We start from the raw sequence: 469,422 nt of genomic DNA, 5'->3' as shown, positions 1-469,422 counted from the left end.
AATGGTGTGTGTCTTGAGTTGCAGGAGTCCATGAGTTCACTGAGATAGGAAAAATAGTTGATTTGGACCAGTTTATGGTGTAGTCTGAGATTTGTGAGAAGTTGTTAATGAGATTAATTACTTCTTGCAGTGAGTTTTGTGGATCTTGAAGATAGATATGTAGATACCGTCAGCATATACAATAATTCTGTGTTCTACGTTTATGGCGAAAATTTATTTTATTTTATGGTTTTGTCAGATGACACAAGCAAGAGGTTCAATGAAAGTGGCAAAAAGCAAGGGAGAGAGTGGGCATCCCTGTCTGGTGTCCCTGTGCAGTGTGAACCTTTGTGATGTGATCCCATTAGTGGTAACAGTGGCCGTGGGTGTATTATATAGTGTTTTTATCCAGTGAATGAACGACTCTCCAAAACTGAGCTTTTGTAAAACAGTGAAAAGGAAAATCAAGGTTACTTCATCATATTTTTTCTCTGCATCTAGTAAAACTATAGTTGTCTTTGCTTTGTTGCTTTGTGAAATGTTGGTTAAATTTAAGAGTCTTCTGATGTTACTGGAATGTTTTTCCTTGATGAAGCCGGTTTGGTCATTATGGATTAAGGATGGAATTATTGTTTCTAACTGGGATGCCAGTGCTTTGGTGATGATTTTTGGGCAGTAGAGTTGAGTCCTTGTCTGGTATTAATAAGACTTTTATAGCAGCATTGTTCACCTTTGTTTGACCTCTGTCTTTAATTTTGGCTAACATCTTTAACAAAGTGGGATCAGTGTCTGCCAGAAGTGTTCAAGGAATTCACCAGGGAATCCGTCTGGTCCAGGTGCTTTATTATAAGGCAACTGTGTAGCTCAGAAAGTGTAAATGGAGTATCTAAAATGTCCGCATGATCTTTGGATATTTGTGGTAATAGTAAAAGATCTAGAAATGAGTGAATAGTTGTTGGGTTGGGATTATTTTCAGGGGAATACAGATTGCTATAAAAAGTTTGGAAAGTATCATTTATGGCTTGAGGAGATTGCGTATAATTCCCTGCTGAATTACTTGCTGCTGTTATGAGTGATTTTTCTTCATTACGTTGAAGCAGATTTGATAGAAATTTGCTTGATTTATTATTTTGTTCGTAGTTCTTGTATCTCAGATGTTGGAAGAGAATTCAGTTGTTTTTTTGTCAGTGTATTATTTAATTGAAATTTGAGGGTTTGTAATTCACCCCTAGTGTGCTCTGTAGCTTTGTTTGCATAGTTATCTGTTAATTCTTTTATTTTGTTTTCTAAGTTACTTTGTAGTTTTTGCTTTTGTTTTTTTCTTATGAGAGGAGTATGAAATGATTTTCCCTCTAATTACAGCCTTACCTGTTTCCCATAGTAGTGTTGGAGAGGTATTTGGAGAGTCGTTCATTTCCAAAAGAATGCCTACTCCTCCCTGATTAAGCTGTCAAACTGAGGATCTTAAGTAAGTAGTGAATTATTAAAGCACCATGTAGGGCAGGATGTAACAGATGATTCAATCTTCAGGGTGAGCGTTACAGGTGAATGATCGCTAATTGTGACTGGGTTGATTTTGGTGTCTAGGACATTTGGAATGATAGAATTGCTGGATAGGAAAAAGTCAATTTGTGACAATGACTGATGTTGGGGAGAAAATTAGGAATATTCTCTAGCAGTTAAGTTTTTAAGCCTCCAGCTATCACCAAAGCCAAAGTCATACTCTTTTATTGCTGTAGAGGATTGAGAAATTCTTGAATTGCTTGACTGCGATGATCCGTCTATTGATTGAGTACAGTGTCGAAATCACCTCCGATCATGGTTATTGAGTTAGAGGTGTGGTTGGTTATTTGCAAGAAAAATGTGTGATAGAATGATGGGTCATCATTGTTGGGCCCATAGGTTCGCAATTGTAAATGGTTTGTTGTTGATTGAGGCACTGATTATAACATATCTTCCTTCTGGGTTTAATATTGAAAGATTGTAAGTAAAGTGTATTCATTTACGGATCAGAAAGGAGACACTTCTTTGTTTATTATTGAAGGTAGCCGAATAGACTAGATTGTATTGTGGGCCAGGATTTGTTGTTCTGAATTATTTAGGTGAGTTTCTTATAATAGGCATATGTCTGCTTTCAATTTGAGAAGATGATTTATGACTTTTATTCTTATTGCCTGTGAGCAAATGCCACGGACATTCCATGAAATAAAAGTTATTGGTTGCATAGAAAAGAGAAAAAGGACAAAAAGAATGTTATTAATTACTCCTTGAGGTATGTAGGTTTGGAATGCAGTGTGTGTGCATGATGAGTATATGAGTTATGTGTTTACATGCATATGTATGGAAATATGGTAGGTATCTGGATGGAAAGTACAAAACAAAGAGATACAGAAAACAGAACAAAGACAGATAAACACGAGAAAGAGACATGAGACAAGGAGACAAAAAACACAACTATAACAAACAAACACACCATTAAACAAAACTAAACTAAACGAAAAAACAACAGGGAAGGATGACCATAGCATAGAATTGGGACAGGGGGTGGGGAGGGAGGGTGCAAGTGGGAAAACACATAGGGATTGTCTGTGTTGCTGTGATTGTGTGTGGCTTTGACAACTGTCTGTGCTTGAGGATTTGAACTGAGCTCTTTAGTGGGACTTTTTGTTGTTGAAGGAGGGTTAATTGAAGAGTCTTTTATGTTATACTGCTTAGAATAGCTATGGTGTGGTTGTAGAGTTGCGGTACAGCTGTCCATCTGTGTAGAGTTTGTCCACCACTATGTATGCTCTTACAGTTTTCTTTCGGCTTTCTTTCATGATGGGGTACAGGATTTTCTATGTTTGTTTATTTCTTAGGGAAAATGATCATTGATGCCAAACTTTGTTCCTTTAAGTTCCTTTGCCTTGCTTTTTATGAGTTCTTCGTTTGTAGTGTTCAGTGAATTCTTTGTGAATTAAATGTCTAAAAATTATTTAAATTATGTAATGCATTTAGAATGGTATACCTTTGATAACGGCGCAACGATCTATTGAAGAGATATTAAATTTTGATTTTATTACATTTTACAATTTGTGACAACACTGCCCTCTACTGATACGATTAGAACTTCATACTGAATTTTAAATGTTATCATAAGAGTTAATGAATGTTTATATGGTTACTATGCAATGATATTTTAAAAATCATCTAAGTATTTAACTTTTGCTTTTATAACCTGATAGACAATTATATTTTGATAGGCACATTAGACAAGAAGTCATATTGAATATTTTTATATATTTTGAAGTAAGAGTTCTGTTGAATATGTATTTGAAATTGTTTGCTTGGCGGCTGCTTTCCTCATGCCGCCTGGTAGCTAAGCCGACAGAGAGACTCTTTTCACCGCCCAGTCTGAAACAAGACTGGACCCCACTTCCCCAGTGGTTCACCACCACTGCAAAGACTCAACCACAGCACAGTCCAAGCCGGGCTGCACTGCCCAAGTTGTATAAATGCTCACTACCAGCTCATCCCAACGCAACCTCAGACCTGCTGAGACAACAACAACTTCAACAAAACTCTTCCACAGCAAGGCATAACATAGCTTTGTGATCAAGGGTTGATGTCAAATAACGTTAAAATAAGATTATTTCTTTAGAGAAGTACATTAGCTTTCCTTAGTTCTCCTCCATTGCTATGTGTTAGCCTCGAGTCACACACTTCGAGCCACTATTTCTAAATGTTTTTTTTTTATTTCTATTATCTATTATTATGGGGGCGACTGTGGCTCAGGAGGTAGAGCGGGTCGTCCACCAATTGGAAGATCAGCGGTTCAATGGGCAGGTTGGGACCTTGAATGGTAGTCCCTGTACCCATTCAGCGTATGAATGTGTGTGAATAGGTGAATGTGATTGTAGTGTAAAAGTGCTTTGAGTGGTCAGAAGACTAGAAAGGCGCTATACAAGTACAGTCCACTTACCATATTCTTTTTCTTTATTATCTTATGCTTTACCATGTATCTTTAAGACGTTTAGCTATTAATAAAGGTCTTCATTTATCTTAAAAAGTCATTGTTGTGGTTTCCTTTGAGCACAGCAGATAGAGGTTACTGTTTTGAAAAGAACTTGCACGGTGGTTTTATGGTGTATGGTTTTATGAGACTGATTAATTGATGAAATTGAGAATTAAATTCAAGATTTAATGTTTCCTCCGATCATTAAAGATTTTACTTAAAGGAGGTTGTGACCTGATTATTATGAGAATTTTGAATTAATTAAAGTAGATTAACTCCTACGAGAGCTTGTGGGTTGTCAGAAGTGTTGTTTTCCGGTATGCCAGAGAATATCAGGTTGTCATGCATATTCTGTGACTGTCCAGCATTGGTACTTTAATGTGCTTTTTTTCATTTGTCAGAATGTCCATTTGTTTAGTGAGGATTTCCACAGTGGTTTGGAGGGAATTGTTTTCTCTTCAGATGTTTTCGATCTGGGAAAACTTGCATATCTTTTATTTCGGAGTGAAGTGTCATGAGCAGGTCAAGACTTTGATTAATGGATTGTAAAACACTGACCTCAATTTCAGTTGTGAGCAGATTGTCCATGTCTGTTTTTTATCTTTTGGCCGGATTTGTTTTGTCGTCTGAGGGGTTGGCTGGAGTGGCTGTGGAGGTATCCGGCATGTTGCACTGCAGGTAGTAGTGATCAATAAGGTTTTCCAGGTCCATTATATGATCCACTTTCTCGATGAACAGGTCTGGGTGTGTGACGATAACAGTTTGTGTGACTTTGGTTAATGTATTCCGTAATTTCGGTGTTTGCAATGCTACTTGTTGTGTTGACAGTAGCCGATGCAGCTAGCAGTAGTAGATTGCCATGATGAATCTCGCCTCCGTGTGCAACTCTCATGATCATTACACCATCCAAATCCCTTCCCCCCAGTACTCTGAGAGTAAGAGAGCATAAATTGTTCCATATTGTTATATGTTTTAAAAAGTGTTTATGTGGTGCACATGTTTTAAATTATTTTTCAAATTTTAAATTAGTGTTAAGGCACAAAATTAATTAACACTATGGGTCAGGACCCATATAGACACTTCAAAAGTGCTGAAATCAATTCTGACAGTGTTCATTTGGGTACGTTGATTTTGCTTTGTACTGCAAAATGGTACTCCATAATTTTGATTACGATTAAAAAAAGCAATGCAGGGAGATGGCTCACTTTTAAATTCTTTCATATTTTACATGTTTGCCAAATGAATTTGTATATCACATCATATCATAACAGTTTGGATTATCAAAATTCTGTTAATTAGCCATAATACATACCATATGTTTCATCTTCCCTATAGTGGATTAATGATATCTTTTAAAAGGTGATTTTGACAAATAGGTGACCAAATTGAAAATTATAGTTTGCATATCAATTGCAAGGATTGTCATGATTTGTCATATTTAAGGGAAAAAAAGGCAAAGGAAAAAGTGAAGTATGTTTGCTGAAACCAAGGCCAGCTTTTGCCAGTATGCCAGATGGGCTCTACAATTGTAACTCTACATGATTTACAGGCGACAGAGAAACAGAATTAAAATGGTTTCAAGAGGCTTTTCTTTGAAAGGGTAAGGATGATGGTACTCTAGCTTTTGAGTGAGAATGAATAATTGTGATTTTCAGAGCTATCCTGGGTGAACCTAGGGGATACAGATCAGAAGTTCTGCGAGCAGCAGTCTTTTGTAATCCATTGCTGGAGTCCTAAACCACCCATTGTGATTCTTTGTACCAGGATGTTTGAAGGCACCAGTCTGTTCCACGGGGTCACGGAAAGGAGTTCAGACAGGTAGCTATTTTTAGATGTTATTTTGCAAAAGATGATTTAGCAACTCAGATAATCATATCATGAACAGACAGTCATGTTGCACGGTGTTTCTATTCATTCTATTCAGCCATAGAAGAAGTAAAGCATTGGAAATCATATTTTTAGGCATTAGATATCATGAGGGAGATTTTGAACTCCATTACTATGAGAACTGTCACTCTGTGCTGTTTTGAAGTAGACGCCATGATACAGAGGAAATGAGAAGCTTTTCATGTTTAATTAATAATGCTAATGAAACTTAATTAGAGCAGCTTATGAAAAATGCATTCAAATGAGAGATGAGCTTTATCCTTAAATAACAAGCCTCCTGTGCTGGATTTGGTGTCCTATTACATGCTAATTAGACTGCACTAGGGACTGTTAATGAGCATAGATCATTTCAATCTTTAGCACAGCAGGGCCTCCACCAACTGCTTATGACTATATATGTAGAAATATCTTTCCACATGTATGTATACAGTATTGGTTCATTGTTTGTGATTATAACTGGAACTCTATCAGGCCTATTGTTATTATCCACTGGATAATAGATGGTTCACTGAGTATTGCTTATAGATTGAAAACCTGAAATTGTTGGTAAAAATATATTGTACATGGACACAAGTCAATGGTTTGCCAGTACTGTTTCCCCCTAACACTTTAAATGAATTAAGAGTTTATTTTGTATTCCAGATCTAAATTGCATTTTTATTCACTAGCTAATTTCAGTGCACAGTGGACCAATGAGTGATAAAACAGCTAAACTGACTTTTAAATTTGCAATTTTGTAGCCATGTTAAAACTTAGTTTGTAAACAATATTTTATTTTCAAATAAAAACAGTTACTGTAAAAAGGTTGAATATAAATTCACTTACTCCTGTTTTTTGTGGTGTAAAATCCTTTGTAATTTCATCTGTTTTAATTAATGACTTACATTTGCTGCACTGAAAAAAACTTGAGACTGATAAGTGCATCATACATAGCCTCAGACCATTTGGGCAATCTACAATCCTCTGGGAGTGTCTGTTAAAAAGACCTTGCAGACTGCAGGCTATCAGTTCAGTTTACAGATCTGGAAAAAAAAAATCTTCAAACAAGCTTGTACTGTTCATTTGGTGTTTGCTGAATCCCATCCAAAAGTACATTTTCAGATATGTAATTCATATTTTTGCATTCAATTTTGTATGTTAGTCATATCAATTATGCACATTTGGTTTTCTACACTTTCATCTAAATGCAAAATGTCAAAAATAATAGATATGTAACACTAAAAAGCATATCTATTGATGCATGCTGTGTGCTGAAAGTACATGGATGGTCTTTATGTAGAGAGACAGTGGTGAACTGTCACAGTGTGTGTCATCTCCAGCTTTCTAACAGCTTACTAACATCACAGCTCAATTGTTGAAAATGTCTGTATACCCTGCAGGTAAGGGTCTATTAAATCCTCCTACACTGTGATCCTGCTCCTACGCCTGATTCTATCTCAACCTGTAAGGCTTTTGGTCAGCAACACCTATTGCAACTTACTTCTCCTGAATTCCAATAAATTAACCCCTGAAAAAGCAACAAAGCAATCCTTGATTCTATAGCTATGACATATGACAATTCATGCCAGCTGATAAATGATCAGAGAGATACATACACAAACTAATTAAGTATATAACCGGTGCCTCTGTGCTAAAGAAAGAGAGGGGGTTGGATGAATGGGTGGATGTGTGCGCTCTGTTTTACACTGTCAATTTGGCAGACGCCTGCAGGGGCTGGTGTGTTGCCATGGTGATATGAGCAAGGCATGAAAGAGCAGCAAGGTTTGCCTAACAGGACCAGTCTCATAAGGACTGATAAAATGAGAACCTTTCTTTAAGAGTCTCACATACACTATGTGCCTGTTCAACACAACCCAGAGCTTTCCTCTTAAGCACAACACAATTTTCATTATGATTGAATTAGACCTTCCTATTTAATGCTTGAATCAGTTTAAAACATGCACTTTTATGAGGGTAAAATTCTGCTTTCAATCCAGTATTCACCAGCTATTATTCTAATATTTTATATTATAAAATTTGTTGCAATTTCTATCAATGGCCATGTCGTCATTTGCCAAAAACCTGTACCAAATGTACTGGGTTTCTTTTGAGTAAACTGAAATTTGTAAATACTCATAACTAATTAATTATAGGCCTGACTCATATGTCTTCAACAGAAGTTTTTTCATGATTAATACTTATTGCTGGTAATATCTTGGGATACCAGCAGTCAAAATTTTACCAAAGTCATTAGGATACATAATCTGGGCACCATGAATGTCTGTAAGAAATTTCATAGCAAATCCATCCAATAGCTCTTGAAATATTTCAATGGCAGATCGAGCAACTGACTGACTGACAGACCCACAGAGTGACATCGCCATCCCTACACCCAGGATGCTAGTGTGGCCTTTGCAGAGTGGGGTTAAGATCTTCAGAGACAGATAGTGTGCCATGACGCTCCATGTGGATTACACCCTCCCAGTCAAGCTACTCACTATCAGATGAAAAGAAGCAGCTGAAGCGACTCCATGCCTACATGGCTGACTACACCCTCCATAGGCCAACAGTGGGAGTGTGCAGGGACAAGGAACACATGGCACAGTGAATAAGCCATTCCATACAGGGAAAAAAGGGGGAAACATGAGTCACAAACAAATTAGCATGTATATACATACAGACTCTGAGCCAAGTTTTGGTCACACATTGGCCTCTACCATTGAAATACAAGCTGAATAGAATGTGCAATTCCATATACAGGTACTGGGATAAAAACATGATTTATAATAAAAGTATGTGAGTGATATTTAAGAAATAAATTGGCATAGCAGATGCATGTGGTAATTCCAAAACAGATAAATAAGAGCTTATGGTTGGGATAGTTTAAGTAAATACTCATGTCCAAGTTGTGTTTTTGTTCATCTTTCTCAGTGACTGTATTGGACAATGTAAACATTCCTGTCAGATTTGCGTTCTTGATTTCAGCTGTAGGCATTTGAGTACATCTTAAGATGTCCATTGTCTTTTTTTCTTTCAGATGATTGGACTGAATAATGTTACTGTTTCCTTTCTTTTCATTTTCAAATATTGCATTGTCATAATCATTCTTACCTGCAGTTGATTTTGTCCTTTTTTGTTTGTTTTATTTTGGTTTTAATCACATGTATTTTCAACCAGCAACCTTTGTTATTCAATTAATCCTTCAAGTAATTTCAGTATGCTCTTTTGTGTGTGTGTCATTGTGTCAATCCCTGTTGTTTGGCTCTCTGCTTTTATCACGGTTCAAATACTAGCTTGTTGGAGTGTGAAGGTTTTTCAACTGACAAGTCATTAACCATTACTAATTGTTTTGATGCAGTGTGTTCTGGTGTTTCATTTTTCTTCTACACATGGCACACTGGATTGTCAGCTACGTGCGTTTTAACGATGTAAATTGCCTTTCTGTAATAGTCTTCCCCACACCAGGTTAAGGCTGTATTACAGTCTAAACAGGCTGTAGTATATCTTCTTCCATCTTCTGGACATACTATGGAACAATTGACTGTTTACTGTTCTCATTAGTGATCTGATACGCTCCAGTCATTATTCCAGCTGACAGGTCAGTGTACCCTTTGGGTGAGCCTGATTCGTTTTCATGCGTGAGCCCAATCATTAATTCAACCAGCAGACATGGCCTACAGCTTTAGAAAATACAGAATAGTGAGTACTTTATGCTGCCTTTCAGCTCCCTCTGAGACCCATAATTAAGAACTTCCGACCAGGACAGATTCACTGGAGTGGCCTGCTGCTGTTTCAAACACTGATGAAATCTCTTAAATCAAAGCCAAAACAAGGTTTTACAGACTTGTAAAATCTCAACACTGCATATGAAAGATCCAAGTCTGTTCACATTATTAGCAACATGAAAAGTCTTAAATTGGCCGATCTGGTACTCGGTAAGTGTTGATGGACAGGTGCATTAAAAATGATGGATTAATCATCCTCAGCACTTATAATAATGAATCACACATCCAGAGCTTTGATGCACCTTACTAAGACTGAGGACGTTCAAATATTTCAACTCCAGAACCATCATCCAGAAGAAACTGCATCATACTGCACCACCTTCTTGTGTCAGCTATTTTCAGCTGAGTGCATCCAACCAAACCACCTGTCACAAAAGTAGGAGAAATCATCTGGACTTACAAAACTGGTTCAAAGGCTCCAAATGGCTTTGATATTCTTTTTTGTTAGAATATTCTTTATTAGAAAAGAGGAAATGAAGGCAGCACAAATGTTTCAGCCTCAAGTGTTCTCCACTGATACTTTCAAGGCCTATACTCAGACCAAGTACATGATTCACATATGCACACACTGAGAGGGTATATTTTGGCCTTTTAGCTTGTTGATATATCATGTGCTCACAGGCTCATAGTAATCTAATAGTTACAGTTTTGGATTTCAAATAATATATAAAAATGAATCAGCTAGACAAGGTTGCAACTCACTTATGTGAGGTTATACAGTATAAGAAGTTATGCTGAATAAAGAAAGACTACAATGGCAAAGCAACTGTTGATTTCCATTATAATATATTATGACAACAGTGTTATGCGAGATACAAATTGAATCATTCAAATAGAACAAAACTACCACCTATTTCCAAACAATATGTAAGCTGTTGTGTTACCATCTCTGATGCTCTAATAGCACTGATACACTAAAACACCAATTTTATGCAATGCTCAAGAACTTCAACTTAAATTCATAAATTGTGTTTAAAAATCACTCACTATTTTTACATCACTCAGATTTTTAAGTTTTCCTTTGCACCTCCTCTTTCACTGTTGGATATATCTTATGTCTCTGACACCCTCAAATTCTCAACCACAAATTCTCAGCTTCCTTTCACTTATTCTTGTCTTGTTGCTTCTCTTTTTATGTTTACCTCGTTATTCACACTTCTTTATACATGCTGGTTGTTTGTCTCCACTCTTTTGCCACCCTCCTCTTACTGTAATATTCTGCTCCTCTACCCTTTAATTCCTCTTTTGTTTCCTCCCATTTTATTCTTCACCTCGTATCTTTCCTCTTTCCCTTTCACTCTTGTAATCCCCTTCTCCGTCCTCTCCTATTGTGTCTCTCTGTTCTTCTCATTTATTCCTGTCCTCCAGCTCTCTTTGTGTTCATTACTATGCTCCTAATCCTGCGCTTCCTTTGCCCGTCCTCTCAACTCTTTACATCTCTTCTTTATTTCCAAATTCATACCCTTAACAGTCAGTGCAACTGTTACATAGTTATTGCTTACATTCTCTGTGTTCATTTAGGTAATCATTCACCCTGTATTGGAAGTGTATGGCCAACACTAATGTAGGTGAAGTTTGACTGACAACTAAAAACTACTACTCATCTACTCAGTTTTTACTGGGAATTTTAATCACTAAGTGATTATATGATAAAATAATTTGCCGGAATTTTTAGATTTTGAGGAGAAAGGAGTGAACTTGAAACATAGCAAAATGCTGGCAAAAGATGCTGCTTCTGTTATGGCAAGATCATGAAAATGAAAAAAAATTAGATTCTACCAGTTATTTTGGAGCAAAATCTTGATTTTGTGCACACTTATTTAATCTTTGCTTAATATATTTTGTCATATTCCGAGCACTTGAGAATGTGAGTTAGTACTTACCAACAACTTTTGGCTATCAGGTTTCAGCAGGACATGTGCACACCTGGCTGAAAGGATCAAGTCTTATTGACAGTACAGAACAGTACTGTAGTCTGACAGAGACAGCTAAGGGAGCACTGAGTCTGACTTTAGTTTCTGTAAAACATTGGGTGTGGTGACACTTCAAGGTCAAATCAAAGGAATTTTTACTGTGCTCTCAGCCAGAGTTTTCATGTGGGGGACATAAACTGCCAAAACTGCACTGTGCAGTGTGCAGCTTTGAAGATATAGCAGCCAGCAAAGGAAATGCTACAATTTGCTCCAATCCAAAGTTACAAATTCTCCTACAACTCAAACATAAGACTACACTCCCAATTTGTTTTAACTCTGTCAAAATTTGATCTGTGCTTAAAAACTTTCCCTTCTCTAAAATCTTGACGTGCAGGCTGATGTCAATTCAACTTTGTTATGGACATGCTTAATAGTTCTGTCACTAATGAGCATCCACAGTTGACAGGTACTGGATGTGTTGCTCATGTTGAATGATGTATTTGTAGCCAAGCTTTGTTTTTTGAGTGACATATTCTATCATTTGAAACAACTTAGCAAGGAACCTGTTACAGAGCTGCCATAAAACTGACCCCTGTCTTGTGGAAACATTTCAAAACTGCCTGATCCCTTTGTTTGCCAACTTACATCACGGTAAGAATCTTCACTGCACTGTGTGTAACTTCATGCAGTAGTTACCTGTAGTGAAAAATGAGATTTTTAGAGGCACTGAAAACCGACTTTGCATCACATTTTGACAACTTGAAAACCTCTGCTGAAGTTATAAGATTTGTGAAGGACGCTTTCTGAGGAGTTTTCAATGACAACAAAGCAGCTGATTACAGTACACAAGTACAGTACATACCTGTGTGCAGCAAACATCCTAAGTTTTCTATTTGTTCTGTGCTTTGGGAAGGTATGTTTTTTCCCTAAAGTCAAGTTTATGTACACATGGATTCTTGTTGTTCTGTTATAGTATGTGGACTGTGATTGCAAGGTGCACAGGTTAATATGGACCAGCATGCCAGATAAACACTCACCTTGCTCTCATGTACAGCAGAGAGACCTCGCTTGAAATAAAATCTTACAGGGCTAGACTACAGGGGATTGTGGCCCATGTCTGACACTGGGGCTTCCAGATCATATTCCCCAGGAGCTCAGGAGACCAGGCTGGCGAAACAAACAGAGAAGGAGAGGCGGTTCCCAGAGATATCTGCAACAGAGGCACACAAAGCCACCGCTTCCATCTATGATCCTCACAAATTTGAGGTCAATAAACAAGAGGATGAGATTTCATCTTATGCAAGGCACTGTTCAGATTTTCGAGAGGAATCACTGGTATGCTTCAGGAAAACTTTGTGACATTCTTCAGTGCCAGACTCCCTCTGTGAAATTGAGGATTTTATTCTAGAGAGAGCAGACAGAGATATCAGCTCCTGTAAAAGCAAAGTATCTGTGTCTTTATAAATTGTATGCGTGTTGTCAGTACACAGTGAAAGGCAGAATATTTGATTATGATGCTGAGATTTTATACCTGACTGAGACCATTTTTCTTGCCTTGGGATTTTTGGATGAGTGCTGCTATTTGTTGTTTACGCTCCTAGCAGCAAAGTAACTAGAGCAACAGCTACTATTGCAGACTACATCCACATGCTGCAGCAACAACATCCAGACGCTCCAGCAATTGTTGTTGGAGACATGGACCATTGCAGATTGCAAATAATAATGGCAGGAATTGATCAATTTGTTAAGGGACATACAAGGAAGGCTACTATGTTTAACAAATGCTTTGTAAATGTGGAGGGAGGTTGTGTGGACTACCAAAGGCTAACTCAGATTATAATGTGGTTCATATTTTACCATCTTATAAATCTAAATAAACCAGGGGTAAACCAGAGGAAAAAAATAATGTTTGGTCTGAAAGCAAAGAAAAACCTAAAACATGCTTTGATTGTACCGTGTTGGAAAAGTTTCATCATCGCTCCTTGGACGAAGTAACCATAAATAACAGACTATATGGAATCTTCAGTTGTCAACCAAAGAAATAAAGTCTATCCAAACAAGATGTGTTAAGCAAACTATCAATTTAGGAAAAAATGCCCTCAAGAAAAGGGACACAGGAGAATGAAAGCATGTAGAGTTAAGGGGGAATCATAGGCGAAGAGGGTACACAAGCTATAATTATAGAAGGCTTTAAAAGCAACACCAAACACTTTTTGAAATGAGGGATGAATTGTTCAAAATTTCTCTGGGCAGTGAGTTGTTAATGTAATACTGAGGCTAATTGGCTGAGCTGACCTTGTGATTTACCCATTTGTATTTTATTGATAAAGTAAATGAAACCACAGTAAGTGTTAAAATACAACTCTAGCAGTATGTGACAAACTGTAATTGTCATTATGGACCTCAAAGAGAATTATCACCCGAATCTGCAAGTTTACTCAGCTCTACTGAACTTTTTAGTGTTTTTCAGCACATTGTTTTGGTTTTTACAGGCCTTATCTTTACTGTTTTGGTTCAGTCTCACTGCTCTCATGAGTTTTTCCAGACACACACGGCAGCTGTTGGATATGTACAGTTAATAGGCAACTGCTTCCTAACACCTTCACCAGATCAACTTTATAAGGCGTTAATATGTTGTGCTGCCCCCAAGTGGCAAAAAAAAAAAAATCAATTAATGCAGGTATAAACTCAAGTACTTGAGTCAATGCATATTTTAGCTTACCCTTCAATTTTATGACTTGCCCCTCTTCTCATGTTGGACTGAATAGTGGAGTGTGGAATACAAATTACAAATATTAGAGAGGAATTGGCAATTTGGTACATTTCTCTAATATATCATGCTCATACACACACACAATCAACAGGGAAACCAACACGGAATGTCTCCCTTGTGTGAGCTCTTGACTGGCAGCTCAACTAATCAGTCTTTCATCCTTTTCATTTTATTAGTTTGGGTGGACATCAAAATGTGCCCTTTGTACTTTTGTATGTTGACTGAAATACAGGTGGAATTAGGAGGAGTGTTCAATTAATCATCTATAATGCCCACTTCATGGCTCAGATGGTATCTATTAAGAAAACAACAGAATTGGTGGTTTTTGTTAGATTTTTAAAATTGAATTTCCCTAATTAAATTCACATCAGCCAAATACTATTGCTAACTTAACAATATGTGTTAATGTCAGATATTTCAATGTGATTAAAAATATTAAGTTTGCTGACTCTGAATGATACCTTATAGCTTGTAGCTTGTAGCTTGTAAGCATTTGAGTCATCTTTTGGTCTGCTGATCAGACAACTCCAGCACATGCATTTAATCTACACATCAGATGGTGTGGCAATTTAACCAAATGATTCCTAGTTAAAAGACACGCACCACAGGCAGTGGATTCCCACTTAATTAGTTTATCGAATAAAATTCTTAGAGTAACTGACTAATGAAAAAAAATGATGTGTAAAATATAGCAACTTCAAATACATTCTAGTATATGGGGTAGAAAGTAGGAGGTAAAGTGCTCCAAAAACATTCTGCCGCTGATGCATAGGTAGCACTGCTGCCATCTCACATTCATCTGTAAGGCTTTAAAGAGTACACGTTATGACAAAAAGGAAGTGATGCACTATGTATACATACATGTTTACAATGCTGTAAAAATGCATTTAATTTTTCTTAACACTTTTTCAAATATTTTGCCATTTTAAAATTTTATATTTGAAAAACTATACATTTTAGCACCTCCATGTAGCCCTAATCAGTAGGAGAATGCAGTGGATCAGAACAGTTTGCTTATGGAAGCTGATGCAGGTAAAGCTGTATGCAATTTGGGGCATTAGAAATTAGTCAAATCATAAGTAAGTTTCAGCCTAATTATAATGTTTTTCAGACTTCCACACACTATAAACCAAACTTACAGTTGGCTGGTGAGAGCTGTTGGAAGGCAACTATACAGTCTGTGTGTGGGCCGATTAACCAAAACAATAAGCTAGATGTGGCAAAAACGTGGGTTTTGCAGTACAGCGACTCTTTACTAGGTGGATGTACAGACTGGTATCAGAAACAAGGTATCCTAAATAAATGAGTAATTAGCACATTTGTCCTAAATTACATCATATACTATATGTTGGCATACATCTCTTAATGACAAATACAATACTGAACAAATACAATACAATTTCTGACAGGTGTAAAGAAAGCTTTCTATATTATATCAAACATGTCATATTTTCACAACTCAGATGTAAAACTGTGTCATCAGATACTATCAGTTCAAGGTACACTTACTAGCTTTTTATCAACTGCTAATAAACTGGTTTCATGGCAGCTATTAATGTACAGTGATACCATCATATAAACATTTTTGAGCTTTTTTGTTTGATTTTTTTGTTTGAAAACTGAAGTCATGACTGAGCCGTCTGCTGGAATACAGTCAGCCAACTAACTAAATAAAATCTTGAGTGAAGAGGAAGAAAGCAACAGCCGTCAAAACTAATCCCACAGACTTCTGGACCCCTGGAGCTTTGCTGATGGCCATACTTTGCTTTCCAAAGCATGCAAAAGAAACACACATGCTAATACACACACACACACACCCACACACACATACACATAAAATAAATAAAATACAACTATACGTAAAACAATTTTGCTATCTTATCAAGTTAAACTAACAATTCTGCTAACAGCAGCAATGCGCTTCAGGGTGTCAGCCCTACAAGCATACCACTGGATGTCTGATAACATAACAGCAGATAATAGCCCACATTTCTGTTGATGCTATAAGCATCCCACTATGTCTGGAGGGGAGGTGAGCCTAACAGCTGTGGTGCCAGCTAACAAGCCTGTAAGTAATTGGTGGCAGCGCTCTGGAACAATCCATACACACAACAGCAAACAATCGGATCAGATAAGCAGAATTTGTTTGTCCTCTGTGTGCTTTCAGGCCATAAAGCAAACGTTCACACACAGTAACTAAGAGATGTGTAGTATGATCCATACAACCTGTACCAACTTTCTATTTCTACATGGACCCATTTCTACATTATTATTTCCTGTAGCACAACAAATTGAAAGTGTTAATCACTCAAACATTTACTCCTACCCATGTAGTGCAACTTTAATAATTTAAGAAAAAAAATAAGTTAACGAAGTGGTGTCAAGTTTTCCATAAAAATTGGGTGACCTACACAAGGAATTGTTTGAAAATAATAAATGTTCTCTCTTCACTATGCATTTAACTCACTGATAAATGATGTACCTTTCAGGTTGTCATTTTATTAATGACTCCATGTATTAGTTCCCAGACCTGCACATCTGTTGTTGAAAATGCATGTCTCAAAACTTCTGAATATGCATGTTGTCCTGTAGACCTAATACTGCCCGTATGAGCAGTTTGGTCTAACCTGTATAATACTGTAACATTAAAACAAACATTAAAACCTAATAAATAGGAATGTGTAATTACTTTACATATACTCATTTAAAAATGATCATTAACCTTGAAGACTCAACTTGCCCAATACTGACTTAGCGGGCCCACATTTTTACTTTGGGCATGCTAAATTCTGATTGTCTGCTAGAACCCAGATTGTCTAAAAATATTATACCTGACTAGTGATTGTCGTAACTCAGGTTGTACTTCAGGTTCAGAACAAAGGTTTGAACAAGTAAAATATAAATAATGAGGTAGGTAATGCTCACATATCACATGAGGTTTTGGAAAGCAGGAGAAGAGGACAAAGGAGACGTTCTGTTGTACAGAATTTGGAGAAGACTCTGTCCTAAATCAGGACCAGGTAAAGCACAAAGAGGCATCATCTACTGCTTGTTGAATGTCTTTATGTTATCTTTTTTAAGGGAACGTCAACTGAATATCCATGTCATTTTCTAAAAATGTCCCGCTTCACACTTACGTAATGTCACAAATTCACACCTGTCAGCAGCAAAGTACAACTGCGGTATGGTGACTGCCTCACAAGGAAAGAGGATCCAGGGATTTGAAATGATAACTTTCACTCACAACCCTTTGGCTTAATGGTAATGTAAAAGAGGAATTAAAAGGTTTACTTCAGTGTACATAGACTGAGTTCTACTCGTTGCTTCATTGGTAATATCAAGTGTCTGTCACAAAACATAAATTGATGTGGAGGACATCTCTCAAACCCTCATTTAAACCCTCATCTTAAACAGATAAAACAACACTCTTTGATTTTCATCATGAAAGCTCATTGCTTGTCTATCCTGACTTGGATCCTGCAATAAAGACAATCTGCTAGTGAAACTGATCATGATTTTTGTGATATAAGGGCTACAACAGACTAATGCAAAATTCCAATGGAGTCACACTTAGACTGACTTATGGCTTTTTTAAATATACCATGTTTCTTTATACTCACATATATTCAAGAAATACCATGTAAAATTGAGCATTGCAAGAATTCAGTAATCAACCACCACAGTATAGCCTATTATAAAGAAAAATGAATATACAGTGCACTGCTTTTGGTGTACTAGAACAGATTATGTATCAACTTTTGTCAATGGATAACTTGTGTTTAAAAAAAAAAAAGAGAAAAAAAACAAATCGACAAATGTTTAATATTTTATTTCCGATGAGTTATGCTAGTCGCAAGCACCAATCTAAAACTAATCCTCTCCTTTTGTTTTCCTCCAGGTTACATGGCTGCCTACAAATATTGAACCAAACAGCATTAAAGAGCTGAGAAAGGGAATGAGTGTTAATGAAGTGTGTTTGTCAATCAAGCCTAACACTGGTATGAGCATGGCTTTACATATCCTCCCCATGGGAGTATCATACCGGGGCATGCATTCTGTGTATTTGCACAGTGTAAGACTATGTGCGTTCACTGTTGGAGATATGTCTGTCACTGCCTCTCCTGAGGCTATATGCAGGAAGAGGCCATCTGTTTATTTTGTCCTGACATCAAATCTGCTTACAATACTTTAGAGGTCTATATTTTCTGAAAAGGTATAAAAAGACTTGTTATTTTTACAGAGATGAGTTTCGACCTTTTCATTTTGTTCTTACATATGACAAGTTTGTACCGTTAATTATAGTAAAAAAGCTTGATGTTCATATTTATGGCACAGTATATCAAAGGATCAGCCCATCCTGTGGATTGGCGGCCACACCGAATTGACAGCAACAGTTCATGATGTCTTCCTTGTCTTCTCTTTTTCTCAAGCCCACATGTCATGGTGTGACTGTGTACATTGTCACCACCATCCCACTCATCCCACTGTTGCCACTTGAACAGACTCAGACTTGCAAATTTCCATCGTAATTAAAACAAAATCATACTGTGAAATAAAATTCACAATATATTTCATAACACAAAATCTAATTATCTTTTATGAGAAGGGTGGCCACAACTACAACAAACAACGGATTCAAGGATTTCTCTGTATTGTCAAGTGCAGCAGAAATTAAGCGTCCATACTTGACTGCAGAAGGAGCGATGGTTTATCAGTCAGATTGTGATAAACCGACACTGATACTGATTTTGTATGCCTGAATTAACTCCTGAGCTGTTAATTGCTTTTAAGAGAAAGTCACAATGTCAAACACAGCATTTGGAATATTATCCTTTTTATTATTGTTGTACCTTGTTAAAAATATGAATGATTATAATCAGCCAACACCATACACTGGCTTGTAAAAAGTCAAAGTTGGGTTCTTCTAAAAAGAAAAACATTTCTGCAGTCACCCAGATAGGCATTACATAACAAGTGGTTATCTTGAATTTGAAATGGTTGATGTCCCTACTCTTAAAAGACCTCTATTAGCCAGCCGAAAAGTGCAAAGATTGCCAAAGATGATGGAAAATGAATATCAAGTGCAATACATCATTCTTGTCTGGTCAGTGATATGGCAATCCCGGGTGGAAAATTAATTTGATTTCCACTACAGTCTGACATTGTGAGATGAGCAGCAGCAGCACTTTCTGTATTTTCTGCCAGCACTGATCATCACAGTGTCAAGAGTTCCAGATTTTGAATATATTTTCATATTTTTGTGTTTTGTTTTATTTGATATAATGTTATCTCATTTTCAGTCTGGACTGTCAATGGTTCTGTAGATGTCTATTAAGATTCTCAGTCATACAGATCATGGTTATCCAAGGTAGGTTGAATCGAGGGCAACTGGGCTTGGTTGTAGATACTTGAATACGTTTTGCCTCTCATCCAAGGGGCTTCTTCAGTTCTATCTGACTGCCGGGAGTCCCAGGTATTTAACATTTGTGGGGTCGTTATCAAGGTCATTGATACCACTTGGTTTGTTAGTGCTCCTGGGTGATGTAACAACAGTCTTTAAGAGTCACCTGAGGCCAGGTGTAAACGACAGTCATTGGAGTTGTCACATGAGGCCACATGTGAATGGCTGTTAAATCTCCTGGGAAGGGATGAAAGGACAGCATTGTAGGTTGGGAGTAAGTGGTCTCGCAGACCTCGTCCTCTGTTGAGAGATGGCTTCTGTACTTTGATATAGGCTCTTTCAAACCATCTGTCCTCCCTATAAAAATTATGTACATTGTTGTCCTTATAAGAGGGTCCCTTATCTTTCAAGTGTAGGTAAACTGCTGTGTCTTGACCTGAGGAGTTGGCCTTCCTGTGTGCCATGCGTTTGTTTAATGGTGGTTTCTTGTCTGGGTTGAGGTTGGGTCTGTTGTTAAGCGTATTGTCATGTAGCAGTCATTTCCTTGTGGTTTCAATGTAAACAATGAGGTCACATCATAGGACACCATGGTTTCATCTCGGTTCAGTTTCAAACCTCAAACCTTGTTCACAAAAATCCATGGTGTTTTGAATATGATGAGTAGTGTTACCAACCAAGGGGGCTAAAATGGTAGATATATGTTTAGCAATAATGTCAGTAACTGAGTTGATGCTGCTGATAATGGACCTGAGGGAGGCTCCTTCTTTGTGAATCTGGGAGCCCATACATGCATGGGATGGCTTCTCCAGGATACAAGCGATGATATTGTTCACGAATGATGGTTTTTTCCTTCTGTAGCTGTTGTAAACATTTTATGACCTTTTTCTTGTATCCACTGGTGGGATCTTGCCTCAGTGTTTCATATGTATTAGTGTGGTGACCCTGGCATGGTAGTCTGCTGTGTTTAGGACTACTGAGCATCTTCCTTTATCGACCAAGTAGGATGGTGATGTTTTGGTCCTTGCTCATTGACGTCACAGCCTTCCTTTCCTGGATGGTTGGAAAGGAGTGCCTTTGTGCTGGAAAGGGCCGCAGACACCTTTAACCTGAGCTGTTCTGCCTCTGTTTCTGTCAAGGTAATTTTCCTTTATGGCTGATTCTGTTGCTGTGATGGGGTCTACTGCTGGCAAATGCTGTGGTGTGATGGCAAAGTTTAATCCTTTGGCTAGAACATCTTGCTGATTGGGTAAGTTCCCTGTCTGACAGGTTCTTCACCCATCTGTGGTATGTTTCATCCAGTGTGGAATTATCTTTCTTTTGCCCACACATGGGTGCTGGTGAGAAAAAAAAAATTAGCTGAACTTTTTCACTGGTGTCCAGGTTGTGCAGTAAAATGACGAGTGCTGAAGGTGCAAAGTCACCTAAGGAGGTCTGGGGCCATGCCCCCCTGGATTTTTTTTTTTTTTTTTCTTTCTTTTTTTCAATGGTGCAATCTGGCCATGCTTTTTATCTCTAGCAAAGGCACCAATTTATGCATGAAAAGTATAAAATAAAACATTTAACCTTCAAAAAATATGCTACTAGTGATGAAGCAGTCCTATGTCTCTCCTCTCAAAAAACTTATTAATTATATTAACTATCCAACTATATTCTAGAATAAAAATAATACAAATATCTGTACTTATTATCTTTGTCAACTCTAAAGGCAACCAAACTCTACATCAGTCAGTAAAAGAAAAAGTTTTCTTGTGAATGTCATATGAATATATGTGACTGCACACTGTCATTTATTCCAACTGCACACGGTCAATAACTAGTCTTATCAATACTCCTTATCAGTTTGGTTCTTTATCAATGGTTCTTGTACTGGTACTTTTTCATTACTGAATAATTGCTTTTAATAATAATTGCTTTTTTAAAAAAGAATAAATTCAGAACAGGATTAGAAAAATCTAATAAATATAAATAAAATTTATTTATATTTTAAATATGATTAAATGTTGTTTCTAGAGCAGCAACAGTTATGTTTACAACAGCAAAGTCACTATATAAACTCAATAATATCTCACTGGAAACAGATCTAAAATGTCAGTAAAATAAATAATAATGCTGGCATCAAAATACAGAGTGAAGTTTAGAAACAATGAAGAATGAAGTCATTCCTCCTGTCCTCTATCCTCCTCCCTCTGCTGCTGGTTGAGGGAGGAGGGCTGCAATCTCAGCCAGTAGCTAAGTTTACAAGAATTTGCCAAATTTTAAGATTGGTGGTAAACTAAGCTAAACAGTTACATACAGACAGCTTTTGTTTTAGCTTGTTTGTAACAATTTGCTATCAGCCAAGCTAGCATGCTGTGTAAGGCCTGAGCCACACTGTCTACCTCTACCTGAGCAGGTACCTGTGCATTGCTAAACTGCTGCAGCTCGCATGCGTGTGGTGTCTGCACAGACAGCGTTGCTGCTGCAGCGCTGTGACTGCCCAGCCCTATCATTGTACATAGAGTTTGACTTTGAAAATGGCTATCAATAATACAATTTTTCATATCATTACATTATAAATTTAATTTATATTTAGTTTAGACAGAAAATGTTTAGAAGTGTGTGCTCAATTGTGAAAAATAAATAATATATGTGAGGCGAATGCGGCTTTCTTTCTGAAGGGCATGGTGGGGTCTGGTTGGGGCTACTTCTGTGTCAGCCACATACACTCCTCACACAGGACTTTTTTTTTAACATTGATTATATTGATTATTCTACCAGTTAAACCCCTGCTGTCACCGCTCCAAGTGAAGAAAATCCCTCCAGAGGACACCAAATTCCCCAAACGAGCCAAACACACTCGACAAACAAACCTCCAAACTAATTGTCAGGAGGGAAACGGACAAAAAATAAGAAAAATAACAACACCAAATCTCCGTCTGGAAGCAGGTTAAACAACAGGCAAGAGTCCCGGTTTGACTAATATCACAGAAAACGAGCAGGAGTCGTGAAAAGAAGCTCCATGAGTCACCGACTCTCCACACTTGAGTTCCCCACCAGAAAGGCTCCCTGTCCCAGTGTGCACTGCATAGGCTGACCTGCAGTGGTGACACTTCATATTTTTTTCATGTCTGTGACATATTCTACAGATATAGACATTGAAACTATAGTGAAAGGCGTAATGTTGCTCGTATTATGTCAATATGACTATACGCACTATGACTATACGCACTATAACAGATTTTCATCATCTTTTTTGCTGAGAACTATGTACATCACACGGAAAAAAGGCAAGATGCTGAATCTAAGGCTATGTGGTTGTTCTAACCTGTTAACATGGGCGCCGAAAAAGCAAGAGACTCCACAACACACACGCTGCTCATGCAGGCAGTGTGTGTCCCTGGTATAAAACATAGTGGCAATGGATGAGAGACTGGAGACAGAGCAGATTGAAATATCGCTTTTCTACATGTTTATGCCTGTTTAACAGGTGTATTGATAAAGTATTGGCTTTTTACTTGAAGGTTTTATTGCACTTACAGTAATGGGCGTAGTTGTTGTCAGCTCGAGTTCTCTTCACTTCACCTGTGCCCTGCTGTTCGCTGACTTCACTCTGTGTGTGTATGTGTGTTTGTGTGTGTGTCTGTGTGTGTGTATATAGGACCTCAGCCCCAACAGAGAGAGCAGAGGAGAGGCTGGAGCATGATAATAAATTACACCCAAACGTTAAAAAATACCGATAAAAGAACCGGTAATGTCAGAGCTTATCAATACTTCGGTCTTTAATAATTTAGCCCCAGGGCGCATTTTATACCAGGTTTCGGTACCCTTCCCTACAGAGAAATAAGTGCACATTAAATAAAAATGCCATACCTTTGATTATTTTGGAGAAAATAGACATATACATTGATGCATATACAACTGTGGGAAGCTGGAACAAGCATTGATGTCTGGCACGACAAGCATATCTTTCCTTTGCCCTTTAATTTTATACAAAGCGAAAAGCAGAAATGCAGTGGTAGAGTAAAATGTTTTTTTTCTTTGCATTAAAAGGTAAAATAAAAGGACTATGACAGAACAAATATTTCACCTGTGACAGAAATCTGTCTGTAAACAGGGCTCTTGCTTCCAGATAAGTTCTTCTGCTTTCCTAGTGTAACCGGCCCATGACTGTAGGTTTTGGATGTTCGATGTTTGTCTTTCCTTGCTTTTGGTATGTTGAGATAGTTGTGCCTTCTCAATGAAATCAGTGACCTTCCCCAGGATTGCACTGGGCAGATGTGATTTAAGTTTCTGGAGTAAGCCGTCAGCCTCTTTATTCAAACGCATTGCTCAACACAGGAAGGCCAACTCCTCAGGTCAAGACTCAGCAGTTTACCTACACTTGAAAGATAAGGGACACTCTTTCGAGGACAACAATGCACATATTTTGGATAGGGAGGACAGATGGTTTGAAAGAGGATTGAAGGAGGCTATCTACATCAAAGCAGAGAAACCATCCCTCAACAGAGGAGGAGGTCTACGACACCACTTATCCTCAACCTACAATGCTGTCCTTTCATCTCTCCCCAGGAGATTTAATAACCATTCACATGTGGCCTCATGTGACAACTCTAACAATGTCATTTACACTTTACACTGAAGAAGCCCCTTCGATGAGAGGTGAAACATCTTCAAGTATCTACAACCAAGTCCAGTTGCTCTTGATTTAACCTTCCTTGGAATGGTACTGTAGGCTAATGTGAAGATATTATTACTTTTATATCTTAAAAACAGTCCTACAGAAGAGTCTTATACCCATAAACTGTGGCTATATCGCAAAATAAAGGACTGCAAACTGAACTACAAATCCTACAAAGCAGCCTGCCATGACAACACGAAATGTAACTATATGGAAAGATTGTTTGTGCGAAATGCTGACCATGTATCAATAAATCAGAGAAATTAGACTGGTTTATGTATAATGTGCACCAAATGGATTCAGCACAACAACCCCATGAATGGCAAAAAAGATCAGTATTTCACTATGAGTATGCTTGTATTTGAGGCAGAGAATACACAGAGGACTGGTTAATTTAATGATGCCAACAAGCTGTTATAGTTTACACGATCTGCCTAAAGCTACTGATATAACAGTAAAAAGTATGTGTAGGCAACAAATACAGCATTACTGCCAATTCTCAACTAATTTGGAAAACTCACCTGTTGCAGCGCTCCAAAAAATGCCAACCATGGAGCTGATGCATTCAGCATTAAATCTTATTTACTAGTCTAGTTTGTGTTGTATTGAGTCCTGGCTCAAATTTGTACTGAATATAAATATCCTTATTCTTCCTCACTAATTTTATAGTGGAAAATTCAGTCAGATGGACAGGTTTCTCTTGTAATACTCCTTGCGTTGCTCAGCATTATACAGAGGTCAAACAATTGCCATTCTCTCGTCTTTTAATTGCCTCATAATGATCTGTCAAACACCCATCAAAGTCAACACCCAGGAAAGAGTAGCAGTCCATATTTAGAGCATTCCTTGTCATCAACAAAACAATTGGCAACTATTCTAAACGGAATGTTTGAAACAGGAAATTTAATTTTTTTTTTTTTTTTTGAGCAGTTAACATATTCATACACCAGGCAGGTATATTCATGTTTATAAAGAATTCAGATCAATAGTATTAGTGAAAAAAGTATTGCTGAAGTGAAATTTGTTCCATTACTGTTCACTGAACAGTCTCCTTATAGTTATGATTTATGCTAGTGAAGATTTCTATTGGAATGACTCACCTCCTCATCCACTTTATTCAGCTGAAGAACATCAGTCATTTCAACCTGGTTATCTGGGACCAATTGTCACTTGCATATGCATATTATAAGTGGGATGATGGGCCAAAGGAATATAGCTTCTTAGGTTGAGTCTTATCTCAGTTTCAAGCCAATGGTCCTGTGCATGCTAGAATGATAGTAGGTGGTCATGCCACCATTTAAGGTAAATCATGAGTCTGCACATGGTGTTGGTGCTGCATCGTTCTATCAGTGTTTTTCACTGGTTCCAAAACCATTTTACAGATATGAAGCAAGTAATCTGCATTATTCAGATCTGAATTATGATTTCAGTTAGATTTCCCCATCAGTTATGTAGGTTAGAAATAGTATAATGAAATGATAAAAAGCTGTGTGCATGCGTGTGAGAGGGATGCCTATAATTATCAATTGAACCTTACTGTGTATATTTCTAAATTTCTAACTACAGAACAAAAGTAAGAACTCAGCTGTATATCCTTAATAACTGTGCATATTACTGGTGAAGTATGCTGGTTTGTGGCGAGCTCAAATGCATGATGAAAGAGACAATTAGTACTTGCACAATCAGAGGGAAACATATCAGCAAACCCAAAAGAGCAGAGCCTGATTGGAGAATTTATTTTTGTCATTAGAAGCTGGCAAATTAAATCAGTTCTTTAGACCGGTCCTTCTGACCACCTCAGAACCTAGTTCTCATTCAATAGACAACATCTAAAGCTCTAATCATGCCAGTCCCACAGCCTGCAGTTAGGGAAAACCACTCCATTCACATGGTTTTTAAACTGCATCTGTGACACTAGAATCCCCAGGGCATGCTCTCCACAGATGCTGCTGCCAGACTAGCTCTCTCGTCTACAGTCCCTATTTGGAAAGAAGAGATATGCAAGGAAAAAAGAACAGCGTTCTTTATATCTTTGACAGCTCATTACCACGGAAACAACCCCGGCCTGGCATCACTGGTCAGCCCCCCTCACTGGAGGAAACAGAAAATAAAAAGAAATGAGAGTGCAATATTACATACACTAACTGGACCTTTAATTAAAAGACGCTTAGATGCAGAGAGTGAAGGTCTGCTATATTTTGGGCTCCCTCAGCCTCCACCAGTGTGGCATTAGCACTCAAATATGATAGAGGGTAAGACCAGGTGCCAGAGTGTGTCTGACATAATAGGTAAACATGACTAATTTGGCATGAGTAGTATCACTTTCTGGGTCCTATCATGGTTTGGCCCACTCACCATTTAAAATGTAATTGTTCTTTATTCAGGCATGAAAATAAAGTGACAAGGGAATAGGGTAGACAGGTGGGAAAGCAGTAACTGGACTCAGTCCCAGCCCAGTGAGAGCACAGGTAGTTGCATATTCAGGTACTGTAACTTTAGCCTTGACTGTGTCAAAGCAAACAATGAAAAATATGTTTCCATGTTCAACATGAGCCCATAAGCATAATAAACAGCTGTAAAATGTTCTTTACAATATGCATGTGTTCTCACAATATATTAATTTAAAAATGGGACAGCTGAAAAGGAGGAAGACCACCAGGAAAACTACAGAATATATCATGTTTAGACTGGTGGAGTGTCCATGGTTCTAAAGTCTCATCAGTTGCTTTTAGTTCCTTTTCTGAATCATGCTTAAGTTGAGCTGTGATTAAACCTATGACACTAGCTTGGGTACAAGTCCTCCTTCATAGATGTTTATGAGGACTTTTAACTTTTTTCCATTATCAACCAGTTTGCTAATATTGGTCCATGTGAATTTTGTGTGGTGCTTAGTTTTTTACTTGCTGCCTGGATATTTTGTCTTCTTATAGTTTCACAGGGCTCTTACGTCAGGGTTTTGTGGTTGATCCCTTAGATATACAGTATAAGGTGATAATCTCCCCACTTGAAAACTAAATTGACTCCTCTGACATTGTGCTTGGATATGTTACTAGCCTTGGATAATGTGGACATGGGACATACTTGAAGTTATTTCGAAGCAAACATTGGAAGACTCGCAAAGAATTTTTGTTTGTCAGTCGACTCTGCCAGAATCCAGTTTTAGCATCTAGACTTCAGAAAACAGTCCTGTCTGTGAGTTTTGGAAGTAGGTCAGTCTTTAAAGATCAACACATGCAAAGATTCGTCATAGCTTTGAGCAAGGAACCATGGGTGTACCGTTTGGTTTGTTCGGTTACATTTTAAACAACGTTACAACATTAAGTAAGATCTCTAGTTCTTCCTCTACCTTAACAAGCAGGACAACTGAGATGTGTTGTGGATGTACTTTACAGCGTGGGTGACATATGCTCATCTAACACTGAGTCAATACACAGATGCTACATGCATACATACAGATGCAACGCATTGGCCATATAGAGAAGTAAAACAAAAAAAAACAACTAATCAGGTAGAAAAACATGTAATGGAATATTCTGACTATGATGGTCTATTCAAATTCCTTGCCTGACTTTTTTAGCTCTGCAATGTCGTTTAATACCCACTTGTGGTGTATAGTGAATACAGACCATAAGGGGTAAGCGTAAAGGAAAAAAGGGCCCCAGCTGGAGGGCCCCAGCTGGAGTGACCGCTCACTTGTACTGAAGCAGGGCGGGCTGAGAATATATATAAAAAAGGTCTTTATATATATATAAAGACCTTTTTTAAAAAAATGTTAAGCTAAATCCTAACAGATGACACACCCGTAACATAGTGCATCAGTTAGCCTGAGGGGGTTGTCATAAAAGTGGGTAGGAGATTTCCCAAACTCCCTGTAGGAGCACAGGAAACAAGACATCAAAACAAGATCATAGTGGGCTATCGCACACTGCAGAAGAGTAGTTTGGCATGGGACACACACCTTAAGTAAAGGAAGAGCACCGCTTCTGCTCCCAGAAAGGGGTGCAGGGACAGAGGCTTAATCTCTTTCCAACCTCTAAATACTCAACCTCCATTTGATTGTTAGAGTAATATAAATCTCATAATGTACAAAAAAAGGAACACTTTTGGTCCCTTTAGCTAAATATATTAGATTTTTCTTACAGCCATAAGCATGTTAGAGTTTGGTTTGGGAATGGGCCAGTATCTATCATTACTGACTATGTAAAATATGCTTTGTCTAAAATAATAATGACCAGTTGGAACTCACCATAGTCAGAGAATGCTGGAGAGACAAAGGGCTCCTGATGTGGACGTAGAATATTGAGAACAGGATCTGCATCTCATAGATAAGCTGAAGGTTGCTTGTGAGCCTCCTAGTGAGCCAGGTGATATGGTTATGGAGTAGATCTAACCTAAATCCTGGAAAGGTAGAACAAAAACACCAAGAACATCACTGAAGAGAGGGGAAAATAGAGTGTCGAGGAGGCTCCTCACAGTCCCACTTTATCATGGTATCCATGTCGAGTTAAGCTCCATGGCAGCAACAGCTGACAGGCAAGGACTCAGAGGTGTAATGTTTAAACCTTAATTCTGAGGGTGTGCCATTGGCTCATTTCTGAGTCAACATGTGTACAAAGAACAAGGTGGTCAGTTATCTCAGATTAGTTGCTGAGTTTTCCCATTAACAAGCAACAATACCAGTATGTTGCAAGAAGGAGGATGTTGAGACCTGAATTTATATAGGATTTCATCATTTCTTTATGTTTGTTGTCAATGTAACTACCAAAAGTGCTACCTTTGACTAGCACTGTCAGCAATGTGATGTAGGCTACACCTTCACATTGCAAAACTCCCACCCATATTTATGAGCCAAATGTCATGAACTGATGTCTGAATTTCACTTCATGGGGAGTCAAAATCGCTCATGTTTGCAGGAGGTTTTAATTGCCAAAGGGATATGTTTAGTAAATAGCTGGAGCAAACATGTGGTCCTCTCATTTTAATTAGCCTTAGATTACAGTCAGGCTTTGCTCTGTCTTGAATCATGAAATTTTCTTTATAAAATTCCATGACCTTTTTTTTTTTTTTTTTTTTTAAAAAAAAGGTCATAAAATGCCTGAAAGTGCCTTATTTGAGTTATTAAAATTTGAGATGATGCCCAGGAGCAGTGAGAAGTCTAATAATCCTACAGCATTTAATATAAAATCTCTGTTGGTTGTTGGGATTTGGTATTTGTTTTGTGTGTTCTGTGCTTAAGCCTTCATATATTTCTACTTTCCGCAGTAAGTGAGTGACTTTGGTTACCTAGGAAAAAAAGTAACATTTAAAATGTTTACTTGTCATTTCACGTATTCCAGCTGTGTCATATTCAGGAGCACCTAAGCTCATCTTGCTTTGGCACCTTCAACCAATAGCTCACCATCCTCACAAACATTAGTAGCATGATAGATTGATAGAGTACTTTATTAATCCCAAAGGGAAATTAAGGTGTTACAGCAGCCACTTGACATAAATTAAAATACAAAAGGAAGGTAAAAGAAACAAATACAATTAAAGGGTAAATTATGTACAATAGCTAAATAGACTAACTCAAATAGTTAAAAAAAACAAATAGAATATAACTAACTGTAATATACTATTTGCTGAGTATACACTGATCAATAATGTTAATATCCTATAGTATAGTATACTGTACATTAGTGTAAGTCAGGTGGACATTGCTAAGGTAGTAAGGTACATGATTGTCCATGGATGTTAGAATCAAGTGTACGTTGATGCTTGGTACAGCATAAATGTGTTTAACTTTGTAAAAGCATCATTACATGCTATATATTAATGTATCCTACACTCTAAGAAATGAAACTTGGATGTTGTTTGCATTGCATAGTTGTTTTATGGTGAAACTACTAAATAACTGCAGTTTTGACCATCAAAACAAGAAGGTTTCATTGCATTAACATAATAGTGTAAGGTATACAGAAATACTATGTAACCAAGATATTTAAAACGTACTGCTGGACTCGGACTGAATAAAGAGTGTCCCAACGTGCTTTCCATACTTCTCTGCAAATGTGCAGTATGTGCATGTTAGCAGCCATTTTCGCTTGCAACTGTAACTGGACCATGTGCTCACAGTGACCGTTGGTTGAAAGTTTTTATTGCAATCTACAGCCATCCATCAATTTTGATGGCAAGTATGTAAATTATTTCAACAAAATAATTTATGGATGCACTAACAGCAACAACAGATGATGCATATTTTTGACTTTTATGCAATTGGTCATATACCTCAATGTTAGATTTGAAAAGCCTTTTGTCACTAGCTTAACTCTCACACTGTTAATGCACTCCAGTACACCACCACCATCCGCAATACCCCAATAATCAACATTAAGTAGAATTATCATGTTTCTGACATCAACAAAAGCTGTAAATGTATAAGCTTTGTAAAAGTAGAATTCATTACAGAACTGTTGTATTGGATTGTATTAGATTGCACAAGTGTTCCTAATAAAGTGCTCAGTGAATATATTAGTTAACATTAGCTTAGCTCCAATTCATTCTTCATGTACTCATCTTTCATCTTAACTCATTGTTTTTTATATGTTTTTAACGCTGTAGCACTTTGAGATTCACAGCAAATGAAAAGTGCAGTACAAATTAAATGCATCATTATTTATTATTACTAAGTTACCTAACAGATGAACCACAGAGCTGAGCAGCAGTTTCTTTGGAAACTAAACTCAGTGACTCTGCAACTCACCGTCATAATACGGTGCTTTGTGATCAGTTTGTGATATTTAGGCTGAAAAAAGTTGCCAGGACCATGTGTAATGTGAACATAGTATAGTCTGTGTAATAGTGTGTAGATTGTCAAGGTTTTTTCATCCCCACAGAAGAATATGTCCTAAAAGGGCTTTGCTGTGACATCAGTGAAAAGCTTGACACCCTCATAAAGAAGTATTTGGTAAGATGCATCATAGAGTATGAACTATAGTCTAACCAAACATTTTTGATGAGAGTCATGACAACATAGATATATACTGAATGAGACATTTTACAATGTGAAAATCAACTTGTTTGTGTTCCCCGGTTGACAATCTACATAATAGTATTTTTTTTTCTAAATTAGCTCAAACATCATTGTGCAACTTCCATGGTCACACTTGCAAGGAGGTGTGCTCTGCACAGTAAGTCTTGAATAACTGTAGGTGTGCTGAAATGTCAGCTTGTGGAATTAAGTCTGTGCTGCACAACTGTCAAAGTGCTCCTGCCTCTTTGCAAATTTTTATTCTTGTTCGCTGCCTACAGCTCAAACATGTCTTTGGAACTAATGCACTCCTATTTCTTACTGGTAAATCAACTGGGCACTTTTTCAGGCAGAATTTAGTGAGACCTGTTCCTACTTGTGTCCACTGTATTTGTGGGTTGTGCTCAATTGATTTCGCCAATGCTGATGGTGTAAGTCCAGATCTTCCATGTTCTAGTTTGAGATGAAACAATAAGTTGATTCATTTGATTAGTCGATAGACCACAGTAATTGGTTAAACTATTTTGATAATATTATTTAAAGATATTTGCAAGCAAAACTCCCAACTGTTGTAAATGTGAAAATTTGTTCCTTTTCTGTTTCTATATTATTGTAAATCCAACATCTTTGGGTTTTGGACTTTTGTCTTCAAATACTGTGTTGTCCAAATGACTCAGTGGGCTTTGGGAAATTCTTATGGCCACTTTTTACTATAGTCTGACAATTTATAGACATTTGAGAAATAAATTAGAGTAATTCATATTGAGAATGACAGATTCTAATTAATACTATGTTTTTCTTTCATTTTGAGGATACCGATCCTGGTGCAAGAAGAGGAATGGAGGAAATGGTCTTGGGAATCTCTGTCATTTGACACGATGGAGCAGAGCAGACAGATCCCCCCTGAGGATGTTGCCGTCATAATTCAGGAAGTGGAGGTGGTGAACAATCTTAGACAGTGTCCAAAATTAACAAGGGGCATGGGCAAATATGCCCCAAAAAATTGTGATCGAGGGGCAAAAATTGCCCCCAAGATTTCAAAAAATAAAAATCATATTTACAATATATTTACAAGTTTAGGACTATATCCTAATCCTATATTAAGCCATGATTTTATTTGCATTAAACTCATGTCATTTCCATTTCCATCTCTAACACACGCACTCACACAAACAGTGCTGTTGTTCACACTATGCTGATGTTATGATACCTGGCAGAGGCCGTGCAATCCTGGACGTGCAGTGAAGTTGGCTGATGCGATGGACCGGTACCTCATTAAAAAAGCTGTTACCAAAGAAGGCAACCCAAATTCTGGTCTGTCACCAACACCACCCCCAGCAAATAAGATGGCTAAAAAAGTTGCCGCTTCTACAATTAAAAACTGGAAAATAGAATGGCTTGGTGTTGAAGAAGTGAATAAGATGACTCTCCTCTTCTGTATAGCATGTAGGGCTCACCCACCCAAACGTTGCCTTGGACAACTAAATGCTAATTACCACTTTGTTAAAGGAAGCGAACATGTTATTAAGTATTCAGCTCATTGTCACCAAACAAGCAAGCGTCATGCTAACACGCTAACGCTAACACTAGAGATTTTAAAATGTGTTTGATCTGGCACGTAAGCTAACATTAGTGTTAGCAAGTTGGCTAGATAACGTTAATGTTACAGCCTACATGTGGGTCTTGCCGACTTGTAGAATGATCAGTGCTATTGACTAACGTTACTGAGCTCAGTGCACCAAGTGTAGTAAGCTTTTTAGTCCAAAACCTAGAACATATTTTTTTCAGTCTACTAACCAATAATGCAGTGCTGGATAGTCAAGTCTATAGTGTTATTTCATCCATGCTCAAAACGTCAGCAGGGCTAAATTTGGAGATGAAATAAAGCATGCTAAAAAAAACCTCAACTGAAGTTATTTCCAGAACCTACAATGATGAAAACATCAAAGTTAGACTGGTTTTGACTTGTAGGAGATCTGAATATGACATTATCCCCCCAACCAGAACTTTTGCTAAATCGAATTAGATCAACCCCATTAAATATTGTCATAATCATTATACTATGCTACCATCTAGTGGTTTATACTGAAGGCTCTTCCAAAATAAAATCTTAGTTGTTGAAAGGGAATCAGCCTGCATTGTTTTGTTTTTCATGAGCTTATTATTGTAGTTAAAAAATGTAGACAATTATTACAAATGAGACAGTGTTAAATTAAAAACAGAAACTTTATGCACTAATTACTGTTTTTTAAAAGTGACCCCAAAATTTTGTATGTGAGCCACTTTTTTTTAGGCAGTGGGGGCAAAAGCTGTCCCTCAGATATTTTTTAAAAAATTCCCTACACTGATCTTAGAGATGTGGCAAATGGGTGTGCAGTCCAGCTTGGCCTTATCTACAGCCTAAACTTGAGCTAACCCAAGATTCTGAAATACATATTTGAATTTCTTCAAAAAGTGTTGATGGAGGTGGAGGGTAACAGGCTTTCCACAAAAGTACAGGTCCTAAAAAACAGACTACATGAATAATCTCACCTGTAATCGATGAGACTGTGAACCTTGGATTAGTTTCAGTGAACAATTGTTAACTGAGTATCTTTGGACTCCTCATTGGACCAAAAAAGCAATTTCAACAGTTGTGACATTTATTTCCAGTTCCTCAGTTTTAAGCATTTGATGATGTTTTGTCACATCAAAGTGAACATCTTTGGATTTTGGACTGCTTTCTAGACAAAAGAAGATGTCTTAAGACGGAATATTGATGAACTTTTGTCATCCCTCAATCAAAACTGCCAAATATTTGTTGTTTGTAATTTGTTAGCACTTGCTGCTGCCTGTTTTCATATTACTAAAAACTGCTGGTTAGACAAAAAATACCTGAAAACAGAATTTTAATCTATTCTGGTCATTTAAATCATCTCAGCCTTAACCTTAAAATGTGCAGTTTCTAATTTGTTATTATTTGCTGATATCTGTGTTATGTCACTGCAAACTGAGCATTTTTACATTTTGGACTGCTGGCTAAACAAAAGATCTCAAAACACAGAATTGATCCTTTTTTTTTTTTTTTTTTACTGATTATTCAACCAGAGCTGCCAAACATGTAAACTGTAATTTGTTATTCATTGCAGTTGCCTATTTTCATATCACTGTAAACTGAGCGCATGTGCATTTTGGACTGCTGGCCTGGCAGAAAAAAGAAATCTAGTTTTTCACTTGTGAGCATTGGCTGATGTTTGAATGCACAAAAATGGCAATTTCATCAAATTGGGCTCTAGTAATTCTTGACTTTTTAAAGAAGAAATAAATCAGACAATGCACTAGAGTATTAAAAAGCGCAATTATTTGTTAATTTCTTTGTATATTTTTTTATTATTTATGTCTTGTATATTTTTCTTTATCTTAAATATTATGTGATCTTAAGGGCAAAATGGTACAAAATGGTAAATCTTTCTGCATTTGCTTCTTTGGTCTCATAATGTATTATGGCAAATATATTGATGTAATTTTTGTGAAGCACCTTTCTCAACCTATTCTGACCTGACACTGTTAAATAAAGGCAGGTGAAGTAAGTTGTATTTTTTTCACTCACATTGATGGAGCATGTAGTGTTCAGTCATGTTTAATACAATCAACAAAATCCTACAATGTTAATTTAACTCAGCTGTGTTAGGTAAATTTAACGTAACTGTGTTTAGTAAATCAAACTTAAATGTGTGTGAAGTTAATTCCACATAACTGAATGATGTAGCATTTAATGAATAGTTTGGTGAGATTTGCTTGACAATATTTAGTAATGATCAATTCTCTGTTCTTTTTCTCATTTATTCAACTTAATTATTTAGGACCGGTTGACATAACTAAATTAAAGGTGCAGTGTGTGGAATTTAGTGGCAACTAGCACAATGGAATAATATTAATAGGTATGTTTTAATTAGTGTATAATCACCTGAAAATAAGGATTGTTGTGTTTTCGTTACCTTAGACTGAGCCCTTTATATCTATATAGGGAATGGGTCCTCTTCAACGGAGCCCGAGTCCTCTTCAACAGAGCCCGCCATGTTGCAGCGCCATGTTTCTACAGTAGTCCTGAATGGACAACCCAAATATGGACTCTAGAGAGGGCCTCTCACATTTTTCGCAAGTTTTCGCAGCCACCATAGGTTCTCCTACACGCTTGGAAGGGGAGGGTGAGGAGAGGGGTATTCAGTTGGCTGCAATATGCAACCTCACCACTAAATGCCACTAAATCACACACTGGTCCTTTAAGTAAATATAACATTTCATAGAGTGTATTGTTTGAGAGGTGAATTGTAATCAGGAAATTGTGCCCTGTGGAGTTTTCATGTAAACAAAAGTTATGTTTACATTCAGTGTTATTCACCAAAATGCATTTTGTGTATCCTTGAGGTCTAATAAAAGTTTTAAATGCATTTCCATCCTCATAAAACATTTGCAAAGCAGTTTTCTTAAGTATTTTAAATTCTGCATCATTTACATCCATGTTTACTAGCTTGCAGACTTCTTCCCTGCCTTTGCTGTCTCATTGTAGCATTTCTTGCCACATTACAGCCACACAGTCAAACCACTTGACATAACTGTATCTCAGCTCCATAGGGCTACTAGAGGTCAGACACTCCACAGAGTACCTTGAAGAAGTATACCACTGAATTGTGCCATTTAAATGTTCAATATGGACATCTGTTTGGAAATGGTAGGGGAAATACAGGCTCCTTTCAATGCCCTGCAGCTTGCACAGGCTAGTTGACCTTTAGCAAAGCAATAATTAGCTACATACAATACCATATTTTTTTTGGTGCCTCGTTATTAAAGTTGAGTTGCTCGCCTAATCTGCCATTTTGTTGTTTCGTGTTTAGGCCTCTGTCCATTTAGTGAATCAATTATCTACTGTATGTACTCGTGGAGGTATTGGTTGCCACCTTCCATCAGAGTCAGTTTACCCACCAGGACCATTTCCAATAATTGGAAAGGTTCCGTTACCTAGAGTAAAATGTATTAAAAGCTGACAAATTCTCCGTTGTCTCAAATACCACTTCTTGATAATATTCTTCTTTTTTTAATATCAGTTCTAATTCAAAAAACTACACTCAAAATGATGATAGAAACATTATCACAAAACAATCACCATGTCACACAATCACACTCCTCACTAAAAGGTCACTCAAAGCCACTCACCCTGTAACACTCATTAACTATCTATCACTCTCTCTCTCACTATCATTCTCTATTGAGTCAAAGTAAAATTAGTCATATGTCTGTGTAAACTGAAGTTTCAAGTGGTGTAATTGTAGGCCAGAAAGTTGGCTCACATTACCAATTTTCAATGTGCAATGTGTCTATTGAAGGGCACCAAACTTGATTACAGAAAGTGTGCCACAACCCAGGATTGCCTGTCAATATCCGGCATGTCATTTCCGCAAGGATATTGTCAAGGTGCTTCAGTGGTTTGAGTTATGGCAGCATTGTTTTAGAACATTGCATTTAACATGCTCCACCTGTTGAATGTCTATTAGAATGACCATTTTAGCTTGAAAAGCAATTGGCGGAAACAGCTGCAGGCTGAGATACCCACATTCATTTTTAACATTTTTTAACTTCACTAGCATCTGGCACCTACTGCGGTTTTATTTCCTTCTTTCCAGCCAAAAATGCCATTCATTGTTGTCATTCTTAAGAAAATACTCACATTCTGTGTGCAACAAGGCACATGATTCACTTTGGAACTGCATTCATTACATTCAGTGTCCATTGCCTACTGTTGTTGTTGAAATGCCTAGCATTATGTTGACTTCAGTGCATGTAGGAAATAATGCCTCAAGCTCGGAGGCTCTGAGGAAGAATACTAACAAGGGTAGAACAAGATGGACATACGTTAGTCCACCGCACAGACAACAGTATGATCCTATAATGTGTTTACATTGCGGGTACATTTTTATTGGAATTGTTTAAATGGGTCTTCTGGGAGTAAAACAGGCTCCTCTGTGTCTTTATGCTGTCCTCAGTCGTCCAGTCTTGGGACAAGTCTTGCTTTACCTGACATCTTTTCATATTGTCAGAGGCAGACACCCATTTTCATAAACATATGCACCAATTACAAAATCCATTAATATCCATCATGTTCTGTCATAAATCATATAGCTGGGCAGCCAGTCTGACTGTAATTATTGCTAAGCAAGAAGCAGAAGTCTGTGATTAGGTTTAGTCATTATTTCCCTCCATGTGATTAATCTCAGCTTTGAAATAATAAATGGGGAAAATGAACCAGTTCTATGTCACTGCATTTGTAATTGTGAATTTGAGCATGACATATTATTAAGCCAAGTTTGACAGAAATCAGTTTCTGTCTGTCTCTTCTCTCCCACTCCTCTCTGTGACAAATACAATGATCAATGCTTTGTCATGTTGTTGTTTGTATCAGAGCATCTAAAAATATCATGAAACCTACAAATGTCAAATTGAAATCCAACCATTTCCCCGGGTCTCTGTTCACTCTTAAGTATTTAGACTACTTTTGCTGAAAGTCAGAATAAGGAATAAAATATTCAACCATAAGAACTCAATATAAAACTTTTTATATTGCGTTATATAATATTTAGTGAGATTTGTTCATTTTACCTGTAAAGAAAAAAGTACACCAGTGCTGATTAGCAATTCTTGTATGTATTCCCAAAATGATTCCCTCTACCAGAGGACAGTTTTATTTTCCTTTGAACGAGTACAAGTTTGGATGCATGCACATCATATTAATTCCTTGCTTTGTTTGAACATTCATTAAAGCAATTCTTTCTGCTCTTGCTGAAATTACACACGGTTTAGTGAATTATATGTGCATCACACTTTGCCTTCAAGCTTCAGTGAGCAGGGGATATCTTATATACTAATTGTTAAAGGTTCTTGTTTTTGCCACTTAGTACCAGGAAATCTCATTTGGGTGTTATAAACCCCACTCAACAGAGGTCCTAATTCAAATTCAGAATGTACATCTCTCATCATTGCGTATGGTTGTATACTTTAAATCTTATTGATCTCTTTGTTCAGCAATTTCTCTTCATTATAGGAATAATCAGATTTACCGAGGCTGCATATATGAGATTAAAAAATATCCCTCACCTTCCAACAGCAACATGTGGGGCCCTTTCTTATGTACAGCATTGGCTTCCAGACAACGCTGACTAATGTCTTCTGGCACATAGGGTTTTAGGGAAATCAATTTTTGCACAATAACTAGCCCAGGCAAGAATCTGCCCTGTGGAATGAAGGAAAGCATATTACTTCTAATGCAAACCCTATTATCAAAGACACACAGTCATACATTATTTAGTGAATGCCAGTTTCACAAGGCTGGTTCAAAAACAAACATGAATTATTCATCCATACCCAAATTTTTCTTGGCTTTCTGAACGTAATTAATATTAAGAACAATCAGCTCATCACAAATCAAACACAGTAGCTTTTTATGTAATACAGTATGTTTCTGAGTTTGAAGGCAATGACAGAATTTCATACCACTATGCCTAATGGGTGTTCACTGATGGTGCTCATTCACAGTGAAGGGGGAATCCTGCAGATTTATCGATTCAAGTCCAGGTTAAAGGTTTAGCTATGATTCTGCAGCAGAAAGGGAATCACCCTTTTTTGACCAGAGATCAATGAAGAGCCTGCAGCTATAATTACCATGCATTTGATGATGTTATTATTACAATGGCATGCACTCGTGATATTGACTCCATAACCTCATCTAATGCATGTCAGCAAACCTTGAAATATAACCACTTTGTCAATATCCCTATCTGAATGTGCAGTAATACATACTAGTGCTCAAAATGTTTTCATCACAATTTTGGAGCTCATACAGCTCAACTAAGTATGCATGTGACATAATGTTTAATCATATTCACTCTAGTAAAAAGGTATTGCTGTAAACAGTCCCTGCAGCTGGCAGTGCAACTGCTCGTCAAATCAACACTAACAAGCAGCTGTTTTCCAAATTGTCTTAACAGGCCACCCCTCGAAAATCAACAATCATGATCACATGATCAGCATTTTAAAAAGCAATGGGATTTATAATACCTTGTATTATGCTATACCAGTAATGGTTCAAATTAGGGCTGGGCAATATATCAATATTATATCTATATTGTGATATGAGACTAGATATCGTCTTAGATTTTGGATACTGTAATTTTGTGATATGGCATAAGTGTTGTCTTTTCCTGAACTTACTAGACTGTTCTATCTCTTCTATTATTTGCCTTCTCCATTTAGCCATTATATCCACATTACTGATGATTATTTATCAAAAATTTCATTGTGTAGATATTTTGTGAAAGCACCAATAGTCATCCCTACAATATTGCTGCAATAACAATATCTAGATATTTGGTCAAAAATATTTATATGTGATTTTTTCCATATATGTTGTACCTCAAGCACTTTCAAACATTGAGCTGCAGACAAGTATTCAGACTGTATATATTGTTGCAATATTGATAGAGATATTTGGTCAAAAATATTTTGATATTTGATTTTGTCTATATCGCCCAGCCCTTGTTCAAATTGCCATGGTAATTATTGGCTTTTGAAAATGAATTATTCAAGTCAATTATTCAAGTCACTTTGAATTTGACACTTTAGTGCCCCTAAAAACTTAAAGGATTTGGCTGGCAATTTTCTATATTTTTCTTATTGTCAACAAATCAACAAATGTGCAGAGCCAAACCAACAATGAAGTCATCCTACTTACTAAGTATTGTGTGTGCATCCAAAGCCTGATATATCTTATTCCTCTTTGCCGTAGACCTGTTGTTGTCCAAAAACTATGAAAAACACATGAATGAGTCACAGTGCAGTCCCTGAAATGAGTGACTACATAGCAACCAACGACTCCAAAGAGTAATAACAGCGATGAAATCGTAACTCTCAGGAGAGAGGTTCCTTGTATGGCAGACGCCACTGTGCATACATGGGAACATGGCTCCATTTACAGAGCTTTGCTAGCTTGTTGTGCTACATAACACAACCTCTTGACTTTGTAGTGAAGTCCTTTGAGAAATTCATAATGTAATACAAAGTCAAGAGCTTGTGAATCTCTTCAGGGACGTCGGAACATGTCAACCCAGTGCAGTGGTGTGACTCATTGACTTGTTTTTAATAGTTTTTGGACAACAATGGAGGTCAACGGTACAGAGGAATAAGATATATCAGGCTTTGAATACACAGACAATACTTGTAAGAAGGATCAGTTCATTGTTGGTTTGGCTCTGCACATGAGATTTGTTGACAGTAAGAAAACAGCCAAATTCTTTAAGCTTAATCTTCTAATAACAAATCGCTATAACAATATTCATGACTATAAGCAACATCAAACATCTTTAAGTATTATTTACAGAAGAATGTAACACTCAAAAATCATTTGTTCATGTAGGACTCATCACTAATAGTAAGGTGCTGATAGACAAAATAAATTTCTCAGGGCCTTCAAATTCAACATATTGACATTATGTTTAGAAATCTATCCAAATAAAGAAGAAAGATTTACAGCAACAACCAGTGCTTTAATGGCTGCTGAAATTGCTCTAACTGTTGTCTAAATGTCACAGGCCACAATCCAGATGCAGACTCATTCCCACAAAGCCTGGAGGGAGCATGATAAAGGTTGCAAATGTCAATTATGTCTGATAGAGTAGATTCTGTTATCTTTGCACTTAAAGTTCTTCCACTGAAACATATGCACTGAAAAACTGGACCGACCTGACCACTGAAAGACCAAAAATACAAACAAATGACAGAGGACATAAAGACAAGAGAGTCATTAGTCATCTCCTTCGAAATGTATTTACTTGGTGTTGTACATTTCACTTCATTGTTTAGGCAGTAGAGGTGTCAAGATTCTCCAAATCCATGATTCGATTTGACTTTTGATTTTAAGGTCACGATTTGATTCGATTTTCTTTCAGCACTGACAGCTATGCCATTGTTAGACTATCGAGTCTTGATTTGTAAAGATCAACAGATCTTTGGTTTAATGCCCTGACAGCTGTCATTCACATTTTCAAATTCTTCTTTAAAAGGATATGCTACATGGTATCAGGTGATACAAGTTTTTTGGAATGTACCACACTAAGACCATATGGCCAAATTAATTAATTTATTTAAAATGTAATAACAATAACTTATTTCACCAGTCAATTAGAAACAAACTGTTAAACACAAAAACAAAAAGAAGAGTCATTAGATGGAAGGAGGGTACTTTACAACAACAGCTTGAGTTTCCAAGGAAACTAAGTTGAAGTGTTGCACTTTGTAGACGGTCTCTGCACACTCCTCTCACAGCCGGCTTTACATAGAGACCAATGTTATTAGTCCAGCTCAGAAGACAGCTTGTTTTGGTGAAAATTAGGTTTTAGCTCGTTGTCTACCTTACTACGGTAGGAAAGAGGCATCGTTTGTGTTTTAACAACATTTCACTTGTGAGTTATTGATCCAGGAAGTTCACATTTTTTAATATATTTCCAACATTACCAAAGTGTGTAGCATAGCCTGCAAGCTGTAGTTTTTCTGTCAATCATGCCTTTGTTGTTTACACAACTCACAAGGAAGGCAAAATGTTGCCACGCCAGTCACTTCAGGGAAGCAGGAGGATTTTCTTATTCTGTTTTTCTACCATCTCCAACTCCAGCAGTGGCCATAGTGCCTCGGAAATTAGATCAGATGTGCGCAAATAGGCGGGGGTGGAGAGAAAAAAAAAGACTGGGAGCATCACCGACCCCGCGTTCGATTTCAATTGTCGAAATTGAGTGCTCATTTTGATCTATTTTCGATTTGGAATTGAAATCGCGACACCCCTATTAGGCAGCTTACCAATTTCTGAGCTACACGCACAATTGCTGACTGCTGTCTAACCCGCAGATGGGTTTTCATCACAAGACAGCCTAATTTAGTTGTAACTATGTTTCTGTAGTACATCATCATTTTAATAAAATTAGTCAATATAAGTGAGTCAAATTTCCATAGCTGACTTCTAAATTTTTATTCTGATATATTAGATATGCATTTCAGTTAAGAAATGCAAAATATACATTTATTTTATTTTAATGATTTCACTATTTTATTGTTATTTGTTTAAAATACATAAATAGGACATATGGAAATTGGACTGCAGATCATTTTAACATACCACAATATAAACTCAAACTAACTAATTTTTTTATTTTTTATTTTTTGATTTAGCTTAAATAGCTTTGGTTCATGAACTAATGGGTTTTACGAATCAGTGTTTGACATGCAATTTCACACATGGACATGTTATGTCTTGTCATCTCATTCCTCCAACCCACACTGTGTGGGCAGATAGGTCCAGCTTACAAATCAGATGAAGCTCTTCAAGCAGTTGAGATCCTCACACTTACTGAATGCTTCAGGCATATGAGCTCAGCATGAGCATCTGTATTATCTCACTGAACCTTGCCTGCCTGTTGTTTGCATATTAATCATTAATGAATAACTACAAACATTATAGGTTGTCATACTCCAACAAGAGTAAGGCCTTGTCTACACAGGAGGAGTAGCATAGGCAGCATGTTGGTAAAGTATAAAAATGTGCTTCAGTTGCATTTATCTACAGTACCAGTCAAAAGTACTGGTACTTTTGAATTTGGTACTTTTTAAGTTTGGACATACTTTCTCATTTACTTGAATGAGAAAATGTGTCCAAACCTTTCACTGGTACTGTACATATAGCACAAGGGAAATGTGAGCAGTTACATGGCCTGTGTAGACAGCTGTATTGATTAAAACAGAAGCACATCTGTTCCATCAGACATATGTCTGAAACTTTCTGTGTAGACTCAATGAAAGAGTCTACAACCATGCTAGCAGCACTATGAGGCTTAGTCACAGCAGTGCTTTGAGCTAAATGGACCCACCAGCATGCTAATGACAATGATGATGTTAAGCAGGTATAATGTTCACCATTGTTGCTGCCTTCACACCTGGGGCCAGATGCATAAAACTCTGTGTAGATTCCTGACTCAAACTGTGTGTTTGCACAAAGCCAGAAATCAGATTTATAGGGCCCTATGATTTCTGCATTGCAGGAAACACAGATGGAAATGCAGAATTTGATAATAAAAATGGAATCAAATGCAGAATACTCAGTATTTTGATGGCAGGAATATTATTTATTTTATTGACATTTTAGATTTGTTTCCAGTGAGATATTTAGTTTATATTGTGACTTTGCTGTTGTAAACGTTATTGTTGCTGCTCTAGAAACAATATTTAGTTATATTTAAAATATAAACCAATTCTAATCATGTTCTGAATTTAATAATAATAATTTAAAAAAAAAAAAACAATTCTTTAGTAATGAAAAAGAACCAGTAAGAGTATAAACCGGACTGATAAGAGTATGGATAAGATAAAGATAAAATCCTTAAGATAACCATCCATACAGCTGGTTAGTGGCTTCACTCTGACCTTGGGAGAATGAGCAAACCTCTGTTCAAATCCCTTCACTATAAGCTTCATTTTACCAATGTTATTGTGTGATAATTAATTTTTAATGGCACACAGTGTGATCACTCACAAAAATTTGAAGGATTACTTCAAGCCATAGCACCTACATATCTGTTTCACTTCTTCATGCTGATATCTGAGTGTACTGTGTATTGAAGCATTTTCTTTGATTAAAAAATAGTGCAGTGTTGTGTTGCATCATTACAAAAATCTATTTATATATATTAATTTCATTCAATAATGATTAAATTTTAAATACTTTCTTAGTGAATTGTTGAAATGTTATCCATCCACCATATGATTAGACACTCTTTATAAATCACATCATTTATGACATTTTGTTTGTTTCCAACCTGATTGATTTGTTCTTGTGTTGTGTGTTGTGTTGTAATTATTCTGACTGTTTTGTTAAAAAAGAAAAAAAGAAAAAAACGGGAGGTGTGAGGGGGGGTTAGACTATAAAAGTTTTTAACTTCTTCCTACTCCTTTTTGAACATGTAATGTCTTATTTGAATTGTTTGCTGGGATTTTGATATATATGTTTGCTGTGAGTTGTATGCTTTTCTTATTTGTTTATTTCATTGATTTATAATTTTATTTTGTTTTTTTCTGTAACATGTTCAAAATAAAAACTGGAGGGGGAAAAAAGACAATCACAACAGATGTGTGTGTAGACATTTTAATCTGTTGTCATGTCGGAAAATTTAAGTGTATAACTATAGGCTTCTGTGTTGAATCAGTACATTTTTGGGAGTACTGGTCTGGTGTTGTCCAGGATCCTATGATTATAGACATTTCTCTTCTCTATGGTTTCTCAAAATCACATTCAACTCTTTAATTGAATTTCTTTATAAGCTTAAACCAGTTTGTTGTCATCATTACACATAAAATATTAATTTGCAACATTCAGTGAAGAAGTAACACAAATCCCAACTCGGCCAAAATATACATTTATGTATTTTGTGCAATATACATGAATGTGCATGAAATATTGAATTATAACAATTGGCATTCTGTTGCTGGTGCTGCCTAATGAGACTTACAAAACCAAAACAGAAGTAGAACTTCTTACAAAAAGAGAAATACTTATGAGCGGTGCTTTGTGCTACAACCCAATTGTCCTTCATTCTCAGGCAAGTTTCTCTAATGAATTAAATCAACATTTAAACACAATTCCTTAACATTAGATTATAAACTAAAAAGATAAGGACACACTGTTTTGCAGACCTTTACTATGAAAAATTAATAAACCATTTTCTTATGCATTAATCTCAAATAATAAAGGAGATCATCTCAAAGCTCAGTGCCCAATAAATATGACTGAAAACAAAAGTGTGTTGCTATGAAGCAGGCTTGGGATCAAATCTTAAACTGCTTACTGATTGATTAAAGAAGGCGGGTGCATACTAAAGCCATGTTGCAATGGCTCTGTCCAAAGGCTAAATTGAGTTAGCTGACTGCTAGCTATTTTGCAGGAAGCAAAACTATCACATGATTAGCTGGTGCTAGGTACTACAGCTCAATGAGTTAGATATTTCTGTACCAACGTGTTTATGGTAACACCTTGTTTTCTTGATTAAAAGGGACAGGCTACAAACTGGATTGATACAGTAGCTGTTGGAACAGGCTGTACAACAGTTTTGTAATACTGAAATTTGAACAAACCAGTACTCACAAATTCGCTTCCCCAGCCACAATTTACTGCCACTTTTTTATTTAAATGTTGTGCCATGAATAGATATTAATAACATAAAGAGTAAAAAAAACTGTCATGAAGAATGCTTATTCACAAAGTAACAACAAATGATGTTTATGTTTATTGCAGAATACCTAAAAATGCTGGGTAGCTTTCATTCTTCCGTTATTAGGTCAGAAAGTGTTTGAATTATTCCTTGGATTCTGCCCTTTTGTTTTTACATAGAACATACTTCTGGATATTAGGCTGCTTATATATTCTCTTTCAAGATTTTGTGCAAGAGAATGCCTTGATCACATGCTAGTTAATGTGGAGACCCTCCTTATTTATGGCATAAGATGCTGGTGCAGGAACAACACTGTGCTACTTATCTTTTTTCCCCGTCTTTGTGTTTGTGGGTAAGCAATTAAAATAACTGGGTCACTGATTATTGAACTTGTGTTTGCACGCAGTAGCACATTGGTATGATACAATATTGGCTCTTTCTTTTGATGGCTCACTGTGGAGTAGGCTTTACGTTTCTTGATGAAAGGGAGAGAAAGGATGGAAGGTGAGGAAAGCAAGTGAAAGCAAGTGTTGTTTATTGTTGTCCTGATTCTCCTGCAATAAATAAATGGTAGAATGTATGGATGCCAGGTAAGTGGCCTGAGCCCCCATAAATGTTATCAGCAAGCAGACTGCATAGCAAAAAAGAAGGAAGTTCAGTGATTGTGTCAAGCTGAAGAAGAGGGTTAGGATTAGGGTTAGGTTAGGGTTTCTGATTAGGATGCAGAGCTGACATACTGTAAAAGCCATTTAATCTAAAAAGAGTCATCTGAAGAGAGGACAACCAAAAAGAAATATTTTGAGTACTCGTACCATGCAAAACCAATCTGAGTGATTACTCATATAATCTCACCCACAAGCTCCAAAGTCCTCACCAGCATGAAATAAATAACCCATGGACCCCAACGGTGACTGGAGTTCAAGAAGACTGACAGCCAATGGGACCTGTAAAACATCCCAAGGCAAACTGATTACTGCCCCCATCAGTATATGGGCTGTCACTGTTATTGAGGGACTGTCAGACTCATTCTCAGTGCCATCCAAATCAAATGTGGGCATCAGTCATGAGGGGCTGCTAGGAGCATCAAACATCCTCTTATTAACCCATTAACCTTGCTTGATGTTAAATAATTATGGTCTTTGATCTCAAGGGAAGCACCACATAGTTCCTGTTCACTGCCATGATCCAAGGGTTTGTTTTTCGGTCTCTCTCCTTGTCTATCTACAGATAGACCATTAGATCAGTGGATGAATAAATAGACTAAAAGATAGATTGATAGACAAATAGATAGACATATAGATCAGACAGAAAGACTGACTGACAGAAAGACAGAACAACAGATAAATAGACAGACAGACACAGAGACAGGTATTTCACTGTATGCTTAAAATCTTCAAGCTAATAGCATATCCCCTAGATGCCTGGAGTCCAGGCAGCTTCTTTGCTGTTATCCAAACAAACAAGAGCTTACATCTCTTCTCAGCTTCCTGTCTCACAGCCTTGTTTCCTAGGTAACCATGTCAGATGAATTGAGAGGGGGACTGACGCCCTCCAGAGAGCCAATCCTCTCTCATCCAAAGTTTGTCTCACTTTAGGTCATGTGACACCTGTTCCCATGACAACCAGGTTGGAGGGCAGTCTGGATATCTCTTTGATCAAGGAAAAATACCACACATGCCAGCAAGCAACCTTGAAATCAAGGAGGGGATGCAGATATGCAATGGCTCTTTATAGAGATGCAATGAGCTCATGTCAGTTCATTCATAAAAGCCTTTGCTTCGTTCTAGCACAAGGATAGTAGTCTAGTTATATGAAACATTAAATATAATAAAACATAAACAAAACACATTTGAGCAAGCCTATAGTGTAGCTATAGTGGCTTTCAGTCAAAGAAAACAACAAGCATTAGGCCTATATTATGAGTGACTGTTGATTTTCATCTTAAATATGGGCTCAATAAAAACCTTAAAATCACCACTTAAAAAGGTACAAGGGGGTAGGTAACATGATGTCCCCTGAATTAGTTGAAGATTGAGTAGATGCCTTTCTTGTCAGCTCACAGCAGCATTAATCACCAGCAGCAGAGTCACAAAACAGATTTTATTTTGTGAGCAGGTGGCCTTAAAGCCTTAAAGGTCTTTTGGTCTATGATAAGCATTTGGCCTTTCTAAGCCTTTGAGCTCTCACAAACAAAGAACCATCCCAAACCTCTGGGCTGAGGTAAATGGTTGACTTTTCCAAGCCTTTTAGTCTGCACAAAGCTGTTGGAAAGCGTCCATCAGATAAGAGGTTCCCATGGGCATCCTTTCAATAAAATATGTGACGGGCAACAAATTGGCTTTAGACACCTGTCGTAATAAAGAAAGGCCAGTCATTTTTTCTGCTCTTTAGTTGTCTCAAAACACAGGTATTAGCAGTAAATTATTGAGGGCTAATAAAAACACAAAAATATGAAAAATATTCATAATAAGCAATGCCCTCTCACATCTCATATACAGTACACTAAAGCATTAGCTCTGTATAGTTGCATCACATGATGGGGGATTAGCTCACATCTGGCCTAGAAAAACAAAAGGAGACATCACTCCAAGTATGTTTTGCTGGTAATGTCAAAAAGAAGCAAATTCAACATTTCAGCTGCAGTATGTTCAACAAACTTTGAAAAGGCAGGCCAAGAGGAAACACACTCTTTGATCTCAGCACTGCCCAGAAGAAAAGCTAAATAAAAAGTCCTGAGCTTGGGCAAAGTGCAAATTCAAATTAAATCAAGACCACAATAAACTCCTACAGAGGCCTCAAAGAAATCAGGCTTGCCTCTAAACGCATCCATATTTAAAGTCCCAATAAACAGAGATGTTAAATTGAATTTTTAGTAGCCTGAGGCAAGGCTATGCGAGATTAGGTCGGGTATTTGGCCTCTGCCTCTGGCCAATTTATCAAGTAGTGTGCCTGAACTTTGAGATAAAATGACCACTAATTTAGTGCAGTCTAACTTGTTGATAGTGCTGCCTTCGTCAATTCACTGTGAGAGGAATATTTTTAATTAAAAATCAAATACCAATTAATATTATAATTAATATTAATAGCGTAATGCCATTAAGGAAATAGTATTTGATGTCATTTTTTTCTTTCGGGAACAACAAAAGAAATTCATAGGAAATCCATAAACCAACAACTGTGCATACTGTACTGAAGGATGACTATGAGTCGCTCTGCTACAAGGCCATTGACGTGGTAGGCTATTTACCAGAGCTCTCTGGCAAAGACACACAGTTACCTCCACACAGCCCACATATTATATCACACATAACACACAGTCACTTAGGCAGGGATAATTTTTGGCTTTTAAGGACACCTGGGATTTAGAGAGGACTCTCGTATGGGAGGTTGGATGTTTTTTTTTTGTTTCATTTTTTTTTTAAATCTAATTTTAATCACTAAATTCACATTTTTACATACTTTCTTATTTTTATGCCATATTAGAAGGACTTCTAATTAAAACTTGGGGAAGTATCTATCAACATTCACACTACTGCAGAGGCAGCTATTCCTGAACGTATCTGACTTCCCGTGCACTAACAGCCAAACAGTTACCAAAGTCTGCCTGTCAATAAACAAGTATTGTGTCTTATCTGTGTGTATATACAGTATGGGTTCTTGCCTGAAATAAACAGACACACTTTCTGAGCAAACACATCTTTCCATTTTCTCTGAGCTTGGAAGTACCAACACTGGCCAGTCTTCAGTCCCTGAAATGATAAAGACTGCTCCCCTGGGCAGCACAGCCTAGTACCCTGCTCTACCAAAACAAAACTGCTGGCTGCATGTCACACAGTTCATCTGTTGAAACGCCTGAGCTGACCACAAGGCTATGGTGTAAAGGATGAAGCTCTTATGCTGCATTCCTTTTGAACTTGGCAGCTCATAGCTCCAAGATAGGAGCAAATTAGAGCAGTTGGTATTAACAAACACGCTAGGGAAAAGCTAAATAAAATCTACAGTATCTGCCATATAATATTAAATGAAGTTGAATATAGTCACTATAAAGAGCATTTAATCTCAAATGACCTAAAAGGGCCCTCTATTTAAACTGACAAGCAATGAGTCAAAAATAATAATAGATGTCAGTGGCCACTTGTAGAGCTTACTCTTTTTTGCATATCAAGGATGGGAGAAAATAGGCTCAAAAATCTCACAAGCTCAGTTTCACTATAAGACTTGCATCTGCCAAACATTGATCAAGAATCAATTCAACCCACTACACCTCAACATAGAAAGGGTTCACATTAACATCTGAGTGAAACAAAGAATTGTCATTCTATCGTACAGCCTATTTGAAATTATCTGTGTCTTATGCAAATTCATCCCAGGGCTCTCCACAACACAATCAGAGAAGCAAAACAGTGGGTTTCTTCCACTATGAGTGTAAGAGGGAACAGTAAAATAGATGAAATGCAGTGACTGCCATAACCCGCTGTGTTCCGACATATCAGTATCTCCAGTAACATCAGTTTCCTAAAACCTGGAAAACTGGAGCCTTGAAATGAGCATTGACATGATCATTAAAACAAAACATCATCCCAATGTATCTTTCATGGTCGCAAAGAAAACAATATTACATGAAGACCACTAGTTCTCAAAGACAAAGCTTCAAGACAATAAAGACTGCTATTGGCAGCCAGCAATAGTCATTTCACTCACAAAATTCCTGTTATTTCTTGTCTGACTCTAGTAAACAGAAACCCGTTCACTTCTCTAATTCTATCTCTCAAGATTCAGGGCAGATAAGATGGTCTGATATTTATCTTTAAAGATAAACCAAAACAATCACTACCAACAGGAACAAGAGAGCAATGACCAGATACTGCTCAATTGGTTCTTTGAACTAATGCTAGGTGCTTGCCACATTTTAACATCAGCAGTGTAATAGTGCTTGGTTGTTAAATGTGGACAATCTCAGAACCCAATGGCTATCTGTCTAACGATTTAGCCTCTGGGGGCAACGGCCAATATTTCACGGGTTCCGGTGTAGTCAGCAGATATCGGTAATGGATTGATAATGGATATCCAGGCCAAGACTTCTTCTTCCATGTGCCGGTTGTTGTTTACGGTCCAGACGACATTTTGGCAAATCTCTACAAACAGATATATGCCTATGAATACAGATACATTTTTAAAAAACTACAAAAAAGTTAAACTGTCATCAGATGATAGCTGATGGGTTCCAAGATTGCATTTCGGTCAACGTGTTCCTCCTCTTTTGCTCTCCACACAGACTGTTGACCTGCATGCAACCAAAGCCTGCTCAAACGCGATTGGTCAATATTACACGGACTACAAATGAACTTTAAAAAGAAACCAGAATGCTTGCAATACCAAAATCTTATCCTGTTGCCTACAGATTCTGCATTCCTATGCAGATATCCATTCATAGAGATTAAAATGTGGCTAACATACTATAGGTGCTAACAGTAGCTGGCTAGTAAGCAAATCTTCCTGCAGGACACTCTGCATGAAGCCTTTATTCTGTCTTGAGCCTTCAGTCCTCCAGCTCGGCTTAAAACCCTGTGGAACTGCTAATATTCACTGCCTAAGTGTAGACACTGAGACAAAATCCTTACTATGAACAGAGAGGGAACAAAGTTCAGACCCAACAAGCTACAGAACACGAGTCAGTAGCTCTATAGTTATCCAGAGAGAGACAGAGATGACACAAGCTAAAAAAAAAAGAAAAAGAAAAAAGCACCATTTCATGGATCAGCTGTAAGGCTGGGCGATTAATTGAATTTAATTTTCAATTATGATTTTGGATTCCAATGATTATGAAAACAAGATAATTGATATAAAACGATTATTGTGCCACATTCCGTTTCGCAATGATGCTCTCATTTTGTCTTGTGTTATAAACCATGCACACTCCTTTACTTTATGGAAATGTGCTTTTGCCCCTCCCTAAAAGACTCCAACCTGCGTTCAGCGTTTCCATCCACAGAACTGGCCGTCTGTCAGCAGCAGCTCCTGACCAGCGGCCGGATAACCTGCCTTCACCAGGCTGACTGACAGCAGAAATTTACTGAACCAAAATAGTTTTCATGTCAGCTCCATGAGAAGAAATTGACAGTGTTTGTATTTATTGATTCACTGATTCTATTTCCCTGCCCACTGCAGAGAGTGAGGGGAATCTGCCTGGCTGTAGTGAAACAGGCTCACAGACAGACTGGGAGCCTTGATTAATCAATTTAGATGCTGTTAATAAGTTCAAAACTCATATACAGAGGGATATTTGTGTGAAACAGCTGTCTGTGCAGATTACTTCATTCATCATTACAGATTGCTTCACTAAAAGCAACAGAAACAGACTTGGAGTGTAAAAAAACACGGGGGGTCTCTGAGATGCTCAGAGTCAGTGTGGACTGATACATTTAATGAAATGGAAGCATTTCTGTGAGTCAATGATTAATCGTGTTAAATAATCATGATCTCAATATTGACCAAAGTAATCGTGATTATGATTTTTGCCATAAACAAGCAGCCCCAATCAGCTGTACCAGGAAATTGATTGTCTTGACCAGGCTTCAACTGAACTTCAACTTAAAATCTTATTATAAACTCATCATAATACCACTGTAAATGTCGTGATTTAATGATCAATGTGATTACATAATATATTCCCCTAGTGATACATGCCACATTCATTTAACTTCGCAGCTTTAGGCAATGAGACTGGACATTTAGTTCCTTGGTGAAAGAAAACCCAAATGATATGATTTATGCTGATAACATTCTGTTACTGCCCCTCATCCTAAAAAATGCTTGTGAAACAAGAATATTATGTTGAAAGAACAGGAATAATTAAAACAAACACCTCTGGTTAGTACAGAGGCAAAATAAATGCCACAAGCTATCCATAGGAAACTGTAATAAGTGTCATAAGTGATCAGCGTCACCCATGGCTTTTCAATTTCAGGCTGCCAGCCGAACTCTAAATGACCTACTGTATATAGTAACATGAGTTTGTGCAAAGAAAAAATATTTTTCTTAATTAATTATAAAAGACAGTATGCCCTCTGCAATTCCCTCCCCAAAGAGTTCGGTTACTCAGTTAAAATGGGTAACATTAGGCAATAAACAAACTATGCTTACTAGGGTGATACAGCCCTTGACAGAGAAAGGAGAGTTACTCTGTGGGTTCACTCTCTCAAGTACACATGATTGAGATTCCAGAACAAGTTCAAGATGTTTTGTGTTGCTTGACTTTAAAATTTCTTAAGCCTTGCTCTTAAAAGACACAATCCATGATCTAAAGGAAAAGGACCCATAACTGTATTTCAAAACAGAAGATTAAAGCCTGCTATCACATCCAAAGGGAGTTAAGTGTTTTAACGCTTGCATACACACTGAGGGTTTACATGATCGTCTATATCTATAATTCATTTTCAAAAAGTGTTTGTTTTCTCCTCCTTTCCCCAATTATGTACCATATGTGAAGATGTCTGTCATTTCTATCACAACAATAACTGAATGGGTCTTTTTAGCCTACTATTAAAATCAACATGTAGACTGGAAACTTGTACTTGTGATTATAAAATGGCTGTGATTAAAAAGGTAATTCTAAATACTGAACTCAACCTTCACCCTAATATATGCTCCAACCTTTTTCAGTGCAGACAAGTCTTGGGTACAGAAAGATGGAAACCCTAGTTTGCACACTGTTAAGGTTAATGCCACTAAAGTCAAGGCTTGTGCATGTGAGCTCCACTTGTTCATCTTATTACAAATGCCACAAGCGCAACCATCAACCAGGAAACCAGGCAAGGGGGGGGGTTCAGTCATTAGAAAGATGGCCCAGCAGCTGGAGGCTCTGGATTGAAACGCCTCTGTCGTCCAATATCCACTCTGCTGAAATGTCAATGAGCAAGGTGCTGACTCCTTACCACCCCTTCAGTCACTGTTCTATCCGTAGATTGTATGCATCATCATTTAAGGCTAGCAGCTTTTTTTTTTTCCAGGTGCATGCTTTTTCCTGGTCATTGAAGAGAAAGGAGTGACTGGTAGAGGAAGGGACTGAAGTGTGACCTTTCCATGATTCCTCTACTATTGACAGCTCTTCCTTTGCTCTCCCCAATATTTATGTAGCCCATGTTGTTTCAAACGAAGAGGTGGCAAATTGCAAAGTTGCCAGTGTCTTCCTCTCCAGAAGCCAAACCACAATCTCCAGGACACTCTGTGATTCTGCAGAGGTAACTCCCCCCAGAACAATTTGAGTCTTACTAGAAATCATAACACCTTCAACAAAGTAAAGGAAAATGTACAAAATTTTGAGCAAAGGTTCTGATTTATCTTTCTGATATTCTTAGAAAATCAGAGTATCTGTTGTAACAGTATTCTAAGAAATGATTACCACTTAAAATCATTTAATTATTCTGCAATTGTAAAGGTGTTGGAATAATACTAGCCAATTTGTACTAAGAGAATATTATGATAAATCTGATTATTGTGAGCAGATTACCCCACTATTACCCTATTATCACCAAATGTTCTGCCATATTAGTAAAATAATATGTTTTCACCATTATTATCTATTTAATACTTCATGGCTACAGATTATTACCTAGTCAGTAGCATCTAAGCTGTTTTACTTAATTTGTGTACCATATAAATAATTGGATTTCTTCTGTAATGAAATAAACCACCATTTAATATTTTGGTAATATACAACACAGAATTATTGCTCAAATCAATAATTGTTCAAATCATTTGTTTTTGTGTGTTGTTCTTTTTGTTTAATTATCTGATTTAAATTATAAAACATCATCACTCTCCTAACAAAGAGCATCAGTGGTCAGTAGTATCAGTGGAAGAACAAGTATAGTCTTAAAGTTCTAATTGAAGGACAGGTGCACAGTCTTTCCTAAAACAATAGTCAGATGCTCAAGTGAACATCGACACGTTTTTCTTGCTGTATTCATTCCTCATGTTCATACAGACCATTAAGAAATCCTTTCATAATGCACTTTCAGTGCTGGGGTAAAAAATACACAGCACTTTCTGTGCAAAAATGTATTTAAACATTTGTTTCTTTTTAGTGCAAATTTTCCTCTTTTGTTATGGTCCTTCCACTGCAGCTGAACAGGAAAACACTGTCCACTGAGACACAAAGGGATTTTTTTTTTTTTTACTAAAAAGACTATAATTGTGGAAGATATCCACTTTGACTAACTCAGACTGCTAAAGCCTCATATTATCTTCAGATAAACTTTTAAATACAATTTTTCTCAAAACAAGAGTTGTGGATTTTGTCCACCTTATTTACATTAAAAGCATATTTGTGTTCTTCTGATGGTCAATATGAACTGGAGGAATGATTACAGCAAGCAAAACCAGTTTCAATGTTCATATGGGCACCTGACTATTGTTTTGACAGACTTGAAAAATTGTGAACCTCTCCTAACAAAAACTTAAATTAAAATGCAGTCCCTCCTGCAGGTTCCAGAGCTTCTTAAAAAGATTTAGCCTTCTACTAAGGGGTGGGATGCTCTTGTTAATCTATGATCATTCGTAAGAACGTCCTGAATTCTAATGCTTTTTGGAAACACTTCATGAACCTAAGATGGATTTTACAATCACCTTAGCTTTAAGATGCTTCTGGAAAACACAACCCAGGCCAACAGTCTGTGAAAAGTTAACCTCTAACTTACTGTGCAGGTGATTTGCCTCTTGTACAAGAGGTTTTAACAGTTCTACTGGATAGTGGGGAGATCCCCAGCTGTGTGAGATTCACACTTCGCTATCACATGAGTGTAAAATACAAGTGAGACTTCTCACTTGGGAAATTTTAAGTGTGAAGCAAAAAAATATAGCACAAAAGTGAAGAACTACTGTCTATTTTTTCCACAATTCTGCAGAAGAGTAAAGTAGCTGTCAGCTGTTCTTTTTATAAACTGTATAGTGACTGACGGCTAGGGCTGACTGTGTTTGATGCTGAAAGATATCTGTTCAATTTACAACTCTAGCTAAGAACACAACAGGTCTGAACTGTGACATTCATTAGCTTCACTGTGCACCTGTTTCTCTGACCTAGACCCTCTCTCACACTCCTTAACCTCTAAAAGTAGCATTATACCACTGAACATGCTGTGATGTTGCAAGCATTGAATTACTAAAGTTGAGTTTATACTTGTTATATTGTCATCAAAATTAGAAGTGCATTTATTTTCCAGTATCCCGCTCATTGCAAGCAGAAAACACTGTTAACCATGTCCTTGTCATTCAAAGCTTCCTACAGAATTACTGAATGATAACATTTTCTGTCATAATCATGCAATAATAATATTGTGGGTTGGGGATTGAGAGATGATAAATTCTTTGTTTTTTTCATTGAAGCTCACATGGAAATGCCAGTTTATATACATAGTGCAAAAATCTTTGGAAATACTACAAATGTGTATATCATCAATTTGCCACAATGAGTAACATTTCTGGGTTTTTTTTTTCTTTTTGTGGGTCTTAACATCCTGTAGAGAAATGAAAAAATACATAAATCATCATCAGTTACTTTTGAAAACCATGTACCCATAATTCATTCTAGTCATAAAATAATGTCTTTCACTTACTCTCCTGAAGTTTACATAATGGCATAGAAAGGATGACTCATACAGATGATTAAAAGGCTCAGGTACTGCAAACAAAATGATGGGGTAAACTGTGCAAATGGGGCCTTTAAATACACAAAATGACACAAATGTACTTCATATTGAAAGGTTGTTTTGTTTTTTACATTAATATCTACCTTCAGTCTTTCCAGCATACCTCTTGTGCTGTAGTAGCATCAGGACCTACATATAAGTATGTTTCGCTGTGAATTAAATCATATGGCTGATAGAACAACACACGACTAATATGATAGCTTTACAATGTCTCAGCACTCAACATGCAGCTAAGACATGAGCTTGCCATGAGGCACTGAAACTATACTTCATGTTCTGTGTGTTTCTACAATCTTTGGTTTAAAGGGCGGATATTTCATTATTGTTACCTATTCATCAGTATGAATTGAAAGCATGAGCAATCCAGTTTCCTGTTTAGAAACTGGAAATGAATATTTATAAGCTGGTACATTTAGCATACAGAAAGATACTTGCTTTAGAAGCTCAAAGTGCCATGCTCTACACATCCCCTAGCAACTGGAAGTCCCCTTGGCAGGCTCTAGCTGGGGTGTCAACAAGCAGCTACTGATTGCCAGTTTGGTGTTGATACTTATTTAGTCAGTCCATAGCAAGGCTCTGCACAAGAAGAGAAAGGTGGAGGGAGGCAGGCAAGGCTCTAGGGGGGATTTTTTTTGGAATGGGCACCCATACACCAAAAATATTTTGAATAGTAAAATGCCTGCTCATTGTCTTTCTTTCTCCTTCTGTCTCTCACACACATACCTGTAGACCTGCTAATGTACATATTTTCCAAACATAATCTTTGCAATAACCTACAAAACCTGATATGTGTATAGAACTGTACATTACTGTATCATACTGCTGTATCAGTACTGATTAAGCTATAAACTGAGTAGTATAAAAAGGACTTATACTTGAATTAACCACACCAGACAAGGAATAACTTAATGAGAATTCAAGTCTGGCCAATGTTCGCATGTTAATAATTAATGACAAAAACTGTTCTCAAAATTGCCACACCCATTTATAGTATACTAAACAATTGAAGCCAAAACGTGAAATGATAGGATCTACCAATGTGGGTTGGTGTTGATGCTGTGCTTGGGACAACTAAGTAGGCTCAGTTTCGTGACATGAGTTGATTGGAAGGGGATGGAGTGCAGGACACAGTTAAAATGCTTAAATGGGATTTAATGACACAAAATTTGTCCAGCTGCCAATGGGGAGGGATGGCTGGCAGGGATTTGAAAGAAGTGTGAGATTTAGGAACACAGAAGTTATTTGGCCCAGAGGGACAGACGAAAGGGGAAAGCAATGGATTGGGAAGAATGATTGTTCGTGCTCAGGTAAATGGCAAGGCTTGCTAATTCAAAAGGACAAAAACAAAACGGTACTGAGATTTAGAGAGATTAGGAAAAGAGGAGGGAGGAAAAATAGGATTTTGACTCAACGTGGCTTTCTGATCTGAGAATAAGAGGTTGAGGAGCTGAATTAATGGCTAGTGGAAATGCAGCATCATCAGCAGACCACAAAGATTTAGCAATTTCAGGGGGACTGAGAATAAACCAGAGTTTATATGACAATAAATGTTACCCACAGAGTAAATCTAAATAGTGGGATCAGACAAATCTGTGTCTGGTGTTTAGAATAGCAAAACCCATTCAAGAAAGCCAAATGGAGAATGTTCTCCACATGACAACTGACAAAGCAATGAATCTGACAAGAAGCCCTGCTTCATCTTTGTAGTGCAGTAATTACAGACTTAGAGCTCCAGCTTCTCCTACGCCAAGTACTGTAGCTCCACAGTGTTTCTTAGGGCCTTTTCACACCCGAAAGTCTGAACCAAGGTTCATGTGTTTGTTACATTGTATACATTTGATCTGGTTAGTTTTGGTTTCACATTGCAATTATGTGAGTATACTAAAGAACTTTACATGACATACCTACATGCTGTCATCGTCACCTACATGGGCTGTCTCTCCCTATACTTGACACTCATTGTTTGTAGATGGGCATGCGTCTGATGTCGGCATGTTTTCATTCGGCAGGTACTTAGCCTTCTACCACCATTTGAATTAATGGAGAAAAATGAATGAACAGATTAATTTAGTTGCCACTATAATATTATTATTATGGTATTACTTTATCTTCAGGGGCCATTGCTCTCCTGTCCTTTCATATCCTTTCTCTCTCATCCTCTCCGAAAATACCTGGAAAGTGTTCGCATTTTATTTCCAGTTTACCTTTTATAACGTTGCCAAACCATATTTCAGTTAAAAACTTGGTTTCCTCCTCTCCCCATGTCCTACCACGGCTCATTTTTCCTTTTTCCAGTTTTGACGATAGCCTGCTGGAACTTCTTGTAATTGGTCTGAATCATACAAAAAATGTTTTCACACTAGAAACGAACCAAACCAAGGTTAAGTTTGATCCACACCGAGACCACCTCTTTTCATTTCACACCTCTAATTTTGGTTCAGATCAAACTGAAAAGTCCGAAAGTCTGGACCAAATGAGGTAGGTGTGAAAGGGCCCTTAGAGTGCTGAGCAGACCAATTCCTCTCTGCTAATGATCAGCGAACCGGAGGGAATGACGTCAGAGTGAGAAAAGGGTCAGGAAGAGCTGTCACCATTCCTGTCCACCCTAGATATTATCTGTACCAGACTTTCCTCTGGGACTGGGGTCACACATCATCTCAACAGTTTGTTCCCATGAGATGTCACACTTCCTAAAACTCACCCACAATCTCTTCCTCCCTTGAGTACCATCTAACTCTGTCTTATACCTTTATACCTATTCTTTTGCCATTATGATTTCAGATTTACATTTTTTTTCAGACTCAATAAATTGGCAATACCTACACATCTTAAAAATCTTACAGTTTTAAGTGCTGAAGATAATCTTAAAGATCTGGTATTATGGCCTTTTTTAACACATTTACTGAGTCTATTTTATACATATCTGTGACATTTTATTCACCAAAAGTTATTTAGTTTTTTCTAAATCCATCTTTCCTTACAACCCAGATTCCCCTCTGTCCTCAAGCAGGCTTTTTCAGAAGCTTTTTGCATCGCATTCTTAATGACCACCTACTCTGATTGCCTGGAGGTGTGGCCCCCATCTTGACCCCAAGCCAATCAGAATACTACCTAATGAATAATGCAAATTCCCTTATGTCATATCTCTACATGGAGCTGCAGCTGGAGACATAAAACACTACATAGCAGTCTATGAACCGGACTCTGATCATGAATGGGAAAGGGAAGAACTTACTGTTGCACAGTTGAGATTTCTTAAGGATGTTTCAGAATGGTAAGATCGTGTCTAAGTTTCCTAACAAAGTAAAAGTCTTTTTTTCAAACGTAGTTGGAGGTTGCTAGCTTAGCTTTAGCACACTTCCAGTTTCCTGCTTTGCTTGTCATCTGGCTGAAATGCAAACTCCCACTACAGAAGTTAGGTACGCACTCAGTGTAGCACTGGGCAGCGGTGGGCTCATCCTAAAGCTTCCTACATATTTGTAGATGATTTGACTGTCTGGTGTGATGTAGTGACAGGTTACGCCTCAACACCGCTAGTTCTTGAGCTGTAAATTTCAAAATTTCAAATAACTTAAAAAGACAGATGAGATAGAATTGAGTCATTTTACAGCACAAGAGGGCCCCACAATCACCCTAATCATCTCTAAAGCTATTTTTTCTTGTTTTTCAGCCCTTCAACAAGTGTAGCTTGTTGCATTGTCTGAAATTTGCAAGGAAATTATTACATTAGTATCATAGGACATTACAATACCTGTTTTTCATCCCTCTAACTAATCCAAATTACACTGCACAAATGCACAAATAAGCACATTCTGTGGCAAAGCAAAGGGGCAGAAGTGCATAGACCCAGCTTGGGAGATGACAGGGTTCATCTACTGCCATCTCCTGGAGTAAAAATAGGACTTTAGATTCACTCCTTTGTAGCTATATCAAAACGAAGGTAGGGCTGATTTATTTTAGGGTAATATTTCGTGTTTTTTTCCTATTAATTACATGTGGGATTTGCAAATGAGCACATCATTGTAAGATGTTTAGCTGTATGTGTATGCCCACTGGATGCTTGGAAGGTGTTTAGGGAATTGTATTTTAAAATCTGGTAGCTCCACATATTTGTCCCTAAAGGGTAAATGTATGAGCATGCATGCTTTTGCTTTTCCCTCTGCTCGTCAGAAAAACAGATGCATTGGTCTGTTGATAATGAACTCCCAGCATCTTACATTTTATAAATGTTTTGTACAACGAACTAAGGTGAAAGCCGCTCTCCTTTATTTTTACTCTGAGGTAGAGCAATCCATTCCTCCATTGTTAGAAATTCTTGATTGGTACCACATAAGCCACAAAACTCAATAAAAAACATTTTTTTGACATTGGAAAACTATCATTTGTTCCATCTCAAGGAACAACTGTCAAGTTTTATCATGTACAAATTAGGGGTGTCACGATTTCGATTCTATATTGAAAACTGATCAAAATGAGCATTCGATTTTGACAATCAAAATCAAAAGCAGGATCGACAATTCTCCCAGGGTTTTTTTTCTCTCCAACCCTGCCTACTTGTCTATATGTGGCTCTGAAGAAAAAAAAAATTTCAAAAATTACACGGCGTAGCTTACCGGTAGCCTGCAGTTGCATTACTTTTCAAGACACCGTGGCCACTGCCAGAGTCAGAGATGGTGGAGAAACAACAAAACTGGAAAATCCTCCTGCTTCCCTGAAGTCACCGGTGTGGCATTTTGCCTTCCCCATGAGTTGTGTACACAACGAACACGTTGACAAAAAAACTACAGTTTGCAGGCTATGCTACACACTTCAGTAATGTTGGAAATATATTGACAAATTCGAACTTCCCGAATCAATAACTCATAAGCGAAATGTTGTTAAACCAAATGATGCCTCTTTCCTACCGTAGTGATGAGCTACAACCCAATTTTCACCAAAATGAGCTGTCCTCTGAGCTGGACTAATAACACTGGTCTATGTATAGCCAGCTGTGAGATGAGTGCACAGGGACCGCCTAAAAAGAGCGACACTTAGTTTCCTTAGTTTCCTCACCTGAAACTCAAACTGTTGTAAAGTACCCATCTGCCATCTAATGGTTCTTCATTTTGTTTTTGTGTTTAATAGTTTGTTCCCAATTGACTGGGGGAATAAGTTGTTGTTACATTTTATATAAATTATTTAAATTTGACAATATGGTCTTATCGTGGTACATTTAAAAAAACGATGACAGTTATATCACACTTGATACCATGTAGCCTATCCTTTTGAAGAAGAATTTGAAAATGTGAATGACAGCTGTCAGGGCGTAAAACCAATGATCTGTTGATTTTTACAAATCGAGATTTAACAACGGCATAGCCGTTAGTGCTGAAAAAGAAAACTGTTTAAATTGTGACCTTAAAATCGGAAGTCAAATCACTATGAATTGAGAATTGTGACACCACTAGTACAAATGCAGCACATCAAAACACATGGGCTGAGAAATGAAAGTCCTCCTAAAGCCCCCATGTAAAATTTTAATACTTTAACATACTCCAGACGTACAAGCAAGCAAACAAAAACGTATCTATATAGCCTACTGCCTGTTACTACTACTTATAGTCAGTATAGATATACTGACTATTAGTAACAAGATGATCGCAATCATGGCTGGTGTATTTTAACAGCATCAATAGAGCCTTGTCTTTGTTCTTGTACTTACGAGGATGCCTTTAGAACACAAAACAGAGGCAAACAAGCACAGTTGTAATCAACTTCAAAAGTGGTAGTTGGTGCAAAGCAGCACATAGATTAAGCACAGTCGAGTCAATCAGTAAAGCAATCAACCAGGCTTAAGCTGAAATAAACCACTTCAAAACATGTTTTTGAAAAACTGCATATTCTTGTCCATCATTTGACAAATTGTTATGCATAGTGTCATTATTTTGAGTGAGTCAAATATCTGAACATGCAAAACGTTTGCAAAACCTACAACATGCCATGTACACACTCACAAAAACTGACATATCCAGCTAAACAGAAGTACTTTCACTTATTACAATCCTATTTAATTACATGATTAGTTATTACAAAAATCCCATGATTTGATCTGTTTATATTTTCTTTATCCTTGCATACTGCTTGTAAACAATACAGTACCTCTGTGAGGGAAATTATTGTATGAATATGTATAGGCTAAATGCATGTGTGAACCTGTGAAAGGTTAAAAATGCTTAGTGATAGTCATAGAAATCATGTTTGTGCATCTGAACAGTATGTTCCCGTGTGAAAAAAAAACAAAGAACACCGGTTTCTTCTGAAATAGATCCTGCCATGTCTGTTTGGGTATAATCATGCATAGAGTAGTAGCAACTCACTTGGTGTGAAACAGATTAAGAAGTCTTCGCCCCACTGTTCAGGGATCACTCCTCTACAGCAGCTCATATGTCTGTATCGAGTGTGAGTGTGCCATGCTCTCAGCATTAAAGAAAGTGTGACAATACTATATTAAGAGTTGTCTCTTTGCTCGTTCAAGTCATGCACAAGAGGTAAATTGCCGTGACATCTCACATTAAATTGAATTATCTTCTCCTTTATATGTGCTTCCTCTACCTTTTTAAAAAAAAAAAAAAAAAACGTGACTTCTGTTTTACAAAATCCCAAAGCAGGATAATAAATGTAAAATATATGTAAAGTCAACATTTCATACATGTAGGCTGATTCTAACCTATGTAATACCCTCTGATTTCCCTCCTATTTGTCATAACTCTAATTGGGTTGGAGACATCCACCTGAACAAGATAATTCACTTCTTAGGCACTCAAACAGAGAGAGATATCCTCACAGACATATAAACCTCCCTACCTATAGGAACTGAACATACCACAAACCTCCACCCGCACCCTCAGATCTGCCAGCAGCTATCTCCTCCGGGCCCCCAGTACTAAGCTCTGCACCATGGGGGATCGAGCCTTCTGCTCCGCTGCACCACACTTGTGGAACAGCCTTCCTAACCATCTGAGGGCAGCACAGACCCTTGTCTCTTTTAAAAAAAAAATGCCTAAAAACCTTTCAATTCAGAAAGGCTTTTTCATCTTAACTCGTAATATTATTTTCTTTATGTTGTGTGTTCTATGTTATGAATACTGTAGCACTTCACTATTTCAGTTTCACTATGAATGAAAAGTGTGGTACAAATGAAATGTATTATTATTATAATTATAATCAATAAACCATTTACTCCCCCATTACACACCACTCTTAGCAGGGAGCTAAGAGATCGTATAATCAGTAATTTTGCTCTAAATAAATACACAGGAATAACTGTGTATTCCTTGTTGTTTTTCTGCCTGTAAAAAGTAGGTGGTAGAGCATAAATGTGAATGCCTTTTCCATCAAAGCACAGGTACAAGTTTTGGGCATAGCTGCAAATGTACTCCCCTTTCTCTCCGCACTGCAGAGACTATGTCCGCTTCCCTAAAACTCCCAACATCCCACATTTCATATTTTCACAGGTGAAATATACAAGTTACAGTAAACAGTTGTTCCACCAGCTGTCTCAGATTCTTCTTCACTTTAAATTTATACTCACTAACTCATTTTACAATTATACAGACACATGGACAGAAATGTGATCCTGGCTGTTAAGAATTGCTTGTGTAATGAGAAAGTCATGAATAATACAGTACCCAAGTAATAACGTCGTCCTTATTAAGCCCTAATGCCCATTAGAAGCTGTTCTAAGTTCTAGCACTGTGTAATACTGCTAATGCTGACCACAAAGGCTCACCAACAGTGAGCAGACTTTGTCCTGACCTGTTTTCTTCTCGCATAACAATGTGCCTTATTGCATCCAATTTCTTCTCATTTCTGTCATTGATCGATGGAGATTAATATCACTTTACTCAATAGTTATTCAAAGCTTGATAATTTCAAGATATACCATGATAAATGATGTGCATTTACTCATTGTTTTTATAATCATAAAATACAGTCAGTGGCTAAAGATCCTGTGATATTTGACATGGGGCAGTCCGAATGAAAGCTGCTGCCTTCAATAAATGCCTTTTTTAACCATGCAGGAAAGCGGACCGAGCCTTGGTAATTTTCAAGAGCTGTGTAGGATTTGGGAGTGACTGCTGATGACATATGTAGTTTCTGACCTCTCAGATTGATATGCGACTTCACAGCGTTCAGGTCTGCTGCCATGGATACTAGGTATCACATCTAACCAGAGATCAATATAATTCAGTTCTCAGCACCCGGTCAGTCATTAATCTTAACATCAAACGTGTCAGTCGCTATAGAGTTTCAGAGTGACATTATCCAATGAGGCATGGCCTAATGAACAGAGATATAATGATAGAGAGAAAGTGAGCAGACATATTCCTCCCACCTTCTTATGCCAGATTCATTTACATTACAGAGGCTTTGGTATAAATCACTTCAGTAGAACATTTTCAGTTTTGAACTTACACACATCTATGGTTGTGCAGGATTCTTTTTTTTTCTCCTGTTCCCACTGTCAAACACTGCACACAGGCAAAATTCCTTCCTAAACAGTATGATTCAGATTAAAATATTGTTGTTGTGTCTCTTTTATTTCTTGGTGTTTTAGATATGTGATAGATGCAAGTATGTTTTTCAGACTATGACAAATACTCAAGTTTAATGGTGGACCATTCATGGACTCCTGTGCTACAGTATGCAAATTACAATGCCAAAGTAAAATATATTTTACGAGGTAAAATAGTCTGCTTATACTCAGAATAACCTGCAGCTGATGTTTGGCTCTACCAAATGCTTTGGAAGATACTGACACAAAAGAAAGTAAGAATTTTTTAACTTGTTTTTCCAAATAATAAAGCATTTAGGAAAAGTTATTCCCGGACTGTCATTACCGACAAAAAAAGCACAGTCATAAAAACAAACAACAATAGATATAATCTTAATCTCCTTTGGTTGTACAATATACATTGAGCTATCATCTGCGAGTTCTGCACAACTTTCTCTAAGCCTTTGTAATAGATGTTTGCTTTACAGCTCAGGGCAGCTTACACAGAGTACACATGCTCACATCTACACCCATGGGGATAGATTTGGGTATGGACAGTAGGCATCTCAAACAATCTAGCCTCTTTAACTCCATGTAATGATAACGGTAAGATCTCTGCAGAGTTGCCTGGTTTGGTGTAAAAGTGTGCTATTATGATAAAGAGTAAAAGAGCAGGATATGTGGATACTTGACCTGATGATCTGGCAGCCCTCAACTTCAAGCTGTACACATTGTCGACTAGCAAGCAGCCCAGCAGCAGCAGCAGTAGTGGAGTCAGTGAGGTGGAGAATCTGAAGCGGTTAGGATTTATGGTTTAAACGTTCCAAACATCACAGAACTGAAAATGACTTCACTGGACAAAACTAAGATCATTTGATATTTTATTTAATTCCAGGTGTTAGGTGTTAGCTAATTTGAGATTGTTGTTCAGACTTACTGTTTAATTAAACAAAATGTTTAGGCAAAACGTCATTACTGTTGGAGAAAATTCCTCCCAAAAGGAAATTAAGATATCAGGTCCTTTTTAAATGAACCAAAGTGTCAGTGAGAGTTGAGTTTAGTTAATAAGAACGTTCTGTAATCAATCCAAACATTAATCTTTGAAATTAGTGGGAGATATATTTACTATGTAATGTCATCTCTCCCTTTTTCCATGACTGGATCAAGAGCAGAGTTATTATTGCATAGGTGTCATTAAGACATGAACATTATTTATAAGATAATTAGCCACAGCTTGTCCAACTGATTTGTTTGTGACTGTCAGGCATCAATTTATTACAAAAATCCAGTCAGCAGCAGCCTGAGCAGCACAGAGACACACAGACAGGTGAGCTCTGATGTCACAGTGAAAGATCTCACCATATGTTCAGAAGTTGAATGAAAAATAATAAAAATAGAAGTTTTTGAGATGATTTAAAGATAGGTTTGAGCATCACTGTAGCTCTGTCATGAAAGTCTGGACTAGTCGACCAAATCCACAAACTGAAGGAAGGACAGAATCTCAGGTGAGGTTTGAAAACCTTACAACAGCAAGTTACAGAGCAGCACATTACCGGTTTCTATACATTTATTTTATTTTAACATTTATTGTGACAGTCTATATTATTTTTGTTGAATTTTGGCCTCAGGTTTATAGTTAAGTAGTCTATCAAAAAAATTAAAATGTAAAAATCTGAGAAAAAAATCATGATAGTTCAGTTTCAGGCAAGTCAACAAATGCATATTCAGTAAAGTAAACATTTTGCTGAGTCAGGCTCCTTATGTGTGTGCACAGTTATTTTGGCCGTCTGACAAAAATTTCCTACCAAAGTTAAAACCAAACTTGTCTACACCACATTACAACTCAAAGTTTAAGTGTCTTACTGAGACATGTAGTGCAGTTACATTTGATTATGATCGTTTATGGAAAAGCCGAAGTTCTGTGTTGACTGTGTTGACAAAATAGAACGATGACAACCATGACAACCCGGAGTTGAGACCAGGAGGCAGAGCTGCAGTCCCACATACTTCTCTGTGCTTCCATTAGAGCAGTTACCCACCCAAACCCCCATATAAACTGTGTCTTCCCCCAACCACTTAAATCAGTTAAATCTTAAGTAAAAAGAAAGAGTTATACATAAATGTCTAATAACTAATAAATTAACACCATCACTGCAATAGTACAGCAAAATAGGAGAATTAATTATTGTGGATTCTTAAACACACAAGTTGTATTAATAATCAATCTAATATCAGATTATCATATTGATTTATTTTGTTTTACTGAAACCTGGCTGTGTCATGAAGACTGTGTTAGCCTAAATGAATCCACACCCCCCTTGCATATTAATACTCACATTCCTCGAGACACTGGCTGAGGAAGTGGAGTTGCAGCCATTCTCAACTCAAGCCTAATAAACAACCCTAGACCTACACTTAATTACAACTCATTCGAAAGGCTTGTTCTTAGTCTTTCACACCCAACCTGGAAAACACAGCCAGTTCTGTTTGTTACAGTGTACCGTACTCCGGCCCCTTACTCTGATTTTTATCTGAATTCTCAGAATTCATCAGCGTTGAATTCAATGCCATATCTAAATACAACAGAAGACTCTTATGCTAACTTTAGTCCCTCCCAAATTGATCATCTCGTTGACAGTGCCACAGGGTCACTGCAAATGACACTTGACTCCATCGCCCCTTTAAAAAAGAAGATAATTTTTTTTAAAAAGAGGTTAGCGCCGTGGTATAAGTCCCAAACCCGCAAATTAAAGCAAACATCGCTACTTTGAAAGTATTTGGCATTCCACCAAACTGGAATAATCTCACTTAGTCTGGCAAGATAGTCTTAAAACATATGGGAACGCCCTGTGTAATGCTTTAGCCACCTATTACTCATCATTAATAGAGGAGAATAAAAACAGCCCTAGGTTCCTTTTCAACACTTTGGCCAGGCTGACAAAGAGTCAAAACTCTATTGATCCATGTATTCCTATAGCTCTCAGTAGTAACAACTTCATGAGCTTCTTTAATGATAAAATTCTAACTATTAGAGACAAAATTCATCACCTCCTGCCCTCAACAGGCACCGATTTATCCACAAACACGGGAACCTTAGAAACAGCTGTAAAACCTGATATATATTTAGACTGTTTTTATCCAATCGACCTTCCTGAACCAACTTCAACGATTTCTTCATCTACACCATCAACCATGCATGTTACTAACTTGGCTTCTTCCCCAGAGTTTTTGTACTTTCTCGTCTCGCAGGTTTCTATTGATCATCATTGCAAACCGCCTGGTTATGGATCTCAGGCTTCCATGGACTGTGGCTGCGGACCCTGTGCTGCTGTGGTCTTGCTTGACGCCCACACCTGCTACTTTTATTATCATTAGTCATATTTCTATTATTTTTATCGTTGTTATTGTTATTATTATTGTTGTTGTGCTTCTCTGTGTGCCTCTTTCCCCTCTCCATCTCCTCCTTTCTCTCTCAACCCAACCGGCCAAGGCAGATGGCCACCCACGTAGAGCCCGGTTCTGCTCAAGGTTTATTCTCGTTAAAGAGGAGTTTTTCCCTTGCCGCTGTCGCCAAGTGCTCGCTCATGGGGGAATGTTGGGCCTCTGTAAATTAAAGAGTACGGTCTAGACCTGCTCTGTGTGCAAAGTTCCCTGAGATAACTTCTGTTGTTATTTGGCGCTATATAAATAAAATTGACTTGACTTGATCTGATTATTTGCCATCACAGAAGGTTAAAACTAGGGGTGTAACAGTACACCAAGTCCACAGTTCACTATGTACTTCGGTTTTGGGGTCATGGTCGGTACTATTTCAGTACAGCAGGGTCACAGAGAGGGAAGGGGGACTGGGAGGCACAGTATCATTTCACTACGGAGATAACGGAGCATATTTTAATAATAGTGTCCCACTCGGTCAGTGTCATGGTTCTGTCATTCATCATTCTGACCGCTGGGTAACCCAGGCACCCTTGGCTAAGCCAGCTAACATACCCATGAGCATGCTAGTGGTGTGCTGCCAAAACGTTCTGGCTGGAACTCTAGATTTACTCTAGAATTATTGTTCCGCACATCGGACTAAGTGGATTATTAAACTATTTTAACAGTAATTGTTTGGGTCACAGAGTGTATTCTTCGTACAACTGCATGCACCAAATCGTAATGTCCGTACCGTGATGGTTCAGGACAAATAACAAATACAGTTACAACCTTAGTTAAAACCAAAATAAATTACTTATTTAAAGTACAGTCATAAAATATCTTTCTTTAGTGAAGTTAATGTGTAGCCTGTGTTTTTCTACACATACGCAGCTTGCTTAGTTAAAGCCCTCGGAGGTTGTGAGAGCATCTCACTCATGCTGTTCTATCTCGGAGAGAGCTGTGTGAGCCCCTCTGCTCTTGGCATAGTTTCCTTCACAAAATGTAAACACCTGCATCACTGCTGTGCTCCCACTAATTAAAACTCTGTCTGTCTAATGAGAGCCGTGCCTGTCAGGCCCCACCACATACTCAATAAATCACTGCTCTTCAGGACTGCTTTATACCAACGTACGGAGAGGGATGTGTGAGTCTCTCGGATATATGCAACTCAGATATTCTCTCCTGCATTCCTGTTTGTTCTCAGCATTCTCCATGAGAATTCATTGTCTTCTTCACTACATCCGCTGAGTCATAACATGTGCAATGTAGAGTGGCAGCTAAAACTAAATCTTCTGTGTTGGTGGCCATAGTTGCTAAGCACGATTTCCGTTGACCTAGATGCAATGAGACAGCTCATGCAACCAAACTAGAACTGTCCACTTAAAAAGGTATACTGTGTAAGATTTATGTAAAATAGTACCCCTGCCGTTTCCGTGATCAGTGATAAATCTAAATCAAAACAAAGGAGAACCTCCATCCACGACCCAGACAACTAAATACATTCTCCCATCAAGCCAAACAAAGGCTATCAAAAGGTTCAACACTGAATAGAAGTAACATATAGTATACTGAGTGACCAGAGCAATAGAAAACGCTTTATGTTGTAAGGCAATCCAATTCAATAGTTCTGTAATAAATATTATTTTATAAACAGCACTTTTAAATATTACTTCAAACTGTTGTTGACACATGGTCAGAGAGATGTGGATGATTCCAAAAATTACACCAAACAAGTGATGCATACAGATCACCCCCCACGGATCAGCATGCATGTGAACCGCGGATTAACTGCAAAATTTAATGTCTCATTGGAGACAAAGTAAACAAACTGCTGTAGCTACAAGTCATGGACAGACAGCGTGTCACTAACAGGGATTTTGAAGAGCAACAACCAAACCAAACCTATTTTACATTTTGTTTAGCAATCTAGCTGCTAACTGACATCAGCTCTGCACTTTTCCCCACTGAATGTTTGTTTGGTGACTCATTCAACAAGCTAAGCAAGACAAGACATGTGTTCATGTTTGTAAGTTATTATCAAGTTTTGATGATGTGGATGTAGGCTATTGTTTTATTCACTACCTATTCACCTAAGTTATATTTGTCTCCCTTTTTTTTTTCTGAACCAAAAAATCTGATCTGATCCATGAATAAAAACCATGATACAATCCAAACCGTTTTGTCATCCGTTGTACCCCTACACCAAACCGATGCGGTTTCACATCACCTGGTAAGTGTGGCAATGGTCTCTTAAATTTCATTATATTACCATATTATTACTGCCAGATAAACACTAAAAGTTACTGAAAACATAGTGTGGTTGATATATTTTATGCTGAAGGCTAACCTCATATTTGATGGTTACAAAATTCATGACAAAGCACAAGAAGGTAATGGGCCATTTGAGATGTTTGTAACCTATTATCTGACAGCTTGAAAAAGACTGTCCTTAATGCTAAGAAGGAAAAGATGATGAGGGACCAAACTGGATTCATTCACCCACAGTAATGGCTAAGTGTCCAATTCTCTTATGTTGGACAAAGCGGTGGAAATAGCTCATTCTGATCAAATAGCAAAGGTGCAACTAAAAACATTTGCCAGTGCCAGTAACCCATATGAAGACACCCTACATGAAATCAGTATGCAGTCTTCAGTGTTTCCCCTATATTCTTTCAACAGCGGCGCTGCTAAATGATGAACGCAACTCCTAAAATTAGAGGTTGTACATAATAATCACAACAAACCTTGCACACCTCTTAGCTTTGAGGAGCTGACCGGAGCCAGTGGGGAGAGAATAGGAACTGGTAACATGTATGGTCACGCAGTAGCCTCTCTGTCTTCTCCTCTGTTCTCTGTGTTTGACCAAGGGTGGTGCTCAGCTCACACACACACACACACACACACACACACACACACACACACACACACACACACACACACACACACACACACACACACACACACACACACACACACACACACACACACACACACACACACACAAAGCAGAGAGGCCACGGTGGAGATAGTGAACCAGGTGAAGACAAAGAATTGACGACGACTACGCTGGTTAATGTAATTGCAATAAAACCTGCACAAGCAAAAAGCAAATGAGAGTAATTTATCAAACCACTTCTTCGACAAGCATAAACATGTAAAAAAGTGATATTTTCAACTGCTTTGCCTGTAGTCTCTCATCCACCGCTGGTATGGACTAAGCAATTGTAATGAACAAGATAAAACAAAAGCTGTCTATAAGTAGCTGCTGTAAATGTTTAGCTTAGTTTGCAACATATACTGAAACCAGTCAAATTCTTGGAAACTTAGCTAAAGGCTGAGACGGCAGCCTACCCTCCCATAGTAGCCCCTCCCTTCTCTACCAGCAGTACCTGCAGTGAATCCCAGCCTGTTCTCATTCACAACTTGTCAAATATTGATGCTTTGTCACGCCCCTCAGTCTCACTATTAAACACACTGGGTACCCCTTAGCGTCATGTTTTAACGTGCAGAGTAGTCCAATAGACTTCTATAGAACTCCGACAATATCTGAAATAGGTGCCATGAGACCAATGAAATCTGCATAAAGTGACAAATGTCCTTATATGAAAGATATTTCCAAATTTCACCAACTGCCGTGATACTGCACATTGAAAAAATGTGTCTAACCAGATGGGTTCATATTGGAATAAGTTGAAAGCCCGGTGCGTCTCATACAGACACTAGAGGATGCCTTTTGCGTCAGTATCAGATGCCAAGGGGTGTAACAAAGCATCGGTATTTGACGACCTAGGAATGAGAACGGGTCCACATCAGCAGCAGAGGGAGGAGGACAGGATGAATGACTGATACTGACTGATTTCTGTGTTCTTCATTCTTTCTAAACTTCACTCAGTATTTTCATGTCAGGAATATTATTTATCTTACTGACATTTTAGATTTGTTTCCAGTGAGATATTGTTGAGTTTATATGATGATTTAATTGTTGTTAACATTACTGTTATTGCTCTGGGAACAATATTTAGGTGTATTTAAAATATAAAATCAATTCTAATCCTGTTCTGAATTAGGATTTCAAGTCATAGTGCTTACTTCATCAGTGAGCATATTGGTTTCACTTTTCTTCTTGCTAATTTCTGAGTGTACTGTGAAAAACTACAATCTGTGTTTTTAATAAATATTGTAATGATGATGGTCTGCATAATTTTATAATGCATAATTTTTAGTCAAATAACATCACATTTTCTTTCCAACTGTGTTCATTTTTTTTTACATTTATTACAATGACACTTACCTGGACCTCCAGAGCCATTCATGTGTCAAAAGCTCCTGTAAATTATCACACACGACAGTGTGGACATGGATAAACCTATCTGGAACAAATCTAAGCTAGTTTTAAGTTATTCCACTGCCAGTATGCACAAATACAGGTCCTGGTGTCATGGGCTCAGCGTGTGCACAAAAGCACCACTGCTGAAAATAATCCTAAGGGAAACACTGGTCACTTGTCTTCAGTGAACTGCCTTTCTCCACAGGAGGGGTTCCAATCATGATTGTCAATTTTACATCTTACACACATCTAACTGCAGAGACATGATTCTATTTTAATCAATAATTTACATAGGCTGTGTAACGGCTTGCATTTCACTCGTAGTCTACGTGCAACCCACAACAAAGATTTGTTTACACTTAAAATTTATTTTCTTCCATTTTACATGTGTAACTACAGTTATTGTGTATTGGGCTCCGGGCGCTGCCAAAATGTGTATGAACTACACAGCATTATTGTGCCTGAACACATCCTGTGTAAACACTGAGGACTGAAGCTACTGCTGCACTATGGACCTGCTGTTTTCACTATGCCACTATGCCACCTGTGTAGACATGGTATGAAACAAAAAAAAGACAAAGCATACAGTGACAAGCCAGAAGAGGTAAATGATTACTGTGGTAATATAGCAAATGGAGAGTGAAAAAAATGTTGAGCCAAGGACAAGCAGAGCAACATGTGGCAAATTGAAAAGTTTAAATTCTAAGAAGTATGTCATTATAAACAAAGTAAAGGTCCAGAATGCAAAGTAATCCATTGCATTCTTTGACTTCTGAGGTCTGAAATTTGGACTAATTCATTGGTTTAGCCTGATGCACAGTTCATCTTGACCCCAATGAGTACATTTTGCACTATGAAGGGTCTACTTAACATGGTAAACCTGCAAATCATTGCAAAAGTCATAGAACCTACCAAATGGGTTAATTAAATGATGGCAGCAGAAGAACCCTGCCAAGGCCAGCTCAGTCTATCTCAGCACTAGAGAGAAAAAAAACAAAACACGTCTAACAGCCACATTAGAGGTCGACCGATGTCTGTGTTCTTCATTCTTTCTAACCTTCACTCAGTATTTTCATGTCATAAATATTATTTATTTTATTGACATTTTAGATTTGTTTCCATTGAGACATTATTGAGTTTATATAGTGACTGTGCTGGTGTAAACATTACTGCTGCTGCTCTAGAAACAGTATTTAGTTGTATTTAAAATATAAATCAATTCTAATCCTGCTCTGAATTAGGATTACTTCAGGTCAAAATGCTTACTTCATCAGTGAGCATATGGTTTCACTTTTCTTCTTGCTAATGTCTGAGTGTACTGTGAAAAACTACAACCTGTGTTTTTAAGAAATATTGTAATGATAATGGTCCAAAATGTTGTGAAAATGCATAATTTTTAGTCAGGGAGAACCCCAATTCTAATTCTGTACTAAATTAATTCTTTTTTAAACTGATAATTTTAAAAAACCCAATTCTTTCGTAATGAAAAGGAACCAGTAACAGTATTGATAAAGAACCAGGCTGACAAGAGTATGGATAAGATAAAGAAAATCCTAACATACACATCCCTACAGCTGGTTAGTGGCTTCGCCTTGTCTTTGGGAGGATGAGCAGGTTTTAGGTATTTATTTTATCTCAGTTTCTAATAAAGTAAAAGACTGTTCATTTCCAACAGTGTCGAAATTTTTCACACATGGGGGGTGTGATATCTGCGGATTAATTGCCTGTCAGCTTTTTCCTGCTCCAAACTATCGTTATTATATGCACCATCGTCCAACCTCTGGGCCATCTTACCCTTTACCAACCCTCCTTGACATCATAGCTATGCTGGTAAGAGCATCATTTCTGTTTTATTGATACCATTGGGCCCATGTACCATAAAACTAAATAAAGGAATCATTCACACTAACCAAATCTAACAGCATGAGTGGATGCTAGGGATGGGCATGATTAATCGATGATCAATTATTGATTAAGAATTTTTTCGATCACGTGGAATTAAATTGATTTAACGTTCGTATCAAAGTATGTTATGTATGTGTACGTGTCTTGAAGTTGCAATGAATTTCACTACGTGCTGCCACCAGCTGTGGGCGCAATTTAAATTTAAGAGGGAAAATTAATACTCAGTTGCCGGCGAGCTGCCGTAGAAAGTAGACAAAAGTAAACATGAAGAGAGCCAAGCGAAGTTAGGTGTGGGACCATTTCGAGCTAAAAAACAACAAAGCTCACTGTAAACCTTGCAATGCCGTGTGTGCCTACAACACAACAACGACCCCAATGATGTACCACTTGAACAACGTACACCCGACACTGGTTAATGAATCCTCTCAACCTACCATCACCTCAGTGTTAGGAAGGAACTGCGATGCACAGTGGGCAGAAAAAAATCACCCAAGGGATCTGCAAACTGATTGAGACGGATATGCTGCCCACAAGTGTTGTTGAAGGCAAAGGTTTTCGAGATCTGATTAATTTTATTGAACCAGCACACTGCATTCCATCCCAAAGAACCATCACCAGGCTCATAGAAACTCGCTACAAAGTACTGAAGCAGGAGCTGTTAAAAAAGCTAGCCACCGCTGACAGGGTTGTTTTAACCACAGCCTGCTGGACCGCCTTAACAGTAGAGAGCTACCTCACCATCACCTGCCACTACATCGGCGATGACTGGCAAATTAACTCAGCAGTCCTGCTCACTGAAAGCCTGCCAGGAAGGCATACAGCCAACCTTCTCGCTGAGAAGATGAATGAAGCTGTAGAGCAGTGGGGATTTGAGGGCAGAGTTATCGCATGTGTCCACGACAACGCCACCAATATCATCGGTGCCAACAGTCCTACCAGAGTTAGCTGGGTTTCCGTTGCCTGCTTTGCACACACCCTCCAGTTGGCCATCAACGACGGATTTGCACTACACCTGCATCGGGTAATCTCTGCGGCTGGCAAACTCGTTAGCCACTTCAAGCACTGTGGCAAGCAAAGCGCTGCAGAGAAAACAGGAGCAAATGGACCTGGCAACCCACCGGCTTATACAATCATGTAAAACACGGTGGAACTTCGTCTGTGAGATGTTCAATCGGCTGGTGGAACAGCGGTGGGCTGTTGTCACTGTCCTGTCGGATCGAACGGTAACCAAGCTTCAAGATGCCAGGGTCCTGGAGCTGAAGGAGGAGCACCGGAAGTTGATGGAGGACACACAGCCTGTGTTGGCAGCATTGAAGTGTGCCACCACCGTCATGTCTGCAGAGAAGGACGTCTCCATATCCAACATTTATCCCGTCACCTTCGGCCTCATCAACACCCATCTCAAGCGCAGAGAAGGAGACGGGCCCAGAGTCATCGAATTCAAGGCAAAAGTGCAGTCGTCCCTCAGCAACCGAATGAAGGTATGCTAAACTATTTGGTTGACATTATTTCCATAATAAATAATCAATGATGACTGGACTGGAGTAGGCCAACTTACATTTACATACATGTCTTTTATCTGCTTTGCCTAATGAGATGAGGCATTTTTTCTCATAATTTATTTACAGGTTCAGCGTGATGAGTTAGTGTCTTCCACCCCCATGATCGCATCAATGCTGGACCCTCGTCACAAACATCTAGGCTTTCTTACACCATCACAGAGAGCGGCTGCAAATGCGAAACTGGTTGAACTTGGAGAGGCGGTGGGGTTGAGACAGTCAGCTATCCCGCCGGCTGGGGGAGATGAGGCCGCGTTGTCCGACACAGACACAGGGAGCTTAAACACTGGAGCCGCAGCTACACAGGCCTCTGCTATGGCACTACTCCTCAGGGAACAATACTCCACTCAACGCAACACTGGCATTGAAACAGAAGTTCTGAACTTTCTGAGGGAGACTCCCCCATCCCTTGATCGCAACCCTACAGACTGGTGGAAAGTGAATGGAATGAGGTTTCCCAGGCTTGTAAAGTTAGCACGTCAATACCTCTGCATCCCCGCAACGTCGGTCCCTTCGGAGTGGGTGTTTTCAGCTGCTGGACTAACTGTCACCAGGCTGCGTTCGTGTCTCACTCCTGAGCACGTTGACATGCTCATCTTCCTCAACAAGAATCAGTAGGCTGTAGTAACTTTATTCTTTCGGCTGCGTGCCTTTTGGATTTGTTCAAGTTACATTTAGGTAAAAATTGTCAGTACTAAATAATATTATATTTTTTTATTTACATATTACCATTTGATGTGATTTATGATTTTTTGGAATTGTGTCTAAAAGAATCTCAATTGTGTTTACCACAAGCGCCGAGCTTTGGCTTATTAATTTGAGAGGAGGTTTGGCTCAGAGCCTTGGGCTCTGCTGACTTTACAAGCACGCCACATAACCTTTTTGTTTTGTTTTCTGTTAACAGTTTAACTGCCTTGTATAAGAGGACTGGTGTTGGTCTATAATTTCTTCTTGGAATAAAGATTTCATTGAGGAAAAACAAGCCTTCTTTAGCATTTTCTGCCATAGGCATTTTTAATACATGTAAAAAAAAAAAAAAAAAAAAAAAAGATGAATCGATAATTGATCGTTAATTTTCCTGATGATCGATTAGGGAAATTTTTCAAATGCCCATCCCTAGTGGATGCTACACATTACTAAGGCTAAGGCCTAATTTCAGCGTAGGAACTAATGACATATATGAATATCTTGAAGGTGTCACAGCTATTGTTCATGAAATACAGTACCAGTCAAAAGTTTGGACACACTTTCTCATTCAAGTGAATGGGAAGGTGTGCCCAAACTTTCGTCTGGTTCTGTACTTTTCTATCACCAAACAGAGTATGACAAGCAATTTTGCACTTTTCTATGTTCCAGACTGCAAGGATTCAAAGTCAGTCTAGAAAGGAGCATTATCTCTGTTGTAGTCAGCCACTGTATTTTGGACATCACCTCACAGCTGATAGCATAAACCCAGGATTGAAGCTGTAAAAGACATGGAACCACCCAAAGACAGAGGTGAGCCTGGGAAAGGTTCACTACAATGTATCCGTCCAAGTTTGCACCCTGCCTCTCTGACATAAATACACCAACTGCACCATTTTTTGAAGAGAAGTAAGTAAGTTCACTTGGGATACACAGCACAATGTATGAAGGAAAATGAAAGATCTCATTACTAAAGAGCCCAGACCAGCTCTATAATATTTAACCCCATCAAAAAGCTAAGTTGATATATCAAAACGGATTAGGCACAGCCTTATGCATCCAAATCACCAACTGACTGTGAAGTCAACTTTGTAGACTGAGAAAGAGCTTTATGCTATCTTGTTTCATTCTACATGTTCCTGCCATGTTTAAGTCTATCATGCCCTTGTGGAGAGAAACCTTTAAACACTTGACTCTATCATGTGACAGCACCATGTATTACTACTGTATAGGTAGATTATGTGCACAGCAAAGTTTGGTCTGTGTTGTGCTTCTTTCAATAACAAATGAGAAGCCTACAATGTATTGAGAAGGCAGCTACTAAATCTTTTCTTCTTGGGGGCTTTTTTCCCAAAATAGTCACAGACTGAAAAGTTACTGGTGCATTGACTAGCTTTTTATCATCATTTTAAATTCTACTTTTTATACCAGCCAAAATCATAGCAACTGCAGTCATATCAAACAACCCACCCATCTGGTAGATCTGAAGATGAAGAGATCATTATATGCGTTTGCCTCCCACTCTTCCTAGAAGTAGTAATGAAGAGGCAATGCACTGTAATGGAAAAGGGAAAACAGTCCACAGTAAAAATCAATAATTAGTTATGCGATGAAGTGATATGGGAAAAAAAACTTAGGTACACATACTTTTGACGCTGACTGATGTTCTGCTATTCTGGTACCATTGGGCAGAATGCACTGAGTGAGTCACTGGTTTAGAAAATGCAGTGACAGTTTAAGTTGCATAGATTTATATATCTATAACAGGGTTAGAAATCCCATCCCAACACACAGAGTCAACAAAAAAAACCCATTAGAGTGCAGCTGCAAATGGAACAGGAAATACCAAATTCTGATTATGAGTATAGACTTGTAGACTTGGCCGAAAGGCCTTAATACTACACGCATTAGATAAGAAAGGCATGAGATGCATGATAAAATCTGAAATACAAATTATTTAGTGTGTAAATGATACAAGGCAATCATATAATAGCTGCTTTGGTACTTTTTTTTTAATGTGTTACATAGCCTTTTCATCACCTTTCGATTCTCATAAAATTAAAAAGATACACAAGTCCCACATTGCAAAATATACATTACAAATATGTCATGCAATATAGAGTGACAGGAACCAGCACTTTTGCAGTTGCAGCACTGTAATGGCTGACATTTAATGTTTTCCTAATGGCCTATTGTTTGCTATGTTGTGAGTATATATTTTGTATGCCAAAATGTATTGTCAGTCTGTCTTGTACATGGAGGCTCAACCAGGATGAGGGAAAATGCACTCTGGAGAGAACTCATTTGATTATTGAAAACAAAATCCATAATCAAAGGAACTGAACTCAAACCCAGCCAACATCTACTCCTAGCCCACTCCAATTATAGTCAACACAAACCACAGCATAAATAAAGGGTCTCGGTGTGCCTGTGGACAACAACAAAGGCCAAAGGGTCAACGTAATATGTCTGTCAATCACACAGCATGGTGTTCAGCCCAGGCTGGGTTTAATAAAGCCCAATGACTCGTGTACTGAATAGGATACGACTCCAGGGGCGCATCTGTTATGGATTACCAGGATTTGTTCCGAGTGTATTCAGTGAGGGACTGTGCTGGATAAAACATTTTGATATAAGCATACTTTAAAATCACCTAAACATCTTTGGGCAGCAAATAATAATAACAGACAAGTAGATGCATCCATAGACAGTTCAGGGTTGATTTTATTATATTATTTATTTATTAAATAAATAGTAAATTATTTATTCATTGATGACTAATAATGTTGTTTTTGTCTCTTGTCTTGTGTGTAGCAGTTATTTCTCATTAGCCTAACAAATTTAAGTGTAGGGCTCTCCCCAGGATGTCTGAGTATAATAGAGAGAATTATGTGCACCTACAGATTATGTTTTTAGTATACAGAAATTTTGCACAGATGTTTTTCACCAAACTCTAAGAACCCTCTATGGTTGCTAGCTAAGTCCTCTCACAACACTCTCCTGGTTGTTTCATTTGAATGATGTTAACTTGCTATGATTTGATTTGGAAAGTGTGGCTAGCTACCACTTAACAAGTGTATTCCAGAGTCCTGACCAATCACAGCTTAACAAAAAGTCAGGCAGGAGTAAAGTTAAAAAAAAAAACCCACTTGTTTGGAAGGTGGATAATTACCACAAAAGTCAATATAACCTATGTAAGCACTGGACTGCTGCCACTTTTGGCTAGGAACTAGATTTTAGTAGGTAAACAATATTGTAGCAGGTAGTAGTACAATGTCAGGTTGAACTATGTACTTTACTTGTAGAGTTAAGGAGGATAGAGGATATGCCTCTGAATAGCTTCTTCTGTTCTACTGGTAGGCAGAATTTGCCTTCTGCCACAGGAAATGCCACATCCCCTTGTGAATGAGGATGTAATTGCAGACACCTAGAGGATATGATGGAGGTCACTTGTGCAGTATCCACCAAAGGTGGTGTGACTTCTAAATATGATGAGTTTTCCAGGTGATGTTGGAGAAATGCAGAGGCAGTGATGTTACAGCAGCAGACAAATTCTGTTGCACCCCCACTACCCTGGGGTATATGGCCTCTTTTTCTAGTATGCACGTTGTGTCCCTCAAAAGCATGTTTGTTAGAAACACAGATGTACAGATCAGTACACTCTGTGTTGCACTTACTACAGTACACAGACAATATTACTGCATGGATGTTTAGGTAAATGTTTTTTTTTTACTTGTTGCCAAGTTAAAAAAAATAATGGAATATTTTGTTTTGCATAATCCCTCTGGTACTTTTCAGGAACACCAGCAAAACAATGGATAGCAATCAATGTTTCTGTTTTGTTTTGCGTTGGGGTTTCTTTATAACTACTGCTCAGTGGATCCTTTCGTTCCTAACTTCTTTGGTAACCTATGAAAAGTTAGAGTGAGGCATTACCATTTCTGTTTTACTCAAAGTCACTCTTCTGTATTAGTACTGCACAATTCTGATACTTAAATGACTAAGAACATATTTACAATAATGTTATTTCCAAGATGATTCATGATTTGTGAATAGTTATGAAAACATACATTCAACATACACAACACAATTCTGTACCAATAAAAGACATAGTAAAGCATTACGCAGTACAGTATACTGGTGTAAAAATTAATGGTGTGGGGTCATGGTGTCCCGTCTCATACTAGTTGTTAATATTAATTGTTGTACAAGTGAATGCACGCTCTGTGCATGGCCATGGCTTCTCGTTTAGTATTCCAAAGAGCATTACGAACAGAAAATGTGAGAATACACTTACATCTGCTTCCAGGACAGCTTCTCTCAATGCAGTCAACAAAGGCAAATCACACAAAAACATTAGACAAGACAAGGGAGACTGAGACGAAAGACAGCTAAATATGGAGATAGTGCAGGTATACCTCTGTTCTGACCGGATATCTTTATTGTATAATGACATTTTCTCTGCTCCAATTCACCATAAAACATTTCAAACTTATGTTGATCACACACATTTACACTGTGAGGAATCATTATAACCCTCTTAACGCAGTGGTAAGACACTTGCCTGAAGACAAAGAGACACAGCAGAGTAGTGTCTTTAGCCCTAAAGACTAAGAAAGTAATACACTATATAATGTAGGATATTGACAAACTGTTCCAGAAAGTAAGGGAAAAGGTTGCCTCCAATGTGTTCACAGGGGAGAAGGAAGCCATACAGTGGTGAAAATAATGATGACCTTAAAATAAAGACATCTGGCAATGGTGGTGCTGCTGTTATCTGGTGTAAGAAACAATATATTGATTAAACACACAGAGACCTCAATAAGAGGCAATTCTATGACCTTCTCTCCTGTAATACACTACAACTTATCAAAACTGAACTCAAAAACATATTTACCTCTGCTCTGCTTAAGAAACAGTTCACAGGAAAAGAGTGGGATTTTTTTGGTTGCCATACAGACTTGCAATGGCTACTTTCTATCTACTTTCTAAGACCAGAAGCAGACCTATTATTAGTATCCCATTTGGCAAGCTTGGGATGATCAATGGACCAGATTCAAATACATACATTTTCATATAAAATGTAAAAGACACTCTTTACCCACCTTCAAAACATAACCGATTTTCAAAAGTAATAATAATAATAATTAAGTTACTGTAGATATTGAGGCACTGCACAAAACACTGCACATAAAGAAGGGTCAGAAGCAAAAACAGCAAGATTTTGATGTTTCCCCCTGCATTTCATTTTTTGCACTTTAAAATCTCTGTCAATCAATATGAACATCTGCACAAATCTACTATATCTACAATGAACACTGTTTTCACCTCAGGGGCTTTTTTCTAATATTCCTTTTGATATACAGAAATACAGGGCAGATTTTTTGATATCCAGGCAAGAGATGAGCTATCAGGTTGAACTAAGGGGTTATAAAATAGAAGTGTTAGATCAAACTTACTGGAGGGCTAAATCACTGAAAATGAAAAGTGAAAATCTTCAAATAAAAAGGAGTCCCCATAATCAAACCCCAACAGAATGTCTTTTCATTACATAGTACAGCACTCACCAGTATAACATCAGACCAATTATAAAGAAAAATTTGGACATCATTCTCATTAACCCCGCTGTCACCTCTTTAAGTCTCCTGTCTACTGTTTTACAAGGGCTCCCACAATAAAATAAAAACTGGCAAAGAGCCATTTCAATTCCTCCACAGCCACTTCCTTGTTTCCCAAAAACCCATGAGCAGCTAATTCTTCAATTGTGATAACATGGCTAGTGACACCTCTCTAAATAATGATTACCTGAAACACAACATTGTTTCCTTTCCAGAGTTTTGAGTGTGGTTGTTTTTGCTGTAAATTGGCCATGCAAACCGTACACTCAGAGATGGATGTACAAAATATATAAATATGCAGTTGGATCCCAGAAAATTCACAGATGCAGGTCACAAAGTTCAGGTTATTGAAGTAAGTCGGGGGTGGGGATTGGCAGACTCAAACATTTCCTCCAGCTGGAGACCTATTGATAGAAACCCTCAGGGCAGCTTATCCTCCAGGCTTGAATGAGGGAGTTGAGTTTTGTCTTTTGATTTTATTTTGTTTCCACATTTGGGTATGAAAAAATTTTGGTATGTGACTTCTTTTGAGTGATGCATATATATTTACCTTCTAAGTGTAGATATTTAGGAATCCTAAAAACAAAGGGAATGAAGACATAAACTGGGTGGCATTATTTCCCCACACAATATATTATGGTAAACATAATTTGTAGGATATGTATATATGGTAGTTATTGCACACTGGCTCAATCCTTAACTATGGCACACCATTTTACAGTCTGGGACTTTCAAATCTTATCATATATATTCAGAAGGCAATGTCCCACTCCAACTACCTCACCTTGTCATAAGTGTTTAATGGAGACATTGTGATGTGACCTGGAGTTCAGCCTGTTTCAGAGTCCCACAGCTTGTGTGACATGTGACAAAGTAAATCCCACAGCACTTCTTTCAATAAAGTCATATAAATAGATTTAGAGAGGGGAAAGAAGATTGCCTGATGATTGCCTGATGGGATGTTAACATCAGGTAGACAAGCCATTTATTGTGCCACGGAGAATTCATTGTGGACCTCACAAGATAGGAGATACACTGTTTGTTATTGCTTTGAGCTACAAAGCAAAGCTGCCAATGTCATTTTCTCCAACTGTACTTTGGAAAGACACAGTGAATCAGTCACCACTGTCCCTTAGCTCAATCCAAGCTGTCACAGTCTATGAAAGTATAAATGAGTTATGGGAACATATTAGAGCAAGTATTGTGAAAGCAATCATCACTGGCCAAAGAGCCATCTTTTGAAAGGGGCTTTAGGAGGCAGTGATGTGTTTCTTCACAGTCTCAAATATATAGAGATTAAAAATAAACATCATATAAGCTCCATACACTTGCTGGTTCAATTTGTCTGCAAATCTGATGGGATGGAACAGTTAACAGGAGAAAGAGAGTTGTTGGTGACAGAATGTTATTTAAATGGATGGAATATAGTGGTATAAGATTACCTACCGACCACAGTATTTCTCTGTATAAGCATTGCAACAAATAACAAAAAGAAATAAAATCATAATGTGAGCGAATTTGTCATTTATGACCCATAAAAAAATGGGTCATTAGTTAAATCATTAGTTAAATGTATATTTTTCAATTGACAGTGAAAATAAGTAGGACTTCAGTGTTGAAACTTTTACTTAATGAAATTACATACTGGGCTGCTTATAATGAATACATACAACATTAACATACTGTACTGGAAATTCATTGATTTGTTAAACACGCTGGGTGATACTGTAGGTTATTCATGTCTGATCCTACACCTCAACTGCATGTGCCCCAACCTGCTGATCACAGGAATTATGCTTTAAGGGAAGAATGGGCAATGGGCCTTGGTGAAAAATCCTCACCCTTTGGCAGTGCCCCATGAAAACGCCCCAAACGCTGTACGGATTCAAACATATCAGGGATTATTAAGAGACCTGAGAACAAGGTCAAAGACTTGCAGAAGAACACAGAGCAAGTTAAACTTAACTTCCACTTCATCCCTGAGGCTCTGAAAATACTTAGGAGATAGTTGAGGCAGGCTCTGTTGAAAGCTCCCCCGCCGGCACGCAAAGCTTTACTTTTGATGTTAATTCCTTGAAAGCTGTTTCTTTAGCTGGGGATTAGTGCATGAAGAGCTAGGCTTACCATGCTCTGGCTAATAAAGATGAAACATCTAACACAGGTACTAGTACATACACTCGCCTGGGAACAGTGCCTATAAAGTTGCCTTAATTATAGGGAACTCACTTCGCTTCAGTAACTATAAGAATAGGACGACATTTGTACTTTGAAAATACTGTGGTATTAAATGTTGAAAATCCTCTATTTTCTTTAGACACAAGTCTTGAGGTAAAATAATGAGTATATAGGCACATCACTTTCTTAGCTCATGTGATCAAAGCTGCCTGCATTTCATAGTACGCTCTCAGTCTCACCAGCTTAGGTCTCCTTACCATACCACAGAAGACTGACAATTATGAAGTGTGTCCATTACAGCTGCTGATTAGCCTCCATGTCTGTTCTGGCTTGAGCGACTGTTGTAGCTAATGATTCTGTGGCAGCTGCATAGAAAACCGACACCACAATTCATCTGCATGGCCAAAAATCTCCATGATTAATAGGCGTTTCACAAGAACATTCGCCCCTTTGAATATTTGAAATGGTTCTCCCCATCACTGAGTCCTCTGCTTTGACAGTTTAAGAAGTAAATTAATCAGTCCAATCGCTGCATCCATCCTGCTTTCAAGCACAATGACAGCCTTTCCTTTCATCACGTACTTGGCTATTTTCCAATAATTAATAGCAGGATGATTAATTCCAGTAACCTTTATTTACTAAAAGTATAGGTATTATTGAATGTCAAAGTATACATATTGACAGGAAGACAATATCACCTAATTACCTCAATAAGCTTTATAACCTGCACTATGCATTAAATTTGTAATGCTACACCTTGCATTATATTTGTAACGCTAAAGCAGTATACAGTAACAGCCAATAGAACTCCCCATACACAGCCAATATTTGTGATAAGGTGCTGGTTTGTCGCAGGAATATCTTAGGTGAAGATCAAAATTAACGACCGCACACTGAAATGACTATACTGTGACTTTATTACGAGCGAACAATGCGTTTTGCCTGTAGCTTCTCCAGGTTCGTTCAGTCAGGCGGTTAATTTTGTTCTTCAGGATATAGTAACCTTAAAGCACATTCTTTCATCACAGCTTCAGTTAGTGAAATGTCATTAGTTGTTAAGCAACATTGCTCTACTAAAGTAAATGTGGCTGTTTGTTCAATTTCTGATCATCTTTGCCATTTGTGTCCTGTAAAAACCTCTTTTACAAGGGATATTTTGATTATGGATAAATCTATGACCCAGTTTGCTCTTATGGGAGAAGCATTAATATAGTGTGGTCACGGTTGTCAACTTGCATACAGTTATATCGTAAGGCAGGAAGGCACAATTATGTTAAAGCCAATGAGGTCTGTAAGAGGGTGGTAAATCTTATCTATCTAATCTATAATGATATGGCTGGAAAACACATTTGCCCCACTTGTCATCATGCATATTTGTCTCACTAAAAAAAAAAAAAAAAAAAGAAGAAAAAAAAAAAACATTCAACATCTGCATAAAAGACTCTAAGGGAAAATGGTATCTGTAATTTCTGTCAAGTTGTAAATTTAAAAAGTCGTTAATTAAACCATTCATTTCCTTGTTTCATGGGGCTAAATTGCCTCACTGGCAAACATCCCCTCAGAGTTTCATAGTCTATGTTGTAATTACTGATTGTCAGTAATACTGTCCTCACATAATTGCCTAAACTCTGTCTCTCTTTGTAACAAATCTAACATCAAGTATCCTTCAAATTGCATTTTACTTGTCCGTAAGGCATTTTGCAGTCTATGGTGGACTGTTTCAGAATGCTCAAGCACAGTGAAGAGAAGGTGGTTCACTACATGAAATTAGAGTCCATTTCCTGAGGGTTCCGAAGAAAAACAAAAATCATCACCCTTTTGTCACTATAAATGGGCTCTTTGGTGTAATTTCAACATGAAAGCCAGGTACATTTAGCTATTTCACTCCATTCCCTGGCACCCAGCCTTTATCAGTCATAGTGAGTAAAAAATCTTAACACCTGAAACCCACAATATAACTATCAGTATATACAGTACAATTCATAGCACCTATCATTGACACATATGGCACATTTCAGGGCCATATAGTAAGTTAAACCAGACAAAGATTATCAGCAAAAAGTACACTTTGTGTATTTTTACATCAAGTGTCTAGAGGGTGATGGTTTATATTTTCCTTGACACCTCGGGACTTATTGTATTTTTCAAATGTATAAAACTCATTGCTATGAGTTGCATCACATGAGAATGTAATTCTTACACCCAGGCAAAACAATGGGGAGAATTGCATTACTCGGTGATGTCATCAGATAAGTTGGCATGGAAAGGCGCTATTAAAACAGTAGGGATGAACGTAGCTTGTGTTACTAAGACATGTCATCAGCACATAGGTAGAAGGGATTCTAAATACAGTTTTTCCATCAGGTGCTTAAGTAAACTATAAAAGCTGATTAAGGCCAAATTTGCCCAAATAAACCAGCCTGAATACACTGGGTCAAATTTTTTAATAGACAAATGAGAAAACCATGTGTGCACTGTGTTTTTATTTCTCTTTAAGCTTTCCCCTAAATGTGATAATATATAATGTTAGTTTTGAAAAGGATGAGAAATATTACACTCCTGATGTTATTCAATGGCTTAAAGAGAGCAGCAGACATGTATTAACTATTTACTCCAAATTTCCCTTCCTTCTGGGGAGATGCTTTTTAACAAAGCATCTACTTTAACCTGAAAATTGAAGGAATTCATATGACCATTAAAATTACCAGCAATTTAGTAGATGCAGTTCCATCACAGTTGTCTCCTAAACAAGTCAAATGAACTGGGTCCAAAGCAGGCCATCTTACCCAATCATTAAATAATCCAATGAACAATTCATTGTAGTGCAGGCAGTTTAAACTTTGTGTTGAATTGGTATGTACTGTGTCAGTACATTTACTGAGGTTGATTTAAAAAAAAAAGTGTTTATCTTTCAGGGGGACAGTTTGCCAGCAACTAATTATAGGTGATACTTTTGCTTGTGTGATAGTGGGTGTTTTACATCAGGTTCAATGAGTCTGGAGTAAGGGTGTGAGTTAAATTACCTAGCTTAATTAGCTTGAATTACTGTGCTTGAATTACTGTAAGAGACTTAAATAACATTATTGGACAAACTGACCTGCATCTATTAAAATGCTTGTTGATTTTATTGAACGGCACCCAGTGTCACATCATGCACACATTAGCTACAAAAAGGGCAGCTTCCACTTGCCAAAAATTCATTGAGTGAGTGTAGCTTATTGTTTGAGGACATCAAGTTAAAAGCTCTGTGACTATTCAAGCTGTTGGTCTTTTAGACTATCAAGGCAAAGTTGCAAGGATCTGACATGGGCATGTGCCTGCATGGCTAGCAGCATCAAAACATCATTGGAGCTACACACAGTATGTACTTAATAATCCTGAAAAAAAAAACTAAACTAAAAAGCTGACATTTTCAATCCTCTACAACAATTGTGAGGGTGCAAGGTTGCAAATACCTCAAAAGTAATAATTCCTTTAATCATTAGTGAGTGAAAATCTTACTTTTAAATGCATCTTACAAGAGGTAGCTATCACATACATCATCATAATAATAATAATAATAATAATAATAATAATAATAATAATAATAATAATAATAACACAATATCATACTTTTATTTGTATTGAGTACCTACATGATTAATTTTAATGTCACTCTATACGTGGGCATTTACTCATTAAGTACACTTTGTTTTATGTGATAATTGTGGAACGACTGCTGAAATGGCAGCTGATTGAGTACCTTGCCTGTTAATTGCAATTGTGTTTTCTCATGCTGCACAATAGATTGACTTGTTGAGGAGATTAATGTTTTCTTATCTAACCTAGTCCCAAGGCTGTTGTGTTCGAACCAAGTTATTAATAGCACCGCTATTGATGAACTGTCAAATGCTCAGCATTCAGCAGATGGACACTTGTACTTGATAACATGTTGGAGACTAGGGGCCATGTTCCATTTAGAGAGCAAAGGGATGGGTCTATATGTTGTGTATCATACCTGACAGCTGCATTAACACAAATTTAAACTTTGCACATGTTGTTCATTACTGTATGATGTGTGTTGCATTATAAGATTAGTACATCTGAAACACATAATAATGCATGTTCCACAAAGAATTTTGCTTCAGTATCATTTTTTGAGCTAGATAGATGCATTTGTTTTACAGAAATCACACCTTGTCTAAAAAGGAGACAACAGAACGGCAGGGAATAAAAGTGAGCTAACCACCTTAGCAGCTTTAACACTGTTGTCCCTGTAGTAGTGCCCAATCAGGATAAGTGCTTTATATCGATTCAGCAGTCTGTTTCAGCCCCAGCTTTTGATTTTCCCCATTAGGTCAACAGAGAAGGTGAACCTATTATCAGCATGCTTCATCTTGATAACTACCATTTGTTTTTTGCTTGTTGATACAGGTTGCTCCTAGACCAGAATGTGTGTATGTGCATATGTGTGTGTGCAAGAAAAAGAACCAGAGATTGCTTCAATCTCTCAAAGTGTGACATTTAAATGTGCGCATGATGTACGAGATTTATGCGTTGTACTCATCCGTCTCTGATATTTAGTATTAAGTCTGTAAATGCTAAAAACGAAACGAAATAAGATGGAGTAATTTGGAAGACTGTTACGAAGAAGTTGAATTATAATCTCATCAAGAGCCTGTAGAAAATCCTCTATACGTCAGTTCATGTAATATCGAAGGCCCTGGATTTTGAGCTTCTGTCAAACCACAGTAGCTCACTTTTTGCCATTATACTGAGAAAGTTTGACATGTTTTTCAGTGCAAACTTCAGATATTTAATAGTTGCTGCATGTTTGCAATATTTTACTAAAATGTACAAATAGTACTACATCTATTATACCTGGACATAAATGTAAGAGTAAATGGCACAGTGAGTGTCTGTACATGCACTGGCCTGCAAATTGGCGCATGTACAATAAATACTATATTGTGTTTGCAGTAACTGACATAAGCCCATATCCTTCATATAAAAACATGGACAATCTAGTTTGAATATACTGATATTAACCAGTATACATGTATTCTGGCATTTAAAGCAAGATTAAAATTACAAAGCAGTGCAGAGAATATTAAAGACATGCAGCTTTACCTAAAATCCCATCTGAATAGGGTTTCAGGCCGACAGGACAAAGCTCATATATTGAATATTAATTAGCATGTAATGGGGATCATTGCCTGCTTAAAACACATTTATGGTCAGCACATCAAAGACAAGAAACAATGCCTGACTTTTATACCCACGTAGTCATATTATCCTAGAAATCTTCTGTGAAAAACATATACTATTAAATGTCATCTCCAGGTTGCTCAAATAAGAAATCAGAAGCTTTCTTAAAAAAAAAAAAAGAAAAAAAAAAAGAGTGGCCCATGATTTTCTCTGTAACAAATAAGGAGGATAAACATATCAGAAAATATCCTGTCCAGGGATAAAGATCAACAGTTAAAAGTGTCCTGATATCCTTTGTAGTGAGCCACAGCTCCATTTCTTCTTGCTCCAGGGAAAAAAACTGCAGTGTGTCATCCAGCTGAGAGGGTCATTGCTTGCCAGTTGCTCTCCACTGAGCAGTCGCCTAATGCCAGAGCAAAGAGGAGGGCAGGGAGGATTGACTCCGACACTGGCCACCCAGGCAATCAACTGTTGGGGGATTTGTGGGAGGTGGAATTAGTCCATCTCAACTGGCTCTGCCTGCTGCTTCTGCAGCCTCTTCCCAATACCTGTCCGCCTACTCAGCTAGCACTCCAACCTGAACTACATCTCTCAACCGACTGCCTCCATACAAACCCTACATGCTGAATGATCTGTTCTGCTCTTGTTCTCAAAGGGGCGCATCTATCCAGTCAATGTCCGCTAGTATAATTGTAATATTGTAATATTTTACAATATTAGTTGTACTTTTTGTGGATAATATTGGACAATGATAACATATGATTATGAGTCACTCATTAGGATAGGGAAATGCCAAGGCAAATCGAGAATTTCAAATGTAAACATCAGAGTAAACATCGAGGAAAAGCTATGATCCCAACCACATAGACAAGCAAGACCATCTCTGTGTCCATCTCTGTGTCTATCTCTGCGTCCATCTCGTGAACGTTGCAGGATTAAACATCGGCTGCTAGGGTTGGACTTGATTACATTGGTACTACCGACTACCTATTCACGTTAGATCAATCAGTGCCAAATTTCAGTACCTTGAGAGCGGGTTGTGTTGTGAATTCAAATAAATATTGATAAGATTCCTTTATAAGCCTTTTGAAATTTCTCTACTGGGTTTCCAGTTTGTATTTTCAGATATAAGCCTTATTTTACTGTTTCCTGATCGAAGCCATGTTAAATTAGCGCAGATGAAAACATTTCCTGCTGCTGCTTCATATTAAAGGCTTCCCACTGACAAACTGACAGAAGGCTTTTATTGTGAAGAACTTTTAGGACATGAAATGTGTTTATCACTGAGTTTGCAGGAACTTCGTTAGCGGTGCTATTCTTCAATAAAAACAAGTTGACACCACAAGATGTGGAGATATTTGGAGCCATTTGTTCTGGGATCAGTTAGAAATACTGAAACAGCCACAGTGAGATTTTTAATGAAGAGCTGCAGACAACAGGCTCTTAGTGCATTTTCAGCAAACAGCACATCTCCAAAAGGCAGCCTAAACAACTTATTTTACCTTGTTTATTATACATTTTTTTGTTTATTTTACCTGACACAACAAAATGTTCTACATCAAAAACATGTTCAAATTGAGAAGTTTGGACTTTTACAACTGAAATTAAATTTTTGTTATTACAGAGACAGTAAAGTACTGAAAAAAGGTACTGTTGGGTACTGGTATCGAATTCGCTACCGGTACTGATACCAGTTCAAATGTGAACAGAACCCAATCGGATGCCACAACCTGCCACATGGATCTTCTCTGTCAAGCATCCTCCTAGCCAATGTACAGGTGTTTGATAATAAGCTGGACGACCTCCGTGCCTGATGATTAGCAGCCACACATTTCTCTATTCTGTATTTCTCTGTTCAGCGTCTTGAGGTTAGGCTAACCCACTGTTGCTAACTTTTGAGCCCCCTTCCTCCCCCTTGGTCTTGGGATGCTGCAGCATTTATTAACTGACACTGTAGCCTGTACTGTACATTTACTGCCAGACTGACAATTTACTACAACCTTTTCCTCTGCTGCGCTCACATTCACCGTCAGTTTTTGGCCGCTCGCTCTCTCGCTTAACCACTCACTAGCTTACGCACTGCCCTATTCCTTAAAAAGGAGTTACGCTACCTGCAGTTTCCAAGGCAACAACACAGTCGTTAACTCATGTTTCGAAACAGCACTGCTCAGAGGCTCCCAATCACTATTGATTTGCGAATGAATTCAATTCAATGCATTCAGCGTTATTTTTGGCATTGAAAAAAAAAAAATTGTTCTGGCGGGGGTTCTTATTGGCCTGGCAGCCCGCAAGGCATGTTCTATTACAGGGGAAACACTGCATTATGCATGCAATCGTAGATCACAGACTGTACTAAGTGTGATCAAAAAAGACAATATATGAAGGAAGAACTTAGGAAGACTGGAATTCAGGAGCTCAGCATTAAAATTTAATGAACCCGCCAAGTGGGTGGAGCAGTAGAGTTTTCTTTGAGTTTATGAGACAGACAGGATTAATGAGTAGGATTTAATCTCTGGTCCTCCACTCCAGGTGGCAGTAATGCACCTAATACGCTGATTGCCAACCATCGTTATAAACCAAAAAGAAGTATTTTCAAAACAGAGTGGTACATCCTGTCGGCCAAGGTGTTTATCTGTGCAGCCAAACACAGCACCACCCCACTGGCTCCACTTAACTCGGCTGCCCGACAGACCCGCTACTTCCTCCCACTTTAACTGGAATAACAAACTGGGGCTCAGAGCATTAGGTGCAGCATGGCTGGAGGGAAGCACAGCCAGCTAGCCTCCCCTAGCCTCCCAGCTAGCCCCAGCTCTCCATGTGGATCCAACTGGAGCACATTATTGTGTATCACTAACAATAATCCAATTATTAATGTCATAAATGCACTAACTCATTGTCAAAAACACACAAACATGTATGAAAAAACAAACAAAAAAAAAAACACTTAACACATAAACTACAATTTTATTGAACATGAAAATAATAAACATAAATGACTAACTAAGTCTGGCATTTCATGGTGATGAAGCTTAAACCCAGGATTATTAGGCTGTACACTACAAACAGTAGTGCACTAAAGCAGACTGAACACAAATGACTCAATACACCTCCTTGGCGGAGGTCTGCGCTCTACTGAGAGCATTCTCTATTTTTTCTGTTTAGTCAAATTAGATTTAAAAATTACAATTAATGAGAACTGGCTCTCTCAAAAGCAGTTTGCAATCTACATAAACTATTAAACTGAAAACTGAAATTTTAAAGTATTGAAACATTAGCATAATTTATCCACCCCCGACACACAAACAGATGCCAACAGAATCGGCAACCACCCAGTTGAGGCAGCCTTCCCATCCAGCTGTGTTTGAAAACCACAGAAAGTATGATAAAGATTCAAAAGACGTGAGAAGATTGAACAAAGCAGTAGCTGAGTTTATCTGTCTTGATTAGTTGCCAATGTACAGAGTTGAGAAAAGTCAATTCAGAACCTTGTGCAGCAGTTGGACAGAAAACATTACATGCCTAGGAGAAATTATTTTATGTATAATGAAACCCCAAAGCTGTACACTGAGACCAGGAATGTTATTTAGGCACAACTCACACACCAGCCTTTTTTTACTTATACCACTGACATGTGGATGAGCAGGGCAGTTGATGCATATATGGCGGTCACAATCCAGTTTATAACTGAATCCTGGGAAACTCAGTCCTGGTGTTTGTGTGATGTATGAACCAAATGTAAAGCTGAACATCCCAGTCTCCACGAAGCCCTGGAGGAGATGGTGTCTGAGAAATGGGGAGTGGACATCTCAAAAACGGCCAGGATAACCACTGACAACGCGTCTAACACAAAGGCATTTGACACTTGGAGACCATGTTTTGGCTATAACCTTCATCTGGCTGTAGGCAAGGCTATAGGCCTGGACTGTGTCTCAACATGCTTGTCCAAGCTCCAGACAATGTTGCCTGCATTTTCCAAGTCAAACAAAATGATGAGGAGCTTGAAGGAGAAACAGAAGACCCTGAAGCTACCTGAGCAAAAGCTCAATCACGATGAGCCTACACACTGGAACTCTACCTTTGAGACAGTGGACAGGTTCTGTATGCAGCAACAAGCTGTCTGTGCTGTTTTGGCTGAAAATCGGAAGACATGGCACCTGATGCCCAGAGACTCAGATATTGCAACACTACTGTTAGAAACTGTTAGAAAGGTCACTGGCCCACTATGTAGCTTCACAGATGGATTAAGTAGAGAGAAGCACCCTATGTTGTCTTCAGTGCTGCCCCTGAAATGGAAAATATTTTCCTGTCTGACAAACTTCTTATTTTGTCTTTCATGTCACAAGAAAGACAATAAGAACAGACGTCACAGCAAAATATAAAAGCAGACTGCTGGACACTGTCCTTAACACTGCAACAATCCTGAACTCAGCAACAGGAAGATCAAGGAGGGGCAAAAAAAAAAGAAATACAGACTTGAAAAGCCTGCTGTCCACCATCAAGCTTGAGAAGAGGGAGGAGTCAGGAGAGGCAGGTGAGGCTGAGGAGGGGACAGGTCATTCCACATCCCCTGGTCAACTGGTCAGCTGATCAACTTACAAGTGAATTCTTGTTTTACAAACAAATGAAAGAGATAAGTGCTTCTGAAGACCCACTTACCTGGTGGAAGAACCATGCAGCCACCCTGCTTACTCTTGCACATTCTGCCAGAAGGTACATGTGCATTCCAGCCTCAAGCTGCCTCAAGAAAGTGGAACTACAATTCCAAGAGGGCAATACCAGATGCACGTGGCAAGGTCTAAGAACTATGACAGGTTACAAGCCCACTTCCCCTCCTCGTCAAGTGCTGATGTGTCTCCAGAAAGTGAACGAAACAACTTTTATGCTCACTTTGAGGCCATTTGAAGCCAGCAAGCAGAGGTTAATGGTTGGGCTGGTGCACCTTTCACACCTATCATCCTTTCTGAGCATGACATCAGGAGGGCTTTAAAGCATGTGAACACCAAGAAAGCAGCAGGTCCAGATGGTATCAGTGGGCAGGTCTTCAAACTATGTGCTGACCAACTAGCGCCGGTGTTCACAATGATATTCAACATGGCCCTGGCTCAGTCTGTCATTCCCACATGCTTCAAGAAGTCCACTATCATTCCTGTGCCCAAGAAAACATGACCAGCCTGCCCGCATAACTACCGCCCAATGACACTCACCTCTGTAGTGATGAATTGCTTTGAACAGCTGCTCAAGGATTATATCTGCTCCTCACTACCCAGCACACTGGACCCACTACAGTTTGCCTACCATCCCCACTGATCAATGGGACACATCCCTGACACCACCCTATCTCACCTGGACAAAAAAGGGAGCTATGAGAGATTACTGTTCATTAACTAAAGTTCAGCATGTAACACCATAGTTCCTTGCAGGCTCGTTACAAAGCTCAAGGACCTGGGATTAAACACCTCACCGTGCATGTGAATCCTTGACTTCCTGAGGGGCAGACCCCAGGTGGTGAATGTAGGCAGACACACCTCCTCTATCCTTATCCGTAACACCGGAGCACCCCAGGGCTGCGATTTGAGCCCCCGGCTGTACTCCCTGTACACACACAAATGTGTAGCCACTTTCAACTCCAACACGTAACAATGAAAAGGTCTACCTGATGGAAGTGGATGACCTGCTGTTATCAGGACAACAACCTACTCCTGAACGTCAGCAACACTAAGGAGCTAATCGTGAACTTTGGGAAGAAGCAAAGAGAGTGGACAGCTTCAAGTACCTTGGTGTCCACATCACCAAGGGCCTGACTTGGGCACTGCATACTGTCTCAGTGGTGAGAAAGGCAAGGCAGAGACTGTTTCACCTCAGACGCTTCAGGAAATTCCGGGTATTGCCTTAAATTCTGACAAATTTCTACTCCTGCACCATCAAGAGCATCCGGACAGGGAACATCACTGCCTGGTATGGGAACAGCACCAAACAGGACCACAAGGCCCTGCAGAGAATGGTTCATTTGGCTGAACATACAATAGGTGGCGCTCTACCCTGCCTAAAGGATATTTACACCAGGCACTGCAAAAATAAGGCTAGGAGAATCATTAAGGATCCAAACCACCCAGATAACGGCCTTATCTCCCTGCTGCAGTCGAGAAGAAGGTACTGGATACAGCAGGCAGCACTGAGAGGCAGAGGAAGAGCTTCTACCCTCAGGCCACTGGGATCCTAAATGAGGTCACTGCCTATGGCTACCCCCTCCACCCCCCACTCCAAAATCATAAACATATCTCTATTACTATTCCTATTCTATTTAAACTTTTTCTAATTTACAAATTGAAGGAACTGGCAGGATTACATTGTACTCTGATTGTACCTTATATGATTACATGTTACAAATAAGACTGACTGACTGATTGATTGTCCACTCAAACTAGTTGCACGTCCATGTTTGCATTACAGTATGTCACCTTTCCAGAAATAAAAGTTTCTCTGCTGTTCATAGCAGTGTTTCCCCTATATTCATTTAGCAGCGGTGCACCGCCGCTGCTAAATTATGAGCACCGCTGCTAAAATTTCAGATGATCATTAATATCAACAAGGTACTAATGATTTTCACTCGCACACTGTGCAACACCCTACGTTATTGTGGATTTTCTTTAGTCATCCTCCCTCTCTTCATTCTTCAAAGGACATCTACGTGAAAGGTACAAGAGTAGCGTAGCTCCGTTAAGGAATAAGGCTGTGTGTGGATATGTGTGTGTAAATGTGCGCATGTATTGCGCGAGCGGTGAGGGTGAGCAGCAGAAACATGACGTGAACGCAAGCTGAGCAGAGGAAAAGTTTAGCAGTAAGTTGTCAATCTGGCAGTAAATGTACAGTACAGACCGTTTGTCAGTTATCGAAGGGGGTTAGCCCTGAAGTTAGCAACAACGCGTTAGCTTAACTTGACAAGGCTCACTTCAGGTGGACTGACTTTTAAGATGGACCAGCAATTCTCACTTTAGTGTCAATCTCAGCCGCTGTCTAACAGAGAATGGAGAAATGTCTAGCCGATGAGTCTCTGTCTTGAGTTTTTCATATGTCCCCCACATATGACAACAACCCCCCCCCCACCCTGGCTCCAATGCAGTCAACCTAGGGGAAACACTGCATAGTATCAGTGAGATTATGGATCCAATTGAACTTACTCTATTTATTTTTATCTAAAGGCTGTCTCTCTAATACAATTTTTGTGCTCAATTTTTTCTATCATCACTCCAGTAGTTTCCAACCTTTTTGTCTGAAGTACCACCACAGCCCTGTAGATGAGCTCAAGTACCCCTAAACTGACACCACATGCCAAATTACAAATGTGTTAATTTGAATTTATTTTAAACTGGGTGTTATTTTATGCAATAAATTATATTAAAGTAGATACTGTTACAGTTGTTACAATGTTTTTTTCATACAAGACATAGGGATCCTGGGATTGTCTATGTTTAGACAATACCACTATTATTTAGAGTAGCAGAAGCAGAATATTTCGAACCATTTATCTGTCAATTGTCACTTGCTAACTAGTTTTTACCCACGCAGCATGTTGTGTTGTTGTGAACATCGTTGTTAAACTGGGTACCTCCTCAGTGTAGATACTGTGTATCAATGTCATCCTAGCTCAGCACAGTTTTCCTGTGCATTTGTTTGTACTATGCAATAACAATGCAAAAAGAATTAAGTCCTTGCATCAGCTTTGACTGCAATACCTATGCACTTTATAACACAGTGGTAGAGGAGTTTGTTATTTTATTCACCAACATTTCAAAACCAAAGTCCTGCTGACAACTGGCAACGAAAACCCTCCTGGGGCAGCAGGTTTGCCCAGAAGTAGGGATGCCGAGTGATGACTGAAAGGTTGCCATTTGATTTCTGGTAGCAGTAACCTGTAGGTGTACTATGTTAGGAACTAGAGGGTGACTGATGTTACATCTACATTACACAGCACCACTATGAACTCCCTTTGAACAAGGCACTGAAGCCCAAACTGCTCCAGCAGTGCTGCAGTAGAGGCAAGCCTGCTCTCTGACCTTTACAAGCACACGTGTCAAATGCGCTATTTGTGTATGTATCTACGAGGGATGCTCCTGTTACTCAGAGTTAGCCGATGTAATGTTCATCTAGGCCTACATCTGGAAAATATACTAGTTTGGCATTCAGCCATGAAAATGTGCCACTTTTCTGATGCAAATTAAATTGCAAAGAGTGGTAATTAATTTATATGTTACAGGCTTTACCTGAGGCATTGAACATTTACAAATTTAGATATTAATCCATTTTGGCATGTTTTGACATTGAGGGATTTCAGCTAATTATAATTGGTTAGATGAAGCACTCCTATAGGTGCTCCAAATACAGAGAGGAAGTTGAGAAGCTTTGGGAGAGATATGTTGTATAGATTGGTACACCTTGTACATATATACTACTCAGTGTTTCAAATCTCTAAATGACACATTTCAATGACTAATCACGGATGTTATACTCAGAAATGCCAATTGCCAGAAGGCTTTTAGTTTTGACAAGTTCTGCCAAATAATCATCAAGCTTTTGAATCACTATGTTGAAAAGTGGCACTGGTATGACATGGACACTAACAAGAACTGACACATACATATTCATTATTTTGGCGTGCAGCTGCTAAAAAAATCAAAATTATTAAAAACTTATCTAAATCTAGTCTCAGTCTATGCCAACAAAGTCATATTATGCTGTATGGTTTGTTTTTAATTTCACTGAATATGTTCATTGAATTATAATACTCATAAATCAACAAGATTATTTTGTGCAAAAGAAACAAGAATGATTTTTTTTCTAAACAAGAACCCAAACCAACATTTATGAATCATAAGAACATTGGATTAATATGTTGCAACAATATTATTTCCTGAACTGAGTATTATGTATTAAATCCTGCTGGGAAAGTGACAGAGTACTATAACCTTAGCGGATAGGTTAGTTGAAAGCTAGATCAGTTAATTGCTAGATTTACCTGATAATCTATATCATACATTACAAGTTGAATCAATGATCTAGCATTGGGATTAACGTGACGTTTGAACGAAAGAAGAAGCAACGGTCATTTATTTTGGTATGTGTCATATTAGAAATATTTAGAAATCCTCAAAATTTACTGCATTTTCCCTGTGAAAATATTGTTTTAGCTTGTGAAGAGGAAGACTGATAAAACTCTGTCCACATATTATCCATATTCCATTAGAAAAAAGATTAGACAGATGCTGACCTCTACAGGTTTGATTCTGCCTTGCATTCTTGACAGATCCCACCTCACTTTATGGAGCATATTAAGGGGCTTTTATTCAAATTAAAAACTAAACAGTGTTTGTAGGCATGTGTGTCTATAAACTGTGTAGATGTTTCGAAATAGCATGACACTAGTTCATTAAAATGAGCAAAACAATGAGCATGAGGTAGAATAAGAAATGCAGTCTGAGGCACTGATAGATAATGAAATGTCTCACTGGAGCCAAAATGTAGTGTAGTGGAGCAACAGGGAGGCAGACAGCTAAACCAAATAACTGGGCTATCAGCCTCTACTGACAAACAGCCACAAGCCTGACTGAACTGGGAAAAATAGAGCAGTGGAGAAGACATGGTGGCAATGGAGCACAAAGTGGAGATGACAGCCTTTAGGACACAAGTGACAGCAATTGAGGGTAGACTGAGTACAAGTGAGTGTCAGGCAGAGGGAAAAGCCATGCTGGTGCATCAAGCATTAATGGTGACTGGCATATGAGCTAAAGACAGATGCAGGGGTCTCATTCATAAGGTCCTCTGGCTGAAACTTGCTGCTTACTGGTCAACTGAGGAGTACATAATGATGTTTCACTGCACAGGGTTTTAAACCTTATTTATTTGGGGAAAGTATGCCTGTACTTTTCACTACTGCCAAGCTTCTACTTTTGTTCAATAAGGTCCACTGTAACAGTTCATGTTGCATTCCTTGCATAGTGAAACTGACTGTCATGGTCATCTCATTCTTGAAGTGTAAAACAACCACAAAACAGCACTTACATACATGAATCAAATGAACATACATTGACACTGATAATATTTGATATATAACAGTGACTGCTGAGGGACATTCTGATATTAGGCCTCTATTCTGTGCACTACCACTCAAAAAATTTAATTTGAGAAATGAACTAAAGAGTATGGCCTTATATGGGAAGACATATGGGTCCGGCACCAGTTGACAGAAATGGCCAACCTGTCACACTGACTTTACTTTATAAATAAAAATGGTTGCACATTTCCAAGCATGATGGGAAATAAGACGATAAATTGTTATAGCTATAGTGCGTCTGCATTTGACAAGGCAGACAGGACTACTAAAACACAAATCAATTTGAAACGTTACATGAAGTGGTGGTGATGATACATCTACTGTCATCATCAATCACATATTTGTCATGTTTGAAAGAAAAATTACATAATGTAATGCTCATAATAAAAACCATTAAAGTCAAGCCTGGAGTGACATTTTGGATAAAAGCAAATATTATATAGCAAAGTAAATGGGTGGAATTTGATGTCTTATTGCCATTAAGGTATAACATACACGTCAAAATAAGCAATTCAGCCACTTACTATCAGACCTCTTAAAAGAGTCACTTACTATAAAACACCTAATTCACTTGCCTCTCTGTTGCAACAGATGTTAAATGATTTTGTTTTGTTTTTTCACAGTATAATGCAATAATAAAAACATGTTATTGCATTCTCTCAAGTCCATATATCTTGGCACGTTTAAATTTTACTAATCTGCTATGTACTGTATGTTTTAATGTTTTATTTCTTTTTTGTTTGATTTACTGCATGTTTGTTTTTACTACTGCAGTATGACTAAATTGTAGATTTTTACAACATGGCTTGTCTGCAAGCTTGAACTTGAACTGTTCTTCTTGTAACGTTTAGGATAGTGTTTATCAGCTTGTTGTTCTGTGGTATATGAATATAGCTTTTTATTATAGCCAGGACATCTTACAAAATGCAATTTTCTTCAAAACATAGCAATGTATTCCCTTTTATCACCAGTACTAACTGAATCATTGATGAAAGCAAGGGTCAAAAACACATTGTTTTGCAGAATGTTTTAGACTAGCTATCCAAGGCCTTGCTTAACATAAAGAGACAAACACAGAATACAATAAAAGGTTTTGTTTGTTTTTTGCATGTAGTTCCCAAGGATAAGGGATAATGCACCTTGTTTAGTTACTGAGACCGCCCATGTAACATAATAGCAGCATATACTACTGCATAATGGTTAAGATATGATAGTGAAGTGCCATAACCCAATATTGCCACCGCACTAACTGCAACCACTCTGACAGCTTCAGTTATCATGATTACCTGACACCAGGGGCCTGTGTCACAAAGCAAGTTTAACTTAGTCTGGCTCTCTTTGAGTTACCTGGTTTCACTGTGCATAACATTGATGGCCCTGCATTACCAGAATCACAAAGCTGGTTATCAACTGGCTCTGCCTCTTTTGCATGAACGTGCTCAAAGCCAGATAGGAAAACCCAGATTTAACAGAGTTCTTAATTACAAGCATCATCATCAGAACCATGAGTGGAGAATGTAATGTGACATGAAATGAAACAGTGACACTTGTGGGGAAATGAGATTATTGCAGCAGCAAAAGGGGACAGCAAGGTGAAATACATCACTGTTCAAAGGTTTTCAGCACTTTAGATGTTTAGATTCTTATCAGTTGTGCAATACCATTAGTGACGTGTCTTGATTGATCCCAAATTCATACTGCATAATGACAATGACCCCAAATATACAACCAGAATCATAGAGAACCATCTTTAGAGAAAAGAACAATAAGTCCTGCAACAGATTCTCCTCCACAGAGTCTTGATGTCAAACATCATTGAGTCAGTCCGGGATTACATGAAGAGACAGAAGCAACTGAGACAGCCTAAATCCACAGAAGAACTGTGTCAAGTTCTCCAAGATTCTTTTAACAATGTACTTGCTCAGTACCTTGAAGAACTGTGTGCAAGTGTACCAAGAAGAATTGGTTCCATTTTAAAGGCAAAGCATGGTCAAATTAAATGGTTTGATTTCATTTTTTTATGTATACTGCACTTTGTATGAAGTTAATTGAGTAATAATACCCAAATATTTGAAAGCCATAAATAAGGGTGGGAAATATAATATCTATCTATTAATAGGTTTGGCTTTTTCAGCATGATCAGTGGTATATGGTACGTTTTCTTTTTTGTTTTTTTGATACAATAAAAATACTTGATGTACTTGAGTGATGTAAGGCTGCTTTTGCTGAAAATGCAGAGAGGAAAATAAGTTTAAGGTGCAGTGTGTAGAATTTAGTGGCAGAACAGACTTGGCAGAAATGGAATATAATATTCATAAGTGCGGTTTCATTAGTGTATAATCACCTGAAAATAAGAATCGTGTTTTCGATCACTGAGCCCTTTATACCTACATAAAGAGCGGGTCCTGTTCCACGGAGTCCGCCATGTTGCACTGTCATGTTTCTACTGTAGCCCAGAACAGACAACCAAACACTGACTATAGAGAGGGCCTTATGTGTTTTTCACAAGTTTCAAGGCCACTGTAGGTTCTCCTACACGCTTGGGTGGGGAGGTTGCAATCTGCAACCTCACCACTAGATGCCACCAAATCCTACACACTGCACCTTTAATGTCTGATAAGGTCTATCTTACCAAAATGTTGCATTTATAATTTACTGGGAACTAACAGTGTCAGGATTTTTTTTCTAATAAAAGACAACAATTGGTAGGGCGCCCCAATAGCTCAACGGTTAAGGTGCATACCAAACAACCATAACGTCCTCAGTTCTGTTCAGTTAAATTCAATCCAAAAGGACTGAACAGAATAGCAATTAATATAGCAATTAAAATGCAGTTATAATGGTCCCTAAATTTGTATTTAATATGGTAAACTGTCCATCAGTTTGTTAGAAGCCTTGTTTTACACCCAGACGGGAAAGCCTGGAACAGTGATTCTATTGATCTATAAAAATATCTACTGCTCTTTATTACTAGTCACTTTTTTGTAAACTCAGTACCTATGTGCATATCAGGATCCTGTTGGAATGATGAATCAATTTTTCCTGTGATCTGACTGGTCAGTAGGTGGGCTGTTGACAGGTTTTCATCTAATTAGCTCTGGAGCAGGTTAGCCATGCAGCAAAGGTTGCCATGGTGATCTCTACCCCTGTTAAAAGCAAGCAACTTTTGTGATACCTAAAGTTGAACTCAAAGATAGCTGGCAAACTTTTGTGATACAGGCCCCTGATGAGAAAGATGTGTTACTTGAGGGATGACTGAATTAAAAATCCACAAAATCTCTTTTGTTACAATCTATTTCCAATAGCTATGATGATGATTCAAATAACATTTAAATGCATTTTGTGAAAGCTATAAAAGTCTGTGTTCACTGCAGAAGAAGCAAGAACATTTTGGTATTTTATCCCAAAACTCAAGTCAGATTCACCAAACTCTCTTAACTGCATGAACTTGTCATAAATCGCTCATTTCAGCCTGATGAATGTAACCTGTTCATGAGGTGCGTGTTCGTGAGATGTGATCATTAGCATAATCCATGCCCCTAAATGTTGCCATAGAAGTTTCCATGTTCCACTCCATTTGTGGGCAAGTTTCATTCACAAAAAGTTCCTAAAGAGTAAAAACACAGCACTGCTTGAAGTCCTGCTTCAGAAATCAGAAGACAAATACATAACAAATTTAGGAGTGTCAGTAGTAGAGGATCTGAAACAATTAGAAAATATGAATCCAGCTGCTTTGTCATCAGAACAGCTCTGCACTGTGACAGAAATAAAGAGGGAATGCTTTGACGTGAAGTTAGATGCTAAAAAACATCTTTCTAAAAGGAAAGTGCACCATGGTGGGAGGCGGTCAAGGGATGTGACAGTCACAGAGATATTAGAGGAGAGAATATTATAGTCTGCAGGTGATATTACACTGTCAGCTACAACACAAGATGATGCTGGACAGAAAGCTGCAGAGAGACACAGAGGCAGCTGTCAGAGTGAGAGAAGTTTCCTAGCAACTACTGAAATGTAGAAGTTGCTGTGCCAAAATATGGCCATAAAAATCATAAAATCTAAAAAAAAAAAAAAAACCCTTTCATGATGATGAAAATATGGTAAACAGAATAATTATGCATTAAATTTGTTAATGTCGGTATCATATTTAAACAGAGTTAATTCAGATTAAAGCATTATAATTATAATTCAAACAAGTGTTTCTCCCCAGTGAAGACAGGCAGAGATGATCTATTCATCACACGTACAACAGGTCTGGACCACTTCAGCCATACCTGAGAGAAAATTCTAGGCACAAGAAAACTAACGAATGCCACAAATGTTCTTAAATTACTTGTACTGCATCTTGAGAATGAATCTGTTTGAATGAGTGCTTCTTGTATTAGGCTCATTGTGTTTTATTAATCTGTGTTTATATGTTTGTGTGTAGTAGCAGTCCAGGTTTACCCTACCCTTTGTTGACTATCTTGGCCCTTAGTTTGTTTACTTTGAAACACTGACATGAATGAGTCAAGGTGACTAGTCATACCTCTGAGACATGAAAGCTATATTGCTGACGGGATGATAACCCTCAGCAGACCCAAAACTAAGCGAGGAAAAAAAAGACAACACTTTTGGTTAATAATTGTCAGTTATTGATTGTCTGACACAAGAGGAGTGCACTCTTCAGAAGGCTGACATAATAATAAGTTTGTGATAATACACAATGACAGGAGAAATAGAAGGGGCCAAAAATAAAAAAAGAGGGTTCTGTACTAAAATGTGAATAAAATACTGAAATGCAAGAAAAAGTTAAATGCTGAGAATAAATCAGCACAAGAACCAAGATGGTATATGAACCAACAAAGCAAAGCAGAGCCCATGTATTATTGTGTAAATGGCTTAAAATACAGACATTTACAGCATAGTTCACAAGTAGATTTAAAGTCATTAAAAACATGGAGAAGACAGATATGTTTTAAGTGTGCAGGGTCTAAGGATTAGAAATTCAACAACAAAGGACAAAACAAGCTTTAAAGCCTCACAGTAAGGGACACAGTTTTCACAGTCTGAGCCAGAGCAAATGTGATCAGGCCTCAGATTTGCATTCAGTTGACGGTTTTTAATTTACACCTAGCCAAAACTATCCATTCATTTTCTTCACCACTTATCCTCTTGCGCATTGCAGGGGAGCTGGGGCCAATCTCAGCTGACATTGGGCAAGAGGCGGGGTACACCCTGGACAGGTTGCCAGTCAATCACAGGGCTAACATATAGTACAGAGACAGACGACCATTCACACTCACATTCACACCTACGGGCAATTTAGAGTCACTAATTAACCTAACCGGCATGTTTTTGGTATGTGGGAGGAAGCACAGAAGGGCCCCAGCCGGCCGATGGGTTCAAGCTAATGCAGTCTAATACACCAGCCTTGTAATAAATCACACCTTCATCTAGGTTATAATGTTCGGTTTTTGTTTGAACTGTTTTGGAGAGGTGCTGAATCATGTGTGTGGTCTTTTTAGAGACTCTATAATTTGTGGTGCTGTTGATCTGTACTGTGTTATACTGAGAGGTGTTTGTATGATTTGTCCAACCCCATTTATTATAATAATGAGGGTAGACTAATTACCTTTTAGTAGAGTATAGTATTTTCTTGCACAGCTATAATGTATTACACTGCATAGGTTTTCAGTAAATGTAGAAAATAAACTGGCAACTGAGTATACTTCCACAGAAGGACACACATTAAAGTTTCAAAAAGATTAATGGGTAACCTCAGAGGCTGTTGAACAAGGAGGAATTACCAGACTGCTCTTCTATGAAGGGCACTGTGACGAAACCAAAATTGACAAACAAATCCTGCACAAACACATTGTGCATACCCAATACACCACTGACTTATTATTACATCAAGGATTCAACACCACAGACAGCGCCAACTTTGACAGAAAAGCAGATCATGTGGCAAATTAATGTGAAGCACATATTAACCTGCAGCACTACAGAGACCCAACAATGCAACGGCTTAAAAATGGCTTTACTCACCATTAAAATACCTGGAGGAGGCAGTGCAGGCATGGACAGTCTCAGGATAACATCATAATATCCTTGCCTGCAGGTAAGGTCTCTCTGAAGGGTCAGCTGTATTATATGGGACATATGTTTCCATAGGTGTGGCATGGCTCATCTATATTCAGTGAAAATATGAAAAAAGTAAGGGAAAAGAAGCTTTCACATGTAGCAGTGCAGTTACAGTCACAGCACGTTTGAGGAAGTTATAGTGAAAGCTAGGTCCACTAACTTACTTCTGCTGGCGCAGTAACAGTAACTCACTGAAGTGATGACAGGCAAAACAATATCTTTATGAACTGCCTTAGCCAGTCTCTGTCATTATACCATGCACTCAAAAATGGTCATCGTTTTAGTATGGTATAAACCTACTGGGTATGCTGTAGACTTTGGGTGCTTAGACAACTCCAAAATAACCCAACGCCTGCAACAGTAGCAGCCTGTGGGAACATAGGTGAGGGGTTAAACGGGCCTCACCTGCCTAATTGCTAGCCGCCGAGAAGTTAGCTTTGCTGGCATTGTTTGTATCTGAAGTCCGCCTGTTTTCCTCCTCCCTTCCGCCCCAACTGAGTCCTCCTCCATACTGCTGGTGTAAACTTTGTGTAACACGAAAACTATTTGTGCATATTTGACATTAGCAAGCTAATGCGACACAATATGGCTGGCTGCTGACTTACCGCACGCGCCGGTTTTGTACCGATGAAGCGCGGTCTGAAGAAAGTTTAAATTGGGCCACGCCCACCTGCACGGAAGACCTGTGCAATAAAACGCCACATAAAACATAGCATGTCAAACTGTGGAGACTATTAGAGATATACAGTATGGAAGGCGATCTTTGACAAGGTTTGACATCACTATCCTAGTGGAGCAATGTCATTAAGTAGCCTACACAATTAAGTAGCATACGATACGATTTTGAGCTGTTAATAGGCTACTTTACCCCCACCCACATACATACACACACACCCATACACACAAACTCAAAATTATGCTTTTCTTTTTGTTCCTACAGTTGGATGTTTGAGTTTCACTGTGCAGAATGATATATGTGAAGAGTTGGACACTAGAAGGCTGTTTTCATATTAATCTGCCGAAAGTGGAAAGTTTCTTTGTGCTCATGGAAAATCCAATTTTAAGGGGTATGCCTGCAGCATGATTTGTGATGTCACAAATATTTTGGAAGCCAATCCTGGTCCAATATTCAACTTACACAAGTGTGATGTTTAAACTTGAAGCCTCCAGCGCACAAATACTGAGAATAGACTTTACAGTGAAGTAGGAGAAGTGTGGTGTTAAATTAATTAGATGAAAAATTATTTAATCTCATTAATAGATACTGGATTTTTAATGAGGGAGAAGGAGTAGGTGTCATTTTAAGGATTTTAACAAGATAACTGAACTTTTTTGTGAAAAAAACATATCACACACAAATTGTTATTCAGTGTAGAATATTTTACATACATCTTAAAACATGTCTGGAAAGGACGTCTTTTACTCCACAATATTTATCTGACAGCTAGATTAATTACTTTGCTGATGAAAGTTTTACATACAAAACATATGATTGTAAAACATGATGCATTATGATGCCTGTAGATTAAGCTATCTAACACTAAATAAAGTGGTTAAAATTAGTTAATTGTATTAGGCTATTTATAGATGTGGTTTTCCTGCTGTGACATGTCAAAACGTCTTCCAAAAGGCCTATTGCTACTTTTACTTAGAGGCTCTGTGCACCAACACAGGTATTTTCAATAACTGTAGTTGATTAGACTTCTGTTCAGGTGGAAGGTGGACAAAGCTGCACTGGAATTAGGCTACATGAGGTCACAGGCTACTTTATTGAGAGAGATGTCAATCAAGCAAAGTCTGTGCAGGTGCAGCCCTGATAAGTGATCTAGAGGTGGAAGTCATGAATCACTTTGCTGATTCGAATCTCTTTGTTCAGTTCAGCTCAAAAAATTGTTGTAACTGACTTTTTTCCTAAGCTTGATGGTTACATCACCATTCGAATACACTTCAGTATATACATAACTAAGTGAACACATCAGCGTTCAAATGTACTTTACAACAGTAAGTGAACACATCACTGTCCTTATGACTCCACGTCCGGTGCCGACTCTGATGTCTTCAGTTCAGTAGTATGTTCAGTTTATTATAGTTGCTTGCTACAGAAACAAGCTGTCACATTCAGTTCAGTACAAGCCTATACAAGCACTGCACAAAGGTTTAGTATTATTTACGATACAATTATCAGATTCATATTGTTTCTGTAGCTTTAGCAGTCTTTTAATATGCTTTAATGAGATAACATACTGTGAATCCCAGTGGAGCTGACAACAGTGATCTCAGTCACCAGTGAGGGGAGCTCAACTGCTAAAAGCTATTCAGTCAGCGACAATGGTGATTCAGTAGTCAGTTCACTTTGAAGATTTGTTGATAAAAACTCCTTTGTACATGTACTGAAGGTGGTCTAATTAGCCAAAATAATTTAAATGACCTGTGTGGGTTTACCATAGGTGTAAAAGGCCTTTCAAGTAAGGATCTGAATACTTCTTACACCATTGCTGAATGTAGACCTCAAACAATTTGTCAGTTAATCGATAAGTTGATCTACAAGCAAAACCTGAAAAATGTTACTGGTTCTGACTTTTCAAATGTCAGAAATTGCTGCTTTTCCCTGTTTTATATGACTGTAAATTGAATAGCTTCGGGGTTTATTGGTCTGTTGGCTGAACAAATATGAAAATGTCACCTTGCGATGGGCATTTTTCACAATTTCTTGACACTAAATGATCTATCAATTAATCCAAAAATAATAATGCCTTGTAATATGTGATTGTTTGAGTTATGGAGAAGGGGTACAGCCATATAAGTGTATACTTCTTCCTACTCCTTTTCAGACATATTTATTTATTTTTATGAGACATAATTTATTGAGAGTTTGCTGGATATGTTTACTGTTCATTTTATTTGTAATTCTTGTCTTGTTTTTGTTTTTTTATTTGTTAAAAAATATAGAACTGGAACACAGCATAAGACTGACTTTGTGCTACTGGCAGTTGCACCAATGTCTAAATGTTTAGCCCACCAAATGTGGGCTAAACATTTAGTTTAAAACAGTACCTTATACTAAGCTATTTTTATTGCTGTGAAACTGCTATAATTATTTTCCTAATTTTTAAACCTTGTATTAATCCCTTGTCATATTTTTGTGATGATAAAATAAGAATGTCATGAGCAATATTTTCAACTTTCAAAGTTTTTTTTGTTGTTTTTTTTTAAATATTATCAAAAGTGGCAAGTGAAAATGATAATATGACATCTGGGATTTTGTTTATTACATTGCAAAAACACTGAAAAGCCTTGAAATGTAAATATCAAGCCTTTGTGATAGATGTCAACACATAACAGGTCAAACTCAGTCAAGAGTAATCTCAGCTGCTGTCTGCAGTCTGCCTCTCCTCTCCTGCAACGTAATGATCATAGCAAGAGAGGAGAAGCTTCTTAAATTGGCTGTCTAACAGTCTGTTCTCTTGGGAAAGAAGACCATGCTACACAGACTGAGCAGCCTCTCTATTGATGCATACTGTTGGTGTGTTGTATCTCAGAGACATCTGCTTGTTGGTGGAGTAGTTGTTCAGTCTATCCATATCTGGCAGTGACCTGAATTGCTCTGTAATCTCTGAGTCTGCATTTCAAGAGACACTGTCTTCCTCATACGCAATATTGTCCTCATTGTCTGTTGTTGATGTGTGCTTGTAGTCATTACTCTGATGACTTCTTAATAGCAACCACTAGTATGTGGATAAGGTCAGGGTGGGAGTAAAAAGCGTGAAACTTTATCATCACAGACAGTGGAAGCATCCTTTATCCTGCCAATAGTCACATTGTCTATTGATCATGGTGATCTTTCATTAACCATAAACCATGATCTGTACCTGAATTTAAAGTCCCCCTGCGCTCAAAAGTATTTTTCTTGTTGTTACTTCACTTGGATGTTTGAGCTTCACTGCAAAATGATGACACTAGAGGGCCAAAATTTCTCTATGCTCACCTTAAATCTGCATTTAAGATTTAAAGAATGGATAAGTGGGAATATGGACTGAAAGTCTGGTTATAAATAAGGTACAAGATGGCAAGAAGGCATAAAGTGCTGCAGATTAATAACGTCCAGATATAGTCAAATACTCCAGTGTGCAAAGAGCAAATTGATTAGAATAAGTAAATAAAAAGGTATGTCTCAGTCCCTGATGTGCAAAGAGCAAAGTGTTAAAAATAAATAATAAAGGCAAGTTTAGTCCATGAGCAGTTCAATGTCAGCTGGCCTGGCAAAGGCTGATGAGTTGTAGAGTCTGATAGCAGCTGGCAGGAATGACCTCCATCGCTCCTTTACACACAGTTGAATGAGTCTGTTGATAAAAGTGCTCTTTAGCTTGGCTGACATGTTGTGTAGGGGGTTTCCAGGATCGCCAGCAGTTTTGCCAGCTTTCTGTCCTACACTACCTCCTCCAGTGTGACCAGCTTGGATCCTATGGCAGACCCAGCCCTCTTTATGAGTTTATTCAGTCAAACTTTGCTTTGATTCATTCACACCGGCACACCACAGCATAGAAGATGATGCTCACAACAATAGACTGATAGAACATGTGGAGCATCTTGTAGCAGATATTGAAGGACCTGAGCCTTCTCAGGGGACATCTTGCATCTAGCAGTTAAACTTTTCAAATAAAAAAATATTAGCATATACATAGATTCAGAAATTTTAAATAAACGATAGGGAGAAGATGCTATTTTATTTTTAAGTAGGCAATTGAACTTTTGTTTATGGAAAAACCACATTAGACACACATTATTATGCAAAGAAGAATATTTTTCAGTGTCTTTAAACATGTCTGGAATCTTTAGTCATGAAAGCAGTCATACCTAACCTTAACTAAGTAGTGTCCTAAACTAAACCAAGATCAGAAAGCACATAGTTATCATATGGGTTATTGCACAGGACACTGACAAAAACCTATTTTGTCATTTAGGTATAGGGACTTGTTGGTTTACCAGAAGATTTGATGTCTGACACACATTACTATTGGTTATTATCTTACTAATGTGTTCAATAAAACTGGTAGTTATAATTCATTGTTTTGATGACTGGGTTTTGTTCCTGAGTTTGAATTAATCTTACAGAACCTATACATACAATAAATACATTGTTGGGCACTATAATGTGAATCTAAGGTCATCCAAAGGAAAAGCTTTGCAATATAAGTGCATCTTTGTGAAGGTTATAATTTTTCAATATTTTTGTTGAAACTGTATCACATTGAAGTAAATACCTAGTCATTTACCATTCTTTAATAAGTCACCCTTTACAAAAAGTTTATGAGCTGGTATTAATGGCTTAATTGATAGTTAATAAACATTTACTAATGCTTTAGAAACCAGTTATAAGCCATCAACAAGAACAACTTTTGGATTGCCAGGTTGTGTAAAGTCTTGAATTAAAGAGCTAGATAAAAAGCTAGTGTCATGCTGGAGGAGGATTTTTCACAACCTGTTCATACTGGCTATTAAGAGATCCCCTCATAATGCTTCAGTATAGGTGATGGGGGACAAAATTCACAGGCCTCTTTTCATGCAAAAATGAATTTAAAAGTTTATTTGAAGCTAAGTTGACTAATTTATATGGCTGAATATTATATAATCTATCTCACATTATCATCAGATAAACTTTTAAATACATTTTTGCTCAAAACCTGGTGAAAACAGTGGATTTGGTCCCCTATCACTTACATTACAAGCACATTTGGAGGGGATCTTCTAATGGTCAATATGAGCAGGATGAATGACAGAGAGCAAAACCTCTTTTGATATTCATATTGGCACCTGACTATTGTCTTAAGACACACTTGAAAAATTGTGAACCTATGGCTTATATGGCTTATAATTGAAGTAGAAAGCATAGAAAATCAATGTAATAAAGCTGTTAAATACTTAATATAAACCCATTATAAAGGGCCAGTTTATAATGGGCATATAAGATTCAGCACGATATTCCCATATGATGATCAGCTTATTCCCTCCGTGGACTGCACGCATGACATGACACGAAATGTCATAACGTCACTGTTCAGTGAGGTAGTGATTGCCTCATGCACACATTCATTTATAAATGGGAAAAATATGATTATTTATGGTTCTTGTCTAGATATAAAATTGATATGAAATGGAAATAAGACAGAATAATAAACAGGTTATTTTCACCACTGACTCTGCCTTTCCACCCTCCTGTGGCTGTGGGACGCCCAGACAAGTATTTAATGTTAGTGATTCTAGAGGTTTTCTGGGCCAACTATCACTGTCAGAAGGTTCTCACGTGACAACTCCAATAACAACTCTGCTCTTACCTGCTCCTCTTTCCTCTGATGTTCATTTCAAGTTTCAACAAACACATTGAGCTTAGTTTAATAACGCAGGTGATGACCGCATGAAAACCCATGTGCTGCTACTGTAAATTGGTTGAAGGCTGGGAGAAGGGTAGATTCACATAAAAGTGGAGCTGTTTTATAGACAGCTTAGACACAATCTGTGTTTAATGTCAGAGGTCACACCTGTGAACAAAATATTAATATAAGGATGAATATCAAAATACTGGCTCTATTCATTTTATTATTACTTTTACTATTTATTTTACTATTAATTCATCTTAATTAACAATTTCTGTAAAAATCTAGGACAACAGACTTTAAATCTCATCTCCTCCAATTCCTTTCATTCTCTGATTTTTCTCTACTCTGAAGAAAAAGAGAACAACATTTTCTTGGTGCAACAGAGACTTTAATAATGAACACGATCAACCAAGCGCAAGAGGTAATATCCAAATGGACTTTTTGCAGGCTATTGAATTGCTTAATTTATTAATGAAAATCTATGTTTACAGATGGAATACCCAAAGTGGAGCCAAAATCCCTTTTTTTCTGTTAATGTTATTTGTTCTACTGATTGCATTTGATAAACTCAAACCATCACTTTGTTTCTGACCAACCCACATGTGAATGTAGGCACATACTCTCTCAAGGCCAGGATCACAACCTTTCCCCATTTCACAAGACTGTCTATATTAATACTATAATAAAACAGTTCCTACAGCATGGCTGCAAAAACTGGAAATGTAAAGGCTACTATGTGGCAACGGATACAAAGGGGAGAATAATTGTTAGAATTTACTTCATAACTATAGCTATCAATCATGCGAGAAGTCATCCCTGTCAGTTTGCTTTTGGCTCTTCATACCAGGTGGTGCAGAACATCTGCAATGTTTTCCAAGGGGTTAAATGAAATTCAAAATAATTAGTTGCACTCAGAACATGTTACATGACAGACATTTTACCATTTAAGCAGAATGCACAATACTGTTTGCAGCTAAAACCGATTAAGTGTTAGAAGCTGCAGAATATAGGCTAACCTAACCTAATCCCACAGTTTTAAAGCTGGAAAGTAGTTAAAGACAAAGGGATTGATATTCTACTTTTGCCCTTGAGTGAGAGAATGACGGAGGGAGAGAGAGTGTATGTGCATGTGTGTGTGTGTGTGTGAGAGAGAGAGAGAGAGCAAGAGAGTGACAGAGAGATAATCTCTTTTGTATTTTTGATCCCTAAATGTGGTGGTTGTGTCCCCTTATCCCAGCTACTTAGTTTCTGCACTGCGTAAGTGATGCCATGCACTTAGGCTGTGAAAAGCAGGTCAATATGACCACTGAGAGAAAACCACATGTGCATCACATGGATAGCCTTGGGATTATTTCTCACAAAATGTCTTAATTCCTCTGTTCACTAATGATCCAGGGAAAATGCCCTCTAATCTCCATTCCATTAATTAAAAAGAGCATGAGCCCATGGAAAACCTCACCATCTGCTGCAGTTTCATTCCTGCAGACAGATTGTGTTTTCAGTTTTTAACCAGGGGAACTGGGTTTTTCAGAGCAAACGGGTGGAGCGTGCATTGAGGTGGATGATAAACAGATACAACTGATCTATTTGAGTATTAATACACTGAAATAGGCTGTAAAAAGCTGTTTTATACAGGAACAATCTGGGCTAGGGTGCTATAATGATGTTGCTGAATTTGAGCAGCTTCCTCAGGACAGTTTTTCTTACTTTTACTTCTAACTTGCAGACTTGATAGTTATTTAAAAGTACATTTATAGTAACTGTTTCTATGATAAATATATGGACTTTAACTTTTTAATGGAGTTTTTCTGTCATACTTTTCTTGTATTCTTTAAAAGAATTACTATCATTCTTTTTCATTAAGTAAGGTGTTAAAAACTGGTTTGTGTTTAAGCTTCTTCTCTTTTTCTCTGGTTTGATAAACTAAAACACTTTTCACTTCCCTGAGACTTGAGTTTATGTTATTATTGTTGAAGTTAATAACATGAACACAAATTTAAGGATTTTCATGTCACCTTTCTTTCACATACAGTTTGATAATTTTACATTTTATAGGCTAAATCATGAATCATGCTTTGATTACAAGAGTTTATTAACAAGTTTCTGATGGAATCCTTTCATTCCAAATCTCCAGAGGAACAAGTTCATTCCACAAGCTTTACCATCTGAAGCTGTTACAATAATAGTTCATTAAGTAAATCATTTAAAAAAGTACCTTGATTAATAATCATCAGTCTGTGACTGTAACTTTTTACTTGTATAAATTGGAGTGAATATACTGCAGGAAGATTTGTTTGTATCGGATTATGCTCAACAATTTCAGTTCAAAATGATGAAACACACTTAAAAGAAACTGAAACAACAACGTTTGACCTACGGTCAAAGACTAGAGGCTGTGACATAAATGTGATCGGGCTAGTAGGCAGGAAAGATTATCCGAGCAGATGTCGTCCCCCCCCCGTATTGGAACAGTAGGGCCAATAATAAACACACGCACACACAGACACACAAAACGCACACTAATCTGAGATAGGCTAGTAGCCCTTGCACATCTCTCTCTCTCCTCTCTTTTCTCTCAGGCAGGCAGGCGCTGTTCCAGTCCCACCAATGTTAAGTTTTTTTCCAGACTGTATTTTACACAGTTCTGTTTTAATCATCTTCTATGAGTGGTAGACTAGAGACACAGTCCTTGGTGTGAGTTGCGGAATTGATCCAGCCTACAGATGGACACACAAGGGGCGAAGAAAAGACTCTGTGGGAAATGGCATGCAGTGTGCCGTCTTGCGTTGTTCACTTGTTTCCTGGATGCAGTCTGGGGACAGATTCGCTACTCAATCCCAGAGGAACTGGAGCATGGAGCTTTTGTTGGCAATATTGCAGAGGACCTGGGCTTGGATTTGGATAAACTCTCTGCGCGCAGATTCCGGATAGTCTCAGGTGCCAAGAAGCAATATGTGGAGGTAAATTTAGAAAATGGAGTTTTATTTGTCAACGAAAGAATTGATCGTGAAGAACTATGCGAGCAGAGTTTATCTTGTTCTTTTCACTTGCAAGTGGTCATAGAAAACCCCCTGGAGCTGTACAGGGTAGAGATAGAAATTTTGGACGTGAATGATAACTCTCCTAGTTTCCCGTGGACCGAATTTAATCTGGACATATCGGAGTCTGCTGCGCCAGGATCCCGTTTCCCACTTGAGAGCGCACAGGATTTGGACGTGGGATCCAATTCGCTACGCACCTATTTGCTGAGTGTAAATGAACATTTCCTTTTAGATATACAGACGCGAAGTGATGGCAGTAAATTTGCAGAACTAGTCCTACAAAATCCACTAGACAGAGAGCACCAGAGTGCGCATCAAATGGTCCTAACAGCAGTGGATGGAGGCGCGCCGGAGAGATCCGGCACTGCGCAAATTGATATTACAGTTTTGGATGCAAATGATAACGCGCCTGTGTTTGATCAGTCGTTTTACAGAGTGAGACTTGCTGAAAACGCACCTAAAGGCACAGTTGTCATAAAACTCAATGCGTCCGATTTAGATGAGGGTCCCAATGCTGACATCACCTATTCATTCAGCGGCCACGCTCCCATCAAAGTGCGACAGCTTTTCAGTGTAGACTCGCGCACGGGGGAAATCAAAGTCAAAGGAGTGATAGATTATGAAAAGGCCAGGATGCATGAAATTTATGTCCAGGCTAAAGATAAAGGTCCCTCCGCTGTAGCAGTTCACTGTAAAGTACTAGTGAACATTTTGGATAAAAACGACAACCTTCCTGAGGTGATTTTAACATCAGTGTCCACACCTGTGCAGGAGGACGCACCCCCGGGGACAGTGATAGCAGTCATCAGTGTAATGGACAGAGACTCAGGGGAAAACGGGAACGTGGACTGTGAGATCCCCCATCACGTCCCATTTCAGCTCCACTCATCCTTTAAGAACTACTATACATTAGTAACGTGTGATTTTCTAGACAGGGAGGCAGTGGCAGAGTACAACATCACCCTCACCGCCCGAGATATGGGCTCCCCACCTTTATTCACTAGGAAAACTATTTTGGTCCAAGTTTCTGATGTGAACGATAACGCGCCTCATTTCAAACAGCCTTCCTATACTGTATATTTGACCGAGAATAACGCGCCGGGGGCATCCATTTGCTCTGTGACCGCACTGGATCCGGATTCTGGTCAAAATGCGTACCTATCCTACTCTATCCTGGATGGTGACATACAAGGAATGTCTGTGTCCACATACGTATCCATAAACTCAGACAGCGGGAACCTTTACGCGCTGCGATCCTTTGACCACGAACAGCTTAAAAACTTTCAGATCACAGTTCAAGCTCAAGACGCCGGTTTTCCGCCGCTGAACAGCAACGTTTCAGTGAATATCTTTATTTTGGATCAAAACGACAATGCACCCGTAATTGTGTCACCAGTTCCACAAAACGGCACGGTACCCACCGAAGCGGTGCCCAGATCAGTTGACGCTGGTTACCTTATCACCAAAATCAACGCGGTGGATGCAGACGCAGGTCAAAACTCGCGTCTTTTTTATCAAATGCTCCAAGCAACAGACCCGAGCTTGTTCAGCATTGCTCTGTACACAGGCGAAATCAGGACAATACGCCAGTTGGTGGAGAAAGACCCCACAAGGCACAGACTGGTCATTCTGGTGAAGGACAATGGTCAGCCACCCCTTTCGGCCACAGTTTCCATCATCCTGTCAGTAGTTGACAGCCTGCCAGATTCACAGCCCGATTTGGGTGACCTGTCACTAAGCCCACATCACAACTCCAACTTCACCCTGTACTTAATCGTGTCTCTGGGCGCAATCTCCTTCACATTTCTGGTGGCTATAATTGTCCTGGTTGCAGTGAGGAGACTGAAGGGCAGACCGTCCAACAGAGAGTCCAACTTCCTCTCCATCAGCGAGTGTTGCTGCTGCTGTTCTCGCTCAGAAACATCTACCGCCACAGAGGTTTTCAAAAAGTCCAACTTAAATGTTCGGATGTCTTCCGGCGCGTCCGGCTGCGCAGAGGCAAACAGCAACAGCGCACTTCCTCAGGTCTATTGCTATAAAATGTGTCTGACACCGGAATTATCTAAAAGTGACTTCATGTTCCTCAAACCTTGCAGTCCGGTAATGTCAGTTCAACAGAATAATGCAAAGAGTACAGACTACCTGACGTCTGGCTGGAGCGCACTGGACCGTAATGAACTGACCAACAACAGAGCCGCAACCCCAAACGAGGTACAGTAACTTCAAAATATACTGGAAAGTGCAGATGAAGCCTCTTATTTTATGTTGTTTGCCGGCAAAACAGTAAAATATTAACTTTTCACTGTGGGAAAGATAGACTTTGAAATCAACACAGTAGTTGGTGTAAGTGTTACACTTGGGCCGATCCAAAAACTACATCCACTCTCTCATTAGTCGTCCTCACTTCAATTAAAAATGACAGAAAGGTTGAGTACAATAGCAAATGTAACAGTGCATTTCACACACTAGGGGGCGCTCCAACAAGCTCTATCATAGACCACACTATTACTTTTTGTTTTTAAAAAAAACTTGTCTAATATAAAGGGATGTTAAACTATAAAATGTTATAATGATCTTAAATGTCAAGAAGGATTAGATGAACATCATAGATTTGTTATTACAAATTCTTCAAACCTCGTTTATTGTCTGTAGGATGAAAACAAGTTTCAATGTTTTATGTAATCCAGTAGAAAACATAGCCTCAGTGCTGTGACAGCATACCTTGCAGTCTGGGTGAATTATCAAAGTGTGACAAGGTGTTTGACACAGGGATAAAAAGTGATGCAGGGATAAAAAGAGAAAAACAATTCTACCCTAGACTTGAAGCTTTCTCTTGATCTTAACACTGCCACTGCTGTATTTGTGTTCTAGTCAGCTACACTGTGTAATGGTTTCCAGCTGTTTCACTAAAACTTGACTTTCTCTCTATGGAACTTATCAGCTATTGGCTTCCAACATAAACAAGGGAGAAAAAGGCGTGTCACTGTGTCTAGGCATAAATGCAGGGCATTTGTACTTGAGCTGGTCACTGATTTAAAAAGTTTTTTTATGTTTCAACTGTGCAGCTTAAGTATTCCAACAAGGACTGGACTTGGACCAAGAACCAGCGCAACTCGGCGTACAAGAGGTGAATACAGCTCAGCCAATTACAACACATCCACACACACATGCACACAGCTAAATTTATACTTGTGTTGTCTCTATCTTTTCAGGTATAGTTCAGCAAATATGGAGGGTACACTTACACGTCAACAAAAATATGATGCTGATGGGATTTCCTGCTCTGTGGCACCACAGTACTGGACTTGGGGAAGCCATATGAATGGTAGGTGGAAGTTTGGGCTCATCAGGGTGGTGTGTGGCAGGTGGAGGTTCTCCTTATGTCTGTACTTAAGGATTTAGTCTGAAATATAAAATGGTAAATGAAAAAGCAGACAACACCAGGCCCCCAAAACGGAGGGGATTTTAATGCATCAACATGAGGATTGCTTAAGTCGCTGCAAGAAGTGTTATTTGAAAAATAGCTGAAATTAAGATGCCTTTAAAACCACCTTATTCACATGAAGCATACTGTATGTAAATATGAGGTCTTTGCAGAAATAATCTTCCGATACAAATTGTAATTTATGCACATTTTTACAGACTGCAAGATGTCTCTTCAAGAGGGAGCAGTTCCTAACTACTCATGGACTCCAAAGTACACTCAGCCTCATTGTGAACCACCAGACTACCAGCACAATGTATACATTCCTGGCACCACGTCTGGATACAGCACTCTGAAGCTCGCACCCAGAGGTGAACTGGATGTGTATAACACCTTTTCTACTTTTGGGAAGAAAAAGAGATTCATCTCAAACTATGAACAGTCTTTTGACAATGATGATGATCTCATAAGTAATGATATCTTTAAATGACACACCAATTGTACTGTATATTCTGTGTATGATACATATGCCATTAACTGACTGGTTCCATTATTAACTATGAATTGCTTCACTATAGTGGAAATATTGCTCTTGGAGGCTAGCAGACTATATTTCTCCTTTTCTTGGTGTAATTTAATACCAATCCTCACCACAAGTATATTTTTATTTTTGTAAATACTGAAATCAAGTAGGTCTATTATGAGTTACAATGAGATCTCCAAGCAGCAAAAAATGACTTTTCCATCAATTTAGTCTAGTTTGAAGGCAGTAATCTGTCTTGTTGGTTCTCAGCAGTTCATGATTTCAGCACAAGGGTTATCCAAGTACCAGTCACTTTTCTGTAGCGCCGCCTTTTTGTGTTATAGCGACAGCTGTACTGAGTGCAATTCTGTGTGTCAAAGATGTGAAATAACTGTGCAAACAATAAACCTTATAGCCTTCAAAGGAAAAGCTGCTTCAAGATATACTTTTACACCTTTCATTGGTGGAGGATACGCTGTGTCAGAGACTGAGGTGATTATGTATTTATGTCACTCTGAAATAACAGCTAGAGTCACATGAGCATGAATTTCTTCATGAATAAATAAACACATCAACACAAATACGACGTAACAGGAAAGCAGTGACAGTAAACTGAACTGATCATTTTGCCACCATCAAGAGCTGACACTGAAGATTCTTTGTATCAGAGTGAGAGCGTAGTATAATAAATGTATTCACAATTACAGTATGTGAGCTTTGTGCAGATTCATAAGATCAAATGCAATCTCATGGCAATGAGAGCACTGAATAAAACGTGGCAGGAGCACAGTTAGCTAATTGGCTTCAAAACTGCCTCTCAGTAAGCAGAGAAGAGTAGAAGTAAAAGAGCTGCTTACAAATGCAGTCATTTTATGCACGGATACTGATAATGAGATTCAGTTCCACAGGGGTCACAGGTATGAGCCCTTGAGTCATATTTTGGGGACACCAAATATAACCCCACTGCACAATTTGAACCATTTAATCCTGCTTCCCCGCAAAGAGGAATCAGAGGTTGTGTTTACAGCTCATCCCTCTTGCTCAGTCTAGAAATAGAAGGCAAGAGCACAGTCATGGCCAGGTGGATCCTCACTATATGACATGAACACCTGTGTTTCTGAAGCTGTTATTATTGTTGTGCTGTGACTTATGGCTCTGAGTGCCATTTAACCTTTTCTCGTGACGTTCTTAGATAGTGAACCCAGGGTTTTAAACTACCACTGTGGAGTTAATCCCCAAGATCCATCGCCTCTAACTGAACTACCGCAGACCAATGGGTTAATCTGGGCCTGACTGCCTCACTAAACCGCTTCGTGTTAGAAAAATATGAGTGCCAAGGGCCAATTTCAGATTTATTTTGAAGACTCTGAAGACCGAATCAGATGGATAAAACCTTTGAGGAGAATCCCTGTCATTTAGAGACTACTGGAACACCCAGAATTTAAAACACATATTCACTACTTTATCCTGCCAATAATTACTAATAGGTGAGCCAAGATTTATATTTGGCTGTATCACAACCAGTACCAAAAATAGCCAGGCTTAGCAGTCATTCTAATACATATGTCCCATGTGCTATAAGCACAGACACATATGTGCAGCTTCTGTGCCATGTAAAATCTGTCCAAAGGCCAATTTATGTTGCTTTACTTCTCTTCAGCTCCGACCTTTCTCCACAGTTTTGGCTGAGTTGAACAGTTTCCATTTATTCCACTAGAGGGTGCCTTTCCCTCACAAATACCTCTTAAATTGCTACATACACTCATATATGGTGCATACAGTAAACAAACGACCACATTTAGTTTCTATTATAATATATATAATGGTAATACACATATATATTATCAAAAACAATAACAAACAATCAATATAAGATAATATTAAAAATCCATATGAGCAAACAGGACCCTCTATATCTCTATTACAAGTAATACTGTATCTGCACCTGACAAATAAGAAATAAAATCAATAATTTATGATAGATTTTTATCTATCCTAGATAGTTCTTGTCCTTTCTACCTTCACATATGACTGTGACAATACTAAAAATGCTTTCAACATTTTTGTTCATTGCAAATTTGTTACGCATTTGATCATTAAAATGTACATCTGAACTATGTGCGATGGGCCATTGGGTCATTCTACAAGAAGGAAAATCTTAAAACTGGAGATTTAACTCTGACAAAGCTATTTGGCAAGTTATGAGTATATTTCCTTCTCTGGGTACTGTTTAATATACAGTATTTTATCTACATTCTACCTAGTTTTACATTGAAATAATTTAGCTTTTGTTCAAAATGGCTTATATTTTTTTCTGATGCACATATGGGGAGCAATGTGGGTTTCAGTGTGTGCAAGTGTCTTGCTGACCAAGTCTATCACCTGAGCCCTGTAGCCCCTTGTAGTTTAAAAAAAAAATACTGAAAGAAATTTGAGGGAAAAGACTCATTTAATTCCCCTTACACTTCTGTTTCCGTGCAAGGTCAGACTAACATCCAACTCACTAGTCAAAAAATAAACTCCAGAATCTGAGTTTACCATTATGGCTTACTCAAGTGTACTCAAATATTAGTACACTCAAAAAGCTGTCTTCTTACCATGATTCTTCCACTTGATACAGCTGCAAAACAACAGGACAGCAACCCTCTTTCACTGATGAGCTCCATTACATAAGAAAATCTTTAACCCTTTAACACAAACCACAGATACTGGTGATATACTGTACAATGCCTGTAGTTTTTCCCAGTTTTGTTGGTTGGTGGTGTATTTTCTGATTCCCATGAACAACTGGCCAAATGTTAATTACCTGACTTTTCAAAATATTTCCAGTGTAGCTGAAAACATTCAATAGGAGAGAAAAATACAATGTTGTAAAATTTCATTAGAGATAAACTAATATATAATCAATGCAGCACAGATATATTTTCTTTTGAATATAGACATGACAGAGAGGGAAGGTTGATACAGCAAATGGATACATTTGTTCAAAATAACCTCTTAAATCCATTAAACATAACAGATAGCATGACATGTGTGTGTGTGGTGGGTGAAGTCCAGATCTCCCTGTAATTCTCTGAATTGACACTGGAGAGAGCTAAAGTAGAGGAATGTTGAGGGTCATCCTCTTCTTATCACCCCTCATGTCAGTAAATATCTCCCTAGCATTAAAAATTAAGCAGCAATCACAAATAATGACAAAGTAAAACCTGTTTGCACTATGGCACAACGAGCAGTCTCCCCAAAGTTTATCTTTACTGTAATGTTTTACTATTTCTGTGCTATTTTATAGTATTATTTCACTATTTTCATGGAGCACTTTTGGTTGCCTTGTGCAGGATAAGACGCTATATAAATAAATTTGCCTTGCCTTGCCTTTACTTGTCATTTCAAAGGACAATATTCATTTGTATTAAGATGACTCCCTGATGTTTAATAATTTAATAATAAAATAACAATTCATCACTCATTTTTAGCTTCTTTTTTTTTTTAAATGCCTAGGAGCGCCCAGAGAGTGTTCGTTGAATTTCTCCTAATTATGCAATAAACAAAACAAATTATTTGAACCATACCTGGTGAGAATTTTGAATGCTAGGTTTTTTAAACCTTTGGTAACTTCATGGAAATATTACTTTGTAACCACAAAGGAAATTTCTTTAGAATCAAAAATTGTTGCTACATATATGTCTACAAAAGAAAGTGTTCATCACATCCAACAACTATTCTTCATATTTTAGGTCAACATAGAATGTAAGAAGCAGCTGCTGCTGCAAGCAAAAAAATGGATCAGAAATTTGTTATTTCTTAATTGGAATTTGTGGTACCTGCCTTTAAATATGTGCATCCCTTATTTCCATTGAGGCCACACAAATGCTGCGCACGCCCCTGCAGAGCATTGCTGTGAGAGCCCAGCTCCTCCAGCGGTGCTGTACTGTACATGGCCTATTGCAGCTACAGCTACAACGCGTAGAAGCAAGAATGACACCGGCGCTCCCCTGCATCAAGACAACCTGATCTGTTTCATCTCTATCTTTAAACATAGCCTACCATAATGACGGCGCTTATCATTGCACCTTCACGGACACGATTGATGGTGGGTGTTTTTGCTTTTATTGCACTATGGGGATTTGCGCTCTCCATCACTCGGTACTCTATTCCGGAGGAAATGGAAGAGGGCTCCTTTGTTGCCAATCTGGCCACAGATTTGGGTCTGGATGTTCGCAGTTTGGTGCAGCGGAGAGCAAAGCTCGATGTCATTCACAGCAAAAATTACCTTGACATCAACAAAGAAACCGGGGAGCTGATCATCCGCGAGAAGATAGACCGGGAGAGCATATGCATGACTAAAACAACCTCGTGTTTTCTGAAAATGGATGTCATACTTGAAAATCCCATTCGTATTTTTAACATCGAACTAGAAATCATGGATATCAACGACAACGCGCCTGTGTTTCGCAGGAGGACAATGCACTTGGACATTTCGGAAGCATCCCCTCCCGGTGAGAGATTCTCATTGACAAACGCCGTGGATGCGGATGTGGGGGCGAATTCAATCAAGACCTACTATCTCAGCGAAAGCAAGTACTTCAACATAGATATACAAACCGGCAGCGATGGCTCCAAATATGTCGATTTAGTGCTCAGTGGTAATTTGGACCGAGAGGAGCATGCAGTTCATAATTTGATTTTAACAGCTGTGGATGGAGGGGTCCCTCCCCGCTCCGGCACAGCCAGCATCATTATTAATGTCCTGGATATCAATGACAACGCCCCCCTGTTCAGTCAGCCAGTATTTGAAGTCAACGTCCCAGAGAACTCCGCTGCAGGGACAGTGGTCATGACCTTAAATGCAACAGACTTGGATGAAGGCACAAACGCTCAGTTATTATATTCATACACACTATACACCTCTGAGAAGACACAAGAGCTTTTCTCACTTGACCCAAACTCTGGTGAGATCAAGGTAAAAGGGGTGATAGATTATGAAGAGAGTCAGAGTTTTGAGATGCACATACAAGCTCAGGACAGAGGGGCCAACCCGCGGTCAGGACTCTGCAAAGTCATGGTGTTCATCACAGATCTGAACGATAACTACCCTGAGGTGACCATCAAGTCTCTGAAAAGTTCACTGACTGAGGATGTGGCTGTTGGGACGTTGATTGCGGTGGTCAGTGTCAGCGACAGGGACTCTGGAGTCAACGGGAAAGTGGAGCTCAGCTTGAGTCAGCAAGAGACCTTACCGTTCCTTCTGAACAAATCTTCAGAGGGTTTCTTTGAGCTGCTGGTTTCAAAGCCACTCGACAGAGAAATAATAAGCAAATATGACATCATACTGAGGGTGACAGACAAAGGTTCGCCGCCTTTAACTGAAAAGGAGACCATCACTTTAGAGATTCTGGATATCAATGACAATGCACCCACGTTTTCCCAGTCCTTCTACACAATCCATGTTGTGGAGAATAATCTACCAGGGGCGTTATTGACATCTCTAAGTGCGTTTGACCCAGATCTTAATGAGAACCAGTACTTGGTTTATTTCATAATGGAGAAGGAGATTGTTAACACGTCTATGTCAATGCTGTTCTCCATCAATCCAGAGAACGGTGATCTTTATGCCCTGAAGACCTTTGACTATGAGAGAGAGAGGGATTTCCTTTTCCACATTGAGGCTAGAGACTCTGGTGTTCCCCCACTGAGCAGCAATGTGACGGTACACATCATCATTCTGGACCAAAATGACAACACTCCTCTCATAGTGTCACCTTGGCGGGCGCAAGGCTCTGTCATTGAGGAGGTGATACCAAGGTCCACAGATAAGGGACACTTGGTGGCCAAAGTGATCGCCATCGATGCGGACTCCGAGCAGAACGCCAGGGTCACATACCAGCTCCTGCAGATCAGTGATGCATCCCTTTTCAGCCTAGATCAGTACAATGGAGAAATCCGGACAACAAGAATGTTCAGTTACAGAGACCCTCGACAACAGCGGCTGGTGATTGTTGCCAAAGACAATGGTGACCCTGCTCTCTCTGCCACTGTCACCATCAAGATATCAACAGTAGAACATGTGATGTCCTTTTCAGAGACCACAGAGTTGCCACTAGAATATGACGTCTTCACTGACCTAAACCTGTATTTAGTTATCGGTTTAGGTGCTGTGTCGTTTCTGCTCCTGATTACCATCTTGGTTATTATTGTGCTGAAGTGTCAAAAACCAAAGCCAAAGGCCATCAAGATCCCTCCGGCCAATAGGAACAGCGTGATCAGCAGGAACAGCGTGATCAGCCAGAGAAGCTCCACCATCGCAGATTCTACCCTGATCTCCAGTGATGCCTACTGGTACAGTTTGTTCCTCGCAGAGACCAGGAAAGGCAAAGTGGTTGTGAGACAGCCTATAATCCCCAAAGGAGCTGGGTATTTTGTTTCCAGTATACCCAGGAGCATAGGGCCAAGTGAGACCACAGACTCCAGAGCATCCACACTGGAGGTATGTATAAGTGAAATACTAGCTGGGGTTGGTTGTGAGTTATTGTTAACAGACAGATACGGGACATTATTTTAAATGGCAGCACACTTTTGTTGGTGGTGCTTACAGACAATGCAGAGGGAACCAGATCAAGTGTTGATCAGACAACTAAAAGATGTGTTGAGGGACTTAGTGTAAAAAAAGTTATCATTATTTTTTCCCTGGAAGGCCAACAAATGTTCTATTGTATTTGCTGTGGATGATAATAATGAGCATATATCTTACCATCATTTTGTAGTCAAGAAAACATATATAATAGGTCATAATAGGTCAAATATTCAAAATGTGAAACTTTTTTATCAATGTCTTAAGTATCAATATAGTGAAGGAAGGTAGTTGCACACTTGTAGTCGATGTAAGAATACCTGACCAATGTTTCGACATGAGTCATCTTCAAGGTATTGATATTGATTATATTATTGATTCAATACCATTAAAAAGACTGTCTTGTCAAAAAGTTGGTTTATTCAATTAACTTATTCAATTATTCTTGCATCGTGGCTACTAGTGTGCAACTTCTACTTTCATCCTGGTCAGCACCTCTCCAACACTGGTGTGCACTCCTCTCTCATCCCTAAGTATCAATATATCATGTTTCTGCTCATTTTATTTTATTCACTTTTTATTCATAATTTTTTAAGTATTAACTGGTAAAGAGTTTGTCTCTTACTTTATGGTCTTTGCTGATATCTGATGTATATGTGCACAGTTTTAGGGCACTGAAACTTTTTCTTTGTGAAATCTAAAACTTAAACATGATGCAATTGAAAAAGAAGAAGAAGAAATTGGCCAAAGTGCTATTGAGGATGATGCTGTAAAAATACTGCATTTGGTCCAAATTATTTCCTTACTCATTTTTTGATAGATATATAATGGACTGTAAGGCATCTATTTTCAAAGGCAAGAGTTACAACTAAGATAAGAACATATTCTGATGTTCATTATCAGTGTATTTCTAGAGCCAACTATCTGCAATCTCATTGCATAATTAGGCCAAACAAATAACGCCCCCACAAACTGAAAATGTGCCACTGTTCGATGTCTTATGTGGTATGTAGGTCATTTATTGTAGATGCATAACGCACAATCAGAGCATAACTAGTGGCTGTAAGAGGGGGAGTACTTCAAAGAAGCCCAGACATGGAAGGGTTCTCTTCAAGGACATGGAATGCATCATGCTGGGAATCTGCAGTCACATCTTCAGCAACGCTCCCGCACACAGTAGACTGTAATCAATGTAGAACTGCTGAAACCGACCCAGATGTTGTTTGCTTTTGTACAGCTGGACCTGCAGACTAAGCTGGAACAAGTGATATACTGACAGATTAAACAATATGAATATATTTAAATGCACAGGTGTATATGGAGAGAGAGAGATATAGAGAGAGAGAGAGAGAGAGAGAGAGAGAGAGAGAGAGAGAGAGAGAGAGAGAGACCTGTGCAAGATGTTTGTATATTGTAAGTGTGAGTTTGACTGCCTGAGTTTCACACGTACCACTGAACTTGTCTCTTTTTTCTGTTCTTAAGTACTCAAAATGAAAGGAAGTCCATTCTACAACTGGAGGTATGCTGGTTGCTAACTACATCCTGTAGAGCCACTATAATTGTGTAGACATTTTCTATTTTTCTATTTGGTATCAATCTTTTTGGTTCAGCTCAAAATTTTGGTTTAATAAACTGTCACAGTTCCCAGTTTCATGATTAAATGGAGCAGAATAGCATATTTGTCCCCGATCAGATTCTGTCCCCCACTAACTCACCATTCTGCTCAAATGTGATGCCATTGTGAGCACTAAAATTTAAATTGGCCAGTCTCTCAAGTGAGAAAACCTATCAGCTTACTGAGAGCTGAGATTAGGATAAAATTGGCTGCTGGTCAGAGTTGTGTTGTCCACATCTGGCTAGCTTGGCGGAGATTCAGGGCAAAATGATGGCACAGATAGCAAAAAAGGGATTAAGGAATGAGTTGTCCTTAATAGGTTCTCAGCATGTGACATACTGTACCTAAGAGCAGTGACTGTACCAACTATCTCCGCATCCCTACACACAAGCACGAGAACGTATTTCAAATCTGTGGGCAATGTCCTACAATAATTTGAAGGCTATTCTTTTCCCCCTCTGGTAAACTCACCCGGTGGACGTAACCAGTGGCCCACAAAATACCAAATAGCACACTGTGATGCCTGCTTGTGCATGCTTTAATGCTTCCCCATATTGGTTAATAGCTTTGTCATGTTATTTTAGCTGTGTATGCTAGTCTGATTCTAAAATTCTGAATACCCAACAACACTAATTTGAAAGAATACATTGAAAAAAATGCACCTAAATATAGAAACAAGTTATTCATTCACTTTCCCTGAATTTCAATGTCCCTGAAATCCAATGACATGTCAATGATGGTGGCAGTAACCAGTCACGATCCACTGTTGCATGAGTGAGGACTTTCTATAAGTTTATATTAAGGTTGACTTTCTGTTTTGGGCTAATTCTATGTTCTGTGTCTTAGCAGGAACCCAGAAGAGAACTGCCATGATATAATCATCTCTTCATGGGAGTCTCTGGCTGAAATTCTTCCCTGTGACTCACAAAGAAGATATGAAACATCTGTCCTCCCTCGGTCCCTCTGCTCCTACTGTTCTTTCTCTCTAGTCCCTCTAACCCCCCAAACAAACATCAACCACTAATCACCTCAGATTTCTACCTTTCTTTTCTCTTTTAAGCATGAATCTGCATGATTCTACAGGTTCAAAATATTTGGACATAGATATCATTTATGGCAGGATATCAGGACATTACTAGAGTGGCCTCATGTAGTAAATCATTCTCTCCTCAATGCTTTAAAACTTCTCAATGGACTAATTTGCCTTCCCTCCAGGGTTTACGCTGTGTGCTATAGTTCTAGAAACCATCAGTAGCTCAACCTATACATAAGTCATCATCATGCAACACTCTTTTAAGCAAAAATTCAAAACACGCCTATTCACAAATACACATATGAATCAGGGTGAATATGATTCTTCCATAAATCTGATTAAATACTGAACTGTAGCTGGTTATGTCAGTATTTCAGGCTTTACACTTGGTGTTTTTCTTTTCTTTTTCTGTTTTTTATAAAACATTTCTACTGTATTATGAGTCATGCTGGTAAGTAAGGCTCACACTGTCAACTAGTAATTTGCCAATGAAAATAATCAGTGATTTGATTTAAGATTTCTCTGTTTTTTAACAATATTTGTTGTACTCAACAGTGATGAATGTGTGAAAATGAAAAAAAGAATGAAAGACAAGAAAGCTGTAAATTTTCATTTTGATTGTATGTTCTGTAGTTCTAAAGAAATGATAAGGAGGTCAGAGAAGTAGAAAAACTTTGAGGTTTTTGTTTGTCTGTAATCCAGGTGAACAAATTTTGACACGACAAATGTCAGGTGTGCAATTCATACCTTATAGACAAGTGTGCTGACTGGCTGTGCAGTTATCTGGATGTATTGTGGAGACAGGAGTTACACTGCAATATTTATTTTTTTTCGAAAAATTGTATCTGAAATATGTTCATTTTCAAAGTCTACTCTGTTTCAGCCTGTCTCGTCCCACACAGCTTGTCGGGGTGAGTGAGGGAGCACGGGGGAAGTTCCCCCTCAAATAAAATTTTTATTCAGAGGAAATCTGACATCACAGATTGGGGTGGGGTCAGAGTGGGCAGAGAGTAAAACATTGAAAACAGGGTAAAATGTCAATTCAGCTTTCTTTGTAAAAAGATTTTACTTATTACTTATATAAACTTTTATCTTCCCAACCTTATGACTGCTGAAAAAACTGGCAATACAAAATAAACTGCAGTCATTTATTGCACTCAGTGCAAATTGTGTTAATCAATTAAAAATACAGGTGCAGTAGAAATTAAAAAGAAATTTTGTAATGATAAATACTGTGTTTATGGAAAAGAGTGAGAATATTGAAAATGTATTTATCTTTGCCATGGTACAATATAATGGAATCTAAGGTCCAGGCAAGGTGTTGTTTTATGAATTTTCATGTTTTTATAGATATTTTATGTATTAACTTTTAATGCTGCTTTTGTGAGCTTCTTCAAGGGCATTTTGTGTTGCATATGTGTAGTTTAGTGCATATGATGTTGTTTTGGTAGTGTAGATAACTTAAATCGAAACTAGGGTACTTTTCTTGACCTGTTTGACCTCAAAGGTAGCGCCATTGCACTACTGCAAAGCCTAGGACTTTTAATTTCTCAGAAACAAGGAGCTTATTAGGACCACTTATTAGGGTGCTAAATGATAAAATCTCAATGGGAGGAACATGGAGAACTTGGTGTTAATTATAGTTGCAGTATTCTGGCGCTGACTCTGCAGATAAACAAAAAAAAAGAAAAAAAGAAAAAAAAAACACTGCTGAACCCATAGACAGTGCATAAGAACTACTGAGCAGATGACAGCCCTTTGAAAAATGCACCGAATCTAAATGTGATTGCAGCACTCACTCAGTAATGCAGCAAAGAGAGAATGTTTCTGGATGTATCGAGCTACATATCCTGAGTCAGCAAAACCTAACCTCTCTTTTCCTCCCTCACTGTTGCCTGGCGTCAATATTACAGCAGGCTGCCCAGACATAAACACAGCTGTCTGTCTGTCTGTCAGACTTAAGATGACACTTAATGAGGGATCTTTTGCTGTGGAGAACATGTTGTGTGTGCAATCACTGCCTGAACCGGTTGATTCCAACAGTGTTTAAAGAATTAATAAATTGCACATCTGATGAGCTCCTTGCGTGCCTTCTGCATTGTAAAAGGTATATGTGACTTTTGATGAATGAAATAATGGCATTTCCTACAGTATTACAAGTTAACAGTTAACCCCATGATAAAATACCACCTTGAATTTGCTAGACATTGATGGATAGGGGCTCAGCCTTTTGGTTTCAGAACAGATGTTCTATTCAGAACCAGTAGATGCATTTACTGTAAATTTAAATGCTTTATACTGTTTTTTATACAGTAGACTTTTTTGATATCTTCTGTATTCACTGTGATTGAATGGCACAGGAAGTGCTTGTGCTTCTTGCTTGGTATAGTCAAAGTGTGTCATTTCTCATTTGTGTACACAGCTCAGTTTTTCCTCTGCTTATTTGCCAGTCAGATTGTACAGTATGCTTCAAGAGTTGCATCAAACGTAATCCAGTTCCATCCCACTTAGTGGATCAAAGACAAGTATGGGAGAGAATGGCCTTGCTTTATTTTCAAGTCTAGTTAATTGTCGGATTTTGATGTTGCTTATTTGGCTTTAATGTTCTGCCTGATCATGCTAGTTTGAATAAAGCTTTTTAATCTGTCTCTCTGTTGTGTCTGTGATGAATCTGAAGTTATCAAAAGTGACTTCTGGAATGGGACACACATGCTCTCTCTCTCTCTCTCTGAAATTTCCTCACATACACACATTTTGACCTAGTTTCTCTCTAAAACGCTCTGTGCTAATTCTTGGAAATTGAAAACTAAATAAAGGATATGTGCCTGCAGTTCAAAACGCAGAAGCAGACAAATAATAGCTTTGTCAGGATTAGTGAAAGCCTAGAGCCAGATTGCATAGTCTGCTCTTCACTGTGACCACACATGGCTTTCAGTCTGCGGTCCTACAGGAGACTGATGTGTCAGGGCCCTGTGAATTTGTATAAGGAGCATTTCCCCTTGGCATACAATATTTTGATATGACTTTCCCGCTCCAAAGCAATTTCCTGATAGAATAATAGAGTGAAATGGGAAATTATAATAAAGCAGTAATCAGGCAAATTTAAAATATGAAATTCAAAAAAGTTATATGATTTGTTGGATGGGAGTTTAACTCACCTCACCAGTGCTTTACAACACTGACGATTCTACATATATATTGAAGGCCTTAAATTCCTTAAAGATTACTTGTGCTTTAAAGGAAATGGAAGTAGGCTGTGGAAGTCAGCAGTGCACCTGTGGCTACATTCATGTGTGCTGACTTTTGCTGTAATACTCGCCATCAATTCTCCTTCCCTGTGGGCTATATTTTCAAAACTGGTGCTGTCCATGGTGCTGAAAGTGTTACGCAATCCTGCTGAGATAAACCAGGACATTGAAGTTTTTTTTTTTGCAATGTTTACTTGAAGGTAAATTGGAAATGTTTCTGTTAAACAATTCACTCACAATTCTCTTTTTACACATAATCACATTAATTCTCTACTTTAAAGTATCTTAAATAAATATAGCATGTAAGGCAGCTCTAAATATTGATATCAGATTTTTTTCAACGATTCAAATAAAATGAATGATGTGAAATTAAATGGCATTTCAGTTTGATTATCAGGCTGAGGTTTGCTCTCACAGTTCAAAGACCTGCAGATTAACATTTCACTTTAAGTCCCCCTATTTCACATTTATAAGCAGTATATGAACTAATAAATGGTTTATAGCACACTATAATGTAGTTGTAAAAACAAGAAATAACATGAAATAAATGTTAATATAGTAAAACAAAGTTGTAATAATGCAGAATATTTCTTCAGAGGAAGTTATAATTGTTGATAAATAGTGACAATAACATCACAATAAATAATAAACAAACCACATCAAAAATATCCTTATATTTGCTTACAACTACATCATAGTATGTTATAAACCATTTATTAAATGTTTATATACTGCTTATAAATGCTAAATAGTGGGACTTAAAGTAAACTGAATCTAGTGCTGATATATCCCTGCACAGAGACAGGCTGGTCTAGAAAATCAGTCCGCAGACTATGCAATTGTTAATATTGTCTATGTATGTATGTTAGAGGGGGATGAGATTAGAAGATTATTGACAGTAGTGGAAGAAGTACTCAGATCCTTTACTTAAGTAAAAGTACCAATACAGCAAAAATATAAAAATACACACAAGTGAAAGTACAAGTGAAAGTCCTGCATGAAAAATCCTACGTAAGTAAAAGTTCGTAAGTATTATCAACTTCATGTAATAACTTAATGTAGTTAAAGTATTGCAGTAAAAGTAGTGGTTTGGTACCTCTGACTGATATATTATTATATATGACATCATTAGATTATTAATACTAAAGCATCAGTGTGTAAGCAGCATGTTACTATTGTAGCTGCTGGAGGTGGAGCTAGTTTCAACTACTTTATATACAGTTAGCTAGTTTAGTCCAGTGGTTCCCAGCCTAGGGGTTGGGACCCTGCAAAGGGCCATCAGTTAAATTTGAGGGTTCGTGAGATGATTAATGGGAGAGGAAAGAAGAAAAAACAAAGTGCTGATACACAAATCTGGTTTCAGTTTCTGGACTTTTTCTCTTTGATTTTTCATGAAATATTGGATCATTTGAATATTTATTGAAATGAGGTTTAGAGGGAAAAATCACTATTTGTTGAAGCTGTTAACAACTCACAGACATCTGAAATGTGACCCCGACTACACACTGCTTTTTGTAAAACCTCAAAAGCCAAAAAAGTTGGAAACCGCTGGTTTTATCTTTAACAATGTGTTGTATTTTAAAAGCTTGTTATATTATCCAGTGTGTCAAATCTTCATCTGAAAAGTAACTAGAGCTGTCAAATAAATTTTGTGGAGTAGAAAGTACAATATTTCCCTCTGAAATGTAGTGGAGGGGAGTATAAAGTAGCATCAAATGGAAATACTCAAGTAAAGTACAAGTACCTCAAAACTGTACTTAAGTACAGTACTTGAGTAAATGTACTTAGTTACTTTCCACCACTGGTTATTGACCACCAACCCTTTTCTCTCAGGTGACACTGCAGGCTTACATAGTGTTTGAGAGTTTCCATGGTACACTTACTGTATGTATATCACACATAAACAGCAGAAATCCATATCTCCTCTATTTACATTAAAGTAGTAGTATAAGCTTGATCCGATGATATTTTGTTGTCCAAAATAGGAGATGAATGGCCTTATTATACATGATAAGTATTTCTTTGTGCAGTGCTGCAGTGTTCTGTGTAATTTCTAGTCTTTGGGTTTCATCATAAATCACTTGGAAATCTGATTTCTTCACAATCAGAGAACTACCTTCTCTGCAGAGCTAGACTCATGCACAACACAGTTTATATTGATTAAATAAAGTTATTGATGAAATGTCTCTTCCAGCTCACAATGTACAACACCTCACAGAGAGTGTCTGTACCTACTTGCCTTCCCTCAGGATTAGGTTATTAAAAATGGAGATTTTCCGAGATGGGAGCAAGATGCTTACGCATATTTTAACTAGAATATGTGCATTAGTGGAGTCTTGTCTAGATTTGTTCATAGTAAAATATAAGAAAGTCCATTTTAAATCAGTTTCAGCATCTGCATCTGTATTAACAGATTTCTAAGATGAATTTTAAACTTAAAACTAGTCTCCTTTTACATTAATTCATGTGATTTTGGTTTAGTCCTTAATAGTTATCCTCAGTATTTGGAGGCTAATTCCCTGCTTAAGGCTGTAGATTGCAACAGTCAGTTCAAGCTTTGGCATGCAGTGGCATTTTAGTAGAAGGGGTTCTCTGGTGCCCTCTGTCTGCATTTTTAAGCCCCGAATGTGTGGAGGATGTGAGGGTTAGTGATATGTCATCATGTGCGAATATGAGATTTGAGTATTATCATAATCAGTGTAAACTATAGCTACTATCACACCTGTCGTTTTTATTGAGATTTTTAGGAATAAATTCTAAAGATCAGATACAATGCGGCCATGTCAGAGCAACTATGTCCTGCTAGACAAGTCTATCCATGCAGCTGTCTGCAAATGTACTTCACAAAGCGCACTGTAAATGTTGTAGTTGCCATACACAATAAACCATGAATAAATAAATCTTCATTTCTACCTTTTGTGGGTATTGTTTTGTTTTTTGCTATTAGAATTGCAACTACAACAGTCACAAGTGTGAGACAGTATGTGGGTGCTTGACTCATTTGTATGAGGGAGACAGATCAGCAGAGAAGATACCCTGGCTGGAACCCATGCACAATGGCGTCATGAGTCTTAACACCTAGAGCCTCCACCACAGCTGGAGGGGTACCGTAAAGGGGTCTTCAGCGATTGTCCACTAATGTGAGAGAGAAATGATGTGACATTTTATTGTGTGACTGGGCTGTTTGAAAATGTAAAGCAGTCATTGCATCGCCGTAGAAACAGATATGAACAGGTTGTCGCTCTGATTTAGAGACATATGCCGGACAAGACAGGAATACAGATCTGTTACTGCATCTGTAAAATCTGTCATGTGGAATGCAAGATCACCACAGACATCATCTGTCTCGTTGCCTTCATATTACATCTTTGAAATTTTGTTTTAATCAGGCAAACACTGTTGTAGATCCTGATTATTATAATGTTTATATATAGAAGTGTAGCATATACATGAATGAGAAAATGGCTTTACATTCACAAGGGAACCAATGACTGATGTGGTGTATGTTGATCTGGTGGATAGGCAGAGGGAGTACCATGATAGAGTTAAGTGCAGTGTGATTTAGCCTCCATCTTGAGTGATGCCTGTGGCAGGTTATTTATGTGTGTGGCTGCCCTTGCCATGGGGTCACTGCTGAACTAGTTTGTGTTGGCCATTTTGTGTTGGGTGTTTTAGATGACTAGCACACATGCACTGACGAAAACAAAAACATCCACAAAGGTAGAACATTATAATCATTTAATCTTCATAAATATGAATCTTTTACATGGGTAAAAAGATACATGAGTGAAATGCATCTTTTTTTTGGTATACTGAATTTTAATTATGTTAAATGAGCAGAGTTTTGTGTGGGGAATTTACATCAAAATTAGAATGGTGATCACAACTGGCACTGCAACATGCATCAAATTGCTGTTGCTATGGAAACGCAATTTCTGAGTCTTATGCAACAAATCCAAAAAACGGTTTGTATAACCAGGCAGGTGAACAATGAACAGTGCATTGAAAGGGGATGTCTATTCTGTCGATTAAAATTCTTTAAACTTAAATTTTTTGCATATTTGTGTGTAGGTGAGTGTATGACTGATAATTCTCAGAAGTCAGTGGCTGTATTTGCCCAAATTTAAGCAGGGTACTGCTTTAATATCAGGTGATTTTTTTTAATCATTTATATGTATACAGAGCTTATTATGTTTTTTTGTTTGTTTGTATGCATGTACTAAATTATGTTTTGATAGAGAAAACATTTTATAACACTTCTACTAATGTGATAATGTCTCATAGTGGTCCAGCTCACTCTGCATAGACTATTCAAAGGAGCCATTATGGCTGTCCTCCATTAGATGCATTCACCCAGTGATCTATTCTGCTTAAGGCTATCAGGACAGCCTTGCCCTGCCAGCTGTTGTGACTGACTTTGCTTGTCTGTTTTGGACAGACTCCCCAGACTTAAGCTTTAGCCTGAAAAAATGTTGCCTCCCTTTCACAGTGAAATGTTGGTACTGATTCTTTATTTCTAGTGGTTTTGTTGCTTTTAGTTTGCAGCTACTATTGTAGCTTGTCACTCAGCTAAAAGCTGCGTGTCCCATATTCCTTCAGTTTCCCCTTTGGTACATGAAGCAACTACTGCTAATGCATTCACTGTCTGATTGTTGTTATCTCTAGACTCTACCACAAATTTTACACAAGAGAGCCATGGTTACTGACCTAGCAATCCCTGTTTAGTCTAATTTTGTATGACTCACTTTCTACTTCAATATGTTTCCATAACAATCCCTATTTTAATTATTCAATTACCCACGTAATATTGAAGTAAGCCATACATACTGAGTAGATCTTAATTAGATTATGAGCTTAACTGGATTATGATTTCAGAATCAGAATCAGCTTTATTGGCCAAGTATTTTTACATGTACAAGGTATTTCACACTGGCTTTTAGTGGCTCTGGATAGTTACACACAGTTGGAAGAACAATGTTCATAAAGATACACATGGACATACAGCCAAAACAAGAACAGCAAAACTGAACAAAGAGAATCAAAAAGAAGCAGAAAAAATACACACATAGGAGTAAATATTGTCATGTAATAAGTTACTTTATTTACATTTTATAGGTGGTTTTTATATAGTATATGCATGTACTGTATACACATACGTATATGTACAGTATATACAACCTGCTTAGTTTTATATTTGACAATGATAATGACAATCTTTTACATGGTATTTCATACTCTGTATATTAAACTGTAATATACATATATACAGTATATTACATCCAAAAATCCCAAACTAGGTTAGGTGATACTAGTGAGGCCAGAGATTTGTATGAGATCATGGCCATTTTTCTTTAACTTAGCTGAGCCTTAACCATGCTATGATATTATACCATGAACTTCAACAGAGCCATGTAGATGTTTAATTCCTCAAACGTATTTACTAATGTAAACCACCTCACCCACTTCTCTTAACATCCATTTCCTATAGCTGCCTATCTAACCAACCTAACCCAGCATACCCTGGGTGCCAGACAGAGAGCAGACCTATCCAGATCATCCTGTCACACAAATAGACAACCACATTCACAACTGTTAAATCCTCCAATGCACCCACAGGGTGAACATGCAAACTCGGGAGCAACATGAGAGCATGAAAATAGCACCACTTTCTTGTGTATCCCTTATTTCATTATACAGTATACTTCCTTTAGTTTTGGCTGCCAATTGTTGGGATGGAAAGCTAATTCCTAGAAGTTCAGTTCACAGAATCAGTGAAAAATGGGACATTTTGCATTTAAATGAGGAATGGAAATTCAAGAATGAACCATTTAAACAGGCTGTTGTTGGTTTCTGCACATGACAAAGGAAATCCTCTTCCTTCCTTCCTGGTATTCGACTAATAAAGCTTCTGTATTTATTTATTTTATGCACATGATCAGCCGTCTTGTTTCCGTGCCCATATATATCCCTATATCATGTATCTCTTCGGGATATAGGCTATAGTGAGAAAATGAGACTTGTGCTTTATGGGGTCTAGCACGGGCATCTCAAATACGATTATGTGACCTGACAGTCTGGGGTCTACCACTGACAGTGATCCATGTGGAGGGAAGGTTGTGATTGTCAGTGCAATGCTTTCTCTCCGCTGCGCCTTGCCCAAATGCTCGCCATGCGGTAGGCTGCGCCGCAGAATCGCTACCGGCAAATTAACCATCCTCCAGTTCAGACAATGGAGGACAAACATAAGCCAGTCTCCACATGTGTCTGTGTTTGTGACCACGTTTTCCTTTATCTTACATTTAAGGGGAGATGTTTTTTTGTTTTTTGTTTTTTAATATTCTGCAGATTATGCTTGAGCATGCCTGTATCAGCAACAGTGCAAACAAATAAATACCAATAAATTAAATGTTTAAACCACATCTTCGGTTTATATTTTCCATTTCAATAATTTTGCCATAAATGTTTCAGTCATGTGCTGCGCAGCAGTATATACTTATAGAATGAGCGACTGGTGTCACTGAATATAAAAATAATGATATGGCCGTTAACTGTGGTCGCCATTCTTTATACTAGAGGTGCTTTAACGTGTTGGTCGTTCATTAGCTGCCAGACCCTACACCGACATCGCAAAGGAGGGATGTGAGGAGAGAAATGGGTGGGGAGGGAGGAGGGGAGCTGCGCCACAGTGGAGATGAGAACTGGAGTCTGAGTGCGCGCTAGGGTGGGATACGGTCCTTCCAAGGGCAAGCCAGCTACAATCAATTGCATTACTTCCGGTTATTATTTTCAAAATAAATCCTATTTTAATGGACACGCATACTGTGCTGCAAACTTTTAAATAAAACAAACACAGGGAGGACATCCATGCTACATGGTTCATACCCATATAAACAAACCTAAAGTAAATATTTAGAATGCAAGGTTTTACTCATATTTCTTATAATGTCAACAGCAGTGAAAAACATGAAGAAACGTATGAGTTTGGAATTATTAAAATCCAGATAAGCTGTGACTCTAACTCCTTAATTTCAGCACATACTAAAAAAATAGAGGACCTTCTTATGGGCCACCTGAACATTTTCTCCGCTCTTGTACATCTTCAATGGAACTTAGTGGGGAAAACAGTTGTGGTGACACATTGGTGACACTTTACATTGAAAGAAAGACGTTTGCTTTCCGTTATTATTAGGGAACATTTTGACTGTCTTGACGGATCTCACAGCTCCAGCGGCAGGGAAACACACCCGTCAGCAGCGCGCACTGGAGACAAAAAAAAGCGCATCACGGACAAAGGAAATATGGGTGCGCTGGAGAGGATTCACCTCCGCCGGGTAACACGATGGATGAGCCGCTTCTGTTTCATTTACCCGGAGACCAATTAGCCCACCTTAATGAGGTGCTGGGATGCAAGATACTGCAAGCTAAAAAGGCGGAAGGCTGCGTTTAATCCGTCTGCGGATCCTATGAGCTTGCAATGGCTGTGGCGGGGATATGCAACCGGATAGGGAATAATGTGCCTTTTTATTTTGTGATATTTTCATTATTTTGTGGCCTTTCGTTTGGACAGTTGCGATATTCTATTACGGAAGAACTAGAAAATGGGGCACTGGTCGGTGATCTGGCGCATGACTTGGGGCTGGATATTCGAAAGCTCGCCACCCGAAAAATTAAGGTAACATCCAACAGCGGTAAACGCTATGTGATTGTCAACCCCAAAAATGGGAAATTACTTGTCAATGAAAGGATCGACAGGGAGGCACTGTGTGATTTATCCAACACCTGCCTCATTAATCTGGAGGTGCTGGTCGAAAACCCCACTGAGGTGCACCATGTCGAGGTGGAGATTGTGGATGCCAATGATAATGCGCCGCAGTTTCCCAGAGACGAGTATCAATTGGAAATCACAGAATCCGCTTTACCAGGGTCTCGTTACCCAATTGAAAACGCTCAGGACCCAGACATTGGGTCCAATTCAGTTCGTATGTATCAGCTCAGCACAAACGACCATTTCGCGCTGGTATCTAACAAGCCCTCCTTAAATACAAAGCACATCGAGCTTGTGCTCAAAAAGCCCCTTGATCGTGAACAGACGCCTTACCACCAATTAGTTCTAAGTGCTGTTGATGGTGGGACGCCAGAGAAAACAGGCACGGCCAAAATCAATGTGAGAGTCTTGGACTCAAATGATAATGTTCCCTTGTTCGACAGCTCAGTGTACAAGGTGAAGCTGTTGGAAAATTCGCCCAAAGACACCCTGGTAATTAAATTGAATGCAACTGATCTAGATGAGGGCACAAATGGAGAGGTTTATTACTCTTTCAGCAGCTACACTCCAGAGAGAGTGAGGCAGATGTTCAGCATGGACACTAACACAGGAGAAATAAGAGTGAGGAACAATGTTGACTATGAAGAAACCAACTCCTATGAGATGTACATCCAAGCAATGGACAAGGGCCCCGGGGCTGTGGCAGCACACTGTAAGGTTGTGGTAGAGGTGGTGGATGTGAATGACAATGTCCCTCAGATAGTGCTGTCATCCTTGTCTAGCCCTGTGAGGGAAGATGCCCGTGCAGACACAGTCGTGGCCCTCATTAGTGTTACTGATCGGGACTCTGGCGCTAACAAGCAGGTGAGCTTGGAGATACCAGCAGGCCTTCCTTTCAAGATCAAATCATTCAGAAATTACTACACTCTGGTTACCTCAGCCTTCCTGGACCGTGAGACCACCGATGCCTACAATGTCACGCTGAGTGCCACAGATGGAGGAAACCCTCCCCTTTCCTCCCAGAAGACCATAAAGGTGGATGTGGCTGATGTTAATGACAACCCACCACGATTTGAACAGACTTCATATACCGTCTATGTGACTGAGAACAATGCCCCCGGGGCCTCTCTGTGCACTGTGAAAGCTCAAGACGCAGACATCAAAGAGAACGCACGCATCACCTACACAGTGCTCAATGACAACAACCATGGCATCCCTGTCACCTCCTATGTGTCTGTGAAGGCCGATACAGGGGAGGCTTATGCCCTGCGAGCCTTTGACTATGAGTCACTGAGAGAGTTTCACTTCCAGGTCAAAGCCCAAGATGGGGGCATTCCTCCTCTCAGCCGCGTCGCCACTGTCTACATCTACATAATGGATCAGAATGACCATGCACCACTGATAGTAAACCCTCCGGGTAACGGCACGCGCTCCTTGGAGACGGTACAAAAGAATGCAGAGCCTGGTGCCTTGGTGACCAAAGTGGTGGCATATGATGCAGACGCTGGTCCAAATGCCTGGCTGGTGTACATGCTGGAAACAGCCACTGACCTGGACCTATTCAAGGTGCACGAACACACAGGTGAGATCAGGACCACTCGGAGGATTCTGGAGGACAACTCCACCTCCTTTGCTCTAACTGTCTTGGTGAAGGACCATGGACAGCCTGCTCTCTCCTCCACAGCCACCATCAACGTGGCTGTCATGGAGGTGCCACCCAAAGTGGCCCCTGACCCCAAGAGGATCATCCGACCTCACAGTACCCTGCTTTTCTCCAACGTGACCCTCTACTTGATTGTGGCTTTGAGTGCCACCACCTTTGTTTTCCTGGTCACTGTGGTGGTGCTGGCCATCGTCCGCTGTCATGCCTACTGCACCCAGCCTGGGTCTTGCTCCCCTTGCTGTGTGTCACAGAAGCCCCCTCCAGATGGTGGGAGCAGTAGTGTAAGTGCTGGTGGGGCAGCCAATGCTGGAGCTGGAGCACAACCTAATAACAATGTGGTGCTCCGGAGAGACCTTAAAGTGGAGCCTCACTACATAGAAGTGCGTGGGAATGGCTCCCTAACAAAGACTTACTGCTACAAGACCTGCCTGACAGCCACCTCTGGCAGTGACACTTTCATGTTCTACAACACAGGACGTCCCATCAGTGGCACTTGGGGCAGCGGTGCTGACCGCTTCTTCACAAGTGGAAGTGGATTTGTACGCAGACTGAGTATGCCTGATGCCTCGCTGCAACTGTGCCCAGAGGTGTGTCATTAATTTTTTATGTTTACCTTTGTCTGCATAACTGGAAGGTCATGAATCATGGTGTTTACATATTAGTGGCTTTTAATGAAATTTTATTTGGTTGCAAACAATATTAGATACTTTTAAGTACATACCCAACATGACATTTTGCTAAGGTTAATACTATTTATCGCTGTCATAACTTTATTATAGTGTTATGTCATAACACTATTGTGTGTTATTTCATTTTCTTAGTGTGATAACATTACTGTCTGTCAACTTTGATCTCCTCCTGTAATGAATTGAATCCGTGCAGGCCTCATTCTCTTTGTTCAGTTCCCACTTGTACTGTGCAGTCACTCAGCCCAGCCCAGCTCAGCACTCACACTGCATTAGTGTCAGTCTTGATGCTTTTCAACAGCCCTGTGTTATTTCTGATGATTCAGAGATTTGTGTCTCAGTTTGAGGTTGTCATCACATCTACACTAAGAACAGGTCATGTAGTCTTGTAGTGAGTAACACTGAACAGTTAGACTGGAGCAGTTGGGGTTAATTGGCTTGATCAAAGCCAACACGAGACTAGTTGGGAGGACTTGAATCAGATATCCTTGGTTTGCTTATGTGCCTCTGACTATAGGTGACATATGCATGGATTTACCTACAAGTAGTAATGATGCTGTGATGAGACTAGGTATAGTTTGAGATTGTATCATGACAAAGCTTATTTTCCTGGTCTTAAAGGCTGCTCTACACTTCAATTTACATACAATTTTCTGAACCTTTACAACTATTCTAGATGAGTGAGGACAGTGAATGCGTTTACCTGAGAGAACATAATGTGTCTTTATTAATAATGATTTAATTTCTCACACATCAAACAGAAATAAAGAATATGAAAAATATCAGAATATATATAAAAAATATACTTGCTGTTTAATTTGCATGATCCCCATCAAGAAGTCTGGCATGTCTGCTTTCCCTTAGGCATACATACACCATGTGTGTAGTCCTGAAATGCTGATATCTTTATGTCTAGAAGTCATAAATTTAGTTTGATTTTAGCCCATATTTCATGGTAGACATGATAATCTGCTTTTATGACTGAGAGGATGGACAGACTGATGGTTCAAATATTGGAATAATATAATTTTAATGCCAGATTTTTAAAGCAAAAGTTCCAAAGGGCGGGAGTTTGCCACTGAATGAATCTTTAAAGAACTTATCACTGGTACATTAGTTATACATTGAGGAAATCTCTAACCAAGACAAGTGTAGCAGCGGCAATCAAATTAACCTCCAGCCTCTGTTCCTCAGCCCTGCAAATTAGATTTAGTCCAAGAGGCTGGGTGTACCAGCAGAAAATACTCCCCTCTGAATTGAACTGAAGAACATAATGTGCCATCTTTATCTGGGACACTTGCTACTGTCTGAGCAGGTTTGTATCTTAAACACAGCTCTTCTTATTCAGTGCTCTCGAGGTCCAAGGCTGCAGCCCACTTGATGCTAACAGATTTTAGCATTATCCGTAATAAAAATGCTCACTATTATTTTATGCGGCGCATGTGTGCAGTACCTACTCATGAGGAAAATAATTATGAGAGGGTCAGGCATAATTAATGGCCATGAAAGATTAGCTCATTAAAAATATTACTTTTCCCCTATGAGATTCATATGCTTCTTTGAACTTTGAGGCATAATCATCAGCAAAATTTGGCTATCATCAAAGGTAAATGAATGGAAGTCTGAGCAGCCTTGACATGTTGAATAGCTCCAGTCCAAAAACTATAACTCACTCAACACTATTAACATTATAGCAGGGTAATTTAAAATACATTTAGCTAAAAATAGATCTGCCTTTGTCTGGCTGAAAAAAAGACTATGCAGTGGCAATTTGTAGAATGTTAATCATGGTTTGTCCTATACAAAATTCTACACATTTACAAAGCTACACCCTATGTTGCATTTCCATATAGTGTCTGGTTTCTTCTGCCATATTTGTATAAGATGATTGCCTTGAGGGAGCACATCCTTCACACTAGGCTAATACGTACCAGAGGTATAGGATATGGTTGCTCTGGTGATGATGGCTCTTGCTTATTGGTTTTTAAAGGCAATAATTTACCAGAGGGCTGCTGGGAGTTTCAAGCACTCAGCTCAGGTTCACGAGAAGCAGACAGATTTACTCCGGCTACACACAAACACGCATACATCGGTCTATAAAAACACCCCGGCACTCAGGGAATGGGCATAACTCTCCTGGCTCTCACATTTATAGAGCAATGGAGTGAGAGACTGTCCAAAAACTCATCAATATGGCTTTGAGTCAGTCACTGCCCTTTTTAAAGTCCTTGTGTGTGTGTGTGTGTGTGTGTGTGTGTGTGTGTGTGTGTGCTGGAGCGTCTGTGGATATCAATATGTATGGATGTGTGTGTGTGCTTGCAATGTGGACAACGACTGCAGTGCTCCTATCAAATCCAGAGCTGGGATGTGTATCATGATTAATTGATGAGACCATGGCCCAGCCAGGCTCTGCACTGTATGAGATCAAACTAAACTCTCTGCTCTCTCCCCCCCTTCTCTCTCTCTCTCGTTCTCTGTCTCTCCATCTTTCCCTTCTCTCTCTCTCATCTTTTTTCACCTCTCCTCTCTCTCCACCTCTTGCTCGCTCAGCCAAAAGCCCCGAATGCTGACTGGCGATATTCTGCATCTTTGAGGGCAGGGGTGCAGAGGTAAGCACTTTCCATCTTTAACTCTTGTGCAACTTTTGATCATCTAGAAAAAAACGTACCTTTATTCATCATAATCACCATGTCTATACCTAGTCTGTGCTACCACTACAGTGACCCTTCATGTTGCTCTTTACCACAAACTACAATGTATGGTATGGCTAAGTAACATATTTATTGACACATTAGACTTTCCACAGATACGTGCACCTCAAAATGACCTCTATTGAAAAAAAGATTGTTCCCAAATCCTGCAACATAATACTGCAGATCAGTATCGGCCATTGTCAGAAATGACCGCTAGTGGCCTCTTGGCATCTGTTTGACCCTCAACCCCATATTCTTCCTTTGGGAAAAGCCATGTGCAGCTCCCATCAGTGGATGCATGGCACTCCTCCTCTGCAGTGTAATACTATATAGGTCATCTACATTCTGAGTGTCGCTTCCCCCAGTTGAAGTCTTTAAGCAGGAAGCATGAAGGACAAATGAGCTGACTATGACCTTTCTCAGATTATCTGATGCACACGTACAACTGCCCTGCATGCACACGTGTGTGTGTTTCTGTATGTATTTATATCTTTTTGTCTGGAGATGAATGGAGATCACTGGATGTTGTTGCATGCAATTTGCTTAACCAAATCCCAATTATAGATTTGTCAAATACATATAAATTCAAAGATAGATTCAATACATATGCTGTCACACAATATACTAAATATTACATTAAAACAGGACTTGATTAGGCTGTTAGAAATATTTGTAAATGTCTTCCGGTCTACATGTTGCAGTACTGAAAAAGGATCCAAAACAGTTGGGATAAAATAGTAGTTTTGGGGGTTTTTTGCATCTACATCTGTCACTGAAGTTTTGTAATGATCAGCTTACAAAAATTGCATTAGCGTATTTAATGAAATGCTCTGCTAATTTGATAAGAGGACAGCTGGAACTTCAGGGGCTAATGAGTTTTTCTTCCACATGCCTATCCTCTGTACTGAATTTTCATGATTTCATGCTAACAATGCTTACTGCTCGTTTGTGCAGTCTTCTGCGCTAAGTTTGATTTAATTGGATATTAGTGTTAATTTCTGTGGTGTGGAGGGTAATATAATGTGCATCATGTCATCAAGTCACTGTAACATGACATGGATTAACATAAATCATCACTGCAATTTGCCGCTGCCATCTCCACAATGGCTCATACTCTCACACAGTAGAGACAGAGATGCTCACATTAACAATTAACCCCAGCAGAGGCGTGCTGTAATGTCCCTGACTTCACACAGCATGTAGCACCAACATTACTGACCCACATTCCTGGTGTACCCAGTCAGTGTAGAAAACACCAGTCCTATCATATTCTCACCCATTAAATCAACACCTTTGCTTATGTAAAAACTTGAAACTTACACTGCTCAGAACATACATGGCCATTTTGTATTCATGACAAATCTCTATTCAACATAACAAGTGTGTTGCAGTTTGAGATAGATGCTAGATGTGCTGCATTGCAGAGGGCCCAGTCAGGATAGGTCCTCCTGTACAGTATGCTCTATTCATTATGAATGTATAGGGGGAAAAATCTCAGCTTAGGTTTTAAACTGGTATGTTCTGAGAATATTGTGACTGTGATATTGTGACAGCTCTGATTCAAGCAACTTGCATCTATTTTCCCATTTTCCACTGAATTCAGTATTCAGTATAACATATTTTTAAAACCCAAAGTCAACATATTAAGATATAAAAATCCAGAGTTTATTTGGCAGCTTGTATTATTTTGAAATGAAAATGTGTAGTTTGTTTACTCATTTGGACATTACAGTCATAAAAAACATGCTATACTGCCAGGCATATATAAGATAATTAAAACATAAATACATTTCTTTTTCATTTAAAATGAAGCTCTCAAACATGCAACATGGAAGCTTTTCTCCCCACCAATTGTTTTTTTAATTGACCTTTTTCAAGTGAGGGTCAACAGAAGGTGACAGTGAACCGTAACAGTGAAATTATAATGAACTGTCTCTGCCATCTCTCAGTGTGTTGATTTCCCACCAGCTAAGAAGAATTTAAAAAAAAGAGCCCAGAAAAGCACAAAAACATCTAAAGCCCCAAGAGCTCCACCTTTGTGTCATCCTCAGAGTCTATGTTATACTTCTAGTGTGAATTTTTATTTATTTTTCTCACACGTTGGGTGTGGTAGGGGTGTCCTACTTTTTATACACATAATTACCATACATTTAAATATAACTACATAACAAGATCATCTGAAGTACTTACAGCATGCCATTAATGGCATTAAATATGTTATGTATCCCAATTGAGTATGTAAATAAATGTCAACCAAAGTATGTTGAAAATGAAAAAACAACAAAAGAACTACAATTAATTGTATATATGTTGCTTTTGGCTTGACTGTTCACAACAGATACAACATTGCATGCATTTATAAATGCAGCCTCATCCAAAAGGTGCTAAACTAATAGTGGATTTCCATTAGGATGGATACTTGGCCTGCACATGCCATGCTGTGAGCTACTGTAATCAAAACCCATGATATGGACACAGCACAAACCGAGTTTCCATACAACAGCAATGGCACAGAAACAAATGTTGCTCATCTTTATTACTTCTTTTTTTCTTATCCTCACTGCAATATTTAAAACCAATCCAGTGAAAATAATGTCCAAATGTAGATACTGATGGACTTAAAGGCCTGGATGATAGGAGGAACAGGAATGAATTCAAAACATTTGCAAGTCCTATGCGGCACTGGAGCTGCAAAATTATGGGCACACACTGAAGATACTGAAGTTACTGTAGTGAAACTCAGGTGGCACCTCCTCCCTACGTGTATCTACAGAGCCACGTACAATATGTTGACCCAATCACTTCCCAGTGATGGTGACAGAGTGAAACAGTGATGGTTTCATTTAGGCTGTGGACTGCTAACATGGCAATCGGGATGGTAACCCCCAATAGTAAGGATGCAGTGAAAAGGCAAGTGTGGCGTTACATGGTAAACCACACTAAAGCATGTAATACACTAAAGCATGTAACAGAAAAATGACACAAGTTTGGAAAACTCAGAAGTCTCCCTCAACACTCGCATTCAAAGTTGGCCACCACCACCAGTGATAAAGTAATAAGGATAAACTCACTTGACAGACACTTGCTTGTATCAGCTGAGATGATGACTACATCTACTGCTATTACTCATATGTCATATCATAGTGTATGGTTCAGTAGTTCACATTTCTGGTCCTCAGCAACCAGAAAACAACTGGTTTTGAATTAATTCATAAAACCAGTAGTCAGTTTACACATGTGACACCAGATGAAGACAACAGACCTATTGACTTGCCGTAGCAGGAAAAGCACAGGTGTTACTAATAACATTACCAATGGCTCTGTTCCATTTACATGTCCCAGTTAATACAATACACTTAAAACCTGCACATGTGAATAGAGTGCAGCCATGATTCACATTATTAATTACTCCTGTGGTTTTCCTGGTATGACATGTTAAAATATCTGTGGAAAGGGTAAATTCAGTAGGCATCTTCTTTTTTAAAATGTAGTTAACTATGTTGGAATGATTTGCCAAACAGAAAACATTTAATTATTGCTGAATTCCATTTAGTTGCTTTGTTTTCAGGGTCCTGGTATTGGGCATGTTGGCTCACACTGTCGTGGCTTGTTCGGAGACTTGAATAGAACAGAGCCATTGTTACTGTTATTAGTTACACTTGTGCTTTTACACCTGTGAAAGAGACCTACGATTTTACATCAATGGTGGGAATATCTTCTTTTTTAAAATAAAAAAGTGGAAAGAGGTTGCTAGGGACAACTTCAACACAACAAATGTGTGACAGTAGTCACAAAATGTTCACCCCAGACAACTAGCAAGTATTGCTCTCAAGGCTTGAAAAAGTGATTAATACTGCAGTTTTTTGCATTACACTGTATTTGAAAGAATCTTTAAGGAAGAAATGATGAATATCTAGAGGTTAAATTTCAATTGAACAATTAGTAAATATTTTAGATGTGTCTCACTGACTTTGTTGAATGTGTTCTGCCTTTCAGTTCAGTCCACATGGAGGAGTCCTCTGTGATGCAGGGGGCCCAGGGGATGTTGGTCCAGAACTGGCCCACTGTGTCCAGCGCTGCCGGTGAGTGGAAGTCTAGCATTCAGGATGTTTGCTGAAAAAGCACCTTGAGTGTCAACTTCTGACAGAAAAGTGATATAAGTAGAAGTCAACTGATTTTTCCCCTTTTACTTGTAAATGCAATCTAATTTGGTTTATATAAAATGGGCTACAGCCTCAAGCTATTTGTTGAAGCTGCTATCTGTAATATTTTTGATAAATCAGTTATATTGTATACACACCTGTTTAATGCAGCATTTAAAACATAGTAAAAAACAAGCAGGACCAAACAAATGAAACTGAATAAATTTACTCCAATTGGGTTCTAGCAGGCAGACAACATCAGTGTTACAGGATAAATGCAAAGTGACATTTAATGTAAAATTTTCATAGACTGTTAATTTTGAGCTTAATGAACTAAACTGTATTCCTCCAATTATGGTACTCAATAAAGTTTGGGCACATGGGCAGTGTAGGGGTAAAGGCACCTGGGGTTTAAAACCAAGTAATGTGGTAAATTGAAATTCTGCTTTTCTTTTTACAACCTGAATCATGGATTTGGCTTTCATTTATACTGGTAATGGTAACACTTAAAGTATTTACAAATAACAAGGGAAATATTCCTAAAACAATCCAATAGGGCAGTGGTTCCCAACCTGGGCGTTGGCATTATTTATTGTGAATTACTTATTTTATCTCTTGAAGCCTCGAAAAGTTATTCAAATAAAACAAAATAAGTCCTCTGTCTTTTAACTGGTTGACAATGCAATGTCTGACGAAGGGTCTCTTGTAGTCTTCGCTTTGTTTTAAGGGGTCACAAGCCAAAAAGGTCGGAAACTATTGCAACAGGGCAATAGGACAAGCAACATGAATGTTGTGATAATCATGGAGGTGCATAAAAATGACTGAAAAACAATTCTCAACACACCTAAATGGCTATTACAGTCATCCATTGCATTAAATTCTCCTTAGTATATTAAGTTTAATTCATCTTTCTTCTTTACCTTGGTTTAGATAATATGGCAAAACTGGGGATTTGACAGAATTGTCCCTTGAATATCTTCATAATCTTGAATTCCAGTATAATGTTCATACAGAGCTTATCTGAGAAGCCAAAAGCCTGAAGGCCTTCATGCAGAACCACAGATAAACAGCTATATCCTCCCATAAATGCAGCCAGCTGCATGGAGACCCATAGATCAAGAAAGGCAACTGTTTTTAATAAGAAATGATTTTTCCTGAGTGGGTGGAAACACTGAAAATGTGTTGTACCACGACAAGTGTAAATACAGCTGGCCTCAATGATGACCCGTGCTTTATTATTTACAGAAACACTGGCTCAGAACTAATGACTGAGAAAATTTTGAAGTATGATATAGAAAAGCACAGAAACATCGTGTGCAGCTTTTGTTGGTTGACTTTTTAGGCTTTTAGGCAGCGTTGGAACATTGTACACTGTTCCCTCCTTCCTTCAGCAATGCTTCCATTCATTGATTTTCTGTCTAGCAGCAAGAATTAGAACATAGGTAGAGACTTGAGGGTGGAGGGTATCATCACAGTCCATCACTCAGTGAGTCAGTGACAGAATATGTCTTACTGTCTATCACTAGACACAAGCTGTACCGGTTCCCAGTATCTTTGTGCCAGTTTGCTGCAGAGAAATGTGTCATCTTTTAGGGGAGATGGAAAGCTGCCTCTCTGGTCATGCAAATACACAAATATTGTCTTTAAGAGCACACAGCGAACTGCAGATTTATCAGGAGTGCATTGTTGCATTAGGAAATCATTTGTTAGGAGTGGCTGAGTGCTGAGGCACAGCCATGTACTGGATTGCAGGTTGATCCTCTTTACTGTGCATCAAGAGGTGGAGCCTTTTTTGTGACACATTTTCATGTTTCCAGTGAATTGTTATAATGATAATGATATAAGTTGTCTGGTATGCTGTGATGCATCTAAATGCGGCACCCTCAAAAACTGCATTTATGTAAGTGACCCATGGCACAGATGAGGAGACATTTGTCTGATGCCAGAGGGCAAAGAAGAAGCTATTATCAGTAAAAAAAGAGAGTGCCATGCAAAAAAGAGAGATCCAGTAACATTAAAAGCAATTTTGGAGAGGAAGAGCAGAGGAGACGTACAGGGGGATGGAGAGAATAAAAAAAAAACCGAGGTGTGGGGGGATGGAGAAAGAGAAAGGTTAAGAGGATTGGCAGGTTCCTGCAGTAGTGTTGTTGCTAGGGAACGCCATGTGACCTGTTGCCTGGCAACACTGTCTAACTGAGAGATTGCTGCAGCAGCCGCACCCTCCATCAGCAGGGAGTGGGCGAAGGCAGTTTCCATGGCAACCAGTCATATCTCTGAATGGAAGATTTAGCGACAGAAAAAAGGAAGGAGTAGGGAGCAGACAAGGGAAGGGGACTCGGCAAGGACAGGTATTAAGAAGAATGAGAGGGTTCTCGTTAAATGAGAGGAAATAATGTAGAAAAGGATGGTTTACTTCGATGCGGAATACATCTGATGTGCCGCATATATTAACACAAGTACTACACAACTGTCAGATTTATGCATGTGCTACAAACCACCAGAGGGATTCATTTTAGATAGAATCTTGGACAAGACAGGAAATAACAGCCTATTTTAAATGTAGGACACCAGGTTACAATTTAAGGCTTCCAACACCCACATAACTACATCAGGTGTCATGGCAACCTCCTCACAAGGAGCTATACTGACCTGCTTACTAGCAGTTGCACACATAATCCATTTTAGACGAACACTTGCTGTGAAATATAGGCTAATATGAAGCAATGGCAGGGTTACAAATAATTCTCCATGTTAGACAAACAGTCGCACTAAGGAAGCAAAGCTCTTCTTAGTTGCACCGACTTCTCCAAGCGGTGACATGACCTGCTCGTAAGGAATTAATTTTTCACACACACACACACACACAGTAATATCTCTGATTAATACCTGGGCCAGGATTCTAATTAACAATGTCAGGGGTTTGGATTTGTCACAGCCAGTGAAGAAAGCCCTGGGATGTCCCAAGACACAGAGACAATATTCATTTGATTAGTGTTACACAACCACTTGACATTTTAGCTCAGTTGGTCATGCATAGGGATATGAGCTGCCCTAGCCCCATCAGGTGTACATAAGCCAAAACAGCCAACTGTACTGCTGTGACAGTGTACTATTTTCCTCGCTGCAGGGACACAGTAATTACAGTATAGTGCAGTTTGCAGTGTTACTACCAGTTCAATAATCATACACACTACTTACTTTTAGAAAGCTTTTGATAAAGAATAGAGTAAGGGACTGTTTTAAACACATTTTCTTTATTTTACCATGGTGAATTGTTCTAAGTAAAGTAACCTAACTACAATGGTCTGCTCAAAACCATTAGATCACTGACCCACGAACCACTGTAGTTAAACCTATATTTGAAGACATTGTATCCACACACGTATCTGATCTACATCTATAAAATCTAAAGTAAATATTCACGTGCCAAAAATGGTGAATCCTAATGTTTCTAATGAACCATTGACCTTTCCTCTAGGACCTCCACCAGGCTTTATCACAATGTTAAAGCAAATAGAAATGACATTTATTGAGCTCATTCATGGTGAACGTATGATTGTATTCTTTTATCTGCATACATATTTCATTGTTGTTGTTGTTCTTCCTCTTATCTTTTATTAAGTATTAACAGTCTTATCAGGATTTATAAAGTGACCTTGGGCGACTTGAAAGGTGCTTATAAATAAAATGTATTATTATTATTATTGTGGTCCCCAGAAGACGAACCATTTCCATTTTGTATACTTGTCGTCCTTTCCTCTCCAAACTCTAAACTTAATACAGAATATAGTGTATATCATAACCTAAACATGTCCATGCTCCAAAAGGGAAATTTTTTTTAAAAAATTTTTTTAATTTGAACGGGTGCATGACCTCTCCTTTAGGTTAAATCTAAAGAATTTAGACTCACCAGTGGTATAGATCTATGAATAACCAAATCAGATTCCATCCAACATATTCATATGTGAGGTGGATTGAACATTGCACCCTCTAGGCAGCATGAAGAACGTTACACTTTTAGTCTTGTTTGGATAGCTTGATAGTGATATTCAGCCAACCATAGTGTGTCATATCGCTATGACATCAGCTGAGTTCATGGGTAGCTATTCTGTAGCGTTAGTATGCAGTGCTGGCCCTGGGTCATAGTTAATGCTATGTTTTCATAGCATTACAGAGTTTAATACATTAACCTGTAAAAATGAAACCTAAAATGTAAGAAATTACATTTTCTTTTTGGAACTCTAGTTGTCTATCAACAATATCTACTGTATACAAAGTATTTTCTCACTCCTATGACTGGGCATCAAATCACCTTCCTAAATAGTAGCATCAAGTAACAGGAAATAGCATGTCAGTTATATAAAATGGAGGTACTTTGTGTACAATAATGCAATGTGCTGTATTACTGGCTCAATGTGCCTATCCATTCTGCCTCACAGTATTTGCACATCTCCCTTAACCCACCGGCTGTCTTTTCAGTTTATTTTAAGCACGTTTGTCCTCCTCCACATGAAAAAAAGGCAATTTTCCTTCCCTAACCATTGATAGCAATTGAATGGGACTTATTTCAAATACCAGAGCCTCTTCCCTAGGTTTAACACCCAGATTAAATACAGACAGACAGACCATGCCATCAGATGTCATAATCCTCAAACACAGATGAGCAATTGCAGTATTACAGAGCTAACTCTTCTAATGGTAAGATAAGATGATATCCTCTGACACTCATTAAACAAGCTAAATTACATCCTGTAGGTCAATTAGCTGCAGTTGTCTCTTTTAAAAAAATGTATGTAAAAATTGTGTAAAATGACATAAAATTGTACAAAGCTTAAGCTAATCTAAATTATTGTATTGTTCTCGGTAGTCAAACCATGATTCTTCAGATTTTAAATGCTTCATTTGTCATCTTGGTCCAGCACATGCTAATTATTTAATATAGTTAAAAATGAATACTTCTATTTTTTCAAGTAGAAAACAAATTATTTATGTGTGTCTGTGTTCCTATGTTCCCGTCACAATGGTATGTTGTTACTACAGTATGTTACTCCATGTTACAGTATCTGACTTCTTTTGCTTTATTAAAAAATCAATTATTTGCACCATCATGTTTGCATGAATTAATATATTATCAATTTTCAGTGGGTCATGGCTCAATAACATATATTGTCTCCCTGTGAAAGGTGTCCAATGCTCTATGTATGCTCTTTGCGGTTAAACAGGGTAATAATGCAGAACTATATACTGACCAGTGTTATAGTGTCTATTACAGCTCCTCTTATTATAGTCCAATTTATTTTTATACTTGATGAACTCATTGCACAAGCTCAGTGGGACACTGTGTGTACGGACATCATGCATATTTTCAAAATATTGCACTTCCCAACGGGACAGTGTGGATGAGCACTCCAGCTATGTCATAAATAGCGTACAAAGAAAAAATCAGACAGAATCTTTTTGCAAGGGCCTGTGTTTGAACTAAATAAAATCCAGCCTGAAAGTAGGTCAGCGCAGAGGGAACTGGTGTGGGCCTGAGAGCACTGTGTCTGCAAAACCCGCCCACCCCCATCTTTCTTATTGCCACTCTCTCTCTCTCTCTCGCTCTCTCTCTCTCTGCCTGTCTCTCACTCTCTCTCTCTCTGTCTCTCACACTCTCTCTGTTTCACTCTCTCTCTCTTCAGCTCATCTCATCTACTCTTTCCTTTTCATTCTGGCATCTTTAACCTTTTGACCTTAATAACTATGTCTTATTTTCACTTTACATATTAATATTTCTATATATAGATCCCTTCCTCTGACATTTTTTTTTCTTGCTATCTGGCTTCCTCTCTCTGTCCATGCTTGTGCCCACTAACAGTTGAATCCCTGTCTCTGGCCTCTTAATGAGAGTAGGATTATATTGCTGGCATCATCCAAATACAAATACAAGTCACATTGCCAAGTTAAACATCCCTGTGGTTTAAAGGTTAGTCCCCACTAGTGTTCCCTCCTGTGGTCTCAGCTGAATTGCTGTCCTGAAAATATCCACTCCCCGTGGCTATTGCTCTATTATCAGGCTGTTGCTCTGCTTGTTGTTGCTTGATTTTGATTATTCCTAACTCAAATTTATGAACATCTTAAAGTCAAAATAAGACATTCTATTTTATTTATTTTTTTTGTCATACCTGTATAGATGGAGAGGGTGGTGGAGAGCTATCACCCCCGGTGGGTGCTGGAGTCAACAGCAACAGCTGGCACTTCAGATATGGTGCCGGACAAAGTTATGGCCCTCCTCAGCCCCTGAAGCCCGGTGAGATTCCTCCTGAAGCCTTCATCATCCCCGGATCCCCAGCCATTATTTCTATCCGCCATGATGCAGGCCCTGTGGATGACAAAGGTGACTTCATAAGCTTTGGCAAGAAGGAGGAGGCCAAGAAGAAAAAAAAGAAGAAGAAGGACAAGAAGGACAAGAAGGAGAAAGGAAAGGATGATGGGGAAGAATAGAGGAGAAAGGGTGACTTCAAAACAGAGCTACCAACAAACTACCATCCCAATTACAGAGCCAGAAAAAAAAGCCAAATGCATATTGTAGAACCGAGGGAGCCTCCTTGCACCATATTTGCATAGACACTGTACAGTGGCCAAACCCTCACTAGACCAAGCCTGGCTCCCTACACCATGCGAACTTGCTAAGCACGTTACTCTCTCTTTCTTGGCTCATTTGGCCTATAACTTTGGCCTATAAAAGTCTAAAGTTTATGGTAAACAAATGTACTTCATCTAAAGGTTGGACCAAATTAAAACAGAAAGGATTTTATTGGATTGGATTTGCCTTTCTGTGATTTACTGCCCCCCTAGTTTGTATAATGAAAACAAAAACACCTGTAAAGGTGTACTATATGTATCTGACCATTGTCAGCTGAGGCTGCCTGTGTTGGCATCTCAGTCTTTATGCAGCCCCCTTTCCTTTTGGCTCACCTAGTTGGAGGTGAAGTGGAAGCCAAACTAAAGAAAATGAAACAGAGGCTTTTGTCTTCAATATTATGGAGGCCTTGTAGAAATTCAGAAAATGTGGTCTTTTGTATAAAAAAAAAAGAAAAATGAAAAAGTAACAACATACAGTATATATATCATGAGATTAGCGCCTTTAAGAGAATGAGGTGGCTGAGACAAGCTGGACCACACGCGTATGAAGAGCTCTGTTTCATTGTAACATAGCACATTGTCGAGGCTGAGGACCTGGACTGGGTTGCACCAACTATGCGCAAGTTTGTTCCCAGGTTAGGGTATAAAGTAGTGGCTTCATAACTGCTAGTTCATTTGCAATTAGAAAGTTACTGAATTCGATTGTACCATGTTAAGTAAGGGGGAAATCCTATGACTGTAGCTAGTTATAACATTCAGATTTAAGATGAGTAGCCAGTCTGTAATGGAATTATCTTGCTAATGGGTACAAACCACATGGATTTGTAGTTGACTAGATTGGCATATAAATTATGATTGGTTATTGATACGATTGGATTGACTCTTAAAGGACAAGTCATGTATACGACACTGCTTACCATTTTCCAGAGGACACAATTGTGTTTTGGGAATTGTAGATCCCAGGCCATCATTGTTTAAGAAATCCAGAAGTGAACACGTCTGCTTTCATTGTTATTTAAGTTACATTTTCATCACATGATAATATAGCTCAAGTGGAGATTCATTTGAAAACTGCACTGCATTATCACAATAACATTACTCTGGCAAAACTCAACATACACATGATGGATTACAAATGTCAAGCAAGTCTCAGCATGTTCATATTCATATTGTAAAGGAATAAGAACCAGATTCTACCTGAAAAATATACAACTCCATTGGAAAATGGTTGGCAATAATGTTAAGTATACATAATTAGTAGAAAATGGGTGGAAATCACTAAGATAGTCCTTTAAGTTTTAAAATGGCATGGAATTACTAAAGAAAAAATAAGCTATGCGCAAAAAAAAAGAAAAAAAATCCTGCTTTACTGTTAGTGAGTGCAATTGTGTGACTTCGTATCATTTGCACCTGCTTTATTGCTTGCTTAACTATTTAGTTGTTACTTAAGATTTTTGTGGTGCTGCCGCTTGTATTTTAGCAATGCGTGAATCGGGATTAGTGGCTATTTTGGATGTAACAAGGGAACCTACGTGCAGCTGATGCAACCGACCCCTGACCTTGCCTCTTTTCTTGGAATATGGCACAGGTCACCGGGGTCTTAATCCCGCTGTGTATCAGCACACCCAGTCTGACACACACATTATTGTACAAAAACACTGACTCTCTCTGCCGCTTACACATGCATACACACAAGCAAACACACACACACTCTCTTTCTCTCTTACATACAGGCATACAAACACACAAACTATAAAAATACACTAAAATAATATACACACCCCCCTTCTGGAAACTCTAAGACTGAAGGCCAATGCCATCCTTAATATGGGAGTGTATTATATGGCTGTAAAGCAGGAACGTTGCTTGTTGCTTCATTTCTGTTTAAGCCTGATCCCTCTACTTCTGTCTTTGAATGTTAAGTAGTTGTTCTTCAAGCCCTGCACCACTGCCTCGACTGCTTCAGTGCTTGTAGGATTTGCTTGCCCGCTGCCTGTTTCCCCCCTCTACTCCTGTTTCTTCAAATCAACATGGTTGGAAGACATCTTTAAAGTCACTCTCCTTCAATGAACTGTGCAGTTGTAACACAGTAACATTTGTGTATTTGCATATTTACACACAGAATACACACATACAGTAGAGACACGCACATACACTACAAACACACACACACTCACACACATCATTTGTTAGGTTAAACTTCAACTGAACTTAGGCGCTTCAGCCGGCGTGTCTCTTCTGATTGCTCATTGTTGGAAGCTCTGTCATCTCTCGCATAGTTATACGCATTGTATTGTAAGGACATGTGACAGGTTAGCAGAAACTGAGATTATGCTGTACAGGATGTAATGAGGCAAGATGGAAGGGTAAAAGAAGAGTCAGAAAGTAGCAGTCATTGTCGTGTATTGTGTAGCTTCAGCGTAGAAGAAGAAGAAGAAACTATCAGGCGAGTCATTCCCATTTTGCACGAGCCGAGGTATTTCTGTGTCGGCCGTTAGTGACAGCTGATTAACCCAGGCTGACTAAAACCACTTTGAGCATAAGTGTAGTGCAGTTCAGCAGCAGTGGAAAGATGTCGGTGACATGACTTGGAAAGGGGGGAAACCCTCTTATGAGTTAATGGAGGTGAAACACATTACTAACATTGTTTATGGTGCACCAGTGAGAGTGCAATGACATAAAAGATGGTGGGGCAATTGAAGATGATACCAGCAAGCAAGCAAAGGTCAAAGTCAACAATCACAGCTGGCAAGATCATAAAATTATGCTTTTTTTGCTTAATTACTGCACACAAATGTCTGAAATAATGCTGCTGGGATGTGCCATGAAGAGGAAACTTTTGCAAGTCTTTGGTCCTGATATTGTGAAACCCTGGTCAAGCATGGTAGAGAAAGTGTACCACAAGCAGTAGATGATGGAACGGAAAGTGTCATAAAATCGCACCTCAGTGTTCCTTTGTTAGACCATCATATTACCAGTCACAGTAGGGGTATATAGGTGCTGCTATCATGCTCAATTCCTCCCATGCACACATTTCCTTCCCCTCTGCCCTGTCCTTCAGGTGTACTTCTGTGCTGTCAGATCACCAAGTGGCTGTTTGCATGTTATAAGCAAAGGAAACAGATACTATATAGATACTATATATACATAGATATGTTTTTCCACTGGGAAATGCGTATTGGAATACATATACCTCTGATACACATTCTCAAAGGCGATACAAACACACACACATTGACCCACACTCATCCACACATAAATACATACATATAAGCAATTGCAAACAGTAATTTGTTGAAAAACCTAAAAGAATCACATTTTTTATCCTGTTGAAAATGAATTTAATCTTCTAGATATACATAATGCTATTGTGTTATGCTATGAAATGCCTTTTTTTGTTTGTTTTTACCCTTATGATTTTCATAGATAAGAAAATCAGTCCTTAAACTTGTGTTAAGCTTTGAAATGATGATCAAACAAACACTATTGTGAAATCATTTACTCACCCTCCATATCTATTCCTTGCCTAGTAGAGAAAAAAAGAGCAGAAAAGTAAGAAAAAAAATTTAAATACATAAAATGGTTGAAAAAAAATTAAAGTTGATGTATTCTCTGCTTGTGTATAGTGAATGTTCGTCAGTCGCTGGGTGTGGCGGTGAGTGGCACATGCCGGTCGACTGTGACAGTGCAGATCTGTTAATAACTTTTTTTGTACACCTGCTTATCATTGTTAAGGTGATAATAGTGATTCTTATGATTTAATCAATCTGGTAATGTGTTTTGTTAATAAGTCACAAATAAAGTTTTTCTTAAATATCTTAAGCTGTGTTTTGACTTTGGTCTGTACGAACTCATGAGTCTATGTCAAGGGAAGGTTTGCCTGATATATTTTATTGATAGAGTTGGCCATGATTTGGAACAAGAAAGAGTAATTAATCAGAAGTTTGGGTAACAGCATATTATAGACAACCTGACTACTACTGTTAATGAAACATAAATGGATGACAGAATGTAGTAATGTAGTATGGTTCCTTTAAATATTTTAGTTAAACTGTTAAACTATTTAAAAAATCTTTTCCCATCAGACAATTTGTGTACCAGGAAATCTCTGGTCATAAACTGGAACATTCTGTCCGTACTGAATCAATTACCCCCCTAACAACTGAAGTTCAACTCAGCCAAGCCATAAACATCCTAGTTTATTGGCAAGAATTAAAACTGTTGCAACACATTTGAGACATATTCAGTTGCCAAATGAAAAACAGTGTGAGATTAATTATATCTTGATGGAAAACAGATGGTAACATGGAAAAGGAAACATTACCCAAATAACTGCCCAGTGACTTTTAAAAAATCAATTGAACAAAGACTCCTTACAAGACTTAACAATAAACAAAAAGATTACATAAGTCACTTATAAAACTTTTCATGGCTGAATCATTTAATACTGTAATAAAAGCAATATGATCTGTTTGGAATACTCCACAGAGCTAAAAATGAAGTGTCAGCTGCAACATATCAGTAAATCTGAAGCTGGTGGGGATTCAAGGAGACCATAGAGGGTTAGATACTGCTTAACATGGGAACTTAATCCTTTCCCCATTTCCTCCATTTGAGCAATGAAGCCTCATTTGTAATGTTGTCTAGGAAGGTTTCTGTTGATGTCTGTGCCACGGGCTCCACCTGTCTGTAGACTGGAGAAATCATTAATTCACATCCCCCTTCTTCCTCCAAGAGTCCATCTCTCTAGCAATACTGACACCTACTGATGGAAACTAAGACTGGCAACTGACCCACATTGTTCATATTCTCTAACACTGAAAAATAACAATAAATAGATAATGAACAACCCGTCACACATATTATTGATATCAGGCAGAAAGGATTGATCTGCAATGGTATAAATATTTTTCTTTTCTGTCTTTTCCTCCTATCATTTCTTTAACAATACCAGGACTTTTCGTGGCCCATTAGTCTTGAAAATCAGTGCATGAATGAAAATGTAACATGTAACATGCAGTACTGTGCAAAGGTTGTAGGCAGTGAAAATAAAGTGAGGATGCTTACAAAAATAATGCTATAAATTGTTTTTATTTGTCAATAAACTTCAAACAAAGTACAATAAAGAGAAAAAACCTAAATGAAATCATTATTTGGTGTGACCACACTTTTCCTTCGAAATAGTGCCAATTCTATTCTGAACACCAGCACACAGTTTTTCAAGGTACTTGGCAGGTTTGTTGTACCTGCAGTTTGGTGAAATTGCCACGGTTCTTCTGTGGATTCAGGCATCTCAGTTGCTTCTGTCTCTTCATGTAATCCCAGACTGACTCCATGATGTTGACATCAGGGCTCTGAGGGGGCCATACCATCTGCTGCAGGACTCCCTGTTCTTCTTGTTGATCCAAAGAGTTATTTTTGGTTGTATGTTTGGCGTTATTGTCAGGCTGCAGAATAAATTTGAGACCGATCAGACGCCTCCCTGATGGATAAGAATCCAATACCTAAAACTTTTTTACAGAGCTGTATTTTTGCAAAAATAATTTTCCAATAAAAATGCTGGTACCCTCGTTCACATTTCCCTGTTTTCAAAAGTAACTTAAACTCCAAAATCTAAACTAAACTTGGTCTGAAAAGCTTTGTTAAAATATCTTTTTGATGTTCACCTGCCCCTTAGTGGCCGTTTTTGTGAATGCAGCTTTAAATAAATGTAAGTCCAGTCCTGCCAATTCATTCAGTTCAGTCAATATTTCATTTGCTTGAAATGCTTTTGCACCTGACCAGAATATTTTTTAATTGCATCTAAACCATTAGAAATACAATATCCTTTTTGTACAGACAATGCCAGCCTTCCTCACCTACACATGTTGGTTTAATTTTTTTCATTATTCATTATTATTGATTGTATTTGTAATAACTCCATCGTGGCCCTTAATTAACCAGTAATATAGTGCTCTTAGACTTGGACTGAAGTCACCCATTATCAGCTTATTGTCACTATTGTAAGTAGTGATACGTATCATCAGTCTTTATGAATAGGATCAGATAGAGAAGAGTCTAAAAGTAAAAAATTAGGGAAAGAAACTGATTACAAATATTTATACACTTCTTTAAAGAAGAGTCAACTATTGGGATGATTAAATGCAAACCACACAAAACTATTACAGTGACAGTAAAACTGTTGTGCCTTGCTATTAAGGCACAGCAGGCATTCTCCGTGATACAATGTTGTGTAATCACCTTGAGGCTATAGAACAATTTGCTATTCACAAAGTCAGCTTTATGTTCCCCACGGCTGCAGTGATGGAATATGAGTGCAATCTACTGAACGCAGCACATTCAGGCCTCCAATGAACCAATCTCAACATGGTAACTGTGGATTTTATTAATTACTGATAACAACTGTCATATTTTGTAAACCACCTGCTATTTGAGACAATCCTCTCACGTTACATATGGTGTGAAAATGCTAAAAAATATTACATTGTCTGTTATAATAAACCCTAAGAACATAAAGAGTATACAGTCTGTATACTGTGTGCAGCTCAATGTTTGGAAGTGCTTGAGGTACAACATATATGGACAAAATCAAATATCAATATTTTTGATACAATATTTGAACAATGTTGTAGGGATGACTATTGGTGCTTTCACAAATGGATACAATGACCAAGAGGGTAAAGCCAAATAATAGAATAGCTAGAACAGTCTGGTAATTTCAGAAAATTACATCACTTTAATGTAATGGAGCCTTTAACATCAGGAAAAGACAACACTTATGCAATATCACAATATTACGATATCCAAAATCTAAGATGATATCTAGTTTTGTATCTCGATATTGATATAATATCAATATATTGCCCAGCTCTATGTGTAACATGATACATGTGTGTAAGACTTATCCACAGAAACAATGTTGGAAATCCAATAGCTAAATGTTTAAATGTATAAAACTTGCTGCCCTTGTTGTCACTCCTGTAGTATTACACACTTGACAAACTTGCCTCAGACTATACTCCAAGCAGTCATATTATAAAAAAAATGACCAAAAAAAAAGTCATGATGATAATTTAATCGTGAAACAATGCAATTTATAAACTTGTTTGTATGTTAACAAAAATATATATTTTGTATTTTAGAAAAACAAAAGATTTGATTTGCACACAAGGACATCCACATATTATACTCAGCTATACATAAATTCAAAGTGAACAAATGCTTGTTCAGGAGAGGTAGGAAACTACTAGTTTAGACAAAGACTTCTGCTAAAAACTCACAAGAAGAAAAACAGAATAACAGTAAATAAAAATGATGAGGGTGGATATTACTGAACACTTATTTAGTTCTGTAAACAACAAAAACAGCTTCATGTTTGTCCAGATAATATGTAACAGTACTGGATAGATTTTCATGGTAGTGATACAAGGTAAACATTAATATACCCTGATATCAATGATTGTCTTGAAATACTGTGACTGTCCATGACCAAACAGACCAAATACGGATTTATACTCTGAAGGATATTTTATTCTATTCTTTTTCATTTTATTGCCTCCTCAGACTAATACAGCTTTGTCTACATTTATATTTATTTTACAGTTCTTGTCAGTGCATTTTCCTGCTTCTTAACTTGCATGGTAATTTACACACAGTCCCTGCCTCACTGATGCAAGTCACTTCCTCTCTCTCTCTCTCTCTCTCTCTCTCTCTCTCTCTCTCTCTCTCTCTCTCTCTCTCTCTCTCTCTCTCTCTCTCTCTCTCTCTCTTCTCTTCCTCTCTCTCTCTCCCCTTGCTCTCGTTCTCCACCCAGCTGTAGATCAGGATGCATGGATGTTGGGAAGGAGGGTAGTGGCAGAAATAAGAGAGGAGAGTAAGAGAGAGAGCTAGAGAGAGGAGAGAGAGGAGGAGGTAAAAAGGCAAGGCATAGTAGGACAGTGTGTTGGAGGGCAGCTGTACTGTAGCATACTGCTATGTTGTGATTATGGAGTGAGCATGGATCAGCAGGACCAAAACAAGAGGAGAAGGGATACACTGAGGACACAGCTTGGCTTTATGCTTGATCAATAAAAGGTAGATTAGTTCAGAATCGGGGAAATTGAAAAATGGGCTCATTAAGCAGCATTGCTTTGCAGAACTGGATGCCTGCAGACCCCTCTGAGTTTGAATTCTACCACCAAGGGATTTAAGAAATGAAGACAAAGTCACTCAAACCTTGAGGACCTAAGAGGGCATAAAACAGAAAAGCAGAAAACTACCTCCTGACATTTGGAATCAAGAAAACAAGACATCTTGCAGTAGGATCAAACAAACACTCAGGTATGACTGTTTAACAGAATCAATGAACATTATAGGCCTAGGTAGCAATTTTGTTGAAGCCAGTTTAAAAATCATTTAAAAAGTGTTTGGCATTGCAAGAATGTGTTTTTTTCCTCTGCAAAGGGGGATTTAATGGTGTACAGGGCAGGACAGTTGTCACTTAGCGTTAGACAGTGACAACAAACATAGGTCACTTGACTGAGCTCAAGTAACATTAGATGACAACCAAAATAAGAGTCCATACAGGTATAGATGACTAGGCTAAATGTTCTTTTTGCAATTTTGACATCACTGGATGAAGGCTGTTGGGGAGGATGAAGAGGAGGAAGGAGTGAAAGGAGTCTTGTCACAACGTGTTTGCATGACATTTTTGTCATAAATCAACGCTTGCAAGCACACATACAGTCACATTGAGTGTTTTACTGCATAATCAAATGCCTGCTCATATGCAGAAATTCCACACAATGTCGCCCTGTTGTTGACTACTGAACTGTTGTTGCGTAAATCATTAAAATGACCTCCAGTACACACAAGAAAACTGGCACATGAGAATTCATTGGTGGCACGGACGAACACGTTCTCATTCCCAATTCATCAAATAATGCAGCTTGGTCAGTGGCCCTACACTTCAAACAATGACACTCTAGGTAACCCTCTAGCATCAGTTTTGCATGTGCAGGGCTGTTCAATATATATCAATGGTGTAGTGGTCCAGCTTAAGTCAGCCTTGCAGTTCATAGACCAACGTAAGAGCTTGTTGTCACTCTTGACTGGAGCTAAACTCCTGTTGTAGCCTACTCTCCCCGTTCATCCTTATCGCTGCGAGGTAGGGCGCACAGCACAGTGCAGACAATTGGTGCAGAGGCAAAGCGCAGTACAGGTATATGTCATCAAAAAGTGGGCAAGGTAGCTGTTCACCATGTTTATACATGTTTATAGGCAATAAGTACGCTACCAGGGTATTTGAAGAACATTGCCGCCAATTTCTCCAGATTCCATCAGTTGCAGTCAAAGACTGTTTTGTGTGTGATGCCTTTGAGTTTATTTCAAAAGAAGGCCCTAGCGATTGCATTACTTTTCCTGGCGAGATCGTGGTGTGTTTTTAATGTTGTGTTATAAAGTTTGGGGAACTCAGAGAAACACAGAATATGAGTTTTTCTCCCTTCATTTTCTACCTCCCCTGTCTGCATGTGTGGCTTCTGGCTATGTTACATACAGCTGTTATCTCATTGGTTGTGCTTTGAAAGGTCAGCAGCAACGAAGGTCAAAGTTGAAATAATTTGAACTTTGAGCGCAGCACTCTGTGGCAATTTCGGGCGGTGCACCACGCCAAGGGTAGCGCTTCGACCTAGTTGGGCGCCATCGCTCTCCCGATAGGAAAACAATGGCACAGCCAGCATAGAGTGGTTTTACCACTGATCATGTATGGGCACCTTGTCTTTTCAAAATAAACTTCCATGTTCACAGGAAATGACAAAATAAGAACTGTATTGATATGTTGTTTTATGTAATGCCTGAAGAGGACGCTCCAGTTTGTAGTGTTTAAGAAACTTGTTCGCTGAGTAAAGTTGCTTTTGAATGAGTTCTTTTTCCAATATATAAACAGTTGAAAGATGGATGCCATTCACCAGCAAGCAGACTTGACACTGATTGGCAATGAAGCCGAAAACTGGAAAATTTTTAAGCAAAGTGTTGAACTATATCTGTTTGCAACTGGGGCAGATGAAGATGGCATTGTTGCTAACCATCGCAGGACATGCAGCATTGGATAATACCTTCACGTGAAATTAACATGAAGACGACAACTATGAAGCTGTGATTGCTAAATTCAAGCATATTCCACACCAAGGAAGACTGAGACTTATAAGAGGTATGTTTTCTGTAATAGACCACAGGGAGACAATGAGTTTATCGAACAGTACGTAATCAACCTCTGAATCAAAGGCCAGTCATGCAATTTTGGAATACTGCGTGACTCAATGATACGAGACCCAATTGTGATTGGAGTCTGAGATAAAAAAGTGAGGATTTGAGCATAGAGAAGACAGCCAAGTTTCAGAAAATACAAAGAACAGCTAAGGACATTTTAGGGCGAGGGTGATGGAAAAGTTGATGCTATAAACACTAAAAGGGCAGGAAAATGGTTGGCAAAAGGGGCATGTGTAGTGCAACAAGAGACCATGGCAGAGACTTTTGACTGTTAGCACTGTGGCAATATCCATGCACCAAGGAAATACCCCACATTTGGAAAACAATGCAGGAAATGTGGTGGCATCAATCATTTTGCCAGATGCTGCAATGCTACAGTAAAAGTAAAGTACAGGTTGTGAAGGAGCATGGAGCCAGTGGAGAGTTGGACACCAGTGAAGAAGAGGATCAGTGTTTCTATATAGGAGAGGTGAAGGGGGGGGGGCTGGTGAACATCCCACCATGGAAAGAGATCCTTAAGCTACAGAAGAAACCAAAAATCTCTCCTAAGAAGCAGAATCTGTACCACTACAATGACGAGCCAATCCCCACTTAAGGTATGCGAAGATCGACATTGAAATGCAGAGAGAAAAAGGTCAATGCACTGTTTTCTATAGTAGAGGAGGAAAGACAGCCTATTCTGGGATAATGAGCATGTGAGAAGCTGGGGCTGATAAAGAGAGTGTATGTTATTGACAAAGAAGCAGTGCAGCTAGCCACCGAGTCAAGGGGCCAGACTCAACTGCACAATGAGATCACAAAAGAGTTCCAAGAAGTGTTTGAAAGCATAGGGAAGCTGCCAGGTAGACACAAGATACAGCTCAAAGAAAATGCAAGACCTGTCATTCACCCAGCCAGAAAAGTGCCATTAGCACTGAGGGACAGATTAAAAAATGAGCTGGACAGGCTGACAGAACTGGGAATTGTGAGATGAATTGAGGAACCTCCCAGAGTGGGTCAACTCACAAATGATAAATGAAAAGAAAGATAGAAAACTGCGGCTGTGATTGGCACCAAATGACGTGAATAAATGGATTAAAAGAGAACATTTTAGGTTCCCCATTAAAGCTGACATCTTAGCATGCATGGCAGGTGCAAGTTATTTCTCCAAGTTAGATGCCTAATCTGCATTCTATCACATAGAACTGGAGGAGGAGAGATCAAAACTCTGTACCTTCAATACCCCCTTTGGAAGGTACTGTTTCCTAAGACTACCTTCTGCTCAACTCCAGAGGTATTTCACAGGATTGTTTCCCAGATCTTTGAAAGCATGAAAGGAGTTTGGCTGTTAGACAATGTGATAGTATGGTGCAACTCCCAGAGTGACCACAACTCCCGGCTGAGGGAAACACTGAAAAAGGCACAGAAATCAGGGCTAAAACTGAACACGAAGAATTGTGAGTTTGGGGTGAGGGAGCTGACATACCTGGGTGACAAGTTGTCAGGGAAAGGGGTTCAACCCAACTCAGAGAAAACAAGTGTGGTGGAGGAGATGCCACAACTAACAAACAAGACTGACTGCAGAGGGCATTAGGCTTGGTTAACTATATGGCAAATTTTATTCCAAACTTGTCAAGTCTATTGGAAGAAAATACAGAATGGTAGTAGTCAAATGAGCATGTGCATGAATGGAAATGGCTGAAAAGTAGCCTTGTAAAGGAGCCAGTACTCAAGTTCTATGACCCCAGCAAACCAGTGAAGGTGTCCGCGGATGCATCAAAGGATAGACTAGGACTTGTATTACTACAGCAAGATGATGGTGACTGGTTTCCTGTGGCATATGCTTCTCGCACAATGTCCTCCACAGAGACAAATTATGCACAAATAGAGAAGGAGACCTTGGGTACTGTATTTGGGTGTGAGAAATTCCACCAATACATCTATGGGAGGCTGTCAGTGCTAGAGACAGTCTACCACTCTTAGCCATAGTAAAGAAGATCCTCAGTGATGCTCCACCATGGCTCCAGAGACTACTCTTACGACCTCAAAAGTTTGACATATCACATCATATATCACACTGTGATTAGAGACAGAGAAATAATAGCCTATAAGCCTATTACCTGCTGTAATTTTGCCTCACTGTAGCCTAGGCCTTAGACAAACCCTATTTTTAAATTATAAAATTTATTTTATTCCATTGTTGCTCAAATGAATAGACCTAGGCTAGATGCAGTCTCATCCCCATGCGCATGTGTAACCTTCACATTGTGTAAGTTTGCGTTTGTAATGTATTTGTTATATTGTTCTTGTTTTGTTGTTTCCTGTGAACACACAAGTTTATTTTTGAAAAGAATGTATGCATGTAACAAGCAGAAACTGACAGTAAGAAGGAGTAAACAGTGCAGAAACAATAACATAGAGTACAGGGAGAGAAACAAGTTATAAGAATGAATGGGGAGAGGAGGCTGTAATGAGAGTTTAGCTCCAGTCTAGAGTGGCAACAAGGTCTTATGTTGGTCTATGAGCTGCAAGGAAAAAGAATAAACTGCATTAGACCATCAGTCCAGGCTAACATTTTTTCGACTTGAACACTATACCACTGATATCTATTGAACAGCCCTACATGTGCAAAACTGATGGCAATGGGGCACCTAGAGCTATAGTTTGAAGCGTAGGACCTTTGACCAAGCTGCTGCATTTGATGAGTTGGGAATGAGAACGTGTTGCACAGACACACACACACACACACACACACACACACACGCACACACACATACAAACTGCCCTCCTCCTCTGTAAAAGGCGTTCCAGTTAAATGCACGCAAAGCTTAATGAAGTCTATGACTGTGGCATCAGTACATACATTATGACCTCTTTCCAAGGTGAGCTGAGTGTGGAGGACAACAGAGTGGAAAGCTGCCTGCTACAGCAAATAAGAGAGGAGAGAGAGAGTTCATCACAGGAGCTACATTTTGATTTAGTATTTTATTCCACAAATGAATTATTCTGTATGGTGTCAGATGTAGAGAGATGATCTATGTGATATGTTTGAAATGGTAATACAATATAGAATGCTTGTTTTCACAGCCTCCTCCTACTATCAGCATTAACCCATTAACCATTCCTTTTTCTTATCTATTCAAACTGTATCAGGAAAGTTTGAAAGCGAAAGCATAATTTACTCTGTCTGACTCTGTCTCAAATGTGCAATTGATTTTGGATAACTCTAGTTATCCTTCATTTCTGCAGTGTTGGAATAGTTTCTTTGTCTCAGCCCTAGCTCTGTGCATTGTTCAAACTTGTCCTGCTTACTCATGGATTTCTTTCACACCAACGTCGAAAAAACGCCTCTCACTCTAAACTTCTTCTCTTAATTTTTAGACAGATTAAATGGTGTGGAAACGCTCCCGGTCTCTTGAATTGTCAGACTTTTGAGTCAGTCAGACGAGGGATGGGGAGACGAGCGGCTGACCTGACTACTCCAGTTCCAGTTTTAGGTGTCCCTGCCCTGGTTGGAGTGCGTGGCTGGAAGACAACAGGAGGAGACAGGACTGGAGGAGCCCTACTGCAGACATGGGGTCTTCATTGCAGTGTCGGCGTTCAGACATCCCCAGGGATAAGCAGACCACCTACCCAGCATAGTGTACAGCTAACTGATACACTCTCCACGCCATCGGATTGCATTACTCAAACATCCAACAGCTATATTACCAAGGAAACAGAGTACAAGGAGATATTACTGCTAACAAAGAGTGACAAGGAGAAAAGGGCTATTTTAAAACTGAAAAATGGGGAATCCAAGACCAAAAAGGAAGTGACTTTCAAAGCACTTGGAGGTGAAGCCTCTCAGGATGTGGCTTGTAGTCAGAACAGAAGTGGGACTTACTGCTATGCTAGGGCAATCAAGACCAACCCGCACTTTGCAGGGAATGTAACCAATGTCAGACCTAAATTGAAATCTACTGCCCGCTACACCAACGGCAGTGTGGTTGATTCAGAGGCGATGGGTGGAATTAGCATTGATAACGATGAAGCAGAGCCTGTAAAGGGTGTAACTTGTCATGGAAGAGACCAAACCAGACTGCAAGGTCATTATGCAGAGCAGTCTGAAAAGACGCTGCTGTTATCTGCTGCCCGACCTTTCGGCATTCCAAAAAAAATATGCAGCCATTGTGGCGGTAGACAGTCTTTAACCACCGGAGCTGCCACTTCAAGGGAGAAAAACCTTGCTGCTGAGGCTTGCCAAGGAGAGAAACCATTAAAGTCAGCCCCCACCTCGCTCTCGACTACCACACATCTTCATCTTGAGAAAAACCTCAAACCAAGCCATCATCAAATCTCTGAGAGCATCACAAACAGAGAGAAAAGGACACACATTACAGTCAACCCACAACTATTATATCTTAATGAGGAACTAAGATATAGAAAAACACCACATCCTGCATGCCCAGTGCATTCTATCAACGGACACTCAAAGGGTGACCTAGTCACTTTGTCACATACACATGCTGCCACTGATGCCATGCCCCCCCAACCCACAACCATCCTACATGCTAAAACCATCACTGTCACTAAAGCAACTATTGAAACAAGAAAAGATGATGATAGTTTAAAATCCTTTGCGAAACTGTCACATGACAGTAAAATCATCCGACCGACAAGTCTCACGTTGACTCCACAGATGGCCACAGCTACCAAAGCAAACAATCCACATTCACACACTTATCCCAAGCACCTCAAAACATCACAACACAGCTCTACACAACCTAATGCGCCACAAAATGTGTGTGTATTTGTACACACTATGCCTGAAAAAACTCTTTCGCCAACTTCTCATTCGTACACCACAGCCACAGGACCTGCAAACACAGCTGATACTAACACACACAAAACAATCACAACCTTTAATGCTGCACTGATGTCCACTGAGAGAATACCCTCTAAAGTTGCTAATGCTCAGCATAAAACCACACCCCTGCACTCGATGCATATAGAAAACATTACAACAAACACAACAGATAGCTTAAGAAGGACCCCTAAATGTACCACTTTATCCTTAGCCAGCAAAGCATTAGATCCCTTTCATAAATCAGAAACAACTGCACAACCAACACCTGCAAGTCCACTACGTACTTCATCTGACCCAGCTCATAAACTGCAGGAAAAGCCGTCCTCAAAAATCGACAGCAACTTACCAGGTAAAGCATCTTATATTGACACTGTAATGAACTCAACTGCATTCCCCACTTTGGCTAAGACACCACACACAACTACGCCAAATCCACTTAGCAGCATTATTGACCCAGAGAGTACTCTGAATCATAACACAGCTTCAGATCAAGCTACTCACACTAGCACTCAACATAATGCTAAATCTGTGGCCACACAAATTCACCTCATTCAACCGGACTCCTCAAATTCTGAATTTACACTTAATGTAACTACAGCATCTCTAAATACAACATCTAGTCCAACTAATCTCCTAGACTTTAAATCTAGGTTGCCTGCAAGTGCAGCTCCCTGCTCCACAACTACATGTAGTAGAACTCTATACAAAAATATAGCCCTCAGGAACTCTTCAACCAATCTGAAAAATCCACCATCCACAGCTACCTCTTCTTCATCTACACAGAGAGAAAACCACAGTCCCGTCTGTGTATCAGGTACAACTTTCCTTCAAACAACAGACACAGCACAACACAACAAACTACTAAATCATAATGAAGCGCCCCACACAACTGAGACAGTCCACACACAAACAACGGACATCAGTACTAATACTACTAATGAATTTGGTTTCTGCTGTGCTGTTTCCAATCAGGAGAACATCACCAAAACAACTCTAGTTGCACTATCTGAGCCGCTAAATGTGTCAAAAAATCACAACAGAGGCAGTGATGTTTCAAACACGTTGCTAAACCACAACAATAACCAGCATACAACAGCAGCTACTGATATTACAAGCAGCCATGCAAGCCTCTACAATTCTAACCCTAAATTAACAATCAGTCCCAATACTGAATTGTATACTGATAAAAACAAACACAATGGTAATCTTATCAATGATTTAGCTGTGCATGAGTCAAAAGACCATGGAAATTCAAACCTATCACAGGTCACTAACCTTCAGAATTGCATTTCCCTAATTAAATCAAGCAGCTCTTGTCTGCAGGGTTGCATAAATACAAAACAACAAATGCTTGCACATTATCAAGGACACACAGAAACAGAACAAGAGGGACACTGTGCTACATACCCAATGGTAAAAACAGCCCAAGAGATGCATTCAGAACAGTTTGCCTTGGGCATACCAGCCATGCATGCAAATATGAAGTTTAAATCCAATGCAGATAAACAGACACATCCCAATTACTCAGCACCCTCTTTCATAGCACAAACAAACTGTGAGCCCATTTTCTCATCACCGGCAAACACTGGTACACATGTCAACCCCTTCACCGAATCATCAGTCCACCAAAACTTTGATTCAGAGACATCATCACTACCACAAGCACGCACAGGTCCAGAGCTTTCTTTCATTGCACCAGCCCCATTCAACAGTGAGGGAGAACTTTGTATGCGCACAGGCCCTGAATGTAATTCCATATTGCCACCATCAACAATGCATTTGGCATCCGTTCCCCGCCTCCAGCCCGGCGAAGCAGAGGCAATCGTCAAACCGGATTCAAAGTTTAGCCCTGCTCCCCCTCAGCCGTGCCCAGAGGACACCAGCCTGGCTCATTCCCACCCAGCTGATGCAGCCCTGTTGCTGCCTCCTTCCCCACAATGCTGCAAATCAGCAGCCCTACAGCAGAGGCTCGAGACTGTGGAGGCCAGCCTGGCAGCCAACAAGGACAGGATCACAACTCTGCTTAACATTATCCACGACCTGGAGGCGTGCCACACTCCCACCAGCGGGTAAGAGGATGTGTGTGTGGTGGATGTGCGCGTGTGTGTGTCTGCAATGCATGTGTGTGTAAGCATTGTGAGGTACTGTAGGTGAGTGTTTTTTTGTTTGCAAGTAAAGCATCGTCTAATCAGCAGTGTTGGTTGCTATAATGTATTCAACTTTTGTCACCAGATTATGTCATTACTTGTATTGCAACAGAATTAATCCATGATGCATGTTAAACATTTAACATATAGTTTAATTGAGTATTTAATATTATTAAAAAAAACATACTGTATTAAACTTTCATGGGCAGATATGACTTGTAAATTACTGATATACTCTGCATTCAATTCAATACAGGTATAGCTGCCAGAATGTAGTCTAGGGAATTATTTTTGAAGCTGTCCTGCAGTGCCGATCTTTGGCTTTCCAATGAGTCATCACTTGCATTTACTGGGACTACTCAGTGGCTTTGTCATTCAATAGCAGGCTGCATTGTTTCTCAGTCTAAAAAACTGTTGTGTGTTTGTTGTGTGTAATTATATGTATGATCCATAGTTCAGTGGAGAAACTGCAGGTTACTGTGATAGCAATAACAAACAGAAAACCAAGCTCCAGGCTATTTCAGCCTCAGAACATACAGTATAGGGATAGACATACAGTATTTTTTTATTATACAATAATATAATAACATAAAGTGTCATATATATGCTCAGTCCTGTCTGATATATTGAAGAAAAAATGTAATTATAAATGTAATTAGTAATGCATAATAGTTAAACTTATATATATATATATACATAACCCTAACCCTAACCCCAACCCTAACCCTAACCCTACCCCCAACGTATTCAAAATATATGAATGAATGAATGAATGAATGAATGAATGAATGAATGAAAGAAATACAGTTTATGATTTGTGCCATTTTATAACAAGTTTCCAAATTGCACAGATACCTTATGAAGGTGAACATATTGTTATTTTATAAAATTGATGTTGTGGCCACCATGAATGCGTTATAAATCAGGAATTGTAGCATGAATCATGCTACAGTCATCATGCTGCATGATGATGTGAAGCCTTAACATTATCACAAGTTTGCTAACAGGTCTGTGAATGTGCTCTTGCATGTGACAGAAACCTACTTGTGCAATTCAAGAGGGCATGTCTCAGAGAGATTTATTTAGCTGTATAACTCTTCTGGGACAAATAACAGGAATTAAAACGGCCTTCTGGCAATGTGTCTCTGTCAATCATTCTCATCTGCTGTGCTAATAAGTTGTGACTGTCTCTGAGGTCACGTTTCAGAATAACCAACTCCTAATAACTGACTGATGTCTGACATAATGCATGTTATACAACTCATTGCTGCCAACAGCAGTCTGAATGAATATCAGACGGAGAGGATGAGTGGAGAGAATATTAAATTGTTAATCTGAAAGGATAAGAGTTTTGGAAGTTGCCTTTATTTACTGTATGCAATTTACTTTTGTTTATTCCAGTCGGCGATGCTACAAAACTGGACAGGACCTCAAAAACTGCTCAACCTGCCAGAAGACGGCTTGTATAGTCTACAGGTGAAATAACAGTGAAATCGGCAATTTTGTCTGCATACAAATTGTGAACTGATAGGTAACATGGGGAACTCTTGCCCAAATATGAAATTATAGTTGCAGAATATCATGAATATATATCACTCTGTGTTACTGCTTGGTGTTGATTATAGGCAGGAAGCCTTCATTTAGATAAAGACAAAAATGTATGTGGTATCTTGAAAAATACCCAAGTGAGACATTTTTGAAATTAAAAGAAAACAATTCGAATTTAAACACCAATAGGATTTGATATAAATATTATGCTGCTTGATGAGTGTTTCAGACAAAAATATGTATCTGAATTTCAATAAATTCAGAAAAATATTAATTTTTAGATGTTGCAGTTGATGCTTGCCTGTTTGTGTAATAATTTGTGTTTTACTGAACACGTTGACGTCCACAGCAGTGGCACCACGTCTCAGCTTATACAATAACAGTTTCAAAATAGAGGCTTTTCATGTGCACGAGACACACAATTCAACAAGGTTGAGCCCACTTGCCATGTCTGTTGCCAAGCAGTCCTCTGCCAGCCTGCCCACTTCACTTCACTGAAAATTAATGACTTACTGTATGGGCAGCTTACCAAATGAAAAGCTCTGCACTGCTCATTTGATTCATTCTCGGAATACACAGGGAGATTACATTTTCTTCTCTGTGCGAACCATAAATCTTTAGGAACAACTGTCATTTCAAGCACTTACTGTATATGACTCAATCTATTCACACTGCAGATTTATGGAGACTGAGAAAGACTTCATGAAATTCGAGATAGCAAATAGGAACAAAGTATGCCCAAGCAGCCTGCACTAATAATTCATACTGATTTATTATGATTACTTTGCTGAGGTCGTTGTTAGCATAGCAAATTGTTCATTTGCAGACAAGGTGGCTTCATTTCATGTGAAAATAAAATATATTGTACGTGTTATTGGCAGCTGTGCGGGGCAGGTGAAGAAGCCTTATCAAAAAATGACACATATTGCATTTTGATATTTTTACAACTTACAGCAATTTGAAGGAAGACATCAGTTTAAACCTGCCTTTTTGACAACAACAGTGAAGGTCTTTTCTTATTGAATTAATGACAGATATTGTGGATACTGTGGATTGAGAAAGGCTTTTGATACATACAACTTGCCAGTTTTGTTAAGGATGTTGTGTATTCAGATTTATCATGCAGTAGGTAGATCCAATATTCCGACTTTGGTCTTGGTTTGCACCCTCAAGCTGAGACGTTGCATCAGGCGGAGGCAACAGAAAAATAAAATTCTCAACCAGAATTACTGAATGTGGAGAGCAGGCTAAGAAAGGCTAAGAAAGCTAAAAGTCCTCTCATCATCTTTTGGGAAAAATGCCTCATGCTCTACAAAGCCAAACCTAAAACGGTCTTTATCTTGAAATATTCAAAACATTTCTCTTGATCTGCTTATTTTCAAAACCGCTTTTCCATGACAAAAAATACATTACATAAGTTGATTTGCTGACTGGTGTGTGTTGGTATCTAGTCCTTAAAGGCCAAGTGGAAGATAAGGGTATACTAAAAAGATCTGTGTATCTTCACAAAAAAGGATACCCTTGCTGTGAATGTCTTCCTGCCCAAACCAATCAGCCGCTTTGAAATCTGACAAGCACAAAGCTTCCCACATGAGGTGTAGTACACAAAGCGGAGAGAACTGTAGCAACACAGTTTACAGTGATTTGAGGTATAAAAAGTCTGATGCATAATAGAGAAAAAAAACTGCTGGTCTGACACATATGAACATTAAATTGCTTGAATTTTATACATTTTGTGTTCACATTTGTGATTTTTGTTGTTGCATGTCTGTCTGTCCAGCGTGGAGTATGACTTCAGGCAGCAGGAGAAACGCTTCTTGGAGGTTCTGAATGATTCATCAAGTGGAAATAATCCTTTACCCGTGCAACTATCCCAGCCCCTAAGCTTCAGTCTGCTTAGAAATGTCATCAAGAACTTAACAAAGTCAAAGGTAAAAAGCAAAAAGCTGTGCAAGACCCTGTTCAAATGGCTGCCCAGGAAAATCCAGCAGGTGTAGACCTCTTGAAAGACCTGCATGCTGTTCAATAGCCAGTAGCCTGTGTTACAGTGACCAGCAGAAGCCTTTGCAGTTTCAGGGGACTCCTATTATTCCCTCCTACCCATAGAATGAGATTACTCTCAATTAGGCTTTTACCCAGTAGAGTTCCACTCTCCTGCCCATTGTCAAAGCTTATAAGCAGGATTTTGTACTCGGATTTGCCTTTGATCTTTGTGACCTTCAGCTAGTATCGTCCATAAGGAATTCTTTATTTCACTTTTGAACGTGAATGTTATTTTGTTGTCAACATGCCTGCTCAAATGTATGGCTGTCTACTCACAGCCACAGATTTCTTTATCTTATTTTACATATGAGATTCTGTTCTCTTTCCACTGTTGTGATTTATGCACAATTCCAGTTGATGTGACATTTCTCCTTCAACTGTCCCCTTATGCAGAATACAAATTGCAGAATACATGTATAAACAAGGTTTTGATTGAAATCATTTTGAAATTCAAAAATGAAACAGAATTTACTGACTGTTGATTTCTCTGTAAATCGGTTCATTTGTTCAGAGCTTTGTTTAATTCTGAATGCTGAACTTTGTACACTTTATGAATGAAATAAAAAGCCAACATACACAGTCAATGCATCCAAACCTTTTTTACAACTGAAAACTGGCCACAAGAGTGGAGAAAATAGAGAAACATTCATTATGTCTTTACCTATTGTGCTGATGGTCTCCAAATCCCCAAACAATCTGAACTTCATAAAAGGATTCTGAGTAAAACAATGACATGACGAAAGGCTGCAATGAAGCATGAGTCACAATCAAAGTGTTCATGTGCACATGCACAAACCCACGCACACGCTCATAGACAGACACATGGACATGAAAACGTACTACGGCAACATGAAGCAAAATCATGTGGACATTTTCAGTGAAGCTTTCATAAATTATCAAAGCAACAGGAACATGAACTTTAAAGAGTTTTGGATAAGAGCTTATGAGTAAAGGAGGTATAAAGTATTTATTTGACTGCTAAGCCAAGCAAAAACTGTAATATTACCTTTTGAGTGGGAGATACTTTAAGAAATAATACCAAGTGAAAATGAAATTCTTGCAGCAATGGTACAAGAGGGAATGTAGTGCAGTTTTCCCCATGAGAGACTTTTAACCACAATGAGTGATCCTTTTTTCTGTTTTTTAAAAACTAGAATAATGCATGAGAGCTGCAATCTTCAGTAAATTAATACATTTCATCAGTGTTTCATAAAAAAATAAACTCCATACCATAATAGAGCATCAAACTTTTTTATTTGTGGGTGCAGTAAAACATGCAGCATACAGTGTTGGGAAGGTTGTCAAGCCTTAACACATATATTTTGCCTGGCAATGCTTTATTCAATTTACACATGTAAATATAGACAAAGAATGGTTTGCACTCAAATGTATTCATTCAAATGTTTTTGAAGAAGAAGACTTTATAAAACTTAGCATAATGATAGATTTTATATATATTTTGGTATATTTTGGCATGTGTTCATTTATTCTGAAGACAACAAAATCATTTATCATGTGCTGTCAGAAATAATCCCTAATGCAGCTATGTGATAATGGTTGTGTTTAATGATTGTGCATCAGCAGTGTAGCTTTAAGCATGGGCTAAAAAAAAACAGTGTCAGTCAAACGCAGCCTCTTTTCATGCTGGAATAACAAACAGAACTTCAAGTCAAACTCAATCCAGCTTTATTTCATGTATAATATTGAATGATTCCTTTATATAAGTTCTCTTTTAAAATATTTATTTTAAAATATGAAAGTCACTAACCAGAACAAAAAGAACGCAGAAAAGATGATATTCAAACTTTATAAAAATATGATTTAGCCCTGCTTGCTTATGCAGAAAGCTCTAAATTCTCTGAAGACTTCCGCTGAGATTCTGCAGTTTTCTGAAAATGGACCTGCCAATTTTGAAAAGTGGTACTGCTACAACCAAAGACAAATAGATCTATAAAACAAAACATGGACAGGGACAGACAACATATTGCACATCTATATCAGAAGACATCTTTCACAGTGAATGAAACTACTTGTCATCTATGTGAAGATTAAAGTGTTAAATTAAAAACGGTTAGACAAGTAGTTCTACAATATCAGTTCAAACCCTCCGTATGGTCGTAAAAAATATCAATGTGGTGCACATAGTGGCTGCTAAGCACAATGCACTGTATCTCAGTTATGTAATCACTGCAACAATATTACTTCTTCTGAAATGTGCTAACTGGACTGCAGGGAGATATTGGGGGAAATTACTTAATCAATACAAACATGTCTGTTATGCCCTAGGAGATCATTCAGCACCAACCAAGCAATGGAACTGCTGCTGCTGCTAATTCTTTAAGTAGTAATTTTCAATCTAAGTATTGTTTGTTTGTTTCAATTCACCCACATTTTATCTATTTGAAACAGCATTTATCAGCATTTACTGTCTCACAAAGTCAGCTGTTTCCCTCCAAATTTGCTTGTGTGACAATTTCGTCACTTCCACAGGGCTCCAAAGAACAATACACAGTATTGTTTGAGGCCTTTGTGCTGCTCGCTTTTGTCTCTTTGAGTTTTAGAGTGAAGTCAGCTCTACACGAGAAAAGTAAAGAAGGTACAATGACAGCCCACATGCTGGGAAGTGCAAGGAACCCAGACAAATATGTGTCAACGAAACGGTGATGAAATGAAATTTTATGAAGAAAACATCATGCACATCACAAACATTTTTCTTTGCTGCACAGTGAAAAACAATACAAAAAAAATCAACAACACAGATCAAGCAATGGTTGGCCCTTTACGCCTGTTCTGTGACTTCCAGAATAAAAATCTGCCTGCTGAAAAACTCCAATCTCCATTAAGTGACATTGCTGATATTAACTTTGAATCAAATGACTCCCTGCAAGGTGAAAGGATAGTAGTGACACCCCAGTCTGCAGCTCTGTGCAGCCCTCAGCCACTTTCAGCTCATTATTTTGGTTCACTGGTCTGTCTGGTTGAGGTCCAACGACTCTCACCAGCCCCTGCATAAAAAGCCATGGGCAGCTGCCAGCTCACAAGCTCAAGCAAGCTGTACAGCACCTGTGCATTGAAAAATGGCAGAGAGCTGAGGTGAATGAGAGGCTGCTTAAGAATGCTCAGCATATAGCAATCCATAAAGCCCCACATTTTGTTCTCAGGAGTTAAAAACAAAATAGAACAGAACAGAGGGCCGACACCATGTGTAACACTAGAGACAGTGAGTTATTCTTACACTGTGCTTACCTTTGGCTGTGTGCACTATTAGTGTCTGGGAAACATAAACAGAAAGTAAACAGTAGTCTCATGCACCAAAGTCCACTATCATGTAGCCATCCACCCACTTTCCTCCTCTTAATAAGGCAAAATCATCTTATCAAGTCACCTTATATTGATATCATCTGTACTGCCCCTGGGTCATAATTACTATGGCCGCTAGATGGCGTAAACGTGACTATAGGTCGTTTTTGCCAGCCTGAATTTTAGACCTATACTGTTGTTTTTAATTTGAGGACGGGCTGGTCTGGGGGTTCAACTCAAATTTCATGGAAATCTATGACATAGTTGTTGAGACATTTCCTGCAAAAGCACAAGTCATCAAACTACCACAGGGTATGTAAGCACAATATGTGTCACACAGACATTTGGGCCATTTTTGGCCCAGTAAGAAATGTCACAACAACTATTGGATGGATTGAAATTTTGAAGTTTCGCATAGACATCCATGATCCCCAGATGATGAATGCTACTAACTTCAGTGACCCTATAATGTTGTCATAAAAACCAGCTTACAGAACCTTTACATTACTCTGTGCTAACTGAAAGCCACAAACACACAAACTACCCTGAAAAGGCCACTGGTGCTAATTTGCATTTTTTTGCATTTCTGCACCACAGTAATCTCCATGTGGCACCAATGATTCATGCTTGCTTTTAATCCAGTAAAACATATGCTAATCATTTGACAACGCAGAACAGCATAAAATGTTACACATAGCAGACTGGGTAAAAGGCAAGGCCATTTCCCCAAAGAGCCCCTGCAGTGCCAGGAAGGGTCCCTCTCTTTTGAAATTTAGGAATGACTGCAGAGAAATATTATCTCTGTTTTTTTCTCGAGGCATAATTGGACAAAATTGGACATTATGAATTAATGGTTATAATTATTGAAAGTTTTAATATTTATTACATGCTTTTTTGTTCTGTCCACCCCATGTGAGACATTGTCAGAGAGGACACACTCATTTCCCCTGCAGTACTTTACTCCAAGGGCAGTGTGCTGTGCATAGACAGACATAGACTGAAATTCTGTGCAAATTGCCCAGTTATTCTTCTTTCCAGCACAGTGAACTGTGAAGTGCTACATCTACAGAATGCAGTAAAGAATACATTTTTTTTATTTTTACAGATCTAACACTAATAAAGTGAAAGTACAGTAGACTTAAATTTCTGGTGTTGATATGAACTTAACAAACTATCTCGAATCAATTTAGCTCTGGTTTGTAAAATGTATAAACATCAATTAGTGGAGTTTCAGACTTTTTTTTTTTTTTTGCTGTAAATGAACTCTGACAGTGTCATTGTGATTATGTTTTACACTCTGAATGCACTTTTAACTCCTAACCTTGCTGTGACACCCAAAGTGTTAATTGGTTAATCCCGCCCTTCCCTATGGAGGAAAAAACCCTCACGGACTTCAACAACTGAAGAATAGAGTCCTCAATTCTTTTGCAGTGCTTTGGCAAGAAATGTAGATGTTTTCTGACTAGTGATCATATATTTTGATGCAAATATTTGTCTTGCACTTAATATGATTTACCACTGTTACTTGCTATATATCAAAGTTGGCTAAAGAGTGGGCTTTTTTTTGCGATAGCCAAATATGATTCGAGTTTAATCAACCCTGTCTCCTAGAAATTACATTCATACAGTAAGGAAACCTTACCTTTTTGTACAGAGGGTGTATGGTATGCATACACAATACAAAGCAGAGGACGTTGACACCCAAGACCAGCCTTTGTAACTTTGTTTTTGAGTGTTGCTATGTATATATGTGTGTATTGTGTGCATGTGTATAGGCGTATTATGGTGTGGTAATTCAGCTTAATTGTGTAGATGTTATGTGTCGCCCTATATACCTATCAGGACTTTGAAATGAGTTCTTATATTGGGCTGTTCCCGACTAGGCTTAATTAATAATGCATTACATTACAAATAGCAAACTGAATGTTGAATGTGACAGAAAAAAAGTGTGCTTTCATGCAGATGTGAGTAGGCACCACAGAAACAGCATCCATTTGTCTGTGCTGGGATGGAAATGCATATATCATGAGATGGTCAGGAGGCACTGAGACAGCAGTATGGTTGTAAGTAAGCATGCTTAAATTAGCAAGCTGTGGCTGTGACCTCATTATATGGGGACAAACAGCTACTGCAGATATATAAAGTGTCACAATTGGCAAAAAAATTCAGCAGTCATGCCAAGTTTCCAGTCAGTTGTAAAAATCATACAAATGATTTTACTTCTCCTGTCAGTATTTGTTGGTCTATTTCTATTAGCTTGTTTGATTAACATGCAGCCTCTTTTCTGCTATTGTGTCCGCCAAATATAAACACAACAGACTCTTGCTTGTTTCTCCTCTATTTATGGAAACATTGCTGCCGGTTTGATTCACAGACAGAACTAATGACTCATTTTGACGTGGAGACTCACTGGCAGTGTTCCTTGGGGATAAAGAGGGCTGGAAGGGGGCAGAGAAGGGCAGTCGGGGTTTACTCTCACTCCTCCTCTCAGGGTCGAGTGTCCTCCAGAGGGGCTTTAGAGGAGGAGTAATATACTGAGATGTGAGAGATCGGATTCCCCTGGGATGGAAATGTAATATGACAGGGCACAATAGAAGAGGCAGGGGAGAGAACTGGCTGAATTTCCATACAGCAGAGGAGGCAATTGCCTTGGGCTTTTCATATGGCCTTGAACTTGGCGTAATTTGGTTTAATAATCCTGCATAACACACTTCTGTTTCCATGCCTCCCTCCATCATGTTCAACATCATGTAGAGCCATGTTAATAAGAGTGACAGAGGCGTGTGGAAGCACTGATGGTGGCATTTTACAGTCACTACGGATTATGTTCTTAATCATCAAAGAATTCAGGACCACAAATGTTTTTCCTCTTAAAAAATATATCAGATACTTCTTTAAACTTTGACTGATGTTAAAGAAAACATTCCGTACCTGGTAATCACTTCCTTTATTGCCCCAAGAGGGCAATTCATTTGGCTGACAAGGATCATGACACACAGTAATACCACACACATGCAAACACACAGAAAGCAAGCCAAATGATTAATGCACGTCGACAGAGTAACAGATTTAACCCCATTATATAAATAAATTAATACATAACGCAAGACATGTAACTGCAGCTGCTGTGAGGCAGTTTTCATAATTTATTTTACTTTGCTGGTTTGATAAGGTCAGATGGTTGACTTTTGGATCGTATTTACTGCGTGCTCCCTCTCTATGAAATGTGTCCTTTAAACACTATGTCCTCAATCCTTAAAGGTACAGTGCATCATTTAGATCTACACACATTCAAAATAAAGTTGTAGACCTAGTATTGGCACTCATTCCAAGTTACATCTATAATGACAATGATTATTTTTCACTATTATTCAGTATTTAGAAGAGGAAAATTCAGAGAATCACCAAAGTCTTTAGGATACATCATCCAGAAACCATGAGACATTTTCAGAGAGGACAAACTCATTTCCCCTGCAGTACTTAGTCCAAGGGCAGCCTGCTGTGCATAGACAGACATAGACTGAAACTCTATGCAAATTGCCCAGTTATTCTTCTCTCCAGCACAGTGAACTGTGAATTGCTATATCTACAGAATGCAGTAATGAATACAATTTTTGCAGATCTAATGCTAATAAAGTGAAGGTACAGTAGACTTGAATTTCTGTGTTGATATGAACTATACAAAGTTAAGCTCTCGTTTGTAAAATGTATAAATATCAATTAGTGGAGTGTCTTTTAATCAACCCAAAAATGTAAACCTGGTGGTAGCGCTAGAGGAAAAGTCAGGGAATTACTAAAGTTTTTAGGATACCTCATCCGGAAACCATGAATGTCTGTGCAAAGTTTTGTGCCAATCCATCTTGCAGATGTCAAGATATTTCACTGAATAAGTGAAAACTTTAAAGTTTAAGTAAAGGAAAAGTCAGGGCATCAGCAAAATCATTAGAATTGATTTCCTAGAGACCTTGAATATTTGTAACAAGTTTCACAGCTGCACATTCATTCTGTTGAAATATTTCAGTCTGGGCCAAAGTGACTGAAATATCTCAACAACTAACAACAGACAGACTGACATCCATAGACCCATGCTGCTAGCATGGCTACAAATAAATGAGTGCACAAGTGAATTTTTAAAGACCTACTGACTGGTAATGTTGACTTTTGATATTAACTTTTTCAGAATATATCTGTTTTTATTCTCCGAATTAAGTGTCAATGTATTCTATGCTAAGTTCCAATTCAAATCAACAAAATATCACTTGCTTCACTTATCACAGAATCGTATGTTTATAGCTAGAAAAAAATCACTAAAATGCTTGCCTGGAGTTACAGAAATAAGAGCATTTTTTTACTTGCTCAATCTTTTTTATTTGATTTAGCAGAAGAAGCTTTGATGGTAGAAGAAAGCTCAGATTTTGAAGTGCAGTAACATGAAGCAGGTCAGACCAATAGCCTTGAAACAGTGAGAAAAAGCTTGTTAGTCAGAAACATCACTTCAGGCTCACTCATATCTTGTCAGCACACTAGCATGAATGAGGATGATTGACAGTCAACACAGCTGGAAGGCCTTTTTAATTTCAATCATTGGCCGAGAAAGAATCACATTCTACGGCAAGAAACTTCTAACACAGCCTGCTCTCTTCAAGTGCATATATAAATGCACTTATACAGCAAACACCTGAATACCCATATACAAGCATGCAAACACACACACACACACACACACATAAGCATTCTAGTCTAGCGGGCAGAAGTCTTCATAGTTAAATATCACACACTAATGAGACAGAAAAAAATCACAGGCACAGGTGTCAGACTGGGAACACACACTATCTTTTAATTTATTTCAATTCAGTGAAGCTGAAACAGAACTATACTCTCCTTATGAAGCTTACATATTTCCCTTACAATGTTGACAATATCAGTTGATGCTATATATCCAATCCTATTTGGGATATTCATAAAAATCGTAAATGAAATTAAATCTTAAATAAAGAAGAATATACAGTAGTAACCATTTTAATTGATACAAATTTGTGGATGTCCTGTAAAACAACAAAAACATTTCCTTAAATGTAATAATGATATAATATTTATTGAACTTTATATATATATATATATATACATATATATATATATATATGTATATATATATATATATATATGAAATATATATATTTATATATATGGTTAGTGTGACTGTGTATTAATGCAGAATCATGTCATGAACTTTTCATGTTGTACGGGTAGTTTGGGTGTTGGGACAGACCTTGTATCTTCTATCAACTTCTCATCATGCATTTCCAAAATATAAAAAGTGTGTATATGCTGCCTCTGCTGGTCACCCCTGACCTCTGGAGCTCTGAAATAATCTGCATGCATTTATGCAGGTTATCAAAAGAAGTCTTAGAATTTTGATGTACTGAAGACCAAAATTTTAGTCTGAGCAGCGTGATACATACCAGAACAACGCCTGTATTTATCAAACTGCAAAAAGTAAAATTTTGGACTTAAGTAAAAGATAAAAGTAAACATCTTTTACTTTTACTCCTACTCACAAATCTAAGAATAAAATTTATGTATCAATATTCCTTTGACTTAGAAATGGTCTTAAATGTAAGAGAGTTGCAGAGGTGATATTTTAAAGTAGATCCTAGATGAGTGCAGTACAGAAACAGAGCTGAGCACACCTCTGTTTTCTGTCAGGTGTTTTCTGTCAAGTCCAATGGCCTCTGGAGATGAACTCTTGGGTGTATGGGTGTCACAGATTGTGACACCCATACACCCATAGTTATTGGAGAATGCTCATAATGTGTTCAGGATCCTCCCTCATAATCTCATAATCTCATAATCTCTCTCTCATAATCTATACCTAATATAATTCTTGGCTCCACCCTCCAAGTGATCACAAATAAAATATGCCCGATCAATAAGGTGTATATACTGCAAAAACTTCAACTCATTCACTTATGCCAATCCCTACATTCCCCCTAAAAACTGGACACTTCTTCTCCCTGGGAATGTACAGCAGGCATTCAGGTTTACAGGTGTGGGTGGCCTGGAAGGGCCAGACAAAGAGTCAGTGACTGTAGAAGTACCCTGAGTAGAAGCTGGAGCCCTGTAGGCCGCTGTTGGGAGTTCATTCTCTGCCCTTAACTGTGTCACCTGGGGCAGCCAGTGGGTGAGGAGCCATATTCAAAGTTTCTTGTCTTACCATTAGGGGCCTGTGTTTGAATGTATAAATGTTCAAGTGTTTGTGTATAATCATTTTAAAACATGTTATAAAATATTTACCAGTTAACTAACGGGGAAAAATGTGCAAATTGTGCTCTGAAAAAGAACATTGAAACAGGTCCTTAAAATATTATGACACCTGCAGTTGATTCAGTATTTAAGAAGCTTTATGTAACTTTAACATTACTGAGGGTAAAGAACCTCACAGAACACAGTATCATTTCACATATGATGATTTTATTGAATTCAACAAAAACAGTCAAATTGTAAAACATTGTGACACATATGAACAATAGGAATGAATGTATGATCTATTAACAGTAATAAACACTTAAAATATGTGTGGTATGGACATGTAATATTACATCAACATGTAATATTTTGTATATTACATATTATACATATTATATATTTACCAAAGTATTCAAAATCACAGTAAAATGTTGTAGGATTATGATATTGTTGGATATTATATTATATTATATTATTCTATATTATTCATATTATTCATATTATATTATATTGTGTGTGTGAAGACCTTCCCAGTCCCACCAGCACAGAAGAAGCAGCTTCCTCTGTGCTGGTGGGGTCAGGACAGTCCTCATCCTCTAGGCTGGTGAGGAGGCGACTGGAGGTAGTGGAGGGGGAGGAGGGAGGAGAGAGGAGGGAGGATGGTGGAGTGGGGAGGGTCAGTCGTACTTTTACTCACTGGGTCTTCAGATAGTGTCTGGTGTAGTGTTTGGGAGGCAGGGTGGTGGGATTGGTTCAGAGGTCTGCTGTGGTGCTGGGTCTTCCTGGGATGATTGGTTGGTTGACATCTGCTCTCAGCTGCTTGTAGGTCTGGACATTTAAATCAATGACACATGTGAATATTTGTAAGCTCCATCTTTTACACTGAATACTGGAGTGATGAAATAATATTCAAGAAGGTTCTTATAATAGATATCATCAACATCTGTGAAGTTAATTTCAGCTTATACTTTATGTCACTGTTGCTGCCTTTCTAGTTTTAGTGAGGGGATTACTTACTTAGTCGACTGAAGCGCAGGCTGCCACTGCTTTCCAGTTTGTCCAGTGGTCATCCATCCTTCTGATCTGGTCGGGAGTGAACATATCTTTTTTGTCGATAAAGAAAACCTGGATGATGAGTCTTCCACGTAGTCGCTTATAATCCTGAAGGCTGTGAAAGAACAGTTGCCTCTGCTGGATGCAGCGGATCAGAGGAATTGTTCCAGCCTCCACAGCTCCAACTGTCACAACAACAAAACACATCATCTTTGGTGGACACCTTTGATATAACAGCATGTTAGACAGCCACCTGCTCTGTCAGAGGTGCAATCCAACAACTGAGACAAGCTCCCAGAGTATGAAGAATGAAGAGCATAATATTCATTCATCAAAGTTGTCATCACTTATTACTTTACCTTTGTCTGTTACAGCCACCTATATGTTACTAAAAAACATGAATTTTCAAGAGAGTGTATCAAATAAATAATCTTTGGATTACTAGTAAGTGATATTAAGACATACAGGGCACTTTTGTTAACATTGTTATGTATTAACTTACCCTTTTCTGGTGTAACCATCTACACATGCAGAAAAATCTTGTGTGTGTGCATGTGTGTGTGAGGAGCTTCCCAAACCTACGAGCACAGAAGAAGCAGATGGTGAAACTTCCTCTGTGCACGTAGGGTCAGGACGGTCCTCGTCCATTGGAAGGGGGAGTATTTGTACTCACAGGGTTTTTGGGAAAAAAACAAAACACAAGAGTGAGTAAGATAAATAATCACAGGATTTTTTCATAAGTGCCAACAAGACTTACAGGAAACTTTTCATAATGTAATTGATAATTAACATAGCTCTGTCTGACAGTAAAATAAATCTTTGGGATACCAGTAAGTGATATTGAGACATACAGGATACATTTGTTATGTTATTAAGCATTAACCTTTAACTGGTATAACAATCTAGACCTATAGAGAAAAATACATAATAGTATGACAGATTAAGTTAGATAAATAATCATTCAACTGTTGAATAAGTGACATTAAAACTTGCAGGACACTTTGTTAATGTTGTCATTAAGTTTTGATTTACCTTCTTCTAGTAATCCAGACAGTCACGATCTACAACTGGAGAAAAAGGCCTGCGTGTGTATGCGAGGAGCTTCCCAAACCCACCAGCACAGAAGAAGCAGGTAGTAAAAACTTCCTCTGTGCAGGTCGGGTTGGGACGGTCCTCATCCTCTTGGCTGTTGTGCTCACTGGGTCTTCTGAAAAAAATCAAAATACAAGCATGAGTGAGATAAATAATCACTGAATTTTTAGATAAGTGCTAATGAGAATGGCAGGAGACGTGCTACAGAGGGAGTGACATAAATAGTCTTTGGATTTCCGATAAGTGATATTAAGACTTGCAGGAGACTTTTGTACATTGTTAAGTATTACCTTACCTTAGTCTGGTACAGTCATCTACACCTAGACAAAAAAAAATCAAAATATTACAGATTAAATAAAATAAATAATTAACGAACTGTTAAATAAGTGATATTAAAACTTGCAGGACATTTTTTGTCTATATTGTCATTAATCATTAACTTACCTCTGGTGTAGGCATTTACAACTTAGTCTAAAAAAAGAACAACTTAGCAAGTAAGGTTGGGATAATTATAAAAGTAATAATGCTAATTAAATAAGATATTAAATGGATAAGCAGGTATATTGTACACTTAGTTTACAGAGTTTCTCAATATTAATATAATAGCCTAAGCAGGTAAATTTCTTTGTAAGTCAGATGTTCATACTTAACTTTTTTCACATATTATGTCATGGACAATAGCTCATGTTTTATAGCATTCTGCCGATTTAAAGTGTGATTCCCTGGATAAGAGATCGAGGGGAAGTGGACGTGTCCTTGGGCAAGACACTGAACTAGATGGTTATGCCAGTGCCTCGCATGGTACAATTTGTTGCTATCAATGCGTGCATGAATGAGAGGTAGCTACATTGTAAAGTGCTTTGAATGAAAGTGCTGTATAAGTGTATTACATTTAGGTGTCCTATTCGTTGTTATTTGAGGGAATTGTTATTCAAAAGGAAAAAAATGTATAACAGATGCAAAAATCCCTGGTGCAAGACGCTACCTAAGGCAGTTTTTACGGTTTTCTAATCCTGTTTCCTGTGGTGTGCAGGGCTGGCAATTCTAGTCGGAGTCACTGTCATCAGCCCACAACGGGAATCCAAAAGGACACTCCCAGTATCTCCTGCTTGTAGCTGAGGAGCTGCTGCCAGACGTTGTGCTGCTGGTTGCAGAGGAGCTGTGGCCTGAAGTTGAGGGAACTGGGTTGTCCATCCTTTCCTCACAGTTCCTCTTCGGGGGCTTGGCAGTCACCTCCTCCCAGTGGCTGTCTTCCCTGCTCCTCTTCGTGGACGAGCTGAGGCTGGGGGTTGAAGGAGCAGACTCTTCGGGCTGTTGGGATGCTGAGGCTCCAGGGAGCTCGTGGTGCTGAACAGGTACCGGTGGATGCCTGGCAGTCAGCTGCTGAGGAACAGCAAAAGGAGCAGGAACAGGAACAGGAGCACCAGCAGGAACGGGAGGAAAAGCTTCTCTCCAACGCTGCCAAAAGTTGTCTGGTGGGAGCTGCTGGACAAGAGGAGAACGAGGTCTGATGTCATCGTCTTCTAATTCCTCTTCATCTTCGGACAGACTCTCATATCCGGAATCCTCGCTTGACCAGTCAAACCAGTCGTCACTGTCATCTGTGTCTTCATCCTCCTCTTCATCCTCCTCTTCATCACTCTCGCTCTGCTGGTCGTCTTCCTCCACCTCATCCTCTTCATCAGAAGAGAACGGAGGAACGTCCTCACCTCCACCTGCACCTACAATACCTACCACAACCTCATCCTCCTCCTCCTCGTCAGAAGAGATGTAGATGGGGAGATTGTTGTCATCATCGTGGTCCAGGATCCTGATGACTTCAGGGATGCCGGGTCCTGCAGGACGCTCAACGAGGTAGCCGACACGCTGAAAGGAGCCACCTGATGGGAAAAGAGACACATCACATGAGAACTTGATTTCAAATCTGAAGTATTTCTCATAACATCAAATAATTGTGACTAAATAAGCAACAATCAATGTTTAAGTTAGACAACATACAACTATGACTGCAATACACGTGTCAGAGCTAGCCAATGGCAAAGCCAACAACACACAAGATGAGGGCATGAGAGTCATTTTTTATGCTGTATTCATGTGGGACTTAATGATAACCATTGTTTAGTCCACTCGGTCACTTGGAAAAACTACCTTAAAAGGCAACTTGAATTTTATCTAATAGATGTCTATTGATCAATAACCCATTTGTACCACTTGTGTAATTCTCATTTTATTAAGAGCTGATTACTAATCATTCGATTGTTGTGACATATTTGGCTGCCAAGTAAATGAAGGTTTACGCCATTCTGACTTGTGAGCTCTGTGATGAGGGACTGCTCATTACACTGCGTTTTGGTCTGGTCTGAAGACTACAACAATGGCTAAGCCTGAGTTTAGTAACACATACTATTGGAGTATGTAATGATGCGGAAAAAAAAATGAGAGCAAATATTAAAAAATACTATTCCCAAGGCCGCAGTGATGGTTTATAATTGTAATAGACCTAGCAATAATAATAATAATAATAATAATACACTGTAGGGCTCTCAGTTAAAAGGCGCACATAAACAATGCTCTGTAATTGCTAAATGAAGAGAGGTGGAGCTCCCTATGCGCCCTGCGCTTTTACGCGGGCTCTCTCCGCTTTTTTTTGGATCTGGATTCAGATTAAAGCCCACAGAGCTATGTTCCTAATCCGTTTTTGGACGAAAATTCAACTCAACGGAAAATGGAATAACAGGATAAATGAGAAAACGGAGAGGGGGCTAGGGAAGCGATCTAGGTGAAGAAAGCAACATGGATCACGAGAAAAAATGTGATTTATCTCTTAGTGGCCCATTAACTGACTTTTGTGTAGGCCTACGTGCATTGGAAGGAGTTTCTTTTGCACCAACAGAGCATTGTAAAGACTTCAGTGACACAAAACTTTCCATAGTTGGCAATAAGCTTCGTGAATTATTTAATGTGAAGTCAGCTGTGCATCATTATGCACGCTGAACCATGAGCATTTTGGTTAAACCATGCGCAACCAGCAACAGAGTTTCTCCAAAATAACTACAGAAACTTCTGTGCTTCTGTGCACAACAAACTAGTCGTTTTTAACTATTTATTTTCCCAGTTTATGTGATGCAAATCTTTAGGGGATGTACGAGACGGTAGCATCCTGGACGCAGGACGCGCACATGCAGAACCTTAAAGCTGCATGTTTCTTTCCTCTCCCTCGAAAAATAAAACAAACGAACAAACAGATCGCGTTTCAATGTTATGAAAATACCAAAAATGATGCAATTACAGTACGGCAACAGCTTCGGATACATTTTTAGACAATTAAGCTTCAACAATCAAAAAAGCAGCATAGATTTAGCTACACGTTAGAAGAACCGGACCCAGGTCTGTTTACACCTGTACGTCCTGACGTTCTGACGTCTGGAGCTCATAGTTCCAGCGTCTCCATGGTGCGACAGAAGAACATAATTTTGGCATTTTCCGAAATTTGGCCCAGTCGCCATCTTTTTTCCATAATTTCAATGCAAGTTTTGGACAATTTGATGTATTGAAACCAAAATAACAGTGTTTCAAATCACTACACTAATTGTTTACACATTCCACACCTGTCCCGGGATATTTCATTCGTTCTATCCAATAAATAATCATTTTACACGGAGAAATCGTCGAATAACTGTCTGTTTTCACCAAATCTGTGTTTTTTTCAATAGGCCCAATTACATGCTATGAACTGTCCACCTTTAAACTCTAAAAGTGACATTATTTTTTACTCTAAGATTGGTTTCAAAACTTTCTTGGAGATAAATAATGAATAAATCATAAGTAAAATATAAATTTTAAATTGGTCTTACCTGCCGGGTCACGGTCCATCTCATGGGCGACTCCAGTCAGCAGGTGGTCACCAGCGAAGAGGGGTCCTCCGAGGGCCATTTCCAACTTGTTCAGTTGTCCAAGTATCCAAGTAGTCCTTCAGAGATCCAAGTAGTTTTGTTTTCCAACAAGATCCGCTTTAGAAATTCTTTCCAGCGCTTCAATTCTCCAAGAGTTCACTTTCCAGTGTCCAAGCTTTGCAACAGGTCAACTCGGGTCCAAGTTCAGATGCAAAGTGAGGAATCAATGTTCTGCACGCATGACGTAACCTCGGTTTGCTCATCAATGACTCATCACGCGTGTGCGTCACATTTTCGAATATATGTTGTATGTTGTGGTTTATAATTATTTTTGCAACATTGTATTACATGTAACTATAATACAACATGATTCAGCAATACTGTACGTATGATCATGTCAATACACATTTGAAAACAATATCGAGAGAGAGAGTAGAGAGAGAGATTTTAAGCAGACCAGCAGATGATGTAAATTGCCTGACATTTGCGTCCACATATGAATGTGCTGCTGTGATCTTCCGTTCATTGTATTATAGACTGTCAGAAATGTCTCCTTCAGCACCAGATGCGTGTAATGATGAAACACACAGCCTGGATGCAGAACATTTTGAGCCAGACCACATCGTCACAGTTTTATTACATTAAGTTCTATGTACAATAATAGGCAGAAACGAAAACATATAGTCGAAGGTAAGAAAAAAAAAACCTGCATTGTTAAAAATACATGACAATTATGAAACTAACTGCCTTTCACCAGCAATAGTGACAACTGCCAAACTGGATTTTGTCCCTCATCACTCATTGAATGCACGTTAGGAAACGATTTCTTACGGAGGACAGCAGAGCATATGTGCACCTGATTGTTGTTTTAAGACAGACTTGAAAAGGGTGAACCTATCCTTTAATTCCAGTGGCGGAAAGTAACTAAGTACATTTACTTAAGTACACATTTGAGGCACTGCTACTTTGTACTTCTACATTGCAGAGGGAAATGTTGTAATTTTTTTTACTCCATCACATTTATTTGCCACTTACAGTTAATTTTCAAATTAAGATTTTACATAAAATATATTTTAATATTCTATTGTTTACATTGTCTGCTCGTTTCTTCTCTTAAATGTGTGAGGCACTTGTGAAAGGTGAAAGGTGCTATATAAATAAAATGTATTATTAGTATTATTATTTAAAAAACATATGCTACACTTATATAGGCCTACTATGATGCATTACTATTACTATTAATCTACCCAAAGTATCTAAAATTGGCTTCACACTGATAAACTACATCATTAAAATGTTCTTACATGTACATTTTAGTGATAAAAACAAACAATATGATATACTGTAATAATGTAACATTCTAAAATAAGCCAGTCTGCATAATGAATACTTTTACTTTCTATACTTTAAGTACAAATTGTTGATAATACTTCTGTACTTTTATTTAAGTACCATTTGGAATTCAGGACTTTTTCTTGTAATGGAGTATTTTTACACTACAATATTTCTACTTTTACTTAAATAAAGGATATGAATACTTTTTCCACCACCATTTAATTCTATAACACTGCATCTTATCTAATTAGTCCACCATTTGTTTTTTTGTGAAATCCATAAGTAACTAGTCACTATAGCTGTCAGATAAATGCAGTGGAGTAAAAAGATCATTATTTCAATGTGAAATATAACAGAAGTGTATGAAGTAGCATAAAATGGCAATACTCAGATAAAGTATGAGTACCTCAAAAATGTATTTAAGCATAACACTTGAGTGTAAAGTACATGTAATAAACACTGAAACTAAAGGTCTAAAGAGTGTGTTTTTGATTTGATGAATCATTCTGACAGATGAGGTGTTGAAATGTCATTGTTCTACAATCACAGACACTATGAGGCTCATTACCTGTAGCAGCTCACTTATTGTGACTAAGAGTCCTCTGAACTACCTCTAACTTCTCACAGAGGGGTTGATTTTAGCATTAACATGCTCTGTGAATTATTCTTAGACCAAAAACCCAGGGATCTTAAAGTTAAACTGACACAACCCTTATTTTTCTTAAGTTTCTCTTAACTCAGCCAATTAGGAGCCACTTTTAGCTTCAGGATGTTTGTCAAATACAGCCCCAGCACTGGTACTGTGTGAATGAAATTTCTAAGAAATGGTCTTAAAGGACCAGTGTGTAGGATTTAGTGGTATCTAGCAGTGAGGTTACAGATTGTAATCAAGTGAATAGCCCTCCCCTCACCCTCACACCTCCCCTTCCAAGCTTCTAGGAGAACCTACAGTGTCCCCGAAACTATATAAAAGGCCCTCTCCAGAGCCAGTGTTTGGTTTGCCCATTCTGTTGAAACATAGCGGTGCAACATGGCGAGCTCTGTGGAGGAGAACCCACTTGCCAATTTTTTTTTCCCAGGATGGCAAAGTCATGACCTGCCCTACTCTGCCTCTGATTGGCTAGTACTCATTGCCTTTGTTGGGTTGGTTGGTTAGGTTTAGGCATGAGGAGTGAGACTGGTCAGGGTTAAGGTAAGAATATCAGGGTCAGGGCCAATAAAAGCCCCTTTGAATTGAATTGCAAAAAATGCTATGCTATGACAGGCAACCACACACCGCTGTCCAAAACAGTCATTAGCAAATGTAATTGTAATCATAACTAAACTTTACAAATTTCCATTAATATTATTACTTCTGATCTTACTGCAGTTCTGCATGTGGTTTGTCCAAGTGGTGTTGCTGCACTTAGCTATCCAAGATGGCAGACACACTCGTGCATGTGCTACTCAGATCAGGCAGCAACAGGGCTCATTCTGAGGTAACGAAAACACGATTCTTATTTTCAGGTCATTATACACTAATTAAAACATACTTATGAATATTATATTCAATTTCTGCCAAGTTCCGCTAGATGCCACTAAATCTTACACATTACACTTTTAAGAATGGTCCTAAACTTTGACTTCAGAGTTAAAAAAAATCTTTTTAAAGGTAGGATATGGGAGTTTTACATAAAGAAGCTCAAAGAAACTTTTGGTAAGTTGCTCAGTGGTTGTTAGACCACAGTTCAGTACCCACTTATGTCCAGCAGGTGGGAGAAAAGTGTCTGATGTTTGATGTTTAGTTACACCTCAAGTACATATTATAACTGCAAAGCTTGTATCAAAGTTCAATTGAAAATATTTGACAATGGCCCACAGTTATAATTATCAACACCTAAATAATAAATAACATTTTTAATTAGAACAATCAGAATTCTTTTCTGATCTAATCAGATTTTCTATTTGATTACTATCTTATTGTGGTTTAATATTTCCTACTGTGTTGTTTCTTTTGGATGTAAGGTGTGTTGTTGATGATAGCACACCTTACATAAACTTAGTATACTTTATACTTTGACTTTGTCTTGATAAGATGGTCATAAAAATGTAAAGCGTGAGATAATACAAATCATTGTTCTTCTTTCCTCTTTTTTATTTGATTTATAGTTCTCTGGCTCTGCTTACTGACTGTTCATTTCTGGACCAGTGCATCCAAGCTGCTCAAATTAGTTCACTTATTTAGAGTAACAATAAACAGTCTCCCTCTTCCCTTTGACTTAATGCTTCAGTTGTTCCTTACTTGAGAAATTTGTGTCAGTTACCCCCATTGACCTGGTCAGTTTTATGAAGCACAGCGCACTGCTATTTCTAGTTGAACAAACAGTCTTGCCAGCCTCAGTGATTCTCACGCCTTCTCCTCCTCCCTAAATAGGTTATTTTATGGCTCCCTCTTGGATTGAGGACATTAACATTACGATCAACATCCACAGTGATCTTCCTGTGTGTGTTCTCTTTTAACCCATACTTAATCATGCATTTAGGGCAACCGTAGAAAGCAGGTTGCTATAGTATCATTTGAGATTGAAGAATGTGCTCACATCTCAAAGTGTGTGGCTATTATGTATGTGACTTCAGTGCCAGATGCTCAAACCTGGAATGCCTGGAGGGGAGTTTTGGAGGATGATGACACTCTCCCACACCAATACAAACTTCAGTACAGCTGTGTGAAAGAACATCCAAGTTACTTGTTATTGTTTAATCTCTTTAGCCTGTGAGATTATTCAAGCTTTCTTTAATTGTTAACTGGTTTTCATTTACGGGCAAGTGGGGTGATTTGAGCTGCTGGGAAAGGTGAGCCACACCTTATTTAAAGGAGTTGTCTTTTCATGTATCCATACCTTTTGGAAGAGCCCCTCATTTTACTGTGATGGAGGAGGAAACATGAGACAAGAGGTAATACTAATTTAGCTGTTGTTTTTTTGCTCAACACTGAATTAGTAATGATGATGAATTAGAGAGGCTGAACAGTTAAGATATTAAAACAATATGTCACTTTTACTTCAGGACAACGGCTAAACATACATAGTCCCAATGAAAAATGAAACTCACAGCAAAGTCTTTTAGTTGGGACTTTGATGCTGGAAGAATACATTGTTGTTGAGTCTGTAAAATGCACTAGCATCATAAATAAAATTCCCTTCACCCACACTATATTGGGAACTTGGCAGAAGTTTCACTAGCAGGTACTGTATCTCAAAACCTCAGCAGATAAAATTTAAAGTGTCTGCATAGCTGAACTGGCTCTTAAACTCCTTTCAGTTGCAAGTTTCTTGGAGAAACTACATTTCCAGGCAACATAGCTGTTCAAACCAGCAAACTGAGTACTCAAACTCAAATAAAACTCATAATGATCACTTTTTTAGTGTTTGAGTGTTTTTGTGATCAGGAAGGTCATAATAGAATAGATAAATAAATAGAAAGCCATAGGCTAGGCTGACTGGTTTAAAATTCTGATGATCTGCAGACAAGTGATGAGAATATATAGAGAGATGAATTAATTAATATATTTTTTTACTGTCATTGAGTTAAAGTGTCACTAAAATTGGTGGTTGTGTGATTGCATTCAAAGTTAATGTTGCTTTGGTTCAACCTATCTTCTCCGCATGCTGAAGCAAAACGGAGCAACTTGTGCTGAGATAACAACTTTTTTGGCAAGTCATACATTTCCAAAACCTTTATAGATATAATCCACTAACTTCAAGTGATGCACCTCAGCCTGAAAGACAGAATTTGTACGTACATGTCTTAAATTGAAGCATTTCTGTCATCACCTTTGTTAAAAATAAGTAAACGATGAATGAATGCACCAGAGGGTGTGGGAAGTCATGTGTCTGTCTCCACATGTCTATGAGGAAAGAGAGCAAGGGAGGGGAGAGAGAGAGACAGGGAGAGAGAGAGAGAGAGAGAGCGAGAGAGAGAGAAATAAGTTTACATATAAGCAGGATCAAGGAAGCAGAGGAGTACATTTATGATCTGGGGAAAAAGGTTGGGATCAGATGCATGTGTAAGACAAACCATGTGAGGTGAGTCACCACGCTTTGAACATCTTTATTCAAGGTTTTTATGTGGAGAAATAAGATGGTTAACCAAGCACGTATTGCATTATATCTTGAAATTCTCAGTCGCAAAGATGACGATGATAAAGGTTCATGTGAGAACTGATATTTGGTGTTCATGTTAAGACTCAGACATGTATATAAATGTATGAATGTGTTGCTTAGTGATTCATTTATGTCACCTTTTCTCTGGTTACACATTCACAGGGTGTTAGTTAGCATGTAGGTGAGTGGTTTAGTCTTGATTAAGCAGCATCACAAGACAATTTATAAGATAAAACACATATGCATTGCAAGGAAAGCTATATGCACATCTGGCAGCTTTATGAGCATAACTAGATATTTGAGTTTGAGTTAGCTTGTGGTGTCAGGATGTTAATGTTGGACACGGATAAGGAGTGTTAGATGGCCAGTTTGTCTTTCAGTTTAAACCTCTTTAATCCGGTGTGTGGAGCAGCTGTGGGACAGCAAGTCAGGACTTTAGACTCTTGTAATTTTTCATGGGGCCATTCTTTTGTTTGTTTGTTTTTTTATAGCTTACCTAATTTTAAAATGTATTTTCACTTATGCCAAATATTCATGAAACAGTGATGGAATATGTATTCAAGTGTACAGTTATAGCCTGTGTCTATTGTTATTATAACTGTATAACAACAGATTTTTAGCTCTACATTGTTTAATTTGTTTTAAATTATTCTTATAAATTGTGTTTTAATAATATTTAAATTGTACAGCTCTTTCTTCCAGACTTGCTACAGTATTTTATGATTTGGATAAAGCACATGACAGTTAAGTAGCCAGTTGATATCACAACAATTCTGTGGAGTTTTTCTAATGAGTCACAAAGCAATGACGTTTTTATATTTTATGACGCCTGTTTAATGGAATCAACACAGCATGCATAAGACCATGGAGAAAACATGTCTTGTGTGTCTTCTTCAATTTATGGCAGAAAAGAAAAATCAAGAAGCTCAGTTCAAGAAGGCAAGGACACAAATGCATTATACACAAATCATACACATTAGCTTCTCCTTAGATGTGACTTTGGCGAATTGTCAAAGGATGTTGTGAAATTATTATTCTATATTGCTGTCCCACCTTGTGCTGTCCTGGGCCGGATGTTTTACCACATTGTTATCTCCTACTGTTGACTCATCTGCCTCACCAGCTATACTTAATTTGTTCCACGATGCAGGGGATTTTTCATATTCAGGTTCCTGACCTCTGTGTGCAGATACTTCTATGATGTTGGCAGCTGCTGACCAGAAACATGATGTCATATAATTACATTATTGTGTGTAGAGCAGATGCATGACTGGTGGTGGTATTTTATATCTCACAATTGTTTTATCGAGGAAGGCTGTCTACAAATCCACTTTTGAATTGGCTCATTAGACATTACGGAACTAATACACTAAGCTTCAGATACGCTGTGCATTAAGCATATCTCAAAGAGTCAAAATGACTTAACGGTGGTGAAGTATATAGTCATGAACGTGCAGTATGTGTCCAAAGTTTACACTTAGCCCTCAGTGCAGTAGCTGTGTTGCTATACAGCAGATACAAGTACAGAATACAGTTTAGAACAGCCTTTCACATCACATGGATCCATTGAAAGAATCATATGACAGGCTTCTTTTATCAGTTATTTTATTTAATGCCAGTCCTTTAAATAATTCTGAATATCACTCAAATCATTTTGAAATGTTTGAGAATATGCATTTTCTGGCCAATTCTGCTCATGTGAAGGTAATTAGGTCTGATTTTTTTTTTTTGCCAATCCTCCTAGACTCTCTCGAAAGCAAGCAAATTAATTATGCAATGAAATGTAAAATGATCTCAGGTTCTCATCATGGTACTATAGTGTTGTATTTCACCTGTTACTTTACTCTTGGCACATCAGCAACAAAATGAAAGTGTAGACAAATATGGATCCTTTTCTTTTCTTCTCCTTTGTCTTTTGTGTTCAATCCTCTCTGACTCTCAGTGGCTTATTGCCAACAAAGCCTTGTTCTTCTGGCACCAAATGAGAGCTGCAGGCTGACCAGGGATACAGCTTGATCTAAACTCCGCCAGTGCTGAACAAACAAAGTCACCATGGAAACAAGAAGTGTTTATCCCCGAGGGAAATCCATTGACATTATTTTTAAAAAACCATTATGACCTTGGATTATCTGAATTGCCAGGTACAGGTGAAACAGTGGCTATAGTTTAATAGGTAACATATATAATATATAGCTTGAGGAAACATAAGATACATTATGTTCTTCATTTGAGATGATTAACAATTAAACTTATGCACAGTGACTTAATACTTATAAAATGTGTTATTATAACTGAATTACCAAATTCCTTTTTGCATTGTGTAAACCAACATATCAGGGACATGCAGAACAAAGGATGTTAGCACTTTGTTGTGGTACTTTCCTTGAATATGTGCTGATATATAAAATAATTATGTCCAGATAATAAAAGTGAGAAAGTGGATTAGGTATTTTTCACTAAATGGTCCATTTTTGCAGACCTGAACTGTGACCTTTGACCAGACTTCTGTGGTGTTGCAAGTCACATAAACCTCCTATGACTTACACCAAATCTTTTTGGTATTTTTGTGTGTATTGAACTCTGAAAGTGCTGAATTATGAACTAACCTTTACTGTTGCATTCACATCCGTTAGTCAACTTAGCTTAGGAAATTAGTTTTGAAGAATGAACCAACCCTTTAATTTCCTCCACTCTAACCTAATCATTATGACTCTATATCCGCTTTTCTTATCATTGTCATTGTAAACTTCCTTTTATCATATTTGTCATCACAACAGGGATGATACAGTATTGGAAAAAGCCTGAATGGGGTCACGATCATCACAACGTAAAAGATAAGGCAGTTCCTAGAACAACCTGGAAAACTGCACTTCCTTCTGTTTTCCCGCTGTTTGTAGTCACTACCAATTTGACATGATCTCTCCTATTAAACATAAATGAGCGGATATTGAGTATTGTGTGCTTGTGTGTCTCAATCTCCTCTTCCAGAAGTAGGTCAGAGGAGTCAGGCAGAGGTCACGGTCAACTCAGTATCAAACAGCTTGTAGGGATTTAGCCATGATGTGATGATTTGACTTAAATTAGAAAATACAGGTTCACTTGGTTTTGGAGCTTGAAGATTCTAACATATATCCAGTATTCCTGTCAGCAAAATTACACTTTTACACAATTACATTCACATATGGTTTAAACCATAGGTGGATGTATTCTGGATGGAGAGTGCATGAAATATTCATATACCAGTACCATCTAATGTCACGATCAGTCTGCTGTTTTAAAAGTTGCCCCTGCTTTAGTATCATCCAGCCTTAATTAGAGAATTTGAGAACTACTGTTCCTCGCCAAATGTCATCTATTTTTTATGGAAGTACATCAGCTGGCCTCACTCTAAGAAGGAAGCAGACAGCAAATTAAAAATAGCTTTATCAAACATGTGGAACATACACAAATAGTCTTGGGCAGTTATAGTTGAGCTACTTCCTATATTGCATAAAAACACAGCATTACATATTATACTTGTGCCTAATTTATTTTACATTTTAAATACGTTTAAAGAGTCATGAATAGCTTGCAGGTGATGCAGGAACTTTCTGATTTTATGATGCTTGATCAATCATAGATCAGAGATCAATCATATTTTACCAATTTATACATACTTTGAGTTTAATACTCAGCCATTGTATTTGTGGATGCACACCCACCAGTGAAGAAGTGTGCATATCTAAAAGAAGCCAGTAAAATGTATTAAATCACAAGGTATGTGGTCGGATACACAGGAATCTCTTTCTTTTTTTAGAATAGAGAGTTCTGTTGAATCACCGTGTACGTAAAGGCTTGGATTTGTTTACTTTATCCTTAGACTGTGACAGAATGTTTTATGATTGTTTTTAAGATCTTGTCTCAGTATCATCCCATGATGAACAATATAGGACATCCCACACTGTCTCCAGGGACTAGCTCTCCAGTCTCAACATATACATATAAAGGCTCTTTATCTCTCTCTCTGTGCTGTTGATCATCTAGGTCTATTACATGTTTCATGAGTGTATGTGCCTCCAGGCCACCCTAAGTCCTGCATGTATCATATTTTGAACACTCCCTACACACTCTGGTTTGTGCTACAGACTCTGTCTCATTTGTTAGTGTAAGGGCTATAATGTATAATCTGCATAATGTCAGCTAAGATCACCAAAAGCAAAGAGGAAAATAATCTAATAATCTACTGTGATTCCGGAAAAAAGGCAAATCAGCCCTATTGTTGCATTTGGAAGACTGGGGATGTAGAATCTGATAAGGCTTTACAAGGGATGGTGGTGCCAGCATTAAAAGGATTTTATTGTATGTGAAAATGATAAACAGCTGATGTGGTAAACAGACACAAAAGCACAAGAACATTGTTGTTGCATTGAGGAAGTTGATATGTTTAACTTGTGGGTGTATAGTAACTTTATAGAGTTTAGAAGATAGTATGTAAATAAGAGAGTGGAATGTAATGTCAAGTGTCTGGTCGCTGACATGAGTAGAAATGGTGGCACGGTGTACACACGAGTCGTGCTTTTTGTGGTATTTCTCAACTTGCCTCTAGAAATATTCTATCTACTCAGTCTATTTTTGTTGTTTCTGGTATGGATGTAGATGTGTGTATATATTCACCTGTGTTATAACTGGTATGGTCAAATTTGAGAATAGTGGAAGAGAAAGTTGAACTATGTATGACCAAAAAGTCAATAATCTATCCTGCATAAACGTGGCTCATTGTGACAAACAGTCATATTTGGGTAATGAATGTGGATGTGGATGTCCAATGCTGAGACAGTACAGGGCAGGGATATACATGTAGCTAAAAGTTACATCCCAAGCATACTGTAATTATAAGTGTTAACATGCATTTGGCCTAAAAACCAGAGTGCATTGTACATACATTTATATAAAAAGAGGAATTAGTTTTGTAAGAACGAATGAGGGTTTAAATATAGCAGTGTCACTTAGAGTATGTACTGTGGTCTATTGTTTGGCATCTTATTTAATTTATTATTTACAGTTGTGATTTATTTTGCTGTTTTGTCAGTTAAGCTACTGGACAACACAATGTGGGGGAAGTGTAATTAACCATAGTTCAATATTGACTGCGAAACCAAGATAAGTATACATTTAATTGTAGAACTCCATAACAGAAAGCTACATTATGTCATGAAGCCTTATCTGTAAGTCAACTGCTCAGTGACTATTTTTGGTTTTCTGACCTTCAACAGGCAGCTGCAGTTAGACTACTTCATGAAATATCATAAAGATAAACATGCTTTACTCTTCCAATACAAAAATGATAAAATGTTATTTATATGGTGAAATGTGAATTTTCAGTTAATAACAGTTCTTGTTCTTCCCCAGGGTGAAGTGTTTACCTTGGAGGCCAACAGCAGTGGCACTGTGAAAAAAAAGATGGCTGTTAAGTTCTTTCCACTCAGTGATCTACTCATGAACCTGATTACCTTTATACTCAGGAGCCGTGGAAGGGATTTTCTGATGGAAATGTAAACTGGCAGTATTTGAGAAAGTGTGGAGATAAGTGGATGAGCCTGTTTAAACCTTTTCAGCTGAGATAGCGACAGCAGCAGTGTGTCAGTGACCCCGTGCCTGAGGAATAGGGCACCATGATCTCCACAGCTCTCCGCTGGCTGGTCCTGGTGTCTATTATAATTCTGACCATCAGTGGGAATGTGCTGGTTTGTTTGGCTGTGGGGCTCAGCCGTCGACTGTGGCGCATTGCTAACTGCTTCGTGGTGTCGCTGGCAGTGACAGATCTCCTGCTAGGCCTGCTGGTCCTGCCCTTGTCTGCCACTGTGGAGCTACGCAGTGGGAAATGGCCCTTCGGAGGAGCCCTGTGTAACATCTACATCTCACTGGATGTCATGTTGTGTACATCCTCCATCCTGACCCTGCTGGCAATCAGCGTGGACCGATACCTGGCCATTTCAGCTCCCCTTAGCTACACCCGGAGAGTTACCCGTCCAAGGGTGACACTGGCCATGATCGCCATCTGGGCCTTGTCACTAACTGTGTCCTTTGTGCCCATCCACCTGGGCTGGAACACAGTGGATTACAGAGTGCAGAACTTGGACTGGGGCATCGGGGATGAGGACAAGGGCTACTGCCAGTTTGAATGGAATAACAACTATGTTCTTTTTTATGCCTTTGGCTCATTTTACCTGCCTCTGCTGGTTATGTGTGGAATGTATCTTTGCATATTCAGAGTGGCACGAGAACAGGTCAGTGTTTATTATCATTTTGTAAAACATGCTGAGGTGGGATATAAAAGGTCATAACTTAAAGGGGACATATCATGCACATTTCCAGGTCTATATTTATGTTCTGGGGCTCTACTGGGATATCTCTGCATGATTTACAGTTAAAAAAAACTCCTTATTTATCTTATACTGGCTCTTTATGCAGCCTCTCAGTTCAGCCTCTGTCTGAAACAGGCCGTTTTAGCTCCTGTCTCTCCAAGGCCCCCTCCTGATGAGCCCCCTCTGTTCTGCTTGGTTAGCCTCTGCAAGCTATTTAAGCAAACAGTAGTAGTAGTATTTCACTACTTTTTCTCATTCCATATTGAAAATTTCAACTTCTCAAATACATCTGTACATGTTCAAACTTGAATCTGATCCAAAATATGCGAGTGGACAATGTGCACAACCCATGGAACAACCTTAGCAACAACCTTAGCAACAAAGGCTACAGAACAGATGGCCATTTGTGGGCAATGATCTGACATCAGTTCAATGGTGAAGTAGCAACCTGGGTGTTCAGAGCAGGCTGAAGCCCTGGCATTTGAAATGCAGGGAGCATTTTTACATACATTCACCTCAAGTTTTGGACATTATAACAGTATAAAAATAACAAAAAACCACAAAAAGCATGATATTTCCCCTTTAAGACCTGCAGCACTTCTGGTAATCAGGACGAAATACGATTTCATATTAGTGATTGGCAATTTAGTAGAACAAACATATGAAACAGACATTAAAATAACATTAACAAAATCATATTCATTTGTAATGTATCACTGAATTAAATTCATCAGATAAATGAATGAACACAGTCCCCATATCTCATTACTGTGTCTTCTGGCTCTCTAACCTTCTCTTAACCAATCCTTACAGGTACGGCGTATTCGTGCTGCCACTCCATCATTTGCACGCGCAGCATCAACTGCTGCCATAGCCCAAGAGCACAAAGCTACAGTGACCCTGGCAGCTGTTCTGGGGGCCTTTGTCATCTGCTGGTTCCCCTATTTCACTTTCTTCACCTGCAAGGGCATAAAGGAAAAGACTAACCCCCCCAATACACTTCACTCTGTGGTCCTGTGGCTGGGCTATTTAAACTCAGCTCTTAACCCCATCCTGTATCCAGCTCTCAACAGGGATTTCCACAGGGCCTACGGAGAGCTGCTTCGCTGCAGAGGACCCTCTCGCAGAACACTGCAGCTTACTCCAGCATCTGTGCACAATTGCAGAAAACGATTTACTAATGGACAAAGGGTTTCCCAACAGTCTGAAGAACATATAGACACAGTTAAGAAAGAAACTGAGGCAAAAAGCCTTACTCTACATGACAGAAATGGCATCCCTGATGAGCCAAGTTGAAATGCCATGGATCCACTGTTCCACAACTGGACTGTAGACTGGCAGCAAAATATTGTAAATTACAAACTTGCTCCACTGCTCACAGCACCAGATTAGCTAACCATTTACACTATCAGTTAGGTGTTTAGTGTATAGTGCCAAAGATGATAGAATTCATGTAAAACTCAAGCTACAACAATGTAACATAACATTTTTGTTAATGTACTGGATTCCAGGAAGAATAGTCCACGATATAGGTGGCCATTTTTCAAGAACCTACAGAAACTGGGTTTTTTTCATTCTTATGATCAAAATCCATGGTAACTGACATCTGTTTGGTGATACGTGAGACAGACAAACTGTATATGACAGAAAGCGAAGTCAAGATCAGTGACACTGATAACCTATCGTGTTTTATTTGCTGAACCAGCTGCCTAAAATCAATAAAAACTTTCCTTCAGCTTTAAATGGACACCCTGATGAAAACAAACTCAACTGTGAATAAAATCTGCAGTACTGAAAAGTCTGTTAACTGAACACATGTAAAAAGCAGACAACAATGAAATTCCAATCAAAGAATGTGCAGAGCAGATCTGAGTGGAATGAATAGATGACTCAGTAAGTTTCCCAGCAAGCTGCATGGAGACACATGTGGTTAAAAGTTAGCAAATTGTTTATTTTCTCCCCACTTGACCCTGCCAATGAAAGTGAATAAGTGACCAGCGAGTTGATTTGACATGTACAATATGTGTATATGTGTGACTGACCTAAACAGCATGACCCAAATGACTAACTGCAACTTGATGAGATGTCCATAAAAGTTTTTTTTAACTCTAATTATTATTATTATTTATGCATACCAGAAACATAGTCTAACTCGAAGTTATGATGAAGACCACTTGCATAAATTAAGTCACATAGTGAAGCTGCTCCTAAGAATTTTGACTTATTTTAAATACTTTTCTACTGGACATGTTACTTAAATTAAACAAAATCTCCATTCATAAAATCACCATTACTACCATGCTACATTTACATTTGTTGCAAGGATTTTCCTCCTGTATAAACTCCAACAGTTGAAGTACCCTGACTCTACTACCCACTGATGTCTTGTCTACAATTAAATAAAGATGAGAAATGATTGGGAGTGCTTGACAGAATAGTGTTGTAAATATCAAAGAGCATGAAAATAACACACACAGACAGAGACACATACCACCCACCAGACTGGAAATAAACTAAAATGCATAAAGATGGATTAAAAAAGCATCAGGGTTGATAGTGAATTTAAAGCTACCTACAGATAGTGGATGAGTGAACATAACTGAGTCATGATCAGGGGGGTAAATTAACAAAATTGTAAAACAACCATGGTTGCCTTCAGTGGATAGCTGAAAGATAAAACTATAAAATTGGATTGAAATCACATTGAGAGAAAATTGTGTTGCTTTTATTCATCTTGCAAATAAATGTATAAATTAATATTATATAATAATTAACATTCTCACGTATAAAGCTGAATAATGTCACCCTTGGACACATAAAATATTTTTTTAGTATTTATTTTTTATTAATGTATCTATTATAGTTTGTCAATGTCAATTACATGTATTTTCTATTCATTACTAAATCTTTTGTATCCATGTATTATTTAATTAGTAAATAATTTTATACCAATAAGGCTGTCACTCTTAAAACTCCACTTTTGCATACATTGCATTTGCTTAGGCTATCTATGTATTGCAGATACTGTATTGTATATTGAATATTGGTAATGTGTTTTCTTTGATCATTTGAATGATTGAAAGCCTCAACATTAGTGGTTGTCAAACGTTTTCACTGACAAGACAAGGCAAACTAAGAGAGATCTTCTGTGCCATTGATGGTATTGAAGTAGACAGAAGCAGGGAAAGGGAATGAGGATGAAGTCATGACTTGTTTCAACCCTTTAGAAGAGGCGGTGCTGCTGAGGCGGAGACATTAGGACACTTTTATTCATGATTATAAGGTCTAAAACAGGAAGCGATCAAGCAAGCAGCTACATAGTGACATAAAGTTGAAGATTTGTGTGATTAAAATCATTAACTCTAATTCAGATGCTGTTTGAAGTGCAGGATCGTTTATAGATCGATCATATTAAATGCAGATGTGTGCTCTGGACTGAGGAGGATGCATTTCTGTTCTTAATATTGTTCCCAAATATAGTACATCTCAAGCATGTTAAAGACACTGAATGTTGCATGTGCAACCACATGGAAGTAAAACAGTTGCCTCTAAAAAACTTGTTGGAATCCATCAGAGGATGCCCCATCACTGGCTATGACTAACTATGACTTTGTGCATGGAAAACCAAAGCAAAAGAAATTAGGTGTTTACATGTTGCATAGTTAACAATCTCATCACAATGGGCATAGTGACTTCCTGGAATTGCTGCTGATTGTCTGGTGATTTCATGTTGACAACAAGACTCCAGGAGGTCACTGCTCCCAGCTGCTGTTTGCCAAGAATCAGTTACAACACATAACTCCCTGTAAAAGCCAAACTTGATATTTTTACATTTCTATTTGTGTACAGATTAAACAAACAACATATAGCATGTTAATTTAGTTTTAGAGATGCTGATAGGCATATTTTGAACTTTGGACAGAGCCAGGCCAGCTGTTTCCCCCTGCTTTCAGTCTTTATGCTAAGCTAGGTTAATCACCTCCTGGCTTCAGCTCCATTCTTGCACAAACATAGGAGTTGTCTCAGTCTCCTCATCGAGCTCCCAGTAAGCAAATAACCATAATTCCAACCAAAATGCTATATTATTAATTTTACAGCATTTTTAGAATTAAATACTCCATGTATGGAAACAAAAGCATTAATTTGTTGATTTTGTTTGGTCTCAGAAAACTTCATTGTGCAGGAGAGCTGTCATTCAGTACAACTGGGTCAGACAACTTTCTGGATGCTGTGGCTAAATGACAGAAGCATCCAAATAATAACTCTAATTCGGGTTTGGAGATGGCTGACATCTCAGCTGATTTGGTGACATGAAGAAGGGGCATAGGTGGGTACAGTGAATGTACATTCTTGCATGTCTAAAGCTGTAGAAGCATGTCTTTGTTTGCAAATGCAGTTCACAAAGGGGAGGAACCAGGTTTATCTTTTTCATTCAGTATAGGGGCAGGGGTATGGACCTCAGTTTGGGAGTGTGTGTCTATTAGTATGCATGCGTGACTATTATTCTAATCCAATAATAATATCATCAAAAGTAATTTGGTTGTAAGACAAGCCAATTTCATACAAGACAATCACTAACAAGACACGCACAACTTGACTCCTTTGGTGGTCCTGTCCGAATTAATATCAATTTCCATAAATATTACAGTAATCTTTCCATGAATAAACTGCAGTAATCATATTGGAAAGTTTCCCAAATCTCAAATAAGTACAAACGTGACTCAATATACTTGAAGAATAAACCATTTTTAAAGTGTTTTTGCTAATCACACTCAACAGAGAATCATTCTTTTTTTTCTTTCTTGTTTAAATAAAACCTGATAGTGCCTCTTCTGGTGTTTTCATAGGTGGTCAAGGGACCAGTTCATTCACTTGCATGAGTGGGTAACAACAACAATGTCACCATGGTCAAAAGTAATGTTAGAAAAATGTATTCCCTAAAAAAAATGTATTGTTTTAATTTATAGATGAAAAAATATGTATTAATTAATATACCTGAAAAGTATGCCTCCTGTAAAATAAGCGAGAGAGTTTGCACTCAGTAGCATTTAGTGACCATTGTCCTAATACATTGCATGCATAAATGCAATGTATTTGCTTGCATGCATTTGTTATAGTGAAATATACAGAATGTCCCTTTTAAAGAACATTACACAATGAAATTATCAATAATGTCATTACTCAGATGCCAAAAGTAAATAAAGAGTAAAATTGTGAATCTATGTCTTTTAGCTTTTCAATTTCGGTACCTAACATATCCAAAATGACAACAAATGCAGACAACGAATATCAGATATACAGTATTATTACTTATGTATAACTAATACAAATGTAGGTTGTTGTATTAGTGCTGGTTTAAAATGCTTTAATAATCGCAATCAACTTCTTCATAACAGCTGCAAATCCCCTTCATCTATAGTCTCTATCCATTTAAACCTAGTCGGCATGGATTCTATGCTTCTGTAAATGCAGATTGTTTAATGAAAAATAGGGTGCTGCAACAGAACCTGGAGTGAACCACAAAAGAAAGAGAACAAAAAGAATAATATGGAAAATCACCACCAAGGTAATCAAGCCACATGATATCCTTCTCTCTTGTTGTACATAATGGGACCAAAATGTGCTTTTTGATAATATTAAAGCCTAGTAAAGACATTTTCAGATACACATTGGAGCCACACAGTGTGCGTCATCATGTGTTTTATGAAAATGTATCACTGGCTCATAAGTGTGCTAATCCAATATTCTGCTTATCTCATTATTTATAAGGCCTGGTGGCCAGGCTACCTTCTGTGATCTCAGATGTTGAGTGTCTCATTTTCATTGTGGTTATTGCTGTTGACTCTTACATTATCACTTCCTATCATATGTCTCCATATGATAAAACTCCACCTGCTGTACAAAGAGCAACATTTTTATCTAAATGTCAATAATACATTGTGTGAACAATTCTTTTATCTGTGTTAATAGAGAACAGCCAATTTAATCAGATAGACATAGATAGAATGTTAGTAGAATTAGGCTGCCTGTTAGGATTAAACTTTACATTTTCGCATCAGTGAAGGCTGCAAAAGGGAATTGTTGAAATGAAATGCAGCGTTGAAACCAAGAGAAAACAAATTAGGACAAATAGGGAGAGGTTTGTTAATCAATGTGATTACAATGAGACATGACACATGACAAAGTAGAAACAGCATCACAATACTGGAAGATACAGTATAAAAGTTAAATGTGCCACTTCCACAATAAACACTAATTGCATGTATACATTTATGGAGAACAAAACAAAAGGGATAGAACCAGGAGAAGGACAAGTCATGAATCTTAACCATGTCATGTGATTGAAGGCTGAACATTTAATATCACTTACTTTACTGTCCAGTGAAGGATGAGAAAGTTCCATAGCTGAGATACAACACCACAGTCACTTTTTGCTGTTTTATTTTAAGAATTTTAAAGAATTGAAGTCTTAAAGAGGTTTTGAACATAGTTCACTTAAAGGATACGTTTTAAAACAATAATCACATGCTCAAGTGTCCATTATCAAAACAGTTTTAACTTACTGTAATAATTGCTCCTATTCATATTGATTGTTGAAAGATCACTTCCTAACATGATTCCAGTGGAAGTGATGGCAGGCAAAATTCTCTTTTCTAAACATGAAATATTTCCTAATTTGGTGTAAAAATTGTGTTTTTGGCCATGACCACATTTAGTCACCTTTGTTAAATATGGAAGCCCTAATAAGACCATAAAAAATGAAAAATATATAGCAGCAGGGCTCAATACACACTAGGGTTAAAGATTTATTTAAATTCTTATTGACTTTGACATCAGTCACCAGCAGCTTAGGGTCTGGGGGCAAATAATGGCAAGAATTTTATTCTTTATCACGAAATTGGGAAAACAGCCATAATGACAATGTGGAATACTTTTCTGCCTTCAGGGGATGAGTAGAAGCAGTGCATTGAAAACAGAGCAGAGTAATCAGTGACAAAAAGCCACAGCTGCCAACAACTTGTAACATCAAAGAGCAAAACAGTTGTATTATCAGTGCTGAGAGGAGGAGGCACTGTCAGTGCGAGTCCACTGCAACAATCTTCTGAAGAATCCAATTGTAGCAATTTTGTCACCTCATTTCTCTGAAGTGGAAAAGTGGAGAATTGGTGAAACAAGGGGCTACAAAGCATTGTGTGCTGTTAGATGGTTTGTGGTGGTTCTGTATTGTCTGGGACAAAATGTCCATTGTGCAAACTGCTAAATAAACTTGTGTTATTTTCTCTCCTTGTGGGTTTATCTGGCAATGGCGATGGTCAAATTGTTGCCTTTTCTAAGGGGCAGCATTCATAGATGTGAACAGATTCAACCTTACTGGCTAAACAAACATACGCTAGTTTTTTCAGTCAGTGGATTCACTAAGATATGTGGCTAAGCCTGTGGTGTACCTATGGGGCATACTGCAGCTTTTATCAAAGATAGCAGTCCAGACAATATTTAACTTGTTCTGTCTAAACACAGTATATCCACCAGATGGCAGTGTTAACTAGTGTTCACCCTGCCGACTATACTTGCAGAAATATTACATTGACCCTTCTCTAGGCCTTTCTCAATGTGGTATGCATGGTTTAAAGAAAAAAAAAAGAATAGTGGCTTTTGCAGACAGGATTATAGTACGTTGTACTTGGTGATATTTCTGCCCGGGCCCTGAAAGATACAGTAGCAACATGATGTTTTTGACTGTCTGGTATAGGACATTGTAATAGTATGTCCTCAAAGGGTTGCACTAGTCGAGTCAAGTTTATTCATAGAGCACATTTCACACAACAGGTGTAGACTCAATGTGCTTCAAGATAAAAAGCACTAAACATAGGCAAATGGGATTATACATGACCAAAACATATAAGATAAGAAGGTATTACATGTAGAAAAACATATAAGGTAAGATAAAAACATAAGATAAGAAGGTATTACAATAAAAAGGGAATAGGATAAGATGGTTATTATTATTATCATTAAAAAGGGAATACAAGTTTAAGAGGTCTGTTTGATTAGTTAGAAACTCACCAACTCATTAAATATAAAAGCTCCTCATAAATGTTAGGGTTTGAGATTTGGGAATAGAAAATGACTAAAAACTCCAATGATTTTTTTCTTAAATTTAATTAATGTTCATAGTGAAGGCAGAGATGTGTCAGTCCATGAGGACTCTCCTCAGTGCAAAGATCAAGCAGAGCAGGAAAGAGAAGTGAAACTATGTCAAGGAAATTACTGATAAAAGACAATAAAGAGGATTACTTCGTTATCTATGGAAATGAGTTCATTATTTTGGATTTTGCGTATGTTCTAAAATTGTTTTTCTAGAATTAATCAAACACTGATTTTAATATCACCAGAAATTGTTAACTGATCGAGTTAAGTTTAGACAGCACATATTTGCATCATCATCCTGTGCACTTATTTATTTATTTATCTATCTATGTTTTGTGGTGCAAATGTGATAACACTTTTTAAATATCTTCCTACATTATGCAACTGTGTAGGAGGTAATGTGGGTGGTGAGGTGCAAGAAAAAAAATTCCTTTTATTGGTTTCTCTGCAGCTTTTTGAGCCTGCATTATGAGGCATTATACTGCCAGTGTATTTGAATGGAGTGCTGGCTGGTGTTTGTTAAGTCGCATGTCCTAATTGTCCTCAGTGGACCTGAGCAGGACAGCGGTTGCCATGGATAATTTAACAAATTTCTTCCGCAGGTTGCACTGGGAGTGAATTTTGTTGAGGTTTGCCAATTGGTCAGACTACACATGAAGAAATGAAAGAACCTTTAAGTTGAAGTTATTTCTTTAATGTTTACATTTTGTGTCTCATTTCTAGTCTGCAGATTTCTAGTATTTGAACACATAATGCCGTGATGTTAAACCTTCAACTCTGCTATAACCCAGTGCTGTAACATTCATCTTCTTGACATGGGTTCAGCTTCCTCAGCACTTCTGTATTGAGCATAGTGCCAGCTTCAAAGGAGACAGTGCCTTATTTCATAGTCATGCAGAGCAACTGAATTGAACACAAGTTTGACAAAAGTTACAGGTATGTTTCTGAACACTTCCTCCTTTACTGACATGTTTCATCTTTTGTTGCTTTATATTTTGATTTTTAACCATCCTATGTAATGTGGATGAATTGCCATGATATTTTGCAGAGAGATGGTTCCCAGATGATTAATCCCAATGACCTGGGTGACTTTTCCTCTACCGCCACCATGAGGTTGATGTTTGTGCTTTTGAGGTAAATGTCTCAACAACTATTAGATGGATTGTACTTGGAATAGATATCAAGCACTATGACCAAGTCACCATTTTCATTTATCCAAAACCTTTGATGTATAACCAAATATCTGCAAAATTAATGGCCTTCCCATCAGCCTCAGCTGTACTTTGTGTTTAGCACCAACTAGCAAACCTTAGCATGCTAACACTCTAAACCAAGGTATTAAACCTGCAAACCTCTATTGTGGAGCAGTGAGCATTGTTTATGTAGAGAATGATAATGAATTCTATTTTGACCTTGATCAGCATTATTGTGAACATGTAGCAGTCTTTTGGTTATTTCAACATGTAGCATTCAACCTACAAAACATGTAGCAAATGTATGTTGCAGCTAAATTTCACATAATTTAATTTTGCAGCTTTCATTGATTTGCAGGTGTTGAATACATCCACAAAACAATAACTTGCTTACAAGTAGACAATCATCATTTCTATACATATACTTCATACAGTATGTTACGTTATAGTGTTCTTATAATCATTTTATTTTATGCACTGATTTGCTTAAACCTGACATGTTTTAAAGTTTTCATGTGTTACAGCCAAAACCTGTGTTCTTGTATATGGCGTGTGTTTGTGGGCCTGTATGTGTTTTTTGTGTGAGTGTGTGAGTTAGTGTGTGGATTCAGCAATAAAGCAGCTGTTGCCATTGCCTCACACTGCCAGATATCTCAGCTCCTCGGCCTCCCACTGTTCTTGTCACTTCTAATCACTCCATGTGCAGTTGACTGCTAAGATTCCTGTCTAGAGATCCAGCAGCAGGTTTGTCTGAGCATGCTCAGCGCGGGGGCTTGGCAGACTTAACATGTGAGTGTGGGAGGCAACGCAGTGCTGCTGCAGGGGTCAGCTGTGTAGCTGCCTGCACCCAGCAGCAGTTTTTATACTGATGAAACTGAACAGCCAACTCTGAGGGAAATACGGACAAATGTGTCACTTCACTCACCAGCCATCTGCAAATGAATGAATGAATGTGCTCTGGGTCTGACTTTCGAAGCAAAATAAGTCAATATCATTAAAAATGAATCTTGCACAGTATTGATGCCATTATGAGAAAAAAATTCTCATTTTTAATAAAAGAAATCAGTTTTTTTTACCATTTCCTTCATTGTGGGGCCAGAAATATGCTGCAATAATCAAAGTATAATAATCAAAGTATACATTAGAAAACTCCTATTAGTTGTCAGAAGAGATTTCACAGTTTTAGGGAATCTAAATTTTTGTGGGTGACAATGATTATTTTTGCTTTTTACTGCAATGTAATATGCTATCTGATATGGTTTGTAAAGGCTTTGGATCAAGCTTGTGATAAAGAGCATAAACTTGACAGTACCATAGAGAGAAGACAGAAGTGATACAGAAATTAGACCTGTGAATTATCCATGTTTTATGTCTGTTGACATAGCTTTGCCTCCCCATGGTCTCTAGGAGGCATGCAGACATGATTACACTGAGTCGGTAGATGAATGAGCAAATAAAAATTCCAGCAAGTTACTTTCTGGTCCCACAAGATGCTTTGCTAAACACAACAATACACATTTTCATAGGCAAATCCAACATTTTCTCAGTTACAAAGGCACAAAGAGCTGGTTCATAAATCTCATTTGCTTACAATTTCTGTGCGCTGTAAGTCATTGTAACTGGTAAATAATAAAAAAAGTTTGTTTCCTTTTAGGGTTCACCGCAAATCTTAAATACTGTAATGTGTTACCTCATTTTATGTTCTTCACAATAGAGCCACAAATAAATGCAGTGAAAACCCAGTAAAAGTATGACAACATGTAAGACTGCCAGTGGCCTGATACTGTAAAAAAAAAAGGAGATGTATTTCTTTTTCTTCATTGCAGTAATTACTAATATCATACACATGCTTATACTCTTTTTGACATTGTGTGTTCTACTATGCTGCTATTTTTACTCTGCAACTCTCTGAGTAAAGTGCTGCCCTCCTGGGATATAAACAGGATTGTGCGAACAACCACCTCAAGTCACGAAAGTCATAGTCTTACTCTTGCTGTATTGATTTTTTTCTTTTTTTTTTGTGACATTTAGGATAGAGACAGAATGGAGACCTTTGAAAATTATATGATGATTGTGACTGTGAGGAGATAAATAGAATCTATAAGCATTAAATATAGACAAGACAGAGGATGAAGGGGAGGAAGTACTGCGTCATGCTCTCCCAGAGCATTTCCCCAGTTCAGTGGAGTGAGAAACAAAAAGCGCTGTCTCCAAAATGCAAGCAAACTGCAAGCTTACATAACCTGTCACTTCGTGATAGAGTAGACTGTGTGTTTATGGGCTATTGCTTGCATATATGTGGATTTGTCACACTTTAGTTTTGTTTCAGCAATGACAGCGTCTCAGTTCTGTTGGATGTCTGATCACCATAGTGACAAAAATGTGCATTCAGGATTATAGATGTGCTTTCCTGCCAAAGCTGTACAGATGATAATCATGGTGATGATTAATATTATAACTGTAGACAGACATTCTTCCAGGATGTGTTTCACAGTGTATTTTTAGATAGAGCTTTTCTCCTATCCATCTTTTTTTTTTTGCAATCATTTCTTTATTCATTTTATTTCCAATAAATGTATTCACAGTTGATACATACTGAAACTCAGACCCTAGACCCACCCTCTCAAATCCCCATTTACCTGATTTCAGCCAAAAAGCAGAGACTTAATGGGTATGCATTACTGCACAATAATAAAATGTACCTTGTTGTTTTAACTAAGGATTTCCATATGTTGACACAAGAGAAACTTGTTGGGACTTCAACAGTTTCTGCAGGGAAGGATTCATCATTTGTGATCTGGCTGATGTCACATCCAGCAAAAATGAAACTTATATGACTTATATTTTAAGTAGTTTATTCAAAGTCTAAAATCACAGGTCTCAATAAGGCACACATTACATATACATAGACTGTAACACATGAAAACATATTACAAAAAAGTAATCAAATAAAAATAGAGTAATAGTTCATATCATTATCAAATAATGTATCATTCAAATTTTCATATGGAGACTGTGGCACAGTCAGAAATTTTATGTGTTGTGTTGAAAACACTTAGGGGTAAATAGAAAAAAGTCTGGGTTGCAGTTTTCATATCCTACATGATTTTTGGATAGAGAAATCATCTCACAGCCTTAAATGTCCACTTCATAAGGCAGACAAGAGGAAGCACTGATTTAATACAGATACTGCATTACTGATGATTCACTAGGCTGTAATATCACCTCTTTTGAGGACATGTTGTGATTGTGTAATTGCACAGCTACAGTATGAATATAAAGTGCATGTTTAATGTAAAGCATTTGCATTTGTCATCATAATAAATAAATAAATAAATAATAAAGGGAGAAGATGTAGTAATTGTTGATTAAAAAAAAAATTTAAAAAACGATTGGATTTGCCTCAAGAATCTGGGCTTCAGCCTTAAACCACAACATGAACTCCCTATTTTCTTTTTAAACCAGACATGGATCATGGATAATTCAATTGTGTAGGCTCTAGAAAAAGGTAAGTAACTGTGTAAGCTCTAGGAAAAGGTAAGAAAGAGCATCAGCCTGACTGAGAGTGAGGAAGCACAAATGCAAGACAGGAGGAGGGAGCATAGAAGAGGGAGGGCGGGAACAGTGGTGGCTACCGGCGCTCTCTGCAGTACAGATCTGCTGAGAGCACCAGAGCAGAGCTCCTCCACAGACCACAGCCGCAGGGCTCCCACTGAAGTTCAGAGAAAATCCTCACACAGAAATATATATATATATATATATATATATATATACTAGGAGAGAAACTGCTACCTCACATTTCCACAACACCACAAGAAAGAAGACAAGACAAAGAGGAGAAGAGTGATCTGAGAAATACAGACAGGAGGTGGGAAGAACTGGACGAGGTTCTTTTTTTCTTTGGAGGAACAGAACTTCCTGGTCTTCATGTTCTATGCCTGGAGTCCATTTAATAATTTACCCTCTGCCTGATCTTAGTTTGTGGAACTTTGCTTTTTTATTAAAGTTTCACATATAGGTCTGGATTTTTCTTTCCAGTCAACATTTCTGCCTATCTGGCTCTCTTGGCAATTCTAGCACCTTTTCATTTGCCTCTGAACTTCACCACAGTGTGTGTGTGTGTGTTTCTTTTGGTGTGTGAGTATCTGTTTCTGACTGAGTGAGTGAGGTGTAACTGAGTGGAGGAACATTTGTGTGAGTGAATGTACATTGTTTTGCATTTAAGCCTCACTTAAAGATTCATTTTGCAGGTGACTGATTATTCATGTCAGTTCTTACTTTTTTCTCCACAAGGATCCTGTTAAAGGACCATAAGATGTCATATCACAAAAACTACTGAGGCAGATTCTTCTTTGCAATAAGTATCACCACCCGGACTAAAGTCATATCTTCTGAAAGGACGTCGTCAAGCTCAAACCATTTTTGAGATATACTGGAGGGAACAACATTTTTTCTGCCCCGTCTGCCCTACCTCTACCTCAGGATGGCTGGCTGCGCCAGCCGCTGCAGGCAGGGGGTGCTCAAATTAATCCAGTCTCTGCAGAGACTGGTCTCAGGAACCCTCACAAAAGGTAAAACAGATACACTTGCATCTTTCACTTATGCATTCACACATTTTTATGTGTACTTGATTAGATACAGTGTGGTTTTGTGACACCACTAAGCATTTAATAAATACTCCAAAGGACGTCAGTTGAGTAGGTGGTCCTTCAATGTGGCCCAGGACACATACTCTAAAATAGATCGTCTTGACATCCACAATAGTGCAACATATATGCTAGCTGGATCGAGTATTGTTCCCTTGTAATAGGGTGCAAAACCAAAATTTCTGTGTTTTGAGTTTCCAAAGTAGTGAATGTGCCATCATCTTCTAAATTTTACACCCTCACTTAACCAGTCACTAGTTTTATCATTAGAATTGTACCTATCTTTCCCAAATAGATCAGCATGCTGCTAGTGAGTTCTGATATTTGTTTCATGCAGCTGATGCAGCCATGTGGTCAAGGTTAAGACTCAGTTCCTACACCAGCCAAAGTGTAGTCTATTCATCAACACCCATGTTTCCTGTCACATTGTCCTTGAGTGAAACACTGAGCCATTGCTTTGGAAGACTAAGTCTCCCCAGCGTTTCAGCTCTCAGCCGAAGAATGTGAATACATCTTATTTGGTAATGCAGTAGTGTTCAAATGTACTATAGTTTGATGTTGGAATGCAACACCATTCTTAATCTGGTCTATCAGGATAAACATCAGGATATAAAAAATGTGTTGAGTTTTGGACACTGGAGCAGTGTGATATACTGTAGCTGGTACTGTGCTGGTGGCAGCTATATTGAGCCATCAGGCCAGATGAACCAGATAAGATTAGAGCCCTCAGGAGCCCTATAGAAAAGGAGGCCAAGATATTTCTGTTACACAAAATTTTGTATACCTTTACTGACCTTTTTTGCATTTTTTTCTGATGAAATAATGGACATTTTCACCTCTTTGGAGCTTCTAAAACTGCTTCCTATTAAACAATTTTAGGCTCACAATTCCACAATGTATGTATGCAGAGACTAAGGACATGTGCAAACAAACACCCAGGGTGTAGGTTTGATTTCAGAGTTGGTCAGGACACAAGGGTGGGGTGGAATATGTCTGAGAGGCAGGTAAATTAGAGGTTGCGATATGGTTTATTTTGTAAACAGTGTACATTTGCTTGCAGTAAACTGTCAACAAGGGTGTTAAAAAGGAAGCATTTGCAGGATTTGCAATAGAGCTGTTTGAGCCTCAGCTGTTCTGAGGTTTCCTTAATAGTGTCAAAAATGTTTTTAAATTCCTTAATGCAGGCAGCCATGTCATCACCAACTGATTTTCAGGTTAAAGGAGCTGGTTTACTTAGTAAATGCTTGGAACCAGTATCCCACCTATCACCTTCAAAAGCTAAATGATGACGTTATGCAACATCTGTACACATCCCTTTGCGATGCACTCTAAAGCTCTTATTGTGTTTGTCATCGCCGTGTTAAAAAACCCTGGCTCTCTTTTCTCTTCACTACGTCATCCTATTTGAAAGTTACTTTTCACCTTAGTGGCACAAAAACACGCTGAGTCACCAAGTCAGAATGCTGCTGCAAGTCAGTCAGGAATGATAAAACACATCAACTCGCGCTGACTTTCAAAAAAACTGCAGGTCTGTTGTGGCCCTTATTTATAGAAAATTCAATTTACCATATAAACACAAATGTGGCATATAAAGTATCTGGCAGGCAATGCCTCATTTAGACTCCCAACTTTCAGTTATGTATGTCTGATCCATGTACTTTTTCCACCATTTGTATTTCAATTTGTAATTTGTCTGCTTATTTTCCAACCAGAACTATTTGGATAATTTTACCATCTAGCTCCAAATCATTTGAAGCATATCCACTGCCATGAAATGATTTCTTACAGAAAAATGAAGTGAACTTGACACTGCAGCTATGGCAACAGATTCACAAATAGGACTTCCGGCCATTTGGGAGAATTTACAAACCTAAAATGTATGCAAGCTTCAGTACTTGTAAGCACACATCTAAATAGTCGCTTGTATTAGATAATCCTATTCATCCTTTTCTAACACGCTCTGTCAATGGTGTGAATATGCTTTAACAACTGACAGGGAGAGCAACTCTAAAACTCCATTCAGTTTTGGCCTTTACTCTATTTTACCATCATACTAATAAACTACAAACTCTCACAAACTATTGAAGGAAGACATATAACATGTCAATCAATTCTACGTAAGGATTGATGAATGAACAAAAAATATGGAAAAGTGGTCTTCATAAAGTTTTGCACATTTGTATTCCTTGTATATTAAAAACTACCAAGTAGTTTTTTAACACAAAAAAAACTGCTACTGTGATGAAGTGAAAGAAAATATAGCTGAGAGTGAAGTGTTCTAACCTGGCGGCTTAGTCAGCTACTGTGCTATTCTAGAAATAATACAGCCTACTCATGGCTGCATGGGTTGACAATCTAGGTCATGCAATGCAGCCACATATCTGTAGTGTCTAAAAACTGAAGTACTGTGCATAACCCATTCTTTTATTTAAAAAAAAAAAAAAAGAAATAAGTTAACAAATCCAAACCTACCTTCACAGAAATGGGCTTATATCATCAATCGCATGGACTAATTATCAAAGTGGGCTACTGATGAAACTTTAGCAAATGAAGAGGAAAACAGTTTTCAGGATGATCTCAATCCTTCTTTTCTAGAGGCCAGTAATCTTACCTTCTGCAGCCTCAGAGGATGAGTATCTGATGAATCGGAGTGTCAATTCTATTGAGTCTCTCGTCCATTGACAGCGCGCCTCGGTGTGTGTTTGCTGCTTCTCCCCAAATGCTCTTTTGTGCTTTGCTGATTGCAGCTCATGGTACTGACCTTTTTCTTAGTCAAAGTTAAGATACTTGTGCATTGGGCGACACAGGGGCCGTGTCTTCATTTAATTCCATAATTGAATGTCAATGAGTTAATTAAGTGCCTCTAGCCAAAATACTCAGTTATAGATTGCATAAGATGGTGCCTATTGATTATAATGTTTCAACTCAGAGTAGGAATTTTTCAAGTTTAATTTTTAAGTTTCACAGCTTATCTCAATATGGACACGCTCAAGTACAGTAAAGGGTGTGAACACACTTGTGCAACAATTCTGTACCTAAACACTAAGAACTAAGGCCTCAGAAAGGACTATGAAGTTCAATTAACATCTTTCTGATGGAGACTCAATGAAAGCTGAACATTAACAAAAATATCAGTATTTATTGTTGTGTTGGATTGCATCATATTAGGTTTATTGTGTCCATAAATACTTTAATAAAACACACAATTAGGGTATACAATTCTGAACTTCTAAACTAAATATTAAAACATGTCTGATATGTAGATGCATATTATGTATAATTAAAGGTCCAATCTGTATTTTTTCTCCATATAAATTTGAGGAATGTTTATATATACAGTATGATTGAAGATCACTGAAAATTTGCATTTGTATGTTTCTCAACCAAATGTAATTCAAAATCCAGACTTGTTTACAAGCTTTACTGATGTAAGCAAACCTTTTACAGCATCAGAAAATGACAGGCTTACATTTAATTGGTGTCAAGCTGTGTCCATGAATTAAAAGACCTGTCAATTAATCTGAGTTAATACTAGGTTGCAATTTTGTGTTTTGATTTTTAGCAGCAGGACAGAGTGTATCTTTAATATGTCCAAAATATACATTTCTGCCAGTGTAACAGATTGGCCCTTTTATAAACTGATAGTTGACAACAACACAGAAGTAGATTAACCAAAAAGGCACTGAGGGTTTCATTTCACTGGCAAATGTTTGTAAAACCCTCATGCAATGTTATAAAGGTTATTTTTCTTTCATATCATTTTGGTCACATGAAACAATGTTATACACCATGGAAAATAATACGCAATCTTTGGGAATGATAACATACAAGACAGATTCAAACAACAGAATAGAAAGAGTTTATGTTGCAATACAGTAGGTTTATAGCATACTGCGGCTGTGGTTGCGTTCCAAATTGAAACCTTTCCCTGGACAGTTCTCTCATAATCGTGTCTCGGAGCAGTCTCTTTAGATTGCTATCATATGCATGGGAGAAGACATGAAAAATATGCATACACACACAGTTTCACACACGCAAGCCTGTCAGGTAGAGTGAAAAATGTAAGTCCCTCATCTCCAGCACGCACATATCTCCAGTAGTTTGGTTTGTTATGCATATTTGCCTGCACACACTTATACATATAGTGACATGAACCATAAAACTCTCCTTGTTCACCTTTAAAACACTCTACTTACAAATGCAGCAGCATGTATATTCATCTTCAGACCTTTAAACATCCCAGGCTGTAGAATGCCAGAGTTGGGAAAACAGGGTTGCTGATGTGCCTCAGGCAATAAACTGAGCAACAAACTGTTATTCTTAGGTCCCCAGTGGCTAATGTATTTTTTCTCCTCAAGTCTTGATTTATACTGTACTTTACACCACTGCTTTTAGAAACTGTTTTGTTGTGATCTATAAGAAGACTGCAAACAATTGAAACTTTATGTGAAATCTAACCGTGTTGTTGAACTGAAGAAGCAGTGGAGCTTTGAAACAAGCTACTGCTGCTTAATTAATTCATTTTTATTTTTCTTGTTCAGAGAGTAGCTGAACAGTACTCAAAGCTGGTTTTCATTTGGGGATGTGACTGATAATGTGTCTGGCTGATAAGTCTGGAGCTGTATTTGAATTGTAGATTGGAAGACAGGGATGTTTTCCTCAGATAGAAGACAGTGGAGGGCCCAGAGTCCCCGCCATGCTTCATTTTTAAATCGCAGGTATGAAATTATGCATACATGGACATAATTAATGTCTAATTTCAACATTTTCTTTGAACAGTTTTAAACATTTTGGGCTGTTTTGTGTAAGCATCACAGGGGGATGAGTATTGCATATTTGCATATTTTTTTTCCAGCTTATGCACAATTTAGACTGTCTAATGCTAATATCTCTACCCAGAATCAGTGCTTTACTCTTCTCTGTAATACCGATCAGTCTAAATAAGGTAAATGTTATGGTTCTGAAATTGTTATGCAACCCTTAACAACACCTTGACTTATTTTTAGACTGATTTTATGGTTGGTATTTTTACGTTTCCCTAAACTTTCTACCATTCTTGTATTAATACAACCTCTTTCGTGTAGACTCGGGTCCTATTGGAAACAGGAGAAGTGCTGGTGATGACACTCTCATCCGGCCTCATGCTGCACCTGTCTTTCACTATTACAAGTCACGTGTCCTCTAAGTGCATAACCTTGCACCAAGACTCACATCCTCTTTCACGCCAGATATACAGATTCCTATCAAAGGCCTGTGCACTTCTACCATACCTCTACTATAACCAACACTAAGGCAGAATTACTCAGCATTGCCATGTATTTGTGAACTGGCCTCCCCAAAAAACACTCTATCTTCTTTCTCCTTTCATTCTCTTTCTCATTTTCTGTGGCTGTGAAAGCAGTGGATCAGAGCTGACAGTGTGTGTCTCCGCTTTTAATTTTTTACATCACTTCACTACTCGCTTTTATGTAACCGTCTTCTTCTACATTTATTTTTATCTCTTGCCTCCTCGCTCTGTGTCTTTTATTCTCCACATTAATTCTCTCTACCCTCATCGTTTTATTATCTGGTATTTACATACAGAATCCCCCTCTCAGTAATTTTGATGTAGTGAACAGTATAGTAATGAATGAAAGGGTGCTACTTTTTCTGCCTACATGTCATATTTTGCTGTACTCGGGGTTTTTTTTTGTGCATGTTGTATTTATTAATGAACAAAATGAGCTTGCAATGGCGACACAAGCTGCTGATTGTTTCAGGAATGATTGTACTCTGCTGCCACCTGTTGTTCAAACAGTAACACCACACACTTACCAAAATAGAGAAAGTGCTGTGAACTCCCTGCTTAGTAAGCAAGTAAAGAAAAACACCCATAGTGTCAGAAAGAAGCTGTGACTGTCCAGGTGATCTGAACTGACCAATTAAGCACAGATACAACCAGCCTCATCATTATAAATATCAGAGATAGTTACATTTGCATTGTTTCAACAGTGCTGACTTCTATCAGACTGTTCAGACTTGAAAGTCGGGCAAAAGGTCTCCCGTTGTTTGGTGTGTACCGCCACTTGAGTGTGTTTTCGCAATGAAAAATTGGTTTCTGGTTTCCCTGAATATAACTTATCTCATCAAAAAGAGCTGGTGGCTGTATTTTTTTTTTCAAAAGAATATGTATGCATGTGTTTGCTCTGTGCGATAGGAATACTATGAGCACACTCATGTGTAAGTGTGGAATATAAAAGGACTTTTACTCCAGGTTCCCCACGTTGCCACAGGCAGTTTTCAATACATGACAGACAAAAGAAAAATTGTTATTAGATTTGGGTTTGCTTTTTTGTTTTTTTTTTATTCCTCTTCTTGAAATGAATTACCAGGTAGAAAACATTTTAAATATTTGTTACAATATACATGTCAAATCACTGAAATAAATGGGTTAAATTTGTTTATTACTAAAGTACTGATTAAGGAAATTGGTAAATATTAAGGCTATTTTTATTCATTTTATTGCTCACCTGATGTCTGTCTAATTCAGTCTAATTTATTAATTGTATGCAGTTAAGCCCTCAGCTCGCTGCTATTCCTCAAACTATTTATTTTAACAATGCTTTTCACTAAAAAAGTTTATTGGTTCACCACAGACATGAGGTATGTAGGCCTAACAGTGTTACATTTAGAAGGTTGCTATATATAAACATATAATACTGTGTTTTCCTGTTTGGCTTCATGGTGGCACTGTTGTCTAACTGTTACTATGAATAAGTTCAGGAACAAGGATGAAGAAGTTTGTTTTATACTGTCACACTGACATGATACAGAGAAAGGTTCTGATGACAGTAACTCTGAAAATGAAATGAAACTGAAGGAACTGATGATGAGTATTATATTTAAGTCATGTTTAAGTTATGAAACAAATAATTCAGAAACATAAATAGAGCAGGAGAGTGATAATGCTAGCTCAGATGACATTGGCGCTGAACATGAGGAGGGCCAAGCTGCTATTCAAGTAGTTGTGCCAAGAGACTCAGTCTGAGCTGCGACAGATGAGGAAACCTCATATCCCTGCAAAAATGGACTTGTGTGGGTGTCAGCCCAACCTCCTCCAAGCAGAACCAGAGCTTGTAATGTACTGTATTTCACACCAGAAAAGGCCCTACATGAAGAAAAGGCTGCAATGAAAAATATTAATGAAAATCATCTTTAGCATCTTTAAATGACTGAGGGGGAAAATGGTAAAAGTATGTTTTTTGTGGGTTTATTATTGTCAATTACATGTTCTGACAAACAATATTATTTTAATGTAGCTCAATATGCATTATATATGCAACTGGTCACCAATGACATAAGTAATAAGTAATTACTATATCCAAATTGATACATTTCCATGTGAAACTAACTATAAGCCATTCGACAAAAAAGATTGTGGAGAGATAATATACTATCTCCAAAAACTGTACAGTATATTGATTCATCGGGCAGCCCCTTTTCCCCTCATCAAATCCATGTTATCCTATTCTTAAAGCACAACTAGTTCTAATATGAAGTATGAAGGTAACAGAGGGATGTTAAAGGTGCATTGTGTAGAATTTAGTGGCATCTAGCAAGTGGACTTGGTAGAAAACGTGCAACCTCACCGCTAGATGCCGCTAAATCTTACACACCTGTAAGGTGAGAAAAAGAGCAGTAGAGATGAAATAATTTATTGGGGGGCTTCTGCATAACAAGACTACAGAACCACCTCTCAGGTTTGACACTCTTATCTCATGCCAGGAGGAGAGAAGAGAATTTCTCTCAGATCGAAAGATTTTTTTCCACCTCTTCCATGTTTCAACCTACCTACCTCGAGTTATTGTATTTTTTTCACACTTAAAGAACAGTTTCAGTCAGATACGGAACTGAGGACATAGTCTTGATTGTCTTCAGCTTACTTGAAATTAAGTGATGAACATGTGCAATGGCTTTTCAGTAATGCTGTGTTCAAATTCTGCTCATGTTGTCTGGATCTATTATTATTTTTACTGCTCTCTCACCTTTCCATTAGTGGCTGTAAAATTGAAATTTTGATGAGGGAGTCCTGTCAGTTGGCAGTAGTGAGCCGACTTGTGTAGCTCATGAAGTGGTGAGAAGATGATGAAGAGATGATGACATCAGTTGTGCTTGTCACTGTGCAGGCTGATATGCTGCTTAAAGGCAGTTCCAGATGGCAAACATCTGTCAAGGGGATTACAACAGTTTCTTATAGTGATCTAAATGCTTAACTCTCCATCTGCAACTGCTTGCGTATGTATGTCAGGGGGCTTATTTCTATTTGTATAGGGAGGAGGGGAGGGGAAGGTTTGTTTAAACATCTGTGATATCAAGTGGAATTTTTATTTATTCTTCCTAGTCTGAGATGATGTCACTGTGCAGATTTTTTTTTTCCAGGAAGTAAAAGTAATGAATATTTGATGTAAAAACACAGGGAAACGAATGAATGAATTGCATGAGTGCAAATGAGCTATAAAGGTAGAAAGGTAATTTTTTAATTTTAGTGTGTAGTGTGTGAAAGGCACCTACCAAGAGAGAGGTGTATATTTATTAGAATTATGCATGACTTTATATGTTTAACACACAAACACAGACACACATATACACACAAACACCACACAATTTAACTGAATAGCGGTAACCTGCATACCGTGCAGTCCTTTGCTATTCAAACTGTGTAGACAAACAGACTTACATAACTATGAGGGAATAAAATATTCAATTTATGAATGACTATGGAGTTTAGGCTCTTAAACTCATGATGTCATACATCGTAGGCCTGTCACATCGGATGTATTTTTGCCACCGTACTCCTCCACATGGCTTTTTGCTCTTTTTACGGCTCACTCTGAAGAACGCAACTTTCAAGAAACAGGAAAGCTGAAACAACATTGAAAAAATGGCTCTCCATGAATTTTTTAAACCGAGAGAGGTTTTCTGAAGCCGTCACACACACCCAAAGAATAAGTGAGGCAGAGAGAGAATTTCTGGTCTGGAGCCAAAGGAATATTTAAAAAGACATTCACATTTTTCTATGTTTTACTCAATCGCTTTACTTGTACTTCACTTTGACTAAATCAGCCTCTTTATGGTTTCAAATCTCTTTCCATAGATTCGATAAATGTGAATTTTAATCGTCAAGCTGTGAATCACTTCTTTCTGTTTGGCAATTGATGCATATGTCAGATGACATATCACATGCTAAGATATACTACATGAATATCCCTCCTAAGATATGTTTTAGCAAACTCACTGATTTTGACCACAGTGAGGGCACTTATATAAACACTTGCTTCTGCCTCCAACAAACCATTTGATTTTTAACACTTGGTATTTGAAAAGAAATAAACATTACTCAGTCTTACTGCTTTCCATCCCCCAATGCACACAGTCTAATTTTCTTAAACTGAAGCTGCTCCATGAATATTAATTGACACCATTAAACACTCTGTCCCTGTTTGTACCAATGTACAACATTTAAAAAAATACAAATTCTTTGTTGTCCTCTACATTACAGTGCTGCATAGAGTTTCTACAGAGAGAAAGATCTGAGTTATGTTAATGTGGTGAATCAACTATTGTATACACACACGCAAACACACACATGCACACACACACATGCACACCCACACACACACACACACATACTCACACACACACATACACAAAGTGGGCAGCCTTCACAGCTACCAAATCTACATGCTCATTATGGTACAAACCATGCTTCGGGGAGCAGAGTACTAATTTGGAGTGGTATTGGACTAAAGTCATCATTAGCCATCGGGTTGAGTTGTCTGTGCACATGTGTGTGCATGTGTTTTTGTGTGTGCATGTATATATGTTAGGGCAGTAGAGAGATAAATAAGTAATGAATAAGAGAAGAAAATAAGAATAGATGGGTAAAATGCACAGTGCAGTACATGTAAAGCACAAAGATGTGTCTGCTTTAAATGCCCTTCACCTGCTACCATTCGCTTGTCAGTAGTGTTATTACTGAGTGCGGAATCAGTTACCAACACTCCACAATAACACGAGGGCATGAGGAGGCAGGGTGCTTGAAAGAGGGGGGAAAGCTGACAGATGAGTAGAGTGAGGCACAGAACGGAGGGAGTGGCGCAGGAAGGCAGGAGCAGCTTGTGTATGTGTGTTTGGAGGAAGAGATCAGAAATCCAAGAGAATCAGCTCAAAGAAGAGAGTCGTCTCTCAGTGACAGATCTGAAATCAGAGAGAAGAGGGGCAAAGCCCCTTTAAGATACAGAGCTGTGGAGGGAGATAAAGGCATAACGACAGACTGAGAATATCGTGAAATAAATAGAGGACTATTACTCTTTGGGTTGTTTGACCAGGCTGGTTTCCACGGTGACAACATGGGTGCAGTGGTGGGCACTTTGACCATGCAAACCAAGCAGAGGAGACCGTCGAGAGGTACGTCAATATTAGTCAGAGATGAATGGAGAGAAGACAAAAGAGCAACAGCCAACGGAAATGACAAAAACATTCAAATAATTCTTTAGACCAATGGTAATCCATAATATATCTTTGTTATTATGTGTGCACTAGTGCAACACATGCACATTTAACGTAAACAATAACATTTATGTGTTTACCATATTTCTGTGGAGTGCCTATAAATTATTGAACTAGAAATTCAAAGAAGAGCAAAAGAAGATCCGCTAATACATTTAAATTGCTTTATGTGGCGGTCAAGTACAGAGAAACAGAAAACAAGAATAGATATTTTAAAATGAAAATTGATAATATTCACTCAGAATTGTGAGGAATCAGTCCTCCACTGATGCTGAGGTGTGAAGCGTAACACATGTAATGTAGTCATGATGGAGAGATTACAGTAAGCCATGAAATAGGATGTCCTTGAAAATAACTAGAGAGCAAAATCACTGCCCCCGACTCTGTGATTAAGTGTGCGTGTTCGTGTGGGTGCCCAGTTGGATGTGTGAGTGAGTGAGTGAAAGGGTAAGCGAATGAGGGTTCAGGCGAGAGCATGTGAATTATCACACAGCTCACATATCATACCTCTCCCTGGCCTTATGCTTGAAAAGCCCGTTGTCATGGAGACTGGGTTGAAGGGGCATAAGAGGAGGCTGTGAACAATACTCAGCCAGGATGAATGATGATGAATTTACAGCAGCATAAGATAGAGATAAAGTAGACGCACCTGCCAACAAAGCAATTACTCCCTGATATTAGACATGGATGACTGGTTTTCCACCAAGATGAGATGGAATATTGTTCCCTGCTCTGATAAAAAGCCTTTCAAAAGCCTTTGAACAAAATGAATAAAATGCACAGAGGTCACTCTGTTTTTTCTTACCTTCATTAAAGTTTGTCTTGCAGTGCCTGCTGTACAGAGGTACAGAGATAAGATACGGTTAGATAGATGAGACTTTATTGATCCATAGGATGGAAACAAAGTATTGCACAAAAAGGGAAAAGAGTTAGGTGACGAGGATAGCGTACAAATAAAACTAAAACAGAGCCAGGTGTGTATGTATGTGCAAAACCAGCCAAATTATTTTTCAAAACATATTAGATTTTCTTCTTCAAAAAAAAATGTGAGTGTTAAAATGTCACATTGTGTTTTTACAGGAGCTTTTGTGCTAGACTATTTCTGGCCGGGTGCAGTGACTTCCTGGAAGTTTGTCATCACCTAGAGGTTGCAAGGCTACCAGCGGGGACTCCAGGAAGTCACTGGATTAAACAAACAAGATATAATGTATTAATCAGTGAGCTTTAAAGGTGCTGGTAGTCAGATTTTATTACTTTTGGGCAGAGCCAAGCTAGCTGTTTCCTCCTGATTCCAGTCTTTATGCTAAGCTAAGCTAACTGGCTGCTGGCTGCACTTTCACCATACAACTACCATCTAACTCTCTGCAAGAGGGCGAATAAACCTCTTTCCTAAAATGTCTGACTATTACTTTAAGGTAAGGTAGCAAATACTTATTTGAGTGTGAGATGGAGGGAAGAAATAGAGTCAGAGAAATTATGCCAAAACCAAAATATGCAGTATGTTTAACATGAACTACCCAGATGATGTTAACTCTTCTTAAAGTGTTTGCACTGTTCAGACGTCAAGACGAAATTGACAGTTGGGGCATGTGAAACTGAATACAACCTGTTGTTCCCAAAACTGTTTGTGTAAACTGGCCTGAAGCTGCCACAGCTCCCCACCTGGCACACATTTCTAATTATCCCCATCACTTCATTATATAACCTCACTATATGCTGATGAATGCCGCAGATGTTGTTATGTATGTGCAGAGCAACTGTTGAATCATTTATATTCAGACTCTTGCCTTGCAAATGACCATCAGCACTGGTGATGTTGGTAGAGAATCTGCAGTATTTCTCTGCCTGAATCCCTCAGTTATGTTCTGGTAATTTTGTCCTCTAGTAAGATTTGTATTATCATTTATAGTATCTACTAGTAAACTCTAAATTCAAAATCAATACTATATGTCCCCTTCTCATCATGCTTTCAAAGCTCAGTGTTTGTCTTCTCTTTTTTTAATGTCCTCCAAACATATTGTGTTATCCTTTTCTGCCATCTGTTGTTCTCTTTCGCTTCTCACCTTTTTTCCTCACACTCTGCTACCTCCTTCTTTCTCTCTTCCCATTTCTCCATATCTCACCCTTCTTCTAATCAACACCTCTGCCTGTTTCCTTCTCTCACCCTCATTTTTTTCATGTGTTTCTGATCACACCATATCATTTGCATTTGCAGGAAAGCACACGTACCCTGACAGAGAGGGAATACATGCACACGAGCACAGCAAGACAACACTTTTGCTGTTTTGTATTCGTGTGGTTATAGGCTTTTATTCAAAGGAGAAAAAAAATGTACAAATTGTGTATGACATTTTTTTTTTAATCAGTTCATCCAGTATCACCACCACTGCTCACATTTATCATGGCTGTCTATCCCCATGACAACAAGAGGTAGTGAGATTGCAACAGGAGCGAGGAGGAAGAGGAAGATGGAGGGTCGATTGAGATAGAGCAATACATAACCACGTACACTATGTTCAGCTGATAACTGACTGTAAATATTCCAAATATTTCATCATTCAGTAACCTTCAGAAAATAGATCCTGAACATATCACAATAAATTGCTTAAACTTGTTGTCATATTATCTCTATTTTTGTAGTTTTCTCATGCTTGTGGAAGATCTCTGTTAAAGTCATATTTTGTTATTTCATCACCATTTCCAAATTAGCTATAGGCTATAGCTTCACAAATACTTGATGTTTATTTATGTCGCCTTGGGAACATGTTTGATCTCAGTAAACACGTGTAAACTTGTGTACAGCTGCAAATGATGTTCTGTTGGCTGAAACATGGATTTTGCATTTTTTGCATTGATTGAAACTGAAACCTAATGAATAACTAACATGATCCAAATAATGCAAATTAAGATTGTTCAAAAGTTTAGGCAATTATTCTCGTATAAAGAAACAAATGCAGCTAATTAGATCTTACTTTTAGAACTTAAATACAGTCAGGCATACAGTTTGTGCCTCCGGGTACTGATAAAAAGTGAATGACCAACAAGATATATAATATAAAATTCAAATTAAGATTGCCTCTGGCAGATGATGCAAGATGCTAGATGTAGTACTGAGGATTAATCTTTACACATGAGTTGAAATAAATGAGTCACTGCTTTCCAAAAAGCAGGAGAATCATGTTCATTTTTATCTCCTTTTCTTAGAGTCTGACTAAGCCAATCGATGCTGACACAACTACAGTAGAGCTTGTTTGGACTCACGTGTGTGTTTGTCAAGTCATTCAACCAGCTTTCATTGTGCAGCCTGGTAGTGTTTTGTTCTTTATGTTAAAATAATCCACCCAAGGATATAGCAGATAATACAGTATAACTCCAAAAAATGCTAAATATATTATTTATATCTCAAAAAATGATGTAACTTACAGAGACCAGCCCCATGTGAGTGTGTGTTTCTATGTGTAAATATTCTGTCTAATAATCTGTCACACCAGCACAAGGCTGTAGATGTGTGTGAAAACCTAATAACGACTTGCAGAGAGCACTTGTTTTCTCTTGGATATTTGTTCGTTGTTGTGAAATTATAGGTGTGTGGATTGCGTCCGCTGTCGGAAGTCAGGGTGTTAGCATTGCCCTTTAGCTGGAGACTGTCATAGTGACAAACACTTGCCCACAGCAGAGCCATTACTTCACATCATTAACCACCATCCATCTCCACAGCACCTGATACTGAGCACCATGTTACCATTAATAAAATCCCTCAACTCCTAGAGGGGAATCTAATTTGTCAAGTGTATGTAGCTCTTCTAAAAATCCATCTTTGTCTCTCTTCTACCTCTTTGTGATCCTCTCCCTGCCTTATTCTTCTGCTGCTACCTCTGCAAGCACACTTTTCTGCTGTCTAATCAGACTTTTAATATGTTTCCCGCCGACTTAACATTCTCAAGCTTTGCTGAATTGTCTCTTTCCTGTGTGTTACAGTTTTCATATTTCTAAAGATTGGGAAGACATGGCACATGTTAAACGGACTGTCTTGACACGATTCGGTGTAATAAATATATCTCTTGCTATCTCTCTCTCTCTCTCTCTCTCTTCCCTGCAGATAAAACAGATGATGAGCTGGAGATGACGATGGTGTGTCACAGGCCAGAGGGTCTTGATCAACTGGAAGCTCTTACCAACTTCAGCAAACCGGAGCTGCAGATCCTCTACCGTGGTTTCAAGAATGTAATCACACATTGTAGTTGACAGATATGATTACAGCCTGGACAGTTCTGGTTCATTTTTCCAACAGACTGAAAAAACGGTAATATCATAGGGTACAATAATCTTAATTCATCTTTCCCACAGGAATGTCCAAGTGGAGTGGTAAATGAGGAGACATTTAAACACATCTACGCACAGTTTTTTCCTCATGGAGGTAAAGTACAACACTTTCTGTGAAGACGCTCTGTGAAGCTTTTTAATAACAGAAGGCCTTACATATTTGTTTTTTGTGTTGCAGATGCAAGCATGTATGCACATTATCTTTTCAATGCATTTGACACCACAAACAATGGCTCCATTAAGTTTAAGGTAACAAAAAGTGTCATCCGTCTTTGTAATCATTTTTATTCAAAACTTCACTAATTTCTTCACTATAATACGCAATGATGTTTCCTGAGTTTATCTTGTCTCTCTATTCTGTTCTGTTTCCAGGATTTTGTGGTTGGGTTGTCTATACTGCTGCGGGGAACACTGAGGGAAAAACTGGAGTGGACGTTTCACCTTTATGACATTAACAGAGATGGCTACATAAACAGAGAGGTGAGACTGTGCTGTCACAATGTATACAATATGCTTTTCATGTCATCTAAAGCCTCTGTCTCAGCACAATGTGCATCTTCTCTTCTTCTTTCAGGAAATGACTGAGATTGTGAGGGCCATTTATGACATGATGGGCAAGTACACCTATCCTGCGCTGAAGGGAGACGTCCCACAGCAGCATGTGGATGCCTTTTTTCAGGTTAGATCACCAACACATAATTTCACAGACATATGAGTCGAAGTCAGCATTTGTTATTAAGTGACAGGTGATTGTAAAACCCATTATTTTACACAGCAGGAAGTAAAACAACCTGACTCTTAATGTCTCTTATCATACCCCAGTAACTTCCCAAATTAATGTTTTTAGTTTTATTGAGACACTTTGCATATAATACAAGATTTCAGATAAGGCTTGTAAATTTTTATATCATTAGCGAAGCCAGTCCTTGCAGTCCATAGCAACTTTCTAAGACAGTATTGTGTTCTATAGTGTGTACAGTTTATTGCAACACAAGCTCACAATAAACACATTTCCACAACAGAATTATCACATATTCGCTGATACTGGCTCACACTATGTTCTGTTACATTGTTTTTCCACAGAAAATGGATAAAAACAAAGATGGAGTGGTGACTTTAGAGGAGTTTGTTATAGCCTGCCAGGAGGTGTGTATCGCTCTACATCTGGGGCTGTCTTCATTTAGTATGTAATAGCAATAAAATATGTTTAAAATTTGAAACATTTATCAAAGAAGGAAGCATATTGTCATATTACTGAGATATGTTCCTAGTATTCATACACATATGTTATACACTGTAGAGGTACATTTAAAATTTTGGCATGGAAATCCATTCTTGACCTTGGGAAACAGAAGTCCATTTATTAGCTTTCAGAGCTGTCAGTCACATCTCATGGTCTTCACTAAGCAAATGGAGCACAATTACACACTTATGCATTATGACACCTGAGCTAGCTCCAGCTGCTGAATTAAGACCCTGAGATGCAGTTGAAAGCTCCAAAAGCTAGTGAGTGGACCTTTGAGCTTAGATAACACATAGAAAACATATATAACATTGAAATTGTCAATGCAGACAGTGCAAGTAGATGTGTGCTTTATGTAGATTTATAACAGGTTCTAAACACCGCATTATATGCCCAAATGTGCATTAGTCTAAATGAGGTCATACACATGCAGAGAACACCAACTTAAACATTACAAAGAATATCAACACTCCTCCAGAAATATTTGAAACGGATGTTTCTGCAAAGATAAATGAATTATGTTAGCCCTGGAAGCTGCTTGTGCAACAGGACTAGCTGTACATCGTTATATACAGAAGTACAAAACAGATGCTAGTTAATTACATCATTCTGCCATGATTACTTGTCTTCTCTCTCCCCAGGATGAAATCATGATGAGATCCATGCAGCTGTTTGAGAATGTGATGTAGGAGAAGGGGTAGATGATGGAGAAAAAGGCGTGGAAAATGAGAGGGCTTGTTGTGAGTGTGTGTTTGTGGATGCATATGTGCAATACATCCAGTCTCTCCCTCCCTTCCCATTTTATCCAGCTGTGGTCTGGAAACAGCCAAAATCCCCACAAAGACTTTAATGAAGGGACTGGACTGGAATGCTTTTAGCCTTCCTGCGGAGTTGCGCCACACAATACAAAGTGACTGATGTGACAGACTTGGACATAAACACATCACCCTCAGTCCTGCCTTGAAGATTGGCCTGTAAAAGATAAAGATGCTCCTACATTACAAGGCTGCTCCTGACCAGCAAAGAGCTACTGTTCAACCAGCAGAAGTTTTTTTTTTTTTTTGCCAAAATATAATTGCATGCAAGAGGTTTTGATTTATCGCCAAATATTTGTTATGGGAATTTGGCCATACAGACTTCTGTATTTATCTCATGCATCTTGGTTGAAAGATATGGCATATTTCAAATGATGTGTCAGTTTCACTATTACAGTGACCCCTGTACTTTTGTATTGGCCTTGCTGTCGCTTGCTTGCTGAGTCTGTCTGATGCTTATTGTTAGAGTATGTCTAAAGCTTGCAGTAGAAAGTCAAACAATCTAGAAACATTACTTTTCATGAGTCTTATATGGTGTGTGTGTGTGTGAGTTTGTGTGTGTGTATGTGTGTGTGTGCCTGTCTTTCTGTCTATGTTGGAAGTTAGGTATTAATGAAAAGGAAGAAGAAATGGATTCATTATTTTATATTGTCACCTGCTGCTTTGCTTCTTGTGGTCAAATCGGTGTGTTGTTGAAAAATGTAAAAATGTATTGTGAAAAACGTGCATAAATTTTGGATTTCATGACAAAGAGCCTGCAGAATGAAGATGTTGAATAATTTATCAGGAAGAGGCTTGTGATCATAAAACCTTTAACTGCGGAGGTGAATGGTGATTATGGTGTGACTCGAAGATGGCTGCAATGAAGACAGTAAAACATGTGTATAGAACAACCATACTGATCCAGTAAGAAGAGTCAGGTGGTATGTCCTGGGCCCAACTTTCTCATGAAATCCTTATATGAGAACGTTTCCGATAATCTTGCAGGGAAATACCACTGAATGTCAGCTTTGGAATGTGATAATTTGATGGCACTGAGGACAGCTCCATTTGTGTTAGCGAACATCTAGCACTGCCTCCTATGTCCAAACCAAATCTGTGATGTCACACTGACGTACAGGTACAGACAGAATAGGGTGACTCCTGATGGTTTCCTGTGAGTCAGGGTGCGTTTGAAAGCACCACTGTAATAAAAAACTCATGAGGCTATAGTAGTTTAAGCACTGAAATATGAATCACTGCTCTTTTGTCAGTGGAGCAGCTTTTTGCTATATGTATCTGTGTGACATCACAGTCACAGGTCTCTGATATCTTGGTTCGGAACGGAGTTGTTATATCTCACTAATAGAAAACTAAACTAATTCTAAGCCATAAGAATAAATATGATGTGAATTCTTAAATTGAGTTGTGTTTTACTTGGCAATTGTTGTTTCTTGTACAGTACCAGTCAAAGGTTTGGACATTCAAGGGAATGGGAAGGTGTGTCCAGACTTCTGACTGGTACTTACATGAATTTGAATAAGTACAGATGCATAAAGAAAGGTGAAATGCATCACTTATTATATGTCATGTAGCTGACTTTGTCAATTTATGTTATTTTGTGTTATTTTCAAAGAAGTGATTATATGATGTAATTGTGTTTAATTTTTAGTTATTTTTTAAATCTTTGTTAATTTATTTATTTTACTTCTTTTCCTTGTGTAAGAGTGCATTTGTTTCTTGTGTTTGATGCTGCTCTGTGGTTTTTATGGACAGTATTGATATATATTGCTGTAAAAGTAATGAAAACTAAATTTTAAAAAAAACTCCACCTATACAGACAGAGTTCCAATGAATGAAAAAAGACTTCATGAATAAATATCCAACTTTAGGTTTTTAAGTTATTTGTCTTTAAAGATCCCCTCTAGACAAATTTGAAGATATATAGAAATACTCTGCTTTGATTAATAATTTGTGTCTGATGTTTTTTTTCACAAAAAGTTCACTTACTTCCTTGAAAATCCTTAAAATTACATCTCCTCCTTCTCCCTAATTAAAAATTCAGAATCATTTCAAAGATTTAACTGCTGGACACAAGATGTCTCCTTCTTCACTGAAAAGTCCATTCTCAGTGTTTGTGCACTGGAGGCTTCAAGTTTCCATATAACACTTGTGTAAGTGACATACTGGACCACAGCTGGCTCCAAAATTGTTGTGATGACACCAATTATGCTTGTAAGTACATGCCTTAAACTCAGATTTTAGATGAGCACAGAGAAACAGCTTTCTAGCATCCAACATCCATCTTAACAAATGAGAAGAAAAAGAGATTTTTGACTGGAGGGGAACTTTAAAAATACACTTTCTAATTAAAAATGATCCTATTAAAAAAGATAAAGCAGTGTAGACTTAGGAGTAGAATGAACAAATTAGGCTATGCTTTGTGGAGAACTGACATTCTTAAATCATCAAATGTACAATACAAATGAAAAATTTAAACATTTATCAAAGAAGGAAGCATGTTTTTCATATTACTGAGATTCCCAGATATTCCTCGTATTCATACACATTTGTTATATACTGTAGAGGTATTCATTCTCGACCTTGGAGAACAGTAGTCCTTTTACTAGCTTTTACAGCTGTCAGTCATCTCACAGTCTTCATTCTGCGAATGGAGCACAGTTACGCACATTATGACACAGGCCACATTATGACACCTGAACCAGCTCCAGTTGCTGAATTAAGACCCTGAGATGCAGTTGAAAGCTCCAAAACCTGGTAAGTGGATCTCTGAGTTTAGATAACACATAGAAAACATATATAACATTGAAACTGTCCGTGCAGGCAGTGCAAGTAGATGTGTGCTGTATGTAGATTTACAACAGGTTCAAAAAATTAATTACTTACTTTAGTTATGAGTAAGCAAACATGTCTCAAAACCATGATCTAAACCAGTGGTTCCCAACCTGGGGTCACTGGATTAATCTGAGGGGTCATGAGATGATTTTCAAACTTTCCTCTATTTTTTGCTTTATTTATTGGGAATTACTGTGTTTTATCTCCTGAGGCCTCTAAAAGTTATACAAATAAAACAATATAAGTCCTCCAATGCAATGTGTGACGAGGGGTCCCTGGTAGACTTTGCTTTATTTTAAGGGGTCACAAGCCAAAAAGGATGGAAACCACCGATCTAAAGAACTTTGTCGAATGCACTACACATTGTGGTACAGTAGATGGAGCTATTAAACGCGTTGGCTCTCTGTTCAACAACATTTAACAGGGAAGAAGAAAAAGGCGGGGCACCACGTTAGTTAGTGGTTATTGGCAGTACTTAGTATTTCGTCCACGACAGGCTAGCAGTAGGTTGTCAACAGTTAAATCTCTGAAATGAACGGTTTGGACGAGGAACCAATGGCGCCACAGACGTTTCTTTACGGTGAGATAACTTGTTAATTTCGTGAGTGTCTTCACGATGTTCAACAGTACGTGTCCTTATGTTTTACTGCTGTTATCAAGACAAGAAAACGATATAATTTAGCCGCACGTGGCCCTCTGTAATGGAAGGTATTGTTCCTGTAGATAACGCATTTAAAGTGTGATATATTGCGTTATGAAATCATTCCGTATAATAGCAGGAGAGCAGTAGTGAGTCCTGGTGAGCTGCGCGGTTTCTCACCATTTCTGCCATACACGTGTTTGGCCATCAACATGGCGGCCCGTGTTTTCTGAACAGCGTTGACATTTCAGCGTTTTCTTTCTGACAGAAGTTGGAGCCTCTGTAGTTTCAGCTATAGTTAATTTCAATGAAGTGTCGCCCTTTTTAAGCTAAAGTTTGACCTGACTGTTTGTAGCTCGCCGGGAATAGTGACCTCAACGTGGGTTCAAACACACGCGGACCCCGCCGGCTCCCTCCTCATGAAGTAGACACATACTAGCATATTATTTAGGTCTTTGCGTATGTTTTTTGCGGTCTTTTGACCATGAAATGATCTCTGTGGCTGCCTTAGCTAACATTTTAAATCACATCATGTTATCATGAAATTATCCAGTTTCATAGGGTCCCGTGTAACGTTACCTTTTCGTCCCATCACCAGCCTAATGTTGCCAAACATGCTTTATATTTGGACATACCTGAGATGATTTTATAATGCAGACATGACACATAGATAGGATCGTAGTTACTCGTGCTGCTGAATATATTACTGAATAAAGTGAGTCATACATTCAGGGTTGATTCAGATCATAGTGGAATCACTTATTTTCCACACGTGACATGTGCACTGTGTCTTTTGCACCCAGAAAACGGAATTTGTTCATCTATCAGAAATAGACAATTCCGAGAGGCTTAATACTCTTTATCCCCAAATTTCAGAAAAGCTGTAACAGCATAAATGGAGAGGCAGAGTGCGTTAAAATCTGCTATTGTTGTAACAGTTTAAAACACCAGATTTATATGTAACTAGAGCTACGGGACTCAGCAGTAGTGGTGTTGAATTGTACCTCCATAGTTTTCAGTGTAATAATTGTAAAGTTTTCTCTCCTAATTGAGGGAATTCCCAGTCATGGCAAGGCCATGTGGACATATTCATATCAGTAATCTGCGTGGCTCCCTCTTGTGTGCATTGGGAATATAGCACCCAGATGGTTACCTATCCAAGGTAGAGCACACTTCACATCACCTGCAGTGAAGTTATGTTTTGTAGGGAGGGGGGGGGGGGTTTGTTAAGGAAATGACTAGTCTATCACAGATTTAAATTTTAGTATTTATATGCTTCAACTGCTACTGTCGGGACTGATTATTATTTTTACTGTTATTTTCACCAGGGTGTGTGCTCGAATCTGGAAAAGAGGTGGTGTTCAATCCTGACGACGATGACTTTGAGCATCAGCTAGATCTAAGGATGGTAAGTATCCTGAGATCCAAGATGTATGTGAAGTCACTTTTATTTGTATAGCACCTTTTTTAATACACAATGACAGCTCAAGGTGCTTAACATAAGCATAAAAGCAATTGATCAGCATGATAAAAATTTTTAAAAATACAGAAATACAATAATTAAAAATTAACACTAATCAGCACACACACACACACACACATTCACAACATTAAAAAATATACTTTATTACATGTCATTTATTATAACCATTGAACAGATCTTTTGTTTTGTGTGTTTTGGCAAATGGACCACTTTTTTTTTTTGCTGTGTGTAATTACGTTTGTTTGTTTACTGCTGTATATGAACTGTATCATTTTTGAATAGCCTATTGGAAAATCATAAGGCCATGCAGTGCAACCATTGTTAAAAAATGGCCTTGTATTACATGAGTATTGCACCCGCTGTGCAGAGACAAGAAGAAACAGTCAATTGAATAAACTCAAATTCTTGAAGTGATAAAAGAGCTGTAATGCCAAGTAGCATGTGGATGGCAAAATTAAGTGTTCTCTATTACCAGCATGGGCCCACTTAGAGATGTCTCTTGTGCCCGGATGTGTGCCTCGAGCCAAATATGAATTAAGCAGAATTTATAGCAGTGAAACTAAATGTTACGCTGTCAAAATTAAGGACAATTTTTGCACCATCTGCTCATGTTTAAGTCAAACACCATATTTTCTTCATCAAAATAATTCCTGCCTAAGAAAACTAGGCATTGGGAAAGATGCACCTCAGTAAACATGACCATAGAACGATTAGGGGTAGACTCAAAGTATGTCCTGAGGTTAATTAGATTATCAGTTATTATGAAGTAGAAAATCTCAGCGAAATTCCTTACTAACAAACATCCACTTTTTACACTTTCCCCCCACATTAGTTGGAGCAGGTTGTATGTACACATAATACACTTGTCTAGCAGAATAGTCTACTCCTCATGCATGCCTTCTAACATGTTTCATGCAAACATTTCACACAGTCATTAACAGTGTATTAAGTTGAGTCACCTGTTCATTGAAATGCAAAAGTTAATATAGGATTGGAAGTAATTGTCTGTAACTATCTCTTGCTCTGTTTAGGCCTGTGTGGACCCCAGCACAAAAGATGAACTTCACATGGTGGAGGTGGAAGGACAAGACACAGAGGGTCAGAAAATCAAGGCAGCACTGGTTTCACTCAGGCCCTCAACCCTTCCAAGTGTGAGTAAAGTTCTTTTATCTACACTGTAAATGTCCTCTCATTGTGCTGAGTTTTCTCTTCAGCTCTCACACCCACACAGTCAAAAGCTGTATTTGTTCAGTCATGCTACTCTGTTGCTTTTATGTAATGCTGCCACCAATCTTGACATTTTTGGATTTCATCACCACATTCGGCTCAGAAAATTAATACTTTTTTTTTAATGCTGCTTTGTGTAAAAAAAAAAAAAAAAAAAAAAAAAAAAAAAAAAAAATTAATAACCAATATATCAAGGTTATTGAACTCCAGACTCGTAAGAGCACCTATTTAGTGCAGTGTGCACCTTTTAAAACACTGTGCAACATGAAGATGGTTTGCTAACTGCAGTGTTTGTTGCAGGTGTGTCTCGGTGGTTTCACAATCACGCCCCCAGCAGTTTTCCGTCTGAAGGCAGGTTCTGGTCCGATCCATATCAGTGGACAACACCTTGTCAGTAAGTATTTGTTGCACAGATAGAAGGATGTTTTAACTAGTCTGGAAAAAAGTTGTATGTATATTATTAGTGTCTGGTAAATTTATTTTTGGGATTGCGAAGGTTTATTCATGAGTAACTGATGTCAGAAGTTGTTTTTTTTTTTTTTTTTTTATGGTACAAAATGTCTTTTGTTTTAGTGGTATGCTTTGAATCTTGTCGTAACAATTCTAAATTGCTCTTAAAGTGATGGAAGCTGATCAGTCTTTTTATGAAGACGACGATGATGATGATGAGGAAGAGGAAGATGTCAAAACATCAAAGAAAAGACCTGCTTCCTCCCCCGCCCTCAAGTCTCAGGTTTGTTTGACATCTTTTGCAGTTTCAGTTAAAAATTTGTCAAAATTCAAATGACCATAACTCTCATTTGACACCCTTTTTTACAGAAAAAAATGAAAATGGACGTGGAGGATGATGATGATGACGATGACGAAGACGATGATGATGAGGATGATGAGTGAGTGTTGAGCTTCACACACATTAACAGGCTATTCTAACCTTTTCAGATTACATACACTCAAACACAGTGGCGCTCAAAAACTTCATTAAAATCAAAAACTTTGTCAAACTAATCAACACTTTTAGTCAATGATATCTCTAAAATATAATATACAAGTCAAAAATGGTCCAAATTTAATGTCTCAACAGGTTTTGAGGTCTGGTGACTGTAGGTTAAGTCATGTAAAATGACAGTCCTGTCTCTTACTTGGACTTCAGACAGGCACAGCTTCACTGCATGTTTAGGTCACTGTCCTGCTGGGAAATGAAGCCACTTCTGATCTTGATGCCAGCAGACATGGCAGGCATCTGCAGAACAAAGAGGGTCTAATTTTCCTCCAGCATGATGTTGCCTCTGCAGTTTAAAAACTCAAGAGCTCAGCAAAAAATCTCTCACATTAGCATTTTTCCATCATGTTTGACTGTATGTTTTATGCACCGTTGCTTTAGCATTCAGACATTATTCTCATGGGCTAAAAGATGTTTTGAATCTAAAAGAAAAATCCCTTTAGGCAGCTGCATTACATTTTGATATGATTTGGTCCTTGTTAAACATGAAAGTGGTTCAGAAACGACTACTTGTCTGTTTGGCAGTGTGGTTTTGGTTTTGAGTGGTGTTGTGTCTGGAAGGTGTAGGGGGCTTTTTGATCAGCTGGCTCTGTGTCGCAGATGCGGATAATGCTCTAAATATGTTAGCTGGATTTATACCTTTTTAGATGTGCATGGTTTTTCTATAAATGTAAATGAAATTGGCTTGTGTATATAGGAGTTGTTAATTTTGTTTATCCTTAGTTTTTTGCTTAAAGACCGAAACCGTTCACATCACATGTAAAGAACATCTAAGCATAGTGTGTGTTGGCATATGAACAAAAGAAATGATGAAACAATTGGAAAAAAATCAGATATTATAATCTCCTAAGTCTTTCTATAAAATCCAAAAATTATCTGCATCAGTTTTCAGTAACTTCTCAAGTATCAACAGAAAATAGATGTATTCATTTGCGATAAATGATGAAAGCTAATATTTCTTCCAATTAGACATCACAACTGCTCCCTTTCTGTCTTTTTGTAATATTTAAGGTGTTTTTTGTATTTTTAGGGATGATGATGATGACGAAGATGATGAGGACGAGGAGAGCGAGGAAGAAGAAACACCTGTTAAGGTAAGCAGCTATCGTATACATTTTTGGTGATTCCAGCTGAATGAACTTGCAGTCCTCTCTCACTAACAATCTCATATTTATAACAGGCCAAGCCAACACCATCCAAAAAAGCCCCTGCCCAGAATGGCAAGAGCTCTAAAGCCGGCACTCCAGCCGCAAAGCAGGTAACGACTGAATTTTTCCAGTTTGAAAAATAACTTTTAAACATGATCTCTTCTCTCGTTGCTAACACACAAACCTAACGTTCATTACAGGAAAAAACGCCTAAAGGAAAGGGTGAGAAGTCACCTAAAACCCCACCAACACCAAAGGGAAATTTAACAATTCCTGAGATTAAGGACAAGTTGATGGAGGCCGTGAAGAAGGTTGGTGTTCTTAGAGGTCCTTTTTAAAAATCTATATATTATTACTATGGTTTTCCTCCATTTGAAAAGGTAAAAGAATATTGTATTTGCTCATTAATTGAAATTCTCTCCATTTTACAGGGAGTGACGCTGCCTAAAGCCCAGCCCAAGTTTGAGAACTTTGTGAAGCACAGCTATAAAGTATCAGACGGCAAGGTATAGTACTGAGTTCATGGTGCCCTGATACTGCTCTTATCAGTCACCAGTGTTGAGAAGGTTACTTTTGAAATGTAATCAGTTACAGATTACTAGTTACCTTGTTAAAAAAGTAATAAGTAATGTAACTATTTTACTTACTTCATCAAAGTAATGCAACTTATTCAATTTGATCACTTTTTTTATTTCTTTTCTAACAAATGTTTTAAATGTTTTAAACTGGGCAGTAAAGCTGTAAAGTCCTAAAAACATCTATTTTAAACTAGACAGTGTAAACTCACAAAAGTACTCAACTGATTACTGTCAGACTTTCATCAGAAGTTCTTCAATATAACTTGAATTAAGATTGGAAAGTTTTGATTTTAAGGCACAACTAACACAAATAAATCAACTCAATTCAGTTTATTTAGCACCTTTTCATATAAACGCACAGCCCAAGGGGTTTCACACAGCAAGATTAAAACAGACAAAAAATAAGACCAAAAATAGGTTTTGAATTTTGTTAATTTGTCACTTCCTGTGCCCTAAGGAGGGTTTTTTTCCTGGTTACTAACTGAAACCTGAAATCACTTTCAGCAAACAGGAAAACTGAGAAACACAGAATGGTTAAGTGTTGCAGCCCTGTGAGTCAGACTGATGTGGCGTTTCATGTTTAATAAATACTTTAATAAATGCAAGATTTCACATTTGGCCCATGTTTTAAGTCCTTGTGCACTGTCTAACCAGTTCTATAAAGTTGGGCATGTGTGCATAAATAAAAGTATATCTAAAATATTGATTTTTAACAAAAAGAAAATTACAGGAAACATTTACTTGTTACATTTTTCAGCTGTCAACACACTATTGAAGTAAATCAGTTGATATCAAATAAAACAATTATTGAATAAGTGTGAAGTAGGGAGTGTGTCCCTGTGCACTGTGTATCTGCTTTTTGGATAGGTGTGTGTTGTCAGTCTATAAAATTAGGTGTAGATGTTACAGTATAATTCTGTTCCAAGTTTGATTTTTAGTACAGTAGCTACGTGTCCACACACCAAATATCAGTCACGCTGCATGTAGCGCCAGTTACTGTTTGTTGTAGTGGAGCAGTAAGACCTGTTGCATGTGGTCATGCCTCTATGAACAGGAGCATTAGAAGCCCCCCCTCCACCCTGCAAAGCAGTCAACCAAAGGGAAACTATTGTTGAGAGCCAATAACCAATCGTGTAAAGTATGTGTTCAATATTAAATACATTTTGGAGAAGTCAAAAAACGTACAGGACAAACTAATAGAGATATATTCAGATTTGTCCACTAGATGGCGTTTCAGGTTTATTTTGATGTGGTGGGGACATGGAGAGGAATACAGCAGGGTCGGTTTTACTGAGAATCTGTCTCGTCTCAGTGACCCATCAGTTTCTGTGACCTGCAGTGATGGAGAAAGTACTTGGATCCTTAACTTAAGTAAAAGTATCAATACCACAATGTAAAAATACTTGATTACAAGTAAAAATCCTGCATTAAGATCCTACTTAAGTAAAGGTACAGAAGTATTACCAGTATAAAAGTAAAAGTACTTGTTTTGCAGAAAATCAGGCTGTGACTGATATAAATCTAACAAAGTACATTATTAATACTGATATGATATTTATTTATATCAGTCAGAGCTAGACTGGGAACCAGACAAAAAGCACAGTATGCATATGACTATCAAGTCTGTTGATGCCCTGTAGAAGGACCAGAAGAATATAAACTGTATTGAACACTCAATTTAAGAGAATTTAAGGCTTTATTGCAGCCATGGACACATTCAGCTGAAAGTCACCAGTTAACAGTTACTCATTAAACTGAAACACTGGCTATGGCAGCGGGGGGTACTTTTCCACAGGCCTGACACTAAGCATTTTGTTGTTGACAGCATTTTCACTGCTGGTAAACAAGCTGTACAGTAATGTTAGATTCCTTTTCTAATTTCTTGGTGAACATACTGTTGAATTTCCAGCACTGAAAGGCATTCATGTTAGATGACATGCTCACCCGCCTTGATGTGGTCGGCTGCAGGCTGCTCGCACTTGCAGGTCTTCCTATCACTGAGCATTCATGCACGGTGATTTGGCAAAAAGATGCAAAGCAACAGAATGAATATTATATTCTACATATAAGCTTTTTAAGAAAAAAGAACATATATAGATGTTACCCCCTTGTAATTACAAACATGATTAGTAACTAATTGAATTACATATTTTTCTCAGTAACTGTAAGGGATTACAATTACATTTGTTTTATAATTTATGTAATGCTGTCACATGTAACTAGTGACTCCACAACACTGTCAGTCACCCATTGTCCTAAATGATCTTGGAAAATTAATCAGGAAACTGTTTATTATGAGTTCAGTTGCTACCTAAAGTTGATTTTAAATTTGAACAAGACTTGTTAACATTAACAAATCTGAAGCTGCTTATCTGAGTGAAATCTGTCGTTTGACATTTTCAAATTACTGACATATTTTATGGAGTAAAGAAGCCAGATGCTCAGTTTTGTGTGTAGCCTGAAACAATTTAATCAAGATGTAGGCCTTTTCAATCCAATATTCAGCTATTACACTAAAAGCTATAACATGTCTTGAATTATACTACTTTCATTGCATTACAGATGTGTCTTCTCATTTCGAGAATTTGACTGGAAGACAAATGTAACCAGTGATCTTGCATGTATAATGGCTCTCTGTGCAGTCTCTCTCTGTGTCTTTTAGTCCATTCATTGATATCACCACAGAGGAGTGCCAAAGTCTATTAAACCCAGGGGCTGTAATGTGGAAGTAAATGCACTGAATTCCTTGATCATGTAGAGGAGCTAAAAAGAAAAGATTCACACAGGAAGTGAAAGTGCAGATTTACCTTTCTACATTTTAATTACTACATGAAACTACATGCACTACATGCTTGAGCCATGAAGTCAACAACCAGCTTGATTGACATGTTTTTTGTTGTTGTTTTTTTGTTGTCTTCAGGCTGTTGCAGAGCTGTGGAAGTGGAGACAGACAGTGAAGGATCCTAAATAACAGTCTCAGTAGTTTTATGTCTTTTTATGACTTGTTTGTACCCATAACACCTCTCAAACCCTTTGAAGCCAAACTCCGTGCCTCACACTTGTCAATTCATTCAAAGTCTAGTCCATCTCCAGCTGCCCTTCTGTATGAAGACACTAGAGAGGTGGTGATGTGGATGGTGACAGTGCACTGGCATCTTTCCAACTCCATCACCCTCTCATCAGGGCAGAGAAACTATTTGGTTTGTTCAATAAACCCTTGGAGAACCAAATTACAAATTTGCATCTTTGTAAATGTGTAAATAAAATTCTCGCTAGATTGTCAACACCTGATATGGAGGATATCTTCATGTGTTTTTTATATTTACAGTAAAGGTTGATTTGGCCTCATGCAGGGACAATAAAAATGTACCTATTTGAAGTTCAATAAACATTAACTTCAAATCTATTTTCAACAGCCAATGAAACATCAGCTAATGGCCATGGTCGCATTATTTGTCAGATTTGGTAAAGCTGAATATTTGGCTGACATCAGCAGTGACCAGAATATTGATATTGATCTAGCAATATTGATTTGTCTGATGCCATTATGAACATAAACACTCTGCACTTTTTGAAAACACAACTCCTGTTGGGTGTGTTTGAATGTTTATGCTATTGTGAGATTCCTAAGGTAAAGATCCCATGACGCCAAACTGTCCACTTTGCTTGTTTGAGACACTGTTGTATGAGAATTTTTTTTCTCCCTGTACATTTTCAAACATCTTACCGTCCGGAAATAATCAGCCAGTTCTTGGGCAACAAGTTGCATTGACTTTCAAGGGCTAAATGTCAGAAGTGAAGCACCCCACACATTTCAGCAGCATTGGTCTAAGTTTAGATTTGTCTGACTGCATTGTGTTGTCTTAACTACTGATAACAAACAAGCCAAATGTTGAGTACTTAGTCTGTAAGTGACTGAATGCATGAAGGAATTAGCAATGAGTTGTTTCGTTTTTGTTTGAGAGTTGCTTATAACCTTCCAAACCTATAAATGCAGATTTGGAGAATTCATGGAAATGTTCCATGTCATAATGTTCGAAGAAATTCCAACCTGTACTCAAGTTGAATAAAATTTTGTGCTCATTTGACCTGTGAAAGTTATATTTAAAATGTTAATGCATGAGGCCTGTTACAGCAGAAGATCATTCCATGTTCTGGAGAAACAAGTGTAAGTTTGTATGATTGAAACTATGCTGTGGGTTTGGGTGGACTATCCCAAGATTGATGAAATAAAAATATAATGTGGATCTGTTGGATAAATGTGGTTATTTGATCATTTTCATCTTGATTTGATTTTTTTTAAATTACTATTAAAAGTTAAAGAACACAAAGTTGTGTCTGATGTTTCTTTGACATCCAATATCAAATTGAACATATCTTTTGAACTTTGTACTAATAAGTGTAGTCTACACAGCCATCTTACCTAATATTCTAAATGGCTTGACAGCCGTGTGCATGTAGGCAGGAGTTTGTGTTGCAGAGAGTGCACTTTTAATGAAAGTAATTATTTAAGATGCATGTTCCATCCTGAGGTTCCACAAACTACTCAGGAAATATTAAAACAAGCGCGTGTTTAACCTTGAATGTGTCGAAGTCATATAGTAACCAGCAGTCACTGCAAGTGGAGTTATATTTTCATGTTCATCCTTTCAGTTTTTTAGTTTAACTCTGAGTTGTGAATACAGATATGTTTTATGTTCTTTTTCCTTCCACTCCTGCATTAAAAGGTATCAGGATGATATTAAGTCAGGTTAAGTTAAGAGATCAGTAGGAATCCAGTGAACATCATGCTTTTATGTAGCTGGATCATCAGTCTCTTATTAATCAGATTCTGTTTGTGTTTTGTATCCAGTCTAATTATTGCACCATGGGCCCAAAATTCCACTTAATCACATCTTTATCTCCAGTATTTACCCCACTGACAAAAATGCTCTTACTCTGAATATGACAGTCATGATGGCTGGAAGGACTCCATTTAGCGTGTCCATGTATTTATATTATGACAGCTTGGGTAGTGGGTTGATTAACAATAAGGCCACTTCAAGACTGTTAAGTCGTATCTGCTCATTTTTGCCTTTAATGGTCCAATAAATGACCACTCAAACAGAGCAGTGCATCATTTACTGTCAGGGTGAGAAAAAGGTGATGGACTAATAATTTATCATCATCATGAAGTGATTTTGTAGCACAGAAATCTATGTTGTGATGGCCTGGATTTACTGTGATAAGTAGCCTCACTTTACTGATTAGATTAGATGTGCCAACAGATGTATTTATCAGAATTTATGCAATGAGGCAAATGTTTTCCAATAAAAAGTTGCATTTTAAATTCCAGCAGAAAAGAGGAGGGAAGAACTCCTCCCATCTGCAAGAATGAGAGGGAAAATATTTCACATGAAATGTTCAATTGATTAATATATCGACTAAGTATAGTCCTACTCTGTTATTATCATTACCTACATTAAGGATGACTTTCTTCCCTGAAAAGGTGCAATATTCTTACCACAATGTGGGTATAAAATCTTCTGGTAGTAGAAGGAAATAGTTCTCATGTGTGGTTGCATTGTGTGAGTTTATAGGACAGAGACAGACTGGGGTCAGAAGGTTTGGCCACTTAGGAGTGAAATCATTTTTATTATTACTTTCATGATCTGGCCTGAGGGGAGGGAAGAATGAGTGATTAGAGAGTGGCAGACAAAATGAGAACAGAGAAAAAGGAGAACTAGAGCAAGACACTGCTGGATCTTATAAATCACAAAAATCATAACTTCCGGGCACAGAATGACAAAGTGAGGAGAGATGAGGCACAGTGCAAATAGACAGGAAAATTCATAGGAGGAATAAGGAGAACTGAGGTGGAAATGCTCCAATGTAGAGAAATATTACTTCAATTTTCCTACATAATGTAACATTTTTGTGTACAATTTATAATATATAGTACATTTACTCCATACAGTACATAACATCTGCTACAACTGAAAATAGTTACTTATATACACCACAAGGTGGCAATAAAACCAAAGCAACTGTCACTATGTTAGTCATGATGATGCTGTGTAACCATCCACCTACAGAAGATGGCTTCCAGCCAGAGAAGTGTGGCCCTGATGATTTTGAATTCTTGCCTCATCATCTGCAACCTGAGACCGTCATGTTTGTTCACCAACATTTCTAAATGTGTATATATTTTTTTCTAGGGAATTATGTTCATAACAGACCTTTTTCACAGCAGACATTTTGAGTTGTCAAAGCAGGAAAGCACAGGTGTAACTAATAACATTAACAACTGCTCTGTTCTGTTTAGATGTGCTGTAAGCCAGTATGTACATATGTGAAACCTGCACACATAAATGCAATGTAGCCATGATTCATTTTATTAATTGCACTGGTGCCTTTTCTGGCATGTTAAAATGTCCGTTTCATAATGTCTGAACATGCCACCTGTTTGCATGACTCAGCATGCATGTTGTTGTACTGGTTTTCTATAATGCCAGGTTCAGGACAAAGGTTATGTGTGTTAGAGAAATGCAACATCAACAACAAATGTGTATGCAACTTGGGTAATAAATTTGCTCACCATTGCTTGGTAGATTACCTTTGATTGACAGGAATCATTGTGACCACAACTGTAATTCTTGATAGCCTCCGTTTTGAATTAAAACATTTCCACAAGTCAGAAACAATACATTTTTCACTTTTATTTTATGTACAACATAAATGCAAATCACAATTTAAGTTTTAAAAAACAGAAACTGATGAGTGCAGCAACAGCTGTTATGACTGAAAAACAGCATAAGCCAAGCCCATTCACAAAGACCAAGTCAACAAATAGTTCACCACATCCGTCACACTGTAAAACAGTAAAAACATTGGCATATTGTAATTTATATAGTTACCATTTCACTCTGGCACTTGATTAAAGCAAAAATAGTCTACAGCAGTACTGAATAACTTGTCTTGTTCATATAAATAAGGCACAAATACATTGACATAATGGTAGCAAATTGCTTTACAGGTGCCAGATGAACTATTACTTCCATCATCAAGAGTAATAAATGACTGAAGAGTTGTCCATTCCCAGATCTGATTTCTATTCAGTGCATTCAAACAGTTCTCCCAAACACACTGTACATTCTAATGCACTGTACATTGTAGTATGCAGCAAGTGAAAAATATTTTCTACATACTAAGTTGTACAATATCATGGGTGTTTTCACCTTCATTCAAACTTCAGTGCTTTACAGGTGTCTACTAAGTGGATACTATACTACACAGCATACAAATCTAGGCACTGATTGTGGTTTTGGACAGGACAAGGCCAATTTGCTCTCTTATGAAGTAAACAGCCATTATTTAAAACTTTAATGCATTTGTTAAAATAATATTACAGTAACATCACAGGGTAGAAACTAAAATACATATAAAAAAGACTGACAGGTACTGATCACCTCCTGGGGTACATCTTTTCAAAGTTTCAATCTCTGAGCTGGACTAACATGAATGTCAAAGTGTTCCTTCATCCTCTAACACAGTCTTGTCCCGTTCAAACGTATTCCTTGCTGCTGGGGGGTCTGGAGATGGGATACTTTGGTGTGGGTTTGCTTTTCGGGCAGGATGCTGCAAGCATCCCACCTCCGACTACAACCAGGAATGCTCCGGCCCAGGCGATGAAGATGGCAGACCCGAACTCATACCTTCAGAGAGAGAAGTTACAATAAGTCAAACAGGTAGAGCTCCAACTAGTACAAAACAAACATACATCACAGAAGAGCAGCAGGATATATGCAAATGTTTGGATACAGAAGGTGGAGGAGGAAGAGCTTGTCTCCAAATATGTTAGGTGTTTGGGTTTCTTTATTAAAAAATTATAGAGCCAGGACACTGGAAATTACATGGCACCATTTTTACATTTACTCTCAAAAGTGACCTTGTGCCTCTACAGAGGACAACATGTTTTCTGCTTTAATTCCCATGTGCTTACCTGCTATTGCTAGGGGTGAAGGGGTTGTAGAAGGCTTGGATGATGTCATGAGCATACCAAGAGCAGGCAATAATGGCACACAAAGCTGTGGAAAAGTAAAGGAGAACATCACTGAAACTGTTGAGAATCCAGGGAAAAGTAGGAGTAAAAAACAAAACAGAAACCAAAAAAATACTTAATGACGTTTTACCTCCGATCAGAATGATAATGCCACTAGTCATGGCAATGCGGGACTTGCGTGTTTTGTCATCTCCTCCACAGTTGGTGCACTTCATTCCCATGCAGGCTACACCCAGACCGGCCAGCGATACGATAATGCTCACAATCATGAGGGCACGGGTGGCCTGGAGAGCACCTGGATGAAAGGGAATAAAAGGGTTAATCAGTTATTGTGACAAACATTTAACACTTAACAGTCGCTACAATGTACATATGAGCAAAAGGTGTGGACTTGACTTGACTTGACAGGCTCTTTTGGAGAAAAACAAAGTGGAACAAAAGGAATGTCCACAGAAATTTGTGGTTAATTCTATTAAAAATCTAGATTTATTTTTGCAAAGTTGATTTTTTTTGTGATTAGAAGCCACCATTTGTAAAAAGGTAGTGTAAAACTCTTATTCATGTGCAACAGAGCAGCCTCTGTCTCTTGTGTCTAGTTGCCGCTCCCTATAACAACGCACCACAGAAACTGGCTCTAACCGGAAGCCCAGTGAAACCCTGGAGGGGGTGGGGGGAGTGGGTGTGTGGGTTAGTATGCGTGCTAGTCAGAAAACAGGTCTAACCGGGTTTCAGATTTCATTATGAGGAAGACACTCCCAATTTCAGGTACTCTCAGCACCGCTTTTCAACAGGTGGACATTTCTTAGCTTGAAACCACCATCCATAAAGACACAAGGCCCTCTATGTATCCAAATGTCCATTGTGGCTTCACAGAAATTATTCTAGTTGTCACACTTTTCCAAGTTTTGGTATCCATTGTTCCTAAACAATGTTCCAAGTATGCGTTAGTAGATTTTAAAAGGCAGGTATTTCTGAATACTGAGCCATTATTTGTTCACTCGCTCCATATCTGACCACAGCTTTAATCACACAAGGTTTATCAAAGTTGGGTTTGTGTTCGTGTTTGAAGAGGCGATAAGACACATTGCACTACAGATACTTTTATCAGATGTTTTGATATGTCCAATAGAAAAAAAAATTTTTTTTTTTATTACAAAAGACAACAATTCAGAGGAAACGGCCGGTTCGCGAACTTCTAGCTCACCAAGTCGAATATGTTTAAGTAGGATTAACGCACAGGGAGGGACCAGCACACAAAAAAGGAAGATTTCCCTCAGTGGCATTCAGGCAGTTTATGCCTGAGGGCAGTCAATCAAATCAGTTGAATAAGAAACATGTACAATGAAGAATCCAACTGCCAGTCTATTATTGACCTATTTCGCCACTGCTTTACAATCACAGATCATAAAGTCATAAAGACGGTTACAATTCAACAGCAAAGCACTTATACCTGGAATGGTGATGTTAGACTTTAAAAATGTTTGTTCCAACCGATTCATTTGGCTTGCTATGTACTTTTTGTTAATGACTTACATGATTCATTACTGAATAACCAGTGTATTTTAATTCATTTCCTTAATCTCCCCATACTGTTATATATCACATCCCGGAAGTGTGGCCTACTGTAATTGTTTGACCTGTTTATTATGTAAGCGTTGTGCTCGTAAACATTTAGAAAAATTAAACTTCATGCTGTATTTAATATACATTCTCCACACATGATTGTAAAGTTAACACTTTGGGGCAAAAACATAGCAAAGAATGGCTTGTTTGAATTTTATCCCCTATAGGCCAAAGACAGAGCAACTGTTTATGGGGATGGTTTTTCACACATGTTGACTAAACAGTGGCTCATACAGGTGTTGTTTAACCTGTAACTCCTCATGCTGTTCAATGCAAATCCTACACTATAGTGCATGGGTGCTGGGAGGAGGGGTACCTAGAGTGGACAATGGCTACAGGAGAATCATTGCCTAAGTGTAAAAAGTAACACACAAGCGATAAGAATGTGCAAGTTTTATGTCTTTTACAAGACGATCTCTGAGTCACTGAGCACTGAGTCATACGGCTGCACAGTGCAGGTGAGGCCTCACAGCGGGGGTTTGAGCAAAATAACGACATTCTGAGTGGATAAAAAGGGAGTTAATAAGTGACAGAACTGGTTAGTCCAAGCCACAGGACTCTAGTGACTGTTCAATTGTAAAAACCTGCTTCGGACTATGTCCAATTGTAAAAATTGGCCCAAGGAAAAAGTTAGGTGCTTCTGCTTTTCAACAGGTGCAATCCATATTATTACATCATTTCCTGTTACATGTTAACTACAGGTTTCTTTATATGAAACTTAGTTACACTAACCTTTAAAAAAGAAGATAAGCATAGAGTGATAAAATAGACAGTAGGCCTGTATGTCTCCTGACTTACAGGGTTTTTATTAGGCCTTTACAGAGAACACCTTTGTGGATTTAGTAAGATAGTCAAAGGCAACATTTAACAGCTTTTCAAGGACTTTTCGAGCTATTATAAGCTCATCCATAACACGAATAAAAACATCTTAATTTTGACTTTTTATTCCAAAGGGCAAAACATTTCAGCGACACATAATTTGAATCCTTTACTTACTGTTGAGCTGCAGGATTGAGTCGTAGACCTTGCACTGGATTTGGCCTGTGCTCTGGAAGGCACAGGCCATCCACAGTCCTTCGTACATGGCCACCGCTGTGATGATGTTGTCCCCAACATAAGCGGACATCTTCCACTGGGGCAAAATGGTGCCAATTATCAATCCAACTGACCCCAGAAGCGCCAGGACGAACCCCAAAATCTGCAAACCGGAGTTGGCCATTTCCACTTTCTTCAACGATGTGACCTCAAAATCAACAAAGGCGACGTCCACCTGCTCTGAAGCTACAAATCCCGCACTCCTTAAACTTAGCTGGGTTTTTAATTAAGTTTGATTTGTTGCCCACAAAGTAAGTTCTTCTGTTATTATCTCTTATTCCTTGGCTTTCTGAGAGTAAATTAGCAGACAACGATGATATTTCAAGTTATAAAGTGTCTCTGTGACTCTTTCACGCACCTGTTCCTCAGTCGCACCTTCAATGGGGAGGGAGTAGCGGGAGCGAGCTTTTTAGGCGGTTTCTGTGGCAGGTGGGCGGGGACGCGCACGCAGTTTCGACTCATCAGCGGCGGCAGCGGGCACTAGAAGTTTCGTGACGTGGGCGAAGTGTTTCCTGAAATAGACCCCGATGCTCTACATCATAACAACTAAATATTGCACATTTGATCCAGTAAACACCAAAACAAACCAAAACCCATGTTGATGTTTTTCCATTTACTGAAACATGTTAACAAGTTTGAGGGATAGACAACAGATGTGTGATGTTTATTTTCTACTCCAATATACGCCCAGGTATACCTTAAAGTCATGGATTTGTATATTACCAACTGTTATAAATGTGGTTATTGTTTCTTATAAATATGCCTGACACAGAAAAGTGTCTGAATTTCTCATTTTAAATGTCAAATTTATAAGAAACAACAGAGTATTTTTAAATGTTTTAAAGTGAAAACACAGCCAGCATCACTCACATCCTGTATGTCTATCTCCAATAAGCCTAATCACTATTTCACATTTGTAAACCATTAGAATAATTAACCATTAGATATAGCTTCTACATTTAATGACACAGTGTTGTACACTAATTTATTAGATTAGTATTATAATTCCTACGTCTTGTAAAATGGAGAAGTTGAGTACCTACATACAAGTATTTTATTTTACATTTTTTGTACACACATTTTATATAGCTGTTTGTTAAAGCAAAGACACACTGTTACATGCAAGTGCACAGCACCCTGTTGGCTTAACAATGTTTCACTCCACAAGTGCCTCAGTTCTCCGAAAATGGGAAGTTGCATTTAACTAAGCGGAAGTTAGTGCTCCATAAAATTAAAACGAAGAACACAAAAACAAGTAATATCTAAACATGTTTATAAGGATGGGTAATCAGGTCTCTATATACACCAAAATACATAAGTCATTGTGATTAACCAATTCATTTTATATATATATATATATATGTGTGTGTGTGTGTGTGTGTGTGTGTGTGTGTGTGTGTGTGTGTGTGTGTGTGTGTGTATTCACACACACACATATATACATACATATCTTATATGATGTAGGCCAAATGTTACCCCTTTTTGTCTCAATCTTGATTAATATATTACATACAAATATCACACAGTGTGTTTGCATGTGTATTACAACCCGAATCAAATTCCACATTTCTAAAACATATTTATTATATAAGATAATGTCACATTCTTTTACACATGTAATATTGTTGGCCTTTTAATTTTCATGTGTTCAACACATGTAAGTGTGTGGTTGGCAGTCATGTGCTTGAGTTATAGGACATATTAAACAGCTCTTTGTACACTACACTGTGCTTTATCTACCACAGGTCAGAGGAACTGAATTAAACTCCACTCAGCCAGCAGGAGTGGCTCGCAGGCCCTGGAATACAATTCAGCTGAAGCTGTGTTAACCCAGATGGAAGGGTTAAGAAAACAGATGCAGATATGAGTACTGTGCAGTGATGGATCCTGCTGTTATGACTATGTATATCCATGAATAATAGATGTACTGTAGGCATATCTTCATGTTTTTGAAATTAAGACTACATCTGTCTTGCCTATGCTTGCCCCTTTGGCTATGAGCACCATTAACAATAAAAAGAGTTGTCTTTGACTTTTAAAAGTACTCAAGACTATTTTTTATATAAAACAATCCTGCATTAATTATTCAATTATTTGCAGGGAAAAAAGTAAAAGTATATATTGGGAAAAACAGTTGAATACAGTTTTTTAAATTTTATTTATTTATTTTTTTACCTATACCCCATATACTCCTGGTGTTGTTTTCCATGCAAATAAGCACTTCATTTTCTAACTTCTCACTTTTTTATATAAACTTAAACACACATGTATTTTCATGTATTTCATCCACATATAGTAGGTGAAGAAGATATTTCACAACTTTAAACCAAACTATCACCAGTTATCATCATTACTCAGACGACAGCGTATGGTTTCCTGATATCCTACAGAGTCTGGTTTAGCTTATTTACTTAAGTTTAAGACTGCCAAAGGTGTATCTTCAGCCGGTGTGATATAGACCACAGTGTCCTTGATCAAGGTACTTTCCAGTATCTACTCACTGGTCAAATCCAAATGTTTGTTTGGAATTTGTCAGCTTCCACCTGGCACTCCCCTTAGACACTCCTCTGGGTTGTTGCAGGAAACACTGGAAAAAGAGAACTTCTTTTTCTGTCTTTCCATCAAATATTTATTTTATTTTTACCATCTAATTATTTACTGTACTGAACTGGGCTTTACTTGTATGTTTTACTACCAGTTTTGTAACCAGTCTTTTCCATTAGTTTATATTCTCTTTATTATCTCTTTATTACTACTAATGTGAGCATGTGGGCACCACTGCCACTACAACATAACATTTCTCTAGAATCCTTTATCAAGGTAAATTCCTTCATCCTGACACACTAACAAAAGGGGGCGATCTAAGAAGTAATCCCAGAAGCTCATACTGAGTTTTATTTTAGTAGCAAGGGCCCTGAGGGAGTACTGTTTTCAGTTTGCTCTGACCAATTCACTATGACAACATGAGAGTAGACTAGGAAATCCCGGGGCTTTACTGTCAGTTTTCAGCAGTAGAGATAAAGTCTTTGCCTTACTTTTGATGTATACCTTGTCAGTTTTTCTCAGATTTTTCTTGAGAAGATATTTTTAAATGTGTAACGTGATGCAAAATTTTAATTTGGTACATGTTAATCTGGTTGAACAGTTGGTGTGAGAATAAGTTTTCCTTTCAATTTTGTTGTGTTTTGCACAGCTACAGTCCGACAACGGCAACTCCAAAATTACAATGGGAGTTGATTCCTTACCTCACCAGTCAAACAGGTTTTATTGAGCTTCTGCTGGTATCCAAGCAGTTCTTAGAAAACATGAAATTTACCACAAAAAGAAAACAACAAAACATTTTATATGCACAGGCAAGCACTGGGTGACACTTTTTCAAACAAACTGTTACTAGATTGCGTGATACTTCTAAACATAGAAAGTGATTGTCAGGGTTCAAAAGTGCTATGATACTTGCGCAACACTGAGATTTTTCAGATTGATACCCACAGTCACTCACTGAGTCATCACATATGTTACTTAGGGGAAGGAAGTAGTAAATATTTTTAACTTGTCATAAGTTTCTTGAATTGTCACATGACTCGTCTCAAGAGAAACAGATGACACTGAATGGGACTATCTGTGTTTACTGCTTTGCAGGGTGTGTTTAGTCTGGGTCAACTGTCTCAGCTCCACAACATTTATTTCACAATGCTCTTCAAGGTACTAAACCCCAAGCCAATGACATAATGAACTGAACATCGGTTTACATTTTTCTGTACTGTATTGTTGACTGTAGAACTAGCCTGCCTCCAGAAACATGTTTTGGTTGGATCATATACTAGTTTGAACATGCTCTCTCATTGGTGTGTCCAAACTTTTGACTGGTACTGCATATGTGGAGGAATTATATGAAATGATTTACACACTATTACAAAGTTTTCCCACAGGAACTTTTGATATGAAAGTTAATCTTACTGAACAATATAAGTTATTACCTACTTGAAAATCTTCCCCCAAAATTCCTTTGATATTTTGAGTCATGAATTTTGGGCACTTTAATCACTCTTTTTTTCTCTGATCACATGTTTTCCAATTAAGATTTAACCTCACCATGTGACACTGATGTGTTGATGTTACCTTAATGACTCACCTTAATCCTTTTACACTGAGTGGAAAGTTCTACCTTCATTCTAGGGAGCAGATAGGACTAAAGGTTGCTTAAGGCTAGATGAAACAAACTTCCTTTAAAGTGTAACGCTGCCATCTGGTGGTTACTCTGACTCTGAAACAAAGCTTTAAATACACAACCATTCTAACTCCAGTTTTAACTCCAGTCATGCAATATACTCTTTCTATACTAATGGACCAGACAACCACGTTTCAGGAGAATTTTAATTTCTGAAAATATCTATATTTATACATTTATACAGTCCTATATTAAGAGTGCATACTTACTGTCTGTTTGCCATATTTAACAATAAAGAATTAATTGGATATTTTGTCACTGATTTGGGGCAACCTTTAACATTCCAAAAAAAGAAGAAGAAGGTTTGTTTGCACAGGAGTGGTTTAAATGACAGCTTTTTCAAGTCACAAGAAGCAGCAATGGAAAACAGAAGGGGTCATGGCGCCACATATAGTGATGTATGAAAATCATGGTGCATGAGTAAAATAGATAGAGGTTATAGTTTCTGCTCTATTTTGAACCATTACTATAAGTGTTGTGTGTTTTTTGTTTTTTATCACATTTGCAAATGTGATATTGTGAATGAATGAGATTGAGAGTCACATGGGAGACAGTGGTTGGTAAAGCAGTTATCATCTGTAATAAACTATGGATGTAAACTGTAAGTTATGGGACTATAGTGACTATACAGTTAGATGTGTTTCACTTAAATCCAAATTGACCAGAATTTAACAGTGTTCCCTAACCAAAATTAAATTATATTATGTATAATGGATTGATTAAAGCTGCAACTGTGAAGTGCCTGAAATTATATCCTCTACTTACATTGTAAGTGTAAGTAGAGGATATGCTAAGAGGAAGAACTGTGAAGCTCAGAGCCTCATTCTTCCCGTTTGAAAAAGTAATTTCACTCATGGCACTGCAAGGCACTTTTTATTAAAAAAAATATCCACAAGAAGTTAAGTGAAATGAGAACGGCATTTAATTAACTAAACTGTAGATTGTAATATGTGATGTGTAATATTTCCTGGTGCACTTAATTTCTAATAATGTGTGGAAAAATTACTGTTATGAAAAATTACTTGATATAAAAAGTTGATATATTTGCAAGTCAGTTGCAGGAACACAGTGTGATTTAGAACTTGACAGCCATTGTGCTTTACTTACATCATGTGTCATCATTGTAAATTCTTTTACTCTTTCTTTAAGATACAGGGTTTTTCTTTTTTTTTATATATATCAAATAATGAGTTATAGATGTTCTTTTTCATGGAAAACATTTGTTTCTGTTATTTCTCTTACCCTTGTTCATTATCTCAATTGTCAGTTTTCATGCTTTTTAATACAATCATTTTTCATTGATATCCTTTGCTTCAATGTAGAAATGGTTGATACCAAGACAACATTTTCATAATTGTTAGCCTCATCAACATGCACTTGTGGCTACTTTGTTAATCATGTTGATTTCCATCCATCCTATGCTGTGTTATTGACATTAATATCAATGAAAGACCAGTTAAATTGTGTGTAGTCAGAAGAACATTGGCAGTTCTGGGAAAAACATGATTAAATGCAGCACATGCACATAAAATCTCCCAAGGTTGTGATTTTCCCACGTTTGTTCAAATTTAGCATGTAGATGCCTATAATGGAAACATGCGCATACTGAAGGTAATTGGTTCCTCCAGCTAACATGAGAACTATATTTGGTTTAATACCTTAATCCTTATTTGCTGCATTAAGAAATATAAAGCTCCATTCAGTCTGAGTGCAGACTGCTCCACTCTGTGTGGGTTTATTGGGAATAATCTTATATAAATGCAGGAGTCATGCTTCCATAAGATTTGAGATGCCCCAGTAAAGCACAAGGAGGATCAGAAGAGGAAAGAGGGCTGTCTGACCCTGACTCAGGTCACATCTAAAAGGGGAACTCATTGTGAAAGTCAGTGACAGCCCAGAGCACACAATAATCTGCCAGATCAGATGCCGCTCAACTTTGGCTTGTTCAAGAGTATGACTTGTAGCTTAATTATCCCTGAATGTGGGACATGAACCGTCATCCATTTACCACGGTTATCACCAAGAGATTGCGATGTCTAATTGACTGCTGGGTTGTGAACAAGAAGTAATTGCAGCTATTCATCCATCTGATACATTTCGGTTAAATAATCTTAGTTCTTTAAAAAGACAGATGACTCTTCAGTAGATCAGACGGATGTTAGTTTGTTAATCTCACACCAGATGATTATCTGTCATACGATATCATGCCAGGTCACCCTATATGCTAAATGTCTATGTTGATATTATAGCTTTCACTGTTACTTTGTCATGTTATACATGGAATTATTTGACAGATGGCCCATCTCTATTGTTAAAGCTTTAATATCATGTGTGACAGCTAGAATGAGGCAAAGAGCAATGAAAGATGGAAGGGCAAATGTGAAAGGTCATGAGCCAGATTTGAGCCCACTATTTTTAAGTTGATGACAGAATACATATTATTATGGTCAGTTTAATTTTAATAAGTAAAATCATGTGTTAAATATGATTTGATATGATATGATATGATTTTTAGCATGTTAGTGGGGGTAACAATGGAAGAACCCCACAAGAAGAGACCCCCTTCCAGGGCTCATAGCTGCTGGTAGGCAGCATGACTAAAAGCCCATCAGCCCATAATTATGACACTGTATAATGATAATCATTACATATTGCTTCCAGTACAGAGATAGGGATGTGTTTAGTTTACTTGGCTTCAAGACTGGAAGAAGAGCCTAGCTTTTTTAAAACTGATAAAATATGAAATGCAGAGGCTACTCTGTCTTCTTGAGAAAAACAAAACTTCTTTGATCAACTTTAGGCCAAGTGGACATTTTTACACATTTTGACATAGCACTATCACAGAGGAGCTCCGCTTGCTTGTCAATGCTAAGCATGATCTACCTAATAACACCTTCATTTTCAAGTTACTGTAAAGAATTGCAAGAGCTCATCTGTTAATTTATATCAAATTATAGAGGTGCTATAATATTTCAGAGATGTGTTCATATTGTTATTTCCAAAGACATGGGTGTGCCACAGCCTACAGAGGGTTTTCAGTGTCACTGTTGCATGTGCAGTACTGCGCAATAGATGCAAGATCTGGCACTATTATAGGCACTATAAAATGATCATCACCATTAGCAATTTCCAAGTCAGTGTAGTCCTTGACAGAAACTCTGGGCATGAACTTGAATGGGCATGAATTGTTTGGAGGGCATCTGATGAGAAGGCTGAATTTTTTCCTATTATATAAATCCCTCTCTTGTCCCTTGTCATCCTGTAAGGTGGGCAAGTGAATGCCAAACTTGCCTGATGTTCACTTGTACACCTTGTGTGGGTCGCCCTCACAGAGTGCAGGGGAAGGCAGAGTCTCCCCACCAATGGTCCAGACCATGACGCCCGGGAGGGGTGAGTGGCATCTCCGATTTCAGTGCTGTTCTCCTTGTGGAGGAGATCTACGTTAACATCATCCTTGGTGTCCTGCCATGCTCCTACTCAGAGTTGAGGAGCTGACTAAACAGAGGGGCTTAACTCTGCATCAAAGTTTTCCACCATGTCCCCCCCCAGCTAATGCTAGCCGAAGCCAGCTTGTCTATGGGCTTGCAGGAGTATCAGAAAGGCGGGCTCTGGGTTTTGAGTCTGCCGACTCCCACAAGCACTACTTCACAATTCTCATGGACACAATGCTGCAGTGCTCACAGGACCCGGGGTCCACCAGCAATGCCTGGGCACACTTAACTCTCATACACATAATGCAGAAGGGATGTGAGTTCTTCTCTAAGATTTTAAATGCACAAGCAGCTGGGGAATGGAGAGTTCAACCATTTGGTTGTTCAGTGTTCACTTAAGTCTCACAAGCACACATACACTTTTGTCCACTGACATATCTAAGCATGCAGCTGAGGATGCAGTGTTACAATTCTTTAAAAGATGACCACTGTTGGCTACCTAAGGGCAGTGTTGTACAGCCAAAAAACATTCTCTGAGAGAACAGTTATCGCAGGAGACTGACAGCTCTACTACTAAGTCAGAGTGGGTTTTAAAGACGATAGCCAAAAGCTACAGGCTTCTAGTTGCTAGTGTACCCTACTGGTTTAGCGGTCTCCTCATTTCCCAAGCAGAAGGGGAGACCCATGTCTTACAGCAGGAAATGTCAGCCTTGTTAAACAAAAGGACAATCGGGGGATACCAATAGTGCTACATGAACAGAAGGGTTCTATCTAAGGTATTTCCTGGAACTAAAGAAAGGAGGATATGGATCTTCGTATCCTACACAAGTGTCTCAGGAAAAGTTTTACATGGTCACACATGCCTCCCTGCTATGCTTGGTGTACCAGCGCAAATTGTTCATGTCAATCGAGCTGAAGGATGCATATTTTCATGTCCCTGTTTACCCTCCATGCAGGAAAAACTTGAGGTTTGCTTTTCAAGGTGTGGCATATAAGTACTTAATAATCCCATTTGGGCTGTCATTTACTCTAAGAGTGTTGAATATAATGATGCAGCTTTAGCCTCAGGGAGCGAGGCATCTGCCAGGTCACCTATCTGGACAACTGGCTAGCACTTGCATATTTGGAAGAGGAAGCTGTGACACACATGGGCATAATGTTAGTGGACATGGGCTTTGATGTGAAAACAGAAATAAGTGTGTTAATAGCAAGACAGGACATAGCCTTTCTGGTGTTGAATTTCGTCCTCTTGTCAGCCTGCCTGTCACTCGACAGAGTGGATGCATTCAAATCCACTCTGGTACATTTTGTCATGGGAAAACGGGTCACATACGGTCTATGTCTCAGGCTATTGCAGTTGATGGCGTCTGCACTGCTGGTGGTGAGACTCGGCAGGCTGTTAATGAAAATTTCCAGTGTTGGGTGACCTCTCTCAAGTTACACCCCATGAGTCACTGGCCCCTCAGGGTTATGGTGTCTGCGTCTTGTCAAGTCAAGTCAAGTCAAGTTTATTTATAAAGCACATTTCATACGACAGGCGTAGACTCAATGTGCTTCAAGATAAAAAGCAAAAAACGTAGGCAAATTGAATCATACATGACAAAAACATATAACAACATATAAGATAAGAAGGTATTATATATATGAAAACATACAAGATGAGATAAAATCATATAAGAAGGTATTACAATAAAAGGGAACACAACAAAAAGGTTTAATCATTATTATTAAAAGGGAATAATAATAATAATAATAATAATAATACTGATTCAAAAATAAAAGTTTAGCCATCAACCACATACTTTAAACCTAACTAAAAGCTTGCGGGAAAAAAAACAAAAAACTGAAGGCACCATAAGCTGATTCAGAATTTATTCTAGGTAGTGAGGAGACCTTTGCTTGATGATCTAAGGGATCTATCTGGTGTGCACTCAGTGAGCGTGTCAACAACGTAGGATGGAGCTAAACACATTAAAAACATTAAGAAGTATTTTAAAATCAACTTTTTGTTTTACTGATAGCCAAAGAAGAGAAGATAAAATAGGAGTGATGTGTTCAAACCTTTTAGTTTTAGTTAATACTCTGGCTACAGCATTCTGAATGAGGTGGAGTTAATTTAACATCTGCTTTGTCAGCCCAGCAAAAACTGGATTACAGTAATCTAGCCTATTAGAAATAAATGCATGAACCAGCTTTTCAGAGTCTGACTGTGACACAAAGCATCTTACTTTAGACACTGTATATTTCTGAGATGATAAAAGGCAGTCTTGGAGATATTAGATATGTTCTTCTGGAAGTTAAGATCAGCATCCAAAATCACACCAAGGTTTTTGGCATGCTCACAAGGTTTTACTGACAGGAGAGTTAACAAAAGGTGCATCTGGTGCCTCAAAGTCTTGGGACCTATTAAAAGAGTCTCTGTTTTGTCCTCATGTAACTGTAAACAGTTTTGGCCATCCAATAGTTGATATCTGCAATTCATTGGTCATTCATTGGGCTAAGGTTGTTGTCAGAAATAAATAGGTATAACTGTGTGTCATCAGCATAGAAGTGATAAGAAATATTGTATTGCTGAATGATTAGACTCAAGTGGGAGCATTTACAAATTAAGCAGTAGCGGACCAAGAACTCACCCTTGAGGGACTCCATATGGAATGCAAACTTCAACCGATTCAAAGTTATCAATAGAAACAGAAAAAGATCTTCCAGTAAGATAGGAAGAAAGGCAGTTTAGAACTGTGCCTCTAAGGCCTAAACAGTGTTCTAGGCACTGAAGAAGAATTATATAGTCAATCAACACTTTTTCCTTGGAATGGAAGGTTTGAGATTGGTCTGTAGTTCTCTAGAACACATGGATCAAGATTACTCTTTTTCAACAATGGTGTTACGATAGCATGTTTGAGACTTGTGGGGAATATTCCAGAGAGTAGAGAAGCATTAACAATATCATGGACATCTGCCAAACAGCTGAGAACATTTATGAACAAATTAGTGGGCACTGGGTCGAGAGAACATGTTGTAGAACTTAACTGTTGCACCACTTCTTGCAGTTCACCACGTTAAATAAGAATGAAGTTGGAAAGAGTGTGGGCAACATGGCACTGAGTTAAGACTGTGGAAGAAGAACAGAAGTCACATCCATCAGCAGAGGAAGCCACAATATTACTACTGATATGGAAATTGTGTATTTCAAGTATGAAGCAAATTCATTACATTTTACTGAAGGGTGGTGCTCAGCAGATCTTTGTCTTGGAGGATTAACCAATTTATCAATTACTACAAAACAGAAACTTAGAATTATTAAAATTTTCAGTAATAATTTGAGAAAAGTAGTGCTTTCTAGATGTAATCATTTCCTTGTTATATTTCCTTTGCAGGTCCTTATAGATATTATAATCAACCTGCAATTTTGTCTTACACCACTTGCGCTCAGATCTGTGGCAGGTTCTTTTTTGTGTCCTCACTCTTTCCACATTCTTCCAAGGTACTTTTGTTTTACCAGAAATAAAATTAGTTTTTATAGGTGCGATGTCATCCATAATTTGTATCACTGTTACACAAAGAGAAGGAAAGCAAACTAAAATCAGGATGTGGCCAGCTATACCTAAAAGAATTAGTTTATCTAGAAATAAACTTATCAGATGTGTCTGGGGTATCTTTTGACAAATTTTACACCACGTACATGATTGGAAAAAAATACAAAAGGGATCTTAAATCCTGACATCTGGAGTGCACTTTGGAGTGACATCAAGTCTTTTAGACATGACCAAGTCAAGAGTGTGACCTTGATTATGAATAGGCAGTGTACTGTATGCACTCAAAAGTTGAAAACATGTCAGTAAACTGGTTAGCAAAATGGTCTGTGATTTTATCAATATAATAGTTATCAATATGATTGTTAAAATGACCAGAAATAAAAACTGCGTCATAGTCAACAGCAATTTTTAAAAAAAGTTCACCAAATTCAGATATAGGCTTTGGATGGTGGTTAACTGTGAGCACTAGACTGGGATATAAAGACCCGATGATCAGGGCTAAATACTCAAAAGTAGAGTAAGAACCAAACAACATGCTTTTACATGATAAAATATCTGAAAAAAATAGTAGTAGTTAGTTCTTCACTACTAGTTTCATCAAGCCAAGTCTCAGTAAGGAGATTACAATCAAGCTTGTGAGATCTTGTAATATCATTAACAATGAAAGTTTATTAGTGAGGGATCTGACTTTGAGGAGTGCCATCTTTAAAGAGCTTGCAGAATAAGTAGAATTGTAAACTGTGGCAGAGTCAGGCCTAGGATGGCTTGAGTTTTTCAAAGACTGTGTTGAAAGCAACAGCACACAGGAGCAGGACCCACATTGTTAAGGCTGGATTTAATAGTGGGAGACATGCTGTGGTGCATGTCAGATCGAGTTAGCTATAAAGAGAAGCTATAAACTGGATAAAATTAGCAGTCAACTGCTTTGTTCCTTTTCTATTAGGGTGCAGACAATCTGATCTGTACAGGCTTGAATTAGTCCCAAAGCAGTCAGAGTTTGAGATGAAGTCATATCCTTCAGCAGAACAGAAGTTTTTAACCAGTGGTGGATGCTGAAGAGTCAACTGAAACATAAGACATAAGACGTCTTCCCAGACTCCCAGAATTCAGCAGAATTGTGTAGCACAGGCACTCAAGGTCTGCATGTAATTTGCTGAAATTTCTAGCCATGATGTCATTTGTTCCCGTTCCCATTAGAACATGGATTAGCATCAGCGTCGATCATGCTTGGCAGATCCAGTGGTGCAGCCCCCTGGCCAGAGAGACCAAGGCCAGGCTCCAAATCAGTGGCATAATTCAGGGAATCATAGAGGGGAAGGGAGCTGTTCCACCTGAGGCCCAGGTGGAACAGCCAGGAGATGCCCCAACTGTATCACCTTTGACTGTACTACCTTCGCTGGTAGACTGGTGGACTGGGGGGAGCCGAGGTCAGTTTGCCGCTGGAGAATAAATGAGATGAGCTGCTGGATGAAGGCTACCCTTGACTCAACCTTGATCTCAGAGATAAATGAGGAGTTGACCATACTTGGAAATATATGATCAGTTTCACCAGGAATAACACCGGCAAGGAGGTAAGCAACCAGTGATAGAGAGGGGTAAAATCCAAAAGAAAAACTGCTTAAAATCCACAATAGAAGCGACCGGCTAGCCTAGCCAACTTGCTAAAAACATACTTAGCTAGGCTAGGTTAAGGTTAACAACCAACAGGTTAAAGATGTGCAGCGTTGACTTGTGAGCAGTCATATGAGGTGCATTCATAGGTGTCTTTGGTCCCTTACCATATATTGATCATAGCAGAGGCTGTGTCTCAGATAGAGAATAGTTCCTCTTCTGGCAGCCTGTAACATCAACTCAGTGAGTACCAGAGTCCTCTACTACCCTATTAACAATATCATTGATATGAACCAGGACCCTACAGCCTTCTTTACTTCTATTAGCTATAATTAATGCAAAAAAACTATCACCTGTGTGAAAAGCCCAGGAAGAGCCCTGCAAATGTGTGTTAACCCATGTCCATAGACTGAACAAGGAGATCTGTTTAAAGCCTGTTACTTCACAGAACACACTGTGTTCCATGTGTCACAATGAAGAGAGATGTTTGTCAGATTCCTTGTTCAATGAACAATAGTGATTCTGTATGGACACTTTTTTAGCCTACGATTACTCTTACTATATTATATATTTTTCTATAGGTTGTCCTCAACACAAACTGATAATTAAAAAAAAATCCAGCAAAAAATCTACTTTGTCTGGGAAATTAGACAAATGCAGTTTTATGTACACTACTGCATGTATGGAGATATGCAGAGCAGAACTTGACCACTAAGAAACACATATAAGCAATTAAAATTTGACACCATTTTGTGACATCACCAACCCGCCAAAGCCTGACAGGAGATCCCTCATCCTGCTCAGACAGCCCAAGGACACAATCCAATGACACCAGGTTTACCATCAACACAAATGTTGGTAGAAAGACCATTGCATTAACCGGCATAAAAGGTGCTATACAAATAAAGTTTGGTTAACAATTTTGATTGAAGAAGCAACAGAAGAAAGAAGCAAAACGGAGAACTTCAGCTGAGGATAGTAGAAGCACAGATCACGAGGACAACTCCGAGAGCAGTGGGAGTAAATAGTAGAGACGCTACGATTTTGGAGCTGATACTAGCTTATACTAGCTAAATTTAGCTATAGCATACAAATGACGTTGACCCGTAAAGAAGGAAAAATTAACCCGAGAAGCCAAACAGCTTGCTTAACTTTAACTATTTCACCCTTATTCTGGGAATTTATTACTATGGTGGATGCTTGTGCACAGGACTGCTGCAAACGAACACCTGGTTTAAGGTAAGACAGCTCGCTTTCCTACTGCGTGCTAATGTTTAAAGATTGCTAGTTTTATTAGCTGTGCAACAGGTTGTATGCTCAACGCTTTGCCAATGTCTGACAGTTTGTGTATAGTTTACTCTAATTTTGCGACTTGCAGATGTCACTGAGTGTAATTCAGGTTTGATAGTTGGTTTGGATAGTTAATACAGCATTTTCTTAAAAAAAAAAAAAATCTGAGAAGCTCGCCAAAACTGCATTGCGAGTGATTCATTGATGTGCTTATAGCAGGATGCTCTCTCTCCTTTGTTCCTCTGTGGTTGAAATCACTTATTCAGTCTTTTATTAATGCATGCAGGTGTTAATTAGCGAAACTCTGCATTTATAAAGTGCAGAAATCCAATATTACTGTGTGCTTTAGGAGTAGATATCCCATATGTGCTTTGTTGGAATTCATGCAGGCTGCTAGTGTGGATTTCTACATGGTGAAGTGTTTCTTTATGTAATGAAAGTAGACTTTCGATATTGTATTAATGATGTGTGATCTGTGATTTGATTCTATTGTATTACTGTTAGCAGTAAAGCTTTAGGAGATTACATAGGCCTACATTTTAAGAAGCAGTGTTGAGTGTCAGTGTTATAAATCCAGAGAGCTGATTTGAATTAGGCAGATTTTCAAATACACTATCTGTTGAAAGGACCTGTGTGAACATCAGTGTTGTGTCTGCAAGGTTATGGATCAGTTTATCATTTTAACATGTGTGATGTAAGCAGTGAGTGTGGGGAAGTCATCCTCTTGTTCAACATTTGAAATATTGCTTTTGAGACATGTTTTACATTTCATGTGGATTTACTGAGATCTCCGGGTGACTGGATAAACAGGTGTAATTGATGCAACACACTTGTTAAATGTGGCTGGGAAATTAGGGTCAAAGTACAATTCCAAAAAAAAAAAACCGAAGAGAAATAAAAGAGAGAATCGGGGCAGGTCAGCTGGTTCAGCCTTCCCTGCAGGGACCTTCTGAGCCACCAACCTGTCACCTGTCTTTCTTAGTTCACCTCAGATCTCCACTCACTTAAAAACACTGACATACTTTCTACCAGCAATCATAGCTTTAAAAACTTCCAAACATTTTTCCCAACTCGAATATATATTTTCGTGATGTTGTATGCAAGGATGAACGGGAGGACAAATAAAAGATCTACAAACAAAAAGAGGAGCTAATACAGCATTTTAGAGGGACTTTAAAGGAAATGGGAAAAAGAAGACAAAAAATCAAATGGCACTGCTTACAATCATACAAATATATGTTATTTTATTGAATAATATTCCAGAATAAGACATCTCCTTTTAATTCAGGTAGGAGTTATTGTAGAAATGTACACAGGTCTGATGGCAAACATGGAGAGAGGGTGATCGAGGGCTTGTGTGTGTAGATACTGAGAGGGAGTCCTCCCTAATGAGCCAAACAACAGTGACATATGCATGCTTTGCAAAAAAAAAATTAAAAAATCCCATGTCAGTCTAGACAATTAGTAGTTGTTATTGCAGACTGCTGATTGCCTTTGTAGCCTGCAAATCCTGATTGTTGTTTGTTAGCCTGTTGGATTTGTTTCCCTTCTTTGAGTGCAGGCTGGTACATAGTTCTCATTGCATATTGCTGGTTTTCATTTCTGCTTTGCTGCTTACTGGAGTTGTAAAAAGAAAGCCAGTGCAATCCTTCTGCTTCCTCTGGCTCTTATTGAAAGGAGTCCAACATCTGTCTAAATCCCCGGTAACACTCAAGGGGTGCCCGAGGATTCAGGCCTTCTTTCTGTGGCTAATCAACACCAAGGCCCATTTTTATTTATGGCTTCTTTTTTTTTTGTTCTTTTCTTTTCTTTTTCTGTAACTGTCAGTTTTTAGGAAGACAAGAAGATTGGCTTGAGAGAAACCAATAGTCCGTAAAAGTAGGAGAGAGGTTAGGGGAACTTTCTGGAAGACTTGCGTGACCGTAACTCTGAGCCCACCAAGGTCATTGCTGGGTACGACAGGACACATGTTGGCTTTAGGAGTTTTTGCCCCGCTGTTTTCACTTGAATACGTTGCATCTTTCACAAACACACAACTCAGTCGCACAGTGGGATTCAGTTTGGGTGAAGTTCACACAGGGGACACATCAGCATGGATACAACAGTGGCGACCAAAGACAAGAACACATCAAACAGGGACTACTCTGCCTCCTTCTGAGGAGTTTGCATTAGAAAAGGAAACATGACAAGGTAATACAACTGAGAAAGACAATTTAAAAAAATCATCAACACTGATTATTTAAGTACATTTATAAAAAAAAAAAAGAAGGGAAGACCTGATATAGTACATTAGATATACAATATTTGTATTATTGAATTAACATACATGTAAACTGGCAACATTCCGTACATTTAGGTCATCCGAACAGGTTTTACATTGAAGCACACTGCTAAGTTGTGTATCAAGAACATGGGGCTTTATTTAAAAAAAAACAAAATAACTCTACAAGTATGAAATAAATGGCTTCTTGTTGTTCCCTTTAAACATGAATGCTCATTTCGTTAGGGATATTCAAACAGAGTGTTGCAGCCAAGGACAAATCTTGTTGTAGTGTCAAGCTTTTAATATTTTTCACTTAGGGACAGTGAGCATGGCACGCATCCATTTTGTACTACAATTTAAGGACAGATTTAATTTTTATTTTGTTTTTTTTTATCATTCAGTTGCCACAAACAGTAAAAAAGATTTAGTTTATAACCCCCCTTGTTTTTTTTTTTTTTTTGTAAGAATAAAAGTTCTTTGGAAAAAAAAAAAGCAAACTGTTTTATGTATATGTGCCATATGTTTAGTGGATAAATCTCTTCTGTATGGAATACTGTCAAGTGCCATCAGTAACTATTAGTGAAATTTTTGTTGTAATAAAATGATTCAGTAGGAGAGCACCGATCAAATGTAAGGAGCTGCTGCATTTTGAAGTGTGGCACATGAAGCGTAACAAGGCATCATAACCACATTAGGAGGCGATCATGAGTGCATCGGCATCACATTACAGCGACATGTAAACTCATCATAACCTGTAGGAAATCAAACATATAGTAAAGCAGTACACCGTTCTTTTAAATTCTGTGTGAAAATATGAACATTAGTGTGTCTGACCAACAATAAAGCAGCTTTGAGTGAGTGATTGGTTTGATGTTTAGAAATTATGCCCACAGTGTTCTTTGTGCCTCTCGTCAACAGTGTTACCTTTTTTGCAACCGACTACTTCCATTAGAGGGAGCCAGTTATACACAGATTTTGCCTGTAATTTGACAGACTGCATGGTACACATTTTTACTGTGCATATTTTGAATACACCAGTATTTGTGACGACCTACTGACAGCGACTGCAAATAACTGCAGCATGTGTGAATATAATACAGGTATGAACATGCACACTTACTAAAGTAACATTCTTTTACCCCTAAAAATCAAATGATTCAATGGTCTCATGTAACATGGTGTTGTTATACTGCACTCAGTGTGATTAAAATGCCTTGTTGGTTCTTTATAATACACTTCATGTCAAATGTTGCTGAGGTTTTTTTTTCTTGAAAAACAAATTCCCTGGATGTTTGTAGTTATTGTACAGTGCAAAAAAAGCTTTACAGTAAATCTCCACTGTGATTCTTAAACATTGGTGATGACTTAGCTGCAGTTTAATATTCATTATTGCCTGTTAGTCTTACTAACTCTGATGAACTAGAGGGATTCCCTCTTCGTTCGTCGTAATCTTTTTAAGAATCTCCTAAGACGGTGAGTTAACTTTTAAATGTTTTAAGCAATGCCCAGTGCTAGTAAGGTGCAATGTGCTTCCAGTTTCCCAGCGATTTAATCTTTCATGAGTCCAAGTTTAGGGTGGTGGTTTATGTTACGCATCTGTACCACCTTCAACAGATATGTGCCTTATAGGAGAGTGTGGCTGCTGATGCTCACACTGTTTCAAAAAAGAGGAAACTCTTTTTCAGGCCCTGCGGAAATTAGTCTTCTTCCTGTTGTCACCCATTTGGCTTCTTTGTTGAGTTTACAGGTAGAAATCAAACAGCAGCCCTCTGAGTTCATTACGAACAAATGGATTTCGCCGTCTCTGGCAGACCTTGGGGAAATTTTTGCACTCAACGTGGGGTGGCTGTTCTCTCGTTTGTGTTTTATTGAGTCTATCGATCATTGTTTCAATCTCATGCCCTTTCTTTTTCTCCTTGCCTCTCTGTCTTGTCTTACCTTACTCTTAATCATAGATGCACACGCACACACACACACGCACACACGCAGATCTTATAAACAAAATATAAGTATACACCTACACAGGCAACATAGTATTGAAAAGAAAGTTAATGGGCTGTAGCTACTGTAGGCTGCGGTTAAGGGGATGTGTGTAGGAAAGGGATTACCACTTTAAATCTCATGCGTGGGCACAGAAACTATATCAGTGTTTTTATTTTACGTGTTACCGCCTCGGTGTTAGCTTTGCAAGACCTGACGTACCATAAATGTATTCTCAATTGCAAAACAGAGCACTTTCTGTCTTCTCCAGACTACAATAACAAAGATCCTCTTAATACCTCTTCTAGCTTTGTCTCTATTAACCTCCAGCTACATTCAACAGCAGAACTTGTTTCAGTTAACGTCTGCATAGCCAAAAATCCAACTTTCTATTGCCTTCATTGCACTTACTTGTCTCTGAACCTCTTGACATCCTTTACCACACATTCATTGTAAAAACATACTGTTCTATTCAGATCTTCCTGTTTTACATTCTTCTCCCAACCAAAGTCATTCCTCGCATCACATTCGACATCGGACTACTTAACATTCTCTGTTCTTGTCTGCCTACTTGCATTATCACGGTCGGACAACTTACTGTGGCATTCTTCCGCATTAAAAATAACAAGGACTGGTTGCTTTTTTGTGATTAAGAAATCTCTGGAGGAATGTGGATCTCTCATTTTTGTCATGGCGAGGCTTAATTCTACATGTTTGCGTACTTGAGATGTCTCACTCTGGCATGCAAGATTCCCTTGCTGTCACTGCTTTGCACCTCCAAGTGCTTTCCATTTATAGAGGGGACTCAACGATCAACTTTGAAATGTGAACTGGCATGAAAAATCTCCCAGATGGAATACACAGATATTGTAAAACTGTATGAGACGTATGAGAATATGACAGCTAAAATAAGCCTGTAATGTTTTACGGTGATATTTTGGAATGCCACCTGCTGTGCGTGCACTTTGATATCGTACAGTAGTTAGTAATGCACAGTTAGAAAAACCACTCTAGGCTGCACCAGATTAACCAGGAGGAGGGAGCATTTGCTTGTCAAAAATAGACATTTGTAGGTGTGCAGTGCAAAACACCCAACAAGGACAAAATATCCAAAATTGAACTGAATGATATTCCCCCTGGAAAAGCCCAGAAAATTAAAGACTTAATGAAAAAAAAAAATGCAAAGCCCTCCAACTAATTTCCTCCATAGACCCCCTGTCATAAATAGCGCACAGTGCCTTACATGCCTCTTTGTCTTACATTCATTATCATATCCACATGCCAGCATAAAACCCTGCCAAGAATCTTGCATACTTTACCGCAGAAATTCCTTATCAACATTCCTCCAAGAATACACCTGCTAATCCTTCACTCTTTCTAAATAACTGCCTCCGTATGCTGACCTCTTTACAATTCAGCACACAATTTCAGACTTCCTCTCACCCTACAGCACATTCGTAAAGCCCCTCTGTTTCACATTCTGTGACCCGTCTTCACGTTACGTTGCCATTCAAATTAGACATCATCCCGATGCATTGAACCTGACTTTTAGCGACCATAACGAGCATTTTTACACCTCCCAACATTTCTCTTCCTGACTTACTGCTGTCTCTATTTGTTGGTGGTATCCGTGTATATTCACTTTGACTGAACATTGTGGCGACATTTTTTTTCCCTCAGCGGCTTACTGGAGTAGACAACAGCCAGCACTGAAACACCCCGACAGCTCCCCTTTAGAAGCATCAACTTCCATCAGGTCATTGCATATTTTTATAAAGTTGTCTCTGACTCACTGCAAATCAAAATTAAAATCTGTATGTTCAGTCACCATGAGGTTGCCTGGAGAGCCTAAAAATTTCTATGACTCGGTAAAGTCAGTGAAAATGGCACACAAGACGGATGTTCCCCAAGTATCACCTATACACAGATACACAGACATATCAAAGACCCAATGTCATGCCCTGTCTGAAGGACATGGTAGAAGTTACCTGCAGTATCTCTGTTTTTCCTCCATACGGACACTCATTCACACTGCATCCATACTTTAAAAGACATCCATGCACCAGGGTTAAAACACAGTCGCACCAAAACATTCACTTAGACAGCTACATTTTTCGAGGGCGATTCTTCCAAGGTGATTTGATAAAGCTAGTGAGTGGATAAGCTGCCAGACATCCTCAGAATAACAAGTGCTCCAGCTCAGAGGCTCCTCTGGCTTTGATGTTTGGCTTCAAACTTGGCTTTATGCTGACAGCAGATGCTGAGTGAAGTATACACTGCCGCTCTTTTTCAGGTGGCTGAGTTCAGATCCTCCCTGGATTTAAAAGATGACCCAGTAGTTCATTTGTAGCCTTTAATGAGCTAGTGCAATAATAAGTGATCACCTGGTAGAGAAGAAAGGCTGGAAAGAGGGTGTCGCTAAGTCTCTCACTCATTTACTCGTTTTATTTCTCTAGTGAGAATTATCTTCTGGCTCAATGGTACAAATATTGCTCAGGCGTTTTGACCCTATCCATAAGAGTCTGGATTGAGAACTCTAGTGATTTAAGATCTATTTTATGGCTCATTGTCCCAGGAAGAATAGCGGATTTGTTATTTTATTTTATTAATCTTATGCTTTCAGCACTATTATCACCTTAATCATCTTAATCATCAGTGTATATCCATCATATAGTGGATATGCACTGGTCATTCATCTGGGCTGAAGATTGGCTGAAATATGCAGACCAAAAAAAAAACCCAATAAAACTACAAAAAAAAGAAAAGTAATGATTATTAGTTTTGTTGTCATACACTCTTTAAATGTATTTTGTCCAAACATTTTCTCAGACACTCATCTTGCTCGGCTGACCTGACCTGACCCAGGATTCCAGCAGATATCTTTGCTCTCTGAGCTGTTTGATCTCACTTTGAGCTTTAGTTGACCTTGGTGATTAGCTGCGCTGGTTGGCAGATGGTACGAGGAAAGCTGGCTGAGCCACACTGTCACCAACTTTAGGGCTCAAGAGAGGGCCCATGGGTGAGGATTATGATGCCGAGTCAGCGCTGGAAATGTGTGAGTGGTGAATATACAGTACAATAGAGCAGACGGTGGGGTAGGCATGTGAGAAAAGATGAAATAGTCAGTGGGACAGAGAAGCCTGAGTATGATGGAGAAATGAAGGAGACTGTGCATCAGGAAGTCAAAGGGGGCAGAGAAAGAGAAAAACAGTGGTAGGTGGGAGTAGTTCTGGCTCGGGCCCTGGGCTTGCTTTCTGTGGTGACAGGTGAGGGGGGGACTCCTCTCCTCTTATGGCTGCTGATGGACTGCTGACCCTTTATACCTCAGCATCTTGCAGTGCACTTCTGGAATGTGAGGGCCCATGAGGGCCATTCCCTCAGCCACCCTCAGTGCATAATGGGCGACTGTGTTCCCAGTGTCACTGCTGCCCTTTGTCCCACCCTCAGTCTCCTGTGCTATGAGGCATCAGCCTTGGGAGCTTCTTTCCGTCCATTCTGTAGGGATGGCGAATCTGATGTCTTCACTGTCTTCCGAGGAGGACTCACCGGTTCACTGGCGAGCTCATGTAACGATGGCTCCTTATACATTGCAACTGTGTGACAAAGATAGAAGCTGTTGGTTAATAATTAATACAGTGATGAATAATTGGCATCTAACTGGAAAACAAAATATTAAAGGGGACATATCATGCACATTTCCAGGTCTATATTTATATTCTTGGGCTCTTCTAGAATATCTTTGCATGATTTATAGTTAAAAAAGCTCCTTATTTATCTTATACTGGCTCTTTATGCAGCACCTCAGTTCAGCCTCTGTTTGGAACAGGCCATTTTAAAGCCCTCCTTCTGCTGCATCTCGACAAACTTCTGCAGGCTCCTGAGGCTATGTAAACAAACAATAGTAGTAGGATTTCACCTCTTTTTCTCGTTCTTTACTTGTCAACTTCTCAAATACATCTGTATATGTTCGAGTCGAAATCTGATCCGAAATATGTGAGTGGACAAATTGACATGAAGCTGGCATTTTTACATACGTTCACCACATGTTTTGGAACTATGTTTAATATAGACATCCAACATTATAACAGTATATAAATGACAGAAAATCACAAAAAGCATGTTATGTCCCCTTTAAGAGTTTGAATTGTGCTTCAGTAATTCATTTAAATGTTCAGGATAATTTTCCTAGCTCATAAAAAAGGACACAGACCCTCTATAACTTTAGGCAGGAAGTGTGCGGCTCCTTTGGTCTTCTTTACCCGGTTGCCCTTCATGACCTGGCCATCACGGTTGATACCGATATACCAGGAGCGGCCAGACTGGGTCTGGCGATAGAGCATGGAGGAGTATGTAACGTAGTAGTTCTCAAACACACTCTCCTTGAACCTACACTCTGGAGTGAAGTGCTCCTGGAAATAAATATAAAAAAGGGGAAAGGGTGAGGGGTGCATTCATAGTAGCAAACATGGGCAAGAGAAGAAAAATAATGTGCAAATGTCATGAGAAAACTGTAACATCTTTGAACATGAACCCTAGCGCATGTAAGCAAACACTTAAAAAGAAAAAAAAAATACATGGACACGAACCGTGAAATACGTTAATTAGGTGACTGTTTCCTGAGGGAAAGGATGGATAGATATCTGGACTTTATTTAGAAGCATGAACATCCTGGTCCTTAAGGAACATCAAGACAAGGATGCATATCTTATATAACATAACATAACATGTTCCCAAAGGAAAAGAGCACAGGAGATGAAAAGCAGTGAAACACTGATACCTATAGCAATGCAGTAACATATTAAATCAACAGACATACTGTTTACTACGTATTGTATTACTATGTATTGTAAATGACTCATTCTGACATCAAACTGCAGTGACTACATCACAGTAAATACGTAGGTTTTGTTTTATGAACAAAACCCTTAAAAACAACACTATATTTGGAATTACTTTTACCATATGTGTTATGTCCGATAAGGAGTTTCATGTGTTACTGTTTTGTCTTAAATTTAACGAGTGACTTCAAAAATACTTAACTTACATTGTGTACCTTGGATAGAAAAAGTATCAATCGTTTATAGATTGCATGCTTTTGAGAGGAGCTTTATTTGATCATATAAACATTTGTGTATTGAGCTCATTATTCAACATACATTTAAACTTCAAGCACATCCATTAGAAATGGCATTAGCAGGTTTTTCTGATTCTGGTTATGTAGGGAAAAAATCATAAAATTCATCCCCCTACATTATCCTAAAGAGAATTATCCCTTTAATATAGGCTACTCTCATGTACTGTCAATCGTCCATGACTGGCTAAATCTGAATAGCCATTACAAAATCAAATTAGCAAAACTTGGAACCAATCCAACAGTTCAGCCAGTCGTTGTAAATGATCGTGTTCCTGCAGCATTCCCCCTCCCTCTCTGTCCTCAACATAAGGACTACTGAACCCAGCATAATGTTGACTGGTGATATTAAGCAATAGCGACAGATATACATCTCTGTTAGCCTCCATAAGGGTCTCGACAGGGTCCTTCCCCTGTCAGAGAGCAAAGCCAATCTGCTGGATTGATTAAGTGAGAGCAGCAGGGCAGAAATGGCTGAGTGGAGAATTTCTCAGAGACTCCGGGAGACAGAAGAGGGCCAAAGGATCACCGCTTGGCATCGACGGGCTCGAAGAAAGAGCCAAAAGTAGATAGAGAAGGTATAAGAGACCTTCAGTTTCACACTTATCACAGATCATCACCTTTCTCCTTCAGAGGCAGGGATCACCCTTTAGCTGAGATGGCAGTTCAGGACTTTGTGCCCTTTCTCCATCCCCTCCTTTCCCGCTGCTCCTTCACCAGTTTATGCCCATTTAACGGCCATTAAAAAAAGAAAAAAGCCCTTACCCTTAACTCAACAAACTCTCCCACTACTATGACCACCACATTGCAGGGCTATTTTAAGGTCCTCTGACAGGTTTGATATCTTCTGCTGTGCTAACACAAAGAGGATGGGATCGATAGATGATCCGCTTCATTCATTATTAATCAGGCCAGAGTGCAAGAGGGGTGGGAAGTGCTGGAGACAGAAGGGGAAAGGTAGGAGAGACAGGAAAGGGAGCAGAAGATCACTTAGAGAGGACAGAGGGGTTGCTGGGTAATAAAGGAGATTAAGAAGAGAGGGAAAGGGAGAGACCTGCTCCTGTGCGACTCCCCAAGGAACGAAGCAGGAACGCTGGGCTGACAAGGGCTTGAGTCACCAGCACCCCACGATCTGACACTTGTGTGCCTCTGGAAAGAGAACCCATCACTCCAGCAAAATACCCTTCAGCTCAACCTCTGAAATGACACCAGTGATGACCCCTCTCCCAAGTCATCCTATAATTACCCTTCATAATCAGTCCCCTGAAACTAGCCTAATGATAGAAGCCACATCTTCTGTTTTTCATTCATGTAATCTCCAAAGGTTTGGATGTCTTCATAAGAGAAAAAATACACTTAAGAGAGCAGACAAGACAATGAAATTAATGTCCTTCAAGTCCCACCACAGTTTCCAATGTGCCTGTCCACTGTATACTGATACAAATATGTCGCTGTAATTATCCCCATCTCTGAAACTCACCTTGAGCTAACCTCCAGACCTCAGCAGAGCTACAGAGACCACCCGGGGTGTACTCACTGAAGACATTGCTCAAACTAGCAGATTTACATGCGTAGATGAATAATTTCTGAAGATGTGTTGAATGTTGCAGTAAAAAGGTGCACATATTTTAGAGTGATGGGGGCAGAATATTTCCATCTAAATCGCGGGTGCCTGGACTGGAAATTAAATAAAAGTCTCTTTCCTCAACAGCGACTTATCAAGAGACTGGGGCAGCCTCCCTTCCACGTGTCTCAAGCCGAAATGAATTTAAATGAAAGCACATGAGAAAGGTAATATGTAGCATCCGTGCTGAGAATCCCCAAGATGGGAAGAACCTTTTTATGATGCAGAGCAGCATCCCGACCTCCCCCCACACCACCCCCACCCTGCCCACACACACCACCTCCTTCTATATCCCTTATGTCTGATTACATCTATTCTACCTGCTTCAGGAAGCTTAACTCTACACGCTACCATACACTGGGATTGCACTAAGCATCAAATAAGGACAGTGAAGTACTAATAATACACACTCCAGCACTCACAGGGCAGAGTTCCCTAAATCTGACTTCTTTCCCTGAATATAATTAGCATATAAGGAGCAGGGAACAAAAGTTGTGACTAAAAAGATAGTGAACCTATGAATAATATTTAATATCTTGTTTACTCTCAATTCATCATGCATGCACAAGCATGAAATCACAACTAATGCCCCTGAAAATGTAGCTCTACTTCTGGAATTCAAAACATGTTTTAGCATTTCTGACGTGCAGTTATTTGCAGTCCCCTATTTAAACAGCAGGGGTCACAGTGTCATACAGGCTCCCTGCATCTATTGACTGTCCCATCAGCTCCCAGGGTAATCTATGGGAAGCTGTGAAATCTGCCCAGCTGCAGTAATCTCACCATATTTCCACAGCACTGCAATACTGCTGCAGCGACCCGCTCACATGACGACAATATGAAATGTAAAGCTCATGCACAGCAGCCCTCTGTTACATAGATACACGGACATGTGCGGTGTCATCTGCGTGCCGAGAGCCGCCAGCAGGGCATGTTGCTGATGTTGTTGTCAAGCCAGATGTAGATGCCCTATGACACACCACGTTACGTAAGTCAATAGGGCATGGACGTGCTTATTAACAGGGGTTTACGGCAGTTAAGACTGTCTAGCACCACACGTGTATGTGCCCCTAATGCTTTATGATAGCCCAGGGAGGCATGATGCTCGCATGACAAGAGCAGAGTGGATGATAATGTGCAGGGACTCATGCCTCCGCGGTGCTGATTGACAGCTGGAAGGCCCCTGTCAATATGATGCAGCTGAGAGGGGGAGTGCTAGCTGACATTCCCTCTCCGACCCTCAGTGACAGAGGTGACCGGCTCCACACTGCCTGCTGCCTTTACTTTTAATTTTCTGGGTGACACAGGAAACAAGTAGCGGCTGATTGTGTTTCATCATCACCGTAGGCATTTCATATCTTGGCAAATCACAAGGACCACATTAAGATTTTACTCGCATTCTAATATAGAAAGACAATTTTGGAAGGAGAGCGCTGGTACAATATACCTTCCCTAAGTGCCCTTAATTGGCTGCCTGGCAAAATGTCTCTCTTTATCATTGCATTTCTGCACTTCATCTCCTTTCTCTTGCCCTAGCCAATTACTCTCTCTGCTACTTTTTCTAATGTCCACATTTTCCCCCCTTGTCCTGTGATAAAAGCGATGCTATCTGGCTGCTGGTGTTGTCCTGCATCTCAATGCAATCCTCCCATGAAAAGAATAGAAAGGACATAGCTTTTCATCAATAGGTCTCACTCTCTTTCTCTCTCTCTCTCTCACTCTTTTGTGTCTCTCACAGGCTTACACAGTCATCACAAAAATACTGCCACAATAGTGTTCTTTTTTCTGTTGTTGTCCTTTAAGTAATCACAAGCACATATATAAACTATGTTCATTAAAGGCTCCTATACATTGTGTTACTTTGTGCCTGTCCAAGATGAAAGTTGATATTCGATAGAGAAAGGTGTGGTCCTAGATCTCACTGTGAGACACATCTACCAACATTCATTTAGAGCTTTGATGACCAAAGACACACAGTGTCAGAAATCTAATACCAAATTCTCACAATGTGTCTGCTGCTTAAACTCGTCTAAAAAGTCCAAAAAACCATCCAATCAGAATAAGGCATGACAGCGTTATGGCCAAAGCAAGATTTTGTTTAATGAATTAGAGCAGAGCAGATGAATGACTGCTTGCATATATTTTTTGCTTTTTACATTATTCTTTACATTATATACGATTTGTCGATTAATTGACTAGTTGATCGACAGAAAATTAATCAGCACTTATTTTGATAAACTATTTATTGTTTAGGTAATTTTTGCAGCGAAAATGCTACATTTTGAGGGTTTCAGGTTCTCAAATGTCAATCATCAATCATTTAAAGTAAAATGCGTTTAAGTGCACCATACATCAGATCTGTGTGGAGTGATGGAGACTGTAATGTTCAAATTTCATATTTCCATCATTTTTTCTACATTGTTTGAATTGCATATTGTTGCACCCTCTTCTTGAGCAATAGTTTCATGGCCCCTGGTTGGAGCACCACCAGCTGTTTATGTAGTTGACCTAGCTCCTAATACTGTACTCACATAACAGCAGTGGGTGGAATCGAATTTTCTTTTGGCGATTTTCTAGAAATTCGTTTAAAATTTGTGCTACACTTGGATGGAAACCTAGCTGTTTTCCAACCAGACACTCAAAAAATCTGTATAAACACCTGCATGAAGGCACCAAATATTTACAATAACAGGCATTGGCCATGTCTAAATCTTGATTGGCACAAAAAGAGCTTCTCAAAAAACGTGTCTGTCAAGAGTAATGTCAGTCTCCTCCAACACAAGCCATTCTCTCTCTCTCTCTCTCTCTCTCTCTCTCTCTCTCTCTCTCTCTCTCTCTCTCTCTCTCTCTCTCTCTCTCTCTCTCTCTCTCTCTCTTTTTCTCTCTTTCCCTCTCTCTCTCCGCGTGTCTATGAGTTTTCCAGAGCACATAGATTATAAAATGGGGCAGGAATGAGCCAAGTTCTATTTTTGCATCAGGATAAGCCATTTCCTGTTGTCACGTACAGGTATAGAGGCTAAGATTTATGTCTGAGACAAGGCAGCATTGGACTTCTTCTGCTTGTTAGAGCCTGGCCAACAACCTGACCACTATGTGTGCACACGCGATTCAGGGGAAAACTGAGTTATTCAAGAGAATAATAACCATCAGTAAGCAGCAGACGAGGCAGTATATATAAGAAGATGAGAAAATAGCTGTAAGGAAGCGACTAGTCACTCTGTCAGTCGTTTCGGCTTCTCCAAGAGTGACAGTGATGAGCTTATTTATCATAAATGAAAACATTCCTTGTCTGTGTCACACTTGTTCTTGGTATGCTTTAAAATGTGAAAGCAAACATGAGCATGCTCTTAGAGCACAAAGCTATGTATAAAGGGCCATGCATGCCACCTGCACTCCCTCCTACAAAGGCAAATGAGTATGTTAGACATACTATAGAGAATAATATGGGGTCATAAAATCAAACATGCATGATATAATACAAGAAGACAGCTGTTTTGTTGTACAACACCTATATCATCTCATTCCTGTAACCTTGTGTGTGTGTGTGTGTGTGTGTGTGTGTGTGTGTGTGTGTGTGTGTGTGTGTGTGTGTGTGTGTGTGTGTGTGTGTGTGTGAGACACAGAGAGGAAATTCTCTGAAAGAGGTCAGTGTGGGCTGCAGTGCAGCTATTGACTGGTGCTGAGGAAATCCCTTCTTCTCTCTGTTCATAGAGGCGAAGCACCAAAGTCTAATGCATGCTAATCAGGGGCTCAGAAGATAATAGGAGATGGCGTATTTGCCATAATTGAAGATTTAACTCTCAGATGTACAGATGATGCTCTCCCCTTTACATCTCATGTGCATAAAACCACTCTTGCATTCACTGCTTTTGCACGTAATATTTCTCACATTCACCACTGAAACCAACACATGTATTACCACTAAAAATAAATATTTATAACACATTTATAGGCGGCTCTCACATCAGTGACATTTATTTTTATTTCCAGTAAACTTTGCAATAACGTCCTCTTTGATATTTTATTTATGTCCTACAAATGTGTTTGAGTGATCCCATATATAATGTATAATATATATCCAGCTTATAGGTATTCTGGCCCTAAAGACTGTCAAGTCAGTGGTGACATGGGCTCTTTTGAGAAGTAAAGACACACAATTAACTTTATTACTATTGTACTATTATTTTATACAGAGCTGGATAGATAACAACAAAAGCCACAGAAAGGTATAAATAGTCAGAAATAATTTCCCTTTAATAGCAATGTACAGTATTTACATGGTTTAGTGATTTGACACGGATCATGTGAAAGCAGTGTTATAAACACTGTGCAGGGTGCTAATCAAATTTCCCACCCTGAAAGATTCACTAGCTGCTTTAAGATGGGCTTCAATGCCTCCTTGATAAAAAGAAAAAAATTAATGGTTTACATGTCAGGTTATTTTTTGTCAATTTTCATGCTAAAGAAATGTTACAAGCATGCTAAACAGACTGTGCACCCTTGAATCTGTCCCTAGCGCTGTCCAAGGTGCTGATACTCAGGAACTACCCCTGTCTAGGCAGTGCCAGATCACAGCCTCTCTCTCAGTTTTAAATTGTAGATTTTCTGTAGTAGTAAGTTTTAAATCCAATGTACAACTTATAATGAATGAATCCCTCACAGCTAATTGGTTGTTCTTTTACAACAACTGATATTGTAGAGTTTACTGTATGAACGGCTTTGCAGCATTGACTAGAGTTCCCCATCTCTGTTTTCACCCTCCTGCCACTGCTTCACATATTTCTGTTCCCTACCTTTGTAATATGATCTCCTAGATTGGAAAGTCACCTGGAACTTCTTACATGCATGTGAAAATAAATCGAATCTCATGCATTTCATCCATTTCAGTTAATTACTAACTGCAGTAACTGTCAGTATGACAACATGCTTGCAAGCATGCAGTCTTGATTGGTCTAAAAGAACATGGCACCACCTTGGTGACAGCATTTGAAATATGCATAAAAAGTGAACTATGAAAAGCTGGGGCTGTAAACTGTGCAAAAGTACAAATGTAAAAAACAAAAAACACACACAAAAAACATCATAATTAAGCCATAATTAAGCCTCATACCTCTGTGGGACCTCTCACTCCCACCTGCCCTTAAGCCAAAATCTGTCTATAGTCCCTGCACTCAAGAGACCTCAGATTCTCCAACAGTCCCCGACATCTTAAAGTTTTACTCCCACTCAATCTCCATTCCTCACTCCCTGTTTTTTCAATTCAAAGAATCATGCAGGGAGTAACAGGTTGTCACCATATCTTTAACTCCCCACCTCTGTGTGTCTCACCTAACACTCTCAAACACTTGTACACACACACACACACACACACACACACAATACTATTAACTATCCTTACTGTCCCTACTATCTATAATTAACTATGGCACTGCCAATGCTCCAGCAACTACTTTCTTGTTTTCTGCTTTCCTTTATAGGTTTGATAATGTGGAAAAATTTACTTTATCATGCTTACACAGGTGCACATACATAATTTGTGATGTTTGTGAAGTCTTTACACTGTAGTCAGATCCATATTATCCATATTATCCCAAAAGAATGACACTACACTTAAGTCCAACCAACAGACAGCTGAACCTCTAAATCCAAAATGACAGTAGCTGGTAAAGCCCCCCCTTGATGTTTACTTAGTGAATTCCATATCAGTGACATGGACAGCTAACAGCTTCTCTACAGCACTCTATACTGTAGATGTCAGGACCATACACAGCAAGAAGATGTAGCTTATATCTCAAACTGATCACTTACATTACAAGCCAAAACCAGAGCAATAATATTTGGGTTTTCACTGACGGATGTATAGAGCATACTTACAGAGGTATAGAGGTATCCATCACTATTCATGGCAAGGTACAACCCTGTCTTTGCCCCCTGGATCGCCACAATTCGCAGTCCCACAGGAATTAAGTTGAACTGTGCTAAATTGGGGAATAAAGAGTGAAAGTACAACAGAGAGAGAGAGAGAATTAGAGAAGATTTTGAATTCAAACCATATAGTACATATAGTATAGTATATAGTTTTCCTCTATCTTGATTGTAGCAGGCTGAATGGCTGCAGTGTTACTGCCGCATGCTACATCTCTCTTAAGCCCAAATGCTGTGACCTCTCAGTGTTTATGTTGCGGTAAACACAACACCATGTCACCTTCACTATGCTTTACACTGCCTCTAAACCTGGATAATAATGGAGATGCTTTGCTGTACCAAATGGAACTTGGAGCAAACACAGTTAAAAAAGACAGTGAAATTGGTAGATGCAGTATCTAGGCTGGTCTCTGAACCTGTTTACAATAAAAGACTCAGCTCATCAATAAATTATTTAGGTGGCTGAACAAATAAAGATTTTGAAAAAATATGCTGCATTCAAACTACAATGAGAAAAAATGGCCTGTGTCTGAGTCTGGAAGGTCAAATAGGCAAATACAAAGAAATAATACTAGGAAGAGAACACTGCACACTTTCTGGTCTAAAAACCAAATTTAATTTGCTAAAGGTCAGGATGAATATTCACATCATCTCAACAGTGGCAATGTGTCACTTGGAGGCACATTAAACTCAGGCAGCAGCCTTGCTTTTAGAGGTTTATATTATTCTCATGCTCGTCTGGAGAAACATGCAAAGACTTTATGCTATAGGGTAGTATGCACAGACATCATGTTGTATTGGCACTGGAATTAGATGTTAAAAATTCAAGCTGCAAACACTGAGTTGCAGCTCCAATCAGTATCTGGGATTCTTAATAGCATTTCTGCATATGAGCAAGGACAAATTAAATTGCCAAAGTTTGACAGGCAGTCTGACACGATGTTCCTTCCTGTTGAAAGACAAAAATAACAGCTCAAACTGGAACAAATTTGCTGGCAAAATCCTAACTTTTGGCTTGACCCTTCAGCCACAGGCACAGTGTGACACATATTGTGGTTCTGTTAAGCTCAGTGTGTGCAGTGCAGCATTAACATAGTTAAAGGTGGAAATGTGACTTCCAGTGAGGGTGATGTGTGGTATAAGCTGTTCCTTACTTTTGTTACATGATGGAGAAAACTGCACTGTGTTACAGTGTACATGGATTTAGTACAGCCTGGCTTATACCAATTTCCTGTAACGGGTGTTTGAGACTAGGCTGTGAAAAATATGATTAAAATTACACAACACACTCACAAAAGGAGCTGCTTTCATCCCTTGTGCTGTCCATGGTGCCGTCAGGCTGCATCTGCAGGTAATAACCATGTTGGCTGTACAGCCGGGTAACAATGCCTTTCAGCTGTGGCTCTGCAAAGGAACACAGGAAAACAACATCATATTGGACAGGTGCCTTTCTAATTAAATATACAGGAGTTTAAAGACACTAACCACATATGAGTTTTACTGTGTTGCAATATTTAAAGTTTGAACGGTTTCAATTATTTAAGTGGAATTATTTGTGTTTGTGTTTGTCTTTTTAGTCACGCTAGCAGCAATCTGTTGTTGGTTGGTTGGTTGGTTGATCCAGCATTTTGGTCCAGACCGAAATATCTCAGTAACTGTTGGATGGATTGCCTTGAAATATTATATAGTCATTCATGGTCTCCAGAGTATGAAAACTTCAGGCTTTGGTGATCCCCTTTGGTCAAAGTTTTCACTTATCCAGTGAAATATCTAGTGAAACATCTACTTGATAGATTGGCATGACGTTTTGTACAGACATTCATGGTTCCCAGAGTTACCGTAATGACACTGATGATCTGCTGATTTTCTAGGCCCATTATCAGGTCAGAATTGTACATTTTTCAATACTTTAGTTTATGACCAAATACCTGCAAAACTATTGAGATTACCATCATTCCCTACTGTACTTTTTACTGTTAATTACCAAATTTGAACACGTTAAACTAAGATGGCGACAGTGGTAAACATTATAGCGTCCAGAAACATCAACATATTAGCTTTGTCATTGTGAGCATGTTAGCATGTAGACATTAGTATTTAGCTCAAAGCAACGCTGTGTGTACATACACCCTCAAAGAGCTGTTAGCATGGCTGTACTCCATCATACCATTACGCAGCATCAAACTGATCGAGAAACATTACATATAAAACGTGAAGTCATACAGTGTCAGTGTAAGGTATGGTTATATGTAATACGTAGGTTCTCCTCCTTCATTTCCAGTATACAATGGATAAAATAACAGAGGACAAACTGCCTCAAAAATGATTTTCTCCTATTTCTCTTATAAAAAATCTAAGTCATGTGAAAAGCTTATAGGGCATCAGTGAAATGCTGAAGGGATTGTCACCAGGAGGGAATATGCAAGAACAAATGATGATTGAACTCTTTAAAGTGTCCTGACATCATTACCATCATAGAGCAACATGTATTCAGCCTTAAAACACTTAATATTACCAGAAAAGAAAATAATACAGCTATTTAAGTGGTATATTTCTTGTTATAGAGGAGTAATTAACAATTTCTTCATCAATTAATGAATTGCCCAAGGTACAGTTTTGGACTAATTCACCTAACACTGGGAATATATAACACATCCGAATCTGAAATTCTGTAGCAGCTAATAATTCAACTAAGTAATGAATAAAATGCACATATGACACATCAGTCCTCTGACTTGCCACCACCGGTATTTTTAGCAAGAGCTGGGGTCATCGGTGGATGAAGTCAAGTGAGTGAGTTAGCCTTTCTCCCGCTAAATAAAAGATATATAATCAGGAGGCTTGGTGGTGGAGGAGAGGAAGGAGTGCGAATAGAGTGGTTGAATGTTTAATGAGCGGAGTCCCTGCAGCCTACTTTGCGTTCATTTAAGAAACAGACAGAATCTTTGCAGCAGTTCTCAGACATCACCAGTGCCCCCTTCAAGTACACGAAGCACTCTCTGTGTTGTGCAAGTCTAAGTCGTCTCCTGAGCTCAGCACCTCGCCCACCTCAACCCGGCTACCTCAACAGCAAGGAGAACCCTGACTCCTGTCTGGTCAGGCCCAGCCAACTGACCAGTCTCCTCCAATGCAGCTTTAATGAGGGAAATAAAACATGGATGAAGGAGCAGTTTATGACAGAGCCTCTGGAGGACTGCGGGCCATCTGGGAGTTCCCCCCTCCGCTAAACTCCGCCCATGCCCTCTCACACACTCCCCAGGGAGGAACCTAGGGCACTGCGCAATCTGCCTGTCTTCTTCGGACTAGCGCAAGGAACGAAGAGAATGGCAGAGGAAGCAGGGATGAGATCTGTGGGACTATTTCCCAAAGGAAGTGTGCCAGGGTTGAGGCATGAGTGAAATCATGACCTACTCCCATTGTTACATGCATGCATCTGCAGCACTCCCCATCCTCTCTCTTTCAAAGCTACTTGTCAAAACATTTCAGCGTCTCTGCTCCCTCACTTTCTTTCTCCCCTTTTCCATTTCATATCCTTTGAGTTATGTACCGCTTTCATCCCACCTAATAACATCATACATCACCCAATCAGAGCAGAGGAGCCGTTCATTACTTGTCCCCACAGATGCAATGAGAGAGAGAAAGAGAGAAAGAAAGAGAGAGAAGTGAGCAGAGGGACAGCCGTGGAACAGAGTGAATGAGATGACACTGTCATTTCATTAAGAGTGACGGCTGTATGCGCTCCAGAAAAAGCACATTTAGGCAGAAATTCAATAGACAGCTCATGCAATATGGCTGCAATCAAAACTCCCATGCTAGGTGTCAGGGGCACTAAAACTAATGTTTTACTTACTAGCAAAGCTGACTCTAACTTCAACATCCTCATCCCAACACCAACACACAATAAATTCTGATCCACTATATGAAAAGTATGCTCCCAGCTAGAACATTATGGTTGTGTTTTACTGCAGCTGTATTAGAGATGACATAAATGATAAAGCAAAAAAAGAGCTCCTGTGGATTCTTGCCATCCTATTACCGTGCAAATATTACAACTTTAAACTATTCACGCCTAAAGTCATATTTTTTGAACTGCTGTGTTCTAGATGTTAGTGTGCCTTCACTATATTATTCTGGACATATAGGAAGTGCATGCAGTCATGTTTTGTTACTGAGACTTTAGTGAGAAAACAGAGGTTGTGTGTCAGTAAGTGTTAGCCTATAAATTACTGCAAACTCATCTCAAAGCCTCTGCTGTGTGGTTGGTTTAATTAGAACAAGTCAAGTCTTAATTTTGGTTTAGGGAGTCGGGTCCATTGGATCTTGATTGTATCTGAAAAACTGAAATATTTCAATTTCTAAAGCTCTTTTTTGGCTGTAATAGTTCTGTGCAGCAACAAGGCTTTTAACAACATGTAAATTAACAAAACTGTGCATAATAACAACACCGACTCGACTCAGTGTCATCAAATAGCAGAGATGCACTATATCCTCATGCGTATTCTGCCAACTGCTCCCCTCTCACTGTCTTGACAGCATCTGTGTCTGCATAATGGGCACACACACACACACACACGCATACACGCACGCACACACACACACACACACACACACACACACACACACACACACACACACAGGCACACACTTTGTTTTCTGCCATTGTTGTTAATGTTGCAGTATATTGGCATTAGGAGGGAATACATCAAGGCTCCAACAAACATGTCACATTGTCGCCTGAGTATAGCACGCCCCTTTCATCAAAATAGAAAGTAAAATGGAGTACATCACACAGAACACAAACACACATCCACCAAGGTCGGATTTGACTCTTGATGGAGGTAAAGGTAGAAAAAAACATCTGTTCAATAAGACCCAGTATTGAAGATCTAGGCCTATGTGTACTGGTATATTCTTTCTACTTTCAGGCTAAATTTTTTGTTGGATAAATGTAAAATCATTAACAATGTTTTTCACTTACATGCAATATGTTTTATATGGATTCTTCGGTAGTGAGGGTCTTTAGATGTCGTTTGACTTGGAACATAGCTTTTTCTTACCTTTCGATCTGTGGTAGGCAATAAATAAAAGGGGCACTCGAACAGTTAAGTATGACACCCGCCTAAAGTTGGGGGACCTGGATGACAAATTCTGAAAAAAAAAAAAAAAGCTTAATATCGAAACTCGAAAGCACCTTTCATTAGACCTCCCTTGCCTCCTAAATGCCCACTTCTTTCAAACCCCAAACTTTGAGGTTGTAACGCACACTTTCAGGATCAAAGTGATCTCACTGACTTTGTCCTATTATTTCAAAACATTGGCAGGTTGGATCACGGTGATCCTGATATGACCAGATAGGGATTTCCAAATCTTGAGTCCCAGCCCCTGGATCAGAACAGAAAAAGAAAACATGACGGAGCACTTCACGAAAGGAGCAAGTGGTAGCACAGCTTTTGCGTTCAAATGTAAGTATATTTTTGTCTAGTATTTAGCATTTGTAAGACTCTACGAATGGCAACCAACATATCATGCTAGCCAGCTACTTAAATTGTCACCTACTTAACATTAGGGCGTAACGATCACTAATTAAGCTTAGGTCATGCTAACAGGAGCTAACTTGGCTCCGTTGACTTCTGTGTTAAGAAGCTGGCGGGCTAGCGAGCTAGCTGGCTTTGTTGACATACGTGGCGGTCTATGGTTCAATTTTTGAAAGGAAATTAATTGGACTTACATCATACATTGACTCTTGAAACAAAGACCAACCTGTCACAGTGTTCGAATCTGCGATTTAGCTGCATTGAAGCTAGCGTTAACTAGTTAGCTAACATTATTATGTGCCTGCTGACACAGCAGACTTTCTTTAAGTAGGCTACATGGGTACAGACTGCTACAATACTTTGGAAACATGACGCTACATAGTGCAAATTATGCAGTTCATTCAGAAGTGCACTAGTTTGGCGGTTTAGTTTCGGTAGGCTACAGTGTTGTCATTGATGATATTATGCTTTTGCATATATAAAATTCTATTTCAGTGGCTACTGTGGTTTACTGACAATGTAATGAAGACAACCTAACCTCATACCCTCTCACCTTCTACTGCCAGGGAACATTCACTCCCATGGTCCCCACTCAGCAATGCCACTGCTAATAAGGACAACCAGAGAACACAAACCATCACTGGTAAAACGGAGCCCTACAGCAAGGTAACTTATGGAATGCACACCCTTACTTGCAATCAATTGCAGAAAATGGTCAAGCTGTTACTTTCCCCCTTCCTCATGTTCATGTACATGTACAACGTATGATGTAACACTGCAAAAATGCAAGTGCACACATCTCATAGTTTATCCATTTAATTGGAAAAATAAAGATTTACCATGGCATTTCACACTGTTCCATCAGGCAGTGGTGGTAGTGACAGGTCAGGGCCTTCTGCTTGGGGAGGAGGTCAATGTGGTCTTCATGCAACGGCACTCTCCTTGTTTGTGCAATGTTGCGTAGCACAATACAAGCACAGATTACGTAGCATGCTTGCATGCTCCACACGGAGATAGTTCAAGCAGGCAAATCTACGCTTGAGTACACCATCGAAGCACTCGATTGACCTCTTGTTGTACCATGGACATTGTTGTAGCCCTGCCGTGAGTCACAAGTTATGGTAGCAAAAAGGGTCATCAGCCAGGGTAGAAGGGGGTAACTGCTGCTGCAGAGGAGGATGCCATCTGGAGCAGTCTGCTGGAAATTGTGGTACAGATTCTTTTCCTTCAAAATACAGGCATTATGTACACACCCAGGCCATCGCACAACATAGTTGGTGATTATAAGGTCAGCATTTCCTACAAGCTGTACATTTATACTGTGGCAGCCCATTCTATTCACAAACTCTCATTCTCTTTCATGAGGTGACTGTATATGCATATGTGCAATCAGTCACGCCAGTGGTGTTGAGTGATGAGAAAAATGTCCTCTTTGCCTGGGTTATTTCGTGATCTACTTCCTCTATGTCTTCGTCTTCTACTCCTTTAACACTCTCTCCTGAGTTTTGCTCAGTGCATCCAACCCCCGTTCAGAACATGGTGGTTTATTTTGTGCTGGTTTATAGTTTTAACCATGAGTGAGGTGGCTGTTTGGCTGTGTTTTTGAGTTCCTGTCCCCTGTGTTGCATGTCAGTAAAGGGTTGACATTGCTGAGAGCTGCTTCCTGTCTCTCATTCTTCGCTGCTCGCCACAGTATATTCGCTTGTGGTAGTCATCATGGCAGTTCCTATCAACGAACCACATGTAACGTAATGATGTCATCAACTTGCATTATGAGCCCACAATGTGATGTGAAAGACAGAAGCCTTAGCTTTTAGTTTCAAAATGAATGAATGCTCTAGCTATTATGATATTTATTTTAGATCAATTTAAACAGGATTATGCAAACAACGACCTCCCGCAGCCAGTTTGAGGCTGCCTGCGGGAGGTCCATTTTCATATAGTCAAACAATAAAAAGCACAATTAAAGCCTTGTTTGGACCCCACATTCCTGTTGTCTCTGCTAGCCTACTTTGTGACCACAAACAAAAACATATGTTGGATGTTTTGGTACAAATAAGTTAGTTGTCTGTATTTGTTACACTTGTATTTACAGCAGTTTTCCAGGTGTTTTCAGGAAGAAGTGTGGCCCAACCATATTTTGCAATTCTTTTCATTTCCTCAGTTACTTGGTTTTATTAAAACTAAAACACTTTCACATTTGAAGGGCATATTCAATTTAGAGTTTAAATGTAATGAACATCTTGGGTAACAATATCTGTTAGAAGTGAAGCCTAGGCTGTTTGTCAATCTACGTCAAATTCCACCTTAGAGGTGGAATCCAAATGATCCTGAATTTTAACATCAAGTTGATCAAGATCTCTGCCTTAAATTTTTAAATACTCAAATGCAGCAGTTTGTCCGGATTAAAGGTAGGATTGGATTACCAAATCTGATTCCAAATCTTCAGGATCAGAAATCTTTGGATCTGCTTTGTAATACCCAATTTCCAGATCAGATCAGAATTTAATCCAATCCAACCAATATAATCCTGTGAGATCATTTTGAAATACCGGCCCCAGGGGATTTATTTTTCAAACTTTGGAACGCTTCCATTAGAGCCACAGAAGACCGAACACAACTGTTTTCACAGGATGGGTGGTACTGCTTGTGACAAGACAACTGAACTTCTGGTGTAAAATCAGTGGAGTGCCCCTTTAACTTAAAGGAATAGTTTGACATTTTGGGATATAGTCATATTCACTTTCTGACAGAGAGTTGGAAGAGAAGCTTGATAACACTCTCATATCTGTCCATTAAATATAAGGCTACAGCCAGCAGCTGGTGAGGTTAGCCAGAAACAGAGGGGAAACAGACATTTTTTATTTTTATAGCTCGGATTTTGTACAGAAAAAACAAATGAGAGATAATATGTTAATTAATCAGCTTTGTATGTGCTGATGGGCAGATTTTGTTACCATTGGACAGCTGTTTCCAGTCTTTATGCTAAGCTAGGATAACCAGCTGCTCATGGTTGCTTCATATTTACCGTACAGACATTAGAGAGTTAAATGTACTTCCCAAAATGTCGAACTACTCCTTTAATGCTTTGTGTCCAAGCCACGGTTGAGTGAGCACATGTTACTGGGCAAGCAAACTTATTTTTTTTTACCCATATAAGCCCTGGAGAAGTACACTGATAGACAGTGACACACTGTGACAGCAGTCTACCTCTGGTTGGATTAGCAAAACACACAGAGTTGTTTACATGTGCAAAAAGCCTGTGTTTGTGTCATGAGGATGCGTAGCATGCACATGTAGCCTCTACTGCTCCACAGGGGTAAACAGAAAAGATGGTAACTCGGAAAGCTACTGACTCAAAGGTCGTGTTTAGTGATTTCGGGTATGTTGGGGCATGCTTGTACTCAAACAATGAGAGCTTATTTTATGTGGCACGGGGCCCAAAAGCAGCTATAGTTTTATCAGAGCATAACCCAAATAAATCTAGCAGTTGAAAGCAGTGTATGCCTTTTATATTACTGTAAATGCTTAACAATTTAGAAGAGCCCTGGTGATTTGCCATCAACATCTATGTGACACAACAATGTGACAATGGAGTCCCCCTGAGGGATTGAGTATGAAGCCGTGATCCAAGACGGCCTGTATAACAGATTCACAGTGAGAGTGACACCGTCCACATGAGATGCTTGAAGGCACAATACATATCATCATATTCATACCAGCGGTCCAATGCATTTCATTTGAATAAATGAGCATGCCCTCAAATGTTTTGGAATGAAAGTGAAAAGGGAGAAAAAGCATTCTCCGAGGATTCATGACCTAAAAAGGGAGCAGGTTGTCATTGAAATTAAACTTGCTGTTTTCCAGGTAGAGCGTGGGATGTTTAACTTTAACTCAGATGAACAGGCTCAGGTTCCACTGGGGGAAAAGTTTTATATTCTGCTCAGGTTTTTCATAATCAACCATGACCACGCAGTAAACGAATAAAAAAAAAATCTTCCCCTCTTGAACCAATAGAGACTACTCATAATTATGATTAATCCCACCATACGTGTCCTATCTAGTGTAAGTCAGTTGTGGAGATAATGGTGCATCCCTCTCTTGTATTTAAAAGACCAGCAGGGACCGCACATCTACATCTGCCTCACAGAGCTTTCGCTAAATACGCCAGAATCACAACATGCAGCCTCGACCGTCCCGGGTATTTCCCATGGAGAGGAGGTGTGCGACTACATTCATCACTCCTGGGACACGTGTGGGCTTGAGTGACAGAAAACATTTGCTGATCCAGGTCAGTGGAGTGTGGGTCAAAGAGAGCTCCCTTGTCTGTTTATGTACATCAGCGGCGCAGGTGTTGTCAGTGCACCCGACATGTCGACTCATCAGCAGGCCCATTTCCAAGTGACCTCTCCACACATGAGCAGAAATATGACTTGCAGTGGATAAGTGGGAAAGAAAGTGTGTAGGGTGGGCGCCTGAAGGGAGGAAGTCAAAATTTATTTTATCTGCCAATGAAAATTGGCAAAAAAAAAAAAAGTGTAGTAGCATGAGAGGCTATATCCATGAGAGCATTTTCTTTATTAAATTGGGTTTACCTCTAATCCTAGCAGTAACCGCTGTATGGTCTACACAAGGATGCCCCTTATCAATTTACATTCAGCACTGATAATCATTTTGAAAACCACCTGGGGGGGGGGGGGGGGAAGAAGAGGAGCCTAGTCCTAACAGCACAACCATTCACACAGCAATTATGTGTGTGTCTGTATAAATGAGTTCAATGCACATAAGAACCCAAGGTAATCACTTCATGCATCACCACTGCCATCAAGGACACTTATAGCCTTCGCTGCAGTGTAATTGCTCTGAAAAATAAGCAGCGGTTGAGGTTTATCGCTAATCAGGGGTAGTGTATGGCTCAGTGTTGGTTATCATTACACTAATGTATTTATCTGGCTTGATTTGAGCTCAGTATGTTGCTGGCTGGTATCCCTCCAGCAGAGCTCCTCTTGATAAGGTTGGAGGTAATTACTGGGGGCCTGCATGAATGAGCAGCCAAGGGCATTTCTTCTTCTGCTCTGACCGAACCAAACAACAGGGGTTTTCCTCGGCTTATATTTTCAGGACTCCCTGACTCTCCCCTCCCTTCTCATCGTGCTTTCTTTCACTTCCAGCAGCTCTCTCTTACCTCTCCCCTCACACCCTCCGCATGCATACACGCGTGCGTTCGCATGCACACAGTATGCACATTTGTGCTGCGTATGTGCAAGAGAGAGCGAATCTCTCTCTCGCGTAGTGTTTGATTCTGCTTCTAATAAAAGGAGAACATGGTTTCTCCTTTTTTTTTTTTCCTCCCTTTTCTAAAGTGGGCCATGAGCTCTACAGCGCTGCTAGTAATTATCAACCTTGTGGGAAGATAGAGGGGGAGAGATGGAGAGGAGCAAGGGAAGAATAGAGTCATGAAAGCCAGTTAACAACATGGAGGCAAGACTGAAGAATGTTTGTCCAGAAATAAGAGGAGGAAGGGATAGCAAGAACACGGACACGAAGAAGAGAAAAGGGCAATGATGGAACGATAGAGAGACACAAAGATACAGAGTGTGACAAGCGTGAGAGGGAGGGAGAGGAGATAGGGGAAGACAGGTTAAAAAAAGGATGTTGTAGGGGGAGGAAAAAGAGGGATAGCAGGAAGAGGGCGAGGTTAAAGAAGGAATAGGAATGAATGAGGTGTATCACATCACCTGCAACTCCCAACAATGGCCTCTTCATTTAAATTCAAGGCTTCATAAATCATTTCGTGCGACAATGGCTGCAGTTAACGCGAGTGAGACAGAGTTATTGCCGCTTATTAATGGTGCTGACAAGAGCATGTCAAACACGAGCAGAAGCAAATAGGACTCACACTACTTCCCCTGACACACACATTCAATATTCACATGTGTGCTTCATTAGCGTTATGACGGGCACATATCAGTGACAGTTAACAACATGCTCAGCAACGGGGACTCGGACTGATGTGGTGCAGCACACAGCTTTATCAGTAACGTTATAGCTCCAAATTTTCTCCGTTCAGGTTAAAATCTACTTGACTATGCTTTCACATGGGCCGCATAGGGGAAAAAAAAAAACAAAAACCAAACCACAAGAGGAAGACCACTGAACCAAACAGCTACCAAACATATCTCACCTATCCTTTTTCCCTGTGGACCCTCCAGCAAGGACACAAATAGGCACTTTAATATATGCAGAACAAACAAACACAAATATTCCTCTGCACTCCCACATGGGTCCGGACCTCTGTCAGATCCTGTGATGATCACACGAGTAAACAAACAACTTAGCTGAACAGCACTCTGACGGACAACAAAGGATTCTGAATTTGAACTCCGATTGATTCGCCTTTCGAAACATTGAAGCACACACTTACACGGTGCTCTGTTCCCACAACGAATAAAAAAAAAAAAAAAAACTGTCAGTAGAGGCGCTTTAGAGCGGCTTGGCACGGGGGTGAGAGGAGGGAATCCATTGTAGATTTCAGCCAAACATCGTCTGAGATTAAGTGTAGCTGACACAGTTTCAATATGCACACAGCTTCATTTGAATAGCAGCGTACAGACACAGATATGCAAAGATTTATGCTTGAACAAATGTGAGCATGCATGCCAGTGAGGAAAGCACAAACCATTTCAACACTGTCATGAGTGTAATAATTAGATTTTCATAGTATCTTCTTAAATATACATGTGTATAGTGTCTGTACATGTGCACACACAGACTAATTCCTGTCACCCAAGCGCACACAATAGTCGTGTTGACGCAGTTTCTATCAGAGTCAGTTCTCTTGCAGGACATCTCCCATTCATGTCCCTCCTTCCTCTCACACTTTCCCTCTCCTTGTTTTCTCATCATTACCTCTATAGATGTCCTCCATCCTCACTGTCTTTCTCTTGTTAGAGGTAAATTCAATCTGTCCTTGTCAGGTTTAATCAAAGCACCCACAGATTCAATTTAGCAGGTATGTGTGGGAGGTTAAGGTGGCGCCTTCAGGACGATAGGAAACAAAAGGGTGTTCATTGTAAAACACATCGCTCAGCCGCCTCACTTTGAATAAGACTTAAGGCCATTGTCAACAGCCTCTCCACAGCTGAATATCTTCTCTCCTGTTCACAAGCCAACTCTAAATACTGACTGCAATAACACTCGCAGAAAAAGATCCTGATCCCTTCATGTCCATTGACTTTTTTTGCAACTCAGACACATAAAGTTAGATAAACCTTCAAAATGAAAATAAATACATAAATAAATCCCTTAATCTCTTTATATAAGAAACCCTTAAAGATTAGAGCCTGAAACATTGTTTCATTGTGGTTTAATCTGATGTGTGCGTCTTGGATAAAGTTTAAGGGATGAACCAGATCACCTACCCTTGCGCATGGACAGCTGCATCCCTGTCCTCATCATTTGACACCATTTGGTTCTAGACATTTTAGATCCCTCTGATGAAGCAAGGGTTGTCCAAAGCTGAAAATCCCCAGAAATTGGTGGAATGACCTCAAAAGCAGTCAACCACTAATCTTTTTTTGTCTTATCTAGGCAGGCAGAGAAACAGAAAGCTGCTGTTGTTTGGAAATCGCTCAAATTTATAGGGCTGGATAGCATTTGAAACCTTTCAATACTAATGCCGCTATGAAATGAATCAAATATATCCTTTTTTCAATACCTGTCTCTGAGAGGGGGGTTATGTTTAGGCACTCGAAACGCTAGTTGAAGATTATGGAAAGATTGTGATCTTGTTTATCGCCTTAAAGCACAAAACATGACATGTTTAATTCATTAACATTTAACCAAATCCTTGTTCTTTCCCTAACCTACAGCAAAGTGCTTTTGTTGCCTAAACACAACAACATATGGGAGTCAAGATGTGAACTCTGATCTCTGGTGTCCAAGTCCTTCACTTCCCCGACAACATCCCTACATACGGTACAAAAATGTAGCACTTCCTGCTCTCGACACAACATAGCCATTGAACATAATCCAGGCAGTAATTACGTTTCCTTCAATAAATACCTGGCAAATCTAATTAGCAGTACATAAACAGGAAACAGGTTGTTTATTCAAGCATCTGCAGTCACTGATGTGACCACCCTCAACTTTAACCAAATAAAACACCAGCAACATTCATTAGTTGAAATGCTCAGCTGTACATAAAAGACAACAAACCTTCTAGACAGACTATTAAACAAGAGGAGAACTTCATGTCTGAAGGAGGCTGTTTTGCAGTGACAGTTAATATCTAGCCCCATGGTTTCCCATCTCATCTTCTTCTCCACATGCTGCCTCTATGACAGGCTGATTCACAGCTCTTTGCAGTTCCGCCCACCTTCCCTTTAATCTCCACCACTATCTCTCCCCACTTCTCATCCTGTATGTTTGATTACCTCTTTATCTATGTCCACCCCCAACATTGCCATCCACCTCCACCTTTTGACACAGTTTTCTCTCACATCAGTCACATCTTCACTTTTCTCTTTTGGCTTCTGTTTACCTTCGCAGACGCGCCCTCCCTCCCTCTCTGTCTCTTTCTCTTTCCCTCTGTCTCTCTCTCTGACCCCTGTCACAGTCAGTAAAGTTCTGATGAGAAGCTACCTAACACTGCATTGTCTGATCAGGTGTTGTTGAGTAAGCGAGTTTGCAGGCCCTGATCTCTTGGGGTCAGCTTAATGCTATCCTCTGCTGGATCTCTCCTTGTAACCCGGTCTGCTGCTCGCCAGCCGGGGCCTACATTTGTGCTCCAACTGTCGACTGGCTTTCTCGGTTGCTTACTCCGACAACATACTACAGTGCACCTCCATGCCAAACAGCCCACTCAATGGTACAAGATGTCTAGGTCTGCACTATATTTGCATGCATTACTTTCTAACGACTCTGCTAATAGTGTTGCTATTTTTAACGCATATATTTGTACTTTTGTGGTATTACCATTGTAAAGTCTAGTGGCATTTCTCCTCTGCTTATGTGTACATAATTGTTAAAGTAATTCCTTCAGATTAGGCTGATATTAGATTTCTGCATTGTGGTTGTTTGTTTTTTTCAGTTCCTTTCACACTTATGTGTTGCGAAGATTATGTGCTCATTTGATCCAACGTAGAGAAAGGTACCAAAGGTGATACACAGGGGCAGGCAGTTCGATATCCCTCCCTTTTCAAGTCAGATTCCACCTTGAACAATCTAAAAGGGTGAATATTGATTAATCGCTATACATTAATGAGCCGAATTGATCTGAAAAGAGGGCAGCAGTGCAGATCACTGACAGTGTGAGACTTTTTTCATTGGTCAGGCCAGCACTTGAAAGGGTCTCTTGCGCAGTAAGGGACTTTTTGCAGGACACCTCGAGGAAGGTGATGAAAAGCGGGGAGGCAGGCAAAATCAGGCAGATGCTGGGGTTTGGCATGGTTCTCATCCAGTGTGAGATTTGTGCCAGGCACATGTATAAGCAACAGGGTTTAAGTCAGTCCCTATCATTTCAGTAGCCCATTGCTTTATGGCAGTAGTAAATATAGCTTGTGTGTGCTGGTGTGATGCTAATATGACAGCTGAGGAAAACTCTCCTCTTGAAAATACAGCTGGTAAAGAATCTACAGAGCCCAGTGATGGCTGTGTCAAGAAAATGTATTTCTTTACAACAAGGTATTAACTTGTACAAGTGACAAAGTGACAAACTATTATTTGCATATGTTGCAAAAGATATGCACTTGTGTTGCATAAATGTGGAAGCTTAATCTCTATCTTTAAGCCTTTTCCATGGAACTTTTTTAAGTACATATGTATATGTATATATATATATGTATATGTGTGTGTGTGTGTGTGTGTGTGTATATCTATGCGTACCAGTCAAAAGTTTGGACACACTTTCCCATTCACTCGAATGGGAAAGTGTGTGCCAACTTTTGACTGGTACCGTATATATTGTTAAAGTGCCAAAATCTTGAACATTTCAATACTGTATAAAGGTCACTATCTTAAATGAAGCAGATTTGACATTGAGACAGCAATGTCAGTCAGTCACTCTACCACAGTCAAAGTCTACCACTTTGATTCAGATTCAATTATTGGGCTTAAGATGAAATTTTGGACATTCATGGTCTGTGACTCTGTTGATCCCTTACCTTTTTCTCAAGAGCCATCACAAATTTTCAATTTGTCTAATACTTTGGTTCATGACCAAATACCTGCAAAGCTAATTACATTCCCATCAACCTCAGCTGTACTTTGTGTTTAGTACTAATTATCAAATGTCAGCTTGCACACATGCTAAACTAAGATGATGAACATGATAAATATTATACCAGCAACATGTTAGCATCATCATCGTGAGCATGTTATAGTGAAAAGTAGTAGCGTGCACAGCTCCAAATCTTGAGCGCGGTATCGGGTGCACGATTGTGCGTGAGGATCAAAACAAACAGAACACTGGCATTCACAGATCAATAGTCTTCTTATCCACTGTAGGCGAAAACAAGCGCGTTTCAGCTAGAAGCCATCATCAGTGACAATAATCAGGCTGACGATGATCTTTGAGTGCCATTGAGCATGTTGCCATGTTAGCTTCAGCATTTAGCACAGCCTGACAGAGCAAATAGCATGGCTGTAGACTCTAGATTCATAAACAAGAGCATAAAAATGCAATTCATTGAGACACATAGGCTCTTTGAGCAAATAAAGAACCACAAGAACGTACTTTTCATGCCTCTCTTCTTTCACCACACAGGCACACAATGGTGCATGCACACAACCACAAGCACAACATAAAACATTCACAAACAAGAGAACCCAAATATATCTCTATCATTACAAACCCCAAAACAGCCAATGGGGTATCTCAGAACAAACCAAGACGCTGGTATTATTCTCATGCAATAATAATAATAACTGTTACTGTAAGCAAAGAGCTTTTTCATTCATGTCCACAACCAAGCCCATTGCCACTGCAACACCAGACGAACATCTGGTATTATTCATCTGGTATTATTATGTAAACAACTTACAGTCAGTTTCATAAAACAGGGATTGTCCAGGTCACACAGAACAGATGCAAAATAATGGCACTAATACACTTTCTCTAAGAAATAAAGCTGTAATATTACAGTATGTTATTATTCTTACATCACATCTACTAAGTCTGAAAATTGGGGCGTTCTGTTAGTAACACAGTCTGTATCACTGAAAGGGAAGGATGGATGGCCAGAGAAAATAACCAGTTTGTTGGTCACTGATGCAAAGCTATTCCCCTTTAATGACAGAAGTACTTCAACATATTGAGCCCTTTAAATGAAAGTCTTTTCTTTTACCTAATAATACAACAAATGCCACCAAACAAGCTGTCAAGACTTACTGTAAACACTCATCCCCAGACACATTAAAGATGATCAGGCTTTGAAATTTTAAGCTCTCTGCTGTATATACAATAAATACTGTATAGTATCGTATCTACAGTACGTCAGTCTTTTGGCCATGGGGTGGACTTCAACATTTTTTTTAATTATAATGCTGTTTGAAGCATAGCAGACATATGTGAACAGAGTGGTGCAGAATGAAATGAAAGTCCTCATCAAGCAAAAAGCACTGCTCATCGCTCATCATTCTCATCCTCAATATGCTTAGATACAGTTTTAGCTCCGGGGGGGTAAAAAACACTCTAAATTCACTGTTTCTTCCCCAATCAGCCACAAAGGTATGTGGCCTCTTTATGAGGGATGTTTGTTCAGCGACATTTCTGTATTATGCATAATTAAACTTAAGCATACTACACTTACTAATTGTGCATGAATAAGGCAAAACATTTCTCAGTCATGAATTAAATAATTCAGCAGTCTACCAGTCACACCAAAGGAGAAAAGAATACTCCAAAAATAATGAATAATTACATTATTCTCTTTCCTAAATTAATGCAATCGTACATTTAAAAAAGAGCAATTATGGGAAAAATATACAGGGTTTTATATGTGAAGAAATTAAACAAAAAAAGCCCAATTTTCATTAAATGTTGAATTGCTTGTTTTCTAACTCACACATAGCAAGATATTGTGTAATTTATTAATGGTGATGTAACAACACAACACAGCACCTGTAAAAACAACATCAAGGAGATTGTATAATTTTAAATAGACTTATTTGTGTTGTAGCGCATTTTTCTTCTCCATTGACAAGTTGCACGTTGGTAAGAGAGAGGGTGATGTTGGCACCACATCACATAATTCTCCATTCAGAGCCTCAGTGTTGAAGCTCTGTTTTCAAAGAGACAGTACATCAGAGAACCTGACAGAGAAACTCAGCACAGGGATTTTTTTTTTCTTTTTTTTTTTTTTACCCAGATTTGCTTGTGTTGCAGGTGTGGATGTCAAGAGAGCATCACTGTAAGATTTAACATCAACTCTGAAATGTTTACAGACATGAAGCTGAAGACACACAACCAGAATTTGCTTTTTTGAAATCGTGATCAAAATGATCACTTTTTCAATCACAAATCATCAAATGGTTATTTCAATATAGTCACAAATATGAACACACAGTACTTAAACTAGTATTTGATCAATTCAAACAGCATCCACTTAGTTATCTTTTTAACAACCGTGTCTTTGTCCTTCCAACTTTATTATTTAACTGAGTTTCTCAATTTCTAAATCAAAATCTCAATCAACCAATCAACCTTTCCTTTCCTCGAGTGTGTTGGTGTGTATGTGTCACTCACATGTGAATGCTGCATAAATTCAATTAATACATTCAAAACAGAAATCCCAACTTCTACTCAAGTCACATTAAGGGAGATCTGTCATCTGTGAACAATACTTTAACATGTCAAGTTTGTTAACTAATAATTGTCTCACTGCGTTACACGACTCTGTTGTGCAACTGAATGCGATACGTACAAAGTAAACTGAAACTCTGTGATTAAATTGCAAATTAAGCTGCATTGGGGAAAAAAAAAATTGCACATTGAACTCCACAATCTGCAGATTAGCTAGCTGTCATACTGAAGGGCTCCTTGTCCCTGATGGGAAAGTATATTGATACAATGTTGTTTGCGGCCCTGTTGTTTGCGCAGGATATAAAAGAGAACTAAATACATTGGAAAATAGCACTCTGGCAGTTTTTTGATGATCAAAATAAACCTGTGGGACCCTTTTCCAAATTGATCTAATTAGGGTAATTGTCTTTACACTGAAATAAAATGTAAACTGAAATTTGAAAATTTGACATTATGACAACAAATAGAATAATTACATTTTAAAATACAGATGAATTTTATATTTAATTGCAAAGGTAAAACTCATTTGCTAAATTTTCAGTTATTCCACATAACATGTACTTGTTCCGCTTTTATTTATGGCAAAATATCCCAACATACGAGCGAGAAAAGGAACAAGCCGAGAAAGATGAAAACGATAGCAGTGACTCACCCGGTCTTTTGTCGTTTCGACCTTTTCGACCCCCACATAGTCGTACTTTGGAGATCAGTACTAGGATCTGTTTCTGGCACAAGGACTTGTTGCTCTTAGGACAGGGCTTGCGCTTGTTGGCTACCGGTCGGTTGGCTTGGTCGTCCTTGACCGCCCGTTTCTGTCTAATGAGAGAGCTGGCGAGAGCTGCCATCTTCCCCCCCTCTCACCTTTGGGAGGGGGGTGTCTTCCTTCCCAGTACCCCTTTTGCTGGTTTGGCTTTTGCTTTTCTCAAAAACTAGAGTAGGACGGACGTTTTAGAGAAGCCCCCACAGGGGAGATCTGGCTTCTAAGTGGGTTAACAGGGAAGAGTTTAGTTTGAGGGTTCCCTTGGAGAGGGAAGAACTGGGAGAGATGCAAGTTCACCTGCAGTCCAATGTAAAGTCTCCACTCTGACAAAAAAATAAAAATCTGACACTAACAGAGCACACAAAAAAGTGCCACAGTCACATTCTCAGTTTTAAAAATAACAAAAACACCAAGGTTAGACTGACTTTAAAAGGTGAAGGAAGAGACATATTTCTACCCCTCTTCCCCACTCATCTTTCACATCAAAACGTCTCTCAATAGCCAAGTTCAAAATGTTATATTGCAAAATAACTAACCTACTTTGAATAGACAATACCAAAAAAGAAGTAGCTCAAATTATTTTACATATAAAAACACTTTTACTGAAGAAAAGTGGAATCATTTTGAATGCTAGGAAGCTCTTAAAAACGCAAGAAAGATCAAACTGTTTGTCACCATTTGTGTAGTCCACGGAGGTCCAACTTTGCCTCCCATTTAAATGTGGCAGCATGGAATAATGAGCTGAGAGTCCAAGCGGTAATCCAGCCGACTTAAATCCAGAGGTAGAACAGCAGGCGGGACGTTGATGGTCTTTGTGGGAATGAAGCCGGGAACAGAGCTGAGACATGGACACAGACAGACAGAGATTCCTCTTCTGCCTCCGATGGCATGCTCTTTTCCCACAGTCCTCACTGAACCCCCCCTCCCTCCTCCTCCTCCTCCTCCTCCTCCTCCTCTTCCTCCTCCTCCTCCTCTTCTTCCTCCTCCTCCTCCTCCTCCTCCCATCCAAAGTCAGCGAGTGGTTGTGAGAGTATGTGTGTGTGAATTCCAGCAGCCACCATCAGTAGAGGTGACATTCATGAGAGAGAGAGAGAGAGAGAGAGGGAGAGAGAGAGAGGGAGGGAGGGAGAGAGAGCAAAAAAGAGCGAGGGAGACGGGGTGGAGGGAGGGAGGGAGAAGCTGTGATGTGTGAGAATGAGCTTTACTGGGAAAAGGAGGAAAATGTGGAAGGGAGACGTGAAACAACCACTTCACAAAATCACTGCTCACAGAGGCTACAATTTGTTATTTCACAGCAATGTCCCCCCCCCCCCAAAAAAAAAAAAAATCCTCACTCATTTTGAGTGCCTTACTGAAACAGAGAGACAGTGGCAGAGAGATAGAGAAAGAGAGAGTGCTTGAGGTGCAGATTGTGACAGTTCTCTGTCTCTTCTGGAGGAACAGCATCACCATGTGCTACCTTCCTGTCACACGCAGCCACACATCCACACACACACACACACACAGAGCACATCAGCATATTTCGTAGTGGAGTCTTCCCTGCTGTATAATTGTGCGTCTCTAGTCAGTATTCCTCTTCATCTTCCTGCTTGACATCCGCTCACACAGTAGTAACCCCTCACAGGCTTCTCCACATCATCGTCGGTCTCTCTGTGATTTGTTTCCTTGAGCTCTACATCTGAAATGGAGGCAAAAAAAAATAAATAAAGGGACTTTGTTCCCCTGAAACTGACATTTAGTGTCTGACATAGCTGACTGCTGGCTTACGCTAACCCTGACAGAAACAGGAGCTTGGACAGATTGAGTTAGACAGCTAACCCTGCCAAAATACACACACACAAAGGTACACACACATGCACACACTCAGTCATATCACCCTTGCTCTCCCTCAGACCCCCCCCCCTGCCCCCCTCCCCACCTGAAAAATACCCACAAAAAAAAAAAGAACAAACATTCATTTATTGGAGATTGTGTTCATGGGCAGCTACCTCATTTGTTCTGATTCCATTTAGATACGAATTCAGGGGCTGACATTAGACATTTCTTCAATAATTTAGGACAAAACAAACTTCCGCAAGTATCGGCAGAGAGCACAAATCATGAAATAGTGGATGCTGGTAAATGTGCCCTGCAGTCTAGCGTTTCTCATCTTGTTGAGTTGCAGCAAAAACAAGGTTTATGCTCACCATTTTCATTCTACAAAAAAAGACAAACTGATTGAAGACAAACAGTATGTTTGAAGTAATAATAGGAATATTATTTCTATATAATAATATTGTAGATTTTAGTGGTATGGTCATGTATAAATGGTTAGATTTCAGCATGAAATACATCCACCCTCATTGTAAATAAGTGCTTACATTAGCTTGATAAATCAAGACCATAAAGTCAAAAATTCACTGTCAAAAATATCAGTATCGTCTACCTTGAATCTTTACAACTGAATATAAAAACACTAGAGGAAATCGCTGGTCCGCAGACTCGAACCCAATAAATCAACTTATCTGAGGGCCAATCAATCCCATTTTATTTGTCGTGGCACCTCTTTTACAAGCCAATTGCCGGGGAAACCAGCAGCGGAAGCAACTTGAAAATGCAAGGTCGATTCAAATCGTTTCTAACAATGCCGAGCAAGGTCACTGTCTGTCAGGACTTGATTGACAGGTGACAGGGGATGTTTGGTCTCGATGGAGGGACGAGGGCTCTGGCGGGGGCGGAGGACAGGGAAACATGATTGAGATAATGCAGTTTGTATTGACAAGAAAACAGAAAAGATATTTTTCTCCTTTTCTAATGGTTCTGGTCGCCTGCGTTCTCCAGCATCTAGAGCCGTGGACTCGTCTTCTTACTCTGGGTTAAGAATCAATCTCCTAATGGACATCACATTACACACATTGCCAAATGTTGTTCTCTTTTTTGCTTTCTCCAATCACAAGTACATGCCAAGCTATACCAAAAAAAAAAAAAAGCTTAGTGAGGATACTTCAGACATTAGACATTCTCAAAGTTAAGAAATGTTTCCATCATTCTAGTGATATTTCATGCCAAAAACTAAGTGGACTCATTATGACTAAAACCACTTTTCATCTCTTTTGTAAGAGCTATCACCCGTATGCACACAGCCCAACTGACAAATAAACACTCATTATGTCAGGACTCTGTGTTACTGCCATTAGTTATCTCCAGTGTTTTACCATATAAACATTAGTCTTTTGTCTTACTCAAATACAATTCCTGCACAGTCCTGAATATTCACAGCTACCACACTTTTCATCAAGGTTCTTAAACTCACATCTGATCACATTCAGGATTTGCTGTGCGGGCGACTTCAGCCCTCGTGTCATTATAGAAACCTCTGGTAGGGTGGAGGGAAAAAAAAATACTGCATAAATCATAATGAAAGTAAGAAAAATATAAATAGCAAATAAGCATTGTGTCACATGTTCATATACAGATTTCCATCATCTGAATAATGCACAAAAGGGGATTAAATGCAGATGTTTTGCTAAAAACAATCCATGCCACAATCCCTGCATGCATATAATTTACATGGAAGCCGAGGGTATTAACAGCCTATCCTCTTTTGCAGACAGAAGTTTTAAAGTGCTTCATATTGAAATGTTTTTTCCCCCGAGTATAATGGTTCCCAGCTTTTGATGCATTCCATGACTTATAATCCTTTACTAGATGAGATGGATGGATGGATGACCATGAGAAAGAGTTTTGAAATAGTAAAGTAAGTACTGTATTTAAGTACAATTTTGAGATACTTTGTACTTTACTTGAGTATTTCTATTTTATGGTACTTTATACTTCATACTTAATTCTGCATTACATTTCAGAGGGAAATGCTGTATTTTTTAGCTAGTTTTTAAATAAAAAAACATATAATATGCTTATAAAATGCAATGCATTGTTAAAGATTAAAATAATGGTTCCTAATCTTTTTGATTTATGACCCACAACAAAAAACAATGTATGGTCAGGGCCCCATGTCACATTTTAGATGTCTAGCATTTCCACAGAAGAGTAACTTCCCCTTAAACTTCTTTGATGGTTTTATTGAAATAACTGCTCAAAGCCCTTAGAGGTAAAATTATCCAATACTTGAAAAAGTGTTAAAATGAGAGTTAAGTACAAAAACTGATACAAATTCATAACAGAACTTTGTTTTTTCTTCTTTCAAACTCCATTAATAAACAAGCAATTTCAAGATGTCAGGGGATTCTGGGAAATTGAAACGGGTATGTCTCACTATTTTCTGATAAACAATCAAGTAAACTTGATTAATCAAAAGAATTGACATTTATCAAAAATAAAGTTAATAGTGTCAGAAATTGTCAAAAAGTGTCAAAAATGTGAACTTCATTCAACTTCTCAGTCTCACCACAAGCATGAATATAAGCAGCACAGTTGGTTTCCGTTAGCATGTTTAGCATGTGCAGCGGCTATACTGATAAGCTTGAGTTTAGATACGTAGTCGTGTTTACGTAAACACACAAATCTACGCACAAACACACACACACACACACACACACACAACGCCAGAAAGAGTTAAGCACATCAAAACAATTGGCCTAGTTCTGTCTCTGTCTCCCTCCTCTCTTTATCACTCTCTCTCTCCTTCAATCCCCTCTCAGCTCATCACGCTGTCCACAGATGACAGGAGGTATTCTTCGTTAATCCCCCTCCATTATGCGTCCATGTGGAATCTGAGGCCTGCTTCTTCCATACAGAAATAATATTTCCAATGTCCATGACCCATGGGTGAGTTGCTCATTAGCTTTGAGCAGCACATATCATTCTCTGTTTCATTCTTTATTTAGCCCTGTTCACATCAGTCTCTGGTAATTAGGTTTTAATCGTGAGAATTGCTCAGTGTGTAAGACAGATGCAGATTTTTTTTTTATTCATTTCATTTTTCTATATACACAATTATTTTGTGACTCGCTGAGAGTCAGGCCTCTTCTCCACAGTGCTTGGCTAAAAATGCTTTGCTTTTAAGTGGCAATTACACTGAATTATCTAAATGAATACAATAATCAATATTTTGAGTGCTTATATTGTCCAGCTGTGATGGGGAAAGTTTATTGTAACAGTAATCTTTTACTGGTCATTTTACAATACCATTTTTGCTCCCATTACCAATTTAAAGGAAAATTCCAGTTTAGTTGGGAAAGAAAAAAAACACAGAAACTAGCTGCCTGTAGCAGCAATTATGGCAAAGTACATAAGGAACTATATATCCGGGGCAGCTTGCCGGTTTGTTTACATTCAGGCAGATTTTCACCGCAGTTAAGACTGTAAGGAAACAAAAAAACCAAAAAAACAAACAAAAAAACCCCCAACAAAGTGGAATGATGGATTATCTTTTGGACTATTGTGAGGATGATTGTGAGTTATTTCAGTTTGATAGCCAACTGTACTTATTTGAGCTGGAGTACACAGAGGAGCTAAAGCAAATGTAAGAAGAAAAGTGAAGAATGGAGGCGGAAAGGCAACAGGAAAGTCAGCGCTGCACATTGGAACTGCTGGTGTTCCTGCGGTCACTGCTCTCCTCTCCTGAAGAGTGAAGAGGAAAACCTTTGCTGCAGAGTGAACCGGACCTGTTACTGTCAGACTTGGAAAATCTAGAAGTGTCCACGGATGAGAGTAATCCCAGCCGTGTAACTACTACACATGGATTAACAGGGTTCATCAACATTGTCGTCCTGGAGACTGTTTCACCTCCACAAAATCAACTGGATGGAGAGAGCCAGGTCGGCTGGACCAAATGTTCAGCTCCACATGGTAAGAAAAATGTGATTACAAGAAGTTAATATATGAGGAATTTTGGTATGTAAGTCTCTATCATCCAGCGGTATAGTCATCATTTTATCCTTGCAACGTGGAAACTTGCAGGCATGAACCATTTTATTTCAAATACCAAGTTAATACTTCTCTAGCAGGAACAGATATCCACAGCCTCAGATGTGAACAAACCTGTGTGCACGGATGAATATTCAGGGTGGTTTGGTTGGCCGACAAGTTGCCAGGGATATAGATTTCTATGCAGTAGTTTGAAGCCATTCATGTAAAAATTGGGTTTAAAAGCTATAGTAGGCTCAGCAGCTTGACCCAATGTTCGTCATTTTGTGGGATATACATCTTGAATCCCCTGAAACTCTAACAGAGCCGGAGAGAGCAAAATTAGCATGACTCATAGAGACACAATGGCCACGTTTATGGGAAATACATCAGGTTGAAGTAGACCGAAATTTCCCTTTAAGCATAACCATGCTTGGAATTAGTATGTTGGACAGAATCCTCAATTTTGTCTGTATTCAGCAGCTTTATACTCCCTTGTAGGTACCATCCACATTTCTGGGTTTTAGTAGTATTTTTAAGATTTCTTGAAAGACCACTTTTCATTGTACCTTTTCTTACCCATATGACAATGTTTTCTTTCTTTTTTTAATTACAGATTGACACATTATACATTGAACTCATTGTAGATAAGTATTTTTCAGGCTTTGATATATGCCTCTTGAGACTCCTTTCACCTTCACATAGACCCTTTACTTCATCACATCACTGGGGGAATCTACAAAGAGAAAATCATGTGATGTAACAGAAACTTATAATAGTAGAACATTAAGAAATCAAAAGACACAGTTTACACAAAATATGCCACAAAAAGTCAGAGCAACCTCCAACCATCTATTGTTTATTGAGCAATTGTTAAAAACCGACTTTATCTTTCATTGTTATCTTAGGTTAAAGTTACTTGACCTGAAAAGTATTTTACAGGTTTAACTTTTCTAAAATGATTCTGAGTCAAGGAAAATGAACTCAACTCTTCCACATTCTGTTTGTAAGCTGGACGTTATCTTTTCTCATTGTCTTCATCTTTACTGTTACCTGAGGTTAAGTCTCAACAGGTAAGTCTGTAGGATTAACCTTGCCTTTCTCAGAGTAAGTAAAGATTGCTTGGTGAATGCAGATTTTGGGAAGGCCTCTGTGTTAAAGCCCACTGTTACCTCATCCGGTTCAGCCACCACCAGCCTAACCCCCTTTACTCCTCTCCTGTGTGATCCTCCTCAGCGCTGGCAGCTACTGCTGTGATGACTGATAGACATGCTCATGTGGGGGAAGACTAAGGATACTTAAATCATTTTTTATTTAACCGGTGTCCTCACAAACATCCAAAAAATCCTAAAAACTTTTTCTTACCTTGGCTTGCAGAAGTTATCTTTTCACTTCTGTTTGTCATAATCTGGAGAAACACAATTTATAGTATACAAATAATTATGCTCAGCACTCTAAACAGCTTCTGGTTTCAAAAAATGAGTAAAACAGAAAATTCTAATCATTTTACATAAGAAATATTGCACTTAAGGTGTGAGGTCGATATTAAAGAAAGACCGGTTGGCAGGAGATTCTCTCAGCTTTGCCCAGTTTCACCATCAAGTAAATTGTCGCATTCTTTATCCAATAAAAATAATAGTCTGTCACTTAGAATTGGGAGTTTTTTAAGTTAGTCTAATGATAGCCATTATCAAAACTCTTGAGTGAGTCTTGTAAAAAGCTCAAATGCTTTCATCTGTTTGCCTAAAGTCACTGGATGCATGTAGAAGACAAGTTTAACTCTATAGTCATATGCAACAGCAGTGTTTTAGTCTGATTAATGTGAGCCAGGGATGATCTGTGCAGTTCAATCCTCAATCTCTTTTTCCCTGCTCCACAATCTTCATCCCTCGTTTCTATAAAGCTGAATGAAAACAGAAATAGGCCTATGTCAGATTAGGATGACCTTTCATTATATGGATTAGGAAAGAAAATGAAATGTTTGGGTTCATATAATGACTTCTGATTTATAAACTAATCTAGCTAGAGCCAAATCTCGTCATCCCTCCAAGAATCTTCTCAGTAAACACAAACAGTGCCGAAATGTAGAAATGTGCTAGTGCCATCAGTGTGCACAAATGTATGGTAATACTGCAGTTTTTATTATTATGATGTATTCATGCATATATGAAGAGGATCCACAGAGAATCAAAGCTAAGCAGGAATGCGGAAACAAGATTGTTGTATGCCAGGAAAATTAGGTCGCATAAATGGGTTTTAAGATTGGCTGCATATTTGATATAAATATTGATTTTGTGCTTCTGAAGGTCTCTCAAGTGTCCCATCAGTCTTTTTGGAATTTCACTACTTGACACTTACTGCAGATTATAAAATAACCCATTGAGAACGACTTGTTTAGGATTCAGAACACATAATTGCATATCGTCTTGATGGTTTCAGAAATCAGATTTTTCTCATTTTGCTGTTACTGATGACAGCCAACCAAGCCAAAATCAGAGAACATGTAAAAGACTACCAAATCAGTCCCGAGGTGGAGCAGCAATCTAGAAATTGATCTGATTTTATAGTGTACAGGAGTGTGCCCGTTATCAGTAAAATGCAGGCTATATACAAGATGTACAAATACAACAATAATACAACATAATTTATTTGATGGGATAAAAAGTGAGATTTACAAGACAACTCAAAAATACATAAATTTACATTATTCAGTATAATGCCGTGGGGAATTAAACAGCATATCATCAAGTCTTTGAAGCTCTCCAGTGAATTTTGTCCATTTATGGACATGAGCACAGAGTTTCAATCTGATACAATTACAAAAATGTTACATACAATCAATAAATGCGTCACATTGTGGTAGTTATTTACACATAAGGTGATATAAGTAATTCCTTTTTAAGGGTGAGAGTCTGATGTAGAAATGCAACTTGGATGGTAGAAGTGGTACAGTGGGTGAAAGCTGGCACATCCTTGGGGTTCTCATATGGGCACCTCCCATCACAGATGTTCCGCTGAATTAGGATCATAACACCTCTAGAAGGCTCAAAGCTAACTTCTGGCACAAAAACCACCCCACCTGCTCTCAACACTGAACAGTTTCTACGGAGTGTTCCTGTTATTTAACACATTTGTCTACCAATCTAGAGTCAGGCAATTCCTTTCCCATGTCTGTCATTCGGTTATGTTACGCAGTGAGGTCAGCTTAGTTTAGCTCAATTCATGCTCAAATCAAATCTCAAATATGGGGACATAGATCTTCCCCAGCACTGAGGGTTTGTACTCATTAGCCTAGCATTAATATTTTTGAAACAAAGGCTTGCGTACATGCTAAATCCATGACAAGATTCTGTGGCTCAGTGAGTCAGCAGCAAGCAGGCGGACTGAGGAGCACAAACAAACTCCACCTCTTCACATTTAAGATTAAACAGGAAAAACAGGTTGAATATTTCTCTTGAGTCCTTTACACCTCAGAATACAAATAAACACATTTGTAAGGAACCAATATGCATTTGTCTGCTTTTAAAATGTTTCTTAGACTCTGTTACAGATGTGCGGGCCCCCAAAAATGAAAAATGTATTGCAAGAGAAGTGTGTATGTTAGGCGGACAGTGCCATTGGAAAACAATGCTTTTGCAGGTGAAGCATCTCTATCTGGAATCCCTGTTAAGACATGCTTCAGTTAAGCTATATTTCACCACACCTTAGTAATAACAAAACAATAAAAACCTATTCTAACACGTTATCTTAACCATGCCACAGTCTGCAGAGGGGTTGTTTCCCCACCTCTGATCTTTGTGCAAGGTGCACAGCTCTTTTTTTCTGTCATTGATACTGTTGCCATGGGTTTCTGTTAATGGTCACTATACAGTCCACTTCCAGCTGTCTTTCTCATCTGTCACACATATCAGGTGGCCACAGCAGTCATTGAACAAATCCAGTAAAAGCCTTTCATACTCATGTAATTATTTCTAGTGCTACTTTTGATGTCCCTCGGGTGGCGTTGGAGGAGAGCGAGTGTAGGCGAAAGCGGGGTATATTATTTTTTATTTTCTACGTGAGAGCAGTGCTGTTTTCTTCAGGAACACCCTGCTCACACTCTCACAGTTAAACACATTAACACCTGGAGCCCGCCCAGTACAGCCAGTCTGTTGGCCACTAAGCAGCTTTATGGGAAGTCTGAGGGTGAAGGGCCTCACTCAAGGACTCCTCAGTGGTTGTCATTTTTTATTTTTTTCTCTCTCCCCATCCCAGCGTGTGAGACCAGATAAGTTAGTGATATGTACATATGTACTCTATTTTGGCAATACAGTAACCACAGCCCCAAAGTATGTAATATTTTTCCCCCTTCAAATTAAATATATATTGAGAGCTTTATATAAAAGCATTAGTGCTTGTGAGGCTTAGGCCAGTGGGCATTTTTAGTCAGATTACAGTCGGAGACATAATGTGTTCACAGTGAGACGGCACATGCAGGATTATGGTACGGCCGAGAGCTGTAAACAGATTGAAAGCTCAACAACTTCCATGAAACAAACATGACCTTTACTGATGTGGAGAGCTATAAGGGCGAGGCAATGAAAGGCAGTGATAAAACTAAGAGGAAAACGAGTGCACTTGACCTTTAAAAGACAAGATAATCATCTGGAAAATGAATGGCATGAACAGTTTGTTAAATTAAACTGACAGCCCCACAGTGTTCATGTGTCTAATAAACTTATTATTACATTCCTTTTTGATATAGTGTTGTCAGGGTTTAGAGTTTAAGATGTAAGATTAATGCAAATCCACTTAACTAAGGGTTGAAGCACATTTTTCTTTTTATCCTCATGCTGTAGACATTTTAACACATAGTCCATAGAAGAGAGTCATTCTCTTGTCTGCCTCTGTGATTCATGGTTTCTGCACAATACACAGAATCTGTCAGGCACTGGGAGAGGGATGTCCTGAGATTTCAGTTTTTGTTGTTTTTTTTAGGTGTCTAACCATCAGACCCAGACAGCGGCATAGACATACAATCCATATCATATATTGTAAAATGCCTGAGATCATCACTGTTAGATGAGGCTGATAGATGTATCCTGAGGAAACAGCAAAAAAAAAAAAAAAAAAATCAAATTAAAAATGTGTTTTTGGTGGTAGCAGAAGCCACATTACATGTGTAGACATTGAGTAATATTTCCAAACTTAATGGGAAATATATTATGGATCTTGATGTTTCTCATACACAATAACTAATATGCACCTAAAACATATGCACTTCAAATTCACAAGTGGGCTTTCAAATATGACATATTCAGTCCTTAGTCTTGCAGAATACATGAAAGTACTGCTAAGTTGAGGAACTAGATAGATGACCTGACTGCCTACCGTTTATCATATTTAATGCCAAACAGTGGCGCCCTTGAAGGGCTGGGTGACATCATTAGAGGACTGGAAGCAGAAGCAACTAACCGACTCTGTTTCTCTTCACCTTCGGCAGGTCATCAATGCAGAGGTCATTTCAATCAAACCAGACTTAATTGCATCTCTTGGTGAATCCCAAAGACTCCTCTGCAGCCTGGTAGATAGCTGAGCTGAGAGTTCCACATTTCACTGCTACCCTTCATAAGAGAGTACTCTTTGATGTTGTACAGCTCTGCTGCAAGACAGCCTTTGAACCAGTGGGAAACTGCAGTGGATTAATGGATATTGCAGTCAAGTCTCTTGCTGGGGGCTTGCTTGTGCTATTGTGAGCAGACCATGCAGATCTTTGTTATTATCAACTTGCCAGAAGCCGTGCCCTGCATATGGCCTACATATGGTCAGTGGCAATGCCATGGGCTCTTATGTTTGTTTTTCTCATGTAAAAGAGGGGTTATTATGACATGGCCACGCTCAGGGCGGCTGTTAACAGGAAGACATTGTCATCCATGTTTCAGACTCCATAACAGTGTGTATTGCCAGAGTCCATGTGGGCACTGGAGCTGCAACAACATTTGTAAATGAGCGAGTAAACAGTTTGTTACTAGATTATGTCCTTTAGTTGACCGGATCATAGCTGTTCTAGACACAGTCTATCTTCTATTGCATGAAAAACACACACAGGGTGCATGACACATGTTCAAACACAAATCAGGCTGGCATATGATAATTCATTACATGCACACATGCACCGTCACACACACACATACACATAGATCCAGACAGTGGTAATAATAGTTTCCTGTTTGCTCCGTCAGATCCACCTCGCAGGTCACTGAACGAGCACTATCCCACCTGTGAAGCACAATTACATGACGTGCAAGAAAAAAACCTAACATGTGCTACTACAAATCTGCAAACTGTTTCTCCGTGTGCGTATGAGAACAGAATATTTATATATGGTTGCGTCGCTAAGGGCTTTTTTTTGTGGGCCGTAAGCCCTGCACGGTTTGTGATTAGTTAGGAATATTTTTGATCACAAAATAACTGCCAGGTTTATTCCGTTCAACATTTCTGTCACCACCCATGTCTCCACTATGAGTTGCTGTGTTTAGAGAATTGCATAGTAGTGAAGGGTAAGTTTAATTTACTGGTCAGAGCGAGCTGTTTATCTCACGTGAGCCAACTTTTAAATCCGGCTTTAGGTGTATTGAGGTTCATGCCAGGATACAAATTGAACGTGTGTGTGTGTGTTTGGTGTCTCTGTTGTGTCATTTAAGTTGAACTAAGGGAATACATTCTGAATGATTCAGTCCTGAATCTGCAGAGGAGCCATGGTAAAGCCAAAAAAAAAAAAGGAAAAGGCTACAACAAATTTCATTAAACAGGTGATTGAATATTGTTTCCAACTTCTTCATGTAATCGTTTTAAAAAAATTAGATGATGTCATGCTTTTACCTTTACCTCACAGAGGGCAAGAGCTTATCCCAGCGTGCACGGTGCAGGTTGGCAGTCCATCACAAAGCTAACACAGATTAACACAATCACAGTCACATTCTCACCTCTGAGGAAACGGGACCGCCACGCTGTGAGGCAACAGAGCCAGTCACTGACCCACCATGATGCTCCAAATTGTTTAAAATGCAGCTTAATTAACACCTGTGTTAGTTCATCCAGTCATGCTGGCTTCCCCCTAAAAGCACACAGGCCTCTTTCAAGCCATATTCTCAAATGCGCATGCTGTGAAAACTACTGTTGGCAAACACATACAGCCTGTGTTGCTTTTATGGCTACAAATAAATTAGGACCTTTCATCAGCATTTTCCCTCCAATCATCCGGAATTAATCACTTATTATGTATGTGTCAGGCTGAAATGTGACATTGGATGTTTGAGGTCATGTAGTGAACTGGTATATGGTGTCTAATACTCATGCCCCCGGTAATCAGAAGCTTGGATTTGCATCCATCGCCACCGCAGGCTAGGTGCCTTTCAGCCAAAACTGCAGTTTAATCCACCAACTCTGTCCTCTCGATTCCTGTGGAGGACAGCCAAATCCTTGTTTACCCTTAACCCTCATCTGTCACCACATTAAGCCCCCGTCTCTCAACAGAAGCCCCAACACTGCCTGCAATTAAAATATTAATATGATACCTTTTCACTCTCGCTATTAGATGCACGGAAATATCCCCGCAGATGCTCCTCTCTCACACTGACACAAGTGGATGTGCGGCGAGTGCAGATGTGCTCTCACGCACACGCACACGCACGCAGACCGAGGGGATATTTATATCCCCTTATCAGAAGAGACCAATGCAAAGTGCGGATGTGATTGTCTCTCTGTGACACCTGGATTCTCTCCGATGATGTGTGGCTGCATGTGTCGGCCCTCTGTGCCCTTCCATGTTCATTTGTCTTTTTTTTTTTTTTTTTAAAGTAAAAATACAATACAGTAGCAAACAAGAAACTCATACTGTGGCTCAGACTCTTCCAAAACTCCTCCTCTGAAGGAGTCTTAATGTTGCCAATATTGACTGAGAAAAATCAATTTCATTTCCACTGATATGATAATGGATAAACGCTCTACAGATTTCTCATCAGTGATTATTAGTCTTCATTTAGCAACTGCAGCACATGAAAAAAAAGTGGCATCATAACTCTTGCAAAGTTCAAAGCGATACCTTGAAACTCTAAACATTAGAAATCTGCGTGTTACTGCTGTCTGTGGAATGGAAGCTTACAGTATATCGGGGGAACAGCACATATTGCAGCTCTTGCATTATAATAGAGCAGTAAAACTTTACATCCTGGTAATATGGGGGTTTAATAACCCACTGAATCTGTCTCTATAGTAGGCCTCATAAGCTTTTGGCAATAAGCATTATACATAAAGATGAATCTCAAGTCACAAACTGCCAGAAGGAGAAGCCATAAAATGCATTACACTCAAGACCATCTCTAAACTAAACTTGCTGTACAGTAAAACTTTATAGACCTAAATAGATGAAGTCCAGTCTACATTAAAATTGACAGTGAATTAAAAGTGACCATATTGTATGGTACTCGCCGTAATGCACTCTCAGATATGTGGCCACAGTTTCTAGTTTTCATAACTATAGTTGCTTTGCTTTGTTGCAAATTGATCATGTGGGACCATTCTGGTCTGAGAAGTCTTCCTCGTCTAATTACTGCCCTTGTTTTCGGACTGCAGCCCATCTAATGCGTCATGGCTTAAGGAATAATTTGTCACACCCCACTAGAGTGTGTTTTCTTCTCTCTCAAGCTCTCTTGTCTTTGTCTTCTTTCTCTCCCGGTCTGTCTATGCATCACCCACCCTTCATGCCGCATTTCCTCTTTATTTGTATTAGTCAAAGATGTCACTAATTTAAAGCAAATGAACATCTGCAGTTAATCTTTAATTTGATTTCAAACATTTGGCAGTCAAATGCATGAAACTATTACCTGACCACTGAAAATGTCAGTAAAGTAAATACAATCTTTCATGCATTCTGCAGCATAGTGCAAAGCCTTCTAATCAGAAATTGCAGCAATGCACACAAATGGGATCTAAATGTGTCTATTTCTGGTTGTGCTCTTAAGTGCAAATGTTGTACCATAGATTGTGATGTTCTCCTGCTAGAGCTGCTGAAATAGGAATAATACAGAAAATGGAGCAGAGAGAAGGAGGGATTGGTGAAGAAGCAGGACGGAGTGAGAGAGATGACGCGAGCAGAGAAGACGGAGAGAGTGAAAGTTGATAGAGAATGAAAAACTGATTACTTATTACCCCCTTGACTCTTAATCCAGTTTACAATAGTCGACTTCACCCAAGCAATTTTACTTCAAAGGTTTTGAGCCAGGGCCAATTATGTTGCATCCAAGAGTTCCTTTTCGAACTGAAAAAAAAAAAAAAGTAGTCAAAGAGAATACTAATTAATATCAAGTCAGAGCCTGAAAATAAATCTTTTAGCTAGTTAGCCAACCTGAATATGTGCCATTCAACATCAGCCTTGTAAAGAATGGCCTGATCCAGCCTGTCCCTGCACAGAATTGCCATTAACATTTTAAAGATTCATGCAGTTGCTCTTCACTACAAGGCACATCTCACTTAAAGGACCATACCGGTGGTTTTTCTTTTTTTTTTTTTTTTATCCCATTCCTAACAAACCAAAGATACTTTCATAAAATTGTACCTGATAGTTAATATGTTCAAAAATGCACAACCATTATGGTCATTTAACAAAAATAAATGGAATAAGTAAATAAATCTGTGGTGCAGTATATTTGTCTTTATGCCAATCTAAAAATAGCTGACTGTACATATACAGCAGCAGTAACCAAACAATACTACCATTGTACACAAGGCAGGAATGAAATTTGTACGCACACATGGATACAAAGTAAGAGAGAGACAAAAAATGTAAATCAACCATTCAATGGCCACTGTAATCTGCCCCTAAAGCCCCAACAGCCCCCTCTTTTCATTATCTCCCCAGAAACTATTAATACTCTCACTGTGTTAATGGAGATTAATGGGTGCGGGCAACAAACAGACACAGAAGAGCAAAAGAAAAACCATCATGAGCAGTGTTGGTGGAGGAGGTGGGGTGGGGGTGGGGGGGGGGGGGTAGCAGCAGCCAGCACCCTGTGAGTGGCTAGAAACAAGGACAGACTGAAAGATGGATAGATTTCATTAGGCAGGGAAAAGGAAACACTAAGTTCTGAGGTGAAAAACACCTTCATGCGCCTATAAAAACGCGCTTTCCCCTTAGAGCAAGGTGTTCTCCAAATAATTACAGTTTATCGTCCCTTGTCGGTGTTGGAGGGAGATCATCACATGGTGCAGTATACAACAGCATAACAAAAAAGTCTCTTTGTTCTACGTGAAAGTAGAGAAAAACTGAAGTACCCAAAAGGTAAAGCTTTTCCTGGAATTGCGTTGTCCACAGTTATAAAAAAATAAAAAAAAACTTGTCGTTTGAGGCTGTTAAAAGCATCCAAGACAGTGTCAAATGGCTAAGATGCTATACGAGGCTAACTGACTGCAAACTCCTGCAGGCAGGGCAACGTCAGGCCAGTGGAAACAGCGTTTGAGTGACGGGGCCCGTAATGGTGTGCTCAGTGGGCAGCTTCGGGGACACAGCAGAGGATGGGGCTGTGCTTATATAACTCGAGCTGTGGAAGATCGGGGCATCTGAGCCTCCGAGTCCACACCGCAGCCTGGAGAAGAGAGACAGAGACAGACAGTGTTTTGTGTGGGTGGGGGGGATGGGTGGTGGCAGTTGAAGGGGTACATCAGAGAACATTCCAGGAAACTCAGAGGCATAATCTTCTTATCCATGGCCGATTGGTTCAACGTGTGATGTGTGCGCGCGTCCATGTGTGGTTATATGTTTGCGCACGAGAGGTTTGTTTGTCCTACTTGACATCGTTCCTCCTCTTCGTCCTTCACCTGCTTCCCGTCTTCCGTTTATTTGACCCTAACCTTCCCCGCCCTTCCCTGCACTCTCTCCATTTCATCGCACGCACCGGACCAAGATCCGCTCATCTGCTTTTCACCCTCATTAGTGCCTCTTTTCTCTCTTTTCCTCAGTGTCGGTTTGTTCTTTCCCTGCGATCAGAAGATGAAAGTGACCCCATGTAGGAGGCAGAGCGAAGGGAGGGAAGGGAGGTTTCTCACTGAGTCTGCTGGTGTTCTTCTGCCCCTGGCCATGGTGGGGATTCGCATATGTGTGTGTGTAAGGGGGGGGGTGGATGGCGGAAGGGCGAGAGGGGAGGGGTGGGGTGCTGTGAACCAGATTCTGCTGATTGTAGGAAATTATACCCTCTAATTTCACCTGCAACTCCAAGAGACAAAGGCCTCAGGGAGAGAATAGGATAAGGAAGTATTTCACAGAGTGAGATGAAGAAAACAGAGAGAGAGAGAGGGGGATGAAAGAAGGAGAGAAGATGGACATTGGGGGCATCAGAGAGGATGTAACTCTAGAACAAGGTTTGGTCTGAAGCCAGTCAGGGAAAACAGAGAAAGAGGACAGAAAGAAGAGAGGCAGCCACTGAGGAGAAAAGTGGTTCTGCTAAACCAAACCATGTCCTTAAGGATCACCCATCCGGCTTTAGCGCTCTCACACACACACACGCGCACCGGCACACACACACACACACACACACACACATCCATGTACGTACACACAGCACTTTTCCCCACCTATACCCCCACTTTTCATCTTAACACCTTACTAAAGCACCATTTGCCTTGCCAGTCCCCGTGTATCCTCCCATCTTCCTTTTCGATCCTGGTTTCCCTCTCCTCCTTGACAGTCTTACTCACAGACCGTGACTATCTCCCACTGACAGAGCCGCCACAGGATTAGAGGAAGATGAAGAAAGCCGAGCGCAGTCAGCCAGCACCTCCTGCTGTACACAGAACGCAACTGACTCGTAGGTCTGCTGCATCCTTGAAAAACACAGCGAGGAAGAAGTTTCAGCCACTGGTTCGCTCATTCATTCACATATGTTTTTTTATAATATGCATGTAGACATGAGACTGTATATCTGAGGTATCATGATAAAATGTAAGAAAGAGTAAATACATATTCATTACTGTCCTTTGGTGTTGAGAGTTAACAAACTGCTTTCCCACTTAACATCTGTATTATAATAAACCTCACAATATTATTCCATATTAGGAGATGCCTGCATCTGATTGGAGAAACCCTGTAGGTGAGACAAGTTAGCTTTATCTATTGATAGGTAACCAAATCATATGAGATCATTTGTGGTATGATCATTTTCAATGCAGTCAACATCATTTCTGAAGGGTTTAACATCTCAAAGCTGTTGACCAGAGTGTGTAATGAAATGTAATGCAGAAACAGTTAGTTGATTAATCGATTAGTTGATCATCAGAAAATGAATTTGCAACTATTTCTATAAGCAAATATCTGAAAATTTGTTGATACCAGTTTGTTAAATCTTAGGATTCGCTGCTTTTCTCTATTTCATATCTTTGTTAATGTTTGAATATGTTGTATGTAGATATCTATATTTATATATTTATATATATATATATATATATATATATATATATATATATATATATATATACACACACACACACACACACACACACATATGTATGTTATGAGTTTTGGATTATTGGTCGGACAAAATGAGCAATTTGAATACTCCTTAGGCTCTGTGAACTTTATGTTATGGGCGGCATATTTCTGACATTTTCTAGACAAAATGATTAATCTGCAGATTAATAGATAATCAAATGAATCATTAGTTGTAGCCCTAATGAGATGATTTTTATTGTAAAAGGCAAATAAAGGACAAATGTTGGCAACATCACTTAATCCTGTCAATGTGAGAATATGCATCAATTAGAATTAACTGAGGCAGGGGAAGCAACATATTTTAATCAGATGTCTCATCTACTTTACTAAGTAGATGAATAACCCACATGGCCATGGTTTTCCATCTGTGTAATACTAATCAATCAATCAATCAATCAGTTAGTCAATCAATAAATCAATCAATCAAGTTTATTTGTCACATGTAAGCATATAAGGCACAATCACAGGGGAATGTAATCCCACCAGTTCCTTCAGTCTGTGCATTAAAGAGAGTTTAAATAGAATAGGAATTGTAATAAATATAAGTGTAGGATTTGGGAGGAGGCGGGAGGAGCTCTTCCTGAGCCTCTCAGTGCTGGCCAGGTGTATCCGGTACCTTCTTCCCAACTACAGCAGGGAGAAAAAGGCCATTATGCAGGTGGTTAGATCCTTAATGATTCTCCTAACCTTATTCTTTCAGTGCCAGGAGAAGAAATTCCTCAGTAATTGAGGGGACACCCGGAATTTCCTCAAGTGTCTGAGGTGAAACAGTCTCTGCCTTGCCTTTCTCACCAGTATGCAGCACCCAGGTCAGACTTTCAGTGATGTGAACACCAAGGCACTTGAAGCTGTCCACCCTCTCCACCGATTCATTGATATTAAGGGTGGGGGGGTGTAGTTCCCTCCCTGCTTCTTGCCAAGTTCACTATCAGCTCCTTAGTCTTGCTGACATTCAGGAGTAGGTTGTTGTCCTGACACTAACAGGTCAGGTCCTCCACTTCCTTCAGGTAGACCTTTTCATTGTTATCTGTGATGAGGCCCACCACAGCTGTGTTGTCCGCAAACTTAATGATGGTGTTGGAGTCAAAACTGGCGACACAGTTATGTGTGTTCAGGGAGTACAGCAGGGGTCTCAAAATACAGCCCTGGGGTGTTAAAGATGAGGGTAGGAGAGGTGTGTCCACCTACCCTCACCACCAGGGGTATACCCGTCAGGAAGTTAAGGATCCACATGCGCAGTGAGGTGTTTAATCCCAGGTCCTTGAGCCTTGTGAAGAGCCCATGTAATAATAACACATTGCTCTTCCCAGAACATCATATTGTAACATAATTTCAGTATCCATATTTAATCCAGTCAAAATGGATTTTAGCTGAATTAAAAGGTCTTTGGCAAATTTGGATACAATGAAGAAACTGGGACACAGCAGCACATGCAGCAGTCTCTGTGTTTCACATTTCTGATTCCAACAGCAGCCTCAAGTCGTGCTCCTCAATATTAGACAGTTGTTTTTTCATCCAAAACATGAAGACAGCAGACTCTTCTCTCCAATATTTAATGTTCTCTCAGATCCCACAAATGATGCTCATACCAGCATTTTCTTGTCTGTTGAACTTTTCATGTAGCATGTACTGTCCATCAAGTCTGAAAACATACTGACACATTTACTATTGCTCCTTTTTTTTTTTTATTGCAGTGTCCTTGTTGGACCTCTGTTATTAGTCTGTGGGAGTGAACAGTGTGAGCCTGTGCTAAGTAATTCAGAGAGAGGAGAGTGTTTGAAGAGAGACAGAATGAGAGGCTGAACGACAGAGAGTGAGCTTGGCAAAGCTACAGCGTTTCACTGCAGAGGTTTTAAATCCTTTAACACGATTTCCCTCATCCTATTAAAGACATAGCTATGGATAGGGAGACTGTAAAGTGTTACGTACAGGAGGGAGGGGGACTGAGTGAGAAGGAGAGAAAGGAAAAGCGAGAGGGAGAGAGATTAAATGGGTGTTAAATATAGGGAACAAATCATCATTCCAGTCCCATTTCTATCTGCAATCAAGCCTCTAAATGTTCTCTCTATCATCTCTTGTAGATTGGGCTGGATGACCTTTCGTTATCTGCCCCCTTCGAATATCATTTCGTTTTTTTCACATGGACATCAAAACAAACCTTTCTCCCTTGCAGAAAATGAGGTCAAAATGTATCGTAAGCATTTTTTGAAAGGCAACGTTGGTGTACTTCTTTACTGCAAACCACCAAAATAAAAATAAGTAATACTGGGTGCAGCAAAGTCAACCTTTTGGGTGCAAAAGATACCTCTGCGGTGATCTATAGAAGCACATGTATATGGATGACATCATATTAGCATTTTAACTTTGAATAGGAGTGACATAATAGCATAAATAGCGGGGAGTAGTGTACTGTATTAAAATGTTTTTAAAATAGTAGTTTTTTGGTGTGTTCATGGAACAGTCATAATATGGTTGCTAGGTATAACGATATAAGGAGGAATCATATAATATGCTGCCATTCAATGCAACATAGTGTATATATATATCTATATATCTATAGATATATATATATACTGTATATATGTACTAGCAGCCACTTCATTAGGAACACCTTTGCAATCTAATGCAATCCAATACAACAGCTCTGCCATAAATTCTACATTTACGAAGCTTATACATTTTCAGTTTTTATTGACATTGTCAGAAAGGTGATAATTCTACTTTATGTTTATTATTGAGGTTGTAGTGGGTGGTGGTGGTGTACTGGGGTGCATTATGTTGAATGATGTTCCTAATATTTTGTCCACTCCATTAACATACATGAAGGGGGCAAAATATTCGCAGCAGTTTAATATAATGCACTCTAGTTCACCACCACCACTCACTATGAACTCAATAATAAACATAAAGTAGAATTATCACCTTTCTGACAATGTCAGCAAAAGCTGAAAATGTATAAGCTTCGTAAAAATAGAATTTATGGCAGACCTGTTGCATTAGATTGCATTAGATCGCACAGATGTTCCTAATAAAGTGGCTGGCTTTTGGGTTAGTTTTAGGATTAGGGTTAGTATGCACTAAATGCATTAAAAAGCAAGCATTTTGTAAACGGTGTTTTTGAGTTTGCACATCAAAATACACTAAGATATTAAGGGCAGAAAAATCCAGGGATAGTGTGTATCTTCAGAGCAAAGGGCGTTCAGAGCAGTGGGCTTTTGGGCCGTTATTCTTTTGATTTATAGATGGTCATACTTAAGCTATGTTTCTAAGGTGGAAAAATGATGTTTTCGTCACCTTGTTAATGTGGGACCTGAATCTTAGATCTGAATCTTAAGATAACACCAAGGCTTGTAACCTCAGATTTAATCCAGGGTTTTAATTTCTCCAGATTATTAAACCACATTTCTCTTTTTGCTTTGGAGCCCACTAGTAGGATTTCAGTTTTGTCCTCATTTAACTTTAAACCTTCAGAGCAGAACTTTTACATATAAATGAATGTCAGCCTTGCCAAACGAATTCACACAATGCTGATTAAGCCTATTACCACCAGATGGATCTCTGTATTTCACAGTAACAGTATCCTACTATTTATGCTAAAATACAGTTAAATGACTTCACATCATGATCACCTTGGATTTTATTCACAAAGTTAATTGGAAATGCAGCTCAGCTCTTTAAATGCAGCTCAGTTTCTCTTAGATTCTACTCACCCATTCATATATCGAAAATTCATGATTTTTTTCCTGATGAAACTGATCATCTGTTATGTTATCTGCTGAATGTTAACATTCATTTCAAAAGGCAGAGAAATTTGTGAATGCACATGGAACATAATAAATGTCATACTGGGCTCTTACAGGCCAATGACACCGACTGCCCTGTGTGAGATCGTGACAAAGCATTGCTCTGTGTTCACTGAGAACGACAATAATAACGGTAATGATGGTCATGGAAATGGTTGGTGGTATTAATACTGTCAGCATGTTTCACTGCGGTATATTGTAAAAAAGATATATCATCACATCTCTAACTGTCACCCACTGCTATGTAGTTCGTCTTTGGTGTCTTTGCTTTTCTGTCAGAACCTTTGTTTACACCTGGTCACTTCGGGAACAACCACTTTAGAAAAAATAGGCTGCAGTGACCAAAATTGGAAGTTAGGGTGGGTGTGGTAAATTAATTTTATTGCTTAGAAATCTAACTTTTGTTTTTTTTTATGGGAAAGAATGTACTTTTTTGCATATTTAAAAGTTACATAGTTTTGCTTTAAAAGCAGGGTATCACTCCCAGTAGAACCATTGCACACCACTCTGCCATCTGAAGAAATTCAAAGCTTGACAGACCTGCTGAGCCTAGTTACAGTTGGTAAGCTATCATTGGACAATCACTGCTTTGGGGAGGGGTTTAGTGTTCAACTACAAGAGAGACACCGAGTGGGTCAATGTCCACACTTTAAGATCATTTCAACAGCCACTTATTGTAAAACTAATACACAGGCTTAGACAGTTGATGCCAACAGAGCTTCTTTTGCTGTTTTCTTGTTAATATTTTCAATTATTACAATTTATTAGAAAACAATGGACTTGACTGAGGGAATTCAGTGTGTGTTGTGGAGTTTTTTGTCTCTGTTTTGTCTGTTAGTTTTATACTTTGGAAGACCCTGTCATGCATTCAACATTATGTTGTCAACATTGACCAACATTCATAATAATCTTAACACTATGTCAGCTGGATATATCAGTCAGTAGCTTTTGGTTATAGAAAGTCAAATACCAAAAAAAGGGCAAAGAGGACTGCTAATGATGAGAGAGCAATGTCAGACTGAATGATGGATTTGCAACAAAATAGCCATCAATGCTGCCAATAATCAGCTCTCTGCTTGGATTCAAGGACTCTTTAAAGGTGTGCTAGGTAAAATAGAGCTTTCTCATATAACTATTTTTAAGACTAGTGGAGCTAGATAAGTATTACAATTGTTTAACTCAATGTTAAGTATAGCTTAAGTTTAGCTTGCTAGATGCTTGTCTCTCCTCACCAGCCACTGGTTTGCTTTAGCTCTCCTCCATTTTGAGCTGCACTTATGGCTTACACACAAATGTCATCATGGCCTGCAGACTTTCCAAAGGAAAAAAGGAAAGGTAATTGAGAAAAACATCCCTCTATGTAATGCACTCAGAATTGCACTCTCAACCTTAGGAAGCATCACAATGACACTTCATATTCAATTCGTACTTATGACCTTTAAAGGTTATAGTCCACAAGAAAAACAGTACATGCCGACTCGAGTTGTGTCCTCTTTAAATACTTTGTAAAGGTTTAGGTTACACAACTGGAACATTTGACTTCAAACAAATACAAAGCACATAAAAAACAATAATCTGAAACATCTTTGCTGCTTTAAATGGCCACAGCATGCAGCAGCAACTTCTGACCAGCAGAGGGAGCTGTTCTCCTATGACTGAACACTGGAAAGACGTCATCCCACCCCATGAATGCATCTTTGAACTGGGTCTTGTGGCTTAGCTTAGTCTCTTGTGTGTTGCCTTGATGCACAGATTAGTTTCTTTCAGTTACAGCAGCAACTGTGTCTTCCGAGTGTCTATTAATGTCTATATATACATATATATATATATACTGGTCTGCAGGGTATGAACCTGATTTACACAGTACATGTATTTTGTCAAGACTTAGATTTAGTGGCCTTTAACTCAATACTTTCATTGTATTTCCATGTCAGAGGCAGACATTTATGGTCCAGTGTTCTTATAAATTTTCTTGTTGTTTCTTGTGCAAGGATGATTAGAGTTTGTGTCCAAAGAGCTTGATTGACTTTGAGATAATGTTAAGCTATAGTTCCAAGGTTTGCTACTATATGGATTTTTCCATTTTTTAATATTAATGCTTTTTATCATATTACCTCTACTGCCCCTTACACGCCTAGCAGTCAATTAGTGGTATCGCCATGTCATTTGAAATATGGAAAGATTAGAATTACTGACCCTGGATAGGGCTGCCTTTTAATGTAGTTTTTTGGGGACATCACTGAGGCATACAAATTGCACCAGGCATGATTGAATACATATCGAAAGCAACCAGTCCTTCTACATCATCCATTCTTCCAACCATACACTACATCCCGCTGCCTTTCAACTCTTACCAAGTGCATAGGAGCTGCATGCACAACCTTGCTTTAGGAAAAAAATGACCTTATATCAGCCAGCTGAATGCAAGCCAAAACAGCCTACAGTTTAATTCAGCAGTGCAAAGTTTCATTATTCTCCCATCAAGTCAGGTGATGATGACGAGCTTGATCCTGTGATGCAATCCAGGGAAAAAAACAAACAAACTAGTCACTCCCACTCATAAGAAGACTCCCACTCACAGTTTAAACTCCAGGGCCAGTCTGTACATATACTGCTTTATTGTTGTGGTTAATAATATTCAGTAAGCAGTCCTTCAGCTGTTGGCTCTTTAATCTCCTCCCTGACCTACAGTATGATAAGCGGTCAGAGCCCCAAGGACCTTAGCACCTTCAGTATCTCCCATCTCATTTTAACATGGCACTTTAGGTTTGCCCCCTGTATAACGAGTATTCAGAAACAGCAACTTAAGGAGTGAGATTATGTTATTATATCTTATATCTAATATCCAAAACAACAGTTATGAAATGAAACTGTCTTTTAAGTTAATATAGTTTCAGTTAGTTTTTTTTTGGCATGTTGAGCACCTTTAAGCGTTGATTTTCTAAAAATGAATCTCCCTGTCATATTTGAATGATAGATTGGTGTCCTATTTTAATCGCCTTTCATGAAGTTAGGCATAATTATGAAAATAAATGGATTGTCTAACAAGATTGACTTGATGAAAGCAATTCAAAATAATTGATCTTAAATTTCTCTAATGTTCACAATATTGAAGACATGGGACCATGTAATTAAAACTAAAATAAGGGGGCGAAATGCATATGTTTACTCGACAGTGACAGGGCAAAATAATAGCACTTTCTGAACATAAGTTAAAAACTAATGCAAACAATAAAAACTGATGAATCAGTTTAATCTAGTAGCAGCTGACTGTTTTTTTTTTTTTTTAAAGAAAAGAATTACACTTCACACAATTACACCATGATTTTTTGTTCATTCTTGAAAAATGAAAAGTGAGAGCACAGAGCAAATGGATACTCAGATACATAATTGAATGTGTCTGCCAGCTAAATCAGGTGGATACAGTGCTCATTTTATTCTTACACATAAATTAGTTTAATTGCCGAATTTTCTTTTCATTGTTAAATAAAATTATGTTGTGCATTATATTTTGATAGTTTATTTTTATAAAGTATTTCCTTAGTTCATTCCACAACTGCATGTATTTTTCTACACATATGTATTTTAGAGTTTGTATGTGTTTTTTAAGCTAAATTTGACAACAAATAACAGGATAACAGGGCAGAAAAAGGATGCCTTGTAGATCCAATCAAACACATGGGTGTAAGAACCAAAATAGATTGTATGAGTCATTCATCTATCCATCCATCCCTATTTGCATATCTGGGTATGGGTTGCGTTGGCAGCAGGCTAAGTAGCTCAAGCTTCCTTCTCCCCAGCCACATCTTCCACTGTGGCATTCCCAGGCCAAATGGAATATTTAATTCCTCTAGTGTCTTCTTGGTGTCCTCCCAGTTGGATATGCCCAGGAGACCTCCAGAGATATGCCCCGCGAGCAACCTCATCAGATGGCTGAACCATCTCAACTAGCTTCATGCGTCTACTACATGGTTCGACTGCATGTCTAGGCTCTTCCCTAAGGTTGAGGCCTGACACCATGTGAAAGATGTTCGTTTTGGCAGCCTGTATCCTTGATTTCAGTTTCACTTTTTGAGTCACTACAAAGAGCTCACGACCATTTGAGAGTTGCAGTGTGGGGACATACAGTAGGTGGACGACAGGTTAATTTAGAGTGTCGCCTCTAGACAGTTCACCCCAACATACTTGAACTCCTTCACTTGGGGCTACCGACCCAAAGAGAGCAATCCACCATTTTTCAGCAGAGTACCAACGCCTCAGAGTTGGAGGTACAGACTCATCCCAACTCATGCATACTTAGCTGCAAAGGTCACAGTTTGATGAAGCCTGCAGAACCAAATCATCAACAAAAAGCAGAGATGCAAGGTCACCAAACCAAACACTCTCCACCCCTCAGCTGCACTTTGACATTTAGCCCTTTGAGGGAGACATTATGCTTTTTGCTGTTTTCTGTTATATATTTACTATTATGATGTCAGATATCTATGCGATATCTATACTAAACATGGTAAAAGTTTCAAAACTTGAGGTGAACGTGTGTAGAAATGCTCGCTGCAAGTCAAAAGCCAGGGCTTCAACCTGCACCGAACGCTTTGTTTGCACCGTTATTTTCTACCTTGCCGACAAGCTGACGTCAGTTCGTCGCACATGCCCATAAACGGCTGTCTGTTCCGTAGCCTTTGCTGCTGAGGTTGTTGCAAAGGTTTTTCCATATGTTGTTCACGTTGTCTACTCTCATATTTCGGATTGGATTGTACAGATGTCTTTGAGAAGTTGACAATTCGAGTAAAGAATGAGAAAAAGTAGTGAAATCCTACTACTATAGTTTGTTGCATTGTTTGTTGACAACTCCAAATTCATTCTAATGTTGCTTCATGTCTGTCCTGTAGGTACACGACTTCAACTCAGATGTAAGGTGAACACGGAAAACTTTCCACACTCCACAGATGAATGTAAAAAAACAGCCTTCTAGTGTCAGTAGTACTGTCTGCTGTACTGGTCAAACATCCAAGTGAAGTAACAATTAACAAAACACATTTTTGAGTGGAGGGGGACTTCTGTTGAACACTGACATTTTCACACACATTTTCCCTAAAGGTATACTAAATTACAAAGTCCTCTTCAGGAACAGTCCTATAAATCCACTGTTACATATCAGATACTTTATAGGAAATTACATGAAACATACTGAACTGTAAAATAAAGTGTGGAAATAGCCTATTGAAATATACACATTATAAACATTTTCTAATGATTATTATATTATTAGTAGCGGCAACTGTAGTATTATCTTTTGACATAATTATTTCATTCTAGCGTATGACTACAGGCCTACTGCTGCTAGTATAACTATAAGTAAAACACTGAAATGCAGCGATGCCTGGCGCCAAAAGGTAGCCTATATATAAAAAAAGAAACAAATCTGACGTCAGCCTGGTGCAGATCCTCATCTAAAAACAATCAAAGCAAACCCACAGCCTGTGTTTCAAATGCTGATTTTTTTTTTTTTTTCTCACATGAGGATTTCAACAGAGCCAGCGCCTGTTCATTGAATTATGCGTCGCACCTCCTCGTCATGACAACTAGCTGTGAGATTGAAATATTGCAAGTGGTGCCCTATAAGCGAGAGAGTGGATGAGACCGCACTGAGAGAGAGAGAGAGAGGGAGAGAGAGCGAGAGAGAGACTGTTAAAGCCAGTGGGATCTTCTTCAGTGCGGTCACCGAGCGTCAAAATAATATCATCACTGCATCCTCACATTTAAATCCTTTATGGTGCTCTTCTAAAACCATGAAGGCTAAACGGAAGATCCCCGCGCTGTTTGTCAGACTGAGCCACTATTTTCTGATAAGAGCGTCAGATACCAAGTGAAACCAAGAGAGAGAGAGAGAGAGAGAGAGAGGGAAAGACAGAGAGGGAGAGAGCGAGAGAGAGAGAGAGCTCCACGCAAGCGCGTAAAGACGAGATTGGACACCTGATTTTGTGTGGTGTCTTTAGAGCGCTATTTCACATTTTTAAGCCCCAACAATCCGTGTTTTGTTTTTTTTGTGTGTGAAGGCCCTCGCGGTGCAGCAGGGGGCAGATATCGTGGATTATTATCAGCATGGACAAACGAGGAAAAGAGGACAGATCGCTGCGTTGACTTTTGAAGCAGCGCGCAGAGTCTTGACGCTATAGCGTTACGCATTTATTTTACTGTGAGTGGCTTTCTTTTTCTCTCTCTCTCTCTCTCTCTCTCCCCCCTCTGTCTGAATTATACTCTCCGCTGTATCTCAACATTATAAAAGTCAAATATCTGTGGATAAGGAACAGAGGAGGGTGTTGTCAGAGAGGGATGAGAAGAGGAGGGGGGCAGTATGAGGTGTGCTTTTTTTGGAAAAGCCGGAGAAAGACGGACACCGAGAAGGTGTGCTGATGTGCGAACGCCTGCGACGCGTTACCCTCCTGAGAAATAATTGCGATCGAGGGGAAGAAATGGCCTAGTTAAAACATCATCGACACACATCGACAGAGGCTTTGAAAAGAAGAATCGTGTTTAGATGGACGGGCCATCATCATCGTCATCCTCATAATTCCGGGCGCTTGCATCGAGTCTTTTAGGTAAGCCATATGTTCACCACCACCTCCTAAACGTGACTAGAGATGTTCTGTCTATCCAATATGTACGCTTTGGTGACTTCGCACATTGCGCACGTTATCCATCTTGACGCACTGTCACAATTGGGGGGGAATGAGATTTCAATGTAAATCCTCGTGCCACTTTGTTGCTATAGCACATATTTTCTTCCTTTTCAGCGGGAGCCTTCGATTGGCCTTGCCTGTTGATAAGCTGTCACATCTTCACATGAACAGTCTACTCTTGTGCGTTCAGCATCAGTATTCAGTCGTTTTTTTCACCACGCTGCTTAAGGAGATGATATTCATGTGATTTAATTGGAATCAGCTCATCATGTAGACTGTCAATCAAACAGGCTGCTCTTTTTCATTTTGGGCTCCCAACCAGTGGCCTGTTATCTTGGTTGTGCAGGTGATTTTAATAATGCTTTTATTACATGTATTGGTGAGTGTATTGCAGCTTAATTAGAAACACATGCTGCTGTGCTGCAATATAACACATTTCAAACCAGAGTCTGTGGCAGGCCTTGAACTCAGAAGATGTCCTCTCTAATGAACAAACCCCATAACAGCTCTGTGAGACACACAGTATCACAAACACACACACACACACACACACACACTTGCGCGGACACACAAAGCCTGTGCCCTAGAAGATGCAGATAGGATTGTGAATTAAATGCACACACACTCTGATGATCCAGGGAAGGCTCCATTAATATTCAGTGGTGGTTGGGCAGTGCTCAGTTAATGGCAGACAACAGGACCTCTGTTCTGACAGGTCATGGATGAGGAATGGTATATTTTCATTTTTAGGGGGATAAATGCGTGTGTGTGTGTTCTTACAGATACAGTGCCTGTAGCTATGGAGCAGTGACATTTAAAATCCATCAGAAAACCAATAAAGTGTCTTTTTTAGAGTTTTTGCAGAATGTGGTATTACGTTTGTTCGTGTACTGTCGGAATAGATCGCTTTCTTATGCTGGCGTCACGTCAGCCTGGTCACTCGCACTTACTCAAATACAACTCGCATACCTCAAAGAATATGGTTGAAGACTTGTTCTGTTTGCTTAATTCGGTGCATTTTTTTGTCTAGATTCATATAGTATGTAGGATAAAGAGCAAAGAATGGACACCAAAGATCAAAATTTGGTAGAAATATATAGTCAAAAATCTGAACTTCACTTGGGAACTTTTTTCCCTCTAAGCTAATGATGTGATTATGTATTGAAATATCTATTTAAATTGGTTTAGTCACTGATCCATGTTGTCTCTACATGTTTAGCAGCAAGTGGACCTGGAGGATTTGATGGCAAATTATATCGAAGAACGATATTTTGCTATACTGAAAGATGTAATGCAGTTATATTATACAACAGTTGATGCATGTACTTTAATTTCCAAACTATCAGCTTTTATTGTCCCCAAGAAAAGACCCTGTGATTGCTGCCATCCCCAGAGCACTGTATCCAATAAACTACAGTAAAGGGCCAATAAAGCTAATATTGTGGTGAGTGCAGTCATTTGGTATTCCAGAGAGGAAAAAAAACAAAACAAAACAGAAAAGATAAATGGAATATAAAAAAAAAAAAATGCTGCTTAATGGATTGGATGACAACATGAAATGGAGACTTACAAACCAGAACAAAACGTGTTAAGTCTTAATGTTTAATGAAGTATGTTTGGGTGATGTGTGTGTCAGTGAGCAGGTTCAAGTGTTTTAAAAGGTCTTCATTGTGATATTCTCTCCCACACAAGCAGGGACAAACCAGGGCTTCCTTCTCTAGCAATATGTATTGTTTATGTGGCTGTTTGTGAGAGAGAGAGAGAGAGACAGTCGGATTGTTTTACCTTGATATGGAGCTGCTTTTAGGATATTGTAATTCTGGTTCTTGGTTAATAAACATTTTGGTTAAAGCTTAATTTTCAATAGATTACCTTATTTTATATGTTTAAGCAACATGTTAATTTTTTATCTGCATCATTTTTTTTTTTTTTGCTGCTGACTGATTTGACAAGGTCCCTCTGTATGAAGTACACTGTATATTTTAAAACAATACACAGATCATACATTGGGTTGTTGATGAAATGGCCCTTTAATCTGCTCTTTTTGATGCTGCATGGCTGTGTGGTTTAATGAACATTTTCAATTTGAGAAACAATACTTGCAGTCCCACTGACTCAACGAGCCTCGCTTTCTACGCTATGAGACAGAATGAGCTCGTATAAAAACTTGCTGTATGTTAAACCCCTACAGCCAGACTGTAGGGTGTATCCTACAAAATGTAGGTGCTAAACTGAAGTGGCATTTGTGTTTTTTTCATTTAACTGTGGCCATCTGAGTAGAAGCAAAATGTGGAACAAACCTGTGCTAGTTTGTTGTTTGGGTGATGATGAAATGAATGTGTTTTTACTGGGTTTCAGAAATACAAGTATAACTTTTAATCTCCAAAAATATTATCCTCACACTCTTTTGTCATAGCATTAATCGTCTGGATGGAGCACATATTTTTAATCTCAGTTTTTGGCTAAAATGATGTATTCACAATAAACTAGGAGGTGGACATCCGAATCCATGTTTCAAATATGTACAATCATCTCTATAGGCTGTGGTCCGGGTTCAATTTGGTGGATGTCAATGACACTGCTGCCACAGACTCTCATCTTCTGCTCTAAAAGAAGCTGTTTCAAAATGTTAAAAACTTGTTATACTAAAAGCATTAAAAGCTATACAGAATCATTTTTGCTGCTATACAAGGCTACAGTGGGAAAAAAAAAAAGTGTTAAATGAGCAGTCTCTTAGCAATGACGCATTCACACTTTGAAGAGCTCAAAAGTATTATAAATTCTTCTGTAATTACATATTCGTCTATAACACTCAAACTGCCTTTGCCATTTGAGTTAATGTAAGAACAGCAGATCGAGGCTGTGCTTCAGAGAGGAGGTCAGAGAGATTTTCTCTTCTTGGCCAAAGTCATCTGATCAGGTATTGCTGGTGAAGTCAGTCTAATATTTTAAGCCAGAGCATGTCTTATCATTAAGAGTCAACACTTGTTAGAAACTTTCTAATGACAGCTAGTTTATTACGGTGTAAAAGTGACCCACTCTACGTTGGAAGCGGTGAACCGCACAGAATTTGATCGTATAAGTTTACCGTTTGGAAAATAGATCAAATTGTCCATATTTGGGTCTGGGTTTCCCATCATCCCTGTCTTTTAATGTCACAGCACTATGAATTGCAGGTCAGTGCCTTAAGAAGAGCCTGCAGGAATGTGCACTTAGAGTAAGTGTGTATCGAGGACCCAAAAAAGTCCACAAGAGAGCCCTCGTGCACTTACCAATTTTATAGTGCGGGACTGCCCTGAGCCCTCAGAGATGTATCAAGAACATTCTTCAAAATCTGTGATTCCTGTTGGGTTAAGAGGTTGGAGGTTGGGTTTGGATGTAACCTGTAGTGTCACTGCTGCACCAGCAACTAGTCCCGCTGACTCACTGTCTGGAAAGCGGAGCACTTATAGCACCTAACGTGGGACAAAATATGATTATTTTTAGATGAGATGTGTTATATGTTTTTTGAGTTTGTACAATTATTACAGGGCGAAAAGAAAATTCAAGCCCATTTTGACTTAAATGACTTGCTTAGAAGTGTAGCAGCTGTTACTATCCATACATCCTCTCTCCATATGACCAACCTACTTTCTCACCCTGCTACAGCATCTTTACCTAAAACATTTACTGTATGTTGGGTTAATGGTGTGACCGCTGTGATGGAGGTTTTGGGGATTTTAATTTCTGTGTGAAGATGTCAAGTCAGAGAAAAGGGAGGTTAAAATGACCCAGTTCTCAGTCACGTCACGACCAAGGATGAGAAAAGCCGGCAAGAATGGCTTGACCTGACCCATTATCTGTGAGCAAAGTAAAGCTGGAGAATCGCCTGTGCAAATGCCATGGTAACCATCTTGTGTAACCTCTTTTGAACAATATCACATAACAGTCATCCATGAGATAAGCCAGGATAAGTGCTGTCCTGTCTTGTACGGTCCGGGAAGAATATCACACCAAACCCCATTAAAATATCTGGTAGTTTAATGTATCCTTTATTTGCGGCAGAGATGCAAACCCATTAAAACGGGACACGTGACCTTTCCTGAATCGCAAAGTTCCACCCTTCAATTCATCAGACGCGATCCATTAAGCAGCTTTAACATTTTATTCTCTGATATTTTTTGGGCGGTGCACAAGCTCGAGCTGGCATTCAAACATGTATTCTTAAAAAAAAAAAAACATTGTTTCTTTTAACTGCTAGTGTATCACTGAACTACACTCATCATAATTTGCCATGCGTATGACACAGCACACACATTAGGCAGCTGGTGCTCTTTAGAAAGGTGTGGGCAGTAATGACATGAATTGGACAGACAGGCAGTTTGTAATATAGCTTACATGATATACTGGGGGGAGGCAGCCCATTTGTTAATAATTAAATGTCATAGTTTCTACATTTTCAGATGGGATCATTTTTGCCAGTTAATGTTGCGGTAAGAAGTTAGCTAATGCTAGTTTTATTGGCTTGGGATACATTGAGGAACTTTAGGGCTTGAACAAGTGTGAAATATGGTGCTAAATGAAATGTTAATAACCATACCTCCACCCACTCTATCCCCCTAGTGCTGAGGTGAACTACCACCCAGAGGAAAAAAAAATACTATATTCTTCTTTAAGTCTTGTTCAGTTAGGGACAAAGAATGAGTGAATATTGATATATATTGACCAAAAAGACCATGTCCATGTAAGTGTAGTCACTGCAACCCGCCTGGAAGTAAGATGTTAGACTACGTAATGATCAGAGGCATACACAAGCATTGAAGTGATTAATACTGGGACCTGAAAAGGCTTTTCAAGTTCTACCTGACATTGAAAATGGTAGGCATTTTCTATTCAATTAACTGGCATTGGAACGGTGCAAACACAAGCCTCAGAGGAACACATGCACAGTATGTAATGACAGAATTGCACCCTGTTGTCTAAAGTAGAGAAATCCTACTCAGAAGCACAGTCAGCGGATGATAGAATAGTTTTTAGAGTTTTTAGAATAACTATATGTTATTTCAAGGTTTGGATTTGCAATAAACATGGTGATGAAAGTGTTAAAATAAATTGGCACATTGATGTGAAGACTTGGATAGGTTGCGGACATTAGGCTCTGGAAGCTTTGACACACACTGTAAATGGCAACACCGGAAACCTTGAATGCAAAATGTGTTTAAATATGAAAATTTTAACCGTTTTCTCCCCTTGTTTTGGTTTAATTAAAATGTTTGTGTGTTCCAAATAAAACTTATGTACTGTAACTACTTGACCTTTAGCTAAATGTTAAAGTAACTGCTCTGTTTGAAGCCCTGACACACAAAGCAGGCTTCCCACCAGGCTCTTGTAACTATTTTTTTTTTCAAATCACTAGATAAATAACCTAAATGGTAAGCAACAGACATCTTATAGGTAGTGAAATATAAAATTCAAGCCATATCACCTATCATATTAGTTATGGCTACTGGGGGGTCCTGTGGTGTGTTGCATTAAATCAGCTGTTTTAATCCTGTGATTTCTATTGATCTGGTCATGGTTATTGTCACACATGGATTAGGAGCTGCTAATTTAGTCCTTATATGCCAGAACATTTAGTCATTTTGTTGGCATAGGATTATTGTTGCATTGTCAGTGTGCGAATACCCTGTGACAATCAAGGGGTCCTGGTGCCGTGGGCGGTACTTCCAAAACAGAATATAGGCATACATCAGGCACTGCTCAAGTAACTAAACAAAAACATGCACGATTGCGTTTTTTATTGGTCTTTTTATTTATTTGTTCTGTGATTATAAGGATTGTTTTCCTTGCGATAAATAAAGGACTTTTATTTAGTATATGAATTATTTCACATTTATGGGTTTCCATGTTAACTGATGATAGTATGAGTATAATGTTGAGATGAAAAATTCAAAATTATTGCAGCCAGTCACTTCTTTGAGTGAATCTTTCTTTGAAAGTTCAAGTCAGCGTTTAAGGCAGTGTCCAGACCAGGGAAGTCCTTTTTGAGTCGGGCTATTAGTCTAGTGGATTTTCCTGTTAACACTGCAGCTCCATCGGTGGCGATGCTGATAAGATTTCTCCTCATCGTCAAATTCTGCCATATGAAGACTCTCTTTAAGAGCACTGCAGATAGACCTGCCGTTTCTTTTAGTTCCACCATGTCAAGGAACACATATCACCATCACCCTCACCTGTTATATCACAGCATACATTAATGATCATATAGAGATGGCTGTGAACAGTGCTTTCATCAACTGTGATGCTTAACAGAGCGATGTGCTCAATTATCTCTGCACAGGCTTTGTCAGATTTGTGGATGTTGCCAAAATCAGTGCCATTTAGCTCCAGCATCTTCATAAGGGGCATGAGCTTTTTGGATGACATTCTTTCCTTTACAATGGTGTATGCCATTCTGAATGCAGTATCAGTCTTTTTAATTGAGCTGGATTGCATATCCATCACTTGATTTGGCAGGGTGTCTTTTTGCCTTGCCTGGGCAATTTCCACAGCTCTACTGTGAGCAAAACTTACTTTGTGCTTGTATTTTTTTTGTTGCTGCCTAGCATCTGGCACACAGACATCTCCATTTATTCATTGTTCTGCCAGGTGTACTCCTGATTTCTTCTCAGAAAGCAGCAAACTTTCAGCTTCCCTGCAGACAAAACATCCTAGCTTTCCTCTTTTGACATCAAGCCAGCCATTGCACACCCTTCCATTCTTCCATTTGTTTTTGTGTCCAACCCTATGGCAGGTCACTACCAAGGGCACCACTGCTCTCTGGCTCAGGCGGGCCCTACTGTGGGGGCGGCGTCGGTATCATACCCAAGCTAGCAGCTGAAGCACCAGCATGATCTTCATTAGCTGCCTGTTAACCGCCCTTTTCATTTTACGTGCTGTTTCTTAACTTTTTGGCAGTGACACCAAAATTTGCTAATAGTGTGGTTTGTTTCCTCTTTGACATTGTGAGCCCATATAACACTGGCAGCATTTCCTGTTGAATGGCAGCTTGTGCTGTGTGACAGTGCGCCACAGTGGACGCCCTGTAAATTACACTCTGATTGCATTTAAATGCTGTAAATGCGCTTGAATAGTTACATAAAATGAATAAATAGAAAAAAATCAGTCAAATTTTTGAGAACCCCCCTAAAATTTTGATTTGAGATTTTCAAGGGGTCCCAGCTGTAAATTAGAGAAAATTAGGCCAGTGTTTAAAATGGACATATTATGCTTTGTTTTTGTTATTTATATGCTCTTATGATGTCAAATATCTATGCCAAACATGGTCAAAGTTCCAAAACTTGGGGTGAATATAGAGTATGTAGAAATGCTTCCTGCAAGTCAAAAGCCCAGTCTTCTTTGCTTGCGGCGTTTTCTTTCTACCTTTCAGTATCAGTTAAATAAGGAGTTTTTTGAACTTTAAATCTTGCAACGATATTCCAGTAGAGCCCCAAATTAAAAATATAGACCTGGACATTTGCATTATACGTCCCCTTTAATGTTTCCGGGGTTCCTGGGTGTCTTGTCTCTGGGTTAGACATCCAAATTGACTATTATTTTTATATTTGAGGTCAAGTTTGAAAATTTGTGAGAGAATGTTGTATACTTGTTTGTGGTTACAATGTAAGTGTTTTGTTAGTAAGTGCAGATGCCAGGTTCCTCCTCACCCATAGGAGATGTTTTGGGCCTAAGCCAATCATACAATATACAGTATATATATACATCATTGTCCTCTCTTCTTAGCCACAACATGTGGAGATACTGGTGTTACCATGTTCTCAAAAGGCCAAGACATCAACAGTGCAAAAGGTTGGTCTGCAAGTTTCACAGACAGTTTCAGAATACACGAAAAGAGTGAAGCTAAATACAATGCTGGGCAAGCAGCCTGAAATTAAATTAAAATTAAAACTGGCAATGGGCAATAATATGAAGGGGAAACCCTGGGTCCCATGTCATCTTAAAAAAGAAATGTTTCTCCGACACAGCCAAATTGACTAATTTACAATATTCCCTATATTAACTATGTTCCCTATAGTTTCGTTTTGCACAAAAAATTATAATTACAGGTGAAATATGTTATAGATTATTATATTGGGGAGGTATCATGGGATTTTGGCTATATAATACAACAGGACTGCATGAAAATTGTAATTTCAGAAATGAATGTCAGCATTGTAAAACAAGACAGAATAAGGTAGGTCACTACAATGGAACTTTTAAAAAAGACTTAATTATGACAACCTGAATTGTTAAAACAGATTCATTTAACAGCTTACACTCAGAGACATTTGGAATCCAGATAATAGAAATTGCAGTATTTCCTAAATTTTTGTAAGCAGATGGGTTGGAGTAAATGTAATAGATGTAAATGTACCCATCCAGCAAATGGGGGTTACCAACAGGGTGCGAGTTACATTGACAGGAAAGATATCCTAAAAATTTTGGCACCTCTTTCCTTGTTTGGCAATGGTGCCATATTAATATGCATGCTTAAGGCTTGGTTACACCAAAAAGTGGCACAGCAAAATTCATCCATGCATCTTTGCAAAATATTTAATTTTAGATGCTTGGTTTTGAAGGCTAGTCCCTTCTATAACAAGCCTCTAGAACCAAATATTTCACTCACAGGGCTAGTTGGTAAACTACAGTAGCTGGTGAGCTACACACTAATGCGTGCTAGTCAGTCACATTAGCTCTCCGAGCTTCTCTCTAATTTCTTTGTGCTGGGCCATTTGCTCCCCCTGGCATTTCATTCTCAGGACTGTAAAACATTTTATTCAATAACGAGTTACTGAAGGAGGGAAAAACTCTCAGCTAGCTTCAGAAAAATTCATGCAGATTAACTTCACCCCTGTGAGTGAATCCATTGATAGTGGCAATTCCTTTGGTATGAATTTGTTTTGCTGCAAAATTTCGCTGTTTTAAAAACTAGTTTACCCAAGCCTTAAGACTATTTAGTGTCATGATAAATGTTGGTTGCTTGAATACAATATGAAATCTATTCGATTTTGATTCTTTTCGATTCGTTATGTCTGCTGTATATATCATTGTAGAATAGTGTTTTGATGCCACAGTGTAGATATCATTAAATTATATTTTGGAAATATATCCAACAAACAGTCAAATCACTTGAAGTTGGTGGCCATCAAGGTCAGCTGTAGTGAAGTCTTTTATGTCATAGAACTGGTTTCTGAGCAGTCTTGTATGAGTCCCACCAAGGGGTTACATTGATGACTGCTGAGACCACTACACAGCACAATGCTCTTGCAAAATGTCAGGTAGTTCAGTCAGACATTCACATTTAAGGATTCAGGACGGTTTACTGCAAATAGAAGTCCAGATGTACTGTAAATGCTCAACAGATGAATCCAAGCAGCATGGGAGATTCAGCGCAGCGTACGACCCCGTAACAGAGGCAGTGACATGAATAATCACAGGAGTGAGAGTGTGAGCCTGTCAGATTATCAAGACCACCTAATTACCTTGTTTTAATCTGATAGGTGATTGTAAGAGTCAGCTGATACTGATCAGCTGACACATGCAGGAACCCAGTGCTCTACCTAAACCAGCATGACGCTCCATTTCCCAACATAAGAACAAGCATCAATTTTTAAAAGCCCTGAACACAAAGGTATAGCAATGAACATTTTAGGAATTTATTAACAGTGCTAGTATTGAATTTTGGACTTAGTGAGGCTGCGTGACGTCTAATTTTGCTATGAGGTTTCAGTGTTGGCTTGTATAGGCAATTGGTGCTTTTACATATCACGCTGAATCTGTCCCATCAAATAGACCATTTAAGGATTATTAAATTGAAGAAAAGATATCACACAATGTAAACACTGTATATGAGAAATCATACATGTGATTAAAACTTAGTGAGATAAAAAGTCTTGTACGTTTTGTCTTTTGAATGATTTGTCCATTTTAAAAGTCAGTAGCACTGAAACCCAAATTACATCCCCCATCTTTTATTCAGCTGACCTCAGAGCAGTACCTCTGGAGTACAGGAAACCTCTCAACACTTTTGGGCATACAAATCATTTCAGCAGAATACATCACATACAGCGAGCCTCAGCGCTCTACTTGAGTGAACTTACACATCATCAATGCAGCCAGCCCATCTGTCAAGATGTGCTTTTCACTGAACATGGCAGTCCTCTTAAGGCAACATTTAAATTTCAGCAGCTGCTTGTGTTGTGGCAGCTTGAATAGCATGGCTAAGTAAACTGTATGTATTTACTCAAATGAATGATGATCCTCAGTCAAAACTCCCTCAGTGTGAGACAATAAAGCAGGCTCATGTTCCAGGATGCGTTGTTCAACTCTTCTGGCAAGAGAAAGACGGCAGTTGCTTTCCCCCTCCCTGAACAGATGAGCACTGTATAGCTATAGGACCAGCTGCATGATTTGTAGATAATTGTATTATGCATTATTATGATTGTCTGTGGTCAAACAGAGTACACCTGCTTTCTCCCACACATATAGAATATAAATTCTATGATGGGTCCTCTATTTTGAAACCAGCAAAGCTTCCCCTGTTGTGTGCAACTAGATTCCCAAATAACAACCACAGCTCTGTCTACAGCTTTATCATGGCTGTAGACAAACTATTATGATATCATTTGAGAAAAAGGAAAACATTGTCCATCCAAACATAAAGAGGGATTTTTTTTATTTTTCACAAAAAAGCATGTAACTGTGGAAGATATCAACTTTATTTGACTAACTCATACTGCTGAAGCTTCATATTATCCTCTGATGTGGATTTTGTTCGCCATCATTTACGTCGTAATTGCATTTGGAGGGGATGTTCTAATGGTCAGTATGAAAAGGAGGAATAATTACAGCAAAAAACAAAACAAAAGAAAACATATCAATGTTCATTTGTGCATCTGTTGTTTTAGGACAGACTTGAAAAATCATGAACCTATCCTTTAAGATTTCAGCGCCGGTGGATTTGATGACACCCGTGGTTACTATGGTAACGGCAAGTGGAGTTTAATACTACAGCAAACACTCCTTGAGCAGCTACTTTTTGAGAAATATAATAGAAGAGCAGCTAATGTGTCTGTTAGTACAACCAGACAAAGTCACGTATTAATAAAGAAGTCAGTTAATAATTGGGCTTTTTCCATCATGCCTTGAGCAACAGTGGTCTGGTGTTATGCTGCACACGGTGCAAGGAATTTTCCACACAACATCAGGGCGCTGTAACCTGCTGAGAAATTTTAGATGTGCAGGCTGTTTGACTATCCATTTTTATTTCATTACTCCCTGCAATATTTAAGAGACAGATCCACTGTCAAAATATGACAAAAGTTAGCATGTTTTTTTAAGTAGATGTAATTTTGCTCATTAACGTGAAGGAACAGAAGTAGGATTTTGGGTTTGCATTAGCAGTCACTTGATACAGGTGTGATACAGCTATAGAGACTGAACAGTAAAAAGTAAGGCCGATATCAACCAGATAAAATTGTACTGGATAACATGCATGCATCATTTCCTGTGAATCCCTCATGCGTAGGTAGGCAGTCCAGAGCGGGAATGGCGGAATCCGCTACTACCAATAAAAACTACTATATAGACAAGTAATTACTGAATCTAAATACATTGAACCACTGTTATAGAAAAATAGTATTAAAAATGTGGTTTGAAATTATAACTTTAAGGTTAGGAGAGTTAATATTTGCCTTTTTATTGACTCAAGGTTAGGTTACTAATAAGTCAGTCAATTAGTCAGTGTTAGGGAAGGATTGTTGCTGCAGTTAATAAAAAGGCAAATGTTCAGATCAAATCAGTGTATCCCTAATCGCTAATGCTCTAAAGCATTGTGTTTAACTGTCAATTTCCCTTGGAGTATCAATATGTCAAGGATCTTTTTTTGTCTGAGATGATCTTTATGTTCTTCAGAAGAGTGTAATGCAACAAGGCCACTTTCCCTTTCTTGAGCAAACAAGGGTAAGAAAAAAGAAAACAACAAAACATAAAGTTAATTTGTTATTCTTAGGATCCCCTGTCGATATTGCGGGAGTACCTGCATTTACACATAGAGCTCCACTGGTTCATTTTCAGAGAAAAAGGGTTGTGTGTTGCTAAAGAGATAAAAACACTATGCAGTTTATCCCAGCCTCTCTGAAAACATATTAATTATTAATTTGTTTGGATACTCAGAACGCAGCTGGACTACAGTGCATTACCACAGCAGTTATGGAGCAGGGTTTCACAAACTAAACACACAAAGCATACAAACCAAATGGATGCCACATGTTTAAAGAAGGAAAAGCATTAAGACAGTAACATGTTGGTGTAATCATATCAGAAATAACTTCAAGCCTCTGCAGTCAAAAGGCTAAAATTAATCACATTCAACTTTCCACTTCCCCTCACAATTTTTTCAACCCAGTGGAGCCCAGTCATCGTACCTCTTAACTCTCTCACGCATGATATCTTTTATATTGAACAATTAAACATTTAACTTAATAAAAAAACAGCAGTGACATAGACTTTAGACGGAGGGATTTCAATGTCTGATTTGTCTTGCCATGTACTCAATGTTCTGGTGTTTGGTTTTCTCTAAAATGGGGCTTAGCAACAGTGAGGAAAAAATATCACTGATTCTGACCAAATACCTCAATAATATGATGGCACTTAGTTCCTTAAGTGTTGTAGAATGTCAGACGGCTCTGCAAGAAGACACAACGGACGTTCAACATCAAATTGCTGTCCAGTAATGTTTGCACACAAGATATATTTAATGACATCAAAATTAGTGCAAATAAACTATCATATACTTTCAATGGAAGCTATAGTGTGAATGGGCTATTCCTGTTTTATTCATCATTTTACATATTATCTTCTAGTAATATCATTATATTTGGACAAAGGCTTTTGTAAACCAGACTTGCATTCAATATTCATATGCAATATTGTTTAAAACACGCTGCCTCAAGCCCCAAGTGTGGATTTCTTCCACACAACATAACAAGCGTAGTCTCTGAGGTAAAGGACTCGTTATTATTCAGAATAGACTGATAGGCTGTACTGTATAGCACAAACCTGCAGTACTAATAGTGCTCGGGTATGAATAGAGACGTGGAGCCAAGGTGATGGTTTTCAAATGGCAAAAAAAAGTTTATTGCTTTTTGTGAAGATTTGAGTATTTTACTATGGTGATATTGGTGAATTCTGTTGTCACAATTAATTATTCCAAGTAAAATGTAATTTAAAACTAACACAATGAGCCAGGGAAGTTTTTGTTATTGATGGAATGAATACAAGTGATGTACAGTTTATGAACACCAATTTGATCATTTTACATGTGATTGTGCATACATTTGCCAATCACATTATATTGTGATATATATCAGTATCAAAAAAATATTCCTATTAATGTGATTGTGATAATGATCTCAAGCATATATCCAGTCCTAGCACAGCCCTCGTCATCCTCACAATTCAAATAATCTAATCATTCCCTTCCTCATTCTTATATATAGTTTAACTTGTCCAGGTATCTCCCCCTCAAACCTAAAGTTCCCCCTCTTATCTGTCACCGTTCATGCATCTTAACATACACTATAATGTCTCATTACATCTACATATCACTCAGTGTCACTAATATAACTCCGTGTTCCTACTTTTCTGTTGCGCTTCACGTCACTTAAATCTCTCTCCAGTTCTCTGGCACAGCCCTCATCTGCCCACACTGGTGCAGTATCCAGACTGCAGCTGTGCTTCCCTATCCCCCCACTGACTGCACACTTCAGTAGCAATGAGTATTATTGTGTAAATGTGCTGTACGGTGTCAGCCATGTGTGCTTTTTCCAGCCTAATTTCTTCTTTCCTTGTATTCACATGATCTTATGTAAGAATGAAGCAGGTGTGGCTGACATGTGTCTCTTAGCCACACACTCTCAAGAAGCCCCTAAAAGCATATTACACTTTACACGAGGGACTGCGGGGATAACAGGTAACAAAATGCCTACACGTTTTGAAAACATCCAGTTGCAAGTGGATACTGATGATTTATTTATGCAAAGAGGTTCACGTCTCTGGATGTAATTTTTAGAACATAACAGGCTGGTCTTGTTTTGGTTTTGATTACGTGATATGAACAATGTAGGATCATGGTTGCAACCCTCTTGTTACTGTGACAACAGAGATTGAGCTGATAGTTTCAATTAAGCACACAGTTCAAATTAAAGTGATTTCACCCAGCAGGGGGTATGTTTGATCAGATTGGGGGCACTTTACATAGAGAAGAATGTAGAAAGACTTTTTTTTTCTCCTGTTGTTGTCTGAGACTTTATCTCTTCACAGAACATGTTGATAAAAGTCTCATTGTTCAATGTTAGCTAAAAGCATTCTCCTACTACCGCTCACCTTCTTGTCATCTTTGTAAACAAACACACCAGCAGTGATTTCAGGTCAAATCCCCTCTCGTCCTTTTTGACACAAGAATGCTTTTAAGAAATAAATAAGCAAGAGCTGACATCTGGGGATGTTATTCTCGCATCACTCCTGACATAAACAGACAGTGTTAATATGACAACTGCAACAACTGGATTAATGCCTTAATTAGTATACAGGGCTGTTAGTTCAGACATAAATGTACCTTCTGTCTTGGTGGGCTGTCAGTTGCCCCCTGTTGATTAATTGACTGAAAATAGCTTTGTTGCAAAACACGCCAGCAGGAGATGGAATGTGTACAACAGTAACTTTTCCATTTTGCCTCCAAAATGAGCTAAATGTTTGATGTTCACTGAACCTGGTAGTTTCTCTATTCTATTAAAATGTGTATAAGACAGACTAGTTCACCTTACAATCTTCCAAAAGGCAGGTTACTCACTAAATCTGATAAAATCCTGCATAAATTAGAAAATATAAAAAATACTTTAAAATGCCTGATAACATACTGCACTTCATCAGATTATTGCCTCCTAGAAACGGATCTGTGGCTTACAAAACCACCGTAAACAGCCATGCTACTTCCCTCTTGACACCCCCGAAATTGTTTGAAAATAGTTGCAAGGGCGACCTTATTTATGACAGAAAGGCTGTTTGGAAATATGTACAGCGCAGTCAGAAAATACTGGGACAGTGACGTGTTTTGGTTCTACTCCAGCGCCTCAGATGTGAAATGAGGTTAAAGTGCTGACTTTCAGCTTTAGGGACGTTTAAAGGATGTTCACCTCCACACCGGGTGAACTGCAGGGCTCGTAGCCCGTTTCTATACATAATACCCCAACTTTAGAACAATGCAGCAAGACATCGATCCTAAACATAGAGACGTTTTTTGAGCCAAACACCGGCTTGTTCTTGACTGAGTCACCTGACCTCAATCCAACTGAGTACTTCCATGAGACCAGACTGAAGGTGAAACCCACTGAAACAAGCAAGATGTGACAGTGGCTGTAAAAGTGTCATTTTTTAATGTATTTTATCAGACAAAAACAAGACATACAGTATGCTTTGATATATATCTTTGATGTATCTCAGAAAATCTGCAGCTTTAAAATGAGTGTTTAATTATATGCGATTCAGCATGCTATGGTCTAATAATACATACATTAATTATAGTAGAGTGTGCGGCAGGTTTCATCTTTTAGCTGCCGAGCATCTCCACAGACTATCAGTATGGTGGAGCTTTAAGAAAGGGGATTACAGGATGAGCTGTAACTTGACATTCAGCAAACCACTTAACCACGCATGTCACCCCTGTTGCCTGCACCTGCCTCTATTTTAGCCAAGACAGTTTTTCCCTCTCTGCTTCCCACTCTGCCATTGATGTCTACTCCTCCTTGTCTTTTTTAAGTCGTTCTGACCTCACACTTTGCTCTGTCCGCACCCGCACAACTGTACACTTTTTAACTCCTTCCTGTGATCACAAACCCTCGTTTTTGCTGTGAGCAGGCTGCATGCGGAGTTTTACATTAGAGGTCATTTGTGGCAACAGGCAGAAGTTGTTGAATAAACATTGAATACAATTTGAACAAATTACACATAAACCAACTATTCTGGTGCCTCTTTTAATAGAGGACAGATTTGATATGAGGCTAGCAGTCCAGAGAACAAGGCTTAATTGAAACTAGATGCCGGTACCAAGTAAATTCAGATTTTATTACATATTTATCAGATACAACTAGTATTTTTTATTTCAAATATTGAGTAATATTCCCTCCATGTTCCTATGCAGTCTTGAGATATCTAGTTACATACTCTATATTTACAGTGCAGTCTCAACACTCAACAGTGAATTTGGGATATTTTTTTCATGGAATTATTACATATTTTTAGAGATTTATATAGTTGCCTATACTGGCTTTTATGCCATTTTATTTCACCATCTCACTACATGTCCTATCCAGACTTTCTTCAGATAAAGGAAGTGGGATTTGCTTGTCAGTTTGAATGTGACTGTCACAGACGGTAATGAATTAGTCAGACTCGCACATTGCCAGCTAAACATTCGTAACACACCCACATCAAGAACACGAGACACACAGCAACAGTATATTACTTGGGATTCCTCGGTCGAATGGGATACTTTGGAAGTGCCTATGTGGAACCGAGAGAAAACACTGAGCAGTGTATCTCTTTCACACTTGAAGATAAAGCATGATGATGTAAATTTGGGGGATATTGTGGGCTTCTGGCTTGGTGTTGTCACATTTTAATGATCACATTTAAAGTAGGCTAAAGCAACGTCTGGCCCATGGCTACATTCAGACTTTTGAGTTTCCTGTCAGCCTGAGCTCCTCGGGCTCTTTCGACTCTTCCTGCAGTCTGGAGTCAAGAATAAAGCTGATTGCAGTTTTGCTAGGGGGGGCTTAGTGTTGAACGTGCCCGCCTGAGGAACGTAAGCTAGTTAATTCAATGTTATCCTGTAAATCTCCTTTTTAAATTGCCCCCCTCCAGACATGCCTTTATGCATTGTCTTCATCTCTGCACCTTTTCTGTTTTCTCTGTTTTCTCTAGATTGTAGGTTTGAAAAAGATTATCATCAGCAACATCATTATCACTCAGATTGTTGCACTTAACAGGCAGCGTATAGCAGTGAGACTGGACAATCAACATGGCCAAGCTGGCTTCTCTATTTAATTTATTGGGCCATTCTATTCTTAAATTAGCTTTAAGCTGGAGGCAAAGCAGCTGTCAGACCGCTCCCTCAAACTGTGTGTTTCGCCCACAGACACCTATACACGTGCTAGCACAGCTAGCATTTCACCTAGATCATCACTAATTAGTGTGTCACCAGATTGTACACACTACTCGGCTTTATTATGACACATTTAACAACTCACAATTACCAAACAGGCTAAGACAGCAGATAAATAAAAAGTAACAAGCCGCTAGAGGCAGCAGCGTTCATCTGTGCCAAATTTCAAGGGCCAGTAGCTGTCAGGATATCTTACTTTGTCTGTGTGTTGGTGTTGGGAGTTGTAAGATAAAGGGTTTTCCATGTGATCTACAGGTGTTAAGTGGGAAAAACAGTGGTCACTAACAGCAACATATTGATTTTTTGGGGGTCTAACAGTAACAAAGGACCTTTTGTCTAACATCTCCTATCCACTCTTACTGCCTGCTGCTGCTAATCTGCTTTGATGCTTCATTAAGACCCCTTTAATTGACTTCTACTTGATCATTTTAACTTTTTTTCTCTTAATTTAACTTGTGTTTTCATGTTAATTATTGGGATGAATCCGTGCAGCAGTGCAATGAAGAAAAAAACATGTAATTTAATCTGTATTTTAAATTGAGCTTGGCCTCTGCTGCTGTCCAGCAAGCCTTTATCCCACTGACTGAGATGTTTGCAGTCATTTCCTGGATTAATCGCAGTTATATGAAGTGTAAAGTGATATTTCCTTGTGGATAGCCCCACATTTTTCTGGATCCAGTGAGATCAGGATGGGAAAGCAGTGGCAGATGGGGCGGCCATGGTATCTGACTGAGCTGCTCGTGGAGTCTAGAGAGCTTATAGAATAAATTGTGGGCTGAAGTTCACTGCCTTCATCAGCACTAACAACACAGTGGGTTTCCACAATTATTGGGTCACCATGAAATTAACACTGTGACAAGAACTAATGTTTATTTTCCCAGACAGATGAAGCTTTATTTGGATAATGCTGTCCAAAATTTGTTGCAGAGAAATTTAACCAGAAATCGGCACAGAGATGGAAAAAAATGTATATAAAAGCTTAAAATTAAAATTATATATTAAAAAAACTATAGTCAGTAGGCCTGTGTGTTCATGTGTATCTATGTGTCTGGCATCCAAACTTAGTTCATCTGAGATGGGAATCGCCTCTGGTACCACTTGGTTGCTTACAGAAACTTGTAACTGTTTAGGTGTTGACATCAGCAGAATCTTTTCGTCAGGGCAAAAGTTCTCCAAAGACGTTTGTTGACATTTTCACTATTCATGATCATAATTATTACTGTGTGATACAGCCAAGCTCACCCACAAAAAACATCAAAGTATACTGCAACAATGTTTGGATGACAGGAAACTTAGTTATAGAGTTAGTAGAGATGGTGCAACTGAACAAAGTGGCAATACAAGGTCACAGTTATTGTTGACTTAACACTTAAGCTTACAATCAAAGTACCACTCAGCGACTGTGGGCTACTGGTGAGCATAAATGTGCCCCGTTCATCTGCTCATTCAATGTTGATATTTCGGATGACAATGTAGGTGTAGTGATAGTACAAGATGAAAAATCATTAGAAATCATCCTCTAGGACTATGCATTCCAAATTTTATGGCTTTTTGGCTAATGCTGTAGTTACTGAGATATCTTGCCTTGGCTTATAGTGATGTATAAATTGTCTGACTAGCCAACATCAATGTCATGAGCAAAAATGTAATTCCATAAAGAACAAAAAACACATACAATGTGTTTCTATGCGTATATCATCCCAATACTGGCTACATCAGACTTAAATTCTTTACCAACCTACTCAGGTCTTTAATATTTTACAGCCATTATTATCAGCTAAGACTTTATTGACATTGTTGACATCAGCTGTGATTTTTCATCTCCACAGCTTGAAAGAATATATTACAGAATACATACTGTATGTATCCTCTGAGGAGGTTCAACAGTGATCCTATTACAATAATCCTAAAATGGTTAAAAGCTCGATTGACATTAAGTCAGCCGAATCTCTGCCTATTACCCCCTAAGGCCCTCCCCTTGTCTTCAAGGGCTTCAGTCTCTATTATGTGACACGTCACGTAGTTGAAGACAAAAATGTTTTTGGGGCTTAACTATTTGATCTAATTAAAAGACACTTTTTAAATCAGTTGGGCACTTGGTGGTGTTATTTTTCCCCAATAAATTCAGATGTTGTGACCTGAAATTAACTGATGAACCCACAGAATTGATTTTATTTGATTTGATTTGCTGGGACTCAAAGCAAATGAATCACACTTGATCCTAATTGACAAGAATAGGCTGAAACTGGTCCATCAGTACCCCACTTTAAAATGCACCAATTTGTTCAATGCCGTATGACTGCTAAATCTTTCGCCTATATACCCTGTTGCCTCGGCATCATATAGTTATTACAGATCACAAAGAGAACTGTGGCTTTTGAGTAAATGAATTCTCATGTCGTGCTGCACTTTTCAGAAGTGGAAGCCAAGTCTTTCCTTATTTCCTATTCCCGTATCACCCAGTGCACCCTGGAGATCTGTACAGGGAGGCATTGGGCCGGATTCTGGATAGCTTCAATGTCTAGTGTGAAAAGAGGATGAGGCCCTTTGGCTGAGCCTACATATGCAGGCTGACAAGTCTAATCTTAGATCCAGTTCAGGAGATGCTCTTCTGCTAGCCTCTCACTTCATCAACAAGACGACTTATTCATCTTGCCTGGTCCATTAAAGGTTTAAAGGAACATTAAGGCCTCTAAACATCTCTTTTAATCAATACGGCATACAGTACCAGTCAAAAGCTTGGACACACTTTCTCATTTAAGAGAATGGGATGGTGTGTCCAGACTTTTGACTAGTACTGCATCTTTTCAACTGCATGTTTGCTCACTGATAGTCCAACTTTCTTGTGAAATCTACAAAATCTACTGATTTTTTACAGAAATCTCATAAACTCTTATAAAATACACATTTGCAATCTGTGCAGTTAATTCATAACAACTCATTTTGTACATACCGATTTGCTTTCTGTCATTGCATACAAACTTTAAATTCCTCTACGGATGTCTCTTTCCAAAGAGAGTTCTCTTTCTCATCACAAATAAATGCATAAAGATGACTGATTACTTCATCTAGACATTGTTGGTGTCCAGAGAACACGACATGCAGCCATCAGAGGTTCATTTTAGTTTTAAAATTAAAAATGGTCCCTTTTCTCAGCACAGTGACAGTATATAGCAGATGCTCAAGTTTAGTCAAAAATGCAGCACTGTTTCTGGCTTGCTAAGCTGCCTGTCATCCACAGATGTTGACTAGCAGAGGAGAGCAGCTTGACAGCTGAAGCAGTGCATTTGGTTTTAACACCCAAAGTGGAAGCAAAGCAATATAAAATCCTAAGGCAAACATTCTCCTCAAACACCACCATTCTGCAAAGTTTTCTCAAACCACTTTGACCGTTCAATTTAAACATACCCATAAAAGTGTCCCACTGGCAGGGAGACATTACCTTCTCAAACAGCTTCACCTGACAGGACTACCCATTATATAAAACAGAAAACGAAAACAGTTTACATCAGCCTGGTGATTTGTGTGTCAGTTTATCCCATTTTATGTGTGAGGATGCACGCTCAATGCCATCTCAGCTCACGGATGGTTGACGTGAACAGATGTTAGGGATGTTAGGGTACTACCATTTGCAAGTCACATGTGAGAGGCTGAGAACAGACCAATTTGTGCTCACCGTTGATTCACATGCAACATCTGATGCCTCATTGGATTTTACGCATGTGTGTGTACGTCATTGCTAGTATACGCAGGGAGGCGAGTGATAGAAAGAGCAGTCTGACAGGCTGCACTTGACCCACACTTGTGCTATCCTTACAGAAAGCGCAGGTGGATAGATGTAAGGAAGCACTAGTGTGTGCAACCTTGGAACTACTGTGTTTATTAAAGGTGGTGTGACCTTGGGATTGTGCTGTATGTTCAGTCACATGTGCCTACATACAATACAAGCACAGATGGTTGTTTTAAAATCCAAATGTGTAGGGAAATATAGCAGGCAGTGACAACAGCTCTTGTGTAATTTATAATGCTATTTGAAACCACATGTATTATACAATATACTTTATAGTGTATATTATATAGTTATTGAAATGTGTTTGTTTTTATATACTTCAGTGAGTATTTTCAGTCTTGCTATTGAACATCCCATACATCCCTTTTATTTTTTGTGGCTGGGTTGTGTTCAGACTTGAGGTGGTTCTGTTCACACTTCCACATCTGGTCTTCTTGCTTTCTAGTTTGACATTTTGAACAATACACTTATGTACCTTCTTTTCAAGAGTTAGATGAAAAGATTGATAGCACATTCATATCTGTCTTTTAAATATAAAGCTACAGCAAACAGCTAGTTATCTTAGACAGGAAACAGCTATCCCGGCTCTGCCCGAAGGTAGCAAAACCTGCCTGCTAGCGCCTCTAAAGCTTACTAATTAACAAAATTCTAGCTTATTTAATGAACATTGAACGTAACTGTTTTCAGTTTTTGTATGGATTAAACTAGCAAGATACATTGTTTTAATTAGGGAGCTTTAGATGTGCTGGTAGGTAGAGTTTGTTATCTTAGGACAGAGCAAGGCCTCTCCACATCTAGTCTTTATGCTAAGCTAACTGTCTCCTAAATGTAGCTTCATATTTAACAGACAGATATGAGAGTGGTATTGATCTTTAAGTTGGATCTCCCAAAATGTAACTACTCCTTAAAATATACTTGGCTGTCACAAAACACAATAAGATGAACAGTTTGGGGACATATCTCTCTCCAGTCTCCAGTCCCTCCAGAAAATTGTGATTTTGCATTTGCAATAATTAACATAAATTCAACAAATCTCCACAGTATTTAACTTTTTCACATTTAATGGCCAAATCAATAGGCCACTTGTGATTTGGACCAATTGTCGCATTTTGTGTCGTGGTAACTTACGTCATTACAGTGTGCATTCAGCAAGGAACAGAAGCAACTACAAACCAAACCTTTTAGCCTTGGTTTTCTTGTACCACAACCAACAACTCTGCAGTGGAGCTTTTGAGAGAAATGAGATGGATTATGACTCAGAGGACACTGACCTGTAGTTTCATACTTGAGTTGTATACCCCCTATATAGGTGTAAGAGATTGCACTTGCACTGTTTTTCATTTAATCTGCACTATGCCTTTGGTTTGCATTCAGTTAGTCAGAAAAATACAACTTAATGTGTTGTTCAGACAGCAAAGATTGACATAATCCTCCTCAAACATAAAAATGGGCACATTAGAAATGAAATTATATTTTTATGTTAATGGATTTATTTTAATGGCATTATTGACTGATTTTCTTTTGTGCTAATGTTGAGGTGAAAGTTTATTTAATAAAGGCTTATTAATGGAACTCAAGTACCGTATTTTCCTTTTTATATAACTTTGAGCTCATGGTTCTCATGTTCAGAACATAAATTTGAAAATTAGCATTGAAATGTAGTTCTTTCTGTGATATGCAGTATGCTTTTTATCGAAGGAAGTGAGTACATATGATTCTTCATTGGTAGTAGTTTTTAAAAAATCACATTATTTTCCTTTGCTTGCAATTTTGCCCGATTCCTGCAATTTTACTTTAAAAAGAGCGCATAAAATATCACAAATTGTATCACAAGTTTTGAGAAAAGCTGCTGTAAAATTGAGCATTTTTGGCCGCGATAATCACAAAAAACTCCTGGAGGGATTGTCTCTCTGGTTCCAAAATAAGAGCACTGGCTTCTCTATATCGTGCAATCTTACCTCCTCACAATGAGTCTTTTAGGGTAAAATGTACTATGTATGATTCACATTAAGTTGGATTTTCAGCTTGACTATGTATGTACACTAAATGTTCTTTTTGATGACAATTCAGAGTGTCCTGACAAATTTTACCACCTCACCAGAATGTGTAGAGTTGTCAGAAAACTGAGTCACTCAGAGGGTCTTAAATAATCAAATATTTTTCCAGACAGCTTGTTCCTGTTTTGTCCTCATGAAAGCAGGCTACCACTCACATCTAACTTTCAACATCCTGTAATATTGCACGCCATCTTTCTGCTGCGTTTTACCATCATCCCTTGTGTCTGCTGGCTGGCAGTGGAGTGTGGATATTGCAGGGTTGAGGGTGGACGGATGAGGTGGCATTCAACCAACAGTTAGCGCCACATAAAGCCTTTATCACACCTAAACGACTCCGTCTCCCAAAGCCAGAGTGAGATAAGCACTGCCCATTCATCTGTAATGATGTGGAAGCAAGAACCAACTGAACTGAGTTGAGAGGAAAAGGCTAACTCTGACACAGTGTGGATGGCTGAAAAGGGTGCGGGGCCAATAAGGTTTAGCTTGTTCACTCCTCAGACTGATGTGTGAACATTCTTTTATTTATTTGTGTTCTCTGTGGGTTGAATTTAATTACAAGACGAGCATTGTTCTACACTTCAAAGTACTGTAATTATCTGCAAGACGAAAATATGAAGCTGGGGCCACATTACACCATGGTCATTGAAAAAGTTTCCCTTTGGACCACAAATTACATTTTTGCAATCAGACAAAGTATTTCTAGACACGTGACTCTGCCTTCACATGTTCATTGGAAGCTCACATTCCCACATAATAATTGCAAAACCCAAATTCTTCATTGTTTCAGACATTTTGGAGTTCATGTTTCATTTCTAGTATTTCTGAGAATACGAGAAGGCAGAATAAAACTTCAGTAATGAACTATGTTAACTTGTTAAATTTCTACCTTTGGATCTTTCCACAGTTAGCACCCCAGTGTCCCCGGGGTGATGTGATCGCAAGTTTACAACTCTAAATGCAGCTGTGAGTGTTTGCACCCAAAATGCATTAGGGAGGCAACACACAAGCCGCTATTGCAGAAGTGTTTTGGAAGTTGACATCCGACAGGAATTGAATTTGAGACACATTCGGATGTCAGTTATGAAATGGACTCCAGACACAATCACAAGATACAAGACAGTGAAGGCAGCACGTGTTTGTGTTTGTAAATCTGGCTTAAACAGGCCCCAGAGCCTAGCGTAACTGGTCAAACAACTACTACTTATCATGAAAAGCAGTGATAAAATGCAGCCTACAAATGCCACTTATGTTGTGAGTCAATATTGATATTACAGTTAGATGGCATTGTGGTTGCACAAAAGAAAAGATAAATAAATAGAAACAGCGAAAACCACATGCACGTCACTTTCCATGGCAGCTGGTGATTAAGTAGCAATGAGCTGGCTAGCTAGCATTAAAGATAAATTAAGCAAGGGATACAATAAATGCCCTTCTGTTGACGAATGCCACACAGTAGCAAATTTACAGGTGCTTTCATACTCAGTGAAGATTTATATGTCCTAATTAAGACACCATTTCTGCTGCACTACTTTATCAGCAGCAGTGAAGCCTGTGAAATAGGACAACATTTAAAGGGGTTGCCTGTAGTCGTGGTAACCTCTATAAGACGAGCAAAACATGTTTCATTTCAACAATTCAAGTTGAAAAGTGTCAAATGAAATTCAAAGTTGTTGAGGAATTTATCATGATACAGTTTGTATACAAATCTATTAGTGTACAGTATCTCTGGAAATATTGCATAAGTACATAATACACAACACTGGGTGACTACATAAGAAAAACAAATGACTTGTATAAATTCATTCGAGGTGGAGACATGATCCAGTAGTCCATATTTAATGGTGATGATGTCCTCAATAATTTATTGCTGCTATGTCATCTGCTGCCAACCAGGAATGAATTACGTCAGGTGCACATTAGGCTTAAATCGTTTTTAAATTATTTTCAAATAAACGTTTGCTGATTTCTGGTAAATGAAACATTGCAGGTGGATTCCACTGCAGTACATATGTTGAGTTTTTAATTCATTTGACCAATGCATTGATTATTCACCTATAAAATAAATAATTGTTGCTCATTAGTTGCTCGGTTTGCTTTGAGCCATTGGTTGTGTGCATGTTGTCTGCATATTTGGCTTCTGTGTAGATGCGTCATTGGTGTTTGGATGATTTCAGTACTAGACATATGGTGTCACAGTGGTATTTAGTAAAACAACTTTACCACAAGGGGGTAATTTGTCACCGACTAAACATTTTTACATTAAATCGATCATCTTCTATAAGACCACTAAATCACATGACAAAACAGGTTTAACCCTTGGTGTCCCTTAGTGTCATTTATCCTTTTTTTTCCTTTTCTTTTTTTTTTTTTTGAGTTGTTTCAATGGGCACTTCATCCTTTGTAAAATCAACTCTTGCCTGACAGGGCTTAAAGACACACCTATTCACATACACTGACTCCTGCAACCTGTCTGTTTCTTCCAGGTGTAATTGGCTTCCTGACTGCAGCTCTGGACCCATCAGGAGTTCTACAGAGGAAGTCGGATGAGACCACAGAGTCCTACCTGAGAATGCTACCTATTCCACCACCTCACCATGTCACCTTAGGAAATCAGTTAACCTGCCCCCTTCCACAAATCCTCTTTTTGCCTTTGTTATATCCCATAACCCACTGAATTTGTGATCCCTCTCTACACTCAGCTGAAGTCCCAGTGATATGACTAAAAGAGCCTTTATTTTGGACATGTTGTTTTTTCCTCTCAATGCTGCCAGCCACCAAGGCTATGGTGGGAAACGTCATTATACTTCTCAGCAGATTGCTAATCACTGTCTGGTGTGGCTCTTGGGACTAGTGCTACACCTGACCCTTTCCTCATGTCAACGGGTTGACCTAAAACACCCCATAGTGTCCACAGCCTATGGGAAGATACGTGGTATCAGGAAGGAGCTCAACAATGAGATCTTGGGCCCCGTGGAACAGTACTTAGGTGTGCCATACGCCACTGCACCTATCGGTGAGCGCCGCTTCCAGCCTCCTGAAGCTCCAGGCTCCTGGCAGGAGATTCGCAATGCCACCCATTTTGCACCCGTGTGTCCCCAGAACGTGCATGGGGTATTACCTGAGATCATGCTACCAGTGTGGTTCACAGACAACCTGGATGCTGCAGCAACCTATGTTCAGAACCAGAGTGAGGACTGCCTTTACCTCAACATTTATGTACCCACTGAAGATGGTGAGTGAGATTAAACTCTCATACTCATACTGCATTTGGAATGGGTCAGAAAAAGGTCAGTGTAAGTGTGAAATCCTAGATCTGTTAAATCCTCCCTCTTTGCATCAAACTGAGAGAAAAGTCAAGTTTCTGGCTCAACTTATTCAAAGTGTAAGAACAGCGTGTACTTTTCTACTCGTTTTCAAATTTAATATGTGTGTCAATACACTCCAGTACTCCTTTGTAATAGTGTCATTTTAATAAGTTAGTAAGGATTTGATTTTGTGGAAGGAAACCTCTATAGCGTGAGCCAAAAGACACCCAGGAGATTACCAAAGAATATATTCTCCGATAATCCCCTGGGTTTGTGTTAATGTCAGTCTCAATTACTATTGGTTATTGAGACTAATGGTTTTTCCAGATGTATATTCTTCCGTATACAGTATCCACATATACAATCTTCTTGATGCTAATACTCTGTTAAGCAGTTAGATACATTATACTTTTATTGCTCATATTTAATTAAGTCTAGCATGTTATCAAATATTCAAAACTCATACTGAACATGTTCTAGTAATTAGCTGCTTTGTGTACCAGTTACAGCCACATTGCAACATGCTACGTTTTAGCTTGACTGAATATTATATCTTAATAATATTAATTGTGTTGGCTTGCCGTTATTAACCTTTTGCACGAGCAATGCAAGATAAGTCATTAATTCTTGTGACTGTACAAAGTGAAGCTCTAAATCAAACAGTGACTCACTGACACCGTTAACATTTTGCAACTTCAACCAGTAGAGGAGAAGATCTGGAGTCCACAAGTCCCTGCATCGAGAATGTTTTCCAATAACACTATTTTCTATTAATCTGTTGTTTCTTACATTCTACTAATTTCTTCTTTGTAGAATTTGTCAAATTAATAACATTACTCCATTTTAATACAGTGTTGCTCAAAAGCCACTACAGATAATTGCATTGATCACACAGATGTTTTTGCGTAGCCTAGCTAGCTAGCATAACTACTACAGGTTTGTTGACCGCTTCGTGGTCAATAAAGCCATAGATCGATTTGGTCATAATGTAAGTAAGGACAACCAGCATATTTTAACTATTCCATTTAATCTGTTTTGTACAAGGTTGGATCATATTATCAGATTTGATCACAGATTTGCTGTGCTAAAGCTAGTCAGAGCTTATATTAAAGATTTATAAATTACCCTGATTTCACAGTATCCACAGCATATATGAAAATGGAAGTTTACTTTTAATAGTCAACAAGTAAACTGGACTTGCATATTTTTTATCATTTTATCTTCTTATCTGAAAGACTAACATTCACATTTACATATATTACATTACTGTTAACTGAGCTGGTGAAGCCTTTAATGACATACATAATGTTGTTTTATCACTTAATTAACTCATTTTATGAGAGTTGCTTACGATGATGATCGTGAACTGATGACATGTTTCAAAAATCTGCTTCTCAAACATGTCACAGCTTCTATTTGGAGTCTCAGAGACCCAAGCTGTAAACTATGGGTAAACAGAATGGATTTCCATATGCTCTATGTCTGTGACATTACTTTTTACGCAGCACTAACCCTCCCATATCCCAAATAAGTATTTTCTGATTTCTGTTACTGGAGTTTTACCAGAGTTTGTTCATAAGAGCTCTAACAGCTGGTCTAACATAAGTAACATCACAATGTGATATAACATACTGTGCATTTGAATGACTTGTTGCCAAACAAAAGGAATATATATTCATGCATAGCCCTTATATAATACATTTCATTATTCATTATTATTATTATTTTTGTTATTATTAACACATTAATACTTTTCTACATTTTGGGTTTTAATAAGGTCAGATGAAAATCAAAAGTAATGAAAGCTTCTAACGTTAGTGCTGCAGTTAGAAAATAAAACAAATACAATACATGGCCAAACACAACCTTGTGTCGGCCTCTCGGGGCGAAATTAGCCGAAAACTCAAGATCACCATAAGGCAAAACCTTCACCTCTACTTGGGCTATCTGGGTGTTCGTGTTTTAATGATCCTGTGGAGAGCGTTTGAAAAAGCAGATGGGCAGGTAAAAGAACACAGGATCAAAGTCTAACTTTGGAGGCAGAGCATATGCTACTGACGATAGAAAGCAAGTCTAATGATAAAATGTTAAAAAGTCTATGATTAATGGGCTCACCTGAGAGTTGAAGAGAGTACTCAACCAACACATGTTTATGCATTACTGCTGCTGCTCACACATGAAGTCAAGCTCTGGATTAGTCAAGAGTGGTGTGCAATCTTTCCAACTAACATTGTTGTATTTTAACTCTAAATCTGAAACCATAAGCTAGAGTATTACTCTAGTGTAATGTGAATGGTACATGGGTGGAACAGGAGCTACAGTATGTATTCTGTACACTAAACATATCCCATATTCACTGAACGGATGGTGTCTCCTGTCTTATCCCCCGGGGAAAAGGTGTGCAAATGAGTGAAACCGATTTTACATCTGTCTGCTTGTCAGAAATCTGTCACTTATTGTCAGGGGTCACTGCTTACACAAGGCTGATGCTGTCCCCAAGGATATGTTTTACCGTATGTGTGCGTGTGTGAGAGAGAAATAGAGACTAGAGGAGAGTGAAGTGCCCCTGAAATCAAACACACTACATTTTCACATGTATAACCGTTGTCACAATCCCTCAAATTGTTTACATGGTGTTAGACTTGCGGTTATGTCAGACCTATAGCAGCTTTAAATGCCTTTAGTTCTGCTGTTTTGTTTGGAAGGCTTTCACAGGGGAATGCATATCCACGTTCACCTTGCATCCCCCTCATATACCAACTGTTTTAAAACCTTAGCGCATTCCTCTTGCTGGAAGATGCAACTGGTAATTTCCTCAAATATCTTGAAGACTTTGTCCTGATGGCTAGAACATGCCAAGGACTATTTGGTCTCCCGCCTGTCTTGAGATCGCCTTCCTTCAGATTTTGTTTTTTTTTTTACAGATTTTTTTACAGCTAGATTAAGCGTTTTTAGCTCATAAGTAACTCGGTGCTGGTGAGTGATGGTCGGGCATGTTTAAAGGGTGGATGTATTGTGCTGTGATTTGGCAGCGAAGAGTTGCGTTCCCACTCACGACGGATGTAGGTGGTCCAAAATGAATTGGCAGCACAGATTCATATGCAGCCTGAATCAAAATCTCTTGGTGCCAGATCTGGCCCTGCACGATTTGATTTTGACACATTTAATCTCCAGAGAATATTACATATTATCTTTCCATTCTACCATAAGTCATGCCCCTATCTGCTATATCTATTTCATACCCAGAAACACTCTCACTGAGCATGTACTTTGTGTTATTCTTTAGACAAAAAAAAAAAAAAGAAAAGTCACAGCTCTCTTTTCTTTCTGCATCTGTTCACCCCTCCTGCTTTCTCCTCCCTGAATCCATCCCTGCCTCTTGTCCTCTCTCCTCTCCTCTCTCCTCCATCTTTATGCAGATGGCGGTAGAAGGGATCACTGTTCTGAATGCAAATGAGCTCAGTGCCCTTCTCCACCAGGCCACTATGTAGCCTGCTACTTCCTCAACTCAAAATGAAATTCAAACAACTCCTTAGAATAATGTAAATAAAACAAATGTTCTCTTGGATTGAACAGTGAGTTTTACGCTCTTTCTTTATCTCTCTCTTGCTCCCCACCTCCTTCCGCCCGAACTCTCCTGCGCGACCAGGCTGCGAGACAAGAACACTGTCTCACTGCATTCCTATTTCCTCAAGACACTCCTCAGCCAAGGGCCTAAGATCCTTCATTTTTATTGCCGCTAGAGCAGCCATTTACCGTGCTCTTTATTAAAAACCATATTTCAGGAGGCAGGACGGTACAGGCGAAGATGGTGCTGGAGGCTGGGGAGATGGAGAGCGGGGAGGGAGAGGACTGCATGTGCTGGGACCTGCTGCCTGGAAGCAGGGGGTTGAACCGAAGCTGTGTCTGACACCTTGTCAAGCAGACAGGCCACCACAGACATGACATACTGCAGCTTCTTCCCGTTTACTGCACTGAGGAAATGGAGAGGGACAGGAGACAGCTTGCGCTCCGGCCACTAGCTCACTGAACCGAACAGAAACACTGCTGACTGAGAGATGGAGCTGCATTAGGTCAAACAGCACTGGGACAACCCAAGCTAAATGCTCCTGCGTAGCCCAATGTATTTCACTGACCAGTCGCCCTTTATATCATGTGACATGTGTCAGTCTACCGGCAGGCCTCTCCGCTAGAGCAGAAGGGAAAGATTTTTTTTTTTACCCTAAAAAGTTTGCTTGTTCTTATTTGGTTTCAGTCTACTTTTTTCACTGTTGAATTCTGAGGTTCTTTCTCAAAAGTGAATAATCTAGACTTTCTTATTTCATTTTTTCTTAAATTATTTATTAACCTTTTACCAAGCAGTTAAATAACAACCACCTACAATCTTAGCAACATTAGGTTGTGGCAATGCTGACTCTCAATGCCACAATATGAACAACCAGCGCTGAAACGATTCGTCAGTTGGTTGGTGGATCAACAGAAAACTATAGCTGACAAAAATTTGGATAATGGATTAATCATTTAAGTCATACATCAAGAAAAATCCCAAACAATTTCAGCTTCTCAGACATGAAGCTTTGATGCTTTTCTCATTTTTTTTTAATACCTTGGGTTTTTCAATTGTAAGTCTGACAAAACAAGACTTCACTTTGGGCTCAGGGAAATTGTTGTAAGAATTTTTCACTATTTTCTGACATTTTATGAAAATAATCCTTAGTTACAGCTCTATACATAAACATACTGTCGTAGCTACTGTATGTAACACACATTTAAGGACAATTCTATTGATTATCTGAGAATTTGTTTTTTTTCCCCCGCATATTCATGCTTTCAACTTCTGTTTCGGTATGATGCCCATCTAAAGTGTCTTGGTGGAGTCTGGCGGGCCGTTACACAGCATGACTGTCTGTTTGAGTGCAGATTATCCTCACTTATAGTTTAGCTCTTTATTAGACATTAGAAAACGAATGAAATCAGAGCAGTCTCCATTAAGCGGGTGAGGTGTGGTTTTAGAGTGGTGCTAAGTAGTGGGGAAGTGCTGACAAGACGGTGGACTAATGTGCCTTTCTATCCATTACCGGTCTGTCTACCTGTCTGCTCTGTAGCCCACAACCAACTACTGTACCATCTCCCAACTATGGCAGGAAGCTCTTTCTGGATCAGGCGCCTGCATGGTGGTACTGGGAGGATGCAGCAAATCCATTCAGCATTGATCCTCTTCCATTTAGACGGAAGATAAACATTTTATATCAGGAAACCACATTCATATAGAGGGCCGGATGAAAATGCAGCATTATAATGGCGGAGTGCAGCGATGCCAAGTGTCTCCTTCATCAATAAACGCAAAGCTCTGTGAAAAGGGTATATCTCGTCACTTCACCGCGAGGTTTACAGCGGAATGGTAGAAACAGACATGTCAGCAGCGCACTGGCAAAGTGATAAACCCCTTGGCAACCCAACATAGAGTATTCTTTAAAATGGAAGACTGCAACGCCTCCCCGCCGGAGAGCAGGGAGCATGCTGCTGGGAGGGTATGAGGAGTACAGCAACAGATCATAAGGGCACTGTTAACATGCCTTGTGTGGCGTGTGTACGTTTAGTGTGTGCAGGGCTGCGGGTGTGTGAACGTGAGCGTGTTTTAATGGCTTTTCTTGAAGACGTGCGTGTGTAGACAGTGACTGAGAACGACACAAAACACAGTGGAAGTTGTGGGCTGATGGAAAGCTCCACTGACAGACACCGAGAAAAAAACAAATTAATGGGATCCTTATCAGTTAAGACTTACAGGGGTTGACACGTCAGGGCGTTGGTCGGTCACTGTGATAAAAGCTTGTTATTGGCTGCGCCCTATGGAGCATTTAACTGGCGTTACCATTAAAGCTTAATGTAGGGCTCCTCTTTGACCTTGGTGAGGGGAATCCTGTCACAAGCCTTCGCAGGCCGTGTAAATATCAGAAAGCAGCAGGAAAGAGCCAGCACGTTTCAGCTTCTATGTCAGTATTACTCTGTGCACAATGTGCATACGTGGTCACATGGATTCTGGAGTGAGTATCTGGGCCTGCCCTGTTTTGACAGCATACAGTAGTCTCGTGCAAGGACTTTTGCTTTAGGACTGCAACACTGACCTGAGAGGGAGCAGGACACACAGTATCTTGGCGCTCTGTTCCTTTTTCTGACCCGAAAAAGAGTGATGGCTTGATTCTGCCCATTGATTTTTCTTTACAAAGCAGCAGTGTGTCAGGACTGATTGGGAGAAGGGGTTGAGGAGAAGTGGCCTCTGGGGTCATTTACGAGGCAGTCCGTGACTAGATCCTAAGCAGTTAAAACAGATGAGTTTGGGGGTTATCTTTTCAGGAACCAGCTTGTAATCCATGTAAACATTTTGTCTTCAGCTGTACAGTCCCTGAAAAATAACAGAGTGTAAGATGTAAGATGTGATTTTTTTTTCTCTTTTTAAGCCTTTCTTGTTCTTCTTTTTCTGCAAATGCAATCTTCTTGAATTTTTGTCCGTTGTGTCTCCCTTTTCCTTTTCTCTAAACCTTAGGTCCGCTCACAAAAAAACATGACGAGTCTACGATGAACAGACCGAGGGATGAAGGTATTTTAATTGCATGTTTTGTTTTTTTTTTCCTCCTTGTGCTCTATTTTTCAATCTTCATGGGAGTTGTTTTGTTTGTATCCTTATTAATAATCACCTTACACACATCACTCTATGTGCACATCACACTCTTCTTACATGTAAGACATATAAACAGGAAATAGATGCATTTTCACCATCGTTAACTGCACGCAGATCTGTCATTGCTTCTCATAAGCACCCATTTAGCTAAAATGCTGCTTTTTGGATGCTTGCACAGAAAGCGAATTGAGTTTCCTTTCTTGGTTGCTATGTGGTTGATCAACCACACGCTGACTATCCTATGTGATGCATCACTGAAAATCAATATTTAGTCCTTTTTCACCTTTTATTCCTGTAATTAAGTTCCTTTTTTTTTTTACCACACATGGTCTGCTAATTTACTGTCACAATTTTATAAGCCTTTCTCCAATTCCTCATTTTTAAAGTAGGATTCTGCATTATCATTATCAAGTTGACTGCAGTCACACGGAGACGCTCTTACTCTTTACTGATGCGGCCAAAATCTATGCAGGCACCATGTGCATCTGTTTCTGTACACGTGCCCAGACATACTGTATATTACATAGCATGTTGCACACATAGAGTGCATTACATCTCCATTTGTGCATGCGGGTCTACTCGAGCACAGTGCATGTGCAAATCTACGCCTGAGTGCATGTGCTCTAATTTGTGCCAATATGTGTGTGTGTGTGTGTGTGTGTGTGTGTGTTTGTATTTTGAGCTCTGTGCTATTTGGGTATTCAATTCTCTCTCCCTTGCATCTCTAATTGCTCTGGTTTAAAAAGAGACAGATGTAGCTAATCCAATTGTGTGGTTTCTTAACGGTGAAAACAGAAGGAAGGATTCATGCAGGATTGTCGAAGAGAGGAGCGGAATGATAGAATAGAGATGAAAGAAAAGGAAAAGCTGAGCACTGCGAGAGTACTGGGGAGGGCAATGAGGGGGAGAAGGGGGGGGTGGTGGAGGGGGGGGGGAGTCATAATGAAGACAAGTGCATGATGAAATGACATTTATAGAGCTTTGAAAGTGAGAGAGATGTAGAAAAAAAAAAAGAGAGAGTGAGAGGGTGGGTGAGAGAGTTTGACATTTATGCCGACACCTGACGGATCTTGACAGGATCAGAAGGGCTCGGATAGGGCTGAATTCCTCACTTAATTGCTTAGGTATGGATTGGATGCAGGTTCCAAAACGTGGTTGAAAAAAATACTATTATTAGCATCTTATTTTTTCAAAAGTTATTTGCGAGAAACTGCACCGCTCAGGTGTGGGTTTGGGTGCAAAAACATTCAAGTGCTGTGTCAGGAGAAAAACTTTTACACCCAAATCAATTGAGATTCCCATAGGAGGATGAATGAGAGAGGACCAGAGGAATGAGAAAGTAGGAGGTAGGCAGTTTCTGTTGGGAGTTAAGATGTTATAATTGAGAATAGGTGTGAGGTGGGGGGAGGGGGGGGGTGGTCTTGGAGGTAGGCAGGAAAGACAGTGAGCTCCTTGTTGAGTGAAACGCTTTCACCCTGCGACCCCATTGCATCGACCAAAAGTGCAGATGATGAAATATCATCAGTTTGTTGTCATCGCCATTTGTCGCCTAGCCAGACAAATTCCTGTATTCTCAGCAAAACACCTGCCTCATATATGTGTTTAAGAAAGACATCTGCATTTCTAGCTGCTGTAGCAAAAATCTCTTATCACTGGTTTTCAGTGTTTCGCAGCCCCAAAATGTTATTAGAATAAAGCATGCACAGGTGATGAGATAGTGCGCAAGACGTTTTCTTCTTTGAGGTCCATTTGGACTTTTTTTCCTTTCCACCTTTCATTAAGGTATTGTAGGTATGCATGAGCTTTTTATCTTTTATTCCAAGATGAATGGATTTTTTAATTTCCATTTAGTTTTTTAGGCTTACTCCTAGCCTTTATTGGGCTTAGCAAATATTTCAGTTTGGAATTTTTGAGGGGTTTCGGTGGTTCTGAATTAGTAGGAAAAAAGTTTTGGAGTGAAATATCCCAGTTTGAGTTTTATTGCTATGTATTTTATACAGAAATAACCTTGATATACTTGAACACTATATGATTATGATTATGATTATTATTATTATTCAACTATGTGTGTTCTCAGAAGTAAACAACTTAAAGGATAGGTTCACAAGTTTTCAATTCTTAAATCATTAGTCAGAAATGATGAATATTGAAACAGGTTTTTCTCGATGTGATCATCCCTCCTGTTCATACTGACTGTTAGAAGATCCCTTCATAAGGCACTTACAATGTAAGTGATGGGAGCCAAAATCTACAAGCCGCCTCCTGTACAAAAATGTATTTAAAAGTTTATCTGAAGCTAATATGAAGCCTCAGCCGTCCAAATCAGTCAAATCAAGTAGATCTTTCAACGTTAGTCGTTAATCATTTTAACGCAGCTCAACAGGGAAACACTGTCCGAGGAAACACATCAAGGGAATTTGATGCTAAAAAGACTGTAAATGTGGCAGATATCCACTTGATATGACTAACTCAGACTGCTGAAGCCTCATATAAGCTTCAGATCAACTTTTAAGTGCATTTTTGCATAAAATGACTGGGTGGACACAGTGGATTTTAGCCCCCATCACTTACATTGAAAGCACATTTGAAGGGGATCTTTTAATGGCCAGTATGAACAGGAGGAATAAATACAGCGAGGAAAACCTGACTGTTGTTTTAAGACACACTTGAAAAATTGTCCTTTAAATGCGTAAATGAGTCTTGAGCCAGTGGTGCACTATGAAAACCTCCACAGAGCTGTAGTTGCTAAATGGTGACATAATAGTTAATCTATCATAGTTAAAATTGCTGAAATGTTACTGTCCAGTACATCAGTACATTTAAATACCCATTTAACTCGGAAAACTCCACTATCATGTTTCAGCCTTATAGAAAAACAGCCTCAATGGCAAAATGCATTTCCTGGTAAAGGCTAGTGGAGCAGAGGCTTGCTTGAAAAGAGGCACCCTATTAAATACACCATCCATGATCCAAAAGTAAACAAGAGGCGCCCCACCACCTCTTAAAAACACTCCTGTCACTAGTAGACGTATTGACAGTACACACAGTAACACTAAACAACTTCTAAATGGAAGTTATTTTGTTGCTTTACAGGTAGATTTACATCAATTATGCTTACGCCTTAGTAAACACAGCACTTAAGCAGTAATTTAACAGTAAAAAAATACTGAACGGGCCTTTACAATGGCAGCTACATGTCATTGCATAAGTTCCCTCTCTCTGAGGGTTTCGTTTGCAAATGATGACGGCCCGCTGACATGTCACTCCTCTATACTGTCCTGGTAATGCTGGGATAATTGAACTTGTTTACATATCCTCTGGGAAATCAGCAGAGCTTCAGAATACACCAGAGAAGAGAAGAAAAAGAGCAGCTCGTTGGAGTGCAGGACTGAAATTTTTATTTTTAGACGGTCTGCTTGTGTCATTCGTATGATCCATAAAAGATGCCTGCATGTGCGAAGGCATATGTGCCATTTTGCCGCGTTCACTCGTGTGTGCGTGCGTGCCTGTGTGTGTGCGTGCGACTGAGTGACGCACACAAGTGCATGTGTAACCTGAGATTCAGGTGGTGATGCAGGCGGGTGTGCAAATACGTGAGTAGAATTTGTTACCACGGCAACAGGCATTCAGTGAGTCGGTGCAATGGAATGGCTGGTGCAGTTCTATTAGCGAGAAGCAGTTTCCATAGCGACTCAGCATCGCAGCTGCCTATGCAAGAGTTTGTGTGTGAGTGTGTGAGTGTGTGTGTGTGTGTGTGTGTGTGTGTGTGTGTGTGTGTGTGTGTGTGTGTGTGTGTGTGTGTGTGTGTGTGTGTCTTTGTGTGCGTGCGTGCATGTGTGTGTGTGTGTGTGTGTCTGTATGAATACGGTGTGAATCCTGTGTGAATTTGAGTGTTCATTAGCCTACCTCGCTGTGTATGACTTGCTTTGTAACATTTCATGTTTTTTCATCCTCGCTATCATGTTTTTCTTTTTTTTTGTTGTTGTTGGTGTGAACCTCACATCCATGTCTTTACCCCCCCCCCACCCTCTTCAGTTCTCTCACGCTGTCCTATTTTCATCCCCTTCCTCTCTCTGTCTTACCCCCCTTTATCTCTCTTTCTCTCCTCCTATCTCTCGGTCTCCCCCATCTCTGAGTGCTGAAGCTCATCAGGGTAAACAGATGCTGTGGCTGTTATTTATGTTTCCACTTGGTCTGGCTTTCATACAAATTATCCACAGGCCCTGCACAGTGCAGACGCTCAGCCTAACTGGGCTTCACTGGCAGCTCTCTCAGCCTTATCCATGCTCAGACACTCAGACCATACCACAGACGCTACGAGAGGGGGGTTTTGGTAAGGCGGGGGGTGGGGGGGGGGGCACACAGGCTGACAGAGTGAACCATAGCAACACACTGATGGGCACAAAGACACCAATAACAGAGAGGGCATCAGAACTGGCTGCACCATTTGCTCCACACATGGAGGGGAATAACAGTTTGGGAAGGTACCATCACTGCACAGGACAGGGGAAAACTGACATCACAGAATAAAATATAGAGGATAAACCCAGTGGGGCAGACATGAAATACTTGCTGCCAACTTGAAGGCAGTCTACTGAAAATGTTTCATACTTAGTATCTTCATCTTCTTTTTTCTAGTGAATCACTGACTGTAGGAGGATAGAAAATGCTGCATATGGATCTTTTTACTTAGGGGACTGCTGCAGTTACACATAGCCAGAGCTGTCAGATTAAAGTGGTAGACTACCTGTTGCCTGTGGAGTCTTAAGCTGAACAGGAACTGACATTGTGGTAAAGAATTAATAAAAAAAAAAAAAAAAAAAAGAATGAACATGAAAATAACGGACGGCATTATTTGTCTGTGTTATGCAGATATTCGGGATCGTCGTAAGAAGCCAGTGATGCTGTTCATCCACGGCGGCTCCTACATGGAGGGCTCAGGAAACATGTTTGATGGCAGCGTCCTTGCCGCATATGGAAATGTCATTGTGGTCACCATGAACTATCGGCTCGGCGTGCTTGGTAAGTGCCACATTTTCAGGCAGTGGATGAGCCTGATGTAAATGTTTACAGACATTATTAAACATGTCACCTTGTGCCAGAGATCTGAAATGTCCAAACACGTTTTTACAGTTGCATTCTAACAAAATATTGTATGTGCTTTAGAAATGAAAGCTCAATTTTGAAGGCATTATCACTTGTGTCCCCTTCAAATCATAAATCACTCACAGTTGTAAACAAAATGTCCATGAACGGGAAAGCTCCTGCAGTCCAAGTAGGTCTTATATTTGTCTCACTCCAAGCTAACATCATAAGGCAAACGAAGGTCAGTTTACGTCTGTTATGGAATATACTGTAAAAATTTGAGTTGTTGACACAAAGCACCCACTCATCGAAAATTATTTCAAGTGTTGACATGCTGGTGTTTCAGGACATGTAAGCAACATCAGTATGCACAAACAGGTAAGAAAAAGGTTTCTTTTCTTGTCTACAGCATATGATGTGGTAATACCCTTCTCAACACAGTGAAAAAAACATTTTGTGCCAATCAGTGCTATGAAAGCACGTATGCACACTAGAGTTCTGTGCAGTTCTAAAACTGGGCCGTTTCCCAATAGTGATCAATCTTAAAAGTGTTTTCTACGAGAGTTTCTATGAATGTTCTTAAATTTTTACACACGTTTCCCAAAGCAGAAGCCGTCAAGAGCTTTTTAACATGGACTGACCGTGGTGCTGAAGACAATTCTGAATAGACTTTAAAGTAACATCAAGGACATTTTTTTTTTACGATTCATGTCACTGGGTAGAAGTTCATTTAAGAAAGTAAACTTTGATCGATTCGGTTGTAGCTCAAGGCAGACGTTACATATTAAAACTAAAATCAAGCAGAGACTGTTCCTATAAGTTTTATGAATATGCCATCTTTGTGAATGTTATTCTACATTCAGTGTACTTTATGTAAGTATGTTGGGAACGCACACAACAAATAAAAAGAAAACTGGAAACTGAAAACACAACATCATAATCATCAGCCAGAAGAGATTCATATGTTAATGGAAAAGAGGGAGAGGAGGATGACTGTGTTCCACAATGTGTGCACTAATTCAGTTTTATTTATTTATTTGTTTTCTGATTTAAACATCATTAGTCATTTTATATCTAATATCACTTAACAGGGTGGGTAGGAGGCGCTTGTTCATCTACAATTATTTTAAGTGGCGTCTTAACTTGAAATGTCAACTTCTTGAATACATCTGTACATGTTCAAGCTAAAGCCTGATCCATAGTGATGGGGAAACAAAGCTTTCTGAAGCACTGAATCAATATGAAGCAATTGCATTGAAAATGGTTCACTGTTTTGAAGCATTTGATAGAGTCAAAATGGAGATATCTGCTGGGCAACTATTGATATCGCACTTGTGTGGCTGAATTAGATCTCAGTTAGTCAGAATTTAAGTGGTCTTATTGTTTTCTATACTGTTATTTTGTTCAATAAAGTCTATATTATTAAAGCTGATCACTTTTCTCTTCTCAGAGTCTACAGCTCTGTTTTTAGATATTGGAGCGGTTTGAGAAGCACACCCCATATCCAAAACCAGTCCGACACCTCTCCGATACGAGTGTGACATAATGAGGCCTTGTTTGGGCTGGTCATGTGATTTTTGGCGTGGTGAAGCAAGGCATGGAAACACTTTGAAAGGTTGATGCTTTTTCGAGTAGTCTCTTTTGAGCATAACATCACTACTGATCTGAAATATGCGAACGGACAACAACACATGGAAAAACATTAGCGACAACCTTAGCAAGCAAGGCTACGGAAGGGACAGCCGTTTATGGACATGCACGACGATCTGACGTCAGCTCGTCGGCAAGGTTGTAAAAAGTGTCACAAACGGAGCGTTCAGAGCAGGGAGCATTTCTACATATGTCAAACACAAGTTTTGGAACTTTGACCATGTTTAGCATAGATATCTGACATCATAACAGTATTTAAACAATAGAAAATCACAAAAAACATAATATGGCCCCTTTAAGTTATGATGTTTTAGGGAAACCACATATAAGGTTAAGAAGATTCGTAAGAGCACCTTAGATGCTTTTGGGCTCTGTTTCTTGGTGTCTTTAAGACTTGATCTAGCCTAAAATATCTGGAACTGCTAAACCTAGGACCCAAACCCAATTTCAACCAAATTTCTCATCACATTACATTTGAAAATAATCAAATCCAAACCCACCCTGAAGCTTTATGCAACAAAAAACAACCTGAACCACAGTATTGGGGAAGTTTCAGGAACTCTTAACGTACAGCTTTTTTTTTTTTTTTAACAGACTTTTACTACTCTGCGACCTGGAAGCATGTGCATGTACAATAACAGCCTTTGTACCCTTGAACAGTTATGAAATGTTTTCTCACAGTCTTGTAATTGTACACAATGAGGTCTAGTTAATCCTCAGATATCATTTGTGCTATTAGAGTTGCTCAGACTTCACCACTTAAACCTTTAACTGTTGACTGAATGTTATTTCTGTGTAGCAGGGATTTCATAAAAAAAAAAAAAAAGCCCAAACAAGTGTATTTACTGTGTTCACCTCGCCTGAAAATTACATTTTATGAATTAATTAATTGTTGTATTAATGTGCACTTCTGCAGAGAAAACAGCCAGTATCTGAATCTACTTCAGAGACGCCGTCGACCACTTAGTGCCTTTGGTGTATATTCAGCCATTGAAAACAGAATTGAAATGTGTGTCTGCTGCTTTCAGTGTATTTTTGGATTAAGGGGTATTCTATTTGTCCATTCTGTTGGAGCTTTGCAGTGCTTGCATGGCCTGTGAGTGTGGGCTGCCTTTTGTGTGTGTGTGTGTACACCCAGCCCTTGTGCTGCTGGAAATCAGTGGACTCGAGTATTTACATTTGCCGTCATCTTTTGGAGGTGTTTGCACACAGACTATCTGTGTCAGTCATTGCGGTTGCCAGGTTGGGTAATCAGATCTTGTTTATTGCATCACGCCTGTTTCAACATATCAGAATAATGATAAACAGAGAAATGGGAGTAGTTTAGGATGCCGTCCAAGAGTTGCAGTGAGTATTAACAGAGGGTAACATGATCTAGGCCGTTATTGACAGTGCCAGTGGAGAGGCACGGGAACAAGGACAAACTGGGAGTTCGTGAAACGAGGACCTGGACCCGCGGCTTCATCCTGCTCCATTTCAGCTCGTTATGTGGTCTTTTTTACAGCTGTCAGACAAAATCGTGACCATTAACAAGTCGAGCATGAGATTCAGCTCACAATTTGAAAATCAAGTTAGCTGAAAGTTATATTTAATTACACGCTGATCCAAATGCTTCTTCGGAGGCGTCTTTGTTTGCTTCCTTTACCGACACGTCGACCTTGATTCCAAACCGTAACCCTGGCCCGCTTTACTTACCAAATTGTTGCTGTGATTCACGTTTGAAATGTCTGAAGTGCACTCATGCATTGTACAGTATGTTTAGTTCGCTGAAACCTACACACGCAATCATTAAAACACATACGAAATACACACACATAGAGATGGAGAGCGATCCTGCTGAATGATTATGAGGGATGACGCAGTGTCCTGGATTCCTTTAACATTGTTGGAAATTTTGGTATGTGGGCGAATATGTGCTCTCTCTCTCTCTCTCTCTCTCACTCTCTCTCTCACACTCTCTCACTCTCAGATGTGCTTTAAATGGGTTACTGTACTAAGGCGATTATCCTTATGTGTGTGTGTGTGTGTGTGTGAGTGTGTATGTGTGTTTGTATGTTTGTGTAGCATCAGCATGCATGTTTGCCTGTGCGCACACCAATTTCTCCCTGTGCATGTGACAGTGTGTAAGTGTGTGTGTGTGTGTGTGTGTGCTATTTGGTTGCGTGCCGTGCGTAAAATATATATATGAATAATGCACCATCCCTCTGAATTTTTAATAGCGCTCCTCTCTGACACTGTGAATTTGAGCCAAAGTGAGAAACACAAGCATACCGTATTTTAATAGTTTTATGTCCTAATCTTTAGTATTATCCTGTACTTACACACACACAGAAGCTTACTCATGCCAACCTCATTTCATACAATGCCTGCGCCTTTAAGAGAGTGATAGGGAGTCAGGAATGAGGGAAGAAGAGAGAGCAGGGAATAGAGACAGATGAGCGAGGGAGAATCATAGAGAGACAGTGAGGGAAAAGGAAACAGAAGGGGGGAGATGGGAACAGTCTAAAAATAAACCGTCAGAAATGCTTTTTTAAAATCTGCAGTGATGCAAAGTATTCATTCAAATAAATGCTCCTGCAGTGTTACCACAGCACACTTGCATTTCGGTTTGCGTCTTATGTTTAGACTCCTGTGTGACACATACACGTCATTTTTCCAGCAAATGTTACACTGTCTGGAATTTTCGTATTAATTTATGATGCGCCCTGTCGTTGTGGAATAAAATGGGTGAATGAGAAGAAAATGTCTGCTGCACACAGCCTGGTTCAGAGGTTCGGTGACAGTTGAGATTTCAGATTGCTGCTCGGCTCACCTTCTCCTACCTTCCTCCTGCTCCAGGCCCAGAGAGCCTTCTAATTTGTGTTGCATAGCCATCTGTTCTGACTAATTAACTAATTAACTAATTAATGAACTCTGGGGAAAGGCCCACCATCGTGGGCTCAGAGAGTGAGAACATTTTTCACCTCAGGAAGAGAGATGAAACGCTTCTTCTGGAAACGCTTCTTTGCACGTTCTACCCAATTTCAGCTCCTTACTTGTGCAGAGCAACTTAGAGTATTCAGTAGTAAATATCACCACATTTAATAGCCACAGATTTTACTCTGAATAAAAGGAGTTATGAATTTAACATTCATTTTGTGATTATCCTGCCAATATGTACTTTTCATATTTACATTTGCACTGGATGATCCTTTTTAATGAACATTACTCAGTTACTCACAACATTTGTCTCAGGGAGATAGAAATAGGGTTTCAAAACAAACTAATTTTGCTCTTAATATTCTGAAAACAAAGCGGGTTTTGTACATGCTGCCACCATAAAAAAATCTATTTGATTTATGTTCTACAGATTACATTTTTAAACTGTAAATACAACACTCATATTTCCAGGTTAAAAAAAGTTTAAATGGTGTATGTGTTAGTATACAGCTGCCTCTTTACACATCCAGCAGACACTGAGCAACATTAGCATTCATTTGAATTGGCATTCATTCAACAAGTGTTGAAGGTCCCAGGCATGCGTCCATGCAAACTGTTGTTCTTATGAAAAAGGTTAAATGAGCAGACAATAAAAATAAAAAAAAACATTGATGCTGCATTGATTTACCACTGCCAACAAGATCACAAAACAGAATTCCAGTCAGCTGTCCAATGTCCTGCTGCCACCTATTAACCTTTTTTGGTATTGCAACAAATTAACAAGTCCATGAAGACTGAATAAAAGTCCATCGAAACTTAAAATAAACCAACAGCAAAATTGAATGGAATACATTTATCTTCTTTAGAACTACATAAAACATAAACAGAAATGTGATATTTATATGCGTCACACTAGCATTAGCATTAGCATTCACAACCCTGAGCACATTTTAAAGTTGTTATGGCTGACCTGTGAACAAGACATTGCTTATTTACGCAGACATGGACCATCATAAGCATTCATTTTGAATCGTGTTTATGGTCACCTGACAAATGCAAGTCTAACATCTAGCCTCATTTTAGCTCTGTTTTGGTCTCCACCAACTACTCGAGGAAATATCTGTCTCTTAACTACTTAATGCTTGTGTCGTTCAGTGCTGAGCAGTAAGAGTGAACCTAAACAGTGAGGTTGCGGAGCTGTAAAAACCAAAGCAGTGAGCTTAGAGATGCTAAAATGCTTCATAGAGCTGCACAGTTGAGTGATAATTCTCTCGGGGCTCATCGCTATGAGTGGCCTCTTTCACAGTACACTTTGTTATTTCATCCGTTGTTAATATAGAATTATTGAGAGTAGCTTTAAGATTGAAGCCTTGTTTAGTCGCCTATATTTGTTGTATGAGTGTTAAAACTCGAGCACATGTAGTTGAACCCTTTTTGTAGCAGATGGTAGCGGAGCTTACTGGGATAAGAATATACTGTAGTTACAGAGATATGTCTAATACCACAAAATTTCATATGGCATTGTTTAAAATGAGTAGAAACATATTGATAATCTTGACATAGAATATCTCAAGCTATCAGATATGCCACTTATATTGCAAAATAAGTTTTGTTGAAGGAAGTGATTATTTTCTGGTTATCTTCAACAGTTTTGTAGTAAACCTTAAAATATAACTGTAATTAATGCTCTTCATAATACTTAATAATTTATTTTAAACCCTGTAACTACCATATTTTCTTGTAATTTGTCCATACTCTGTTCTATAATATTGATTCTACTACTATTACTACACATAATAATTATTTTTTATATATATTTTACAGCACTAACTTGCCAGCTTGTTGCAGTCTGTTCAGTTGGTTTGCCTATCAAGTACAGGTTGATCAACAAAAATTGTGTATCCAAAAATGTTGTGCTCACGTACCCCGTTTGCAACACACAAGTAAACATAATTTTACACATTACTCAATAAATATAATTTTACAAGCCCATTCACATGAAAATATTTTTGACATAAGTCATGTCAAACAGTGTCAGTGCATCCACAAATACCACTTAGCTCAGTGAACCTTAGGGATCAGTTCAAATTGTGTTGCCCATTGCTCTCAAAAACATCCCTTTAAATGTGACATAAACAGTATTTTTAGCCGGCGCAGATTTTGCTGTCAATTAATTTCAGCCTGCTGCCTTCTCACAACTCAGCTGTTCCTAAATACAAATGAAACACACCTCCCACTCCCTGCACAGAGCCACAATCTTCCCACTCTGCAGGCAATCGTGAGTACTTCTTTCCCTCATTTTGCCTATAGTGCACTGACTGTGATGATAGCTCAAATCATTTTGCTTTAGTGTCATTCTGATTGTGGCTAGGTTCACATGCAAATCAAGAATTTAGACCTACACATTGAATTTGAAGAATAGAAATGATTTGTTCCATTCGCAGAAAGAGCTACAGTGTGTTTGATACTTCATCTGCCATCTGGGCCTCATTGCATGTGTGATTGTGATAATCTAATGAAGGAGTGTGATGATGACATTATTGTTTCTAAGAGCAGGTGCTTCCCTCATATAGGCAAAGCTCACATAGAGCATTAATGATTTATAGGTACATTGACCATAACTGACATCAATCTGCCTCCCAGGCTGACAGCCAGATGCACAGCTGGACCAATCAAACACAGGGAAGATAATCAACGCAGCTAATCATACTTGATGCTCAACATCTTACACATCACAAAGTGAAGTGTCAAAATCAAACTCAGATTTTCAAGGTCTCCAGTGTAATTTAAACATCTGCCTTCCACATCACTACATGCTGCTAAGAGACTCTCAATTTATTTTAAAGCATCTGTTTACAGGTGCATTTGTATATTATAGCATGTACGTATATAACATTAGATGGAAGGTCCTTGTTTTAAATGTCTAATTAGGTGATTTCTTAGTTGATGACTTTGATTTGCAAGGGCATTATTTGGTATCCTTTACTGTTGACATGACAGTGATTTTCCAACTTACCATTTCTATGTAACAACAGGGTTGACTAAAGGTAATCAGATAATCTACTCAAATGCCATGCTATCATTCCTTAATATGACTCACCAATAACCTCTAGTGTCACCAGTAAGTAGGGCCTGCTAGTATAAAATCCACATTATAATAATTAATACTACTAATGTGCTATAATAAATGTACAATTACATAATACTTATCAAGAGTTATGGCACATTAACTATCACATGAAGAGTTGAGTGGATACGTGTAACAGCAAATAAGATTAATGAGTATATATGTCATGACTTAAAACAGCTTTGTGTCTGTGCCATTAAGGTCATGATTAAAAGTTCTGTCTGCAAACAAGGCTCCGGATTAATGTTTTGAATTTATTTGAGACAATCAGTTTTTTTTTATTCTGTCTGGCAGCGGTTTTGATCAATGATCAGTTGTTTCTGAAATGGAATTTTCTTGAGAAGCTTTGAAACGTCTCTGTGCCAGTGTGACGTTTGAAGCATTGCTTTTCAAATTCGCATGACAGCTTTGTTTTATTGCACAGCTTGGTACCATTTGAACGGACCTTTGAGAGTAAAAATTGAGTGAGATAAGTAAGGTAATAAATACAATGACATTGGAAGCCTATGGGCGGTGTACTGAAATCACATTAGTTCAGCAGGAGGAAGCCCGATTACAATATAATTTCATTTCTGGGTATACTTGACATACAGAGTGATATATAATTGAAATGGACCTGCCAGCAGGTCTTCAGATTGAACTTCCAGTGCCAACAAAGAGATTTAACAGATTTCATGTAAAAGATTTTGATAATCCAAAAAGAATGTTCAAGAGGTGAAGTACAGCAGATCTTTGAATCAAAGAATGGAAATAATCATAAGACATGTTTAAACTGTGGGGGAAAAAAAAGAAAATTCAGCCTTCAAGGGGTTCTACACTCTCACTCAAATATTAAATAGGAAAATATAATCATTAAAAATCACCCTATTTTTCAAGCAGACCTTTTAAAAACTTAAAATGAGATGTTATCAATATTTTTTTCCATACAGTAGAGATAAAGGTAATGTTTATTTTGTCTTGTCATATTTATCCACAGTTACATTCACACAGTTGATAATCCCCAAGGTTGCCACAATACAGAGTGATCAAATCTACTTTATTCTAATCATCAAAACAGATTCTGTAGTCTTCAGTGAGCAGGAGACATTCACCATCTGCTAACATTTTTTTCTCTACTCTCTCTACTTTTTCTTGATTAATTTAGTGACTCATATATACAGAAACATTGCTTTGTTTCCTCTCTTCAATCACTTTTTCTGTGTATACTGTATAAAAAAGGAAATATCTCCCCTCTGATCTTTGACATCTCTCATCATCGTCTGTGTGACATCACAGTGAAATTATATAATCTGTCCTTCAATGTATTCCTTTCACCTCTCACGTCATTTAGGATCTGACAGTAGCTTTGGGTAATATTTAGTTTAATACCTGTCTTATGTCTCTGGATTTTATTATTTTTTTTTATCCCTTTCTCTCCCCGCCACACTTCCCTCCCTCTCCTCTTGTTATTTCTTCTGTGTTCACAGAAATATGTTCAGTGACCCACTGCAGTCATTCTGTTCAAAAAATATGACTCTGCAGATGCACGTTCCCGTCCCAGTAGTCAGATGACTGACCGCACTTCAGCTCTGAATCGTGAATTTGTGAATGGTGCAGATGGTCAATAACAGAAGATGTGCTAAATAAAGCTCACTTGATGGTATTCACATACACTGAATATACTCACAAAATACTGAACATCCTCTTGATGTGGAGCTGCAGCCATTTTTTTTAAAATAATATACCTCTCGTCTCAAAATGAAAAAAATTTGATACATGTCTGTTTCACTATACTAATATATTTTCCTGTTGTAGATGCAATACAAAATCAATAAGAGATAATGGCTTTTACTATGACTCATCTCATCAGTGTACATTAGAGGAACAACTTAGTGCTCCTACTATTTTTTGCATTTGTTGTTAGGGTGCATTATGCTTTCATGATTTAACAAAATATACTTTTTTGTACCTTTGTCAGGGAAGATATATGAGAGAAAGCAGCACTTATTATCTTGTTTTCTTGGGGGATTTTCTTATAGGACACTGCGTGATGCAATATACTGTAAATGTTTCTGTTTCAAATTTCCCTCCATCAGTTGCTCACTACTCCTCATTTCCTTTCACTGTCTTCAGCCTGTATCTTTACTTAAAGGTTGATGACTCTCCTCACAGTTCCTTGGCCGTTACCTAAAGCAAGTGTTGAATATGCATGAGTTCAGCCTCATAAACTGCTGCTCTCAGCGCTAAAGTCAGTAGGAAGCCCAACTCAGCAGATGAGGGGGGGGGGGGATCAGAAAGAAAACTTACTGGAAGAGAAAGAGAGGAGAAGAGGGAATTTGTTTGACTTATCTTCAGTGGTGGACGATAAACCAAATTTCCTCTCTTCATGTTACCCTTGCATAGAGAACTGCAGGAGGCGCTAGTGTGCGTGTGTACGTTGACTAAGTTTTGTGTGTGTGTGTTCATGTGCATGCAGCTGTTTGTGTACTTGAATATGTAAGTGCTTGAATGTGTGTATGCAAGTGCTTTTGTGAGTGTCTGTCCATATCATTTTGCCTGAAGCTCTGGACAGTTGCCAGGCAACTGTGGCAGGCAGCTCAGCACTCGGCTGGGCAGCCACAGAGCAGACATGTCCACACATGCCTATGGTTTTTATAAGACGCACAGGTCAGCGCTGATACGTTATCAGGTCAATGTCACATCAGGCTAAGAGCCAGTCATTTTCCAGGATGATCTAAGGATAACACGATTACACAGTAACTACAAACTACAGTATATCTTGATTACTGAAAGTAATCCTCTCACAGAAATATTTCTGCTACAACACTAATATGATTGAAGGTAACAAGATTTCTCTATAAGCCAGTTTATGTTTATGTTTTTAATAATCCATCCAACACTAAAAACTGCACTATGGAAGTAGAGAGCAGCTTTTTTCTTATAAATTTGGTAATCCTACTATCTCCAGATCAAAGTTTAATCATACTTTGGTTTCTTGTCATCATTATGTCATTATCATTGGTTAAAAAGAAAGAAGTCTATTGTTTTCTCAAGGCTGGGTCAGTGTGGCTGGTTGTTTGTGGTTGCATATTGTGCAACTATCAGACTTACTAAAGCGTCTCAGTTTCCCTAAAAAAGGATAGGAAAGGGCCCCATACCCTACAGAACTTATTCACTGAGATTAAACTCAGAATTCTGACTTTAAACTCAGAACTCAAATATATTATTTGATAATTATATCAAATAATATATATAATATAGATTAATTATTATTTTCACATGTGGCTGTAGGTGAGGGAGAGTTTTCCTATGATCTGTCTAAACTTAGAATTTGATTGGAAATGTCAATTTGTTTCTGCCTCATAGCATTTATTTTTAAACGCAGCAAAAGAAATTATTTTTCCTGCTTTCATGGCCTCCCATACAGTTTTACTGGAGACATCCTCAGTTACATTAGTACTTAAAAAAAAATCTGAGTGGAAATATGAGCAAGAAAGTGCTCATCATTCAACAACAGTGGGTCTAATCTCCAGTGCTTCCTTGTAAATTTAGAATTTTGGAAAGCTAGTTAAAGAACAAGAGGTGAATGGTCTGAGATTACAATACTTCGGTAGGCACATGATCTTAAGTTAGGAAGAAAATTATTATCTATGAAAAAGTAATCTATGCGGCTGTAGATCCGATGAACATGAGAGAAAAAGGAATACTCTCTGCCTGTAGGGTGTATAAAACACTATGGGTCAGACAGACCATAATCTACAAGGAAAGCTTAATGAGTTTAGCAGATTTACTAAGAGAGGTGGGTTTGGGGGAGGAGCGGTCTAAGACTGCATCTAAGAAACAGTTGAAATCCCCTCTGAGAATTAATGAGTGAGAGTTCAAAAAATTGTTATAAAAAAGAACATCATCCAAATTTGGAGCATACAAATTAGCCAGAGTCACAGCCTTGCTATAAAGTTTTCCCAAGACAATAATAAAACGCCCATTTTTAACTGAGATAGTATTGGATGGTTTGAATGTAATACTCCTATCAATGAGAATAGCTGTGCCCTGAGCCTTGGCCCAAAACTGAGAATGAAAAAGCTGCCCTGACCATCTATTGCCCAAGTGCCATAGGTCAGCATCATTCAAGTGGGTCTTTTGAAGAGAGGCCACACCTGCCCTCAGCTGCTTAAGGTGAGCCAAAACTTTATACTGGATGATTTAGTCCCTTGATATTCCAGCTAATAAAATCAAGATGACCAGCCATATAGGGGGTCTGTAAGAAGTGAGGCCGCAAAGCTATGCTAAACTATGCTACTAACAGTGGATGAAAGTAGTTGCTCCAACAAAAAAGATAATCAATAGAACAGAATAAACAGACTGCAAAGAAAAAATATAAAGACAGAAAGGCAAAAAAAAGAAACAGAGAAAAACACAATAACAGAACCTATGGTCAGTTTACCCTCCTCCTGCATCCCACCCCTCTATTCCCCTTGTTGACCTGTGTTCGGCAAGTAGCTTGGAGATGTCATTGCTATGCTATTGTTAGCAGCGGTTGCTCTGGCTGATTCATCTTCTTCATTTTCCTTCTTGGCTTGTTTCCCCAATTTAGGTATCTTTTGCAATTTGTTAGAGTTATCAAACAGTAACAAACAAATGCTCTTTTTGCTGACAGAAAAATAGATTAATATTTTAAACTTTGTAACTTGACAATAGGAGCTAGTGAAAACTGTGTCTACTATATATTTTCCAAACTGCAGGTCCCCCCCAATAATGTAACTTTCAATTGTCATTTTTTTCTTCTATATGATGGGATATTTTTAAGTGACCATAAGAATCTATTTTTTCCTCTCGTTAAATGTGAGAAATGATTATTGGCAAAAATGTATGTAGTTTAAACTGTTGAACACATGCAAAACAATTTTAATGAGGAAAAAATATGAATAACCACTGCATATCATTCTCATATTTCTCAGTGGTTGACTACAATAAACCTTGTCCAAACATGAACCCCAACGAATAACCACATTGATAAAAGCAAAGGATTTGGACACTGTAATATGAATCATAATTGCTAGGTTAACACACCAAAAACACACCAGGTTTAAAGTGCTGTTAACTGTAGTGTAAGAGTGTGGAATGAGACACACGTGTGTCACGCTGATTGTCGTAGAAAGGTCAATTTGGCAGGTTATCATCACTGCTGTTACCATCATCATCATCACCACCACTCACATTATAATCATGAACAATAAAACATAATTTGCTGTTCACCACACTTGAAAACGTGCTGAATGTCCTCTTCTAACAGCTGTCTCTCTGCTCCCTTTACTGTGCTTTATAGCTGCCCACTTCTCTTCCACTGCCCTTTTAGAATATACTGCTTAATAGTGATATACCATGTGTATACTGAGTTATACTGTACATATCCTCGCAAAAATAAGCGTATAGCACAGGTGACATACAGGGTGGTGGCCTTATATAGAGCAGTACATGTTAAGTACTGTCTGCCATCCAAGTTCTGAACAAGTATTCAGTTCAAACCACACACACTGTCTGTTTAAAGCTGTTCATTTTTTGGCAGCACCTGGAAGTTGCTCAGCATCCTCTTGATCAATTGAAAATTGAAAAATTGAAATTCATTATAATTTTGTCATTCTGTTTTCCATGTTGTATTTCTGTAATTTGTCTTTCTTGTTCTGTTCTGTACACACAACATCTATTGCACGTCTGTCCATCCTGGGAGAGGGATCCTTCCTCTGTTGCTCTTCCTGAGGTTTCTGACATTTTTTTCCCCATTAAAGGGTTTTTTTAGAGAGCTTTTCCTTATTCTAATTGAGGGTCTAAGGACAGAGGATGTTGTATTGCTGTACAGATTGTAAAGCCCCCTGAGGCAAATTTGTGATTTGTGATATTGGGCTATACAAATAAAATTGACTTGACTTGAAAGTAAGTATCTGACAAACAAGTCAGTAGGTGGGGTTGTTGATTTCTGTCAATGGATGACTTGTGTACTAGCTGTTAAATCTTCACTAGTAAAGGTGAGACAGTGTCCAGCCATTCCCCACTGAAGTCACAAATTATGGTTGGAGAAAGGGAAGACAGCTCCATCTTCCTGAAAGCAGCTACAGTACAGTATCAACATTTTTTATATTAGCACAACCACATATATTACTACTATATATACTTTATAGTATCTTTCAACTCATTGTTTTGGTTTTTGACCTGCAACTTTACTGTTTTGGTTATGCTACCTAGCACCAAATTAACAAAGTTAGTGACTAGCTGGTGAACATAGCAAAGCATTTAGCAGCTAAGGAGCTAGACATTTCACTCTGGAGTTGGTGGAGACCAAAAACAGAGCTAAAAGGAGAGTAAGTATTGGACTTAACATTGTTCAAGTGGCCAGAAACATGACTCCAAATGAATTCTAATGTTTCTCCATAATGTATCTGCTGAATATGTAAATAGGCAACTGCTAGCTAACAAGTTAGCCATATCAATTTAAGAGGTGAAAATAGGTCAATGTTGTGTTTACAGCTTGTTTCCACTGCTCCCAAGTGACTAAAAAAATCAGTTACAGCACATTTAGCTGTTGCAAAGTGAAGGTCTGGTGTCAGTTATTGGAAATCCATGCAATTTACACACAGGAAGTGACAAAGAAACCAAAAACCAACAACCAGTGAACAACCAGTGAAGACAACAACTCCCATGATCCCACACCACTTCCTGATGTCAATCAAACTCTGTATTTTGTTATTGTTTTGATTGAGAGACCCCTAGTGGCAGAAAATTACATATCGTGTGTTTAACATGAGAAAATAAAGAGCTGAGTTGGCCACCTAGGAGATGGGGGAATTTTTTTTTCTTTTTCATTACATCCTCTACCCCCACAGCCCCTAATCTGATGACCATGCAGTTTTCTGAAATCAACTTAGGTGTTTTCTGAGTATTTAAGTTATCTGAACTGTCAAAAATATGAATAGCTACACTGGTTGTAGGGTGAAATATCCTGGTGCTGCATGAAACATGTAATATACTGTAATTCACTGTTGTAAGAACAAAGGATTTTATGCGTGTGTATGTGTGTGTGTGAATGTTTGGGTGACATTTTGTTCATTTTATTTTATCTTGTTGTGGGTGTGCACCTACTGTGTAAATGCGTGTCCTGGAAGTAGGTGAAACATGCCTTCTGTTGCTCTCCTCCTCTCTGTGCAGACAAGTTCTCTTAACTGTGTTGTATTTCCAGCGTGGGTATTAAAAATGAGTAATTTGGCAAGCTCACCATGTGAAATCTCCTCAGACTTGCAATGAGTTGGAGGCTGAGAAGTTCCTGACAATGACAGGATGCCATCTTCTGTTTATGTGGGATTTTTTTTAAAACAATGAATGCACAGGATTATGTTATCCTGTGCCCCTGAATTTCCACCCTGCTCCTCTCTTCGCACATAATCAGTAAACTGTGTTATTTACTCTCTCTTTTCCTCTCTGTGTTTGTCTAATTTACCCTGCAGGGTTTCTGAGCACAGGGAACCAGTCTGCTAAGGGGAACTATGGCTTGTTGGACCAGATCCAGGCCCTGCGCTGGCTCAATGAAAACATTGGCCACTTTGGAGGAGACCCAGAGAGAATCACCATCTTTGGCTCGGGAGCTGGTGCCGCCTGTGTGAACCTTCTCATCCTCTCCCACCACTCCGAGGGTAAGGTTCTGTCACTGTCATTGTCACATTCATAGTCATATACCCTGCTCAAAAGGGATTAACATTTCAGGACAGTGTGGGTAGTGTATTTCTTTACAGAGTATGTTAGTAATTTCAATGGACAGCCTAACCCAGATAAAAGTATATGGTATATATATATTATTCCCCAAGTGAAGGGATGCAATATTCAGAAATGAGTCACCCACTATTTGCAGCAATATAGTTTTTTTTCAATAAATACACAAAACTGCAAAGATTCAGTAGTTTGAAAGAAAACCAGACTCCTCAATCTGGACAGTGCTAGAGTCGACAGATGGATGAAAACAGTAGGTTGTTTGCCATAAAACCATTACTCACCTTGGGACACAGGCACTGTAATAATCCCAAATAACGTCATTCCACATGGGACTAAGTTCACTGAACTGCACTGACAAAATTGTTCTTCTCCAATAAAACTAATCCTGTCAGAACAAGGCATTAGGAATAGATACAATATATACTGTATGTTACTGACTTTCATATCGTTAACTTAAAATGAAAAGCATCATGAGCACTTTTGATATTTATTTTTATTGTTATATACCGTATATATATAGTATCATACTATAGGGGCTTATTGCTGCATTTGATATTTATTACAAGTTTTGAATGCTGTTACCATGGTGATTCTAAGCAGAGACATTAACAGCATGTGTCTCAGTGAGGACTGAGTATTTGACCAAAAACATTGCCAGTCACATTTTAAAATCATTCCATCAGTTTAAAAGATGGGCAGTTAAAAGTTCCTCTTTTGAACAGTAATATTGCAGTTTGAGCTTCTAAAGGCTAAATTGCAGAGTCTTCAGTTCACATGTCATAAGAAGGCGCCACTGCCACAAAATTTGATTTAAAGCGTTTGTTCAAAACACTTCCTCTGACTCCTTTATATAAATACAAAAGCAATGAGTGTATAGCATACTACTTAAATACTGCATTTACTTTTTTGTTTGTGTTTGAATGGCAGATCTCTAAAATACCTGCCAGATGTTTGATCAGTAATCCTCTGATGTGATCTTGGTTTGTAAAGCTCAGAATGTGAATGGAATTGGCACGTTATACTTCACCAAGAATTCAGATTAAGCTATTATTAAACTGTTAACCTTCACAGTGACAAGCTGACCTTGTACAGATAAAATAACATTTTTTTATCTGTATGAAGCAGATACTCAGAATTCTGAGTGTGTGCATGGGAACCCACACACTTTTTCTATGTCAGAAGTCAGAAAAAAATCAGGAAGACATGGAAAAGCATTGCAATAATTTTGTAATATTGGCCAAATTGTCAGCTACTGTTGAATGTTTTTTATGATTTAGGCTAATGTTTATAAGATAAATACTTTCACCTTACTACGCCTTACTACAAAATTCCCTTAAGAATTTGGTAGGTGTGGCTCCTTTTTGGTCAATGTTGGTCAAGAAAATGGTAAGTTTTTGCTCTTGTTGACTGTTTAATATCAGTAAATAAGAATGGAAAATCCACATTATTATTATGGTTTCTTATGCATGGATTTGCAGCAAAAATCCCACTCCATTTTGAAGTAAGGCTCTAAAACCACAAAGTGCAGAAAAAGTTGTAGCATGAAGACTTTTTAAAGGTACTGTGTGTGTGTGCAGAGGAGAGATGAGATGAGGAGTAGAGCTGCAGCTGAGAGGCTTCTTAATTGATTTCACAGGGAGAGGAGCGGGGGTGGGGCACATGCAGAATATGGGGGGGCTTAATTATTAATGACAGAATCTGCAGATAAAACAGAGGGACAGCAAGCCGCTTTACATAACAGTGCAGCGGTGCAACAGTGCGAGCAGTTTTCTTTTTTCTCTCCGTCTCTCTCTCCTGTCTCTTTCTGTCTTTCTCGCTTTACCCAACACGGCCATCAAACCCACTGCTGTGTGTGGAGTTGTCACCATTTTTCTTGCTGCTGTCTCCCATTGTATGTAACAGAAGCACTTCATTTTCCTGCCCTAATGTTCATAAAGATTTTCTCCAGCTATGAAAAGCAGCAGGATATCTGCTTTATCTTGCTTTGTATGTATTGCTCTACAATTGCTCCTCCTTCAACGTATGCATTATTTAAAGCACTCATACTGTAAGGCCTTGAAGGCCTCATCAGCTGCTAGCAAAAGTGTGTCAGAGTGAGAAGACACTGAGAAAGAATAAGTAATTGTATGTTTTCTCTTGAAGCAGTACCAATATATGCTGTATTCCTGCTGTGCACAGGCTTGTTCCAGCGGGCTATCGCTCAGAGTGGATCAGCCATCTCCAGCTGGTCAGTCAACTACCGACCGGTGATGTATACCAAGATCCTGGCGAGGAAGGTCGGTTGCACTCTGGGGGACATGACTGATTTGGTGGACTGCCTGAGGAGGAAGAGTTTCCGGGAGTTGGTGGACCAAGACATCCAGCCTGCACGCTACCACATTGCCTTTGGACCTGTGGTAGACGGGGACGTGGTGCCGGACGACCCTGAGATTCTTATGCAGCAGGTCAGCGCTGATTTCTCTGCATATCATCCAGTGAAGGATTATTCATTTGCTTGCATTTGGTGTGAATAATGCCCTAACATTACTGTTGCATTCAGCTCTGTCATGTCATGCTGTTTGTGTTTGTTGCAACACCAGGGCGAATTCCTGAACTATGACATATTGTTGGGGGTCAACCAGGGAGAGGGCCTGAAATTTGTGGATGACAGTGAAGGCGAAGACGGAATATCAGCAGCGTCGTTTGACTACACCATCTCCAACTTTGTGGACAATCTATATGGATACCCTGATGGTCAGATCCTACCCTATTTTACCTTAAAATTAGCTTTCCATATGTTGTTGGCCTCTATGGCACTGAGGACTATATCAATGATGATGTTACCAGAGTCAGGTAACTCTTAATTTGCTGTGATGAAATTAGACACTAAAGTAGTGGTTCCAAGTGATGGAACTGAATAGCTGAATACACCACCATAAAGATTACTTAAATTTACCAAATTTTAGCAAAAAATGACACATTTCAGCCTTAAATTCTTTCAACTAATGTTGCAGATAACTATGCACATACTCACGATCCGTTTTGTTTCCTCCTAGGTAAAGATATCCTGAGAGAAACTATAAAGTTCATGTACACAGACTGGGCTGACAGGGACAACAGTGACATGCGTAGGAAGACCCTCCTGGCTCTGTTCACAGACCATCAGTGGGTGGCCCCGGCTGTCGCCACTGCCAAACTGCATGCTGAGTTCCAGTCGCCTGTCTACTTCTATACCTTCCATCACCACTGTCAGACCGAGGCACGGCCAGAATGGGCGGATGCAGCTCATGGAGATGAGATCCCCTATGTGTTTGGGATTCCGATGGTGGGAGCCACTGACCTGTTTCCCTGTAACTTCTCCAAGAACGATGTAATGCTTAGCGCAGTGGTCATGACGTACTGGACCAACTTTGCCAAGACAGGGTTAGTATGATGCCAAATTTAAGAATAACTTTCAAAGATCAAATGCATTTATCCTATTAAAATATCAAGTAATATGTGGCATGAAGAGTATACAATAAGCACAAGCTCATATGTTACACAGAGGTAATTTCACTCTCTGAAAAACTTAGTTCATTGTCCCTTTAGCCTACTAGTGAAGTCAGAAGTTGGGTGAGATTTTCAGACATCAGGGTTGGGAGTTGCACATTGACGTACAGTACACCGCTTTTTTCCCAATCAAATTTCTACTGATGCTCACCTCAAATAGCACATCAGCTGCTGTTATATTGAATTACTGTATTAGCAACAGAGGTATGGCTAAGTTAAACGTACTCTAGTAGTACTAGTAGTACTGATAATTCTTATCATAAACATAAAAAAATACTTTGGTTCTGTTTTTTCTCTCTTCCAGGGATCCTAACCTACCAGTTCCTCAGGACACCACGTTCATCCACACCAAGCCGAACCGCTTTGAGGAGGTCATCTGGACCAAGTTCAGCTCCAAAGACAAGCAGTACTTGCATATTGGCCTCAAGCCTCGGGTCAGAGACAACTACCGGGCCAACAAGGTGGCCTTCTGGCTGGAGCTGGTGCCACATCTCCACAGCCTCCACAAGCAAAGCATTACTATCACAACTCGACTGCCGCCCAGAGGCAGCGACCGCTGGAAGGGTCCTCACGGCACTGGCACCCGCTCCACACGACATCCTGTAATCTCCACCTATCCGCCTGATCCTGAGCCTGATGGTTCAGAGAGACCCCGCTATTCTCCCTTCCCCAGCGAGACGAGGGACTACTCCACCGAGCTGAGTGTAACAGTAGCTGTGGGCGCTTCACTTCTTTTCCTGAATGTGCTGGCCTTTGCCGCGCTTTACTACAAACGGGACAAGCGCCATGAACTCATGCAGAGACGCCACCGCCGACTGTCCCCGCAGCGTGGCACGACGATGGGCATGGGTGTTGGCATGGGAGTAGTTGGGGCCCCACCGCACAATGACCTGGCGCTGAGCCAGGAAGAGGAGCTAATGTCGCTGCAGATGAAGCAGCAACGAGTGGAGCTGGAGCACGGCACACCCCTCCCTTCCCGCGGCGTCCACGGTGACCTGGAACCCCTGCGGCCTCCCGTGTGCCCACCTGACTACACGCTGGCCCTGCGACGGGCACCGGAGGATGTGCCACTGATGACAGCGAATACCATCACCATGATCCCCAGCACCATCAGCAGCATGCAGCCCCTGCACCCCTTCAACACTTATCCCCCCGTCCCAGCCCCTTCCACTACACCCGTCCCTAGCCACAGCAACAATGCCCTGCCACACCAACACTCCACCACTCGTGTATAGGACCAGGCACAACCTCTGCTACCCCACTCTGGGCTTACAGAGACGCACCACACAAACTGCTCCATACAAACTCCACTCTCACCGCCCTCTATTGCTCTTTACTATATCTTTGTCTTTTCTCATTAAGCCCTCAAATAAAGCTGCAGTTTGTAAGATTTTAAGCAGTGAAATACCTCTAAATTGTAATCATAAATCAAGGAGGGGTTGATTAAAAAAGCCCCTTTGCCAAAAGCCTGTCATCATAGGTACATATTGCTTTGCCCAGTTAATTATTTTTCAGTATTTGGTGCGTAGGTGAGCCACCAAAAATGCAGCTTTAAGCTTGTAGCTCTCCCTCAAAGAGGTATGGAGCTAATCACAATCAGTCAGGCATCTTATGTGTAGCTTGGTTGTTTTGCGCATGTGTTGTTGTGTCAGTGTAAAACTATGTTTAACATGGAATACAAATATTCATTTTCATTCATTTAGTGAATAGATAATACAGTAGCGAGTGGCTTTGTATGAGGCAACATATGCCCAAACAAGCTGTCTGTCATGAAGCGGTGATTTCTTGAAACTTACAAATTGCAGCTTTAAAGGCCCAATCTGGAAGTGAAATTTGGCACCCTGTGTCGAGCACTATGTCCCGACAGCTGTCTCTGTTTTCAGATTTTGGAGACGTTTGTTTAGCGTGAAATGTGTTGACAGGGCTGAGAGTTACAAACTTCATTTCCTCAATTCCCAAATTTGTATACCTGTTTTCAGTTAGGATGCAATCTATGTAAATGCCATGATTTTAAAAATCTTTATACTCATAACCGATGCTTTCAAAACATTTCCAGATTGGGGCTTCAACTGTTGGGCGGTACAGGAAATAACTGAATCATACTCAGTCTGTGGGATGCAACCTGGAATCCAGGCTGCCCATTAGAACTCGCTGCATCTCCGCCACACAGGCTCTAATCATGTCCATTAATTTATTTGTTTCTCACTCATTATCTCTCTGTCTGTATCCCCATCTCAGCCCATTTAACTGCTTCTCTCTTTTCGCTGCCTCACTCTCTTCTCCCTCTGCATCTGCCCTCATACAGTAGCTCTTTTTATTAAACCATTGACATAATACATTTCCATCCTCACCTCTCTTCCTCTTTCACGCAATCACTTCTAGACTCTTTTTTCCTTTTGGAGTCTTTTATACAAAAACACAAATGTAAATGATGTATTATTAATAAATTGTAAGGATATGAATGAAAAAAAAGATATTCTGATATCTCGTTTTTACCAGCATTCTTGGTGCCAAGTACTGTGATAAAGTTCCTCTTTCACTGGCGTCCAGTGGACGGCCTGAAGAGGTCCATCCTGACTGTATCTTACAAAAGAAATTACCATCATAAAAAGTGCCAACCCCCTCATCTTTCTTTTTGATCCACACACTTTTTTTTTTTTTTTTTTTAAATTTCTTATCACACTCAATGTTGCACTGTGGCTGGTCTCTTCTTTAAAGGGAAATCAGATTCAATATATCCTCGTTTAAAAAAAAAAAAAAGAATATAAAGTTTTATTAACTACTTTGCTGTCTGGGATATTTGCATGATGTTTTTCTTTTCTAAAGAGTGTGGACAGAGAAGTTTGTCATTTTGATGATTTGCCTTGTTCTTCATTGATTTTTTATTTTATTTTGAGTCATTTTCATTTCCTATTTTAATATCAGCTGCACTTTGTGGTACTTCAAAAGGTATTAAAGTATTAAGAGATGAATATTGTGTAAAACTATGATTATAACAAAGAGAGTAAATATTTCCTCTTTATTTTTTTCATTTCCTAACACAGAGGCTGTGCCGCAAAACTACCAGAAAGACTGATGAAAGCCTTTTTCTTTCCCCCCCTCTTTTTGCTGTTTCTCTTATCTTTTGCAACTGTGACGTTTGCACAGTCACTGTCTCTCAATCTCACCTGAAGATAGCACTTTTTTAAGTTACAAAAAAAAAGAAAAAGAAACGACTACTTCACAAGAATAGTCTAAATAAGGTTTTTGTCTGTGACGGACATTAACCACATGCTTCAAGTGTTTGAAGACTGCCTGACAGTTATCTTTTCGTCTGCTCTTTTGTTGTTTCATGATTCTCCCTTCTTCAAGATGGGAGAAAAAGGATGAGATATATTTATGACGGTCAAAAGGTGAGAGAGCCGTGTACGAGCGTTTCACATCTTTCGCACAATTGAACACAGAGACGGGTCACACTCTGGACTATTCTGAAAAAAACCCAGTGACATTAGGACAACACTGGACAAATGCCGGCAGCGATTTAATGGTGATGATGAAATAGATCGTCAACAATGCATCTGTTGATGCACAGAGGATGCATTCTAAAAACCTGATTTGAAAAAGAAAAATCTTTAATGACAGACATTACTCATACACCATACCACAAAAGCAAGGCGAGCGGGATTCATTCCTCTTCCTTGTAACATTCTGTATCCTGTCTGCTTAGGATAACGACACTTTGGAGCCAGACTGCCATCCCTCACACTGGACTTGGAGCGAGCTGCGAGGACAAAAGAAACAAAAACCAACACATGAAACAAAACTGTACATTTTTTAAGTGTAAGAGAACAAACTGGAATTTGTAAATATTATGTTTGTTGTTTGGTTTGAGTGATTGGCCGGATCTTTTCTTTGTGACAACAGGTGCAAGTTTCGATGATGATTTTAGCACTCATGCGTATGTTTGATTCTTCTTTATTTCCTAGGTCTCAAGGGTGAATTCTAATAGGTTGTGGGCACACGAATACGTCTGTTAACATACATGAATAATCTGTTGATTAAAAAAAAATCACAGCATGGTTGAGGTCAACATAAACATGAAAAGGATGGATATGGCGCAGGTTAGCCTTGATATTGTGGTGATAAAAATGCTCTTACTGAATATATGGCTGTCTAAAGCATAATGTACACACCTGGTACTATCCCATTAATCATGAAGGCAGCTTTTGAGTAAAATGAGTCCTTTAATTGGTTAAAAAGCCGAAAGAACAGCTGCAGAGAACTGATGAAGGAAAGGGAAACAGGGATGCTTGAAGAAATGAGGCAGAAAAACAAGAGATAGAGGGGATGTTAAAAAATGTGCTCAAAACAAACCACAAATCAAGGAATTTTACTGCTGTTGGATTTAATTGTTAGCGTCTCACACTGTCTTGAGTATTGTCATACAGTATAACCTGTAATTGGAAGGTTGTGAAATCCTTTGTACTCTTTTGGTCTTATTTCAGACTCTAATCATGGTGGTTGTTTCGCTACCTTTTGCAATTTTGTCTGCACAATGTTTATGGGATTATTGACCCATCTATTTGATGTGAGTTTGAGTTGCCCACACTTCCAAAAGCAGTATTACAAAGACAGTATTTTTTTTGGAAACAAGGGTTGGGACAGCCAACAGATAATGGAAGCACACTCACCAAGTTTACATGTTTACACTACAGTTTTTATGTTGGCGTAAGGTAAGGAAAAAAGATAAAAGAAAAAGCATCACAAGGATACAAATATCTTCTTATTAGGCTACTACATTTATTGCTGGACTGGTAAAGTGAAGGCTTGCACCTGTTTGTCTGTTTCATTTAGTCGGATTCAGTAACCTGCTTGAAGCTCAAGATACTGTGAGAGAGCATAATGACCAGAAGGGGTTGAAAGAATTAAAGTTAATATTTCTATTTCAAATAGAGGCTATTACACACTGTATGTTGTGTATCTGAACTGGAAAACATTAAAAGACATTCTTAAACAAATGCTTTCATGCCATCATTTTTGTCATATGGTCAGATTTAGGTTACATTTCAAGTTGTTACATGTCTTTGTCCACTTGAGGGCAGACGAGCTCCACAACAAGGAGATAGACGTTACAGCGTAACGCTAAACTTTATTTAGCATCTAGCTAATTGCATATTTACATAATCAGCAGGAGTTAAAGTAGCTTTAATTTTTAGTCTGTTTCTGGTCACCTGCGGAATGTAAGTGAAATATTCCCTGAGAGTTACCTTGTAGCTGTGATTTGGTCTCCACCAACAACAAAAAAAACCTTGTTCTTTAAATGCAATGTTTTCGACTTTTTTCAGCTAGCTAGTTTAGTTGCTAACTTTGTGTATCTGCTAACTTATTTAGCTAGTGACATTAGTGTTGAGCTACCAGAACCTTTTTTTTTCTTTTTTTTTATTTACTTTTTTGTTAACAGGGTTGAGAACAAGCCATATAGTTTTAGACAACATTGTACCTCTTTTTTGGGACAAAATATTTTTTAAAAGAGCTAGAGACTAAAAAGCTTTGTAATGTTAGTTGTAAGAGTTGGTTGGGTCTGCCACTGACAACGACTTTCATATTCTTTATAGTCATTTAATTCATCTGCAATATTAACATTTGAAGATTGAAGGAAATTGTGATGGTTGTTTTTTTTTTTCCATTTTTCAAGAAAGAAGTAACTGATGTGGCTGCTCAGAGGGAACAGCTAACACCAAGAACAAGACATACACAGTAAGATTATTTAAAGACTATTGACAGTTATTTAAAATAAATAACGTCAGTTATATGTTACTAGTCATAGTTACATATAACATAGTCATGACTCATGACCACTGATGTAAATCCTGTCAGCAGCTGTGATATTTGTTGTTCAGTATCTTCCAGCAAGGCTTTGAGTAGCCTACATGGCAAACAGTTTTTTTGTTGTTGTTTCAGTTTGGTTGTTATTCTTTTAGCATCCAGCTAACAAAAAGTACTTCCCAATGGTCCTCCCTGTGTGTTCTTGTTCAAAGCCACACAGACTGAGCTGTGGCTTTCATTCCTTTAAGTTAGCTTAAGGATTTTCATTTCAAAACAGAAAACAACTTGTTTGGCAGCACCAGTTTCATGGGGGGGGCTGTCCTCTGATCTGTGTTTATTCAGCTGTTGTACACAATAAATCAATATTACAGCAAAAACACTGGAACAGACTGATGCACTGGTCCCACTGGATAAAGTATTTCTGCAAATGCACGACCTTCCATTCACTTAAGCCCTGATAGGGATTTTTTTTGCCGCAAATACATTTATTTCTGATTTATCACAGATGAATAAGCATTTTTACAAAACATTGTACCTCTTTTTGTCACTCCAAAGTCACATTCTGCACTTTAATTAACTATCTTTTCGATTACGTCTTTGATATTATAAATATCACAGGTAGACTACAGATAATCAACTTGGCTAAACAATAAAAATAGATCATTTCAATAAACAAACCCTGCCTGTGGCTGTGTTGCAAGCAGTGTTGAAAGGAATTTTGGATTAATATATAAGATTCCCCTAAAAAACAGTTTTTCACATCTGGAATATCAAATCCTTTTTGGTTTAGAATAATTGTCTTGAAATATTGCTGCAGTAAGAACTTTATTTAATCCCCACTGGGTCTAATAACTCTTAATTTATGGTTGATATGTACTGTATTCATCATCATCATCTTTGTCATAACTTTAGCAGATTCATTGTAAATAGGTGCGTTTCAGATGCACTATTGTTTAGATGACTGATGCACACTTTTAATGGCAGCATATTTCTTTTGTGCTCAACCCAATTACCTCTGTAGACAATAATACTCTTGATTTCCCTGTAAGCAGTCATCATAGAAAATACTTCTCCTCTCTCACTAGATGGCAGTGTGCAACTGTAATCTACAGAAAAAGCCATTCTGCTGCTTCAGAAAATCAGTCTGTAATCACTGACTGACTACTTCTAACCTAAATGAACCAGTTTCTATAAAAAAACAACAAAAACAACTCAGCCTTGACGCACTTGCTGTCATTTTGAAATGATGGCTGATAATGGTGTAACAGCTCAGAAAGTGTCTCCCTCTTTAGAACAAAAACATTGCAGATAAAACAGCAATTACTGGAAAAAAAAAATCAAGATATCAAAAACAAAAAACTCTGACCATTTGCTTGACAGTAAAAAAGAGAGGAAGACTAACAACAGAATGCCTTTGTGATATATTCACACAGGAAATATTTCAACATTTAAAATCACTTAATGTTAAATTTTTGATGGGATACACAAATATTCTCACAGTCTTTTGAATGATAGAATATAAACGGTAAGTTTTCAAGGGTTGGTATTCTAGTAAAAAACAAAGAACTCTGCAACAAATATATGCAGCTATCCATGAAGTGTTTTATTATGGTCAAAGGACTTTTATTACTCAAAGATTAACTAATGTTTAAACACACTATCAGATGGCCGTAAAAGTCAAATCCATTTTTATAGCTGACCAAACATTCATCTCACATAATCTCAAGGATCTGAAGAAAGGACGTTGTTTCTAAGTGTACTACAGCTTTACATAGACAAATTACTATAATATATAGTAATGATAAATGGAAAGTAACACAAGCACCACACAGGCCAGTATATTCAGATATTTTATTGATAGATCAACTGCTTTTAAGTTCCCACACAAGTATTTTATCGCCTCTTCCAACAAAGTAGCTCTGCTGTAAATTATTTTTCAGGTTTTAATTTTGTAAATTTTAAATTTATCTATAAAGAACAACTCAATCTCTACAACTTTTTAAGAGCACAACCAATCCTGCTGCTTTTTTTAAAAGTGCAAAAGCAAGGGAAATCTTACATCACAACTACAGAGAATTTTGACAATATCAGATTTTTTTTCATCACTGCATAGCAAAAAGCACAAATGTCTCCCTACGGAGTATAGCTGGTAAAGCTCTCAGATGGTGTGTTGGAGGTAAAGAGGAAGGGGTGAGGGAGAGATACAGTTGTCATAGAAGATCTGAAGATTCTGGTCAACATCCATATGATTTTTCAGAAAGATCTCAAGCTCTTGTACTGTCATCTCATTAACATTGTTGCCCTCTTTGGCGTTTTTAGCCAAGGCTGCATGTGACGGGAAGCGGATGCGAACATCATGGGGTGCATTGCGGTCATAGTCGGTGCAGCAGTAAGCGGACCACACATCCTCAGGGATGGCGACACGGTCCTGGTTGTTGCGACGGATCATGTTGCCTCTGGTGGTCACCCCTGTGACGATGAAGGCAGTGCCACGGCAAAAGTTGTTGAGGCGAAGCCGGATCCGCTCCTCATATTCGCGCCAAGGTCCGATGTTGAATTCCCGTATCTCTGGGACCACGTTGGTCAGGGTGTAAGTGGAGGCACGGTCGTGTGGTGTTGACTGGTGCTGGTCTGGGTTCAGGTGACCTCTTTCATAGAGAACCACATCAGAGTAATCATCTAGGACTGCCTGGCTATCCTCAAATTTCATGTGCAGGTAACCAGTGGGGAAGGGTAGCATGTTTCCATTTCCATCGATTTCTGCCAGCTGAGGAGATAAAAAAGAGCACTTACAGTAGGTTTTTTATCTGCTGGGAAATAATACAAAGCCAGTATTGTCTATGAGGCCTCTTTGTTTCCCCCTTTCCCCCTTTTTTTCTAGAGTAGACCTATTGCTTATTTCAACTGCTGCCAAGTCTACTTTGAAAGAGATTTCTTACTTCAGTGTGAACTATCTGGTTTAACAATGGGTAAATGGATTATGGATTAAGTTTTTGCCATTTTTAAAAAACAAACATGAACAATTATTCAAAGACAAGTCTCTGACCTGTGGCTCATACATCCAAGGGTAATCCACACGTCTGTCTCCCTCTGTTTTCTTGAAGGTATAAGCTGAGTAAACTGGGATCCGCTTTTGGGGGTCGTACAGGGTGACAAAGCGAGGTTTGTCAGCGTAGCGTTGGCAGATCTTCTTCAGTTTGGAGTCAATGATCCCTCGCGGTGGTGTCCCCATATACAGGGAATCCTTGCATCTTTCCACATGATTAAAATCATGAACAACTGTTGCTGACAACAGAGGCAAAAAACAGCAGATTATGAAAAGCGCAAAAACTAAAGGTGTTAACATATTCATGGTCAAAACGTCTCCCCAATGTGTCCTACTGTGGCCTCCGCAAAACAGTGGCAGAAAATGCTTGGAGTTACAAGTTTAATGTCACAGAACAGATATGCAAACCAAGTAGAGTATAACCAAAAGACAAGCCTCCTAAGCCATGTGGGTGTGGACGTGCACGGCACTGCATTACTTTACCCTACACTTTGCATTTATGTTGAGTAACAGTGCTGTGCTTGTTCTCTTGACAGTTATAAATGTTATTCTACATTTGGTATTTTTCAAGTTGTAGTGCTCTTTTGGAGACAGAGCTACTGTACCAACTAATGGATCTGTTGAGATTAAGTGCTCAACAGATCCATTCATCAAATATGTGACAAAATCATCTCACTGGCCATTTTTAACTACCTTGACAGGTTTGTCTCTATGAGTTCATAATGAGGTTATGGTTTGACCTTTTGGATAGAAGCCATCAAACAACTAGATACTGGATCATTGACTCATTAGGTGTGTAATGTTGTCGTTATTCTATATTTTTACCTCAGCATCACAAACCAATCTCAACAACTAATACACCTTTTTATAAAGAAACTCGCTACCACTACCACTTGTGAAGCCTATTTTTGACAAAGAACCTAAACCCAACCACTGTAGAAGCTTTCCTTGTGCTGATTATAAACTACCTGCCAAAATAACTTGCCCTTTCCAAAACATTTTGACCTTGCAACATCCTTTTCCTCCACTGATGTAAGCATATTAGTTTCCTGCTGTAGAGGGAGATACAGCAATAATTGGAATTCACTCTCATAGAGGCCTGAATTCTGCTGAGTGTGGTGATGAAACACGGGACATTCAGGAACGTGCTATCAATGTAATAGTAAAATGCAAAGCTGTCTAATCTGTCTCAGTGAAGAACAAAAGGCCCACAGTGACCAGTGTGGCTGAGAGGTACGACGCTAATGTGTGTGAACAGTGGATAAGCCAATGGGCAAAAGAGAGATAAAGCATGAAACTACGACATAGTGACAAAGAGTGTATGTGCACCAGACATTTTCAAGTCAAGGTGTGTGCATACTGTAGGTGCCTGCTTTTGTGTCTTGCAAAATAAGAAAATAAGCTAGTTCCCAATATAGCAATTTAAGAGACATCATTTGCCATGAAGTAGAAGTCTTTCATAGCAAATGGTTCAATGTTCTGCCAAAATGGGTGCTTGACCTATTTTGTTTTCAAAGTTTTTTGTCCTTCATCACAGCTTGGACACATTATGTAAATTCTTTCTTTCTTTATATCTCACTTGTTTATTACCACTATTTGATGACTTGGCTCTCTCCAATACTGTGGGGGACATTTCTGCATGTTTTCTTGATTTTGCATGTATCATTTGGCAACAACATGTGGCCTATAATGTCACTGATTGATCCCCCCCACAACAACCACATGTCCTGTCAAAGTGTGCTCACCACACATACTTTATATTATAATCAAAGTGTCTGAAATGTAAGGGAAATGAAATGTGCTGCATATCAGTAGCAATACAGTAGCTGCCCTACACTGCCCTCTGCTCAAGTTCATCTATGCAAATAGAAACTGTTTGTCAGATTAGCTGGACCAACAATCCTTCACTGCCCTAATAAGTCAATTGGAGTGACTGGGTGTTGTTATTCATCGAGGGACCAGCTTGCCTCTGATCTAATCTTGAGTTATGACAATCATAACTTATGTAGCTGGGGCTGATGATGCAGCTATGTGAACAGACATTTTTCAGCTGTCAGCATTTTACCAATTAAAGTTATGCCAAATTCAAACCAAGTACCGACCCAGCTCAGCTGCCCTCTGCTGCTTTAACTTCAGCAAAAGGAGAGCATTTTACTGCCGCTGCGTTTGATGTTATCAGTTCTTTAGTAGAAAATGTACTGACTGTACACCCAGAAAAGATGCTGGTTATGACTGTCCATGTTTTCTTCAAATAAGCCTTTTATCAGTGTGAGTCATGGGAACAACTCTTTCCGGTTTTATCTTTCATAATTTTCAAATATGTGACAAAATCATCCCTCATATGCTGAACGTGATGTAAATAGATCACGTAAATGTATTACTTTTAAAAATGGCTGATAAATAATTCAGTTCGCTGTCATCAACAGGGAACTATCTGAGCCAAAAATGATACAGCTGAAAATCACTTGTGAGAAAGTGTGTTTACATTTTCATCTCCCTACCTGTCTGCTTATCTATCTGTTTATTTGTTTGTAAATAATAAGTTTATCTATAGCTCTGTGTGGCTGACCTGGAATAAGCCCATCAGACAAGTATTAATATGCCAGGCTGTTTAACAATTTAATGACAAATTAAAATAATTTATGATCAATTATTTTATTGGGAAATATATGCTGTTATAATCAAATATATAACAAATACAGTATGTCAATTTCATGTAATACATACTTAGAAAATTACATTCTATGTCTGCTGTATTTTTTAGTATAAAGTTCAAGTCTCTTACCCTCTACTATAATTAACCAAAAAGGAAAAACAGGGAAAACAATGTATTGTCCATCTACTTCACACTCTGTATGTTCATAAAATCCAGTACTGTATATATATTTCATCCTGCAGTAATATATGTTGCCCACTTGGAGGCAATGCAGGTTTGTTGTTGCTTGTTTCCATTTCTTTCTCCATAATGAGAGATGCATACATACATAAATTATAACTTTTTCTAAAATCCAACAGCACAGTTACCTACACTGCTAACAGTATTATTATTTCCACCAATCAGTGTCATTTTGAATAAAAAATATTCATGTGTTTTAAGCATTGATCCAAAACTACATGATTAAAATTACTAAGTGCTTTGTGAGAGATGTACTCTACATTAGTTAGGCTGTATAGTGAGTGTTAGTTGAGTTGCAATCTTAAAACATTTGTTTTTTTTCAGTGTGCATTTGTCGTGACATTGTACTAATGTTTAATAATATAACTTTTGCCAAAATGCATATTAGTGCGATTTTGTAATTACTTCTGAAGTTTATGGGCAACATTGCGAAACATTTGCATCATTATGGTATCATTAGATCCAAGCGTGACAGCTTTTTGTCTTTTTTTTTGGAAACTGTCAAGACAGAACAGATAACAGATGCTCCATTGTGCAGACCCTGTAGTTGTAAACTACAGGAGAACCTTCTAGGCCTCCACTGAGCCACCAGGGGGCATAATTTAGCAGATATTCTGGCCTGTGAAGCTGTCCCCACTTAGTTCTGCACCAAAGCCTGCTGATTGGTCCAAATACCCACATGGGGTTGAGCAGTGACCAATAGAGTTTGGGCTGATCAGGGGCTGTTGCTATGGCACTTCAGAGGCAAAAAGCTGTCAGCAGTCTGCTTCCACCATTTCACTCTCGCACTTGTGCCTACTCGTCTGGCTCCTCATCAGCTCTCCCTCTGTCTCTACCTCTCACTGTGCACTCAGGGCCGTCAGCTCTGCCTGCTTTTTATTGGTCGGTGATGGGTGAAATGAGCAGAGGGGTGAGTGGTGGTTTTGCATTGTGAGCCACAAAGACTAGACCCTCCCTCATGAACCAAGAGCTGTAGCCCCACCTCCCCCGGTTTTCCTGTCACTTGACATTTGAGCTCAGCCAACACTCGCAGCCCGTCTGTCACCATTTCTCTCTGCCTCACATCCCAATTCATCCAGAAAGATACCTGGGTATTCAGCTCCACCAAGGTCCATAGAAATGGGAGAGCTGTATGCATTGTTCATACTGGTACTGTCATGTGTAACAAGGAAGAACAAGCTCATTTAACCTCGGTAGTATCGTCAAACACCTGCAGCAATCCTACAAAAAAGTTTGTAGCTTGGCAGTCTACATACAGTTTATCTCATGACCTTTTTCTTCTTTAATTATGTCATTAAATGTTCTGTTTTTTGAGGATTTGAACAAAAAATGTGGTAACAAGGAGACAGGACAAAATTATCAATCTGCATGACACATGTATGTCAATCTTTTTGCACGTATAAGTGTATAAAGCTAAAAAGTATCACATTCAAACTGAAATGAATGTCACCCACTTGCAGTTATATTGGTGGAAAACATGTCTGCATCTGCTTGAGAATATTCTTTTACAGCTGTGGAGAGATTTAAAATATCTCCTCTACTGTACTGGCCATGTTCCAACTCTCTCTCTGTTCTCACTCTCACGTGCACACACGTACTGTTTACACACACATACACACACACACACACAGAGGAAGAGAGAAATAAAAAAAAAGCTCCTCCATGCCTCTGTCTGCTATTTTCCCCCCTCATCCTGCCTCCTGCCTGTTCACTGCAAAATGTGATAGATAAGAGATTCTCTCCTCTCATTGGCTCATTTCTTGTGACTGACAGCTTGTGGCCCCGCCCCATCAGTCTGCTACGAGAGCCGGAGCATCAGAGAGTGGAGTGGAAACAGGAAGAGGAGGAGAGGGGAAGAAAGGAGACAGAGGAGAGGATCGGGTGAGACAAGGTGGCGAGGAGTGAAAGGGAGGAAAAGGGGAGCAGTGGGGCGTGTGGACCAAAGAGAACAAAGACAAAAAAAGAGGTAAAAGGGGACTGCAGACGTGCCACTTGACGTGCTATTTGCTTTTGGCTGAATGGAAATATACTGCATGCATTGTACAGTGTTGAAGAAGTGTGTGTGTGTGTGTGTGTGTGTGTGTGTGTGTGTGTGTGTGTGTGTGTGTCTGTTTCTCTTTCTGTTATGTGTTTGACTTCATTTGTCAATTTTTAAAATGTTTTCTCTGTCATTGTTCTGAACGATCTCTCTTGGCTCAACATACTGCAGTGTGTGTCTGCACACTGTGCTGCACATTCATGCATGAAGCACACACACACACACACACACACACACACACACACACATGCAATGCTCACGTGCAGACAGTGCAAGAACAGAAATTAGATATGATGAATGTAGTAAAAGGGGACTGTTTGCGGTTGCACTTGTGTTGTGGTTACATGTGTGCTTGACTTGAACGTTTAACTGTTGAATATCAGCCTCTGTGTCAGTGTGTGTGTGTGTGTGTGTTAGTTTGTGGGAGGTGTGCAGTAGTAAGAAACTACAATGCAATGATCAATCTTCATTTTGACTAAACTGTGTCACGTACATCACATTACCTGGTTCCACTGAAAGTTCTGCTCAGTTTGTTTGACACATCATAAGCAGAGACCATTTGGCTTTGTTGTGTTTTTTAAATAACTGGCTGAAATGTTTGACTCAGACACATATTTTTGAGTTGTTTGAAATGTAATAAACAAAGGACATCTAGGGTTACTGCCACACAGCCCCAGTGTATGCTTTCAGTTGATATGATTGCCAGCTTAGGTAAGCACCCCAGGTTACCATTGCCCAGCAATGCCAAGCCAGCTTTTTGGTGCACACACAAACACACACACATATGCATGCACGTGCATCCAGTGCTGTCTTTGAACTTGTTAAATGGCTTCATTGTCTTTGTTCACAAAATGCTGTACATTTTGCATTGTTTGCAAAAGACACCCCTCTTTCTTGCTCTTGACCTTGCCTTGGTACATTCCAGTACCCCTCTGAGGCTGTGCTTTATGGAGCATACACCGGGAGAAGCTGCTATTATAGAAAGGGAGAAGGGGATTGAGCAGAGGGAAGCGGGGCTGTAGGGATGTTATTTTTAGAAATGTGATTGATATTCGGCTCATACTGTACGTTCTTTTTCTGTGACCGTGACGCTATTTCTGTCCTGCATTCAGTAAGATCATGTATGTGCTGTGCATTCAGGGGCGGGTTGTCTGTCCAGTGGCTGTCTGTCTGAACATTGTCGCTTCTCGCTTTCCCTCCATCTGTTCTCTTCATGTCTCTGCTCCTCGTGTTAGCTGCCTAGAAGCCACCAGAGACAGGCCTGGTCTGGTGCAGCCCATCCTTCCTTTTATGGTATAGGATCAGTATCCTTCCTACATACACACACATGCACACATAAAGTCTCAACAAGAGATGCACATCTGCAGTGGTTCACTGCAGCTAACAAGCAGCTCCACATAGTGTGAGATATGTAAGAATGTGACAGACTGTTGCTGTGGCCAAATGAGAGAACAAATTGGAGTGTATGTGCAGAACTGAGGCAGTTTTTCACTGCTCAATTTTTTCAGATTCTTTTTAAAGATTCTTCAGATGTTTTTTCAACTGACAGAGCTGCTGTATACATGTTACATACATCAGAGAAGAGTGAAAAGAGAAAAGCAGATAGCAATGTGGACGTATACATTAACCCCCCCCTCACTCTCTCTCTCTCTCTCTCTCTCTCTCTCTCTCTCTCTCTCTCTCCTCTCTCTCTCTCTCTCTGTCTGTCTGTCAAAATCACACACACATGCAAACACTCCCCTCCTTGCTTGAGGCCTTGCTCCCAGCTCTGGACTAAATGATATCATCGGTTGCCAGGGATACAAGGACACAGCGTGCAGAGAAAAGGGAGGGTGAGGCATAGGCAGAGGCATACACATAGCCTGGAAGAGAAAGGAAGAGGCTGGGATATTAGGTATCAAGAAAGAAAAGGAGCCTTGTTGAAACATGTAGTTGAAGATAGCAAAGGCAATGGAGCAGTGCCATGAAGAGGAAAGACAGGAGAAAAGACTGTCAAAGGTTACCCATCCTTCCTCTCCTCTCCTCTTCTCTTTCTCACATCACTTTCATTCTCTTTGTCTAGAGAGGGTCAGAACTGTAACAGTGCAAACGTTTGTGAAAGCATGTGTTGTAGAAAATGAAAGACAAGAATAGAAAGGAAGAGAATGGCAGGAATACCTGAGGGATGAAGGAGAGATTCTGTCCTTGATTTAAAACAATAAAACCTTCCTGTCTTGTACATCTGTGCACCAACTGACTATGGTATTTCCTCACTCTCTCTACTATGTGTGTCTTTGTGTGTTTGCCAGATAGCGGAGCATGTCTATTTAAAGGAATCAAGAGACTGCACAGGTCTGCTGTCTTGCTATTCCTGACTGACAGCATCATCAAATTTGGACCAGTGAGCCTGTCCTCTCCTTTTCTCTCATCTCTCATTGCAAGGTAAGATTGCTTACAAGGATGCACATGCTGCTATTATGTTTCAAGTAAATGTCTCCAATTTACACTTAGCAAAGAGGGTTAGTGTGGTGAAATTGTAAAAGGTTAGACAGACAAATTGGGGTCTCACCAGAGACATGAATGGATGCATGGCTATCCCCCTGTGGTTACAGAGAGATGACCAGGGTTTCCTTGGTGACAAGAGGGAGGGAGGGATGGAGTCTTTGGAGCAGATTGAGGGCTGCAGACTTTGGGTTTAACCTCTAGTAGGTGTCAAGTCATCACCTACCAGCATAATCATTGTTTCACTTGCAAAGCATAATTTGTGCACAGACTTTTCACTATACAAATGAGAAACAAAATTTGGCAAACAGGTGATATTTAACACGATTCATGCTGTATGTACTGTTTGAATTGCACATTCATTACTTAAGGTTATTTTACTGTGAAGTTAAGAGTTTACCCAACAGCAGCTTAACCCCTTTTGCACATGACATCATTTGGCCTTGCAGCTAAATTCCAGATGTCTCGCATTAACCCTGCGCAGATGGGTTTAATATTGGAAGCACAGAGCCATTGTTGTGTTGAGTCAAATTGAAGCTGCTGTTGACTGACAGCTTCCCCTACAACACTGTAACAAAAGTGTGTGTTTCACTGTTCAACAGGGAGGGTCTAAAACAGATGGTCTGTCTGCTGTTTGTGTAATGTTGCTCAAATGCTTGCAGGCTCAGGGTTAAAAGCGCGATAAAGCATCTTTTCTTGTTAAAGAAAAAGGAAAACTGCAACACTGTCTAAAAATCTGGCAACACCACACAAAGAGTGAAACATAGTTTATAAGTTGTTGGCATGAATTAAGCACACAGTCCTGTTGGCATGAATTAAGCACACAATCATGAATTTATTAGAAATCAGGATTGACAATGATGCAACATTAACAAGTTGCCATTTTGGGACAAAAAAATACAGTCATACAACCAAGATCCTAAGCAAAGAAAATTTTAAAGCAAGGAATTCTACATTCATTCATTTCAACATTAGCAGAGAATTGTTGAAACTCAGAAAGCTGCTCTTTCAAAAATCTAATCTTAGTGGGACAGGAGTTGATGTAAGGATTAGAGTGGATGTAATTAGACATGTTGTGTCTGTTGTACAGCTTTATGTAGTTACTGACAGCATACAGTGCTGTATGTTAGGATAAAAGCATGGAGTCTTACTTTACTGTATGTTAGTAGTGTAACATAGTATGCACATACAGGTCTTTTGTGTCCTCTTTCTGCTCTAAAAATAAATTGAAATGCAATTGACTCTAAAGAGCCTAAAGCCACAGCAGAAAGAACTGTCTGGCTTTCAGTTGCTCTGGAAACGGACTCTCAGAGAGGTTGCTCACTTAGCTCATTCAGCACTCACAGTAAGGTTATTATAGCACAGCTGCAACAGTCTTACCACAAACAAACCTGTATGGAACAAACGTACAAAAATTACCACTAGGGAAGTGGTAACATGTTGCACAGTAGTTCTTCATAATACTTACAAAGAGCTGTGGGAAATGAATGTGCGTGTAGAGGTGCAACCTGTCACCAGTACAGCCTTGTTCTCTTCAGCCTGCAAATCTTTCAAAGTCTGTTCAATTCAACAAAATAAACCCATAGCCGAAATGTTTGGCAGCTACAATAAAAAAACAGTAAGATTGTTTCTTTCCCTGGTAAAAGACACTATGAAACTATTCTATTTAAAGCAAGAGCAAAGGTTCAATAAAAATGAAAATAGGCAGAGGAGGCTAAGGATTAAAAGTTGTGATCAGACAATAAGTGAACAACTTTTAACATTTCTGCCAGAGACACTTATAACCAGCTGAACACCTGACCTGGTATAGTGGTTCAGTACTCAGCTGGCAGCTGTAGAGCTCACTGTGCCTGTGGAAGTTGCTCTACTTGAGGCAAATGCAGAAATATAGATGTACTGAGTTAGCAGCTGATAATGAGTGGTGAGACTGAATGGCTAGAATGGACCCCTATATAAGACGCTGTTGATTTGAGACACATTAACCACCATTTCTGTCCGTAAATTAGACTCATGGCTTACAGGGTGAGAAAAACACTACAGCAGCCCACCCTGTGTTTTTCTCTGCTTGTCTTTGTTCTTAAAGTGAGGTTGCCATGGTCCTTCGTCTTAGTGCAATGTTTTTTTTCTATCCTTGGATGGCCACTGGCTGTGGTGGCTGCTGGGTTGTCGTGATTAGAGAGAGGCTGAATGCACAATGCAGCTCTGGCTGACTGATGATATGACTGCTGAACAGATACAGTGCAGCAGAACAGTACAGCATGAGGAAAGAAAATCTACTAGAGATACACAAAAGGGCACTTAGGTGTCAGTGTATATCACAAAACCACAAGGATAAAAAGCTTATTTGTTATTAAGCCAGAAGAAAAAGTAATTATTGTGTAGATATGGTATGAAAATACATTTTTATTTTTAGCAGTGCACATAATGTATCACTCAACAGTGTGTCTTGTCCACAGGTTGTTTTTTTGCTCTCAGGTGTGAAGTGGAGGGCCTCTCAAACACAGACCCAAGACTGGTAAACAAAGTTATTTCTGTCTCTGTGTGTGTGTGTGTGTGTGTGTGTGTGTGTGTGTGTGTGTGTGTGTGTGTGTGTGTGTGTGTGTGTGTGCGTGTGTGTGTGTGTACGTGTGTACGTGTGTACGTGTGTGTACGTGTGTGTGTGTGTGTGTATGTATGTGGCTATTTAAATGCAAACATGCACTATGTACACCACTGACGTACTTTACATGCAGTATCACAATAGTACTACAAAAACACATGTCCGCTTTAAGCAGTTATGTGAAGGCATAGATTACTTTCAACTGTAACTATGTTACACGTGAAAACTCAGCGTTAGTAATCAGCTTACTGCAAATGTCACAGATGGTAGAATGATGCACATGAACATTGCTTTGTACATCCAAAATGTCATCAAATCCTTAATATTTCCATGTGTTAGTTGGTAGTGTTACTTGACATGATTACAGGCCTTTCCCTGTAGGCTTTCATTAAGTAATAAATCAGTGGAGTAGAACAGATTTTTGAATCAAGGACTAAAGCTTGCCTTTATTTTCTCATACATTGTATAAATGTAAGAATTATTCACAAATTTAAATTATTGTACAATAAATTAAGGTAGGCATTGTCATCACATAGCATCAGCACATTACTGTGCTAAGATCCGATGGTTGAAAGTGGCAATACTTCCATATTGCATGTCGTTAAAAGAGATATATTTATTCATTTATTTGTTCATTTATTCATTCAAAATCTTAATCTCATTAACAACATCTCTGCTTCAGGCTGCATGTATCACCCAGCAGAGCTGTACTCTGGCCGTAACACATGGGACTCCTACCCAGCTGGAGGACCTAACAGAGCACAATGGGCTCCTGTAAACAGTCGGCCCTGGAACAACACACAAAGGTCAGCAGTGCCATCACAGCACTCACACACAGTGTTGCTACAGTGTTACTTTTTATTTATGTAAAGGCAGTAGTGCATTTGCAGGGGCACACATATCTTTAGTTGTTAACACTAGCCAAGATGTACAATAAGACTTCAGCAACCTTCATTGCATTGTTGACTGTAACAGTTAAGAAAGAGGACATGGTAAAATGCTTGTAACACCCAGATAGTTGGATGGAAAATGGCTGAAGCATTCCTGAAAATAATTTAAATCCAGTGGGAGTAGATAGTAGAACAACTGGAGGCTTGAACTTCCCCAACACGGGTCATTCCAGCAGTTGGGACACCAGCCTTTGTTGTCTGGACTGATTAAAGATAAGCACCACTTTAAGGGACTGACTGATTTACTGAAACTGTGATGAGCATTTTCATGAAAAGCTCTTACTTCAGCTGCAGCTGAGAGCATGATATTGTCTACAGTTTAAATAAGAAGGACTTTGGTGAATGAAACCATAAGTTCTTTATCTGCTGCTGAGAAAAGCCTCAGCTGGAGGAGTTGAGGGTGGCTCTAATGAATATGATTGTAACTTGAGCTATGTGGTTGCGGCTTTTGGCAGTTGTATCACTTGTGACCACCAAACGTTAACTTCTCTTTGAGAAAGAAAAAGCATAGAGCTGACAGGTTTTGCACTGAGCAACATAGTTTGATAAGTTGTATTAAATGTAATACAATCCACAATTCTCCTTTAAAGGTAAAATTAAAGGCTCCATTATGGGTCACATTGATCCCCTGCATGGGGTCAAGTGATCCTTCAACCATGCAGAGGTGCTTTATTAACAAGCTTTGCAAATTGTCTCCATATTCACTGAGGTCAAAGAAGTTTATTGCTACAAAAGTGAATGTTTTTTTCCCCATCATATCTGTCATGGTTCATCATGAGTTGAGTTTGAGTTTTGCTAAAGTAGCTGTCAGCAGAGTGCAAAATGAACTTTTTTGTCCACCAGCCAAATGGCTAGTGAATGTTCAAATTTTACCAGCCGCTCAATAAATTACTGTTGTTTTTTTGGCTGGCAAGTGAAGCAGATCTACCAGCCACTTGCATATTTTACCAGCATTTAGCTGGCTGGTGTTAATTTTGTGCCCTAGCTATCAGCAAGGTACCCTTGATGAAGGCATTTAAAGAAAGAACATACATGCACAGTAAACACTTGGAGGAAACTGATGGCTGGTTATGTCAACAGTTGGCAAAAACAAGAAAGTTTGGCTTAAACCCAACTTCTAGCCTCCATCAACACAAGTCAGAGCTCCCAGATTTGTTGCATACTGACTTGAACTGTTTATTTTCAAGTTTCAACTGCATTATCTGTAAGACATTATAGGTTTTCTGTATGTTTTTTTTTCTTGCGAAGAATAATTGCAGTTTTCTTCACTGCAGATGCCAAGGAGGGCGCAATCAATCACATCATCCACAATCAAGTCGTCTTTATCATAGGTGAGTAAAACAGTATAAATATCATTCATTCAGTTATATGTACCTGAATGTGTTTGTTACTAAAACCACTCAGATGGATAGAATAAAGCTTTTTAAAACAGTTGAAGGGTGACAACTCTTGTACCTGCCATTTAAGCGACAGAACAGTAGAACAATTAATGCTACCTGGATATGAGTTTGTGTACAGTATAAAGTCCCATTTGTGTCATGCTATGGCATCACTGTCTTGAATCCTTTCTTTACCTCGATACTTGTTGCTCAGTCCAGTTGTTTTTTTGCTCAGGGAAGAGAGAACCGTCAACCATGTCCAGGACAAGGGTATTTCCAAGGGGCACAGACAGCCTTTACGTCTTTGGGATGGTAAAGAGCAGCCATTTGAGGCCCAGAACTGGCATCACAACTCCACCCGCTCATTCCACAACCGAACTGGCACCAACAACAGTTATCTAACAGGACCAGGAGAGCGCTACACAAACTGGGACAACAATGTCAGCAACTCTCTGGTGAGACCTACAGATGGAACAGTATAATTTTCTGGAGTTCATATTATTATTTCAACTGGAGTGTGTATCATCATTTGACTTTTTGATTAGAACTGTCCTTTTTCTCTTTTTTTTTCTCTGACTATAGCATGGGGGTCCTCGCCTGCATCGCAACAACAGAGAACTCCAGTCCACACCAGAGAGATGGGCTCCCTCAGACTGCCGCAGGAGCTTCGCAGGCCGAATGATAAACAACAGACAAGGACTCTGGAAACGACCAGCACTCCACCAGCGGCGAGACCAACTCCACCAGCACAGTCCACCCCCACAGCACCCTTTATCCCCTAGGGAAGAGTGTCCAGCCAAGAGGAGAAGGGACTCTGGCCCTGATCAGGTAAAGTTTGTTGACCTAGTACAACAATCCTTGATTCATTTGTTAAAAATAGCCTTTTTACCTGTACGTTTATTTCTGTGCAATAGCACCACCCATTGGTAAAATCCCATCCACTGTAGTATTTCAGGATATCTGTGCTTCTCTCTTTAGTCATCTCATCCAGGATCAAGGCATTTACTTTTACTTGCCCATGCCCCATCACCACCTCGCCACCACCGCTGCAACCAAGATGACTGGAAGCCTCTTCATGACAAGGCAGGTTCTTGCCACAACTCTGCCCACAGGACCTCAACAACACAGCAACAGGTAAGCTTGTATGATCATTAAATGATTACTAAAAATGTAAACTGAATATAAACATGTTGATCCTTCTTAATTTCTGTTCTTGGTTTTGCAGGAAACCTCTAAACTACGAGCTGGAGGACATGGCTTCTGTAACGGTAACCCAACAGTTCAAAACCATAATTGTGGCAGCAGACCACCACATCATGGAAACAGAGGGAAGGATGACCGGAAAATTTCGTCTTCACCAGCAGACCACACCCGTGTGCCTTACAGCCACCAAAACCATCATTACCACTATCAGCGGCACACAGGCCACCCCAGAGCCACACAGCACAACCCCCCGCTACACCCTCTAGAGGAAAAGGACTCCTGGAGCCATCATTACAAACAAAGCACAGTGAGAAATAAACCATTTAAATAGCATGAAAATTATAAAATGAAAACTTCCTTTTCCAAAGCTGTTTTTGTGTCATTTTACCAGGCCTACATCTAGATCCAAATGTTTTTGGTTTATGAGCCAGAAGGCCCCTCAGATCCTCTGCTTCTTCTCTTGTAGCTGTTCCACAAAGAAGAAAAAAAACATTTGAATATGCTCTTTTCAGCCATTACGCTCCAAGCTGCTGGAACAGCCTTCCAGGGGATCTGAGAGGAGCTGAAAATATTAATATTTTTAAATTTAACCTAAAAACCCATCTATTTAGAGTGGCTTTTATGTAGTGTTTTATGGTTTATGGTTTTATTATTTATGCTCATTTTATTTGTTATCATCATTATTATTTATTTTATTCTATTTTGTTTTATTTAACATTTTACTGTCTTACTATAATCTATTTATGTTGTGTAGTATCTCATAATTTTATTTTTATTGTTATTTTATTGTTCATATTATCTTTTATTATTGATCTTTTATTATCTTAACTACCCATCTTTTATTGTTGTCTCATTCAATTAACCTTTTTTGCCTTTTAATTATTTTGGTGTGCATTGGTTTCTAAATCCATTTTTTAGCATCCCACGTTTTGTCAGTTGCTTTTAAATCACTTTGAATTGCATTGATTTGTTTGAAAGGTGCTGTATAAATAGTTAAAAGTTTGATTGATTGATGATTGATATCCCTGAACAAAAGTCTAAAGTGATATAATGTTAACTCTGCAGGAACCTCAGCGTACTCATCCAAGGGGCAATTCAAGGGATCCAGCCATCTCCAGGTCTTCTGGTGCAGACTCTCCTCCATATTCATCCTTCCTCTGTGGTCCTAAAGATGGAGGTTCTACTGCCAGCAGTCCACGTGCTCCCTCAAGTCCCTCTTCATACACAGTGGCCAGTGGCAGAAAAGATCCATCAGTCATTCATCAGTGTAGTCCTGGCCTCAGTGGACAGCAGAAACTCCAGGGAAGTCCCCATCACACCCCGAGACCTAGCCTGACATCTACAACGTATCATACACCTCATGCTGGCCCAAAATCCAGGTTTTTAGATGTCAAATACAGAAAGACCTCACACCCCCTCTGCTCGCGACAGTCCCCCCACAGCAGATCCAGAGCAAACAAGCCTGAGAAGGAGTTGGAAGAACACAAAAAACCTGAGTGCAAACAAAAAGAGAAGTTGGTGAAAAAGGAGAGAAAGTGTGAAGTTCAAAAGACAAACAGAAAGGGTGAAGAAAGAAAAAGGAGGAAGAAAAAAGAAGAAAAGAGGTTAGGCGAGAGAAAAAAGAAAAGGGATAAAACAGCGAAGAAGGAGAGAAAATTAGGCTTGAAAACTAAACTCACAGGAAAGGAAATGTTCACTTCCATCTCTACTTCTTACTCTTCAGGGGAGGTCAAAATGACTAAAATAGAGACTACAACTCTGACCCCAGAGAATCAAGGCCAGTCAGCACCCAGCCCAACCAGACACAAGCACAGGGAGAGGAGTGAACGTACAGAGAGGACATCACACAGGCCATCCATAAATATTCAAAATACTCCAGAGAATCACAACACCCCTGGTCGAGCTCCTCATCCCAGCTGCACTTCACCTCTACCATCCTCAAAATCTGAAAATCGCAAAATGCCCAAAAAGATCGTCAGTCCTCCAAAACTCCCTGTCAAAGAACAACTAATACAGTCTCGACTCACGAACACCAGCTCCAAAAAGACCAGCAAGAGGCCTACCATCATCTCATCCCAATCAGAAGACGGACCAAAAGCAAAGCCCGATGATACACTCCCTTCTCTTTTATTTAAAGCCTTAGCACCTCTCAGTACAGCATGTTCCATTAGTGTAGATCAACCCATGCATGGCAAAGAAGGTGGGTACGGAGGGATTCTCAATGCCCCTGACCTGCAGCCTGTGGCTGTGATGGGAAATTTGAGGGAAATTGGAGACAACCTTGCAAACACTCCTCCTGTACTCAGCTGGCAGGGCTCTCCAGTATCAGTTCTGGGAGAAGATGAGGATGAGTTAGAAAAGGGAGTGATAAGTAGACCTGTCCTCCAGCCCAGCCCCACCCAGTGCTTTTCTCCTCCTCCTGTAGACAGTGAGAGCATTGATGAGATGAATAAGGAGCCTTGTGAAAGCACACTGGCTGATTATTCCCACAATGACATGTCTGAACTCAGTGATCTACCAACTAAACAAGTTGTTAAGGAAGAAAAGGAGGAAGAGATGGACAGCGGCGAGGAAGCTTCTGGCTCTCTTCTTCGTGAGCTTCGTCACCATAAAACAGGATTGGATGATGTCTTCAAGAGCCTGGCCACCTTCCTCGGTGGCCAGAGGGTCACATGTCGAGGCGGTCCATTTGGGGGGCCTCCTGCTAGCACTGCAGGAGGGGTTAAGTTATCCTCTTCTCTTGCATTGGGGCCAGACATCCACTGTCAGGAGCATCAGGATTTCTCCCCCAGATCAGATCTCACCACATCCTCCAAACCCGGCAATCAATCACCAACTCACACTACCTCAGATGCACTTTTTAAATCCCACAGTCCGACAGATCTGTGTGATCCTGTCACAGATACCCTGGTGCAGAAAAAGCTGGAAGAGACTGAGAATGATATAGAAGAGAAACAAGACGTTAGGGATACAGACATCCTCCCTGAGAGAGCAGCGTCATCTCTTTTGGACGAGTCATTAAGTGCAGAGCTGAGACTGACCACCACACATACAGCCTCTTTCACCGGCCTCCTCACTGTCTCTACCAAGGAAGAGAGGGCAAACAGCGAAGAGACAGAACACATTGTCACAGACAGAAAAAGAAAACAAAAGAACAAAGATGGAGAAAGAGAAGGAGAGATCAAGATTAAGATAAAGAAAGAAGAAAACGGTATCATCTGTCTTAAAAACAAAGCAAATGAAATAAAAGATTTGGAAGAAAAGGATGCATGTAAAACACCTGTTTCACCTTCAGTGCCAGTCATCTCCAGAAACTCACCCATACCCCTCAAAGACAGTACAAAGGGCCAAATTCCTCAGAAAAATCCAACCCCACATGGCAAAGATGTGCAGAGAGAAAAAGGGGACACTGGGAACTCCGAGGTAAAGATTGTAACAGAGACGAAGGAAGAAGTCAGTGAGTTAGAAAATACGATATCCTCAACAGCTGGAAACACAGATACCAAGAACTCAAGCTCAGAGTCAACTGTCACAATCAATACATCCAAACTATGTATCTCCACACCAGCGAGTAAACCCTGCTCATTAACTCCAGTCGACCCCCTGAAACTAAAAGCATTGTCAATGGGCTTGTCTAAGGAGCTTAAGATTCTCTTGATTAAGGTGGAGAGCGCTGGTCGACAAACATTCAACATATCAGAGGTGGAAGAGCAAAGAATCCCACTTTCCAAGATCAGCATCGAAAACACCGCCACTGAAGTGATTAGAGCTTGCAAGTGAGTACTCTGATAAGCGTAATCCTATCCTATCAGAGTGGGTTTTAATGCTCTCTTTTCTTCTCTTTTTTTTCCCAGGGGGACAAGGGTGAAGGGGAAATTCAAGGAGTCGTACCTGCTTCCTGCCCTTTCTGTCAAACCTAACATTAACATCGAGACCCCCATTCCACGAGAAAAGCTTAACCCTCCCACTCCAAGCATCTATGTGAGTCCACACGGATTAGGATAGTAAAAATGACGCAACCTAACAAGTAATATCCTCAAATGTGGAATCCTAAAATCCTGTTTTTCTTACATGAACAAGAAACTATAAACAACCTCCGTAATTCTTGGGATGATTTAAAGTCTCTAGATAGCAGCAGAGTGAGCTGCCTTATCGTACCTTGTTTCAAGATCTACACATTTCCAACCTACTGTCAGTATTTTTCATCTGTTTTCAAGACAAATAAATTCATTAATTTGCTTTGTTCAAATGCTCATTATTGTACTTTGCTGTGTCTGCAGTTGGAAAGCAAGAGAGACGCCTTTTCTCCAGTTCTGCTTCAGTTCTGCACTGATCCCAAAAATGCTGTTACTGTCATCAGAGGCCTTGCTGGCTCCCTCCGCCTTAGTAAGTTTATACATCACACTCATCTCAACTAATGAACCCCTCTCATTCACTCGATTTAGCCCAACAGAATTAACCTTCCATCCACTCGAAATGAGGTTTTTGTGATTAGTAACACTTTGCCATTAATTAAGGCCTTTTGTTTGTTGTTTTGTGGAAATAGTCATGCAGGGAAGAGAGAAAGAGAAAGGGAAAAGGGCATCAATTCTTTACATATAAATGCATCATATCATAAGTCGTAAGGTTGGCAGTGTTTTATTCTAGATGTAGTAGACATTTTACGCATTTGATTTTTTTGAGTCTTGTCATTTCTGTAATGAAAAATACTGTATGTGTCGTCTCTTTGAGCCATCGCTTTCTCCGAACTGTATGTCAGTGACGTTGCATCTTTCACAATCATCGTGGGCAGCATACAGTGCCCCATTGTCACAATCAATTCATGGTTGTGTCTTTATGATCCATATTTGAATGACCATGACATGATGGCTGGGCCACTGGGAGGCTCTATATTGATCGAGGAATGCTGCTTTGAATGCATTTGCATATTTTAGTGTATCCTTTCACCTATTTTGTCTATGTCATACTTGGTTGTATGAGTTATAAAAATGCTTAAAGTCAGAAAATAAATAAATGCAACTGAGGTGACAACCATTTTTGAGTATTAAATCTAAATACAAAGAGTTTGGGGGAAAATTTTACTTGTACTTGGTAAATTTTATTGGGCGTTTATTATCTGATAATTATCTCATCTGCTCTGCTGTCTTTCTTCCTATGTGAGACCTTGGTCTGTTCTCCACTAAATCCCTGGTGGAGGCCAATGCGGAGCATGCAGTGGAAGTGAGGACTCAGGTTCAGCAGCCTGCTGATGAGAACTGGGATCCCAGCGGCTCCACGCAGACGTGGCCCTGTGAGAGCAGCCGTTCACACACTACCATTGCCAAATACGCCCAGTACCAGGCTTCCAGCTTCCAGGAGAGCCTGCAGGTAGACATTTTCCTTCATGGCACACACATTTATACTCACTTAGACATGCACAGAGTTAATATTTAATGGACAGAGCTTGTTTAACGGAATCAAAAAGCAAAAATGATTGTTTTGTCCGTCAAAAAAGAAACTGGAAAATGAATATTGTATACGCTAACAGTTGGTTTTCTGATATGAAAGTGTTTTGAAGAAAAAAGTTTTTTTGATTTTTATGTCAGTATTCAAACCAATGTGAGTTCTGCCTCTCTTTATCTCTGGTGTATAATCTCTCTTGAACTTTCAGCAGATTTCAATAAGTTGTTTTTGATGCTGCTGGAATAGAGAGGAAAAGACATAAATACACACAAAGACATGCATTACAAACGTATAGTATATAAGTATATGTAATGATAATAGTAAACTATATAGCACTTATCTTAGCAATGTTACAAAGTGCTTTACAAAAGAAAATAAAACCAACAAGGCAGATAAAAATAAAGCAAAGAGGAGCACAGAGGTAACGGCCATAGTACAGAGTAACAATAAAAGATGCACAATAATAGTAATAATAAAACTCTAAAATGCACAGAAGTAAAAATAATAATAAAAAAATAAATAAAAAGAATAACATCCCTAGCCCTCTTTACTCTCACCAATGTGAAACCAGGTTAGAGTTCTATGTAATATTTCAGATTGTGTATATATCGATGTAGATCTGTGGTTACAGCAATAGTGAAAAGCAGTACAGTGCAGTTACTATAATGGATATAAATACACATATTTCCCTACAGTTAGTTTAGCCCCTTGCACCACAGTGGTCCATTATTAAACATTCCTCCCATAATCCTGCAAATTTCAAGCAATTTCAATAAAATAGCAAAGTAAGCTTACTTGTTGTAGCATTTACTAAACCAACTCTTGAAGATGTGTGTGTGTTTACATTCATAGTAAGCTGTTGCAAGTGTATAGACTAGTAAAATCCACACATGTAGTAGGTGAATAATCTATTTCTGAGATATCTTTGTCCAGGACCTCAAAAGTGAACTACATTATGATGCATCCATTTTTAGCTGTTGGCCAACCTGTCAGCTAAGCTCATGTAGATGTGTTATAGGAGGAGAAGGAGAGTGAGAATGAAGACGAAGGAGAGCAAGCCAAGTCCCAAGACCCATCAGCCACTGCAAAAGCAGGTCTCACATTAGCCAACAGTAAAGGCAGTCCCGCCTCGACTACCATGAAAGCCAATTCCGCTCTCCTCAGCAAAGCCCAACCTCTTCAAGCCACCAGCGTGCCCAGGTCAGCGCAAAACTGTGATCTGTTTGTATTAAGAATTTACTGTGTTGAATCCTCTGATAACAATACTCAACTCAGACTTTACTATTCCCTTCAGCTCAGAGATGAAAACAGTCGGAAAGATAATCAAATTTGGGACTAACATTGATCTCTCAGACCCTAAAAGGTAAGATTATGATATTAACTTGTGCCCACTCAAACTGAGCTTCCTGAGGGTCCTTTTTTTTCACAACACTGGTCTTCTTGTTTTTTTTTATAAGGTGGAAGCCACAGCTGCAGGAGCTGCTGAAGTTGCCAGCTTTCATGCGTGTGGAGTCGAGCAACAACATGCTCAGTCACGTCGGTCACACCATCCTGGGCATGAACACTGTCCAGCTCTACATGAAGGTGCCAGGCAGCCGCACGCCAGGTCAGTGTGTGTCTGACATCACAATTAGGCATCAAATCCTCTGATTTCAGAAGTAGGTCTTTGTTTTAAGGTTTCAAATGAGTAACAAGCCTAAATTGTGTTTCTCATCAGGTCACCAAGAGAACAACAATTTCTGCTCAGTCAACATCAATATCGGGCCAGGTGACTGTGAGTGGTTTGCTGTCCATGAGCACTACTGGGAAGTTATCAACAAATTCTGTGAGAAGTGAGTGAGGAGGCTTTCAGTAGGATCACTTAAAGAGCAGATGTAACAATAAGATACAGTGTGTGTATGAGCTACATTGCATTATTGCATTGCAAACTTTCCCTCAGGCATGGTGTAGACTACCTGACAGGGTCCTGGTGGCCAGTTCTGGAAGACCTTTACAGTGCCAACATTCCTGTGTACCGCTTCATTCAGAGGCCGGGTGACCTGGTGTGGATTAATGCAGGGACTGTACATTGGGTCCAGGCAGTGGGTTGGTGCAACAACATCGCCTGGAATGTGGGACCGCTCAACTGTAAGTTACAACAAGGACCAAAAAAGCGAAAAATAGCAGCACAAAACTTGACAATCAGGTGTTCTTTGTCTCAAATTACAAATGAAATATGCTCTTTAATATTGTGTCTACTCTCAGCCTCACCACAGTTTATGTTTTTTGCTCTCCCAGCATACCAATATCAACTCGCCCTGGAGCGCTTTGAGTGGAATGAGGTGAAGAAGGTTAAGTCAATCGTTCCCATGATCCACGTTTCCTGGAATGTGGCTCGCACCATCAAGATCACCAACCAGGATACCTTCAAGATGATCAAGTAAGATGTGTGTTTAGTGTTTATCTGTGTTTTTGAATGTGTGTGTTCGTGTGTTTACATTTTTCATTTTCCACTCCTCTGCCTCTCTCTCAGACACTGCCTGATGCAGTCCATCAAGCACATCCAGATTCTGAGAGACCAGCTGGTGGCTGCAGGGAAGAAGATCTGTTACCAGAGTCGTGTGAAGGACGAGCCGGCCTACTACTGCAATGAGTGTGACGTGAGTCTCTCTTCCCGCCGGCCTCGCTGTCTGTCAGCACAGTAAATTATGCATTTGTGTACGTGGTGTAAATGTTGCAAACAGAATATGAACTGTGTTTGTGCAGGTGGAGGTGTTTGACGTGCTGTTTGTGACCAGTGAGAACAGCAGTAAGAAGTCCTATGTGGTGCACTGCGAGGACTGTGCCCGAGCCAACAGCCCGTCGCTGGCAGGAGTAGTGGTGCTGGAACAGTATCGGATGGAGGATCTGATGAGAACCTATGACAGCTTCACACTGGTCAGTCTCACTTTGTCATATTATACAGTAACAGTAATGCCAAAGTGAAAGGTTCAGAGGCTAGACCAGGTAAATACAGGACACCACATTTCTCCACTCAGATTATACCGTCTTTATACTGCAAGTAAAATGAGAAACTGTATCAAAAATCAACATTAGATAAAGACACAAATTTTAAATCATGACTCAAATAAGTTAAAGAATACTGCTGGTGTATGTACATTACAGCTGACCATTACCATTGTCCAAAGGATACCATAACACTTAAGATTGATTTCTCCTCTTCGAGACCTCCATTGCTTCTGGTCGTGTTGGTACGATATGGAAGGAACTTGCTTGCGATAGGTGATCAAACCACACAGATGCATTGAATTGATTACATTATTTTTGCTTTGTATTGTAGCTGCAAGCAAGAACTGTTTATTAAAATTTTATTGCAAAATTTTTAATGCAAGAAACTGCAACATTTACACTGCATATTTTCACATCCATGTTTGCTTGTTGTTTGTCTTCCATTTTGGCAGCACACTATAAACGGAATATTTTTCCAAACAGCCTCTGCTGGCAGCTGCATTATCAGACAATCATGCAAACTGAATGTTTGCTGTGGTGGATTACCTGTCGAGAGCAACATTTAAGTCTGTGCAAGAGGATTTTCATACTGCTTTGAAATGAACTTGGCTTTAGATTTCAATTTAAAAACTTACACTATGCTTTGGAAAATGATCAGCAATAATGCAAAGTATACTGTGCATGATGTGTAATGAACATGTTTGAACATGCAAAACCACATGTGCACCTCCTTATCCTTACCTTGTCTGCAGTAAAATATGTTAAGTACATGAACTACCTCAACAGTATATATCATCCATTCACACACTGTATATTGTAGCATCTAGAGTAATATGTATCTAGATTTTTTTGGTGATATGTTTAGTGTTTGTTTTGGTTAAGGTTAGGTTTAGTTACATTTTCCAACAGTTACATTTCTTGACAGAAACAACCAGCAAAATATATCAACCAGCAGCATAAACAACCAGCAAAATCATTCCACAGACGACCACACTTAACATTCTGTGTCATTTACAAGGAATGTTGAGCACAAAATTGACAATTCACCACTAAATAAGATAAATAAAAACATCCAGACAAAAATGTTTTACAACTGGAAAATACAGATAATCAGGGAGTAGCACAGAATACAATCAGTACACTCAAAATATTATTACCTGTTTGTGGTTGTTTCAAGTAAGTTATAGTATATGTTTTGTGTATATTGGAATATTGTCTTGATGCGTTGTTTGTTTGAAATCGTTTCTAATTGGTAATTGGTTTGTTGATCATTTCTTGTGCGTACGTACATACACACACAGATTTTTCACATGGTCAGCTGAGCCCTGTCTCTTCTTCTTCCCCTTCAGGCTCCATCACCATTATCAAAGTGAGGACTCCTCCCTGGTGTCTTTCAGCCATAACCAAAACTCTAATGGCAGCACAAATGTTGTCTTCAAGGCAGTCTATTCCTGGAAACACTTTCTGAATCAGCCAATCACGTTTACTCAGTATTGTTTACATCACACAATAAGGTATGGATACTCAGCCAATCCAACTATAGCTCACTGTCTTCCCCATACCAGCTGCTGATTGGACTTGTGTTTTGAAATAGAATGACTAGACTGGTACTTCTCATGAAAAGCATTTCAGATATTAAAAAAAAAAAAATGTGAGCACTGCTAGCACTGAAAATCAGGTTATATGTTCAACGGACACTGCTGTGATTCAAAAGCGTCAAGTAGCCAGTTTTGTGTATTGATTCAGGTACTTTTATGCAAATTCAGTAGAACTTTTTTTACACCAATCTAGTTATTCTATATGTCCATGAATTCGCTGTGATTCTGTTGTACCAGCAGGGGAATCGCTTCACAGGAGAAGTAGCTGATTGTCACATTTGGCATTGTATTGGTTCCTGTTTTTGTTTGGTATTCAGGTAAAACTCTGACATTTGTCATTCCTGTCTGTAAACTCTTTGAGGTGCTATTCCAATCTTATTTATTCTCGTTAGATACTTAAAAAGTTTTACCAGCCTAGAAGTACACCACATTGGCCTTGTGAACTGTATTTAGAGGAGATGTAATTAGAGGATTAAATACACACAAAAAGGTTTTATGTAAGTATTAAAAAAGCAAATCAAAAACTTTTATCAGTTTCTCTAAAATACGGGTTTACTAGAGGACTAATATGGTTTCATTCTTAGTTGGAAATCAAGTATGTAAATGGAAAATTCAATTTTTTCAGTCCAGCTAAATAGTCATTGGTGTGGTTTCTATGATACACCCGGAAAACAGACATAGTGGTGTTTTTATTTTTTGGGAATGGGAATACAATCCCAGTTTTATACCTCTTTTGTTTCTTGTTTCTAGATGACAGAAAATAAATAATTGTAAATTGTGAATGAATTTATGGGATACACAGTGGTGCGGTGTGCACAGACGGGGTACAGAGAGGGGAATCACTTTTGTGGCTTGCGTTGGTGAAGTGCCGCTTACAGTCTGAAAGAAGTAATACGTCCAAAGAGACACACAATCATAATTGTACAATGCAAAAGCAAATGAGGGCAAAAAACAATGAGCAGACTGCAGGGCATTTCTTCAGTGTTTTCATATGCAGCAAACATCCATCCTGATCAGGCTCACTTCATATTCCCAGTTTAACATGTTTAAGAGGACATGAGTTGAGACATGACAAGTAAGGCCCAGTCGTCATTCTAACATTTTTCTCCCTTTTTTCTTCTCCACCATGTAGACAGTCCCTGAAAATGGAAAGTTTCATTTTTTTGTATTTTGCATTTACTGATCTTTAGTTGTAATGTTATAGTATTGTTATAATGTAAGGGTGAGAAAATTTCTACAGCTTCACAGTACATTCAAAAGCTTTGATTCCTTCATAAAATGTGATTATTACTCTGCACTGGACTCTATTCCAAATGCTGTTAATTAGTTGAGTGAATTAGGTTAGACCTATTTTACACTATTTGAATCGATGCTGTGTAGCCATGACAACAAAATCCCCACAAATGAAAATGTTCAGATCATACTCCTGCCCTCATCAGTCTGTGCACACCATTTAATGTACATAATCTATCTGTTGTCAGGTTTATTAGAAGACTTACGTGGTTTTGTTCTCAGTCAAAAATCTAATTTCTATATGGTCAAATATGTCCACCTCAGTCATTTGTTTTTATTGTTGCTATATTATAAGACACCCTAAAAATATCCTGTTTCACTCTAGTTTCAGTTACTGTAATGGTGGTTTCTTCCCATTTTTATACCTCTTTTTGTTGTCAGTTTCTGTTTTTTGGATTACAGAGGAAATGAAAAATTGTAAATTGTGACATTATTTATACTGTACATGGTTGTTTTCTTATATATTTATTGCATATCAAAGGGTACTTCACTTGATAAGGGGCTACAAGGTATTTTAAAGATGTAGTATGGTCATAATGTGTGGATAGGGGAAGTGCAATCAGGGAGCGGTTTCATTTTCATGGTGCTAGACCCCTCCTTGCCTCAACGCCCCCTCATTAAACAGCATATAATGATGTATGAAAATGAGTCAGTGACACAACTCAAACTGACCGGTTGGTGCTTAGAACCATTTCAACACAGTTTACTGGTACCAGAAATGGAATGATGTCTTTGTACTGTATCTAACAGATAAATATAAGATCTTTTTAAACTTTTTTCCATTGTATGAAATTCATAATCTTGTGAGGCATTAGTAGTTTTATGAGCATTAGCAGTAGTTGTAATTCTTTACACTTTTGCAGACTTTTAGGGATGTGACTTTTAATGGCGTCGAGGTTTTTGTTTTTTGTGTCTTGTCCTCATTCTTAGTATTATTTGAAGGATGTAACAATGCTCTTTCTCCTCTTGACTCGTTTGATTTATGCTGCACTTACTGTTTTAAAAAGAACTCACATAGAAGAAAACCTGAGCCAGACCTGTCTTAAATCCCTCTGTGATTTTTCTGTGACATATTGTATTGTTGTTCAAGAAAATAAAAATGTTTTGATAAATTATTCAACATTGAGTCTCTGCCTTTTTGATTTCCTTTCCGTAGTCTTGCTAGGTGCCTTCCAGTTCTGATTGATTCAGCTCTGTCTGCAGGTATGCAGGCATGCTCTCCTTATATGTCCAAAGTAATGTGCTGGGTATGAGTTTGATCTGTTATCAGCTCCTGAGGAAGGAGAGGTGGTTTACCATTTCATTTTACAGCAAAGATGGAATGTGACCAACATTTTCTCTCCTTCTCTCTCTCACAGTTGAAATCCTTTGCTGCACGATGCAACTTTGCATGTTGTTTCTCACAAAGGGCATGAGATTTTCTGTTCACACACACAAAAAACGACTTAATAGGTATGAAACTGGCTTCCAAAAGAAGCTTGTTGAATCCTAGGAAAACATTTCCATGTGAAATTGGTTTTTGATAAACTGGAACAATGTAAACGTAAATATTGAACTATTATTAAAGCAGCAGAACTATTTGGGTTAATTGTCTGCCACTTGTAAGATTCTTTTCTGTTCTCAGCCTGTGTTTGAAAGAATGTTAGTAGGAGACAGCTGAGTCTTTGCAGGATGTACTGACTCTCTGTAGCAACTTTTCCACCAGCAGTAGCTGCAGCTGCGTGTACAGTAGCTGCTCTCTTGTGGCGGCGCCCCGCTTCACATCCTCAAACATTTGCATGTGTCAGCTACCTTCTTGCCATAGTGTGCAGCCAGTGGCCACTGTGTGTCTCCACTGGACCATTTCGATTGAGACGGCCCTCAGAGTAGATGTTGAGGGAGGAGAGAACATTACTCATTTATTTTACCCTCCAACGTTTTCCTGATACCATCTTGTCAAAGCAGCAGGCTGCAGCTGCTCCACTCCAGTTAGAAGCAAAGTCATCCAAACGTAACACAAAGTGATCTGAATAATAAATCAAACTAATGAAATCTCTGACTGTCTTTTTTTTTCTTTTTAGGCAATAATGTGCTCTGAATGATTAGAATTGAGGGAACAAAGTCATACTATACACTTATGTAACATGTAAATTAACATTAAACTACCAACCTGAAACTATATTTAGGCGTCACATGCACTGTCTCATTGTGCTTTTGTCTCTCTGGTTCCTATTCTTTCTTTCTCAGACGTGTTTAAAGGACACGAGAATGCCAAAACTGTAGATGCAGGGACAGCTCATCGCAGACCGTGGACACAGCAGCGGATATCCCGGTTCCAAGGACAGGAAGACCACTCTTCCTCTACCAACCCCCCAGACATTGACATAGGCACACACACACACACACACATACAAACAGCACTCACAGTGGCATTGCTAATGGCAAAAACACCCATCGCTCCCACTTTTTTTTTTTTTTTTGTACCCAGAGCACTAATGCCATGGGCTCTTTGATCATTTTTCCTTGTACCGACTGTTAAAATGCCCTTATTCTCTCCGGGGAGTATATATATCTGTAAATAAATAAACAAAGATGTCCAGAGTGGAATGAAAAATGAGACCTCATATCAAAATACTAATTTCACCCTTTGAACTGAGCCCCCTCTGGTTTCTTATCAGTCCCATGATAGCCTCTTCCCCCTCACCAAATTAGTCAATGTTCCCCCCATCCTCATTTCCTTATGTTTTCTGAAAGTCGAGCTCTGTTTTTCATCAAAAGGTCAAGGGCCAAGCCTCTTGTCAATCCTGCTTCTGAAACATGCAACTCTAGCCTCCTTCTTCTTTCAGAGTGCCGAGTAGCACCAGGGTGCTTCCTTATTGTTCGCACCCTCATCATCTACAGTAAATGAATGAAGTGCTGCCAAAGGTTTACGTAACAGTCAGTCTAAAAGCTCCAGTTTGGGGAGTCTATGTGAGTTGGGGGTTTTTTTTGGTTTTTTTTTTAGCATCAAATTCAATATTAAACCAGCTCATTTGTTTTGAATTTCGAAACCTGCTTTATCAGTATTTGACGGTGAAGTCAGAGAAAGTGCTCAGTGAGGGTGTAAAATGTGGATTGGGCACCATACCCTGACTCCTCTAATCTATCCAAATAAACACTGTTCCTCCCTCCCCCTGGTTCCACAGCTGGGCTCAGGGGTTATCATAGAAAACCCTCCACTGCTCCCCTGCCCATACACTAACACAGCCCAGCCAGCTTTCTGTGCATTCACATTAGAGGCGCACAGGATACACACACACACACACACACACACACTGGTAACTACTTGTACTCTCAATCATATCTCAAACTGGAGTCAGAGTGAGGAAACAGAATGTCAGGGAAGGAAACGCTGAAGCCAGTGGGAAAGCAGAATTTGCCTCAAGTCTGCAGAGCTCTTTTCTGACTCACTCCAAGAGGTCTGAGGGAGAAGTCTGTAGGTTCATGACACCGGGGAAATATCAGATGATTTTTTTTTTCTGTAAAACAGGCCAAAACACACACACACACAAAACAGGAGAACATTTTAGGTTCTAACAGAACGGCGACTCAACCGTCACGTGGATACCACCCTCGAAATCTGGATTTTCAAACAGAGGAGAACATACATCAGGAGGAAATTCTTGAAATTCTCTTTGTCTCTGACCACTCACCGCTCCTCAGGTCTTTCAGAGTCCCATCATTCGCTGCCACCATCTAACTGCGGAAGGACAGGTCATCAGGTTTACCACAGAGTGAGTAGAACACACTTCATCACCTTTTTCTTTTTTTAAATAACAGAAAAATGCCAATCCTAATTCAAATGAAAAGAAAGGTCTCAGTTTTTTTGAATGTATGTATCACATAAGGCTAATAAAACATCTTGAATATTTTTCTTCTCAAATGTTATTCCTGTGATTCTGGAGACTTTGATTTGTAAAGTTGATCAAGTTCAGTCTGGAGACAAGAAGGCTGTACTGATAATGTCATCAAAGGGCAAGTGTTTGTGCTGCTTTGCTAGTGAATGGAAGACTGACTTTGCTGACATACACTTTAAAACATAGAACCTCTTCTAAGTAAAGCCACATAAATCCCCAAAACTCAGTCAAAACAATAATATTTTATTACGGGCCCATCCTCGGTTCGCCGATGTGTGGCACTAGAAGAGACTGTGTTCATGTTAGCATACTTAAGTGTTTAAATTCATATGATTTTCTCTTCATGGAGTATCACAAACAAGTGAGCTGTTTGTGTGAATTAAATGAACTGCCACTTATTTAAAATCTTGTCGCCAGACATAACAAAAATGAAAGATTGCTCTTAAACCACATGTGTTCACGTGGTAGTTGGCACAAAAACAGTAGCTGCTAACACACTCAAGAACAGAAGGAAATGGTGGCACCGGCCCTGTCGTGTTCTCATCACTTGTGATTTGTCACATGGAAAAGTTTGGATCTTTAGAACATGTCTGAGTCTACAAAATAGCTGTAAAATGAAAATGTGACATGGAGATACAGGCTCACAGACACAGGCTCACACACACTATCTACCACTAAATTATTTATTGTTTCAAAATCATCAAAGTCATTATATTGTTCTGACACTTAAATCAGTGATTAGTGAGGTTTTTCAAAGTTTTCCAGCTTCTCCTGCATGGCTCATTGTTTTGGCTCTGGAGTTTGGAGGTGGGGTCAGTGGAGCCCATTTCCTCGCACTTAGAGCTGTGCAGTTATCTGTGTTGACTTTCCACACCTTTCACCACATTATTTAAGGAGACCATTACTTAATGGCTCAACATTCTTCAACCTTCCATGTTTTTTGGGTACAACTTAAAAATGTGGGACAAGATTTCAGTGCAACAGAAATAACTATTTTAGGGATCTTCTTATCCTTCCTCAACATCAGACACATGTAAATACTTAAACTTTCATTCCTAACAGCGGGATTAAAATAAAGCCAGAATATTGTGTCCACATTTTTCACAGCAAATTCAGTAATCACATTAAGTTTTTCTTTTGCCTTTTAGACCACTACAAAGATGAGTCTGTCACGAAACGGGACGCTGGAGAAGATGGCATCTGAGCAGCCCCACTCTGAGCCAGGTTCCCCCTCTCGAGCGGGGTCAGGGGTCGTGGTGCCGCCTCCATACTCCCTTGGTGGCAGTGAAGCTGCTGACACCCCCGTGGAGTTAAGGGGCTCTCTGGACTGCTGGGCATGTTCTGTGCTGGTCACTGCACAGAATATGATCATAGCACTGATCAACTTCGGGCTGGCCAGCATCATCTTCGGCACCATCCTCACCCCTGCTCTTGCCATGATCATATTTGGCTTCCTCTGCCACTCCACAGTAAGGCTCTGCTTTCTTTTTTTTTTAATTGACAGCGGTGAGAGAGGATGCAGATTGATAAGAGACACATAAACAGTAACAGTATGCAACATGTATTAACTATAATATAGCCTTTTTCTGAAGTTAATATACAAGAAATCTGTTTTTTACCTCTTGTGCTGACAGGAAATAAGGTATATGTGCAGAAATGAGGTATATCTGTCAATCAGACTATGATTTTGGAATGTCACTGCCAATTAAACTCCACAAAGAGAAAGGAAAATGTTTTTCCAGAGATTTGATATTGTTTTCCCAAGATCTTACCGGATCTTCCTGGAGCTTAACTTTAATTTTTTGCAGCTGTGAGCAGCAGCTCCAGTTCCTTTGTGCAATGCATTGTGGGACAACAGTGTGCACAAAACAGCACACTCAAAAATCCAGCAGATTTAGAGCACATAGAGACTTAATTATACTTAACCACATACTCAAAGCCTGCTCAGACTTAGTGTGTTGTATGAAATTGGGACACAGGTTGGGATCGTCTGTGCAGTTTCTGGATTTTTGCATTCATGTCATCATTCCTTCATATTCCTCCTCCTCCTCTGTTGCTTTCCAGGTGCAGCCCCACGGAACATCTCTGTACTGTTCAGACCTGCTGGATGACGCCGGCTGTGTGGCTCTGCTGGTTGTGGGCTTTCTGCTGCTCACCCCTCTGCTGGTCTTGGCATTGGCTGCCTTCTGCCGTCTGGCTCGACACCTCCAGCTGGGCCTGTGTTTCATTCCTTACAGCCGCGCCGTCTACAAGAACCTGCCCGCCTCACGCCACAGGGGGGGTGGCGCAGGAGGCTGCTGCGGCCAGCAGGGAGCCTCAGATAGGGAGGGGAAGGGTAGCGTATGGGTGTAGGAGAGGAGGATTGTATATGCTTGTAATGTGTATCCCTGTTGGATGACTAGAGTTGGGTTGTTTCCTTCTGGCTCTTTTCTTTAATCAGATTTGCATTGTATTTCTATTTTTAAAGCCATTGTAAAAATCCATCATATTTTATCATTTTTACTGATTGTTTGGAAGTCAATATTGATTTTTGTATACTATTCCAATGTACTTTTTTAAGATACATTTTTACAATAAAGTGTCACTCGACAGCTGAGCTTTGTGTTTTATACAGAACCCTGTAAAAAAAACTGCACATGATGGACTGTGAAACATTTGAGAGAGAAGGAGGTGAAGTTGAAAGATGTATAGAATACAGTGAATGGAATTAATTGATAAAACATGTGTCCAATGCAAATATCCCTACAACATCATTATTGTAAGTCTGTGGATTTTCCATGGAATAGTGTAAGTGATCAAAGTCATCAGAATAATAAGTAATAGCAGGGTTACAAGCACTCATGGGACATGTTTCTACAGCTGTTATTTCAGCTGTCAAACACATGGTGTCTATAAACACTTACATCAAAACTATAGTTACAAGCTAATGTCAGTGTTCATGGCACAGTCAGATAAATCATTCTGTGATTTTTTTCTGACATCTTAATTACTGTGGAACATGCATACATGTGCTGTCATAGTTTATCATCTCTTTATACCCTTTACAGTTGTACTTAGCAGCTGAAAGCACTGTTTAAATTAACAAAGATATCAAAGTTTAATCTTAATAGTTTTTTTTTCTGGCTCTACTAATTGATATGCACTTATAACTCAAAACAAATTGTTCAAAAGTAACAATAAAATCCAAGACAGACTGAAAAATATCACTCAAAATGAAGGAGTTTTAATTTTTTTTTGATCTTTATCTACCTCTGTTGGTGACTGTTAGGAAGTACAACCACATTTTTTATAACGTATATATTTATAATAAGTATATTTTGTAAGAGGTATCTTGAACGTAAACTTTTTTTTAATGAGGTCTATTTCATGTTGAATATTTACTGTATTTTCAGCCATTATTATGTTACACATCACATCCTTTATTTGTGGACTTGTTCACCAGACATATTAGGTTTTGTAATAATATTCACATGTTGATACATGTTCCAATTTGTTACAATTTCTCAAATAGTTTTAATTCAATGAAATGTATCTTATCCGTTAAAGTGGAAAAAACAGAGCATGCTATGAACAGTTTCAATAGATGAATATAAGAGGAATGTACAGTTGGAGTAGTATTACTCGTTATGCAATGTCAATATGTATAATGCAATGTTTGCAATGTGTTCACTTGGTTCCATTTAGGTCTGAATTTTCAGTCAGTTTGGACTGTGGCAACATCCAATCATTTATTTATTCTCATATATCAGCTCATGTCTTTCAAGACACTCAGAGCTGATCCCAGACCATCCTGGACACCAGTATAATGATACCAAATAAGGAGCAGCTTTGGAAGCAAGAGTGAATATTTTGATTGCAATATACATTGAGAACACAGTGTCAGAACAGGGATTTTCAGATATTTTACTTAATTACTATTCTAATTTTACTTATAAACTATATACTTATATTCAAATCTCCATGAGAGACTTGACATCTTGATGGTAGACTACATGACTAATGGTGAACTTGTGCCAAAACTTGTGTTTTGAATCTAGACCTTTTCCCAGATGCTTTGGAAAAAGATTTTCTAGGATTAGAAATGTCTCAGTTTGAATGCTATTATACTTGAAATCCACCAGGTGGAACCAGAGTCATCAATCTGGAGTCTCACAGCTTGAGAATAAAAAGAGCTTCAAATGACAAATAATTATGCAGTCAAACCATGTGAAAGAGATATAAAACCTTTATTCATATATAAATTACAAACGTAAGGTTTGGCAAGTGTTTGGATAAAAAAGTATTTGTTTTCCTTTAATGTGATGAATAAAATTGCTGCTATGTTTTACTGAGATATTGTGCTTTAATAGATCATCTGTATTTCACATTGAAACTTATGGATTTGTTTGGATTTCCTGGCCTGGGCAGTCTTGTGAGGTTAACAGGGTTTGTTGTTGATATTCACTAATAATTTGTGATGTGGGGCTTTGTATGGAGCTGTGAATGCACCAGGTACCAGAGTACCACGTCCCTCTTCATCCACTTGACCCATGATAATGTAGTTTCCACCTATAAATAAAGAAATAAAAACAACCAGAGAGATTGATCAGTATTACATTAATGATCTGTGGATGTGAGAGTGTGAGTCTAAGACATCCATACCTCTGCGGAACAACGGGCACTTCTTGCACTGTGACACCAGCTTCACCGCCATAGTTTCTCCAACTTGTGTGATTGTTAGCCGGCCTGTTTTGTAGGTCTTAATGATGGAGACGCTAACATGAAGAGTGCCACGGGGCCCGGGGGCCATGGAGGTCACCTTCCCGGTTATCACTGGAGGAAGGAGGGCTCAGTCAGAACGCAACATTTGATTGGTTACTTGTCCTATATGTGAACGGTAGGAAACTTACCAAATTCACTGGTGCAGAAACTGTTCTTTATGGTTCCATCTCTTTTACAGGCTTTGGCACACAGTGGATTTTGAGGGACTAAAAACATAAACATGATTCAGATATAAACATCTTCTGTGCATTTACACACAAATATAGTGTTCACATACAGTAACTTCACCCACCAGGCTTCTTTCCGTTTGGTCTTGTGACAGGCACCCTCCTGTCCTGGCCAGTGGTGCCTGGTCCACGGCCTCTCGTGGGTTTAGGTCTCTCAGTGGGCTCAGGCGCAGGAGGTGGCACATATTTGGGAGTGGGGTTGGGGCGTGCAGCGGGTTTGACGGCAGGTTTTGAAGGGATGGTCCTCGTACCAGCTCCTGAGTTAACTATTGGTATCTGAGTACCACGTGGGACACTGGTGTATTGGGCCATGAATCCATCAGATATCACACTGAGGTCAGACACAAACTGGACCAGTAGGACGTTGCCACTAGTGATAATGGGCCTGCAGAGGAGACAGGGAGACAATGAGCTGGAAAGTTGATTTAAAACTACTCCAAAGGTCCAAAAAATATTTGTCACTTACTGTGGGGTGTTATCGCCACAGTATTTTCCAATCAGGCGAGAATCATCTTTCTCTCCGCCGTTGAAGAATGCCACGTAGTCAAACCGACAGTAGGTGTCAGCCTCCAAGGCAAACTTATCAAACGTTACTAGGATTACCTGGTTCCCAAACAGAAATGGAAATATTCATTAAAATGAGTACTTGCAGAGCAGTTCTCCTTGAAATAAAATGCTTGCATGCTGGTAGTGAGTGTGCTGCAGACCATATCAGGTTCCACTGTGATAAGCCAGGAGCAGCTGGTTCCTGCTGGGTATTTCTTGTCAGGCCAGTTGGGGGTCTTGATCTCTCCCTGATCTTTTGTTAACTTTCCCCCACAGAACTGTTGGTCTAAAACAAGTTGTAACACTCCATGAGGATAATGAATGAAGATAACAGGAGATTGTACTCTGTATGTATGCAAGTATGCAAAGTTTTGTTTCTGCTCATTAACTTTAGAGTACTTTTTTGTTTGTTTTTTTTACTTTTGAGGTTGGAATCGGGTCCCTTGTTGATCAGATTTTACAACAATCACACTTATCTGGAAGTAAAACATTTCAGTTGCACAATCAAGAACTGGTGTTGTTAATCTTGATATTAATGTTGACAGATTCAAAAGTATGTATAAGGAAAATACAAGCAAGCTGTGTGAGGAGAAATGGAAAGTTAACTCTCAATTTTATTCTGTATCATAAACACGACAAACACTTAAAGGACAGGTTAACAATTTTTCAAGTGTGTCTTAAAACAACAGCCAGGTTCCCAAATGACCGCTGACAGAGGTTTTTCTTGCTGTAATCATTCCTCCTGTTCGTACTGGCTATTCGAAGATCCTCTTCAAATGTGCTTTCAATGGAAGTGATGGAGGCCAAAGTGTGTCCACACCGTCATTTTGTGCAAAAATGCATTGGAAAGTTGATCTGAGGCTTCAGCAGTCTGAGTTAGTCATATCAAGTGGACATCTGCCACATTTACAGTATTTTTAGCATCAAATTCCCTCTTTGTGTTTCCTCAGACAGTGTTTCCCTGTTGAGCTGTGGTGGGAGTATAGTAACAAAAAGAGGGACTTTGGCACTAAAAAGACTGTAATGTTGAAAGATATCTAGTTGATTTGTCTCATTTGGACGGCTGAAGTTTCATATTAGCTTCAGATAAACTTTTAAATATATTTTTGCACAGAAGGAGGACTGTAGATTTTTGCCCCCATCACTTGCATTGAAAGCACATGAAGAGGATCTTTGAATAGCCAGTATGAACAGGAGGAGTGAATACAGCGAGAAAAACCTCTGTCAGCAGTCATTTGGGAGCCTGACTGTTGTTGTAAGGCAGAAATGAAAAATTGCCTGAAATATTTGTGTAAAAATCACACATCACACATCATCACAAATTGGACTAGTTGCTTCATTTTTATGTCTTTAGGTAAGCTATCTTTGTCTCTGGGAAAAGAAGACAGGACGGACTAATTAATTAATTGGTCTCCACTTTGATTTCCTGGTAAACTAACAATGTGCCTTTTTGGTGATTTAAGAATTTTGTTGTAGGCATGAAGATCAGAATCTGAATTACATTTACAAAGTATTAGGAATAATTACAAGGGTTAGTTTATTTTCCTTTTTAAATCTGTGTAGCAATTTTTGAAAATTTATTCACTGCCTTCTGGATTTATATAAATGTGTGGTGTTTTGTAAACCCATAAAGCTGGACATTTTTGTATGTAACACAATAATCTAAGAAAAAAAGTTCTTCATCACTCTGAAATATGACCACATACCATCTACGTATGGCTTGGCTCCGCTGAAATAGGCCACAAACCCTCTACCCTGCGTCTCTGAATCAGACACCATCTCTAGCATCATGGTGTTGGTGGTGGAGATCAGAGCACCGGGACGGAAAGTTCCACAAAAGCGGCCCAGCTTTTGTACCAAGTTGGTTTGGCCATTGTAAACATCCAGATAATCGTAGCGACATTGTGAGTCAGCTTCCAGGTCAAAAATGCGGAAGGAAAGCATGACCACATTCCCCTCTGGGACCTGAAAACCAGAGAGATCCTGTGAGTAAGACACTGAGAGACTGAGTGAGGGGGGAGTTAGTATTGCGACATGTTGTAGGGTGAGTGACTCACAGTGATGCGCCAGGTACATTTGCTGTTGGGTTTGTAGAAGCTTGGGAACCCCTCACTGCCAACAAAGCCTGAGTCTGCAACCAAGTCTCCTCCACAGTGGAACACAGGCCTTTGATGAAGAAAGCAGGAAGAAGGGCAACGATACCGCATTATTACATTCTTTCACCTCCCACGGATACAAGTCATTTGTTTAACTTTTAACAGACTGACCACTGGGGTATTACAGAATCTTATTGGAAAAATGGAGTGTACTGTAAGTCAACAAGGATTTTCATGATCTGATTACAAGTTTTTAGCCTCTAAAGGGTGTGTTTTCCCTGATTAAAGGTGATAATGAGATGAGGCAAGTAAAAAGACAATAGTCTAGCTGATCAAAACAATCACAGACTTTTTTTCTATTTTGCTCTGTAGCAAAGATGTGATGAGATGAGGATGATTTATTAATACAGACCCTTGTTTAGTCATTTTCATTCATTCCAATAATTGATTAAATATGGCCACTCAACAGATTTGTGCTGATACTCAATTCATGAAGTAACAATACAGTAATGCAACACTTTCAGTTGATACAATGGTATCGTTAACTTTGTGGTTAAAGATGGGATTCAGGTTAAAGTAATTCTACAGAGAGGTGGAAAACTGTCAAGTAACACATTGTTTATTATGTTTTTACCTCATATATAAGTGTCACTATAGATTGTCATGAAGATTTAGATTTTTTACTTTGTGCTAAATTGCAAAATGACAGAAAATTTTGACTGTGAAAAAAGACAGTGGGTTACAGGCCTGTAGATTTCTGCCTACAAATACTAACAATCTTAATCCATTGCAATACTTTCGGGTCATTAAGAAAAAAAAAAAAGAAGAGCTGGAGTTCAGCTTTCCAGACATTGCTGACAAGCACATTTTGCAGCTGATGGGCTCTATCACATAACACATAAAATTCACAGATCTCTCTGGATGTCAGAGTTCATTCCACAGAGGGGAAAATTTCCTACTTCAGGCTGTTGCCAGCAGGAATAAATAAGGCGAGTTAGTATACTTGTGAGCCAAGAAGAATATGCCTGTTATTATGACGTTTGCTCTTTTTTTGGACTTTTATAGTCTGTTAGTGTTTTTTGGCTAAACAGCGAAAATGATGTTCCCCGAAATGATTCACGACATAAGATGACGTAAGAAAGAAAAACATGCGATGGAAAAATAGTTTTCCGCACAAAAATAAGACTCAGACAGCAGAACCCCAGCGAAGTCAGACGCCTGCTGATTAAAGCCAAGATGTCCAGAGGCAAAGCCAAGTTGCTCTGATTCGACCCCACAGGCAGAACCAAAGCATTAACATCTGTGGTGGCTCAGCCACTGCAGACTCAGCGTGCCTCACATCACGAGCCAAAAACCAACAGGACAACTCTGTGCCCAATCCAACAGTGAACTGGAAAAAATTCACTTACACAGACAGGAAAGAATTCAGAGCATGGACTTTTCATCCTGAAGTAGCACACTCTTATGAACTCATTAGTTGATTTTTGTTAGATATAATGTCAATAATATTCTCACTCAACACTGAGCGAATGAAGATAATCATTCATCTCAAGAAGACACTGTCCATGTCATATCTCTCAAACATACATGTTCTCCACACACTGTGACCTCACCTGGTGTAGTTCGTGTCCTGGGCCTTCGTCCATCCCAAACTCAGAGACAGGAACAAGGAGAGACCCCACATGCAGCCCCTATGCATCATGATGCAGCGTGCAACACAGCAACAGACTATTGCAGAGAAGGGAGATTGTAGCAGGAGGCAAGAGGTGAAAGACTGCAGGGGAGAAGGAGGAGGAGGAGGAGGAGGAGGAGGAAGAGGCTGCTTGCTCAGTATGGGCGGAGAGAATGAATGACTGGGGAAGAATGGGAGGGGGTAGAGAATTCGAGAATGGATAAAGAGATGGACAGAGATGCTGAGAGGACAGCAGCGGTGAGAAACAGCCCATGAGGTTGGGGGGTGACGTGGGTGGAGAAGGAGGGAGGGAGAAGAAGCCTTTAATTAAAGCCAGATGTTTTCTCCATAATAACCCTGGTTTCAATATAACAGAGGGGGCATCCAAAAAAAGGGCAGAGGGGAGTAAGAACCAAAGTGTGGCTGAGCTTTTGTGGCCTTTAGCTCTTCACATGGTTTGAAGCTAAAAGTAAAACAAACTTTGGTTTGGATTCTGAGACTGTGGCTGATCATTATGCAGTGAGTACAGGTGGAGGCAGAGCCTGAGGCTCTATGGGATAAAGCACTCAACAAGTAGGGCCATAAATCTTTACATTCCACAGTAAGCCAGGTGTGACACCTTCAATTTACTGAATAGAGTCACATTTATAATAATATTATCAACATAAAAAAAAAGAAAAAAGTATAGAAGAGCCAATAGGAGCTTCAATAAGACTTAGACTTATAGACATGTCATAAAATTAATGATGTCTTTCCTCTTACCATATTTCCCTAAGCCCCAGGGGCTCCTTTGGCTCCATAACAGCTGAGCTGGAGAGTGTCTATTTGCCCCTGCAATCCACCAAGGCAACAATAACACTTGAGAGGGAGGGATTATTCTTTCTCTGTCGAGGTTTGCTGATGAGCCAACCCTCTGGCCTACATTACTGAGGCCTGTAGAGGGAATGCTGTTTTAACAATGTTATAAAAATCAGCCACTTTTACACACTGCAGAGCTGCAACACCTTGATCAAAGTGTGGAGCAAGCAGGATGGACAACCCGTAAAAACACAAAGAAAAGTTTCCACAGAGAGATCGTGTCTCCAGCTACACGTGGAATATTGGAATATGACTTAAACTGTTTTTACTTAAATTAAATTCTCATTGAGGTTTAGTTTCGGTGCTCATGGTGAGCTGGAGAAACAAACGTTCTCTGGTCCTGCTGTGTTTGTGTTAAACTAAAGTCCTGATAAGAGGCAGCAGAGGCAGGAATGCAATGACGTGCAGAGTCTGCTGGGGGGCGGACGGCGTCTGAGTGTGCACAACAGTGCAGCCACTGCTATTATGTGTAGGCGTAACAGTGACCTTTACACTTAGCAGGAATCCAAGCCAAGCTTGTAGGTTTTTAGAATAACTCCGTATGGACCCTTCAAGTTGGACGTGCATTCCTTTTGGAGACCCAAAGGGAATAGCAGTGGGGGAGTGTGTGACTGGTGAGAGGGGGAAGACAGAGAAGGGGTTGGAGAAATCAGAAAAATGGAAAACAAACTTAAAACACTCTGACAGAGAGACAGTTTAACAGAGTAAAAAGTTGTTTTTGAATGCGCCCTGGAGTGAGGTCACATCCATGCCTCACTGATTCCAATAGATTCAGAGTATTATTGCTCGACTTATTCCCCTTGCAACTTGCTCCCCTATTAAGTCCAAGTTGATCTCTTCGATTATACAAAACACCATTTAATGTGACAGATGTAAACAATTTAAAACTGCGCAGAGACAGTGACAGAGTGAAACTGATACTTTCATAACAATCATAGTCCCATCTGTTCTCTGTAATTGTGGTTCCTCTCAGATCCTCTCATTCTCCCTCGTTTCAAAAAAGATCAGTCTTTGAATTATACAGTGCAGTACAGTAGGCCAAATTTCACATGACCTCAGAAATAAATAGGAATGCACACACAAAGATAAGAATTTAACCAGAAATTATGATATCCTGCTTTTAATGAGAGAAATCCTATAAGAGAACTCCAGATTGAGTGCTCTAAGAGGATCCAAACTCTAAGTATGAAGAGTAAAGTTGAGTTAAATAAACACTAAACAGGATATTTAGAACATCTTTTTTCATTGAGTAAAATATCAAACATCTGTCATCAGTTTCAAATAATACCTAAATTGTCTCAGTTTTAAAAACTTCTTTTCTGGCTTAACTGCTTCACTCAGATTTAAAGAGGTAAGTCACTAAGGCATTATAACTTTTTCCTGGATACACTTCTGGATTGTGTACTTCATGAAAATGTGATATTTTTTTTGTGTGTTCAGAGACTAGACAGTCTGCTAAAAAGCTCATAACACCTCATCTGGCATTAACATTAACATCCTTGAAACTCTAAAACACATTGTGGTGAATATATTTGTTTAACAAAAGCTAAAATGAAGACTTCTCTCACAGCAACTTGATGTCACCCTTTGCCGGTAAGCAGATGGTTGGTGATGACAGCATCATACAGCAGATAGAAAAGTAATCCCACTCACAGTAGAAACAGCAAAAAAGCCTCTCTTTTCATCAATAATTAGAGAAATATGCAGTATGTTTTTAAAACTGTAAAGCACAGTGTGCTTTCAGACATCCTCACTGTCATGTATGACTTTATATGGTTAATCTTTGGTCAAAGAAATGCAGTCAAAGAAAAGGAAATGTTGCTGCAGTGATCTGCTTTTGCTACTTCTTATGGAACAGCAAATACACAAAAATACACTACATACTTTGCTTTGTATAATGTATAATGCTATCAGATCTCATAGCAACTGAACTACCACCTCAATCTATAGATATGTGTTAAAACAAAAACTAAACTCTCAGGTTTAGATGCTCACACTGTGAAGCATTATCTGTCTTTAGAAAAAACCTAACGTATTCTTATTTACTATACACTATATATATGGAGAAATGTCTGAAACTAAAAAAGGGAAGTCCATTAGTCATTTTAATATGGATTTGTTTCAACACAAACGTTTAAGTGATGCTATATAATGTAGATGTTATTTGATACAGATCTATGATGAATAAGCCGATATCCTTCTCTGTGTGCACTGACAGAGGGGCAACTAGTTAGACCATGGACCCCCATTTGATAAGATTTTAGCTTTTATTATAGAAAGTGTATGAAACCTATGACCAACACAGTCATAGATTCTGTCATTGTACTACTTATGGATGGAATTATAGTCAAAATAAATTATTCCCCTTTTTGCTGGGGGACAACCTGGTATACTGTAGCCTATATGTCCTTACTGGTAGCCACTGCAGTCATGGTGACACCTGGTGGTGAAAACATGAAGCTACATCCTGGTGGTGGAGCTGTGTGAGAAATTCAGTTGCTGTGCAGTTTCACTACGTCTCTTCTATGGACGAACCTTTTATTCTTACTCACAGACACTCTTGTATTTATACATAATTACCTCTTAGTTTTGTGTGATATAACCATCCTGAAGAAGCTGTCAGCTGTCCTTCACTGAGCACGAAAAACAGCTAATAATACACTAAACGAGCCTTTCCTTTTCTTGTTTACTAGCTTTTAGGAAAGCAACGTATGTGATTTTTGGCAGTGTACAACTTACTGAAGCTCATGTACTGACCGCTACAGATAAAGCGAAAGAAGAGCCAGAAATATAACATTTATTCTGCTTCATGTACAACATGAAGCGCTTCTTAGCGGTGACTCCTTTTACAACAGCCTGTAGTCCCCTACAGCGTTTTTCTACTGCTAGGAGGACATCGACGTGTATTTACGACAAATATACCTCCAAATACCGTAGAGCGACTATATACTACTATAACCATAATCCTACCGACTGGGGAACCCGCAGACCTCAAAGGTGTACTTTTTTTTTTTTTTTTTTATCATCTCACGGGTGTTTTATTCTATCATTTCCGATATTTTATGACTGTCAATTAATTTGCTCCTAATGACTTCATATCATTGTTTTATGTTTCTGTTTTAATTATATGTTTCTTTTTAAAAATACCAATGTTTTAGGGTCCTGGGGGACCCCAGTCAAAAGCACCTAATCCCGCCGGTGCAGCATTAATAGATGGAACTATTTATTGAGTTCATGTTTGCCATGGGTCCTAATTTAAAGTATCACACATTATCAGGGGGCACTCTGTCAGTCATTTTGAAGGTGTTGTGGAAAGATTGTACTTGGGATGAAAGCTGTTTGCAGTTTATATTAAAGAAAATTAAATATTTTCGATTTACACAATATGCAAATTAACTGTAACTTTCCTAAAATCATAATTTTAATGTGGTGCCATTAGACTTTTCAATTCAATACAACTTTATTTATCCTTGTGAGTGCAATTGTATATAGATAAATTGTTATAACTGTGGCTGAAAAATCAGTTCGTGTAATCTACAGAAATTCTGATGAGCAAAAGATTTTTGTAAACCACTGACTAAACTGTGTTATTAGGGGTCTAGTTAGAGGTTCACTGTTTCTCTGTGGGATCTGCACAGTAACACAGTGATGCGTAAACCTTGTATGCATATATAGATGACACACACACACATACACACACACACACCATGTAAATAAAGCTTTTCTGAGTGCTGTATAGATTTCAAAGATAATAATGACTGGAGTTCCAACACATTTTGCTCTTTGAGACAGCGGATTTTAGTTTTCATTGCAGACAGATGGGACTAAGTGCACATAACATTTGTCTGCATTAATGTGTTGACTTTAGTGGTCTGTGTCTTAGAGGGTGTGGAGGTTAATCACTACTGATGTAGAAACAACACTGTCTTCAGTCTGGACAGGTGCAGAAATGTGCACTTTTACAGATCCAGGTTTGCATGTATTTTTCAAACACACTCATGTAATTAGGGTAAATTAAGGAAAGAGGTTTATCTTTGTATTGATAATAAATTTATGCTTATTCATACAGGTTTGATAAGGTCCCAGAATTGCAGTCAAAATTGCATCTGCCCATTGTTGCACACCCACAAAGCACATGAAGCACACACAAAAGTACAAGTTGTCATAGATACTGTTTTTCCAATATACATATATTTCATGATGTTCATCAATATAATAAGACATTGATAGATTTACACTACAATTATTTTATGTACTTTAGCTTTTCATTCAGTTCCTCTCCTTTACGTTGAGTCAACCTTGTTTAGTTTCTAATCCCATACCAAATGACAGCACAATAAATCTATCAATAAATAAAAGCAAAGGAAAAGAAAAAAAAGAAAACTGAGCACATTGCCCATGATCCTCCAGTCCTGTCCCTCCTGTAAGGCCAGATGAACAGGGGCAATATGGGCCAAACCCCAGTCCCAAAGAGAAATCAAAATCTTTCCTCAAAAATAAACAGATTTAAACAAAAAATATATCTTGTAGATACAAACGGCAATCTGATGTAAACTGTAGAATCATTCTAAGCATTCTGGACAACTGAAGGTAAAAATACTTTTTTTCCCCCCATTAGCTTCCCATTTTCTTTACCTTTGCCCATCAGTGCTTACACACACACAATTCAGTGACATCTGGAGTTATTACTAAATTGATGCAAAAGAAAAACACAATATTTGGTTAAAAAAGAAAACATGTTAACATATATTAAGTAGAACATTGTACATTTATAACCATCCAGTGAACATTCAGAGACTCAATAGGTTCCCTCCTATTGCTGCATTCATCTCATTTGGGGGTGAATGTTGGGGAACATTCCCGGCTATATTACATGAAGCTCTGTTTCATAAAGTTGATCTTCTGTTAGTCTGTTTCTTTCTGCTTGCTTCCTTCCAAGTTTGACTTACAAGTTTGTGAGTTGTTATTCAAACCTGGAAGAGGGTCTGAACACCTTTTTCGTGTTGGCAGCTCGCATTTCCCCAAATGACCTGAACGCAGCGTTAAGTTGAGATCACTGAACAATTCTCAAGGATGGCATAAAGACGATATTCTCCACCAAATCATGTTCCCATCCCACCAAATGAACGAATCACAACAGAAAAAGTGCCACGGTGTTAAAATATATGCGCACTTCTTTTCATACAGACAATAAAGCAACAGAAAAAGAGAGCACTCACTTCATTTTCACCATTGTGACCAAATTGGTTGAGCACTCACAGGACAACAGTTGGATTTATGGAGAACACAGAAGTCCTACCCCAATCAGTAGTGTTACATCACTTCAGTCCACTGTGTGGTTAACTCCTGCAGGATGGCTAAAAGGACCACATTTGTAACCCCATAATGATTTTCTATTGCCAAAAAACCCAATTTTACAGTTTGCTATTATAGTTTTTTGTCCTCATATATATTTTGGTAAATTGCTAATACCTTAAACCTGAGGATATAGGACCCCCTACCCCCCAAAACACCCCCATATTACAACACCAAACAATGCAGATTTTTTATAACATTTTTCTCGTATGTCTAATAGCTAAAGTTAGTTTACATGTCTTTTCATTTTAAAACTTGGCAGCACTATGGAGACAGAAAAAGAAGAGTTGTGCTATTATTAGTTATAGGATCATGTGTCTAAAAACTTGTTACAGATTAAAGAAGCTCTCTTCAGATCTGGATACACATGGTAGGGGGAGACTGTATTCGAGATTTGAAGCATGCGGTCCTTACGTTTTGGTTTAACTTGCATATGTTAGAATGGCACACTCACAAGCCAAACTGCCACACTGTATAAACAGTGTGTAATAGTTAAAAGGTCCTGTAATCGTGGGTAGATAGGGTAAGGGTATAAGCTATTTAAAACAGACTAGGATAGTTTGGATAACCTGTTTCTCTCCGCTTGTTTTTGATGGCCATTGGCAGCGTAAGCATGGAAATCTGGTCTTTGGTAATCTTCTGCAGTTTACTTTTGTTTTTGTTCGGAGGAAAACGTAGGAGAGGTGGGGAGGAGTGGCTTTGTAAAAGTTGGGGTCCTTGCTAATAGAACTGGCTGGCAGATCTGTAACCTCTCTGCTTGTGTACTTCAGTGGTCAAGGAAACAACGTGCCCTCACTCTGAGGTTTAAGCGGCCTAATCTGTCAGGATAAACTGGGGATATTCCCAAGACAGAGCTATTCTAACACACACACACACACACACTGATGCACCTGCACACACGCAGACACACACACAAACACACACACACACGCGTACACACACATACACTATAGGATTCTGAATCAGTGAGTTGAGCAAAAGGGGAGCAGGTTGGTCTAGTCAGCTGCTGGGTGAGATAAAAAGTCATGTTGAAAAGAGAGAAGTCTACTAAGGCTGAACACACACTAGTTTTGAAATATTGTAGGTGGTGTTGTGGTTTCTAAAGCTTTCCAGTGACTGTAGCCTAAGATCTACATTTATACATTGTTGAATTACTAACAATGTCTTTAGCAGCAGCAAAGCATGAACTGAGTTGCTTCCTGTTAAGCGTTTAAAAATCTTCCGTTTCATGAAACAGCAATTTGATTGAATAACTGGCTTCAGAGCTTAGATTTACCACAACCACATGAAAGTAAACCCCTGTAAATAAAATAAAAATGGTTTCAAATGCCCAAAAATACCTTCTGCAGTTTGAAGGAATTTTAGGTTCATGTATACAAGGCCTTAGTTTGACAGAGCATTTGAAAATTCAAAAACCAAGTGCATCATATTGCCCTGCTCTCCTGCTCATAAGATAGCCAAAAAGGGAAAAATACACAGGAGTAGATGCCAAAAAAATAAAAGAATTGTTTAAGACCAAACCAGTGAGGGCACCAATGAAAGAAATAACTGCTATAACAATAGAAGCTTCTCCCTTGTTGCTTGGCAGTGTATAACGCACGGAGCTGAATTACAAAAAACACAGCAGACAGAGGTAAAGAGGAGCTTACTGCTGTTAGCAGCAAATGGTACTGATTGCACACTTCCTCTTTACCTGTCTGTTTCACACAAAAATATACTATAATAAAAAATAGAATCTATTATATTTAAAAAAGAAAAAAGGCCTTAACTATAGGGAGAAACACTGAGACAGAACCACTGCGCTAGCAAAACACTCTTTTTAGGAATGCTACTCTTTTTTTTTGAACAGTTGCTTCTCATGTCACTAACTTTTGACTGTACCCACTACAAAGTTAGCGGCCTGCTGAACTAAAACTCAGCTGTGAATTTTAACATTATCCTCATTAGCCTCTGTCCCTGTTCCTGGGTTTGCAAATAAGGCTGAATTGTCTCTTTATGTGCTCTTCATGTGGAGAGGTTTTGCTGCATGAGGATCTCCTTTGGCCAGGCTATTGACCAGCCAGACAGCGCCATCAAAAACAAGGTTGTTTGTGCATTTTAAACAGATTCCTTTTCCGGCAGTCAGCCACTCCCCCGACACAGATTACAAGTGTGAGGGTGTGTTTGACTGGAAATAACCTACAGTAACTAACAGAAGTGACTGGAGACTAAGGCTTTCCAGTGTCCACGTATGTAACGGGCCAGTGAGAATTAACCTTTGCTTTATGGAAATTAATGAATCATCAACGGTACCATTTTTATCCCCTGGCATGAGAATTGTTTTTCAAGCCCATATCCACAGTTTGACATTAATGACATCTCCACAGTATACTGTAAGTGTAATGTTAAGATAACATCACCAATATTACAAAAGAAAATCATTTGGACAGATTGAAATTCTAATCCTGTCTATCCAAAACGTACCCTTACAGCTATTAACTATAACTATTTTCTCCTATGGTTTGTATGACCGACGTTTTCGACACAGGTTTCATCGCATGTTTTTTTCTTTTTTTTTTTAAAGATACTTACACTTACATGTGCTACAGTAAGAGCATTTGCACTAAACTGCAATGAAGGAATGTTTTCGAAATAAGACACTACGTAATATTTAAATAAAAAAGAAACATCTACAGACATTGGTCCAACTGTACTATGGCAGTATTGAAATTATTATAAGAAATTGAGGTGTTCAAGCATGCTGCGAGACAGAAGAGGGCTGGGGCGTTGAAGACACGACAGTTATTAAAGAGAAAAATGACACTCAGATAATGGGTGGGTTATGATGGATTGGACTGGAGATGAATGATTGCTAGGGAAGGGTTTAACAATTCATGCATTATTTGTATGGTTGATCAATATCAGTGAGCGTGAACTCTCTCAGAAAACCAGCAAAGAAGCTAAGACTTGAATTTCTGGCATCAAGTTATAGAAATCAGGAGAATGTGACTGATGGAGTAACCTGGTGAATTTTTAAGGGCAGTTTTGTCTATGGAATAGCTCCAATTTTTGTAACTTGATGATATTTTTTTTAGTACAAGTTTTAGTTCTCTGGCTTATTTTGGACACGAGTAACACAGATGAACTCGCTAATCAGTTGGTATTTCCGTAGCTGAATGGAGACTAACTCTGCTGTGCGAAAACACCAGAATGAGAGAGTAAGCAGGTGGACAGACAGATGATGATAACATGCATTATACACACTTTGATTAATAGGCAGTAGTTAACGCTGAAGCATACGTAAAATTAATACAAAAATTAAAAAATACAAAATGCACACACGCACGCACACACACCTACAAAACAGTATATATCAGAATAAAACTCTACAAAGAACTATATATATCAGTTATGTAACAATTATCGCCAATCGTTGTTTCCTTTTCTGTTGTTGCATCGTCACAAGTGTTTGGTTCTCGGTATGGCAGGTTAGAAAAGCCAAGAGTACCCAGAAAGGAGACAGGGCCACACACTCACAGGACAAATATTGACAGGGGTCCAGAGGCGAGGTGGTGGAGGTGGGGGAGCCATGGGGCCCTGAAGGGTTTAGGGGTGTTATATCGAGGCTAATCGGGGGAAATATATAATAAATTAATTATCTGTGATTAATTTTGTCATCAATTTGAGGGTTTTTTTCTGTAGCAAGGAAGTTGGGATCAGACTGGGGTAGGAGCAACTCTTCTTAGGTGCTGAAGTACACTGTAGACAGAAAGAAGAGAGGAAATTGTAAATTGTCTTTTTTATTCAGGGACATACAGTATATTATATATATGTCTGTGTATAATATGTAAAAGACTATTTTAATGTTGTTTTTTAACAGTTTAACAATTGATTAATTCCATCATTACTTTGTACTATGGAGAGATCAGAATGAGATAATCTATGTACTCAAAAAAGTGAAAAGGACTCTTACCAATAATGACGATGAGGACAATCACGCATATCACACCCAGGATAATCATCATCTGTAGGATTTTCAGAAAAAGTCATTAGAAAAGCAGTACATTTTGCCCTTTTTTCAAAAGCTTTTTAATCAAATATGTAATTTTAACAAAAAATCTACAATTAAATATTATCGCAATTACAGTGTGTTGTAAAACAACATTTTAACAAAACCAAAATACATCAAACACAGGCAGTCTTAGAATATATGAACATAATGTAATGTCACCCTTTCTACTTGTACTGTATTATCATTCATGCTCACATAATATGAATGCGTCATCTAATCCAACAGTTAAATTAACCTCAATGAGCTCAACTTCTGGCACCCTAACATTGTTTAACACTGCTGCATAGCATGAAGTACTAGCATAATGATTCCAAAGAGACATGCCATTGTGTAATGGTAATATGAAGAATTTCTACCTGAGAACAACCAATAACACAATGACATTGATGTCCAAGAAAACTGTTGTTAGATATAAGTGATTTGTCACACATACTTGAAGGCTTTCCTTTTTGTTTTTTTGACACTGGTGCAATCTAAGGCTCCCTTTATACACATATATTTGCTGTTTGCATAATAACGTCTGTACTGTATGTCCTCACCTTGGCATTCTTCCACCAGTATTTATTCTTCAGTTTTGCAGCGCTGGTCTCAAACTGAGAGGCTCCAGCCTGCAGGGCGTCAGCCCTATCGTCCAGTTCTGACAGCTTCTGATCACGCTCCAGAACCTTATCCACGTTTACACGCATGATATCCACCACCTGGGGAAAGACACGCAGAGCAATGTAGTGTTATCAGCTGTCGACACAGGATGACTTTCTATGAGGGATGGAGCTGGACTGTTAATAGTTTTATTTTATTTTTTATGCTAGCTTAGATGTGGGTTATGATTTAAAGTTGTTTATTAAGTTTCTTGTCTGACCACAGTTTCAAGCTTTATATAAATGACTAGAGTCGAACATATTCCTAACAACAAAAGATTTGTGTTTTTCTGTTTTTAATTTTGTATAGTATGTATGAAGAAGAAAGGATTGAGTTACCAGTAACCAATGAACAATGATAAAACTGTAGATACCTACATCACAGTCTGGCAACATGACTTGCTTTCTTTCAGTGCGGCGAGTACTCACCTCATCCACCTGTGCCTGTGTCTGCTGCAGACGACGGTTGCTGGTGAGGTTGGGAGGGGCCTGACTCCCTCCCTCTGGTGCAGGGGCTCCAGCTGGGGCAGACCTGATGATAAAAAGTACAAATATTCAATTGTTATATTAAGTATATCCACCAAAAAAAAACTTAGAAAGTCGAGATAACATGATGCTGATATTACTGCACTTGAGTAACAAAACAAAACAAAACAAAAATTCGTCAGGACACAGGCTTTTTACATAAATTACATAATGTACACATACTAAATGCATCATGTGATTTGTATTTTAGAGGGACTAATGTTCATTCAGAAAAAGGAAAGACAGCTTAAAAACAAATAATGTAAGAAGAGATAGAATAAGAATGTTTGGCTATTACAATTAATTGATTTGAATATTTTTGCATATTTCATATGTGTGGTGTGCTAATTTGATTACAGGGAAGTAAATTACAATTGATGTAATGTGCAAGTATTTTTCTATGTCTGTCTGTCTCTGTTAAAAGATCATAACTGACAACATAATATACTCAACATCAAAGTGCTAAACTGCTCAAATGTCAGATTTTTTTTTTGTGTGTGTGTCAAATATTTCAGATACACTCATGCCCTAAGGTGATTCATAGTGTGTGTGTAATTGTCTCAGTCTTGCTCTATGACGTAGATGTTTTACATCTGTAATCATAAAAATGTATTATTTCAGGGATTGTTCATCATTTTGAACTCACTTTAATGAGTTAATTTATTTTCTCATTTTCTATTTAGTGTGAAGTTTTGCTGTGAATTGAACAGAGCTGGATGGATGGTTTTGTAGTTTGAATGTGAATGGATGGATGGAAAAAATAGTCACATTTTGGTATTGTGATTAAAATCAGAATCAAATCTAATTTGTAGGATTGTTACAAAAGTTCAAAAAATGAACAGCTCCATATTTTAGTGCTGAAGGGTCCAGATAATTACCTTCTATCACAAGCAGAATCAGCTTGACTTTGCAAAAGTCTAGCTGATTCTGTCATGTCATGTCACGTTGTATTGCGGCCTACATAGATTTGTTCTTTTGGATGCGCTAAGCACCAATAATGACCTCAGTGAGAGACAGAGAGTTTAAGTGAGAGTGTCATTTACCAATGAAAAGTGAAAGCACCATGAAAAAGCCTCGTCTTCATGTTAACATGTACTAGTACCTCTGCTCTTTGATGCAGGAGAAGCAAACACACCAGAGATATTAAAAATATATACAGTGATGTATGAACATTTCTTTAATAATTATAGACTTTTTGTAGATCAATAGAGCAGAATCATTTTATTTATTTTTGATATTCCTCTCATTGTATTTCTTTTCTCAAGTTGAATGCTAATTCCATTTTATCAACCCCCTGTTGTTGATTGTGCAAATCTTATATGAAAGATAAAGAAAAACCTGTGTTGAGTGAAAACTACACACCGACTGTATATCTCATGCAGGCAAATCATTAGTGATGTGAGACTCATCAAAAACATAGAGCAGAACATCATGTAACAGCTGCTCCACAACCTACCTAAACAAATTCATCAAATTCAAACATGCATTATTGGTACAGGCCCCTTCCTCTGAAGTGGAAATGTAACACTACATAGCTGAAATACACAAAAAGGTAATACTGATTGACCATAAAAAAATTAAATGAACAACAAGCTAGTGTCAAATACATTTATCTCAATCATTCAATAACAATATGTGCCCATAACAACAAAAATACAGTGGCATCCTTATCTTGAAGGATCTATTTAGATGTCTTAACATTAAATCTTAAACATTCTGCACAGTAACTCCATGTAGTTACGGATACATAAAATAGCAAATAAAAATGCTTAAATTTTGCATGTAGTATGACACAGCTTATTAGTGCGAGACAAAACTGTGTATAAAGGTCACCTTTACACGCACAGACATGACTAATCCTCTAACAACAACAAATCCTTCTGAATAGTTGGCCTGGTGGTGCTGGTGGTCCGTATCAGCTGCCAGCCTGCCCTAACAGAAACTGGCAATATACTGTAAAACACTTGAGGCTACCTGTAATATCTGTCATGGTATATTATTATTATGCATCCTAAGCAAAGATATGTATCTAGAAAATATATATCATTTTATTTCTTGGGAATAGAGTGATTATCATTCAATAATTGTTACATATCAGGGTTACATTCAGCATCAGTATGAACATTTAAAAAGAAGTGACGATATTTACTGCTTAATACTAGCTATAAAAAACTATATGACATCCATGCAAGGAGTATCACCACAAAGGTGTCATGTTTGCAGAGGTTTGTGCTATCGTCACCTCTGAACTGGCATCCCGACCAACCAGGAAGAGTTGCTAGTGCATCGACAAGATTTCTCACCAGCTTCCACATCCCGTGAATACCGCCCACTGCGTTCCATGGAGCGTCAAACTGGAAACCGTACCATTTTGGTGTGTAATCTTCACTTTTCATTGAAGGTGATACATAGAATTGATTGTATGCTCCCAATATAATGGGCACATAGTATCATTGTAGTGTGATAGCAACATCACATCATGTTTATTGATACATTTCTTGATTTGACTGATTCAGTCAATAGATATTGATGGTGAATGAAACCTTGTAAATGTAACCTATTTCACTGGTCTTCTCAGCTTTTTGGTAAAAAACTGTCGCTACCTGCCAATGAATTTGTGTGTGGAGGTTACTGGATGCCAAGAGAGATGTTGCAACCTCACCCTATAGCAGGGCCATAATCACAGAAAACAAGAGAAATCAAAAGTGAAAGAAGAACTCTGATCTGATGAAGACAGCTAATCTGACATGCTGGGTTGGTAAGGTGTCACATTCCTCTCTCTCCAGTCGACTGATAATGTCAGATTTTCTATGAAAGCTAAATATATTCAACCCTCTTTCAAGACTTTAAAAATAGTCTAGACCTGTGGTTTCCACAGAGTGCTCCTGCGACATTAAGGGGGTCTGTGCAAGGTTTGCAAGGGTCCCCAATGAAATGAGGACTAGTTAAAACACATCTTTTATACATGATGTAGCCTAAAAGTAGTTAGTTAGTTAGATAGATAGATAGATAGATAGATAGATAGATAGATAGATAGATAGATAGATAGAGAGAGAGATAGAGGGATACAGAACAGATATCTTTATATTTCTCTCATATATATATATATATATATATATATATATACATACATACATATATATATATATATATATATATATATATATATATATATATATATAACAATGCTTCTATTTATAAGTTAATTTGACCTATTCTTATATATTGTTGTATATGTTCTTAATTCTAGTATGTACTCGTTTTTTTTATGTCACACTTGCTTTGTAAACGTATGTCTCCTATGCCAGTAAGTCTCCTTTGAACAGACAGACAGACAGACAGACAGACAGACAGACAGATAGATAGATAGATAGATAGATAGATAGATAGATAGATAGATAGATAGATAGATAGATAGATAGATGGCATAATATCATTTTGTATTTGATTTAAATTGTTTAAAGGTCCCTGGTCTAATGGATTTCTGTTTGGGTGGTCACTGTCATGGAAAAGCACGCTGTCTGACTTTCAGCACTGGAGAGCGACATTTCAGCACTGGACAGCGCCACAGCAGCCCACACCAGAAACTGTCTGGTCCCAGCCTCACTATCCCATTCTGTTTGATGTTACTGAACTGGAACCTTTACCCCGAGCACTCATCCTTTCATTTCTGTCCGTACACTCACACACACACACACACACACACACACACACACACACACACACACTAGGTCCTACATGAATGTCCTGTAAAACATCACGTTTCACGACGAGCACGACGGGCCTGTAAATACAGTGACAGCCTACCACATCGAGGGTGGGGAGGTTCCTTATGTGAGATAGATTTTTAAGCATTTGGGTGAACTATTACGACTAAAAATAATGACAGATTTAGCCTATAAGCCACAGAGGGAACGCTAATGCTACAGCTCAATGACATGTGTGTTTTACGTGTTGCCTGCTATGCAAAAACTGACAGGCGAGGTTATCACGGCTATCTTTCTTTAGCCTACCCTTTATATATTCGTTATTATGGGCGGTCGAAAACAAAGAGGGACACACAAAGGTCTGGAGAAGAGACATTTTACAGGTTTAATTCGCCCCCGAAGACGCAAACACCCTGAAATATGGTGAGATATATAGCTGTCCGCCCTCGCACGACAATCGACGACATACAGTAGGAGGCTAGGCTATCCCCACCCCCCGCTGTAGGTTGCAAATATCACGTAAACTAGGCCTAAGCCTAATTCAGAGCTAATAATATCATCGTCTGTAAGAAGGTCTGTGAAGTATTCGTCGAATAATGTCGAAGCTTTACATGTTCAACAGGCTATCTAAACACCGCCTGTCGCTTCTCAAACAGCTTGTTCAACATTATGTCCTTGCTGTTTCTACAATTAGCCTAATCGTCACCTGCGGTTCAAGCGACACACACAAAAAAGAAATAAGCCCCGGAAATGTTCAATAGGGACAAAAGGGCTTTATTGTATGTTTTCCTAATGTGGTTTTAATTAGCCTGTGGGTAATCGCACAGACGGTGTCCTTTTCAAATCAAACCAGTCCAAACTGGAAAAAAAAATGCGTGCGTGCTGGCTCCAGTGAAACAGTACCAGACGACAAAATGAAAGAGACAGGCGATGAGGACGGAGCTTGTTGAACGTGTAAACGCCTGAAAATGAGGCTAATAATGAGTTTAATAGCAGATAAATCCGATGCTTCCGTCTGCTCCAAGGTTAGGCCGACGCGTTAGCCTCTACAGTTGGGTCACATTATCAGAGAAATGAAGCTGTGAAATTACATTCACCAGCTATGTACTACATAAATGATATACTGACTAACCAGTGCAATTATTTAAGAATAAGATAGCGAAGAAACACAAGAGACCATTCAGACACCATAAATTCCCCCCCCCCCCCCCCCCCCCCCTAAAAAAAACCTGCCAACATAAGTCGTGAGGACAAAATTGGTATTCATTAATAAATCAGGATTCACAAGAAGCAGCTTTAAAACGACGCTGTACTTACATTTTCCCTGGTTGTGTTGGCTAGACAGCTGTGCTGAAATCCGGACTGGAAATGTTAGCGCGTACTAAGTAGCTGGCAGATGGATGTGGATTGCCTTCTGCGCTCCTCTCTACCCTCTGGCACCCTTTGGATGGTTATTGTGGCGTTTCCCTGCCTATATAGCCTAGGAGGAGCACTGTCTTGTATCTGCCACTGAGATGTGTGTCCCCTCGCTACAAAACCTTTTTTCCCCCCTCTTCCTATTTCTACGGCGATGCGGCACCTACAGGCTATAACTAGAGCCTGGCGCTGTCAGAGTCCGTGCAGTAATGAAGGTGTAATAAACGGCCGCTTGGATTAGGTGGACAAAGATGGCTCGGTGACGTCAATCGAGGCGAGTTTCATGTTGAAATGGGTGGCCGGAGACTTCAAAAAAACCGATTTATGGCTCAAGACAACGATGTTTTTTTCTGTAGATGCTGTTATTGTGATGTTACGCATGTTTAATTTATAGGCATTACATGTCATGGTCATGCTTGGCTTTAAAGCTCCTGTTAAGGAGCTTATTTTGATTGCAAGTCTGTATGTCAACAAAATGGCGTTCCTTGAAAGGGGGTGTGGCGAGCTTCGCAGTGGGTGCCTGGTTATCATTCATAGTAAATATAGTCAGGGATATAGTGGAGAGGAAACCCACCAATTCACCAACCTTCTGTTTGAAGAATTAGATTTTATTTGTTTTTTAAGCTGGCGTGAATTTGCATTACATTATGTTTGGTATGTAAATTGTATAAGTCTGTCATGATTATGTAAGGATGGGTCTTTCAAGGCACTAGCTTGGCCCTTGGTGCCCTTGGGGTCCCTCTTACTCCTTGAGGAGAGTTCTAGTGTTTCCTAAGCTTAAAGCTTAAAACTTGAAACAAAAACTACTTAACATTAGGAGTCATTAAGAGGATGGATAAAAATATTCATTTAACTTAGATAATTCATTCTCACTTATATTTATTATGGTGACGGTTTATCCATCCAGAACTGGACATCATGAGACAAGAGTCTAGTCTTTGGGTGAGTTGGCCAGGCCAGCCTATAACATCTTTTTAGCCTCCTCTGTAAAACAGCAGTTTAAGACAATAAGGAAATACATACTATTGTTAATGTTTATTTCTCAATGTCTTAGTGTGAATTAATGGAAATTTCCATTTTACCACTAAGAGTCCCTCTTGAAAGCAGTCTTGAATCTTTTGTTCTTCTTAATCTACAGAGAAATTGTCAGAAAGATGTTAGTAAAAGATGATAATGTTTTTAAGCCAGTAGGTTTTATTTTTTGCCCATTTCATGTGAAAAAGCTGAATCAACATGTCTGTAATGGGAATAAATGAGTATACATATTAATATATACAGATTCCTGACTGGATTATGGTCTTGAAGGTCATGTTGATGTAGATTTTCATAAAGGTCTCTACAAATAGAGTACATACCTCGTAACAATGTTGCATTATAATCATGCTGATATTAGGGGAGATACTTTATTGTATATGTGTTATGGTTGTGTTATGGAAGTGTATACTGCTGTGTTGGTAATTCACACTGGAGGAATTCCTATTCAAGTTAAATCCAGTCCCTCAAATATCCAGTAACATCAAGGACCACTTGACACCTCAATTGGCTTTCTCCGCAGCATGAGTCCCATATGGGCACAAGTAAAGCTAAAAGCTCATGTGAGTGTGTAAGTCCACTCTCAGTCTCATCGCTAGTCTGTCTCAACTTGATTAAATAGCACATGTCTTATATTCAAGATTTCTAGAGCAGTGTTGTTTGGACAGAGCAATCACAGACTTTAAATCTAAAAATACAGTTTTCCACAAAAACCTCATCTCTGCCGTGAAACATAGAGGCTGATTGCAGGGTTTGTACAGGAGGATTTAATACAGTGGCAACTGGCTAACATGACTAAATGTACTGTAAGTACTTTTGAATTATCATATCAGTTGAGAAACACACAAAAGTAAATTGAATAAAGTTACAGAATGGGCCTTTAAAGAAGCAGCACTGCAAAAAATATTTATCTATTCTCAAAAACAGATGAACAGGCTTTTAGTTGCAATTACTGAACAGCAGGTAAAGGTAGAGGAAGTAATGTTTCCTGTTGATTGATTGAGTTTGTTCACTCAGGGCCCCTTTAATAGTCTTTTACATTTACTGTCAAAACAAACAAAAAAAATCTGATATGATAGAACTTGTTCTCCAGCTTCTATTTGACAGCTGCTGATTTACCCTAGGGTAACAGGGTGAATAATTTTGCCATAGAATCGACAAATTTTCATCTGAACACTTTATGTACAAGCTATGCATATAACGTGTGACTTCAAAAGAGATGTAAGTTCAGTCTTGTAGTTCATAAGGTTAACTTGCAGTATTCTCTGAGAATAGCTTTGGTTGTGCAGACTCAACCACATGGTGGTGCCATAGGACAGCCTTGTTTCATTGCTTGGTGGATGCTGCTTTGGTAGATGCCTCCTTCACAGTCGTGACCTCGATAATGTTTTGTGACTTATATTGTATTAACATACATACAGTACTGTACTGTTTTTGTTAAATCTTGAATAGTCTCTTGAGAAAAAATACTGTATATGACTTTATTGGTGTGGTGTTTTTGCTTTGCAGTACTCCATATGCCTGTTCTGTTGTTGAATTCTGCTTAAACTTATAAGCTAATTTTGTTGCATTCAGTCCAAAATGCAAATGACACATAAAAACTTCACACTAATTAAATTATCTCAGATTTTTGCGACACTTAACATATGTATGTATCTTCAGTTTGATGGAGTTAACAGAACGCAAAAGCAGTATTTTTTTTTTGACATAGGATGATTTTTTTTTTTTTGTTTTAATAAAGTAGACAGCTAACACAATGCTAACAGGGAAGTCTACATAGCTGCTCTGGATGGAAGCTGTGAACAAATCCATTGTCATGTATAACCTGTAAATATTTCACCCACACTGTGGATGAGGGAGGAATTGTAATGTTGGAGACACAGGGACATTACTTGTATTGTACAGCTCAGACACGCAAGTCTTGATCTATAACTGATCAAAGCGTTGAACCATGACTTCTTCTGAAAAATTGAAGCGGACATGAACCCCTTGCCCTTGCAGTTCTTGTTCTCAATAGTCCAAGTGTTAAATTGTCTGGGAGTTAGTGCAGCCATGTTGATACTAAATTAATTCATTATGGGAAGTAGATTTGAAGAATGGAATATTCCACTCAGACATGATTAACCACATAGGTAACAAACATAAAATAAAGTCTAGTCTAAACATACTGATAAAATGTTATCCAATTACTATTTAAGAGCAGAAATACCAATCTTTATGTTTAACTGACTTTAAACTCAGATGAATGTTTGTCTGAAATGTTCAAATACCGTCAGTGTTTCACAGAAAAAGACAACAGAGATGTACTGTAATTCCAACTCCAGTTTGGACATCCTAAAAACTGCATGTTCTCTCTTCAATTAAGCCTCTCAGATTTTTCTAATTCACACTGACATTGCCATGTGTTTTTCTGTCTTATGTGGAGCTAGTGAAAGGAATTTTGTTTTGGAGATTTCCAACTGACATAAAACTGCCCGTTTTCCTTCAGGGCTTTGAAAAACAGGTTTCCACACTAATGACAGTCAAAGAAGTAGTTGCAACAGAGCTGGGAAATTTATTGTCTGTTTAAAAGTGCCTTTACAGTACCCCATGAGGTATACAATTTTGATGAAATGTGACAAGTGAGGTTGTCAATGACTGACTGAAAGGTTATGTGTTGAGGACATTACTGTATGGAGTTACACATACTGTACGAACAAACAGTTTCAGAATCTCAATTTCATGGCACAATCTAATGAGAACAGGAAAAAGAAAATTACAATGAATCCAGAGTCAATGTTAGACATGGTAAAATCCTGTGATTTAAAAGTGAGGATTTCATTCACAGTTGTGGTCCTATTTTGCATTTGCTCACGTTCCAACGATCACACAAGTGTGTGGCACCAAAACTATCCCGTAGCCCCTCAAAAGCCTGAAGCACACAAATTTCTAAACAACCAAATAAAACAACCCTAGTGAGGTTCTCAACTTTCTATATATACCTCTCTACACTGTGTGCACAATTATTAGGCAAGTCAGTATTCTGACTTTATCATTATTTCTATGCATTTTCCAACTCTAAACCATATAAACCTGAATGCTTATTGGATTTAATAATGTTCAGGTAATATGTACAGTATTTGTACAATGCGGGAGGGTGTGGCCTAAAGTGATTAACACCTTATATTAAGGTGTGCATAATTATTAGGCAGCTTCATTACCTCAGGTAAAATGGGCCAAAAAGACATTTAACTTCAGACAGATGCAGCACTCTTGAAATGGCTAAACTATTGAGGTGTGACCAACAGACAATCAAATGTTTGGTTGTGAATAGTCAACAGGGTCGCAAAAAACGCATGGAGAATAAAAGGCACAAATTAACTGCAAAAGACTTGAGAAGATTAAACGTGAAGCTACCAGGAACTACACTACAAGATGTCAAGTACTCAGACACATGGCCAAGGTAAAGAAGACTGAAACACGACCACCACTCTTGATGGACTAGATGGATTGGCCTGAGGCCGGATCACTACTGGACACAGGGCACCAATTCAAGTCAGGCGCCAACAAGGTGGAGGAGGGGTACTAGTATGGGCTGCTATCATTAAGGATGAGCTAGTTGGACCTTTTCAGGTTGAAGATAAACTGAAATCAACCCCCAAACCTGCTGCCAGTTTCTGGAAGATAAGCAGGAAGAAGTCCTCAGCATTCAAAAATGCTCCATCACATGCATCTGAGTACTCCACTGCTTGGCTAGCCAGCAAAGGCCTTAAGGCATTTGTAATTTAGTTGCCTAATAATTCTGCACACTAATAGTTGCCTAATAATTGTGCACATTTATATATTCCCCAGAGAAAGACAAAACTCATTTATCCTTTGTTAAACATTCAGGTTTGAGGTTCAACAACATTCTGGATTGACTGCGAGCATTGTATTTGTTCAACAACACACATTAATCCTGAGGAATACAATTTGCCTAATAATTGTGCAATATATTGCTTTTTTTTTTGGATGCACATGTGCAAAAAAATCTCAGTGACAATTAACATTAAGCAAAAGTAAACCCATACACACCTGGGACATCACTAACTCAGAGGTTTTGTGTAAGGAGTGATATTGCACTGCTTTTCAACAAACAAAAGGTATTACATTGGTGAGTCAGTACACCCATGATACAGGCACCCACTGTGGGGTGGAGGTGGCACACTCCATGGCCTCTTCCACACCTTTCACACTTTCGTCCACATCATTGTTGACAAGAACCACATCGAAGAAGTGTCTGTATGTGGTCAGAATGGCGTCGGACTCTTTCTGGATCATCTGCAGGTTCTCCGTCTAGGTGACAACACACAAAAGATTAGCAGTTGTTAGCTGATGGAGGTTGGGTGTTTCAAAGTACTTGAGTATATTCAGATGAAGATTTAGCACCTGGGGAGCTGTGTTGGTGGGAGCGATGAACACCACGAGAGGTGCAAAATCAGCAGTCCGCAAGACTTTCAAGGTCTGCAGTAAAATGTGAAAAAAGAGAAAAGACACGAAGAATTTGTGTTAGATTCATTAACTACATTGAAATAGCTTGTAGAAGGATCACATTTTCCCACTTTCTCCTACAGGCGGTGCAACTTTTATTGTAAAGGGAAACCTTTTTAGGCAAAGTAATTACAGGAAACTTCCCTTTCTGTTGAATTTTAATGTTTTTTTTTTCCTAATTAGAGCAAGGGAAACACATACAGTAGATACCGTTGTTATGTCCCTTCAGGCACATCAATGGCTGCTCAATGTAAAGATTGATTGTAGGTCTTAACATACCTACACACTGCTAATATGTGACATTCATTTTTTATGAAATAAATAAGATTATATAATTGTTGAGAATCTGTATGTACTTTTGAAGACACTGCTTGAGGTTAACAATTCAGAATCAGATGTTTTCCTTCCTACTGGTTTTATGTAGGTTAATAGCACCATTTTAAATAAAATAATAATGTTCAAACTCTCAAAGATGTATAAAAGACAACTCTAGTTTGACTCTAGGTGATGTTAGAACAATAGTACAATTTCCTTAAATCAAAACTATTCCTTTCATGGTACCACAACAACTTGTGAATGCCAACCTGTGGTTCAACATCCAGCAAAGCGATTTTGCCCTGCTCATGGATCTTCTGGATGGTCTCAATTTTGGTACCAAACATATATCCCTGGAAGCTGCCGTACTCCAGGAGTTCATTCCCAGAGATGCACTTGGTCATGGCTTCGTTGGAGATGAAATAATACTCCTGTCCATTCTCCTCATCCTTACGCTGGGGTCTGGTGGTGTCTGTGTAGAATCGGAGTTGAAAATTTAGCCCAAGGACAACTGAGCAGGCTCAGCTTCTCTCTTCAGAGAAAAACATTAAATCTATGGGTGCACTTACGCGGTGCAGGGTAGCAAAATTTCTCAGGGTATCTGGTCAATAGTGCATTTTTGATATGGCTCCTTCCTACACCAGGTGCACCTAAAAAGAGCATAATTTCCAAAATTATACTACATAAGGACATTTTAATCAAACATTAACCTTCATGTCTGCCTAATTTTTCAAGAACATGTATTATGGTTGATCAAAAATTTGAGAAGAATTTGATACCTTCTAATAAATAATGCACCTGAGCTAGGACACTTACCAATAAGCACCAGGGTTTTCCTTTTAAAAGCAGGGAGCTTGACAACCTCCTCATAGGAAATCACGTCCAGCTGGTCAAAAACTGCAAAAGAAAGGATTTTGTTGTAGACAAAGCCAAACTACTGTACAACTGAAAGAAAACAGTGCCTCCAGTGTTATACTCACTCGAGCTGTGTTTAGCCAGGTACTTGTCTTTGCACTTCTTTTTCTTTCCGAACGGGCTGCAGGACTGACTGCCCTCTCTGGCCTTGCTTTTACTTGCCACCCTCCTGCAGTGGAAAACAGAGATTTAGGCTAAGCTGGGAATATTGAGCTCTACTCTGCAGTCTGTGCTGATGTGACACATCATATTATCTCAATGATCATCATGTCATGTTAAGTACGACTTCAAATTGCAGAATTAATCATCAGACGAGCTGTTTACCATTCTTGGAGCTCTGGGGAGGGTATCAGTCCAGCGAAGTCAGCAGCACTGCTCTCCACTCTGCCCTGCCACCAGTTAGGATCCTGCTTGTTGATGATCTGAATGATGTCACCGGTTTGAAACTTCAGACCCGCCTCTTTGCATGGGATGAGGTCATCCTTGGTGGGGTCGTATTCAAACTGGGCCCTCATGTACATCTGCAGGTTGAGAGCACATTGAATTTGAAATGAGTAAAGAACAAATAAACATTGAATTATGTATTTGGTGTTTGTAACTGAACATTTCTGATAACCTGCAGACCTTAGCAATGTGTGCAATAATCTCCCATCACCTAAGACAGCTGTTAACACAGTCTTTGACATCCATGTATTTGTTGTTGCTGAACATAACCTTTTTAAGTGTCTTTCAGCTGACTTTTTAGCTTTGATACACAAAATATAACAGACCACATCCACAAGTAAGCTCTACGAAGACATTTTCCTTAGTTTTCATTTTCAGTGTTCTGAGACAGCTGTTACAAATTACATACTGCTACACCAGATGTTTGCTGAGCATCACTGTAATTCTTTTGTAACAAATAACTGTTGTAAAAAGGAACAGATATTTTACAGTCCACAGATAAATACTCTGATAAATGTATAAGAAAAGTAAGCTCATTCAAAGCTTGAATTGAAATAGTTAACATTTTGTTATATTTAAATGTTTAGGCCATAAATAGGGTTACATCTTGAGTATATGTGCAAAATCTCAACCTCAACTCTTTCAACATCACTCTCGTGTGTATTTCTTATTCAAACAGTGCATCAGAAACTGTTAATAACTTGCTGACAATTGCAGTGTCTGCAGAACAAAATACATCCATATTGTTGTAATGAGAGCTTAATGTTATGTACATACTATAACATTACCTGTACACATGCATAAATAGCATTCCTTTGAAGAAATATTCATACTGGGGCTTCAAACACATAAAATTGGATTCTATGAATGTTAATTTGGAAATTCACCCTTAAAGAGAATATACAAAGTTTATGATTTGATCTTGGACTGCTCAATTCATATTGTGAAAATGAACAATTTTCTCCCACTGACATCTAGTATATCAAATTATCAGCTCACATTCTGGAGCTGATCTGCAAAAAACATACAGGAGAGCTTTTCTTATGGACAGAAAAATATCTCAGAAAAATTACCCTGATCACAAATTTGGTGTCTGATTAACATCCAGTTGAACAGCTACAAAAGTATTGTTTATTTATAGCCCAGATTAGATTACTAGCTGTCGAAGATCACAGCAGGAACATGTAAATTCTCTTCAGGGTAAATTATCACGAGGGTTAGTAATCAGTTCATGAACATTTGTGGTTTCCCCAAATCACTCTGGTAGTAGTGGTACACACACAAAATTAGTACACTCACTTGAGTGGTCTGGGTCCCCAAAAATGATGTTCTTGGAGATTAAAATTATGAAAAGCTTTTGAACTACATCTACATATTAATGGACTACGGGGTTCAAAGTAGACTGCCATCACTGATCACAGCAAAGACCAGAATGTAAACTACATTAAGAAAAGAGCAACGTTACTGAATAAAATATGTTTCCTTTGGAGTTATTAAATGAAAGCTCTTTTAAATTCGTAATGTATAGTTTATCATATATTAAAAAGGAGCATGCTGTTTAATCAATAGCAGCTGACAAGCCAGCAGCCATATTTATGTCCAAGGCAAAGCACAAGGAACATTAATAGCTGCTGGAGGAAATGACGTGTTGTGGCCAGTAGATGGCAGAATGAAGCACGCTACCAATGTGTTTCAAGTCAAACTAGCAAATCTACTGTGAGTGATGTTCTTTGAATTTGAACTAATTTTATAGTCACCTGGGTTGTTCATTGACTAACAGAAGATTCACCTGATAAAGAACAAAATCCTTTAAAAAAAAAAGTAAGTTGACGAAGAAAAGACGAGTAGAAAAGCAATCAAACTCATCTTTGCACATTACACACTAGAATATACCACCAGGTCTGAAGAAAAGTTAATTTTCTTGGTTTAATCATGCAAATTTAAAAGGAATTTGGAAATATGAAACACAAAATTCATTCAGAGCAAATATAACAGGCACTACAAGACAAGACCAAGGCCCAGGTCGTGTTCTGCTGGTCATGTAATTACCTCACAGGCTCGGGATCGACTCTGCATGTTGGGAATGATCTTCATCGTGACTACTCCATTGGTTTCTTTCTGTATGTAAAGATGACATAGTTTTACTCATAAGTGCAATGATTACATATAGATTAGTGTCGACTTTAATTATATAGTTTCAATTTACCAGAATTTTCTGTAGCTGATCAACAGATTGGTTTGTCACACTTCTTCCGTTGATTTCTGCTATTTCATCCCCTTCATGTAAGGACCCTGGAGAGAAGAAGAAACCAGAAGAAGTATAAAAACTCCAAATAATCTCCAGTTATTGTGGTCCTTTTACTGAATGTGTTAGCAGCCACTGAAATAGTATTTATTCTCCTGAGAGATAAGCTTAAGACAAGAAAAGCCTTTTAAAAAGCAGGAAATACAAGAGAACCATGTATAAAATTGGCCATTGCAGTAGAAATAAAATAGAATTTTCACTGATTATTACTGACAATAATATTGAGCGGCAGTCAAAAACCTCAAACCTCAGACTTCATGTAAAAAATAAATGTCATATACAGTATGTTTGAAATATGAGCTGAGATATGCATTTAAGATATTTTACTGATGCTCTTATCTTGCAGTTACTGATCAGAACATGAGGTAGAACCCCCTCCAGTACGCACACAGATGCTATTGCTAAGCTAATTACAGATTTGCTGTGACTGAGACAAACCATTGTAGACATTTTGGGTACAGAGCTTTCTCTCTAACCAGGTCAGCGAGCAAACACCCAACTAGCACTCACACCAAAATCTATATGTGATTAATTACCTTGTCTGTGGATCATTCCCCCGTGCAATATTCTGGCCACAGTGCACCTTTGTTTGTCGTTCAGTTTCAGAGTGACCCCCTACAAAAGACAAAAGGCCACAGTTAAAGAGGAGGATATTAGCAATACAAATTTACATTTGAAAAATACAAAAATTGTGTGTGTGTAGAGGCAGAGTGTCAGGTGTACCATTGGCTCTGAGGGATTTTTTTCAAATGCTACTTCTTTCATCTTGGTCAGCTCTCTGCCGTTCATGTGTCCAGCACTACCATTGGTGTAAAACTCAGCCCCTTTATTCTCGTATGTTTGCATAGCAGCCTGTTAAAAAAAAAGGAAAGAGAAAAAATAACATTATATTGTTTTATCCTACAAAAAACGAAACCAATTTTGCTAGAAATGGAAAGAACAACAAAGTAGCTTCTAGCTTCTTTTTTATGAAAATAATCTCAAAACTTTATCCCAAAGAATTACAGTCAGTTCATTTGAAGAGTTCAGATCATTATCACACTGGTATTTCCTAATAAGTCCAGTAGAAGCTTTTTGCTAATGTGTGCCAACAGCTATGTTTCATTTGCAGTTTCAACATATGTCCAAGGTTGAAAATTAACCCAGTGTTGTAACACCTCATTAACCACATCCAGTGATCTGCTCCGCCAGTTTCATGTGGTCATGGATACCACCAGTACCCTCAAGTCATCACATCAAAGAGTAGCATTAATGTAAGGAAACTAATTAGTCTTGGATCATTTTACAAATTATAGTTTTTGAAAGAATTTTCAGTTTGGGCTGGACTCATCAACTGTGCTTTTACACCTAAATGAACCCAAATGAAGAGTCTAAAAGCAGGCAATCTATATCCCCAGAAAATTTCCACGCTTCTTCCAAAGTGTCAACAAAGGTGGCCTCCAGATCACAGTCAGTTGAAGAGCTTAGAGAGGAGATTCATATATTTCTCAAGCTGTATGAAAAAAAGCTCCTCTGGCAAATGGAATCACACCAAACATGTACAGGCACAGGATGAATAAAATGGCTTTCTATACATATTACTCACATATTGTGTAAAACAATGACTACACAGCATCACAAGGTTTATAAATTGGTCACTATACTGACATGAGGGATAGATTTACTGCATCAGCACAAACTTTCTGTATAAAAATGACACATCAGCACTACTTTAGCCAAAAATTTTTTTATCAGTTTTCCAGCATCAGCACTACAATAAACCAATAAATATCATTATCACCCTCCTTGTCTATGACTCTCAGCCCTAAAATACTGTTTGGTTTGGTGTTGAATGTAGGTAGTTACTTCACCCAACTCCTCTTTTCTTTTTAAAATTTATCTTTAACAAGTATGTGTGTGCATATTGTTTTGGCTCAATAAACTCAAAAGCTCATTTCAGAATATGGACTAATGGTGGTCTAATGAGGTAAAAAAAAACAACCCAATGTTCCTGTCTTTGTATTTATAGTTAGAGATGGCGAGTTCAGAGAGGAACATTGTGAAAGTCAACCAGTTGTTTTTCTGTGCAATATGATAGTTATTTACCAGCCTTGTGCTATTATATCTCAGGACTGTACCAGGAGGAAACATTTGGATGGGCTCTCGTGTTGAACAGATGGAATTACATCCTCTGAGGAAAGGAATCTGTACAGCCATCTTGCTACAGATAAAATCAGCACTTATTTATCTTGACATAGCACACATTGGTTTCTAACTCTGATATACAAAATGTGTCTTACATGTTGTTCCTTCTCCTAGAGCAAAACGTTTCAGTTTAGAGCTGCTCAGTGTTTACAGTATATTGGGTAGTTTTCCCTCAAGGCACAGCGCAGGATATAGTTTTTTCTTTCCAACAAAGTGCAGGACTGAGCAGGAAGGAAACTGAGAAAGGTTCAATCTAAAGGTCAAATATTATCATTGTGATAATCCACTGTGGTACAAAACAATTGGAGCTATCTGTAGAAGATTAAGTAATAGAGGAAGTATGTCTGACCACTAAATGCTAAATATATTAACTAAATTAAATTTAGCTTAACAATTAACTGTGCCTCATCATGATTTTGACAATAAGCCCTATCAGCTCCTTCACTCACACTATCACAGTGTAAAGAGATAAACATATGATTAAAGGTCTATATCCGCTTTTTGTCACTGTGTTTCACTCACTGCCTGTGCTACTATAGCTGGGGTCAGGAAGCCCTCTCAGAAACTTGAATACCAGTTTAGGGTGGGGAGAAGCAACAGAGTAAACACACAGCCGGCTGAATAGCAGCATACATTTAGGACAGAGCAGAGCGCTTCCTGTTCTGAAGTTCTGCTCATCTTCTAGAGGCGGGTTTGGCTTTATATGAAGTAGATTAAGTACATCATTTATCTTGAAAAGATAGCGCACTATAAAAATCCACACCTTATTGTTCCAATCTGCTTTTATATAGTATTTCCTATGAGCTAATATGACTGATTACATTATAATGCACTCTGTCTCTTTCTTATCCTCTTTTGGCATATGACAGTTCTGCATTTCAAGTCAAGAAATATTCATTATTAATCCCTCTCCCCTGTAGGGTTTAGGGTGGATTTCCTGTCAACAGGCAAAGAAGTATTGATCTTTTGAAGGGACACGGTAGGAGATCAATATTTGGCCTGTAGGGGACTGCGTCTTTTAGAAATAAATAAACAGAGTGAGTAATAGGCCTATCAGACAAACTCCAGCCTTTAACAGCTACAACTTCTGTGAACACGGATTCGAAGAATTTGGAGAGATTATAGAGAAACCGCTGGAAGGACCGTTGATGTTGAAAAGCAGCACTGAAGTCGTCTGCCTGAAGCTTGACTTGCCAAAACTTGTTTAAGTCTTTAACATTTAGATTTCTGTTTCATTTGAAGGCTGAGATGGTGACAGTGAGAAGTTGTGGCTGAAATAACAAGTCGTGTAGTTGTCCTTGAGTTTAAATGCTATGAGAGATGTGCATGAATGACTATCTATGGAGGGCAGTGCACTGTTCTTAAGTCTGCATTATTTGAACAGTATAGCTCATTGTGTACAGAGCAGAACAAGTCTCACTTTCCTCATCTTTTCATGACCAAACTCAAATAGAAGAATCTATAAATCACCTATGATAGTCTTTATACACACCAGTCTCCACTGTGAAGTAATGGACCATGTGACCTCACTTAAAGATACTGATTTTATCAAATCAGCACTGAGCACAAGGACACGCAGACAAGACTGTTGCTCAAGGCTATTGAACTGCGAACTGCTGATGTCAGGAAAGGAGTTTCCTCCCTTCACCATTTCCCTCAGTAGTTCACTGCTGACTGTTCAATTTCAGAGAAGAAGTTTAGCACAAACAGTTCCCTCGGTGCTGATGTCTGCCAGATCCAGGCCTTAAGTCAGGCTTCATCCTGCCTGTCTCTTACCAACACTCTTTTTAAAAAGTTGCAGCTGTTTTTAAGATAAGCTACTTTGTGGTTATACATGTAAGGTGTTGCATAATTAAAGTCAAAGGTTACACTAAAAAATCTGCTTTTAATGTGGTAACAGGTCCTGCGTCTATGTCTAAAACAACAGCCTGCAGCATGCAGTGTGGTAAACAACCTCCATGGCCTCAACTGACTGTTGACACTAATTCCTCAGTAGCAGTTCACCACTATCTGTATGCAAAACTACATAGAACTGTTACAACATAGACTTGGATTACCAACCACCAATGTGCATGTACTTCTTACCTGTATAGCTATAATAATGCTACTTGACTTTACTCTCACTGCTTTAACATGATATGGGATTAGTAGAATACCATTTGTTTGACTGGAACACTGGCTCACAGTCTAATGGTCTCAGCTAGAAACACAGACCTCCTGACATGTGGTATAACCTCGTTTCCCCAATTTGACAAATGGTTTCCATGCGTAGTTTTTGAGGGAAAATACAGAAGTGAAATTGCTAATGCAATGTCTAGTGGATTCCAGCTGAAGCTGCCCGAGCAAACCTGAGCAATGCAGTGGTTACAAGATCTGATTTGAGAAGAAAGATGTACATGCACAGTTCTTTGTTTTTAGAGATCAACACATTCATAATGAAAACACGAATGGGTCTATTTTTAGAGATCTTGTCAGGGAACAAACAACGGGTCATGTGCCCCATCTCTGCTTCCCGGAAGCAAACATGTACAGCACAATCTTGGGGAGGGGGCATAAAAATTAAAGGTAAAAACGACAACCTACCTTGTCAGACTTTGGTTTGTTTTGAAGGAGCTGCTCCAGGTACAGGTCGGAGAGGGCTGTCCGGACACTGTTAACAGGCTCCAGTATGACAGCAGGTTCGTTTTTATTGGATTTTAACGTCATCTTGTTGTCCATATAAAAAAAAACCGTGAACCCGACGTGCCCCCGCTCAAGGTCCGCAAGAGGCTGGCCAAGAAAATGCTGCGAGAGAGTAAACTGCTGATAAGGAGTCCTGACGATGTGATAAGTCACTCTCTGAGACAAAAGTCCAAGGTTCTGATCAGCAGCAGGTGAGGTACATGAGATATCTACTGCAGGGACACCGCTGACAAAGCAAGTAAACATGCAACCGACTGCTGCTCATAGGGGCAGGCTCATGCTGCCTTCATGTGCTCCCCGCAAGCTCCCAAATCCCACTACTCATGTTGCATATATCAGTACGGATTCAATGGTGTCCACATGGAAATGAAGGCAAAATAGACAATGTAAAGGAGGTGGATTTTTTTTTTCCTGGGACAGAGTCTGTTCTCATATCATAATTAGGCTTCTAAAGTTCTGTGTTTATATTATTGCATATGCTTTTAAGTGCACACCCATTCACTTATGTCTTACATGCCCATTTCATACTGTCTGTCAATCCTTACTTAATTAATTCATGTAAGTAGCCCAATTAAGACTGCTAACTGCAGTCTAAGTAACACAGAAATCATACTAATTGCCTCTGTTTTAATGTTTGGTTATATTACTTTTTACCCTTGTTGTTCCATGTTGTCTCTATTTTTTAATTGTATGTCTGATGCATTATTCCCCTCCTTTTACAGATAAGAGTCCCTGCAGGATCACCCCTAAACGTGAAATTCTGGTGAACAATCCACTTTCATAATTGTAATTTTACACAGTTTATGGACATTTATCAGAAAGTCCCACATTTCCCATAGTACCTGAACGCAGCATTACCGCAGCGGTTTCAGCGAGAAGGGTCTAGCGGTTTAGCTGCAGTCTTGCAGATTTACCCTACACGACACACCTACTTTACTACACGACACCCCGACTCCTAACCCCTAACCACCCCCCTCCTCATGGCTAAACCTAACCAAGTGGGTGTGTCATGTAGTAAAGTGGGTGTGTCGTGTCGATGCTGCAGCTGAATGTATGTGGTCTCAGCAGGCCTGCACTACCAAGCTACAAGGAAGGAAAATAAATCCTACTGACGGTGATCCCATGCAGCTGGTCTGCATGTCTATTACGAAACAGTGCATCCAAATGTAGTAGACTACGAGTGTCTGGGTGCTACTTTAAAAACAGGAATACAACAGTTATCAAGGAGAGAGTACTCCGATTACATGATTTATTAATACACCGGCGTTTAGTTTGAAAAATGGCAACAGTGTTGCAACCACGCACAAGTGT

General features: G+C 38.8%; 17 protein-coding genes and 3 long non-coding RNA genes across 33 annotated transcripts; 11 read left to right on the top strand and 9 right to left on the bottom strand.

The window, feature by feature from the left end:
* Nucleotides 1-6,024: 6,024 nt before the first annotated feature.
* LOC122995355 lies at nt 6,025-22,711 on the bottom strand. The gene is made up of 3 exons (XR_006406783.1): nt 22,519-22,711; nt 20,750-20,752; nt 6,025-6,035 (listed from the first exon to the last, which is right to left on the bottom strand). It is a non-coding gene; the product is annotated as an uncharacterized LOC122995355 (long non-coding RNA).
* A 91,785-nt stretch (nt 22,712-114,496) lies between these two features.
* LOC122994822 (protocadherin-10-like) lies at nt 114,497-119,893 on the top strand. Its single transcript, XM_044369565.1, has 4 exons — nt 114,497-117,621; nt 118,476-118,537; nt 118,623-118,735; nt 119,053-119,893. The coding sequence occupies exons 1-4, from the start codon at nt 115,093-115,095 to the stop codon at nt 119,322-119,324; spliced, it is 2,976 nt and encodes a 991-aa protein (XP_044225500.1). The 5' UTR covers nt 114,497-115,092; the 3' UTR covers nt 119,325-119,893.
* A 3,379-nt stretch (nt 119,894-123,272) lies between these two features.
* On the top strand, nt 123,273-131,221 carry LOC122996106 (protocadherin alpha-C2-like). Of its 3 annotated transcripts, none has more exons than XM_044371659.1 (3): nt 123,273-125,841; nt 127,408-127,444; nt 128,390-131,221. In XM_044371659.1, exons 1-2 carry the CDS (start codon nt 123,406-123,408, stop codon nt 127,417-127,419), a joined length of 2,448 nt encoding a protein of 815 aa, XP_044227594.1. In that variant the 5' UTR covers nt 123,273-123,405; the 3' UTR covers nt 127,420-127,444; nt 128,390-131,221. The 3 variants fall into 3 exon arrangements, with proteins under 3 accessions (XP_044227594.1, XP_044227595.1, XP_044227593.1); XM_044371660.1 differs by having other exon boundaries at nt 128,387-131,221; XM_044371658.1 differs by lacking the exon at nt 127,408-127,444.
* A 7,839-nt stretch (nt 131,222-139,060) lies between these two features.
* Nucleotides 139,061-159,216, top strand: LOC122995999 (protocadherin alpha-C2-like). Its single transcript, XM_044371498.1, has 4 exons — nt 139,061-141,836; nt 144,486-144,544; nt 148,625-148,710; nt 154,943-159,216. Exons 1-4 carry the CDS (start codon nt 139,296-139,298, stop codon nt 155,251-155,253), a joined length of 2,997 nt encoding a protein of 998 aa, XP_044227433.1. The 5' UTR covers nt 139,061-139,295; the 3' UTR covers nt 155,254-159,216.
* A 13,027-nt stretch (nt 159,217-172,243) lies between these two features.
* LOC122995774 (INSYN2B protein-like) lies at nt 172,244-176,771 on the top strand. The gene is made up of 3 exons (XM_044371145.1): nt 172,244-172,539; nt 174,019-174,093; nt 175,946-176,771. Exons 1-3 carry the CDS (start codon nt 172,244-172,246, stop codon nt 176,160-176,162), a joined length of 588 nt encoding a protein of 195 aa, XP_044227080.1. The 3' UTR covers nt 176,163-176,771.
* A 9,142-nt stretch (nt 176,772-185,913) lies between these two features.
* LOC122995527 (histone H3.v1-like) lies at nt 185,914-192,009 on the bottom strand. 4 transcript variants are annotated; one of them, XR_006406807.1, is made up of 6 exons: nt 191,754-192,009; nt 188,195-189,779; nt 187,840-188,014; nt 187,310-187,385; nt 186,772-186,992; nt 185,914-186,582 (listed from the first exon to the last, which is right to left on the bottom strand). XR_006406807.1 is itself a non-coding variant. In XM_044370814.1 (2 exons), exons 1-2 carry the CDS (start codon nt 191,830-191,832, stop codon nt 188,944-188,946), a joined length of 915 nt encoding a protein of 304 aa, XP_044226749.1. In that variant the 5' UTR covers nt 191,833-192,009; the 3' UTR covers nt 188,045-188,943. The 4 variants fall into 4 exon arrangements, 1 of the variants encoding a protein (XP_044226749.1); XR_006406806.1 differs by having other exon boundaries at nt 186,772-187,385; XR_006406808.1 differs by lacking the exon at nt 187,310-187,385.
* A 5,087-nt stretch (nt 192,010-197,096) lies between these two features.
* On the top strand, nt 197,097-205,590 carry hrh2b (histamine receptor H2b). Of its 3 annotated transcripts, XM_044371846.1 has the most exons (4): nt 197,097-197,191; nt 197,972-199,410; nt 200,047-203,535; nt 204,427-205,590. In XM_044371846.1, the coding sequence occupies exons 3-4, from the start codon at nt 202,921-202,923 to the stop codon at nt 204,907-204,909; spliced, it is 1,098 nt and encodes a 365-aa protein (XP_044227781.1). In that variant the 5' UTR covers nt 197,097-197,191; nt 197,972-199,410; nt 200,047-202,920; the 3' UTR covers nt 204,910-205,590. The 3 variants fall into 3 exon arrangements, with proteins under 3 accessions (XP_044227781.1, XP_044227780.1, XP_044227779.1); XM_044371845.1 differs by lacking the exon at nt 197,972-199,410 and having other exon boundaries at nt 202,658-203,535; XM_044371844.1 differs by having other exon boundaries at nt 197,972-203,535.
* Nucleotides 205,591-216,654: 11,064 nt separating this feature from the next.
* Nucleotides 216,655-236,399, top strand: kcnip1b (Kv channel interacting protein 1 b). 3 transcript variants are annotated; one of them, XM_044369599.1, is made up of 9 exons: nt 216,655-216,822; nt 217,248-217,525; nt 232,248-232,372; nt 232,496-232,565; nt 232,650-232,720; nt 232,844-232,951; nt 233,046-233,150; nt 233,555-233,617; nt 234,356-236,399. In XM_044369599.1, exons 2-9 carry the CDS (start codon nt 217,438-217,440, stop codon nt 234,401-234,403), a joined length of 678 nt encoding a protein of 225 aa, XP_044225534.1. In that variant the 5' UTR covers nt 216,655-216,822; nt 217,248-217,437; the 3' UTR covers nt 234,404-236,399. The 3 variants fall into 3 exon arrangements, with proteins under 3 accessions (XP_044225534.1, XP_044225533.1, XP_044225535.1); XM_044369598.1 differs by having other exon boundaries at nt 216,655-217,525; XM_044369600.1 differs by lacking the exons at nt 216,655-216,822; nt 217,248-217,525 and adding an exon at nt 227,731-228,046.
* Nucleotides 236,400-237,793: 1,394 nt separating this feature from the next.
* Nucleotides 237,794-247,687, top strand: npm1a (nucleophosmin 1a). Its single transcript, XM_044370816.1, has 11 exons — nt 237,794-237,944; nt 239,333-239,412; nt 240,519-240,638; nt 241,015-241,108; nt 241,335-241,447; nt 241,534-241,604; nt 242,745-242,808; nt 242,895-242,972; nt 243,063-243,173; nt 243,294-243,368; nt 246,361-247,687. The coding sequence occupies exons 1-11, from the start codon at nt 237,896-237,898 to the stop codon at nt 246,409-246,411; spliced, it is 906 nt and encodes a 301-aa protein (XP_044226751.1). The 5' UTR covers nt 237,794-237,895; the 3' UTR covers nt 246,412-247,687.
* Nucleotides 247,688-250,118: 2,431 nt separating this feature from the next.
* LOC122996041 (claudin-7-B-like) lies at nt 250,119-254,591 on the bottom strand. The gene is made up of 4 exons (XM_044371564.1): nt 254,101-254,591; nt 251,612-251,776; nt 251,422-251,506; nt 250,119-251,134 (listed from the first exon to the last, which is right to left on the bottom strand). Exons 1-4 carry the CDS (start codon nt 254,321-254,323, stop codon nt 250,984-250,986), a joined length of 624 nt encoding a protein of 207 aa, XP_044227499.1. The 5' UTR covers nt 254,324-254,591; the 3' UTR covers nt 250,119-250,983.
* Nucleotides 253,725-266,762, top strand: LOC122996042. Its single transcript, XR_006406918.1, has 3 exons — nt 253,725-253,738; nt 253,874-253,876; nt 266,670-266,762. It is a non-coding gene; the product is annotated as an uncharacterized LOC122996042 (long non-coding RNA).
* An 878-nt stretch (nt 266,763-267,640) lies between these two features.
* nlgn2b (neuroligin 2b) lies at nt 267,641-392,694 on the top strand. The gene is made up of 11 exons (XM_044371049.1): nt 267,641-268,244; nt 290,540-290,680; nt 291,319-291,418; nt 358,734-359,482; nt 366,100-366,153; nt 371,107-371,256; nt 386,491-386,676; nt 388,931-389,196; nt 389,332-389,485; nt 389,788-390,154; nt 390,585-392,694. Exons 4-11 carry the CDS (start codon nt 358,966-358,968, stop codon nt 391,513-391,515), a joined length of 2,625 nt encoding a protein of 874 aa, XP_044226984.1. The 5' UTR covers nt 267,641-268,244; nt 290,540-290,680; nt 291,319-291,418; nt 358,734-358,965; the 3' UTR covers nt 391,516-392,694.
* fgf11b (fibroblast growth factor 11b) lies at nt 268,252-305,191 on the bottom strand. Its single transcript, XM_044371051.1, has 5 exons — nt 304,207-305,191; nt 286,512-286,622; nt 285,168-285,271; nt 276,749-276,947; nt 268,252-276,131 (listed from the first exon to the last, which is right to left on the bottom strand). The coding sequence occupies exons 1-5, from the start codon at nt 304,397-304,399 to the stop codon at nt 275,995-275,997; spliced, it is 744 nt and encodes a 247-aa protein (XP_044226986.1). The 5' UTR covers nt 304,400-305,191; the 3' UTR covers nt 268,252-275,994.
* A 297-nt stretch (nt 392,695-392,991) lies between the features above and the next one.
* LOC122995709 lies at nt 392,992-395,948 on the bottom strand. Of its 2 annotated transcripts, none has more exons than XR_006406844.1 (2): nt 395,527-395,948; nt 392,992-394,040 (listed from the first exon to the last, which is right to left on the bottom strand). It is a non-coding gene; the product is annotated as an uncharacterized LOC122995709 (long non-coding RNA). The 2 variants fall into 2 exon arrangements; XR_006406845.1 differs by lacking the exon at nt 395,527-395,948 and adding an exon at nt 394,453-395,273.
* On the top strand, nt 395,414-425,113 carry kdm6bb (lysine (K)-specific demethylase 6B, b). 4 transcript variants are annotated; one of them, XM_044371046.1, is made up of 24 exons: nt 395,414-395,499; nt 395,959-396,016; nt 403,801-403,993; nt 406,354-406,486; nt 409,003-409,061; nt 409,828-409,951; nt 411,370-411,426; nt 411,710-411,929; nt 412,057-412,302; nt 412,453-412,608; nt 412,700-412,984; nt 413,743-416,453; nt 416,532-416,658; nt 416,958-417,063; nt 417,839-418,044; nt 419,138-419,319; nt 419,414-419,482; nt 419,577-419,725; nt 419,837-419,951; nt 420,059-420,246; nt 420,397-420,538; nt 420,632-420,758; nt 420,865-421,035; nt 422,457-425,113. In XM_044371046.1, exons 6-24 carry the CDS (start codon nt 409,833-409,835, stop codon nt 422,478-422,480), a joined length of 5,400 nt encoding a protein of 1,799 aa, XP_044226981.1. In that variant the 5' UTR covers nt 395,414-395,499; nt 395,959-396,016; nt 403,801-403,993; nt 406,354-406,486; nt 409,003-409,061; nt 409,828-409,832; the 3' UTR covers nt 422,481-425,113. The 4 variants fall into 4 exon arrangements, with proteins under 4 accessions (XP_044226981.1, XP_044226980.1, XP_044226982.1 ...); XM_044371045.1 differs by having other exon boundaries at nt 395,416-395,499; nt 395,955-396,016; XM_044371047.1 differs by lacking the exon at nt 403,801-403,993 and having other exon boundaries at nt 395,416-395,499; nt 395,955-396,016.
* On the bottom strand, nt 398,027-399,508 carry LOC122995707 (endonuclease domain-containing 1 protein). The gene is made up of 2 exons (XM_044371050.1): nt 399,132-399,508; nt 398,027-398,852 (listed from the first exon to the last, which is right to left on the bottom strand). Exons 1-2 carry the CDS (start codon nt 399,435-399,437, stop codon nt 398,244-398,246), a joined length of 915 nt encoding a protein of 304 aa, XP_044226985.1. The 5' UTR covers nt 399,438-399,508; the 3' UTR covers nt 398,027-398,243.
* A 2,114-nt stretch (nt 425,114-427,227) lies between the features above and the next one.
* Nucleotides 427,228-430,601, top strand: tmem88a (transmembrane protein 88 a). Its single transcript, XM_044369684.1, has 3 exons — nt 427,228-427,750; nt 429,022-429,342; nt 429,938-430,601. Exons 2-3 carry the CDS (start codon nt 429,034-429,036, stop codon nt 430,223-430,225), a joined length of 597 nt encoding a protein of 198 aa, XP_044225619.1. The 5' UTR covers nt 427,228-427,750; nt 429,022-429,033; the 3' UTR covers nt 430,226-430,601.
* A 1,479-nt stretch (nt 430,602-432,080) lies between these two features.
* On the bottom strand, nt 432,081-437,990 carry pcolcea (procollagen C-endopeptidase enhancer a). The gene is made up of 10 exons (XM_044369682.1): nt 437,938-437,990; nt 437,117-437,416; nt 435,465-435,573; nt 435,114-435,372; nt 433,569-433,693; nt 433,328-433,464; nt 432,927-433,246; nt 432,763-432,840; nt 432,515-432,685; nt 432,081-432,421 (listed from the first exon to the last, which is right to left on the bottom strand). The coding sequence occupies exons 1-10, from the start codon at nt 437,973-437,975 to the stop codon at nt 432,291-432,293; spliced, it is 1,668 nt and encodes a 555-aa protein (XP_044225617.1). The 5' UTR covers nt 437,976-437,990; the 3' UTR covers nt 432,081-432,290.
* An 8,728-nt stretch (nt 437,991-446,718) lies between these two features.
* On the bottom strand, nt 446,719-454,159 carry vamp2 (vesicle-associated membrane protein 2). The gene is made up of 5 exons (XM_044369681.1): nt 453,627-454,159; nt 448,507-448,609; nt 447,979-448,137; nt 447,341-447,392; nt 446,719-447,126 (listed from the first exon to the last, which is right to left on the bottom strand). Coding segments are annotated over exons 1-5 (333 nt in total). The 5' UTR covers nt 453,629-454,159; the 3' UTR covers nt 446,719-447,109.
* Nucleotides 454,160-458,222: 4,063 nt separating this feature from the next.
* Nucleotides 458,223-468,397, bottom strand: mpp1 (MAGUK p55 scaffold protein 1). Its single transcript, XM_044369680.1, has 12 exons — nt 468,013-468,397; nt 463,969-464,097; nt 463,782-463,860; nt 463,147-463,232; nt 462,990-463,058; nt 460,821-461,017; nt 460,562-460,665; nt 460,398-460,478; nt 460,151-460,231; nt 459,851-460,053; nt 459,165-459,239; nt 458,223-459,071 (listed from the first exon to the last, which is right to left on the bottom strand). The coding sequence occupies exons 1-12, from the start codon at nt 468,355-468,357 to the stop codon at nt 458,895-458,897; spliced, it is 1,626 nt and encodes a 541-aa protein (XP_044225615.1). The 5' UTR covers nt 468,358-468,397; the 3' UTR covers nt 458,223-458,894.
* Nucleotides 468,398-469,422: the final 1,025 nt, after the last annotated feature.

Source organism: Thunnus albacares, chromosome 13, assembly GCF_914725855.1.
Source record: "Thunnus albacares chromosome 13, fThuAlb1.1, whole genome shotgun sequence".
NCBI lineage: Eukaryota > Metazoa > Chordata > Actinopteri > Scombriformes > Scombridae > Thunnus > Thunnus albacares.
Note: the sequence above shows the minus strand (reverse complement) of the source record. Positions and strands in the feature narration are given on the sequence as shown.

Bases quoted from the DNA above. Each gene is read 5' to 3' on its own strand.
- LOC122994822 (XM_044369565.1), top strand. From the start codon at position 115,093: ATGGACACACAAGGGGCGAAGAAAAGACTCTGTGGGAAATGGCATGCA. The intron at 117,622-118,475 runs GTACAGTAACTT...TCAACTGTGCAG, and splicing joins GAGCCGCAACCCCAAACGAG to CTTAAGTATTCCAACAAGGA. The intron at 118,538-118,622 runs GTGAATACAGCT...CTATCTTTTCAG, and splicing joins CGCAACTCGGCGTACAAGAG to GTATAGTTCAGCAAATATGG.
- LOC122996106 (XM_044371658.1), top strand. From the start codon at position 123,406: ATGACGGCGCTTATCATTGCACCTTCACGGACACGATTGATGGTGGGT. The intron at 125,842-128,389 runs GTATGTATAAGT...GTGTCTTAGCAG, and splicing joins CCAGAGCATCCACACTGGAG to GAACCCAGAAGAGAACTGCC.
- LOC122995999 (XM_044371498.1), top strand. From the start codon at position 139,296: ATGGCTGTGGCGGGGATATGCAACCGGATAGGGAATAATGTGCCTTTT. The intron at 144,545-148,624 runs GTAAGCACTTTC...TCTGCCTTTCAG, and splicing joins TTGAGGGCAGGGGTGCAGAG to TTCAGTCCACATGGAGGAGT. The intron at 148,711-154,942 runs GTGAGTGGAAGT...ATACCTGTATAG, and splicing joins CACTGTGTCCAGCGCTGCCG to ATGGAGAGGGTGGTGGAGAG.
- LOC122995774 (XM_044371145.1), top strand. From the start codon at position 172,244: ATGCATTTGGCATCCGTTCCCCGCCTCCAGCCCGGCGAAGCAGAGGCA. The intron at 172,540-174,018 runs GTAAGAGGATGT...TGTTTATTCCAG, and splicing joins TGCCACACTCCCACCAGCGG to TCGGCGATGCTACAAAACTG. The intron at 174,094-175,945 runs GTGAAATAACAG...CTGTCTGTCCAG, and splicing joins ACGGCTTGTATAGTCTACAG to CGTGGAGTATGACTTCAGGC.
- LOC122995527 (XM_044370814.1), bottom strand. From the start codon at position 191,832: ATGGCCCTCGGAGGACCCCTCTTCGCTGGTGACCACCTGCTGACTGGA. The intron at 189,780-191,753 runs GTAAGACCAATT...TTTTCCCATCAG, and splicing joins GATGGACCGTGACCCGGCAG to GTGGCTCCTTTCAGCGTGTC.
- hrh2b (XM_044371845.1), top strand. From the start codon at position 202,921: ATGATCTCCACAGCTCTCCGCTGGCTGGTCCTGGTGTCTATTATAATT. The intron at 203,536-204,426 runs GTCAGTGTTTAT...CAATCCTTACAG, and splicing joins TCAGAGTGGCACGAGAACAG to GTACGGCGTATTCGTGCTGC.
- kcnip1b (XM_044369599.1), top strand. From the start codon at position 217,438: ATGGCTGGCTGCGCCAGCCGCTGCAGGCAGGGGGTGCTCAAATTAATC. The intron at 232,373-232,495 runs GTAATCACACAT...TCTTTCCCACAG, and splicing joins TCTACCGTGGTTTCAAGAAT to GAATGTCCAAGTGGAGTGGT. The intron at 232,952-233,045 runs GTGAGACTGTGC...TTCTTCTTTCAG, and splicing joins ATGGCTACATAAACAGAGAG to GAAATGACTGAGATTGTGAG.
- npm1a (XM_044370816.1), top strand. From the start codon at position 237,896: ATGAACGGTTTGGACGAGGAACCAATGGCGCCACAGACGTTTCTTTAC. The intron at 241,605-242,744 runs GTGAGTGTTGAG...TTGTATTTTTAG, and splicing joins GATGATGATGAGGATGATGA to GGATGATGATGATGACGAAG. The intron at 243,369-246,360 runs GTATAGTACTGA...TGTTGTCTTCAG, and splicing joins ATAAAGTATCAGACGGCAAG to GCTGTTGCAGAGCTGTGGAA.
- LOC122996041 (XM_044371564.1), bottom strand. From the start codon at position 254,323: ATGGCCAACTCCGGTTTGCAGATTTTGGGGTTCGTCCTGGCGCTTCTG. The intron at 251,777-254,100 runs GTAAGTAAAGGA...CCTTTCATCCAG, and splicing joins CTCAATCCTGCAGCTCAACA to GTGCTCTCCAGGCCACCCGT. The intron at 251,135-251,421 runs GTAAGCACATGG...CTCTCTCTGAAG, and splicing joins TTCACCCCTAGCAATAGCAG to GTATGAGTTCGGGTCTGCCA.
- fgf11b (XM_044371051.1), bottom strand. From the start codon at position 304,399: ATGGCAGCTCTCGCCAGCTCTCTCATTAGACAGAAACGGGCGGTCAAG. The intron at 285,272-286,511 runs GTGAGTGTGTTG...TCCCCAATTTAG, and splicing joins GGATGAAAGCAGCTCCTTTT to CACAGTTCAACTTAATTCCT. The intron at 276,132-276,748 runs GTCTGTGTCCTT...TTTGTCACACAG, and splicing joins CCTGCCTAAAGTTATAGAGG to TTGCAATGTATAAGGAGCCA.
- nlgn2b (XM_044371049.1), top strand. From the start codon at position 358,966: ATGACTAAAAGAGCCTTTATTTTGGACATGTTGTTTTTTCCTCTCAAT. The intron at 389,197-389,331 runs GTCAGCGCTGAT...TTGCAACACCAG, and splicing joins CTGAGATTCTTATGCAGCAG to GGCGAATTCCTGAACTATGA. The intron at 389,486-389,787 runs GTCAGATCCTAC...GTTTCCTCCTAG, and splicing joins TCTATATGGATACCCTGATG to GTAAAGATATCCTGAGAGAA.
- LOC122995707 (XM_044371050.1), bottom strand. From the start codon at position 399,437: ATGAATATGTTAACACCTTTAGTTTTTGCGCTTTTCATAATCTGCTGT. The intron at 398,853-399,131 runs GTCAGAGACTTG...TTATCTCCTCAG, and splicing joins CTTGGATGTATGAGCCACAG to CTGGCAGAAATCGATGGAAA.
- kdm6bb (XM_044371046.1), top strand. From the start codon at position 409,833: ATGTATCACCCAGCAGAGCTGTACTCTGGCCGTAACACATGGGACTCC. The intron at 409,952-411,369 runs GTCAGCAGTGCC...TCTTCACTGCAG, and splicing joins CCCTGGAACAACACACAAAG to ATGCCAAGGAGGGCGCAATC. The intron at 412,609-412,699 runs GTAAGCTTGTAT...TTGGTTTTGCAG, and splicing joins CCTCAACAACACAGCAACAG to GAAACCTCTAAACTACGAGC.
- tmem88a (XM_044369684.1), top strand. From the start codon at position 429,034: ATGAGTCTGTCACGAAACGGGACGCTGGAGAAGATGGCATCTGAGCAG. The intron at 429,343-429,937 runs GTAAGGCTCTGC...GTTGCTTTCCAG, and splicing joins GCTTCCTCTGCCACTCCACA to GTGCAGCCCCACGGAACATC.
- pcolcea (XM_044369682.1), bottom strand. From the start codon at position 437,975: ATGGAGCCAAAGGAGCCCCTGGGGCTTAGGGAAATATG. The intron at 433,247-433,327 runs GTAAGTGACAAA...TCTCCTCTGCAG, and splicing joins TGTGGCGATAACACCCCACA to GCCCATTATCACTAGTGGCA. The intron at 432,841-432,926 runs GTGGGTGAAGTT...TTATGTTTTTAG, and splicing joins ACCAAACGGAAAGAAGCCTG to TCCCTCAAAATCCACTGTGT.
- vamp2 (XM_044369681.1), bottom strand. The intron at 448,138-448,506 runs GTGAGTACTCGC...GTCTTTCCCCAG, and splicing joins CACAGGCACAGGTGGATGAG to GTGGTGGATATCATGCGTGT. The intron at 447,393-447,978 runs GTGAGGACATAC...AAAATCCTACAG, and splicing joins ACTGGTGGAAGAATGCCAAG to ATGATGATTATCCTGGGTGT.
- mpp1 (XM_044369680.1), bottom strand. From the start codon at position 468,357: ATGTTTACTTGCTTTGTCAGCGGTGTCCCTGCAGTAGATATCTCATGT. The intron at 463,861-463,968 runs GTACACCTGACA...TGTCTTTTGTAG, and splicing joins AAAATCCCTCAGAGCCAATG to GGGGTCACTCTGAAACTGAA. The intron at 461,018-462,989 runs GTAATTACATGA...CTCAACCTGCAG, and splicing joins GTCGATCCCGAGCCTGTGAG to ATGTACATGAGGGCCCAGTT.